Genomic DNA, 576,716 nt, shown 5'->3' with positions numbered 1-576,716 from the left:
AGTGATCAAAGAGGAAAAATTATAAAAGTCTTTCTTTTCAGTGCAAATGATTGATACAATTCCATTTGTGATGATGAGTTTATGAAAACATGGATAAACTAAAAGATTTTGCTAATGTGTTTACAGATGTGCAGCTGTGGTGGTGCAGTGGTTAGAATGCCATATTGCAGGCTAGTTTTGGCCACAGCCAGCAGTTCAATCCTGACCAGCTCAAAGTTGACTCACCTTTCCATCCTTCCAAGATCATTAAAAGGAGGGCTCAGATTGTTGGGGACAATATCTTGACATTTGTAAACCGCTCAGGGAGTGCTGTAAAGCATTATGAGTGGTATATAAGCCTAAACACTATTGCTATTATGCTGTGTTCAAGTCCCTTAAGAAGTGAACTCTGCCTCCAAGATCCTAGAGCAAGATGGCAAGAAGAAGTCTCAACTGATGACTAACAAACACAACATGCAATCACAACCTACACTGAACAAACCAAAAGCAGCAGCAGCTATTCTTTTCATTCAAATAAATCTCACCTGTAGAAGAACTTTTCAACATTTTCACAGAATAGAAAATAAATCAGCCATTTCAACTGAAGCAAGTTGAGTTATCTATCAATGTTCAGAAATAGCCCAACTGAGAGGTCATGGGAACAGAGTTCTCTATCAGCTGAGCAACTTGACAAATAGCTAAATTAGTTGGCATTCACCTGCAGACACCTTGCTCCATGTTAAGAGAATGACCGATGGTCAGTTTTAGACTGGCAGACATCACTTGGCAGAAGAGGGGGGGATAAATTAGGAAAATCCACTAATCCTTTTTCTTAACATATCTCACATTAAAATTGTATGGACAGCACCAATTGTTGACTTTCTTCTTGTGTCAGAAAAGACCTAAGGCAATCAGGGTTAGCAAATGTTATGTAAGCTTGTTTTTCCACCAGCTCAAGGATTAATGGATGGGCCTTGAATACAGAATGGAGGCAGTGCCAAAAAAGAACCAATTAGTTGAAAGAAAAAGTAGGTGGTGGACCTTTAAGAATTGGGCATAGCTTTCTGAGGACTGTGATATCTAGAAGCCTTGTTCAAGCAGTTCTGGAAATCCTAGAATTCTTTGGAACTTATCAAGTGCTCCCCTGTATAAAGATCAGTAATAAGTCACAAACTTTCTTGAAAGACAGCTTGCTCAGCAGTGTTATTCTTTCTTTGCAATCTATAGCTGCAAGGAAATACTCAAGGCCTCAAAGGATGCACTGCTATCTATTTATTTCAATGTCTGCATTAATTGTTTTTTAAAGCCACATTCTTGTAAAACACCACAGATGCAATCTATATGCAAACCCATTAGGAAAATATGACAATGCTTCTCTCAATTTAGAGGAGCCCTTCCCAACTTTAAGGGCAATTGGAACACTTGTATCATGGAGCAAAGGGGAACTCAATCACACAAATTTCACTGTATGCGGCAACCATGAAAAAAAGTATGTAAAATATGAAGACATGGAAATCAACCTGCAAGCTTTGTCTACTCTCTCTAGTACTGTACATAGTCTATAAAGGCTTCCTTATCAGATGAATTGGCTGTTCTACTTGGCATTTCTATAACCTACAGACCAGTGGTGGGTTTCAAATTTTTTTAGAACCTCTTCTGTATGTGTGGCCTGCTTTGTGGGAGTAGCTTGCCAATCATGTGACTGGGTGGGAGTGACTTGCCAGTCATGTAACTGGGTGGGAATGGCTTGGTGGCTATGTGACTGAGTGGGTATGGCCAACTTGTAAAATGTGGTGAAACTCACTTAACAACTCTCTTGCTTAGCAACCAAAATGTTGGCTCAGAAACCCTGACATTTAAAACACACAAGTCTTAAAGCTGTCAAGTTCAGGGAAATGCAATCACTAGAGACAAGGGAGGCGGGGCCTCACCAGTCTCCTCAGGGAAAGGAAAGACTTTTAAAGAATTTTTTAAAAATAATTAAAGCCAGGATAGTTGCTAACAGATTTCAAGTCACAGTGGCTTGGTGTCTGCTCTCAGTATTAACTAGGAGGAGGCCAGAGAACTCGGGGCCTCCTTTGCATAAGGAATTTTTCGCCTTTTAAAAGTTAAGAAAGAGTTAAAAAGCAAAAAATTCCATATGCAAAGGAGGCACTGATTCTCCTGCCTCCTGATCTGGAAGCAGTGAATCATGCCTTGCAGTTGGTTGAGCACGCTTACGTTGGGCGGGAGGAGTCAGTTTTTCAAGCAAACTTCAGCCCGAGCAGAAAGTAAGCAGAGCGCTGGCCGGAGGGAACGGTGTGCTGCCTTTTTGGCCCTCAGGTGCATGTCTGTAGTGATACTGCTGCCACTCTTGGGAATCACTAGTGTCAAAGACGGAGTTGGGGCCCACGCTGCTCTCGGGGTTGCTCAGGCAGCAGAGAAGGGTGCAGCCGTCACCTGCCAGCAAGGCCTGTCAGAAGGCCTGCGCCCCTCCCCGTGCCTTGCGCATCGAGATGGGTTCCATGGCTGTGCCTCTTCCCCGGAGGGAGACGGACGATCTCCCCAGCGGCAGGGTACTTTAACCCTGGAACACCTGGCCTGGCGCCTGGGGAAGGGCAACGCCTGGGCCAGAAGGAGCGGCGTTCAAGTGCGCCAAGGGGAGCTGGCGTAGGGGGGCTTCCCTGCCCGATCAGAGCGGCCGCCGAGTGAGCGCTTCCTCAGCCAGGGGACCGCAGGAGCCACCGCAGCCACTCCCTAGGGAGGACCTGAATACTCGCCCTCTTCTCCCTCACGGAGCGTGCGCACGCCAGCCGGCAAGATGAGCGGGCCTCCACTTCAGGGCCCCAGCAGGAGGACTTTAAAGTCCCGACCTGGTCCCGCTCTATGGCGGACACCGCTGGGGCCCTGCCACCACTTTAAAGCCCCGATGGCAGGGCTTTAAAGTCCCAGCGCCCGCGTCTGCCATAGATCGGGTCCTGGTTCCGCTCTATGGCGGATGCGGTGCCGGGGCTTCGGCGGGGCTTTCGCTCTTGCCTCACCGGCCATGAGGCTCACCGCACGTCTCTGGTCAAGTTACAAGACACTTGCACCCCTCACCCTTTAGGGAAAAAAAACCAGAGGTCTTCAAACTTGACAGCTTTAAAACTTGTGGACTTCAACTCCCAGAATTCCTCCTCTCGCTATTCATCTTGATGATGTGCGGATGGGCGGGGAGGGGAGGGAGCTGGAACCAGTTCTAAACAGCACTGTAGATTTGTGGAACCTCTTCTAAAGAAGAGGTTAGAACTGGCAGGAACCCACCCCTGCTATAGATCCAAGATGTGTGGAGAACAGGGCAGGCCTAGAAAATAGCTGCATTTTATTTTATTTACTGTGTATAAGATGCCCTACTCCCAATGACTCTGGGGAGATTACAGTTAAAAGTACAAACCATGCAAACCATGAAAAAAGAATCATGGACAGCCCCAGAACAACAAATCTAGGAAAATCCATCCCACAGGGATTCAATCTTCGCTCTGATCCAAAAATCTAGGAGAAGAGTCAAGTCTGTAAGAATTTCCTGAATGCCATCAGGATTCTCAGGAAGAGGCAAGGATTGGACAATGGAGAAAACTAGAAAGAAAAATTTGCCTCAAAACTAAAAATCTGATCATTATCCGTATAGTTTATTCAGGAGATTTCAAAGGGGATTGTAAGGCTAGGGAACAATATCTCTCTCTAAATGTAGAATGTGATCAGAACAACCTTACTTAGAAGAGATTTGTATCTTAGTGGACACATGTTGAGATTTGAAATACTTCCATCAACATGCTTAAAACACTAAATTGTTGATTGCAAAAATAATTGCAAGTCAATCTGCCTATATTCTAAAGGCGAGACGTTAATTTGAAATGCAGCATGTTACCACTTTCACAGAGAAAATGAAATGTTTCCAATACCTCACTGTATGCAAAGATATACCATGCCGTAGACTTTTCACATCCACACAACAGATCTATTCAGAGCTTACACAAACGTAAGAGAATTGAGCCCTACTTAAAGTTTAAAAAAAACTAGTACAAGCAATTTCCAACAGCTTTCCTGCACTTTAAATTCAGTCACCACTAGTAGACATTATCACTGTGTTGAGAAAACTTTCTTTATTTGGAAATGTGGGGGATCCAATGCTCCTTTCACCACAAGCAAAGACTACAATGACATTTCTCCAGCCTTCTCTGATATCCAAGTCTGCTTTGGACAGTAGTTGGAAGGTGATTGTGAAGGTTGGCTCAATGTTCTAGTGTCAGGCATCTTTCTTGGTTCTTGATCAAATTCATTCTTTTATTCCTGATTGTCAGATCAAATTGGGTGGCATATTCCTAATCGCATCCTTAAATGTTCCCTTTTATGAGCGCTAGGAACCATGACTTTTCGATGGCAGCCTCTATCCTATGGCCCACCCTTTCTCCTGAAGTTTTGCTCCTCATCCTCCTAGCCTTCTGAAAAGCACTGGGCCTGGCTTTTCCTCCTAAGAGCTGAGATAAGATAAGACTGACTTTCATGAAGAGACTGGACAGTCACTAGTATAGGGTCTCCTGCTTGAGCAGAGAGTTGGACTAGAGGACCTCTAAGGTCCCTTCTAACTCTGTTATTCTGTTGTTATTATTATTATTATTTCTCACAAGAGTACGTAGGATGACAGGAGAAAATTAACTTTGGTGCCACTTTTAAAGTTTGTGGTTTAATAGATACAGTATATGCATATAGTATAATAATGGCATATTGATGATGTTTTAACCGTTGATTAGGAGCTGCCCAGAACTTGCTACAGGATGAGTGGTTATAAAGGTAAAGGTTCCCCTCGCACATATGTGCTATTCATTCCTGACTCCAGGGGGCGGTGCTTAACTCCATTTCAAAGCCGAAGAATCAGCGCTGTCCGAAGACATCTCCCTGGTCATGTGGCCAGTATGAGTAAATGCTGAAGGAGCATAGAACACCATTACCTTCCCACCAAAGGTGGCCCCTATTTTTCTACTGGCATTTTTACATGCTTTTGAACTGCTAGGTTGGCAGAAGCTGGGACAAGTAATGGGAGCTCACTCTATTATGTGGTACTAGGGATTCAAACCACTAAACTACTGACCTTTCTGATTGACAAGCTCAGAATCTTAGCCACTGAGCCACCGCGCCCCATATGAGTGGTTATATAATCTTTTAAATAAGTGAGATAAACATAAGGCTGCATCCTAATTTGTCAGTACAATGCAATACTGGACAAATAAACAAGCTCAAAATTATAATGACAATAATCATAAGGATGAAGATATAGATGGATAATATTAAACCATGCATCTTTTAATTCTTTTCATATTGCATTTCATTTATATATAATGCAGATTTGTTCTATCCAAGTGCAAAAACATGGACTACTGTAGGGGGCAGCAATGTTTACATTTGCTGGATGTTTACAGCTCAGATCTGGAAGCCCTAATCTTAGTCATATGAGCAACAATGCCTTCAATGTTGTTTGTTAATGTTCACTTTAAAAAAGATTTATATTCTCAGAACGTATTACAGATTTTCCCATCAGCCACGATGCCAAGAAAATTAAAAACCATCTGTATATATGGAGGCCAAAAGTCATTTTCTCCTGTCAAAGATACTTGAAAAAGTCACTTATCCTTCATTGCTGAGCCTGTGAGAGAAATATGAAAATGGTTAAAACACACATCACATAGTTTTTGTTTTGGTTTTTTTAAAAGGCTGTTAGTAGCTTTAAGGACCAGCTTATCAGACAATATGTGGGATCTTATCACAACAAAGGCAACTACAAATACTGAAATTTTATGAGCATTATCATCTCTTGCCATTGATCACTTGAGCTGAGCAACAATATCTGCAAAATACTGCCACTTCAGTTGCTAAAAGTGAACATTGTCTTTTCTGCAAATTATGCTTCTAACTCTGTCTAAACACTAGAGGGCCTCAAATACCCACACCAATTGTGCATTCATGTGTTAATATACACCTGTGGTTAATCGTTTTGACTTTCATCCAATCACCATTTATGTTAACAGGAACCTTTCCAAAACTAATGAGAACCTAAGAAAAGCCTTTTTATGCAATATACAAAGGGAAAATTACCATAAGTAGGAAGTCTGAGGAGAAATGAAATCCTTAAGCAGAACAGCATAAACTGGGTTTTTCTACCTCACAGAAAATTAAATCAGGCAAGTGCAGCTTTTTCTGGGCTTAGGGTCCACTTAATCATTGTGATACACATTGGAGGTCCTACTTCCCCAAATTACCTACGAGCCAAGACTACTGTTGTTTTTTTAATCTATTTTTCAACATTTGAAATTAAATGTGGATAAATGGAGATGGCAGGTCACGTTTATCAGAAGACAAGATAAGGGAAATCTGAACAGAAGCTATGTAGGTTTGGAGTTGGCATTTGGATGGGACATCACCAGAACATTCTAGGGTTATAGAAGCTGGGAAATTGGAAACACATCCTAGAAGAAAATCTGTATTTCTGTACTGGCGCTAAGTAAGTTACACAGACATGGACTTGAAGTCACCAGAAGTCAAGATCAACTTGAATAAAACCTTAAAATTAAATGTACAGAGTAAAGATACACTATTATTACAACAGCAGTAGTGTGCAATTTGGTAAGACTTTGTGAATCATCCTTGCAGGAGCTGCGTTCAGCACTGATTAATGAGTGATGAGCACAAGCAAACATCTCTGCTACCAGACTTACTGATGAGGGAGACAGATAAAGTAGAATGGAATAGAACTGGGAATGGGAATAAGAATAGGAATAGGATCTGGAAGACACCTTGCAGGTCTTCTAGTCCAACACCCTGCTCAAGCAGAAGTCCTTATACCAATGATGGCGAACCTTTTTTGGCTCACATGCCATAAGTGGGGGGAGCACAGGGGGGTCATCCGCGGGTGTGCCACAATGCAAAAATGACTTCCAGTTTGCTCATATGGTTGTTTTTAGTCCTCCAGAGCCTTACGGAGGCTTCCCTGAAGGCTCCGGAGGACTAAAAACAGCCCTACAAGCAAACCGGAAGTGACTTCCGGTTTGTCCGTTGAGTCGTTTTTTGTCCTCCTGAGCCTTCAGGGAAGCCTCCAGAAGGCCCCTGAAGGCTCCGGAGGGCTTAAACCGCCCTACGAGCGAACTGGAAGTCCGTTCCCGAACTTCCAGTTTGCCCATAGGACTGTTTTTTTTGTTTTTTTTGTTTTTGCACTCTGGAGGCGTGGGAGGCTGTTTTTGCCCTCCCCTAGCTCCTACAAAGCCTGGTGAGGGTGAAAAATGGCTTTAAAAAAGGCTGAACTCAGATGACAGGGCAATACCTCACGTGCCATAGGTTCGCCATCCCGGCCTTATACCATTTCATACAGGTCGCTGTCCAGTCTCTTCTTAAAAATCTCCAGTGATAAGGCACCTACAACTTTTGAAGGCAAGACATCCCACGGGTTAATTGTCCTCACTGTCAGGAAGTTTCTCCTTAATTCCAGTTTGCTTCTCTCTTTGATTAGTTTCCAACCATTGTTTCTTGTCCTACCCCCTGGTGCTTTGGAGAATAATTTGACCCCCTCTTCTTTGTGGCAGCCCCTCAAATACTGGACGTGACACATTCTTCCTCTTTCTGTGCTCAAGGGGCAAACCTGGTATGTAAAAGGAACAAATGGCACAGTACCTTGTGAGGCACAGCAGGCAGCTCCAGTCATAGCCAGCATTTTCTGCAGGCCACAGCAATACTTTACAAGTACTGATGATATTTTCCAGCAAGGTTTGGTCATGGAAAGCATTTGTAAAGGAGGTGCATCCCAGTAGGCAGCCTTACAAAACAGGCTGATCCAGCAGGTTGTATAAACCAGATTAATCCATATTTCCTTTTTTTATCTCATGTCTTCAGTCTGTAGCATTCACTATTTCCTCCTTCTCCATGCTTTGCATAATGCAATTTCTCCCAAAAGGGAATAGCATGAAGGATGCATATATAAGCATAGTTATGTTTCTTCGGAGTACCTTAGTGCAATTTTACAGTTCACGGGGTTCCTGATTTGCCATGTTTTGCGTACGAACTTTGTGTTGCTTGAGATACACTTAAATTAGAATTAGCTAGTGTAAAGGCCAGCTCTCCTGCTTTGGCTCTTCCTAAGCCATCGTCTTTAGAGGAAAGGAATGAGAGACATACCTCAAAAATAAGTGTCCCTTGATAACAGTGCTTGTTATTGTTGAGCTGTCATTTCAATGCCTCAAATCCTGTCTTCAAGGCTTAAAGCAGGGAGAGCAAACTCTGCCTAAGGAAAGTGCAGAACACCGATATCTGAATAGTGTTTATTTATGCTGTTCCCAGGTTTGACCTGGATAACAGGTTGCGAGAAGGTTGTGTGTTGAAGTCAAAACCTTTTCTGAATCATTGATATTGACAGCCTGATGTATTACTCCCTTCAAAGGGAGCTTTGGGGTCATGAGAGCAGGAATGTATGCTACATATGAGATGACAACAAAGCAGGTTGCCATTGCCTTCATCTGGAATCGCGATGGCAAACCTATGGCATGCAGAGGTCTCCTGCGGGCATGCAAGCCATCGCCTCAGCTCAGCTCCACCGCACATGCACGCATACCTCCCGCCGGTCAGATGATTTTGGGGTCTTTGCCATGCATGCGCTGGGGGGGGTGCATGGAGTTGGGGAGTGTTGCACATGCATATGCGGGGAGCGAGGGGGGAGGTGGTGTGGACCCCGCCCCATGCCCCATTTTTTGGTCCCAGGAGGCGTGAGGGAGGCCAGCCTGGTGCAAAACAGGCCATAGCGGGTTGCAGGGGGATGCGCACTCCTGCACAGGGGGATGTGGTGCATGGGGGAGTGTTGCATGCACATTGCATTATGGGTGTGGGCACATACGTGCACGATGTTGTGTGCAAGTGCACTTTTGGCACGCAACGACAAAATTAGCCATCACTGGTCTAGAATATGTTTGGAGGCATAGGTGGGGAAGTGGCTGTTATTTTCCAGTGCAACTTGGAGGAATCCCAAAAAATTATTCCCCTTTTGCAATAAAAAGGACACCGAAACAAAAAGGGGAGGGAAAATCCAAATCTGTTTCAAGATACTTCCAAAATGATTGAAAACCCCATCTGAGTGCAAAACAGTCACTTTTAATGGAAAACCACTTGAATTCAAGACATTTTTCAATTCATTAATTTTTAAAATACAGTACACCAGGGGCGTCAAACTAGCGGCCCAAGGGCCAGGTGCATCACCCGCAGGCCACACCCATCCCAGCTCCACAAATCGGAAAATTGTCATGAAACGTCACATGACAGCAAGGTGATGCAGCGAATTTTTCACCCATGCATTACACCAACAGGAATGTAGGCTCTTTCTTCCTCCTCCTCCCCCCCTTGAAAAAATTTACCTGTTAATTGAACGTGTGTTCTTATATTCGCTGTTGAGAACAACAGAAATTGTTGAAAACAAAAAAACTGGCTAGAGGTGGTGCTGATCAGCCTTTAAAGCTTGGTGTTTGAGGGAGGCTGCTTATTGATGAATTTTAGTTTAAGGCTTTTTCTAAAATCTACACAGAGCTTCTTACTCCTTTCTTTCCTTTCTTATACACTCATCACTTCCTCTCTCATTATCACTGTCCAGTTTTATTCCCTATTTCCTTTCCTTCCTAATGCAGCTACCCTTTCTGGATGTGTACAAATGCACATATATCACATGCACACATTAATTGGGCAGAGAGAAATATGCAGAGATTGGCAGGTTGATAGCATGTATATGGGGCATTTGTGGGAGGGGGGCAGACTGAAAATCCCATTTTCCTCCTGGAGGGTGAATAATATTTTTAACAGCTTGCTCTTCCTTCAATTTATCATCTCAAACCAGGAGGAGTAATCTGTTCTATTAAAATTGAACCTTACTAGCCACTACCCTGGAAGAATTTCTCTCCCTGTTATCAAACTTTTAATAATTCTTTATCTCTTTCCAGTGCTACTTGAGTTTTGTCCAATCCTAGACCTCTTTCTGAAAGCAGGGCCAAATGACCAATGCACCATTTCAGGACCATATAAGGACATGTCCAACTACTTTTCTGAGCCAAATGCTATTTGAAATTTGTGATTCCAACATTGAAGGAAACCACCTTCCACTTTTTTTGTTTTGTGAAGAACTACCTTGCCAAGAGTGTTATAGACTGAAAACAAATACTATGTTTTTTAGAGTGCTAAAGGCAATTGGAAAAAAGACATTATTAATTCTGCTTGCTTGTCTTCCTTTCCACCTGGTATACTATGGTTTCTTAATATCAAAAGGGTGTCCTTTATCTCTTCTCTTTTCTACTCCCCAGAAATCTAGGTTTCTCCCCAAGGCTGAAAAGAATTCTGATACATTATTATTTTTTATTTCTCAAAGGGGAGAATAGACCACTGATTACTAATCAGGTAAGGAAAAAAATCTTCTCAGTTATTGACAATTGTCTCTGAATTCAATCATCACTGAATTTTCTCAGTCTATTCCCACACTCAATATTTAGATTGTTAAATCAATGCAGAACTCCCAGATGGGGCCTCATGATCTCTCCCCAGTATCCACACCTGACTTTTAGAAAAAAAAATGTTTTTTCAAACGAAAAACAAGAATGCTGCAAAAATAAAGCAGCAGCTTCCTGCTTAATATACAAGAATGCCTCTGGGTTTCACATGACCCCACAGGCAGTCTTATAAAATAAAAGGAATTGGTTGCAGCTCAGTGATTTATTTGGAAGGGAACCCAATTCTCCATTCTTTCCCAAGGAAAAAAATCAAGTTGGGGATTTAACAAGGTAAGCTAAAATATGATGGGCAACATCATCACTGTATCTTCTGATCAATTAGTTTTCTGAGACTGATTTTTCCACTTCCTCATGACTGAATTAAAGTGCTATCTACCAGTGCTTGCACCAGGAGAAAATTATGCTAGCATAAAATTTGCTACCTCCATTGGTAAACCTTACTCTGTGATATGATGCTGTTTTTATTTACAGTGTAAAAGAAACATTAAAGACAGATATCGGTAGGGATTGGTAGTTTCCCTCAGCTTTGTTGCTTTCCCCTCCCACAATGTATCTACTCAGTGGAAAAGCATCCTCTGAACTCCTTAATGGAATGGAGATTTTTTTTTTAATTTGTAAAATTTATTTGCTGCCTATCTTATCATGGGGCTACTCTGGGTGGCTTAGAACAATAAAATGGGAGAAAAATATTAAAAAAATGAAAGCATCACAATAAGAAAGAAATAAAACAATAAAAATAAACAATGGAAATACAATAGTGTCAGATTTAAAAAGATGGGTGGAGAGGGAGCAGGAAGCACAGGGAGGTGGGGGTCAGCTAATTAGTCCAGTAACCACATTCAATGAGGTAGTCCCCTCATTGCAAAGTTGACAGATCATTAGACTAGCATGCTTAGCCCTCTGTCCACTCATTTGGTACACATTCAAAGAGAATCCAACTATTATCGGACAGAGATTCTTCTGAATTAGCATGAAACCCATGTCAAAAGAAACCCAACCATCAATTGAACACACCTGCACAGAATATTTTGCACCAAGCCAAAACTGACTGTCAAGTCCATTTTGGATACAGATTTAGTGCTACTTTAGAAGAACATTAAACTTTGACCCACAGCAAATCTAATCCATGTTGTTATGCAGCCCCACGACCATCACAACTGTTCAGGCTAATCCGGATCTCTGAGCTGGTATTGAGCTCAGAGACATGGCACATACAGCACAGACAAAAATAATTGCTGTGAAAGTTAGTGTCCAAGGATGCAGAGGAGATGCCTCCATGAACCTAAAGTGGTCAGTAGGCAATGGGCTAATTCCACTTTCCAGTGTTCATCTGACTGCAACATCAGTCAAATGACTGATGAAGCTGGCAAAACTATATTCATGGGGAAATTGGCAAAGACTAATGCTTGGTTAAAGTGGGAAAACTTTTTGAAGATGTCTACTTTAATATCAGAATAGCTAAAAAAAAATAAAAAATGATTCATTTTTAAGTAAAATTTGGACAAAGAGAACATCATGAACAAGCAACAAGTTGAAGAGACTTCCATGATATTATTGTGTCATGCCACAATACCATGTGTGAGAAAAGACCCTGAGTCAGCTACTACCGATAGCGCTTATAGCAATAGCAATAGCAGTTAGACTTATATACCGCTTCATAGGGCTTTCAGCCCTCTCTAAGCGGTTTACAGAGTCAGCATATCGCCCCCACAATGAGTCTGGGTCCTCATTTCACCCACCTCGGAAGGATGGGTGGCTGAGTCAACCTTGAGCCGGTGAGATTAGAACCGCTGAACTGCAGATAACAGTCATCTGAAGTGGCCTGCAGTACTGCACCCTAACCACTGCGCCACCTTGGCTTATCCCACACTCTCAAACCTCTTATGTGTCCAGTCCACCAAAGCAAAGTGATTGCAGCTTCAGCCTATTTTGACTTCTTGACCTTTGATTTGACTTGCCTTATGTTCTGATGAACTCAACATTTGTGTATTATTTTTTGACTCTCAGCCTAATACATACATTTGCTAGTATCAGTTTCAAATTATCTACTCTAATTAATTCCTCCCATTAGAGCTTCCACTATATACGTAGATCTTGCAGGTATTGTACTGTTGCAGGTATTAATAAAAACGAATCATTGCAATCAGTGGGACAAATTCATATACCAGAGGTAATTTATCTTCTATCATATCTTCATTGCTTCTCCCAGAAAATATTCCATTTCTTTTCTCTCAAACTATTTCTCTAAATATCTGCAGAGTTTTGCAGATTTGGAATGATCGGAATGTCTAATGTAAAAGAGAAAGGTATTTGTACACTGTGCTTATAAAAGACAAAAGTACCAAGAAAAAGAAGAGGAAAAAAGCATAAACTCAACACACAGTTTATTTTCAGTAGATCACCTTTAGGACTGTAATCCATCTTGACACGAGGCACAGTTCATTTGCCAGTTTAAGGCCATTTATCATTTGGTTAAAAAAAAATCACTGCTGCATGAAGAAACTATGCTCCAAAATATTTATTTGCAGACTTTTATACATTAATTTACAAAAACTGATGTGTCACAAAAAAGCATAAACCTTTGTTTCGATTGGACAGAAATCCACATTTCTTTCAGACGCCAGAATTGGGTGAACACGGCAAAGAAAAAAAAATTAAACAATGTTCTTCATCAAAACTAGATTGTTGATTATTAAACATCAATGAAACTAATTTAAGTTTGCTCTGTTTACCTATACAGTATTATTAGACAACTGACAATACTGATTTATATCCAAAAACATAACAACAGAATAAAAGAGAAAAGAGCTTAACATAAGAAATGGAAGATTTTGCAAACTGTTTTACGGTGACTCAAATAACATCAATTCAAATGTAATCCCCGGTACCACTTTCTGAAGATATTGTGGACACATGAATGTTTCTGATTTATTTCTAGGGAATTTCTGTCACTTTTAGAGATCAAATCAAAGTATGGGAAATGACCTTGACTTACCCAGAGCAGGATTTCTCAAGCATTATGATACCCCCTAACATGATGAATGAATTTGTGCAAGCTTCTCATGAATAAAACAATGGGGTTAGGAAATGGCCAAGAAAAGAAAGATATACTTGCTAACAGATTTGTGACTTTTATCATACTTTCTGGACTTGGACTTAGTTTTATCGACACCATTTTACCTTTTTACCTTACCTTTTCCATTTTGAATGGCTAGAAACTTAAAATAATGCGTACGAATACTGAACTTTGCCAATAAGTAGAGATTCTCTGAAGATTGTGAGCATGCTACTATATATCACACTTAAAATTACAAACCAAAGCCTATAGGTTTAACCAGCTCTCAATGCTCACTCCTTGGCAAATGGGAATCCATTGCAAACTGATGTAGGCCAAATAGGGCCAGGTTTTCACAATGCTCCTTCTTTGCCTGCACGCAACTGATCAGCTTTAAAACACACACATACACACACACACACACACACTATTCATTCAGATGCTTGAAATCCTTTTGAAGGATCGCAACTCCCAGTCTCAATATTCCTGTCTTTGGGTATTGTTATCTACAATAGCAAGGAACAGATAACTGTGATACTAGAAAAGCAGAACAAATCCACTTCAAATTGGAATATCACTTTTATGTATTAAATTATGTAATGAAAGTCTATACAAAATACTCTGGAAAGACATACAGATTTATCTAAAGCAATGGAATGGTGACTGCAAAAAACTGACAAAGTCTAGCCTTTTGGTAGCTGGAGATGGCTGTTAAGATTTGGGGGGAAGAAAAATCCCATAGTAAGGATAAAGATGCAACGTGGCATTCCACTTGGGAGCAGTTTCCTCCCTTCAAAATGTGTTTCTATATGTGTTAAGACTACTTTAAGCATCTTCTAGATAAGGAACAATCCATGATTGATTGCCGGGTGGTTTTCACTCTGAGTCATGAGGTGATGGGTGAGGTTTAGCCTAATTACCAAGTAACTATAAAAGGTGGTGGGGAGCACCAGTTATCAGCTCTGACAATTTATTCATTTCTTTAGTGCTTTGTTGGTCGTGCCAGAGGAAGACGATAAACTGCATTTTCAAACCATCTCCATGTTTGCTGTTTTCATTAACCCTTCAGAACCTGACAACCACTATATGGCTCAGTTCATCCGATTCCCTTCCTGAGAAAAAGAGCTCTGGCTCAGAGATCTGGCCCAATTTTTCTTCTGTCGAGACAGAAGAATCCATTCATATTATCTGCAATTGCCGTTTCTCTTCTTAGCAGGTTTTGACTCTTTCAACCAAGGGACCAAGGCTCTCCGACTGATTTCCCACTTCTACTGAATTTGAAGAATCTTTTATTATCTCTCTTCACTGTTCGGCAATATAGTCCTCAAATTTTCTTTTTCCCTCCTTCACTTTGCATTTTGTTTGCCAGAGTTTCATCTTCTTCGTTGGGGAAAGTTCTTCCAGGTTCTAAATGACACTTTCTTGGTTCTAATAGTAGCTTTCTTTATAGTGCAGGCCTCTTTTTGGATTTTGGAACCATTTCCCTAATTTTAAGAAATACAGTGTACCTAAGCCTCTACTACTCACTTTTCTGAGTAATTACCTCTATTAAAAAGCTTTCTGAAATAAGCTTACTGTTTCAGCCTACCCTTTCAGTTTCCTCTTAACCTGTTTTCTTATTTTGAAAAATCCTCTTTTAAAAAAAATCAAATAGCTTATTATATAGGTCATAGTTTCTTTGAAGGTTGAATTTTATTGCAATATAATCAGTAGTCCAATTTGACTACACATACTTCTCTTACCAAATCCTGAGTAATATTTAAGTGCATTGTCTAGTATTACCCCTTCCTTGCTTATTCCACAACCAACTACTACAGCATACAGTCGTTGACAGTATCTAAGTATTTTACTTCTCTGTAATGATATGAACAAACATTCACCTGCTCAATTTGTGGGTGACTGAAATCTTCCAGGATGATTTCATGAATACCAACAGGTTATAAAGTTGTTTGGCCAACACCATCTAATTATTAGTAATGAAAGCTATCCAAACTCTATTAATAATCAGATTAACAAATCCAAGTAACTATTGTAGTAGGAATCCAGCAATTAGATGGCTATTCCTACCATCTTTGGTATACTAACAAGAGCTGAACTTTAACATCTAAAATAACATCTTAAAGTACATTTACTTTTTTCATCTATATGATCAGCACTCCCATTCAATTCTTTAGTCCAGCTTTCCTCTTCAAACATTGGAGACTTAACTTCCAGAATTCTCAGCTAATTTATTTTAATCCCAATGCAATAGATTGGGTAACGGTGACTGAGTTATGTCACAATCTAGCTCCATCCCATTTTAGCTATCTAGATTTTCTCTTAATCTGAAATAAATGTGTTGTGAAAAAGAGTTAAACTCCTTATGTTATTCTATAACTTCTGCCATTTCTCCTATAAAAAGAGGTTATAGTGTAGTTATGCCACTGCTATCATTGGGAACCTGGTATGAAACATGATTTAATAAGAAAATCTGAAATGGAATTATATCCTTATTTCTTCCTCTGTAAATTTATATTTAACCCATGCAGAACGAAAATAGAATCAGCTACTTTATCAGTTACAGGGGCCAATTATTTCCCAATCATTTTTAGATAACTCACAATTGACTGAAGAATTAATGTTTAATCAGAAACCCTTGAAAATGATAACTTCTAGAATTTTTAAACACAAAGATTTCAAAGTCAAGCCTTGAGCAAAAATAAATTGCTCATACAGGAATACAGGATCAAAACATTTAATAACCATCCAACCAATTATTATTAAAGATTTGTAGAAACATCACAATAAATGTCAAGAACAAAGTCACTGTAACATTAAGCTAGCATTTTTAGTGTAAGCAAACAAAAATAAAGCATAGTAGGAACATCATGCTATCTGTATAAAAAACACTAAAAATGCAAAATAAAAAGCATTACTTTGACAGTCAGCATGTCTCAAAAGTTTACTTGAGAAGATTGATAAATCTCCAAAAAGAGAGTTGCTAAAGGTTACTTGGTTTTCTCCCTCTCTTTTCAGGTCAGTCAATTTGGGGATAATGATTTGGGATTTATCTTTAATGTCAAAAAGCACTCAAACTATTTTAAGTAAAATTGTGAGAATGCCTTCTCCAGTTTGGTATGTATGTGTGTGTGTTTTGTGGTAGGGAGAAAAAAACCCTCTAAATCTTTGAAAGAATGCATTTATGAAATGGAATCTACTCCATAAAAACATATGTTGCTTTAATTGTATTGTCTTTTTACCTGTCATAGAATTATTATTCTTGTTACAGAACTCATGTTTGACATTCTTTAGCCTCTCAGGACAATCTAACTTTTAATATAGTAGGCTCAGAGGTCGGTTGTCAATTTCTTTACTACCGGTTCGGGCACACTCCTACATGCACAGAAGTGTCCGGCCAGGTGGGTGGAGCCTCCCACCGCTGCTACTACTGTTTCCGCCGATCCAGGCCGAACCGGCAGCAACCCACCTCTGAGTAGGCTGTAACATTTTTAACAAAATCCCATTCATAATCTCAACACTGAGAAGGATATTTATAAACTCCTGCAATCCCTTCGGAGGGAAAATGTATAGTTGTTCATCCTCAAATGAACTTTACTAATATCATTGCCGATATATTTCAAAGTTCTAGAAGGGACTATGTAGGCCATCAAGTCCAACCTTCTGTTTTCTCCAAGACTCCAAATTAAAAATATATGACAGATCTAATCAGTAAATGTCCACCTCCTCTATAGATAACTGATTTCAGTGTCGAACAGCTTTTACCAGGAATGGGGGAGTGGGAGCAGAATGACAAAAGCACTGTCATAACAAGCCCTGCTTCCTTTTTTGTATAAATCCTGACTATAAACTCCCAAGAGAGAAGATCTTGTAACATCACAACAATGGTTTCACTACTTCAACAAAAGTAGCAAAATTCTGGGGGTGTGCATGGTTCTTTAAGTTTGGAAAGTTTTCCCTATTGTACAACCTTCATTGCCTTTATTTCACATCATAAATCTGAAATGATAATACAATAATACAATAGCAGAGTTGGAAGGGACCTTGGAGGTCTTCTAGTCCAACCCCCTGCCTAGGCAGGAAACCCTATACCATTTCAGACAGAGGGTTATCCAACATCTTCTTAAAGACTTCCAGTGTTGGGGCATTCACAACTTCTGGAGGCAAGCTGTTCCACTGATTAATTGTTCTAACTGTCAGGAAATTTCTCCTCAGTTCTAAGTTGCTTCTCTCCTTGATCAGTTTTCATCCATGATAAAGAAGACTTGGCATTCCTTCAAATATTGGAAGAGTGCTATCATATCTTCTTCTATCTTCAAAATTCATGGGTTCCAATGATTTAATAGGTTAATCAATAAAACTTTTTAACTTTCCAATGTTTAAAGTAAATTTAACGTCTGAAGAATAATAACTTCCCATTTACTAGAAGACTGAACAAATACATGTGAAGTGACAAATTTACAAGAACAAGACATATTTACAAATGTAATATACCGCAGAGGCTGCAAATTATTCTTTGCAATGTCACATACTTTCATTCTCCACCAACTTCAATCATTAAATATAAGCCTTTTTTTTAACTGTTCAACAGAAAATCATTTAAATGTGCTAAGTGCCAGGTGAAACAAATAAATGAAAAATACAATTTCAGCTAAACACTTAAACCAATGCGGGGAAGATAAAATGAATATTTCAGAATAGGCTAATTTCCTCAAAGTGGATCAATTTGTAAAGTAAGGTAGCAAAACAGGCTGGGTCAAGGTCTGAACTATCAAGGAAAGGAAAAAGTTAAAACTTATTAGCAAATGCACTTTGTAATCCAACTATGCTTTACTCAACTTTAGACGCATTAACTAGGGTAAACTAGCTCAAAATGCTAACACCTAGCCCCGTGATGGCAAACTTATGACACATGTACCAGAGGCAGCACGCAGAGCCCTCTCTGCTGGCACGTGCACCGTCGCCCCAGGTGGCATTTCTTTTGTGAATTTCTGTTTCCCTGCAAACGATGAAACAGAAGTTCCTGAAAGAAAAAGATATTGTTACACTGCCAGTGTTGGGATGCCCCACCTCCCGCTGGCCAGCTTGTCTTTAGATCTCTGCTGTGCATGTGTGCATGTCCATGCATGAATGCGCATGTTTGTGCATGTACATGTTTATGTGCACGAGCACACTTTTTAGTTTGGGCATGAACCAGTGGTGGGATTCAAATTTTTTTACTACCGGTTCAGTGGGCGTGGCTTGGTGGGCATGGCAGGGGAAGGATACTGTAAAATCTCCATTCCCACCCCACTCCAGGGAAAGGATTCTGTAAAATCTCCATTCCCTCCTGATCAGCTGAGACTTGGAAGGCAGAGAATAGATGGGGACTGGGCAATCAGAGGTGGTATTTACCAGTTCTCCGAACTACTCAAAATTTCCATTACCAGTTCTCTAGAACTGGTCAGAACCTGCAGAATACCACCTCTGGTATGCAAGCTCGCAATTTGGGCACTTGGTGTCTAAAAGATTCACCATCACTGACCTAGACTGTATGAAATTTGCATCTTATATCAAGACTAAATTAGCCTAAATTAGCCATATCTTAATCTCACTCAAAATAATGGGATAACAATGACTAAATTGCACTGGTTACCAGTTGACTTTCAAATGTAATTCAAGCTTGCTGGTTGGTTAAATGGTTAAATCATTCAAGGCATAAGGCCTAGGTACTCAAGAGATCATTAATCTCCATTGTCTCTAGCTATCCTGTTTGATCTGACAGAGTTGGCATGCTCCAGATCCCAGTGATCAAACACCCTCATCTCATGGCATTCAGCAAGCAGGTCTTCTCTATGACTGCTCGGCCTCTTAAAACAGCATTTCTCCTGAATGGACTTATCAGAAAAGCCCCTTAAACCTGGACTAATTTGAACAACAGCTTCCTTACGAGCATTCTTGTCAATGTGAAGACATTTTGATTCTTCTGTGTCACTTAGCTTTTGTTGAATTGTTATTGTTTTAACAATTTTTAATCCTGTATGCTGCTTAGAGACTTTTGAATCGGGCAGCCTTATAAATTAAAGTTTGATTTAATTGGAATCAAAATCTAAATGGAATTAAAGCATGGCTAACAATGTTTCCAGACATAGCTTAAATTATGCAATCATCCTTTTTTCATTCAAAAAAAAAATTAACCCAGAGGACAGATGGGATACTTCAGAATATACCATTTTTCCATTGATGTTTCCTATAATTTTCTACTACAGTTCCTGTTTCAATACTTTTCCTATTTAAAAAAATACATAGAAGAGATAGAATAATGATAATGATTATGACTGGTAGCACAAGGAAGTTTCTATTAATAAATATCTGTAGTCTAGGCACAAACATACACATATACTACAACCCTATAGAACAGCTGAGGAAACTAACAGGTCATGTTATGTGTCAGACTGTCAAACATTGCCTGGGAGTGGTAATGGCCATGAGTTGCATACCAATGATAGGAAAGTAAATTGCACCCATTCATACAAATAGAAATAACCTACCCAAAAGTCTTATAATGCATCAATGGAATTGTCTGGAAATTAGTTTCTTTCCTTTTTCTCTCATACCCCCTTCTACTTTTCTGTTATTCAGCTTGGAAGATTGTTCCGAGTGTACTTTTTACAGAAAATGCACAGCAAGAGAGATAATTTCTTCTAAATGTTCTGAAACCTTTTTCTGGAGTTCAGAGCAATGATGGCCACCAGCAACCGATCATCCAATGAGAAGGCAGAAAGCACTGCCAAAGTAGAACGCACCAATCATTGGTATTTTAATTAGCAGCAAGAGGCTATGGCAGCTGAAAAACACTTTACAGCGATGAACACCTGCAGGCATTACTGCAGAGAATTGCTTGCAAAAGCCCAGTGCAAAAGATTTGATGGCGGGTATTGGAGCCCAGGAGTCATTTTTAGCGATGTGCAGGTGTGTGAATCACCTGCTGGAATTAGAGGGAAGATGGAACATTTTTGTTCTCCTAGAAAATACTTGCCAGACCACCATTTCATGTAATTTACATTTAAATGGAATTTGTTCATGGGTATTATTTTGCTAGTCTTACTGTATATTGTTCTTTCCTTATTGCATCTCAAAGAAAGTCTTCAAAATGTTTGGCTCTCCTCTTTACTTTTTTTAAAGGAATGTTTGGTTGATGTTGTCATTGTGTTATACCTTCCCCAAATTAATTTGCTCAATCCCAGATACTGTAAGGTGAAACTGAATTTTTAAAAAAATATTTCAACTCAATGCCCAGCCTATTTTGGGAACATACTATGTTGCCTTGTCCAAACTGGAAAAAGGACCAAAAGGTGTGATCATATTAATTCCCTTGGACGCTTCCATGATTTTCAGTATCATCATAAAGCGTATCCTTCCTAAATTAGTTTAATGAAGAGAAGTGGGAGTAGTCTGCATTGAATTGATTTTGCCTCTTTTGTGGGTGGTCAATTCCAGAAGATAATGCTGGAGGGTTATTGATGTTAGTATTGTGCTGTTATATAAATGTAAATGGCTTAAACATTTATAATTTTATTTTACAATATTTTATCTTCCATAGTTTTTAACATATATGATATTTTTCGGACTATAAGATGCTCTGGACTAAAGGATGCACCTAGCTTTTGGGGAGGAAAACAAGAAAAAAATCTGCCTCTACCTCATAGCAAATTGCCTCCTTGCAGCAAACAGCAAACAGCCTGGTCAGCTTCAGCACAGCCTGATTTAGCATGAGCAGCTAATTGGCAGTTGGATCTGGATCTGCTCCCTCCCCCATACCGACGATCAACTGTTTCAGGGTGCAGGGATTGCAGCTGACACCTATTGCCATCTCTGTGTGCCCCGTTTTTGGCCTCTGTGTACCCCATTTTTGGCCCCACATGTCCCATTTTAGCCCCCGTGCACCCCAAGATATAGAAGGGTAGAAGATCTAGAAGTCTTCTATAGATCACCAAGCCAGTCAGAAAAGGTAAATAAAGATTTATTAAAGTGGATACCTAAAGCAACAGAGAACCATGAACTGGTTGTGATGGGAAATTTCAACTGCCCAGATATTGGTTGGAAAACTAATTTCACCAAACATAAGGTGTCAAATCAATTCCTGATTTGAACTGGAGATATATTTTCTTTAAAAAGTTTGAGGTAGGCATAAGAAATCTACATCTTGGATTTGGCCCCTATAAACAGGGAGGAGTTGATTAATATATTAAAACACTAACTTTCAATGCAAGTAAGCACATGTTGTTAGAGTCACTGATTTTAATAAAAAAAAGCTTAGGAAAAAGTTAATCACAAACATGCATTTTAAAAAGACCAATTTTAATAAATTAAGATAAATAGGAAGTAAGCCACCATGGGAAGAAAATCTTAAAGGCAAATTTGTTGTGGCATGTTGGGACTTCTAAAAATTAAGGATAGCACAGTCTCAAACAATGCCAGTGAGGAAGAAAATCAGGAGACATCTAAGGCGCTAATGTGGCTTGATAGGTAGCTCACAAAGGAGCTGAGACAAAAGACAGATGCTTCTACAAATGGAAGGATGGGCTAACAAGCAAAGACATCTATGAAGTTTCAGCTCAGAAATATAGGAGTGAGATCAGAAAAGCAATAAATGTGATAGGTTTATTTTATTTATTTGAAAGATTCGAATGGCTGACCATCTTAAAAACAACAACTCTGGGCAGTTCACAATAATAAAACTCCAAACTATCATGGGGAATATTTGTAGCTCAGGGTTGAAATATGGAGTGCTTGATACTCTCTGAGCTGGGTTGCTTTCTTGCAGACACTGATGATGTTACCTAGTTTGGTAATGAAATCTGTGCAAGAAAACAGCCCAGCTCAGAGACCACCAAGGATCCCACTACAAAATATAGAAAATGTAAAAACATAAAATTGTAAAGCACAACTAAAACCTGGCACCTCCGACACCCTCTTAGAGTGTTCCAATAACCAACCCAAACCACTATCACACTACTCCCATGCCTGGGTAAAAAGCCAAGTCTTGATGGCCTTCTAGGGTAGCACGAGAGATAGAATCCAGCAAAAAGGGGTTCTTCAAATATGTCAACAGCAGGAGGAATAGGGCTCCAAGCTTGTTCCAACTGAATAGCAATAGCACTTAGACTTATATACCGCTTCACAGTGCTTTTACGGCCCTCTCTCTCTAAGCAGTTTACAGAGCCAGCATATTGACCCCAACAATCTGGGTCCTCATTTTACCCACCTCGGAAGGATGGAAGACTGAGTCAACCTTGAGCCTGGTGAGATTCGATCTGCCAAACTGCTGGCAGCCGGTGATCAGCAGAATAACCCTGCAGTACTGCACTCTAACCAATGCACTACCACGGCTTTTAAATACATCTTAACAGGTAACCATGAGAAAGCAGAGGAACTCAACTCCCACTTTGCTTCTCTCTTTACACTCAAATAAAATGCTGATTTGAATAGAGTACATAGGGAATGAACCAAGGGGAACAGGGAGGCAAGATTTACAAGTCAGTAAGGAAGTGATTTTTTTAAAAAAAAAAATCTTCCAACTAAATTAAATACCTTCAGGTCCTAAGGAATGAAATACACCCTCATATAATGAAGGCTTGCTGAAAAACTGTTGGGACTCTTGTCAATTATCTTTGAAGAGTGCTGGAGAAGTTCCAAAGGATTGGGAAAAAACAAGTGGAGTCCCTTTTCTTTAAGGAAGAAATAAAGAAAGGAACAACCAGTGAGCCTATCATTAAGATCCTTAAGTTTTTAAAGCAGATAATAAAACATTTTGAAAACAATGCTTGATCAACAAAGCATGACTTCATCAAAACTTGGTCATTTGAGATGACTCTCATCTCCTCCTTTCACAGCGGGAATGCTATAGTAATCTGCCTTGATTTCAGCAAAACGTGTGACAAAGATACCTTGGCATTTTTACTGACAAACTATTAAAAGTGTGTTTTAGATGGTACTACAGAAAGATGGGTTCAAACTGCTTTGCTAATTACAGTCAGAAAGCAAATATTAATGGTTCTATATCAACTGGGAAAGCAGAAACCAGTCATCCTACAGAAATCGTTCTTGGGGCAGTATTATTCAATATTTTTAGTAGTGAACCTAGTTATTAAGGTAATGCTCTTATCTAATTTGTGGATTGTTGTTGTTGTTAGTTGTGAAGTCGTGTCCGACCCATCGCGACCCCATGGACAATGCTCCTCCACGCCTTCCTGTTCTCTATCATCCTCTGGAGACCATTTAAGCTCACGCCTACTGCTTCGGTGACTCCATTCAGCCACCTCATTCTCTGTCATCCCTTTCTTCTTTTGCCCTCAATCTTTCACAGCATTAGAGTCCTTCCTTCTCATTAGGTGGCCAAAGTATTTGAGTTTCATCTTCAGGATCTGGCCTTCTAAAGAGCAGTCCGGGTTGATCTCCTCTAGGACTGACCAGTTTGATCGCCTTGCAGTCCAAGATGGTGGGCTTGTAGGGTTACCAAACCTAGAGAAGGCTGGAGGGTGAAACCTAGTCCTTCTCTTTTCCAGCTTCTTTGAGTGTAGGACCATTTGCAGTCCAAGGGACTCGCAGGAGTCTTCTCCAGCACCATAGTTCAAAGGCCTCAATTCTTTGGTGCTCAGCCTTTCTTATGGTCCATCTTTCACAGCCATACATCACAACTTTTGTGGATTACACAATAAGAACATGGGCACCTCCCACTCATAAGGTTGAGAGTTGAATCCTAGGCAGCAACAGATTTGTCTCTTTCAGAATGCAAAGAAAAAATATCTCCTGCAAATAGGCATCAGGAAGCACATCCAGCCAGGAAATGCTCAGCTCCATTCAGTGGTCCCGACTCCATCCTGATAAAAAGGGATTACACATACATATGTATGTACATACATATACATATATACATACAGAGAGAGACACACACACAAACAGAGTGTATATATAGTACGTGATTATAGATTATATAATATCAATATAGATTATATTAGACTATAATTTATGGGAGTTACAGTTCAGAGATCATGACCTTATTTATAAGTATTTGATCCATTCTTAAAGTGTCAAGCACTATGCACCTAGATAAGACCAAACAAGTAAAAGATATACATTGATTAGGATATGTTTAATGCTTATCTGAAGTAAATGCAGAATCTTGGAAACAATAAGAAGAATTTCCTGTTTATTAGCTCATTTACACTGAGTTAGTTAAAGTTAATTGAATATTTTGAGCTGCTTTTCCCCATCCCCATCTCCATCTGGGCTTAGTTGCTTTTATGAGCTAAACTGGCAACTGATTCACTTCATGTCAATGTACTGTCCATATTTTTGAATCAGCCAGGCTACTTTTAAACAAAACTGGCTACCAATGCAACCAGTTCACACTACCCACGAACAAAAATCTCAGCCTAAGCACAGTATGATTTGTTTATTCCTTAAAAACCTCTTCTCCTTGGGTTTTTCCCTTAAATGTGAAGAGGTAAAAGCATCTACGGCAATCCTGAGTGTAAATCCTAGGGATGAAATGTAAGACTAGGAAGAATTAATCTGTAAAGTATGAGCAGATATAAACATGTTATCTTTTTCAGAATTTATAGTTTCTGTAAGTGACATGAGGGGAAAAATAACTAGTGTGTTCCAAAAATGTTGGCATTACAGGCTGAAGTATATTGTATACTACAAAAGAAATCTTTTTGAATACAAAAATTGCTGCATCTAGCACAAAAGAAAGGGTTTAGTGATTACAAAAACGAATAAAGAAATAGTGCCAAACAGAAGAATATTAAAAAGGAAATGAATAAATTTTTCTTACAATTTCAAAGCATTCATTTATGTTTTTCTGTGGGAAAGTATCACTTAAATGAAGAGTTCATTCCATTTTTCTTAATTTCTAAGGAAATGGAATGTTAACTTATAACACTAACTGTGTCTTGTAATTCTATGTAGTACTAAAATGCACAAGCCTTTCCTTCCTCAAGCAGTGTCACTACTGGCTACCACTTGAAATATCCACTCCCACCATTTTAGGATTGTTAAAAATAAATGCAGGGAACACTGCATGTGGTTTCTCTTATTTCTTGCTGAAGCATTTTGAGTGAGAAGCATCAAAATGTTTTTCTTTTAGAATGTGTTCTGGTAATCAGGCTGTTTTGGATTTTATGCAAACCAAATTTCCCCTTTTATGTGCTGAAATGTGCTCGGTAATGTTGATAACCCTACAAACTCATACATTTTTAAACAGAACAATTCCTTGCTGTGTGTATGAAATCAATCTGCTTTTTTAAAGAGATGCAAGCAATGGAGAAATTCTCAAGACATAATCACAGGCAACTAAGGGGAGGTTTACCTCCTGATTTAAAAACTGAGATCACCATATGAATATGCCCTTAGAATATGAAGCAGTATGTTGTAGATAGCACAAGGCACATATTATTGGGTCTAACCAGCACACCAAGGCATGATATGTTTTGTTTGTTTCTGATCTAGTAAAGTATGTGGACATTTTGGCTTATAAACCATGGATTATTGCTACAAAATACATTTTCTTGGAAAAAATAAGGGACAAGCCAGGAAAAGGAGCAAATCAGAAAAAGGCTCATACAGATTTTTTAAAAAGGTTTATAATTATAGGTTTGTTTTACATAAGAAAATTCAAGAACAAAAACATAAAAATAAATAATCAAATTAAATAAATCTATAGGACAACTTTCTGATATAAAGGACTACCCTTTATAATGAAGGTTACATGGTCACTGTAGTTATAGCTTATTGGGAACCCAGCCAACTCTGCTTTTTTTTCCTAAACCATGATTAGCAATCAGGGCTTAGTATGATGACTTGAAGCTACAGAAAAAGCTTAGTAAAGATTTGAAAACAAAAAGGGCATATGTGTGTGTGTGTGTGTGTGTGTGTGTGTGTGTGTGTGTGTGTGTGTAGTATTTGTGCTGATAAATAAATAAAGGGAGACTTTATTTGTATAAAGCACAAATACAACAAATGTAACAAAAAGGCAACAGTAAAAATATTGGGACCGGGGGTTGTAACTCTAATATACATACATACATACATACATACATACATACATACATACATACATACATACATACACATACACAGTGAAAAGTGTGCCAAACCACAAAGGAAGCGATTAGACAGGTACTCCAGAATCTCAAGGCTTCATTCAGGAAAGCAAAAACTCAGAATGAACTCAGTTAATGAAACAGACTAACAACAGCTTATAGAGTTGCGTCAAAGATGTTCATGCAAAATGGCCTCACCTCTAGAGACAATCTGTTGCATGAGAGGGATACACCCGGAGCAAATGCCTGACATCGGGTCCCCTCCTGCAACACTGTATATCTGAAGCAGGGGGAACTTTGCTTTCTGAATATACAGATCAGGCAGATGGGATCTATTTGAGAAAGAATGCTGATAAGCTAGCTTGTGAGATATGGGCAGGGAGACATGATAATTAAGTCAGGTCTTTATCTTACAGAAACGCTGTGAAAGGGCCTGAAGTGGATAGCTTATGCAAGGAAGCTCACTAACTGAGCATGGGGCTAGATTTCAAGGCCTAAAAGGCCCCTTCTAACTTGTTGATTCAATGATGTATAAATGCAGCCATTGGAAAAAGTACTGTCCTACAACATTTAGTTATCAAAATCCTTTGTTTTCAATTTTCAGTTAAAGCATTAAAACAGGAGCAATAAATATCTTGATGTTTCTGGAAGCTTAATTTTTATTTGATTAATTCTTAGTATGTAAAATCCAAAGCTGCCCCAAACAAGGCATCTGCCAAGTTACAAGGAACACTTGAAAAATTACGATGTATAAAATTACTGAAAATTGCCTCTGTTTATGGCTGATGGATCCTCAACCAATAGTAACAGCTGGCCAACTTGATATGAACTCACAAAGGAAACAGTGGCACCACTCATTAACGCTTGCATAGGAAATCATCAGGAAATCTCAGAACCTTAGGCCAGATTGGAGGAAACAAAACATATCCTTGGAAAAGGTGATGGCATACCACTTCAGTACCGCTGCTAAAGAAATTACATAAATGTGGTCATAAAGATACTATAAGTTGAGCCATGATAAGAGACTCTTTATCTCACATAGGTGATATCAGTGGTGGGATTCAGCCAGTTCGCACCTATTCGGGAAAACAGGTTGTTAACTTTCTAAGTAGTTCAGAGAACTGGTTGTTGGAAGAAATCTTATTTTGTTTTTGTTTTTTCCCACTTTAGAGGGCTAATCCTATAAAGAAGGCAGGGAGGGAAGATTCTGGTGTTGTTTCTAGCCTAATCTTTATTGCTCTGCTTACAGAAACTGTCTCTCCAGTTAACCCTTATTACATTGTAACAGCTAAGGCAAAGAGCCCATTGGCGTGAGTGACATTGAGTTGGCCAGTCACATGACCACTGAGCCATGCCTACCAAGCTGGTCATTAGGGCAGAGAACCAGTTGTTAAATTATTTGAATCCCACCACTGGGTGGTATCTGATGTTTTTCTTATTTATGAGATCAGAGGCCTTCATCATCCAATTTTTACTGAGCTTATTTCAATTGATGCATTTTAAATAGTGTTATGTCCTGCGGGGGGGGGGGGGTATCATTCCCTTCAAGTAGGCAAGGTCAGAAATTAGGAGGATCCAGCGTTTCAAGATGGTTCTTTATTTCTGTAGAGTATAATAACAGAATCTTGAAAGCAATCAGAGTTTTTCTCTACTATATCTCACACCATGTAAAATCAAGATGAGGTTATTCTGAGTTTCTTTTTTAATAGTCTCCTTTTTTCCAGGAACTGAGTAAAAAAATTCTGAATTGTCTCCCTTAACAGTTTGTTCATCCCTTCCTCACTCCCAGGAATGGGTTTACTTCAGTCACACTACAAGATCAAAATGGAAATATAAAAAAGTATTTCTAAAACAATATCAGAAAGAGAGCAGAGCCAGCCAGAAGAGCACATATGAGACAAAGATTCTAACCTTTGTTTTATCTGTCTGAAAAAGCAGACTCCTTTTCATGTTTCTTCTGAACGAAGGCAATTAACTTTTCTACCATACATACTCAACAAGAATGTAGAAGTCTGGCTTGAACACAGAAAATGATCTATCTATCTCACATCCGTCCTTTTTCATGTTTGAGTATTCTTTCAAATTTTGTTTTTCAGAGGTTCTGTCTAGGCTTTTTAAAGCCACCTGCCACCAAAGACATCAATTTTGCTGCTTTTCTATTAAAATACTCATTTGCATTCCTTTTAATTGTATGAGGGATATCTTTCTAAAACCTCTAATCTCTTGTTACATTTCCCCAATTTCAAAGATGACTTAAGTCTGACCTGAAAAAGTTTTAGTCATGCAGTAAGTTGGCCTGATTTACTAGAATTTATAGGAGGGCCAAACAAGGTCATCCTTCACTTGCAACCTCATATCACATCTTCTGCTTCATCATACACAGAGAGAGAAAGAGAGGGAGGGAGGGAGAGAGAGAAAGTTGCTGGAGACTAAAAGAAGGAATTGCTCTTGGGTTCTTTTTGACAGTTAGTGATAGCAGCTCTGAATGATGAAGCATCTTTCCTAACAGGGACCCAAAAATAAACAGTTACACTTTATAGCTAGGTTTTATTTTTTTAAAAGTTGAAGTTTGATCTTGTGACTCTTTATTTTCCTTTAACTTGTTGCCATTATATTGTAGATGCTGGAATAAGAACCTGACAGAACAAAGTATTCGAAAGCATTCAGATGGAGAAAAGGCTCAATAATCATCAAGATTAAATGGTCATTTTATGATCTGCTATAGTTGCCAAGATCCATAAGGATAAATTTGCTAAAACCTATGCTGCAAATAAATGTTTTAAATACAAATACAACGCATAAACATAAGCCTCTCAACTAGGTAATTTATGTGCAATACATATTGCCTCTATGCGGTTTCCAATTAAGTTCCTCCCACTAGTGATCTAACCCAATTTATTATTGGAGTCTTTTTAAATTTATTAGGATTGCCCTGGTGCTCGATTAAGATGGCTGGATTTAAATTTTTTAAAAAATAAAGTCAACAAGTAAAAGATTATTTTCTTTAAAAAGCTAGAGTTTATACTGCTGCACAAATGTGTGTGAAGCATTGTCAATGGTATCAAAAAAGATGCTTAGTGAAATAACAAAATAAAAGAGGCTTTGGATGACAAAAAAAATGCATTTAGGAAAATGACCGTTGCAAAAAAAGATACTGAAATATGTTTATAGAAAGAAAAAGATAATTGAGAGACAGAGCAATTTTGATGGAAATGGAACATTATTGTGGGAAATGAGAATGAAGAGTAAACAAGGTACAGAACATAATTTAAAATGACTATACATTTTTCGGGATGAAACTGAAGTCAGGGAAAGTTGGAAAAAGAATTTTGTTATATACATATGGAATGACAACAATGCTCTGAAAAATGGAATGCAGACAAAATTCTATGCAGGTAGCCTTCAATTTAATAACCGTTCATTTAAGGACCATTTAGAATAGTGTTTCTCAACCTTGGCAACTTGAAGATGTCTGGCATCTGCGAATGCTGGCTGGGGAATTCTGGGAAGTTGAAGTCCAGACATCTTCAAGTTGCCAAGGTTGAGAAACACTGATTTAGAAGTTACAATAGCATTGAAAAAAAGTGATTTATGATCAGTTTTCACACTTAGGACCATTGCAGGATCCTCGTGGTCACATGATCAAAATTTGGGCGCTTGGCAACTGGCATATATTTATGAGAGTTGCACTATCCTGGGCTTACATGGTCACCATTTGCATACTTCCTAGCCAGCTTCTGACAAACAAAGTCAGTGGGGGGAACCAGAGTCACTTAACAACTGCAGTGATTCACTTAACACTTAATACGGAAAAGATCGTAAAATGGGGCAAAACTTAAATTAACCCCTGCCTTGCCTACCAACAGAAAGTTTGGTGCTCAACTGTGCTTGTAAGAACTACCTGTACATGTTATTGTCTGAGAAAAAGACTGAGATGAAAAAGAACTAATAAATGCTATGGGGATATTAAAAATGTGGTCCATTTCTATGAGTAGGTGGTATAATTAGGAAATGTTCAGAAAGGAATCTGAAATGATTACAGAGCAATTGCATGCCTCATTTAATACGAGTGTGAAGACGTCTTGATACTGTATATAAAGAATGCAATTACTGTTCCCCTATACAAAGGGAAAAGTAGCAGAAATGAATGCACTATGAGGGATTTTGTCTACTAAGCATGCCATCCAGAGTTCTGGTTTTAAGATGGGCAGCCACGCAAGTATTTTAAATGAATGAATGCCTGGAAAGTCTTCAGCACAATTCTGATCAAAAAGGTACAAGAGGAGACAATTAGTAACAATCTGAGAAATGCAGTGCATTTTTATGCTGGGCAGATAGTATGCAGACCAGATTTTAGCTCCTTATCAGGTTACTGAGAAGTATATCAATAGGAGGAGATTTATTATACCTTGATTGATTCAGAGACAGTGTATGATAGTGAATAGGCCTGAATTATGGAATTTTTTACATGAATATGGAACTGTTGGATGTGATAAGAGGAGTATATGAAGGATGAATATGGAATTGCCAAATGTGATAACGGCCGGGTATGATGGATGTAAAGCATCCACAAAACTAAACTAAATAGTGAATAGCTCAACATTTAGCCGGGCATAAGACAAGGATGTATTATGTCCCTTTGGCTGTTTAGTGATGGCGAAGGTAGAAATGTGTTGGCTAGATACGTGAATAAAAATGTACTTTTGTATCTGTGTGTTTGTGTGTGAGAAAGAAAGAGAGAGATAAGAGCCGAGGTGGCGCAGTGGTTAAATGCAGCACTGCAGGCTACTTCAGCTGACTGCAGTTCTGCAGTTCGGCTGTTCAAATCTCACTGGATCATGGTTGACTCAGCCTTCCATCCTTCCGAGGTGGGTAAAATGAGGACCCGGATTGTTGTTGGGGGCAATATGTTGACTCTGTAAATCGCTTAGAGAGGGCTGAAAGCCCTATGAAGCGGTATATAAGTTTAACTGCTATTGCTATTGCTATACTGTATTGTTGGTTAGACTGTATAATGCAATGAGGAGTATGGATCTAAAAATTAATGTACCAAAGATAATTAGATATTGGCAATTATATCTATAGAGAAAATGGTGTGAACAGTTGCAGATTGTACTAAAATATTTACAAAAGGAGAAAAATTTAGAAAATTTTAAAGGTATGGAGAAATTTTAACTATACAAATGGTGGTCGAATGGCAGTGTTTAAAAAACCCATTCCTTGTTTAGCAACTACTTTGGCTAACAATCATCTGCAAATATAATGTAACAGACAGTCATTTTTTTAAAAAAAAATCACTTTCTGACCAATGTGCATATTTATGACCAAATTTTGTGCACCTGACAACAACATATGCCAAAGTGAAAGTAGCTGTCATATGCTCACTTTGCAACCATTTCGCTAAATGATCTGAACATTGGAATAGAACTCAGTCACTAAACATAGAGTAGGCATATGTCATTTGCTGTGAGGAATGAATATGTGTTAAATGAAGCAAAACTGTTATGTGTAAGTTTTTTGTTATAGGGATCTGTGTACATCAGGAGAAATATTAAAAATAATCAGATAATTTATTTAAGTGTTTGTGATAAAACAAAGAGGCAGAATCAAAATATATATGAATGAATTCAGACTGAATACAAAAGGGAGTGATCAATTCAAAAGAAATTCATTCAGATGATTTTGACAGAGAGAGAGAATAAATGAAGACTGAACTACAAATAAATATATATGGAAGGAGAATGAATAGGTTGAGAGGAAGAGGGAAACTGTGAAAATTGGGTTGGATGAGACTGATGAAATCCTGAAGATAAAAGAGGCAAACAAAGGGCAATACATTAAGCAGTGCATGGACCTGGGGAAAGCCAGATGATTTACAAAGATAGAATGAAATGAAACGGCACAGTGAATGCTATCTGTGTACACTAGATACAGCTATATTTCTTTTTCTTATCTTATACAATTCTCTTACTCATTTCTGGACTTTGCATAACATTGGTAATCTCAAAAAGGAACTATGTGATGGGTATATATATGCTCATGTATCATAACTTAGCAAAATATGAAGACTAGTTAAATGAAAACAAATATATCCTATGTAAAACTTCATATATTTATGGCCCTGAGTGCATTCATATATTTCTCAAATTCTAAATTAATATGGAAGGGTTTACATGATTATGATACTAAGTTGGATTTCTTTTCAATTTCCACCACTTCTAGATCGAAGATATCTACATTCTACTGTTTTCATTCCTCAACATACAGTAAAACAAAAATGTTCTGTCTTTAATATAGAGGGATATTAAAAGAAAAGCATACTAAGGAATTCAGATTGAAAAACACTACAATCCATATATGCATTTTTAAACCAAATGAAAGATAAATAAAAATAAATCATTAAGACACCAGTGCCTGGAGGAGAATTCTACCATTAGATGTATTTTTCACACAGTTTTAATATTTTACATAATGTTGTGCATTCCATTGATTTGTTGCTTGGGAAATCAAATTGATGAAGGTCAATGAATTACATCATCCCAAACACCAAGGAAAGAAGAAAATGTCCTTAGTGAAATAGTCATGAGCTTTGGGGAGAAAGAGTAATCAAAACATTATACTTTTGATGATTTTGCTGAATTGAGAAAAATAACTTTTCTAGTGGAAAAATTCATTAAATGTCTACTACACTAAACACACTGCAGAGCTACTCACATCCCACCCTTTTTTTTCCTTTTGTTTTTTCCCCCCATTTCTATTTCAGCATTTTAAGGAATGAGATTGCTAAACCCACACGCTCAACTTCTGCCCTTTAGCTTTCCCGCTATATTATGAAGATCACTTGTAATCACATGAAAAGGACAGCACCACTGTAGATTACAGATGCCATTATGAGGACAGGCTGTGTTCAAAGGGAGTTCAAAGAAACGCACACAGAAATGACTTCAATCAGGAAGAAGAGATCATAATTAAGAGCTTCAAGACAACAGACTAAGTTGTCAGCCCTGGCCTTTGCAGATTATTTATTAAGCTTTAAGTGGGTGGTTATGGGAGAACAAATAACTAATCAGCAAAAGTTGCTTTAAAAGCACCTCACTTGCTTTGATAACTGTAATGATTAAGAAACTTACTTGCCCAAACAGGTTTGCTACAAGGTGTTTGACACGCTGTACAATGGCCCAAAGCAATGCTGGTCCCTCTTTGTGGCGCCTATTGAAAAAAGGGAAAGAAGGAAAAGAGGGTTAATCAAATAGCAATAGCACTTAGACCTATATACTGCTTCACAGTGCTTTACAGCCTTCTCTAAGCCATTTACAGAGTCAGCCTATTGCCCCCAACAATCTGGATCCTCATTTTACCAATCTTAGAAGGATGGAAGGCTGAGTCAATCTTGAGCCAGTGAGTATTGAATTACTGAACTGCTGACAGCCAGCAGTCAGCAAAAGTAGCCTGCAATACTGCATTCTAACCACTGTGCCACCCTAGTTCAAATAATAGTAACTGATTGTTTAAAAAATAATATTTACTTCTATATCTATCTCTTGATTTCTAGTTCATATGCAAAACCTTTCACCTTAATATCACAATATTGATTACAATACCAAAAGGTATTCTAATTAACCAAGGGATGATTGTTCATTTTATACTTGTAGTACAATATATGTTGAAACAGAACTTTGACTATCATGAGACAAAATATGGAAGGAGACACAGAGCTTGACTAAACTGAAGAATATCCATGTTTAAGCAAAAAAAAAGACCTTTGTGAAGACACTGATTGTATACTCTATGACTAACCATAAACTCAAGCTAGAATGCTCTGTGTGTTGGTGGGAATAAATAATGAAATAAATCATGCCAGAAGGAGCAAGATGCCAATCCATTCCAGATCAGCATTACTATGTCAAAGATGGGCACAGAGAATTGGTGAGACTTGAGAAATGAGACTGAGGAACCAACAGTCAAACTATCCATTTTGATGGCTGAGGGTATTGTGAAAGGCTAATATTGGTAGATTACGTCCCTGCAAACAGAAGAGAACAATGCCTTTCTTCCAAAATGACCCTACAATTGTAATAATGCCCAGATCTGGAGTAACTGAAAATTGCTGCTCACAGCCTAGCACTTTGTTCTGTCTAGTAGCAGAAAACAAAAAAGAACTGGTTATTTCAGCTCTTCAATTCAACTCTTCATTCGGCTCTCCCTTCAGCCTACTTCCTGACAGGACACCTTCCCATTGGTTTCATTTCTGTGGATGGTGAGTGAATGGAGTATGTCCACTCTTCTTCTGCACCAGTGCCTAAATAGCCCCACAGACTGCTATTTAAACATTTGCTGAAGAGGGACAATTAGGCAGGAAATTCAGGACTGTAATTTTGACTTTTCTTTGTTCACGGAACCCCTAACTGTGGAATCATTGTGAAAAGAAAAATATTATTAGTTGTGTCTTGTTGATACAATTAATAGAGGCCTAGAGAAGGAGGTGTGAATCACAGTTCTTAAGAGGATTTTGGCAAGCAAGCTGCTTTGGGAGGTACATTGCAGCTCTTGCGTAAACATGGATACATTATTTTAGGATGAGGTTACATAAAACAGGTCTGAGGGACACAACTTGTTTACCTCTGGGTTAGGCCTGATGGAAATTCTAGTCTGATATAACTGAAGGGTGCTAGATTCATTCATTCATTCATTCATTCCCCTATTATTTTCATAAATAACTGAAGGTGCTGAACATACACAATACTCCTACTGTCTTCTATTTTCCTCATTACAACAAACCTGTGAGGTGGGTTGGGTTGAAAGAGAGGAACGGGCCCACAGTTACCCAGTCAGTTTTCATGTCAAAGTCTGGGGAAGGCTGCTCTATACTTTATTAATTCTCTCCCTGGCCCTGCCAATCTACCTTTCAGTTTTCTGATCCTCTTTGCATTTCTGTTTGCCATCCTTCCAGATGCCTATTACCACTTCTTTGACTCGGATCCTAGTCCTCCTATGTTATATCCATGTAAATTCATATCCTACATTCTTCTGTATGCTGTATATCCAGCTCTGCAACCTAGCTGTGCTTCATCTTGAAATCCTAGCAATACGCTTTCATCTTTTCATGGTTTGACTGGAAACAGCTTTCCTGCTTTGATACAGCAACTTCTACAAATAAAGCAAACAGGGGCGAAAGCTGTAGCACCGTGAACATCCAAATGCCATGGGAGAAAAACAAAGATACTAACAGATGTGATCCCTTTCTAGCACTCCAGAATCGATTTCAAAAATAGCAACAGGTGAAATAAAAGGGGTAAAACAGGTATAGGTTAGCATGTAACTACTGAATTATTTTGGTTATATTGGATGTACTAGGTAGCTGCAATTAGGGCAGCTAATTAAACTGTGGGGTTTTCTAAATAATCCAGATTATACTTGTAATGTTGTTTTCACAAATGTTTTACCTGTTGCATCTAAAATCTTTGTTGTGACCTTAATAATTTGAAATCTCAAGAGATTGTAATTCAGCAGTGTCCATTTGCTAATGGAGTAAGTTCTGTCGAATGTAATGGTATAGAGAAATGACCTTGGGAGACAGGAAAGAGATGATCAGATAAAGGGGGGAAGGAGCCTGCAGCTGCATAATGTACACAGAAAGAAACTTAGAAAGGAACCACCCTGATTCATCACATGTAAACAACATGTAATCAGCAACAAACGGACAACAGGCAATTTGTACTTTCAGACTTTCAAGATTCTGTTAATGTAACTTTACAATAAACTGGAATTGGCTCGTCTGGTCATATTTCCATCTGATTTACTTGGGAGACTGACACTAAGAGATCATAGTTCTTCCTTCTCTTTTCCTATGCACATATCCCCAAATATGCTCCAGAGGATTGGGGACTCAATGAAATAAATTAGAGCACAGAGAAATGAGAGAGACAAGGGAAGAGATTATGAAAAAGCCCAATTTCATATATAACCATTTGCCTTTCCAAAGTTTGGATTCACATATTTTTTCCATCTTCTGGGTTTAGATGGATTGAAAATATAGGAAACAAATTAAATTAAAAATACAACTCAAGTACTTATCGTATGAAAGCATACAAATTGCTTCTCACTTGAATTAAGCATTCAAGTTTACTAGTGGTTTCAGGTGCTAAAAGTCCTTGTAACCATTTTCAAGGGCCTTAGAAATCCAAGGTAATAAGGAAGGTAATAGCTTGTTCCCTACTCCTGTTATCTGAAACCACATTCTCATCTCTGACATTTTGCCAGACTATGAATCAAACTAGCAGCAAGGAAAGTCAGTGAGATATCCCTTAAAAACATTCATTTTATGCAGGAAAATTAAACAAGTTTATACCTAGTGTTTCTTGAGAAATAGTAGCTGACAAATGTTTAAATCCTCTGGAGACAGAAGAATCTTACTGTCAAATCTCATGAACATAATAGCCTTTTAAGGCAGAAGGTAGCTGAAACCCACTTGTTTTGGGACTTTTACACAAAAAGTATTTTTGTAAAAAATAAATAAAGGGAGCAAAGGCAACAAAAGATCTAAAAAACAGAAGCTGTAAAGTCTAAAGGGACTCTCTTGGTCTCCTTTAATATAATCTTCATGCCCTGCCTGTGGTTTGCTAATGCAAACGCAATCATTGATCTGTCTCTAAAGAATAATGCTAGATTAAAAGGATAACAGGTTATTCTCTTATCCAAGAGGGATTGCATGGTGATCACTGTGCAACCTTCTCTTTCACTCTTGAGAATGACGCTGCTATCTCATATATTAATGTTCATTTTTCAAGAACTCAAACTGAAGCCAGCTGAACAGAGGTTAAGGGCCTATTCCCACAGCTATTTCAGCAGGAGAATCTGTGGGTCCTGCCACTTGAGAAGTTCCTTGTAGCAAGAATATATACATATACATATACCTATGCCTATGCCTATGCCTATGCCTGTCCCTGTCCCTGTCCCTGTCCCTATACCTATACATATACATATACATAGCATAGACGTTCACTTGTTGGCACAGTCAAAACAAAGAAAAAGTCACATAACAGAACAAAGCAGGTCAAACTCCCTTCTTTGCAGGAATTGTCTTCCTCTGCATTTGAACTAGCCTGAGGACTGATCCCAAGTCTTGGGCCATAACCTTTGAAAAACAAATATAAACAGATCAATGACTGTTAAATGCTCCAAGGCTCACCTATTTTAAAATGATTTGTGAATTACTCTCTCCAACAGGCTTGTGCTAGAAGGGAAAACGGGAGTTATGACCTGTGACAAAGGTGTTTTGGCATTTGCAGAGCTCAACTGTTCTGCTTAAGATTATCACTTTTGCAACTTAATCTTCAATCATCACCTCCTTCAGCTGAAATATCTATGCTAAACTTCACCTCCCACAATATCTCCCAGTTTGTCTTGAAAAGGAAAGCTCATGGAAAACAGAAAAGCAAAGAGACCATCAGGTGCTCCTCAAGCTTCAGCTAAATTGGGTCTGCTTTAAGTTGATTTTTTCCACAGTAATCACTGCAGTGTTTTACAAACACTGTCCATCCTTTAATTTCCTATCTATATTAATTGGTAGAAAGCTATTTCATTCCTATTTTTAAGCCTAAGTGCAGACTATAACTTAAAGGCAGTACTCTATTGGTGTCTTGTCTGGGTCTAGGATAATATATGTTTTCCAAACCCACCATGAATTAGTTAAAGCAACATCAAATCAAATGCATCACACTCTGGTTTTGTGTGGCTGCTGCAAATGAGCCCAGGAAAAGATGCAGCTCCTTTCTTTTAGGGATCAACAACACAGTAACCTAATACTCTCTCAGCATTTTCTGAGTAGTTTTTGGTTGTATGAGCTACAGCAAACAAAGTGTTGGACTATGAGGGCTCAAATTCAAGACCATTTTCAGTCCCATAAGTTGACTGCGTAACTTGGGGTCAGTCCCTTTCTCTCCCAACACCACCATCTCACCTTCTCATTAAGAAGATAAAAGTACCAGAAGGTCCCATATTAGTGACTTTGAGTTTCTGACTAAAAGGCAAGATATAAATCTAATAACCAACCCCAACAAATAAATCCTTACTGGTTCTGTTATATATAGTTCTTTATTAGCTCTCTCTCGCTCTCTCTTGTGGTAGTAACATTGGGAAAAATCTTTGTTTTGGTAATTCTGGACATTTTGCAGCAACACTTCAGTTTTGTTTCTGTTTCTCTCCTGTTTTCTTTTCTACTCCTCATTCTGTCTCGGTCTCAAAAGGCCTCCTAGAAAATCATGGGGTGAATTTAGCATCAGTATCTGAATTTAAGAAGGCTTATTACTCAGCTGTCACTCAAAATACAGTTCTCTATAGATCTGGTTACCTGAAAAAAAAAAGAAGTTTTCTTCCTTTCCTATTAGACCCATTAGATCTCACAGATTGGGCCTCCTCCGTATTCCATCGGCCAGCCAGTGCCGGCTGGCAACTACAAGGAGGAGGGCCTTCTCAGTAGTAGCCCTGACCCTTTGGAACGAACTCCCCGTGGAGATTCGTACCCTCACCACCGTCCAGGCCTTCCGCACAGCCCTTAAGAACTGGCTAGCCCGTCAGGCCTGGGGACAAGGATAGCCGCCCCTCCCGAATGATGAATGTATGTTGCTTATTACTTTTATTATATGTGTCTACGTCATTGTTTGTATTCCCCCTCCCTGATTTTATGTGAGCCGCCCTGAGTCCCCTCAGGGAAAAGGGCGGCCTACAAATGTTAATAAACATCTCAAACATCTCAAACATCCTGCTTTGCTGCTCAAAAAAAGAAAAAAACCACACAGCCCATCACCTTGCAATTGTTTCCACCCAGAGTTTTCTTTCTTACCTCTACAAGGTAGCATAAATTGATTTTTTCCTATTCATAATTTCAATGTCATTGACACTCATTTCCTTTAAAAACAATGCAGTCAGCTATGGAAATTCCAAGTGCTACAACTTTAAAAGTGATCACAACTGGCATGATGTCTATTTACTTCAAATCAACCACAGCATCATATTGCCTAAAACCTGTCCATCAAATAACCTCTAAAAGCCTCTAAAATGTGCACTGTAAGTGAAAGCCAGCTGAGTGGAGCTTAGTGGAAAAGATTTGTTACTGAGTAGAGCATGAAACTGTCGGGCATGCAAATATACACACAAACTGTACTTGCCATCTTTATGATGGGGAGTGAAGATTCACACATTAGCCTATTGCTGCTTCATTGAAGATCACTTTGTGAAAGGAGTGCTAAATGAAAAGATTGCCTGCAAAATGTTCACATTAAAAAAGAGAATATCACATGCTGCAATCTATTTAAGAAGACAACAAAAAGAATTGGAATTGTTACTTCTAAAATATAAATGCCAATGCTAATTTCACCAAATTATGTCCTAAGAATCTCAGACAGGTTAAGCCAATGCATGACTGGATAAAGAAATGGTATCCTGCTGAACTGTTATAAAATACTAATTCAATCAGCTCCAACAAGCTGGTTTCAAACTTCCTCCCCCTTCTACTCTATAGCAAAAGGTTAAAACATGCAGGAGGTCTGTGACTTAAAATATACTCCATCGATACCAGCTAACAGAAGAGTCCTCACTATTGATTGACTCCAGGTGGTCCTCCATTTCTATACTTACAGACAGCTATCTCTATTGACTGATTCATATATTGTGTTTCTACTTATGTTTCCCTTTCTACTTATGGATACTACCTTTTCAATCACCTTCTAGAACTGACCTCTTGTAATATTCTTACCTTACCTCTTTCATCCCCACCATTATCTACTACTTCTATTTCTCCTTCACCTGCAATATTTCCAATATAAATTTACATACATCACATGAGTAATTATGGATGAGCATCAGAATGGGTACAGTACAATATGCTGATTTATTCTCATTTAAATTCTTATATCTGACCAGGTACACACACATAATGATGTATGCAAAATATTATTGTTAAACTCATGGACTGTGCATTTAAACTCTGAAGGAGCAAGAGCCTCAAAGGCCCCCTCTCACTCTACTTTGCTAGGATATGACCCACATATACTCTTTTAGTAAGACCAAAAGTCAAGGAGTCAACAAAGGGTCAGTTTCTCAGCTCTCAGAAAATGGAATATTATTATAGGAGTTTTTTAACTGCCATGGAACTTGCCATCCTGATAGAAACGTGAACTCAAAATGCCCTCCAGGATGCCAACCACAACAGTAAATGAATTTGTCAACCTTTACCAATTTGGTTCAATCCAGTTATATTAGGACTACAGTGGTACCTCAGTAATTGTCATTAATTGGTTCCAGAGGCATGATAAGTATAAAAATGATAAGTACCAAATAAACTTTCCCCATAAGGAGAAATACAAGTCAGTCACAAGACAGCCGACATTGACAATTTCTAGCTTGTGTGTTGAATAACAAACAAACAATGTGTCAGCCCTGCAGCCATCTTTTCTGTTGGATCTTTGGCCTGTCACACTTTCTATTATTCTACTATGCATTTTTTATTGTGGGAAAATGGAAGGGGGGATTGTATGGAGTTAGATGCTATGTAGCCATAACAAAATTCTTTCTAGAAAGCCAAGGTCATCCTTTGTCTTTGCATCTCTGCACCTGACCAGAACTGCCAGCATGGCAGTGGAAGATTGGACCATGTGATGGGACTTGTGGGTGTGGGGGCAAGATTTTGAACTTTAAACTGAGTGGGGAAAACCGGGAAGCTTTCAGATTTGGATTTTCCCAGATGTGCCAACATGGTTCTCTTAATAAATTGGAACGTTGAGCAATACTTTGCCTTGGACTCTGATATAATTTTGGATGCTATTTGGAACACTGACATAATGAGAACCAGGACAAAATTTTCATGGGAAAATGCACTGAGTGCATTTCTACCAAATTCTATGAGTTTCAAGCAGTTGAGTACAAGTACTAAAATTCCTAGCCATCATGGAGGATGCCAACTGTACAAGGCTCTCCTGGATCATGCAAAAGAAACCAGATATGTAACAGCACAAAGGGACTTTGGAACTCAACTCACTTCTTTACATTTTTGTTTCTTTTATCTGCTCAGTGTGAGCAGTTTGGGGATATTCCATGTGACTGACATACCTGTATGCATTCTGCACAAAATGTCAGTGTTACAAGTCCTCTGGAAAGTTATTAATGTGTTTTTGATCAAGCTATTGCTTGCTGAAATGACTACAAAACTGTGGTGACAAATGACAAATGTTTTACATTAATCATTGTCACAATGTAATCAGGATGTCCTTTTTTTTTGGTAGAATGAATCAAATTACCCAATTTTAACAATAATGACCTAGGGATCTTACTTCAAATTTAAGAGGCACATATTGCCGGCAAAATTGAATTGCATTGGACTTAAAAAGTGTATGTTGATTCCTGATCATTATAGTAGTTACTTCTTCAAAACAGAAAGTGGGAACAGGAAGCAGAAATCATGATGAGTAAAAGACAGCCCAAATACAGAGGGCAAATTGTGTACTTATCTGCCCCATCTTTTACTGAAAAATCCAAATAAACTATTTGTTCTCCAGATGATTAAAAAAATACTATGCACACTCAAAAATGAATTGCAATCTATGTTTTTTTTAAAAAAATTACAGGAAAAAACCCCCAACTAAACCATGCTTGAATGAAAATGATAGAAAAACAGTATTAAGATCTCCCGAGGTGGCGCAATGGTTAGAGTGCTGTACTGCAGCCACTTCAGCTGACTGTTATCTGCAGTTCGGCGGTTCTAATCTCACCGGCTCAAGGTTGACTCAGCCTTCCATCCTTCCGAGGTGGGTAAAATGAGGACCCAGACTGTGGGGGCGATATGCTGACTCTGTAAACCGTTTAGAGAGGGCTGAAAGCCCTATGAAGCGGTATATAAGTTCAACTGCTATTGCTATTGCTCTCTTCAGCACTTCCTTCTTGCATTGCAATAACAACAAAAACATTTGAAACCAGAAAAGTCCCTTAGTTATAGCTCAACATTTCCTGAGGGTCAGCATTCCATGACATCATAATACAGGCTTCCAATGTCTTGTTCAGAAATTGATTTATGGATTTCCCTGCCCCATTCCCCCAAAAACTCCTCCCGCAAAAGATTCTAAGTCACACGGTGGGGCTACATGACCACTAGACAGGTTTGTTTCATCTCACCATCATTTAATACTCATGTTCCTAGAGTGCATAATGCTCTATTGTCATTTATTTGGTTTTGGCTCAGAGCAAGCTTAGCATCTAAGATGGCTTTAATATGATTTCTGAACCCAGTAATTGGACACTGAAGGCTCACGAAAATATCGTGCTCATTCAGGAAAGCTTATCTACCATTATCAATATGAAGTCTGCCAGAGAGATTTCCACGTGATTCCCCGTTATACGATTTGGAAAGCCCTGAGTTGCAGGACAATACTTGAACTAGAACAGAGTTCCCCAATCTTTCCAGCTTTGGGGACCAGTTGGGGGGTGGGGATGTGAAGAAGAGAGGTGATGGTTCCACCCAAGCAACCAGCAAGCCTCTGTGTGCATGTTTGCCCACTGCTGTCGCAAGTGGGGATGTGTGCAGTCTGGTTCCTGGGGATTGGGGACCCGTGAACTAGAAGATGAGAGGGATGCATTGATTTGGCTTTGTATATGGTGGTCTATACAGGTAGCTCAATTTTCTGCTCTGAACTCCACAAACATATTTATTTGGCAAGTCACAACTGTAGAGCACTTTTTAAGCCAGACTTCCCCAATCTCAAAGCATTCCAGATCTGTTGGGACTGTAACTTCCAACAATCCAACAAACTGACAGTTTGTTGTAGTAGTTCAGGCACTAAGTGTGAGTTTTAGTTCCACCTTAGATATGAAGGCCTGTTGAATGGCTTTGGGCCAGTCATTCTCAGCCCAACTCATGGAGTTATTGTTGTGAGGAAAATAGGAGGAGGAAGGGGAGAGCAGAGCTAGCAGCAGATTTGGACAGTGAGGAGGTTGGGGAGGAACATGGGCCAATCCTGGAGTCTGGGCTCTGATAAGGACTCTGTGTCAGAGGCAGAGAGGGGGCCAGAGCTGTATGCCAGTTATTAGTTGCCTTCAGAGTCAGACATCAGTGAAGCAGATGAACAGCTGGAGTCTGTTCCCAGTGTGCACATGCACGGAGTTGCCAGATGAAGGGAACAGCTAAAGAACAGGGGTTGACTTGGGAGTAAGGCCACAGGTGGATGATGAATGGCCCCTCCCAGAGGAAATAAAAGAGGAGTGAAAGGGGAGTGGAGTTTGCAGGAGACAATTATTAAACTTAATTGGCTCCTGACTCTCCCAGACTCCTTGCCAAGTTTTGCAGCTATCCGCCTGGCAGCTCTACAAGGCAGATAAGGTATGTGACTGTAAATCCTCCATTGAATGGCTTTGCTGTATGTAAATGAGCAGAATTCACAATAAATTAATAAAAAGCGGGTTTTGTCGGGACCAGGAGTTTGCTTCATGCTCTTGGGAAGCCTAGGCCAGAACAAATAGTAAAGGCAGGATAAACAATCTAAAGAATAAAAAAAATCTACATTTCTATCTAGCGCTGAAGAATGGAGCCAAAGTATTCTGTGTCCTATACTGTTGATAAATACAATCCGTTCCACAAATGTTACAGGCTATATGCTCAAGCTTCTAAGTGACATTTTCTCATCTTTGCTTTGCTAACATTTATCTTCATGAAAACAAGCTTATGAAGGGCCAGAGTCCAGAAGGGCTGAATGTCTGTAGGCAGCTGTTCTTCTTTCTGTTACAGCCAAGTAATAGACTATTTAGTTTTCAGCAGAAAGACAGCATTAAGACCAAAATATAGTTAAAGATATATGGTGTGATTACCAATATATTATTGTTCTTTTCCATTGTCATCCATAGTTTATAAAAAGGCTTTCTTACACACTCCCCAGGCAACCACATACTTCTTCAGCAATTGCTTTGTTATTTATTTTCAATGTCATATTATTATTATGTTAAGCCCATGCTATTATGTCAAGCTTAACTCTATTCCAGCACATCCCCTTCAGCAATTCAGCCCCATGTATATGATTTATCCACATAGGATATTGCCTGGACAAAGCATCTGTATCTTTTTAAGTACAAGAAAGTCCTAGCTGCAAGATGCTACATAAGTATGTTTCAATCACAAAATAATCAGCAGTGAAAACTAGGAGGGGACTCTCACACCCTCACATTTTTAACTGCAGAATAGAGTGATAAAAATTATTGCATCCTATGCAATAGGATACTTACAACCCCGTGGATTGCATATTGTGTAGCTCTTGGCCACAAAAAAGGGGGGGGACCCTACAAAGCTGTAAAGAGCCTTATTCATTTTCCCTGATGGCTGGCTGATCAACTGGCAGGAAGGAAAGCATTACCTACTGTTTTTCCACTGTTAATATCATCAAAAAAATCATCCATCTTGAGCAGAATCAGTAAAGGGAGGAGGAGGAAGAAGGACATTCTCCCTTTCAAAATGGTCCTACACTCAAAGTAGCTGGGAAAGAGAAGGATTATGTTTCACTCTCCATCCTTCTTTAGGTTTTGTAACCCTACAAGCCCACCATCTTGGACTGCAAGACAATCAAACCGGTCAGTCCTAGAGGAGATCAACCCTGACTGCTCTTTGGAAGGCCAGATCCTGAAGATGAAACTCAAATACTTTGGCCACCAAATGAAAAGGAAGGACTCACTGGAGAAGAGCCTAATGCTGGGAAAGACTGAGGGCAAAAGAAGAAAGGGATGACAGAGAACGAGGTGGCTGGATAGAATCACCGAAGCAGTAAGTGTGAGTTTAAAATGGACTCCAGAGGATGGTAGAGGACAAGAAGTTCTGGAGGAACATTGTCCATGGGTTCGTGATGGGTTGGACATGACTTCACAACTAACAAAAACAACTAAACCATCAGTTAGAATAACCATTATATAAAGCTCACATGATTCAAGTATTGTTGTTGTTTTTAATTCTTTAATGCTTTGTAGCAAACTGCCAGGGTAAAAAATTTACTTATACTAACTTTTATATTCTCATGCTGGGTTGTTATGACTGGTACCTGTTTCAGGCAGCTCAGTCATACAGCTGAGGAGAGTTTGTCCATCTACAGCCTCAACTTTCAAGAGGATCCAACCTACACTTTTAGAATCCCAGCCTTTGGGAAACTGCATACACAAAAAAGCATATTTTTACTAGCATGGCATACTCAAACCTATGCATTTTCCCTAATGGTTGCATTTTGTAAACATTAAGATAAGCACCTTCTTTTAAAAATGTACACGTCCTGACAAAATACATACCAAAATGGGTTTAAGTCCAAAACTTGCAGACGGAGGGAGAAATAAAGTAATGGAGCTGTATAAAATGAAAGTCGGATTCATCTATCCTTACTGAGGCCTGCTGCTTTTCATCCATGGGTAGTTTCCCTTGTATTTTTCTTCCTGATGTTATTCTGATACCTTGCCCATAGAATCCATTTCATTTTGGAATGACCAGGCTTACAAAATTGTCAAGAATAAGAATCAATCACCAGAGGATAGAAAGAGACAGAACCTCATTGTTTATGCATTCCTACATGGATTACTATAAATGAAAGGGAGCTTCTCCTCCCAGGTCATCATCGAGCTGACCAACCATTGGCCAAATATGGAATTTTGGTGGGGGGAAAACTGTTCTATCCTAAAATGCAGGTAGTCTTCAACTTACAACCACAATTGAGCCCACCAATTCTGTGGTTAAGTGAATTTTGCACCATTTTACAACTTTTCTTGCCACAGTTGTTAAGTGAGTCACTGCAATTGTAACATAGTTCCTATTAGTAACATGATTCCTCAGTGAATTTGGCTTTCCCCGCTGACTTTGTTTGTCAGACGATTGCAACAGGTGATCACATGACCCTGGGACACGGCAACCGTCATAAATATGAACCAGTTGACAAGCATCTGAATTTTGATGACGTAACCATGAAGATGCTGCAACAGTCCTAAGTCATAAATCACTTTTTCAGTGATGTTGTAATCACTAAATCAGTGTTTCTCAACCTTGGCAACTTGAAGATGTCTGGACTTCAACTCCCAGAATTCCCCAGCCAGCATTTGCTAAATGAACTGTTGTAAATCAAGTACTGCCTGTATTCCTGCATCCAAATTATGTAAAACAGGCACTCCTTATAATATCTTTTTGTTTCATGCATCATAACTATTTGTCCCTCAATATACTGCTATTTAATTATTGCATCCAACAGATCTAAATTAAATGAACAGCTAGGAATATCTTTGAGACTAAATACAATAGCAGAGTTGAAGGGACCTTGGAGGTCTTCTAGTCCAGTGGTCCCCAACCTTTTTATCGCCGCGGACCAGTCAGACGAGCCTCCCTCGGCCTTCCGGACCGGCGGGTGGGAAGGCGGCCATCCTGGGCGCGCGTTCCGCAGGGCGGGGGGGGGCCTTCCTTCACGCCAAGGCCGACAGCCCGCAAGGCCGCCCCGCCTCCTCCTCCTCGGCTGCCGGGGGAAGGGAGGGGGAACCGACCCCGCGATCCGCTCGCTCGGGCAGCCCTTTTTCCTCGCTGCAGTTCGGCGGGGGGAAAAGATGGCGCTGTGTCCTACTTTGGGCGGGCAGGCGGCTGGCGCGGCGGAGGCCGGCTGCTTCCGAGGGGGTGGGCCTCCGCGCCGTGCTCCATGAAGGAAAGAGGGGGAGAAGGCGGGCTGCGGCCGAAGGGCCCCCGAGAGCCCCGCCGGCCTGACGCAAAAAGCGCTTTGGCGGAGCGGCGGGGGGGAGGGGCGGGAGGCAGGTGACACTCCAGGAGGGGGGGCAGAGCTGCGCCGCGAGTCTTACGTAAAGCCCCCCCTCCCCGCCTTGGCGGAGGAAAACATCTCCCACCTGGGTGGGGCTGCGCGCGAAGCGCCTCTCGGAACAGCGAAGCTCCCCAAGTTCCCCCGAAACGGCCGCGCTGCGCCCCTCCCCCCCGCAACCTTAGTTTCTCCTTGGGAGGAAAATGCAGCGCCGCCGCCCCCTCCTGCCCCCCCTCGTCATTCCACAGGGCAGGCGGGCCGGGCGAGTCCGCGGACAAAGTTTCGCCTCCCAGGCAGCCTCCGCCAGCAGCATCCCAAGTTCGGGCCGAGGCCGCTGCCGCCGCCCCCTCCCTCCCGGGGCGAGCAGAGCAAGAGGGCGGGGGGGGAGATCGGGCCTCCCCTCGCCCCCCCAGCCCCGCACATCTGGGGCAGCGGGGGGGGGGCAGAGAAAGGGCGCGTTCATGAGGACTACAAAGTTGCAAATATGGCCCCCGGCCGCTGCAGCGATCATGGCCCCCGGCCGCTGCGCGGCCCGGTGCCAGGTACTCCACGGCCCGGCACCGGTCCGCGGACCGGGGGTTGGGGACCACTGTTCTAGTCCAATCCCCTGCCTAGGCAGGAAACCCTATACCGTTTCAGACAAATGGCTATCCATTTGTCTGAAACTTCTGTTTTTTTTCCCACTGGGTGATACTATTGTCTTGCTCTTTAAAACCATTGAGTGCATTGGGTACTTTAGTCCAGTGTTTTTCAACCACTGTGCCGCGGCACACTAGTGTGCCGTGACATAGTGTAAGGTGTGCCGTGGGAAAATTACTTTATATATAGTCAATATAGGCACAGAGTTAAAAAATTTTTAACATTTTCTAATGGTGGTGTGCCTCGTGATTTTTTTCATGAAAAAAAGTGTGCCTTTGCACAAAAAAGGTTGAAAAACACTGCTTTAGTCCATACTTTGAGTGTGATGCCATTCATCTGTATTGTCATGAAGTTTACGGCTTTGTTGTTGTTTGCCTCAATACCCATTATGCATAACGTAGCTTTAAGACAGACCCAACATTAATGTCTTCGAAACTGTTCCTTGTGATCTCTTATTAGTTTTATTTCTGCACTGTTTTGGTGCCTCCTGGTTTTGCAATCACAGTATCTCATTTCTCTCCCCAAACATCTTAATTGCCTGGTGTGCCCAGAGAAAGCCACATGGTGGAAAACTTATGGGTGATTGAATGGTGAGTCCACAGCTTGATTCTATTGCTTGAAAACCCAAAACTCTGAACTTCCTGTTTTCATTTTTTGGAGTCTTATAGAGCTGAGTTTCATATGAACTGTTATATCAAAGCAATCTTGTTACAGTCAAGCAGAGAAGGATGCATTAACCAAGGGACAGAATCAAGATCACCTGAAGTGTTAGTACTGTTTTATAATGCCTTGGTAAGACCATGCTGGGAATACTGCATCCAGTTTTCATCACTACAATATAAAAAAAGATGTTGAGACTCTGGAAAGAGTGCAGAGAAGAACAACAAAGATGATTAGAGGACTGGAGGCTAAAACATATAACAAATGGTTGCAGGAATTGGGTATGTCAAGTTTAATGAAAAGGAGGACTAGCGGTGACATGATAGCAGTGTTCCAATATTTGAGGGACTGCCATAAAAGATGGGGTCAACCTATTTTCCAAAGCAGCAGAAGACAGGACAAAAAGCAATGCATGGAAACTAATCAAGGAGACAAGCAACCTAGAACTAAGGAGATTTCCTTACAGTGAAAATAATTAACCAGTGGAACAACTTGCTTCCAGAAATTGTATGTGATCCCTTAATAGAGGTTTTGAAGAAGATATTGGACAACCATTTGCCAGAAATGGTATAGGGTCTCCTGCTTGTACAGAGGGTTGGACAAGATGACCTCTATGGTCCCTTCCAATTCTGTTATTCTGTTAAGTGAGCACAATTCATGAATATTTTTCAAAGGTTTAGAGCTGAACGCAGTTATCGTTTAGATATATTTTGGTTCAAAATTGTTGCAGCTCAAGCTTTTTAAAATAATGGCTAAGTTTCTGTTCAGTCTACCTACTATTGTATACCCAGCACTGACTATATGCCAACCAAGTTCTAGATGGGATACAACTCTCCTCTCTAAATCAGGAAAGAACCCATAGCAGAGAGGACAGCAGAGAAGGAGGGACCGCCAACCAAATGATAAAGAAGTTGAGCATTCTTAACATAGCAAAAAAGTCTAGTCTTGAATTTAGGACTATGAGGCAAAATAAAATAAAATCAGTGGAGCCATTTTGGTCTTGTGGTTTAAGGCACCTCGCTAGAATGCGGGAGGCTGAGAGTTCTAGTCCCACCTTCGCCATAAAGTTGGCTGATGTCTTTGGGCCAGTCACAATCTCTCAGTCCAACTCACCTCACAGGGTTGTTGTTATGGGGATGCTAGAAAGAGGAAAGTGTGCTGGATATACTTACTTGCTGTTTTATTTGTAAGAAATAATAATAAAGGCAGAAAATAAATAAAGTGCTAATTAGAGCTGTCTCATGATTTGTAGGTTGCAATTTGCTTTTTTTTTAAATTAATGATCAGGGGAAACTTCCATTGTAGCAAACGCTGCTTCAATCAACTTATTTACAGTTATAGCACAACTGTCAACAGTGTGAACATCAAGATTTATAAGGCCCTCCAAACCTTTCATAACTGATAAATATAATGAGGAAATGACTGTGAACTTATGCATGACCTTACCAGAAAAATGGACTTTTGTGTCTGTGTGTCTTGCTTCCTTGAACAAGATATGATATAGAGAACCTGCTGGAATTTCTTCTGGGAATTTCATCTGTACACCAATTTTCTTAAGTATGCCTAAAGGGTTTCAAGCTTTATTTCTCTTTTAAACACCCTGATTTGCAAGCTAGAAGGATCCTTTGCATATCTACTTTTTACCATTCTGTGACCAATTCAGAAGTAAATTTTTTTGTTTCCCTTATTTTAGAATAAATAAATAGTAACTCATACCTATTCTCCATTTCTTTTCTTAGTCTGTGATGTTTCTCATCTTTATCAATAACCAAAGGTATTTGTTGGTATATATAGTCTTTTTTATGACCTCTTTCTATTTCTTATTTAACAAATGCTAATTTTTCTCAAGTTTCATTGCTGTAAGAAACATGACTGTTCCACTCACTAGAAATTGAGTGTTTCAACCCACCATTTTCTTTATAAAAATAAACTCTCTAACTCTCTCTGACTTCAGATTTGGCTAATCATTATTCATATCAGATAAATTACATTAAGGCACAGTGCAAAAATCTATGGGATGTACTACTCTCTGGAAAAAGTCCCTCGGTATAGTTTTCATCTTGATATCTTGCACATGATAATACGTTTTCACCTATCAACCAAGGGTACAGAACAATATCTTCCATCATGTTATGAGGCTGCTGTCAATGATTATTAGGTTGTGCTCTTGTCCTGGGGAAAAACTAATTCTGGGCTCTCAAGAATTATTAAACCTATTCAGTTGGTCTTTCAACCAGTTCTTCCTAGACTGACTAGCAAACAATTATAACTTAAAATGTCACACTTCAAATGTTGAGTTTGCTCAGAGTGGTGGAGTATCTTATGCTCATCATTTTTTGCCTCTAAATGTGTACCAGTATATAAAAAGTTGTTCTAATTTAAAGAAATCTATTATTTATTTCAGACAGAATATAATAGAATGACAGAGTTAGAAAGGACTTAGGGGATCTTGTAACCCAACCAGGGGTGGGCTTCAAAAATTTTAGCAAGGGGTTTTATGCCCGGCTGCTGGGTAGACATGGTGGATGTCACCTAGTTAGCCTCCTGCACCACAGCAGTGCTCCAGAGGCTTTCTTTGAGTCGCCGGGAGGGTGAAAATGGCCTCCCCAGGTTCCGGAGGCCCTCTGGTGGCCAGAATGGGCCTGTTTCCGGCTTTCCTGAACTTCCAGTATGCCCGTTTTTTGCCGTCCCTGAGCCTCCACACATGCCCTGCATTTACCTGCATCCAAAACGAGCTGCCTGGGGACTCCTGGGAGGGGTGGGGTGGGCAGGACCAGCCAGGAGTGGAATTTGGGGGTTCTCCAAACTGCACATAATCTTAACTAGAGGTTCTCCTGAACCCCTGCAAACCCCCAGCAGCCCACCCCTGAGAACAACCCTCTGTTCAGGCTGGAAACCCTATTCCATTTCAGACAAATAGTTGTCCAACCTCTTTTTAAAAACTTCCAGTGTTGGAGCATTCACACTTCTGGAGGCAAGTTTTTCCACTGATTAATTGTTCTAACTGTCAGTAAATTTCTCCCTAGTTCTAGGTTGCTTCTCTTCTTATTCTTTTCAACCTTCAACAGGTATTAAGTATTCTTGTAACTGAAAGTGTCCTGAACACTGCATCTTACCATCATCTAGTACAGAAGTGGGAAACTATTGTCTTTTTATGACTTGTGGACTCCAACTCCCAAAATCCGTGAGCCAGCTATATTGGTTCACAGGTTCTGGGAATTTGGGAAGTCCACAAGTTCTGGGAATTCTGGGAAGTCCACAAGTCATAAAGGGGCCATGGTTCCCCACCTCTGATAAAAGCAGAGTCAGAAATGTCACTTTTGAAATCCAGTAGGAATTATCACCATGAAGGATGGGCATAAGTCAATATCTATTTTCACTGAACTTTCCAACTATACAAATACCCTTCTGTTTTAGCAAGAAGACATTATACGCAGGTTTTATTTAATTAGGATTTTCTCGAGCTCTGGCTATTAATATTGCTTTCTAAAGCAAAGAATCTGCTCTAGAAATGAAAATTACTTTACCTCCAAGTGGCTGCTCTTGATAAGAAGGCATTTATTCAAGGCCTCCATCAAAATCAATGTATCACCAGCGTATATACTAAACAGCCCCCGAGAAGAACCTTTCCTTTTTCTGCCTGTCATGACAGGCAGCTATACAAATGTTATAATTGTTTCTGCCAGAGGAGATGGTTTTGTCTGAAAAGAAAAGCTGGCACTTATGGATGTCTCAGATATCCAGCTGTCAAAAACCTCCCAGCCTTCTATTCATTCGCAGAGCCTTCGAGCTGGCCATTGCTATCCCTGGCTAGCAGGACTGAACACCCACCCGGCCAAGCCCTGGTGAATGATTGAAGGGAAACATGGACACAGAATAGCTTAGTCACACTTTTAAATCGCTTTTGTGCCCATGAAGTTCCCAAAGCCATGTGGCTTTTTCCCACTTCAAGTTAACACAATATGTCATTATACAGCAGGAAACTCAATAAGCAGCCACTCTACATTTTAGAATACATAATGACAATGACTGAAAGCAGTTTTGCTCACCCAAAAGGGTTTTTTCCCCTAAATAAAAGTTAACAGCAGCAAACAGTGGTGGGATTCAAATAATTTAACAGCCTGTACTCTGCCCTAATAACCAGTTGGGTAGGCATGGCTCGATGGCCATGTGACCATGTGGGTGTGGCCAATTCAATGTCACTCAGGTTGACGGGCACTTTAGCTTAGCTGTTACAATGTAATAAGGGTTAAGCGGAGATGCAGTTTCTGTAAGCAGGGCAATAAAGATTAGGCTAGAAACAACAGCAGAATGTTTCCTTCCTGCCTTCCTTACAGGATTAGCCTTGTAAAGTGGGGAAAAAAAACAAAATAAGATTTCTTCCAACAACCAGTTCTCTGCACTGCTTAGAAAGTTAACAACTGATTCTCCTGAATAGGTGCGAACTATCTGAATCCCACCACTGGCAACAAAGCATACTTAAAGATGGCCCTGCCTTTCCACCCTTGAAATAGAAAAGCTGGTTGTCATTTTTTTTTATACATTACTAAATTCTAATTATGAACTGTTAGGCAGCGCTTAACAATAAGCTATGGCTTGTGAAACCATGGTTTGTTACATGGCTTGTGTCATGCCTCATCAGCAATCAGAACAAATAGTGTTCTCCCCACCTGCAAATTATTTCTTCATCCCATGCCTGTTTGGGGGGAGTTCTCTGTGGCTCCCCTGTCGTAGTCAGTTCTTGCCCTGATAACCCATGAGATTTTTTTGATACTGTCCTTTGCCAGAGGGAGATGGGATCTATTAATCAGTCCACCCCCAGCGACTGAGGGAACAAAGATGGGTTATGGAGGGAGCTGAGGGTTGTTCGCTTGGCGTGAATAGGCGACTGAGGCAGACTGCACCCATGTGACCTCTATAAAGACCTCTGCTTCTGGGTCAAAATGAACTTTGACCTTTAAAGCCCTACATGGTATGAGAGCAGATTATCTTCCAGATGATATCTGCCTGTCCCAGCAGATCCAGCAGAAAGCATATGCTGTTGGTCCCATCTGCTAAAAAAAATTCCATCTGGCAGGACTCTGCTGCAATTCCTACTCTCTGGGACATCATTCGCTACAAAGTGGAGTTGACCTCATCGGTGTTAGCTTTCCCAAAACCCTTTCCAACATAGTTTTTTCCAGCAACCATGGGGATCGCATGGGCAAGATGGTTGTATGATATTAGATGATGATGATTATTCTCCCATAATCTTGGCTTTTTCATGCTCTTATTTTGATATAATGCTCAGTGTTTTAAGATTCGTGTTACTTTAATTGTTGCATCCATACAAATTTGCTAAATAAATACATATTTAAGAGATAATCTCATCTTAGTCCCTTTAACCAGATATGACCATTATAAAGAAAAAAACTTTAAATCAGAAAAGTAGAAAAAAATTCCCAGTTGGGTTGAACAGCATCTTCTACCAATGAAATGAATTTTAATAATTCTGTTGTTTTTAGTCCTTTAGGAAGTCAATTCATTCTTGAATTGAGTTCAGCTCCTGGCAATACAGGGCTATGTACAAATAGCAGCAATATAAGATCCTTCTTCCAGGGTTTCTTTTTAATTCCCCAATAAAGCCAGGAGATTTTCTCAATGTTATTTGGCTTTCCAAGATAACACTGAAAGTAAAGTTTAATTCAGGGCAGGGAAGAAGCATAACGTGTTCAAAGTGCATCTGATCTTATAAGGGTGTTTATGATTAGTACTTTGCAGGCATTTGTTGTGAGCTTTATCTTATTCAACACCTATTTGAAAAGACTTAGGCAAACAGTATGGACAGAAATGCAATTCATGCTGATTTCAGGGTTTTTGTCAAGATTAATTATCTTCAAGATTAGTAACTTCTAGGAAACATCTCTAGAAAATCTTTCCAGAAAGAAAGTAATGCGACCCAAAGGACTGCTTACTCTTGAAAGCAAGAAGGAATGGGCGGATGCGCTGAGTGCCTCTTTTCGACAGGTTGAAAAATATGACAGAGAAAAATCTCTATCAAGAGCCTGGAACAGTATTTTTTTTCCCAGATTTGGCAGCTTTAAGATGTGTGGACTTCAAATCCCACAGTTCCCCAACTAACACAGTCTAGAGCCAAGCCTCATGAGTGGTAAGTCTCTCTCATCTGATTCCAAATGAGTAGTATCAACTGTACATGGAAAATAATCAGGGAAAATCTATGGGGCTTTATTATCTTGATGTAACAACATGTTAGGAACAGGTAGCAAACTATGGTGTTGGATGGCGGTTTCTTAAACATGGTTAGAATTAGAGCACGCACAACATAGTTTTAGGTTATACAGGTAGGCCTCAACTATAATGGGGTTAATAATCACGATAATAAGTCATGAAGATCATAAAATGGATTGGTCACATGACCTACCCAATTTTACAATGTTTTTTGCAGCAGTCATAAAGTTGCCACCATGGTCATTAAATGAACACCAACAGTTGTTAAGTGAACCAATGGTTTGCTATGGTCATGGTTTTGCTGGAAACCAGAAATAAATGTTGATTTTCAGCAAAGCCAACATAGAATGCAGTCACATGATGGTGGGACACAGCAAATGACTGTAAATGCGTCACAACTGCCAAGCACCCAATGTTTGGGTGTGACCACAAGGCGGGGCACCCATAAATGTCAGAAGTTTGAATCTGGGTTGTAAATATCCCCCAAGTAAGTCCATTGTAACTTGAACAATCGCTAAGTTACCAGTTGTAATATACCCAACATGCAAAAACAGAGTTAACAATCATCATATAACCTTGCAAACACCACCAAATGTACTATTTTTCTTCCATTATCTCAATTATCTGACGTACAGTATAAGGTACTAACAGCGGTACTTAAAACATTAAATTTCATAATATATTGTATATAAAATACACTGTTTAAACATAACACGTAGGAAAAATATCATAATGTCATAGCATATAATGAGAGAGAGAGAGAGAGAGAGAGAGAGAGAGAGAGAGAGAGAGAGAGAGAAGATTTCTAGAACTAATAAGAGTAAGATAGTTAATATCATGGAAAAAGTAAAGCAAATCAGCAACATAAGGGACGCAATCTTGTCATTTAATTTAACAGGCATTAATGTATGCATCTCTCTCCCTCCCTCCCTCCCTCCTTCCCCCAAACGTGACAACTTTAAGATGTGTGGACTTGCTGAGCCACTTCACCATGCTGTCTGGGGAATTCTGAGAGTTGAAGTTTACAAGACTTAAAGTTGCCAAATTTGGAGAGCCCTGCTTTAAGCCATGCAGCTGTGTATATTTAAAATTCTCCCTGGTGGGATAATTGAACAATATTTGGGGTTGGGGAGAACGGATGGTATAATGGGTGATTTAAAACTCTCTGTCCAAACACTCAAAAACTGGGACAGAAATAGCTCACTGAATAGGAAGTGTTCCACCCCAAATCATACATCCACACTTCCTAGTGTCTATTTAGTGTGCTAGCAATAGCGATAGCGCTTAGATTTATATACCACTTCATAGTGCTTTCCAGCCATTTCTAAGTGGTTTACAGAGTCAGCATACTGCTCCCAACACTCTGAGTCCTCATTTTATCCAACTTGGAAGGATGGAAGGCTGAGTCAACCTTGAACCGTTCAGGATCAAACTTCTGGAATAAGACTTGAGTTAGCCTGCAGTACTGCATTTTAACCATTGTTCCACCACGATATATAATTCTGTCTACCCTAATACGTATCTGGTAGAAAAACAACTTTTATTGTTGGCTACACCTATGTTGAGAGGGACGTGGTGGCTCATTGGCTAAGATGCTATGCTTGTCGATCAGAAAGGTTGGCAGTTTGGTGGCTCGAATCCCTAGTGCCGGGTAACGAATGAGCTCCTCTAACTTGCCCCACCTTCTGCCATCCTAGCAATTCGAAAGCACGTAAAAAAATGCAAGTAGAAAAATTGGGACCACTTTGATGGGAAGGTAACAGTGTTCCATGCGCCTTCGGCATTTAGTCATGCCAGCCACATGACCATGGAGACGTCTTCAGACAACGCTGGTTCTTTGGCTTTGAAACGGAGATGAGCACCACCTCCTAGAGTTGGGAACAACTAGCACATACATGCGAGGGGAACATGTATGTATGTATGTATGTATGTATGTATGTATGTTTATACACACACCAACACACATACACACATATTCTAATGTAAATATCACATCATTTAGGTTCAAATTATTTCCTAGTTCAATCACTAGTTCCTTTTCAACTGATTCCTAGGAATTAACATTAAAAATTCCATCCAGTTTCCTTCAACATTATCCATTCTCCTCCTTCAGTTCTAAATCAGACCAATTTCCCTTTTTGCACTAAAATGTCTCTAAATTCAGAGAAGACAATTGCCGCTATCAAATTTGCATTGCTCACATTCTGCCATCTCTCAAATATATTTCTCAATTGCTTGGTTAATCGTTTCTTGTTAGAATCTACCCACGCATCTCTAATGAAAACAAATGCTTTCAGTGATTTACTGGTACAGAATGTGCTTTCAAAATGACCATAAAAACATAATTTTAAGTTGTTCAGCATTGCTCAGTGTCTGCCATGAAATTTAGAGGAATGATCAGTATGTTATCAAAGCACAGGACACATTGAAGACATCTTTATGCAAGACAGACACACTTAGATTATCACACGCTTCTGCCAGCCTGAAAGGGACAGGATGGAATTCAAACCTGTTAGAACCACAATTGATTTCAAGGGAAGACAGGCCTTTCCTATGCAGTGATCCTAATGTAATAAAGCACAGGAAACCTTGGGTGCTTTGCATTCAATAGACTAAATTTCTCTGGTGAATTATTTCATTGACATAATAGTGTAATGAGGTAAATTGCATCTCTCCATTTCCATCAATTTACTTTAGCTGCCTAAATGATGCCATTACACAGATTATGCAATTTGCAATATTGCAATGATGCAAACAACATGTTGTAAAAATTGTGAATGATGCTCTTTGCATGACATCATCCCACAAATAACATAAATTGCCACTGTGACGTAATTTCTTGTTTAACAGATTTTTATGAAAATGTGCGTGTGCACACACACACACACACACACACACATACACACACCATTAATCAAAACGAGGTTTCACTATATTGTTGGAATAAAATGAAAGTAACCAAATTTTATCCTCTGTATATGCAGGGGGAAAAAGAACAGAATTTAACATTGATTCCCAAGATATATGCATCTATAGTTAGAACTTCTCTTCATTCACAATCATCTTCCAAATTAAGGAAGGAATCTCCTTTAGGTTACCCATTATGCTAAGTTTCTCCCTGAACTCAAGCATCCACTTTCTTTCCAGTTGTACAAAACACTTGGCATGGAATTTTATAGGGCAAATTTTTCAACTTTCAATTTCCAAACATTAGGCTCAAAGGTTTTGACAAGCTTTAGGGATTGTAAAGATATTGTGGTTGTTTTAATATAATGTAGATGTGCTTGGTAAGTATCTACATAAATATCATAACTTTTTAACATTTTGTTTGTTTCATTTGCCATGGGCAGGCATCTTCCATTTCAAATTTATTTATTTTTTATTTACCTATGAATGTATGAACAATTTCAGTCAAAGTAATTCAATTCTACTGTACACAAACCTGCAGAAGAACAAATGTCTATGGAACTACACCCACACCCTCAAGTAACCGGAAGGACACAGATGGTGGCCTCAACAACTCTCTAAAAGAATGCAAATGAACAGCTGTCTGCAAGGAGTATAAATCCTTCTTCCATTCTCCACCATCCAGTCAGAGCTGAAGAAGGTTCTTGGATAAGGTGACCAGATGTCCCGCTTTTGGTGGGACAGTCCCAATTTCTAACAATTTGTCCCGTGTCCCACGGCGTTTTAAAAGTCCCGATTTTTTGAAAAAATGCACGACGCAGTCCACTCCCCCGGCACCCCACTGATTAAAGTGCTTTCTTTCACCCGCCCGAGCTCTGATGTGGGTGAAAGAAAGCACTTTAATCAGTGGGGTGCGTGCTGGGAGGAATCTCTCCTCTCCTCCCTGCACGCACCTCACTGATTAAAGTACTTTCTTTCGTCCGCCCGAGCTCTGATGCGAGCAAAAGAAAAGTGCTTTCTTTCGCCCACATCAGACCTTGGGTGGGCGAAAGAAAGCGCTTCACCCCACTGATTAAAGTGCTTTCTTTTGCCCGCAGGCCCCAACAACGCTGTCAAGTGCTGTCAAGAAAGAGGCTTTTGGCCGCGCCGGCGGTATGTCCGCCATACACACACACACACACACACACACACACACACACCAAAGAATCCCAGACAGACAAACAAGTAGCTTCCCCACCATGGGCTTTGTTCTTAACTGACAGCGGGCAAAGGGAATAGAGAGAGGCGGCAATGAGGCTGCCTTTTGCGGGGAGAGCAGGAGCTTCGCCAACCACAGAAATGTGCCCCGAGGCTGGGATGCAAGGCGTGCTTAACTAGGCGAGGAACTTGTGCAGACCCGCCGGGGTGTGGGAACTGAGGAAAAGAATGGAGGGGAGGGGGGGCATTTGGAGAAGAAGAAGCGTGCCGAGCTCCCGGTGGGTTTAAATTGACGTTCGCCTGTTCTTCGTGGAAGCTGCCCTCAATTAGGGATCCCATCTGCCATTAAAATGGCCAATTAATGGATTAAGATCTCTTGAATTAGATGGAATCCCTAATTGAGGGCAGCTTCCACGAAGGACAGGCGAACTTCAATTTAAACCCACCGGGTTTCCCTCAAGCGGGAATTCTTGTCTTTGCTTGTCTTAATTCAGACACTTTCCTTTTCTTTTTGGATCACATTCTCTTCAGCCGATCAAGAGGTGTGCTGGGAATCAAACCCAGTTCGTGGCTGAGGAAAAAAGCGCTGGTCATCCTCGCCAATTCCTCGTGGCCGCTGATCCCAGAATCACCAGATCAAAGCCCCGCGTCCACAGCCCTGGGATCGTCTGCTTCAAGATCTCCCTCGCAAGCTTCAGCAGCCCCAATGACAGCTCGGCACACTTCTTCTTCTCCACACGCCCCCCCTCCCCTCCATTCTTTTCCTTAGTTCCCATGCCCCGGCGGGTCTGCACAAGTTCCTCGCCTAGTTAAGCGCGCCTTGGATCCCAGCCTCGGAGCACATTTCCACGGTTGGCGAAGCTCCTGCTCTCCCCACAAAAGGCAGCCTCGTCGCCGCCTCTCTCTATTCCCTTTGCCCGCTGTAGGTTAAGAACAAAGCCCACGGTGGGGAAGCTGCTTGTTTGTCTGTCTGGGATTCTTTGGTGTGGGGGGGGGGGGGCGAACATACTGCCACAGCAGCCAAAAGCCTTTTTCTTGAAAGCGCTGTCAAGAAAGAGGCTTTTGGACCAAATTTTTAATCAAGAACCACCCCCCGCCCAATGGTGTCCCGCTTTACCAATGTTACCTTATTCTTGGATGAGAAGTGAAATGTCTTCAAAGAAAAAAAAAACCCAGAAAGTCCAGTTGCCTCTTGAAAAAGCACCTTTGTTTTTATAAGTCAACCCTGGTTGCATACAAGCGCCAGCCCCCACACAAAGATATATTCTTGTAATCCCCTATTAACCATAATTGTGTGGTCTCCTGTAAGTTAAAATCTGATTTACTTCTGTTATAAAAACCAAGCCCACTCAAGTATATCATCCAGTCTTTGCTATCTATCATGCTCTTTTTTATATATAGCTGATACTTCCCCTCACACAAATCCTTCTTTTTTGATGTTCTGGAAGATAGTGAACGACTTCATTTCTCACTTCATGGTTCATGAAGCATGTATCCCAACTTTTCCTTTCTCTTCTCTGTATTTGAAGTGAATAAGCTTGCTCTCAATGGTTGCATCAATGAACAGATAAAACTGCATGGATAGAACAGAAATTATTACTGGCTGCTTGACTTTAGCCTTTGAAACAGGTGCTCCTAGTTAGGTATGAAATGTCCCTTAAGAGGATAGTTCCTTGTTTTGACACACCTCTGTCCACGGAATGAAATGCAGTAATCATGGGATGGGTTCATGCATCACTCTAAGATGTAATATAATTTATTATTTGGTTGGTTGTAGAGGTGATATTCAGTAGGTTCTGACCAGTTCTGGAGAACTAGTAGCGGAAATTTTGAGTAGTTTGGAGAACCGGCAAATACCACCTCTGACTGGCCCCGCCCCCATCTATTCTCTGCCTCCAGAGTCCCAGCTGATTGGGAGGAAATGGGGATTTTGCAATAACCTTCCCTGGAGTGGGGAGGGAATGGAGATTTTACAAGTATCTTTACCCTGCCACACCCACCATGCCACGCCCACCAAGCCATGCCACGCCCACAGAACCGGTAGTAAAAAATGTGAATCCCACCACTGGTTGATTGGTTATTAATTGTAAGAGACTGCCCAACTATTCTCAAACTATGGATAGCAAATAGTTCAGGTAGTCCTTGGCTTACTACTAATCTCTTAGCAATTGTTTAAATGATGAGGGACCCAACTTGGAACTATTTACTACCTGTTCCAAACTTCTGACAGTTTGGGCCCTCCTAGAGTCACATGATCAAACTTTTGGCAAATTCAGCAAAGCAGCTGTATTTACAGACATATGCAGCATTCTGCAGTCACATTTTTCAGCATTTACTTCTGGTTTTCAGAAAACTGCCCCATAGCAAATGATGGGTTAATTTAACAGCTGCGGCTGTTGCTTAATGACCAGGGCAGCCACTTTACAACTGTTGCAAAAAAGATCAGCACAAGCATTGTGACTTACAACTGTGATGGTCAGGCTTTATTATGGTCATACGTTGAGGACTACCAATATTTTAAAAAGGGGGAAATGCAAACAAACAAACAAAAATAGGCATCCGGGGGGGGGGAACCCACAAGCTCTAAGAAGAAGCATATAACAGACAAGGTGCCCACATCCAATATAGCCCAAACCCCTTGGAAAAAGTAGGTTTTCAGAACTTTTTTGAAGGAGTTATTGGGACCCATCTAAAAGTCGGAGGGAGGGAGGCACTGCAACACAGAAGACACTTCCTGGGACCAATCAGATGACACTGCCTAATCAATGGGGCCCAGAACATCCCAACTCTGCCCAATCATACAAGATAAACAGAAACTACAGAAGTTTCTCTCAGATACCATGCCATGAAGGTTTATATAGGGGATCACCAGCACCTTGGATTGCACTCAAGGCCACTTAGAAGATTCAGCTGAACCAGAATACAACAGCACAGGCAATAGCACAGGCAATTATGTCCAATTCTCCCACTGGGAATTAGTGCAGATTTACATGAACATAATTGTCTGAACTGTTGCATTCTTGTTTAGCTGAATCTTCTAGGTGGCCTTCAAGAACTGCTCCATGTAGAGTGTGTTGCAATGATCCACATGCAAGAAAGATGCTGTTAAGTTTAGTGTAATCCATAAAATAACCACCAATTTTGGTACAATCCAGGCCACTACAATGGGGTCCACAAACATGGTTTTAAAAAATGAGGTTGAGCATTATTATGCACGCGGGTTCAATCAATGACTTGATTGAGTCAATCTGTCTCATGGTTAAGGCACCAGGCTAGAATCCAGGAGAGTCTGAGTTCAGGTTTTGGCCTTAACCATGAAAACCAGTTGGGTGACCTTGGACTAATCATTACCACTCAGCCCCACTCATCTCCCAGGAGGAGGAAGAAGTATTAGATACATTCGCTGCTTTGAATTGTTTATAAAAAATAATAAAGGCAGTATATAAGTTAAATTTAATTAATTAATTACATTACATTATATTATATTAATAAATAAGTAAATAAATACTCATTAATATTAGGGGCTTAAAGCAGCTTCTTCTTATCTGTGCCTAAGCACAATCAAAGATAGCCAACTTGAAAACTCCACAATGCAACAGAAACAGGTCAGCACAATACATTTTTAACATTTCACATGGATTATATCAATTGTAAATAAGAGTTTGTTTGCTCTACAGTAACAAAAATTACAGCTTGAGAAAAGTTCAAAAAAGCATGTTGGGTTTTTTAAAAAAAACACGATTTCTTGATAGCACTAAATAAGAGATCATATAAAATACCAAAGAGTAGCCACAACGCTTCCTGACAGTTTTCCTCCCACTCCCCTTTTTCTTTCCTATGTATATTTTTTGGGCAAATTCAGCCTTTTCACACTGGAATTTGCAACTGACCTGCTAGTTTACTTTTAAGTAAACACTGATTTAGAAGTGCTGCTAGTGCTTGCTTCTAAATTGGCCCCTTGCATCTTTTTTTTTAAAGTATGCTCTGGATTTGGGTGTGGTTTCCTTGGTTTAACTTTTTAAATTATGTAAGCCTTTCTGTAGATAAACAGACGGGACTCCGGCACTTTTGGAAAGAGGTGAATAACTTTTTTGATTCGCCTTTTTCCATTCCATGCATGTTTTTCGGTCTCTAACATGCCAGTTTTCTTTCGAAATGAAAAAGCTCCAAAGGCTGTTGTCTTCTTTGTTCAGAGACAGATAATCTAAACTTAGGCTTTGTGTAAGCAGTTATAAAACAAAGCACATTGTCTCACACCTAAGGACCTGAGCCAGTAACTCGTAGATTTGAAGTGTTCCTTATTGTGCTTCTGAAAGGCTCCAGTAAATTTCACAAGATCGGGATAGTAAGAACATAGATACAGGGAAATGTATTTTTAAAAAATGTACTGTCAAGCCTTATACAATTGTTGGAAGAAATGTCCTTCTGGGTTCAGTTCCAAGTGGAGAGAAAGGCACCGGAAACATGGCGGCTGCTTGGAAAGATGGTTTTAATGGACAGGACCACATAGTTTGAGGTCCTGGGGGAAAGGGGGATCACATGCCTTGAAGATCTTGAAGAAAAAAGAAAAGGGAAGAGATGCTGAGGGCGCCTGAGTTTTATACCCTCTCCTGGCCTCCACCTTAGCGCTTCCTGTTCCTGTGTAAGAAATGTATTCTGATTGGTGGTCAGACTCCCAGGAGGCAGGGGTCTTAGCTAACTGTAGGCTGTCTGTCTCCTGGCTTGGTTGAGCCTTGATGGTTGATGTAATCTTCCCAGGTGCCATGTGGTGAGATGGGTAGAGGGCTAATCCTATCGCGTCCTGAGGGCCATTTCTTAATCCCATCACCCTGGAGTTGAAGGGGGGGCAGGGATCTGCAGGAAGCTGGTTTGTCTTTCTCCTTTTCTCATCCAGGGAAATATAATATTCTGCTTTTTTAATATTTCCTAGAATATTTCATTTTTCTAGGAGAGGGGTGGATGCTAACTTCCTACACACTATTTATTTAGGTTTAAGATGTATTTGCACATAGATGTTTGCATCCTGGATATACCTATCTACACATCTTTATTTGAAAAACACTACAAGGTCAAACTATTTCTCAGTTTACACATTTAAACTGGCAAATAATTGCTTCACCTCTTTTCTGAATTTTTCACTAGTTATCTCTATCTCTCTTACATCCTGATCCCCTATATACTATTTACACAGTTCACTTGAAAATCTCAGGGTGTTGTTTTTAATAAATAACACAGGCAACAAGAAATAAATGTGAGAGATTATAATCAGCAAAACATGAAATTGCCTTAAGTGCATTTTGGGAAATCAGAACGGAATCTGAAAATGTAAACAATATTCTAATGGGCACCTGAAACTACAATCAATTTAAATAAATACATTTTCACAAGAAATATCACTATTATGATCTATGTGCTACAGAGGTTAAATGAGGTTCTTTTTTTAAATAAAAGTTGTTGAAATAATGTTCCACAAACTCATATAGATGGAAAAAAGAGAGCTGTGAGAAGGATCTTCATTTACCAGTGGATAAAATCTGTAACAGGATAGATGTTTTCTATAATTAATATTCGGACTAGCCTTGGCTGATTTAACAAATAAAAGGTAAGAAATATCAGACCTGTTAATACTTGGATGGGATATCATCAAGACATCCCAGGGCTCTAGGCTAGTCTGGAAAGATGTTTTTTTAAGTACTAATCCTATAAAAAGCAAATCATGTCCATATAGTTAGCAAGAAAAATCCATGGACAGATCTATATAGTCACAAGGGAGTCCAACTCAACTCAAGGTGGGCTTTACTTGCAAATATGACTACAATTACCATTATCTAAAGCAGGGGTGTCAAAATCAAGGCACAGGGGCTGGATTTGGCCCACAGGGTGCTTAGAACTGGCCCATGGGGCTGCCCTGGAAACAGCAAAGGACTGGCCCACAGAGCTGCTCAGGAGAGCCTATTATTAAAGTTCCCAAGTTTGGACACCCCTAGTTTACTGGAAACTAGGGGTAACCCAAGTAACCCTAAATACACACACCCAGCTCTGTTTTCACTGGCAGACGGTTGCAGGAGGCCATCACAGCTGAAAACAGAGTTTTCTCTGGAAGAGTGCTTGGGCATCCACAGGCACTCCCGACATGAGTGATGTTGATCTGGCCATGCCCACGCTGGCCATGCCCACTCCAGCCCCCTCAAGGTCAAAAACAACCCTGATGCGGCCCTCAGTGAAATGGAGTTTGATAACCCTGATCTAAAGGGATTAGTCCAATTGATCTAGGGAAATGTGTCCAAAGATAGATATGAAAAAATAAACAACAGGGAGGGACACACCACACCTGCCACACTGTGATGTGATCCTGTTTAGGTTTTCAACCAACTCATTCAGGCAGTTGTATGATCCTGGATATGCCCGATGCAGACACAACTTCTGACATTCCAAAGCATCCCTGCCAAGTGGAATCTGAAGCACTGGGCAGGCCTAGTAAGCATGATCAATCTTTACTGAGCACTGGGAAAAAGGGACTGCCCCAAGTATTTCCCCTAAAGTTGAAGCAAACTTTTGGAACATCTGCAAACTTCTGAGGTTCCCCAGAGCGCTTTGAAAACGAGCTTCCGCTTATTTCTCAATGGCCCCTTTTGGCTCTATTGTTTGAGCTCTCACCAGTTAAACTCACTGTTAAAGAAGGCAATGCTAGAGATCAGAGCAGGCTTGGGAATTTTAGCATATGATTGGATTTCTCTGTGGTGAACTAGACAGAAGGAATCAGGGGGATGATTTGGGCTACAAGACTCCTGTTAAATCAAGCAGTGGAATACAAATCCACACTATTTACCACTGGCATCTTGCTGCGATGGAACTTGGGAGGTATTGTGAAGATGGATGGCTCCCTTTGTCTTTTGAACTGACAAGGAAGTGCTCTTTGCATTTCTTCATCATGTAATGAGATGACTTAAATGCGGCCTCAGATGCTTTGGGTTGAACAAAACAATTCAACACAAATAGGGAAGGAAGACTCAAAGGCATGTTTAAAAACATATCATGTGTGCAAACAGCCAATTCCATGCTTGCTCTTTAGAAGTGAGATCAATTGAATTAATTGCAACATTGTCAACACTACTGATTTTTACTGCAGTGCCCTACACCTTGGATATTCTGCAGGGAAATGAGGATCTCGTTAAAGGGAATCTTAAGCTGACACCTCCAGAGACCGGACAAATCAATTCAATGCTAATACGCATGCATTTTGCCAATCATGCCTTTGTAATTTGCATGATTAATTGAGCTGCTTGGGTTTTGCCTCTACGGAACCAAAAACCAACTAGCTCCATTTTAGCGCAACACTTTGAGGAAACCAATCTGACACTACATCAGAGGAACAGTGATAGAATGGATACTGCCCTGCACCCATCTTTGAAATTTTGCTTAGAGTGTGAATTTTAGAATGTAATCAGTTCATAACCAACAAACGCAGGAGGGGAAAAATAGAAATAATCAAGAAAAGAATAATGGGAATCTGGTTGACCTTGAGTGGAAACACACAAACAGATAACTCACACATTGTAACACTATTAACAAAGGAGAGCAAGAAACAGTAAAGGACAGCAGAGCCAGGATTTCATGGAATTCTGAAATGGGAGAAATTATAGATAGCCTATGGTCATCTTTGAAAACTGTGATGGGTCTCGTGTTATTAACCCCCCTCCAAAGAGCTTTCTTATGTGAAAACTACTTTAAATTACAAAGCCTTCCTCTTCTAATGGTTGAGTTCTAAAACTCACATTCCTAGACTGACACTGCAAATCATGACAGGTAGTCCTTGACTTATGATCACAATTGAGCCCAAAATTTCTGTTGTTAAATGAGACATTTGTTAAGTGAGTTTTGCCCCATTTTATGACCTTTCCTGCAATGGTTGCTAAGTGAATCACTGCAGTTGATAAGTTAGTAGCCTGGTTGTTAAGTCAATCTGGCTCCCCCATTGACTTTGCTTGTCAGAAGGTCACAAAAGGTGATCACATGACCCTGGGACACTGCCACCATCATAAATATGAGTCAGTTGCCAAAAGTCTGAATTTTGATCATATGATCAAGAGGATACTACAAAGATCGCAACTGTGAAAAACAGTCATAAGTCACATTTTTCAGTGCCGTTGTAACTTTGAACAGTAACTAAATAAACTGTTGTAAGTCGAGGACTACCTGCATTTGGACAAATAAAAACCACCAGCAGAGTTATTTAAATGAAGAAGATTCTTGTCACTTACTTGGAACCAAGAGTCTGTGGTATCACAGGTGGCTTCTTAACCATTCTTATCAATAAATAAACTGCCAATAATAAGACATCATCATCATCATATATCCCCAAAATTAACATGAGAATTTGTCTTTTAATTTCTTTCCAGTGGTAATTAAGTTATGAGAAGCAGTAATAATTTAAACACTACAGATTGATTTCCCACCAAATCTGATAAATTAAATTCCAAACCATTTTTACCTCTCCAAGGAGCGAGATGTGTCAAATTCCTACAATTCCTTGGCCATATGAGATTGTAGGAAATGGTAGTTCTTATCTATTGATAAAGATAGCACTTGTGTCCCTAATTCCATCCACAGTAGGAAACTTCATGCAAGGTTCACACCTAAGGCCATTAAAACGTAAGACAACATCTTTAATATGACATGTCTAGAGAATCTATAGATCCATATTGCTCAAAACTGAAGGAAAAAATTAAACATCAAATTGCCCAGTCTTCAGGCCAATTAGGAGTATTTTGCAGGAAATCTGTCCATGTAGTATGGACAACTACCCATGTTAATCAAAAATGGACTATGATAGCTATGCATAGAAAAAAATTCAAAACTCAATTCCTAATCATTCTCCCTTTTAAAAAGCTAATGAGAAAATTTCTTCCTATTTGAGACTCTGTTGATAAATACCATGTTTCCCCCAAAATAAGACAGGTTCTTATTTTCTTTTGCCCCCGAAATAAGTACTTGGACTTATTTTTGTGGAGGTATTATTATTATTATTATTTTAATCAAAAAAAATTTAATTTTTAGTTTGAAACAGGTACAACATCTTTCTTTACATGCTATAAAAAGCATATCAGTCGATCACAAATAAACTTTGGTACATCTCCTCCATGGTCAACAAACATAACTCAGGCATTTTAACTCAGATATTCATACATATCACCATCATCATATATCCATTTTCATTTGACTGTAATTACTATTTAAAGATATTAATAATAATAATATTCTTAAACAATACATACCCACACCAGTGGGAAAAGAAAAAAAAACACAAAAAAGAGAGCTAAAAAAAAGACAAAAAGAACAAAAGACAAGGCAGGGAATAAAAAACAAAAAACAAAAAACAAAAAAAAGAGAGAGAAAAAAAACGAACACAGGTATATATCATCAAAAAAAAAGTATATCAGCTGGTTACAACATGTTTTGGTGCATCTCTTCCATTATTTCATATTAATTCAAATATCTTAACTCAAATGTTTACCATACTAACATCATTATACCTCCACATTTAGTTGACTATAGTTGTTTAAACATCCTTCATCCTTAACTATGCCAAAGAATTAATCCATAGACACATGCTGACATTTCATTACTTGTTTGTAAAATCCTCTATTAACATCAAATCCTTATTATTATCAAGGTCTTATTATTTTTGAGGTGCAGGAGGCGGTGAGCATGGCCACCTCATGGCTACTGTTGTGTTGCAATATTTTTAGAGGAGGGCTTATTTTGGGGGGAGGGCTTATTTTAGCACATGCACTCAAAAGCCCAATTGGGTTTATTATCTGGAGAGGTCTTATTTTCAGGGAAATAGGGTAATACTGATCTACATATGGGGTGGGCAATCTTTGGCCCACAAGGCTACATGTAGTCTCAAGGCCTAAAAACTATATCATTTTTTTCTCTTCGGTAGAATTTAAGAGGCAAAATGGCAGCCTTTAGCATTGCACAAGCCTTTTTGAATCCCCCAAAACATAACATGTTCTGAAAAGTTCTCCCTACTCCAGGAGAACTGAAAAGTTGTCTCTACTCCAGCTCCAGGATAAAGTTGGCTGAATTTACAGAGGATAATTAATGCTTCTTTTGCTGAACTAATGTTGTGATTATTTTCATCCCAATAGCAACAGGTTTAGAAGAGCTTTGTAAAAAGGCTGACAAACAGGCTATGAGACGAAAGAACTCCAATGATTGGCTGATAGGCAGATCGGTAACTTTAATTCTTGGACCTTATGCCTCCATAATTTTTCTCATATTCCATCAGGACCTTTGAAAGAGATGTATAAACCATATTATTCTTCTTTACAATGAACTACCAATTAAATGCTCATTTGTCCAGCTCAAATTAAGGAAGGGAAAGGAGGGGGAGAGATGAAATTAATCCTTTCACATTGTCACTATAACTACTAGCTTTCCTCCACTTACTTACATCCTGTTTTCCATAACTTGTCACTCGTTCTTATTGCCAGATCTTCCTACCTATCCTCACTATATTGAATCTATCAGTTCTCTTCAAACAAGGCTTCCTGAAGGACACAAGCAAGATGAAGTTATAGACAACCTCAGGTCATGGCTGTGTAATATTAACTTGAAGGATTATATTGATTGGAATGGGTATGACTCAGAATAGCAATTGTGGTAAAAATCTGTAGATAGTCCTGTACAAATTCCTTGTGTATCCAATCACACTTGGCCAATAAAGAATTCTGTTCTGTTCTGTTCTGTTCTTCTAATCTATTCTATTCTACTTCTCTCATATAAATCAGATCCATTAACTGAATAATAAAGTTGAAAGTCTTCTAACCCAACCCCCTGCTCCAACAGGAAACCGTATACCATTTCAGACGAACAGTTGTCCAATGTCTTCTTAAGAAACTCCATTGTTGGAGCACTTCTGGAAGCAAGTCATTCCACTGATTAATTGTCAATTCCACTGAATAATATGACTGGGTGCCCAAAAGAAGAGCCTGGAGAATCTGCTATCCCCTCTGAGCTTGTAGGGCCCAACATATGTCCAATCTCAACTCCATCTTTCCATCTACATCATCAGAATACGGGCTTCATATGGAAGACATAAATCCACAAGAGGAATGCCATTATTGTGTGCAAATCCAGTGAACTGAATGGCACTAGACTTTGAAGCAATAAGGACAGGCTTTTTGGGAATAATGGGTGCAGATGTGAATTGCTTTCATGCTAACTTGCTTCTGACATGGTAAACTACTGCTGGGTATACAGACAGGACTTGGTTTACTCTCTTGTTCATTGTATCTTGCAATGCCCTGATTTCTGTGCTGTAAATGCAAAACCACGTCTCATTAGCATCCCCAAAGTAAAAAGGTATAGGTTTCCCTCACACATATGTGCTCGTCATTCCTGACTCTAAGGGGCAGTGTTCATTTCCATTTCAAAGCCGAAGAGCCAGCACTGTCTGAAGACGGTCATGTGTCAACTAAACACCGAAGGCGCACGGAACACTGTTACCTTCCCACCAAAGGTGGTTCCTATTTTTCTACTTGCATTTTTTACATGCTTTCAATCTGCTATGTTGGCAGAAGCTGGGACAAGTAACGGGAGCTCACTCCATTACACAGTATGAGATTCGAACTGCCAAACTGTTGACCTTTCTGATTGACAAGCTCAGCATCTCAGCCACTGAGCGAAGACGACTATAAATTCTTGAAAGTATTGAAAGATTTAAAAATGAAATAACACATCCCCTGCCTTTCTTCTTTGCAGGGATACACATAATCAAAACGAATGCATTTGTATTCAGCTTTTTTAGTCCTTTGCAAGCACTCTGGAACCTATTCTACAAGGCATCCAGAACACCTTCTTTTTCTGATTAATCTCTCTCTCCTGTTGACACCTCCCTGTATGTGAGATCAATACATGAGGGCCCAGTCAATTCATAATTGCACATTTCCTCTAGAAACCACAATGGCCTTTCAAAGGGCATAACAGATCTCATCTTTGGAAACCCTTTTAATTGCACTGGTGGTTCTCAGATTTCAAGTATATTTCAAGACACCCCTGCAGTAAACAGTCAAGTAGTTTAGAGGAGGAAAAAATCCCAAGGAGAACCAGTCCTCGACTCACAACAGTTTTGTGACCGTTCAAAGCTACATCATCACTGGAAAAGTGACATGATCATTTTTCACACATACAACCGTTACAGCATCCCCATGGGCACATGATCAAAATTCAGAAGCTTGGCAACTGACTCATATTTATGATGGTTGCAGTGTCCCAGGATCATGTGATCACCGTTTGTGACCTTCTGACAAGCAAAGTCAATGTGGGAGCCAGATTTATTTAACAACCAAGTTACCAACTTACTAACTGCAGTGATTCACTTAGCAACTGTTGCAAGAAAGGTCATAAAATGGGGCAAAACTCACTTAACAAATGTCTCATTTAACAACAGAAATTTTGGGCTCAATTGTGATCGTAAGTCAAGGACTATCTGTCATGATTTGCAGTGTCAGTCTAGGAACGTGAGTTTTAGAACTCAACCATTAGAAGAGGAAGGCTTTGTAATTTAAAGTAGTTTTCACATAAGAAAGCTCTTTGGAGGGGGGTTAATAACACGAGACCCATCACAGTTTTCAAAGATGACCATAGGCTATCTATAATTTCTCCCATTTCAGAATTCCATGAAATCCTGGCTCTGCTGTCCTTTACTGTTTCTTGCTCTCCTTTGTTAATAGTGCTACAGTGTGTGAGTTATCTGTTTGTGTGTTTCCACTCAAGGCCAACCAGATTCCTATTGTTCTTTTCTTGATTATTTCTATTTTTCCCCTCCTGCATTTGTTGGTTATGAACTAATTACATTCTAAAATTCAGTGTCTAACTTAACAACCATATTACTAATTTAACAAGTACAGTGATTCACTTAACAAATGTGGCAAGAAACATCATAATATGGGGCAAAACTCACAACAAATATCTCACTTAGCAACAGAAATTTTAGCCTCGATAGTGGTCGTAAGTCGAGGATAGCTGTACTACTAACTTTAGTATTATGTCAAAAGCACAAATCTTTACAGGTAACCCTCAACTTACAGTCACAATGGAAATCAGATTCATTTCAAGTTGTTATGGTGCTCAGTTAAGTCAGGCCTCATTTTACAACCATTTTATAACAGTTATAAAGTGAATCCCTAGTTATTAAGTGAATCCAGGGTCATGAAGTAAACACTGTGGTTGTAAGTGCAAACCCATTCTTCTGAAAAGACAATTTCTGCCTGAAACCAGCAAAAGTAATCAGAAATTGTGCTCGTGTGACTGCAGGACAATGCAACTGGTTATAAATGTGTGCTGGTAACCAAGCACCCACACTCTGATCATATAATTATGGGGATGCTGCAAAGGTCATAAGTGTGGGGACCAGTCAAAAGTGCAACCTTGTAATTTTGAAGAGTCATTAAATGAACGGATGTAAGCCAAACACACAGAGTTATCTTGTACATTTTCCATCATAGGGAAAACCCTGAAAAACACTTTGACAAAATTCTGTTAATAGTAGTTTCTCATTCTGCAACTACCTTGCTCTTACTTTTGCAAGGGATGCTATGATTGACCATCTTCAAGACGGGCCACAACAGAGAAGGGAATTTTTTAAAAAGTTGATTTGGCAAAATTGATGCATTCAGAAAATAAGAGTTCAGAGACAAAAACTTTAGCAGTGACTCTGTCCTCACTTTTCCAGAACCAGCTGCCTGGTTTCTTGAAAAAAAGAAAGAAAGAAAGAAAAGAAAAGAAACAACAATAGGCAGATGGTTATTCTCTTGGTGACAGTTGTTTTTCTAGTCAGAAGAACACCAAGAAAATCTGGAGTATTTCCCCCATCTGCTGGACTTCTCATGACCATCTGCATCTTCTGTTCTGATTCCTGTTTTACTAATAGAATTTCTGTAAACAAATCCAGAACTAGCACCAGCAGATTGTTTTATTTTGCCTTTCTAATCTTATTCATTGTCTAACTTTCCCCTGCATTATTTATTTTTATTTGCGATTTGACTGACTGTCCTTCCAAACCCAGTTTACTCAGGGCAACCTACAAAACATCAACTAAACTATATGCACAAATGCAAAATACCTTTTCCCCCTTTACAATTGTGTACAACTGTGGACAATTATTTGATGCATTCTCCTACCTACTTATTCTTCTCAAATTGAATCCTTAATATTGTATTTTCAAATGAAATAAATACTCAGCTACATATATTATCCTCTTCTTCCCTAGATTCAAATAAATATTTTGAATTACATCCTCAGATGAAGCCAATAGATGACAGAAACACGTATTCTTTGGCAGGAAGCATTGTTCCAAACCCAGCCACTTCCTATAAGATCTCTTAATAGCAATAGCAGTTAGACTTATATACCGCTTCATAGGGCTTTCAGCTCTCTCTAAGCGGTTTACAGAGTCAGCATATCGCCCCCACAGTCTGGGTCCTCATTTCACCCACCTCGGAAGGATGGAAGACTGAGTCAAACCTGAGCCGGTGAGATTTGAACAGCCGAACTGCAGAACTGCAGTCAGCTGAAGTAGCCTGCAGTGCTGCATTTAACCACTGCGCCACCTCGGCTCTCCTGGCATTTCTCATATGAGAAAATGGCACACAACATTAGGACAGATTTAGAATTCTCAGAAGGGTGGGTAGAATTTAATCTTTGCCCTAATCAGATTTTATCAATAGCCTATTTGTCTTTAACAGTCAGTGTTTCACATCATGATTAAGCCTACAAGACCATATTGTATCTTCTTATGACCAGAGAATCTCTATTGCTAAGCAACGCAGTCATTAAGGGAATCACACCCAATTTTATGACCTTTTTGTCATTGTCATTAAGTGAATCACCACAATTGTTAATCAAATCATGTGATTATTAAGTGCATCCAGCTTTCTGCATTGACTCTGCTTGTCAAAAGCTATGTAGGAAGATCAGAAGTGGCATTCAAGTGACTCCAGGATGCTATGGCTGTTGTACATATATCCCAGTTGTCAGGCATCTGAATTTTGATCGTGTGACTGCAGAGACACTGCAAATGTCATAAATGTAAGACAAGCCATCAGTCATTTTTTTACAACTTTGTCATAACTTCAAATGGTCATTATACAAATGGTGATAAAAAAAATAATCTGCATTAACTTGATTCTTAGCATTTCAGTCAGGGGTGGGTTCCTGCCAGTTCTAACCTCTTCTATAGAAGAGGTTCCACAAATCCACAGTGCCATTTAGAACCAGTTCCAGCTCCCTCTCCCTGCCCGTCCACACATCATCAAGATGAAGAGTGAGAGGAGGAATTCTGGGAGTTGAAGTCCACAAGTCTTAAAGCTGTCAAGTTTGAACACCCCTTGGGGGGGGGGGGTTCTAAAGGGTTGGGGTGCAAGGGTCTTGTAACTTGATAACTTTAAGACTTGCACACTTCAATGCCAGAGTTCCTGAGCCAACATGACTGGAGGAGGAATTCTGGGAGTTGAAGTCCACAAGTCTTAAAGCTGTCAGTTTGAACATCCCTGGGGTTTTTTTTTCTAAAGGGTTGGGGTGCAAGGGTCTTGTAACTTGATAACTTTAAGACTTGCACACTTCAATGCCAGAGTTCCTGAGCCAATATGACTGGAGGAGGAATTCTGGGAGTTGAAGTCCACAAGTCTTAAAGCTGTCAAGTTTGAACATCCCTGGGGTTTTTTTTCTAAAGGGTTAGGGGTGCAAGGGTCTTGTAATTTGATAGCTTTAAGACTTGCACACTTCAATGCCAGAGTTCCTGAGCCAATATGACTGGAGGAGGAATTCTGGGAGTTGAAGTCCACAAGTCTTAAAGCTGTCAAGTTTGAACACCTCTGGGTTTTTTTTCTAAAGGGTTGGGGTGCAAGGGTCCTGTAACTTAACAGCTTTAAGACTTGCGTGCTTCAAATGCAAGAGTTTCTGAGCCAACATTTTGGTTGCTAAGCAGGAGCGTTGTTAAGTGATTTTCACCATATTTTACAAGTTGGCCATGCCCAGCCAGTCACATGACTGCCAAGCCACTCCCACTCAGTCACATAGCTGGCAAGCCACTCCCACCCGGTCACATGGCCAGCAAGCCACTCCCACAAAGCAGGCCGCACCTACAGAAAAGGTTCTAAAAAATTTTGAAACCCATCACTGATTTCAGGATATGTTCATATTATTCCGAGTTCATTTGTATAGGAATTTTCCTTTGCATTTAGTATTAGTGTATAAATTAGTAACTATTATTTATTTAATGGAAGAATTTCTTGGTGTAAAGCAAAAAGCAAATGTGCTTTTTCTCTATTCTGAATTTGTTTTTCTAAAACAAAAACATCAACAAAGGCCACACATTTGTTAAAACACCCATATAATTATCAACATAGAAAATGAAAGTTAGATTAACTTTATTATTAAAATCATTAACTACCATATCTGTATACAATTTTAAGAAAATCTGAACATAAAATTATAAAATTTTGTGAAAATAAAATGGGACGTTATAAAAATCTAAAATACCCGAAACCCGGAATTAATTTATTAAATTAAAAACCATTAAATCTTACCAATCACTAAAAACAAAGCCAATAAAACATTTAAATTTTAACTCAGCAGTGATTAAAATTGTCAGCTACTTAAGCAACAATTCTAGGATGACAGACATAAATAAATATGATGTTATTAATTGGATGTTACTTAATATTGTAAATTATTAAAATGATACAAGAACCATGAGGATTTCAAACAGGAAAAAATGAACTATTTTGCAATAAATAGCAGGGAATGAAGCCAAATTTAACTATTCTCTAGGTATTCATCCTTGGAGGGAGAAATAAAATCAGTCCCAGTTTTGCTATATCTGGTTTGTTTCTGGTTTCTGTCTGGTTTGCTGCAAATAAATCTACACAGTACATCAATTTAAGGAAAAGGGACAACAAGCAAGGACATATGCTGTTGATTCACAGTCCTCAAAAGGGCATAGAAATAAACAATCTTATATAAATGTGTCGCTGCACTTCTCCTCCAGAATAGCTAAAGGTATGGCATTGAATCCAGCTAATGGCAAAGTTCTTCTATGTTGAACTCTAAATATCAGTAAGATATTTGGCTACTAACTGTTTCTCTAGCATTCCTAAGTCATACAAAATGTTGTAGAGGTCCATTTAGAGTAGAGTTAGTATATTTTGTAATTCTAAGTTGAGAATCAATTATATTATTTCTGTCAAAGCTTTTTCATTGCCAGTGGGTCAAATATTGCAGGGAAAATCCAGAGTCTTAAATCAGACTTTATTTCAATTAACCACATTGGTGTAAAGTGGAAAACATATAATAAACCAAAGTCACAAACCATTGCAATCTTCTTAATAGTTTCTCCATCAGAGAAAAACCAGCTACAAATGTAACTTTAAAGTAATACCTAAGGCCCAACTAGGGAGCTAAAGCTTGTCCAGCAAAAGGAATCAGAGTGTTAAAGTATCTGAGATTTTTTATGGCTGTCTCTCTCTGTCTCTATCTCTCTGTCTCTGTGTCTCTCTTACTGTCTGTCTGTCTGTCTGTCTGTCTGATTCTCTTTCTTGCTCTCAAAGTTACTTCAAATCTTCAAATTCCTACATAATAATAATATGTAAATAAAGTTAATGATTTTGTGGTTAGTTGCAAAGTTGTGTCCAACCCATCACGACCCCATGGACAATGTTCCTCTAGGCCCGTGATGGCGAACCTATGGCAAGCGTGCCACAGGTGGCACATGAAGCCTTTTGTCAGAGCAAGCAAGGCGTTGTCCTGTCAGGTGGCCAGCGAGCATGCGCTATCTGGCCAGTTGACTTCAGCCTTATTTTGAGACCATTTTTCACCCTACAGAGGCTTCAGGAAGCCTTCAGAGCACGAAAAACCAGCCCTATGGGCAAACCAGAAGTTCAGGAATGGACTTCCAGTTTGCTCGTAGGGGCGGTTTTAGCCCTCCGGAGCCTTCAGGAGGCTTCCTTGAAGGCTCCGGAAGGCAAAAAATGACCCTATGGACAAACCAACTTCCGGTTTGCTCGTAGGGTTGTGTTTTGCCCTCTGGAGCATTCAGGGAAGCCTCCTGAAGGCCCCTGAAGGCTCCAGAGGGCTAAAACTGGCCCTATGAGCAAACCAGAAGTCCATTCCCGAACTTCTGGTTTGCCTGTAGGGCCGGTTTTTCGCCCTCCAGAGGCTTAGGGAAGCTCCTGAAGCCTCCGGAGGGCTTCTGGGGTGGCAGGGGGCTATTTTCACCCTCCCCAGGCTCCTATAAAGCCTCTGGAGCCTGGGGAGGGAGAAAAAAAGCATGCCAAAAATGGGGGAGAGCGTTAGTTGTGCACGCATGCACACTGGGGGTGGTGCACATGCGCATGACCCCCCTGTGCTCCCCCCGCTTTTGGCATGCGAACCTACCATCTTCTGGAGTCTATTTAACCTCACACCTATTGCTTTGGTAACTCCATCCAGCCACTTCATTCTCTGTCCTCCTTTTGCCCTTAATCTTTCCCAGCATTAGGCTCTTCTCCACTGACTCCTTCCTTCTCATTTGGTGGCCAAAGTATTTGAGTTTCACCTTCAGGAGCTGGCCTTGTAAAGAGCAGTCAGGGTTGATCTCCTCTAGGACTGACCAGTTTGATTGCCTTGCTGTTCAAGGGACTTGCAATTGTCTTCTCCAGCACCATGGTTCAAAGTTAACGATACTCCTATGTAAATTACACAAAGGACACTTGCCGGTCCATTCCATCTCAAAATGAAGATTGGAAGCATGTATCCTTTTCACCATATATCTTATTTGCAAGCAGTGTTGGAGAGATTTTCCTTAGAATCAAGTTAATCAAGCCAATCAAACTTAATATTTTCATTACATAGATTTAGCAGTTTTCTTTTTTTCTTTTACTTTAATTTTGAGTCTAGAGAAGGAGTGATTGAAACAAGCCCAATAAAATATGAAAACACTGGGCGATGCAGAACATCCATTCACATAATTAGGACAATAGGTATATAGGTAAAGTAGAAGTAAAAGAAAGAACTGAAGGGACAATTGCTGTCCCCAGGCAGGGAGTGAAAGCTGTCCCTGCTGAGAAGAGGACACCAATCCTTTCCTTAAGGGCTCATATGAGACAGAGGAATGGACCACATTAAGTACATGGCCATGATACAAGGGTGAACTCCAGCTGTCACTGATGTAGCACGAAGCTTTCTTGGAAATGGGATGACAGCTTCTAGAACTGAAAGGAAAGGTCAAAGAGGAGAATGACAGCCCCAGGGGTGGAAGAATAGTTGCTGGGACTGTAGCAATGCCCTCACGGATGGAATGATGTGTCTTTTATGTTATTTCAAACAGCACACAACCACCACTGTAGAAGGATTTCTAAAAACTCTTCTCAAGATTCACTCGATCAGAGAAGAAGCAAGAATACAGAGTCAGAAATGCCTTCGCTGAAGTTCCATTCACCTACAAGTGCCAGAGGAAAAAAAAAACATCGAAATGTTCGTTATAGTATGAGAGGAAGTGCTGGCTATGTGGAAATGTCACAAAAGATGCTTTGTTCTGTTTCCCCTTTTTTGCTCTTTAGAAGTAAAATGGCAGATAGTAATCAGAACAGACAAGGAAGCATGAGATCTGAAAAACTTAGGTGGAGGCAGGTATACAGCTGAGAGACAGTTTGATGTAGTGGTTAAGGCATCAGGCTAAAACTAGAAGACCATGAGTTCTAATCCCACCTTAAGCCCAAAGACAACTGGATGACTTTGGGCCAGTTACTTTCTCTCAGCCCTAGGAAGGAGGCAATGGCAAACCACTTCTGAAAAATGTTCTGAAAAACTACGGGGATTTGTTCAGGCAGTCTCCAAATGAGCTGAAAGGAGGAAAAACAAAATGTATTCAGCTGTATCAACATTGGACAGAATTAACATAGCATAGCAAATGGATAAAGGCTACCATATGCATGTAAGAAAGTACAATCAAGATGGTAAAAAATAACATTTCGTCCTTTCCAATATAATTGGCTTTATACAGTTCTTTTGGGATCCAGGAGTTTTCAGAGAACTATTTGACTCTGTGGCATCCATCAGTGGAATTTGACTTGCAGAATGCCACCAGGCTTACAGGTCTCTCAATAATAATTCAGCATTAACTGCTTACTTACAAGTTGACCCTTTCACACTTCTCCTCTTTTTTTGTCCTATACAAAGTGGTAGTATTCAGACGGTTTGGACCAGTTCAGGTGAACCAATAGTGGCGACCTGCAGGTGGGCCCGCCCACCTGCCCACCCACCCCAGCTCTATGTCATCCTATTTAGCCACGTTTTCTAAGCTGCATGCATGTGTGCAAGCCGCATGTGCGAGCAAAGCACATGCACGGAAGGCGCACATATTCACAGTTTCAGTGCACGGCAAACCGGTGGTAAAATTATGTGAAACCCACCTCTGCCTGTATAACAGGCTATTTGGACCCCTTCATGCAGGAGGACTGGTTTTGAAAGAGTTTTTCTTGGTTTTTGCAAGCAACCAAGTTTGTTATCATGGTGGGCATTTTACTGACTGTGTGAGAACCCATTTTTTTCAGAAAGTTAGATTAAAGGAAGTGCTTTCCCTATCACATAGCAGACAAGATAAACAAGATAAACCTATACTTGCAAAGATATACCTGCATTCCAGAGAAGTCACCTGGACTCAACTTTGGAGCAATGCTGACATTGCTAAGAGACCTAATCACCATTCCAGTGTCAACAACAGAATCAGAGCAGATCTTCTTAGTTTTAAAAACAATTTTAAAAATTTCTTGGAATGCCAAGTCAGAGTACAGGCTCAATGCCTTAGTAAAGCTATGTCCTGAAAAACAAATGAGGAGGGAAATTCCACATTTAATCACAGAACATTTGAAGTGTTTGTCAGAGTGAAAGAATGTCAAGGAAATTTCCTATATAAAAGATAAAATAAGAAGAAACGAAAGAATTGAGGCGACTCTAAGAGGTGCTGGAGGCTTTTCCTCCCGGCATGCAGCCCTTCTGAGCCAAGGTAAATTCGTACATTTATTTAGAAAATAATAATTATAATAATATATATGGGTTAAATATTCTTGGTACCTTGCAAAGGAGGGAGATTGAACTAAAAACCAAGGCATTTGTCTACCATATCTCCATCTTCTGCTCCACCAGACCCAATTTGCTCAAAAATGTCTTCATAAATTCAACTGTGGTTTTATACAGAATATTTGCTTACCTATCCCTTAAGTTGAGTATGTAAAATGCTTGTCCCATATTTCTAATGATAATTACACATGTTTACTTTATATGATTAAGACTTGTCAAGAGTTTGTTGCAAAAATCAAATCCAGAAAGCACACACAGATAACTGATTCAGCTGGATTTATTAACTTCTTCATATACATAAGAATAGATGAATAAATGTACAATACCAACAGGAGGTTCTTCCAAGCAAACACAAGGCAGGAGAGTTGCAGGCAAACACAAGCACTTAGTTTCATATCAGCAGACAAGCCCAGGCAGACTCTTAGTTCACTTCTCAGAGCAGCAGACTGCTCAAGTTTCTGTTTCAATTCTCTGCACAGACTCAGATTTAAACTCCCATTGGCTGACTTAGTTACTATGCCTATTCATTGGCTGACCTTGTTCCCATGTTTCTCCCAGTCATGAATATTTTAACAAAGACTACAAGCAGTTATCAAGAAAGTCACCTGCTCCCAAAAAGGTTGGAGGTGGCTGAATAAGCCTCCAACTCATCCATCATAAACTTCATTCCCTTGTTTGAAAAATATAAATTGTGAAAAGGCCAACCTTCAAATGCTTCTTTGGGGCATCCTTTCTGACATACTTTGAGTTCCTGGACAGGGATGATACAAGGGAAGGCACCTGAGTTCTCAAAATCACCAAAAAGTATTCATGGAAGTCCTGGCTCCAATTCAGCCATCTCCCCCTTGGCAACTTCAGGCACATCAGATTGCAAATCAACCTTTCCCAACTTGGCACCTTCCAAAGTAGTGGGGAATTCCAGCACTTAGAGCCCCAACACATCTGGAAGGTGCCAGATTGGGGGAAGTTGCTCTAGAGTTGGCATGAATGAAACTGTTTAAAAATGTTGCAAGCAGACAATATTTGCAAATAGACAAATTTACAAATAAATCATCAGACACTTCATTATAGGCTTTTTCCAGTTCGGGGGGGGGGGGGAATCTCTTCTGAGCATTAGTCTCCTTCTTGTCTCATTTCAAGCTTAAAATCTAAAGCCAATATACTTGCTAAACCAAAAGTCCATCATTTGTTATTTATCTAATAACAGAACCTTATTCTTCATTTGAAACTAAAGAGTGCCAGAAAGCTAAAGTACTTTCCATTATCATTTCTGTGTCAATCCTCCATTTCCACTACAATTTCTCCAATCTTTCAACCTATCTGGGTACTTGAGAGACCGCCTCCTGCCGATTACCTCCTCGAGACCGATTAGATCTCATAGATTAGGCCTCCTCCGAGTGCCATCTGCCAGCCAGTGCCGGCTGGCCACTACGCGGAGGAGAGCCTTTTCAGTAGCAGCTCCGACCCTCTGGAACGATCTCCCCGTGGAGATTCGTACCCTCACCACCCTTCAGACCTTCCGCGCAGCCCTCAAGAGCTGGCTATCCCGCCAGGCCTGGGGGTAAAGATTTGATCCGCCCCCACCCGAATGTTGAATGAATGTTGTTTATTTTTTAATTATGTGTTATGTTATATGTTACTGTTTGTATCCCCTCCCTATAAGTTGTTAGCCGCCCTGAGTCCCCTCAGGGAAAAGGGCGGCCTATAAATAAACTTATTCCTATTCCTATTCCTACGGTATTTACCCATTAATCTTCAACTTCATTTATTTGATAGCGTTATAGCCATTTTCTGGGTTTAACATTATTTAGCCATTGTTGCAGATCTGCAGAACCTTTACTAGAAGGATGTTGGAAAAGGACAAAGTGGAAAATGTAGCACTTGGAATGAAGCCAACTACAGGTAGTCCTTGACTTATAATCATTTGTTAAATGACTGTTCAAAGTTCAATTGTGGTTGTAAGTCAAGAACTACCTGTACTTAAGGATAGAGCAGTTTTCCCACACTGAAATTCCACATTTGGCCAATGGTTGGTTAGCTGGATAATGATCTGGTAGGAGCAGCTCCCTTTCATTTACAGTAATCCACATGGGAATGCATAAACAATGCTTGGCAATAGAAATTTTGGGGCTCAATTGTCATCGTAAGTCGAGGACTACCTATAAATGCATCTCAGCTCTTCTAAAACTTTTTATAGTTACCTCATCTCTGTTGGTTAAGCCAATTTCAATAATTTTATTCTCTGAACTGCTATAATAAATCCCATTGAAGTTACTGAATATTTCTTTCTTGTAAAAAAATACTAGTAACAAGATCAAGTAATTAATCCAATGAGGGCCAACTGTTCGCCTTCACAGCCATCTTGATATATTTCAGCATCCTCGATGGCCCCTCATAAATGCTGACCTATTGAGAAATCTTTTAATATGTACCACATTACTAAATTCTTTTGGCAATCCTATCATTCAAAATGAAAAAGCCTAAAAGCAACTGTGTTGCAATCTTGATAAAGCATGGATGGTGTATTATTTATTCAATTGTATCTTACAGTAAACAAGAACAATGCTATATATTTTTTAAAACAAATGGAGAACTACATTTCAAAAGCAGGATTTTTAGGATTAATACAAATCTTGTAATGGTAAAAGAACACATCTGAAATGTATTTCAGTTAGTTAATCGTTAATACTTTTTTTTGCTCTATTGGCCAGTTCTACTATAAGACACAAGTCTTGGTCTCTAGTACTTTGATTATCCCTGCACGGTGGCTTAATACTGCTTAGTATCTGAATTACAGATTATTTATATTATATTTCCTGTTTATCTCTCGTCTATGGAGATTCTCAGTCAACAAGGCCATAGTCGTCCCAAAGGTGCTTTTTCAAGAGGCAACTGGACTTTCTGGGTTTTTTTAAAAAACATTTCACTTCTCATCCAAGAAACTTCTTCAACTCTGACTGGATGGTGAGGAATGGAAGGATTTGGTTTAAAAAAACCAATAAGACTTAACTGAAGACTCAATGACGCAGCAATTTTTTATTTTTTTAGTAGAACAAATCACTAGAGTAAGCATTTGAAGTGTTTACAGTAGGTTCTAGTATAAATCTAATCTACTTAGATTTATCAATTTAGACCATAACCGTTACCAAGCACCTGAATTTCGATCACATGACTGGGTCAAAGCTGCAATGGTTGTAAGTGTTTGGACCAGTAGTAAGTCACTTTTTTCAGTACTGCTGTAATTTCAAAAAGTCACTAAATGAATGGTTGTAAATCAAGGACTACCTCTAAACAGACACTGAACTACACTGAACAATGAGACCCACAGAAGGAATAGGATCTAATGAGAGATTGAATATGGACAGAGGTAATGGTTCAGGGACAATTATTTGATTTTCAATATATTTGAGAACATCAAATTAGAAAATCTGGACAATAACTTTACATGCCCACAGATAAAACCCTAGATTTCAGTACACGGAAACTTACTTTTGCTATTTATCAATAGCAGATAGCTGCCTGGTTAAGAATAAAATGCCATCCAAATTTAGGAGCCGATGGGTGGAAAAGGCACAATGGTCTCCTCTGACACAGTTTCTCTAGGTCAGCTCTAATTCTTCGGAAACATTCTTCCCTGCAACCATATTCTCACAACTTGGAAATATGAAGCACCAGATGTTCAAACCAAATCTCATATAATTGATGCTCACTGGCAAATAACATTGATCTGACTGCTGCAGCTTAATTCTTCTATTTGGCAGGCAGTTCTGGCAGTAAATGTATGTTCTGATGCCAACAATAGGTTTGGTTTAAGTTTCACAAGAATAACTAGAGTGAATAGAATTTCAGAAAATCATTTACAGAACTCAGCGTCAGGAATTTTTAACACTCAAGTAAAACACAATGTTCACACTCTGTAGAACTGGGTGTAGTATCACTTGCATGAGAGCAGTGAGCCCTCATAATTTTAATGGCTACAAATGTGTAATATTGTGACTATTATGCATTAGTATTTCACTCTTCCTCTTCTGCATTAGGAGTAAACAAAATTAATTCAAATCAAATTATTTCTTCTCTACCTGGAAGGATAGTGACGAGGCAGAGGCATACAAGGATAATAGAAGCAATCCAGGACTAGGTGAAATTGAAGAACATTGGATGCATTTTTGCTGTAGCTGGAAGCGAAATGCAGTAGGATCGGAAAACAGTCCAGTAGTTAGTTATCCAGATTCTGAGATGATCGTGTAAAAAGGAGAATTATGGTTTGCAATGATGGTCAGCAGAATTCGGGAGTTTATAATCATGAAGTAAATACAATGGGCCGTCATTCTTTCTAACAAAAATAATAGAGAAGATTGCAGTTTGTCATCAAATCCCTTTAGGCTAGACACTGGATAGCGAACCTATGGCACACATGTCATAGGTGGCACATGGAGCCATTTGTCAGGACACACAAGGTGTTGTCCTGTCAGCTGGCCAGCGCGCATGTGTGTGCTGGCCAGCTGACTTCAGCCTTTTTTTTTTTGAGGCCATTTTTTGCCCTCCCCAGGCTCCAGAGGCTTTATAGGAGCCTGGGGAGGGCGAAAACAACCTCCCTCCCTCCTCCCCCTGGAGGCCCTCCAGAGGCTTCAGGAGCTTCCCTGAAGCCTCCAGAGTGCAAAAAACTGGCCCTACAGGCAAACCGGAAGTTTGGGAACGGACTTCCGATTTGCTTGTAGGGTCATTTTTCATCCTCCAGAGCCTTCAGGGAAGCCTCCTGAAGGTCCCTGAAGGCTCCGGAGGACTAAAAACGGTCCTACGGACAAACTGGAAGTGACTCGTATGGTCATTTTTTGCCCTCCAGAGTCTTCAGGGAAGCCTCCGGAAGGCCCCTGAAGGCTCCGGAGGGGTAAAACCGCCCCTACAAGCAAACTGGAAGTCCGTTCCCAAATTTCCTGTTTGCCTGTAGAGCCGGGTTTTTTGCAATCTGGAGGCTTCAGGGAAGCTCCTGAAGCCTCCGGAGAGGGGTGGGGGAGGATGTTTTTGCCCTCCCCAGACTCCTATAAAGCCTCTGGAGCCTGGGGAGGGCGAAAAAAGCATGCAAAAAATGAGGGGAGCGCTGGTCATATGCATCGCACATTGCATTATGAGTGTGGCACGTCTGCACGTGACCCCCCTGCGCTCCCCCCTTTTGGCACGCAAGCCAAAAAGGGTTCCCCATCACTGGGCTAGACCATTCAATTCCTGACATGGGGTATCAGCATTCTGCAGGAATCTGAGCCACAGTAATAAGTATTATGTTATAGTCACATGAAAGTTAGCATGGTAAACAGGTGGAAGGGTAAGGTGGCTTTGTAGATGCTGAGTTCTGTATGCTTGGGATTCAAATGTAATGCTGTCTTAGCCTCAATGAATAGGTCGGTATGTAGGAATGACTTTGGGAGGCAGGAGGGAGAGTCACACATTGGACAAATGATATATGAAAGGTATCTCTGCACAAGGGAGGGCCTGGGAAACATTTCATAAGAAGCCTTCCCTAGTTTTCAATAGAGAAAAAGATAAGGGAGAGGGAAATTATTTAAATCTTGCAATTGTAGGTTAATGTTGACAGCAATAGAATAGCACTTTAGATTTATATGCCATTTCACAGTGCTTTACAGCATTCTCCAAGTGGTTTACAAATGACAAGAGTATTGCCCCCAACAATCTGGATCCTCATTTTACCAACCTCAGAAAGATGGAAGGAAGCAGTGATCGACCTTCTGGCTGTGGGCATAGTTAGCTGCAACACTGCAATAATGTGACTTTACAATAAATATAGACCTAATACTCCTGGCTGGGCTTCTTGTTTGGACTACATCACAGGCAGTTGTGGCTTTCCATTTTTTTTACTACTGGTTCGCTCTTGTGTGCACACGCACTTGACGCTTTTGCGCATGTGCAGAAGTGTCCAGGTGGGTGCGCGGAGCCTCCCACTGCCAAACCGGGAGGAACCCACCTCTGCTCACAGGGCTAACAGATAAGGCCTGAGTGTTTCCATTCTCACACAGTATTTGGCAGGTTAAGTAACCAAGATATATTTATGTCTGATTGGAGATTCTAGTAGCAGATCATTGGAACAAAAGATAATAGTAGTATCTTCTCCTCCTGAACAATATCTTATTTTCCATTGATTTCAAAACAGAATTGAATTAATGTATCTAAGGTGAGATATTTAAATTGGTCAATTAAATCAGTATGGGATTTAACCTTGATTTAATGCTGGAGCTCACAGTGTGTGTTTTTCCTCCTATGAGATTTGTAGTAAACTTTCAAGAAAATGTGTGCAGTTCAATGATGGATCGGACCAACAGTGGCAACAGTTCAGACTGGACATCTGTAAGCATGCTCTGAAATATCCAGACAAGATACGCTACTGACATGAAAACTCACAAAGGGTGGGGGAAATGTATTGGCCAAATCATGGTAAGGTTGATTATAGGAGGACTTTAAACCCAGTTCTCTGGGAGATTGAAATGAAAACCCTAAGGTAACTCTAAAGACTTAAGCGCTGTCTGAAGTGGAATGTTCTTACACAAAAGGACTTCTTAAAGCGTTCAAAGAAACACACAAAGCTTATGGCCTTTAATATCTACATATTCATGTTCAAAATATAAAAAATAAGATGAATTTGTCCTCTTAGTACAGAAAGTCAAAATGGCTTAACAGATGTAACAGAAACCTACCGGGATTAGTATAGTAGCTGGAAAATCAAAGAACTTGTTCAAAAGTAACAAAAGCAACAGAAAGAGAGGGGGAGTTACACTGTTTAGAATATCCAGTCCTGCTCAGAAATCCAAGTGAATGAAGTTGGCCATGCTAGAGAAAGCATCTGAATTAAACAAAGTGGAAGAGCAAAGGAAAACGAGACCATTGTCACTGTCTACTGTAGTATCCTCCTACCAATCAAGAAGTGGATGTTGCCTTCCAAAGGCCAATAGCAGATCTTTCAAAAAGGTGTTAAAGTCATAATGACGGCAGACTTTTATTATGCCAGCATCTGTCAGGAGACAAACTCTGCCAGATATGATTGCTTCAGAAACTTCCTGACTTGTTTTGCTTGTTTTTCTGCTTCACAGGGTAGTGGAAGGTATAAGAGATTCAGCTATAATTGACTTGATACAAATCAGTTGGGAATATTTAATTGAGAAAGCAGCAGGAACTGGGGGAGGGGAAGGGACTGTAATTCAGGACTTCTGATTTTAAGAGAAACATTATTCAAACAATCAGTCATGCACCCTGAATGTTTTAAAAAAAAGATATTAATAAACATAGAGAAACTGTAAGCAGGATCCACTGGCAGAGGAAGTTAATGGGAAAAGGAGCCCAAGTTTAATCGAGTGGTACGTAAAAAGGAAACATCAAAAGCTCAATTGGAAATTGAAAAAAGGAAGGCAGAAAAAGAAGCTAAGTGATTGCACAAAAGCCTTAATTAAAATTTAAAAAGAAAAGAAAAAGGAAGGACACAAAAGGAAGAGTTAAAACCACTCCAAAACTACATCACAAAAATACTCAGGAAATTGGAAAGAGCTCTAGTCTTTTTCACCTTGGCTAAAATCAGTATTTATGACTCCATATTTTTATTTATCATAAATATTATCAAAGTTGTCATATTTAGTAGCACATATACTGAAAAATTAAGAAAAACCAAGAAGAGATTAATACTTTTTCATTGACTTGTAAAGATAATGTCCATCTGCAGGCTGACTTCATAAATTCAAAGTCATGATAAACATCTCTATCCAAACCATAAAATTGAAGGATTTAAGCATCATGTCCAACTTCTTTTAATACTACTACTTCCCACTCAAAGGGCCATTGTCTATTACAAATGCAAAAAAGGAAGCTGTAATATTAATGGTTACACCAGAGTCAGCCTTGTCATATGGAATAATCATTTACTGATATTTTTATCCCTATCTGCTACATTAAAGTTTAATGGAAACCAAGTCTCATAGATTAAACCAGGTCATGCAATATTGGAAAAGTGAAAAGATTTCTACTGATGAGAGGTGATTAGGAAAATTAGAATGTGCAGAAATGAATAGACTACCACTGGCAATTAAGGAGAAAGAACTGATTATTATATGATATTTTTATCAATGGTTAGAGAATAAAAGATGAAATTGGAAATAGAAGAAGGTAAAAAGAAGAATAGAAAGTATATTAAGATAGAGGTAAGAATAAAATGACAATTGTTAGTACTAGTAATATGAGAATAACTATGTTTAATGTTATTGTATTTTTACTAGAAGATAAGTTAAGAAGGAAATATAGAGCTTTATAATGTTTTTACTACTCAATGTATTATAATTTATGGAAGAATGTTGTACAGAAATACTTGTATCCAGATGACACACCACTCATGGAAAGATGGAATGTTTATATTTTAAAAATTGAAAAATAAATAAAAAACTTTATTTAAAAGTGATTAAACCAGATCCAGTGACATAAGACTCTGCCACAAAGAGTAAGTTCAGTCCTAATCATTTAGTATGCCTAAATTAGGTGTAGGCGTTAATAGCAATAGCAATAGCAGTAGACTTATATACCGCTTCATAGGCCTTTCAGGCCTCTCTAAGCGGTTTACAGAGAGTCAGCATATTGCCCCCAACAATCTGGGTCCTCATTTTACCCACCTCGGAAGGATGGAAGGCTGAGTCAACCCTGAGCCGGTGAGATTTGAACCGCTGACCTGCTGATCTAGCAGTAGCCTGCAGTGCTGCATTTAACCACTGCGCCACCTTGGCTCTTGGCTCTCTTAAGGGAAAAGATCTGGTTGTGCAAAATTGTTTTTGCCAATTAACTGGACATGTTTAATTCAAAGGACAAGCCAAGACATATAGCTATTTATTGCAGTAAATCCAAAAAGCGAATGAGCATATGTAAGAAAAGATGCTATTTGAATGAGCTGCTAGAGAAAGTCACATACACCTGAAACACACCTAAAAGGATTTAGCCTCACCTACACAAAAATTTAGCTGCTTTAGTACTTCTGAGAGTACAAAAAGTTGACCTTTTAACGTGCATAACACAAGCTATTATGGAAACGTGAGAACTGCAACATGGAAAGGCAACTTGGAAAAAACAATTGCCTTCAAAAATGTGCTTGTGTCGTTTCATTTCATTGTCAGGTATGTTTCAAAAGTATTCTTTTTCAAGGGCTTCTACTCTTTCCCTTTTCCCAACAGGCTCCTTCCTTGAAATGATGTGTCCAAAATGCATTAGGAAATTGTAATAAACTTTTATCAATGGATATTCAAAGACTATTTCTTTTCCTTTTTATTTGCTGAATTGTGCCTCTCTACTTCATGTCTGATCTTGCGAAAGCAGCCTTCATATATTTCAGGTTTTTTTTCAGTACTTCTTACTGGCTTTCATTTAAAAATGCATTTACCTAAAAACCGTGGGTGAAAATTACTGACCTTTTTCAGGATTTGTGCTGAATGAAGTTTAAGAAAGAGAAAGAATAGAGAGGATAAACAAAAAGTATAATAAAAAGAAAGAGCTTTTCTCACCAAATGGTAGAATAGCAAGAGATGCTTCCCTTATCAGAAAATCCTCTGGGGAATTCTGGGAGTTGAAGTCCACTAGTCTTAAAGTTGCCATGGTTGAACACCCCTGTTTTGAGGCAACTTTCTTCATCCTAGTTAGGGATGGTAAGAACTGTACTCCCCTCTATGTGGCAAGTATCAATGCTCAAGAGCAGTCATGTTCTCTTCTAGGTGGTGATTGTCTTTTAGATGATTGTCTGAATCCAAATGACAAAAAAGGGACTGGAATTCTCCACCTGCCACCTGATTTTAACATGGGTTAGAATGCCATGAGTCTTTCAAAAGTACTAACATCATTTCATTGTTCTACTTTTATTTGAAACAGCTGTGACAACCTTCACTTCCATGAAGGTAGCATTTTCAGAATACAGGGAGAAAGATTGTTTTTACTTTCTGAAGGAAGAGTGCTTAAACCCGGTTTGTATAACTCAGTTTGAGGATGCAATGCTCTGTTTTGTAAACCACACTGTGGCAGGAGAACCTGCTAGGGACAAGTCATGTTAAAAACAAACAAACAGACACACAAATGAAAGAGATGCAGTTATTTCAAGCCTTCCAAAACTTGCAGCACAACTTAACTATTTAGTGGACCTGTAAAAGGTGGTTTTTTTTTGTACCCAAGAAGCCTAGCTTTATTTCAGATGTCATTAAAACAGAATGCTCAACTGGGTAATTACCCATCCACTATCTTCATCTGAAAAGTTGACCTTTAAGAATGCCAATTGCACAATATTTCAAACCAGTGTACATGGATCATGAACAAAACTCTGAACACAAAAACATTATTCTCTGATGCCTTCTATTACTTTCTGCATGTAAGATTTAGGAGCTGTGAAAATGCATCAAACACAGCTGATTATAATAGTAAATTATAATGTTTTGTTTGCTTAGGATATTATTAGCTAGTCTTGCATTTCAGAACCCGAGAGCACTTTTTAAAGACATAGTAAAAGCAAAAACAGCAGAAAGTCAGGCAATGTATAAAAAGTTGAAATATATATATGTGTTCATACAAATATAAAGGTCTGTATCTGGAGCCAGAAATACAGACACTGCTCTGGGAAAAGGTTTTAAGAATCAGCAAATCAAAATTGATCTGCTGCTATTCACCATACACTTTCTCTACTTGTGTCTGAGGATTTTGTGAAACTGTCCTGGCAACCCCTTTATTCTTTCATGTTCCTATGTCACTGCCTTCATCTTATTCTTGGGCCATGACTAGGAAAGCCATTTTCAGCTTAGGAGGAAAGAAACTAGAGGCAATTTAAAAGTGGGGACAATCTGCTGAGCTCCCCATCCATGACACATTCAAATCACTTTGGGATGATGCTGTCCTGGAATAACTGATTGCTTTGTATCTATGGCTCTCCATGGTACTGAACAGCTGATCAAGAAGGTGAGAGAGCTGCAAAATAGAGAGCATGAGCTTCAACACAAAAACAGATGCTCAACAGGTGCTGCATGGGGTGGGGGGACAGCTGCCCTGCAAATAATGGTTTAGTAGCATAGCCTCATCCCGTCCTAGCAACCACCAGGCATCTTGCTTTGAATGTTGGGCAGCTGATCCGAGGGTGGCGGAGATGCTCAGGAAAGCAGGAAAAGCTGCTATGTTGTACAGAACCTGGCTCAGGCTTCAAATCAGTTGTCTTGTTAGCAAATTTTGAGATATGGCTGAACCAATGGGTCCGGCCATCTGTCAAAGTCATCTGCCAATCACAGCAGTTTCATGATTGTCAGGCAGTTTTCGATTGGTTGATGACCCCCCCCCCCACCAAGAAAAGAAAAGGTTAATAAGTTTGCGAGTACAAACCAATCGATTTGCATCCCATGGCTTGAACACTCAAAACCAGGGCACCATCCTTCAGCAGTAAGCCAGAATTGAGGCTATAAAGGCAGGATAGGCATTGACAATAGAGATAGCCAATTTTATCTTGATTTAGTACTCTGCCAGCTCAAGATGAAGACTATTTTAACTGTGCCATGGGGGGAAAATCTCACAAATAAAATTTTAATATAAGGGCAGATGATGATCCATTTCCAAACAGTTTTATGGCTTAACATTTAAGACTGGCATCTTAAATTGTGCTTAGAATTCAAGCAAGTGTGCCCTCCATATAGCTTCCTCCAACATGAGCAGTTTGCAGACATGTGAACTTCAACTCCCAAAACCATAACCCCTGAAGTACTGGGAACTTAAATCTATGTATCAGGTTGGGAAGATTGGTGTAGCTACTATACTTTGAACTATCTGAAAGCTCCCAAGTAGTCTTTAAAGGACACACCCTGTACAACAATTCAACACAGATCATACCCATTGTCCAATTAATGACTGTCTAAGGAAAGATGAAGCTGGTATTCCTGTTTTATTTAATTACAGGTGTTGCTAATGATTACTGGAGACCCAAGGACAAGGACAAGCTTAATAGCATCCCAAACTACTTGATTAGGTCAATCAGGAGGACATCTTTTCCCCATCCCATGAATTGTTTATATTCCTACTGACCTCATTCCACATCAATTGGGTTCCCCTGTCTTTATACTCCTTGCCATGATGTCAGATGATCCATAATGTCACTTAGTCTTACAAGTCTTTGCTGCAGTACAAATGAGGCCACATGCCAGATCACTCCTTGTGACATGCTCCACTCATCGCATTTTACAGTTTGGAAGCAAGCCACCAGCCTCAAGAAATCTGTGTTGTAGGAGACCAGATGGGAAACAGGCAATTAGCAATGAGGAGGCAGGGGAATGAGAAACTCTGAATAGGGATATTTTTGCACCAGCATGGCTCCTCTCCAGTTAATTCCAACCTCTTTAACTGGAGCTACGGTTTCTCCCTCATTAGGCACCAACTCTCTGTGACCCTTTCATTAGTACCTAAACTTTGTTGCAAAATGGGAAGGTAGCTATGAGAGACTGCAGGGTAATGGTTTTGGTTCAGACTAGAATGATGAAATCCAGGTTCAGGTCCATCCTCATTCATGCAGAAGTGTAGGTGACTTTGAGCTAGTTACTTCCCCTCAACCCAGCCAATTACCCTCCATTACAGAACCAGTATGACTGGGATAACATGGAGATCCCCATTTAACCACATGAAACAAGTACAAATCAGCTATAGTATTATCTAGTATATATCTCTAGTTGAGCCGAAAGGGGGAAAAACCCTCAGATTTTTTTTCTCAAGAGAGCTAGAGTGCCCTATTTCATTGTCTGGGTTTTCCTTTTGTGCAGGGAGGGCTTCTGAGTGGATTTGGGGGTGGGATGACTCTCTTCATAGCTAAGTCTACAAAATGGCCAATTCTCTCTCAGTATCATATTTTTGGAAATCTCGGTTCCAACAACTGACAATACCTACTCGCACAGTGCATAGGAATACTTTTACCCATAAGTCCACTAACATGGATGTCCCACTTTTGTACGGCTAGACACATTGGAAAAATCAAAGTTCTCCATGCCAGTCACCCTTTTTGAAAAAGCCAAAAGTGGCTTCTTTTTTCATTGAATTCCTCCCATCTAAATGAAGGGGGAAGAAATTATCGCAACTCAGAGAAAGGAGACAATTAGAATACAGCAGTTTGGTGAAAGTCCTGTGTATGATAACAAGAATGGGCTATATGTGGGTGTTGTTGCATCTAGAGGTTCATAACTAAATAAGAAAAGAGCTTTATTCTGCTTTTGGCAGAATGCAACCTTTCTTGACAGGCTACCGAAATGGAATAATAATGAACAAGATACAAACCAACTTGACATCTCCTTTCTCTACAGTATATATGTAGAGGAAAGCTCTTGTTTAAGTTCCTTTAAAACACTAGCATTTTTTTAAGTTTTATTGACGTCCTTGCACTTCTCTTGTTGTTCTTTGACATCCATCCCACAAACTATAAATTAAATGTCAACATGCAGATTAATGGAAACAATAAGCTCTATTATACAATAAATCTATGTGTATACGCACATGCACGCAGACACTCATAAGCAGACCCAGAATAATTTACCAATTCCCAAAGAACACAGAAGCCACCTGTGGCCCATGCTTTCACCAGCAAGAAACTGGATAGAGGAGATCAAAACAAAGCACAATGTTTGTAAATCTTAAAAAGGTCAAAATTAAGAGGGAGAGATAAGAGATAAAGAAAATAAATGTCATACTGTCTGCATAAGTCCAGAAAGACTCATATGATAGGAAGAATAAAATCAAAAGTATTAAGAATTGCATTTTAGGAAAGGTTAAGGATTGTAGGGTAAGGTGGGAAATGAAAGAAGTTGTTTTGGAAAACGATTTGTTGAAGTTAAAAAAAATGATTTCAAGAATAGGTTAAATGATATGCAATAAAATGATGGGGGGAGGGGAGTATTACTCGAGTTGCTGCTGTTCAGAAGAGAGAGAAGATCTAATGAATATATAGTATATTCCTCCATTCTTCCCTCAAAGGACTGTGCCCATGCTATTACCATTTATTGAGATAGGAACCTCTATTAACTTACCAAACACCCCTTTCTTATAGGAATACCTTACTGCATGGTCATTCCAAACTTCCAACAGATTGCCCTTCACTGCCTGTAAACCCCGCCCTAAGATTTAGGAAGACCCAGTGTGGTAACTAGATTTGGACAACAAAGAATTAATATACCATGTGAACAGCATAAGCTTCAGACAAGGGACAGTTTTGGTTCCAGGGAGGCTGATCTAGAAAAAAGCAAAGTAAGGTCAGATCTGTTAGTCACTGAATGGGAGACCCTCAGAAAAAAACCAGAATGAATCATTTCAGAAGACAGTGGCAAACAACTTCCACACTATTGCCAAGAAAACCAGAAGAACATGCCCATGAAGCCACTTGAAGGTGGCTTTACCTTTTTAACCTCCTCACTGGTTATGTGCTGTACTATACTGTACTGTACTCCCAAAAGAGAAAGTTGATCTTCCGCCAGCCTCTTGTTCTGCCGCCAATAGCAATAGCACTTAGACATATACCACTTAATAGTGCTTTACAGCCCTCTCTAAGCGGTTTGGAGAGTCAGCATATTTCCCCCAACAAGGTCCTTGTCAGCCTCTGTTTCGCTATTCGCTTTCAGCTACCATTGAAACGGGGAGGGAGGGCATGGTATTTGGGAGGGGTATGTTTGGTACAGGAGAGATTGTTAAGAGGGAGTTTTGTTCTCACCATCTACTGTGCATGCTGATGGCTGGTGTTTAGAGTTGGTCAAGGCCAACCATCCTGCATACCAACCTGATGATGCTTCTTGGAGATGCAACCCACATGACACCTGAGGGACTTGCAGATTGGACAATGGGGTGGGGGTTACCGGGGGGGAGGGGGTTGGACAAATATTGATATGTATGATTTTGCGTGCTTTTGCCTCAGACCTTGCTTTACTTAGCTGCTATCTTTTCATAACCAGTAAAAGTACTCTTAATTCTGCAAAATGGAGTTAAGTGGTTTCTTTCTTGGTTGCTGAAGGAGGCCAGCTTGACAGTCCACATTTTAACAACCTCTGAAGGATAGAAAGCTGAGTTAACCTTGAACTGGTAAGAATTGAATTGCCAAACTGCTGGCAGCCTGCAATAAGCAGAATTAGCTGCAATACTGCATTCTAACCACTGCGCCACCACAGCTCAATGCAGAGTCATATCTCACAGCTGTCCTCTGGGGAATTCTATATCTCTCTCTTTCTCTCTCCACTTTGCCCTTCACCCTTTCCTTAAGCTCTCTCTCTCTAGAAATGGCACTGCTGCATTTTTTCTCTCTCTCCAAACATTAAAAAACAAATCAGCAGGGACTGAGACTGTCTTAGTTATGTTTACAATAGCTGGAAGACCATAATCAATGCTTGCTTCCCTTCTGGTCAAGGAATTTGTTACTGGGAATGGGATACCTGTTTCTCTAAGGCAGGATTTCCCAAACTTGGCAACTTTAAGATGTGTGGACTTCAACTCCCAAAACTCCCCAGCTGCATGTCTTAAATTTGGGAAACCCTTCTGCCAGGGGACAGCAGATATTTGGGTCATATATGTTGTCAAAACACAGCAACGTAATTCAGTTCTCTGATTTGAATGTTGGTTTAATGCTCCACCCTCAATGGGATGCATACAAGGCCAAAAAGATTTACAGTCAAACCACAACAATGGAACAGGATACTATACGAACAAAGCCACTTAGACTTAACAACGCTGATTTTAAAGGTCAACCAGCTGAACAAGCAGACATGCTTTGCAACGTTATCCATATTCTTACATGTTTTAGTAAATCTATAGCAGGTAGACTATAGCAGACTCTAGACCAAAGCAGTTCTAAAGTCCTAAGCAGCATCTGCTCCCTCTTTATACCAACTCCTGCTACTATACCTAGTATGAGAAGAGCCCATGACTACTCACTTGTTCAAGAACCAAACTAAGAAGAAACTATCTTCAAACATGCTACACTCCTATCATGAGGAGGGATCCTCTACACAGCTTCCATTAATGGATTGGCTGCCCTTTACTCCTGATGGTAACCTTCCATCACTCATACTGTCAATCCAAATGTAATGCAGGAACGGAACTTGATGAGCTGTTCCAGCAGATTGGAGACGATATCTGGCTCAATTCTGCTGAAAGAAGCAAACAATCACACCGAAAATATGTCCACTCTCACTGATGAGCAGGAGCCCCACAAATCAAAGGCAATACTGGATGCCTTCGAAATGCTGCTACTGCTGTGCACTGGACAAACTTGGAAGAGGAGGATTGGCATACAAAGAGTTTCAGTTTCAAGTGGAAGTTGTTGCAGCACCTAGTTTGAAAGCACTGGCATTCTTTGCCTTGGAAGAGGGGCAAAGATGCTATTGTCCGATCATAACTGGAATAAAATGATTTCTATATTGTTTTTACAGATAGCTAATTCAGCCCTGGATAACATTTTGAAAACTGTCTTCAAAATGAATGACACATTTTCTTATCCAAACCACAGTGGTTATCTTGTTATATTTCTATGATACCTCCAGATCTCAAAATGTTATACATATCAATGGAAAGGGCCAAATGATTTCTGTACATTGTGGTACATATATATCTATAACATCTAGATGTTATATCTATAACATCTATAACATTTATAGAAATTTCAATAAAGCTAGTAGCCCCTAGGAAACTATGTGTTTGTAGCAGTGGTGGGTTGCAGGCGGTATGCCCCAGTACGGGTGTACTGGATCCGGTCTGGAGCACCAGGTACCATTCCGGGATGGTGCTCCGGAGGGCCCCCCCACCCACCTGAGCTCCTTACCTGTGCTTTAAGCTTTTGGCGTTTCCGTGCACAGGCATGGCACATATGGCACCTGCGCGACACTCCGCCGAGCAGCTGGAGCATCGCGGAGGCTTGCAAAAGTGTCGCAGGCAAGTATGATGCATGCACGCGCTGCACACATGTGTGCGCGTGCTACATGCATCCACGTGGGTGATACCGGGGCTGTCCCAACCGTATCAGAATGGAATCCGGAACCCACCATTGGTTTGTAGCATTTCTAGAATTTGCAAGGAAAAACAATAATAGTAATTTGACAGACCACCATATTGTAAAGGCCCCATGTGTTTAAATCTTCAGAGCAAAGACATACCAAGGAGGCTGGCATTACAATCACCTTATTCATATTGGCTGGATAGACTTGTTTTCATATTCCCAATATAGCCTCCTAAAGATTTATTTAAAAGCATTACAGTTCTTGCCAATTCAATAATATCCTGTGGGTCAGAGAGTGAGGTGTAGTTGCCTTGCCTCACTGCCCCAATTTGTCCACAAGCACAAGAATTTTCACCTCATTTCTTTCATGGATTGGAACTGGAAGAGAGATATTAAGAAATGCTTGTCACTTATCTGATTTACTTCTTATGCAGGCCAAAAAAGCTTCATAAGTGTTATTAATCAAACTGAAGGAGGCTTGAAAACAAAACACACATTAATAATTCTTGGAGGAAAAAAAAAACCACAACTGACAGTTGACTAGAACTGTGACTCAGTTCGCTACCCACAAGTGAAATAAGCTTTTCAACAACTGATAGGCATAGTTAGTAGACAGACCTGTTCATCTATTGATCCAGAATCTTCCATCAAACGCCAACAAAAGGAATCTGTTCATTTTTTTTAAGGTGCTTGGTAATAAATCACAGGGAAGCTATTTCTTTGCTAAAACAAGTTTCTTACACCATTGGGGAGACTGAATGCAGATAGAGCTTGCAAAAGCATTTGAATATTTAAGAAATGAGTAAAAGGAAACCAAATATACTAAAGAGAACATTGTGAAGATGGGAGTGTTTCTAAACTTGTTTTGTACTTAACATCGCCTTCTACCTAACCCCCTTTTTTTTCCCTTCAGCCCTCCCATTGTAATTTCTTTTATTGAACTTTGGTTAAAACCTTTTTGACACTTATTATTTCTCAACTTAGATCTTGGACTTCTTTCACTATTATTTCCTCTCTTCTTTCTACCAGTCTCCTTTTCCTAAATCTCTTCCCATCTTTCCTCCAATGTCTTTCTTCAAGGATTTGGTCTGAAGGCTGTGCTCAGAAGACAGGATAATATTTCCCCTTCTTCTGTTGATACAAGGCCATCTCTATCCCTCTCTGTCTTCACCCTTCTCCCAACGGTCTCTGTGGAAACTTTCTTTCTGCGGAAAAGCAGGTCTCCTTTGTCTCAGTCCAGTTCCTCCAAGCTTCCTTTGGAGTCCTTGGTGTTTTCTGAGCTTGGTTGTTTGTTTGCAGACATTTCATTACCCATCAAGGTGACATCATCAGTACTAGGTAAGCACTAGGTAGCTGCACTGATTGTGTTCCTGGTCAGGTAATGAAAGGTCTGCAAATGAGCAGATGAACCAAGCTCAGAGAGCACCAAATCCCACAATTCAAACCTAAGCTAGATATTCTCATCTATCAGTAGCTTCTCCTTTTTCTGTATTAATAGGCTCTGCATAACAAATAGGAAAGTGCCTTGACTACAGTCCTCCCCCTCCCAAGCAAATCTTCTTCTCTCCAAGGTTTCGGAGGCTTTCCATCTGTTGGATTTCTGGCTGCTGAAATCTTTTCTGCTGTTGTCTCACCTACGCACACCTACAGTTCCAAAAGCAATTTCCCCTTCCACAGCTCACCACTTTATCCTTTTTCTCTTTAGTCTGCCCTTTGAACTTAGAGATGCTTACTTTGAATGAACTTTGTGCCTTCCGTTTTCCTTCTTATTTTTCCTTTTTTTTTTCTTTTTTTCCCTTTCACCAGCTATCTCCAATTTGCCTTGTTGATGTTCTTGTGGCCCGCAGTCACTTTTCACCGATGGAGCTAGTACTCAACTATCCCTATTTAGTGCTTCTCATCTCTGCTTCACTGCTATCCAGGAAGGTGCTTTTTTTTCCATGTTGTAGGATATGCACTCTGTGGGTAGCACTAATGAATGACTTAATTAATTAATTAAACTAATGAAGATGACCTTGGTGAGGGGAAGGCAAAGCTACTCTCTCTCAGAGAAATAATCAATTTGCATAAGATAGCATTTTACAGCATGGGGGGACCATATCTTTCATATCACCAAATTTCCAAGCCAATGAAGCATTTTCATGCATTTTCATTACCTATGCATCATTCACTCTGCAACAAATACAGGTAGTCCTTGACTTATAACAGTTCATTGAGCAATCGTTTACAAAGTTGCAGCAGCACTGAAAGGAGTGACTTATAACCATTTTTCACATTTGCAACCGTTGCAGCATCCCCATGGTCAGAAGCTTGGCAACTGACTCATATTTTTGATGCTTGCAGTGTCCCGAGGTGATCAACCTCTGTGACCTTCTAACATTTAGCAAAGTCAACGGGGAAGCCAGATTCATTTAATAACTGCATTGATTCACTTAACAATGTGGCAAGAAAGGTCATAAAATTGGGTAAAACTCACTTAACAAATGTCTCATTTAGGAACAGAAATTTGGGGTTCAATTATGGTCATAAATTGATGGCAAGCTGTATTTAAATAATGGGGTATCAGTGTCCGTACAGAAAAGAAATGTTTATAAAGTAGCCAGATTTGTAATAGTCCTCAGCTTTGTATGTAGAAAGTATCAGAAGCTATCACCTGATACCAAATCACAAGATAAAATTTTAATAGGTTTTTAATTTTTGACAATGCTAGCTAGGAATTATGGGAACTGTAAGTCCACCCATCCAGAGGTCACCAAGTCAGGAGGAAATGCCACAATATTGGCAACAATGGTAAGAACAATGGAGATTGGCCAAATGCTATTGGAAAAAGAGATCTAATCATATATGAAAGGATATCCCAAAACTCAAAACATTATTTAAAGAAAGAGTGATCTTTCTAAGAATAAGCTGGCTAACAAAAGCAGGAAAACAGTATATTTTGATTGTAGCAAAATACATATTTTTCAAAGCTACTCAGCAGAAAACAATATTCATAATGGCAACAGTTTCCATATTTTTACAAGCATAAAAGTATTAGCTCTCTGTTTTAGGTTGCTTGTAATTTAGAATTCAATATAAAGGAGACAACAGAAAGTTAATGGAAATGGAGGCAGGGATAAACAAGTGAAAAATATCTATTTTAGTTATACATCCTGGAGACTGAGGCACTGGGCCAAAGATTTCATAGATCTGAAGAAAAACAACATTTTTCTCATTCAGGAGCTCTGGAAATACTGACTTTCCTTGTCAACTTTATTTTAACTTCTCAGCTCCTCAACATTTAATTTTTATTGTTCCAGAGATGGATGTACATTTTGACAAAATTAAAACACTTTTTTCATCATGCTTATAAAAATTGTTGTTGTTGCAAGTTTCCCAGAGTCAACAAATGGGACAATATGTAAGTGTGATAGATGAAAGGAGGGAGGGAGGGAATAACATAGAGAATTGAATGTATGAAAATTATTTTAATGGGACAACATATAAGTGTGATAGATGGAAGGAGGGAGGGAGGGAATAACACAGAAAAATGAATGCATGAAATTATTTTAAAACATTTTGAAAAGAAATACATCTTAATAACAATACAGATGGTTTTCACAAGAAGTTTCAGTGGTGGGTTTAAGATAACATAGTTAGATCTGTTTGACTGTGAGGTTAAACTATATTATTAGTTTTCTCCCAGCTTGAACTCTCTTCAAATTTCAGAATTTATAGATTCCATCATAAATGTTTTGCTGGAAAAGATCACAGTATAGCAGTGGTGGGTTTCAAAATTTTTTAGAACCTCTTCTGTAGGTGTGGCCTGCTTTGTGGGAGTGACTTGCCGGACATGTGACTGGGTGGGAGTGGCTTGCCAGCCATGTGACTGAGTGGGGGTGGCTTGGCAGTCATGAGACTGAGTGGGCGTGGCCAACTTGTAAAATGTGGTGAAACTCACTTAACAACGCTCTTGCTTAGCAACAAAAATGTTGGCTCAGAAACTGGCATTTGAAGCACACAAGTCTTAAAGCTGTCAAGTTACAAGACCCTTGCACCCCTAACCCTTTAGAAAAAAAACCCCAGGGATGTTCAAACTTGACAGCTTTAAGGTTTAGATAGGACTCTTAGAGGCAGGCGGGGCGATTGGTGAGCGAGCCAATCAGTGAGCAGTGGGCAGGGCAAGCATGGTGTGGACCGGCAGGGAGAGGGAGCTGGAACCAGTTCTAAATGGCACGGTAGATTTGTGGAACCTCTTCTATAGAAGAGGTTAGAACTGGCAGGAACCCACCCCTGTAGTACAGGCAGTCCTTTACTTATGACCACAATTGAGCCCAAAATTTCTGTTTTCAAGTGAGACATTTGTTAAGGGAGGTTAGCCCCATTTTACAACCTTTCTTGCCACAAAGTGAATCACTTACACTTGATAAATTTGTAAACTAGCTATTAAGTGAATCTGGCTATCCCATTGACTTTGCTTATCAGAAGGTTGCAAAAGGTGATCACTTGACCCTGGAACACTGCAATGGTCATAATTATGAACCAGTTGCCAAGCATCTGAATTGTGATCATATGGTCATGGGATGCTGCAAAGGTCATAACTGTGAAAAATTACTTTTTCCCGTGGCATTGTAACTTGGAATGGTCACTAAATGAACTGTTAGAAGTCAAGGCCTACCTATATAAGATGCTGCACCAGTGGGTTTTTCCATTATGGCTGTAATCTTAAATAAAGTTTAAAAACTGGTTGGGGAGCAGGCTGATTATTTGTTTGCTTGTAATTCAAATTTAAAGACCAGCTATCTAGTAACAACTCTGATTGACCCCCTGACCTTTTCTATTCAAAATGCCAACAGACACACCAGAATCTGCTCTGTGGAGAAAAGATCTGGATAGCGATGATCATCCAGAAAGATTTAATATTGAGCAAAAGCAGCTAAAAAGAGTTGATGAACCTTAAATAAATACAAGGGGAAGAATTAAGTAATCCTTTCCATCTGTAGGATTCTTCCTAAGAATATACAGGCCTAAATCAAATAAAATAGTAATCTGAGCCAATACAAAGTATCTTAATATGACCAAAATATTTTGCTGCACCATTAAAAGGTAAAGTCTCCCGAAAGTCTAGCTCAAAGTCTCAATGGAGAAAGAAAATATAATATGGAAATAATTGCCATTTCATTTTCCCATGATGTTTTTTCATCTTCACAATGGAAACCAATCATATTTTTTGGGAATTATCCTCTGAGTACTAACTACCTCAAATTCTACTTACTGTAGCTTTCAATATAATTCAAGGCTGGCTTGATGTTGCCACCTTGCAAAGACCTTTACCATTACAAATAGTCCTTATTTAGCAACTGCAATTGGTACAAGTGACGCCACAGTTAAGTAAAGTGGTCTTGGGGGGGGGGAATCACATGATCATAACTGTGCTAGTTTTGCTTCTGCTTTCCTTTGTAGACTCAGAAGAATATGACTGAAAACAACTGGATGAGGCCAAACACCAGGGAAGGTTTCTGGAATTCTGCTCATGAGGAAGGCTGGTGAAAGGGCAAATCTCATAGCCCTCCCCACATCCACTAGGCACTGGGATAATTAGCAAGAAGAGGACTGATGTTTGCATGTACCGTATATTCATTGGAGAGGAAGGGATTGCCAGAGAGTAATCAGGCACACAATGGGGAATATACATCAAAAATAATCCACTAGCACTGGCTGCTTGCCAGATGGACTTGTAGGTGTCAGCCACAAGAGCCAAACAAAAGCCTTCAGGATGAAACTGAGTAGGATTTTGTCAGTTTCAGATAACAGCAAAGTTGAGTTGTTAGCTTGCAGGTAACACTTTTGAGGGAAGTGCTACACTACACTAGGGAACAAAGCAGCTCAAGAAGATACAGCTTGTTTGGGGGGGGGGAATGAGTCAGGCAGAGACAGGTTGTAAATGTATGTATTGGTCACAAAAAGTCTTTTTTTATCACTGTTGTAACTTCAAACTGTCTGAGGCAGTTGCTAAATGAGGACTATCTGTATTTTTCATTAACTTCTCAAGAAAAAAAATAATCTAGTCATTTTAATTCACTTTACATTTCTGATTTCTGTTGGGAATATCAGAAGAAATGAAGCTTTTTATTTTCAAGAATCAAACTGGGGGATGTGGAGAGACACTGTCTTTGAACAGACAGTCCAAAATACAACTAGTAAGAATACAATCTATTTTGTTCTACTTCTACACAGTGTAGCAAATTGTCTTTGGAACAATCAGTCTAATAGATATATCAGATTTGGTGATTGTTACAGTAAAGATATAATTATGTAAATGTGCTTAAGTTGTAAGTAGTCTCATGGATTTCAGTTTTATCTTCTCCATCTGGGCTGTATGAACCATCATCACCCAGGCAATGGAAAAGCTTTTCATAACAAATGGTGGGAGATCAAATTTTGTTCAAATCAGAAATTTTTCTCCTGGGCGTAATACCGGAGGGGTATAAGAAAGACATACTTTATCTAATTATACATGTACTAACTGTGGCGCGTGTAACATATGTGCAGTATTGGAAAAAAGAAAATACACCTTCAGAGTTAGATATATTCAGACAATTTTGGCCTGTGCGGAAGCAGATAGGTTTACTCTTGAACTAAAAAATAAAGGGGAATCGGAATACTTTAAAGTCTGGAACAGATTTTATGATTGGTATAAGACAAGGCGACAAGACTGGAACAAACTGTAAATAATGTGATTGGATAGAAGGATAGATAATGTATTAAGTAGGCTAATAGTTAATGGATGAGACTACCGGGTATTTGAATATAATGTGATTTTATGGTCACTTCGACTTCGTGGTGCTGCACTGTTTTAAATGTAAAAACAATAAAAATATATTTTTTTAAAAAAGCTTTTCATAGACATAAAACCACCACCTGTAAAATACAGCTGGCAGACTGAATGCTCCTGCATCATTTGGAAAATAATTAAATCTAAAAGTCGGCTGACTAACCAGCACCCTACTCAGAATTAAGCAATTTGCTGATAACTATTCATCTAAAGTAAAGGGAGCAAACCCAAATGGGACAGGGAGATTTCATAAAGGGATTTCACAACAAAATTGCAGAAAAGTTACATCTGCTAATTACAGATGAGATAATTTTCACACTATGTTGTGTCTATCAACCTCTAGCTCAAGACAGGCCCATTCGACATATTAGGCACATGTAGGCAAACTAAACTTATTCTTCTCATAATCTCCTCATCTAACAATTATACTTAACTAAATAGGATGTTATTAAAGGTCTTTCTACAACAGCTGCAGTAAATAGTTTGCTTGTGCAGAGAAAAAAGACTACAAAGATTTGGACAACAAGGGACAAAATCTGACTTACAAGACTGTTATATAGATGTGGAGATTTGATCATAATGGCCAGAACTACTTCAATAATACTAATCAGAATGCCTCGGTTTATTTCATCTATTGGAAAATAAGGTAACCTTTAATAATCTAGACTCTGGAATATTAGCATGAGGAGCACAGAAGCTGACTAATCAGCTGGAATTAAAATTCCGGTTCCAAGTACTGATTCATTTTCCAGGAAGGAAAAAAAAAGTAATGTTTGCAACTTCAATTAGGACTACCATCTGCCCATCATGTTCATTTGATGGGACACTGCAATCTCTCTATTTTAGAACATCAAAGCCAAAATCTAAGAGGCAACCAAGGGTTTCATGTAAAAAGCTAGTGGCAAACTTGCCATCCTGCTGCCAAGAAAACTATATATGGAAAGAAGAATGGAAAACTGCTTCAAGAAAAGTGATTTGCATTTTGTCCCATAGATTTTTTACATAATTATTAGACAACAAAGCCCCACCTTTATTTAAGATAACTCTATATTCACAGCTAAATCAGTTTGTTTAAACTGAGTAAAACACAACTGGCTACACAACACACTAATCTAAGAACAGACAAACCTCATTCTACTTTACAGCAATGTATGAACACATAGTGTCACACACAAGTTTTCAACTTCCTCAAAAAGTATTCTTCCAAAGACCAAATGACTATATCTAACTTAAAAATAAATGTGAGCTTGCCATCTCTTGGGATTTTAGCCAAACACTACAAACAGAAAAATAGAGTACAAAAACCAATTCCATTATAACATGCCAGTATTACTGAAAACTGATAGGCCTTGTTTATATTGCATTTATATCCATTTTTATGGTTCATAATTTCATCAATTGCTAAACTAAATTTTAACAGATTATTAAGGGAGATAAATTCAACACAAGGAATAGCTATTATAGGATATACCAAATAGCATAGCAGATTTATGGAAAATTGAGGGTTTTTTTAATCAGAGACGATCAAAATGGATCAAATAATCTTAAAATAAAAAGGGCAATCTGAAAGCCCTTAATCTTCAGTTTAACAGTATGCCCTAAACTTAAAGCAACTGTAAACCCTAAAGCACTTCTTTCTTCAGGAAGATAATTATTTGTTTAGCTAGTCTGGGGTTTCCTTTGGAACTCTGGTGTAATTACTGTCATTCACTGTTTTCATACATCTCCCTTCCCCAAGAAATTTTTTTATGTTAAGATATTTTGCTTCATTAGTTTAATAAGGATATTTATCTTTCAAATGTTAATATGTAATGTTGCATGGTTACCTCTTGTCATTTATGACTGGCACATTTGATTATTTTGTTATTTCTAGACTTTGGACAAGAACAGTACCTGCACCTACTGTGAAATACTTTTCTGGACATTGATAAATGAACCCAAAGGAAAAGGTCTCTGTATTCTAGCTAAAAACAGAGCTGAAGACTTTTTCCTATTCTACTGAATAAACTTCCTGGAGTCATCGCATCAACTTTAACTGAATGTGGTTCAGCTCTTTATTGTATATTCTACTATAATTATCAAATTTGGAAGTGATAAAACATATGGGATCGGAAAAACAACATCTTATTTTTAGCATAGTATAGTAACATCATCTCAACCCTTGGGATATTTAATTTTTCTCTTAAAATTCTGCCCCTTTTCATAAGGTTGGATTGTTCACCCTCCCTTCTGCTGGTCAGAAAAGCACTTCGTGGTAAGTCCAAGTACCATTCTCAGTTCTGGAGATGAAGCAATAAGAAATGTATTCATTCCCAGGGTAATCAGTGTTATCTAGTAGCCCAATACTCTTTGTAACCCAATGTGAATAAGTCCAGATGCAAGATGATAAACAGATATATTGTATAAGATATGATGTTGCCCACATAACTGTTCTACTAGTGTCCATCAGCTCCTGACTGCCTGTTGCTGGTTGTGTATGCAAAGATAATGCATTTTCCAACCCACCTCATTGCACGAAACTTGTCTTCCCTAATTTCTTGTCTTCCTAATTGGATTCACCTTCTGGTGAATTAACTAAGTTCCTCACAGATACTCCTTCAGCCAGTCCCTCCCTGCAAAGCCATGCTGTCCTCCCTGTTGAAAAACCAATCAGAAGAACGAAAATGATTCTTCAAGAGGACAGAACTTAAAACTGAAGGAAGGAGACTTCTTTTGTGAAATAGGAAGAAGTTTTAAGCTCTGTCTACGCTGGTTGTTTATAAACTTCTCCATTAAAATTGTTCAGTTTTGATTTAGTTATTTTTTCCATATCATCCACATTGTTATTATCTTTTCTTGCTGTATTGGAATGTAGTCTGGATTCCCAGGAAGGAGGGGCATGGATTCCCATTCCAGAGGACAAAGAGGCAGCAAAGCTTAGATAGTCTGGTTGGGAGAAAGATGGTTAAGACGGCCCCTACCTAAGAATTCTCAGAGGATATCTTTAGTGATGCAAATAGTTGCTTTAGTTTGGCAAGATTTCTGTTTATAGATGGGGAACAATAAAAGAAGTAGTTAAAAAAGAAGACCTGACATTGCAGCACTGGTCAAAAGGGCCCAGCAGAGATTATACTACCTGAGACTTCTCAGGAAACAATAATTGAATGAAAAACTGCTGGTGGCCTTCCACCACTGCACCATAGAGAATATTTTAATTTACTGCATCTGTGTATGGTTTGCCAATTGCACAGTGGCAAATAGGGCAGCGCTCCAGAGGGTTAGCATCATTGCCCAGAGGATCACTGACTGCTCTCTCCCCTCTTTGGAAGAGCTTTATAGCTCCCGCTGCCTTAAGAAAGTTCAAAACATTCTTAAAGATCCATCTCATCCTGGACACACTTTTTTTGAACTATTACCATCTGGCAGACGGTACAGGATAATAAAAACAAGGACAAATAGGCTGAAAAACAGCTTCTATCCCAGAGCAGTAACCATATTGAATTCTATGGTATAGTGCAATAGCGGGTTTTCAATTTCAATTACATAGAATGAAAAGGATGTATGTTTCTGTTTTTATTTTTGTAGTTATAATGTACACTGAAGACAGCATTTAATTTCGTTGTACCATGTGCAATGACAATAAAGTAAACTAAACAAAACTAAATCCGCAGAAGTAAATCCATGTGTCTTTCTTGGTTCTTGACCTGACCTGACACTTGCATTTAGCATAGAGTGCAAAACAGGCGGGAATTCTGTGTTTAAAAATGTTTTAGATGGATTACAGTAACACAAATATCAGAAGATTAAGAATGCATTATATAGTATGAAGTCCTTGATGGATCACTATTATCATAATAGCCTATGTTAATGGATTGCTTGGATATTGAGAGGTGAGGGGCATTCATACTTCAAAGACACAACTCCTTTCTACAGTAAGCAAAATACTTCTCTTCAGAAAACAGAATACCCAGAATAGTGGGTTTATTTAATTGGGATAATGTATTGCTCCAATCATACTAGACTCTGAGCAGTTTACAAAAGCTATTGTGTAAATAAGGTAAAATGTACCTAATGTTATATTTTTACATGGAGAAACAATTTAAAAACTCCATTAAATAAACCCTCAACTATAAGAAGAGGCAAAATTCATACCTCAAAGTCCTGCTGAAAAACATCCTTTTTGAACCTAGCAGGATTGGGGCCCTACTGATAAAAACAAACAGCATAAATGTCTGGAAAATGCTAAACAAATGCTCTTCTGTTATTCTCACTCAATGTATTAAATTAGATAAAGCATTAAAAGAACAAAACAAAATAGTCCCCCAAATCCTATTTCTCCAGGATTACTTCTTTAGAAATTGAGTTCATGCCCAAAATTATGATTAGAAATCTGAAAGATTTATAGAGACAGCCTTCCATTTCAACAATAAGAAAGACATCACTATAAATTCTAATAAATAAAATTAGATGTCAACTTAGAAAGGAATATGGGAAGAAGGATACTGTAATTTTAAAGGTCTGTGATATTATAAAAGGTTACAAGGGATTGCTGGCTTGGCATTTCTCAATACACTTCAGGATAACTACGCCTTCCCTTTTTTAATTTCTTTCGCCCACGGACCATTTTACATATCTTGTCAGTTTCAAAATGGGAAAAGTTGCACATTTTAAAGCATCACAATTCTAAAAGTTAACCATTAACAAATAAATAAACCCTTCTAGAAAGTATTAATTTCTGTTATGTTTTGGAAGTACGGAAAGGGAAAAGGGAAAATTATGGATTAATGTTATGTTGAAACCAGAATTACTCCTATTAGGTTTTATGGACATGGAATTAGAAAAGAAATATGGGAAACTGATACTGTATATACTAACTGTGGCAATATTATTGTTTGCAAAAAAAATTGCAAAAACGATGAAATGCATACTATGGAAAAATGGATTATTAAATTAATTGAACTTACGGAAATGGCAAAGTTGTCCAGTTTTGTCAAAATAAAAACAAGACTATTTTAAAAGACTGGAATCCATATATGAACTTTTGGATGAAAGAACAGAAAAAATGAATAGATAATTTGAGTATTAAAAATGAAACAAAGAGCTTGGAGAAAAATGTTAGATAATTAGTTGATAGAAAGGCAGAAGGCACAATTATAGCAAAAAAAAAAACCTTTTTTGTTTTCTGTTTTCTTTTCAATTTCTTGTTTCTATATTTATTTTCTCTATTTCTTCTTATTTGTCTGTAAAAATACCTTTCTCAAGGGTGTTATATGTCTTCCTCAATTGTGGGTCCTCTATCTATGGATATTCTCAGTCATTAGTTCTGAAGGAATGGTGGGGATGGAAGAATATATATTTGGATCCTCTACCAGAGGCTTGTAAATTTGAGAATTCTACACACATATCTTATGTTATATTTTTTTTTAAAAAAATCATTTCCTTGATTTGAACTAAACAAAAAAAAATAGCTCTTTCTTATCCATTTGTCTCTACAAATATTTTGAAATCTTTTTAGCATTTTTTTTTTGCCTTTGCTGCCTTCTTCAATTTCAGTCTGTGTTTGTTCTTTGTTTTTTTAATTGCTATTTGATTTCATTTGTTTAATTTAGCCACAGGGCAACGCAAAACCAAATATTTTAACCTCTTATGCTCACAGAAATACTCATAGGAACATATTAAGGATTTTTTTTCTACAATTCTAAATTTATCTAATCTTATCTAATCTTTATTTAATTTCATGGGATTTACAACCAAGTAAAAATAGTATTGCCGCCTCCACAAAAACTCCAAATGCTTCTTTTTTGCAGGATAATCCTGGAAATCACTATCTTTAGAAAAACTTGGAGGAAGTACGTCATAAAATCCCCACATGCTTTGTATTTTTGGTATAGTTGATCTAAATCCGGATTGATCAAGTAAATCCTACTATTCATCTTAAGAAGTACATTTTGGTAGCTATACACATTGGCAATAAAGTTATAATACTTGCCAGGCTTCATCCAATAAGCAGAACCATGGATTCAGGAATTTCTGATGAATAATATTTATTGAAGAAAGTTGGGAAATCATAACCAAAGTATTGCGATTAAAGAGTAAATCTAACAAAAAATGGTTGAACCTTCTTTCATTCCCTGCTTGACAAAACCAAATATTTAACTCCTTCTTTTGAGCTGGTTGATTTGTTAGCATCTGTCTTTTTGGTTTTGCAAGGCTCACATCTGCTCTCCTGTTGTTTTTCATTGGTTGTGGGATAACAAATCCTCACAATTTGTCTTTTCCCTGAGTTAGGGGGGAGGAGTGGGAACATGAGGAAATGTATTGGCATGTGTGTGTGTGTGTGTGTGTGTGTGTGTGAGTGTGTGTTTTATTTGTGCTGATAAATAAATAAAGGGAGACTAGTATAGATCTATTTCAAGCTATTTAGCTCTCATCAACTAGCCATACCCTTACTGGGATTCGAACCTGTGCTGTATTGCATCTTAGGCAAACATCTTAGCCATTAAGCCACAGGTCTCCTCCTTATCAGCTGAAGCCAGGAAAGAAGGTATATATTTAGAGTCACAACCCCTGGTAAGCCCCAATTATGGGAGGAAGCTAACTGCTTCCATCATCTGTCAATCGGCTCATCACAAGAGTCCATCACGACAGAAACCCAATATTTTTACTGTTGTCTTTGTTATATTTGTGTTTTTTATTTGTGCTGATAAATAAATAAAGGGAGACTAGTCTAGATCTATTTCAAGCTATTTAGCTCTCATCAGCTAGCCATACCCTTAGTGGGATTCGATTTTATTTATCAGCACAAATAAAAAACACAAATTTAACAAAGGCAACAGTAAAAATATTGGGTTTCTGTCGTGATGGACTCTTGTGACGAGCCGATTGACAGATGATGGAAGCAGTTAGCTTCCTCCCATAATGTCCTGTAGTTTTAAGGTGCTGGAAAAGGGAGGAAGTTTTTTCTTTTTTTCTTACTGCATTCTTGTGTTCTGTGATGCATGCATTTATTCTCCTGTTCATTTGTCCTATCTATGTTGCAGGGCAGATTTTGCATGGTATTTCGTAGACTCCTTAGTTTTCTAGCTGGATCTTGTCTTTGCAGTTTCTTAAGATGTTGGCTATTTTTTGGTCAGTGTTGAAGGCTGTCTTGATATTGTGTTTGTGGAGAATTTTGCTGATTTTATCTGTGGTGCCTTTGATGTAAGGGAGGAGGGTGATGCCGTTGTCCTTTTCTGTGTCTCGGTTTTTGGGGAGAGTCTCCCTTTGGATTAGGTTGGTAATTGTTTTTCTTTGGAATCCATTGGAGATTAATACATTTGTGAGAGTGTGTAATTCAGCTTTCAGGTGGTCTTTGTCTGGAGATGAGGGCTATTTAGCTCTCATGAGCTAGCCATACCCTTACTGGGAATCGAACCTGGGCTGTATTACATATCAGGCAGTTATATTAGCCACTAAACCACAGGCTCCATACACTTACTGGGAATCGAACCTGGGCTGTATTACATATCAGGCAGTTGTATTAGCCATTAAACCACAGGCTCTCCTCCTGATGAGAGCTAAATAGCTTGAAATAGATCTATACTAGTCTCCCTTTATTTATTTATCAGCACAAATACAACACAAATGTAACAAAGGCACATAAAAAATGGCTTTCTGCCTGGATGGCTCCTAGGGTGATCCGAAAGACAGAAAAGGGAAGCAGTATGCTCCCTCCCATATTTGGGCATACCAGGGGTTGTGACACAATACATACCTATTTCCCTGGCTTAGCTGATATAGGAAGAAAGCCTATGGCTTAGTGGCTAATACAACTGCCTGATATGTAATACAGCCCAGGTTCAATTCCCAGTAAGAGTATGGCTAGCTCATGAGAGCTAAATAAGTTGAAATAGATCTATACTAGTCTCCCTTTATTTATTTATCAGCACAAATGCAACACCCACACCCACACTTTAAACTTGCCTGAGCACAGTGTCTTCCACTTCACATGTTCAGCCAAGGGAATTCATGTTAAGCATTAGCATATCAGAACAAAATTAGTCAGGTTCATAGTTTTGTAGATCATGTGAACCACCCCTCCCAAATTCTCATTTGGGACAATATTTTTATTAGGAAAGCCTCCGTTAAGTAACAATCAACTCTGCATATATCCATATTGTTAGCCTACCATCCTGGAATTTCCTAGCACTCTCCCCATTTTAATGTTATTCTAAACTCTAATTTTTTTTAATGCAACAAAATTATCTCAATTAACCATCAGTATTTTGTAGCCAAATTTCAGCAGCATCAATTAGCTGATTCTAAGGATGGACTACACGCTGCCCACTATGATAGATAGAAGATGGCTTTAAATTGTTGTGTAATCTCAGGTTATGTGATTTCCATATTTCATTTTCCATCACGTTCACTAAAAAAAATCCCTAATATTGGACTAGATCTTTTTTGTCCTCTGAAGTTTTGTCTGTAGCAATTAACAAACCACTTCAAATTAAATCTCTGGGACATTGGCAGGGAGCAGAGTTTCACAGTGGAATATGACTGTAATATATGGGGACAATGCAGACTACTGAATCCACATGTTTAATTGTGTGTTTAGTTTGCTGCTTACCTTCAACATTCACTATATTTGTAAGCCAACAGATTGGCAAAAATTTGGAGAGATGCGTTTTCACTAATGCAGAAGGTGATTCTATTAAATCTTCACACAGTTCCCAACAAATGGCAATAAAACTTTATTTAAGCGAGGGGTCTAAAGCAAAGCTTCCCAAAACAAGATGAAGTTGGGAGAACAAACATACGCTGTACCACAACCTTAAGGCTATATTAGAACTTTTCTGGTATTTCCACCACTGGACCATTGACAACTTTCCAGGTCAAGAGTAGGGTTCTTGTATTCTAGCAGGCCCGTGATGGCAAACTTATGGCATGCATGCCAGAAGTGGCATGCAGAGCCATCTCTCCGGGCACACTAGCTGTCACCTGTTGCTCTTCCAGTTTCTGGCATGTGCATGCGTGCTGGCCAGCTGGTCTTCACGTGCATATGTGCCCTAGAAACCGGAAGACCAGGTGACCAGCACGCATGCGCATGCTGGAAACCAGAAGCTCAGCTCTTCCAGTTCCCGGTGCTCCCCTGCGTGTATGGGCTCCCATTTCGGCACTCGGTGCCAAAAAGTTTCGCCAACACTGTAGTAGGCTTTTCTTCATTTATGAACTAGGGAGGAAGGATATGTTTTTTCTATTCACTTTCATTTTCTACATTAGCCAACTCTTTGCTATTTAAATGTGGAACAGCACCAATGTTCTTTTAGAGTTGCAGTTACACTTGTACATGCCCATGTAATTCATTAGTTCAGTTCAATTCAAAAGTATCCTTATTTTCGTTTATTTTTTTCAACTAGCAGTTCAAGATGGAAATTGAGTTGGTCATTTCACCTGCTACCTTATTTGAAGCAAGGCCAGGAAAAACCCCAGCAAGCTGCTGCAACTTTTTAGTAACTTGAATGTCTCCCAGGACTGATAGTCTAGGTAGCTATTTGCTCAGAAGGGACTATAGTTTCCCTGAAGACTTCTGTTGACTGCAAGATTGGGAAAGAATATAAATATAAATGTCCTGCTGCTCTTTCAATCTCTTTTGCACATTGCCTCAAGCACCTAATTTGGGAGGTAGGCAATTAAGTCTTTAAAAAATAAATATACATTCTTATACAGGTGATCAGAAATATTTGTCTTGATCCTGAATCTCTTCCCTCTTCCCCACTCCCTTTTATTTAATCCACCTTTGCTTCTACGCTCCACGTCTCATCACTCTTAGCCTTGCACTCATGCCTCAAGTCAGATGAAATACAATAAATCTTAGAAATTTGATGACATTTTAGATCATATCTTCATGTAATAGGTTTTCCATGTAAGCCAGGATTTTTAGCTGATCTTTCAAGTGAAAATCCTTAAGCCAGGCAGTTTTAAAATGTTATTAAAATGAGAAATGTACCATTTCTAGTGCTGAATGTAAAGGAAATAAAATTCATTTTTGTAGTGCAAATAGGCCCATCTGTTTTAAGAACTGCAGTACAAAAGAAGTAACAGTTACGAGCACTAAATATTAATACTGCCTGATCTGCAGTCATTGAATAAATAACCATTCAATGTAGAATTCCTATGTGTGACAGAAGCTAATGGGCAATTGATAAGATTATGTTAAATCACTATTTTATATTTTGACCTTATGTGTTAAAGTAATTACACTGATAAGCCAGCAGGTTGATTGATGCACACTACATATTTACACACAGTTATTCTCAAGGAGTTCACTCCCACATAACTAGATATCAGTTTTTAGCTTCTGAACAGCTAAACTGTTTTGTTTTGTTTTTGCAAGAATTATAATGAACTATTGGGGATCTTCTGTGGTATTGTATTATTAGCCTGTATTCAAATATATATGTATGTGTGTGTGTGTGTGTGTGTGTGTATACACATATATACATACATATATATATACATATGTGTGTGTGTGTGTGTGTATGTGTGTGTTTTTAATTTGTGCTGATAAATAAATAAAGGGAGAGTAGTATAGATCTATTTCAAGCTATTTAGCTCTCATCAGCTAGCCATACCCTTACTGGGATTTGAACCTGGGCTATATTACATACTAGGCAGATTTCTTAGCCATTAGGCCACAGGCTCTTATCCGTTATCAGCGAATTTATATATTACATTACACCTCATTCATTATTCATACATACCTAAGCCACCTTGCTTATTGGACAAATATGATGAAAGGGATGAAGGAATCTAGGAAAATGTCCTAAAGTAGATCTTCACTTTGTAAAAACAGTGAATTTTATATCTGCATTTCACCCAATCAGAGAAAGCTCTGCTCAGCTTCTACACCATTATCTATCCAATCAAGACTAAGTCCATTATGTTTAATTGTTCAGTCAGTATTATGTTTCTCATATATATCATGTATCTATGGCTATGGCATCTTTATGTATATAGTAATGTGTTGCTCATATTCCATTTTGTTTTGATGTATTTTATCTGGTTTGGTTGTACAAGGTTTTAACCAGTTGTCTGATTTTCATTACTCCTTTATCAATGCTGGACAAAGTCCCAAACATCATTAAATGCTACCTGCAGCATTAACATCCAAGGATATAAAATGATGTCAGGAAAACATGACATTGGTTATAATTGTTGGGTAGCACTGTCCAGTCAAAATAAAAAAAATATCTCTCTCTTCTACCTCTCTTTTAAAATCCACCCTACCCTTTTGACTTACAAATCTTTAATGTATGTATGTGATTTGGCTGTATGTACTGTACGCAAATTATAATACCCCCAAATGTAGAGATTTTTGAAATGATGTTTTCTACTAACTCTCCCTTCCCCAAATCATCACAAAGAAGATAGTGATTGAAATGCTTCAAGGGAACTTGAAAGCAAAAGTCAATCATGGGTCAGAATCTAATCCTTTTCTGGTCTGTAACATGCTACACTAAGGGTAATAAAATTCTAAATTTCTATACTATATAACATGCTCCTTAAAGCACAAACCTTAAAGATATCAGGTTTTTTTTTCCTCCAACAAATCAAATAACTATGGAGGAGGGGAGAATCACTTTGGATTTACATACCAAAGGTAATGCCACAATCGGCTTTCCAGGGTAAAAGGTTTTGCAATAATTGGTACAGTTGCTAGGCCAGACCTTCTCACTCTGGTGACCTCCAAATATTTTGGTTATGATTCTCACCTCCTCCAGTCAACAATCTAGGGGTCTTGAAGAAGACTCCTTGAAAACTTGTCTTCCTTCTCATCTACTTACGGTAAATGCACTGGTGAGCAAAAGGATTGATCTTGGCAGGGAAAGCTACAGCTAGATAGAGGATTAAAGTACAGTTTTGATTCTGATTGGAATCAAAAGGAAATATTCAGTTCATGTTTATCGTAGATCTTGTAAATTGCTGCTTTCATGGGGACTGATAGAAGGAAGATTTGGCAGATGATGAAGTGATGAGGAAATGGTCTTGTAGAGGTTTTTCATTCAAGGCAGCATTTGTATATCCTGGATTCATACAATCCAGCCAGAAAACTTGGCCTCCTCAAGCTTGCAACTGAGAGAGCCACTCTCTGAAACTGTATGGACAACACCCACTGAATCAATAAATCAGGCATACAGAAAGATTTCTGTCATACCTATCTGGTCTTGTGCTATAAAGCTTGTACATGCTCTAAAATAAATGCCATCCATCAAACCAGATGTTGATTTTCAAGTATCATCAAGTCTATTCTAAGATGCTTGGGGCCCATGCTTTTCAACTAACAAATGCTATGGATATTTCCACATGATGAACCCTACAGTAATTTTGTGTAGAACTTAGTCTGGGGGGGAAAACCCATTGTCAAGTCAGTAATATAACTTTTGTTCTGTCAGGTTCGGACCTCTAAACCTGATCATTCATAGGAAACAAGAGAGATGGGGGAGGGGTTGGAGAAGAGAGAGAATATTACAAGGTCCCTCTCTCAGGTGAAATTCCACAACACTGAATATGTAGAATCAGAACAAAAATTATTAGGACAACGAAAGACATTTTTTATTGCAAAATTACTTGTTACATGGTAGCAATATTTCCTTATGCTTTTTATCTATCTCTGGAATTTAGAACATGCAAACAATTTCTTCTGAGTCTTTCAATCAAATGATAAGACATGCTTTTCTCAAATCAAAATTTGTGTTCACCTGATTGCTCCATTTCTCTTATCAATTGGTTGTTTGATTATGTGCCATCAAACAGGCATCAGCTCCCAACAACTATATAGTTTGTTTCTTTATTAGATTTTTATCCCAGATTTATTACTTTATAAGTAACTCGATGTGGCAAACATATATAATATTCCTCCCTCCTCCTATTTTCCCCACAACATCCTTGTGAGGTGGGTTGAGTTGAGAGAGAGTGATTGCCTCAAAGTCACTTTCATGCTTAAAGTGTGGGTCTTGAACTCACAATCTCCTGGTTTCTAGACCAGCACCTTAACCACTACACCAAACTCGTTATCTTTCTCCATGACTTCCTGTCCCAAACCTGCTCCTTCAGATCTTCCAATAGTGCACCCATCACACTGTAATTGAGTTTTCCACCTATTGCTGATCATCCTCTTCTTTTCCTTCTAATTTTACCAGTGGCAATAGCTTATGGAATGGTCTCTAAGATTCTTTGAGATATGAACAATTATTTAACTTTGCAGAGATTAAGAAAGATTACCTTGATGGAGATATACAAGTTCCAAAACAAGGGGGGAAATATATCTTAGGTTCTTGACAAAAATAAATGGAAATTAATAGACAGAAAATATGCAGAACAGGCTTAGACAGACATATCCCTAATTCAAGTCTATAAGGGGGATGAGGTATAACATAATCAGAATCATGCAAGATGTGTTATTATAGCCATTCTCAATAAAAAAATAGCCTTTTTGTAGAGTTGAGTCTTATGATGAGATTTTTCCAATACAGACAATTTAAATAAGCCATGAATCCCTGTTTTTCTTTTTTTTTAAATATATATACATATAATTTGCATGTGAATTCATTCAATTGCCTCTCTCTCTCCTCCATTATTTAGAGCAGCATCATATTCAACTGTCTCTGTTTAGTTATCCCCATTTAATCGGCTGTTATTACAGTTGAGGGAACTGCAAAATACCATTTGTAAAAGCAAGAGCAATAACCAACTGCTTTAACTTCTCAGTCAACACCATGTATTTTCATCCTTCCCCTTACACACACATATTGGCCAAGCCACACTCTATTGCCCCCATAGCATCATCATTATGGCGAGCCATATCCTCCTCTATCATCCTTAAGGGAGAGGAGACATCTGTGACAATTTACCTTCTGAATGCTGAGAAGCTGCCACTGTTCCTAGCTTCCTCATGAAGAAGCAACAGTGCATGGCTCTGAGTGCAAGCACATCAGTGGTTAACTAGCAGACTATCATATTCAAGATCCTTATTTTCCTTTAGAAGGAGGCTGGGTATAATTTTCCAGTCTCTAGAAAATAAGAGAAGGGCCTAGTTGAAAAAGTAGAGAACAGCTGAGAAAGATTTCCTAGGTCAGGGATGGCGAACCTTTTAGTGACTGAGTGCCCAAACTGTGCACATGTGCATGCCCAAACTGAAAGAAGTGCGTGCATTAATGTGGGCATGTGAGCATGCACGCGTGCATGGCAGAGACTCGAAGACCAGCTAGCCGATGGGAGGCGCGGCAAGAGGTAAGATCTTTTTCTTTCATGAGCTTGTTTCATCGTTTGCAAGAAAACAGAAGCTCATGAAAGAAACAGCACGGGGATCTGACCTGTGGCAATGGCACACGTGCCAGCAGAGGGCTCTGTGTGCCACCTCTGGCACGTGTGCCAAAGATTCACCATCACAGTCCTAGGTGGTCAAATCTACAACTTCACTTCTCCCCACAGAGACCTTCTCTGCTTCCATGGCCTGTATAATTCAGGTAACTTCTACATTTCCTCTGACCAAATCTCACACCTGTGTATAGATCCCCACCAAAAAAAACAAAAAACAGACTCCACCAAATAAGCAAACATATGAAAGTTGGAGGGGAAAACAAAAACAAAAACTGCAGTAAGACTTCCAACTTTCCACAGTAGTGTACACCAAGCTCAAAAAGTGTTGGTTTGCTGGGGAGATAAAAAAGAAACCCTCTGGGCAAAATAGAAAATGCCCCAAAGAAGTCAAAGGAGTCAGATGGGGTGAATGTTGCTTTGGGCAATATCTCCTGCCCAGGAATGCTACACAAAGAAACATATTCTGATGCCAAAAGAAAACAGACTTCACTCCATCCTCATATCATCTCGCTGAACACACAAATAAAATCACTACTCGCTCCAACTGGGTGTCAGGCTTATAAAAAGAATTAGCATTGGCTCCTAGATATCCAACATGGAACAGCTTGACAAAGTTCTTAGACCAGAACTTTGCTGCGAACTATCATAATACGGCACGACTAGATAAGAAACTTTATTATACACTAGGATACAGCCATATAAAACAGTTGGCTGCTTTCTTTTGATAGGAAGGTGCAATTCTCCTTATACCTACACTCGTTTAATTCTGGCGTGTTCCTATCTTTCCTATGGTTTAACACAGTTTTCGCCTTGTGATTTTGGCCTTGAATCTGGGAAACTGTTGGATCTTAAAATTGCCGTTATCTCCTCCGGGAGAAATTTGGCCTCTCAATGTCCACAGAATTAAAAAAATAAACAAAATAAAACAATAAAGTTATGCAGTCTTTGGTTTTTGTACAAATTCCTTTGCTCCTGAAATGAGCAAGACCAGTCCATATTCAGAAATCCATAGTAACCATAACTTTGGGGAGGAATCATAAAAGACCTGACCTTTGACAGAAGAAACCAAAGGGGTGGCTCTTACAGGTACATTTTGCCCAAGTGATTGATTTTGACTATCTATCTATCTATCTATCTATCTATCTATCTATCTATCTATCTATCTATCTATCTATCTATTTATTTATTTATTTATTTATTTAGTTTGTCAAATATGTACAAGATAGCAGGTATAAGTATGAACATGGGCATGAACAAAGGAAATGAGTACAAACAAATGAGAATAGTAGGACAGGGATGGTAGGTACGCTGGTGCGCTTATGCATGCCCCCTTTACGGACTTCTTAGGAATGGGGTGAGGTCCACAGTAGACAGTTTAAGGTTGAAGCTATGACGGTTTGAGGATGTAACAACAGAGTCAGGTGATGCATTCCAGGCATTGACCACTCTGTTGCTGAAGTCGTATTTTCTGCAATTGACTTTGAAGTGGTTTACCTTGAGTTTGGATCTATTGTTTGCCCGTGTATTATTGTGGTTGAAGCTGAAGTAGTTGTTGACAGGTAGGACACTGTAGCAGACAATTCTGTGTACTACACTTAGGTCCGACTGCAGGCAGCACAGTTCCAGATTATCCAAGCCCAAAATTTCAAGCCTGATGGCATAGGGAATTTCTATTTTTTATCTTGTCTGTGAGCCACCCAGAGTCCCAATGGGAGTGGGCGGCATACAAATTTCATTAAACTAAACTAAACTATTGTGAGCAGAGGAGTGGAATACTTTTCTTGTGAAATACCTCTGGACCTGCTCAATTGTATTAATGTCCATATCTAATATGATTTAATACCATGTCTAAGGCCTATTTATTCAAAGGGCTGATTTCTTATAGGCTTTTTGCCAAATTGTTTTTTCCAGATCAAAGAGTGATGCTTGACACTCTTCAACTGAATTGGTACACAATATTCAGAATTTATGCATTCCCAGAATTGTGGAAATGGAAATTTCAAGACTTCTCCAAAAGCGCAAGTTGAGGACCTCCATATACTGTATGTACCATTCTGACAAAATGGGAAGTTGCTTTAAAAAGCAAACCATTATTCAGCCCTTGCTGGAAAAGACCAGTCTCAAGAAAATGAACTATCTTAAGAATATCCATTCACTGGGGTTAAAACAAAAGAAGCCAATGCCATCAATCTCATTCATCAAAGTAGCCTCTGAATGAAATACGTATATCAGAAGACAGTTCACTTGTGACTTTATTAAGAACAAAGAATATTTCTTTTTCTCTTAGAGAAGACAGATTTACTTCAGAGTTCATTTAGAACAAAGAATATTTCCTTTTCTCTAGCCTGCAGTGCTGCATTAAGCCTTTCCTCTGAACTGCTATCCTTTGTCAAAGAAACAGCCAGCTAAATCTAAATGGAAATGTCATTTAAACATTGACAACTGAAAAGAAATGGGAACTTGAAGGTGCGTGTTCTGGGTCTCAGAGCTGCTGTCAGACAATTGATGAAGCCACCATTCACTTTTGGACCTCACTAAGCAAGGTGGTAGTCAAGCAATAGCAATGCAGACGTGAGAATGGAGTCTAACTGGGTGCTGTGCCACTCAAGAATACAGAACCTTTTTGCCAACGGATGTCCATTGTTAAAAAGAATTGGATCTTGACAGGGCTCCAATGGGAAGCTTTAAGAATTGTTACTTGATTCTCATGGAAGGAAGTGTGCCGAATACATTTAACAGCTGTACGATAATCATTAGGGCCTTCTATGGAGAAAAGGTGACAGTAAAAAGAAATGCAGGATACTAGAGGGACACAGTTAAATCCATCCTCCAATGCAAGGTATTTTGCTACAAAGAGAAATGGAGTCCTTAAAGAAAGTCAGAAAACTCTCCTTAAAAACAGTATTACCCTTATCATTCTTAGCTGATTTTTTAGCCTATGCTTCTATGGCGAGATATGTATTTTAATGTTTATCACGAGTTTTATTTTATTTTTTTTAATGGAAACACAGCAACAATTGTTTATTTGGAAACCAGGAGGGGAGAAGGTATTTTGAAATGAGGTTCCCTATTTGCTCAGCAATGGTCCCTCCAAGAAAGGTCGAAGGCCCTAGGCTTTCTATATCCACCAGGCTACTGGTAACCTGAAGTCCTCAAGGCTCTCTCCAACCTTGACTGCTGAAAATCAACAGTGTTGACAATCTCCCAAAATATTACTTGGAACTCCAGTCATGCAAAGAAGAATCTAACCCAACCCCAAAATAAAGATGGATGGATGGATGGATGGATGGACGGACGGACAGACAATCTGGTAACTTCAAGTCTTTGTTGACTCCTGGCAACTGCCTGGACTAGTCACCACAATTTTGGGGGCAAGGTTTTTCAGAAGTAGTTTGTCCTTGCGTTTTTCCTAGGGCTGACAGAGAATGACTAGCTTTATACCTAAAGTGGGACTAGAACTCACAGTCTCCCAGTTTATAACCTGATACTTTAACCACTATACCAAACTGGCTCTCAAGTATAAGATATTTTCATGTTTACTTTAAAATGATAAATTCAAACTGTTATGTTCAATTATAAAATTTGTTAAATTGAGCAGCAGAGAAATTACATCATATGAATATAAAGTAACATTTTTATTAAAATTTGGGGGGAGGGGAAGCAAAAAGGCATCAGGATAAGTAGAAGATAGGCAACATTGTATCTATTGCCAAACACTCATCTTCATTGTGTCACTGATGGCTGATTCACACTGTAAATTTAGAGCTAAGACTTGCTCAGAAAGCTTGGAAATAGCTTAAATCATTTCTAAGCAAAACTAAAGGCAATTAAGTCTTGTCCCCCTTCCTTCCCCCTTTCCCAAGCTTCAATACATTCATTTTAAAGTCACAATTTCTGATTAGGCGGGTGGCAAAATTGATGGATCTCCTGCTGTAGTTTGAGGAATGGAGATATTTCTCATCTGTTTTCTCTGACTAGTGCCTGTATTTGACATAAAGCATACGCTCTGCCATCCTTTTGGGGGGGGGGGGTTTCTGAAATTGGAGTTTCCTTGAGTCCTACCCAGCACACCAGCTGCAGTAACCACACAGAATACAATGACAAAGAGACCTCTCTCCTCTTTGAAGAAGGCTGTGGCTGCTACTATCACCCAAACATTATTGAAGTGAAAAGGGTTAGAGATGGAGAGCTGCCTGGAAAGACTTAAAGTTCATTCACTGAAAACAAGCAACAAAAATTGCTTTTCCAGCTCCACTTTGACACAGGTCCTAAAGAAGCAAAGGGTTTTTTTTTTACTCCCAGTTCATGCAAAAGAGAAAGTGAAAGAAGAAAAAAATTGCTTGTACATGCATACATTCCAATCCACTTCATTATTATGTATTCTTTTTTCTGGCCATATAAAGTAATATTTCACTCTGTCTTGTGAAGATTAATTTAAAAGATACCAAGCTGTCTTCAAAGATCTGTGGCCCAGGAACCAGGAGGTTTGGTGGAGGCAGGGAGTCACAAATAGAGAAACAGGCTGCCCACAAGCACCACACGGCTGTACAGTTGCTTTTAAACAGTGTAGTTTGACTGCATTTGCAACTACACTGCAGCTGAGCCAAAAATGAATCACTCAGCTTACAAATACAGCCAGTATTGTGGGATCATAAAGATCTGAAATAGCTTTTAAACTGGCATGGCAATCTCATGAGGAACTGTCTTTAAATTAAAACCTATGCTCAAGAAACCAGGAACTGTCTTTAGAGCAAACAAATCTCCAGTTAGTTTCCAAGTTTTTCAAAAGAACCACACCAAGAGTTTGGATGGAATCTATCCATATTAACTTTTGCATTATGGAAGCAGAAAGCTTCCATCTCAAGAACGTCAATATAATGCCCTTTAAACACATACAGTGTTAGGAAAGCAAACTTGAATTATAGTCTGACAAAACTTTACAAAAAAAACCTGGTACTTCGCTATTGTTAAGATGATCAATGGGATCATCCATGAACAACCCAACAAGAAACAAAGAGACAAAAATTTCATACACTCAGCTCCCAAGAGCCATTTTTTATATCACTGCCAATAAATATTGTTTTAGTAACAGTCTACTTCAGTAGAAGTATCAAGGTAAATGGAACTTACTTTACAAAATAAGTTCCTTGAAGTATCATCTTCTGATTTAAATAGAGGATATTGCTACCACAACTAGCATGTCTATCTATGTATGGATCAGCTTGGGGACAGATCATCCCAAAGAGCTATCTGCTAACTATCAACACCAACTTAATGGCACATAATCAATCATGATAGAAGAGTGGGGGAGAGGTGTCTGTGTATGATCATAAATGTTATGCAATGAATGAAATATAATGGAAAGTAAGTGTGGTTTAAAGTTTAAATAGTTTGGATTAGCAACGGGAAGATCTAGTTTCTGATCTATTCTTAATCAGAAAAACTTACTAGATGACTTTGGGCCACATATTTGTTGCTATGGAATACACATAGGGATTGCTGATCAGCAGCCATATAGGCTGACCCAAGTCTCCAAGAAAAAACTAGGTGTCAACCCTGGAGCCATCTTGGAAGGTCTTCAAGGTTGCCACAGTGAGGCTGGATAGAGCTGTGGGAAAGGGAGGGGGAAGTAGATATAGCTGGGGAAATATGTAGCCAAATAACATTCTTTCTTCTGTGAGCCAAGGACACTCTCACCAGCACCTGGCGGGGCGTGGATGGGAGTTATCTCGGTCTGGGACTGTGACCTGATTGGGGCATGTGATGGTTGTTTGTAGTGAAGAACTTAGGATTTTGAATTGGGTGGGGGAAACCCGGGGAGTTTCAGAGACGTGTTTTCACCAGCTATGCCAATATGGCATGCCTAATCAATCTATTCATTGAGGAAGCCTTTGGCCTTGGAGTTTTGATTTCATCTGGGCTGTTACTTGGAACCCTGACACTAGGCTCATCTGCCAGCCAAGCTTAGAATGACTTTGAAAGACTGTGTCTAATGGGTTAGAAGGAAGTGGATAAATAGCTGCTTAAAATAGTCAATGAGCACTGGGCTGAACCAACTCTAGAAATTACATGATCACATCACCAAAGAATGGTGGCCTAGGAGCTGTGGTGGCACAGTGGTTAGAATGCAATATTGCAGGCTAATTCTGCTGACTGCCAGCAGTTCGGTCCTCATAGGCTCAAGGTTAACTTTAGCCTTCCATCCGTCTAACATCAGTAAATGCACTCCCAGATTATCTGGGTCTATAATATGCTGACTCTGTAAACACTTAAAGAGGCCATTATGTAAAACATTATGAAGCAGTATATAAGTCTAAGTGGTATTGCTATTGCTAGGTTACATTCATATATAGCCAGTACACTCGGGGGGGGGGATCTACTTTAAAACTGGAATAGCTGAGTTATTCATATATTCCTATTCCTGCCTTCCAGTACAGTGAGAAAATTCTACTTTAAAACTGGAATAGCTATGGATTATTTAAGGCAACATGAGGATACAGCTTAAACTCATGGCTTTAACCATTTCCAAGATATTTGGAGGTTTGCTTGGTGACTTTTGGTAACTGAGAGCTGCTTCCATAAAGTGGGTATCACTGGCTGACTTGCCAGCTATAGCTGTTAGATACGCAGCTTGATCGGAGGTCAAAGTGAATATTAGCTTTAAGGGTCTTGCTTTACCTTCTGATGATATTTTATCTTTTAAACCGACTTAGATGAAACTTCCTTTCAAATAGAGAACAACCCTCTAATTTACACATGCAAAGAATAGCACTCATGTAAGTTAATAGAGAAAGTTGCTTCTTATTTCACCTTAAGGTGCAGAACGAATTTGACACTGGGAAGGGATCAAATTCATTTTTAAGCAGTCCTCTATGTACATTGCTGAAGTGGTATGGTCTAACCCAGTGTTTGTCAACCATAACCATTTTAAGATGCATGGAGTTCAACTCCCAGAATTCCCCAGCCAGGAACATCTTAAAATGGCTAAGGATGACAAACACTGGTCTAACCTCACATTCTATTATGGCACATTAGTACAGCTGAAGCATGCCTAGTAAAACCAAAGTTTCATTTGAATTTCAAGAAATTTTGCATTGTTCCAATCATTTTGCTGCGCCACCAGTGATGGTATTCTGCTGGTTCTTACCAGTTCAGGTAGCGGCTGCTGCTGGAGGTTCCGCCCACCCAACCCTACATAATGTGCGACCTTCTGCGCATGCGAACATGCTCACATTTGGGAACTGGTAGCAAAGGTAAGTGAATCCCACCACTGTGTGCCACCTACTGAATTACTTACAAAACAAGCAAAGGAAAAATTAATTTGATAACTTACACAATTTAAAATATCATTTCCTCCCCCCAAAAAACCCCAACAAAGATAAACCCTGGGAGACATTCTAAAGCTATTGATCTTCTTTCCTCCAAGCTTTTTATCTGCCAAATATGTGACGCTGAATTTCTCATCTGAGCAACCTTGAAAGAAGCTTAAAAAAGCAACCTCCAGTGCCAGCTGAGGCTAACAAGCTAAAAATTTCAAGGCAAGCCTGTCAGGAAGGCACAAACAAGAAGGCTGGCATGAAATGTTCAGAGAAAGACCAGCCCTTTCTAGAAAGGGTCTTGTGAGCCATCCTTGCAGTTTATAGGTAAAAGAAAACCGAGGGAGGAGAAGAGATGCAAAAGAACTTTTGGCACCATGAAGAATTGAATTTCATGCCCTGAAACTTGGAAACTATTTTTAAAAGTCAAAGGATGGAGTAGAGGGCAAGGAAATGCCATCTGCATTAAATACAGGGAAGCTCAGAAATAAAATAGATGTACACTGTAGAGTGGGGAATAAGTGCCCCTTTTGTGCAGGTCAGGTGGAGTTTCACAATCAAAAAACAGCAATATTACTTGTAAACCTCCTTGTGTAGTAATCTTAAAGCAGCAGATCTCCCAGGAAAAGTGAGCAAGGAAGAAAATCTCAAGTGACTCAAGTGCCAGAAGTTATAGTTGCCAGGATAACTGTGCTAAGCCAATTGCAGAAAGATGACTTAACAGCCTAGTTTCCCTTACAGATGAACCAATGTTTTAATACACTTTAGTTGGGAAAAATATCATAAAGGTAAAGGTAAAGATTCCCCTCACACGTACTGTATGTGCTAATCGTTCCCGACTCTAGGCGGCGGTGCTCAACTCCGTTTCAAAGCCAAAGAGCTGTCCAAAGACATCTTCATGATCATGTGGCCGGCATGACTCAACACCGAAGGAGCACAGAACGCTGTTACCTTCCCAGCAAAGGTGGTTCCTATTTTTCTACTTGCATTTTTACATACTTTTGAACTGCTAGGTTGGCAGAAGCTGGGACAAGTAATGGGAGCTCACTCCATTACGTGGCATTAGGGATTCAAACCATCGAAGAACTTCTGTCAGGAAAATGAAGTAGAGTTTAACACATCTTCCCATTCTCATTTCTGCCTTGCCAGAGTTAAACTGATGTTCTTTTGAATTATATCAGTCTGATATCAAAGGTTCATGAAATGGCATAGGATTGGCTTGTTTAGTCATTTAATCTTTTAATATGATAATTTGTTTTACATCAATACACTAAGAAAAAAAAATCTTAAGGTATTTAATGTTCAAAGTTAAGCTTTATATTTTGGAAATAAAACCGAGCACAATAAAAATAACATAGGTGTAAAGTAAATGTAAAGGTTCCCCTCGGACATATGTGCTAGTCGTTCCTGACTCTAGGGGGCGGTGCTCATCTCCGTTTCAAAGCTGAAGAGCCAGCGCTGTCCAAAGACATCTCTGTGGTCATGTGGCCGGCATGACTAAATGCCAAAGACACACGGAATATTGTTACCTTCTCACCAAAGTGGTCTTTTTTCTACTTGCATTTTTTACATGCTTTCAAACTGCTAGGTTGGCAGAAGCTGGGACAAGTAACAGGAGCTCACTCCATTACGCAGTGCTAGGGATTTGAACAGCTGAACCTCTGATCGACAAGCTCAGTGTCTTAACCATTCAGCCACCGTATGCCTATAAAAATATCATAAGAAACATAAATATTTTAAAAATTGAACAATACAGAAAATGAACGTCATACATGTATGCTAGACACTGTTATGCTTTCAAGATAGAAATGACAAATCTATATAGAAGTATTCCTTCCTTTCACTGATATCTCCCTTTTCCCCCAGAAACTCAAGATATAGCACCGTTCTTACCACTCCTGCAATGTGTTATCCTCAACTTTTCCCAAGCTGTCACTTTCCAGATAAAGTTGAGATTCCAATTCCCACAATGTTTGCAGGCAGTCCTTGACTAACAACCACAATTGAGTCCAAAATAAACTAAGTGAGACAATTGTTGAGTGAATTTTGCTCCATTTTACAACTTTGCTTGCCACAGACGTTAAGTGAATCACTGCAGCTGTTAAGTTAGTAATATGGCTGTTGAGTAAATCTGGCTTCTCCATTGACTGTGATTGTCAAAAGGTCGCAAAGCATGACTACATGAATCCGGAACACTGCAACCGTCATACACATGAACCAATTGGCAAGCATCTGAATTTTGATCATGTGACTGTCAGGTTTCCAAAAAAGATGCCCTAATTAATTCATGAGCCTCAAGCCAAGTTTCAAAAGATCCAATCATTTATTAGGAGCACCATTTCGGTAATACGCCATTGCAGTCAGATCTGATCTTATTTAAATTATGGCTGAACTTTGCCCCTGTTTCTTCCCTCCTCTCAGTCTGTGTCATAAATCACATTCCCCAAAGAGGTGCATACCTCACAAGCCTGCTGTAGTAACCTGAGATCTGACTGTAGCCAAAGGTATGCATGGAATGCGCTCCACCACCACTCCCTTCCTCACCATGGCAATTTGATAACGGACATGCAGATGCTTTATGAGTTGACATTGATCATGAGGAGGCTGCAACAGTCGTAATGATGGAAAATGGTCATAACTCATTTTTTCAGTGCTGTTGCATTGTACTTTGGTCACTAAAGAGTCCTACGGGATTGGGCGGCATATAAATTTATTAAATTACTAATTACTAAATAGTTGTTAAGTTGTGGATTACCTGAATAGAGAATCCAGCAGCTGCAGTTCTAGCATATCAGGAATATATTCATCTCAAACCTTAAAATATTGTGAGCGAAGAAGATGGGATAATGACAGATTATAAAATCTGGAGTGAGCAAAGAAAAATGCTGATGCAAAGGGGGGGAAAGTCTGGGGAACTTATCCCTGGATTTTTAACTCCAGTTCTTCAGCCCCTCTTCCAAGAAGCTACCATGCTGCCTTTTGAAACCATACAGCTGACAAAGGGGTTTTTTACCCCCACTTTATTTTTCTTTTCTTAACTTTCTTAACTTTTCTCTGGTACTTGGCATGCATATTTGAACTTAAAAGATCAGTTAGGAGTTTAACATCTTCACTGAATTATAGATATATATTTTCATTATGCTTGAATGCTATAAACAGTGAAATATGAATGCTGAACGCTGGTAATGGAGATTAATACCAGGGTTAGACTTGAATATCCTTTTTTCTGATTTGTCACTGATTATTCCTTAAATTGCCTCTTGTTCACTTTTTATCGCACATTTTGTCAGTCACTGCAATTCTTCCTTAGACTAATCATTTGATTCCTTGCTTATGAATACACGGGACTTTATGTTTTAGTTTTTGCCTATGATTTAGCACCATTCTGTCTGTTGTGCCTACATTTAAGTGCACTTTCTCTCTTCATGCCAACTTGAGCTAATGGTTATCTCCATCAACTTGCTTTTGTTGTTGTTAGTTGCGGAGTAGTGTCCGGCCCATCACAACCCCATGGGCAATATTTCTCCAGGCCTTCCTGTCCTCTACCATCCTCTGGAGTCCATTTAAGCTCACGCCTACTGGTTCGATGACTTCATCCATCCACCTAATTCTCTGTCGTCCCCTTTTTCTTTTGCCCTCAATCTTTCCCAGCATTAGGCTCTTCTCCAGTGAATCCTTCTTTCTCATTAAGTGGCCAAAGTATTTGAATTATCAACTTGTTGGACCAACCCAAAGAAAGGGAGATAAAAGAGCCTAACTTTCAGCAGGCACTGGATTGGAAAAGGGGGAATTGGGTAAACACTGAATGTATAGTTTCAAAGAGCTTCACAATTGAAATAGAACTCCATTTGGGTCTTCCCAGGCCTAGTCCAGCATTTTGCTCCCAGAATCCAGTTCAGACTTGGATTCTGAAGGAGATTTGCTTTGCTAGCCGTCATGTTCGAACTTTGAAATATGCTATATTCATCTCAAGACCTCCCTCCTCCAAACAGTAATAATGCTAGGATTATTGCAGAAATTCTTAATGGAACTGAGGGGAAACTTGAGAATAACTCAAGTTTAATTAAAAAAATACATGTGCACAAAAGTATATATTTATAATTGTATAGCACTGAGAAAGGACGTTGGTATTACCTGAACGTCTATTTTCAGAGGGGGGAGGGAATGGTCACACGTGGGTTGTTCTCAAAGCCTGATTGGTCCAAAGACTGAGAGAAAACGCTTAAATACTGGTGCCTTCCAGTCCTATCCCAGTTTCCTCGAAGGCAAACGGTAGAACTGAAAAGACAAAAAAACAACACACAACAAAACCCCCGGGAACCACCCGGGCCCTCCCCTTGGCCCCGACGGAAAGGTCTCAGGGCGGGTTGTGACCATTCCCTCCCCCCTCTGAAAATAGATGTTCAGGTAAGACCAACGTCCTTTTTCCAGAAGAGGGGGAGGGAATGGTCACACGTGGGACATACCCAAGCTACCGTCCCAGGGAGGGAGAACGAGAATCACCAGGGCCCAAGGGGAGCCTCAACCGCCACCCCCAGAGGGTCCTGCCACCAAGGACACACTCGCATCTGCAAAGCCTCCAGACCATAGCGCCGGAGGAAGAAGCCGGGGAAATCCAGAGGCCGCGCGACAGACGGCCTCAACTGGCCCCCCGCGGCCCCCAAGGCCACGCTCGTGTCGCTCCTAATAGACTGGGCCGTGAACTCTGACGGGACTGGCCCGTCGACCCGAAACCCCGAGGGCTTCCGCAATGGCCCGACGCAGCCGACGCCAACGGTGGCTGAAGATACGCTCGAACCCAGTGACCCCCGGCTGGAGGATCAGTCTACAAGGACTCGACCTACGGACCCCTCGGTCCGCTGGCGATGGAGCCGCAGGGCGCGGTGCGCGCCCAACCAATGCCAGAGCTTAGCGAAGGAAGTGGCCACCTACGGGAAGAAGGCACGAGCAAGGCGAAGCCTCGCCCCGCCCTTTAGAGGCGACGGGGACGACCTCAGAGCAGGGTGCCCAACTCCACATACCCGGGCGGAGACAACCGCCACAAGGGAGCCAGCCGACGAGCATACCTAAGAGATTCGAAGAAGCCCCCCCTGAGCACAAGGGGGAAGAACACACGGGGAACCCGCGGACAGAGGGAAACCCAGAAGCCGCCCCCTACCGAGAAGCTCGATCAGGGGGACCTGAGAGAGGGAGAACCCCCACCCCCTCCAGGGCTGAAAACAATTCCGCCACCAGGCGGCGCAATCTTGAGGGTTTCCGAAGTCAGGCCCCTCCTTCAGGAACTCCTGACGTTCGAGAGAAAGGTGCCCTGCCAGGCAAAGCCAGGCGAAGCCAGGCAGATAACACCGCCGGACGATACCCAGGAGGAACCGCAGCCGCGGTCCGCAAGGCACCCAGGCATCCCTAGTCGAGAGGGACCCCGTTGGCTAGACCAGCCTCCAACAGCTGCCGGACAAGGGTCATGGGCCGGATGCAATCCCAGGGACCAGGCGAAGCAGGACCACCACCCCCCGCTGCCAGGCCAACCCCTCCCGCGGGAGCCTCCACGGAGGGCCACCGACAGCCAGACGAGGTCCGCGAGCCAAGGCCCCTAGGTCCTAATGGCCCACCCCCACGATCAGGGCCCCCATGCCACCCCCCTCCGGGGAGACCTGGAACCAGGGGGATGGGAGGAACCCATACCGAGACCGCAGGTCACCTCCTTTCGAGGGCGCTTACGCCCTCCACAGATCAGGACAGGAAATGGGTGAAACCCCAGGGAGGAATAGAACACGCGGCGAGCAAGTAGACAGCCAGGGAGTGTCGAACCGCCGACAGATCCACCAAAAAAAAGAACCGACGACTGAGGGAGTAGGCCCTCTCCCCTGGTCAGGGTCGCCCGATGCCGCCGAGCCGCCCGGAGACAGGAGAGCCTGGAGGAGAGTCTCGACTCTGGGGGCAACAGAGGCCCTACCGCCCAGACGTCCAGTCCCGAGCATTCCGGCCGAGGGCTGGAGAAGACCCCCACCTGACAGATGAGGGCCTGAGTGGTCCCCGTGCCAACGGGAGGGCACGCGATGCCCAGCTACGGGGCCCAAGGGAAGCGCAGAGCCCGGCGGGACAGCACTAGTGCCATTCCAGTGACGAGGGGTAAGCCCCGAAAGCGACCACCTGAGAGCGAACCGGGAGCCCCCTAACCAGGACGAGGCTCCCCAGGAGTGTCCAAGGGTCCGGCGGGTGGGACTATCCCTGCTCAGGAGCATCTGCCCAATCTGATAGAGGGAGGTTGAAACCGAACAACATCCCTAAGGCCCTACGCCAGCTGGCATAGGCCGAATTGGAGCTCCTGGACAGACTCACCCCCTCCCCTGACATGGAGCCTATGACCGACGCCAGGCAAGCGGAAAGGGAAGAGGTGGACGCCGGAGAAGCCCGCTGAGGAACAGGACGGGACTCCGAAGCTCCTAGAACGGGCGCTAAATAACCGAAAGACCTGAATAGGCTAGCCCCGCCAAGGAATCAGAGCCCCCAGGATGGGGCGTGGACAAGCCGCCCGGGCCGCCGGGCCTTAGTGAAACCCGGAGAACGGAGACCAGACCAAGGGAAGAGCCCTGTGGGGGAACCCCAGGGACCCGCGGTGACTGGCCAGAGCCGAGGAACGAAGATAAGCCCCCCGAAGAGCCACCAGGCCAGGGGTCTCCTGCCTGAAACCCCGAAGGACCAAAAGGCCAAATTGAATAAAGTAATCCTACCAGTAATTCTCAACAGTTCTTGGACCAGAAAAGACTGAGAGGAAACTGGGATAGGACTGGAAGGCACCAGTATTTAAGCGTTTTCTCTCAGTCTCTGGACCAATCAGGCTTTGAGAACAACCCACGTGTGACCATTCCCTCCCCCTCTTCTGGAAAATAAGGACAGTGCGGTAGCTGGATAGATTGATAAGATTCTGATTCACATTCCAGATGATCCAGGACTGTTTCTGACCCAAGAGGGTCCTTATCTTGTCAAAAGGTTATTGGAAGAATAAGAGAGCCAGAAGGAAATCTTTGGATTTCCTCATAATGATATACTTGTGCTCAGCAAAGAAAATAAATACATACAGTAAATAAAACAATCACACATTCCTTCCTGTATCTGTGGAGTTTCAAAGACAATTATCTGCCACCCAGTTTCTCAGTAAGTGAAAATGAATAGGTTACCTAGTAATTATTCAGTTGTCTGCCATATACAACTCTCTGCTCAGGGTTTTTTGCAACCTTTGTGGCAGTTCATTTGAGGAAGGTTTTATGCATTCCTTCCACACATCACCACCTCCTGAAACCTCAGAGGGAATTGCATTGGTCTCATGCCTTGTATCTTATTGTTCTGTTCAAAAATTCAAAAAAAAGGTAACATGTCAGTAGCTCAAGACTGAGCCTAATACACTGTTCCATATCAATTGAGAATCCCTTGATAAGACAGTTATTAGAGCTTATACATAAAGTTTATGCCCTTTTACTATATACTGTGACTTTTGCAAATATAGTATACATTTCTTAGGACGTTGGATATGGTTGACTCACCATCCAGTCTTATCTTGTCTTCTCAAGGCACGCACAACTGTAAAAACTGGGTTCATTAAGGACCATATTCCATAGCGCCATGTATTACATAGTTCATGCTCCAAGGAGCACCCTGTGAAATTAGGAAACTGTAACATTGAGAATGTAGCACAACTGTGTCTGCAAAATTCTCAGAAACATATTCATACCAACATTTCTCTGCTAGCAAGTTAACAGGTACCTTACTGTCAACTTGGTATCCAATGCAGTAATTCTCTCTTGTTCTCCCTGAACTCAAACCATGTTCAAGAGCTTGTATAGGAATGGCTTCAGGAGGTATGTTGCTTTATTGCAACCAGGTAATAATGAAGATCAGCTTCAACTCAGTCTAAACATCTAGCTGTGACTTTATGTGCATGTATGTTACAAGATTTGTACATATGTCTGAAAAGGTATAGGGTAGCGATGGTGAACCTTTTTTCGCTCACGTGCCATAAGCAGGGGGAGCGCAGGGGGGTTTTGTGTGTGTGTGTGTGCCGCACCCATAATGCAATGCACAACCCCCTCCCCAGCGCGTATCCACCCATTTTTTGCATGCTTTTTTCACCCTCCCCAGGTTCCAGAGGCTTTATAGGAGCCTGGGGAGGGCGAAAACAGCCCCCCCCCCCCGAGGCCCTCCAGAGGCTTCAGGAGCTTCCCTGAAGTCTCCGGAGTGCAAAAAACTGGCCCTACTGGCAAACCAGAAGTTCGGGAACAGACTTCTGGTTTGCTTGTAGGGCCGGTTTAAACCCTCCGGAGCCTTCAGGGGCCTTCCGGAGGCTTCCCCGAAGGATCTGGAGGACTAAAAACGGCCCTATGAGCGTCCTCCAGTGTCTTCAGGGAAGTCTTCAGGGAAGCCTCCAGAAGGCCCCTGAAGGCTCCGGAGGGCTTAAACCGGCCCTACAAGCGGACTTCCGATTTGCCCACAGGGCCGTTTTTTTGCACTCTGGATGCTTCAGGGAAGCTCCTGATACCTCCGGAGGACCTCTGGGAGGGTGAGGGAGGCTGTTTTTGCCCTCCCCAGGCTCCTATAAAGCCTCTGGAGCCTGGAGAGAATGAACAATGGCTTTAAAAAAGGCTGAACTCAGCTGGCCAGCCCGCCCATGTGCGCTGGCCGGCTGACAGAGCAACGCCTCGTGTGCCCTGACAAATGGCTCTGTGTGCCACCTGTGTCACGTGTGCCATAGGTTCACCATCCCGGGTATAGGGTCTCCTGCCTGAGCAGGTGGTTGGACAAAATATTTCCAAGGTCCCTTCCAAATCTGTTAGTCTCTTATTCTGCTTGCAATCTCTCTCTCGGGCTGGATTGCTGATGACACCTGCACTGTGTTCATATAATGGCCTTGGCACGGCTGGGATTCCCAGCGCAAACAAGCATCAGTCAGAGTTGAGCTGTTGGAGCAGAGCACCCACAGAGATGAAAGTTTAAGGTGGAAAAGTATTGCTGCTTTAAGACGCGGAAGGTCCTGCGCATGTGTGGAAGTGGCGCGCGAGCGAGTGCTTGCTCACATTGCTACCGAACCAGTAGCAAAGGTAAGTGGATTTCACCCCTGGTTCAGATGAATTTGTGGCTCCCTCCTATTGCCTGTCCTAACGTCTGCTAAGCACAACCCTAATCTTTCTATCCTCACTCAGCCTTCTTTGCAGCCCAATCTTTGCAGACCGCCTGCTAAGCCTCCTTCCTCTCTCTCAGTGTCCTATGCGCCAAAACAGTGTTGTGGGGGAACATTGGTGGTTGCTCTGGTCATTTTCCCATCATTTGGGGAACTGTGTGTACATAAAACACTGCCTGAATAATTAACAAATTGCTCTATTATCATGTTTCTGCACATAAAAGCGCTGTCCATAAAAACTCAGGCATCCAAAATGCAGCAAATGCAATAATTACAAATAAAATCACGCAGAGCATTATAAAAGGCAGAACTGTGAATAAGCAAGATCTCGAACAAATTATGCTTCAGTGATTAAAATACACTGTTAAACTGATTGAACATAATGGCTGCAAGAAGGGGGACTCTGGCAGATGATTCTTGTGAGCAAATCCCATTAGGTAGGGGCTGCTTTACCCCAAATTACCATCACTGTCTAAACGTTTACAACAAGTAGTGTGGGTGTAAAATGATATTGATTTCATGCATCTAAAGCAAAACACCTTTTGCAATCTCCCTGTCTTTTCACGGTAAGAGTTGGAGGAAAAACTGCAATCTTTTGGCAAGTTCTGTTAAAATCTGTATAATGTTCCAGACTGCACAGCCCTATATGTACTTATGCTCCTCAATACCCATTCCTCAAAAACCTGCAGATTCAACATTGCATTGCCTGCAAAGAGAAAAAGTTCTGCTTGAGCAGGTAGATATGAAAGTTGTGACTTTGGGGTTTGACATCCAAATTAAAACAGGGAGGAAACTCTTCTGCAGCATTGCTCTAAACCAGGGGTGGGTTGCTGCCGGCATTACTGCCGGTTTGGCGCGCAAAATTTTTTGCTCCAAGCACGTGCGCATTTTCACCAAAAAAGGTCCAGAATGTTAGAAAAGGAAAAGAAATAACGTTTTTCTAATGAAGATTGTTCTGCGCATGCCCAGAACCGAAAATCAAGATGGCATTACCACTGATAGAACTGGTTCAGGGGCATGCCAGGCCGAGTTACTACCTGCTCAGCCAAAACGGGCCAAAACGGTAGGAACGCACCTCTGCTCTAAACCTTATGTTATGTGCTTAGGTTCAGCTCAAATTATACATTAGATTGCTGCATTTGTCTGATGGTTGGTTTTTTGTGCCAAAACTGCAGCAATTAGTTTTAGAGTTATGGTCATTATACTTAGTTACATTTCAAAAAGATACTTACAGACAGAGGTAGGATGTAAAGTTGTAAGATGGGTTCTCTCGTACACAGTGGGCTGCATTCAATACAATACAATAGCAGAGTTGGAAAGTACCTTGGAAGTCTTCTAGTCCAACTCCCTGCCTAGGCAGAAAACCCTATGCCATTCCAGACAAATGGCTATCCAACATCTTCTTAAAGACTTCCAGTGTTGGGGCATTCACAACTTCTGGAGGCAAGCTGTTCCACTGATTAATTGTTCTAACTGTCAGGAAATTTCTCCTCAGTTCTAAGTTGCTTCTCTCCTTGATTAGTTTTCACCCATTGCTTCTTGTTCTACACTCAGCTGCCCTGGAGAATAGTTTTGACTCCCTCTTCTTTGTGGCAACCCCTGAGATATTGGAACACTGCTATTATGTCTCCCCAAGTCCTTCTTTTCATTAAACTAGACATACCCAGTTCCTGCAACCGTTCCCCATATGTTTTAGTCTCCAGTCCCCTAATCATCTCTGTTGCTCTTCTCTGCCCTCTTTCTAGAAACTCCACATCTTTTCTACCTTGTGGCGACCAAAACTGAATGCAGTATTCCAGTATTCTATGTTCTTTTAAGCAAGGATGAACAAGCTTAAGCTGCAGGATCTTTGGATTTCAATTGTCCATCTGCAAATAGACGTCTATACTACAAGAGCTAAGAATGAGGGCACAGATTGCCCCTGAGCAGGCGATCAGCAGCCAAACAAAGCTTACAAGTCCTTCGGTAGGACAGTCCACATCAGGTCTTCCACAGTATCTTCCCTTAGCAAGTCAGTTTTGGAAGCGGGGAGGAGGGACAGAAAAGAAATGGAAAACCTTGTTGGTTTGACTGCAAGATACTCTGAGATCTACCAGAAGACCTTGATCTCATCCACCCTAACACATGTACTTATGATGGACAGCAAAATACCTCCTCATTCACCTGTTTCCTGCTTTCATCTCCATTCCTTCCAAGTTACAATGACAGCATTAAAATAGGAGCCAACCCTTCCATGCAGGGATATATTTCCCCATTCACCAAAAGGACTAATGAATGGAACAGGGAACTCCATACTTCCTCATTTGTTTAACATAACAATCCATTGATGCAGTTCTAACTGCAGTCTTAAAATATCCAGTCATATATTGCTTCCAAAGCAATCAAGGTTCATAACTGGAGAAGAAAAAGGGCTTTATAAATATAGCTTTTTATTTAACATGAAGCTTTAAAAAATCCATAATAGTGCAGCTTGTCCTCGACAGTTCATTTAGTGACCGTTCAAAGTTACGATGGCCCTGAAAAAACTGACTTTTCACCATTTTTCAAACTTATGACCCTTGCTGCATCCCCATGGCCATGTGATAAAAATCCAGATGCTTGGCAATTGATTTACTATTATGACAGTTGCAGTGTTCCAGGGTCATTTGATCATCCTTTGCAACCCTCTGACAAGAAAAATCAATGGGGAAAACAGATTCACTTAACAACCATGTTATTAATTTAACAAGTGCAGTTATTCATTTTAGCAATGTGACAAGAAAAGTCATAAAATGGGCCAAAACCCACTTAAAAAATTTCTCACTTAGCAACATAAATGTTGGACTCAATTGTGGTCGTAAGTCGAGGACTGCCTGTAGCAGCTGCTCTTTTAGTCAGGAGTGCTCCAAATGTGCTGGGGAGACAGGTGGTCAACCAGCATGGACATCGCTTCAGAAGGCCTTGGAGTGGAGAATAGGCTACTAAACTCATTTCAAAGGCTGTCTTTATAGCCAGTACCCCATTATACTGAGTTATTCCAAATTTATTTATTTATTTATTAGACTCATAGGATTTTCAGCCCTCTCTAAGCGGTTTACAAATTTTTTAGCAAATTGAGTCAGCAACTTGCCCCCACAGTCCGGGTCCTCATTTCACCCACCTCGGAAGGATGGAAGGCTGAGTCGACCTTGAGCCGGTGAGATTTGAACTGCTGAGCTGCAGATCACAGTCAGCTAAAGTGGCCTGCAGTACTGCACCCTAACCACTGTGCCACCTCGGCTTTTTACTCAAATGGGTAAATACAGTGGTTCTCAACCTGTGGGTCGGGACCCCTTTGGGGGTCGAATGACCCTTTCACAGGGGTCACCTAGGACCATCGGAAAATACATATTTTCAAAAAAAATATGGAAAACATACAATTATTTTATGGTTGGGGTCACCACAATATGAGGAACTGTATTAAAGGGTCGTGGCATTAGGAAGGTTGAGAACCACTGGGTAAATAAAATTCGCTCTTATTCACAGGACAGCTTGGAATTATTCTTTATTATTATTTGCAGTGCACCATTTAATTTTTTTTCAACCAAATAGTTTTTCTTGCTTGCTTACTTAATTATCTAAACGTTCAGTTTAGGTAATTAAGTAAGCAAGTAAGAAAAACTATTTGGTAGACATGTAGACATATAATTGGATTTCAAGAAGGGAACTTGTAAAAAACTCCATTCCTCATCGAGCCATTAAACTCATATTTATCATGTTAGAAATACAGGTAAGCAGACACATTTGCATCCTTGGCCCTCAAACTGATATCTTATAGATTCAACTGTATTAGGCTGTGTGGATGAGAGTGTCCCAATTCACTGGAGAGGAAGAAAGGTGTCTTGACCAACTAGCACTTATAGCAGCTGTTAACTCAGCTAATCATCACCTGCTCACTGGAAAAAAATAAACGAAGTTTCACATTCACACTGATCATTCACATGCCCGAAAGCTCCAGTTAATTGCAGTATCTCAGAATATTTGAGCTGAAATTTGTATGCTGATTTAATGCTTTTTACATAGTCATTACATTATTCTGTTGTCAACAGGATATGAAGGCGATCTGGCTATGACATTTGCAACCCACTGTTATCGGTTGATCTGGCTGATCTGGCTGATCTGGCTGACTAGCTGTCTCCTTCTTCCCTCACTGCTCCATGTGCATCCCTCTCGAAGCTGCACACTCAGTGAAAGAGGATGACCATCCCAGATAGAAGGAGTGTACCAATTTTCAGGGTTCCAAGTAATGCACCCATAACAAACAAACTCCAAGGCAGGTAGATTTCTCAAAGAACAGTTTTATTAGATATATCATATTGGCACAGGCTGGTGAAAACTGACTCTGAAGGTTCCTGTGGTTTTCACCTAATTAAAAGTAAACGTTTTCCCTCAACCCCAAACAATCAGTCACATGGTCCAATCAAGGCACTGTCTGGTTGCTTGGTAACATCACTCCTCCTTTCTCCGGCCAGGTGTGAGAATGTCCTTGGTTCCCAAGAGAAAGTATTTTATTTTGGCTACAAAACCCCAGCTATCCCTATCCCCCCCCCCTCCCTATCCTCCAATTCCAGTGTGGCAAAACTAAGGTGACCAGACATCCCGATTTTGGCGTGACAGTCACGATTTATAACAATTTGTCTTGTGACCCGGGGCATTTTTAAAAAGTCCCGATTTTCTGGCTTCATGTTGAAAGCCCAGTGGATTTGCTTAAGAAATCCTAACCGGGGCAAGACAAAAGACACCCTGTCTAATCCCTCTCTCTGTCTCAGTACTTTCATTGAAGATATTAAAACGTTAAAGCAACAAAACGGACCCCCCCCCCGCCCTTTTACCTCATTTTATAAGAAAAAATGACCCAGTACCATAGAGCTGCAGGCAATACTTGGCTAGAGAAGTAAGGACTGTTTCTTGGTTGGAGGTCGGCTCATGTGGAAAAAATGGTGGCAAAGTTTCTTTGAAAAATATTTCCCTGACTAATTTCATCATTTTAATTTGCTCAGTTCTTTGTATTAACATCTACATCATTCTGGATTGACTTGGAGTACTCACTTGTGCCTGCTGGTAAGTGAGCTGGGTTTTTTTTCTTTTATTTTTTTAATGTATTTTAAAATAATATTTTATTTATTGTGCATAGGATTTTTTAAAATAGTTTTATTCTGTGTGGATTCTTTTTTAAAATTGTCTTAGACTATTTAAAAAAAGATTCTATCCAAAATAAATTGAAGTGAAACCATTTTTAAAAATTCTATGCACAATACTTTGAAATGTTTTACTTCAATTTATTCTGTGTGGATTCTTTTTTTAAATTGTCTTAGATTATTTAAAAAAAGATTCTATCCAAAATACAAAATACCAGCTGCAGTTATTCACTTAAGAACTGTGGCAAGAAAGGTGGTATAGTGACCAAAGTTACAAGGGCATTGAAAAAAGTGACTGATGACCATTTTTCACACTTAGCGACCATTTTCACACTTAGCGACCGTTGCAGCATCCTCATGGTCATGTAATCAAAATTTTGATGTTTGGCAACAGTTACAATTTATATTTGTAAATTGTAGTTATGTTGAAATTAAAAAAAATATTACAATACTATTTTTGCGTTGTATTAAAATTTTTGTTGCTCCGTATAAAATTGTTAATCAAGCCCCCCCCCCCCCCGGTCAAATGTGTCCCTCTTTACCAATCTGAAAATCTGGTCACCTTAGGCAAAACTGAAGCCTCAAAAATGGTCTCAGTCAGGTCAGCTTTAGGATTGACATCGATCTTCAGTCAAGGGTATTACAATAGCTGCACTCCCCTGCCATAACCTCCAAACAAGCTCAGTTGGCAATATTAAAACAGATTCAGCATCCAGATATTCTTCTGAGAGCCATTAACAAATCTTTACAGATCAGGGGAAAAAATCAGAGGTAATAAAGGCCTCCTTTAGTTTCAACCGTTCCATAGTTTCTGCTGCTTGAAATATCCAAACTAGACATTAAAAAAAACATTCCCTCTCTCCTCGCAGGGATCCTCTAAATGTCAACAATTTTAATGGATGAAATCCCAGACTGTAGTACAAAGGCAAGCAAAGACCGGTTTATGCTCTTATTTGTTTTTACTCGGTTATGCGTCATCCTCATAAATTTTCTGACTCTTTCCCTGGAGTAATCTGTTAGGTTAACAGCTTGGCCAACACAGTTTCCAAACACAACCAAGCTTATGAGTCAAGCTTCCCATAGATTTCCAGTGTATTATCCTACCTTATAGCCACTATCCAAACTTTCTAAGAGTCAATACAACCAGCAGAAAAAGCATGTCATTTGAAATGGCATTCAGAGTTGTAGCTTGATTTCACTTTAGCAATAGAACTTAAGACATATACTGCTTCACGGTGCTTTTTACAGCCCTCTCTAAGCAGTGTACAGAGTCAGCATATTGCTCCCAACAATCTGGGTCCTCATTTTACATGTTATTATGGGAAGTTTCATCAGTTAATTTTGTTCTCTAGGAGCTTCTGACTATGGAGTCTCTTAAGCAATCAGGTGGTAAACCAACAAAACTTATAAATATCAAAAAGCCAAGTAGGTGAAAAGCAATAGGGGAAAGTAGGGATATTGGCCCCTACAGTGCATGGCTTGGTTGTTCCATTATCCAAAAATGCTAAGTCAAAGCACTGCATTTCATTCCTGAAATAATAACATCAACATCAAGTTTCTTTTAGTGGGGCTTTATTATTTTTATCTTCGATTAAAAAGAAAAATTAATAAAACTTTGATTCCTGATGATGATACAGAAAATGAATGCATTTTTTCTTTGCACTGTTGGGAGAAATGTCCTTCTGGGTTTGGATCCAAGTGGGGAAAAAGACACAGGAGACATGGAGGCTGCTTGGAAAGATGGTTTAATGGTGGACAGGACTACATGGCTTGAGTCCTGAACAGAAAAGGTGGTCACATGCTTCACTGTTGGGTGAAGAAGAAGAGAAGAGACGAAGAAGGATCTTGCTGGGCTTTTTATAATCTGTTCAGCCCCACCTCTCTGTTTCCTGTTCCTGTGTAAGAAATGTATTCTGATTGATCGTCAGACTCCCATGGGGCCATGCAGGGACAACTCTCTAGGCCAGTGATGGTGAACCTATGACACGCGTGTCAGTGCTGACACGCGTAGCCATTTCGGGTGACACGCACATGCTCCCCAAACTTGTTTCAGCGGCAGCTCTCAGCCTGGGCGGCAGCGTCACGCAGGCTGTGGAAGGAGGAAGAGGAGGAGGAGGAGGAGGGAACCAACCAAAGAGAGGCTTTTACCGGGTCTGCGCCCCACAGCCAGGATCGTCCTTGCGCCTCAAGCCGCGTTTCTTCCTGCAAAGCCCTTCGGGCAACCTGAGAGTTCCGTTTGACGCCAGAAGGGCTTTGCAGGAAGAAACGCGGCTTGAGGCGCCAGGACGGTCCTGGCTGTGGGGCGCAGACTCGGTAAAAGCTCTCTTTGGTTCCCTCCTCCTCCCCCTCCTTCCACAGCCTGCGTGACGCTGCCGCCCAGGCTGAGAGCTGCCCCTGCCGCTGCTGCACAACTGAGGGAGGGAGAGGGAAAGCAGAGGTAGCCTCAAATTCCACCGTTGGGACAGGGGAAAGGGCTTGTCCCTCAAGAGTGGGGGGGGATAGAGGTGGGAAGAAGGGGCTCGGCCTGTCCCCAGCGCCCCCCACAGACGGATTACGGATCGAACGCTTCTCTCTCTGCAGCCTTTTTCTGCAAGTCCCAGCTACTCAGCGGGGCGTCATCATTTCCGGGGGGGTTGCAGTTTTCCAGCTCAGATATCAGGATCCGCCGGGATTAAGTGGGAGAAAACGCCGCTGGCCGAGCGGAACAAACACATCCAAAGGTTAATCTTATTTTACGAAAACACAACTTCCAAAAGTCGATCGTGGCCTCCGTCAAGAAGCTCTTCCCCCACCCCCCACCCATTCTGGGGTCTTGGTGTCCCTCGGCTAAGATCCATCCCGGAAAGCAGAACGGGGGCAGCCCTCCTGTAATTCTGGCTGGGTTAAAGAGCAGGGATGGAGGAGCCATATCACACCTTCATTCAAAGGGTGGGGAGGGGGAGGCCCGATAAAGTCCCTCCCTTGGGGTGTCTGAAGTCCCAGCTGAAGCAGCCGAAGGAAAAAGGATAAGCATCCGTCGCTGCCCAATGGCGCTTGGGGTAACCCCGCTGGGCAGAGCCAGTCGAGGCTCATCCTGCAAATGAGGGTTTCCTTTGGGGAGGGCCAGGTGGTTTCAAGCACCCCAAACAGCCAATCTCTCTCTCTCCGTCCCCCTTCCTTTGCTCCTGGGGCTGCAGAACTTTCCATGGGCTCAACAGTAATTGAGTAAAATTCTAAGCCACTGCAGTAGCTGCTTTTTGGTTTTATTTTTTTTAATATTTATCAGTCTCTCTTTTAGTTGAAGAGTTGAAGTCCACAAGGCTTAAAGCTGTCAGGTTTGAAGACCCCTGGGGTTTTTTTCCTAAAGGGTTAGGGGTGCAAGGTTCTTGTAACTTGACAGCTTTAAGACTTGCACGCTTCAATGCCAGAGTTTCTGAGCCAACATTTTGGTTGCTAAGCAGGACCGTTGGTAAGTGATACTGATAATAATATCAAGGGCAACATACGAAATCGACTGATGAACAAAGAAGTTACTAAGCAGCTATGTTAAATAATTTGTTTTTGGTTTATTAAATACAATTATATTGCAATTATATATTTTTGTAGTTTAAACTATAAATTGCGCAAAATTATGTTTTTGTCGAAGTGACACACAACGCGAGTTATGCTCGATTTTTTGCCGATTTTTGACACACCACGCCAAAAAGGTTGCCCATCACTGCTCTAGGCTGTGCTTTGAGTCTCAAGTTTGGTTGAGTTCTCAGATGCCATGTGGTGAGTTAGGTAAAGGGCTAATACTATCATGCCTTAATCCCATCATTCTGGAGCTGAAGGGGAGAACTCTTTATTATGTAGAATAGACTGGCGTGGGCATCCCAATGGCCCATTAACAAGGGGGTGGGTGGGCAGGGAGCTGCAGGGAGCTACTCTGTCTTTAAAACACATTTCTCCCTTTTCACATCCAGGGAAATATAATATTCTGCCTTTTCAATATTTCCTAGGATATTTCATTCTTCTAGGAGAGGGATGGGTTTTAACTTCCTACAGCACCAACATAGGATGTTGTTCAACCTAACCTTAATTACTGCAATTACCAGGCATGAACTAGGTTTAACTCTGATAAGGTTTTTCAAGTTCAGGGAAGTTAACAAGGTTCTGTCATCTGCTATCAGGTGTATCTTTAAAGATGGTAACAATGCTCCCTGCGTTAAGGATCTTCCAGCCTTGTTATTGGTAGCAGCAAGATAAGAAGTGGTTAAGCACCAATATTTTAGGAGTTAAGAGAGTAGAATTTAGGCCATGACATTATCATTAAAATTAAAGCATATGTTACATATGAATCATAAAAACATATGTTGCCTATGACTCATAAAATCAGTTAAGTCAGGTTGGAAGGTATCTTGGAGATTATCTAGTCATGTTCCTGATTAGTGCTGGAATCCATCACCACATCATCTTCAACAGATGTCCATCTGCCCTTGTTTAAACATCTTTAGTGAAAGAAAATCCTTCTGTTCCTTAGGCACTTTTTATAGATCTCTTACCATTTGGAGATATTCCCTAATCTCTGATCAAAACCTAGTATCTGGTGATTGAACCCATTGTTTCTTGTCTTCTGGAACAAGTCTGAACAATTCTGTCTTCTACCTGACAGCTCTCCTGATAACTGAAGACAGCTCTCATGTCTCCCTGCAATACTGAACCACAGTATAGTCAAAGGAGGGCTCGAGAGACAGTTTCACAGAAATATGATTTCCTTTTTTTTCTTTTTCCTGTAAAGAAAACTTTTTATATCAATCTCAACTTACAGGTTTTTTTAATAATAACCTTCTTTCAAATGGCTACAGGACTATGGTTAATTGCAAACAATAATGACTACTACTTCAATCAAAATAAGATTTTAAAAATATTATAATGCAATATAAAGACATCATTTAAACAAGCTCAACTACCATAATCTTCTTCTAGGAATCTTTTCTGACATCCCAGTTGAGACAGCAGCCCTAGATTTTTCTCTTAGCTTCTGAATGTCAACCATGACTGGTCTTATTAAGAAACTATGTAAGCAAACTTAATACAAAAATACGTATTATCTAAAATATCCTTTTGGAAGATGTTCTACTCTTCTAGGTTGGCTAATAGAGAAGGTAGTATCCATTAACAAGTTGGCCTTGGCAGCTAATTTTTCTTTTTCCCATTAACACTTTTCAGAAAGTATCAGAAAGTACTTGGTTTCAACAAAAAGGATAGCCCCGCTAGGACAGTTAAGAACAGATGCCCTATGGCTGATCCAAACTCTGCTGATTAAGGATCTTTTAGTGCACCCAACAGGGTCCAAAATATGCAGCACATTTACATAAACATCAGCTTGAAAGCTACTTATAATATGTCAACTTCACTTAGATGTAATCAATGGGATCTGAGAAATACGTAGAAAAAACTTAAATGAAGCATAGCATGTTCTGCAGTATATAAGTGAATTGGATTTCTAAGTGGAAGTATGTATTTGTGGCAGAGCTAAAAGAAGAGAGAAACAAAAATGATATCATTGTGGAAATTTAGATTGCTGGAGCAGGCAGAAGAGATGAAAGAGGCCTTTCTGCATCAGTTGATAAGTCTTTTGAAGAGTCATGTGATAGAAATAAAGAAGATTTCAATTATCTTGACATGTACTGGGAATAGAACTCTGCCAAGAGTCAGAGGTCCAGCACATTTGTGTCTTCTCTTGGTGACAACTTCATCTGTCAGAAGAAGGGGGGGGGAAAAGGTGGGGGGGGGTATTCCTCACCAACAAGTACGACTTGGTTGAATAAGTAAAAACTACCAGTACCCTGGGGGGGGGGGGAAATAGTTTCATTCCTATATCCATGATACCCCAAGGAGGATGAAATGAGAAGAGTCAAACATGTATACTGGACTTCAGAAAAAAATGATTTTGGTAAACTCCAAGAGAAGATGGGATACTTCCAATGGCTACAATTCTTGAAGGAGGGAAATTCTAGAGCAGGGGTGTCAAACTCAAGGCCCACGGGCCGGATGTGGCCCTTGATGTGGCTGAAGCCAGCCCGCTTCCACCACATCACAGGTGGTTGACGGTTGTGTAGCTGTCCTGGTCTACACAGTGCGAAAATAAATGATCAGGCCAGAGTAGTTTTGGTCCAGTCTACCCAATGCAAAGAGGAAAGTTCAGGCCAATGTAGCATCATCTCAATCTACCAAATGTGAAGAGGAAAGATCAGGCCAATGTAGCATCAGCTTGGTCTACTCAGTGCATAGAGGAAACATGCAGTGGCATCAAACTAGCCACACCCACCCAGTGGGCCACGCCTACCCGCCCCCCTGAGGTCAACAACAGCCTTGATGCAGCCCTCAATGACATTGAGTTTGACACCCCTGTTCTAGAGGCATAGAAAATTCTACAAAATGAAATGCTAAGGTTATAGTCACAATTCCTACAAGAAGAAAAATTGAAGAAATAGATGCATGCAAACCTCTCTAAAATGCTGAATGGGAAAAAGGGAATATTTAGGAAATTGAAGGAAAGTCCATAACAATTATTATTATAATTGTTTAAATTGTTATAAAGTTCAGAATGAGTTAGAGCTTGAAAAAGATATTAAAGAAAACTACAAAAAATGTATGTTAAAAACAAAAGAAAGAATGTAGGTCCACTGTAAGAAAAAAAAAGTAACTAGGAATGGTTTGTAGTGAGAAGACAAGACTTCTGTACCACTATTCTATCTATCCAGACAGTTGTCACTGGTCAATATTAAAGTCCATTGAAGGAGTGGGTTTATTTTCTATTGCCCCAAAAGGGAGAAACAAAAAAAATGGGTTAAAATCACAAAGAAATGGGTCCAGGCTGAATACCAGAAAATGTTTCCTCAATGTATGAGATGTCAGGCAAGGAGAAAGGGTACCTAATGAAGTTGTGAGAACCCTTTTACTGGCGATCTTCAAGCAAAGACTGGATGGTTATCTCTCAAATACGCTACAGTAGATGTGGAACGGGAGGCTGGAGAAGAAGACTCACCTCTATGACTCTACGATTCTACTGTTCTTATACAACGTGCACAATACACTTTTTCCATTCATCTCCTTTTCCTTGTATTTCTTTTCAGTTACAATTCAAATCCAATTCAGAATTTATTTAACATTGCACAGATTTGATCACTTGAGCTACTCTCCCATTTCCATAAAAATGGCTGAGTAATAGGAAGAAGCAGACCACTGTAAACCTTCCTTACATTATTAGAGTCTATTAAAATAAATGTTTTAATGATTTTATCCTTGTAATAAGTATGGACAAGCAATTTTACTACTTGGGGCAAGATTTGACTAATAAGGCAATCCAGCTCAAATGACAGTAAAAGGAATAATAACTAAAATGATTCCCCCCACAGGGTGGACCATTTTTAATAAGTACATATTGAAAATGAAGAAATGAATAATCTAAATGCTGATACTTAAAAGTCAATATTTGTTTAAATAGTTTATGGAAATGACTTGCCAATCACTGAAACATGAGAGAGATAAGGAAAAAGCCAACAATGCCTGAATGGATTGCTAAAAGAACAAGCTTAAAAAAAACCTATGCCTTTATTATATTATTATGATTTTTTGCTAGACTATCACTTCATTCAGATGTGGCACCTGCTTCAGCCTCTGACATGGACCTGTGGATATTAATCCAAGAGAGTCCATCCTCTACTGCTGAGTTTTTATGCAATTCAGCATCCTAAGCAGACAGGGAGAAAAAAAGTTGGTCTATAGTCAAAGCTCTAGATCAGGGGTGCCAAACTCACATCGTCATGGCAGTGTCACGTGATATATTGGGACTTTTTTTCCCCTTTGCTAAAGTGGACAGGGGGTGGGGTGGCCAGCGCATGACACATTCCGCCCACGGGCTGGGAGTTTGACAGCCTTGTTCTAGATTACTCTCTTGGTAAAACTTTAGCAATTTTAGACAGTGTTCTTTCCTCTCCTTCTGCTCATTGATAGCAGAGCTCTTTAAATAACACCTGCCGCTCTAAAACCCAAAGTTTATGAAATGGATTTGACTGGAAACAAATGTATGCTATGTTGTTTGAGTCTCTTTCTTGTCCTTTTTAAATTAGGTATTTGACATAGTGCCTTTCCTACGGGGGTTTTTTCTCTTAAGTATACACAATACTTTAGTGTCATTGGAGGATTTTAGAAATAGTAAATGAAATGCCAGTATGTGGTTATGTATTAAATCTTGGTATATTTTATGATGAAGGACGTTTAAACAACTATAGTCAAATGAAAATGGAGGTATGATGACGGTAACATGTATAAATATCTGAGTTAAAATACTTGAGTTAATATGAATTATGCTTGATGACTGTGGAAGAGATGCACGAAAGTCTTTTGTAACCAACTGATACACTTTCTACAGTATGTAAAAAAGGAAGATTTTATGTGTTGTGTTTGTTTTGAAAATAAAAAATAAAAAAAACTTTAATAAAAAAAAGTATTCACAACCCAGTGAACCATCTTCAAATGTAATTATTAGCCTTTGCTGCCCTTTAAAAAAAAGGGAGGGGGCAAATGTTTGCATATTAGGCAACCTTCAGCTGGCAGAAAAAAATAAATCAATTATTCCTCAACAATCAAGGAAAGCAACATGGTCAGCATAGTTAGGCACAGTTACAGAGTAGTAGCCCTTGCCAGATACCATTCCCAGAACATACCTGTAAAAGAAAAATGGCAGATCCTGATAATTAATTTTAGGACAGGTTCACAAATTACAAGAATTACATAAAAGAGAGAGTTATCAGAAATAAACAGAAGGCAGGATTCTGTGTATCTCAGCACACAGACAGATTAAAGTACCTGGTACAAGATTTAGCCCTGTGGAGCTACCTTTCTAAAGAGTCCTATCTTTTTTTTCCCCTTCAAATGGAACAGTGCAAACAATAATTGCTCAAAATTTAGCCTATTGCAAGAAGGATTATTCTTTTTCTCTCCCCTCCCCTCCTCTCTGCTGAGCAAACTATATTTCTTTATCATGTTTTATCCCCTCCTTATAATTTCATATCCCAAAGCCTGCATGTCTGAAAATACCATAATCAGGAATAGCAGTTACTAGAAATATAGGAATGCTAACATCCAAAATGCTACATGGTTTTGACTTTTCTTCCCTCTTCCTATGATAAAAGAATATACATACGTACTCATAGAAACAATGAGAAAAAGGTAACTGTGAGTTAATTTTTTTAAATGTAAGCCTTCAGCTGGTATAAAATTAACTTGAACAGTTATATGGGCAGCATATAAATTTAATAAATAAATAAAAACAGGTAGGGAGAAGTTCTAAATATGCTTTTTCAAAAAGCAACTGGCCTTTGTTTTTCTTTGAAGATGTTTTGCTTGTTATCCAAGAAGCTTCTTCAGTTCTGACTTCAGTTTCTCGGATGAGAAACGAAACATCTTCAAGGAAAAACGAAGTCTGGTTGCCTTTTGAAAAAGCATCTTTGGGGCAACCATGACCTGGATGACTGAGAATCTCCACAGACAGGCAGGGAGAAGGAAAGTCTCAGTTACAAGCCTGGGGCTACACAGGAAGTTTGATGGTCTCCCATGGAGGCTTTTCCTTTGTCAACTAATGTCACGTACCAGGAAGCCAGATCAGCCAATCCTAAAAAGAAAAGTAAGGTGATTGGGGGAGGGGGGAGATGAAAGACTTTGGAGATCAATTATGAGTTCTAAGTCACATTGACATGCAGAGCAAAACTAGAATAAACAAAGCAAAACCTAAATATTGAACATGGTGGCTCCTGTCATAAGAACAAGCTTCTCTTATTTTCTTTATATTCAAACCGGGGATGCAGTAACCAGAATTCATCACTAGCATTCTCTGATGGCACAGAACAAATGAAGAAATCCTTATTTTACATATCTTAAGACAGCATACTAAAAAGCAGAGACATTACCCTGCCAACAAAAGTGGGTATAGTGAAGGCTATGGTTTTCCCCATTGCAATGTACAGCTGTGAAGGTTGGACCATAAGAAAGGCTGAGCGCCAAAGAATTGAGGCCCTTGAACTATAGTGCTGGCGAAGACTCCTGTGAGTCCCTTGGACTACAAGGCGATCAAACCGGTCAGTCCTAGAGGAGATCAACCCTGACTGCTCTTTAGAAGGCCAAATCCCGAAGATGAAACTCAAATATTTTGGCCACCTAATAAGAAGGAAGAACTCATCGGAGAAGAGCCTAATGCTGGGAAAGATTGAGGGTAAAAGAAGAAGGGAACAACAGAGAATGAGGTGGCTGGATGGAGTCACCGAAGCAGTAGGCATGAGCCTAAGTGGACTCCAGAGGATGGTAGACAGCAGAAAGGCCTGGAGGAATGTTGTGCATGGGGTTGTGATGGGTCAGACATGACTTTACAACTAACAACGAAGATTAAAGGCACACACAAACACTGAGAATTTCAGAAATGTATTTCCTCTTACACAGAGAATGCATCAATGCAACCAGCTTTTTTTAAAATAAGCATGAGATGATGTTACTTAACTGAGTAATGAAATGTTTGCAAACAACCAAGCTCAGAAAGCACCAAAAATGCAACATTGTCAAAAAAATTATTAGGAAAAAAACAAGATTAAATGGGCTGTTCTACTTGGAGCAAGCAGTCTCGAAGATGGTCAGGCCCTAAGCCATGCAGGACTTTAAAGGTGGTTACTACCATCACCTTGAACTCTGCCCTTATTTGTTCTATACAAATCTAATCATGACTACTATACAGGTAGTCCTCAACTTTCATTTAGTTGACCATTACAAGTTACAACGGCACCGAATAAAGAAGCTTATGGCCATTTTTTCACAATTGCAACCTTTGAAGCATCCCCAAGGTCATGTGATCAAAATTTCAGATGTTTGGCAACTGGTTCATATTTATGACGGTTGCTTTGTCCCGGGATCATGGGATCACAGATTGCAACCTTTTGGCAAGCGAAATCAATGGGGAAACCAGATTCATTTAACAACCAGGGTTACTAATTTAACAACTTCAGGGATTCACTTAATGATTGTGGCAAGAAAGGTCGTAAAACGGGGCAAAACTCACTTAAAAAATGTCTCACTTAACAGCAAAAAGTTTGGGCTCCATTGGGGTTGTAAATCAAGGACTACCTATACTAATCAGGAAGATTGCATTACTTGGGCAAGCTGGCATTCACCCACCCACCCCAGCAATGTTGTCGAAGGAAAATCCTTTCAACCTAGCAGGACCCTTCAGTCATAGATTTGGAGATGACTCTGACAGGAATAAAGAAAAGAATGACTACTATAAATGGAACCCCAATGTAAATCACTTGCCATGCATCCTTCCCTCTCTGGACAGCAGAGATACCTGCTCAGAGGTGGGATTCAAATAATTTAACAACCAGTTCTCTGCCCTACTGACCAGCTGGGTAGGCGGGGCTCAGTGGTCATGTGACTGGGTGGACATGGCCAACTCAATGTCACTCACGTCGATGGGCGCTTCGTCTTAGCTGTTAGAATGTAATAAGGGTTAACCGGAAAGTCAGTTTCTGTAAATAAAGGCAATAAAAATTAGTCTAGAAACACCACCAGAGTGTTTCCTTCCTGCCTTCCTTACAGGATTAGCCTTGTAAAGTGGAAAAAAACAAAATAAAATTTCTTCCAACAACCGGTTCTCCAAACTGCTTTGAAAGTTAACAACCGGTTCTCCCAAATAGGTGCGAGCTGGCTGAATCCCACCACTGTACCTGCTCTAGCAGCACTCTGCTCTATCAGCATTCCAGGAAGAGCCTATTAGCTTCTTTAAGTCCAAATGCTGGGCTTAAAACAGAAACACGAGACTGGGTTTGTGTCCAAAGCCCAAAGGGAGTCAAAACAAAGGTCCCAGGTGAGCCCCCCACCCCACCCCAAAGTCCTCTTGGCTATTCCCATAGAGGTAGCTGCCACAGCCGTTTTCTAACTCACAAGACTGAGAGATGAGCAATTATGGGGAGGCTGTGCTAGGTCACTGCATTCCCTTGAGAAGCTGCCTGCCTGCTGGCATCAAAAAGCCAGACAAGACAGGCTTTGTGCTGCCCCAGCAAGCAACCTCTTCTGTTCCTATTCATCAACCAAGCCCAATTACTACTCCTTTGCTCTCACAAGAGGATCGGCTGGCTCTCTCCCTCCACAGGCTTTTCATTTTTTGCTTTTGCAAGCTCTACCTTCATTTGAGTTTTATCCTTCTGCTTTTGGTCTTCTCCTGTGTAACTGACCCAGTTAAGTGGACACTGATTACTGCTGTTTTAATGGAGGTTCTTTAATGCATTTAACTTACAGGTAGTCCCCAGTTTGAGAACGAGTTCTGCTCCCAAGATCTGTCCTTAAGTCAAATTTGTATGTAAGCTGGAACAAGTATTGTGTATTTAACTTGAATCATTGTGTGTTTAGCTTGAATTTTGCTACTATAGGTTCTGTTCTTAACTATAAGTTGCCCTTAAACCTAGGACTTACTGCATTTAGTTGAGAGTCCTGATTGGGTTTCGGCAAAAAATAATAATAATTCAGAATGTAGGTGTTGTAAGTCACTATGGGGGATCTTTGTTAAGAGCAGAGAGGGAAGATAGAAATGTGTTAAAGAGATAACATCCTGTGCCTCTCTTCCAATTTAATTTCCTTTCTTGATTTTCCATTTTATTAATTTCTTTTGAAAAAGTTGATTCCCCTCCCAACAATATTCCTTCTGCCTCGGTCTTAAATTACCAAAATTCATTCTCATATAACAGATTCACAAGAAAAAGAATGTTGTAATGTTTTTTATTCATCTTTCTAGCATCTTTCATTTCCTTTTATCCCAAATTGCATTTACTCAATAAAATAGATTCATTAATCAGTTTAAGGTAGCAGTTTGAAGTTATTATTTATTGATTACGCTTCTACATTACAAGAAGTCATCAACATGAGAATTGGAACTTTCATCTCTAAGCAATACAGTCATTAAGTGAATCACTGCTATCATTAAGCGAATCATATGGTTGTTTAGTGAATCCAACTTTCCCTATTGACTTTGCTCATTGGAAACCCCCTGGGAAGATCACAAATCATAATCATGGGACCCTCAGAACACTGCAACATGCTGATCATGCTGATGACCAGTGAGGACTGGTCATAAATCACTTTTTTCATGGCCAGTGTACCTTTGAACAGTCATTAAACAAATAGTTTTATGTCAAGGTTTATCTGTACCCCAAATCAAACTCTTGGCCCATCTGTCCCCGTGGTATAAGGTGTATACTTCTTCAAAATTTCTGGTAGCTCTTTTCTTTCAGCCCTATCCAGAGATGCTGTGATCAGGCCAGCAAATCTTTGCATATACCATATTTTTCAAAGTATAAGACACACCGGAATATAAGACACAGCAAGATTTTGAAGAGGAAACTTTTAAAAAAGTTTTGGCACTCTGCAGACCTACCAAAAATGGCCCATTTTTCGCAAAAATTGGCCTTTTTTTTTTTTCAAAAAAAGGGCATGAATAGCCCTTAGGAGGCTTGTAAAGTGCTCGGTGGGAGCAAAAACGAGCAAAAAATGGTCCATTTTTCATGAAAACACACCCGTTTCTTGTCAAAAAAAGGGCATGGATAGCCTTTAGGAAGCTTTTAGAGTACTGCTGGGGGCTAGGAGGCAAAAAAGAGCCATTTTATGCTCATTTCTGCCCTCTCCAGCCCCCAGGATCTCTCTGAACGCTTTCAAAAAGCTATGCATGGTCATTTTGGTGAAGGGGGTGGAGTTTCGGAAGGCCATAAATGCTGCATTCAGTGTATAAGATGCACCCCGACTTTCAGCCTCTTTTTTGAGGGAAAAAGGTGTGTTGTATACTCTGAAAAATACGGTAATTCATAATTCAATCACAAACTACCTTTTCCTATCCCCGTAGCCATAGGCTGCTGGATTGAATGCTTTTCTTCAAACTATCACCATTCCATTACCATCTGCTGACTAATAAAAGCAAGCAATTTTAGAAGCTATGCAGCATAGCAACATACAGAAGTGTAGCAATATTCTACAGAGCCTTTCAACCAAGTTAGAAGTGAAGCAGTTTCTACTTTGCAGTGCAAAAGAAAAAGAGTTCAACTAAAATTGAAAAGTATGGCAAAGGAACGGCACCTCCTCTGTTTGAAGCACATTTCAGGCATTTTGTAGATTTCTGCCTTCTTGTTATCTTTCATATTTAATTTTTGAATTTCATACCTTTCTGCAATACTGTACTCTCTCACCTTTTTTTCTTCAAATGAAAGAACCTTGTAAATTTCACAAACCTATTGGCAACACCTTCCATCTTTTTCTATTTCACCCCCTCTGTATCAAATATATAGTGCCATAACACATTTCGTGGGAAGAGTGCAAAAATTGAGGGGGGGGTTTGAACAAACTCATCAGCACTTTCGGAAATGCCAACTAACTACATTTATGCCCACAAATCATCTCTTCTTTCTATATCTCTGCAAATTATGAAATAATATAGATTGAATCAAATGTGTTCAAATGACAGGAAAAAAAACAAGTATCTGGTAGAAATCCAATTTTACGCCACTTATGTTTTATATTCTGTTGCAATCACTTACAGTTAAAAAATACAAACAGAATATTTTGGGTCTCATGTTTTGTTGAAAGATGGAATTGAACATAAATAAAGCACAAGTCAATGCTTTGCGGTTTATACAATAAACAATTTTGTCTTTAAAGCTATTCATTTCATGCAATAAAGTATACAGATATTCATCATCTTTTACTACAAGAAAAGCTACTCAAATGTCCGCTTAAAATACTTTTGAATCTCTTTCTTGTTATTGATATGCATATAAGAAAAGTTTTTAAAAGACATGCTTTCAGAATTTTAATTCTTGGTCAGGCAGGAAGATGGAACTACAAGGAATTCAAACCATCATCATGTTCTTTGAGTACATGATGAAAAAGGCTAACCAGTAGACAAAGTCCATATTTGGATCCCTCCACTTATCTGTTTTTTCCCCAAAGTCAAATGTCACTAGTCCAGTAAAAAAAAAAAAAAGACTAGTAGATTTATATCTAAAAATAGCTTGGAGATAAGTTCTCTCAATGCACTTCAACGCTGAAACCTGCAAAGTTCTTCTGGGGACTGGGAGAAGGCAAAAATGTCTCCGTTTTTGCAAAAAATGGATGGAAAACGGGTCATTTTTCACAAAAACTGAGGCGTTTTTGCCTTCCCTCAACCTCCAGAAGCACTCTGCAGGCTTCAGCAGGAGCCAGCCAAGCATGACTACTTGGAGCAGCACGCTCCCCTGATCATGCCCTCTGGAGAGCCAAAAAAAAAAAATGCCAGCAATGCCGGCAGCTTCGAGGAGCTCCTTCCCTCAGTGGTTCATTTTCTTACCTGTAGGTGGATACACCGGCTTTGTCCTTAAAGGCTGCTGCACTGCACATTTTGATCCTTCTCAGGCACAGAGAAAAGCGACTCTGTCAAAGGACTGAACTTGGAAGCCAAGAAGCTTCTTTTCCACCCAGCCACAGGTGCAGGGCGCCAAAAAGACCGCTGGTCGCTGCCACTATCTTCGCACATGCACAGCTTTCTTCTCACTGGCTGGAAGACATTTTGGGGCCCTGCGGCCAGCAGCTGGATGGGAAAGAAACTTCCGATCCTCTGGCACTCAAAGAGGTGGCTGAGAGACTTCTTTGCCTGCCAGCCACTTCCCAGCTCCGGTCAGCTTGCTGTTCGATGGATGTGAGCAGCAACCAGGAGACCGATTCAGGGGTGTGGCCAGCCTGCCAGTACTATTGGTTCAGAGAGCCAGCCCTGATTTTTACTACCAGTTCTACCGAACTGGTCCAAACCAGTAGGAACCCACCTCTGCCTCCCCTCCATATCACTGATTGTTAGGCAGGTAATTTTTTCACCTGCATAGATTTATACTTAGCAACAATCTCACTGACATATTGTCAAGGTGGAATGTGCTAGGAGCCTATCATTTTGGCAATCTGAAAAGTAATTAAAGCTTCTACTACAGGCCTCTGTCCAAATATTGTGGGACACTTGAAGAAGAGTAATTGGGGCAGGTGTTTTTCCTTTTTTCTTATGGCTGGTGACAACAGGGAAAAGAGGGGAATCCACCAATCCCTGCCTTTGAATTGGTTGGTAGTGATGCTCCAAGGAGAGGTCCACCTACTCACTGAGTTACTAAGGCACATTAGAAACTGGCCACTAGGGCAGTGATGGCTTTTTGTTGTTGTATGCCGATAGCGCCCACACCCATAATCTAGTGTGTGCATGACCCCGCATGCCCCATGCCCCCACACATGCGTGTGTGACCATGCATGCAACCCCCCACACATGCATGTGTGACTCCCATGTGCATGTGTGTGTGACCCCTCTGTGCCTGCGCACGTGACTCCGCTGCATTCAGCCTTACATGCACATGTGACTGCCCAGCGCTTCCCCCACATATGCATGTGCATATCCTCCGCATGCGCCCCAACTCATGCATGCACGGCAGACACCCAAAGACCAGCTGGCCAGTGGGAGGTACATGCACATGCATGGTAGAGCTGGGATGGGGTGACAGCTGGTGTGCCCACAGAGAGGGCTCTGTGTGCCACCTGTGGCACGTGTGCCATAGGTTTGCCAACATGGCACTAGGGCAATAGAAACTACACCAGCATACTTTTCCAGAATACTTTTCTATTGACTGAGGAATGCACATTAATTCAGCCATGAACAAGAGCTCAGAGTCATGCAAAAATGCAGCCAGGATTCACTAGAGGCAGAGGAATTGGGACAAACAAATAACTTCAGTGCAGAATAAAAAGTCAGGCAGTGGGCTGACTCAAAAGAACAGTACAAAATGTAATTAATATAAAAGCACTTCCCTAGAACATGTTCTCCTGTTCCCCTCATTCCATGAAGAGAAAAAGGAAAATAATTTTAAAGATCACAACAAAACTGAAGAGAAAAATGTAGGGGGAAATGCCATTGGGAATTCAGAAAAAGAAATAGTAAAACAGGAAACTAACTAGAGTTGATCCCGCAATCTCTAGAATAGACCCCATTTAAAAAAGAAAAGAATCTATTAAAATTATCAAAAGGCAGGGGACTAAAGAAAGTTTGGAAGGTTAAGAATTTCATGTTGAACACTAATAGAAGGCACCGCTGGAACACAGCTGTTACCAAAAGCTACGCAGCATCCCACCAACTATTTCCCGTGCTAACATACCTATAAGAACTGCCTAATGCTAAATCCTGTCTGGTTGGCTATGTCTTCCTTATCATTCTGTGAAGATCCAACTTGCCAATTCAGCATAAAGTGAAAGGTCTTTGTTCTGTGCTTCTCATTAAGAAAACCAAGAAGAGTGATTCTAGCTTCAGGGAGAATGATGCTGAGTGTAAATTTCTTTAAGAAAGGGATGGTTTAGCCTGCCTATTTGATTGCTTTCTCTATTTCGCTCACTTATACTGAATTTACCACATTAAAAATAGATGTTCAACCTTACAAAGGAACACTGCTGGCACAGTGCAGACAAACTCTGCCCACAGTCTAGAGTTCGATTCGGACCAGCTCAAGGATGACTCAGCCTTCCACCTTTCCGAGGTCAGTAAAAGCAGGACCCAGATTGTTGGGGGCATTATGGAAATAATGCTTCTACCTTGTAAATCTTCCAGAAAGTGCTATAAATCACTATGGGGAGTTATATAAGTCTAATTGCTGTTGCTGATTAGAACAGACTGCCAATGCATAGTGGAGGAGTTTCTATTAGACAAGATGGTGGCCATAATCACACAATTAAAGTTCTACCACTTTTTCATATAATTTATATGTGTGGTAGACAAAATAAAGGGATAGGGCTTCAAATGCTGGCCACCATATCTTGACCTTTTTGTACCTCCGTGCATATGCCCCAATAGATGGCTATTTGCCTTCCTCATCATTCAGCCCCATTCAAGTGTCTCATCATTTGAAGTCCAATAAGCATATAAATCCAATAAACAAACAAAAAAGTCAAATTACCTACTTAAAAGAAGGTTTTGGAACTGACTAATTGGATCCTCGATCCAGGCAGGAGTTTGGTTAGGTAACTTAATATCATTGTTTCAAGTTTTTCTTTATGCGTATCTTAAACATTGTGTTTCTTTCACCCATATCTTAGACAATGCAGTTAACCATGAATTAAAAGGCGTTTTTGTGTATGCACATGGGTGTCCCTGCAGGCATGTGAGTATACCTAGAAGACATCTGTGAAAGTGACAGATGATTCCCTGGTTTTTAAATTTCATCAGAGGGGAGTGGGGAATGGTAATATGATGAAGGGAAGGATAGGGAAGCAAGATATTTCAGAATTGCCTTGAGCTCTCAAGGAACTGCTCGTCCAGTTTAAATTAAACAGATAGGAAAGGTCTACTCCTACCTTAGCTGTGGCTAGGTGACAAACAGGAAAAGCACATCTTCTAAACAGTAGTGAACACATTAATTGAACTGGAGAACAAAATCTTAAGTGATAATTAAGCCTTTTGTGTTCATGTGATTTCAGTCTGAGCTCTTCACTTGATGTTAAGACATTCTGTAATCTCTTCCTTGAACCGTGGCATCTGCTTATTTGAGATATAACACATTTTTCCCCTTGCAGTTGTTCCCCCGACAATCTGTACATTAATTAAACTACTTATTGTCTGTGGCTCTTTTCCACGGCTGCTGCTATAGCTCAATAAGAATATGGGAAGAAGTGGCAGCAGAGTATGAAACATTTTTAAAATGTTAATAACAAACCAGTTTTGAATTGGGACGGTTTTTATTCCTATCAAGTTTAAGAAAAGAATATTTCAAGTGAACCCAAGCCAAGCCAAAAGTAAACTTAGGAACGGGGATTGGAGTGATCCAAATAAGGCCAGAGGATAAGATAGGTAGCATTTATGCATTTATCCTGCAGATAAACAATACATTTTCCTTTTACTGAGATCTTGCCAAGCCACATCCAGCTGAAGAAACTAATTAGAATAAATGCAGGAAGGAAGAATTTGTGTGCTCACAAGAAATGAGTATCTCTCCACAGTTAGGAAATATTTCCACTTTTATAAACATGTTTTAAACATTTGCTTTTCATTCAGATACTTTGTTTACTACATAAGCAGGCAATTGTTGATGAAAAAGGCTTTAAAATCCAATTCTTCGAGGATTAACATTTCCTTGAAATTTTCCACAAATACAATCTTCTTAGGAAATGAGTTTTAAAAGACCATAATTGTAACTAAATTTCTGCCCTGCTCAGTTCCTTTCCTTATACTACAAAGCATCCGTGTAACCCAGAAGCATTAATCAGAACAATTATTCCATTACTACAGGTTGGAATAAAGCTTTTAAGTCAGCCTGTAATTGCAACTGTCCTGTAGGAGATGTTTAAGGAAAAGAACAGGGCATTTTCCTCCATCACTTGATTTAAGCAAAGCTTCTGAATGATGAATCTTAAGCAAATTGCTGCCATCACACAATTACAATCCAAATTGCACAGAGACTCTAGTAATTCAGAGCACTTGATATTCATCTGTCAAAGTGAAATGTTTAGCTTATTGGCAATGTATATAGACTTGAGAAAGACTCTACAACCCTTTTTTGGTTTCTTTTTGCCACAGACAGGAAATAACACAGTACTTTTCTGGGTTAGATCTATTTAAAGGTAGACACTGGGTTGACTTAAATCAGCTGTTTTATATTTAAATGATAGTATCATCCCCACCACTTTCAATCTATAGTATCATCATTTAAAAAAATATTTCTCTCCACTTTGAAACACATGTCTCCTTAAGAAGCATTCATACCATCTGGTTCCTAACACTGAAATCATTGTACTTTGGTTTGCAATTGAGCAGAGCATTTATGTATCACCTAGGAGCATAATTCAAAGCCTTTGGTTGTACAAGTCTTGTGACTTTTGACCCACATTTATTCCAAGGATACTTGAAACTACCCTCACTATTAAATGCATCCTTGTTCCACCTCTGTTCCAGGGAAAGGGGCTGAAATATTAAATTCTCTCTTCATTCCTAGTGCAAAGCAAGAATGACCAATCCCCTGCCCCCTTAGTATCATTCACACTTTTTCAGGGTCTGCATGTTAAATACAAAGACACTCTTAATATCAAATTCAGTTTGCTCCTTGGACTACTCTCTGGCCCTCTCTGCTCCTGAAGAAAGATACTAAGCAAGATTATTTCCCCTGAACACAGTGGCAAAGCAACAATTCAAACTCTCTGCCTGCAGATTTCCTCAGCCTTCCAAGGGAGCGTTGTATATTTCCCTTCAAAATAGATCTTTTGTGCCGGTATAATTGTAAACTAGTAGAATGTTAGTCTTCATGTTGTTTTACATTTTAGCTGTGGTGGTGCAGTGGTTAGAATGCAGTATTGCAGGAAAGCTCTGCTCACTGCCAGGAGTTCGATCCTGAGCAGCTGAAGACTGATTCAGTCTTCCCTCCTTCTGAGGTCGATAAAATGAAGACCTAGATTGTTGGGGACAATATGCTGACTCTGTAAACTGCTTAGAGAGGACTGTAAAACACTGTGAAGTGGTATATACATCTAAGTGCTATTGGTATTGCCCAGTGATGTGCGGTGAAGTTCACGGCCAGTGAGGCAAGCGGGCAGGACCTCTATATTCTCCTCCCACCACCCCTCCAATCTAGGCAGGACCAAGCCGCTCCGGAAAAAAAAACCCCGTCCACCTCTTGCCTTTGAAGGAGAGGAGGAGGAGGGCACCCACTTGTGGAAGGGAGGTAGGACAAGCTGAAGGGTTCATCTCCCCACCGCATAAGGATCGGAGGGCTTGCCTGGGAGCCCGCCTCTCCGAGCGGGTGCTCGCTCACTATAACTGGGTGAGGGGGGCGGCGGGGGCTTTAAGGCAAGCGTCTGAACGCAAGAAATGAATAATCTCCCCGAGCAGCCTCACACACCAGAAGCACCGAGGAGGGGCAGCAGCGGCTGGCGTTGGCAGAGCCCCCTGCCTCCGCCCACCCTCACGCGCCAGGATTTTCCTTGTGGCATTTCGCCTCCCCCCCCCACCGACCGGAATATTGCGCGTGCACGTGCCATCCACCCCCCTCACCCCAGCTACAGCTGAGGAGAGGGGGGAAAGCCAAGGAGAGCCCCCCCTTCCCATGCAAAGCCCCCTTAAAGTAGAGAACAAGCCCGCTCTATGGCGGACAGGTGCGCTGGCACTTTAAAATGCATGCCGGCACTTTAGCTTGTCCCTCGGCCGCCATTCAGCGAAACATGTTTCGCTGAATGGCGGCCGAGGTCTAAACTGCCGGCTTCCCTTCGCGCCGGCCGGCCATTCAGTGAAACATGTCCTGGTTTGTGGCCGGGCTGCACGCTTGCACTTTAAAGTGCATGCCGCCCGGCCACAAAGCAGGACATGTTTTGCTCTATGGTGCACCGAGGCGGCATGGCTTTAAAAAATAAAAAAATAAAATGAAAAATAAAAAATAAAAAATGTAAAATAATATATGAAAAATTAAAATGAAAAATAGATGTGCCAGCCCGCCCGCCAGCAGAGGCGGGTAAAAAAAAATCACACACACACGCACATACACATAATAAAAACAAATTACATTTATTTACATTACAAATAAATTGAATTCCTCCCCCCCTCCCCCCGCTCGCTCTGACCCACATACCTTCCAGCTGCATGGAAAATGCTAGATTTGATCTAGCCAGGGCCAGGCAGGCTAGGCTAGTTGCTGCTAGAGTCACCACGTGGATGACTCTGCTTAAACATTTTAAAATAGGCTCTAAACAAAGTGCCCTTTGCAGGAGGAGGCAGGAGTATCACATGCCTCATTTGCATACGTAATTTTCGCGTTTTAACCCTTGGTTGACACTTAAAAGGCAAAAAAATCCTTATGCAAAGGAGGCCCATAGTTCTCTAGCCTCCTCCTATTAACTGCACTAAGGAGACTCAGAGTCACTGTGACTTAGAGTCTGGGAGCAACTACCTTGGCCTTTTTAATTATTTTGAAAATAGTTTCCTTTCCCTCAGGAGACTGGTGAGGCCCCGCCTTCCCTGCCTCTAGTGACTGCACGTCACTGGTATTGCCGCTATCCCAGCCTGGCTTTTTCCGCAGCTTCCAACCCGAGTCTTTCGGCAATGGCCGGTCTGGGCGCACGCTCTATGGTTGTGGGCCAGCTGCCTGGAGAGGGTACAAACATAGAGTGTGTGCCCAGAGAGGAAAAAGCCAGGCTGGGTTGGCGGCGGCAGCGGCAGAGGTGCCCTGGCTCTGTAATGAGAGCTGGGCCATGCATCATGAGGCTGGGAGGTGGGTGAGCAAGACCGGAACAGCCGCTCACGCAACCCCCCTCTCTAGCCGTGCAGAGCGCCATTCACTGGCATTTGGAAGGCACCAAGCCGCGGGAGCCGGGTGGTGGCGAACAGGCACTCACACAGCTTGGCAATACCCCTAGGTCAGTGAATGGTGCTGTGCCCGGCTGCAAAGGGGGTTTGCCTGGTGGCTGCTCGTGAGCATGGTCGCTTCATGGCTGTTGTGTTGCGCTGCTGTGACAGCGCAACACAGCCATTCGCCCATGAGGATTTGCCCAGCTCTTTGGGAGCCGGTATGTAGTCAAAACAAATTTCTGACCACACAGATAACACCTTCACATTTCTCATCTCCCCCTACCTCAAGGTATGCATCCAGGAGAGCAATTCCTAGTGTTACCAATCAATAGGCATTGTACAGCTATTCGATCTTACCCTCTTTAATGGATTTCTGTGATAAGAAGCAAGAAGCAGAGGAAAGAGAAAGAAGATTAGAAGATGAGACAAGTAATGCCTGGAAACACCAATAACACTACATGAATCCAGCAAGCTAACTGCACAGGAAAAGCTTTATCAAGAGGCATTTACTATGTATTTTAAAAATGTAGCATGGCTGCTAGTAAAGAAATACTTAAAAGCAGAAGTAAGCAGCATGGGGCCTACAGCCATGGGGCCTATGGGCTTCATTGTGTCTGCTAGATTCCCTGTTCCATCTGACCTTTCGTTTCTTGGTTTGTTTAGTTTCTTTTAGTAAAAATATGAGACAGTTTCACATCTTGCTTATTTCTACCAGTATTTTTGGTCCCGCTGGAGATGGGGCATTTTTACTGTGTTAGACAAACAATCAGTCTCTATAAAAAGGTTGGCTTTCTATTATGGTCCACATTCAATAAAATTGAGGGTAGTCCTACAGGATGAGGAAGCCCCATCTATCAGTACTTAAGCAGAAGGTCTAGATATTTTTCTCCAATCATTCTTTCTGCAATGGGTACTGTATTTGAACATGTACTGAAAACCCAGAATTTCAGACAAGCAGATAATAAGTAATTCATTTTGCTAGGTTGACTGTATTTATTTCATTTGCACTGCTATGTATCTTTCTTGTTTCCTTCCCCGTATTTTTCCAGTAATTCCCTTTACCCAGCAAACTCCATTTTATATCTAGAGATTGGTTTCATTGATTTAATAAAGAAATTTCTCATCTGAATCTTTTCCAGTGCAAGCTTTCATGTTTCAGGAATTGGCAAAAAGGTTGACTAAAATTTGTTTATTTATAGGACCACTTAATTTACAAGAGTAAGTCTGAGTGACTTCCAACTTGAAGAAGCACAAAAGATAAAAATAATATAAAATATAACAGACTTTCAGAACATTAAAAGAACAGAATAGCAAAATCTATATATATAAAAGTGAAATACCACTCACACATCGTCACGAAATCTCCAGAACAGTAAAAACTATAAACTTGAAATTTGGCACACATGTTCCTCTTGGCTTCTAGGTGCTTGCTAAGAAAGTATTTTTTGAAATGACTATCAGATCATTAGTATTTCTTATACAGTATTTATATATTTAGATTAACATGCTCTGATGCTAAGGAGTTAAACATTCTACTCCCCCACTCCACCTGAAAAAGAACTCTGTTCCAACTGCCAGTTGCCTCACATTCCATTACCTCAGTTCAAACTGGCAGATGTTCCATTCCTTCACTCAGGAACGGTCTGGGGCACCTTACAGTACTAAATGTCGGTACCTCACCAAAATGTCTATGCCTTCCATCTATGGAACTGCTTCCGGACTCATGGCAGTGGGAGCAATATTTCCCTTATGTGTTTCAATCACCGACCACCACTGAGCCAACGGATTGTGAACTGAATTTCACTTGCATAGCCTGATCCCATAGTTTCATTGTGAACTAGTAACAGAAATAAGCATAAGAATTGAAGTAACAATGATAACAGGAGCAACTAAGGTCAACCAATGCACAGCTTGTTCAAGGGTCTTACATTCTATGTGCATTCATCTGTCAGGAAAAGGGGTCTAGGAGATTTTAGGGCTTTGTGGAAAGGCAGAAAGGTTGAGGTGGTCTGAAAAACAGGGTGAATTATGTTCCATAAAGCAAATAATTCACTAAAGAAGGTGTACTCTTGGATGCCTTTTGGTTTGTGATAGCGAACCCAAAGTGCATCTACTTCATAGGATCTCACAGGTTGTCCAGAGATAATGGGGAAGCAAATGGTTCTACACTTCTGGGATTTAGCAGAAAAAGCCAAAGTACCTCTTCCTCCAAAGAAGACCTGTTCTGACCTAGGCTTCCTGAGAAAGCATAAATCACAATCTTACTCCCAAAAACCCTCTTTTATTTAGACGGCTGTGAATTATGATCCTTCACAGCCTGTGATGTTTCACAATCTGTGAAGATTCCGGCAGATCTCTGCTCGAATTGACACAGTCTTTCAGGGTAATGTTGCTAAGCACCTACCTTTATCTTTCTTGAAACATTGCCAGAGTCCTAATTGCCAATTAGTTTTACAAGGCCAAACATAGCACAGAGTCAAACAGAACTTCTCAGAGCTTGAACCGACTATATGAACTAATTGCTTCCTGCAAAGGCTCAGATTCTATGTCTTATGGAAGGGGCCAATCATCTCCAAGCCTTACTCCCGAGTTGCCTTTTTTTCCTTAATTGTTCTTGCCTTCTGGCAGCTCTGCGCATGCACATACTAGGAACAGTCTCGCACTGTTCTTCTGTCTTGGTGATGTCAGGTTCCGGAGGCAGCACATAACTGCCAGAGCCCTCATCTGAGCCTTCTCCAGATTCCAGGACTGGCCCATGTTCCTCCCCAAACTCCTCAATGTCTGACTCTGCTGCCAGCTCCACAGACTGCTGGCGGACCACAACAAGACCAGGATATCAATAGAGGAAAATATGTGTAGCTCAGGGTTAAAATGAGGGCTTCTTGGAGCTCTCTAGGTTTGGCTGTTTTCATTACAGACATCTCCTTACCAGCACTGATGATGTTACCTAGTTTAGGTAATGAAATTCAAGAAAACAACCAAGCTCAGGAAGCACCAAAGAACCCCCAGATTAGTATATGTTAAAAAGTCCAGCTTTATTCCCGATAGTCAACTACTATAATTCTCTTTTTACTGGGAAACTCTTGGAAGGAAAAAAGGCTCTGCCAGTGAAGTTTTAAATTATGGTGGTTTGCAACATCCTCTTACTCCACTACTGAATTGCAGTACACATTTAATTTCTTCTCCACACTACACTGGCATTCACAATTAAGCCCTCTTTATTACAGAATGCAGAAATCCCCCACAAAAATAAATTAAAATTGGACAAAAGACACTAGGAAGGGGAGACAGAAAGCATTTTTATCGAAAGTTTTCTTTCATTAAAGAATAAACTCCCAAAGGATTGAAAATATGTGTATTAGTGTGGGGTTTTTTTAACAGATAAAACAGCATATCCACCAACCAATGCCCTTCAAATCCTGAACCTGTGAGCTGCTGGAAAGGATGTGCATAGCAGCTGAATGATCTCTAACCATTTCCACAGACCTTGAAAGAAATAAAAAGCTATGCAGAATTCCCTTTTTTCCATCTAAAATATATTCACAAGCCCGGTCACAGCTTTTGTTAAGCAGATTATTGGCTAATGGTTCAGGCTGGCCAATGAAATGGAAGCTGATATTTGAAGCTCTCCATCTTAAATTATTAAAAGCCACCAGAGCTTGGGGTAAATGGCATGCATTCTTGTCATTCTCCAGCAAAAACTATTTACTATACAGAACAGAAGGTATGCAGAGGAGGATCTATAGGGATAGAAAGAGATCAACTGAGGATGAAGGACACCTCTGGGAAGCCTAAGCACTGGATGTGGGGCAATGGATTTGTCCGGTAGCCTTCACTGTACATTTATAGCTAAATCCCAATATTAAGTGCGAGACTGCAAATATCCACTGATCTTTCCTTACAAAGGAAGCAAACTCTCTCCCTGGAATTTGCACGGATAATAACATCAGGAGCGTAGGTGGTTAAAAAGAAGGATCAGCAGCAATAGGGACAGTCAGGGGGCAGCAATGGGGCAGAGGACAGATGAAAAGAAGGCTTGAGAGTTTTTATATTTTGCCCTCTTTAGGAACTGTCAGGAAAACAGCGGAGGAAAACACACAATGGAAGTCAGATGGAGTGCTTGCTTTTAAATGACATCTTCTTAAATCATTCTTACATTTAGCAGCTTGGCCTCATTTGCTGAGAATTTCAGCTCTTGCTGAAATAAATTTGGTGAGACATCAGATCCCAGATACAATGGAGGGGGCAGTACTTATTGTACAACTCTCCTCGACAGGACAAAGGTGACACACCGCAGTCACAATCCTAACCAAAGGTGGTAGCATTTTAAAAAGTTATAAAAACCATGTGAGCTAAGCATGATTCAGTGTCCTGGTCTGCCATTTCACCCCATTAACAGAATGACTCAGGGTGATAAGAACATCATCACTGGATCACATTTTTTGTCCTCTTTGAGTCTCCTTCATAGCAGATTTTTTTTAAAAAAATCTGTCAGTTGCCTACAATTTGGCAGATCGAATCTCACTAGGCTCAAGGTTGACTCAGTCTTCCACCCTTCCAAGGTGAGTAAAATGAGGATCCATGATTGGAGGTTCACACCAAACTGTTTTGGTGTCTAATGATAAAGCATCTGCCACATCACTGGAGATACACTGACATTGCAGACGGTTCCAATATCAGGGAATGACTATTGTATGAGCCTGGATGGCACAGTGGTTAGAGTGCAGAACTGCAGGCTACTTCTGCTGACTATCAGTTGCCTACAATTTGGCAGATCAAATCTCACCAGGCTGAAGGTTGACTCAGTCTTCCATCCTTTCAAGGTGAGTAAAATGAGGATCCAGATTGTTGGGGACAATATGCGGACTCTGTAAACCACTTATAGAGGGTGGTAAAGGTACTATGAAGCAGTATATAAGTACTATTGCTATTGTTATCAGGTTATTAAGTTTTAATAGCAATCAACATGAAAATAACATGAAAGGATAATCAGTCTTGTGAGTCACTGAAGAAGATCAGGAAACTTTAAAATGGCTCTTTTGGTGCCAGCACAAATATGGAAGAGGTATTTCATTTCCTCTACATAGGACAAAATATTCCTTGGGAACACTGCTGAAAGGAAATAGGAGAGCAGAGGTAGCATTCAAAAATCAAATCCTGGATCAAATTGGTGTCTTACTCAGAACATATCTGCAACTTTTACTGCCTCTTAAAGAAAAAAGAAAGAAAGAAAAGTATTTTTGTTTGCTATCAGCCGATTGTCAGGGAAGAGGCTCTCAATTTTTAACAAAACTTTTTTTACCCACCTGACCTTCTGATTAGAATATTATTTTATTATTCCTACTCTCCACAGGAAAGCATCACCGCAGCTGCTATTGGATGAGAAAAAGAAGCTGGTGCCCTTAACGAACTGCTCCCTGATGAGCTATGCCAAATGATTTAATCAGGCACTCCATGCCCACCCGAATTCAAACACTGCTGCACATATCACCATTTTACTATGCACAGAAAGATGTCGTTATGATGGCACAAACTATCTGCAGATGAGAAAGGAAATGTTCAGCCTCTCACTTGTAGCATCTGAAGGGCTCGTAGACATGCTGTTCCCAATCCACTTTGCTTAGAAGCAAACCTCCTAAATTCAATTACCTACTAATTCAATTAGTAATTTAGAAGTAGCAATGCAGCTTCCATGCTCCTGTTTGCCCCTAAAGATCCCCAAGCAAGTAAGATCCTGCTCTCAGCTTCCTCCTCACTTATTCTTCTTTGATAATACAGGTAGTCCTTGACTTACAACAGTTTGTTTAGTGACCGTTCAAAGTTACAAGAACGCTGGAAAACGTAACTTACGGTCGTTTTTTCACAGTTACGACCTTTGCAGCATCCCCATGACCATGTGATCAAAATTCAGATGATTGACAACTGCTTCATACATATGACTGTTGCTGTATCTCAAGGTTGTGTGATCCCCTTTTGCAACCGTCTCACAAGCGAAGTCAATGGGGAAGCCAGCTTCATTTAATAGCAAGGTTACTAATTTATCAACTGCAGTGATTCACTTAACAACTGTGGCAAGAAAGGTCGTAAAATGGGGCAAAACTTACTTCACAAATGTCTCACAACCCAAATTTTTGACTCAATTGTAGTCATAAGTCGAGGACCATCTGTAAAGGACACCTTACAATGTGTCTCAAATCGCATTAGGAATAAATTGATGGCACAGAATGTTAGGAACAAGCTGGGTTAATCTCAGAAATCTTGCCCTATTTTAAGGTTTTAATAACAAAATCTGCTACTTGTCCACCCCTTTCCTCAATATATTCACTGCTACTGTTTCACTTTCCTCCTGCCACAACTTTTAAGTAAGGCCTTCCCACTCCCCGTTCACTTTTGCAAGAAGTGGGAAGCAGGCAATTAGCAATGGGATCAGACATAGAAGCTTTACTTGGAGAAACCGCAGTTTTAAAATCTGTAATGCTGATTATATTCTAGCAACTTTATAGCCAGAGGTGGAACAGAACTTATGCAAATACATTTCAGATCCTCATAAAAACTCCAGAACGCCAATCATGCCAATATGATAATGTAACTTCTTTCACTGACCACTTTAGAGTACATTTCGGTGAAAAAAATCTCATCCAGCCAGCCCATTCTTCCTCACCTACACAACCGTCATCCAGTAAACCAGCTGCAAATAAATTCCAGCAGAGGCACTTTTAATGAAAGACGTCGGCAAGAGACACAAAAGAACTAAAATCCATTTTTACAAAAGCTATGGACAGGCTTAAGGGCTTTCCTTCTTTTTTTTTCACCCATTAGAACATAATAGTTTCTACTCAAGCCTGAACACTGTAATAAAAAGAAAAAGAAACTTTTGCCAAGTCATTACAGTGCATGCACAGTAGTTTCTTTAAGACCTAAAGAGTCCATTTGGAAAAGAGCACAACAAAAAGCAATTTGCTGTTCTGCAGAGTACCCTGCTGCAAAAAGGGGAGAGCAATTTTAAGAGTAGCGCTTTAAGCATCGGACCCCTATGGTGACTGGATATGTAGAGCAATAGCTTCAGTGTCTCTTGCGAGACCAAGCATGTCTCCTTAATGGATGCTTAAGGTGAGAGAACCACCATGCTGAGCCTAGTCTATCACGGGGGGGGGGGGGACACTTTATTTGCCAAGGGAAATCACACTGTATGACACACAAGGGTACTTGTTTGGGTTTTTTATTAATTATGGGGGGGGCAAATAGCAACTGTATAAAATGAGTCTCCCTCCCTCTCCCTCCACCTCTTATTTTTACACACAGAGTAAACTGGCTTTAGGGATGTGGTGACTCAGTGGCTAAGACGCTAAGCTTGTCGCTCAGAAACGTCGACAGTTCGAATCCCTAGCACAGTATAACAGAGTGAGCTCCTGTCATTTGTCTCAGCTTCTGCCAACCTAGCAGTTCGAAACCACGTAAAAATGCAAGTAAGAAAAAAAAGGGACCACCTTTGGTGGGAAGGTAACAGTGTTCCGTGCACCTAGGGCATTTAGTCATTCTGGCCACATGACCACAGAGACGTCTTCAGACAGCGCTGGTTCTTCGGCTTTGAAACGGAGACGAGCACCGCCCCCTAGAGTCAAGAATGACTAGCACCAGAGGTGGGTTGCTCCTGGTTCGGCCCGGTTTAGCCAAACCGGTAGTGGAATTCAGGTCTGGGTCACAGAACCAGCAGTGACCCAGGCCTGTCATGCCCCCGAACCGGTTCCCTCACTGCCGCTGGGCCACCGCCATTTTGGTTTTTAGTGACTGCATGTGCGTTCACTGTAAATTGTTCTGCGCATGCACAAAGAACAATTTATATTGAAGAGCATACGTGTACATTGTGTGTGGGTTGCGAACAGGTAGTAAAACATATCTGTGAAGGGAACCTTTACCTTTACCTAAGCTGACTTTAGACCAGATTCCTTTAATTTTTCCCCCTTCTTTTGTATCCCCACCTCACCAAACCTTTACCACAGTCCAGAGGTTCAGGGAGAACTAATCTGAATGCCAAATATCTAGGAAGGGAAAAAAAGCCCTGTCCAGAAAACCAGAAATCTTAGCTATCAGGTACCCTAAGAGCTTTTGCCCTCTTCCCATCACTTCGCCCCTGCCACATACACACTTTTTTCTCTGCTTTCCAATCTTTTGCAGAGAGGGAAAAGCTTCTCGAAACAATTAGGGAGAACAGCTGCCACTGCATGCTTGCCAAGCAGGGAGTGGTATCCCCTCACCTTAAAAATTCAGAGCAGTTTTTACTTTTATATAAACGCTTAAAGATCAAGTGGTCCCCCACTTCTCCTGAAAAGGTCAAGCGTTTCCCCACAGGGAAAGCACACGGCTGTCACTGATCTTTTTATCTCTTTGTACTTTTGTTTGGGGGGGGAGAAAAAATCCTAATTTCAGGCTCTGCTGGCGAAAGCCGTCATTTCTGAGACTACTTGTCGCTCACAGGGATGCATTGAATCCATCACAAAAGCAGTTGCACACCTCTGCCATCTGTAAAATTCAGCATCAGCCTACCTGCTGAACTTCTCCTTTAAGCTACCGGGTTTTCCCGAAAATAAGACAGGGTCTTATTTTCTTTTGACCCATGAAATATGGCCTTGGGCTTATTATAGGGGGAGGGCTTATTGTTTTGGGATTGCCGGGCAGCTGCTCCCTTGCGAACTGGCTCTCGAAGAGCTGAGTACAGCCTCAGGGGCGAAGCAGCCATGAGGTGACCGTGCTCACGAGCAGCCACCCGGCAAACCCCTCTCCAGCCAGGCAGAGCGCCATTCACTGACCTAGGGAGTATCCCTAAGGTGCCAAGCCATGTGGCTGTTCCGCCCCCGCCACGCTCTGAGCATAACTTCTTCTCCGGCTTCCAAACTCCAAAACTTGGCTGCCGAGTCTTCCAGCAGCGTCCGCTCTAGGAGTGCACTCTATAGTTGTGGGTCGGCTGCCGGAGAGAGAGTCTTCCAGACAGAGAGTCTTCCAGCAGCCAGCCCACAACCATAGAGCGCACTCCTAGAGCGGCCACTGCTGGAAGACTCGCAAGCCCAACCACCCTCTCCAGCTGGGCAGAGCTCCATGCACTGACCTATGGGGTATCCTGAATGTGCCAAGCCATGGGAGCTGGGGAGCGGGCAGAGCGCCACGTTGCTTGGCGCCTTAGGGATACCCCCTAGGTCAGTGAATGGAGTTCTACCCGGCTGGAGAGGGGTTTGCTGGGTGGCTGCTCGTGAGCGTGGTCACTTCATGGCTGCTTCGCCCCTGAGGCTGTGCCCAGCTCTTTGAGAGCCAGTTCACAAGGGAGCAGCCACCCGGCAACTCCCTCCTCCAGCCAGGCAGAATGTCACTCCCCAACCTAGCGGTATCCCAAAGACACCAAGCAAGATGGGCTCCTTTCCCACGACAAAAGGGATGCCATTTGTCTCTACCAAGAACTACAACAAAACAGGATTAGTAGGAGTGCATAGAAGCAAAAACTAGAGGAGGAGTCTAGCAGTCCTTTCTGCAACTATCATTTTTAAGTTATAAGCTTTTGTGAGTCACAACTTGTTTCGTCTGATATTGAATGCTTGCTAGACTGATGTGGGGCTTAAATTGGGTTGAACCAGGGAGAAAAGAGAAAAAGACAGGTTGATTGTGAGCATATAGATTAGACAGGAGACAGATTACCAGCACCTTATCCATCAACAATAGTAATGTGTAAAAAAAATGTAGATAGGAAGGTCAGAATGTGTAAACTCAGAGGATTTGTAGGCAGGAGTTTTGAGACCTTCAACCTTTGGCTCTACCAGCTCAGTTCTGGTTTTACAGATATTCTGCAAGGTTTTGTAAAAAGAGAACTACGTATCTCCATTTTAATGTATCAGGCTACATGCTAGGTATTATTATTCAACCATTTAATTGCCCTGGTTTCCCTGTGAGAATTGTCAGTTGGGAAAAGTGCTGGAAAATGTCCTATTAAAGATTCATAAAATCTCTGGACTGAACAACAGTTCTTAGGTTAGAGCTGGAAAAAAGAGGCAAACTTATTTTTTTTTTAAAAAATCACAGAATCATCAATCTGAAGAGCACCTTTGAGGCCACCGAGTTCAATATCCTACTCAGTACATGAATCCAAATTAAAGGATCCCGGACAGGTTTATGCCTAGCCTCTATTTTAATGCATCTAATGAGAGACAGAATAATAACAGAATAGCAGAGCTGGAAGGGACCTTGGAGGTCTTTTAGTCCAACACCCTCCTCAGGCAGGAAGCCCTATACCAATGATGGTGAACCTTTTTCTTATGGTGTGCCAAAATTGCCCCCATGCGCACATGCCCACACCAATTCAATCCTCCCCACCCACCTGTGCATGGTGTTCACGCCCCCCCACACACACACATGTGCGCACCACCCTTCCAAAGACTCCAAAGGCATTCCTAAAGCCTGGGGAGGGTGAAAACAGCCTCCTCCCCAACCCCCCAGAGAACCTCTGGAAGCCGGAAACGGATCATTTCCAAATTTCCATTTGGCCGGTTGGGGCCGTTTTTTGCCCTCCCCAGACTTCAGGGAAGCCTCCGGAGGCTGGGAAGGGCAAAAAACAGACCCAATGGGCCAACCGGAAGTTCGTTTTTCGCCCTCCCCAGCCTGCTGAGGCTTTCCTGAAGCCTCCGGAGGGTTGAAAACAGCCCCAACGAATCAACCAGAAGTTCGTTCCAAAACTTCCGGTTGGCCTGTTGGGCCTGTTTTTTGCCCTCCCCAGCCTCCGGAGGCTGAAGCCTGGGGAGGGCAAAAAAAACAGCCTCAACGGGCCAACCAAATATTAATCTAATTTTTTTCTTCCTCTCAACAGTCCTGTAGACCAGGTTTTCCTCCGGATCCATTGGTTTATAACTCTCATAATTCCAAACCTGGCCATGCAATAATTATGCTAACCAAATATAATGGAAATTAGTTTAACACAACTAGAAGGCACCATATTGGGAATGGCTGCCATAGACGGAAATAGACATCATTTTTTACCCCAGTTTGGATCTAATGAAAGCTTTGCTACTAATATAGCAATAGCAACAGCACTTAGACTTATATACCGCTTCATAGTGCTTTTACAGCCCTCTCCAAGTAGTTTACAGAGTAAGCATATTGCTCCCAATAATCTGGCACCTAGGGTAGAATATCAGCGTTATACGAGGCCAACCTTACATTTTTAGCATTTACCACTCCAAAGGTAAGACTAGATGTTCATAAGCATCTGTATCCTCCCTGTAAAGAAAAATAAAATAGAAAGGCTCAACTCGTTTCTTTTCATTAACCCCAAGGAAAACCTAGTGGGAAGATGAGATTGCAACATGAGGTAAGAAAATTGGTAGCATTTGGTGTCTTGATTTATTGATTAAAACTACAGAGAGGTATCTTGTTTTCTTCATGAATCAGTACAAATTATGGTCCCAATTAGACAGCAATATATGGTGATGTAACAGTAGTTCTTCCATGGTAAAGAGCCTTTCAGGCAACACAATATAATTTAGCCAAAGAGGAGTCAAAATGCTAGCTTTGATTTAAAATGAAGACCAAACATTTCCATAATAGCGGTCTTTAAGCAGATTTCAGAGCTCTTGTGAAGATTTTATCTTTACCTCCTGCATTAGAAAGAATCAAGCTTTAGATCCTAAAAAGCTGGCTTCTATGTATCCGAATTTACAACCCAAATGTTGGAGATGTGGTTCCCTTGATGCTACCTATTTCCATATATGGTGGACCTGCCAAAAGGTTACGGCATTTTGGATAAAAATATGGTGGATTATGCAAAATATCTTTAAAAGAAGGATAAAGTTTACTCCTCAGTTATTCTTACTAGGTATATGTACTGACTTTACAGTGGTAGAGACTAACTTGATTCTGCATCTAATAACGGCAGCAAGACTGTTGGTGGCGCAATACTGGAAGAAGGAAGACTTGCCTACAACTCAAGATTGGACGTTGAAAGTTACAAATTTAGCCGAGATGGCTAAAATATCGGCATATCTGAAAGATCATTCAAATGAAAGATATAAACGAGACTGGAAAAATGGATTGACTATATACAAAACAAATATGGGACTAAGAAATTCCAGATAGCCTATGCTTAAGATCAGGAATGATTTAAACTGTTCAAAGTTAGCGTAGCAAGAAGAAGCTAAGATCAATGTAGAGATGTTATTAACCCCTTTTTTATTTCTTTTTTCTCAATATATTTTAGACTGTGTTTGTTAAAAATCTATACCATGTACGGGCTCTGGGAAGTCGGGGGGGAGGGAGGTGGGGTGTTGGGGGGGAGGGTGGGGGGAGGGAGGGATATATACAAGGTTAGATACAATGTGTTAGATTTCAATGTGATGCGATTTCACATGTATACTGCTTTTCTTTAATTTCTCTGTAAAAATAGGATAAGTTAAGTACATTGACATATAGTGGAAATACACCAAGGAGAGGAGGAGTGGGATAGAAGAAAGATGGGTAGAGAGGGCGGGAGAGAGGATGGGAGGGAGGGTGAGAAGGAAGGGAGGGAGTGGATCGGGAGAGAGGAGTGGTAGAGGGGGAGGGGAAGTAGGGTAGAGGGGGATGATGGAGGGAAGATAGTAAGTTGGAGGGGGGTGGAAGAAAGAGGTGTACGGAGAGTGGAAGATGTATATTGGGTTTCTATTTTTTGGGCTATTGTTGACAAGAGGAATTGCTGTGATTATTGTTTAATGTTGTATGGCTCCGGCTATGCACAGTATATATGTGAGTAGATGAAAATGAAAAAATGGAAAATAAAAACCTAAAAGACAAAGAAAGAATCAAGCTTTATAAATCCCTTTGTACCTTTGAAATATGTATCCTAAAATATAGTTTTGTGCTTTTGGGTTGCCAATTTGTCTCTGATTGCAAATTTTCATGATAAAATCACCATCCATTTCACTACCCTCCGCTTCTGCTTCTCAGTCAGCATGAAGCATTCAAATGGACACACAATAAACTGTTAAGAAAATAGTGTTGGTTCTCTCACCGTACATTCGGATCTTAGCTTTAGCGCAATCCTGGAATCTGTGAGTTCACACTGGAGTAACCACATTGCACATCTGGAATTAAAGAACATCGCCCCCAAGAGAGGAATACTATACTAACCAAACATGACTTCCAGCACATTCTTAAGAGAAAGAAGAAAATTAATTCTAGGATATATGACAACTCTCCTGAGAACAATAAGAGTATCTGGGTAATTATGGTCCCTATGTATTCCAATTGGGTCCAGCAGGGATTTTAATTGAGACATGAGCTTCTGTCACCACTTACCTCCTCTCCCAAGGAGTAGAATTGCTAGCTGAAACTAATGCCACTTTCTCCTTTTTTTTCAGGCTGGCTGGCCTGGGGACAGCAGTGCAACAGTTGGAGAGGCAATAACTGACTGTTTTATTCCAGACAGAGAAGGACAGAGACCAGTTGTTATGACCCACAATCAGTGGTAGGCTGGAGCTGGTTCACACTGGCTCATGACAGCCAATTGTTAAATTTTCTGGAATTGTGAGCTGGTTGACAGCAGAGGTGAGCCCCCATGTGTGATGCACTTGTCAGCTGTTCTGTGCCTAGTGGCACAGTTCAGGCAATGGAATTGACAGAGCCAGTTCTTAAACATTTAGAAGAACTCATTGATCACAATACACTGGTAGCCCTTAGCTATCAAAACTTACTTATTTATTAATCTAATTTATATAGCTGTCCATCTCAGAACAAGCGACTTTGAGGGGTGTACAATAGTCAATAAAAAGAATATGTATATAAAAACAGATATTTAGAACTAGAAAAATCAGCATTCAAAATGGAGATGATTAAAACTAAAAATACAGGTAGTCCTCAACTTATAAGAGTTCATTCAGTGACTGCTCAAAATTACAACGGTACTGAAAAAAATGTGACTTATGTCCGTTTTTCACAGTTACAACCTTTGCAAGCATCCCCATGGTCATGTGATCAAAGTTCAGATAATTGGCAACTGGTTCATGTTTATGACAGTTGCTGTGTCCCAAGGTCATGTGATCACCTTTTGCGACCTTCTGACAAGCAAAGTCAATGGGAAAGCCAGATTCACTTAACAACAATATTACTAACTTATCAAGTGTGGTGATTCACTTAACAACTATGACAAGAAAAGTCATAAAATGGGACAAAACTCACTTAATAAATGTCTCACTTAACTACAGAAATTTTGGGCTCAATTGTGGTCAAAAGTATCTCGGTCCATAGAAGGAGGGAGAGCGTGGGAAATGTTTCAGAAGAGACCCTCCCTAGTATTCGAAAAAGTAAAAGGAAAAGAAGGAAGAAACACTTTCAGTCTTGGATTTTTTTTTTATTAAGTGACATTAGAAAATAAAAATACATGAAAAACAAATGTCAGCGAACTAAGAGGGAAAAAAGAGAAGTGCAGAGAGAGAAAAAAGGAAAAAAATGACTTCCTATAAATTTAAGGCAGTTAAGATACAAAAAAAGGTCACATTTTGCTTTACATTTTACAACATTCCAAGCTACATCTAAAATCATTTTAATCTAATCTAACACAATCATTCTAATCACCAAAGTTAGTTGTTTTCAGTTTCAAAGGAAAAAGTCTAGGAGAGTTTCCAAATAGAAACAAAACTAGCTGCATTCTTCTCATTGATTAAAACAGTTTTGGCATCTCGGCTATCTCCATCACCTTTATCATCCCTTCTTCCATTGTGGGAATTAGTGTGTCTTGCCATCTTTGTGCAATGTAAGATTCTCCCTACTGTCAACCTACGTAACAACAAGGTCTCCGCTTCTGCAACATTCTCTTAATAACAATCTTGAAATAAACACAGAGCTCGTATTCCTTGCTGTGTTCCTTGTCTGGACTTCGACACAGGGCAAACAGACAGTTTCTGACAAAGGAGACCTCTGAATTGTCACCTTAGGCTTAGGGGCTCAGCACTGCCACTATAGCTATAGGCCACTAGATGGGGCCACAGCCAATCAAGTAAGCCAAGCAGCTCTACAGAAGGCAGTGAGTGGTTAGCCCAGGATACTCTGAAGCCTAGCCAGGTGCAGCTTTGATTAAACCAGAGCTGACTGTGAGTATCATAAAACTTAACTGTAACTCCAGCTGTGTTTCTTGGAGGAGGATGGATAGAATTTGAAAAGAGAATAGAAGGTTAGAAATGCAGACAATGACTGGTTATTCCCTGGCCCTTTACTAAATTGCTTTTGTCAGGGGACGTGAGTAGCAAAGCTATAGTCTGCTTGTTTGTGTAACCTTCTGCAGGGACTTCTTCATTTACGCTATTTATATACTGCCTTCAATAGAATTGGTTCCCCAGTGTTTCCTTTAATTAAAATATCAAAACAATATGCTCAAGTACGATCAACAGAAGAGCATAAGCCAACGATTTGCCTAAAACAGACTGAAGTAGAAGCAGATTGATTAGATGGGGATGTTTTTCATTCCTAAAAGGCTCTCTCTGGACTTATCGCATGTCTGCCCTCTTTTAAGAATGAAGCGGAGAAAAATCTCTAAGTTGATGAACTGAGAAAGCTGGCAGATTGATACCAGAGAAGTTGTGTGCAGGGAATTGGGTTCTAAGACATTTAGGGCTTCGGGTCAATTTCTGAACATTGAACAAAACTAAGAAATGAACAGGCAGCAGCTACCAGAGTCTTTTAATCCCTCGGAGATACAATCCAAATAAAATGTACTAGTCAAAACCCCTTTGGCCCTGTTCTCAATCAACTGACGCTTCCAGGTAATCTTTAAAGCACCTCTACAGATAGAACAGTTGCAGTAATCCAATAAAGATGTCAAGACATGGATATAAGTGAACAAGCTCCCTGTCTATGGTGAGGTTACAAGAGATGAAGCTACAGAAATCCATGAAACTACCACCTGGATCATTCCGGGGCAATGCAGCTGCAACAAGAGTAGTTCAAATACTACACTTTTCTGAACCCAGAAATCATCTGCCTTAATACTTCCTTTTCACTAAGATTGAGCCTTGATGGGTTGGCTGGTTCATCCCTTCCCCAACTTCATCCAATGTAGATGACAAGAAACCAGAGAAGCGAGTTTCCCTCATACTAATTTCATCTCCTGTAACCATGAGTGTGATATTAAAAGCACTGGGGGATGGGGGGGTAGTTTCTCAAGAACTTAGCCAACGAACAAGTTATGGTTTTTATTTTACCAAATAGTCACCTTTACACCTAATGATATTGCTGATTATACCAATTTTCCCCTTCCTATTTATTTGGGGTATCCATATGAACCTTCCATTTGCCCAAAGCAATGGGTTTCCAGTGGGCAAAACTCAGAATCGCTTTGCTATCCCAGGCAGAATATAAATGTGTGAACATCACTGAACTTGGATGTAGAGAATTTACGCTGTCCCAGTTATAACTATTAATGAATTAGCTTTCTTTTTTATTATATTTTATACAATGTTACTTTATAGGCTGTTTACTCTTCCCATAATACCAAGAGAACTCAACTACAGTACACATTTTTAATTAAAATGTTTAAAGGGGTGGGTTCAACCCCTTGCCTTATTAAAGGTTTTTTTTTAGTTTTTTTAACTTTACACTGTGTGTTAAATTGTGTATTTTCTTTTCCAACAGTGGAGCACACTTCTATTTTTAGAAGAGACAACAACATACCTACTCCAAACAGTAGCAAAACTAGCCTTAGGGATAGTTAACATGCTGACTCCAATCCCTCCCACCCACCCGGGTCTTTCAGAAGAAATGGGAATTTGTGCTCTATTCCATTCTATTGACAACCCTTATATGTTCACTTCTGTACAACTGTTCTAATGAAAGCATTCACTTGCATTCACTTTCAAAATAAATATAACTAGGAGAGAGGGATCATTAAAATTTCTTTCCCAGGTATGAATTTATTCTAACGTTACTCCATTTACAATTTAAGTGGTGCCACCAAGTGTGCCAGGAGAGACACAGTCATAAATTGGCTTAAATATATATATACTGTTAAGAATTCACATTGTTCTGCCTTCTCTGTAAAATGGGGATTTTAAAATAGTTTCTTTTTAAATCTAGCCATAAGTAAAGCCTTCTTTCTTAGCATGTATATTTTTAGCACATATCCATATCAGAATTCTAGAAGATCCTAATTGTAACCTCATTCATATTATACCAAGGTACCTCATATAACTTAGAAAGGCATTGGATATGCACAGGGCCTTGCCTGCAACTTCCTAGATACCTTTAAGTATATTAGCAAATTGCAAGGCAGCTGGGATGACAGCCAGCCCATCTGCACTTGCCATTATGACATTTATATTTTGTTCTCTCCAAATCCTTGGTTACCAAGTCATAACTGTTTGTTTCTTTAAAGGATAAGAACGGCCAAGAAAGAAATGAGAAGAATGTACAAAAAACTGCAATAAACCAAGTATCCTCATTCTTCAGGGAACATGACATCTACACACAGAAATGAGCACACAAGTACAATATGAGCCAGCCAAAGTCCAATATCACCTGTGCCTAGCCAATGTCCAACAAAGTTTATTTCTTCCCTGAAACAACCGTCTTAAAATTACAGTGCTTAAAAACTCTGTCCTACACATTTAAGTATAAGTATAAATCTTTATTACGGTCAAAGACCAGCAATACACATTACTTTTTATCATATGTTAAAAGTACTGGCATTAAAATATAATTAAAAAGTATTGATGTTAAAAGTGGATAATAACATACATGTTCTCAAATTGTTTGGGTCACTCCCTGGTTTACCTGGGTGCAAAGCCAATAAGTATGGGAGTAAATACAATGGTCCAGAAATTATTATAGATATGTCCAAATAATTGATACAAGATGACAACTATACTTCTATAACCAATTTTTTTTCTTGTGGACATTGCAGCAAAACAGAACTTTACCACTGCATACGTGGTAACCGGGTTTGTATCCTAGAGGAGAAAGCCTACATAAAAATTGTCTGCCCTCCCTGGCAATCTCTCTAATAAGGGGAGAATATGTGCAGACCAGTGGTGGGTTTCAAATTTTTTTGGAACCTCTTCTGTAAGTGTGGCCTGCTTTCTGGGAGTGGCTTGCCGGCCATGTGACTGGGTGGGAGTGGCTTGCCAGCCATGTGACTGGGCGGGAGTGGCTTGCCGGCCATGTGACTGGATGGGCATGGCCAACTTGTAAAATGTGGTGAAACTCACTTAACAATGCTCTTGCTTAGCAACCAAAATGTTGGCTCAGAAACTCTGGCATTTGAACCACGCAGGTCTTAAAGCTGTCAAGTTACAATACCCTTGCACCCCTAACCGTTTAGAAAAAAAACCCCAGGGGTGTTCAAACTTGACACTTTAAGACTTGTGGACTTCAACTCCCAGAATTCCTCCTCCAGTCATGTTGGCTCAGGAACTCTGGCATTGAAGTGTGCAAGTCTTAAAGCTGTCAAGTTACAAGAACCTTGTACCTCTAACCCTTTAGAGAAAAACCCCTCAGGGGTGTTCAAACTTGACAGCTTTAAGACTCATGGACTTTAACTCCCAGGATTCCTCCTCTCACACTTCATCTTGATGTGCGGACGGGCGGGGGGAGGGAGCTGGAACTGGTTCTAAACAGCACTGTAGATTTGTGGAACCTCTTCTACAGAAGAGGTTAGAACTGGCAGGAACCCACGCCTGGTGCAGACCTACAAACTCTGTATAGCTCACAGTCCTACACATTTAAGTTTTTTAATAAAATATTATTTCTCACTTTCAAGGCTGTAATACCTCAATTTATTTGTTTTGCAAGTTTAAATCAAATGGTTCAGCCTATTCTACCCAGTTGAGGATTGCAAAGTAGTTCTTGCTAAGTGTACAAAAAACAATCTTCCCTGGATACAAGAATCAGACAACACAATGAGCATTCCTAAAGAAATGTATGCGCCGAGATGGCGCAGTGGTTAGTGTGCAGTACTGCAAGCTACTTCAGATGACTGCTAGCTGCAGTTCAGCAGTTCAAATCTCACCAGCTCAAGGTTAACTCAGCCTTCCAATCCTTTCGAAGTGGGTAAAATGAGGACCCAGATTGTTGGGGGCAATATGCTGACTCTGTAAACCACTTAGAGAGGGCTGTAAAGGCACTATGAAGCGGTATATAAATCTAAGAGCTATTGCTATTGCTATTATACTCAGTTGAGGATTGCAAAGTAGTTCTTGCTAAGTGTACAAAAAACAATCTTCCCTGGATACAAGAATCAGACAATACAATGAGCATTCCTAACAGTGAGAGGAGACAACTTGTACCATTCTGGTACGGTGCTCTGGAGGGCCCGCCCCCACCCCCTCCTTACCTGTATTTGAGCCGATTGATCCAAAACTCATTGATTCCTAAAGAAATGCATATCTGAAGATACAGAACGTAGATTCTAGGCTCTCAGTGTAAATATGGTTAAGAAACTCAAATGCATTGCTTGTGGCTCCTCCGTGGTGCACAGATTTGAATCCTTGCTGATTTCATAAAGCAAAGTTCATTTGAAGTTCTTCCTTATTTAGATTTAGCAAATGTGGCAGACAGACTTGGCAAACCTTACAACTTTTTTGGCTGTGTGTAAATAGGGAAAGGGTAGGTAAAAAGAAGCTTGGGAGTTCCTTCATGGTTCAATTTCGAATTCATCAGTTTGAGGAGCCCATATCCATGGTTGGTGATATCCAACTTCTGAGGACCAGGAGATATATATCCCATTTGTTCTAATCTCTAAGGGGTTGCCACAAAGAAGAGTGAGTCAAGCTATTGTCCAAAGCAGCTGAAGGCAGGACAAGAAGCAATGGATGGAGACTAATCAAGGAGAGAAGCAACCTAAAACAAAGGAGAAATTTCCTGACAGTTAGAACAATTAATCAGTAGAACAATGTGCCTCCAGAAGTTGTGGGTGTTTGAACACTGGAAGTTTTTAAGTATAAATTGGACAACCATCTGTCTGAAATGTTGTATGGTTTCCTGCTTGAGCAGTGGGTTGGACTAGAAGATCTCCAAGATCCCTTCCAACTCTTGTTATTTTGAGAGCATATTGCTGATGTCCAGGGAAAGGTTTGGCCTAGAGAACTGGCCTTTTGACAAAGGGCTGCCAGAGCAATTAGACATTAACTATTTTTCTTTTGATGCTGTTATTTTCTATTGAGAGTATAGTTCATACCAAATTTAGAGGGATTGTTCTACAGTGAGAATGTAAACAGATTCAATTTTTTGTACTAAGTATTTATATAGCACAGTTCCCAGCAGCTTCTGGCTTTCCTTTCCCAATTCTCAGAAAGAAAATGGATCAGTGTCATTTTTTTTTCTAGTGCACCCAAGCCCTTGACATATTCTGGTGAAAACATTTCTCAAGGAGAGCCATGAAAGCTTTCAATCTACTGTAATGTAGCTGCAGGTTCTATTATGAGATTTCGGCAGCATCAGCATTAAAGTACAAAGGCAGATGCAGAGCAAGACGGGGGCTTTTTTACTTACAAAACAATATCCAGTAAACAAGTTAATTTAGACGGATATTTGGCCAAAAGAGAGAAAAGAATGGAAACAATATTTTTATATTACTTTTTTACAAAAGAGTAAAAAAAAAACATTCTTACATCTTGAGGTCAGAGAAGCATATCTTAGTACCACCACATGGTTTTAACATTTATTCTTTGTTTTCCACAAGTAACTAGAAATATTCAGGAATAGAAAGTTATAGATTGATCTTATGTGGGGGGGGGGGGGGAATGCTGCCTATAGATATGCATCGAAAGCATCCATAGTAACTTGGCTTGAAATGCGACAGAGATTTATACCATAGACCAGTAGTGGGTTCCTACCGGTTTGGACTGGTTCGGCCAAACCGGTAGTTGTTAGGCAGCTTGGGTCACTGAAACAGGCACTGACCCAGGCCTGCCACACCTCCGAACCAGGTCTCCAGACAGTGCCATAGGCGCCGCCATCTTGTATTGTAATTGTTCTGCACATGCACGGGCAGTGCACATCAAGCACACATGCACACAAAGCAAGCATGTGGGGCACACACACAAGTGAACTGGCAGCAGTGTCTGCCAGAACTCACCCCTGCTGTAGACTCACAAATATGGGCATTATTGGTAACCTTTATATAGAATAGAATAGATTATTTATTGGCCAAGTGGGATTGGATATGCAAGGAATTTGTCTTCGGTGCATAAGTTCTCAATGTATATAAAAAATTCATTCATCAAGAATCATAAGATACAACACTTAGTGATAGTCATAGGATACTAAATAAGCAATCAAAATATAAATCATAAACATACAAGCAACAAGGTTATAGTCATAAGTAGGAGACGACAGGTAATAGGAAAGATGAGAAGAAGAATAGTAATACAGTCTTAGTAAACAGTTTGACAGTGTTGTGGGAATTAGTTGTTTAGCAGAGTGATGACACATATTAGTGTGTCTAGTTGTTCTCGTGTGCAATGCTCTATAACATATTTTTGAAGGTAGAAGTTGAAACAATTTATATCCAGGATGTGAGGGGTCTGTAGATATTTTCACAGCCCTCTTTTTGACTCGTGCAACATAGAGGTCCTCAATGGAAGGCAGGTTGGGAGCAATTGCATTTTCTGCAGTTCAATTATCCATTGAAGTCTGTGCCTGTCTTGTTTGGTTGCAGAACCAAACCAGCTGGCTTTCAAGAAACACTTCTGTGATGATTTTATATGTAAACTAACCCATATTTGCTTATCTGAACTGATACAATGAGTTCACCAAATTTGCTAAAACAAATTATAATATAACGAAGTATGTGAAAGTTTAGTGCTCGGTACTGCCTGTGAAATATTCAGGGAGGTAGGAGTATTAGATATGTTCACCACCTTAAGATACCTCCGGTTACAACCAGTTGCAACCTGATTTGGTCGTGAGCAGCAGCGAGATTGACTGCACATACGCATACAAAAAAAATGGCACAGAAGGGGAAATCAACGCGGGAGGGGAAATAGTTGTGGCTGTGTTTGATCGCCACCCAAATATTTGTTCGTGACCAGATGCAAACATTTTGTGAAATTTTTGGTCGTCACCCGATTTGGTCGTGGTCAGAAGTGTTGGTGACCAGAGGTTCTACTGTATGATTAATATCTAAAATGAGATATTAATAGTAACAATAGTAATAATAATGCTTGTCAATACATATTAAACTGAAACATTTCTAGTTAGGGGAAACTACCTGAAAGGACATATTCTGGACTGTCAACATTTTATGCCATTTCCCAGCAAAATCAATTCTTCTTTCTAAGCAGAAGGTGGCAATGCTCAGTGGAAAGATGCCATAGTTGGTACACGATCGTTTGAGATGATTTGTCCCTTATTAGCCTACCTAACACTGAAAAACTAAACCAATGGTAGCAATTAACAAGGTGTAAAATAAACAGATTGGTCCCCGCCAAGTTCTCCTTCCTCCTTGGAACAAGTCAAGGGCTTTGTGCCGCTTTCCAAATTGGCAATAGACAGTATGTATGAATTTATTCCACAGCTGTTCTTCATTGCATCCTACATAACAAGCTTACCAAAACTCCAGCAAACTGTTAAATACTAAATTTAATGAAAGTAGGGCATATGAATTTCAAAATTGTTAGCCAGGCTCCTAAGCCTTAATTCTTCTCTCCTTCAGCCATTTCTAGATTGGCTTCACCAGACACAGAAGCAGAGCATGGACAGGATCAGTGGTGGGATTCAACCAGTTCGCACCTATTCAGAAAAAACGGTTGTTAACTTTCTAAGCAGTTTGGAGAACCGGTTCTTGGAAGAAATCTCATTTTGGTTTTGGTTTTTTTCACTTTACAGGACTAACCCTATAAGGAAGGCAGGAAGGAAACATTCTGGTGTTGTTTCTAATCTAATCTTTATTGCCCTGCTTAAAGAAACTGCCTCTCTGGTTAACCCTTATTACATTGTAACAGCTAAGGCAAAGCTACCATCAATGTGAGGGACGTTGAGTTGGTCACACCCACTAAGTCACATGACTACCAAGCCACGCCTACCTAGCTGGTCATTAGGGCAAAGAACCAGTTGTTACATTATTTGAATCCCACCACTGGACAGGATCCTTCATAGAAATTTCCTTTGGGTTATGGAAATGACTTCAATTTAATACAGCTTCTGGCAGCATTTTTTTTTCAAAAGATCATGTGGCTCCTGCTGCTTTCCATATCCCACACATTGTTATGGAGGCTCCCCAATTCTCAGAGCAGATTTTCAGGAGAGTACAAGCATTGTCAGCTAAATGCTTCTCCAAACATAGTCCCAGCTACTGGAGACAGCTGATAAGTGGAATTCCACCCACAGAAATGGAACATCCAGGCATACCGTGTTTCCCTGAAAATAAAACAGGATCTTATTTTCTTTTGACACCCCCTCCCAAATGTTGCTTGGGCCTTATTATTGGGGGCTTATTGGTTTGGGGTTTCCGGGTGGCTGCTCTCTTGCAAGTGGGCACCCGAATAGCCGGGCACAGCCTCAGGGGCAAACGGCTGTGTTACGCTGTCGCAGCAGTGCAACAAAGCCACCATGAAGTGACCATGCTCATGAGCAGCCACCTGGCAACCCCCCTTTCTAGCCGGGTAGAGCACCACTCACCAACCCAGTAATATCCCAAAGGCGCTAAGCCATGTGGCGCTCTGCCTGGCTGGAAAAAGAGGTTGCACGAGCACTTGTTCTGCCTCCAACTCACATGCCTCCCAGCCTCACCATGCCCAGCTCTCCCTGCAGGGCCGGGTCAGGGCGCCACCGCTGCCATGGCCCCACTGCCGCAGCCCTGCTGCTGCCGCCGCTGCCATACTCCGAGCATAACCGGCTTCCAAACTCCGGAGATCCGCTGCCGAGTCTTCTGGCAGCGGCCGCTCTGGGATTATGCTCTATGGTTGTGGGCTGGCTGTGGGAAGACTCTCTGTCCCACTAGAGTCTTCCAACATCTGGGCACGGTGAGGCTGGGAGGCACACGAGCTGGAGGCAAAACAAATGCTCGCGCAACCTCTCTTTTCAGCTGGGCAGAGCGCCATGTGGCTTAGCGCCTTTGGGATATTACTGGGTCAGTGAGTGGCACTCTGCCCGGCTGGAAAGGGATGTTGCCGGGCGGCTGCTCGTGAGAGCAGCTGCCCAGCAATCCCCCACTCCAGCTGGGCACAGTGCCACCCACCAATCTAGTGTTATCCCAAAGGCGTCAAGCAATGTGAGCACCTTTGCCCCCTCCCCCCAGCTCCTGTGGTTTTGTGCCTTCGGGATATCGCTAGGTTGGTGAGTAGCACTCTGCCTGGCTGGAGGGAGGGTTGTCCAAGGGGATTATTATTGCGGGAGGGCGTATATTTTTGTCCATAGAAAAATATGGCATGGCCTTATTATCAGGACATGTTGTAATTTCAGGGAAACACGGTAATATTTTTAAATTATTTAACAGCCGTTATGATGAAGCACCAGAATGGTTGCAGGAATTCAGTATGACTAGTTTAATGAAAAGAAGGACTAGGGGTGACATGCAGTGGTAGGATTCAATTTTTTTTACTACTGGTTCTGTGGGTGTGGCTTGGTGGGCGTGGCTTGGTGGGCATGGCAGGGGAAGGGTAGTGTAAAATCCCCATTCCCTCCTCACTCCTGTGGGAAGGTTACTGCAAAATATATCTTTTACCCCATCTTTATCCATCTTACTCTTTTATTTCAAGTTCCTAAAGTTATATATTAAAAAGTAGAGAAAAGCACATTTCTCTCACCATCGTAAGCAAATCTAAGGCTTTTCCTGCATTTGGTATCTTTGGCTAAGAGGAAATAGAAGGGAGGAAAGTTTAGTGATGGCTGTCAAAAAGAGACATGCAAAGTTTGGTCCTCTACTTTTCAGCTCAGATAAAGAGGCACAAAACTTCTGCAGCAAGAGAAATTTCACAGCCCTATATTGCACCTTTGCAAATTGTTTTCAACATTGAAAAGCAACACATGGTACAACAGTATCAGTTTTAATAAACTAACACTTTTTCCTTTCTCAATACAATCTTCAAGTTAGAGTTCCTATTTCACTGTGGGGCACTTCTGCATGCTGTTTGCCTTGTTTTTTCCCTTCTCCTTCTCCCTTACTTTATTAAACAATAAGGAAAGATTGGTTAAGTATCTCCCTGCATAAACCCCCAGATTCTGAAAGAAATGGCTTCAATAAAAGAGCAATGCAGGGAGAAGTGGCTTTTGTCAAAATGCAAGAGACTGAAAGGCCAGCTTTCCATAATCAAATGAAAGGGCATTTTGAACACTTCATTGTTATATTATTCCATTTCTTCCAAATGCAAGCACAATTCGACCAGAATTGAGACTAGAATTTCTGCTGCTAAGCAAGTTCTTAAATGAGTTGCACCCAATTTTACACCTTTTTTGTCGTGGTTGTTCAGTGAATCACGTGGTCATTAAATGAATCCAATTCCCCACATACACACACAATTGACTTTGCCTGTTGGAAGCCAACTGGGAAGGCTACAAATGGTCATCACATAACCCTGGGACACTGCAAGAATTATACATATGCTGGTTGCCAAGCATCCAAATTTTGGTCCTGTGACTTTAGGGAATGTTGCAGCGCCTGTAGCTGTAAGGATCAGTTGTAAGTCACTTTTTCAGTGTTGTTGTTACCTCAAACGGTCACTAAATGAGTGGCTATATGGTGAAGATTATCTATGCACACAAATGTGTGGGTAGGAGACGCTATGAATCTCTGCAGCAGTTACAGGAAAACATGAGCAGGATGGTGCTACATCTATATGCACATACTGTATATTGGTAGTTTATGGGCATCTCATAAGCCTCTGGTTAGTCTCTGCAGGAGCCAACTCCTAAACTAGAGAGACTTCCATCTGACCCAGCATATGTCTCTATATGTTGTTATGCCTGCTATTTTTCATCCAGGGAGGGCAGTTCAAACAGCAGGCCAGAGTTATGGTGCTGCATAAAGACATAAATATATGCCCTTCCTCTTCACAGACAGGGAACAAATGCATCTACCCAACCTAACAGATATTCCATTTCTTCCAACTGCCAATAGGGAGAGCAAAAAAAACAAAAACAAAAAAACCAGGAAAGACTCCTGGCAACAATTTCACATGAATCGTGCAGTTTTCAGCTTGCTGAAGCGCCCACATATCATATGTTGTTAACTCCTTAAAACAGCCGTGTCCATTCCCAGAATCATGTGGATGCCCTCTAAAGCAGAGGCAGTATCCCAGGAAGAGATATATCTAGTTTTAAAGATTGCTGATAGATGTTCCAAAGTACCTTTCTCCCTTTGAACCCAAAGGCCTGTACAGCTCGACTTTGCATACTCTGGGATAGGGGTGTCAAACTGAAGGCCCATCGGCCAGATCTGCCCCGCAGGTACTTAGATCTGGCCCACAGGGCCGACCTGGAAACAAACAAAGGATTGGACTATGGTGCGTCTGCCAGCAAAAATGGAGCTTGAGAGGGCCACAGGTGGCCCTTCCGAGCTCTATTGTCGCTAGCAGAGGGTTGCAGGAGGCCATCGTAGCCAAAAACAGAGGTTAGGTTTTCGCTGGCAGAGTGAAAAACAACCTCGCTGGTTAGGAAATGTTCGGGTCTCAAAAAAAGAAACCTGTTTATTCAACTTGGACTTTGCTTCAAAAGCACTGCATTAGCCTTAACCAAGTCATCCTTACTGATGTGTAATCAGCAAAAATTGTACGCAAAAAAAAAAAAGAGTAAGTATTTCAGGAAACTAAGGTGGTGATGATTTTACTTTAAATTACAGATTAGAAATCAACTTATATCAGGCAAACATAATTGATAGTTTCATCAGCAAAACGTAGACTTTTCTGTACACCACCTGGAAACATTCTGAATGATGCATTAACATTTTAAGTAAACAAGAGTAAAATTAACTGTATTTCACAGTCTACCTAGTTCAAACTGATGTGTAACTGTCTCATCAAATGCAAAACAGATTATATACCTACAGTCCTCACATTTCCTTGGAAAAAATAAAGGACAAGCATGAAAAGGGACAAATTGAAAAAGAGGTTCATTTTGAAAATAATAATAATTGTTTATGTTTACAACTTCTCTTTACATAGGAGAATTCAAGAGCAAAACCAAGAAAACAAATTAAATACATCTAAAGGGCAGCTCCTCTAAAGTAAAGGACTGTCCTTTATAATAAATGATGTACGGTTACTAAATAGCGTCACTGAATAAGATCCATAAAATATTTTGTATTCTGTGAGAACAGCTCAAGATTATAAAGACCAGGGGGCCATCACTTTGTCGTGATGTCAAGAGAAGGCCACATGAACTCATGAAACCTCTCTAACTCACTATAAACATTGTCAATGAACATTCTTGCACCACAGAGGCAACAAAATAAATCAGTGGCTTTTACAGAAATTAGTTAAGAAATGCCCCCAAAACACTTATGACTTCTCTACCCTCATTCACACATATATGGAGTAGGTTTAAGCACCACTACGAAGAATTATATCTGATTCTTTTTCAGTTGCCACTCAGACACAGCAAATACATGTACTCCAAGGAACATAAGCCTTAATTAATGCCACCCATTTCATATGCTGCAGGAATCCCTACATTTTAAAGGCCTGTAGCAATATGAAGTACAACAGAACTCGGAGATCAGAGGTGCGTTTCTACCAGTTCGGACCGGTTCAGCTGAGTAGGTAGTAACTTGGCCGGCCACGCCCCCGATCTGGTTCTATTGGCGGCACCATCTTATTTTTTGCTTCTGCACATGCGCAGAAGCAATTTTTTACTACTGCGCATGTGCGCATCCCTGAGCGAACCGGCAGTAACAGAAACCGGAACCCACCCCTGTCGGAGACCTTATGTTGTCCACCTCAGAGTAGCAGGGCACACAAATAGTCCTCACTTTACAACCTGTCACTTAGTGACCATTCAAGATTATGATGAAACTTCCCGGGGCTACTTACACCCAGATTCAAAATTGCCCCCCTCCCCAGTCATGATTACATCGCGCACCTGCCAACGGACCTCCATTTACTGTCATTTGCAGCATCCTGTGGGTCACATGACTGAGATTTATGCCAAAGATCCATTGCGGACAATGGATTTGCTTAATGACCATAGTGTTCATTTTTACAACCACTGCAATAAAAGTTGTAAAATTGGGTGCAGTCACATGGTGACCTGCTTAACTACCTGCGCAACTTACAATCCTAATTCCAGGCTCAATTACAGTCATAAATTGAGGGCTACCTATATGCAAACTGATCAGACACTAGAAGATGTGTTTAATGAGAAGGCTCATTTCTTATAGCAATTCAGCTTCTGAATAGTCTGGGCAGATGGAACTGCCTCCCCATATATTCAGCAGGCGATATTTCCCACCAAACTCGCATATGATCCAACTGTCACAATACCAATATAATTCTTGACAAGTAACTATTAAAATACTGATTTATGTCAAATATTATTGCTGCATTACAGTACAAGGTTGCAAGTACACCGTTAGGAGCTGTTGCTTTTTCTCCCTTGATCAACATGAGCAAGCTTATTATAGTTTTGTCAGATACTCTTCATAAGTCATGGGAGACTAAACAAAGGAATGAAATACCCCTGGATAAATCTAAATGGATTTAGAATCCAATACTGTACCAAACTAGCATTTCAGATATGAGAAGACAGGACTGGGGTTTGAATCTCACAAGTAGCATTGTGATTTTATTGCACCATAACATAAATTGATCTTTCAAGGAACAATTGTTAGATGTCCGGTCAGTTATATTTTATGAAAGAAAGCTACAGAAGTGTCTGTAATTGGAGTTTGGGCAGAGGAGGGAGTACTGTGAGTAGTGACAGAGCAAAGCTTAAGGTACAGCTGCTCTCTTATGATGCAAGAATCGTAATTATAAATCAGGTTGCTTAGTACACAGTAAGCAGGCAAAGACGGTATTACAAGTTCTAAAATATGTTTTACAGCAGTTCCACTGTAGGGCCAATTTAGCCTACAAAAATAAGACTTTCAAATTCTCTGGCAAACAAGCAAGCAAACCCTTTTTGGGGGGGAGGGGAGGAAGCTTCCTATTTGTATTCATTTCAACTCCAATAGATGTGGGGAAAATAGGATGAAAAGTGGCTCAGAACTCCCTCCATCCGTCTGTTTGTCTATCTATCAGCAGAAAAATTCGCCAGACACAAAAGAGAACAGGAGCAAAAATGGCATTGGAACAAAAATGGCTGAATTCAACATGGGCTAGATCCAGCTAGAGCAGTGCTTCTCAACCTTGGTGACTTTACATCCTGTGGACTTCAACTCCCAGAATCCCCCAGCCAGCTCTAGCCCAGAAACACTGGGCTAGAGAAAAATATTCAAAGAAAAAAAATCCCCAATGAATCCTTGAAGGAGAATGTCTGGGAGCATTGCAGACTCACCCTTCGTAAGTCTACCTGTCTGGTCAGGTGATCTAGACTAGAATTACTCTAAAAAGCTGGAAAGAATTCCAAAAATGATATTCTATGTGCTTTCTCTAATTTGATTAGTATACATATAAAGTACGACTATTCACTCAAGACTTCCTAAGGTAAACAAATGCACCATCCATGTCTCCAGTACTACAACAAACAACCTTTTAATCCTGTCTTCTCACTACACATTTAGAATACAATATAAATATATCTTTACAAATAGTTTACAACAATTCATTTAATGGCCATTCAAATGCATTGCACGCTGGGAAAAAAATGACATGACTTGGTCCTTGCACTTACAACTGTCGAAATGTCCCCATGGTGACGTGATCACAACCTGGGCACTTGGCAACCAATTCACATTTACAATGGTTGCAGCATCCTAGGGTCACATGATTTCCATTTGCAACTTTCCCCGCTGGCTTCTGATAAGCAAAATCAAGGAAGGAAGCCAGATTCCCTTAATGACTGTGAGATTTGTATAACAACCATGGCAAAAAAGATTTACTTAGTGATGGATGTTCCAGTATCAATTGTGGTTATTTAGCAAAAATGTTACTATGTAGAATTAAATCTCCTACACTTAATGGGACCAGCTCTCTAATTAAGATTCCTTAGGTTTACTCCCTTAACAATACTTAAGTTTCTTTATGTATTTTTTTTTAAAAAGATTCGTGAACAATGTGGCATTTGCAAGACAGGTGCAGTCCTGCGAGAGAATTACAGTACTTGGACTTGTGAATACTTCAATGCTAATGAACATGAACAGGAGTTGCTTTTATAATAAAGTAGCAATTCAATTCCCTCCTTTCAAAACTAAAGAAAATTACTGGCCTTGGGAAGGCAAAGATAAAAACTACTTTCTTCATTAGCACTTAGATGTCATAAAAATCAAGTCTCAACTATAGTATTTAACTTTTATACAAAAAGAAGAGGGTTTTCTTCCCCCAATATAATTACCTGTATAAGAGCAAGGGATTCACATCTGCAGAGAAGAAATTACTGAAAATAAGGAAACAGTGAGTGGGCACAAGACTGCAGACATCCCAGCTGAAAACTGTGGATGCTTTTGAAAATTAGCAATTAACTATTGCTTGGGGAAGGGGAGGCTGCTTCCATGGTGAATTCAACTACTTTTGTAACATCCAGTCAAGGTTTTCTTAGTGGTTGCATCAGTATTATAGACCGCCTTTCCTTGGAAGTTAAGTTGGCCTCTCCCTGACTTCTTTTATGAAGAATTTTAAAAAGTTATTTCCATACTGAAACTTTCCCTTCTGGGAATCCATGATTTTAGGGAGGTTGACCGGGATTTTAAAATTGTAGCTGTGAATTTTTATTGTGTATTTCTCATTGTTATAACAAGGCTCATCATTTCAGAGAAATTTCCTTAACCAACACAGAATGACAACCACAGGTGGGCTGAAAATCAGTAGGAACTTCCGATTTCTTGTAGGCTTCCCCAGAGAGTTTTCTTGTGGGAAGCTGACAGAAATCTCCCTTCCTTCGTCCCTGTTCCTTCCTTCCTTTCTCCTTTCATCCTTCTTCCTCTTCCTTTCTCCCTTCTTTCTTTCCTCCATGCCTCCCCCTTCCTCACTTCCTTCTCTACATCTTTCTCCCTCTTTCTCCCTTTTTCCCTTATCCTTCCTTCTTTCTCAACAGGCAGGTAAATGGCTGTTGCTGGGTGAAGGATAAATCAAGTGTGAGCACACAGGGATGTGGAACTTGTAGGAAGCTGTGAGGGAACATTGAGGCTGCAGCAACCCAGCAGCACTGAAGAAGCTGCAACTTTCTAAAATTTCACTCCAGAGGAATCATAGGTCTCAGCATTCTGTAAATTAGCCTATTTGAGGTATCTTGGTAGAAAACATTTTGCCCTAAGATGGATCATTTCACCCAGTCAAAGGTTACAGGCATGAGAATTTTAGTAGTGTACAGATAATGAACTGTGATGTTTTATCATATTTCAGGGTTTGTTAGAATTTTATTTATGATGTTGAATTTATACTGTTTATACAAAGACTGATTTGTCTCGGGAGCCTACAGGACATAAATATGATAAAGAAATAAAAAAAAATTTCCTTTCCTTCTGCTTCCCTCATATTTATTCAATGGTTTCTCTTTTTTCTATTTTCTTTCAAATTCAATAATTATCCTTTCTTTTTATCTTTTATCTTTTTATCTTTCTCATCTCCACCCCTGTTTTTGGTTGTTCTTTTTGCTGGATCCATGGGGATCCATGGTCCATGTCTATAGTATTTCTGTGATGAAAGTAATTCTTATGCAAATAAGAAAACGAATAGCCTATGAAGATAAAGTATCAATTAATAGTATACCTTATTTTCTGGACAATTTATTTATTAATTCAATCATTTATTTATTCTGGTCTGGATTTTGTCATGAACATATGTATACATATGTATATGCCATAATGTACGTGTGGATCACCCACATGTATGCAGGAGAGAGAAATTTCCAGAACATCTTTTTCCTAGAACTGCCAATCCTAGATTGACAGAAGTTGTACTGCAAATAGAGATACTGTGCATCAGCTCAATGATCCATGTTTTTTTAAAAAAACAAAATCATGAAAAATGCATTAACGCAAATTGTGCATCAAGGAGCAATTCTTTATACACAGGGCAGTATAATGGTTTGAACAGGTCTCATGTCAGGGTCAAGGGAAATTTCATTTTCGGGAAAAGCCAGCACTTTAAAATATAAAAGTCTTGCAAAGCTATCAGGGATAATAACGAGAACAAACATGAACATTTTCTCCCTAATTTTATTACAAGAAAAAACTAATTCAACAAAATCAACAAACTGAAATTGCTTCAAACCCACAAGAACACATGGTCTAATTGCCTTCCCTGGGAATCTATTAGGGCTGAAATTCAGCAGGTTCTGACAGGTTTCTGGAGCCGGTAGTGGAAATTTTGAGTAGTTCGGGGAACCAGCAAATACCACCTCTGAATGGCCCTACAGTGGGGTGGGAATGGAGACTTTGCAATATCCTTCCTCCAGGAATGGGGTGGGAATGCGGATTTTGCAGTATCCTTCCTCTGCCATGCCCACCAAGCCACGCCCAAAGAACCGGTACCGTGTTTCCCCTTGTTTCCTCCAGCAGTGGCCGCTCTAGGCATACGTTCTATGGTTGTGGACCAGCTGCCAGCAGAGCATACAACCATAGAGTGTATGCCCAGAGCGGCCACTGCTGGAAGACTCGGTTTGGAAGCTGCCGAAAAAGCCATGCTGGGATGACAGCGGCTGCGGCGGCAGCAGAGGTGCCCTGGCTCTGCAGGGAGAGCTGGGCCAGGGCATCGTGAGGCTGGGAGGCATGTGAGCAAGGGTAGAACAGCTGCTCATGCAACCCCCCCCCCTCTCCAGCCATGCAGAGCGCCATTCACTGGCATTTCCAAGGCGGCAAGCTTGTCGATACCCCTAGGTCAGTGAATGACGCTGTTGCCTGGCTGGAAAGGGGGTTTGCCGTGGGCTGGTCATGAGCGTGGTCGCTTCATGGCTGTTGTGTTGCACTGCTGCAACAATGCAACTTAGTCATTCGCCCATGAGGCTGTGCCCGGCTCTTTGGAAGCCTGCCCGCAAGAGAGCAGCTGCCCTGCAACTCCAAAACAATAAACCCTCCCCTCATAATAAGGCCCAAGCCACATTTTGTGGGTAAAAAGAAAATAAGACCCTGTCTTATTTTTGGGGAAATACGGTAGTAAAACAATTTGAATTTGCCATCCTGCCCCTCGTTTTGTCTACTGTCCAGCTATTCTTTTCCAAAGACATCCAGGATTGATTCTCCCATGTGATGCAACTTCAAAACAACCTAAGACACCCAGCAGCAACCCTAGCAATGAGAATGCGACAGGCTAGGAAATCCTAGTGACTATTGCCTCAGAAAATGGTGAGGTACTGAAGGCGCTTCTATATGCCCCAATATTTAGATATACAACCAACTGAATATTGTAAACCTGTGATATAATACTCTCTGATGGTTCCAAATATTACTAAGCTAAGGTGACCAGACGTCCCGCTTTTGGTGGGACAGTCCCGATTTTTAATAATTTGTCGCGCATCCCGTGGCGTTTTTAAAAAGTCCCTATTTTTAGTTGTAAATCAAGGACTACTGTATTGTATTTTGGGCAGAGCTTTTCCGGCCCTCTGTCTGATTGCCTATTGCATTGGGGGGGGACCTCATTTTGGGCAGTTCCTCCTCCCCCTTCGGGGCGGGTGGGGGGCATCTGGTGGGAACCACCACGTCAGCCCAGAAGCAGCAGCAACGGCTATTGAAGACACCGGCATCGCCTGCACCTGCGCACTATGCCCGAATCAAGCCCTGGGCAAAGCAAGCTCCCACTTCCCAAAGTCTCTTCAAGCACGGGGGGAGGGGCTCCAAGGGGCTGTTGGGAGATGTAGTTCTTTCTCCTTCTGCAAAGGATGCTGGGAACCTGGGGCGGCTCTTTGCTCCCGCTGCATGCCGGGAACAGTAGTTTCCTTCCTTGCCCAAGTTGGTGCCGTGGACAGATGCGCGTCCAGCATTTGAGATCGGCGGTGGCATCCAAGGCTCAGCCGCGGGGCTGGTGCGGATCGGGCTGCCTCTGGGTCCGTCTAGAGAGAGAGGGGAGAGCATTCTGCCGAGATTTCCGGGGGGAATGGTGGGTGTGGGGATGGGGAGGGGGCCGGTGGGAAACCGGAGAGGAGGGGGGAGAAGGGTTAATTAATTGGCCATTTTTCTGGGATAATTGATCCCTGGGCCCCAACAACGCTGTCAAGCGCTGTCAAGAAAGAGGCTTTTGGACCAAATTTTAAATCAAGAAAGCCCCCCCCCCATCAATGGTGTCCCGCTTTACCAATGTTAAAATCTGGTCACTTTATACTAACCTCATGGCTCGATTGAAAGTAAGAGAGACTGGGCTTCTATTGAATCAAACAGAGCTCTTTTTAAAGTTCAGACTCTTCATAACTGCAACAAATCTTTGCAAAGTACAAAACAGGTCACCATTCTCAATTCCAGACTCTCATAGAAGAGCTTAGCCCAGAAATGGAATAACATGGCATCAACCCATGAGTTCTACTTTTCCCCACCAAGTCTAGACACTTATGGAGAGAGTGTACCTAGTCCTAGGATATTCACGTGTACTCCAAAACTACTCTTTATCTTCCATTTTCAGACACATTTACTTCTCATTTGGATTCTGATTCGTGCAAGGAACGAGTGCAGAAATAGTATGAGCGGCAAGCAGTATCAATGGACTAAAGATACACAATCCCCATGCAATAACTGAGTTTGTGGATCCCGCAAGCACTTTTACACCAATTTCCTATTGAGCAGCAAATACAGTAACGTAGACCAAATTTCACACACACTCTGTTTCTACAACTGTTAAATTCCATTCTCACTCACATGGAATGTTTCATCTTATATCCATGGGCATAACAATAATAGAAAACCCAGAATGGAGATGATTGTGATGTGGTCTATTACATGAGGCTACAATATTATACTAAAACTACTAACTCTTCATAGTATACAGTTGGAGAGAAATAAAGAAAGATAACAGCTCTCATAGCTTGTTAAAAACCAGAACAAACAACACACCTAATAGTCCTCCTTCCCCTATTTTCTCCACAACAACAACTCTGTGAGGTGGGTTGGGCTAAGGACCAATCCAAAGTCATCCAGATGGTTTTTATGACTAAGGCAGAACTAGAACTCACCATCTCCCGATTTCTAGCCTGGTGCCTAATAAAATTAATAGAAATTGCCTAGCACAGGGGTGTCAAAGTCATATCATCACAGTGGCATCACATGATGTATTATGACTTTTTTCCCCTTTGCTAAACTGGGCATGGGTGTGGCCAGCATGTGACGCATCCGGCCCGCAGGCCGTGAGTTTGACAGCGCTGGCCTAGTAGGACTGGAAAAAATGCTCGGTCTCAATATATTATATATTCCCAGTGTATCAGTTTATTTAGGTTTTTTTTAATACAATTCTGTTTCCCCCCCCCCAAAAGATAAAATAGCAAAATCAAATGTCTCCTGTTTTGTGATGGTAGCACAAATGTCATACAAATATGTCTTCAATATCTCAGTCCTAAAAGGACATATATGAGAAATCATTATTTTCAGACATTTGCTCCAGGTACTGCAGAACCTTTGATCAATGTGATAGTCCAACATTAACTGACTAGACATAAGAAATTGAATCAAGACTGGCATATCAAAGTCTTGCATATTAATGACTGCACATTTTTACCTGCAAACAACATGAATAATTGTTAAGATCTTGTCTTAAAGAAATATTCACTGAATGTGAAACTAATTGAGATGCTTGTCTAAAATATATGTTAAAATCTTCTGTTTGCATGGTCCTGCTCTTTTTAAAAGGGGGGCTACCCTCTTAGAAGTTACACCAGAGAATCACACAGAGAATAAAGTTGAAATCTTCAACAAAATCCAAATCTTTTCCCATCTGAATTCGATCTAGTTCTCATTCTTCTAACCACTGGATCTGCAAAGGTGAAAAAGGAACGTTCCTTCTAAACTCCTGCTAACAGAGGAAAGAGAGAACTCAAAAGTTATCAGACGCTAGAGAATAGTCATACCTTGCAAATATAGAGGCTACAGGTAGTCCTCAACTTACAATCATAACAAAGCCCAGATTTTCAATCATATGTTATGCCAGTCATTAAGCAGCTCATAACCAATTTCGTTGTACTTAAGTACAATGACAATAAATATTATACTTATACTGCAAACAGCCATTAATGTGGGCTGAGGGCTGAGAGCCCAAAATGGAATACGTCACCACGGAAGGGGGGATCAGAACTTCAAATCAGTCGTAAGCACCATTGGAGGGGGTGTCCATTGTAAGTTCAAATGGTTGCTAAGAGAGTGGTCATAAATTGAGAACTACCTAAACAGCATGATGAACTAGGAAAAGGCATCCCTTATTGTCCCTAGGAAGGAAAACGTGAGCTGAATAAAAACCAGAAAAGTTATTTAACCCTCCCTGCTTTTAGAATATTTCATGTAATACTCTAAATAACAAAAAGTTGGAACTTGTAGGCCTTCAAATAAATCATAGCTGCATATGCAAGTTTCTGCAAGGCCCACTTATAGCCTATTTCTCGAAATGTTTATTCAAAAGTCATCTCTCTTCAGTTTAATGGTGCTTATTCTTATGTAGGCAAAAGGAAAATTTTAATCTAATGTCATACAAAGCGAAATTGCATCAGAATGGGGCTAGATATGGTTATATCTGCATGACTTTTTCCTTCAATTCCTATTTCTTTGGAAGCATCAACTACTGAACATCTGTAGTTCCTGCACACATCTTCCATTGAGCTTCTTATTTTCCCCCTGGTTTATTCCTAATGCACATTTCATGCTGAGATAAGCATTACAGCTATTCCATGAATAAAGGATTATAGAAAAGGCTGCATTTTGAAAGAAGAAGAGGCACTGTACCTAACTCCATTCAGGATGGCAGAAATAGCTGCTGGATCCTACATCTGAGTGTGCCGTCATTGTAACGTGCACAGTTCTTAGTGTATTCTAAAGATTTTATTTTATTCTGTCAATCACAACCAGATCTGATGCAATCCAAAGCTACTGCTGGTGAAATGGAACTATGTAATAAGAAAGGGCAATAAATATGGAACACCAGAGTAATTTGATGAACATATGGAATAAGATTTATTTAGGTTGTGGTCATTCGATGCGCTGAACCACAAATTAGTCAAGTACCCTTTGGGCTAGTCAGTTGTGTGAATCCAGGCCATATTGTTAGTTTATTGTTCACAGTATATCCATGCAAACCCCAAAAAAACTGGATTAAGTAAAGCTTGCTTTTGCTCAAGTAATGGTAGACCTTTTAGGCTCTGCATGTCAACAATTCAGAAAATGCCTATCTTGCCACAGATACAGTACTCCCCCAAACAAGAGAGAAACAATTTTCTATTTTCCTTCCATCTAGGCCACTCCAACAATAACACCCAACTCAGCAGCAACACTGAGGCTCAGCCTGAAGTAGAAGGCAAGGCCTTGACTTCAGCCATAATATAATTGCTGCTAATCCAAAAGGCCACCTCATGGTTCCGCATGAGCCTTGGGGAATGTTGCAATTGCTCCATAGCTCAGCACTCCCCAGGATCTGGTGTGTGCTATTTACCTTCAGGCAGTGTTCTCTTTCTATTGAAAAGGCCACTGCAGCATCTGAGGTATTCCAAGTTGCATAAGGCCTTTGTTCTTGAAGCAGCTTCTTCTGTGGCCTCTGCAGCCAACAAACATGTGAAAGGACACCCCATTCTTGTGTGATTTTTGGAGGCTCCAGAGGCCTCAAACCCATTATTGCAAGGTATCCATAACCTCCAAAAATCACAAGATAACAGACTATGTTTCTGAGAATAGTTGTTGCTGGTGAATGCTGGCATGTCATCCAAAAAGTGGCATGTTACCTTTGACATGTGTCATGGATCTGCCATCACTGGTTTCATTAAATAAAGCAAGCAAACATGAAAACAGTCATAAAGTGAATGCAACAATTTGCCAGTGACCCACATATCAAGAGTTTTGTTTATATGCACAATTTTCAAGAAGCCATTTGCCACTCCAAATTTGTGAAAAATTAATGTACTTTCAATGTATAATATTCCTTCAGTCTATAAAATTACCTAGACAATCAAGTAAACAGCATCCATATAATCTGATATCTTTTCTAAATATCAGCATGCTAACCATTTCAACCATAATTATCTGAGACACCCGGAGAGAAAAGATAAAATAACAAGTAAGATCTTTCCGAATCAACTTTGCTAAACTGGAAGGTAAAAGAATTCAATACTTCAGATAGTTAAGATGGTTTTCAACTGTGAACTATAGACTATCAATTAGTATTTTCTAAGCAAGACATTTAGTGCTTCACTTTTCCCCCCTCCCACAAAGAAGGAGTATTTTAACTAGTCCTTATTATCAAACAACCTAACAAGACATTAACTGTATTGATCAATGGTCCTCATAAAACTGATACATATTAATGTTTCTAAAATTAATTATTTACAGGACATATGATTGTCATAATACAGTTTTTGGTTTTGACAATGATGTTGACATTACTGAAAAACACTGAAATATGAGTGAAGTATACTTTTTTGACCTATAGAACAAAAAAAAGTTGATTAAATCTCTTCTGAGACCATCATAGTTTTAAAGTAGACTGCAAAAAGAGTGGAACAGAAATGCTGGCACAAGAATTTTTGTTATTTGCAAAAACCTGAGGGGGAAAAAACACAATCCTGGCAATATTCATAAATCAGTGGGAGAACATTTAAATCTATTCAAACATTCTGCTCCTAAATTGTATGTTGTCATTGCCCAACAACTAGATTTGAAAAGTAAATCTCTAGTATAAAGTAGATAAATTAGAACTATTTTTGTTTAAACACAGAGTTAGAGTTGAATGTAAACAATTTCTTGTCTTAATAAAGATATTCATGTGATGAAATGTGCACCTGCAGCAACAGGGGAGGAATATTTTGCCAACTCAGAGCCTTCACAGAAAAGGCCCAGATTAAGAAACAGCTCAAGCCTGCGCTGGATGGGAGAAGCGGGAAGAGGTTCAGGGTAACCACATCATAAAGTTATGAGCCTCGGTGGCACAGTGGCTAGAGTGCAGTACTGCAGGCTACTTCTGCTGACTGCCAGCTGCCTGCAATTTGGCAGTTCAAATTCCACCAGGTTCAAAGTTGACTCATCTTTCCATCCTTCCGAGGTGGGTAAAATGAGGACCCAGATTGTTGGGGGGGGGTCAATATGCTTACTCTATAAACTGCTTAGACAGAGCTGTAAAGCATTATTAAGCGGTATATAAGTCTAAGTGCTATTGCCATTGGTTTGAGCTCTGAGTTTAGCGATTTGGTTACAAACATTTCATCCCCATTCAAGGATACATCTTCAGTCTGCTTTGGACTGTGCTTGTCTGGGGCATACTGGCCTTTAAATAGCTTTCTGAATCCTGGTCTGATTTCAGGTTGTGTGATTGGCTGGCTGCAGTTGCTGAGTAGTCAATCTGTGACTACAGATTGACTAATCTGTGTGATGTAGATTAGTGCTGGTGTTGTTTTTCAGATGTCTTCTGATGATATCATGGTCTGGTTTCAGGTTGATTTGATCGGTTGTGTGTGATGAGGTCTGATTTCTTGTGATCTGTCAAGGCCAGTGGTCCCCCAGTCAAGCACACTCCCAAGTGCACTGAAGATATCTCCTTGAATGGCGACAAAACATTTGCAACCAAATCACCAAGCTCAGAGCTCAATCCATCAACATAACTACCAACCTGAGCTACTAATATTCAAAGTGTCTCAGGATATATCTAGCAGATTAGAAAGTTATAAGTTTAGTTTGGCAAGATTCTGTCCATTAGATGTAAGCACATAAAAGATTGGACTTGATTGGATCCCACTCCTTCATCTTTAGGCTTGGCCCTGTCTAAATTGAAATAGTTCTAGTCACACAACATAGAGTTGTATAATGGTGTACCTATTCCAGCCAACCAAATCCATCTCCAAGTTTGCCTGGTTCTTGTTTCACAAGAAGCATTCAGCATTCTATGGCAATGAAGCATTAGCTCTGTGTTCAGTGGGCTATTTTGTCCCTTATCTATATTGTTCCTCCCCCCCCCCCCCCCTATTTCTACAAGGTCTGGGATACTTCCAAGAGTTCTCATACTTCTCTCATGCAATGACCTCATTATTTTGCTTACCCTGAGATCAATATTGTGAGAACCAGAATCAATGATACATTAATATATATTTGTCATACATCTCCCTGTTACTTTTAATTTATGCACTAATTAACAACTTCATACGGTAGATACAGTAAAAGGTCGAAGTTAAAGTACTGAATGTTAGGTCTAAACATTCCAAAATGTTTAGAAGATACATTTTGAAACTTATGAAAGCAAAATAGCTGCTTTAAGGAACTAAGTATTTTACAACAGCCGTGTGTTATGCAATTTATAAAGTAGCCACATTAATTTTCAGATTAACAAAGAAAGGTGATAAAACTGTTATTCAATATTCAACAATTAAAACATATAAGATTGATTAACTCAATCCAAAACAGGCAAGGTAAAATTGTACAGACTCTAAAGTGTAGCACAAATGTCAGAGAAGGCAAAGAATTTCAAGAATAGGTGTCAAGCCCCACAGAGGAAGCAAACAAAAGAAACAAATTACTTTCAAGAAGGCATATGTAATGTTAAAACTGTGATAGCAACATAATCTTGAAAACTCTAAGAGTAAAGTGCAGGTAGTCCTCACAATTGAGCCCAGAATTATTGTTGCTAAGTGAAAAATTTGTTAAGTGAGTTTTGCCCCATTTTACGACTTTTCATGCCACCTTTGTTAAACATTTGAATCACTGCAGTTTTAAATCAGTAACATGGTTGTTAAGTGAATCTGGCTTCCCCATTAACTTTGCTTGTCAAAAGATTGCAAAATGTGATCACATGACCTTGGGACCCTGCAACCGTCATAAAAAAGAACCAGTTGGCAAGCATCTGAATTTTGATCACATGATCATTGGGATGCTGGAAAGGTTGTGACAAACGGTCATAACCACTTTTTTCAGTGCCATTGTAACTTCAAACAGTCACGAATGAACTGTTGTAAGTTGAGGACTACCTGCATTAGGCAGAACCATTCAGTAGTGAATTCATTACAAGGAAATAATTTTCTAATGCTGTTTCTCACTACTTTCACAACCCAGCTGTGCCATCTCTTCTCCCCAAAATGTGCTTTTCTTCCATTTTCTTCCCACAGTTTCTCACAATATGCCACTACAGAGAAGTCCCCTTTGTAGATTACTGTTATATATCACTTCCTTCTATGTAGTTTATTGAAAGAGGGAACATGACGTGTTCTTCTCCCCATGTAAACTTACTGTTAAAATAGTGTGATCATTGTAAATTACCTGAAAATCTGATGATAAAAAAGCAAGAAAACTTCTGCTTAATTTTCCATTTAGGTAGGAGTGAAGAATCATTTATAATTCATTTTCCTAACTATGTTAAGCACACAGGATTCAGGAATGTAATCCCACTAAATAATCTTCATGATTGTTTAGATCCATTCTTTCCCTCCAAAATCAGTTGCAGATACTGTATATATATCTGCCAACTTAAATCTATTTTAACTATACAAAATATGTGGTATCACAATTGTTATGTTCTTGAATCTAACCATAATAATACAGGTCTCTGAAACTAAGAATCCTGCTGGAATAGACCAAAAGCATATCTAGAATAGCATCCTACTTTCCCACTAACTTCCAGAACTTTGGAAGTTTTTAACCACACCCATGGGGGTGGGGAAATAAGATTAGCATGCTATTAGATTTTCTGTTCTCCGTCAGTACATAAACTAGCATCAGTTCCATAAAACAAAACAGAAGCCAGGATATGGGAGAATATGATGGTTGGAGACTTTCATGAAGGTCAACACTTCTTCAAACTTGCAGCTCTTTCTACCCTAGCAGTGAAGGAGTCAATAAGAACATTGGGAAAGAGTCTAGCCTTCGATTCCCCAATAGATTGGATCAAATTAGCTAAAAAAGTTAATTCTGTGGGCTTTTCTTCCAACACTGAGCAGCAGTTGTAAAGGCCAACCGCAGCATCTAGAAAAAGGCAGTTATATTAAGGAGGTACAAAGATGAGCATTCCTCCTCACATGCACTAAAGACCTTGGTGACTTTAAATTTGAAGATGCACAACTCTATTAACTGTGGTAGTGTGATGATGAGTCTAAAGATCTCCAAAAGACCATAAGTTTTTGGTTACAATATCACCCAGAAATGCCCATACTTCAACCTGCCCCAAACATATATTTGGTAGCCTTCCAAGTTGTAAGGAAGACCTCCCTGGTGCCCTCTTTCTCAAACTGACTTGGGTTCCATTCTGACATTCAAAGATCCCCCCCCCAACCTTTTTTTAAGCATTTGCCTAAAAGTGCAGATACAGTTTAAAGAAGGGCAGGGACCCATCTGTGGATTTATGACCCCTGTATTGTTCAAATTTTCTCCTCTCCCCCATGATTTATAACTCCACCACATTCCAACTTTGTCATTGGACCACAATCCTCCTAAAAAGGTATAAGCTTCTGTTCTAAATACACGTGTGAATAACTCCCAGCCTCTGGAAGGAAAGTAGTCTAGACTCTAGAGCCTCTTCAGTACATCTGGCCCAGAGGGAGCAAGCCAAAATTATGCTAGATTAAGTCAAATGGGCCACACCCAGTTGCTTCAGCCAAACTCACAAGAGCAGAAAAGTTCTAGTCTTGTGACATCAACAGCGGTACGCACTGTAGAGAAACCTATTCATTGGATTACAGGAACATGGAGTAAGCTAAGTATACAGTACGTAATCGGCTCTTTCCCCGTTTATTTTCACCAGCCTTCACATGGTTAGCGCACTTGCACACACGCCGCCTTTTAAGTTTACGCGGGGTGATGTTAGACCAGCTCTCTCGTTCTGAAAACGCCCCATAAGATTTCCACCAAGCGGAAAAAAAAGGAGGCCGAAGCACGTCGAAATGCTCGGAAGGAAGAGCAGCGCATATGTGCACCCCCCTACCCCGATGGGCAGCCTTAATACCAGTGCAACGTCCGATTAATTGAGCAAACGGGACTTTTTGCTCCTCGATAACCGACCCGCCGATTTCAATCAGGTGGATTGCTTAACAGGGTTGCTCGCCTCCCCCATGTAAACGTCTCCCCTCAAAGACCCGTACATCCTTCTCGGGGCGTAAAACCCACTGACACACACCACACACACACACACACCCGTGGGGTTACATCTGAGGAAAGGTGCGCGGAAAGAAACCGGGATGTACCAAATAAAAACAGCGGTTGATTTGCCCCCTCCAAGCCGAGGCGGGGAAGCTCTTCCCTTCCAGAGGCTGGAGAAATTAAACCAGCTCCTGGGGGGTAAAAAACACATCTCTACCGGGCAAGTTTTCGCGTGACATTAACCTAGTCACCGGCTCCATTAACTTCACATTCCGAAGGAAGGAAGGAAAATTCCTTCTTTCGGAAACGAAAAACGATGAGCAAGAAAAAGAGCCGGCGCAGCCAAGGAAGAACGCGATTTGGGGGAGGGGGGATCACTGCTTTCTCCTCAGTTCGGCCTCTCAAGTTAAAAAGAAGGAAGGTTTGGTATTATTTTACTAGCACCAGGTTTCCATTTAGAGTTCCTCTCTCGATATTTTAAAAATTGCACAGCGCGGCATCTCAGTCACCTCTCCCGCATCTTTTCCCCCTTGCACGCAAACAGGCAAAATCTCTACTAACTCGAGAGGTTTGGGGGCAAAAGCGAGAAGAAATCACTCTTCGACAGCAGCGGAACAAACCAACCGGCTTTCTACGGTAAGCTCGCAAGCAGACGGGCATCTGTTTTCTATCCGCTGCCTCCCCCTCCGCTTATTTTCTATAGTGTAGCACTGCTCCCATCAACAAGGGGAGAGGGGGGAAAACTTAGCAGGGCTCAATGGCAACACCACCAGTTGCGCTTTCCAGTTTGCAGAGCAAATCAGTGGAGCGGTGAGACGAGCCTTTCCAATCCCCCGTCCGAACTCTCCGTTGAAAAAAAACCAAAAACTCTCGGCAACAAGTGTCGTCCAAACAGCACCGCGGCAATGCAAAAATAATAAGAAGAAGCGAGGAAATACCTTGCCGTCTCGCCGCTTGCTTCCGATGAGCCCCGGAGCTCAGCAGCTGCCTAAAACTCGGAGCTCCGCAAGCCGAACGCACCAGCCAAATTGCTACTCAGCGCGCAGCGCACGAGAATCGCGAAGCTGTAGAGGAACGCAGTTATCTTGAGCCAAACGCGGTGCCGTACCTCTTGGAACGTACCATTGTTTTTATCCTTGGGTGGATCGATTTGGATTAAAAAGGGGGAAAAAGAGAAGGGTGTGGGGTTTTTTTTTACAATTGTCACAGATCACGCTGATATCTATGGGTACACATCTCTATTTTCTGTTACTGCCCTGGGAAACTAAAATACACTTAGGGAAGGCCGGAAACCTTATTTCTCCCCTTTTGCGGAGTAGTAGCGCTCGCGGGAATGGGCGTGACCTTGCGAAAGCTTGGACCAGCGGCAGCTTCGTCGCCTGGGGTTGAACGGGGGAGAGCCGTTGGCGGCTCGGTGTGGTAGGTACCCCGAGCGACCACGGAGGAACTTGCCTTTGGCTGTTAAGCTTTGGCAATAGGACGTGGCTTGTCCTATATCGCCCAAACATGGAATGTTCTTTCCCCCAATAGGGACCGACACACCAGTACAATTGCACCTTATGTCCTTTCAGTTTGGTTTTTATACTGTGTTTCTGCCTCTTTCTTCACGAAAGATAAGCTGATGAGGAAATGACGAAAAATTGTTTCGGGGATGCCGTCGTGGGATTCAGAGGCTTTCCCAGAAAAGCTTTTTAGCGGGAACAAACCCTGTGCTGCGCATAATTTTATGGAATTGACAGCTTGACACACACGCGCGCGCGCACACACACACACACAGACATAAGAACTTATATGTGAAGCCTGCCGGGTTTGGGTTGTACAACATTCTGCACTTCATGCTGTGAAATTTTGGTCTACAGTGCTGTGTGAATGTAACCTGCCTGATTAATTTATGATTCGCTAAAATGATAGGTTACACTGAATAAATTATAATTGCTTAGATGAGCAATATCATACAAACAGCCGATCTGTAATTATTCCAATGTTTCCTCCTTTTTTTTTTCTAGAAATGGTGGGATAATGAGGGGGAAACCAGGGAAAGTTACAAATGGAGAATGATGACATTTGCACACACCCCAAATGAAAGTCTAAATGAAGGAGCTGTCCAGAAAGAATCCTTATCTCTAGAAGCATCACAAAAATGTCTGGTAGCTGGTAGATCTTTTCTATCTTGGGTTGTTTTTTTTCCTACAGTGAAAGAGTAATGAGAAAACACAGAATTGCAAATAGAGATTGATACAGTCTGATCCTCTGTACAATTCCTTAAATGGGGCTAAATATTTACATAAGAAAAATCTCCTCTAGAAACACTTCCATCAGATAAAACATTTATTGCAAAATGGTCCTTGCGGAATTTTATAAAATAACTAGATAGCATCTTTCATTATGTTCCGTTCATATTTCTTTCTTTTTTTAATTTAAAAAAGTCAACTAAGGAAAGAACAGAAGCATGTATTTTTTATTGACAATAATGCAAGCATTCTTATCTAGGAGCATCAGCTGTTTAATACAGAAAAATGCAGAAAAACATCACATGAACCCTTGTAAAACATTTCATGAAGGAAAGAGGATAACACTTAAAACAGTTTTAACCATTTTCAGTTTATAAACAGGCAGAGAATGGGGGTGGCTCTTGCAAGGTGTTCCAAAGGGTAGAAGCCATGGCATAAAATGCTCTTGTAGACCTAAAATTCCTTGACCAAAGGGGTGGCAGCAAGCCCCACCTGCCAGAAATATGTATATAAACACCAACAACAACACCAAATAGTTACACTTATAGTCAGATGGGATTTTTTGCATAAGTACTTGATACTGATTACTTGGGTTTCCCAGACATCCCACCATTCAATCCACATTCACTTTAACAGCTATGTATTTGTGCCCCTATCCAAGGAAATATGTTTAGAGTTGGGTTATGTAGATAGTCCTTGACTTATAACTATTCATCTAATGACCATTCAAAATTACCAAGGCACTGGGGGAAAAAGTGACTTACAACCAGATCATCACAGCATTTCCACAAACTTGTGATCGAAATTCAGGCGCAATGGCAACTGGCATATATCTATAATGATTGCAGCATGCCAGGATCACATGGTGCCCATTTGTCGCCTTTCCAGCAAGCTTCCAACAAGTGAAGTCAATGGGGAAACCAGAATTCACTTAATGATCATGTGATTCACTTAACAATTGCAATGACTCACATAACAACCATGACAAAAAGGTCATAACATTGGGTGTAAATCACTTAATACGCCCTTGCTTAAATGCTGTTTTGTTTATATTTTCATAGGTCAAAATGATTATACCTGTGAGATGCTTCACTTGTGGTAAAATAGTTGGAAATAAATGGAAGGCATATCTTGGCTTTTTGCAAGCAGAATATACAGAAGGCTATGCATTCTCAACTATATAACTGTTTTGTAAGATAAGCAACAATTTTATCAGGGTAACAACTTGGATTACAATGTAATATTTAAGTATATTATTTCCATGCCACTGAATGTTGCTAATGTTGCTAATTTTCTGGAGGCTTCAGTTGATAACTGGTACAGGATAAGACATTACTTAGTTATTCCCTTGTAGTGCCCTCTTAGACATGTATTTCTGAATTATACTTTAGTCTGTTATATTACCAAAACAGATTAAATAATTTGATTGATTTTAAAATATTAATCTTGTTCCAGCAGCCCCTAATACTGATGTGCCCTTTTTAAAAAGCTTGCTTACTTTTGCAGTCATGTAGTACTATTTTTCAACAATAGCGATTAAGTAGCACATTATGTTGAATCCTATTATGTACTATAGAAGCCTGAAAAACATTTCTTCCATTGATTGCTGGTATTTGGAAACTATTGTCTATTATTCTTTTTTGTGCTATATTCACCATTTTCCTTACCTTGGTAGAATTGTCTCTGGTTGCAGTTAATCATGCTATGATACCCACTGATTTCTCATTGCGAATACAGAATTGGAAATGATGGATCTACAGCCTGGGATTAAATAGCTTATTACTAAAATATTTGCATGATAAATACATCTGATTTGAGTGTATGCCTAAATTCTAAATTATTGTATGATTTTAGTTTAGCCAAGTGAGCATACAATGCATAATTGAATTCCTCCTAGCAGAATTGTCTGTAGTAATTGTCATCTGACAATTTTCAGGACATTTCAAGATGTCAGATATTGTTAAAATAATTTATTGTAATAAAAAGGGATGAGGTCATCTGAATAAACTAGTTGTCCAGAGATGCAGAGATCCTGCCGTATTTCAAAATGTTGCTTTTCACTTGCATTGAGTTTCTTCTAACAGCACTGACTAAAAACAATATTGAAGAAAAGAACATAATCTTAATTGTTTAGCTCCATATTATCAGATGTAGAGTTTTTAAAAGCTGGAGCACGGGTTCATAAAAATTGGTATATGAGAATTCTTTTGCAGCACTCAGCTTTTCTGCAGTGTTGGTGGAAATTAATGTGTTTATATGCATTTCTACTTAGAAATAAACTCCTTGGAGTTCAATAAAACCATCTCCATATAAGCTTATACAACTCTGCAGCCTATGTATGCTGGAATTTTCATCAAAACACTAATAAAACAAATACAACAATTATAATACCCCATTAAAATGTGTAATGATCTATTTTTAGTTTCATTGTTGCTTGAATAGATTTGAGGTTGAACTCTATGAAGCAGCTTTCATTTGATGTGGAAATCCAGAACTTGTTGGGGAAGCTACAGATTGCCATTTTGTGTTCATCAGTTCTCTGCTTATATTTTTTAGCTTTCACTTACTTGACTGTCATCTCAAACTGAATGTTAAATGCTTTAGATATTTTATGCCTACACATATCCTTACCCAAATCATGAGCTATATAGGTAGTCCTTAATGACTGAAATTTCGGTCCCAGTGGCTGTTGTAAATCAAGGATTACTTGTAGTGTCCCATTTAGAATGTAGTATTTAAAATATGCAATAATAACACTTGAAAAATGCCACCTTTTTTGGAAACTATTGCTATCCTTGTTAGACTCTGCCATCTGAAAGATGCTAATTAGTCTCTATTGAAATCCTGGATTTATATAAAATAGAAACAAATGGAATATTTACCTGGAAGGTGAAAATTAAGCCCAGATAAGCTGTTTCACTAAATAGAGGCTGAATAGCTATATCTGATCACAAGGATTGATAGAGCCTAATGAACAAGTATCCATCTAAAACCAACATACAGTTTCCTATCCCTCCATCTGAATAATCCACTGCATGTATCAGAATGATAAAATCAGAGTGATACAATCAATCCAGGATGATACAGCAGGGTCAGATAGTTGAAATCATTACAAAGCGAGGAGCTTCTGCCATATTGCATTTATGCTACTTGTGTGGTGGGGGGATTAAATGCTTTTTCTTGAGAGTGGCATTATACTAGTAACACACAGCATTGCAACATGTGCCCTGAAATTAATCTGAATGAATAGTTATTGATTCAGTAATTATTTTTGTGTTTCAATCCTGTCCTTTTTATAGAATGGGGATTCTTGCAGGCATATGCATATACATGTGTTCCTAGGCAAGTGTGCCTCTCACACAATGCACATAGTGATAGCATGAGGAGAGGATTCAACATAATTAGTTTCAGGTAAAATTGACAGTCATAGCTTGAAAAGGAGAGGAAGCTAGGAATTACAAAGGGTTTTGTCTTTTTCTCATCATTTGCTCTTCTGTTTCGAAAGAGACTTTGTTGTTGTTCAGTGTCTTTCTTTTTATAAATACAATATTGTGCAGTTGGGAAAGAGAAAAAAAGGAAGATGCTGAAAACTGCTAGAAGCCAACACTGTGTGACTTTTGTCATAGAGAATTCCTAAGCATTGGGGTGGAAAGAAAATAAGCAAATCATGGATCTAAAAGTTCCCCACATTTTCTTTTTACATTTTCCTGCAGGGCAGAAGCCATCTTCTACATCTGTCTTGTTAAGAAGATAAGATTTGAAGTAGTCAAAAACGCCTCCCCCCCCCCCCAATATGTAGCCTTAGTTCTTCGATCAAAGCAGCAGTTCCTCTCACTAGACTATCAAGACACTAGATGTGATTTTAAGTGGGAATGCTCAAGGCAATCAAATCAGGCGCATGTTTATGAGTAGAAAAATCTAAAAACTAGTAATTGATCCATTTATGAGGCATCTTCTTTCACAACTTTCCCCCCTAATGATCTCTGATTAGTTCTTAGTTGCACCATCCTCTGCTGCAGATGCTCACATTCTCTTTGTCTCTCATCCTTCTTCCCTTTGGACAAGGCCTTGAATTTGTATTTATTTTATTGGGATCTGATTTAAGCATGATGCTTTTCTTTGAAAATACTACTGCTTTTGTTTGTTCCTAGTGACGCCTTGGATGCTGTGGGTCTGAAAAGATACTGCTGTTGCAGAATGCTGCTTGCCCACGTAGACCTGATTGAAAAGCTCCTGAACTATGCCCCACTGGAGAAATAAATATGAAGAATTTATGGTGCTATGTGTACATGAACCAAAGTTTTTACAATTCTCAGGTCAAACTGCTGGGATTAGAAATCAGATTAATGATCTGTGGGAAGTTCCTTAAGCCATTTAGTATCCCCCAAATAAATGACTTAATGAATTTCACCTAGACAGTTGGGGACTGTGCTTTTAATTACAGCAGGGTTTTTGTCAGATTCTAAGTATATTAGAATCTTTTGGATTTTCAAATATGGCAGTTTGAAAAAAAATGTGTTACAGTCAGCAGTTGTAATGTTTTAATAAATATATTTTGGTTAAACCAGTTCCCATCGCCTTATTCTAAATCTCATCCCTGAATTACATGAATTGCATTTCAGCCTCATTCAGATCATTGACTTGGACATCTACACATTGTGGGGAATTCCATTTCAGTGTTCTTCCATATTATTACATGATATCTTAAAAATTAGACCAGGCATACTGCCATATGCTATGCGTTGTCAAAAGAAAAATAAAAGTAGGAAGGGCAGGCAGCCTGTTCACAAATTATTGTGTACCAATAATTTAAATATATATTTTAATCTTGTAGGAAGTAATCTCTTATTTGATTAACTAGATAATAGAATATTTTTAATGTCATATATCACAGTGTAAAACAACAGTCCATTTTCTGGAGCTGTGGCAAACATACAAAGATGGAGAGAATGTGAGCAACTTGGTGGTAAGCAATTATGTTTCATGGAAATCATTACATCCAAGAAGGAATAGATTATCCAGGTGCAAGTCATAAGGAAGCTATACAGATATGTGCTTAATATGCAAGTCATAAGGAAGTAATAAATACGTAAATACAGGCAGGTTTTCAAATTTTTCTGTTCACTGATCCAATCTGGGTCAGTCACTAGGACCAGAGGTTTAGTCTTCCTAGTTTTCAGTCATGTGCTGGACCCCATCAGGTAACTTTTCTCTCACCAGAATGTCTCTTGATCATCCTTAATTCAGAATTCAGAAACTTTCTGTCTATCAACCAAAAGATACTGCTTCTATGTTGAATATGTTTCTATCAGTTCTGGAGTTGGTTTTTAATAATTACAATTGAGTTGGAAATCAACTTGTATTTTCTGTTTTGGGATCCTTTGAGAGAACTTAGTAAATAAATATGTGCTTGTTGCCGAATAAACCTGGAAGAAATTGTAAATTATTCATCTTACAAACTCTTAGAAAACAAATATGTGATTAATTCAATAAGAAGTAAAAGATGTTTTCCTATTAGCCAGCAAAACATTTGTAGATGTTTTCAATCACTTTTGAGTACTGCTGTAGTGCAAGTACAATCTAAAACCATATTTAGAGAATATGTCGCTATCCATGTCTGCTGTAATGGCCTTGAGTTTCAACATACCCCAGTGACATTTTAGAGATGGCAAACAACTTAGAGCAATTGATACTTATCAATTTACAGAAATTATTCTAATTTGTTATCTTTTAAAAAATAATATTTCCTACAAAAACAGAAAAAAGTTTTCCTTTTTTATATTCTCTTCAGCAGGCCCAGACCACATAAGAAAAGTCAGCTAATAAAATTTTAATAAATAAAACTAAAAATAGAAGAAACGTTTGCTTCTCTACACGCTGACATCAGGGATTAGTAAAGCTTCTCTGGAATAATAGTAATAAGGATTCGATAAAAATGCCAAATCCAGCCTAAACATCTGGCTGACCAAAACCAAACACACCATAATTCAATTCGTCTCAAGGCAGTGTACAGAGGATGACAAACATTAAAAAAGCAAGTACAGTAATAACTACATAGCAGGGAAATACAGAGGAAAAAATATCAAGCCACGCGAGATCACCAAATGTCCATAGCCTGTTAAAATGTCAATTGTTAACCACCCCTTCAGCTTCACACACCCTCAAAGTATCCAAATCCTTTTCATTTAATAATAAATGTGAAATATGCCAAAGAAAAACTGCTTCCATAAACCAATGGTACATTACATTAAGGAGTCCACGTACTCAAACTAAGAAAATCAGTGGGCAGTACTTGAGTTGGAAATAATCTAGCAAATCAGTATATCATGCTTTGGTGGCATGAACATAATAAATGAGGTAACATCATTCCCAGGTTTGTAATGATATGAAGAGATTTGGAGAACATCAGTTTCCCACGCGCAACTTCATAATTCAAGAAATTATGCTTATGTAGCTTGTCCCAAAAGGACCAGCAAAGACAGGTGCATATTTCATTACTTTAGCTATTTTCAGTTCCTCGTGGAACCCCATTTTTTCTAACACAGACTAGTATTATCAATTTGCTTTTTTTAAAAAAAAAAACTTCTAGAAACATTTAAAAACTTCCAAGCACCATTCTCATTCTTTCCTGCAAATCTTTACATGTTAACCTTCCTTTTTTTTTTCCATTTATTACTGGGATGCAAAATATTGTTTTTTTTATCCTTCAGTCTTTAGCCATTTAAAATGTTCTGTTGTATTTTAAACTGCATGCTGAATCCTAAAGCAAAGGGCATTAAGTGATTAATTTTGGCATTTGTGTTTCATGGTTGGCTGGAGAGCTTATGTTTTTGTAAGCTTGTAAATTATCTAGGAAAATAGCTTTTTAAAAAAAATAACATTCTGTTTCAGGCTTCAGGCTTCTGGAATCCAACAAGTTACTGTTCCTTTGCTTTTACCCCTCCAAAGTTACATTTTTAGGGAATAAAGTTGCACTGATTCCAGATGCTACACTTGAGGGGGCGGGGTTTCAGAATCTATGCCTTCCAGAAGAAAATCCTGGGTTATTCTGCACTTCAACCTTTCACTGACATGGTTTCCTCCATTATGTCCCAAGTTGTATTGCTAATATCATACAAAACTACTGTGACAACACCAGAAGTAGTTTAAGATGCTCATGCCTACCACACTGAAAGTGTTACACTTTGATCAAGGGATTACTGTATTTTTTGGACTATAAAACGCACTTTAGTTTTGGGGAAGGAAAATAACAAAAAAGAGTCTGCCTCTGCCTCCCAACATCCATATAAATATTTGGCTAGCATCCTGTCAGTGTGTGAGAGAGTTGAGGGCTGTTTGGAAACAAACAGTATTTGCTGTGTGAGCAGCAAGGAAGGAGACAGCAAGGAGTCCGGGCGTGGTTTGTTCTGTACTAAAGCTGCATGCTGTGCTGATATCTGAAACTAAAACTGAAAGTGAAACTTCTCTGCTGAACTACCACTTGGAAAACCTACTTTTGGTATTGTATATTTACTTAACGTGTTATATATATAAAAAAGTTATTGAATCCTGCTGAATCAGCTACTTGTGTGTGCTTTCTGAATGTGATTGCTGCTACAAACACTGACACGTCCTTGCAGCAAATAGCGAACAACCAGGTCAGCTTCAGCACATTATTGCAGCCTGATTCAGTATGAGCAGCTGATTGGCGGGTGGATCAGCCTCCCAGAATACCCCTAATCAGCTGTTCCAGGCTGCACGGATTGCCACAGATCATTGTCTCCTCCATGCCTCACCTTTTTGGCTACATTCAGTGTATAAGACGCACCCAAATTTTCACCCTCTTTTAGGGGGGGGAAGGGTTTCTTATACTCCGAAAAATATGGTATGTTCATCTTTACACCTTTTATTTGTTTATATCTTATTTTCCTCAGTCCCACTTACAGTGTCAGTTAAGTGGGGCTGAAGAAAATAAGATATAAGCAAATAAAAGGTGTAAAGACGAACATAATCCCTTGATCAAAGTGTAACATCTGATCCAGCAGAGTGGGATAGATTAGCAGTTCTCAAACATTAAACCTCTTTACATTGTTTAAAAATGAGTGAGGAAAGAACATTGGTTTATGTGGGCTATATCTATAAATATTTACTGCATTGGAAATTAAAACTGAGAATTTTTAAAATATTTATTTGATTTCATGGGCCCTTGAAACACTGTTGGAGACACCCAGGGTCCCCAGAGCACACACTTGAGAGCCACTGGGATGGACGTGTATATACATGATAACACCTAACTGCATCAAATAAAAAGTATGATTAATCACTATGTGTTTTGTTAACCATTCCTTGTTACAAAGGTGAAAATTTGACCTGTAAAACTTAAATATACAAATGCGAATTTAAAAGTATTTCCATTGCAAACGTTAAGCAATAAAAGTAATTAGTGAAAACATGCAGAGCTACAAGAATTTGTCAGTGAGCATGTTCCACAGCTATTTATTTATCATTTCAACGCAATCATCAAGATTTTAATTTTAAACTGGGAAAATATCATTTTCCCTATGTGTTAAATTTGCAGAAGGTATGTTTACTATTGGATTAAAAATGAAGATTCTTTCCTTTTAAAGAGCAAATTTAGTACTACCGTAATAAAGGGAAATCTTACCCTCTTGAAATGAAAAACCTATAATTAATTCTGTCACATACAACCCGTTGCCAAAAGGGGTGTCCTTATTTTCCTTGCTTTGTTCAAAACTAAAGTGTAACCCCATTATTTCAAGGATAGTTCTATTGTTTTTGTTGCCACAAGACCATTTCTATTTCTTTCATTTTTCTCTTATATTTATTTATAAATATTTAAGGTAAAGTGACTAGGAAGAATGTGGGAAAGATATAAGGCCAGCACAGTGTGTGTGTGTGTGTGTGTGTCTGTGTCTGTGTGTATGTGTGTGTGTGTAAGCTGGCCTCCTTGCCATCCCCAACACTAAATATATACTCATAAATCTATCCCTTTGACAGATGGAGGTTTTTCTAGGGACTATGACCTTCCGTCCAATCTGCCTTTACACCCACACTTCTGAAATCCCTCTGTTCATAATTCCTTCAGAATATAAACTGGGAGGAGGTGCTCTGCATTGGCACACTTTGATGACAGTTGTAATACCCAATCATCATATATTTACACCTTCTGGTTAGCAATTATGCAACTTGTTTCTTTTTTTCTCCCAGTGTGATGTGTAAATGATAAACCATAGATTTTCATTGGTATAAAATGAATTGATACCCACACCAAACCAAAAGGAAACGCATAATTATATGTATCTTGGTCTCCATCAATTTATTATATTTTATCTTATCATCAATAGGAGGATAATACGGAATGTGTTGTTCTAGCTCCTTCCCCAAACTATCTGCAAGGAAGGCTGGAGTTAGAACTAGGGCATCTTACTATTACTGTCCGTTCAATGTTGAACCATTCAGTAAGGGTTCCATTTATTTTCACATATGGTCTTCTTTCATCATATACTGTTCTTATAATTTAGTAACCCAACTTCCAATCTAATTGAGAGCAAAACATTCATATTTCAAGCTTGTTCATTTTATCATACCCTTTCTTTCACTCCAGAAATGTACAATAAATTCACTCAAAAAATATACGAGGTTTCACATTCATGCATTTGTTTCCCAATCATCTGCTGAAGAGCAAACATCTGGCCTATACACCCCATATTCAGAGTAAAGGCCCTCTACATCTCCCAAGTTTTACTCTTTTTTACTCTCTCTCTTGTACAGAATTCACTTCCCACGATACTATGACAAACTAGTAGTTTTCGTCTTCACTCATGCAATCTTTCCCTTTCTTCCATTTATCAGGCACAGATGCGGTCTTCACACCTGCACCTTTCACATTTTTTCAATCACACCATCAGCCCCTGTAGCTTCCACATTTTGCATCATGCGCACATCAATGTTTGCTTCCTTTTCATCATTTTAGTCCCGTTCTTTTATATACCACAATTAGCTCCATAGAAATCTTCTTATAGCATTCTCTTACTTCAAATTTCATTCCAATTTGCTTCACTTCCTTGTTTAGTCCTCCTTTACAACTATTTTATTCCCATAAAAGTAACTGCATTTTCTCTGTTTGTTCTTCCTTTGTCTACATTCTTGCAACCATATTTCTCTATACCCTTTTGTAATATCTTTCCTCAGTTTTGCAGCAATCATTGTTACCTATGCAATTTTTTTCTTGTCCACAGCTTTTTCACTTCATCATTGCCCCTAAACATTATTTTTCATACTTCCTATTAGCATACCTCCAAACACTTCTTGGCAGCTTGTTACATAATTATTTTCACTCTGATCTGAACAGCTTCTTTCTTTATATATTCACTGTCCATTCATTGTTGAGATAATAACCTGGCTTTTAACACTTTTAAAAAACAGTTTTATACTTTCTTTTCTGCTTCCAATCTATTTTACTTCTTTTAATTTGATTTATTTTACTTATTTTATTTTCTATGTTCTTTCCCTCACCATCCATTCTCCACATGATCAACCCCCCCTAAAAAAAGAAGTCTCTCTCATGTTCGAAGCCCCTCAATATTCTTGCATTATTCAATAATTCTCTCACTTTTCCATTACAAACGATCAAATGAATTTTTATTCATTCTTTGTCCATGTGTACAAATGAGTAGATTTATGTTTAGACCGCATATTCAAAGCCAATACAGATTTTCGAAGCAGATGCTCACCAAATGACCACATTTCTCATTCATTTTAATGTCTCCAAATAACCTAATCACTCTACTGTACTCTCTTACCTTGTTCCAACCAGCCATTCAAATATTTCATTCACACAGACTGTTGTATAGCTTTCCCTAAAATGTGTCCCTGTTTTTAGCCATTATCACCAATCATTGCAACATGCAACAATTACCAACCTATGAATTTCTACTTTCATATGCACCCATAGCACTGAAAGGGAAATTCATATTTGCTTCATTTTTCTACACCTTAATTTTCTTGTAAGTGTTTATTGACCCTTCTCCACAAGATCAAACCAACCTTCATTCCAATTTTATCAAAGACCAAGGCAATTGTAATTTATACATAAAAGGTAGGAAACTAGAGAAAGTCAATGAAATTGTTCCCTTTTGTAGAACTTTCACTAAAACCAGGGGATATGTGGAGAAATTGAAAGATATGCAAATTTTGCAGAAAAGTGACAGATAGTAGTTATAAGAATGAATAGCTATCCAAAGCAGTGAAAGTGATTGTGCGTAAAAGCATGCTTCTTCCCACTTTGTTATATAAAAATGAGAATTGGGTATATCAGGAAGAAACATAAATGAAGTCTAATGCAGAATAAGATACTTAAAGTGTGTGTGCATATAAATAATGATCAAGAACAAAACAATATTCTGAGATAGGTTGGTGATGTAGAAAGAATGGATGAAAATTAATTACAAAACAAGAAGATAAATGGATTTAAGAAGAAGAGAAAGGCTGAGAAAGTCATATGATTGAATGGACTTGATGAGTTCCTCAAAAGGAGGAATTTAAACAACCAAAAGCAAAGCATGAAATAGTGTTTGAAAGTTGGACAAGATGGAAGCAAGGGCGGTTTCAAAAACAGAGAGAGTTGCAGATGTTGATATAAACTAGTTTTAGCAGAAATTTGACCATTTTGTTGCTAACTCTGATTACATAGTTTTGGACCAGGAGGCGGTGATGGTAGAATTTTTAAACATAGAAAGAGGAAAGATCATTCATTCCCATGCTACCCTTAAGTCTTTCCCAAAAGGAGAAAAAGAAATGAGAACTTTGTCTGAGTCCTTCACAGTGATATCACCACCCTTTTGGGGATACAATCTATGGTCCATTCTCTATACCAAAAACATAGTGTTTATCCCCTTTTCTTATTTCAAGCTTTTCATTTCCTTTATTTACTATTCCTTACCTCAGGTATCCCTGGTCTACCCAAGCCGAGAGGAGGTGATGAGCCAATGGGGGAGGTTGTATTCTGTTGTGTCTGAAGGCAGGCAAGCCTTTCCTGCTGATGCTGGACTGAACCATGCCTGGGATCCATGCACCATGGCTCCTCCACAAACTTTATCCTCTTAGTTAACAGTTTCTAGAGGAAGCTTCATATCCTTCTGATCATTGCCCATGGTGGCCTTGCTAGCATAAAGGTGATTTTACCTACTCTCCTTCCAAGGACAGCTCTTTGTTGGCTTTTTCCTACTGTGTGAAACAACACTCTAGGTCCTATGCTTAGTCTTCATTCGCATTCTAGATCAGGGGTGTCAAACACACGTCATCACAGCAATGTCACATGACGTACAGTATCAGGACTTTTTTCCTCTTTCCTGCACCGGGCGGGGGCAGAGCCAGCATGTGACACATCCGGCCCACGCCCCCATATGTTCGACACACCTTCTCTAGACAACGGAAGTGTCTGGGCTGCTGCAAAAACAAAACGACAAAGCAATTCCTCACAACAGCTGGCCTGTACTGTCTGTGGCAGGCATGCAAGTTTGGTGCTGGACCAGAGGGAACTCACCCTAATTAATCCGTTATTGTAGGAAATGGCAATTTGAAAACCCTTGTCTTATTCTTCTTTTGGCACTTTTACATGATATTGCTTGTTCTGGAAGGGGATAATGGTATGTGTGTGTGTTTGTCTCTGTGTGTGTATGTGTGTATGTGTATTCAAGAGTTTTAACATGTTATTTAGAGTTTTACTATATTGATTTTATTTTATTTATTACTTATTTTAAGCGATATAGATGCCTTGTGGGAAGTTGCTTTCATAAAGGGGAGCTAGGAATTGAATGTGTCTAAGCTAACTAAAGAAATCCAGGGAAAGGAAGAATCAGAATTCTACCAGATATGGGATAAATGGTATAGGTGGATGGAGGAAAGAAACAAGAATCAATGAAAGAATATAACAAAACTCAAAAATAATAGTTATGAGTAAAATAAGAGGGTTAAGAATGGTGAAATCCAAATGAAATACAATAGAAGGGGAAATAATATAAAGTGAGCAGTATCGATTGATGATTGCTATTATAAAAAGCAGGAAGTTCCTGTTCGTACTGTATTGCATAAATGTGGTCTAATTTGTGTGTGTGTGTATTTTACATGTTTGTTAATAAAAATCTTTTTTTTTTTAAAGGAATTGAATGTGTGAGAACTGGCTCCTACAGTATTTCTAGCCAGCAGAAGGGGGGAAAGAGGAACGGAGGGTAGCAAGAAGAAAGCCAAACCATCCTTGCCAATGCATGGTGATTTGGAGGTTTTGATTCAGGGGTGGGTTGTTGCCGGTTTTACTTACGGTTCGCAACCCACGCGCAACCCATGATGTCCGTGCATGCGCTATTCAGTGTAAATTGTTCTTCGCACATGCGCAGAACAATTTACAATGAACTGTGCACGCGTAGTCACTAAAAACCAAAATGCTGGTGGCCCAGCAGTGGTGAGGGAATCGGTTCAGGGGTGTGGCAGGTCTGGGTCATGCTCGTTCTGCGACCCAGGTCTGAATTCCACTACCAGTTCAGCCAAACCGGGAGCAACCCACCTCTGTTTTGGTTGCCATCTCTATCCTGAAGAGATGGATTGCATACCCTGGTTGTAAGCATCTAGATTTAATTGGACTACCATGTATTATTTTATCTTCTATCATTATATGCCAGTCACTCTAAATACCATGCTTAAATAGTATCTGCTGCTACAAGGTTGAGGAGAGAGGCAAGAAAGAAACCATGGCAAGTGTTTTATGGTTTCTGCTTTTATTCCTGGAAAACAGCAGTACTGCCTTCTGCAGAAGTGAATTAGAATTTGCTGAGCATTCCTCCTATTTCTCTTGCAACAAGAGCAAATAATTTGCTGAGTCTAAACTCACGGTGTGCCGCATATATTGATTTTTTTTTTCTTTTTTTCCAAAATGGAAATAATTTCTCAAAGCCAGATATGCCCTTGGATTTGCCATTTTGATCGTTCAAAATGCCTAAGACTGGGATTGATTTACTCAGGAGTAAACACAACTAGAACTAGACATCCATTGTACCTTGACTACACTAGTTATTATTCCTAGAGCAGTCTGCTACTTGGAAGAGATTACAGAAGGTCCCAACTTAATGGCCCGAATTGGATCAGCAACTCCATTGCTAAGCAAAGCAGTCACTAAGTGAGAAATTACCTGACTGCAACTGTGTTTTCTGGATGGAAAGAGGCAAGATTAATAAGTTTCACACCTTCTGCTTTTGTTCCCTTCCTAACCACTCCCCCGTCCTTTGAAATACTCAAGTGCCTATTTCCCAGGGAAGAAATGGCAAACTGAAGACAGCTCTGTGAAAGGTGGAACTGCTTCATCATTGCAGAATGAAGAGTCAACGAGCAGACCAGCACTTCAATAACTCCTCTTTAGACAAGGAGAGGACTTGAGGTTGCCCACAAGTACTCCAGATACTACAAGACAGTCATCTCTGTTTAGGTTTAGAGCTCTGTGAAATGAGAGAATAGCCACCTTGCTCAAACTGTAGTCAGCACTTTTATGGGCCCTTGATTCACATACTTCCTTTTCTAATTGTTTTTGGAAATTGTTAGCTGCTTTTCAGCTGTTAGAAACCTTTGAATTTATAGCACCTATGTGTTTTCTTCAATGTTTAGCAAAAGAGATTTTAAATACAAGATTAAGGACATTTATTAATGGTTTTTAAAAAATAAATAGCAAAAAGGTGATTAAACAATTATTTTAGAAAATTACACATGGAATAAAGGGTCTGGTAAATTTGAAATAAGATTTTGGAATTAATTATACAGAATTCTTCCCATGATGAAAAGCTTTTGAAGACTTTAAAAATTGGACACTAGAGGGAACTAGAAAGAACTAAAGACTACAATTGAAGGAGAACAACTCTGAAACTCTACTTACAAATACAAATACAGAAATAGTTTCATACTGGCTATATTTTTTATTTCAGATATATTGAAGGATATTTTTGATCAATGGACCAACACTGTCTGAAGACATCTCCTGGTCATGTGGCTGGCATGACTAAAGGCTGAAGGCACACAGAATGCTGTTACCTTCCCACCAAAGATGGTTCCTATTTTTCTACTTGCATTTTTACATGCTTTCAAACTGCTAGGTTGGCAAAAGCTGGGAGAAGTAACAGGAGCTCACTCCATTACATGGTGCTAGGGATTCGTACTGCTGACCTTTCTGACCGACAAGCTCAGCGTCCTAGCCACTGAGCCACCATGTTCCTTCAGACAAGATTGAAAAGTGGATTTTAAAAGGACAGCTGATACCTTAATTAAAAGGGATAACATAAATAACAAGCCAAAAGAGTGAGCCAGATAATTTTGTTATATTAGATTTATAAAACAGGCTTGTTAAAGCTTTGAAGTTTGTGAAGTGGAACAAAAATATCCAATTCTAGCATATTGTTTGAAGAGATTAAAGAACAAGATTGTTAAAAGTAAAATGAAGGAATACAAGGATGGTTAACTTGATCAAGGTTAAAAGATATATTGTTTATCTTTTAATGGTATTGTTAATTCTACTAATATCAGGACTGAAAGGACAACGTTTTAGGATTTATTCTTAGATAAGAGATGTGATATGAGAAGAAGAGATCATTTGTTATATTTTAAGAGAAAAGTTATTAAAATTGTTTGTATTTGTTGTAATTGAGAGGAAAGTCCTATTTTGTTGTTGTTTGTATTAATTTGCATTGTTCTATCCAGCTTACAGTACTCTTGTTTTTCTTTCTCTCCAATCTCCCCACTCAGAAAGGGAAGGGAGAAAAAAGCAAGCCATTTCTGTAGGCAATCTCTCTTTTGTCTGATCCTTTTCCAGTTGCCAGCATGATCACTTTGCTTTTGATATGTGGAAGAGAAACTGCTTATTCTCTTGCAATCCCATCTTTCCCAATCTCTCTGTTCTCCTAGGCGCGGGGGAGCAAAAACCATAGTTCAGGCACAAGACAATGCATATTGATTGTAATAGCAATAGCACCTATACTTATATACCACTTAGTGCTTCACTAAGGGCAATTACATGATTGAAGGAGGTTGTAAATGGCCAGAAAATTATTTTTCAGAACCATTGTAACTTTGAAAAGTCATTGAACAAGTTGTCGGTAAGCAAGGGCTATATGTATAGTAAAGAAGCACTCATGTTGGGAGAGAAACTATCTCAGCAGCCCTGCTATTTGTCTGCCAAGTAAGTCCCTGGCACTAAAATGGGATACCCTTGTGATAAATGGAGGCAGTCTTAGTTCCAAAACTCTTTCCAGTTTGCAGCTGGCACAAACATTTTCTCTACCATTGAAATGAAAACAAAACTGCTAGATAGAAAGAAAAGTAAAATTGTCCCCAAGCCAGTGTGACTTGGCAGACTGGGAAGCTGCAAACAAGCTGCTACTTTATTCTTCCCCCTTTTTGTAGGATTGTCCTAATAGTCCCAACAAGTTAATAATGACTAATTTAATTTCACCAGTTTCCAAGGGAAAACTTGGAAAATGCAAGACCCATTTCATCTGGCTACAAGCCTATGTTGAATTAGGAGGGCATGATTACATTTGCTTCCATCTGTTAAATGTTATTAGTTATTTAGGGCAGAAGAGGCAATTTGGGGGTCCTTTCAGATGCTACTTTTAAACAAAGATAAGTGAAGAAACCTAAGAATAATCATGGGCATATGAGGATGACTGCTTACCAAACAGGTACAGACAGCAAATTAGATATGCCAAGAAGTTCAAACCTGAAACCAAAATGATAGCCTTTCAATTGCTTTAACCTCTCCTCAGCTTGGTGTCTCCAGATATGGGCTACAAATCCAGAATTGCCAGATAGTGAAAAAGAAGCTAGCATATCTTAACTACTTAATAACTGGGCATGAGTTGTTTCTGACCCACATATTTGCTGCTAATAGAAAGATAGAAAAGTTATCAGTGTGACAAGGTCAAGACAAAAGGTAGAGGAAACTGTGAGAGTTTTTGTGGGCATCAGGGAGAGAATGTGACTAAAACATGCATTTGTTGCCAATAACCCATGGTCCCATATTCCTGGGACTCCATTGTGATATAAAACAGATGGGGAGAAAAAGCCTCTTTCATTGTTATACCACATCACACGTGGTAGTAGTGATAGAGAGTGGGGAGATTCGTGACTGAACATTCCATCATGCTAAAAAATTCTCTGCACATAGAAAAATATCAAGCTATGAACCCAGAGGTGGTTTTCACTTACTTTGCCTATGGGTTTGTGAATGTGTGCACATGTGCATGCATCAGGCCTTCCTCGCACATGTCTGTGCCTTCTGTGCATGCACTTTGCTCTCACACACGCCTTCCGCACATTCACCCAGTCACAAAAACATGCCTAAGTAGGACGTCATAGAGCCAGGGCGGGTAGGTAGGCCCACCCACGATTTCTACTACAGGTTCAGGCAAACCAGTCCGAAGCAACTGAATACCACCTCTGCATGGACCATAGAAAGCTAATTTAGACCTGGTTCCCAATGAAGGGGGTGTGTTTTTTTTTCAATCAGCCTCCTTTTGCAGCCTGAAGAAATGAGCTTCAAAAATATATGGGCTGGACTTAACATCTTGGCTTGTTGGTTTATTTTTAAAAGGAATAAACAACCTACTTCGTGGAACTGTTGCTGGAAAAATAAGGATGGATGGACACAGGAAGTTGTTTTACAAGTTTTAATACTAATTAATAGTGCCATCCTACACCAGAATACTGTAGAAAACAAATGCCTTGGGAGTATTTGGGAGATAAAAACATTCCTTAAAATGGTTATGATTTACAAGCCTTCCACTCTAAAAGTGCTGTCTGGTATCTTGTTGGCAGCCCATCATAAAACATCTCAAGCCACATGGTTTCCTGAGTGCATTAGCAAAATCTTTCAAGCAGCGTTCCGTTCCCCACCCCCATCCCCACTGATGTGCACCAGGAGAGAGTAGTGCAATAATGATCAGAGTGATTGAACATCTCCTACAACCAAATCACCAATAAGTGTCAACAGAAGGTCAGAAGATGCTTAGATTGTATAGGAAAGATGCTTAAAGAAGAGCACTGTTAATAGGACAGGTAAGAAAAAGCAGCTGTAACTGAAAGATGAGCATTGCAAGCTCCTGTGGTTTCTCAGGCTGGGAGCTGTAGAGCCCAATACTAATCAAAGGGCTTTTTGTTTTTTGTTTTTTTACAATCAAGCGTTATGCCGAAGACCAAGAACCAGTGGATTGGTAGCTTTGCAAAGATTTGGGGATTCTCCTTTTATAGTTCTGATGGCTTCTTGCAGCTGGTCTTCAGCTGAACACATCTCACAGCTGCAGTTCCCCAGAAGCAATTTGGCATGTCTCTAAAACAAGACACAATGAAGCATCTACTAACACAAGCCTTTCCCTTTGAAGGAGAGGAAATCATATAATCTAAAGCTTTGGGGAAAAGAAATCACAATCTGGGTCAAGAGATTAGGCATCTACTTGGAGCTGGAGCTGCTCCCAGCCATCAATTTGGCTCCTCTGCAAAATGCAAAAGGGAGGTGTGTGCTGATGCAATTGTTCTTAGCCAAAGTTTGACTATGGTGTCCACAGCTTTTACAAATAAAATAAACTATATAAATAAAAATGTAAATGTTCGTTTGTTCAAAATCTTAAATCTCTGAAAGTTCTTCACCGATTGCTTTGAAATTTTGACACAACGTTGCATTTGAATACGCACGTGTTTTTATATACGTATATTATATAGATGTCACACCTGTGACAGGTAAAAACATGTTTTTGGAAAACCAGCGCCATCTGTTGGACGTAAAAGCAATACACGCTATACTAAATATTTCACGATTCCATTTCAATCTTTCTGATTGCATTGTTATATTGAATTTTCATAGATTTTGATTTATTTTTATTTTCATTTTCATTTAATTATTTTGCGTGATATTGCATTGGAATTGAGCTGCGTCGTTTACCATAGCATTCATTTCATGAGTATCGTATATTTGGAACAGTTCGGCCTCTCTCCAGCTTCGTCCTGACAGTCCCTCTATATGTGTGGCTAGGCTGCGGCCGCACCCTTTCCGCTTTCTGCCCCTCATCCGACAAGCTTCAGCCATTTCCGCGCAGCCCCACTCCCACAGACACACATGTGCGAATGTCTTCCACATGCACAGCAGAGACCAGAAAATCAGCTGGCTAGCGGGAGGCGCAGGAGCATCTACTATGGAGCTGAACTGGGCAAAGGCTCATGTACCCGCAGAGAGGGCTCCATGTGCCACCTGTGGCACATGTGCCATAGGTTTGCCATCACGGCTCTATACAGTGCAAATAATTCTAGAAGTCATTTGGTGAAAGTCCATGTGGTGTAGCAGTTAAGGTGTTAGACTAGACTAGAGTGAGGGGACCCAGATCTGTGCTCAGCTCCAGAAGATGATTGGAGCAGCTCAGGATTAGTCACTCCATCTAAGCCAGGCAAGGGGAACTATGGCCCTTTTATGATTTGTGGACTTCAACTCCCAGAATTCCTGAACTAGCATGGCTGGCTCAGGGATTCTGAGAGTTGAAGTCTGCAAATCATAAAGAGTCCATAGTTCCTCACCACTGGTCTAAGCCTATCAACCTCCCAAATAATTGTTGTGGAGAAATTATGAGAGGAAGTACTTCCTTTTGCTCCTGTACATATAAATCAAATAGGTAAGTTTATTTTCATTAAGGATATTGAGGAAAGATAGCCTCTAACATCATTGCCTTGTAAAAAAAACCTGTAGCCTGTCCCATTGTTGCTGTTAACATATTTTGTTCTTATTTGTAATATACATGGGACAACATATGACAGCATCTCCAACCAGAAGTATTTTAAAATACACCAGGAATCCTTCCCATAGAACTTCAGCATCATTTTTTATTTGACTCTGAGAAGAGCCATGCTATAAATGGGAGGCAGACTTTAGCCCTTGTTGTGGATGTGGCTTCCATGGCAAACTGGCTCAGGCTGAATACACATTCCCCTGAGGAAGAGTTGATTCTCTGTCATGTATACAAAAGCACCTTCCCTTCTGGGACATGGAGAAAAACCGTAGCTATTTGAAACTCAGAAGCAGAATGCCAGGGGCTATGAACTAGGATTCACTAACGGAGATGAAAGTTGCTCTCCCTAGCAACCTTAATATTAACCACAGGAAAATGGAAAGTCTAGAAAAAGTAAAGATCAATAGAAGTTTTGGATAATATCCAAATGAAGAAACTGATAATGCATCAAACCACATGTTTGCATTAGATTTCTGTGTGTGTGTGCGTGTACGTGTGTGGTGCTGAGTTAAGTCTAATCGGTTTTATTTCTCTGAACAAGTGAGAAAAATTGGGTCTATCTGTTTTCAATCAAAGCTCAAGCTTTATACAAGATCTATTTAACCCCCCCAAAAAAATATATTGTGTGTGGTTTTTTTTAAAAAAAGGAACAGCAACAACTCTACAGTATTTGGTAGAAAGTTTCTAGCTTTCTACAACAAAAAAGCCTTTTATCACAGACCTGCAGAAATGGGATTGGGGAATATGTCAGTTGAGAAGATAGGTGGTAGCAGCAGGAACGTCCTCTAAATAGGAGCCAGGTCCAGCATATGATGACCCAGAGAGCTTTAGGAAGAGGGGATCACAATCGTGACTTCCACCCAACAGGACAAGCTGTTCTGATACAGGCTTCCAAGGTACTAATGTAATGTTGAGACAAGGGAAAGTTCAAGCTCTTCAGATGACTTGAGTCAGAAATCTCATTCAATCTTGGGTTTACATATATTTGCATGTTTTCCTTGGGAACTTATATAAACCTAGTATTGTGGTTTGTTAATGCCTTAATATTGCATATGCACAGTCAATTCAGTCGTATTCATTAAGCCATGGTTAACACTGTGGACACAGTGGAATTTTTTCCTGACTCTGAAATGCACAGATTTCAATTGTCTGACATATTTTCCTTGTGTACTCCTGTTTCTCTATGCTGAATGTAATCATAGTGCATTCAAAAGCAGGAAGTAGAGACATACCGGTAATAGAAGGAAATTTTGGATTTATCCCCACTCCAGATTGGAACAGGAGACAAGGGCCTTAACGTGCTAACTAGCATGCTCCACTTTGTGGATAAGAATGAATAATACAATTTAGAAATAGAAGCTTCCAGGAATTCAAAGATTAGAAAGTTTTGATACTGTACGCCTGTGTCTGGGTTTTACAATAAGTTGTGGTCTAGTTAAATATTTATAGAATAAATCACAATTAACAAATTGTATGCAATGCTTTAAGTCTTCAGCTTTATAAACTATAAGGGCTGAGTTTGTGCAATGTGTGAACCATATTGCGCAAACATATGGTTTGTGCAATATGATAGAAACAGTTGCTTTGTCTATCACTTTACTGCCTTTGGCTAAACATTGGTGTTGTTTTAAAGAAAAGAAAAATAAGTAAGTTTAGTCCAGCCAGAGCTATAAAGCAGGTCTAATTTGTAGGGTTGGGCTTTCTCGGTATAAACACTTGAGTGAATAAATTAGCTGAGCACATACAACATACTACACCAGTGTTTCTCAATCTCAGCGACTTCGAGACGAGTGGGCTTCTTCTTGCTGGCTCTGGAATTCTGGGAGATGAAGTCCAAACATCCTGAAACTGCTGAGGATGAGAAACACAGCCACAATCCAAAAATCAATCAACCAACATTAGGGCTTAGTGTTGTATTTGAAGCTATGCGATCAGTGAAAACTGAAGGGGTTGTTTGTGCATTTACTTTCTTCTTAGTTCTTTTTCTCTAGAAGGGAGTTCATGAGCATTTTTATTAACTCTCCCGCTTCAATAACCCCACAGCACAATCCCCCTCTGCACTCCATCATTGTAACACCCCATTCCTTCCCTTCTATTCTTGAGGGCCATGGCAGAGAAGGGTCCTTACCTTGGATGCCCATTTCCTAACCTGACATTAGGAGAATGTAAGAGAGTCCTCTTACAACTAGCAGCAATTCCATCCTTCGCCAAGCCCTGCTTGTTTTTGCAGCCCTGTTACACTCGATAAGTGATGGCTGCTATGTTCTCCCAGCCCCCAAGAGCTTCAAATGCTACTGTTCCAGCCATTCTTCTGGGCCTTTTTATTGTACTATCAGTCACCTTGACACCACAACCAACAACTTCCTCACAGCAGGTTTTAGATGCTGTTTTCTTGCCTGCAATCTATTCTCCCAGATAGTTAATCGTTTTCTCAGAGAAGGCAATGGGGGATGGCAGCTGGAATCTGCACAACCTGGAACTTCTCTATTAAGGGGCCGGATCCATATATAGACAATGAAGCTTCTCAATCCAGACTCTCTGTTTTTTACAGAACCCCATACTATGCAATATGACCTCACATAATATGACTTAATATTCTGCGTGAGTCAGATTACAATGTTTTATTCAGCAAACTATGATTAAAAGTATTCCTGGCTCAATGTCCTAATGAAGCCGATGGAATTATGCATTATTGTTGTGAATAAATTCATGTATTTATAAAGACATTGTTAAAGACAGGGAAATGTAACAGAAGAAACCCTTGGAGGCCATATGATCTGTCAATCTGATCATTTTTTTCTCTCTTAAGCAGAGGTGGGTTCCTACCAGTTCGCACCTATTCGGTAGAACCGGTTCGTCAAATCTACCAAACTGGTTAGAAGAGTTTCCACCAGTGGACCCGGAAAGCACGCCACACCTACAGAAGAGGTTCCAAAAAATTTTGAAACCCACCACTGTTCTTAAGCTATGCTCTGTTGTGCAAATTAATGTTGCACTTTTCAGTTTTGGCTAATTGTTGGTAATGGGCAGAGTCAATGCTTTTGGAGGAGTAAATTAGTAACTAAAAATTTCACTATGCCAATGGCATCACCTGGATGCCCTCTGTGGATGACAGCTGTGCTCCTTGCCCCACAAATTTTTGTAAAGTCTCATATATCCCTCATTTGCAAACCCCAATCAATTTGCCTATTGCCTCAAATATCCCTAGGACTGCAGACCCAAGATAATGACTATCCTGTTTAGCAACTGTTTGAAGTTATGACAGCGTTGAAAAAAATATTACCATTTGGGTGCTTTTCAACCAGTGCTCATTTGTGACCAATGCAGAGTCCTACAGTTACCTGGTCGCCAGTTATGAGCTTCATAGCCAGCTCCTGACAAGCAAGGTCAATAGGAAAGCTGGCAGCAAAATGACAAATTGCTGTCACATAGCAATAGTTGCAGTCTCAACTACAGTCATTAGGTGAAGACTACCTGTAATTCAATGTGCTGGCAAACCAAGAGAACCCATCTAACTGTAGACAACCATAGGTAATCATAGTGGGAACACAGCCATTGTGTTTTCCATTCACAGCATGAGTATGTTCTAAGCAAGCTTTAATAGCTTTGACAGTTGTTTTGTTTCTTCAGACCTGTTATTATCACATTATGCTGCACAAATATAATGGGGGGGCAAGTGAATTCTAACCTGGGCTGCTTGGAGCTCCAGTTCTTTCTGATGCGTTTTCAGAAAGTGCGGTTTATATAAATGAAATGCCAAACTTTCACACAAGGGTTGTGAAATAAGCAAGAAGTGTTCCTTAAAATTCAAAGTGTAATTAACGCTGAAGACCAGTCCCTCTAATAAGTTCTGCAGTCCAGACTATTATTAACTTTACTTTTTCTAACTCCACTGTTTGCACAATAAATTCTACCTCCAGGAAATATCTATTAAATTAAGCCATTAAGCTAATAATGGCTTGAGTGCTCCACATTATTAGCAGGGAAGGCCCACGGCTTAGGCCGGCACTAACTTTCTTTCTTTTTTTCTTATTGTCCGCTGAGTCAGAAAAATATCCTTTGGTTTCTGTCTTTGGTAACTGCAACTTTAACAAATGGATCTGCATCTCCATGGTGCATAATTTCCAGGACTATCATAATTAACATCTAGTGCTGAATTGTTGTGTTTTTTTGAGCAAAACCAAACCAATAACAAAATAATTATGGGGTTTTGTTTACTGCAGGCAGAAAATGGAGTTCAAGCATTCAAAAAGAATGGAAAGGGGAAGGCAGGATTGGCAGAGAGACATTTCATTGTTTTGCTTCTATTTTGCTTTTAAGCCACAATATCCATTGGAAATAGTAATTCCGTAACTTTGGAAAAAGACACCAAAAAAGAAAAAAAGAAAACCCAACAACAATGCAATCATAGCTAGATAAAACAATAAAAAAGGTAAAGGAATTGTTTCTCTAGCTTAGGATCACATACAAATTCAGAGAGAAGGACTATTTGAGAGTTAAAAGACCTGGATGCAATTGACATCCATTAAGAGCAGCAGATGAGATAGCTCAATGAAGCTCAGGTCAACTTGTCAGCTTCAGTACAAGCACCTCTTTCATTGACCAGCTAGAATACAGGCAGTCCTCGAGTTACGAATGGAATGGAGCCTTCCCATTCCATTCGTAATCAGAGGATTTGTGGGAGTGAATCTCATACCTTTTTTTAAATTAAAAATCATTGAATTTTACAATAGTATACCTTCCCCCTTCCCTCCATCCCCGCCATCCCATATCTTCCCTACCTTCCCCCCCCCAACTTCCCAGAGCAAATACAGGGTATAAACATTTAACAATCATACACTAAAATAAACTAATTAACTTTAGCATCGTACCTTCGCTTATATTTTAACTCCCCTTTTGTAAAGCTAACTTTAGATAAATTATAACATTCCTTGTTCATTCATTCATAAGCTAACTGAAATTTCTTAGTCCTGTATTTATTCTGAACATAATCAATCCATCTTCTCCATTCCAGCTTGTATTTCTCATCTGAATGGTCCTTGAGATATGCTGATATTTTAGCCATCTCTGCTAAGTTTGATACTTTTAACGTCCACTCTTGAATAGTAGGCAATTCTTCCTTCTTCCAGTACTGCGCCACCAACAATCTTGCTGCCGTTGTTAAATTCAGAATCAAATTAGTCTCTATAACTGTACAGTCTGTAATTATACGTAACAAGAATAACTGAGGCGTGAACCTTATCCTCTTTTTAAGAATATTTTGAATAATCCACCATATTTTTATCCAAAATGCTTTAACTTTTTTACAAATCCACCATATATGATAATACGTAGCGTCAGCACAATCATATCTCCAGCATTTAGGTTGTAAATTCGGGTACATACAAGCTGTGAATCTCGTACCTTGAATGCAATCACTCCCTCCTTCCACCCATGCATTCGCTAATTGAATGTGCGGTTTGTTAAGTGCACATAAGGTATTTCAGGGTGGGGAAGGCCGGGGAGGGGCTGGTGATGGAACAGGCCACCTGCTTAAGACCACCCAAGGCCTCCCTGACCCACTAAAATACCACATGCTCCCCGCAATTGTTTTCATACCCAACCTGCCACACTGAGTTACTTACTGTGCAAACATCTAGCAAGCTGTCTCCTCTCCAGCCTCTTAGCCACACCTTCAGAGCTCCATTTTGCCATGTGCAGGCCTCATCCAGCACTTTAAAGGCCAAAATGGAGCTTCTGAGGGGCTCCCCCCACCCCAGAGCTGTTTTTTGGGTTGCAAAGGCTTTTTGCAAAGATGGCAAAAGGCTTTGCAAGCGGAGGGAAAGCTTCAATGTTTCAGGCCGTCCTCCATTTGCAAAGCTGTTTGCTGCAGATCTTGTCCAGGCCTCCATTGGCAGAAAACAGAGGACTAAAGTACTGTGAGAGACCACGAGAGATCAATAGCGTGAGCTCTCGAGCTACTGATCTCGCATGATCTTGCAGTACTTTAGGTCTCCATTCTCTGATTACTCACTGAAGGTCTGAAGTGTCAAAACAGGAACAAGAAAGCGAAGGCTCTCTAGAACTTTGCAGGGTGAGTATCCAGAGGCCTAGTACTTATGAAGACCTGGTGCAGGGGTGAGGGGAATAGGCAGGGTGAATGCTGCAGAGCCTCTAGTCTAGTTTGTTCGTAAAGGCGAACAACTGCTGTGGTGTTGCAATATTCATAGTTTCGGGACTTGTTATAAACACTAGGGGGCGCTTATCACGTAACTTCAAATATTCGCTAAGGGAATGCTCACAACCCGGGGATTGCCTGTAGTGCCTCTGAGCAGTTGTGCAAGAAGGATTCCTGACCAAAATCTATACAAATCAAAAGCTACGCAAGCTGTTTTCTGACTTCAAGCAAAGGACTCTTACACATACAGTGGCACTTAAACGTTTGTGAACCCTTTTCAGTTTTCAATATTTCTGCACACATATGACCTAAAACACGATCTGCTCTCCACACAAGTCCTAAAACTAGATAAAGAATTAAACAAATGGATCAAAAACATTATACAAACAGTCCTCACTTAACAATGATCGTTGAGCCTGGCAACTCTGTCACTAAGTGACACAGTCATAAAGTACAATGTTAAATCACTGTGTCAACGTACAATAGCAGTTGCAGCCATAAGTGAATCCTGCACCATGCTGCAACAGCCATAAGTCCAGCATTGTTGTAACGTCAAACAAATGGTTGTTAAACAAGGACTACCTGTACTTGTTCATTGATTTATTGAGAGAAATGATCCAAAGCTACATATTTGTATGTGACAAAAGTATCTGAACCTTTGCTTTCATTGGTGTGGCCTCTTGTGCAGCAATAACTGTAACTGTTTCTGATAACTGTTGATCAATCCTGCACATTGGCTTGAAGAGAAATATCCATAGGCTTCCACATGTCAAGTTCTTCCACATTGGTATAGCATTATGATCAGGACTTTGACCTGATCATCCCAAACATTGACTTGCTTTAACCATTCTTTGGTCATACAACTTGTGTGTTTTCAGCTGTCTTGCTACATGACTGATTTTCTCTTGAGCTTCACTTCATGAACATGCCCTGTTATTTTACTGTAGAATTTGTTGGGGCAATTCAGAATTCTTAGCCCTGTCATTGATGGCCGTTCCAGTATGCCTAGTATTGAGGCAACAAAGCAGGCACAAACTGTGATATCACCATGTTGCATAGATGAGATAAAGTTCTTATGCAGGAATACAGTTCATCATTTCAATTTCAGTTTATTGTGGTCATAGATCTATACAAGTACCAAACGTAACCCTTTTCACTCAAGCCAAAAAGTTTTATTTTGGTCTTACTCAGTTAACAGAGCATTCTTCCAATGATCTTCTGGTATATCCACATGCTTGTTCACAAACTGTGCACAGGTAACAATGTCCCTTTTAGGGAACAGTGCCTTTTTCCTTGCAAGCCTACCACACACGCCATTGTTGTTCAGTGTTTTTCTGATGATAATCTCATGAACACTAATATTTGCCAATGCAAGAGACACATTTAGTTCCTTAGACTTAACCTAGTTACCTAAGGTGTTCTTTGACACCTCAGAATATTACATGTGTTACTCTTGGTGCAATCTTGGTTGATTGACCACTTCTGGGGAGAATAACAATGGTGTTGAATTGCCTCCATTTGCATACCATCTGCCTGACACTGGACTGGTGGAGTTCAAATGTTTCCGGAAATCATCTTGTACATTTTTCCCAGTCTGATAAGCATCAACAATTACTTTTGGATGTCATCAGAAATCTCTCTTGTTTGAGCCATGACACATTTCTAGACATCTATATTGTGAAGATCAAACTTCAGTAGTGAATATCAGAATTCTGTTCTTTAAATAAGGCACAACCTCCCATACTTATTCTTCAGTATCATTCCATTGATCGAAATGCCTAATTTTTTTTTAGAATGAATTGATGATCCATGGTGGCACAGTGGTTAGAGTGCAGTACTGCAGGCTACTTCTGCTGATCACCGGCTACCAGCAGTTTGGCAGATTGAACTTCACCAGGCTCAGGGTTGACTCAGCCTTCCATCCTTCCGAGGTGAGTAAAATGAGGACCCAGATTGTTGGGGGCAATATGCTTACTCTGTAAACCACCTAGAGAGGGCTGTAAAGTGGTATATAAGTCTAAGTGCTAGTGCTAGTGCTAGTGCTATTCCTATCATAAGCACCAAATAAAATTGTAATCCATGGACAGAAGCTGATAAGAACTGGGTGTCAATTCTCATTTTAACATTGGTTCCAGGATCAATCACTACCTCATCCAATGGCGGGCTCTATGATAGCGACATGGCTCTGTTCTCAAAAGAAGAGAACAGTTAATAGCTTCATGGCTATCCCTCTCCATTGACTTGGCTGGGGTCTTCAGGGATTGGTTTCACAATTCAGTTAAGAATAGGTAACAGATTCTTCCCCCTCCATACTCAAACACATCCTCAAGTACACAAGAAGATGTGCAGTGATAAGAGAGTTTGACCACTTGATGTGAGACTTCCTCCAAAAGCTATGTGAGATCCTACCTGAGCTAACAACTTAAACATTTCAAGAAAATAATAGACCAAATAACTAAGATCACCTTTTGACAGACTGGAAAATAGCCTCCCTGATCCCAGAGGATCAGAACAATATCAGCTGGTCAAAGTTAATATTCTTTCTCTTTCTGTTTTCTCTCATTCTCTTTCAGATGAAATGCTGGAATGGTATGAGGGCCAAAGAACTCCAGGCTTTCTTTAATGATGTTGATGCACTTTAATTTAGATACTAGCTTGGTTACTAGCTTGGTTACAGAAACCACCGTAGTCATCATGATCGATGGATGGGAAAAGGACTAAGGGAAAACAAATTCTTCCACAACTCCCAGAAACTTTCAACACCATCCATCATCGTATGCTCTGGGTGCTATGCTCTCTGCATCGAGAATGGGAGATGCAATGTTTGTGGGTTCCATTCATGCTTCAGGGAGAAGATCCCAAAAGGCAATTCCATAGAGTTTGAATGTTTTGTGGTAATGTGTTGTTGTGTGAATCTAACCTCAATACCATTCAACAGATTTTGATGAAATAAACCATGGCTCAGGAAGATAAGTGATCGTAGCTAGGATGCTCCATTTTGTTCTGGGTCCGATGGCATCCAAATTCTCAGTGTTAGTTGCCATTTGTGGCTGCAAGCTCCCATCATCTCAGACTTTTGTGTCAACTATGGCCTGTCCTGGGCAGACTAACCAGACCAAGCTAATTCATATTCTGCACATTTCTAAAATGGACTCTTCTAGCAAGCTTTTACACAGGACAACTAAGTTGGACCAGCTAGTGGGACGGTAGCGTGCAGGTATTTCCAATATTCCCCCTCTTTGTGGACAATTGTCAAATGAGGCTGAAAATGCTGATAAATTTTGGAGAGAGAAAAAGAGTCAGGAGAAAAAAATGAGCAGGCAGTGGAAATGAAGCAACCTGAGAAGTTATGTTTCCTATCCAGACTACAGAGCTCTGTGTTCACGTATTTTGTATAATTGGCAACCATTTTATATTATTTGCTACGTTTCTACATAATATGCTTCATTTGTTTTTATTTTGTCACACTGCATTTAATTTGGGCTGTGCTCATAGATATTTTTTTTTATGTTTTTAGTTTTGCTCTAATTTGATTTTACATTTTCTTTTTTTGTTACATTCTTTTCCGGGTTAGTTCATTTATGAACATTATTTCATATTGCTTGATGTGTGTTTCCATTTGTAGTTATTAGTTGATATATGCATTGTAAAGATATCATTTCTATTATTCACAGCCCCCCGAAGGAAAGTTTTTCCTCAAAATGCATTAGATTGAGACTTGGAATGAAATATGTGTGCACTATATTCCTTTTTTTTTTCTCCCCTGTCTAAAATGAGCTAAAATAAAAGTGACATCCAAAGCAGTATGGAATCAAAGGAAGCATATTTTGAAATGACCAATATTTTACAATTCTACTCAGTTTTATCACTAAAACAAGTAGGCAAGTCAAATATCTTGGAGTGAATACAAAGGAGTGTGAACCAGCCAATTCCATCTAGTTTGTGCTAACTGGCTGTTCAATGCCAAATGCTTTGCTTGCTTTTTTTCCCCCTTCTTTTTTCCCCCTCACTTTTCACTCCTGCCTCCTTTTGTCCATGTTCCCCAGCCTTTCCTTATTCTAGGCAAGAATGCACAGCAATAAAGCAGCCCCTGTGGGAGAAAAACTATGGGGGGGGCTTCTCCCTCAGATTTGCACTTTCAATGTGAGGGGACCACGGGGGGGGGGGGATCAGGCTACCCATCCCAAGTAAGGGTGAAGGGAGGGAAAGAAAAGTCAGGTCCATCAACAGGAGAGGCCAGGGGGATTCGGGGAAGGGGAGGAGGGGTTGCCATACAGGAACTCCTGATGACTGTTGATGGGAAGAAGATCGATCTATAGGTCCTGAGCGAAAGAGCCAGCCGTCAATAGTTTCAGCCCAAACTACCAGATTGATAGACTGCCTGGGGAGAGCATATTTGTGTGCAACAGAGGATTCAGTGAAGTTGCCACGGGCATCGGAGTCTACTACAGCCTGCTGTTTTATTTCTGGATCTGTCTGGGTCTGTAATGTAAGAGGAATATCTAAATGAAAGCAAGTCGTGCAATTGTCTGGCTCCACTTAATTTCTGGGTGTCTCGGCCTTTTAGCTTTTGAGACCTGGACGGGCCTCCTTTCCTGAAAATCCAGACCTGGACTATTCACAGCATCTGCTTACAAAATGTCCCCCTTCTCCCCAGATCTGACACGTATTTGATGCAAATCCAGGCTGTTCTATGTCAGAAAGGCAGGTGTCCATCCTGCAGCTCTCTCAGACTGATTAGAAATTCTACTCAAGACTGGCCAGTGGGAAAATGTTGAGCTCATAGGGAGACGAACAATCTTCTCTGAGCAAGAAGGTAGCAAATACGCCAACAAACCCATTATATTGTCAAGTGTGAAAGCAAATACTTGATATGGGAAGGCTGCTGAAGCAACTATAGCTGCTACATGGGCAGGATACAGGAGATGTTGTTGACATAGGATGTTATTTTTTTTCTCATACTATACCAACATTGGCAACTGATGTACTATTTAAACAATGGCAGAAATATATTTCCAGTTTTGTATGGCAAGGTGTGAAACCAAGAATTAAATATAAACTGGTGCAAGATTTGTCACTTTAAACTTCTCTTTCCCCTCGACCTCCTCCCACCTTCCCAATATTTTGTTGAAGTTATTATTTTATATTTGAAATTCAATCAAATTGGTTTCTTTAAAAAGAAAAAAAGATACAGGTGATGCTGGTGCTGAAAAATTCTGCCCTGCCTTCTTGGTTAGCTTGTTCATCACTAGGGGATGGATGATGATGATGGGACCATCCGACTCACAATTTTGTGCTGATATTGGAACATGGTGTTGATGATTTCAATGACAGTCAGTGGGATTGAAGAAAGGTCTAGATTCTAGAATCCTATCTTAATCTTGAGGTGAGAACATGCTTCCCATGGCATTGGAGGTAGTGAGACAGAAAATTTGGTATCAACGCATCATGCCAGACATGGCTACATAAAAATATGCTTTGTATATTGTTTGGAGCCAAGGAATATTTTTCCCTATTGGAACTTAAATTCGATGGTTTTGATTTCTGAACAATATTCTTTAAAGCAGCCTTCCCAACTGGCACATTCCAATTGTGTAAGACTTCACTTTTCATAATCTTGCTTTGGGATTATGGGAGCCCAAGTCCAGCACAAATGGAGAAATCAGGATAAGGGAAAATATTCTCACCAGTTTTTTCCCCCTTCCGTTTCCATAAGACAGTGGGAAGTTTTAGAAGGGCTTCCTGCCTCTTTTTCAAGACACCTGAGTGTGAAGCAAGCTGCTTGCTGATTCTTTGTATGATGTTCAGTTTCTGAACAGAATATCATACAGATCACTGCACAATTTGGATACAACCCCACAGGGTGTTTTTGCAGCTCTTCTGAAATATACTAAGACAAGATTGCTGGAACCAACTTCACATTGATTGTGCTTTCAGCAGTTCGGCTTTGGCTCAGCATGTCGTTCAGTCCAAACTTGACTGTATGAGTTTTTCCTTTAAATCCTGGTCTTATCTAATGCCAGGCTAAATCTATGTTTTGGGATTAAAGAGCTTTAGGAAAAGATCCAAAGCGCCAGGTTTCCAGTTCTTGAAACTTTCTGAATCTCCTGGCTCAGAATTTGCTTTCTCCCACAGAAGACAATCCTGAACTGTAGCTCGTAATTGAATTGTAGTTTGACAAATAATGTAACCCCTTGTAAGCAGTCTGTCTTCCTGTTCCCATTATACATCATTCGCTATCATGCTTTGCTGCTTTTGTGCTTTATAGGAGGATGTCGACTGCTAATCCTCGGGCTTTGTCTCTTTTGCTTATCCTTTTCAGCCTTTTGATGCTGACTCTGGCATCAGTCCTCCAGTGTGGATGTCTCATTTTTCTTGGGTCTGTTTGTCCTGCTTTTTGGAAGAGCATTTCCATGAAAACCAAGCGGAGGTACTATTAAATCCAAAGGAATAATACTTAGGTTGCCCCATAGCCCAAGAAATATATGAGAAATAAGTTGCTGGGGTTAAACCATGTCATATGCAAAATATTGGCAGTAATGCTGTATAGCTACATAAATATGTTTGGGCTTCACCAAATGACAAGGCATTTTTGCAAACAGTACAAAAGAAATGCACTAGTACTTAGTTTTTCTTTGTAATTTATTTGTAAAGACTTCAAAGCAACATCAGTATGTTAAAACAGCATATAGGAAATTGACAACTTCTACTGATAATAAGAAAAAAAACAGGGGTAGTTTTTAGTGTCATGAGCCCTGTGCAAAAATGCCCTGAGAGGTGTTGAAATAAAATCCCAGTTCCAAAAGACATAGGCACTGACTGGCTGTGGGACAAAGTTGATTTTGTTTTCTAGATAGAAAATATTGTTTTCCAATCTGAGCAATTGTAGTTCTCTGGCAACAGATGGATAAATTCTGGCAAAGATGCTTGGATCTTCTTCAACAAATAACAAGACAACAACATTGTGCAATAATGACATGGTTTGGAAAAGCTGTTGCTCTGTTTCGTTCAGATGGTAAGGAATGCACTACTCTTTTGAGAGAGTTTAAGTAGTCAGATTTTAATGACATTCTGAAGGCAGACTCTTTACAAGTCTCACCATAGGTTTATTTCTACTGCAGATTCTGGAATGAAAGACAAGTTGAAAAAGCTCGGCTGCAATTGCGGAAGTCTTGCCCAAAATGTTTCAGCTACCAAATAATTCAAGCTTTTTTTTCTTTCTTCCTTCCTTCCTTCCTTCCTTCCTTCTCAAACTTTTCCTTCCTTCTTTCCTTCTGATAAATGAGATATACAATTCCAGATCTTACAGTTACCTCATATTGGCCCCATAGCAAGCCTTAACATTTTCTCAGGGTCTTAGAAATATTAGCACTTTGATTACCTACCCTGGTTCCCTGAAAATAAGTCCTCCCCGAATAATAAGCTCAATCAGACTTTTGAATGCATGTGCTAAAATAAGCCCTTCCCGAAAATATTGCAATACAGCAGCAGCCATGAGGTGACCATGCCCGCTGCCTCCTGCACCTCAAAAATTATAAGATCTCCCCGAAAATAAGGCCAAGTGCTTTCAGGGGTCAAAAGAAAATAAGACCCTGTCTTATTTTCAGGGAAACACGGTATGCAGTATTGGAATTAGTCATTTCTTAAACCGCAAGACAACAGGTTTCTTGTAAACAGAGCATTTTTTTAAACCCATCTGAATAAATCTGCAAGTTTCCAGGAAGAGTAAAATCAGTGAACCTCCGTCCATTTCCAGTTAAATGATCCTATTGCTAGGAAGGACCCATTTAAATTGAAACAGCTGCTTCTTATATTATACACCATCTCAGGCCCATTACCATGTTGGGTTTGCTTGTTTATTTCTCTGAAACCTATTCCGATCTCCTATTGGCCCATTCAGGAAGCATCAGAGTCAGAAGAAGCTGCATTTTTCTGCATCAATTGTGACGGCACACTAGGCACGGCAGCTGTCGCTAATCAAAAACTCAATTAGCAGAGCCTTCATACCTGCCTCTAGAGACACCCATTAACTTTCAACGTGCCTGTAATGATCCTGGGCAAAGCTTCTGGGTAGCCTAGTATTTGAGGGGGCTTCAGGTTTAGGGCCACCATTCCTAACAAGTGGGTGTATTCTTCTAGTACTGGCACGTCCTCCCAAGACCATGTTTTACGTTTATTTACACCAGAAGTAAATAAACATCCATTTTAATCCTTTTTTTAAGGATTAAAAAAGAACTACAGAGAAAATTTGCCACAATGCCAGAAACAACCCCCTGAAGCAATCTAGCAAATTTTAATCATTTTCCTATATTTTCAGAAAGCATCGGTCTTCCAAGCAGCTTGTCACAAAATAACAACTCTTCATATACCAGTGGTAAAACGTGTGAGCCCAGCCCAGTGTGTGCCAAGGAAGATCTTGCCAAGAAATATCAGCCCAAACCTCTCATTATTCTAAAGCTACCTCAACTATCCTGTGAGAGCTCTGAGCAGAGCAGTAGCATGTGGAGAAGTGGCCCTCCAGCACAATTCAGGTCACAGGGCTGTGTGTATTTTAGGTGGGAAAAGATTTCCTTTGAGCAGCCAATATTTAACTGGGAACAGTTTGCCAAAACAGAATTTGAATTCAACATTCCTTGAGCAATCTGTCCCAGTCCACCATCAAGCTGATGGCCACTCTTTCAAACACTTGCCATTTCTGAAATCCATACAAAGGCAAATCCACATGTATGTGACTTTTCAAGCCGAATTCAAGAAGTTACTAGAGCATGTACATCATTGGCTGTCCTACTTTTTCCATCTCTTTCAACAATCTTCCATGTAAACTCTAGTCAACTGGAGCACACGAGGAAGTAACTGTGGAAAAGAGCAGTATAAACTAAATTCAACTGTGTTGAAACTTAAATATGCTATTCAGGTGCAATTTCAATGCTGGGAAGTAAACTCAGATAAGTGGCCAATCTTCAGCATTAGCTCCAATTTATTGTCTGCCTTGCTATCAATTATTGTTATGCAAAATTAGCACTCAGTTTTGCCAGTTAGTGTAATTTTTATTTATATACCATGTAGAATGGAATAGGATGGGATGGGATGGAATAGAATAGAATAGAATGGAATGGAATAGAATGAGAAGAGGAGCAAAGAGACAAGAAGAGAAGAGGATGAGACAAGAGAAGAGAAAAGAGAAGGGAAGGGAAGAGAAGAGAATGACAGAGTTGGAAGGGACCTTGGAGGTCTTCTAGTCCAACCCCATTATCAATCCTTGTATCTGAAACCTTTAACTTGGTAAAACAGTGCCTCATAGAATAACAATTTTTGAACTAAAGTACCACAAATGGACTAACTTACAGAATGCAAATAGAAATTTGAGAATATTATGGTCACTTCAGTGTTGCCATGCTGCCATATCATCTCTCAGAAGTTCAGTAGATGGGTCTCATTCTATCCCTCTAAAGATCGGATAGACAGGTCCCATCATCATCTGCAGGAGAGTATCAACCATGGTCAAGCCAGCAGGAAGTTGGAAGTTGTTCCCATTCCCACTGCTTTTTTGCTCTTGATCATTCTGTTTCTCTGTTTAAGAAAGGAAATATCTTTGAAATGATGATCATGTTTTGTCCAGTTATTTTTTAATCTTTTAAGAACAGAATAATCTTTTCCTACAGATCCCAAAGCCCTATTAAAAATTAATATGGACTTCTCCACTAATATTGTGTCCATAGATTGTGCCTTAACAACACTTTTTGGGGTAACCTGCTCTCTGTTTAGGGTTGGGACACAGGAAGGACATGTTGAGATTTTAGGGCAACATTTTGCAGATAATATTCCATGACACTGTCCTGGCCTATTCTTGCAGGAGCAAGGTTATTATCAAAGATGACTGAGATAGGGGATTCCCTGGCGTTTGTTTTGACTTGTGGATTTTGAGGAAGTGAATAATCTGTGGAATAAGCTTTGTCATTTGCATGCTGAACCCAAGAAACCTGGAGCTGGATCCAAGAGATGGTTAAACCTTTTTTAAGAGAGGTGATTATGTCACCCACTTTGAAAGAAATTGTTATGGATTCCTTTCTGAAAAGTTCTTTAGACCTTCCAAAGCTGGCCAATTATTGGCTACATTCCAACTTTCACTTTTGGGGAAAGGATTGTTGAGATAGTGGAGAGGCTCCAACTATAAACTGCCCTGGAGAAAAAAGATCAACTTCATAGTTTCAGTCACGGTTCAATCCTGGGCTTAGGATGCGAACCACCTTAGCAACCTTAGTGGGTGACCTACATCATATGGCTATTGCTCACTTTCTCTTAATAGTGTTTGATGATACCATCAACTGTGGTATACTTCTTCATTGCCTACAAAATTGGATGTACTGTGTGACAGTGGTTTATAGCCCAGCAACAGCCTGTGCTGCGTTCTAATTGGTCGGGCGAAGCACAGCCTTGTGATTGGAGGTTCTAATGACAGTTGGTGACCTGAGGGTATAAATACCGGACAGTTGTAACGGATTTGGAATCGCTTGTCATCTTGTCATCTGGTACTAATAAACATCATTACTCTCATGATCCATGGCTCCTGCGTTCCTTTCACCCAATCTTTAAAACTGGCGACGAAGGTGGGATAGCGATTCCCACAGAGCCTGGAATAAGAATAAAACTAAACAATAAGCCAGTCGCAATGCAACCAAGCAAACGCGAACAGAAAATTCTTTGAAGACATGTCAGAGCTGCAGCAGCAGTTGCCACTGCCTCAGGTTTCGCCTCCGATCAAGCCAACCTGAGTAGATCCACAGGCACGGACTCCATCAGTCACAGGGACGGGCAACTTATGCTTAACCTTGGCTGGAGCCGCCGCCTCTGCTCAGGGACGAGCTACGAATCGCGTTGGCTCAACCGTAGCTGAAGCTGCCTGTCTGCCTGCCTCTCTGCCAGGAAGATCTACCAGACACAACTCTAGAGTCTATCCGGTCTACTGTTAGCTACTGTTACAAACGTTCGTGTTGCAATAAACGGTTACTGTTGCCTAAGAAGCCTCTGATTCTAGCATACAGCTTTCCAGCCTGCTCTACTGCCTCCCGAGAAGCCATAGACATAGACGCTGCAGTCTTTCTTCCTCCAGAGCCAACCGCTGCTCCACCTGGGTTTCCCACAGCTGCCAGCCTTCCAAGGCCATTTGCATTACAAAGCTGCTTGCCTCCCAAGGAGCAACGCTAGTAACTCTGGCCACTCAAAAGCCTGCCTGCTGCCTTCCAAACGATCTCCGCTCTCTAACAGAAGCCTCCACAGCCGTTTCAGAAGCCTACCATTATCTGCAGCAAAAGTCAACAGAAATCCTGTCAGCTAAATCCTTCCAGCAACAGGGAACCTGCCTGCATGCCGATCGAGCAAAGCCAATCCACAAAGCGGATAATCTCTTCATACACAAACTTACAAGTTATACTGCCTCCCTGCCGCTGCTGGCCGCTGTTAGATTCAGGAGCGAGCCAAAAAGACTTGATTGAAGGTCCTGAACCAGTTAACTGGTGGGGGGGGAAATGCAAATGGGTATATGTAAATGGTGTATATGCAAATAGGAATATGAGGATGGAGTGTCTGGTTAACTGGGGGGAAGGAGAGAACACAAATTTGTAGGTGTTGAACATAAACACAAGAACACAAAAATGCAAATAAATTGTAAATGTTGAACATGAACACAAGAACACAAAAATGCAAATAAATTGTAAATGTTGAACATGACACAAGAAAATGCAATTAAATTGTAAATGCAATAAATAAATAGATAAAAAAGAATGCAAACAAATAACATGCTAATTGACACGTATGTAAATAACTGGGGGGAAGGAGTGTTATAGCCCAGCAACAGCCTGTGCTGCGTTCTAATTGGTCGGGCGAAGCACAGCCTTGTGATTGGAGGTTCTAATGACAGTTGGTGACCTGAGGGTATAAATACCGGACAGTTGTAACGGATTTGGAATCGCTTGTCATCTTGTCATCTGGTACTAATAAACATCATTACTCTCATGATCCATGGCTCCTGCGTTCCTTTCACCCAATCTTTAAAAGTTCTACTCTTACCTAATTGGGTAGTGCCAATCAAGACAAAGTTACTTTTCACTTGCTCCATTGTGGGATACTGCAGAATACTTATTTCTTCCCTGACTAGTTAAAATGTAAATCTAACAAATAGGAAAGGTCTTCCATCACTTTGGAATGTGGTATCATCAGATGCCTATTTTTACATCACAGTATGTGATTGAGGAACAGTCAAGGCCTGGAATCTGGACGGTGTAAAGATGTGGTTGACAATAAATAAGCTAAATTTTATCTCTGCAGATGGAGGCGCTATTTATCAAAGGACTATAAGGACATTCAGCCTGTTCCGATATTAAATATGGACATGGAGGCGCTTCACCTGAAGAAGCAGATGCATGACTTGGGGTTCCCCTAACTCATAGTTGCTATTAGACAGACCAGTGGAGGCCATGGCTAGTGGAGGTTTACTGATTTCTGCTAGTACAGCCTTTTCTGGAATACAATGCCTTGGAAAACAGTTACACATACCTTCATCTGATAAGAGATCTGCAATGCACTTTACATAGAACTGTATTTGAAGGGTACTTGCAAGATGCAAATGATATAGAATGAAGCCATCTGTTTGCTGGCATATAAGCCTCATGTAACCACTGGCAGGCAATGCATCATTTGCCACAAAGCTTCTGGGTAAAGTTTGATGTTCTCTATCACTTGGCCTCTGGGCATATTTTTGGAACTATTTACTCCAGAGGCAACCAAACAGTTCAACATGGATGGCCCAAAGAGACTCCTGTCTCAACTGAAATCATGTATGCCCCCACTCTTATGGACATTTTGTCTCCAGTGATCTAAGCAGATTCCTTCTTTACCATATTTTGAAATGTGCTATATTTTTCTGTAGCACTTCTGATGGGTGATGTTTGGTTACAGTATGGTGCTTTGACATTGGGGAAGGCATGTGCTTAACTACTGCTTTTATGCATTTGCAAACCTCCATGAGTCCTTTGGTCAACGGTATAGAAAAGTGCCACGTAAATTTTAAAAATTCAAATAATTATCAATCTCTTTTCTTGCTATATCAGTAAGCCACTTGGAGTTGATTTACAATACATAAGTGAGTTGAACAACAGTACAATCAAGAGGGATCCAATAGTCACTACCAAAATATTGAACTCATTAGGAGAATGGGGGAGTGTTGACTAAGAGCAGGCCTCAGAGACCGTCAGATCCCCAAAAGTTCATAAAAGCAAGAAATGTTGTCAGGTAGAAGTCGGTGAAGACATTGCTTCATCACAGACAGTCAACTTCATTTTTTTTCTATTGCTAATGGTTAATCAAGACCAAATGCTAAACCGAAATCTATTTAATATAGGGTTAACAGATATGGAATGCAAACATCCAGACCATCATCAGATATTAGTCCAGGTTTGGTAAGACTAATAAATATGGTATATTCTAACAGATGACACTAGCCCCTTGATGGCGAACCTATGGCACACGTGCCACAGGTGGCACACGCAGCCATTTGTTAGGGCATGCAAGGTGTTGCCCTGTCAGCTCTGGCACGCATGCATGCACTGCCCAGATAACTTCAGCCTTCTTTTGCAGCCATTTTTCACCCTCCGGCGGCTTCAGGGAAACCTCTGGAGGCCCAAAAACCACCCAACCCACAAACCAGAAGTTTGGGAATGGATTGTCCATTTTTTTGCACCCCAGAGCCTTCAGGGAAGCCTCCTGAAGGCTCTGGAGGGCCTCTGCAGGAGCGGGAGAGGCTGTTTTCACCCTCCCCAGGCTCCTAGAAAGCCTCTGGAGCTTAGGGACGGCAAAAAATGGGTCCATCACGGACCAAAAGCAGGGTGGAGGGTAGGAGTCACATGTGCATGAGTGTGGGGGTTGCGCACATAACATTATGAGTGTGGGCACCCCCGTGCATGACCCCCCTGTGCTCTCCCCGCTTTTGGCATGCAGTCCTAAAAGGTTAGCCATCACTGCACTAGCCAGTCAAAAACTACCAATTTTAGAGAGCCAAGTCTCTTGTGTGTCAACTGTTTACAGCCCTCTCTAAGCAGTTTACAAATGTCAGCATATTGCCCCCAACAATCTGGGTTTTACCGACCTTGTAAGGATGGAAGGCTGAGTCAACCTTGAATCGGTCAAGATTGAACTGCTGGCAGTGGGCAGAGTTGGCCTGCAATACTGCATTCTAAGCATTGCACCACCATGGCTCCCAGGAAAACACCTGCTTTTCTTGGATGTCAGCTATTTTATCAATCTCTCTGCCTGAACGGGTCTAATATTCCCCGATGCTGTGTATGAGGAAGCCATCCTGGAGCCAATAGGTTTGATCTTCTGGCCGAGGGACATGGCTAAGGGACTTGACCTTCCTCCTCTCATTTAATGAGGAATCAGCAAAGTTTCCTCCAACGCGCACACTGGCAATATTTTAAGATATATTGCAGTGGGTAAAGAAAAATTTCCAGAGCAGCAGCTATAAAACATCAATAAAAGAATGGCAGTGTAACAAATATGTATTTATTTATTTATTTAAAATATAACTTTCTTCCTTTTGGAATGAAAGCTCTCCCCGGGCGGCTTTAAACAATCAACTGACAATATAAATAACAATAAACTTATATAGTGCTAAATTTAAAAATAAATAAGAAAGAGCAATAACACCAAAAGACAGCTCAATAAAAAGGAAAATGCTAACCCCCAATAAATCACTCTGACTAAATCCATTTTATAAATCCAGAGACTGAATATAAACTTATCTAAGAACATTCACCGGAAAAGAAATAAGTCTTGAGGTGCTTTGTAAAAGCTTGGTATGATGGAGTCCCCCCCTCCCCCCGGCAATCATGTCACGGGGTTACTGCAAAAACCGCTCTTTCCCTTGTGGGTGGCCTTCAGCCAAAAAGAGCAAAAGAATACAACTTTGGAAGCCCTTCTGGCCCAATGGGGAAAACAAAAAAGTTTGCCATATTACGCACCACTCCGTTCTGTACACACCTCTGTGGCTCATTGGCTGTGTTCACACAACCCGTTAAACCAAGTTACTGAATTTTCTGACGGTATATAATAAACTGAACCATCAACTAACCAGATAGGCAGACTTCACACAACTTGCAAACCCCCAGGAAAAACTGAAGCAAGATGAACCCTAGCCAAACCTTGGACATGTTTTATGAATGCTTCCACGAAACATTCATCTGAAAAGTGAAATTATGTCCAAATGGAGCTGTTTTGGATCCTAAAAGCATTCAACCTCCCAGGTGCCAGGATTAACTCTTAAAATGTGGATAAGGGAGATGCTGAAAATATCTTAGTCCTGAACCCTTTTAGTTATTTGAGCTACCTATCTTCACGTGAAAAATCCAACTGAGTCCAGTTCTCTTGCCTAAATAAGTCCAGAGTTGCATATGAGAGCTATGCAGAAATACAGGGGATTCTCAACTTACAACCACAATTGACCCCAAAATGTCTGTTGCTAAGCGAGATGGTTGTTAAGTGAATTTTGCCCAACTTTTATGACTTTTCTTAGCACAGTTGTTAAGTGAATCACTGCAGTCGTTAAATTAGTAACACTTCAATGAATCTGGCTTTCCCATTGACTTTGCTTGTCAGAAGGTCACAAAAGGTGATCAAATGACCCCAGGACATTGCAAGAGTCATATATACATGCCAGTTGCCAAGTGTGACCAATATTTGGTCATGTGACCACCCCCCCCAGGGATGCTGCAACGGTCACAAGTGTGGGGAAATGGTCATAAGCCACTTTTTGAGTGTTGTTGTAACTTCAAACAGTCACTAAATGAGAACTGTTGTAAGTCAAGGACTACCTGTATCAGGGGAGACCTCAACTGAAGTAGGTGCGACATTGAAATCTCAGAATCCCACTGATTTGTCTCATCAGGGCACTTGAAGGTTTCAAAAAGTCTTTCAAAGTAGCTTCCTATTAAGCTAGACTAGGGGTGTCAAACTCAATTTCATTGAGGACCGCATCAGGATTGTGTTTGACCTTGGAGGGGCGGCGGGGGCATGGTGGGCATGACAGGGGACTTGTGACGAGGAGTGCTAAGGCAGGACTTCCCTGAGACCGTTCCTCCCTCTCATTACTTGCTTACTTCTTTCCTTCTTCATTCTCTTTACTTCTTCCTTCACCTTCCTTATTTTTCCTTCCTTCCACTCTTCCCATCTTTTCTTCTTTTTGCCTTTTCTCTTTCGTCTTTCCTGTTCCTTCTTGCATGCTCAAATACAAAAGGGGACACATTTCTCCTTTTGCTTTGTTTTTAGTTTATTTTGATAGCCCTCTGCCAGTGAAAATGGAGCCCGAGGGGCTACTCATGACCCCCCGTGCCCCATTTTCCAGTGGAATGGCCTCCTACAGACCTCTGCCAGCGAAAATGGAGCTCGGGGGGGGGGGCATTTGCAGCACCACATACCGGTCCTTTGCTGTTTCCAGGCTGGCCCCGTAGGCCAGATCTAAGCACACGCAGGCCAAATCCACCCCTAAGCTGGATCCGGCCTGCGCGCCTTGAGTTTCACACTCCTGAGCTAGACAAAACAAACCACACTTTGACTTAGTATGCTGTTTGTCCCTAAGCCACTGAAGTTTGTAAACTGAAGTCAGGAGATTGACTGAAGGTTTCAAATTGTGCTTCTTGAATAAAGCTTGTTACAGTGTTATGGATAAACATCCTCTTGATCTCTTCTTCCCTGTTTTCTTTATTGTGTGCTATAGCAGGAATGTTCCTTCTTGTTGGTTTTACACACAAATATTCGCTCATACCTCAAGACGTTCTAATAATATGCTGCGAATCACTACTTGCCAGGAAGTATCTTCTCCCTTCTAGCCAGAGGAAGCAACCCAAGTCTTGTTGCACCATTTCCACTTGAAATACTGTGTGATGTATCCTGGGCCTGTTGCTTTCACTCACTTATGGAAATCAACATCTCTACGCCAGGCAAGTGAGATGGAGGAATCAATATGCCCGCCTTTATGAAAGAACAATGCAACGAGTGATAAGCAGCTCGAGTTCATAAAGAACAGATCTCAGCAGGCAGACCCAATAGCCTCCTTTGACAAAATTGCTGATTTCGCTGACGAAAAGAATTCAATCTAGCTAGATACAGAAAAGCTTTAGGCAGAGTTTCTCGCAAAACAACTTTTCTAATCAATGTGCAGTGGAGTTTCCTTTACAAAATGTTGTGGAGATAAATATGAATACATTAAAAAAAAGGTGGCACAATGTTAGAAACTCCTGTAAGAAACACTTGTAAGAAAATTCCTGGCCTTGAGAATATTGCTATTATAAGTTTTCTATAAGGTACAGCAGAAAAACAGAGTTGGAAAGTACCTTTAGGGTCTCCTAGTCCAACAGCCTGCCAAAGCAGGAGACTCTTATACCCGTGATGGAAAACCTATGGAACATGTGCCACAGGTGGCACGCAGAGCCATTTCTTAGGGCATGCAGGCATTGCCCTGTCAGCTCCAGCGCGCATGTGTGCACTGGCCAGCTGATTTTGGCCTTCATTTTCTACCGTTTTTTGCCCTCTGGAGGCTTCCCTGAAGCCTCCGGAGGGTGAAAAACAACCCAACATGTCAACTGGAAGTTCGGGAACGGACTTCCTGTTTGCGCGTTGGACCATTTCTCTCCCTCCCTGAAGCCTCCGAAGGGTGAAAAACAACCCAACATGTAAACTGGAAGTTCGGGAACGGACTTCCGGTTTGCGTGTTAGACCATTTCTCTCCCTCCCTGAAGCCTCCGGAGGGCAAAAAACAGCCCTACGGGCAACCCAGAAGTTGGAAAACGGCCGTTTCTGGCCCCCAGAGGGCCTGCAGGGGGGAGGGGGAGGATGTTTCTGCCCTTCCTAGGGTCCTAGAAAGCCTCTGGAGCCTGGGGAGGGCAGAAAACGGGTCTACCATGCCATTGTGTGCCAAAAGCGGGGGGAGAAGGGCAAAGGGTGGCATGTGCATGCATGCGAGTGGGGTTACACATGCATGCATGGGGGGAGGGGGCATGTATGCACAACCCCCCGCATTCCCCCCATCTTTGGCTCGCTGTCCTATACCACTTTAGACAAATTCTTGTGCAGTCCCTATGGAGCCATAAACCCAATTAACCACTTATTTCACTGATGGGAGAGGGTAGTCACACAAATTCATTTGCCATTTTAGGAGGTCTCAGTCTCACAGAGTTTGAGAATCTCTGCACTAGCCTAAAATATGGTTATTAATTTTGACTCAGCATGTTGTAGGAACTTAGCATGTCAGTTTAGGGGGGAAAATTGGGTTAATTCAATAAACTATGATTTAGCCGTATATTTAACTATGAGTTGGTATGAGTAATATGCATCAAACTGAAATAGCTAGCGATCAACTCAACTCAAAAATTGAGTTTTGCTGTAATCCAGTGTGCCCTTAGTGTGAACTATGAACCCGGCTGATGAATATTCAGTTGCTAAACCATATCCATTTGTTACCCTTGGCTCTTCCACCATTTTAGTTCATTTGCTGTATTTATATTCCATCCTTTCTCTAAGACTTCAAGGTAGCACATATAAAGGTCTTTCGCTTTTACCTCCATAATACCAACCCTGCTAGGTAGGTTGAATGAAACACAATCACTCCAGTTACCTAAAATTTCCATTTAAATCATCGGGGCTAAGTGGGATTTTCTTGGCCTACATCCAATGCCATCATCTCTATATCCTCATATATGCCCTCTACTAGGGGTCAGCAACCCACGGCTCTGAAGCCGCATGTGGCTCTTTCATCCCTCTGCTGTGGCTCCATTGCCAGTCGGATCCACAGTTGATAGGGCTTTTGGTTAGGACAGGTAGAGGAAAAAGGACACTGTGGTAGGAGGGGACTCTATGGTGGGGAAACCGGACTTCCGGTCAGCTCTAGAATTGAACAGAGGGCTTTTGGTTAGGACCTTTGTGGCTCTTTGAACATTTAAGGTTGCCAACCCCTGCCTTATACCCTCACCCATAAAGGCAAAGTACTCAAGGAATAAGAGAAGCTTCCGACACTTTTTTTTTATCAAGATTCCTTATAGAATCTTGCAATTGTGACAAACCATTGAAATGTTCTGTTTGAGAATATTGCCATGCAACCAGAGAGCTGCTGACAGCCCATCAACAAATCAATTGCACTGAACGCCTCCACAACTGGCTGTGATATATGAGGCATAGGAAGCACCAGGTAAGTCTGAGGCTGGCTACCCTCTAAAATCTTCATTAGTGGTTTTCAGAGACAAAAATACATTGCAGTATCGATCACCTTTGCTAATCAAAAAAGGGAGGCTTGCAAAAACAGCAAGTAAATAGAATCACTTAGAGATGGAGGGACCTCAGCCAAATGGAGGAGTTTAAATGGGATGAGATTTAATTTAGAGGCGATAAATGTAAAGCACTGTATAATAGCACCCAGCATGGGGACACATAATGGAAGAAAATTCCCTTCACTTTAGCTAGCACAGAAGCACGGTTGGCTGAGAAAGTAAGAGCAGACTGATATCTGCAAAGGATGGGTCTTGGTACTTGTATACCAGTCATCAATGAGCGGGACAGAAAAGGATGTTTAAAAAAAAGAATGGAGCACTTGGATTATGTACTCGTCTACTTTCTTGATAGGGCAGAGCAATTACGTATGCTTTTTGACTCTAAAATGTATGGATTTACTAAGAAATCTATCAGTAGAGCTCATCTATCTTTACACCCTTCCTTCGCTTCAGGATTTCGATTTAACCTTTCTTCAACTCCTCCCTGCTCCGAGCATGTAGGGGGAGTTACCACTGTTTATGTTGCAGCTGTTAATAGCCCCCTGCAAATGCACAGTATGGTTTAAAGAACAGGAGATCAGCAATTCTAGGTTTTGTAAATGGTTTTGTTTGTTTGTTTTAAAGGAATCACACAGCTTTTCTTGAGGCAATAAACTCTGAACCAGTTCATTGCCTCTTCTTTCTAAGGTTGCATTCACACATCACGCTTAACATATCTGGATTTTTCTCAATGATCCCAGTTTTTTGGGATTGTACCAGGGATGGGTTCCTGTAAGTTCTAACCTCTTCTATAGAAGAGGTTCCACAAATCTACAGTGCCGTTTAGAACCAGTTCCAGATCCCTCCCCCCCCCCGCCCGTCTGCACATCATCAAGATGAAGAGCAATAGGAGGAATTCTGGGAGTTGAAGTCCACAAGTCTTAAAGCTGTCAAGTTTGAACACCCCTGGGGTTTTTTTTCTAAAGGGTTAGGGGTACAAGGGTCTTGTAACTTGACAGCTTTAAGACTTGTGTGCTTCAAATGCCAGAGTTTCTGAGCCAACATTTTGGTTGCTAAGCAAGAGCGTTGTCAAGTGAGTTTCACCACATTTTACAAGCTGGCCTTACCCACCCAGTCACATGGCTGGCAAGCCACTCTCACCTGGTCACATGGTTGGCAAGCCACTCCCACAAAGCAGGCCACACCTACAGAAGAAGTTCTAAAAAAATTTGAAAACCACCACTGGATTGTACCTACAGTGGAATGTCTTGAGTCCATAGAGTTGAAGGATGGAAACATCAAACCTCCTCTACCGTGAGTTCTCTGGGTCTTCACCCCTGAGTTCCACCTCCTGGCAGTTAGTTCCTGTTGCTGTTACCCAAGCAGCATTTTATTTGACATTCTCTGCTGGCACTTCTGACTGACAGGCCACAAGATAACAAGCTGGATGCCTGCTACAGTCTAGTGATAGGCAAAATTGGATGGACCTTTAGAATTCTTTTCACCTATAGTTAAAGATGGCAACTCCATCATAGTCCAAGGCTTGGCACAGACTGAAACCTAGAACCCAATAAACAAGCAACAAACCCAAGAGATAAGACAAGAGGTACGGTGAGATGGAATCCAGCGTTTACAGCAAGGCGAACACCACAAAGCTAAGGCCTGAAAACTCGTTCTCAGAGTTTTCTCTCAAGGAATAAGGCCAATAAATAAGCTAAGCTGAACCAATACCCAAATACACAGCTGAGACACCTTACAGTTTACTCTCCTCCTAGCCTGATTTTCTACCAGTCTGTGTGACCCATGGGCCTCAGTCCTCTGCTGTTTAAAGCCTGCTTCTGCTTGGAACTAGATGGCTGGTCTCCAGAATCTGAAGTAGAGACAAGTTGTCCTGAGGTCTTGCTGGATCTACCTCAGCCCAAGTGGAGTCATAGGCTTCTATGGTGCTGGAATCATCCCTTGCATGACTATTATTGGGACACAATATTTCCCCATGTGTTGGCAAGTGTGGGAAACTCATGCACTGGGCTGTCTTCCTAGCGATTAAAGATAAACATGAGACCAAAAAAGCTTATTCCATTTTTTTAAGAATAGGAAGTCATTTCAAGAAGTAATAAACACACAGAGACATCTTGAATCCTTAGTTCACAATAGATCATGTAATTTAGAAGTGTGCAGTTACAGGATTTTAGTCTTTCCTTGGGAGCGAGATCAATCTCACAAGAGATAAGCAAAATCAAATTTAATTATAAAAAAGAGATAAAATATAAATCTTATATAATTATAAGCTTGAAAATGTTCATATTCAACATCATAGAAAGAAAGTTACAGATTGTGGGAACCAAACTGTCGCCATAACAGGCTAGGTAAAATAGCTAGGAAACAAAGAACAAAGCTATCTGAATTAAGAACCTAGTGGACATTTACCAAGGCCAGTTGGCTGATGTGCCAAGGAAACAATTCTGAGAAAAACAAGATAAGAAAGTGTTGGGATTCATTCTGGGTGTTTGCGTGCAGGGCAGCTTCTGCTGTCTGAAACACACATACACAGGGATGAAAAACATCGCACCAGAAACATCTTTCTGGCCTAACGGTCATAACTCACTATGCAGCCTCATGTAACAAGAACTATGTGAGCCAGCTACTCCCACACATGCCCTTTCTCCCCCCTATGCTGTGCTATAACTTTCTATTCCCTCTCTCCCCCTCCCAATACCATGCAGCTTGTAATCTTCTGTTCCCCCTTTGCCCGCTCTTTGCCATGATGTGATTTTCTATTGGTTTATTTGTAGAATGCTGTGAACTTTTCATTAGTTTACTTGTGCCATGTGTGATTATATATGCCTTTTGATACGCTCCTTTTTGATGACGCTGTAACTAACTTTTTCTAATAAAAAAGCACTCTGAAGAGACAGAGATTGCCATTTCACCCAAACTGCAGCCTTCGTGTTTTATTGGGAAGCAGTTTCAGGAATTGGAACCGTGAAGTGGACCACCGGTTGGGGAGACCCCTGCACCCTGCAGGCGCAGTCTCTTCAACAGACTTTCTCTGATCATGATCAGCAGCTAAATGTAAAATGGCCAGTAGCATCTACTATACATATATCTAATCTCAGCTTTATACTCTAGAAGAAGGCGGGGGGTCAAATCCACAATGACACATCGTTATGTGATATATAAGAGCCGAGGTGGCGCAGTGGTTAGGATACAGTACTGCAGGCCACTTCAGCTGACTGTTATCTGCAGTTCAGTGGTTCTAATCTCACCGGCTCAAGGTTGACTCAGCCTTCCATCCTTCCGAGGTGGGTGAAATGAGGACCCAGACTGTGGGGGCCATATGCTGACTCTGTAAACCACTTAGAGAGGGCTGAAAGCCCTATGAAGCGGTATATAAGTCTAACTGCTATTGCTATATTGCAATTTTTCCCCCTTCGCTAAAATGGGGGTGGGCATGTCCAGTGTGTGACGCATCTGGGCTGCAGGCCATGAGTTTTATATCCCTGATCTAGAACAAAAATTCTAGTGACAAAGAACAACTTTTCATTGATAAAGCAATATTTACAAATGCTGAAAGGCATAAAACAAATATTTGCGTGAGCATCGCACACACAAAATGCCCTCTTAGCGAACCAGTAGTAAACTGGTTAGGGACCCACATTGTTTGGAATGTTTTGAATTCAATGGGAAAAAAATATAATTTTCTAAATAATGCAATGGAAAATAACTTTGATGATAACAGAAAAGAGCTTAGAGAAGTCAAAATCAGAAGACAATTTGTTTAGAGATTCTTTGTCTCTACTGAATAAAATGTTCTCAGAATATGGCTCATCTAAGCAAGGAACAAATGTTTTACATTTATTCTTCCGATATGATTTGAAACTATATGCAAAATGGTCTGAAGAAATACATTTACTTTTAGACACAGTTAAAATCTTTAGTGATGACATGAAAATGGTACTTGGATTGAAAACAAATGTGCAATAGTGGCAATAAAAAAAGGGAAAATTGAATACTTAGATGGAATTGAACTACGAAATGCCAGCAAAATGAAAACACTGAAAATGGAGAAAAGTTGTACATATTTGGGTGTTTTAATATTTGTATATTTAAATGAAAAAGAAAGCCAGCCCTGAATATGGAAAATGACTTTTTAAAGTTTTTTCAATCAAAACTGAATGATGGTAAAGTCAGATAGTCAGATAACACAACGTTGTCCTTGCAATATGCTGTACAATAGATATTGCTAGCTGGATTCAGGTGGAATTAGATGCTTTAGACCACAAGACCCAAAATATATGATAATACATCATGCACTAAATCACAAACTAGGGGTGAAATTCAGGAGGTTGTGACAGGTTCTGGAGAACTTGTAGTGGAAATTTTGAGTAGTTCGGAGAACTGGCAAATACCACCTCTGGCTGGCCCCAGAGTGGGGTGGGAATGGAGATTTTACAGTATCCTTCCCCTGCCGTGCCCACCAAGCCACATCCAGAACCGGTAATAAAAAAAGTTGAATTTCACCACTGCCGCAAACCAGGGGTGGGTTTCTCGCCCCGTTCCAACCGGATCGGTTGGAACGAGGCCGGCGGCGTCCTCACGCACGCACGCGGCGCGTGCGTGCATGCACGTGGCGCGCGCATGCGTACTAGCGTCTGCGCGATGCTCCAGCTGCTCCTGGAGGATCGCGCAGGCGTTCTGCGCATGCGTGGAAAGCGCAGAATTCGAAAAAAACGGGTAAGAAGCGGGCGCGGGTGTGCGGGCGCGCGCGGGCGCGGGGGGGGCTTCGTTACTTAAGTTACTTACTTCCGGGTTCGGCGACCAACCGGATCGCAGGGACCGGTGCGAACCGGTCGAAACCCAGCCCTGCCGCAAACCCAACATTATGTTGCTGAACTCAACATCATGCACTGTGATCCTTAACAGTCCAACCACTCCAGCAAGCAACACTGGGGTTTTTTTGTACTTACCAAGAAAAATTGGTGCTTATTTGCTTCAACTAAAGCAGATAGTGGAGGATGAAATCTGAAGTCTCAGTGATTACATAAAAGCAAGCAAAAAGAGGCTATTAAGTCTGCAAGGAAAATATTTTGAAAGTGACAGAATCAAAGGTGACATAAAACACTGAACAGGTGCAACAGAAAATGAAGAATTAGAGAGATAAATCTTTACACGGTCAATATCTAAATAAGATTGAAGGCAATGTGAATAGCAACAAAACTTGTAAATTGTTTCAGACTGGCTTGGTCAAGAAGGAAAGAGAAGACTTAATATTTGCTAGCCACGAATTCCATAAAAATAAAAAAATAGAAAAAGTGGAAACTATAACAAATTAGATTAGGCAAATACGAGGATGAGGCAACTATTGATTATCTGATCGGTACTGGTAGCAAAATTACTTACACACAAATGGTCATCATTTGACACCTTCTCTATATATCACAGAATTTCCTCTGACAAAAATAAGTGTGAGGGGGTTTTGAGGGAGGAAATGAGCTTAAACATTTACTTTAAAACAAAACAAGGAAAGCTTTCCCAAGTCCCAGAAAAAAAGAAAGCCAAAATTCCAGCCCCTAACTATCACCAGGCCACTAAGGATCTCAGTGCAGCTCTTGCCGTAGCAAATCAAGGCTGAGTGGGTTACACAACGTGCATGCTAAACCATAAACAAAACACCCATTTTGGCTTAGTGCACTGATACAGGTAATCCTCTACTTACAACTGGTTACTTAGAAACCTGTTCTGACCCCTCTCTGTACGGTGAGTCATGCTGACACAAGATTACTGCTAGACAATTTATTCACAGTAAATTAACACACGGACAAGACTTTGGCAGCAACCCAGACTTCCACAGATAAGAAATACACACCAGAGCTTCTCCAGCTTTAGTATAATAATTGAGTCCTGCAAACAGCCTCCTCCCAAAGTCTCTTCTTATATACTCTCTTGGGAGGAACCTAATCACAACCACCTGGCCCCAATTCTATATCTCTGTAGCTGCTGTCGGCGCTTATCTGTCCGTCTTTGCCTGGCGTCCGGGACCAACTCCCTTAGCTCCTCCCCACTGCTCCAGGGGCTGACCAACTCCCTTTGGCTTTCACCGCTGCTCCATGCCTCAGGCGCCTCCTGGTGGCCAACCAGCCTCTCTGGTCCCTGTTTGGAATCTGAACCCTGTCCAGGGTCCTCCACATCTTCCAGAGCCGACTCATAGGGTCCCTTGCTATCGGAGTCTGTTTGCAGCTCCAATGGCTCCTGCTGGGCCACAACAGCAACCATTCAAAGTTACAGTGGACTTACTATGGAGCTACTGATGACCTGGATTCAAAGTTCTCATAATTGCACCCCCGGTGGTCAAATGACTGAACTTCAAGCATTTGGCACCCAGACTGCATTTATTGTCATTTGCAGTGTTCCACAGTCACAATTGTATTTTATGATGCAAAAATGCCAAAATTTGCCAAAATGTGACATTTATGGTTTTTGGCAAAACTGCACCCATACCAAGACATTGGTTCACTTAATGACCCACACATAAAAGTTGTAAAATTGGGTTAGTCACGTGACCAATCCTCTTTTATAACCATCACAACTTATGATCATGATAGAAGGCTTCATTACATTCAGATTTTAAGTACTGCATGTACATCATGTTTTACATTATGTTGAAGGCCTCAAGGAAAGGGGGATTTTCACATAAATACAGTAAAAATGGGGCAAAATCTAGAAAGGCAGTGTAATAGCAAGATTCAAGTTGCTTTTGACAAGAGTGTACATGCAACTCTCCAAATACTGACACAGAAAAGGGAAACTATTCTTATTCCACCTTCATAACCACTCTGTCAAAAAGACAAATCTGATTGGCCCAAAGCAGCATAGTAAACTTGATAATGCTTCCTGAGAGTTAATTTCTAGGAACCACTTTATACAATCATAGTATATTAGCCTCAAGTAGTAAAATTTAATGGGACTGTGATATTTCCTGTTGAGGGGAAGACGATTGTATACTTGAATGCTTCATCATTTTAAAAAAAGATTAATATAAAGAGAAAAATAGCAGAGTTTGCATTTGTAGGGCATTTAAATATATCTAACAGGTGGTGGGATTCAATTTTTTTTTTACTACCAGTTCTGTAGGTGTGGCGTGGCTTGGTAGGCGTGGCTTGGTAGGCGTGGTAGGGGAAGGTATACCGCAAAATCCCCATTCCCTCCCCACCCCACTTACCTGCTTTCCAGCCCCATTCTTCTGTGCAGAGCAACAGAAGAAGACCCAGCTGATCAGCTGGGATGCTGATCAGCTGGGACTCAGGAGGCAGAGAATAGATGGGGGTGGAGCCAGTGAGAGGTGGTATTTGCTGGTTCTCTAAACTACTCAAAATTTCCGCTACCAGTTCACCAGAACTAGTCAGAACCTGCTGAATACCACCTCTGCTTCTTACAGCATAAAAGTTCAGTGCTTCGGGGGGGGGGGATGTGTTCAAGAAGAATACCTTAATCACCCTTCATTCCCAAGACCAGTTGTTGGTATATATATTTAACTGCTTCTTGTTTCAACCACTGGTCTAAGGAGGTTAACCTAAAGCTAGCATTCTTTTGCAGCCTTTGGCAAGAGTCTAGAAGAGTGGGCATTTTTTTCTCCCCGGAAATATAATTTCATGTAAAAGTGGCAAGCTCTCATTTAACACCTTACATTAGACTCATAGTCAGGAATACAGGATTCCCCCCCCCCCCGCAACTAGTTTTACAGAAGTGAAAACACTGATGGCTGCTAAAATTGCTTCTCCCAACAAGAACCTTTCTTACTTTTGATATCTGATTTTCTTCTAACTTTTGTATCTACTGATAACTCCCCTCTTATAAGACCAAACAAAATCAAGGGTAAGGATACTAGGATTATACCCAATCCACTACTTGAATAGCAATATCCTGACAGAGGTGGTATTCAGCAGGTTCTGACCAGTCCTGGAGAACTGGAAGCAGAAATTTTGAGTACTGTATATACTCGAGTATAAGCCTAGTTTTTCAGCCCACTTTTTGGGCTGAAAAAAGCCACCTCGGCTTATACTCGAGTCAGTGAAAAATTTGCCCGAAATGGAGGAGAAAAAGGGGCGGGGCCATGCCGCTGGGTGACACTCGTGAATGGCCCAGTGCCCCTGTGAGTTTCCCCTCCCTCTGTGTCAGTTTGCCGCGCAGCGCGCACCGCACCATCCCCCCTCCTCACGTTCTAATGTAATGCAGGGCTGTCTTACGATTCCCCTTCCTCCCCCTCCTGCCGCTCTGCAACGATGTCCCACCTCCTCCTTGTTATGGCAAGCAGCCACATAGCGATGTCCCACCTCCTCTGGTACAGTGATCCAATGATAGGAATCACTGTGCCGTGTGTCATAGGAGGCGGGACATCGCTCCCGCGGCTGCACGGGACATCATCATCACAGCGGGACATCAGCATCATGAGGTGAGTGAAGTATTTCATTGAATACACCGCTAGTTTACTGTTTTTCTTTGAAATAAATATTCAAAAACATTATTGGTATCTATTTTTATTTTTGAAATTTACCGGTAGCTGCTGCATTTCCCACCCTAGGCTTATACTCGAGTCAATAACTTTTCCAGTTTTTTGTGGTAAAATTAGGTGCCTCGGCTTATATTCGGGTCGGCCTATACTCGAGTATATACGGTAGTTTGGAGAACCATTAAATACCACCTCTGGCTGGCCCCGCTCCCATCTATTCTCTGCCTCCCGAGTCCCAGTTGATCGTGAGGAAATGGGGATTTTACAGTATCCTTCCCCTGCCACACCCACCAAGCCATGCCACGCCCACCAAGCCACGGCCACAGAACCAATAGTAAAAAAAAATTGAATCCCACCACTGATCCTGGACCATTGTGGCGTGCGCGAGAATTTTAACCATCCTAAACCCAGGGATATGAATTCTCACGGGTCTTTGCCTGTGGAAATGCATTCTTGGTGGGAGCCAAAATCCAAAACATTTCAAAGGTGCCTGTCTTTGTCACTATGTAACAAATCCCGAGAGAAAACTCCCCCTTGGGAAAGGTGCTTTCCTCAATCTGAACACTCCTCCTTAGCCTATTGTCCCAGGAGGAGATGGGGCATATTTGTGTCCGTTCCCCTGAAAAAGAGAGACAGCTGGATTTGAGGCCTTTGAAAGACAGCAAGACAAAGTCATCTCCCACAGCAAGGGGGTTGAATGGCAAGAAGGAAAGGGGGGAGGGGGAGTGCCCTTTCCAAATTGGAGAGATCTTTATCTCCCAGGTCTAAATCAGTTTCTTGCTACTCCAAAGGGGGGAGTTGGCTGTAATGCTAGCAAGGAGGCAGCAGGAGACAGAGAATAGCTGCCTCTATTGACCTGTGTGTGTGTGCGTGTGTGTGTGTGCGTGTGTAGGTGTGTGCGTGTGTGTGTGTATTTATATATATGCATTAGACTGCAACAACAGCCCAAGGAAAGATGCTTTCCCTGCAGCAAATTGGAAGGATCTTGATTGACATTCCTGCCAAGCTGAAAAACTCAAAGGGTCTGGGTGGTTAGTTGCATATGTACCTTGGGAATTAATCATCACTGTATGGTTTTAATTCACTCAAGACGAAACCTCTCCATGTCTTTCCCTCTGACAGAAAAGACTGCTCCGTGGACTTCATAAATTCCTGCCTGCCTGCCTGCCTGCCTGCCTGCCTGCCTGCCTGCCTGCCTGCCTGCCTGCCTGCCTGCCTGCCTGCCTGCCTGCCTCTCGTCTTTGTCCTCCTTCAGACCATGGCGCTTTATAATTAGTTCCACTTCACTTCCCCTTCTCATTTGCCCCTTCCTCTCCCTTCTCCCTCCCCATGGCCCTGGAAATTCCTAATAACATGGGATAGGCTGTCACCTCCCTTTTTCTACTGATAGAAAAGGAATGCTGTATCTGGGCTGTGGAAATTGAGGTGGCAAATTGTAACCTTTTGCTGCCATCTAGTGGTTGTTGGGATTTTTGTAATCTATACATAAAACTCCCCTCTGCCAGTCATGCCAACGGCAGGTGCCCTCAAATTTAAGAAGTAATTTGGTGGGTCTTAATGCTCCCTCTTCAATTGGGCTAAATGTGAATTTATTTATTTTTATGGATAAGCTAAAAATAAATGTCCATTTATTCTTATGGGTAAGACATAGCCCTAAACAATCAGAACTAAGATCATCTTAGTAGGTAAATGTCTATGGAGATTCTCAGTCATCCAGGTCATGGTTGTCACAAAGGTGCTTTTTCCAAGAGGCAACTGGACTTTGGGATTTTTTTTCTTGAAGATATTTTGTCTGAGAGTCTCAGTGAGTAATAGCTCTCATCTAAATGACAAAAAAAGGAAGGCCTCTCCTTTGACCACAAATAGCCAAAGAAAATAGAAGAAAACAATGTTATCTTTAGTTTGAGCTACCAGGCAAAAATCTGACATAGATTTTTTTTAAGTGTGCGACAAAATCATTTTAAAAAGGACTATTTTCAGCCAAGATGTTCAAATTATTCTGATGACAGTTCATTTTTATTCTATTCTTGTTGAAATAAGAATATGTATGACTGACAGTATGGTGTAGACAAATGTCATCTTAAGACCCCTAGAGATTTCCCCCAAGATCCTTTGGGAGGTCCTTAAAATCAAAGTTATTTGCCTGCCTATATTGAAAAAAAATGCAATATTCAAATCCCATCAAAGAGTTGTGAGAATTGACAATGACAGTAGATGCATCTCTTTTAATTTTAAATGTAGCACAGTAAATATTGACAAATACAACCCACAAAAACAAAACTTTGTTTGGGAATTTTTAAAGGTGGGAAGAGGTCCTGAGAAATAAAAATGTTTTATTTGTAGGTTGTAAGTCAGAGGTGGAGAACTATGATCCCTTTATGATGTGTGGACTTCAACTCCCAGAATTCCTGAGTCAGCATGACTGAATCAGGAATTCTGGGAATTGAAGTCCACAAATCATAAAGGAGCCATGGGTCCCCACCTCTGTTGTAGATGATAAGTATTATGTAATGCATCCTTCTCTTCCTGATGTTCTGTAATATGCAAATGTACAAAGCTCAACTCCCAGAATTCTCAGCAATGGGGACAATGGAATTCTGGGAGTTGACCTCCATGCATTTGAAAGGTGCTCAGGTTGGGGACAATTGATGTAGTAGTTAAAGCTTGGCTTCCTAACATTCAGTAGTACTGCAAGAGACAATTTGCCTGCCTAACACCTGTTGGCGTATTCACCAACCCGCCTGCTCAATTTTGTTAAGATTTTTTAATTTTAAAAAATGAACAGGGAACAAAACAAAGCATCAGACACACTCCAATATGTGTTTGCAGCAATTAGCAGGCCCGGCTGCATCCTGAACTCTTCTGAGAAACACCAATGGATAACTGAGCTCACCACTTCATTTGCTTTCTGGTATGTGGCTCAGCTTGGCAACTTTTCAGGACATGAAAACCTCCAATGCTCTGAGCTGGACCTCAAGAGATTGGGGAAATCTTCATTGGATTAGAATGAAAAGATTTAATTTGGACCCACTGTACATCTATGTCACCCATTTACTATCTGTGAGTCAGTCACTCGCTCTCCAACAAACCAATTCAACATACGGTGAGAATAACACGTTTTTTAATGCACGCTATTTAAACCGCTCAAGGAAAATCAGTAAATAAATATAATAAAGTTCCAGGGGGGGTTCTTTCTCCCCTCAGGAGCAACAAATGGTGTACGTGGTAGTCTTTGGAGTTGTTCATTTTACTCTTTTAATTGAAACCTGATAACGAATGTCTTTTATATGGTATTGAACAAGTGCTCTGGTTGTCACTACAGTGTAATGTACAACATCAGGAGTTTGGACATGAATCTCCCTTGGAGGTTTTTAGTTCTTCTTTATGCTTCCAGATCTTTATATACTACATGTGAATGATGTGATCTTTAACATCAATGGCTTAATGAAATCCTGGCTCAGGAGGTTATGGAGTTACGTCCACATGAAAAACAGAAAGACATTCTTATCGATGTATCCACGGAGGACCCCTTTGCTACCACCGAGTTGCTGAAAAGCAGAACAAAAACATTTTGAAATGTTATTGATCTTAGGTTTTCATGAGGTTTCCAATCGTTATTTCTGTTTCCCGTTGCCTGGGCTTTTAAATTTCATGGAGAACAGATAGAAACGACCAACTTGAAATGCTGAATAAATGCACTCATTTTCCTTCATTATCCAACTACAGCATTTTGTCGCTGGAAAATTGATTCACGCTGTATAAAGCAGAGATTGATATCATAACTGCAGAGTGGAAATCTCAGGCATCCTATTGAATACCTTTGGGGGCCTTTAATAACGGCACATCTTGGGTTAGCCTCGCATTCCATGGATCATTTTGCACTCATGCAATAGGACTTTCTGGTTTTTTTTTTAAAACATTTCTCTTCTCATCCAAGAAGATTCTTCAGCTCTCACTGGACCGGTGGGGGGGGGGAGCACTTTGGGACAACCATGACCTGGATGACTGAGAATCTCCATAGACACTCATGCAATAAGAAGTTTCAAAACCTAGAAAGAATGCAAGGGTCCTCAAATTACTTTTTTCAGGCTTTGATATGAGCTTGTTCTTTCCTACTTCCTGTCAGGCCTGCAGTTTATATTCCTTTTAGGATCTTTGGCCTGCCACACACACTATTATTTTACTATGCTGTTTCATTAGTGTAGTAATTGGGAGGGGGAATAGTAAAGAGTAGAATTGTAGAATGTGTTGTCGTCATTCCTTTCTAGAAGCCCGAGGTCATTTTTTGTCTCCGCACCTCTGCACCTGACCGGAACTAGATGGGTGGAAATGCCAGCATGGCAGAGGAAGATTGGACCATGTGATGGATTTGTGGGTGTGGGGACAAGATCATGAACTTTCAACTGGGTGAAAATCCCAGGAAGCTTTTAGATTTGGGTTGCCACAGATGTACCAACATGTCTCTCTTATTAAATTGGAAGTTTAAGGATAGTTCTGCCTTGGACTCTGATTTATTTCTGGATGATATTTGGAACACTGATAACTTCCATTAAGGATTTTTCATAAACAAAAACACTGCAACAATAAAACTATGTCTACTAAGAAGTAAGTCCCATGTTTCTATTTGATTCCAAATAGAATTCCAGTGGTTCTCAATCAAATGTGCCATGGGCTTGTCTCCAGTGTGCTACAGCATTTTCATCTTATTTTTTCAATATTTTTTGGCATTATGTATATTCTGTATAAACCGTATATTCAATTCAGTGCAGACGTTTTAAAAATTGTATTATTTTCCCTCAAACCATGTCTTACATGTTTAAAAATACATATATAGAATTAATAATTTTCTGGTGTGTCACAGAACTACTGCTGCACTTGAGATTGTGTGGTCAATTCAAAGAAGTTGAGAACCACTGGTTTAAAACAAGAACTTCTGTGCTTCTGTTTGAATTACCAAATTAGCTTTATTTGAAATCTGAAATTGCTCCAAAAAAACACAACTTGATGTAATAGAATTATAGTCAGGGGCAATAAAGAAAAAAAAATGCAATAGGTCAGCTTTTGACTGAAGAAATTACAGGAAGACCTTGTTTACTGCCTGCCAGTTATGGTGATGAAAAAAATAACTTTGTGATCAGGGTGTGCATTTATGACCTCCACAGCATCTCTCTATCATGTTTGCCATTAGAGTCCGTTCATGTGCATTGTCCTATGCCTGACTCATTTTTGCTTTCTCCCTCCCCCCCCAGAGTTTGTTTCAATAAGCAATCTCTCTCTGAGCTGTTTTCCTCTACGTTGCAATGCTTCCCCAAAAGATGATAACCACAAGTTAGTAAACCCAGCTCTGTAATCTTAATTCACTGGCTCCCAACTGCTGCCTGTAACTGACAAGATTTCACTCACATTTCTGCCTGGAGCTGCTAGTGCACTAGGCAAACAGCCAATGCTAAGACATTTCTTTTTATGTGCAGTCTCCACTGTGTGCCTGCTTATATTCTTTTGTAATCCCTTTCCAATGAAAGTAAATATGAACGTAAGTTCTCTTCTTGCTAATTATTCCGGTGCTTGGGTGAGGATTCCAAAGGACAGGAAAGTGAAAGGGCAGGAAAAAGGACAGCTAATGTATAGTCATGGTTGCTTAGCAACCAAGATCTTAGTCCCAATTGTAATCCCTGAATAATTCTCTGCATAGTCTATAAAACAGAGATGCACATCCCAAGTTGCAGGACCATAGTGCATCCTTTAAAAAAAATTGGACTGGGTAGTCATCACATTGCAATGATATTAATAATTTTAAAATTACTAAAATATATATTTTTAATCTTGATCCAACTTCTTTTTAATCACAGCCCCCCAAGCATCCCGTTCAAAGGCAGGCACAACTTTCAGGCTGGAAAGAACATTACGTACTTCAGATAAATTCAACTCATGTTGATTCAAGGACAAATTCATGTGACTTTCTTGGGAACAAGAGAGAAGTAATTTGCCATCACCTTCTTCTAGCATTGATTACTTCCCAGTTCCGGCTACATATATTTTTTTCTGGTAATCTCCCATCCAAGGCCAACCTTTATGAGATTATCCAAGGTCACCGGGGTATTTAGACACACCCACTGGCAACTTTACGAATTCACTGCAGCAGCAGATGGTTAGAATCTGCTCCATCACATAAAAGTGGGACCTGACTTGCTCTAATGATTATGAAAAACATTTTAATACAGATATTATTTCAGAAGAAATTAGCTGAATTTCTGAAATGCATGAGCAGGGGGTAGCAGTAGAATCTTTTTTATTAGCCCAGAAGGCAATTCTATTTGAGCTAAGGAGGGTCCTAGACAGCAGGAAAGTTAAGAACTTCCCTTCTGCCCAGATTTCATCCTAGGAAGATGTGTTGCTCTGTATATGAGGTCAGTTCAGCATTACACAAGACAAATAAAGACACATTTAACTTTATTGGCCAGCAACGTAACTGCATTTAAGCATGGTTAATATATACATATATATATATCTTTAAAAAAGAGCAGACACAGCTTACCAATCAGCATATCTGGTCTGCTTATACCATGGCACTATATGACTCCCAGAAAGAAGGGGAAAAGAAAGCTAGCCAATGTGCGGGTACATTTCAGTAGTCAAACGTCATTTCAAGCTATCATAGCAGTAGTTTAGTTAATAACCCATTTCTCAAGGAACACACCATGTCATATTCAAGAAATAATTCACCCCTAATTCTAGAAATGAATTTCTGTCAATAATTTAAGACCTGTCAACCTTTACAGTGATAATAGTTTTCCCCCCACTCCTGTGTGAACATTTACACAGATGATGATCTGCCTTCTCATCTTCCCATTTGCCTTCTGAACATTCATCTCTTGGACTCAAAACAACAACATGGGTGTTTCAGAACAGTGTGAGTTAATGTTAGGTGTTTGCAGTAAGGTTCTACAAAAGGGGAGAGAAAGAAGAGAGAGAGAGAGATTTTAAAAAAAATACTTTCCTCCACCTTTCCTTTCTCTGAGAGAAAGAATGAATGAATGAATGCGGTGAGAATGAATGAATGAATGCGGTGAGAATGAATGAATGTGGTGGGGTAGGGAATATGGTCACTCAAAGTGGATTGGTCCTGGCTGGGGGGAAATGTTTCAGATCATGTGACTTCCCTCGCTGCCAATTCTGTCAAAAGAACCAATAAGGGAAGAGAGGGGGGAATTGGAAAATGATACTAACAGCCTCCAAGTAAATCACGCACCAGTTTCCCTGGTAGGCTCCAAAGCATCAGACCTTACAGGCAAGTAGTCTGTTAACCAGGCATAGGCAATCTGGTGGCCCACTAGGACTATGGACTGCATCTCCCATAAAACCCAAATGGCAAGGCTAGTGGCCAAGGATGGTAGGAACAACAATCCATAGTGAACAATTTAAAAAGCACAGTCGAATTCCCATTGCTGTGGATGAGGAATAAACGAGCATTAACTAAAGACCTTTATACCTGAAACCCAAAATGGGATGTAGGAAGGGGCAAGAAATGTTCTAGCAATGGATATACCAAGTGGACCCTGGAGAATTATAAAGGATAGGCATCTTCTCTAGGAATTCTCCATGTGGATGAATTCTTGGGAAATCTAATAAATCCAGTGATGGGAGCCAGTGCCTGGTCAGCCTCCTCAACAGCACCAGATGGAGTATTGTGATGGCAGCAAAGAGGTATTGATCACTTTTTTGCTTTGCTGATCAATTTTTAAGGATCACTTTTTAGAAAGGCACCATGTCCTCAACATTTTTTTGTTAATGAATTTCACTCATAGCGTAAGGTGATCAAAAGTTTGGATCTCTTCCTATCAGATCATACCTGGCTGGTAAATGAGACTTTCATATCAATCTTCAAACTTGATAATATATATATTTTCCCCAATGAAAAGAGATATCATTCTGGAAATGGATCTAATTCTATGAAGAGTTACTAATGCATACCACAAAGTGGGATTATCTCAACACCCTTCCTCAAGCAAGAAATCAGTTTTGATTCTTATTTTTTAAGTCCAAAATTTCTAATCGCATGAACAAAATAAGTTCACTTGGTTTGAGAAACACATATTCTTCTCCAGGACAAAAATATTCCTTGAAGGGAAAAATATGCAGGGTACCTTATTCATCCATCCTGTAAGGCGATTAGGAGAAAATTTTTTCCAGTAGGAGTATCTTTTGACAGATAGAGCTATCCTCTTGGGTAAGATGTCATGAAAACTTCCATATAGACACTGTATTTAGGAAAGGGAAGAAGCATCTACTGCACGCACACAATGTTTAGTTGTCATATCTCGGAGCTCAAAGACCTTGACTGATGGTTTGAGAAAAGACAAAGGCACCATGTCCTTGGGAGCTCTGAGGATCTCATTCAGATTGTGTGCTCGTAAAGAATTCAACCAGAATGCATTCTATACCTCCATTGCATTGGAGTGAGAGAGAGAGAGAAATGACTTAGCTAAGCACTGAATTCCCTCCTTATTGACTCAAGGAGGACTATTATTTCTGGCAGAGGCAGTGGATGATCCCAGAATAAATTCCTTGAAGCAGCAAAGTCCTGGAAAAGTTGATAGTTCTGTGCTGCTGTAGAGATGGTCAGGGTGACAGGCTGGAAAGTGGAGGAATTGAATAGGTGGGTGATCCATGAGCTCTTAGTAAGGCTCCAACTTCAAGCTATTATACAGACAGCAAGTAAAGCACATCCCAAATATCTAGGAGACAAAGAGAATAGAGATAAGTAAGAAGAGGGCTATAATATTAAGCCAGAACATCTATGGATCCATGTAGTTTATTTGTTTTGTTTATACCTTGCCTTTATTATTTTTGTAGATAACTCAAGGTGGACATAGCCAACACACTTTCTTCCTCCTATTTTCCCCAAAACAGCCACCCTGTAAGGTATGTTGGGCTGAGAGAGAGTGACTGGTCCAAAATCACCCCAACTGACTTTCATGGCTAAGGCAGGAAATGACAGTCTCCTGCTTTCGAGTTTGGTACCTTAATCACTAGACCAAACAGGCTCCTGGTTTAAATCAGTTTCTCAAATTTAGCAATGTTAAGATCTGTAGATTTTGATTCCCAGAATGGTATGGATTGCTGTAATTTTATATTAATTTTGCTAAAATCTATCGTGTTTCCCCCAAAATAAGCACTTGGCCTTGTTTTCAAGGAGGTCTTATTATTTTTGTTATGCAGGAGCGGCGAGCGCAGTCACTTCATGCTGCTGCTATGTTTTCAGGGAAAGCTTATTTTCAGGGGAGGGCTTATTTTAGCGCATGCACTCAAAAGACCGGTTGGGCTTATTATCCATGGAGGTCTTATTTTCAGGAAAACAGGGTATGATTGCGAATAAAGATTTCAATGTTAACTCCCAGAATTCCCAGGCCAACAGTTTAATGGGGGTGCTGTTTGCTGGAGATGGTTAACAGGGTAAAAGTATTTCACCTGTCACCATCGGTCTCTTGGTCTTTTCTCTTATAAGTCTGGTCTTAGTTCTTATAAACTTTTAAGTTTTTGTTTTCCATTTATCTTTTTTATCATTCATAAGCCACCCAGAGTTGCTTTATCAATGAAATGGAGGGCATAAAAATTTAATAAATAAATAAATTTAAATTGAACAGTATCCTCTAATCAGAAATGCTGAGGATGCATTTAGGTGGACCTAGAAGGAGGAATTGGAGATTTTCTCTTGGTAAGTCATGGGGTAACAGAATAGGATGGCAATGAGCTTTTAAGACAATCAATATATTATGCATAGGGACATTTCTTTCTATGGCACTGTAAAAAAGCAAAACCTGGATTACATCATATCATGCAGATCCAATTTAACAAACATTCTCAAGTGAACTGTTCTGTTCTTAGAAGAATGGAGCTCTCTCCAGCATTTTCACAGCAGGCTTCCTTTTTTTACTACAAACAAAAAACTAACACTCTCCAAAGTTATTTGAAATGTGCATGGAGAAGATACCCAATGATGGAAAACTACTAATTTCCCATACACTGGATGTAATTATCACAGTGGGTTACACCTCTGATGAGGGGAATTTATAAGAAGCTATTCAAAACCTCTTCCTTCCTCAGGGGTTTGCAAATTGATTTGTTGTTGTGCTATATTAACACCAGAGGGCGGTGTTTGACTGCTCTATAAATTTTCACATTTGCTGAAAAAGACTTTTATCCCCCCCCCCCCCAAAACACACACACACACACACACACACACACACCTGAAAAAGGAAAAAAAATTACTGGAACTTCCATTTGCACATTTAACAAAATACAATTTAAAACAATTCAAAAATTCAAGTGTGTCTCTGTTTTTCATTGAGGTCTAGATTGAAAAACAGATTCCAATCCATAAATAGGGCTGCTTGTATCATTTTTAACCCAGCATCCAAACAACATGAAATCACATGGCTATTCATACACAGTAGAAATCCTCTTTAGGCAGGGAAATTTCTAGATGGTAAGAGAGAGTGTAGGTCAGGGGTAGTCAACCTTTTTATACCTACCGCCCACTTTTGTATCTCTGTTAGTAGTAAAATTTTCTAACCGCCCACTGGTTCCACAGTAATGGTGATTTATAAAATAGGGAAGTAACTTTACTTTATAAAATTTATACAGCAGAGTTACAGCAAACCCCTACCGCCCACCATGAAAGCTGGAACGTCCACTAGTGGGCGGTAGGGACCAGGTTGACTACCACTGGTATAGGTCTTCAGAGCCAATTATCCTCCTTTAAATATTGGCTGGCTTTTTCTTTTTTCTTTTTAAAGCGTGGATAAGATCTTTGCAGGGTTTTTTCATAAGAGTTCTTTGCCCTGGAGGAACACACAGCCTGTAAGAGTAAATGACAGCCACAAATCTTCAGGATCCAGAAATACTCGATTTCAAAAAAAGACACAAGGGTGAGAACATTCCAGCGCATATATAGTGTAAAGTAAGATGAGGTTTCAGCTTAAACGATCTGCTGTTGTAAAAATATAAAGTTAAGTTCAGGTCAACACTTTTATGTATGATTGGGGGGGATAGAGGCGGTGGCCTGGGCGAAGATATAGAAAATAACAATTGTTTCAATATTTTAAAAATATTTTGACATGAATTTGTTTGTTTGTAATTTACCTACAAAATCATGATCTATCATTTATCTTGGTGCTGGGTTTTTAAAAATATTTAATGCGGTTTTTAATTTTACAGTTTTATTATAGTTTTTATGTTGTTTTCACTTTTGATTGGAACCACCCAAAGTTGGACATTAGATGGAGGGCTATATAAATGTTTTAAATAAATAAATACCCATAATTTATTACATTTTGGCCCCACAAACCCTAAAAACAAAGGTGATAGCCATGATGGATGAAAACAACTTATTAACTGTTAAAACATATACTGTTTTAGTTGAGGTATACATAAAAGCCACAATGAATCCTGTAGTTCATTTATTTAAAATATTTAAAAATATTTATTCAAAACATTTATATAGCCTCTCATCTTATGTCCAGTTCTGAGTAGCTCAAATAAAAAAAATGAAAAACACCACCAAAACCATAATAAAACTGTAAAATTAACACAATATAATACGTCTATAAGCTTTCTCTCACTTAAATCTTGGTTTTATGACACACATAATGACAGAACTCTAAATTGACTGTCATTCTGAATTTTTTTACTTAGGCTTAAAAAAAATACCTTTGAGAGAAATATAAGATTCCATGTTAGCTTCTCCTTGGAATTTTATCAAATTCATTAGAGAAGATGGTACTTGAGAAGTATTTTTTTATTCAGGTTTATTTCTAAGGCAGGAGAATAAGTAAGATTTCCTTTTATTACCATGCCATCTTCAGCAAGGTTCTAGTTTAGTAAAAACCTCTTACTCCTACTTCAATTAACTGGAACACTGAGCCTCTTATAGTATCAATTTTGGTTACAGCCTTCCAATTACCAACAACCACAGCAAAGTTGGCTTTCCAACTGGCCTGTCAAACTCTGAGCAGGCATAATTCAGTCCTTGCTGGTTACATACCTGTACAAATGCAATGCTGAGTCCCACTGCTCCAATAATTATCAAGTGTTCCTGAATGAAGTTCCCCAGCTTAGTGATACAGCCACCCTGGGAATAAAACATTGAGATGATGTTACTTTTCATATCTATCTTCTTAAGCTGGTTTTATCTTCTCATGCTGTGTGATGTCACATCCTTCAAGGCATAAACATAGGAATGGATGAGGTAAAGCACAGGTTGATACTTGTGGCAAAACTGTCATCAGCTTGAGAATCATCCCCATCTCCTGATAAGCTATACAGCCTTGTATCGAGTAAGTTTTTTAGGAGGTTCAACAATGAGTATTGGGAAAGCCAAGGAAAATCATCAAAACCATAAAAAAATGAAAGTTAGAATATTTTGGACCTGTGAAGTGACACCCAGAAAAATAGGGCATACTTCACTTAATCCTCCAGGGAAAGATTGAAGGCAAATGAGATCGAGGCAGAAGATGAACATCATGGCTTCAAAATCTAAGGGACTGGGTTTGGAAACACTCAACAGCACTTTTTCATGTGGCTGTTGATAAAAATAGGATGGCCAAAATGATTGCCAGTGCCTGATGACAGATAATGGCACAAGAAGAAGAAGAAGAAGAACCAGGAGTATAACCCTAACAAAGCTTGATACATAATTTGGGATCAGCGAAGCCTAGCATTTCTGGAAAATATTACATTTGATGTCTTACCTGCTTCTCCTTCAGATCTTCCAAGATCTTGCAGACATAGAACTATTATCAGGATAAGTGGTTGCATATTATACTCCAAGCATTTTTTTGTTTTTACAGACAACTGGAGATGTCCGAACATTCTCTATTCATTTCATACTCATACACCCCACTAGTGATATAAGGTACGTCCCATGATTTTAAAACTGAGCCAGCAAGAAATATGCTGAGACGATCTAAGGTCAGATCCTTCTTCGGCCATGAAGCTGCTAGATGCCCTCAAACCCACTGGCTATTTAGCCTCATGTTTCTTACAATCTAATTCTTGCAGAGATAAAAACAAGTGATTATATTTATGACAGGAGTCATGAATTGTTCCTTTCCACCTTAACCTCTTTATCAATTGCCTCCCAGGGCTAAACAATTGCAGCGGAATAAATTAAGTAGTATAACTGCCAAAGTAGACTTTCTCAACCTATTTATGGCAGGTCAGATTCAAATGCTGGCTGGAAGGAAATCTCATCAAGAGGAAATGGTTCCTTATTGTTTCTAAGTCTTTGGGAACATTACTTATTTACTTATTTGTGTAGAGTTGCTAGGTTGAGCATTTGGAGCAAAAATAAGCCAGTGCCTCGTGACAACTTAAAAATAGCCCATTTTATTATTACCACCATCTAAACTTTCGTGAATTGGGAAGAAGTAATTTGCAATCCATGAAAGCTTATACAGGGCGGGGCATAACCTTTTCCTAGGGGGTCACAGCAACACTTGTAATAACAACACAAATAATTCATACACCATTCGAAAGCCCATCAAAAACTGAGTTTATTGACACGATTTAATAGTCAGTATGACCACCATTAGCCCTTCGAACAGCATTCAAACGAGGTGGATAAGAACACAACAAATCTTCAAACAGTTCCATTCGATTTTCCAGATTTTTCAACACAGTTTCCAAATTCATTCTCAAAGTTTCAACCGAATATCGATTTTGACCTTGCTCCTGAATCATCAGAGCTTCCACTTCATCCTTAATTATGGCCCCAATGTTCTCTGCCGGATTGAGATCTGGCGAATTTCCCGGCCAGACGTCATTGCCCCAAAATTCGACATTGTTTTCCTTTAACAATTGCTGAGTCGCATTTGCACGCATGCAAGGAGCTTTGTCATGAAGAAAGACAGCCTCACCAACCACCAAGACATTGTCTGGATCACTGAGAAATGGAATGACATTCTCCAATAAAATTTTCTCACGGAAATAACTGCCATCCCAGGATTCCCCTTTATCCTTCAAAACCCAATGCAGTTTCTTGGCTGTGAAAATGACGAAAATCCCGATGCAAGTCGGATTGCGAACGATTTGTCGATATCGTTCATGTTTGGCGATGTCGTCGCCGTCTTTAGCCCAAATTCGATCGTTCTGGAAATTCGGTTTTCGAATGGCATAAACGAAGAATTTGTCAGATGGCGCCAAATGAAGAAAATCTTCCTCGGTCCATTCAGACAACCAATCGCACAACCAAAGCCGATCTTGAACGTGTGTTTGAGTTTTCAATGGTTTGCAAATGACGTGGAATGGCTTCAAACCTTCTCGTTCTCGATATCGGCCGATTGTCCTTTGATCAACTCGTTTTCCACGAATTTGAAGGATTTCTTGGGCCACTTTTCGGTTTCCTTTTCGTTGTTTGCGACTGCCAGTTGCAATGATGGCTTTGCTTTCTTGGGACAGTTGCAGAGGACGCCCTTCTCCAAATTTTGTGAAACATTCTTGGGCTGTTTTGTTCCAATTATCAGTAACCCAATCCGGATGACGTTTCAATTTGTTTGCAATCCATTTTCGATTGATAAACGTCGCTCCAGCATCGCGAGCCTCTCGAAAGGCAATGCATTTTATTCTGTCAATGATCCTTTGTTCTTCCGAATCGAATTTTCCAGCCATTCTTAAAGCAAATTTAACATTTAATAGCTCATTCAATTCAGTTTTTTATGGGCTTTAAAATGAGGTGTCGCGGAAGTTGTAAACTGCTGTCGATCTTGCTGTGACCCCCTAGGAAAAGGTTATGCCCCGCCCTGTACAATAATAAACTGGCTAGTCTTTAAAAGTAGTCCAGCCCTCTTAGTTATTTTTTTTTAAATTATACAGCAGCAATGATAGAAGGAAAAAATTTAGAAACAAAGACAAAAAGAAAGGGGAAATATACAGGGGAAAAATATAGGGAAAATTCAGATAATTGTGATGGGATTTTCTTTCAGAGAGCCTCTTTTCCACAACATTTTAGATAAGGGGCTAAAAAAAAAAAGGTCCCCCAGATACAGCAGTCAGCAGTTGTGTCCTGGGGCAGAGTTTGGTCTGCTTCTGCATGACCAAACAAGCTTAGTTGCAGAAGTTATTCATGTGCCTTCATATCCCTTAATCCTTCCCTGAGCCCCACTGAAAGGGACTGCTTCATCATCATCCAGCAAAGTATCCTAGAGGCTAAAAGCATCAACCAGCTCGGTGAAAAAAAATGGAATTTTGCACCTAAATCAATTCTAAAGGATAGGAGTAGAAATGGGCACTTTAATATATATATATATATATACTTCTCTATTCTTCATGCTGAAAAGCTTATATGCGCAATAAACAGAAGAAAAATACTCTTTAGGGCAAATTCAGTTTCAGATATTCCCATTTCTTTTCTTAACAACAAAAGTAGGTTACCACTGTTTTCTTCCAGAATGTTTCTCCCATTCCTAACATATAGTCCTGGCCTTCCCTGTTGGGTGTCCCCTTCAAATACTAACCATACTGGCTTAGTGAAGATCAGAGAGGTACAGCTGCCTAGCTAGGCTAAACTTCTTGGCCTTGTATGCCAAGAAGAGTAGGGCCAGTCCTGCTAAGGAATGTAAGTATCTATTTACTTACATTTACTTCTCTAGAACAATATAATCAAGATAAATACAGATAGTCTTCAAGTTACGACCACAATGGAGACCAAAATGTATGTAAAGTGAGACATTTAAGTGAGTTTTGTCCCATTTTACGACCTTTCTTGCCACAGTTGCTAAGTGAATCACTGCAGTTGATAAGTTAATAACCCGGATGTTAAGTGAATCTGGCTTCCCCATTGACTTTGTTTGTTAGAAAGTCGCAAAAGGGGATCGCGTGATCTGGGGAAAAAGCAACGGTCATAAATATGAACCAGTTGCACAGCATCTGAATTTTGATCACATGATCATGGGGGTGCGGCAAAGGTTGTAACTGCGAAAAAGTGTCATAAGTCACTTTTTTCAGTGCCGTTGTAACTTTGAACGGTCCCTAAATAAACCATCCTAAATCGAGGACTACCTGTACTGTAATTCTACATGGAGGTTGTTATGATGTTCAAATGCATAATCACTAAGGTATGATTGATCTAAGAGCAGAATCAATCAATGGTCTCCTCAGTGTTTTTGTAACACAATAATAACTGGAGAGGGCTCTGTTTTATTTGATTTCTTTTTACTTTATTTTTTTTTACCTCTTTGTAGATATTTGAAGGATGATCTCTTTTACCACATGCATGGGTCATCGTCTTACAGCAGCTATCCGGGACCTTCCTTCCTTCCGTTTCAACTCCGAACCAATAGCTTTCTCTCCAGTCTGTATAATTATGACTGCCGCAGCACTTAAACTGAAAAACACAGGCAGCAAGACATTATGAGAAAACCAAAATTGCAGGACGTGTTGGCCAAAATTGCAAAATTACGTTTCCTGTCTTTGACAACTTCAAGTATGCACAACTTGTGGCCACTTTTCATAAAAAGGTCAGTACATAACACAACCCACCAGCCAGACAACAAAACAAAAATGTTTTGTTTTTGTTGCCATTATGCATCTCTTATGCATCTTATGCTATGCAACTCTTCCCACAAGTTCACTTTGTTTCTGGAACCTTACAATGTCTCATTTCAGTTTGGGAATGAGAAAAATGTGTATCAGTAGTTTTTAGGAATCCAATGTTTTCCCCCCCAAAAAAAGTACTTTGTAAAAAACAAAACTGCCCTAAAGTCAGCTCTCTTCACCTCCTTTTACAAATGCTGTTCTATTAAAAATACAATTGTTATTATTATAAAGCCCTAGATGCCTTGGGATCCATAAGGGATCCCCTTTTTCCAAGCGTCTCCACCAACTACCGTATTTTTCAGAGGAAAAGACGCACCAGAGTATAAGACGCACCCAGGTTTCAAAGAGGCAAATTAAAAAAAAAAGTTTTTGCACTCTGCAAACCTCCCCAAAACGCCTTTTTTTTTTTCAAAAAAGGGGGGGCATGAATAGCCCTTAGGCGACTTGTAGAGTGCTCCGGGGGGGGGCAAAAACAAGCAAAAAACAGCTAGTTTTCCGTGAAGACAGGCCCATTTTTTGTCAAAAAAGGGCCATGGATAGCCTTTAGGAAGCTTATAGAGTGCTCCTGGGGGCTGGTGGGGGGCAAAATTGAGCAAAAAAGGCCCATTTTTTGCTCATTTCTGCCCTCCCCAGCCCCCAGGAGCTCTCTGAAAGCCTCCTACAAGCTATGCACAGTCATTTTGGTGAAGGGGGCAGGGTTTCGGGAGGCAAAAAATGTTGTATTCAGTGTATAAGACGCACCCAGATTTTCAGCCTCTTTTTTGAGGGTAAAAGTTGTGTGTTATACTGAGAAAAATATGATAAGTCAAGCAGAATGTGCATGCTGCAGTCAGCCAAAGAATGTTAGCTAATGGGGATTAGAAGATGGGCTTTTTCCTCAGTGGCCCCTACTCTATGGAGCATCCTCCCTTCGGGGATCAGAATGGCCCCAGCCCTGTTAGTCTTATGTAAGGCCTTTAAAACCTGCCTATGTTCCAAAGCCTGGGACACTGAATATGTCAAGGGCTCCGTTTCCTGGCTATACTGCTCACGGGCCAAATAACTTGCTCTTGTGTATCTTGAATTAGAAGTTGTAAATGTTTTAACTGATTTCACTGTTTGTATTGCTTTAAAATGTTTTTAAATGTTTAATTGTAATATATTTTCAGTCACTGCCCAGTGATGGAGAAGGGCAGCCATAGAACTTGAAGAAACAAACAAACACTCTCTGAGGGAGATGTAAGGAGAAGACTGAACCTCCCTCTGGCGCTGAATACTTCATCTCAGTAAAGTAGGGGTGTTAAACTCACAGCCGGTGGGCCGGATACGTCACGTGCTGGCCACACCCACCCCGTTTTAGCGAAGTGGGGGAAAGTCTCGATACATCACGTGACACCAACATGACGACACGAGTTTGACACCCCTGCTGTGGAGGAATATCTGGAACTAATGAAGTCTTGAACTTGATACAAATACCGAATATTAGGAGTCTTTTTCAGTAATTAGCTCCTACTGTTAAATATAAAGCCATGCTGGGTTGTGCCGCTTTTGCTTCGTATTCATGGACATATGCTGGCTTCCACTGTTTGTTCAATCAATGAATAAATCACTTTAGTTGTTCTCACTATATCAAGCTACCCTCCCTGCAAGTGGATGATATATCAGCTGGGTGTGGAAGAACCATTGCTGAAAAAATGTAATTCCCTGTAGAGACATGGCATGCTCAAGCATCTCTGTTCAATTGCGGTCAAAAGGAGTCTCCTTCCTTCCTTGTACAGTCTTTTTCCTTCTGATATCATGATTACACAGTAGTATCCCAAGTTTCCAGTTTGTGGCATGAATCCAGAACACATATATGTATTATCTCTGAGCACGTTCAGAGCAGCTTATTCCCTTTTCTATTATACTGTTAGGCAGCAATCTGTTGGAATAGGAATAGGATAGAATAGAATAACAAAGTTGGAAGAGACCTTGGGGGTCTTCTAGTCCAACCCTCTGCTTAAGCTGGAAACTCTACACCACTTCAGACAAATAGTTCTCCAACATTTTCTTAAAAACTTCCAGTGTTGGAGCATTCACAACCTCTGGAGGCAAGCTGTTCCACTGATTAATTGTTCTAACTGTCAGGAAGTTTCTCCTCAGTTCTAAGTTGCTTCTCTCCTTGGTTAGTTTCCACCCATTGCTTCTTGTCCTACCCTGCATGTTGGGAAGTTAATTTAAATGCAGCTGGATTTATTTCTGAACACTTTGGAACATGTGCTGAACGATCACTCTGCTATCACACACTCTCTGCCCTGCTGCCCAACGGCAGAACCTTTCAATCACTGCAAATCTTCTAAGGATAGATGTTAAGATGATGTTCCTGTTTAGACTTGGTATAGCGGTGGCTTATAGCAACACACTCTCACAAGTGTTTAAATAAAATAGAGTGATTTTATGAGCTGAAGAGCAGAAACAGCCATTTTCCTATCAGCAGTTTCTAAAAATAAAAAAGATGAATAGACCTTCCCACCAGTTGGGCAAATGCCCTCAATCTTGTTATTTTGAATGAATTACTCAGCATGTTCCCAAATCATACTCACCGTACCTTAAAGTGTCTAGCCACGTCCAATATGATCATCTAAATTCTAAAATAACCAGACATATTGATCTGAAGCCCTGCTGCACTGGTCAAAAGAAGATGAAGCACATCCCCTTCACTATCTGAGAGAACTCTGCTCCTCTGTTAATTACATTTTATGCCATGCTCCTCTGTAACTGGAGATTAATAGCTTCAAGAAAAATACTTTACAATCAGGAAGCGATTTAACACTTTTACTCAACAAAGACCCATCTGTTTTTCTAATTTTCTCATGCTAAGGGACTATTAAATGGTTGAGGGTGAAAATAAGAACTGGAGAGGTACTCCAGTGACCTGATCATTAAATAGGACCACCAGATTATTTTACCCAGCTACTTTTGTGCCTCTCCTTTGGGATCTGCTGTTTCGTGCATGATGCAAGAGTGCTAAAAATATACAGACCCTATTGGACTAAGGAAAGTCAACACAGAATGGTAGGCATGGGAAAGTTATTTATGTGTGGTACATTTACAAGTGCTTTGCCCTCATAAAAGATAATTTAAACACAGTAATTTGGTGGAAATGCAGATCCCTTCAGATGTTACTTGCAGTTAAGTGGGCCTAAAGCTACCAAATGTGCACCTACATTCTGAGTAAGCAAAGGCCTCATCAATTGGCTGTAGTCAAGTTCATCAGCACTTTTTTGAGTAGTGCTGTTGGGCCTTCATTTGATTAATTCTTTCATCCAGGGCTCTGTTGAAAGGAAGGCCCACATTATGACTTCTGTTCAAGGAAAAACTCCGGGGATCCAGGATGAGTAGGAACTATACTCTGGCCAAAAAGCAACTGCAGCCTAATTTTGAAAGTATCTGCATGAATAAAAATGGACCCAGAAAACATGCCTCAAAGACAGGGGAAAAGCACCATTTTATTTTCTGCCATGGTTGATAAATCAAATAAATAAATATAAATTCAGCTTTTCCCATTTCTTCCCCCTAGATCTTAATCTCTTAATCTTAATCTCTTAAACATACCTCCTGCTGAAGCTTGTCCACCGCATTAGTCACACTCTCTTCTCCTGCCTTCCTATACTTCTTGATTATCGTTGTTCTCAGATTTTCCTTCAGCTCGTTGTTCAGCTATATAGAACAGGAAATCAACAATGGGGACAGAAATAAGATATAGCAATATGGTTCTTCAACCCAGTTCCCTGTGTAACAATTGTTAGCAACTATTCTGAAAGAATTTTCATGTAATACAAAATGGCTCCCAGAATGTGGAGTCCAATTTGGCAAGTGTAAATTTGGCAAACTGAGCAAGATGGATATCTTGAAATGCTGCACAAACTGAATGTCGTAGAACAGGCTTCTTGAACAAGTGTCAGTCCAAAATTGGACAGTTGTTCCTACCATTCCCTACCCAACCTGATCATTGGAGGCCACTCAAGGTCTCCTCCAGCTTCTGAAGAAATGCTCATTGAATGTTTCAATCTGTCCTGCTCCTGTTTCTTTTTTAATATATTGAAGGACTGCTCTGATCTTTTCTGCACATCCTGCCTCATGCTTTGCAAACCGATTAAGACAAAGCACTTAACTTGGTTAGAACTCTAGAATTGAAACAGTTTTAAGACCCAGTAGTCTTGGTTGCCTAGATTTACTTTTAGAAGTATATTGTTGGCATTGAGAGCTACAAGTGCTTATTCAAATGATTCCCCTACACACACAGCTGGGGGAAAAACCAGCACTGCCTTGTATGTTAGAAGCAAAGAATGACTTCATCTAACGAAGTAACTCATCAAAGTTGTTAATGACCATTACTAATGTGGGAAGTTGAATAAGAACCATTATTTTTATTAACCTTGTTAGGCCACGATGATTTAACGATAGATATCAAATGCCCAATCTACAACTTTGCTGTCTAAACTAGTACAGTTATGCAAGCAGTGATGAGAGAAGCATATCTGGCAGAAAAGCCAATGTCAAGTCAAGGTCAATATTTGCATCATCAACTCAGCAATAAGCCTTAAACCCGACTTGTCCAATCAGGTAGCATATTATCTTGGTTATGTCCAAATCACCTTTTTATTTGCAAACCAAAGGTTGTGAGGTTTTAGAACAGAAAAATCAGGGGAAAATGTAAAACAGAATACCATAATAATACTAGAAGAAAACATTTTAAAGGCCCCTCCATTAACCCATGCCATGCAGAAAAACAAAAGCAGATTACCTGTGGGTTGATAGGGGAAAACTGCAGCATCACAAAGAGGCAGCAAAAATAAACACACACACAGTTTATAGGCATTTTGGAAGAAAGTGCCAGCGAGGGAAGAAATACAAAAGGCAACATAAAAAAACCAATTTCTTGAAACTTTGAAGAGAGGACATAAAGTTTGCCAAAGAAAAACTAGCAGAGGGAGTAAATGAAGCTTCCAAGACCAAGATGATTCCCACAATCACTAAAAGTCCACAAAGAGTAAAGATGTCAACATGCCATGCCCTCCCTCCCTTTTCCCCATCCCCATCATCAATGCTTGCCAAGCATTCCTTTAGCTTCCAGTCCATTTTCAAATACAGGTAATACCTCAGATTTTGCAACCTGCAAACTTGACAAGGGATGGGAATCAGGATTTCTTAGTGATTCCAGCACTACTGTATTTTATTTCACTAGCATCCAGCGTACTTATCATTATACTTTTCAACACCTGGCATTTTAATGCTGCTAATCCCTGTACAAACCATAGGATTTTTTTTTATAATCCATATTTGAATATTAGAATTTAAAGTGACAGTTCACAGTCCCAAATCAAGCCATGACCACATTATTAAGCAACTACAGGTGGCAAACCTCCATGCTTTTCCACCGATCTGATCCATTGCACCTCATTTGCTGGAAAAAGCTAATATGGAATTGTGTAGTTCGAGCCACAGTGGCGCAGTGGTCAGAGTGCAGGCTACTAATAAATATTAAATGGATCTGGTGGTAAAGACCTTCCTAGGTGTGTACAAGGATGAACTAATGAACTGCTCTAAATCATTTAGAGCAATATTTTATGCTCCTGGTTTACTAAAATTTATAGCATCGTAAAAGTTGCCTTACTTGGCCCCAATGGTTGTACATCAATGCCCTGATATGAGTTTTATAATCAAATGCATTTTTTTATTGTAGCACTGGAACAAAGTTAATGTAAGAAGTGTTTGCACTGCAGCTTCAAATCATAGCACGGCCCTTGAGACACACAGAGTGCCCAGATGCCAATCCCTTGTTCATTGTAGGTTTGCACAAATCTGTAGCCTAGGAGGTTCTATCTGTAACAGATGTGCTTACAGGGTTTTGTGGAAAGAAGCCAAAAAACCCCATGACTACCACTGTCACAGTAGTGTTGGCTCACAGTAGACAAGAATGAGTAGGTCTCTGTAGACAAATATCCATTGTGTTGAGAAGACCTGTGGGGAATGAAATGTAGCCTGTTTATCACTCACCCCCTTTTCTTGTGATTTACCTACCTGCTGGTAATAGACACAGGCCAGGATTCCAGCAATTATCTCAAGCAGGAAGATGCAGAGCAGTAGTATGAAATACTAAAGAAACAAAATGAACACAGAAGTTAAAGCAGGGCATTGCACACTATGGGGTTTACTTTGCCTATAAAAATATAGTATTGACAAAACAAGCCAACTTAGCTACCCAACGTTAAAGACAATGGCACAACAAAGCAGAGAAACAGTAGCAGGCATGATGCACTCCTGGCCAAGAGGAACTGGATTTGGAGGTTGCCCCTGATTTGGGGGGTTATCAGCCAACTGCTCTATCTAGGAGTGAAAGAATGGCTTTCTGAGCTTGCTATTTTATGAAATGGTCAGAACTAGCTGCATGAAATACACCTTATTCAGAACAAGCATCTACCTTGTCTAGAAGGTAGCTTCCTTGGTAAGTTATTTGATAGCTTTCTGGATACATTAAGGGTGGGGGAGACAAAAACAGATCTTCACCACCATATAAATTCACCAAAATGAGATTCGCTTGGTTTAGCACATTGCAAAATTACAGTCTTTGTCCATAAATCATCATTAACTAAAGCATGGCTTTTGAAATTGAACCTTTGCCTACTGTGTGGCAATGGGTTTCCAAAATAATAGGCAAGAGATCATTTGCAGCTCTGCTAGCCAAGATCCTTTCAATGAGTCTGGGGACCGATCTGTAGACCTTCGGTGTGTAAAGCATGTGCTCTACGACTGAATTATATTCCCTTACCCATTGCTTTCACAGCTGTGGCTCCTACGCCTCTTGCCAATACTACTTGTTTTGAAATGCAACCCCTCCAGCTGACATCAGTAAAAACTCATCACAAGCTTGTTAGATGATGGTGGAATGCTTAATTGCTCAAGGCAGAAAGCATTTTGAAATAGCTGAGCTTCTTCTTGTGGCACCTAACAGTACCGAAAGTCAACAAAATGTAGGCAAGCACTTTGGGCTGAATTATCAGGTGTGAATTTCACAAAGGAATAAAGGAGATAAACTTTTTTTTTTTAAAGATCCAACTACTCTCTAAAAACATTCAGATCAGATTAACACTAACTCTGATGTGAGGCTTCCAATTGGTCATGTAGACATCTCCAATAGGCACACCAGAAAAAGGGATAAATGGAGAAGTCAGGGAACAACCAACTACATGACCTTGACTCAAAAGGGCAAGAGGAACAGGCCCAGCATATAAGGAAAAGGAAGGTTTCCCTTGCATATAAGTGCTAGTCGTTACCATTCTAGGGGGCGGTGTTCATCTCCGTTTCAAAGCCAAAGACCCAGCACTGTCCGAAGACGTCTCCGTGGTCATGTGGTTGGCATGACTAAACACCGAAGGTGCACGGAATGCTGTTACTTTCCCACCAAAGGTGGTCCCTATTTTTCTACTTGCATTTTTACATGCTTTCAAACTGCTAGATTGGTAGAAGCTGAGACAAGTAACAAGAGCACTAGAGATTCAAACCGCTGAACTGCCAACCTTTCTGACAAGCTCAGCATCTTAGCCACTGAGCAACCGAGTCCCCACCATATAAAGCTAGAGACTAAAAGAGGAAGAAAGACCAAATTTGAAAGTGTTGCTATACAGATAACTTCTTCATATTTATGACTTCCTAATTTTCTGAAATTAATCTCCTTACCCAACTTCTCTCTGCTTAGGAATGTGGAGTTAGGAGGGAGTTTAACCCTACCCCCCCTCCACATCACTCATAGGATAAAGCTACGGCTACCAATCTTCTGGGGATCAGATCACTAATCACCTGCTCTAGTATCCGTATCAAGGTGCAATCCAATGGTCCAGTTAATCAAGACAATGAACCAGCTCTAACCCAACAGGTGCCAAGGAATTTGCCACAATAGTAGCTCTAGTCACACTTCCTGCTCAAATCCTCATAAGCTGTTGGTGCTGAAGTAACCCTCTGAAGTCAAACTTCTGCTTCTCTGCCTGAAAGGAAGAACAACTAAGCAGGTTCATTACCTTTCTGTAGTAATTACCCATTGGTTTGAGGATTTTCTCATCAACCTTTTGCAGGTTTTAGAATTGACATGATGGCTAAGAGAGCAACAAAGCCAGCTATCTCATCCTACACCAGGCTTCAACATCTCCAATTTATGACATTCTTGGTAGCTATGCTTAACAATCCTGTCAAACATATATACAGTATACTTACTCAATTCAGGCCTCTACAGATTTGTCATTTCAGACCACTTACACTTATCACTCATGACTGCTCCCTGTTGCTTTGTGGCTGTCTTCTACCAGAGCTCCCACATTTACTCCAGGATGTGTAAACTGCTCAGGGCCTCCTCAAAGATTCCCCAGGCCATTCAAGCCTTATTACAAGCACTCCAACTGTCACCATCAGGGACTCTCCATACTGCTAAGAATATTTCTTCCCTCCAGATGAACATCTAAAAAGCTGGATTCTGGTTGATGGACCATTTCCCATTCCTATATATCCTTTTGCCTTTGGTCTATAACTTCCCCACATTCAGAAGATATATCTTGCTTTCCATCCTATGTTCTGGAATGCCTCCCTTGTTCTATCACCTCCATCTCAATGGCAGGGAGGAAGAATTTACAACAGAACAGGCTTCCAATTTAGGAATATCTATTCACTGAAATAGTCTGCACTGTTCCTGCGAACTAACAACAGAGGAACAGTTGCATTTGCAGCATACCAAGAAACCCAAACTTTCTGATGGGCTGCACACTCTGACTGGCTTGGGTTGGCTCTGAATATAAAGGGAAGTTGCCTGGGGAGGGGAGATTAATATTACAGTAAGAACCTCATATAGGTGGGTGTGGGAGAGTTTGGAGATTGAGGAAAATGGGAGAAAAATAGGAGACTTTGGGAATGGGGGAATGTCTGACAGAATGGTAGATCATTTCCATTCAAAGAATGGACATTTCCTTTATCCCTGAGATCTCTAACTAAGTGGAGGGGGGGGGGGAGGTTAACTGAAAGTGAAGGGATGAAGGTTTTTTTTATGTCTAACTGTAAAAGAAATGCAAATCCCCTGGCCTGAAATGCCAACTTAAAAGAAACAAAGGAGACGGTAGAAGGGAGGAGACTTTGTCAGTTCCTACTGAAAAAAACAACAATGGAGGTAGAAGGAAAAGTTAGAGCTAAGGAAGGACATCCTCCAGTTCCCCCAAATCTGAAGAAACATCCACAGGATCAGGTGAAAGTAAAGGTAGAAACAGAGGTAGTATAAAGATGAAGCTAATGAGATGAAAATCTTTTATTCTTACAGTGTCAGCGCTTCTTCCAAGGCTCAACCATAAATCTCTCTCAAGGAACGCAGATCCACATTCAAGAATTAGCAGGACAAGGCAACATACATTGATGTTATTGCAGAAACAAGTAGCCCTAATAACAAGGAAGTTCAGCTATTGGCAATCAAGCTCTCTATTTAATAATAGCATGTAGATGGAATTGTTAAACCTCCCCCATCTTACACAGTAATGGATCTGCTATTCCTTTATTAGCTGTGTAACTGGAGGGATTTGATCTCTGTGTCTTTGCTTCTGGTCCTCAATCTGCATATTTGCTACAGTAAGTCCTTTAGCTAAACAGGGGTAAATAGTCAAAAATTAAAAGTCAGGAATTGAGCAAACACGGCCTTTGACCAGAAACTCAAGAGGAAAAACCCAGGACTTAAATTCAAGGACTAACAAATAAAGAAGGCAGGACTTGAGAGCACTGTTAGACCAAGAACTTCTTCGCATTTATGGCTTTTTTTGCTATTTATCCAAACTTCTTGCATTTGCTTGAAATGCACGGTAGGGAGTAAGATTTAATGACAGTGCCTACTATGATGCTTTGACAATTGGGGTGGTGCATCTTCCTTATACCATTCCACATTGCACCACTGAATCTATCATAACTTGCTTTTAATTACCGTAAGCACAGTATTAACTCTAATTAATTTAAATAAAACTTGGATTCACATGTTCAAAAGACTGCTATCAGCTTTATTCATTCTTCCATATATAAGCAGTGCTTTGGATTGAGGATACTGGATCGTCTTTCAAACAGAGTTTAGAGAAGATAAAACTCAGTTCTTTTAAGAAAACAGATTAAATGTCACAATATGTGAACAATCTCCCAGAGGGAAGCAATTCAGAGATGTATTAGAGCAGATTACTTCTTATTCTGCAATAATGGTCCTTTTCTTGTAGCTTGATTTCTAACATTGTTGGCCAAGCAATTTGCTGCCTAAAGAGAAGGACAAGGTAACAACAATGTACGGTCATTTCTTTACATGCAGAGAGCACTAGAGATGGGTTAGCCCCCTCTACTGCACTATAAGGCAAGTAGAGTAATTTAGAAATAAAGAGTAGACTTTATGGGATACACATCTTTGTCTTTCAACACACTCTAGCTCCTAGTTTCTCATTTTGCCAAGTAGTACAGCCAGCCCTCATCTCAACAATTCGGCCACTAAACAGACAACTCAGTTATGGCGCATTGAAAACACTCTTACTGTATGTCTCACACTTCCTGGAGCCTCCTGCTTCATCAATGGGAATCCACAGCGTGCCCAGTATGTCTACTTTGGTGCCAGACCATTTATATCAACCAGAGATGATCTATCTGCAGCAACTCCAGGATAAAAACAGCCTGGGAAGAATTGCCCATGTGCTGACATCTTCAAGTTAGATTACTGCAATAGATTATACATGAAGTCACTCTTGTTAAATACTCAAGAATTGAAGTTAGTTGTGTGAGGTAGAACTGGGACACCAGAATGTCTATCTTCTGGTAGTGGAGACCAAGCTTCAGCGGTTTTTAGTTTGACCCTGGAAAAAATTCAAATTGCTGATAACTTATCCTTTAACCCCCTCATTGTAGCCTTTATTGTCATTGTACATCATGTAAACAATGAAATTGGAATGGCTTCCAACTGCCCTCTGCTATTTTAACCTGCCTTGGCTCCTAAATTAGGTCCAGATCCCCTTGCCTTAAAAAGAAAATCAGATTCTGATTGAAGCAAGTATTCTGATGGAAGCAAGCAAGTAGCCATGCCCAGTTCCTGCAATCATTCATTGTATGTTTAAGCCTCCAGTCCCCTAACACTATTTCAGCATATCTTCATCCAGTACTAAATGACAATATTAATTTAAATTTAATATATTTATTTCATATGTGTGTCTGACTAAGCACAACAGATTTATTTTTCTCCATTACAATCTGTGAGGCTAGGTGAGTTATGAACAAAATCACCCCAAAGTCACTCAGTGAGCTACTGTGGCTAGAACCTCAGTCTCCCTACACCTAGTCCAGTATCTTAGCCATCACACTATACTGGCTCTTAAGTGTTATATACTATGTTGTTTTAAGATAATGGACTTTATTAAAAAATATTATGAAACTGTTGTGTTGGTGATTGTAGTTGTTGCAGTGTTTCCTAATTTCCTCTTAGTTTCTAATTTTATTCTAATTTTATTTTGGGGGGGTTCCCCCCTTTAATTTATACGTTGGTCCATGCTAGTAGTAAACACAATTGAAGGCTAAAACCTAAACACATTTATTCAGTTAAATAATAAACCTCAAACTTTTTTTTTTGCTCTTGGCTGATCTCAGCCCTTCACATCCCACAAAGTTTGTGGAAGCCTCTGACCATCTGTGTGCTGGACAAGATGTCCTTTCATACCACAGGCACGAGTAAACAAAGAGAGAGCTAGCTAACTCAAGACTGGACTTCATACTAAAAGGAGTTGCAAATAGAACAGAAACACGCCTTAACCCCCAAGGTCACTTTTGTTAGAAACAGAATAAGTAATGTTACTGACGTCATCCCTCTACCAGCTGAGATCTTTTTTAAAAAAAAACACTTGCCAATGAGCTAGAAAACTGATTTTTATGGTTATATTCCTCAAGTTCTCCTCCTCTGATGTACAAATGTGGCCCAATTAGATTATATTTTTCTTTCTTTTCCCAGATGATCAGAGCCCATGGTTCCCAAATTAAACAGGACACAGCTGTTCTTCTGTAGAACATCAAAGGTCAGTAATGCTCTTCTCAAATGCGATGACTTCTAATCATGTTGATCTAGAATTGTGATCATCCTCTGCCAGCAGGAGAAAGACTGATCTTCAGAATCACAACAAATCCTTGTCAGTTGTGATCTAGCAATTGACATAGTAGGAATTGTGATTTGCATCTGGCACTTGCAGATACCTCTCTACTGTTTGCTAACCTTCTTCCTGTATGCTAGGATTTACTTTTGATATTTTTAAAAATAATATTTAAATAGAATTTAAAAAGGAAGCCAGCAAGTTGTAAAATACAATTCTCTTTTTTTGCAACAACAGATTTGGCTTCTACAAAGGTCCCAAGTATTTTTTTAAACAAACAAACATAGTAAATGATTCTAGAGTTAGTCTGGTATAGTAGTTAAGGCACCAGGCTAGAAAGCAGAAAACAGAGTTCTAGTCCTTTAGACACAAGAACAGTTGGTGACCTTGAGACAGTCATTCTCCCTCAGCCCTAGAAAGGAGGTAATGGCAAACCGCTTCCAAAAAACTTTGCCAAGAAAATTGCAGGGACTAGTCCAGGCAATTTCCCTGAGTCAATACTGACCAGAAAGCGCACGCACGCACCTGACTGTAGCCCAACCTTTGTCAACTCCTTCCCAACTTCACACCCTATTATGAATGCTTAAATGTGGATGACAATTTATCAAAGTTATAACTGACAGAGGGAAAAATATGCGGAAAAAAATCCACCAGATCATTATTAAGGTGAGCTAGAAGGGAGGAAGAATGCCTATCAATACAGTGGAACCTCTGGGCACAACCGTAATCCATTCCAGGACTTCAGTTGCAACCCGATTTGGTTGTGACTGGAAGCAAGACTGACTGCGCATGCGCATACAAAAAAATATATGGTGCAACAGGGAAAATTGCCACAGCTGTGTTTGATCGCCACCCAAGTATTTGTTCGTAACCAGATGCAAAAAAATTGTGAATTTTTTCCCCCGAAAAAACCAATTTGATCGTGGTCAAAGCGTTTGTGACCTGAGGTTCTACTGTAGGTTTAAGTTTTGCAGCGGGAGAATTTTTATTTTATTTTGAACTTAAGGATATGAGAAACCTGCCTAATATCACTAAGATGCAAGTTGAAACTTTGTCATTGTGGCTGTGCCAACCCATTTTATAGGGATCATAAAGATTTCCCTCTCAACAGCCCACTCTTGGAATGGCCACAAGTGACTTACACAGCAACTGGGATGGGGGGCAGGAGAAGAAATGGAGGGAATTCGTCATCAGAGGTAAAGGAAGAAAACGTATTTTGAAGTCTGTGCCTTCTTTCCAGGGCATTTGATACCAGATTTGAATCATTAAGCCCACAAGAGACCCACTTGTCCTTTGATGTTCACTCACCACGGTGGACCATCATATCCATTCATCTTAATGTTCAGTAGGAAAGAAATGGGGATAGACAAGTGCACAGTTCTTTATTCTAATCACAGAGATGCTTGAAATATGGGCTGAGCTCAGACTTGGCAGAAACAACTGAAGCCAAAGCCAGCCAGGCCAAATGAACTGTTGGCCGCAAATCAGGAGACAATCGACCTGTCACAGCCAGCCACTTAGAGGAGAAAATGCAGAAACAAACAGCTCTTTTCTTCCCCAAAAGAGAAGTATTAGTTTTCTATGGCAAAACTATCTAAAGGACTGCACCAACTTTTAATCTGTAATTTTTGGCTTTGGGGAAGAGAAACAAATAGGGAGAAATTCCCAACACAGTGAGCTCCCTTGTGTGCAGCCAAAGTGGAATGGCCTGGCTTGCAAACCATGTCCAACACCAACATCTTCTGAAGCTGCTAGAAGAACTTCAAAAATATCCTCAAGGATGACTTGATCTTTAAACTATAACAATTTTTCCCCCAACGTGGCACCCTCCAAATGCTTTGGGCCATAGCTCTCAGAATACTTCTGTTTTGTCCTGCTCTTTGTCACATTATATGTAAAGGAAAAGGACAGCAATGCAACCAACTTGATACATTTGTGTTTTTTTTTCTGTATCAGAAAAAGATGCTAGTTTTTCCCACCAAATAATTTTGCTGGAGCAAATCTGATCTATATTTTGTCATTCCATATTTAGACTTTTTTACAATACATGAACTAAAATGAACTAAGACAGAAACAGTAGTGGGGTTTTTTTTTTTAGCTGCCCCAAACCTAGGTTTCTTTTCTAATTTAGCTTGCTTTCATCTGACTAATCACGTTCCCCTTCGCATTCTGGGTTCCAGTTGTAGTCCATTTAAAAAAGAGAAGCTCACCACTTTCAGCAGGCTCCGTTGTTCCCTGAAGGTTGCACAGCAACCCAATATGCCAGTAATCATGACAACAGCACCTGCCACCACCAGGATGTAAGCTGTTGCCAGGTATATATTGGACTGCAAGAGACTAATGTAGTCACTCTTCTCAGCCAGGGTCCAGATGCCCACTGCCATCACAGCTCCGCCTGCCAGCTAAAGAGGGAGAGAGAAATGCATACAGGATGAGTGAGAGGTATCTACATTCAAATGTCCCAGAACCACCTTGTCCAAAGTTCTTCAAACTGGTGTCTTCCACATGCACTAGACCATGTCTAGAAATCATGGGTATTATAGCAGAGCTTTTTTCAACCTTGGCAACTTTAAGAGTTGTAGATTTCAGTTCCCGGAATACGTCTAAGCATTGCTTCACTTTCACTTTTCTCTAGGTTGTATGATTAGGAAATTCTCCAATCAAGAAATCAAAACTGAGCATTCTGTAAAGAGCTTAGAATGCCTGGCAAAGGCAATAATGTTTCTTGGTGAATATAAATGGACCTAAACCTCAATTTAGGAAAAAGTATCTGAACCATACAAGCACAGAAACAATTCATTATATAGGCTGAACACAAACACCCCATATATTTGTGTTTCAAGGGCCTTCCAATATGTTGGTTCCACCACAAATGCGCGAACGACAAAAGCGCGCCTGACTAAACTGCGGTGACAAAACCGCGCCGACGAATGAGCACTGAAGCGCGCCAACAGCGCACCGACAGAAGTGCGCTGTAACCCTAACCCTAAACCAAACCCTAAACCAAACCCTAAACCTAACCCTAAACCTAACCCTAAACCTTACCTTAACTTAAATCGTGCTTCTGTCAGCGCGCTTTTGTCGGCGCGTTGTTGTCAGCGCGCTTTTGACATTGCGGTTTTAGCGCCGCGGTTTTGTTGGTGTGCTTTTGACGTTCGCGCATTTGTCGCGTCACGCAATATGTTATCTTCTAAATGTTATCTCGGACCCCATTATGAAGCTTTTGAAACTCTTTTGGTGGGCTTCCAGGCTATGCAGCATGGAGTTCAAACAAGGAAAAAATAAGCTAACTCCTAATCCAGTGCAGGACTTAAACCAATGAAACGTAAGGTCAGGGGAAAAGCTACCTTCTGCACAAATGAAAGTTTCAGATGCCACCTTCTTTAATCACCAATTACTTGTCATTTTTAAAAAATTGCAAGCCTCTGGGCAGAAAAGGTATGTACACGCTTGGGCAAATGATTGCCTGAATACCTTATCTCAGTCATTCTTAAAAACCGAGTAAAGGCAGAGAGATATGTATTTATTAGATTTATGACTTGCCTTTCCTCTAAAGCAGGCCTGGGGGCCAGATCTGGCCTGGGGGATACTTAGATCTGGCCCACGGGGACACCCTTTGGTGCTTCTACCAGCAAAAACAGGCTCATGGGGTCCATTTTCGGCTGCCATTGCCTCCTGCAACCAGCGTGCAGCCCTCCCGAAGTCCATTTTCGCTGGCAGAGCACTCAGGCCTCCACAGGCATCCCCGACACCCCCGAGTGACATTGAGCTGGCCACCACCCCCACCTCCAGCCCCCCCCCCCCCAGGTCAAACACACAACCCTGATGGGGCTCTCAAAATCAAGTTTGACATCCCAGCTCTAAAGGCTCACGGCATCATAAATAACTCCCTCCTTCCATTTTTCCCCCAATAGCAGCAGCCTTATGATGCAAACGGAATTGGCTGAAAGTGGACTTAGATCTGGGTACTTGCAATCCAAATCTAACACTCCAGCCACAGTACTACATTGAATTAACTTTAATTACTCTTCCCTTCCCCCCACCGCCAAAAACACCCCTAGATTTACAGCATGATGCAGGAAAGTACCCCAAATAGCAGTTCCTTACCCAGAAGAAGAAGTTGAAGATGAATAGCAGGTATTTGAGACAGATGGTCATACATGTCTCCTTGCTTTCACTGTATTCACGCATGGTCACAAATCAACAGAACTGTAAAGGAAGAAAAAAGTAAAATATCAAACCCATGAAGCAGCCTTTTTTGGGGGGATTTGCAAGCATGATCATTCTGCATTTCTCTATACGACGCCGACCCAGCTGGCATGGCTGCAATACACCTTATGGGAAATATGATAGGGAAAGCATGCAGAGCATGCTTGTGGGAACCCTTTTACCAATAGTGACCATAGGGAGGGTGTTGCGTTTTCTTATATAACAAAATAACACAGTGCGTTGCGTGTACGTTTCTGCTCTCCTGTTGTTTCTGCGTATGTTTGTGTTATGTGCATGCTGGAAACTGCAGACACTCAAACACATTAACAAGAGGGAGTCAGACTCAGGATCATCCACATGGCAACCTTTCACTGATGGTCTCCTGTAGGTACAGTTTTCTCTAAAGGAAGCCAAGTTAAAACTCCCTTTCCAGGTTTTATGCCTTTCTCCACTTTGGCCATGATGAGGGTTGAGAGTTCTGTCATAGGTTTTAGTAAATTATGACCAACATCTTGAATTCTTACCAGAAGGCTACACACACAGCGAGAGAAAGAGAGCAAACTTATAAGAATGTGCTCTCTTAGGTTTCAATAAAGGAGAATATTTGTAGCTCAGGGTTGAAATGAGGGGCTCTCTGAGCTTGTTTTCCTACAGATGTTTCATTACCCTAACTAGGTGTTGTGGCCCGGCAGGAGCCGTTGGAGCTGCCGCCAGACTCGAAGCAAAGGGTCTTATGAGTCGGCCCTGGAGGAGGTGGAGGACCCTGGACAGAGTGCCGACTCCGAGCAGGGCGAGGAGAGACTGGTCGGCCACCAGGTGGCGGCAGAGCCTTGGATCAGAGGGAGTGTTCAGGAAAACACTTGTGAGTTGTTTCAGGATGCACCCCGTCGAAGGGCTACTCGACGGAAGGAACAACTGTGTAATTGTAGGAGATGATTGCGCTTAGCTGATGCTGATTAAGATCCTCTCCTGATTATAAAAGACACTGTTTGTGCCACGCCCTGTTTGCAGGAGTCAACATTCACGATTCAGAGAAACCAACTTGGAGAAGTGGTTTGCTATGAGAGTTTCTTTGCATTGCCTAGGTTTGTGAGACTTACTGCCAGAGGGCTTATCTCTTTGTTTATTTTGGGCTTGCAGCCAACAAGAGTCTGGACTGATTAAAAGTATTCTTATTTACGTTTGCTTGTGGCTTTCGTTTCTGGATGGAGAAGGGGGGTCAGAACACTAGGTAATATCATCAGCACTAACACTGATGATATAGTTAGGGTAATGAAATATCTGCCAAAAAATAAGCAGGTTCAGAGAGCATTAAGCACCCCGCCCTTAGGTTTTTACATGAATGGGTCGAGTTAAAGAGGCACCCTGGATGGAATACAAATGGAAGTTCAAACACTTTTTTCCCTGTTTTGGCCTCTCACATTTAGAAAGCTCTTCCATCTCCCCAGGACATGGGATATATTTCTGGAGAGAAAAAACGGGAATGCTTTCATCTCTGCTCCAATCAGTTCCTTTTGCCCAACTGCACAAGCAGAGAGCAAATGATTTTTCTCTTAGGACAGGTGACGGCATAGTTGGCAGAGGATCTTATTCACAAACAAAAGGGAAGACTGAGAGAGATGACTATATGCACCCAAGATAGTATCAGGGACAGAATGCTCCAGTCTTGGCTTGCTGACAACCCAGTCATTATGAAACATGTCTGTGCTCCCCTTATGCATCCCTTCACATTCCAGTATCCTACTTCTATTAGGCTTCCCAGAAATTTATTGCTTGTAAATGGTGAGAGATTTACTGTTCCCAGGACATGCAGGATAGAACTGTTGTCAAGCCCCATATAATTAACAAATCCAAGAAGCGCATGGCTTTCAGGAAGGCATCATTAAGGCTAATCTGAGATAAAAACAGCCCAATCTTTCAAACTGCAAATTCCCAGCCAGACTTACAGCAAGTTAATTAAGGTAGAACGTCTTCAAAACATCCCCATAAGCTGTCGTATTTGGTTTGCTATTTTCTCTTCTCCCCTAAACCTCCTTCCTCTTCACTTCCTTCCTACAGTAACTAACTGTGGGAACTATCACTAACTGTTTAGTGGTATCAATCACAGAGAGAGTAAAACTTCAAAATGACATGGGCAGCACATAAATTTAATAAATAAATTACATTAAATTACCTTTATGGAAAGCCACTTGTCAGAAAGCGGTTAGTTATTTAGAACTGAAACTTGAAGAAAACTTGAGAAGAAAATAATGAAATGTCCAACATTTTATGTATTTGGCAGCATGGAGGAATGACTAGAATTGAAAGTAGTAATACAATAAGAATAGTAGAGTAAGGGGCCAAAGAGCCGCATGTGGCTCGCGAGCTGCGGTTTGCCGACCACTGACCTAACCCCATAGTTAGATTTGTGTGTATGGATTGTAGACTTTTGATACACAATAATAATATGTGTATTTAGCTGAAATGCTAAGGAATATATGGACAGTTAAACTCATTCATTAGCATGCTATTTTAATAGTATGCCATAAAATACCAGTTTTAGGGAAGAGTCATGTTTTCCTCCCAGAACCAGCCTTCCTCTCCAATTTATCCAAATTATACAAAGAATGTTCTATAGTACAAAAGATATTCATCCTTTATCAGATTTTCTTAATGTTTCCTACTTCTATCACTGATATTATCAAAGTTTTGTTGATACATAAAGGGAATCTGTAAGGGTCAAAAGCCAAGAATAGCTCAAATAAGGTATTGTGAGCCAATAGTATTTTCTCTTTGTCCATTAATAAGAACTATCAACTAAAAACATTGGAATTACAACTCCATAATCTCCAAACAGGCCAGGAATTAAAGACAGTTCTTTCCAGAGGAAAATCTTTAAACCCAGCCAACCTTACATTTCAGTCTGTTTTATTTCCTGAGCATCATAAGAAATGAGATTTCAGATATGATCGGACGTTACTGCAAACTGCTCCGTTTCTATTACTGTTTCCCCATTTTTTTATCACAGGAAACAATTCAGCACTTCAAGAGATAGTTATGTTCCTTCTAAATTTCCAGAAGCTTGTAAAATCAGTGGGATTTCACAGACAGTTTTAAAAGGCACTTAAAAGGTTTTAATGTTGTAGCCAAAAAGCAGTGGAAATTCAAAAAGCAGCATGATTAATGTCCCATTAATGGGCAGTGAATCATGGAACTATCACTGCTCTCTCCAGTTGCCCTGGCCAGAAAGCAGCATTTTAGAGTATAGCAAGACTGTTCTTGCAATGAAACTGGCAAGCCACTGGGAACACTACTAGAACCAATCATGCTCTGAAGGCAATTCTATCCTTGCAGGTTCATGCTTTTCTTTGACATCAGCTGGAACAAGCTAGGCCTTTTCATGGTGCAATGGAGATGCAGTCAATTAATCTCTAGATAGAATATGTGATATTTGTGGGCATCTTCCTTAGTGTCTGTTGGGTTCCTTGCTCCCCTCGTGTAAATATTCTGCTATCCCCTTTTGTAAATCTGATACAGTTCACAGTGAAAAGGAAGTACGCCCAACATAGGATCAACTTGAAGATTATTTCAACATGACTATTTGATGAACTCATTTCCTCCATCAGCAGCATAAAGCTATTGTGAAGAGAGACAGCACTTTCCTGTGCCCACTGGGATTAAATGTAATGAGTAGTTTCTGGATCCATTTAGGAGTTCAGTACTCTGGGGAGGTAAAATATTGTTCTCACCCAGGAAGAAAAAAAAATTTTTTGCCATCCCCTCCAAGCTTATGGGAAGGGAAATTGGAAATGACAAATCTGGAGGGAGGTGGAGTGGTTCATCCACATTATGCCCTGCAATTTTCTCACCCAGATTGTGGTTGATTTTTAGTTCAAGCCCCAGCAAAACATTGAAGTCAATCCAATCATCTGCTGCAGATTTCATGTTGGGGATCAAGATATTGAAAGAGGTCACGGACAACAACTGTTCCAACCTCAATTTCTGAGAAGGACAACTGAGCCATCAGCCATCAGATGAGCCACAAAAGGGGGCCCTGCAATATCTCGATGGCTCATTCAGCCCACAAAGATTGAGTTATCAGCTCAATGGCACAAGCTCATGCAAACTGTAACATGCAGAAGTATCTGGAGCCGTTCATACATATTTCAAGGTATGCATCACCAAGAAAGACTGCAAACATCCTGCAGGCAACACTTTCTTGTTATTTAGACGTAGGTTCAAAGACACTCCATAAAATACCAGCTGGTTTCTTGCAATTATGCACAGGTGCATGATAGAATCATTCAGCCAAAGGAAGCCAGAAAGAGGAGTTAGGAAGAAAATACATCCATAGCACATTGCATAGTTACTGCTATTCTTTTTTGAGGAGTTCTGCCCATACATAAGGATTTTTCCTAAAGCATTTATATCTAAAATTCCAACACCTACTAGACTGATACATTTCAAAAGTTTGTTCAACTTAATATGCACACCAAAGATTTTTTTTTAAATCATTAAAATGTTTTAAGAAGCAAGCATCAAATACTACCATAATGCTATAATAATCCCCTTCTGCACTGAAATCAAGATAAAAGGCCATTTTCAGTATTATGTCTGCTGAGACTTTATTTCTATGAATTGGGAACCTGAGTCTCTTTCTTCAAAAGGATTCCATTTTTCCAAGTTGAAATCCATTTATTTTAACTATTTCCAAGTCTAATGGCACCACTTGTCCAATAATAGCAAAATGCTGAGGCTATAGGACCGTGATGGTGAACCTATGGCAAATGTGCCAGAGGTGGCACACAGAGCCCTCTCTGTGGGCACACATGCCATCACCAGCTGCTCTTCTGGCTTCCAGCTGGTCTTTGCAGGTGACGGAGCACTGGAAAATGGCCTGAAAACTTCCAAAACCAGCTGAAAAATGTTCTGAAAACAGCCTGAAAACGGCCCAAAAAACAGCCAAAAAAGAGGCCATTTGGGGACATTTTCCAGGCTGTTTTCAGACATTTGTTGGGTCCTTTTGGGGACATTTTTGGGCCATTTGTTGGCCATAATCGGCACAAAAACTGGCCTGAAACCAACCAAAAAAGGCTGGAAAACGGCCAAAAAACAGGCATGCGTGCGCCAGTTAGTTGGTCTTTGGGTTTCCGGCACTCCAGCGCACACACGTGTGCACATTCACAAGCATTCCGGTTTAGGCACTGGGTGCCAAAAAGGTTTGCCATCACTGCTATAGTATATAGTGGGTTTTTGACTAGTCACACCTGGTTGACACAAGAGACCAGCAATTGCATACAGGTGAGTGAAGTTGCTGGCAAAGAAACAAGGGCTTAGAATTAGATGATTCCTCCAATTCCTCTACGTCATCGTCCTCCCCTCCCTCCCTTCCCTCATTTCACTCTTAGCTCCACAAAAAGGGTGCATTTATCCCACTCTTTGGCCTTCCCTTATTAAAAAGGTATTATTTACCAACAGCTTTTTAACTAACCAATTCAGTAGAATACCAGTTTTGTAATAGCATTCTGAGAAAATAGCATTCTGAATCCCCCCTTTTCTGTGCCAGGATAAAATGCTAATAATTAAAAACACACACATACACAGACAAAAAAAACCCTGCTGCCTATTAACTTGAGCTTATTCACATCAATCTACCAATGTTAAATATATTTTAGGTGCACTCAAAGAAGGAAGAGGATGAGAGAAAATATACCTCAGGGATAAGGAAAGAAAAATAAAAGCTTAAAAGCTATTCAGTAGCAGATTTGTTGAGGCACCTGCACTCATTTGGTAAAAAAAATTATCTCATCAATGGCAAGTTCCAGCAGTTTCTTTTTGCTTTATACCACTTAACTATATGGGCTTTTGTTCTGGAGAATACTGTAAGCCATCTTGTGCTTTAGGAAGCTGGGAGGAAAAGGGAGTAGGTTCATGCTTGCTAATAAAAACACACTACCCTCTGGCAACATTTGAATCCAGAGACTGTCCCAAGGCATAGATGCTAAATTGGGTAGAATACCTGTCAAACTAGAGTTTTCTCTTACCTGGCATATGTTAAGCACTGAATTATTAATTATAAACAAGAATCTCAATAAAGTCATCTGCTCACATCATCACTTTTATAATTATAACCATCTTTTTACCCACACTCCTTGCCCTTCACACTTGTCTCAACTTGTATAGTAATTAAGAAAGCAGCTCCTGAAGCTACTTCTTTGTAGCCTATCTTGAGGCTAGATCTAAACCCAAAGCGGGAATTTAGGAAATAGAGGTAAAATGAATTACATAGATTTAGAAGCTACAGCTCAAGCAAAACAAGATCATAATAAACACTGCTCTTCAGAAATATTACAGCCTTGTTCCTCCAGTTTTAGGAATAATAAAAAGCTTAATTGTTGCCCAGAGCCTTAGAAATGGGCAATTACTATTCTTTTTGTGTCAATGAGAGGAGGCTCTTGATAATATAGAAGTTTCTTGCTAAACTTTCTTAGCAGAAAAGAGTTTATATCAGCCTTCCACAACCAGATGCCCTTCAAATTTATTGGACATCAGTTTGAAAATTGAGGGGATCTTTGGTGCTTTCTGAGCTTGCTTGTTTTCTTGCAGATATTTCATTACCTAAACTAGATAACATCATCAGTGCTAGTCAATGATGTTATCTAATTTGGGTAATGAAACCTCTGCTAGAAAACAAGATCAGAGAGCACCAAGGACCCCTCTTGACAACCCTAAGCTACAAATATTCTCCTTTATTAGTTTGAAAATTCTTAAAACCAGTATGATTTGTGTACAAATCTGCTTTCTTGATGTACTAGACTACAGTTCTCATTATCCTATGGCTATTCCAGCCATGAACACAGCTGGGTGTCATCGGGCTGGGGGGGTGTGATATGAGGTTTTATTCTTTCAGTCTCCTTCAGCTTTTCCAAGACAGGCAAATTAGACATTTACTAAGGAAATGTAAATTTTCCAATTACCATATTTTTCAAAGTATAAAACACACCGGAGTATAAGAAGCACCAAGGTTTTGAAAACGGCCCATTTTTCAGGAAAACGGACTTTCCCCCCCCCCCAAAAAGGGCATGAATAGCCTTTAGAAGACTTGTAGAGTGCTCCTGGGGTGGGGGGTGAGCAAAAATGAGCAAAAAACGGCTGATTTTTCACAAGAATGGCCCCATTTTTTGTCAAAAAAGGAGCATGCATAACCTTTAGGAGGATTATAAAGTGCCCCTGGGGACTGGGGGCAAAATTGAGCAAAAAATGGCCCATTTTTCACTCATTTCTGCCCTCTCCAGCCCTCAGGATCACTCTACAAGCCCCCTAAAGGCTATGCATGGCCATTTTGGTGAAGGGGGTGGGGTTTCAGGTGGCAAAAAATGCTGTATTCAGTGTATAAGACGCATCCAGATTTTCAACCTCTTTTTTGAGGGAAAAAGGTCCATCTTATACTCCAAAAAATACAGTAGGTGGAAAATGTAAATAGACATAATGTTTTCAAGTTACTTCTGTTTTCAGAGGAGGTGCTTTAAAAAGGAATCAAATTACAGGGCACTGCTTTAAAAAACAGGGAAAGAACAGGGAAATCCATTTTTATTATTCAAGGATAATGTAAACCTGCACTGATAATGCATCACTGTATTTCCCAGCCAGGGCATAAGATAATGGCTACAAAGCATTTTATGGAAGATGATCCCAATGGATGGAACTAGTCTTCAGCTAACCAGCTAAGTGAATATATTACAGTGCATTAAAACACTTATCCAAGCCTTGGTCAATGCAGGTATCATGCACTTTGTTTTAGAAATCTAATAATTCATACTATGCTCATGACAGAGCACATGATAGCCGATGTGCCCTATTTCTTGGCCAAGTAAATATTTTGCATGATGTCTCCACAACTTCCACAAGAGCGATTTTCCGTGTAGGTAGTTGAATGGGGGTGAAGAAAAGTTAGAAAGGGTTATTTGAACAATCTTCTTTGATAGCTAAATAATTAACAATAGCAGTTCAAATTACGTGCCACTTCACAGTGTTTTACAGCCCTCTCTAAGCAGTTTAGAGAGTCAGCATATTACCCCCAACAATCTAGGTCCTCATTTTACAGACCTCAGAAGGATAGAAGGCTGAGTCAACCTTGAACCGGTCAAGATCAAACTCCTGGCAATGGGCAGAGTCAGTCTGCAATACGGCATTCTAGCCATTGTGCCACCACAGCTCAGTATATAGTTGAAATGAATAAACAAAACACTGGGATAGAATCATTCTTCATTTTATTCTTGGGGAGCAAAGTCTGATACTTTGACTTTATGGCATGGCAGTTTCGCTTCTTTTTTGGAACTCAATGCTTCAAATGGTCAGGTGGGGCAGGGAGTTTGGTGGTCATGAAGAGATTTGCCTGGAGGCCCAAGGTCTTCGCATTGGGGGTCTCCAAGCCTACTCCTTTCCTGTAAGAGCTTCCTTCCTACAAAAAACAAACATCTTTCATTTTGCAAATGAAGGTTGTGTACGGCACTCTTGGGCTTGGCAGAGTTAGACCAGATTAAAAAGAGCTTTCTTCTAGGGCCCTGGCTCTTGTCAATTCACTGAAAGATGCAAGCCCTTCATTTCTTATTGTTCCCTCATTCATCTCCGTGGTTGCTGAAGTGGCTCCTGTGAATCAATCACACAAAAAGCTTTTAGAATGAAACCATTATATTCTGTACACTGGCATTCCCATCAGCTGGTTGGCTGCTTTCCTAATATAAGCCTAACAGAGCTGCCTGTCCCTTTGGAGGCTTCATGCTAACGTTTTTTTCCTGATGTGTTTTTGTTGGAGTGTGTCTGACGTGCACAAGATTCTCCCCATCTGATATGCAGAAATAAGCAACTTGCCCTATCTTAATTTAAACATTTAAAACTTTCACTGAATAACTAGTTCTCTATGAGTGCATAACTGAGATTTTAAAAAACTTTTAAAGATTCTGAATAAAAATCCTTTCAACTATTTGTCTCATATTGTCAATAATCTATTGGCTTTTTTTTCTTCTCAATTCTTTCCTGGGGCTCAATAGAAAGCATTTAATGAGTATTTTGAGGAAAATAACTATGATGGTAGTGTTATAAATGAAGAACTCTTGTGACTATCTTAATATTTCTTGGTGAAAGCTATCAAGGCAGATGGAGGAACCTGAAAAAGGAAAACCGAATTCTGGATATGCTCATCTACCTTCTCAGTAGTTATTAGAAATATAGCCCACTTCAGACAAATGGTTATCTACTGTAATCTCTTTTTTAAAAATTCCAGTGGTGTATCCACTGATTAATTGTTCTGTCAGGAAATTCCTCCTTAGTTCTAAATTGCTTCTAAATGTACCCAGAAGCTTATTGCTAACCAATGCAGCTCTTGAAAGAGAAATGTCACATGGTCACACAGAGGAATGCCTATAACTGTTCAGGATGCTGTATTCTGGACAGGCTGTAACTTCTGAGTAATCTTCAAGAGAAATTCCAGGTAGAGCACATTGCAGTAATCCAGACAAGAAGAGACAAAGCATCAGTAAATGTGAGTAAGGCCTCCTGATCCAGAAATGGGTACAATTGAAGCCCAAGATGCATTTGTGCAAATGCCTTCTGTGCTGCAGCTAACACCTGTTCTTCTAAATAGATTTTTCTCAGTGCCACATAGAAATACAATTTCAAGTGTGTTACCCATACCCACACAGAATTGTGTATTGTGATATGACTTGGAACAACCAGCTTACTCCTGTATAATACCTTCACAATATCTAGAAGGCCACCATTTGCCACTCTTCTTTAAAACTGGGTTTAAATTTCTGTTCCTGGGACTCAATTCAGCCTCTCATTTGTTCATATAATGGTCAAAGAGTGACCTTTGATTAAAAGATGCTCTTGCTCCACAACAGGGTCAATTTCTCCATGCAGGAGAAAAACAAACATTTTACCTGAAACATTCTAGCAAACAGCAAAAAGTGTCAATGGAACTGAACAGTTTGCTATTGGTTCTTCCTCCCTTGTTCTCAGACATTCAGTCCGATATGCAATATGTATCAATAATGACATTTATTTCTAAGAGCCCCTTTTATTTTAATTCTATAAAAAATGTATTTCCTGCCCTTCTAGTGCACATACACTACTGAATATTCAGTGAGCTTTGCAAGTTTTACAAAAATACATCATTTCAATAATAAAATCACAATTGGCAACTGAAGCTGCTTAAAATCAAGGTTTTTTTTCAAGTCAATTTTAACTCCTGGTGTCTATGTGTAAAATAATCATGTAGTTTCCCCAATTGCAATACAGAAATGGTTGGCCACTGCATGATATTTTTGTCTATTTCTCACTGTAGAGAGTAGCCCTAGTATCTTTTGGTGGCCTTCGATCAAAGTATTAACAAGGATCCATCCTCTTCAAATGTACAGATCACCAAAGGTTCAGCTAAGTTTGATTTCTAATATCTAGCACTTTTCCCCTCCGAAATCATGTACTGGAGAGCATTTCCAGGTATGGTTGGCATCCATGACCAAAAAAAAAAAAATCCACTCAATTCCATCAATTCTTTTGTTGGGTTTCTAATTTTAATCATCTCCATTTCAATGTTGTTGTTTTTTTTCCATTTTTAATGTCTGTTTTTACGTATATGCATTTTTTTACTGACTATTGTATACTGCTCTCATGTCAGTTCTTGAGAGATGGGAAATTATATAAATGTAATAATTAAATAACAATAAGGGGTAAATGAAGAACGTATCTTACATTGAGGAAACAAGAAATCTAGATTTCCCTGTAACTTTCCTGGCTAAATCTCTTTTACATCTTTTCCAGGCAGCCTCTATCTAAATTCTATTTGTATGTTCTATTATCTTTGACAATTGTTAGGAAGGATTGTCTCTGTAATTTTCCTCAAAGTTCTATCTTATAAAGATAAACTCATCTGCAATTGTGTCCAACCCCCCCCCCCCCTCTCCACAATTTGTTTCCCAGAATAAATCTTAATTCTATCCAAGTCTGCATTTTTCCATGTTGTGTAGCTTTCTACTCTGGATAAAATCCAAAATCTGGGCATAGATTTCTGCTTGCATGTTGGGACTTGTTTCTATTCCTGCAAATTCCCATATATGACATGAGAAGAACTGCACGGGAGAAATTCACACACACACACACACACACACACACAACCATCCTCATTTTTGCAAAGGCCATTCCAATGGCAGGAAAAGTTAACTGAATGCTATACATCATTTCATCATACAGACTAAGCACAGAATAACCAATGCAACTGGTCTGGGGTTTTCTCCCTTACAAGGAGAATGAGCTTCCCTTGCTTTTGTTTTGTGTTCAACAGTACTGTGAAAGAATATTGCTCAAACTAAGGTAACTTAAATGCCAAACTTCTTTCTCATAGTGAAAGTCAGGTACTAATCAACTAAATTGAGCAGCTTTGCAGTATATCTTCCAAGCTACCCATTGTTGCAATTTGAAGAAAAGCTGCACTTCAATGCATCATTAAAAATAAATCCACCCCTTTTAGCTGTGATTGCTTCCAAATATTCCAATAAAATCACAGTTTCTAATGTTTATGCACCTTTTAAATAAGCCTATGGTTTAACAAGTAGATGGAAAGTTCTTTTTTCTCCTCAGGCCATTAACATATTTTCCAGGAGATAAAATGGTAAATGTAAAAATGTTTGTGAATCATGTCTTAATGCAATCACAGAGAAATCTCAGGGACTTAACTGATTGGAATCCTTTCATTAAAAAAAAATCTGCAACACTTAGATTGAAGTGAGGAAATAGAAAATTTTTGATTTTGCGCCTGAGAACATTTCTTCATAGAAATTCAATGAAACGTGTTGGGAAGAATTCTTCATCAGCAATGCCCAGAGAACCAGGGCAGAATTTTTTAAAAAAATCATTGTAGAGACTCTCATAGACTCCAAGTTCATCCTACCAAAAAAAATGGTATACAAGATACACAGTAAGTCCCATATAATAAATCTTATGATATTATCCATTCCCTCATGATTGACTTTTGGTGATTCCACGGGCCAGGTCTCTCTTCACATCTTCCAATTTCGCACTACTTCTTTGAGTTATTCTATGCTGGTATCAGCTTTGATGGCAATATTATAATTACAAATCCATGGAATGTACATTTTGGAGATAAAATGATCTTATAGTCTCAGGGCACTGTGCCCAGTAGATAATTTGTTGTTGTTAGTTGTAAAGTCATGTCCAATCAATCACGACCCCATGGACAACGTTCCTCCAGGCCTTCCTGTCTTCTGTCATCCTCTGGAGTCCATTTAAGCTCAAGCCGACTGCTTCAGTGACTCCATCCAGCCACCTCATTCTATGAACTGACCTCCAATGAGTGTCGGTGTAATATAAACAGAAACAAGGAGCAATGAGATGCTTCCCCTTTTGAAACAGCAACATGGCACTCAAAAGCCATGTGAAGTCCTTAGCTCCTGTTCCCCTACCAAAGCTGGTCATCTCTGATGCAAACAGTAAGTTTGTTTTTTGTTTGTTTTTACACCAGCCAATCTTGAACAAAACCTGCTACTCTGGGCTTCTTTCATGAGACTTCAGATACAAACGGGCGGAATAAATTCTTTTGTGCCCACACAAGCAGCAATTCTCAGATGCCTTTATTTTTGTCAGAACCTCCCACTTTCTTTGTGGGATTTATTTATTTATTTATTTATTTATTTATTTATTTGTCTTGTATGCCGCCCACTCCCAGAGGACTCCGGGCGGCTCACAAAAGACAAGGGAAAGGGGGGAACGAGACAAAGACAACGTGTTAAAAACAAAACCAACATTCACAATTTCCGTGGAGGTAGATGCTTCTCAGCTCCCCCCAGCCTGCTGGAACAGCCAGAACTTGGTGGCTTTGTGGAAGGCTGGGAGGGTAGTAAGGGTCCGGATCTCAACAGGGAGCTCGTTCCAGAGGGCCGGAGCTGCAACAGAGAAGGCCCTCCCCCGGGGAGTCGCCAGCCGACATTGGCTGGCAGATGGAATCCAGAGGAGACCCAACCTGTGCGATCTAATTGGTCTGAGAGAGGTAATCGGCAGGAGGCGGTCTCTCAGGTACCCAGGTCCGATGCCATGTAGGGCTTTATAGGTAGCGACCAGCACCTTGAAGCGGATTCGGAGACTAATAGGTAGCCAGTGCAGCTCGCGGAGGATAGGTGTAATGTGGGTGTACCTTGGTGCACCCACAATCGCTCGCGCGGCTGCATTCTGGACTAACTGGAGTCTTTGAACACTCTTCAAGGGCAGCCTCATGTAGAGCGCATTACAATAATCCAGTCTTGAGGTCACAAGGGCGTGAGTGACTGTCTGAAGGGCCTCCCAATCCAGGTAGGGTCGCAATTGGTGCACCAGGCGGATGCAAAGGTCCCCCTGGTCACAGCTGACAGATGGTGTTCTAGAGTCAGCTGTGGGTCCAGGAGGACTCCCAAATTGCGAACCCTCTCTGAGGGGCGTATAATTTCGCCCCCCAGCCTGAGAGATGGAACAGTTGGACAATCTTTGGGAGGGAACATCAGAAGCCACTCAGTCTTGTCTGGATTGAGTGCCAACTTGTTTGCTCCCATCCAGACTCTAACAGCCTCCAGGCACTGGGACATCACTTTTACTGCTTCGCTGAGTTGGCACGGGGCAGACACATACAGCTGCATATTGTCTGCATATTGGTGATACTTAATCCCGTGCCGGCGTATGATCTCACCCAGCGGCTTCATGTAGATGTTAAATAGGAGGGGGGACAGGACCGAACCCTGCGGCACCCCATACTTGAAGGGCCTTGGGGTCGATCTCTGCCCTCCGACCAACACCGACTGCGACCTGTCCAAGAGGTAGGTGGGAGCACTACTAAATCCTCAAACAGCAGCATATTTTCTTTAGAAGTAAATAAGGTTAGTTTGCCGCATCTGGGAGCCAAGAATGGAAAAAACCCTTTTCTGCCCAGGCATATTTCACTGAGCAAAACTGACCTTAACTAGACAATGATACAGAACAAACTGCAAGAAGGCAGATGCCAACGGAAATACCATCCAGCCACACCTTCTTTCCTCCAATACACCTCAGCACATCTGGTTTTTTTTTTAAGATCATGGATGGAGGGGGGGGTTGGCACATTTGTCTTTCAAAACTAACAATCCAAAAATAAAGGCTGTGATTGTTATCCAGATTACAGTTCAAGGAAATCAAGATACAAGCCTTTATGTCCGGTCACTCCCACTCTAGCATCTCAAACAATGCAGCTTAGGAAATGGTATGAGAGAAATGCCCCCAAGAGGGTCAGCTTACTCCATGAGGAAAGCTTGACTCTCCTCCAAATCTGCAGATAGGAGGGGTGGCTTTGGCTGTATTTCTTTTAAAGACACACCTAATCTTGCTAACCCACACATTTCAATATATTGAATTTCAATTTTTATAGCCATTAGCCAGCCAGCAAACAGATAGGAGTGGGGGGAGGGGAGAGAAGAAAAGGCTGTGTATCTACATCATCTAGGCTTGTATTTCACAGGGAGTGTCTTTCAACCATCTTGACGCTAAGTAACAAAATTCAACATTATGGGTTTCTTAAAGACCTCATTGAGAGGAAGGAAATCAACACAGAAGTCACCTTAATGGCTGGGGTGGCCCCTGGAAGAGGAAAATAAAATCAACACTAAAAAAGATCAGTTCAGTCTCTATTATGCTACACAAACAATGTACTTAGGAACATTTATGGCACTTGCCCTCTAGTAGCAGAGAGAGATGTTCATCTAAGTAGGAAGATAAGAAGCCAGACCCCTCTCATTAAATATGTTTGGCAGGTTCCAGAAGCTGGATAATTGGCTTAGGTCATACTGTAACAATTTTGTTCTGTAATTTGAGGGATTTCTGGTCTCCAATATTATATTCCCAGCTAGTCTGGTCTGGCAGAGTTGGTGTCCTCCAGCTTCCTTCAATTAAAAATAATGCCATGTATCATGACCCAGGAATCTCTGCAGCAGTACCTTCTTTCTGGAGTGAGGTTCCTCTGGAGATTTGAACAGCTCCCATCCTGCAAATATTTTGAAGGGTCCTAAAGATGACTCTTCAACCAAGGATGATAGACACTCCCTTTTCTTCCTTTTCTTTGTTTCCATCCAGGTTTGTTTGCTTTAACATCTTTGTTCTTTTATTGGGGGGCGGGGGGGGGGGGGGTTGTGTTGCTTATTTTTTAAATGTTTAAAATGTAAATGTATAAAATTAAATTATTATTTTAGAAGCACAATTAGTGATGCCAAATATAGAATAGTAAGTCTTGTTTTACAGATTCAAATGGTCTAAAGTTATAATATGGGATACCTTTGGATTTAGGCATAATGCAAGAATTCTTCCAATTTCAAACTATTCTACTTGAACCATATGATAGTTTAATGTGGGTTGTAAGCATCATGCATGAAGAGAAGCTCATTTTTTTTAAAAAAAATCAGAATGCATGGCCACAGGATTTGCTTTAAACGTCAGTGATCTCAATGATAAAAAAATGAAGTTCTTATATCAGCAAAAGATATCCGTACATATTTTCCAACTAAGGCAATAAATATGTGTGGGACAAAGTTAAATGGTTCACCTCCTTGAAGTTAGTGGTCCTAATCCAGATTGAGTCAGTGTGCATCTATACAGAATACACTCAAACTGAAAACATTCTGGAACAATTTATATGTTAAATACTACATAGTATGATCCTTAGAGTTAGCTACTAGTAACTACCGGTATATATTGATACCTTTGTTCAGTTTACAAAAACTCAACTAATATCCCTATTAATGTTACTGCACTTACTATAGTTGCCTATCTAATATCTATACCAATTAGTTCTTCTTACTCCCAGTCTTCACCCATCTACCTTCTACTGCTCAACAACAGGCTGAATCTCCAGAAATATGCAGACTTGAAAAGGGTCTTAACTCTTTTAAATTGCATTCCAATTTGCCATTTGAGGTCAGCTGGGATTCAGTTAAAGGCATTTCTCTTTATTAATTTCAATCTTGAGAAGCCACTTTTGATGATGGAGAAAGTACAAGTCAACCCTAGAGTAATAAACTCCTATTGATATTTATTTGGAAGTAAAAATATCCAAAAAAGGAGATGTAATTTTCAAGACTGAAATCCTATTCCAGATCTGGCTGCAATGATGCAGATGACTTTAAGACAGCAAAACCGACAATTCACCTGGAATTCTGGTAGTCTTAGATTACACTCTACCAACTCAACTAGGCCCATGAAATGTTGAATCAAGGATATTACAAGAAATGTAGACTATTTATTATTCCAAACTTACAGAGAAAAGCCAAGCATTCAAAGCAACATTAGAATTTACCTACTCCTTTAAAACAGACAAATGAAACAGGTTTTATTGACAATGTTGATTCAACCCTTTCATTAAGTTTACATTCTATTTCCAAAGAAAATGATTAACATGCTTTTGAGTTACTAAGTATTCTCAAAACTATTTTTAAAAAAAAAGTGAATTCCAGAATGGGACACATAATTTTAATTTATTTTCTGGTCATTTTTGTACAGTTTGCAGCCAGCTTCCACCAAAGTAGTCCCTCTCATTGGTGATGGATGAAAACTTGTCAGAATAACCAGTGAGAGAGGACTACACAAGATTGCTTTGCAAAATAAAAATGAACCTTGTTCCTTTAAGAGTTAGTTCCAGCTCTTTATAGCCAATGCCAGCAAATTCCACATCAGCCTTTGAGCTCTTTGTTTGTTCCAAGATCCTAGATACCATTGCCCAGAACTGCCTACAGGTCTGGCTGCCCTTTTCAGATCAACAGTTGCTTTCTCATTTTCTTAAAACCTTACTGGCACCTTTGCCTGTTGCCAGACCACCCACTCTCTCTTTGTTCTTTTACCACATGCCATCGCACACAGCGACTCTCCTCCACAACTAGCCAACTCTAGCTGATTTCAAAACACTCAGCAGGGTTAAGCTACAGAGAGCTTGGATGGGGAGACCACCAGGTGACCCCAAAGCTATAGGCTAAACGGAGTTGAAAAATCATCCCAAAAGAAGGGAATGGCAGAACAATCTCATTCTATTACCAAGACATCTACATTTTGGTCCACAAAGTCACTAGGGGTTAAGGTCATCTGAGGACATCATTAACTTGGTTTTCTCTCCTTCAGCTACTAAGGAAACAAATTATGCAATGATGCCAAAGGCACATACTTTTTTACAAGGCAGTATTTACAACTCATTAGAAAATTGAGAAATTTTGTTGGCTGTATTCTTTTCATAAGTCAGCACAGTATAATGCAAGATCAAAGTCTTCCTATCTAATCGTTATACAAACAAAATATAACAGTAGATCCATAGCAAAAAGCTATCCCTAGGGATAGGCAGCCTAGCATTCTCTAAATTTCTGAACAACTCCCAGCAGACAAGCTCTTTTCTTGTGCAAACTGGCTTGAGCTGATGGGGTGAAGGCTGAAACATTTATGGAGTAGCAGATCAGAACACATTCCCACAAAAAGTAATGCAAGTTTCATCCCATGTTACTATTTTTATATTACACCCAAAGAGAGAAAAAAAATTTTTTTCATTTCAAAAAAGATGCCCAAGCTCCTTTTTCCTCTGACAATGGAAGTGCAACTCCCTCATGGTTCCCCTTGCACATATGTGCTAGTCGTTCCCGACTCTAGGGGGTGGTGCTCATCTTCATTTCAAAGCCAAAGAGCCAGCGCTGTCCAAAGATGTCTCCATGGTCATCTGGCTGGCATGACTAAACGCCAAAGGTGCACGGAATGCTGTTGCCTTCCCATCAAAGGTGGTTCCTATTTTTCTACTTGCATTTTTACATTCTTTTGAACTGCTAGGTTGGTAGAAGCTGGGTCTCTCTGATACATGGCACTAGGGATTCAAACCGCCGAACTGCTGACCTTTCTGATTGACAAGCTCAGCATCTTAGACACTGAGCCATCGTGTCCCTCAAACTTCTTCATTAGCAGTAGCCCTCACTTATCAATCACTCATTCAGAACTCCATTAACTTATGACAGTGGTGAAAGAAAAAAGACTTACAACTGATCCATGAAGTTATGGTCTTAGCAGTGTACCCAAGGTCATGTGATTGCGATTCAGGCACTTTGCAGCTCACACATATTTTATGATGTTTAGAGCATCCCTCAGTTATGTGATCATCATTGCAAGTTTCCAACAAGCAAAATCAACGGGGAAACCAGGGGGAAGTTGTGATCGCATGATATCGCACTTAACCACTTAGTGACAGAATTGTCAGTCCCAATTGCAATTGGTGAGGTCTTCCTGTACATGCTCATGTAAGCAGTCAGAAGGCTCTAAATACAAATTGAAAGCAAACTTCTCTGGAGTTTTGACCTTGATTCTGCCTTGCAAGTACATCAGTGCAAATGAATTTATGAAAGTGTAATGCAGAAATACCTAATGCACTCTGTTATTCTGACGTTGGGATTTACTACATATTTCAGTGCTTTCAATTTTATACTGTATTTCAAAGGCTGAGGTTGCATAGGTAAATGTAAAAGTTCCCCTCGGACATGTGTGCTAGTTGTTCCCGACTCTAGGGGGTGGTGCTCATCTCTGTTTCAAAGCCAAAGAGCCAGCGCTGTCCGAAGATATCTCCATGGTCATGTGGCCAGCATGGCTAAACGCCAAAGGTGCACAGAATGCTGTTGCCTTCCCACCAAAGGTGATTCCTATTTTTCTACTTGCATTTTTTCGTGCTTTTGAACTGCTACGTTGGCAGAAGCTGGGACAAGTAACAGGAGCTCACTTTGTTACACAGCACTAGGGATTCGAACCGCCTAACTGCCGACTTTTCTAATCGACAAGCTCAGATTGCATAGCACGCTACAATTAATATATATTTGGCAAATATTCAAACACAGCTAATTTTTGGCTAAATTAACCCAGATTACCAGACTATGCAAACAGAACCAAAATACCATGTTAGAATTCAGAAAGTAAACTTACATATTAAAAATGAACATAACAAGTCAGAAAAGCCCCCTATCTTTTAAATGACAAATTTGGGACATTAATCATTACCTAATATATTTTAAAGTCTGCTATAGTGTGAGAGTGTGTGTGTGTGTGTGTGTGTGTGTGTGTGTATGTGTGGTCATCTTATATATGCTGGTCCAAAACAAACGTTGAAACTTTCTGAACAATTATTTTAAAAAACCCAAGTCTCAGAATCAGGAACTGCAGACTAGAAATTTTGGAAATTGCAGTTCCAACTGGGGAGGGGGGAGGCAGGGCGTACCAGACTGGGAAAAATGGATCTACAGTTACTCCATACATACATATACACATACACACACACACACACACACACACACAAAATAACATTGGGTAAACCCATCAAAGACAGGATTTAAAACACAAATAGGTGCACTCACACTATCAACTCTAAAAAAACAGGACAAGGAAACATTGGTCTCACCACCCCGCCCCCAGCACTTTTTACTTTTTGCCACTACGCAGGTCGCAAGTCGACCAAAAGAAACAGGATGGACTAAACAGCTAATGAATTATAATTAAGATTATTTGTAGACATAATCCACATAACAGACTTATGGTTGTCTTTCCTTGGGGGGGGGGGGAGTGGGGGTTGTCAAAGCAATCAAGTGTTCCTGGGTGGCTATCTCCTAGTTCCACTTTCCACAGAATAAACCGCGAGAAGAACTTTGATCCCTTACCCCGCCCCGTCCCCCCTCCCACGCGGATTTCCGAAACAAAAAGTTGGATGTCCAACAAAGTTTCCTAGCTCCTGCAGCTTAAATAAAATGAACCTTCTCCTCTCACCCCCCCCCCCACTTCTTTTCCACAGCGGGATCCAAATCCAAAGAATTTGGATTTCCAAAGCCCGGAGCTTCCCTTCCCCGCCTTGGCGCAACAGCCGGCGCTATCCCGAGTTATTCCAAACGCAGAGTACAAAGAGAAAGGAACGCCCGCAGCGTCCTTTCACTCACTTACACCCACGGACTCCACTCCCGCTCGCCAAAGAGTCACTTTCAGAACTTTGTGGCCCTCCAACAAACCCAGCACCTCTTCTTCTCCCACCCACCCCCATACACGGGAGACAAAGAGACCCTCCGGCAAAAGATGGGAAGGACACAAGGAGTCATGCTTCCCCCCCCCTTGGAGATCTCAAATGCGCCCTTCCTTCCTCTGTGGCTGCTCGGCCAGGTAGCCTCCCGCGTCCACCCACCCGCTGCCCTTCCCTCGCGAGGCGCAGCCAGGCGGGCGCCCCGAAGCACTCCAGAATTCGCCCCAGTACCTTTGCCTGGCGAGCCGGGTGGTCCTGACGCTGCTGGCGGCGGGAGAGGCTCGGGTCGCTTTTCCCAAAACGCTATACGCCGAGGCAGCGAACGGCGACGGCGGCGACTCCTCCCAGTTCTCTCGCGGCTCCGGCAGCTGCTTCGGTGCTTTTAACCGCCTGGATAAACTCTGGTCTTTCCGAGACGCCTAGCGGAAGGACGGGACCACTGCCGCCGTGGGGGAGACGTAGGGAGGACGCCGAAGCGCCGCCGCGGCTGGAAGTGGAATTGGGATCCCGGGAGGGGAAGTCGGTGCCTGTGAAGCGGAGGGCACGCGAGACACGCTGTCTGGGGAGGGGAGGGGACAACTTGGCACGCAGCCAACTTGCTGCAGTGAACTCACCACGGCCGACACGCTGCAGGACAACTCGCCGCTGGACCCTTTAACGATTCCATTTAATCATTTAAAAAAAATAAAAAAAAATAATTTTTGCCATTCACGTTTCATTCTGTTCCCTCCTTTTGCATCCTTTCTTTAATGCAGTGTTTCTAAACCTTGGTCACTTGAAGATGTCCGGACTTCAACTCCCAGAATTCCCCAGCCAGCATGGCTGGCTGGGGAATTCTGGGAGTTGAAGTCCGGACATCTTCAAGTGTCCAAGGTTGAGAAACACTGCTTTAATGATTCTATCACTTTCTGTTTCTTTGATATTAGAGTAGCTCTTGTTCCTGCAGCAAATTGGCTGTGGCAAATTGTCATAGATCCACCTGGGGATGTTTTGCGGGACGTGTGGTGGGTAGGAGATATCACCGGGTGGCCTTCTGAGCCTTTCCTGGCATTGGCTACAAGTAAGTGGAGTTAGAAGGCTGGAAAGGAAGCTGAGCTGGACTCCCGATGACCTTTAACCATGTGACCTTCCCAAACCCAACATGAAAGTGGTCCCAAAAAAATACTCTTTCAAAAGAAAACTGGACTTCGTTTTTCAAGGAAAAGCAAAGTCCAGTTACCTTTTAAAAAAACAGCTATGTGATTCACTTATCTTCCCTACCGGTTCAAATATGAGCACAGCGCACACACCGCAGCTGCTCATGCTCACCACCTTCTGCGCATGCGCAGTGCTCGCACATTATGTTGGGGCGGGTGGGCAGAGCCTCCCGCAGCCACTGCTACAGGTTCACCCAAACCGCTGCCTTTGAGACAACCCAGAGCCCTCTTAACAGCATTATGGGCCCCAGGCAAAGCAGTGTACTCAGGCCCCTATGACAGTTACCCACAGGAATAAAAATGTAAATGGTTTGTTGGAAGAAATGTCCTTCTGGGTTTGGCTCCAAGTGGGGAAAAAGACACTGGAGACATGGAGGCTGCTTGGAAAGATGGTTTTAATGGTGGACAGGCCCACATGGCTTGAGTCCTGAACAGAAAAGGTGATCACATGCTTCAATGTTGGTGGAGAAGAGAAGAGAAGGGAAAGCAAGGAAGGAAGAGAAGCTGAGACCCTGGTTTTATGCCCTCTCCGGCCCTCTTGAGCTTGTATTCTGATTGGTTCTCAGACTCCCATGGGCCCATGCAGGGGCAACTCTCTAGGCTGCGTTTTGAATCCAGGTTTGGTTGAGTTCTCAGATGCCATGTGGCGAGTTGGGTAAAGGGCCAATATTATCATGCCTTAATCCCATCCCCCTGGAGTTGAAGGGAATAACTCTTTATTATGTAAGTGGACTAGCAAGTCTTCCTTCTTCCAGAGCCGAGGTGGCACAGTGGTTAAATGCAGCATTGCAGGCTACTTCAGCTGACTGCAGTTCTGTAGTTCGGCTGTTCAAATCTCACCGGCTCAAGGTTGACTCAGCCTTCCATCCTTCCGAGGTGGGTAAAATGAGGACCCGGATTGTGGGGGCGATATGCTGACTCTGTAAACCGCTTAGAGAGGGCTGAAAGCCCTATGAAGCGGTATATAAGTCTAACTGCTATTGCTATTGCTATAGCTCAGGCTTTAATGGCTCATTGACAAAGGGGGATGGGCAGGAAGCTGCAAGCAGCTATTCTGTCTTTTAAAACATGTTTCTTCCTTTTCACATCCAGACAAATATTCTTGCCTTTTCAATATTGAGACAACCATCATCTAGATCAGTGTTTTTTAACCACTGTGCCGTGGCACACTAGTGTGCCGTGACATAGTGTAAGGTGTGCCGTGGGAGAATTACTTTATATATAGTCAATATAGGCACAGAGTTAATTTTTTTTAACATTTTCTAATGGTGGTGTGCCTCATGATTTTTTTCATGAAAAAAGTGTGCCTTTGCACAAAAAAGGTTGAAAAACACTGATCTAGATGACTAAGAATCTCCAGAGACAACAGGAAAAGTACCGATGGTTTCCTTCTAAGATTTTATTTTGGTTACAGTTTAGCCTACTAGGTTTTCCATCCAAGAACAAGCCTGGCCTCTTCTCATTTAACTTTTCAAGAATAGTCAGGATCAGGTAGATGCAGCTGTCTAGTGGGAGTAACAAAACTGACTTGTCTTAATTGCAGTTATGAATAGTTCGGTTTTTATAACATGGCTATTCTTGGTCGACTGAAAGTTTATTGAGGTTGGTACATTTGTACTACCACAAACTTACTGCTAGGCTAAACAATGGTTGACTCAATGGTGGCTTAATATGTTATACAGATATAACCACAATCTATCATAAAGGAATAGGAAGGAATACAATTGAGCTGGAAGGGATCTTGGAGATCTTCTAGTCCAACCCCCTGTTCAAGCAGGAGACCCTATACCATTTCAGACAATTGGCTGTCCAATTAGAGAAAGGAACTGCTTTTCTAAAAAATATAATTCATAGTTCATGCTTGCAGTCTTAAAGGTAAAACATCTTTGCAGACTCACCAAATTTTGAATTAAAAAAAAAAGACAGAATTCTAAATATGTCGATACACTGCACTGCTGGAAAGAACTATTAGTAGAAGCAAACCCCACCACCCAAATGCAGTTTTGGGAATAGGGCAAAGTTAGGGACTTCCAGAGAGTAAGGACTGCAGAGATAGTGTGGTGGTTTGCCTTCCCAAAAACTATTACAACCTCTTTAATGTTTGAAAACATGTAATTATCCACAGTGACACAATCTTAGTTCATGTTCCTATCTAAATTGCTATACCTATGTGAATAGTGAGGAACTGGCATTTTCTAAGAATCCTACTTCACAACAGTTGGACTTTAAAAGAGTGGTTTTTTATTTGTTACATCTATATCTTGCCTCCCCCCCCCTCAGAACTTAAAGCTAGAATTAGAGAGACCAAAACATCCTGGGAAATTTGCAGGTTTTTCCGCTGTTATTAGAAAGTTACTATAATTTTCAACACTGAATTTATGGCTTTCTGTTCTACAGACAGACAGTGTGTGCAAAATAGAAAGGTATTGCTGGCGAAAGTTCCTATAATGCCATCATTTGAGTGTTGTCCACCCTCCATGATGTGGATTTTTTTTATCAGTACACTCCCAAACCACCAAATTTGATTAAATGGATGGAAAATTCCTGCAACTGAGTAAATCATACATGGAAAAATGGCCAGACTACATGACTTCTTGTTATTCATGCAACTTATGGTGAAGAAAAAATCACCTCTAAGTCTAAACTATTAGATTTTATTTTCTATATATTAAAAAAAAGCAACACACACACACACACCTACTTCTGATCTACTTTATTCTTTTGGTTTCTGCTGAGAGATTAAACTGCTGATGGTATATTCAAACTGTCATTTTGACTTGCTCACCTCATTGCAATATCTCCTCTTCATTAATAGCATCCTGCAAAAATATAAATGATAGGCTTTGGTTGGGGATCCTTCTTTTCTTGCTTAGAAGCCTGTCTTTTTAGAAAGGGAAATGAGTCATCATTTTCCTAATGAAGACACTTCAAAAGGAGTTTATTTTCTGTGCATTCTTAAGTAAACAAAGCCTAAGGGCACAAGTAGATGTGAAATATGATCTTGCTTGAAGGTATGGTACCGACCTTCCTTTTTGGAAACAAAAATACAATATAGCATCAACTGATCATTTGCACCAAAGCTGGAATTCAACTCTTCTTCCTCCAGTTTTGCTGCTCCTTCATTGCTTTTATCAATTAACACACCTGATTCTCAAACTGATAGTATTTGGATGTTTAAAAGGGTGCACATTAAAGGCAAAAACACTTTAGCTTCACTTGTATTATAACGAGTACAAATATGAATGATGCTGTGACATTTTATCAAAACTAACAAGTGTTTTGAATACACTTTCTAAGCATACAGGGAGGTAGAATCATGTACAACCAAACACACCAAGAAAAGTATTTATGAGTGCACTCTTTATCTGTGGGCACCATATTGAGAATATTGGAAGATGCAATGACTTCCTGATAAAGGTGAACTTTAAAATAACAGTAAAAGAAATTAGGATGGTGGATACATGGAAATGCCCCAAGAAGCAAGTCCAGATGTAAAGAATCGTGACCCGACAAAAGCGCGCATGACAAAAGCATGCCGACAAAACCGCAACTTCATCAACGTGCCGACAACAGCGCAGCGACAACAGCGTGGAGACAGAAGGGCGCTTTACAATAGTGTGTCGCAGAAAGCCAATTTAACTTAAGGTAAGGGTCAGGTTTAGGGTTAGGGTTAGGTTTAGGGTTAGGGTTACGGTTAGGGTTAGGTTTAGGTTTAGGGTTAGGCTTAGTTTTACAGCGCGCTTCTGTCGCCGCGCTGTTGTCGGCACGATTCAGTGCTCATTCGTCGGAGCGCTTTAGAACACCCCGGTTTTGTCATCGCGGTTTAGTCGGGCGCGGTTTTGTTGTTCGCCCTTTTGTCGGTGAACCGTAAAGAATACAAAGGTGAAATCAGCAGAGTTACTTTGGAGAGAAAGAAAGGATTTGGGTAGAACTAAAACGAAATTAACTGAAGGGAAACATATAAACACAAAGAAATAGGAACAGGCAAGGCCACCAGAGCTTTGAACAAGAGAAAAAGTCACTGAGCAGAATCCAAGAATGTGAAGAAACCTAATAAAGAAATGCAAGGAGGGGGAATGACATTCAAACAAGGGAGATAGGTCAAGAAAGACGTTTCCTTAGCAGGAAATAGTCTGCATTATAGAAAGGTTATTTTAAATGTAACGTTCTCTTGCATTTTTCATATAAGGGATTTTGTGCCTCCATAATGCTGCTCTGCTTTGGATACATTAATATATGTGCAGACAGCAGAAAGGATTTGTTACTTAGTTAGCAAAACATCATCACACCTAGCTAGAAAAGTAAATCATTCTGGAAGGATGAAGGAATGTTGGATGGAAAAACGTAGATATAGATAGGACAGTGGAAGAACTATAGTAGCTGAGACACATTGTTCACGGACTAATGGAAAAAAGTTTCTCAGAAGAGCCAGAGAAGAAAAGCCGTATTTGGTAGAAGATAAACAATATAGTGCAGTAGTTCTCAACCTTTTCTTTACCACTTTAATTACCTTTGTGGCCACGGACCATGGCCATGGATCATCAGGGCTTAACTCAAGATTTAAATTATAAACTTTCTTCAAACCTTCGCAGACCCCCTGTGACGACATCATGCCTCCCTCCAGAAATCAGCGGATCACAGGTAGGGAAGCATTGATATAGAGTGGCTTGAATATAACAATGAAGGGTAAATAAATGGCCAAAGGGGAAAGCAAGATTGTATACCCAAACAAGAGTGTAAATGGCAACAGAGTGGATACAGAGACCAAGTAACGAAATGAGACCTAAAAGACATGATAAGAAATTTTGTGGCAGAGATAATCAGAGATTGGGGAGGGGGGGGAATACCAGGCTTGCCACAGGAGACATGGAATAAAGGATCCCTATAAAGAACAGCTAGATGTCCTCAATGTGGTATGAAAAGTCATCAGAAGGAAAAAGATACCTGCAGGAAGATATAAGCCTTGTACAAAGTCAACAAATGGAGGGAAAACAGTGTTAATGGCAATTTTGTGTTGTTGGTGAATTCTAATGTAAGATATTTAAATATGTAAGAGATTAGACCTAGGTGAGGCAATGGGCCTGCATTTCACATTTCCTTTTATGGCCAGGGATAAAGAAGAAGATTGGGAAGGCTGAAATTCATCATTCTATTTCCACTTAGTGCTCTGCTCCTACATTTCTGAGAGTACGTCTAAACTCATTCAGCGGATAAGGAAAGCTTTTGCTCACCACTAGAGATGAAATGAAAGACGAAATCGGAAACTCCAAAAAGCTGAGTCATTGTTGACCAACAGAGAAATTCTCTTCTCATGACAAATCAAAAGAGTAAACTTCCTCCCGTCATCTCTCAAATGCCTAAAATAGGAATGATTTCCCTTTGCCAAAGTAACAACAGCATTTGAAGAGATTGATGCTGGGATTCAGTGTCAGTGGATACTGGTAAAAATCAAAAGGTTTGATTTTGCCCCTAGCAAAAAGAAACAGATAACACAGCTAAAAATAATGGACTAACCATTCGGAAGAAAACTTATCTGTACTGCTGTTTGAAGTGCTCATATCTAGAAATACTTCTTTTTATATCACATGGCCAATATAAGCCAGCTTTCAACTATGAAAGTTATGCCTGGCTAGCTCTTTGGTTGCCCAAGAGTCATCTGGAGAATTTATTTGTATATATTTATCCTCTAGCTTAGGCTCTCAGGACAATATACTCAATAAAACAAGAATAAAAAAATCAATGCATCAATGCAAAGTATAGTAATTCCCCCAAAATACAATCACAAAGAAAATGCAGCAGCCAAATACTGTATAATGGAAATGGACTAGTGTTTTACACAAAGGAACCACAAATATATAAAAATAATTAAGATATTGAACAGCTCAAAAGATGACTTTAGAGTTTAAGAGAGAGAAATGAGTTACTCTGTGTTTGATGAAATAAAAAAGGGCTTTCCTGGTAAAAATATAAAGTAAGCAAGGAAAGACCATATGAACAGCGCTAATTTATGGTTTTGCCTATTTTCCAAGAACATTGACTGTGTGCATGCATGCATGGAAACACACACAAATGCACACACAAACATGCATAAATGTGCGTTTGCGTGCACATACACACACTCCAGTAGTGGGTTCCTAACAGCGTTACTGCCGGTTCGCTGAGCCCACGCTGAACAAAAATTACTCAGAAAAAAAAAGAAAACAGATGAAGAGCGACAATTCAATCTGCCGCCCCCAATCAGCTGGGCTTCAGAAGCTGAAATAAAGGTAAGTATAACCCTGGGGCAGGCGGGAGGAAGGGAAGGCCCACTTTCAAAGGAACAGAGAACCGGTTCGCTCTCTGTTTGAAGGCAGCACTACCAGTTTGGGAGAACTGGTCCAACCTGGTAGGAACCCACCACTGAAGCACCCCCTGCCTTTCATTTTAGCCACATAAAAAAACTTGACAGGTGCAGAATTAGAGAGGTATGCGTTAGAGCCATCACGTCTAACATCCTTATTAGTTCCAGATTCCTGATTAAAAGCAACCCCATGAGATTATGGTCAAGCCCCAATTTCATTACAGTATACATAGCAGGAAAGAAAGGATCCCTTCTCTAGGCAAATGCTGCTGCTTCAAGCTGCCCTTACAATTAGAAATATTTCTCCCAATGAACTGAAGCTACTTATAAGAGCTAAAGCTGGAGAGGTGGGAATCAGCCTTGATCAGGTCAGGCAAAACCCTTATATAAGCATGAAGAAGAAGGAATTCCAGTCTTTAAAAAGAGTGGCCCAAAAGCCAACTGACTTGAAATGGTGGGAAGAAAACCTAGTATTGATAGGTAGAGAGCCGGCTTGAGTTCTGTGTTTGGAATCTTCTGCAAATAACCAGTTTGGTCTAGTGGTTTTACCCACCAGGGTTAGAAAGCTGGAGACTGTGAGTTCTAGTCCCGTTTTAGCCATGAAAATCAGTTGTAGGGAAAATAGGCAGAAGAAATACATTGGATATGTTTGCTGCTTTGAGTTATTAAAGGCAGGATATAGTATAGTGTACTGTAACATAGTATAGTGGTAGTCTTCAACTTACAACAGTTCATTTAGTGACTGTTCAAAGTTACAATGGCACTGAAAAAAATGACATGACCATTTTTCACACTTGCAGCATCCCCATGGTCATGTGATCAAAATTCAGACACTTGGCAATATTTTTTGATGACTGCAGTGTCCCAGTGTCATCACCTTTTGCAACCTTCTGACAAGCAAAATCAATGAGGAAGCCAAATTCATTTTACAACCATGTTACTAACTTAACAACTACAGTGATTCACTTAACAACTGTGGAAAGAAAGGTCATAAATGGGATAAATCGTATTTAGCTGTCTCACTTAACAACAATTTTGGGCTCAATTACGTTTGTAAGTTGAGGACAACCTGTAGTGGAGTGTAATGTCTCATTCTAGGCATGGTATATCCGTTCCACTGCAGGATGAAGTGCCTCTTCCCTATAACAACACAATATGCAACGCAATATGCAACGCAATATGCAACGCAATACAATACAATACAATAAAAATATACTGCAATTTCAGTCCTGATGCTGAAGTGTCTGCTGTTATCTACTTCCTGAATATGGGAATATGTTTTTGGAAGAATTAGGTAGCTGTGCCTGGCCTGAAGTCTGACATTGCTTTCTTATAACTTGTATCCATTATTTTGTATCCTGTAGCAAGGAGTGACTGAGAACAGATCTATCTTTTATGTAACATTCCTTCGGGGAATTTGGTATTTGAAGAGTGTTATCAGAGCCTTTCTCAGTCTTCTCAAGCATAAAGATGCCTATTTTCTTCTTGAGGAATTTTCAATCTAAGACCATATTTGTTTAAACTGCCTGAATCCTTCTTAGATCTGGATACAATATTTGAAATAGAAACAGAATACAGTAGAACTATTACATTTGAACACTTTGCTTTCATAGTATGGTTTAAAATGATGTAGGAAGTTAAAACCCCTCTGCTAGAAAACTGAAATATCCTGCGAAATATTAAGAAGGCAGAATATTATATTTCCCTGGATGTGAAAAGGGAGAAATATGTTTTTAAAGACAAAGTAGCTCCCTGAAGCTTCCTGCCCCCCCCCCAACTTTGTCAATGAGGCATTAAAGCCCGAGCTAGTATGCTCTACATAACAAAGGTAGGATTAGTCTACAGAAACTCACCACAAGGCACCTGGTAAAATTACATCAGCCAGCAAGACAACCAACTTGGACTCAAAGCACAGTCTACAGAGTTGCCCCTGCATGGCCCTACGGGAGTCTGACAACCAATCAGAATACAAGATCAAGTTTAAAGACCAGAGAAGGTATAAAACCAGGAACTTTCAGCATCTCTCTCTCTTCTCACCCAACATTGAAGTATGTTATCCCACTTTCCTGCTCAGGAGCTCAAACCATGTGGTCCTGTACACTATTAAACCATCTTTCCAAGCAGTCTCCATGTTTCCCGTGTCTTTTTCCCCACTTGGAACTGAACCCAGAAGGACATTTCTTCCAACAATGGTGTTAGTTTTTTGTTTTTGTTTTTTGCAACCATATTCTATGTTTACACATATTTAATCTGCGATACAACTTTCAGCTGGGCTATGAAAGAGCCCCGAGGACTCTGGAATTACTCAGTAAGTTTCATGACTGGGTTGGCCTTCAGGCAATGAGATGATGACCCAACTTAGCATATCCTGGGAAACTGAAAGTGTCAACAAGTTTTTGAAGGGTGGGTGCATTATGTGTATGGTACATGAGCAACTCTTCAATGTAGGGCTGTTTTTCTCAGTGTAAAAACATGTGCTTATCTAGCACCACCTCCTGACCGAATGACAGCCAAGTCATTCTAAGAAATGTAGCCAAGCACACACAACAAGTAGTACACATAAAACCACAGGAAGGCATACAGTCAATATGTGGAACATTAATTAGATCACTGGTAGTCAACCTGGTCCCTACCGCCCACTAGTGGGCGTTCCAGCTTTCATGGTGGGCGGTAGGAGTTTTGTCCGATACTGAAGCACTTTCCTTTTTAAAAAATTTAATTGACTTTTTTAAAAAATGTAATAGCATTATTTAAATTTTTTTATTAGGTTTTCATAAAATCACCATTACTGTGGAACCGGTGGGCAGTTAGAAAATTTTACTACTAACAGAGATACAAAAGTGGGCGGTAGGTATAAAAAAGTTGACTGCATTAGATGTATCAGGACAGCTGTCTCCACTGTATCTAATGTCTCTTCTTAAAAGCATAATAATATCCATACGCTACACTAGGCTTTGGGTTGTTGAAAGACAGACTGGTTTCAAATTCAGCTGGCTTTTGTAAACTGAATAGGAAGCCACACCAACTTGTTATTCATTTATTTATACTTGCTTTGTGCTATTCCAATGGTGGGTTTCAAATTTTTTTAGAACCTATTCTGCAGGTGTGGCCTGTTTTGTGGGAGTGGCTCAGCGGTCATGTGACTGGGTGGGAGTGGCTTGGTGGTTGTGTGACTGGGTGGGCATGGCCAAGTTGAAAAATGTGGTGAAACTCACTTAACAAGGCTCTTAACAACCAAAATTTTGGGCTCAATTGTGATCATAAGTTTCCTTCCTTCCTTCCTTCCTTCCTTCCTTCCTTCCTTCCTTCCTTCCTTCTTTCTATCTTTCTTTCTTGTGTCTTTCTCCCCCACTTATTTTCTTTCTTTCTCTTCCTTCCTTCTTTCGTCTCTCTCCAACTTTCTTCTCTTTCTCTTTCCTTTTTTCTCTTTCTCATTCTTTCTTTCTCTCTCTCTCTCATACACACACAATCCATTTCCATGATTGCTACTGGCAGCTCTCAAACAAAAGGAAGGACTCCTGCCTTGGGAAAGGGTTGGACTAGATTACCTCCATGTTTCCTTGCATCCCTCTATGTTCTCTGTCCCATTTAGTCACAAACAGCCCCATTCACTTTAAAGTTGGTTGCAAACTCCACTCACCCTGGTCCCACCCAAGGAGGCGAGCTGTGGGGCGGGGGAAAGGGGGGATCTGTGGCTCCACGTCTCTCAATCTTCTTCCCCGCCTCGGTTCTGCAGGCGGGAGGTGCTGCTGCTGAGGTGGCGGAGTGGTGGTGGCATTATGAGAGTTGGGGTGCTGCCCGCCAAGCAGCGCAACCCACAGTAAGCCCAGGAACACTAGCTGCTGCCACCAGCCACCCTGCACCACCATCGCTCGCTCCCCCTCAGGCCGGCAGCCAGGCATGCAGAGGGGGCGCGGTGGCACTGAGGGCAGCCGAGCAGGGGCAGCGCTTTGGTGGGCACTGAGGGAAGGAAAGAATTAAGAAGACCTGAGCTAAGGGGGGGAAAAAGGTCTGCTGGGCTGGGGAGTGGGGTGGGTTGCTCCATGGCAGGCTGGTTCCGCCATCATTGAGCCTTTTATTTTTTTTTCTTCCTCTCACGAGAGTCGCGCCGACAGTGGCAGAGGCAGGAGGAGCAACAGCCTGGCATGCGCTCTTGATCTGGCCTGCCTGAGGAACAGGAGGGCAGTTTGGCTGTTTGAAAAACCCTGTGTGGAACTCCTCTCCTGTTCCTTCTTCTGCTGTTTGAACACACCACGCGGGGCAAGCTGCCTTGTCTTTCAAAGCCGCCTCATTTCCAATTGGGCGGGGATCCATGGAGAGGGAGGGAAAAGATGGATTTCTCTCCCCCCCACACACAATTGGGAATGAGGGAACTGTCAAAGACAAGGGAGTATGCCCCACAGGGCTTGTTCAAACAGCAGAAGAAGGAACAGGAGAGGAGTTTGGCTGTTTGAAAAAGCCCTGCATGCTCCAGCCCAGACGGGGAAGACAGGCGCCGTTCACACCCGCCAACCCTCCCCAAGACATGCCACCTTGGTTGCACCAGCCAGCAGTCGGGCCAGGTTAACCCTCTGTCCGTCTGTCTGCCCGCCCACTGAGCAGTGGCTGGGTGGGTGCCAAGTGAGCCCCGCTGCCCCGGCCAAGTTGTGCCCGTGCCTGCTGCTTACCTTGAAGGTGACGTTGTGGAACTTGCCACTGCTGCTGAGGGAGGGCCAGCTGGGCAGCTCCCCCTGTTGGGCGCCCCCTCCTGGGCCACACCCGCACCCCTGCCTGGCCCGCCCGATAAGGCAGCAGTGGCAGCGCATTGCTGGGTGGCGGCAGGGTGGAGGAGGGCCCGGCCCTGCTGCCCTTGCGCCTGGGGCTCTTCTTGTGGGACATACTGGCTGGCACTGCTTCAGAGTGCCCTGGCCTTGAGCTCCTGTGTGCGCAGCCTGGCTCCCAGAGCCACCGGCATCCCTTCCGATGCCCATCCTCGGCAGCATGTTCAGTCTTTTTGGGGGGGGAAATCCCCAGAACCAGGTTGCCCAGCACCCTGAAGAGGTCTGTGTGGGGCTCCAGTGGCTGCAAAGTGTGGCACAAGAGGCAGAAGTCCCTGAACCCAGCGGGAGCCTAAGCAAAGGAGGAGGCGGAGAGCTGGGCAGAGGAAGGGGAAAACCCTAGTTCGGGGACTTCTGCCCCTCGTGCTGCACTTTGCAGCCACCGAAGCTCTGCACAGACCTCTTTGGGGTGCTGGGCAAACTGGTTTTGGGGAGGAGGGATTCCCAGAACCAGTTTTCCCAGAACCCCAAAGAAATCCATGTAGGGCTCTGGCAGCTGCAAAGCATGGCACAAGGAGCAGAAGTCCCCAAACCCAGCAGGGCAACTCAGGTCCACCCTGATCAGCACCCTCTGCAGTCCACTCTGAGTGGAGTCAAATTGGAGGCAGGCAGCCCTCGCTAGGGTTTCCCCCTTCCTCCACCCAGCTCTCTGCCTCCTCCTTTGCTTAGGCTGCCCGCTGTGTTTGGGGGCTTCTGCCCCTCATGCCACGCTTTGCAAGCATGGTGAGGTGGGGAGAGAAAGAGATCGAGTGGCGACCGGGTGGGCAGGGGGAGCAAGCAGGGGTGGGCAGGCCACCAGAGGGAGCATTCCGGTAAGATGCCACCAGAGCAACTGGTACTGAAAGGCATAGTAAATTTGACCATCTGGTATGCACGGACCGGACAGGCAGAAACCCACCTTGTGCTATTCCAATCAGAAGGCTCTGAGAAGTTTATAATTTTCCTTCAGTACAATAATAGACAAATAGAGCTTTAAAAGTGACAACCACCATCTTGAATTCATTCCGACAGTAAAATGATTGTGAAGTGATTGCAAGGGAAAAAAAGGTTTGCTCAAGATGAGAACCCCTAAGGTCTCAGTAAGACAGGGGTGTCAAACTCAAGACCGGCAGGCTGAATCTGGCCCACAAGGTACTTAGATTTGGCCCGTGGGGCCTCTGCCAGCAAAAGCAGAGCTTGTGCGCCCCCCCCCCCCCAAACCCTCTGTTTCTACTGGCAAAGGCTGCAGGAGGCCATCACAGCCGAAAACAGAGCTTGGAAGCCTACCTTAGCACTTGGCCACCATAGGTGCTCCTGACATGAGTGACATTAAGCTGGCCACGCCCCCTGGCCACGCCCCCTGTCCCCAAGGTCAACCACCACCCTGATGTGACCCTCAGTGAAATTGAGTTTCACACCCCTGCAGTAATAGAACCCTGAATCAGAGGCGGAAGCTGTATGCTCCATCCCATATTTGGATAGACCAGGTTGCCCTGATAGATTCGTCTCACCAGAAACAACACCTGAATCAGAAGCAGAATTCTAGGGAAATTATCAGCTATTTAGGAGCCTTCTCTGTCATCAGTTCCACTGGCCATGCATACATCACTCCTCTGTTCTTTGGGCATTCTACAGGTGTGACTGTATTTGTAAAGATGTTGCATGCAAAGTTTCATATTGCATTTTAAGTTATTTCTTACATCATTGTTGAAATTGTGGTTAAGCATTATGCAACTGAACTCCAACATCTTTGTAGGGCACCAGTCTGGCCAACTTTGTAACCTATTCAAATTCTGCTCACAAAATTAAACAAATTGGAGGGAGGGAGGGAGGGAGGGATCTGAACTATGTTTGTGCTTCAGATGAGAGCCATCATATGAAAATAGGAAAGAGAAGGCACTTTTGTTGATCTAATTAAGTTCCATTTTGCACCAGATGGAACTTGATTTTAAAGTATAAAACCAGCAACAAATGCCAATGGATTTTGTTGAACAGATGCAGTCCTTCAGTCTTGCCCATACATAGTTCCTTTCCATTAATTACTTTCGCCGATATCATGTTGGGTGCTGTAAAAATGGCACCATCTAGTGGTGTTTGTGTTGCTAGTAAAAATATCAGGAAGAAAAGTAAAACAAACAGGATGTATCCACTTCTTGCATGTTTTCTATCCCAGAAGAAACTCGGCAGCATTGTGTATATAAGGCCTCCTTGTGTTAATAAGTTTATATTATCGCCTACTTTATGAATCAGCATGATTGAAAGCTGGATAATAAGCATTCATCCCATATCATTACTGAATTTTAAATGTGATTTTTATCTGCTTGAGCAGATTACCATCAGTACAAAGTGAATGCCAAAAGTTTGAGAATTGTTGAACAATGACAGCTTTAACGTGCTGCAAACACACACATTGCCAGGCCAAAAAGAGGCAAATCCCATTTCAATCCATGACTCTTCCTTGTTGCTCCTGATTGGGCACGCACAAGTTTCCCAGTAACTATATTTTAAATATATAGATATGAAATGTCCTCATGATACTGATAGTCCTTGGCTATCAACAGTTCATTTTAGTGACTGCTCAAAGTTACCACAGCAAAAAGTGACTTATCATTTTCCACACTTATGTCCATTGGTCACATGATCAAAATTCAGACGCTTGGCAATCAATTTGTATTTATGAGTTGCACTGTACTACTGATGTGATCCCCTTTTGTGATGTTCTGACAAGCAAAGTCAATGGTAACAACCATATTACCAACTTAACAACGGCAGCGATTCGCTTAACAACTACGGCAAGAAAGGTTGTAAAGTGGGGCAAAACTCACTTAACTGTTTTGCTTAGCAAAACAAATTTAGGGTTCAGTTATGGTCATAAATTAAGGACTACCTGTATTGCCTTTCTCTCAATCCCAGACCAAAGCTGAAGCACACCTTTAGTTGTTCCAAGTCTTTTCCCTACTAATTTTGGTAGAGTTTTTGTCATGGACGTGATGCTTCACTGGTGGTGTGGTTTCCAGTGAGATAGAGTTAAGTGTTCCCAGCTCTTATTGGCCACTTTATGCTGTCTTTTTGTAGCCATTTTAGATAGAATTGCAGGAAGAACCGGTCATTTGTCTTCCTCAGATGTTTGTTTCCGGAAAATGCCCAATTGGTGCTTTTCGAAGCTCTTCTCAATCTCGGAAATGCAACTTCCCTTCAGTCATCCTTTATGGGAGTTGTGAAATAGGCATACAAAAAATAACAGGTTGGGGAAAGCTAATCTCCTGAGATTTAAATGTGCTCTTCCAACAATGCAGAGAAATTTTCTGTTAGAGCAATGGCTCTTTGGGGAGGTTTGGAACAATTACCTGTTATTATTGCTTGCTCTAATAAATTATTTATTCATTGAGTCATTTATTTCTATCACAACATAACCTCAATATTGGGGAGGAAATGTAACATTCCAAGATACATTCCAACCTTGGTTTTTAAAAAAAAGATAAATGTAACACTTGTCAATAAAACGTTCCCCATTACTATCCTTTTGCAGGCTAAAAGTTCAGCAGATGAATTTCTTGTCACGCTTCACGCTTCTATTCTTGGAAGCAGTTCACCAAAAGTACCCTGCTTTACTTGAGAAAAACATGCCTCTGATCCTGCCCTCTTGTGTGCAGTACAGGTTCAACTCTTGCAAATTATTGATGTCATGAGCAAGTGCAATACAATGATTGTGGCTTATAGAATGCAGCACATTTTCCCCATAATTCAGAAAGAAATTACAGTGTGATGTGTTTCACTTCAATTTCTATTGCTGATGCCTCCTGATATAAGGCTAGGCTTTAAAAAGTACAAACAAGTAAAGATTATTTGAATACTGTATAGATTCAGTTATACTACCTCTCAGTGGTGGGTTTCAAAAATTTCCCCTACCGATTCGGTGGGTGTGGCTTTGTGGAAGGTGGTCACATGACTGAGTGGACATGGCCAACTCAACATCACTCCAGGCAAGGTGGGGCAGCACCACCCCACCAAACCACGCTCACCCAAACCACACCCACCAAATCCACACCCACCAAACCCACAGAAAAGTTCGGCCAAGTCTTCTAGCGTTCAACCTGGCTGATTCTCGCCTCTTTCTCATGACATGAGCCCTACAAGGACAAGAGAAGTAGCCACATTGAATGTTGCGGCAGAGAGAAGCCAAACTTTTCTGCCGCCCTTTGCAGCGGAGCTGCTCGGAAGGCAGCTCCTGCAGCTGTCTGTCCCTTTATGGTTCCCACCCTCTCATCGAAATATCTTAAAGACTGAGGCCGATGGCTGTCTTCCAAGCAGCTCTGCTGCGACGACGCCCCTCTGATGCAGCAGGTTGTTCTCCTGGCCAGATCCATGGGGCTGGCCGCAAGCGGTACCGGCAGGCAATGGGGTACGCATGGGCGGTGACAGCGGCGATGATCACGGGACTTGTTCTGTGACTGTTGCCACCATCCTGTTCTTCGCACCAGCTGCGCACCCCCCCACACACACTGCCTGCCACTGCCGCTCATAGCTGGCCGCTAGACCTGGCCAGGCAAGTGGGCAGGGCAAGCAAGCAGCAAGTGGTTCAGGGGCATGGCCAGCCACGGGTTGCTACCCGTTCAGCAACCCAAGCCATATTTCCGCTACTGGTTCACGCAAACCGTTATGAACCAGCTGAATACTACCTCTGCTATACCTCGTTGTTTAATGACCAAATTTCATTCCAACAATCAGATTGTTATGGCTACTGAGTGAACATGTGACTGAGAGAGAGAAGGCAGAGAGAGACGCTGTGAATATCACTGATTGCCACTGTCTCATTTGAGAAAGTGTTCTGTGGTACAGCTAGGCCATCCTTACTCTTGTGCACTGTTGTCAAGAGCATGACATTTGGTCATAAATGCACACATTGGTTGGAAAATGAATTTTTATTACTGTTCATTACAGGTTATCCTCAACTTGCAACCATTCTGCTGGAATATTTTATTCCTTACCAAATTCATTCTGAGTCAGATTGATAAAAAAAACATCAGGCAGCTGCATGAAATTAAGTTATGTTTCACCTAAGGACAATGATAGCAAGCCTTTAGGTGGGCTGCTGCAAAGGCTCCCTCTATCCAGCACAGGTTACTATATACTTTATACTATATATAAAATACTATATACAATATTTTTCGGAGTATAAGACGCACCTTCCCCCCCACAAAAAAAGAGGGTGAAAATCTGGGTGCATCTTATACACTGAATATAGTATTTTTGGCCTACCAAAACTCTGCCCCCTTTGCCAAAATAGATGTGCAGAGAGTTTGGGAGGCTTGCAAAGTGCTCCTGTGGAGTGGAGAGGGCAAATGTGAGCAAAAAATGGGCCATTTTTGCTCATTTTTGTCGTCGTCCCCCCCGCAGCCCCCAGGAGCACTCTACAAGCCTCCCAAACCCACTGCATGCCCCCCTTTTTTTTGCAAAAAAGGGCCTTTTTTGCTCGCTTTTGCCCCCAGCCCCCAGGAGCACTCTACAAGCCCCCAAAAGTGCTGTATGCCTTTTTTTTTTTGTGCAAAAAAATGAGGCGTGCAGAGGGTTTGGGAGGCCTGCAGAGTGTAAAAACTTTTTTAAAAAATTTACCTCTTCAAAATCATGGTGTGTCTTATACTCCAGTGCGTCCTATAGTCCGAAAAATATGGTACATTAAAACCAGCCCCTCCTATAAAATACAAATCCCTTACCCAGTCATTCATTTCCCTCCGCACTTCGTTCCATATAAGGAATTTCTTTTCTTGCCAGGGCTTCTAAGTTTTCTTCTTATCCAAGGAGAAACTATTCTTAAAATGTGCACCTTATCTTTCCTCTCAATCTGCTGGGTAAACTACTTTAAAGGTTTGTGAACAATGAAGTATGAGAATCCTATAAATCTGAAACTAAAATTAAAGGAGACACGGCGTCTGAGCCTTAATAAAAGTGTAACTGCTCAAATAAAATATTCTAATACTATATAGTAAGAGTCGCAGTAGCGCAGTGGGTTAGAATGCAGTACTGCAAGCTACTTCTGCTGACTGCTGGCTGCCTGCAATTTGGCAATTCGAAGCTAACCAGGCTCAAGGTTGACTCAGCCTTCCATACTTCCAAGGTGGGTAAAATGAGGGCCCAGATTGTTGGGGGAAATATGCTGACACTGTAAAGCTGCTTAGAGGAGACTGTAAGAGCACTGTGAAGTGGTATATAAGTCTAAGTGCTATTGCTAAGTGCTAGAATTAAAACAATGTTCTAATAGTTCAAAGGTACAACTGAGCTAATTATCACCTGATTTCAAAGTTATGGTCAGCACACCTGAGGTCATTCCCCCCTTATGACTGATGGCAGGTACGTACGTTGCAGTGTCCTAACCCTTCCTATCTCCCCCCCCCCCCATCCCACTCCTCGGGATCCTCAGAGGCTTTGGGCCTACTTCCCTCCCATCTGGTCCCTGAAGGCCTTGGGTCTATTTCTGACTCCAGTGGTTCCCACACACCCTAGTAACGGATTGCATCCTTACCTTTAGAAGTTCTCCAGAACTCTGGAGAGGGTGTTAGGGAAGCAGAGCACGCTGCCCTGTCTCTAGGCCATGTGACTCTGTCCCGGAAGTGGATGCCATTTTCAGAGTGGCCATAATGAATTGTGTCTGCTCCAAAAATGGCATTTGCTCCCAGGAGGGAGTCATGCAGTCCAGAGAGGCCAAGAGACGTAGCAGCCTAGCAACAAAGTCAGGAGAATGTCAAAGAGGCAATGGTGTCTAATTTATAGAATCTAATTCATGTCCTGTTGAGCTTTTCCTTTCTTGCTGCTTTTGGGATAAATAAGATAAAGGTTCCAAATAGCAAAGTTCATGATATAATTCTCTGAATTATTGCAAACCAGTGAGAAAGTGGCCCTATTCTCCACTGGGATGCAATTTCTTTAAATATCCTCTACAAAATAACTAGAAATGTCTGAGCTACTGCACATATAAATCTCTATTGGCCAAACAACAGCTTATCCAGATGCCATGCAAAACAAAAAGAAGCTTGTGACACCATGTAAACACACTTTGAAATGAGATACTGTATGCAAAAGACTACTTTCATTGCATTCTTTGTGGTTGCTACCCTGTGTATTTTTATTTGAAAGTAGGCCTCACTTAACATAATGGGGTTATTTCTAAGTAAAAGTAAATAGATCACACTGTATCTGGTCTAAGGCAGACCTTTAAAATGCTTAAACTAGCCTAGTCATCTTGATTTCAGACCTATTGAATTAGCATCATAGTCTGGTATAATTTATTTTAAGGCAATCTTCCCCAGTACACATAATTTTAAAGAAGTTGCAGTCCAGCATTTCTGGAAAAAACCAGGTTAAACAAAGCTAAAATAGCATACAGCATTTTACTGCCAAATATCAACATGTTCAAATTTATACAACACTATAAAAAAGCATAGCTCTTCTAGCTCATTATATAATATGTATATTATTTGTATCTGTATTGTACACGCACACATACACATACTACCAAAAATCAAAATCAAGTCCCAAAGTAGTAAAGAACAGGTTGGACTAATTTGGCTAAATAATATTTTTAGAGAAATGTTACTGTACTGTACTTAGGAAAGTTCAAAGGTCATGAGCCAAATAAGTGTTTAGAAGAAAATTGCAACCAATTCAAACATTTAATGTAATTTAAGTAATAAATTGTTTATGGGGTCTGACTTTTGGTATGTCTGTGTGTGTGGTGTATGTATGTATATGAAATTGCATCTCTTAATAACGTATTCCTTTCAGGTAAGATATTTATTACAAAAATGTTGTCTATCCACCTGTCTAGGACTAAATGTAACTTGTGGTAGAAAGCACACAATTCTATAACCATGGTGGCAACACAATAAAATAGATACCATTTAAGATGTTCATTTCAACAAAATTACACTCTGTGCTCTTTTATATACCTCAGATCAATAGCAGCAGCTCTACAAGTCTTTTAAGTGTTTTATATTAAGTAGCCACCACATAAAACACTAGAATTATAAAGGACTAATTTAGACCATTTGCAGAAATCAGAGGATCAAGCATTTCATAGATAATAGAAAAAAATCCATGCTTAGGCAAATTGACTGGACTTTAGATTTAGATTTAGATTTTATTAACATTTGTAGGCCGCCCTTTTCCCTGAGGGGACTCAGGGCGGCTCACATAAAATCAGGGAGGGGAAGTACAAACAGTAACATAGACACATATAATAAAAGTAATAAGCAACATACATTCATCATTCGGGAGGGGCGGCTATCCTTGTCCCCAGGCCTGACGGGCTAGCCAGTTCTTGAGGGCTGTGCGGAAGGCCTGGACGGTGGTGAGGGTACGAATCTCCACGGGGAGTTCGTTCCAAAGGGTCGGGGCAACTACTGAGAAGGCCCTCCTCCTTGTAGTTGCCAGCCGGCACTGGCTGGCTGATGGAATACGGAGGAGGCCCAATCTGTGTGATCTAATTGGTCGCAGGGAGGTGATTGGCAGGAGGCGGTCTCTCAAGTATCCAGATCCACTACCATGCAGGGCTTTATGAGTGACTAATAGCACCTTGAAGCGCATCCGGAGATCAACAGGTAGCCAGCGCAGCTCGCGGAGGATAGGTGTTATGTGGGTGAACCGCGGTGCACCCACAATCACTCGCGCGGCCGCGTTCTGTACCAACTGAAGTCGCCGGATGCTCTTCAAGGGCAGCCCCATGTAGAGCACATTGCAGTATTCCAGCCTAGAGGTCACAAGGGCCCGAGTGACTGTTGTGAGTGCCTCCCAATTCAGGTAGGGTCGCAACTGGCGCACCAGGCGAACCTGGGCGAATGCCCCCCTAGTCACAGCCGTCAGGTGGTGGTCAAACGATAGCTGTGGATCTAGGAGGACTCCCAAGTTGCGAACCCTCTCTGAGGGGTATAAAATTTGACCCCCCAGCCTGAGTGATGGAATATTGGTCGAATCTTTGGGAGGGAAACACAACAGCCACTCGGTCTTTTCTGGGTTGAGCACAAGCTTGTTAACCCTCATCCAGTCCCTAACGGCCTCAAGGCCTCGGTTCATCACGTCCACCGCTTCATTGAGTTGGCACGGGGCGGACAGATACAACTGGGTATCGTCCGCATATTGATGGTATCTGATCCCGTGCCTGCGGATGATCTCTCCCAGCGGTTTCATGTAGATGTTGAATAGTAGGGGGGATAAGACCGAGCCCTGAGGCACCCCATATGTTAGGGGCCTAGGGGACGATCTCTGCCCCCCCACTAACACCGACTGCGACCTGTCCGAGAGGTAGGAAGAGAACCACCGCAACACGGTGCCTCCCACTCCCACCTCCCGCAGTCGTCGCAGAAGGATACCATGGTCGATGGTATCGAAAGCCGCTGAGAGGTCAAGGAGGACCAGGATGGAGGAATGTCCTCCATCTCTGGCTCTCCAGAGATCATCGGTCAATGCGACCAAAGCGGTTTCTGTGCTGTAACCGGGTCTGAAGCCTGACTGGAAGGGGTCGAGATAGTTTGCTTCCTCCAAGGACCGTTGGAGCTGAAATGCCACCACCTTCTCAACAACCTTCCCAAGGAAGGGAAGGTTGGAGACTGGGCGATAGTTATTAAGAACAGCTGGATCCAAAGATGGCTTCTTTAGGAGGGGTCTCACCACCGCCGCTTTCAGTGCGGCGGGGAAGTTCCCCTCCCGAAGAGAGGCGGTCACAACCGCCTGGATCCAGCCTCGTGTCACCTCACTGCTGTTAGTAACTAGCCATGAGGGACACGGGTCCAGTACGCAGGTGGAGGCACTTACAGCCCTCATGGCCTTGTCCACATCCCCGGGGGTAACATCCTGAAACTCAACCCAGAGATGTTCCACCTGATCCTCTTGTGCCTCGGCTGGAACTGCGGGGATGGAGTCCAAGTCCGACCGAAACCGAGCAATTTTGTCCGCTAAGAATTGGGCATAATCCTCAGCTCTGCCCTGCAAGGGTTCCCCCGCTTCCCTTTTATTTAATAGGGAGCGGGTTATCTTAAACAGGGCGGCTGGGCGGGACTCAGCGGACGCAACCAAGGTGGCTATGTGAGATCTTTTTGCTGCCCTAAGTGCCCTGGTGTATTCCTTGGTGCAGGTGGTTACCATTGCTCGGTTCGATTCGGACTTATCGGACCTCCATCGGTGCTCTAGGCATCTCCTCCGGCGCTTCATCTCCCGGAGTTCCTCGGTGAACCAAGGAGGTCTCCGGGATCCGCCGCCTCGGAGGGGCCGTAGTGGCGCAATCCGGTCGAGGGCCTCTGATGCTGCCGAATGCCAAGCAGCAACCAGAGTCTCTACCGGACTGTGGGCGAAAGTATCAGGAATGACCCCAAGCTCCGTCTGGAACCTTAGCGGTTCCATAAGTCGCCTGGGGCGGAACCACCTGGTCGGTTCCTCCTCCCTACAGTGGGGGTTTGGTCTCCGGAAGTCGAGCCTCAGTAGGCAGTGGTCTGACCACGACAGGGGTATGATGTCATTACCCCTCAGACCAAGGTCACAAATCCACTGCTCCGAGAGGAATACGAGGTCGAGCATGTGACCCGCCGAATGGGTTGGGCCCCGAATTACTTGGGTCAAGCCCATGGCTGTCATGGAAGCCATGAACTCCTGCGCCCCATCAGAGTTTTCACCGAGCGAAGGCAAATTAAAGTCCCCCAGGACCATCAACCTAGGGAACTCAATTGCCAGCTCGGCTACCGACTCGAGGAGCGAGGGGAGGGCTGCTGCAACGCTGTTGGGAGGCAGGTACGTTAACAGCAGACCCACTTGACCCTTGAGGTCCAACTTTATCAGCAGAGACTCACACCCGACAAGCTCCGGAGCAGGGACCCTACGAGGAACTAACGACTCCCGGATAACAACGGCCACACCTCCACCCCTTCCCTGGGCTCTCGGCTGGTGCAGCACCTGAAATCCTTCTGGGCACAGTTCTACAAGGGGGACTCCTCCCTCTGGGCCCAGCCAGGTTTCAGTAATACATGCCAGGTCTGCCCTCTCGTCTAAAATTAAGTCCCGGACGAGAGGAGCTTTATGTACCACAGACCTGGCATTTAGCGACAGCAGCCTGAGTCCAGGGTCCTGATTACTTGCGCCATCTGGTCTCGGAGTGGAACTCATAGGGCCGGAAGGAGGGATCTCTGTGATGTAGCGAACCCTCCTTCCCCGGTAATGGCCTGCCCTAAAGTCCCCGCCGTATCTGCCCCTCCCTGTTACGACCGTAATACCCCGACCCTCTCCCGTGTCTCTAGTCCCCTCAACCACCCCCATGGCCCCCGCTTCTCCCGGCAGGTCCTCCGAATCAGACATACTCATTCACTCACCCAAGCAGTCCCCACAGAAAAGTTAAAACACATAAAATACAATGATAATAAAAGATAAAAGTGGGATCATTCACTCAACCACATACAATCCCATGCACTCATCATACCAGATAAAAATTGCGCGATTGAGCAGTTGTGCGAATTGGTGAAGGCAGGATCTTAGAAATTGGCCTTCTCGTTAACAAAGTCTAGAGGGAGTCCAATAGAAAACTGTATATGGTCCAGAAAAGTATATGGCCAGAAGAAGTACCAATAATGGCCACTGGAGGGAGTCCAAGTTCTTGGCACACTGCCTCTCTGATGTAATAGTGCTTGATGATAATAAAGGTATTTGATGGTCCAAAAAAAAAATACCAGTAATGGCCACTAGAGGGAGTCCAAGTTCCCAGCCAACACAGCACTCCTGAGGCAGTGATGATTGCAATGGTAGCAGCTGATGGTAATAGCTGCCGCAGGGAGCCCGTAATTGAGTTCTTACAGTTCTTACAGTTCTTACAGTTCTTACAGCTTTGCTTCTAAGCCAAGCAGGCAGATGGTCAAGCCCTTCAAAGTCCTGCAGAAACAGTGGCGAGATCATGGTAAAACGCCGCTTCAAAGTACAGGGGGGGATATCAGCGAAGCTATAACGGAGACAGGAAACCAGTTCCTCTGCCTCCCGGTCCCAGTCCCAGTCCAGTCCAAACATCTCTCCTGGACCTCCCACCCCCTCTTCGGGGCATAAACCAGCCCCACGATGTTGTTCAGTCAGTGAGGGGGTTCGGCACCCCTCCAAACAGCGGGGCCAAAGCCTCCGCCTCTCGCACAGAGCTGTCGCCGCCGCTTCCCAGCTGTTTAAAAAGGCCGATGCAGAAAGCCACGCCAGGGGGGATATCGTCGTTCCGGAGCTGTTCCTGGAGCCGCTCAGAGGCGGCCCCCTCCCCAAACAACCACCTCCCTGGGAGGGCTGAAGGCTGGCGCCCAAAAAGAACCCCTCCGTTACCATGTTAGGGGTCCTGGTCGCCGCAGTTAGTATCCTCTTATTCTTAGGCATTCGGAGCGGCGGAGTTCGGCAGCCATTTTATTCTCACGCATGACTTCCCCAGCAAGTTCAAGCAACTTTATTTGTCAAATGCCTAGAACTGGGGGGAGACAAATTAACTCAGTGACCCTTTAAAATTATGGTCATGTTGAGAAAATGAACATATGAAAATGGTCCTCAAAGTTCCAGACTCTGTAGCATCTTTTCAGTCATACGATTATGAGTTGGGTGCTTAAGTGTCCAGTTTGTGATTACAATATCACAGCAACCCATGTCCTATTATCACCATCTTGACCTTCCCTGCCAGCTTCCCACAAGCAAAGCCAATGGGAAAACCAGCAGATAAGGTTGCAAGTTGCCACAGTCAGTTGCTGCCACTGTTTTTTCTTCCAAAGAGCCCACTAGACTAGAGGACAGCATCCCAGGGATCTGCCTGCAGCACTCTTGGCCTCCTGTGGCTTCAGATAATCCTCTTTCCACAATCTCTCCCAATGCAACCAAGGCCTTCACCAGACGCCTGGGGCCCCCAACTATGCTCCCTAGTGCCTACCCACTGGGACTCTCGCTTACCACTTAACAACTTTGCACCCTGAGGCTACAACAGCAACTGGGACTTCTGAGATTCCTACCGATAAGCAACATAGTCATGTGACATTGTACTTTAAGACCACATTGCTTAGTAATAGTAATCCCAGTCACATTGTAACCTAGGCCTATCTGTACCATTGCTGTAAAGATGTGAGTGGAACATTCTACTTCTCGACAAATAGACCTTTATTTTATGTGACTTGGACACACAGAGCAGGAATAAACAACAACAAAGTGAAAAATACCACTTCTGGATTCACATTGGAGGACTTGGGAGGAAGAGATGAGGAACACTATGGCTGCCAAGTACAATACCTCCAAGACTTAACATTGATGATCATCCTCTCTGGATATTTCCAGCAGAAGCTTTTACAACGATCAATATGTAAAGATGCAGAGTGTGCAAAATAAGACTTCACATTGTTCGTTTTATATTCATATTTAGCTTCATTTACTGAAACTTCTATTTACATGATTTTATTAATCTTTGTATCTGTACATGCTCCAATTTAACACATCACAGGATTTGGAGAACAATGTGCAATAGTTATTTCCCTGGATAATTATAATTACATGAAAATATTACCGAAGCAAAAAAAAGACACCTTTCACTACTTACAATGGAATGGTAATATGTATCCTCATCAATTATTCACCTGGAGATACTGCCACACACCAACTTATCACAGAGATAAATAGTGAAATATTCAATCAAATAACACATATTAATCTAGATTTGTAGAACAAGCCATTACACTGTGATCCCTTTCTTGCTCTGTACAAAATTTTACTTAGCAGCTTCAATAAATCTACATTCAAGATTTTTTTTAAAGAAAACACATCAAAGTACTGTTTATCATTGCCCAACAAAACTGACCACAGATGTTAATCACCTTTCTTCTCTTCTTCATTATTCAGTCATGCCTTCATTTATGAAACAGCAAGAATATCCTTCATTGGAAGCCGCTGAGTCTTCTTTGGCTCATGCTCCCTTTATACCTCATAGTTGGGTTATATCTGTACTGTGGAATCTACTGAGGAATCTACTTCATGAGATGAATATATATACATCTCAGTCCTCTGAGATAAAGGTATATAAGTATATGTGCATATATGTATATGTGTATATACATGCCATTAGAGGGGGGAGAAGGGGGGAGTAGTCCATTACTGGAGCAGACCTCAGTAAGGAACAGAAAAGGTCCAGCACAAATCCTTCAGGCTTTAATAAAGCTACACAACTGTGAAAACTGTAAAAATCATGAATAAATATGGCAAAAAGAGTTGATGCAAAGTGCTATCTGTGTAAAGTAAGACATGGGGCTTGCAGGTAAAAATCCCCAAGTTATTACAAACGGTGACAATAGAAGGAAAGAGAAGACTTTTTCCTTAAACTGCATGAAGAAAATTCAATTTTCTATAGATTCAGTTACTGTGTATTTTACCTTTAGGGCAAAGAGCTCAAAAAGTGCAGACATGCTTTCCGGTCCAAAGAACATCTGCTTAAAGAGTCTTTCCTGTACAATCAGAAATCGGCAAGCTATGCTGATTTTTTTTTTTTTTGCAATGACTGGGGTTTGCAAAAATGCAGTCCTCACTTCATTTAGACTTAGAAAAGGAACATCCTTACAAAAAAATAATAATTAAACTGTGTTTCTGTTAGTATCCCCCAGGTAAATGAAATGTCCCCAAGTGATGGCAGCAACAACAGCAGGCAAAGGAGTGGTGGCTGGGGATTAAAATGTTCTTTTTCAGACTGACCATCTTCTTAGCTTCAACTGAGTCTCGCTCATCTCGCAGATTTTTGTTCATCTCTCTGCTCCAGAGGTAAGCAAGACAAATGCAAGTGTTATGGCTACAGTATCCACGTTTGCCTTTCCCTTCCCCCATATCCAAACTTATATAATTTCCATGATAGTGACATATAATGTATTCATGGTATTGCCTAGTCATTCCTAAAGTAATACAAGCCCTGTTTAGATTACTGTTACTTTGGCAAAATGATAGTTGCACAGCTATGAAAGGCTGCAAATCACTAGTGCAGAAATGATCTGACTTCCCTACTGCTATGATGTACTACAGCTCCCATAATTTCAGGTCACATTTCACAGGTACCAGATTGTAGCAGATTTCATAACTACTGACAGTCATTAATAGTACTGTGGTCAATTATTTTGCCTTACCTGCTTACCTCTGGTTTATTTATCAATGATTTATGTGATTAATCAAATGTTCTGAATTTGCATAATGCACTGAACTATAAAATAACTACACTGGGCTTTAATAGCAAGATAATTGTGAATCAATTTGTTGTATGAATATAGCCTTAGAAGACAGAGAAAACAAGGAAAGTAAGAAACTATTCTTTGTACGATCACAAATGCTAGTTCAATAATTTCTTTGGCACCTAGATTGCATTTAATAAATTCTGGAGAGCAATTGCTTGTATAAGGTGGCTATTATATGAGTTCAGCCCAATGTCAACTAGACAAGAAGTTTCTGAGTTCAATTTTCCCATTTTGGCAACAATCCAACAAATATTAGACCATCCAAATATTTAATTATACAAAGTAAATTGTTAACAATCTAACACATTATATTATTATTCTGAATACAAAAGAGCTTATACTGGGTGCTCCACTGTAAAAGAAATGAAGGAGAAAAAAATAGTCAAGACTATTTTGTTCGTCTTCATGACATCATTCTATTTCTTCCATACACCATGATCAAAATAAATCTTAATTGTTATCTGTAAGGCCAATAACTCTTAACAGCTAATTCCCCTGTAGCCCTCCCAACTGTTTTTTTTCTTAATTGTAAGTTAAATACACATTGTTCCTTCCCATGGAATTGTATCTCCAAGGGTAAAGAGAGGGACATAACAAACATCCTGGAAGAATTAGTCCCAGGTAGAGGTAGAGACACTTTCCATCCCCCCACCCCACCCTGTAATTCAGTCACAAGCCCACAATTGCAAAAGTCCATTTCCCTTCCTCTTTTTAAATTTCTTTTAACCTTGTAACATATCTAGGAGCTGTGGTGGCACAATGGTTAGAGTGCAGTACTGTAGGCTACTTCTGCTGACTGCTGGCTGCCTTCAGTTTGGCAGTTCGATTCTCACCGGCTCAGGGTTGACACAGCCTTCCATCCTTCTGAGGCTGGTAAAATGAGGAGCCAGGTTGTTGGGGGCAATAGGCTGACTCTGTAAACCACTTAGAGAAGGCTTTAAAGCACTGTGAAATGGTCTATAAGTCTAAGTGCTATTGCTATTCCCCAGAGCAGGGCTCCCCAAACCCTGGGCTGAGGCCCACTACTGGTCTGTTCAAAACTGAGACATGAACACAGCCGAAAAGTGCACATGCGTGTACAGCTCCACTTGTGCACATAGCTCCATTTGTACAAGTGGCCAGCACATGTGCCTGCTGCTCACGCAAATAGAGCTTTGCACACGCACGCTTTCACCCACCACTTGTGCAAAATCATCTCCTCTGCTTCCTCCCCCACCAGTCCACAAAACCAGAAAGGCTGGAGACCGCTGCCCCAAAGTGGTCCACTTTCTGTAGCTTCTGTATTCAAGTGTTTTCCAAGTAACTGAACAGACACTCACACTTCCAACCACACTTTTTCAGATACCTTTCTTACCTGAGGAGCTCCAACTGACGCAAGAGGCTTTGTTTTTCCTTCTGCATATTCTTAGAAGCTTGAAATATATCTCTGGGATAGAAGCAAGGAAAAAAAGTATTTCCTATATGTAAATCTGTATTTTATAATTTTGCAAATATTAATATTGGCTAAAACTTAGCAGTACTACACTCGCTGGCGATAACTGTATATGGAGGATGGTCTAAGTAAATTAATAATAACTAGGTCTCCCCTACTTGTTTGCATGCTGCACAACGGCATAATGTTGCTTGTGTGTTTTTGGCTTAATTCTGGGTATGAATCAAGTCATGGTAATTTGCAAGCTTGCAAATTTATGGTTTCACCTGAGGTATAAACCCACCCATTATGCTTTACTGAACATGGTTAAAACAAAGAATGGCTAAGTACATGATATGAACTTGGACTATTTGTTAATGGCCTATTGTTATCACAGGTTTATAGACAAGGATATTTACTTATCTGCCTTTTCTCAAAGGACATTCATATGTCCTTCTCATTCCCACTTTTTTCCCCTCCAATGGTTGCACCCTATAGTTTATAGGCCCTAAGGATACAGGTCAAGTGACATCAGGAGTCCTCAGCATGCAACATTCACTTAGCAACTGTTCAACATTACAAAGAGCACTGAAAAAAGTGACTTATGACCATCCTCACACTTACAACCATTGCAGCTTCCCGCAGACTTATGACCATCATTCATGACCTTCCCAGCCAACTACCAACAAGCAAAGGCCATGAGGGAAGCCAGATTTGGTTAACAACCGTGTGATTCACTTAATAATTGCAGTGATTTGCTTAACAGATGTAGCCAAAAAAGGTCATAAAATTGTGCACTACTCTCTTAACTGCCTTGCTTAGCAATGAAATTCTGGTCCCAATTGTGGTTGTAAGTCAAGGACTACCTGTATGTGTTTACCTGAGCACACCAAAATGTAGCACACCAAAAATAAATAAATGCTTTATTTTTTATACATCCATCTCATCTAAAACATTGTGTCTATGGATCATGGGTAGTTATTGTTTCTCAACAATCAACAACTTTGATTCTCCAAATATGTTTCTACTTCAACTCCCGTCGTCCCTGATGTGGGCATTTGGGATTTAATGCTCCGTGTGTTTGAAGCAGACCGCATCAGGGAAAACTGGTCGAAATGGTTGCACAGAGGGCAGGGCCATTCTCTTACCTCTGTTTACCATGGAAAGCCGGTTTTGGTCAATTAAGTACTAGCAAATATATTATTTTACCACTTGATAATATACAGTAACTGGTTACTTGATTGGCACCAATGGTTCTCAAATGACATATTTTTCTAAACATTAAAGTAATTGATTTCCGTGGAGATAATGATAATATTTGTTTTGTTCCAGGACTATCATGCCCTGTAGGTTTTGACAAAAGAAGGCCTTATATTTAAATGCTGGGGTGTTTGTTACCCAAGCTAATTCCTTCATGAAGTCGCTAGAAAAACGTAATTGGAAAAAGACTTCCATTATTAGTTTATCTCAAGGAAAGGAAAGGTACTATGCCTTTGGTGTACTTGAGATTTATAAAGATTGTAGTGGAGTAGGGAAAACAAAATATCAGAAAATGTTCACCCTTAAAAAGCTATCAATGTGCAGCAGCCACAGACAATAGCATTGCTTTTCTAATATTTCCATTCTAACTACGAAATGCCATTCTACATCTTGCCGTTACCCCTGGTCATACCTGTTCTTCTGTTCCTGCTCTGCCTGGGCTTCTTTCTGCAATTCTTGCAACCTACTTTGGGCTACTTCCAGGTCCCACTTGGTCCTTTCCAGCTGATCCAGGAGATTTTCACTCAGAATTTGTAATCTCTCATTTCGTATACGCATTTCTAGCTGCTCGGAGTGCTGACAGTGTAACTGATGTTCCAACTAAATATAAACATTTATAAAACAAAATAAATATAGTTGGAGAATGACTCTAGGATTGCAATAAGAATAATATCTAATATTGTTATTGTTTTATCCTGACAGTATATTTTTTTAAAAATTAATTTAAATTGCCTACAACAATATGGATAGAATACTTATCCAAACAAACTACTCCATTTCCCAATTCTCAATTGCGTTCCTCCAAGAATAATAACCATACAATTGTGACATGAATAAATACAGTTCTTCTTACTTTGGTGGGGATTAGTGTATCAGACCAGAGTGAAATATGAATGGAGTTGAAACCCTGCCAGAGCCATGGGCCTGGAAGTTAAGGGAGGATAGCAGATACTATTCAAAACCAGTTGGGCCTGGCCTTGCAGATTAAGATAAGATTTCAGAAGAAACTTGGCCTACAGTCATGGATTACCACGTCAGGAATTTTATAAAGTTTGCTATATCAATATTATGCAATTGGCTCTCAACCAGACAGCTGTTACTTAAACCAATCAGGTGTGGTTAGACGTAATCATAGACATATCCACCCCAAATGAAAGGACTCTCTGTAAAAATTATTTGCTTGCCACACCATAAGATATAAATTTCTTGACAGAGGCAGCAGGCTAGGCTACATCCCTCTTCAAATGGGCATTTTAAACTTATATCTTTCCTTAAATAGAACATGGCTTTGTCCACTTTAGTTCTGATCTCATCCACGAGAGTTTCCAAAAAGGTATTCAGACAGAAATGTTTCCATCCATGCACGCATCCTGACTTTGCAAACAAGATCTTTCAGTAGAGGAAAATATGTAAATGCAACAAAGGTTAGATTGGAGGGAGGGAGGGGCAGTAGGAAAGACAGGATGGAGAGGAGAAAGGAGAGGAACAGGAAAAAGGGAAAGGCAGAAGAAGGGGGGAAGGTTAAAAAGGAGGAAGAGAAAGGAGAGAAGGGAAGGGAGAGGTGGAAAGAAGGAAGGAGAGAAGAAAGAGAAGATAGGAAGGAGGGAGGGAAGAAGGTAGGGAAGCAAGGAGGGAAAAAGGGAGGGAAGGAAGGAGAGAAGGAGAGTAGATAGGAAGGAGGGAAGGAGGGAAGAAAGGAGGGAACGTAAGAGAAGAGAAAGGAGGGAAGGAAGGAAGGAGGGAGGGAAGGTATGAGAGAAGGAGGGGGGATGGAGAGAGGAAAGGGAAGGGGAAGGAAAGGAGGAAAGGAAAAGAAAGGAGGGAAGGAAGAAGGAGAGAAGGAGGGAAGGAAGGAAGGGGAGTGAGAAAGAAGAAACAAGGGAAGGAAAGAGGGAGGGAGGGAAGAAGATACCTAACCTTTGATGTCTATAATGATTTTGATATCACGGGAATGTCTTGAAACGTAGTCAAATGTAAAGCAAAACAGTGGATGTTGTATTGTCTTTTACCAGCTATTGGTTGTTGTATTTTTTCTTTTACTAATAAAAATAATTTTTTAAAAAAGCCTATCATATTTATTCCTGCAATACTAGTATTAATGTAGCAGCAAGAAGGATTTAACATTGTTGAACTCACAGGCATGTCCACTCATCCCTGAAGGACCGCAACATTTTTTAATGCTTTGTACAACTCACAAACCAAAGACTGTAAAAACAACACAAAGCTTTTTCACATCTTGATGTAGTATGGCAATGAAAGGACAATAGAAAGCCTACAGATGGTAACACTAGTACCTATTAGTACCAAATGAAACAAGAATGATAAAATAATAAATAGAGCAGAAAGCATTTTACTTCTTCCTTTCCAACAGGCCTATATCTTAATTTGCTGAACTTGTAGATCAGAAGGTTGGCAGTTCAGCAGCTCGAATCCCTAGCGCCATGTAACTGAGTGAGCTCCCTTTACTTGTTCCAGTTTCTGCCAACCTAGCAGTTCGAAAGCATGGAAAAATGCAAGTAGAAAAATAGGGACCACCTTTGGTGGGAAGGTAACAGTATTCCATGCCCTTTGGCATTTAGTCATGCTGGCCACATGACCCCAGAGATGTCTTCAGACAGCGCTGGCTCTTCGGCTTTGAAACGAAGATGAGCACCACCCCCTAGTGTCGGCAACGACTAGCACATATGTGCAAGGGGAACCTTTACCTTTACCCTAATCCAGTTCTAGTTCTGCAAAAAATACTGCCAGCCAGACAAGATGTACTTTCCAATGCATCTTTGCATCCCTTGTGCATATACAAAAACTTATGTTAAGCCATGAGTTTTTCTTGATGGAATCAACAAATACTTTGTAGCAGCCTTTTTCTATTCCACATCCTCCAAACATTTACCAAGGATTCTGGAAATCCTAATCCAGTATATTTAGAAAACACCAGATTGGGCAAGGATAGTTTATGGTAAAGATTGTTACCCCTTTACTTAATGATAACTTTGGTTTAATCATAAAAGGATGAGAAGCAGGCCTCGGTCACCTTTTTTTGCCGGTAAAGAATTTTCTCAAATTCTTGTTCTTTGTTCTGCAACTCTTTCTGAAACATGTTGTTTTTCTCAAGTCTTGTTGACTCCTGCAAAAAGAAAACAGAGGAACAAGTGTTCCTTTTTTTTTCTCTCCATAAAATCATTCCAAGCACTTGCCAAACATCATAGGAGTAATCAAGAATTAGGATTGCGTGCAGATCAGGAGTTTTACCTGCTGAACCAGCCGCTCCCTTTCAGCTTTAATTTGTTGCTCCATTTCCTCATAGAGACACCTGATTTCTCGGCCATGGTCGGTCTCTCTTCTAAAAGAATAGAACAGGAAGAAGGAGATGTGGAAAAAGTGTATACCACTGTTTTTCAAACTCGGCAACAATGCTGGCTGGAGAATTCTGGTAGCTGCAGTTCACACATATTAAAGTTGCCAAGTGTGAAAAACATTGGTTGGGTAAAATAAACAAAAAATGAAAACAAAGTAAGAGAATGGGGGAAATCTTTTTTTTAAAGCAAAATAAGTACATTCTACTTCACCACGATACTACACCCTGTCACTTTTCACATACTCACTAATTATGGCACTCTCACAGCCCTACAAAAATATCAAAATGTTTAAATAGTTGCTGCCCATAAAAAGAGAAATTCCTAAAAAGAAAAACTCAGGATTCTTTACAAGAGGCTTAATATGTTGTTTCTGGATAATGAATGTTTGCTGTAAGTTTTACAATCCTATCTGCAATCTTCAGCAACTGTAAGTAGGCCTTGGAAAAATTATTCCAGTAAAACTCGTTGTTGTTAAAGATCAAGGTGTATAAAAGATTAGATTAATCATGTTTTATAATAAATTGACACAATGACTGATTTAAATTACTGACATTTTATCTATTTTGTTTTATTCACAAAGTTGGCTTATCTTGGCATCAAAGTTGAGCCCCATATTTTACTTCAACTATGCCTCCATGCTGTGCATGAATATTTTACCATCAACAATGTTTTACAAATTTTTTGCCTTCTAATTAAAACTGTATGATAGTGTCATGCACTATCATACTTGCACAACATAGTCTTTCCTCTAGATTCCCACATTCTGCCAGTCCCTATTGATGGTTCATGGGTAGGAGAGGTGGCTTGCTCTAGGTTCGGCCAGATTTGGCTGAACCGGTAGTGGTAATTTGGCCTGGGTTGCAGAATCGGCAGATCCAGGCTGGCCATGCCCCTGAACCGGTTCCCCGGTCTCTTCTGCCATTGCCGGCATGTTTCGCAGAATATGCGCAGAACAATTAACAGCCAACTGTGCATGTGCAAGCAATGTGTGGCGGGGGCATACGCGAGTGTGAAGCGAACTGGTGCTAAGTGGTACAGAAACCCACCCCTGATGGGAAGCCAATGCTCCAATCTTCATCATAACAAAAGAGGCATTAAGACATTCTGGGAATTGCTTACCGTTTTAATACCAGTTCCATCGATTCTTTCTCATGGTGTAGTTCCTTGATGTATGAAGAAATATGGAAAAGAAACTCTTCAAACCTGGCTAGGAGTTCTGGTGCCTCTTTTCGGATTCGAACCCAAAGCTCTTGAACTTCACCCTGACTGGAGTAAAGGCAATGGAGATTCTAGCAAAATGCTTTTAATAATTAAAAACAAGACACAACCTTAAGTTCTACTCCTACCCACACTTCCTTATGATAAAAACAAGCAGACCACAAGAGGAAGGACATAAATCTTAAAGTCTGAGCTTTCTCTGTACATTAGGTTTGCACATTCCCCCCTTCAAAATAGTTTTGGTTGACTCTTATTCTAATTTTTGCTCTTCTTCCTTCCTTAATATTGTCACAGAATCATGCATTAGCCCTCATTGGACTAGCAACAGAAAAGCAGAAGAGTAACATTCTCATATGGGCATAAGAAATCCATAGACCACCAGATTTACTATAGCCCTCAGTTCCAGTCAATGTGACCACTGGTAAGAGATATTAAGAGCTATAATTCAGCAGCAGCTGGAGAGCCAGAGGGTCTTCACCCCTATTTTACAGATTAAAGGCAATAGATATAGTTCACTAATTATATAGCAAAGAGTCTGCCATACAAAATTCAAGGCAACCTTTTTTGAACGTGAGGCTGTTAAATGGAACAATTATAATAATCATACTCTAATGGGAAAAGACAGATTGGAGAAGTTCCATCTTACTCTTCAAAGATCTGGGATGCTTCAAACTGCTCCAGCACAGAGCAAAACAGTTTCTCCCCTTCATCCGTCTGGTCCAATTCCTCTGACCAGCTAGATTCAAAGGTCTCCTCGTGACTGGCATTTTCAGAGTTCTGGTGTGGCTCGTTTCCTATGAACTTCCCTATGAAAATAAGTGAAAGAATACAAGATCACCTTTCAGCCCACAGAAAGGAAATTTGCTTTAGGCTTATTTTGCTCTGTTTTGCAAAGAGAGAGAACTACAATACTGACTGGAAGCCCACTGAAGTTACAAACTTCAAGACAAAGTCCCAGACTGCAGTATCAGGACCTACATAATTAATTGGGGAAGCAAAATTAGAGACCCTTTGTGAAATAGCAAATCCATAACCCCATCTTAACTTAGAAAGTGGTTTTCTAAATCGCACTGGCTATGTACGTTGTCCTAAGAACAATAGGACTGGCCAACTTTAGCCCACCCACATAATTTATGCAGCGAACTGTGGTTACTCTGTGGCAATGAAGATAATTCTGCTTATCACCCTTCCCTCACTTAGTACTCATAAGTATGTTTGAATATAAACCTCAGACTCCCCAGCCGTTTAGATCTTTCACCTTGCTAGCTGCAAATTCTGGAAACTACAGTTAATCATACTAGAAGGGCAGCTTCGCGGTCTTAAAAATATTCTCTGCTATTCCACACAGGTAGTCTTCCTCTTAATGTATGGCTGTTCATTCAGCGACTATTGGAAATTAAGATGTCACTGAATGAAGGTATCTATCATTGGTGTTCACAGTCACAGCCATTAAACAGCCCCTGCAGTCATGCAATTGCAATCTGGGCTGTTAGCAACCTCGTGTGATCACCATTAGTGATCATCCCTGCCAGATTCCTGAGAAAGTCAACAGGAAAGTCAGATTAGGAGGTCACAAGCCATTTTGTTTCTCTAAACAGTGCACCATTTCCCCTCTCCCACTTTCTCTCTCACACACACACCAGTTAGAGAGAAGGTTTTTTCCCCTAGCCAGGGAAGTCAGTACAGGGACATATTGTATAGAGGAACAAAGTTGGGACAGCTTCCCTTCCCTATGCAGTGTGCGGACTCCCCGCCCCGCCCCAGGCTACAGAGAAAGCTTTTCTAATTTTCTAGTGCACTGTGGTGAAGGAAGCCAACATGGCTTCCAGACCACCCGTTCTGTGCACAGAGGGGAGCTGCCTGTCTTCCTTCAGCAGGCAGCTCTTTTTCTCCATTCTTTTAACAACCCATTGCAGCCATATCTGGAAGTGCAGGGACAGTGGTCATTGAATGAGGCAGTTATGAGGGCATCTCACTTAAGAACCGCAGTGACTTACAACTGTAATGGACAGAGTGGTTGTAACTCATCGACTATCTATATTATACATTGTTTCCAGGACTAAACTCTCGCAAACACGGAGTATGGTTGAATCCTGCATTTTATTATTAGTATTATTATTTGGACTTCTTACACATATAAATAACTCAGTTTTTTAAAAAACTGCAGTTTGTTAAATGATTTGCTGACCTGATTTGCACATAATACTAAGGTAAAAACAAATAGTTACTATAGCTTAGTGTTATATCTGACAAAATAACTGTTATATGTGAATTAGTGCCAAATTACGGAAGTGGCTATCAGAGAGCGCATACTGCTTTCTTCTATTACTTTTCTCTCTCAAGCATTGTCTTGCTTACCTCAGAAGACAGAGCACAGAGATGCCTTCCCTCTGCTACACCCCCCCCCCCCAGTATTTTAATAAGAATGATTTGTCTAACTGGCTTTCTCATTTGTGATAGGCTGACTATGTCATTCCCCTTATTACTATTGGCTTAGCAAACACTTGATTTCAGAGTTAGGCTGGAAGTTGGGGGAGGGGTCAAGCATGGGATTATTTTAGAATCCTCGCATAACTGCAAAAAACATAAACCTTCCACCCCTAGATTCATGAAACCTTATGTGGCTGTTCCCAAGGGAAGGCAAGCAGTCTGGGGTGATTCTTGTAATTTAAGTAGAGAACAATAAAGTAACCTGTTTTAGCTATCTGAGCGGCTATTAACCATTAACTATTCTGGGATAGGTCAGTACTAGCAATATTCTATTCAGGCAGTCCTCGACTTACAACAGTGTGGTTAGTGACCGTTCAAAGATACGACACTGAAAAAAAGTGACTTTTTGACCATTGCAGCATCCCCATGCTCGCTTGATTTACATTCAGATGCTTAACAACTGATTCACATTTATGACAGTTGCAGTGTCCCGGGGTCTTATGATCACCTTTTTTACAACCCTCTGACAAGCAAAATCAATGAGGAAACCTGATTCACTTAACAACCGTGTTACTGATTTAACTGCAGTGATTCACTTAACAAAGGTGACAAGAAAAGTCATAAAATGGAGCAAAACTCACTTAACAAACTTCTCATTTTGCAACATAAATTTTGGGCTCAATTGGGGTCATAAGCTGAGGACTACCTGTATTATGATTACTACTCCTAAATGTGTAGCCTAGGTCAAATACTCTTGAAACTCCAAGATATTTACCCTTTGGACGAAATATACTATATCATGTCTCTATTCTAGTTCATGAAATCAGAATCTCTCACTGCTTTCCTACCCAATTCCCTACGTCTGATCACTTTGGTCAGCCTGCTTTGTAGCAAAGTTTTAGAACTGTTGATTTAAGTTGTCTTCTTAAACAGAAGAACTTGGTTTCTTCTAATCAGCACAAGGGTATTTTAGTAACCTCCCCTCCTTCAAAGCCAGCTCATACCAAATGTATCTTTCTTACATTATCTACTTTGCCTGCATGGGGGAATTCATGCTTGCTGGATATTTTAGCAGTAAATGAGAAGTGTTGGAAGACTTGTTAGTAGGACAGCAGGTGGTTGCAAGGAAACCTCATCCCAACATGACTCACAGTAAGCCGAACTACATTCCATACTCTGTTCTGCAAACATGAAGTTTGGTGTGGCTTCCAGATGCTCACTACCCTGAGAAACTTGTTTGTGGAATAGACATGGGGCAAAAAAAAAATCCTGAAAGTATACCAACATTTGTAAGCAGTGTTTGTTTTACTAAACAGTAAAATGGCAAAGACAAATAGTTCACCAGCTTGGATTTACTCTTTGTCTATCCATTCCTACCTCTTTGCTTCAGAGTAGAGCAATATTTTCTCCATATATCACTGCCTTGCCTGCTACAGTAGACTGAGTTTTCAGTATGGTTCCATTCTCAGCTGTCTGAGAACAGAAATATGGATTTCCTGTCTACTGTTTGCCTTCAACAGGAGCAGCCATCATTGTTCCACATGTAGTGACTCTCCTTCTTCTCTTACCTAGGCCTACACTGAATTCTACTGGGGTGAGGTAACCATTATTGTCTTGCACCAGACTGTCAAAAACAGCCTCCAGCTGTTCGGTTGTGAATGGTAGCTCACTTTGTAACCGCTGTGGAAAAGAAGAAAAAGGAGGGTCAGATTCAGGATTTTTAACTATAATTAACAGAACAAATAGAAAATATTATTCTCACCTTATTTCCCCAGTTGCCTCTATAGAACTAAGCTTGCCAAGTTCTTGTACAATGCAGATGAAAGGATTGGGGGTGGGGGTGGGGGTACGGACTTTCCTTGAATACATGGGTCTGATGATTTGCACTCTTGCATTTTAATGTGCTCTAAACTCACATTAATGGGTAGAGTTTCTAGTTAAGGTGTGTCTTAACCACTATAGTCTATAATTATAATTAGCATTTAGTATGATAAACCAGAGAATGAAATCCTGAATAACCTTACTGGCATGTAACTCATGGAAAATTGGCAGACGTCATATAAACAATGAACATTCTACTTTGCCAGGGCAGAAACTGGGTGTTCTCTAAGCGCACACTCTGTCCAACTTAGCTGCAATTCATAGCCACAACCATTCATTTGGTATTTCTTCTGCGCCTTTAACAGCACTCTTCAAAGCATGCAAATATGTGCAAAAGAAGGGACCAGGATAAGCTCTTTTTTTAATTTGATATCCCTTCAGTAGCCTTCCCGTATTTTATTTCTTCATGGCACAGAAAGACACAGAAAGATGGCCACTGAAGCCAAAGTTTCATTTATCCTATGACAGGCATCACAACGTCTGTACTTTCTTTCGGATTTATGCTGAAGACTTTCTTGTCTTTGGGAGTAGATGCTGGTGCAGGTGTGAAGTAGACACAGTATCTGTACCTAACCTTCAAGAATTGATGTGAAGAATTTTGCCGCCTCTTGCTAAAATTTAGATATGTGTCCATATATCTTTTAGATGTGTGTCCATTTATTCTTATGTATACTGACTGCTCTGTGTTTTTAAAGAAATGAAGTACAGTCTTTGTCTATGTTGTGTTACATTTGTTTACGGACTTTTTTTATTTAAAAAAAATTACTTAGGCCAAATTCAGCATCCATGGGAAGTAAGAGTTAATGTGGAAGATGATATAAGATTCACCCATTATATTAATCGACAATCTTATACAAACAAAGCTTATTAAATAAATTAGAATTGATTCATATCATATATTAAACCATAAACTTTGATTTTGTTGCCAATATAGATAGCCAATTAATACTATGGCAATTCATAGTGACTATGGCAGATGGTTATGTTCAGCATTTTTGAGTACACTGAACATCAACACCAATGTTGAAGAAAAGCTGAAAAGATGATGGTGACAACCCAAGAGAGGTGTGAAAATGATGGATGGAATGTTGACAGCCTTAATGAGACCAGCTAACGGATCAGTTGGTGAACATATAAAAGGAACCAATCAGAAAGTGGCAAGGGGATCTTCTTGTGACAATTACCAGCTGACTGAATGAACAAGAAACCATCACCAGACTAAGCAACATAAACAAGAGCTAAGTACATGGTGAAGAAAGGCAAAAGGAAAACTTAAAGTAAAAAATGTCTATGGATATTCTCAGTCGGGTCATGGTTTTCCCAAAGGTACTTTTTCAAAAGGCAACTGGAATTTGTTTTTCCTTGAAGAAATTTCACTTTTTATCCAAGAAGCTTTGTCAGTTCTGATGAAGAAGAACTAAAGAAGCTTCTTGGATGAGAAGTAAAACACCTGCAAGGAAAACCAAGGTCCAGTTGCCTTTTGAAAAAGCACCTTTGGAACAAAGTACTAAACTGGATTAGCTGAGCAACCAAAAAGCACAGAACATGAATTGGGCAATTTGGACTTCTTTCCAAATGTGAGAACATATAAAAAGAAAAGATAAATATTAAACTTTGAGCATCTGACTGACCAATGACAGAAAAGAAGACAGTTAAATGATGATGGTTTTCACCATTCCTTTCATTCACTTGAGGGCATATGGGGGTGAAATTCAGCAGGTTCTGATAGGGTCTGGAGAACCGGTAGTGGAAATTTTGAATAGTTCGGAGAACTGGCAAATACCACATCTGGCTGGCCCAGAGTGGGGTGGGAATGGAGATTTTGCAGTATCCTTCCCCTGACACGCCTACTAAGCCACACCCACAGAACTAGTAGTAAAAAAAATTGAATTTCACCACTGATATGGATATATCTAAACAGAAACAGGGAAAATGAATGTCAGTCTTGGGTCAATACCAAGCAATCTTCAACTTTGGTATTACATTTAAGCTGAGACTTTAACAGAAAACCATTTTATGCTAAACCTATAATAATTAAATTATATTGCACCATATTTGATGTCAGTCTGATACTTGGTTTGCTCCAGTACTGTTTTCAAAGCTCAGACTTGAATGTTCTGCTTTGTATTTGGAACAGAATCTGTTAAATAAAGTGATATGCTTCTTCCCATGAACTATGATACTTTCCTACACCTAGTCGTTGCATTCACACAATACATCAAACAAGCAAACCATATAGTATCTTGAGAAGCCAGCCAGTGTCAGATCCTTACCTGCATGTCAAATCTTGTTATGAAACCCTTCTCCTCCTTGTCACAGAGCCGGAAGAGCTCCTGGGCTTTTTCCAGCATTTCCACTTGTGTGTTTCCCTCACCACTCAAGCAGAGAAGGGGAGAAGGAAGCGAAAAGGAGCGAGAGACACCTTCAGTCATTCCATTTACTTCTTTGTCTTCCTGATGGAGAGTTTTGGAATGTTCTTTCCCAGATCTCTGCATTGCTTTGCAAGCTTTTCACTGAAATGATAAAACATTAGGGGTGGGTGGGAGTAAAATGAACTTAATTACTTTTCTCCTTAAAATAATAAATGAGAGTTTTCCAAACATGTTCTGCAAAAAGACTACTGAGAATAATCATTTATATGAATGAAAAACAGGGAAAGTATTTTTCAGAATAACACTGGGTTAAATATGCAGTTCTACCAAAATCTCCATCTCGAAGCAAAACATAGCTCTCATGTGTTTTGGAGGAAGTAGAAGTTAGTGTCCTAGAACACTGCAGAATAAGTAAATACTCTATGCTCTATGCACAGAATATGTGATTGTTAAAACAAGCCTTCTGCTGCAAATATAATCAAGATGAAATCACTACAGCACCACATTTGGAGAAAATAGAACAGAAAAGAGGCATGCCACTATTCCAGATTTTAATCTTTGAAAGTCTTTTGTATTATACCACCACTGATTTAGATTCAAGAAAACCTTCTAACATTTAGAAAGCAGCTTATAACTTGCTTCCATAAAATATTTAGAACACATAAGCATGGATTGAGGCTACAATTTTGTTGAGAATAAGTAATGCTAAATTCCATGGGATTACTTCTGAAAAAAAAAACTAGGAAAACGGCTACTTACATACATATTACATTGCAGGCTTGCTGATATAGAAGAGTATCTTGTATCTTTGTCCATAAATCTTGTATGAAATTTATCTACTGTAAAAAAAAAAAAAACTACAAATATTAAATACTACATAGCAGACCTGAGATGATTACAGTTACTAAATAAATGTCAAACTAAAACCTACTTCATTCAAGTACACATGCTCCCACCAAGAGAATCAGTTTCACAGATATGACTGATAACTTGCCTTCTAGAAGGAACCTTCTTATTTGACCAAATTCTACTAAACGAAGTTTTAGATATCTATCATCCCTGAGTGATCGATATGTGTTGGAAGGAAGACATATCAATCTTTGTATAAAATAAACAGTGCTTATATTTGGAAAGTTACCCTTCAGTACTTAACTCAAAAAAAAAGAAAGGTTATTTAGCGTATGATGCGAACACGATAGAAGAGAAGTAAACATATACAAATAATCCACATATTTATATTCAAAATGTCTCAGGGCATATGGTGGTGGCCTCATAACTAGATGTACATTATATATAAAAAAGAGAGTAACAGATAAAATACCTTTAAAGTCTTCATTTCGATGGCAGAAATAATAAATCCTTTGCTATCAAGTTCACAGAAGCCTTCGGTTTTTACATCTCTTCAAGAGCTGAAGAATTAATGCAGTTTTTCCTCAAATGGGGCACATTTTCTCATCTTCTCCCCAAAAGCCTACAAAGGCCAAACATTCATTATGTAATTAAAACCATGAAAAGAATCCATGTTATTTGAAAGAAAAATTGAAATAGCATTACTATAAATGAGGACACAGAAACACAGACGTGTGTATTATCTGAAATACTTAATTCTCTTTTTAGTCTATTCAGTTGGGTCATAAAGAGTCCTTTGACAGAAAACAGGAAAGACCAGTAAGAAGATGTAGTACAATACCGGTATGGTATTGTATGTTCAATAGAAGAGATTAGCACTCAAGGGAAAGTAGCAGGATGTACTCAAACTATCACAATGCTTATTGCAGCTCAATTGATTCAGCACAGCAGAAGTCTAATTTTTAAAAAGTCCTTTATTTCTATAATATGGTAAACAAAGGCTGTCTAACTCTTAAGTGCCCTTTCCTAAGGATTATTAAAAGCTAAGGATAAACTATTTCAATGCGGTGTAGTCAAAACCAAAGGATCACGTTTCACAATAAGGGAAACAGAAAATCTTCCTTCAAAAAACCCAAAGAGATTTTGTGAGAAATGCAGAGAAATAAGACCCTGTTGTTGTTTATCCCAGTTACTTTGTACAGCAGTATTCCAGCAGATCTTTAAAATAATTCAATATTTTCTCTCTTCTTACAACAATGACCAGAAATATGGAGTCTGCGGGCAAGATGAGACTTCACTTCGTCCAAATTATGGAGTTGTTGGTGCTCCCTGAGCTTGCTTGTTTACTTGCGGATATTTCATTACCCAATTAGGTAACTTCCTCACTGCCAATGAGTGTGAAGTTTGCAGTATATAACCAAACTCAGAGAGCATCAATAACTTCACAATTCAATCCTGAGTGACATACTGTATATTCTCTGCATTTGTCCAGATTGTTAGACAAAGATGCTGAGATGCTACGTCTTCACACAGACTCTAAACAAAAGGATACAGATAATATAGTTGACTGACTCACACATATATTTCGGAACTGTTCCAGGACTGAGTTCAATAAAAGCATGGGCTTGATCTTATTTATTGCCAGGGCTTAATAGCTGGAGAAATATTTTGGAAGACATTTAGTATTAGTTATTTAAGATCTTCAAACAAGACATATTATATCACTTGGTAGATTGTACAGATATTCTAAGTGGGGGAAAGGATATTTTTATTAGATAAGACAAATTGTTGATACTGGTGTTAAATGAGTGATAATATACTCAGCTCCCCATTAGGAACTTAGTAAAGTTACCAAAGCAAAGTATTTTTCAAGTCATGTTCGAAGTTTAGTATTTCTTCAAAGCTTAGTACTTGATGGATATATTCATGCAGTTTTTCACTGGCAGTAAGAAATTGCCTTGCCTTTAAAAACAAACATCTGAGGCAGGTTTACAGTACAACCTTGGAATTTCCCAGAGGTCTCCCATTCAAGCACTAATTAGAAAAAACTCTCTTTTACTTCCAGGGTCAGACAAAGTCGGTTGCATTGTACTCCCTATTGAGATGATAAAATTCTGACTTTTATCAAATGCCTATTTAAGAATACATGGTTAAATAACAAATGTATCTACAGGTAACCCTTGATTTACAACAGTTTATTTAGTCACAGTTTGAAGTTACAACAGCACTGAAAAAAGTGACTTATGGCCATTTTTCACACTTATGACCATTGCAGCGAATCTGTGGTTATGATTGAAATTTAGACGCTTGGCAACTGACTCAATATTTATGACAGTTACAGTGTCTCAGGGTCATGTGATCATCTTTTGCAACCTTTTGTCAATGGGGAAGTCAGATTCACTTAACAACGGTACTAATCTAACAACTGCAGTGACTCATTCAACAATATGGCAAGAAAGATCATAAAATGAAGTAAAATTCACTTAACTTTCTCACTTAGCAACAAAATTTTCAGACTCAATTGTGGCTCTACGTTGAGGACTATCTGTATTATTTATGCATAAGACTAATGACTGAGAGATATCTGTCTGTAGACTGGCCTGGTAATAGCACACCCAATTTAAGTTCAAATATGTGCAACTTTTCAGTTGCTTTTGAGTGTTCAGCATCACTTTCCCTTAACCTGGTGCCCTCCTTATTTAGAATACAACTTCCATAAATCCAAGCCAGGAAAGCCAATAACTGGGATGAGTTTGAAACAATTAGAACCAGAGTTTCTCAAGGGCATCTTTCTTTATAGGGTTCCAAGCTATACCCACTCACAAAATAAGACCCAAGTATAATTAGCTTTTTAAAGTACTGACATTAATTCAAATGCAACAACTTCTTTAAAAGCAGAACATTATCGTTGCCTCTTTATTAAAGAGAATGGGAATGAAAGCCTAATTATACATTCTCTTAGGAAAAGCATAATTACAGTATTACATTTTCAATTAAACTTTAATCCTATGAATTGTTCAGCAAAACATTCAGTAAAATTCCCTTTCCCACGAAGCAATTTATATTAGGAAAAGCCTTGCTACTGGTATCTCTAATAGATTGATATTAAAAATAATAACCAAGTTGAGACTGAAGACAAAGTCCTGAACAACAATGTCACTGCTCATTTCCATTATCACTTTATCATATAATAACAGGATCTTTATGGTTGATTCCTCATGTTTTTGTGAGCCAGCCTAAGGTTTCCAGTTTAGACGACTTCCAAAGAGATATACTGTATATACCTAGCACAAAAAGACCAACGTTTGGGAAGAATATTGAGAAATCTACTAGATGCGTTTGTGTTTGTGATTTTAACAAAACTATCTCTTTTTTTTCTTACTGTGGTCAACACAGACAAGACATTTATGTAGTGCAATTGCCCTGTCCCAACTGAGGAATGTTAGGTATATTCTGATGTGTTTCCTCATGATATTTACTTTCTTGAGAAAATACAATAGGGGAAGATAGAACAGATGCACAATATCTTTTGATGGTAATGCCAAGAACGGTTATTGGGAAACATCCCTCTGCTTGGTTTGCAGGATGCACCAGGCTGAATATTTGATTTGGGCTTATCATGATGTTTGAATGGATTAGCTTCAATAGTGAAGTAAATCACTGTTGTTTGTTCAACAAATGATAAACAAAGCAAACTGTGGCAAAATTCTGCAGTCTTTTCCCCCCCTAACTTTCCAAGTTCCCTTTGAGCTAAATAAACAAAAACCAGTAACAAAATTTTCCATAATTTTGAAATGAAAATATAGGAAATCTATAATGTAATTCTTAAAACAGATTCAACTTAATTAAAAAAGACTCCCTGGCCTTTCCCACTTATGAAACCTGATTAACAAAAGAAAATGTCTCCATCAGCCTTTGTTTTATTGCTCCATTCAATATGGAGTTCTCTTTACAAATTATATGTGGCTTCTAGGAATCAAAACTCTGCCCACCCTTAAACTGGTACAATACCTGAAATCAGCCTAAAAGAAAACAGTGGAGCTCATATAAGCAGTTACTAGATATACTGTACCTTGCAAGACAAAATAGCAAGTGCTGCATTCTGTTTATGACCCCCCCCAAAAGGTTCTAAAATCCCCCCCCTTTTCTAATTGAAAGAAGAAACTTTTGGGCTTACATTTAGCTCCTTTCTTTCACTATTTGAAATCGACACTCTCATCCTAAACAGTAGCTAAACATACTTAGTCCAACTCAGTTATTTGAAAAGCCAAAGAGATGGACAGATATCTTATTTTGCAAAACTTAAGAGCTCACTAGAATCTTTGTTTTGCCAAAAAGAAAAAAAGGATAATAAAAACACATAGCTATAAGCTTCTTTCTACACAGCATTTCTGATAATTTATTTTCTCTAACCCTTTGAAATCTCTAAAATCAACTCACATGGAACCATTTTTTTCCTGTGAAAATGGAACCGATTGAAAATGGAAACAACTTCAACTAAACACATTGGGATTTACACATAGTATACAAGTATAAAATGATACATTTTGTGACAGATAAGTGAATTATTATATATTTTAGTCCACTAGCATTCACAGGAGTTTTTGATATGGTGGCGTAAGGCAGATCCTACGAATAAGGAAGTTTGCAGAAAATTCTACCCATTATGCTTGGCTGTATTATTTTTTATTTTACATTTAACAAGGACAATTTTGCACACATTCTTGCAGGAAAGCTGATAGGTACGATACTGTCCTGTAATTGCTACTGGGCATGTATTCTTTCCATTAAGTCAGGACGAAGCCAAAGCTAGCAAAGTCTGTTTCAGAAATGTCAAATTCTGAAAGGAGGGTGCTTTTTCTGTTTTGAAGAGCAGATAGCTCAGGGCAGCAAGCCAAGACAAAGATGCCCTTGGCTTTCTCCACACCGGCTAAGGGTATCAGGCTTTGGCACAGCAACAGAAATTCCAACACACTGGAGACCTTCGGTGCCAGGATCATGGGAGAGTTTAACAGCCTTGAGTAAAGCTCTTCACTTATGGATACCAGAGCAGCCCTCTAAGGTAATATTTACCTAGCAAAAGCAAACGTACAAACGCCAGAAGGAACATTTGGTCAGGTGAGAGGATCAGGGTTGATTGGGGGATTTCCTCCGTCCTTCATTTTTGACTGCTTCTTTCCTCGAACTTTAAACAGCTATTTTGTCTTCAGTGCCCTTTAATAACACTTCAAAGAGCGGGAGCTGAGAAGATACATAATTGATGGGATCCTTACAACTCATATGAGATGAGCAAAGGCAGACAGTGTAAAGTCAAACAGGAATGGGGGACCTTGTTAGATGTTTCATTCGTACATAAGATGATGAAAACAAGAACTGTAGCAAATTGGAGGTCAAGTGTGAAAAGGGTGATTACTCTTACACTGAAAGTATATGTCATGCAAATACTGCTGTACAATCTAAAGCTAGAAAACTAGAAATTTGAGAAGCCAGTCCTAGAGGGCTTACTGGAAAAGAACATAGCTTTTGATTACAGTACTAAACTCTTTGCTATGCTTTATTATTCCAGCTTATTAACAATTGCTTCATATGCAAACTCTTAGGAAGCCAAAACACGTGGATAGATATTGTTAGACTATCTGGGAGCCAAAAGACGTAAATTCATTTCCACTCTTTGCTATTAATTGGTTGAAGAGTTAAAATGCCTTAACTACCTTTAAACCTAAAGGGAACATGGGATACTAATAATTCTACAGTTTTACTCCTGAAAGATATTGTATGCATGCGTGTTTGCACCTGCATAAATATATGAGCTCCTCCAGTTTTCTCCTTGTGTGTTCTTTGAAAAAGTGATGCCATCCCAGATCTAATACATTTAGGTTAGATTTTGCATAGGCAGCTTGATATTTAATTCTCCTCATATCACATTATGTTCTCCAAAAATACACTGAGCAGAGCTATTTACCAAAACTCTGGAATAATTTCTGCAACAACATTTATCAAAGCGGTGAACAAAAGATATCCACCTCCATATAAGAATAAACATAAGTTGAAATAACAATTATTATTATGGGAATATATCAGTGGTGGGATTCACATTTTTTACTACTGGTTCTGTGGGTGTGGCTTGGTAGGCATGGCAGGGGAAGGGTACTGTAAAATCTCCATTCCCTCCCCACTCCAAGGGAAGGTTACTGCAAAATCCCCATTTCCTCCCCATTAGCTGGGACTCGGGAGGCAGAGAACAGATGGGGGCGTGGCCAGTAAGAGGTAGTATTTATCGGTTCTCCAAATTACTCAAAATTTCCGCTACCAGTTCTCCAGAACTGGTCAGAACCTGCTGAATACCACCTCTGGAATATATAATGGAATGTGAAAATGACCTTTGAAGGGGGGGGGAGGGAGGCTTCTTAGGGAATGATCAGATAAAAGGGGGGAATGCCCATAGCTGAGTAATGGATATAGAAAGAAACTTAGAATTTTCCCAATGAAACAGGCAGTAAAAAGAGAGTGCAGAAGACTTGTGCAGCTGTCAGAATGTCGCTGATTGTTCCATCTGGAGAATAATAAAGCTAAGCTTTATTATTTTAAACTCTGCAACCAGTTAACAGCAAAGAGGGGAAATGAATTTACATATTTTGGCTCCCAGATAGTCTAACAATATCTATCCACATGTTTTGGCTTTCTAAAAGTTTGCATATGAAGCAATGGTTAATAATGCAGTTTGCCCCATTGCTTCCAAATATATGGCCACTGCAGGTAAAAGGATAAGAAAGAATTCCAGAAGCCATGCTCAGTACAGATAGATCCTCAACTTACAACAGTTCATTTAGTGTCCATTTGAAGTTACAGCAGCACTGAAAAAAGTGACTTGTGACCGTTGTTCACACTCATGTGAACAAAAATGGTCATAAGTCACTTCTTTCAGTACTGTTGTAACTTTGAACAGTCACTAAATGAAAACTATTGTAACTCAAGGACTGCCTGCAACTGAGCTTTCACAAGCATGCTAGTAACTGAAGGTAGAGTTCAAGAATGGGTTGAATCACCAATCTATTTGAAGACTTAGACGTAAGTCCAAACCACATTTGGACTTAAATGTGCACAAAGAGCACATCTGTTTCTCTTGGCTGGAATGGACAATTTCCTCAAAGTTGGGAGAAAGTAGGACCTGCACAACAGGGAACGCACGTCAGCAAAGATTTATCTAATGGAGTAGTGTCCACTGAGAATTAGTATTGTACAGTTTCAAGTAAAACCAGTTGGGATTTGTGTTACCAAAACTCATGGTGGCTTTGCTGTTGGTATAGAACGTTATGAAATAAAAAGTTCCAGTAGTGCCAAAGCAAACTGCCAACATCATGCATTATTGGTAAATTGACAAGATAAATACGTGACTGGGGGGAAAAGTTACTGTAGTCTTTGATGCTGTCTCCCAATAGGATATGCTAAACTCATAACTGATTGGACTGATCTTTCAGCCATTTTTTCTCTTTCTTAAATGTAGCTCAGACCCAATCTTGAATAAGGTGTGTGTGTGTGTGTGTGTGTGTGTGTGTGTGTGTAAAATTTAAATTATTACTCAAAACACATGTGACAAGGCATGAATGTAAACTATCTCTTATCCCTGGACCTCAAACTAAGCCAGGCTGAAACTGTCTCATTTCCAGAATCTAATTCCATGCTTTAAAAAAAGCATTTTATTATCCTCTTACGATTAGTGCTCCAAATCAGGAACCAATTTATCAATGGATTCTTTATCAAACTGGTATCTAATAACAAGGATGGTAATCCCCTACCCATATGCCATATGCAGCTCCACAACAATAATTTTATGGCTCTTGGGATTGGCCCTGTTCCTAAAAATGCTACTAACATGCAGAGATAGTCATTTCCCTGTTGCTTTAATACTGGCTTAATCTTTGGGAAGTGCAAGATTCATTTTAAAAGAAGATCCTGCTTACCTGGCTGTAAATACCACAGCAAAAGAATATGAAGTCCTTAGACACTAAATATTCCCCAAGTCTGCTTTAAAACAACTACAGAAAGACAGCTTTGCAAATTAAAAAAAACTCTGTAATTCATGTAATTGTAATATGTTCATTTGAGTGGGAATGGAAAGAAGAATCACTGCGATTTAAAGTGACTAGAATCAAAAAGAAATTGTGCTCTCTGATTAGGCAAAGAACAAGCATGATTAAACAAGATCATCTATAAATGTAAGTTCGACTTGTTACAGGATCTAAAAGCTAACTTTCATTCTATTACCGCTACTAGAACTAATTGAACATTTCTATTTTGTAGGTAGCTAAATTGAGTTATCTGCCTATATATGACATGCTAAAGTTGTTACATCTGTGCAGCAATTTTTATGGTGTTGGTTTTTGTGAAACAGAGTTTATGTCAAAAAATGAAATAAATGTCTGAACTGGCATTTTTAGGGCGTGTGTCAGATTCACTTTTTTAAAAATAGAGACAGATGGAGAGAGGGATAGAAAAATTGCCAGATTTTATAAAGAACCAAAGACAAATAGATAGTCCTTATTTTGCAACCATGATTGAGACTAGAAATTTGATTTTTAAGTGAAGTGAACAACAACTGTGTTTATTATCTCTCAATTCACCACAGATCTTCAGCTTTCATTCAGTTTACAGATCTGCAAAGTTGTAAATGCAATGATTGGTCACGAAATTGCTTTTCTATCACTGTCATAACTGTGAACAATTGGTAAATGAGAGCTACCTATAGTTTCACAGAACACACACATTTCTATGTATGTATGTATATGACATTCCCTCAAATAAGCATTATATAGCTGCTTCTAGAATAGTAATTTTCATCATAAAACATTCAAAGAAAATGCATGAGGCTTCACAAGGAAATTAGCATTTTGTACCTCTCACATTTGTTTCAGTGCCTTTACCATATAGCTTTGCAACATTCACTATCCAACAAAAAGTCATCAAATAAATTATAGAACAAGCAAGAAAAAATTACTATACAATCTTCAAATTGCATGTGGAGAGGACTAAACTAACAGAATTTATGCTTTAGCAACTCTGCTTAGAATTACATTACAATAATAAGTGGATAAGTCTCTTCTAAGGAATACTTTCAACAGAACAAGGATTTCCATTTTTCATAAATATGACTTGATGATCCATCTCTTGGTTTTTAATATTCTGCAAGCCTACACCATTTTCTGACTCAGGAATCACGTTGGAAAAGTACCGTGAATGAAAAACATAAAAGTATTTGCATATTTATTTGCAGGTAGTTAGCCAAATCACATCTTCCCAGGGAAATGTGTGGAGGGAAGGAGGGACTCTAAAAGTAGCTGGTTAAAATTAGATTTCATATCTAATTTTAATTTAATCTAATTTTAACCAGCTACAATTTCCTCTAAATAATCAGCTAACTTAGAAATCTTGAAATCTGAACGCAAATCTAAGTCACGTATTACTTTCCTTCAAGCCAGATTACCTTTGATAACATCGCAGCTGTGTTTTCAAACTCATCTCTATAGCTACAAGGAATGGAAAGCATGTCCTTTAAAAAAAAAAAAACAAGCTGGGATTCTAAAAGGTTTCCAAGGAATTCATAGAAACAAACTGGAACCAGCATAAAACTATAGATTGTTTCCCCTTTTTACTAAATCCATTAAAATGTTAAAATTAAATAAATAAATATAGGGACATAGCAAATTCTAGAATATAATTCTAGGGAGAATTACGAAGTTAAACAAAACATGAGGCTCATTGTAAGACATCACCTATGTTAATGCATCACTCATCAACAATCAGGAACTGCTATGGCATAACAATTATTGTTATCTAATATAGGGGGTGGAAGGAGGGAGAGAAGGAAGTTTTAAACATATCTGAATGTATTTTCAAGCAAATGTGTGTGTGCACGCACACACACAAACACAGTGTGTATAGGGAGAGCTGTAGTTGATTAAGTATCCTGACTCAAGATCAACAGGTTATTCTGAACTCCAATTTGGAGTGCAGATAATATTCTCCTTATATACCTATTTATGGAGCAAGCTAAAAACTCCAAGAACAGCGGTTATATACCATCAGAGAATCCAAAAAGCTGATCAGGCTGTTGGGTTAGAACATCTATCTTCTTAAGACGAAAAAGAAGTCTCAACTAAAGTTCAAGTCCTGTGCTATTTTTTTAGGTGGGTAGTCTCAATCTGTTCTGAGCAAACTTAGATTTTCAAGATCAGATCAGTTTGGCTACGTGCTGCCATCTAGCAGTGCTTCACCTAGAAGGTCGAAAATAAAATATCTGCAACTGTAGGTTCTCAAATTTTATAGTCCTCAAATAAAGTTTTAAGACAGTGAAATCTATAGACATTGCTATCTAATTCAGCACCAAGGGATCCAAATCTTTGCTCACTGGTTAAAAGTGAGCCTTTCCAGGTGCAGACACAAGATTACCCTACCTCACAAGTGTGTTCTCTAAAACAGTACAGCACTTAGGATAACTATGAATTATTTGCAGGATGTTTGGACATCACAAAGGAGGTTTTTTATTCCCCAAAGTGCACTAAAATTTATGCTATACCCTCTACAGTTCAATCAGGAATTATTTTTATTTATTTTTCTATACTGTGTTTTATTGCTTGAAAGGCACCCAGAGTCCCTGTGAGCAAGTATGTGACTATGTAAATTTTGTTTAAAAATTAAGGTATGCTGGAGATTAGCTTTTTACTCCATCAAGAGTCTATCTTTAAACAGCTGCATAACTAACCTCAAACAGTTGTCTCAAAGACAGAGGTGAAACGATGAAAAAGAAAATAATGTCTTTCAAATCTGCTTCTGTTAAGCAACTGTTAATGACAGAAGTCTTTCATAAGGGAAAACATGCCCATGTTAAGACAGCCTGGAGACTCAGACTTTTTAGAAACGCATGGCTTGTTAATTATTACCTGTGGTAACCTAAAAGCTACGCCAGGATCCGGGGAGGGTTTAATTGCAATGTCAAAAGTGATTTTATCCAGAAAGAAAACAATGCGTTTGTGAAAGTTAGCCTAAAATCCATTGCAAGGAGAGAAAAAAAATCACTCACTAAGTGATTGCAGCAGATAAGTGTCTTCGACCCGAGTTCAGTTTGCTTTGCTTTCCGAGATTCACCCCAAAACTCGCCCCTTTCTTAAGAAGCCCTGGACTCTTTTACCCCACTTGGCTAAGAGTAAGAGCAAACGTCCACCAGGTTATCGCCCGTCACTCTTCCTATAGCGTCCTTTTCCCACCTACCTCGTTGGGGAGAGAGAGAGGGAGGGAGGGAGGTCAGGTGCAGCAAACCGCGTTTGGGAAACGCTTTCTAGACAGAGCATTTGCGCTACTCCCGGTTCAAAGGAATGCTTGTGCCCAGGTTAAGTTGCCAACCGCGGAAGGAAAAAGCCCTCGGTCGTAGTTTTCGCGCAGACGGAAAAGGCTGGCAAAACCTCTCGGACAGCTCGACCTGTTCCTTCCAAGAAGAAGGAACAGCTTGGAAGAGAAAGCCAGCCAGCCAGCCGTCCAAGCAACCCAAGCGGGGAAAAAGGCTTTTTTGGCAAGCCGGAAATGACAGAGCACCCGCTTGCCGCTCCGAAAGGTCAGCAAAGGGAACCTCCGCGCTTATACTTTCCTCGCGCGCTCTAAGCTTCCCGCCGCAGCCGCTTCTCCGGTGCCGGGAAAGCAGGCGGAGGAGGAGGCGGAGGCGGAGGCCGCTGCTGCAGCCACGCCTCCATTTGAGGTGGCCGCGCAGCCTGGCTCGCTGCCAGGCGGGGGCTCCCGATTGCCGGGCGGAGACACCGGGGTACTCCCGAAGAGGTGGAAATCTATGGAGGTTCTCAGTCATCCAGGTCACGGTTGTCCCCAAAGTGCTTTCTCAGGAGGCAGTTGGACGTTCTGTTTTTTTCTTTGAAGATGTTTCGCTTCTCATCCAAAAAGCTTCTTCCGTTCTGATTGGATGGGATTGGTCTTTAATTTTCTACTAGGCTAGGGTCTTCCTTTTTAAAGATAGGTATGGCCTTGGCTAAGGACCATCGGTCAGGCCAGGAGCTGGTTCAGAAAGATACCTCATAGATTGTGCTTAGTGGTTCAGCTAGGGCAGAGGCAAGCTTTTTTAGGAAATAGGCACATAATCCATCAGGGCTGATAGAGATGGCTTTAGGTTGCGTAGTGCTTATAATTTATATTCCTTATTTATACTCCTTGCAGATAGATAATTTGCATCCTTTTAGAGGGTCCTTTTAGAAGCACTTGGAGGTTATTCAGGTCCTCAGAGTCACCTGAGTAGTGCAAATGGTTCCTGTAGTCTGCAAGTTTTCTGGTAACCCATTCATACTCCCACACTATTCGAAGAGTAGTCATCCCAAAATGCATAGCTAAAATCTGGAGGTTCTCTGTAATCCACATCACGTTTGTCCCCAGGATATGGTTGTCCTCAATGAGATTCCAAAAGGATGCAGATGACCAGCTGTCTGCAGGGAATATAAATTCTTCCATTCCCCTACCATCCAGCCAGAGCTGAAGAAGTTTCTTGGATGAGAATCAAAAAGCCTTCAAAGAAAAAACAAGAAAGGCCAGTTGCCTCCTGAAAAAGCACTTTTGGAGTTCCGAAGAGGTGGAAGGACAGAAGCACGAAGGGGCAAAGGAGTGAGCTGGGTAAATGAATCCAGGGGCCTCCTGAGGAATGAAGAGCCCCCCATTATGTGGATCCCCAAAATGAGATCAATCAGGTTGAAGCCAAAGGGTAGAGAGTAGTTATTTAACCTATTGCTTCCTGTGGCTTTCTAGACCCATAACCCTGAGAGGTCTTGCTTTTCCAAAGCCTTATAAATCTTGGAGCCACAATCTCAACCCCTCTAATTTATGAAGCCGTGATTTGGAAACGCATTTCACAAATGCTGCAAGCCTTCAGCTGGCACAATGATATGTGAGTGATAACAAGCATGTTTTTGCATTAGTGTCACATTGCTATTGTAGAGTCTGAGTCTCAGCACCTTTTCTTATATATTGACATGTGAGTGACTGTGTCTCCAATTGTCTTTGGTCTTACACTCTGCCTAATTAAAGCAGGGGTGGGGGACTTTCCTGGCTTCCACAGCCACAACTATTCACTTGTTTCAGAATGTATAACACAAGTATGTCAGTCGCGGCATTTGTGAGAGTGTCATCATATATGTATCACTTGCCCTTTACCTGTTCCCACGCATTGGTGCCCATGCAGTCATTTTCCATTTACTACAGGAAAATTAAATCACCATTCAGTGACTATTCACTAATATTAATAAAAGTATAGGGGTTCATAAAGATATTCTAAAAGCCCCAAAGTCTAGAAAGATGTGGTTGTCCTCTAAAATCTTTGCTACTGATGCTAGGTTGTATTAATTAGGGCATAAAGGAGTGAGCCCTTGTTATTTGTCCCAGTTTCTGCCAACCTAGCAGTTCGAAAGCACGTAAAAAATGCAAGTTGAAAAATAGGGACCACCTTGGTGGAAAGGTAACAGCATTCCGTGTGCCTTCAGCATTTAGTCATGCCGGTCACATGACCACGGAAGCATCTTCGGATAGCGCTGGCTCTTTGGCTTTGAAACGGAGATGAGCATCGCTCCCTAGAGTCGGGAATGTCTAGCGCATATGTGCAAGGAAAACCTTTACCTTTAAAGATATTCTAAAAGCCCCAAAGTCTAGAAAGATGTAGTTGTCCTCTAAAATCTTTGCTACTGATGCTTGGTTGTATTAATTAGCCAGAACTTAACTTTCTGTAAATAGGCAATAAATAACATCTTTCAGAGCCCACCACGTTCTATTTGCAAGGCAAAGAAGGGGGTGGGTCCCATAATTTCAGTGTTGTGCTGTCACCTTGTTACTCCTTCTCCCTGTTGCTCCATTGTACTACTATTGCTTATGATGCCATTCTACTACTTTGCTATTTAGACTATGAAATTAACCCAGAAGACCCAGTACTGTTGGCTGAGCAGCAGCCTAGCACTGCTACTTACTTAGGGTAGATTAGCTGCCTAGTGATATTGTAACTAGCTCCTAACGGAGATACCTGAAGAATGATGAAGATAGACTTCAAAAGGTATACCCATCTCAGTTTGAAATGGTTAGGAAATATTATATGCTGCTGAGCCCACCACTCACTGATCTTCCCTTTTATGTAATAAAAGTGGAAACACTACTAACACTGATACAGCTAAGACAATTCATCAGGATCCTATTGCTTTTGTCAGGATGAGGACAGCAGCAATTTAGTATGCTGCAAATTCCATTCCTTTGGAGCATCCATACAACATCACAATACACATACAAAAGAATGGAGCTTGCATAGTGATGTTGCTTTTGTGGGTCTTGTTCCTCCTATCCCGTGGATCCTGATGGCAGAACTTAAGACGTCTTAAGCATGAGACATGAAAGTTAAGTTATAGGGACATGGCATGATTGTATGATTAGTTACTGGTGGGAAAAGGCATTAACACTGAAGAAGGCCAGGTTGTAGACTGTATAAAATAGTAGTGGCTGATAGCAAGAGAATCTGCTTTGCAGTCTCCAGGCTTCCTATCTAGGATCTGTTCTTTAATCCCAAGAGTTGCCTTTTTAAAATTTGTCTATTTTTGCCCCTTTCCCAAATTTGCTTCCTAGCAATGGCAGAGCAAACCTGGTCATGTTTCTTAGAGAAGCACCAACTTGCATGTCCTAAGTGTTCACACTGTCTTATCATTAGGTGGCCAAAGTATCTGAAGCTGAAGCCCAAATACTTTGGCTATCAACAAATGATAAGAGAGGACTCCTTGAAGGAGACCCTGGTGTTTGGGAAAGACTGAAGACAAAATGAGAAGAGGACCACAGAGAAATTAGGTGGTTTGATAGTGTCATCAATGCAATAAGCTTGAATTTGGGCAAACTCTCGGAGACAGTAGAGGACAAGGGGCCTGGTGTGCTATGGTCCATGGGGTTGTGAAGACCTGGACACACAACTGAACAACAACAATGAAGTTCTGCCAAGGCCAAACTTTTTTCTCAAGTCAGTTTCTCCTCACTCTAGAGATGAAGAATCCCTGAAAATGCAAGATGCCAAATGAAATAAAAGCAGAGGGCTCCAGAAGTTCTTACATTATCTTTATCCCACAATTTCAATGTATCAAAAAGTGATTCACAACTCATCCTCATTAAAATAAACTTTAAACTAAACTCTTGAGATTGCACTTAATTGTGCATACCTCTCACCAAAAATTACAACTGGCAGATCTTAATTCTCTCCTCAAAAAATGATACTTCAGAATAGATTGTGGGATGATGTTGACAAATTTTAAAGTCAAGAGAGCAAAGAAAAGGTTACTTCAAGCTTGTAAAGTACTATGTTCATAGTTGATTTAAAGTGAGAACTCTATCAATTATGAAAGCTAACAATTATAAGAGCTGAAGAAGCTTCTTGGATGAGAAGTGAAACGTCTTCAAAGAAAAAACAGAAAGTCCAGTTGCCTCTTGAAAAAGCACCTTTGTGACAACCATGACCTGGATGACTGAAAAGTTCCATAGACATCTATCAATTATGGTTTATTCAGTGCCCCAAGATCAGCAAGCCAAGGTTTTGTGCAATGAATGAATCCAATGTCAGACCCACAAACCATCTTTTCTTTTGAGGTTTCAGGCCTGCCACATTTTCTACTGTGGAAAAATGGGAGGGGGGATTATACGGAGTTGGATAATGTGTAGCCATAACAACATTCTTCTTAGAAAGTCAAGGTCGCTTTTGTCTCTGCACCTGGCCAGATGTGGATGGGAGGAATCTGTCTTCGTGGCAGTGAAAGATTGGACCATGTGATGAACTTGTGGGTGTTGGGGCAGGATCTTGAACTTTCAACTAGGTGGCAAAACCTGGAAGCTTTCAGATTCAGATTTTCTCAGATGTGCCAACATGGCATCTCTAATAAAGTGGAACTTTGAGGATACACAAGGCTTGGAGTTTTATTTCATTGGGGGTGTTTTTTGGAACCCTCACATCCAGTTTATATGCAAATTGGTTTCTTTCTTTTGTAGATGAAAACATGTATTTTGCTTTGAATGAGTTCCTGGACTCATCCTGGACTTTTAGTGAGTTCCTGGAATCAGAATTTTATTCTTCAGCATCCAAAGTCAGGCTAATGCAAGACCTCATTTACTTTAGATATAAATATATGCTGTTTTTTCTAAAAAGAAATTCCATATACCATTGTCTGTTTTCCATAGCTCAGTCACACATTAAAATTCCTTATATTGAATCTGATTATCAGTCAAGTGGTCGTGGCTTTCTAACCTTTCAACATTGAATCAACAAGTATTTGCTAATTCTATCTAGAAATGGTGTTGGAAATTAAGTATGGATGTGTTGCATAGCCACGATAAGCACTTCACACCTACTCTAGCTTGCCACCCATCCCTTCTTAGATTGGAAAAGTCTAGCAATAAAAAGGGGTTAGATCCATACCTCAGATTAAGAGTTGGAAAGGATCTAGGTCATATAGTCCATCCCTCCACCCAAGCAAGAGACCTTACACCATTTCTGACAAATGGCAGTCCAATCTCTTCTTGAAAGCCTCCAGTAATGAAGCTCCCAAATTCGAAGGCAAGCTGTTCCATTGGTTGATTATTCTGTCAGAAAATTTCTCCTCATTTCCTAGGTTGAATCTCTACTTGATCAGTTTCCATCCATTATTCCTTGTCTGGCCTTCAGGTGCCTTGGAATATGGCCTGACCCCTTCCTCTCTGTGGCAGTCCCTCAAATATTGGAACACTGCTATCAAGTCTCCCCTAGTCACTAGACTAGCATGCCCAATTCCTGTAACCGTTCTTCATATGTTTTAGTCTCCAGTCCTCTAGTCAGCCTGGTTGCTCTTCTCTGCACTTTTTCTAGAGTCTCAAAATCTTTTTTATACTGTGGTGACCAAAACTGGATGCAGTATTCTAGGTTTAGTCTTACTAAAGCTTTATAGAGTGGTATTAGTAGCTCACTTGATTTTATCTCCTTTTTAATGCAATTTAGGATTTCATTGGCTTTTTTGGCTGCCACCACACACTACTGGCTCATATTTAACTAGTTGTCCACGAAGACTCCAAGATCCCTCTCAGTTACTGTTATTGAGCCTGTTTTCACCCAGTCTATACGTGTACTTTTGGATTTTCTTGCCTGTGTAAAACTACTTTTCTCCACACTGAATTTCATTTCATTTCATTTCAGATAGGGCCCAGTGTTCAGGTCTATCAAGATCTATCTAGATCTTAAGCCTATCATCCAGGGTGTGTTATTCCTGCCAGTTTAGTATCATCCACAACCTCAGTCAGGTGGAATTCATTTGTTATTTGATCTTCATTGCTAATGCAAATTTAGGAATAACAAGGCAATAGTGATTTGATAAGGAATCCAGTGAAGCTGAGTAACACCTGTGATTGTAAGGCCTAATGGGTGACTGTGTAGCAACAGCAACTGTCAGCATAGGATAGGACTGCAGATCACAGAAGGCATTTTGGATTCATCTGGTTTCCCTCTTGCCAACTGGATCAAAAATACCTGATTTTCAGAAAGTATCAACTGACTATGGTTACACAAAGCATGAATAAATGCAAATCCACATTTCAGTTCAATAAGTTTAGAAAGTATTTTATTAGAGATACATTTTAAAAGAATAAATAGCACATTTCCAGGAAACACATAGAAGAAAGGAACTGAGGGCATGGATTATGCAAAGCAAGAAGAAAATTAACTCAATAATGACTATTATAATGCTTGATTAGTTTTCCTCACTGTGTTTATTGCTTTCGTAATGCTACTAAATAATACAGGTCTTATTTTTAGTTGCAAGTGCTAAAAATGAGCTATTGCAATTTGACCAACAGCATCAGATCATGATCATTTCCCACTCCCCAAATACAATTGAATTCTTATGTTGAGTTTTCTTTTTTCTTACAGAGTGCATTTTTTGCAAAGAGATTTTTTATTTGGCATGTTGGATTTACTATGGCAAGGTAAATCAGTTGCTTCTCACAATGATTAGTTCAGCCTTAGTAGTGTCAACAACTTAAGAACTATTAGAGAATTCAAGAAGGCTGGTCAGAATGAGAACAGCAGAGGAATCCAGATAGTCCTCAACTTACAATCATTCATTTAGTAACTATTTTGAGATTTCAATGGCACTGAAAAAAGTGACTTATGATTGATGCTTGCACTTACAACCATTGCAGGATTCCCATGGTTACATGATCAAAATATGGCTGCTTGGCAACCAGCATGTATTTAGGACAATGGCAGCATCCGTGGATCATGTAATCATCACTTGTGACTTTCCCAACTGGCTTCCAACCAATAAAGTCAATGGGGGAAGCCACATTTTTTAAATGAATGCATGACTCACTTGCTGCATGATTCACTTACTGATTAAGGTGACTCAAAACGGTCATGAAACTGGGCGTAATTCACTTAACAATCATCACGCTTACTAATAGAAATTCTGGTCCCAAATATGGTTTATAAGTTGAGGACTACTATAGGAACCCATAAAGATAACAGCAGCAGCAAGCTGTAAATATTTTGGCTTTCTTTTAAAAAAGGCACTGTGGAATCTTAAACCGTGCAACTTGAACAAGTCAAGCTTCTCTTTCATCAGCTTCTGATGTAATCAAATGCTGCTTTCCATTTGACCAAATTTCTATCTGCCAAGTCAAACAAGGTGATGTAAGTTGTTATCTGTTTTTGTTCAAAAGTTTCAAATCTGATATACCAATTTTCTTTTTTTCTTCTTTTTTAAAAAAGAAATTAAGGAGCTGGGGCTGGTTGGCTTTACCCTGTGGATACTTTGTTGGCTCTAGCTTCTATTTTCTTTTTATTATGAACTCAAATCAGCTGGGAGCATTGCTTTCACTACTTTCAAGTTTTAGAATTAAAAGAAAATGTCTGTGTTTTTGCTGTGAAACTCCAGTACATATTGCAATACCAGTTTTTGGCACCAACATTTGAACTTACACTTTTAACATTAACATATAAAATTAACAATTTTATATTTTGTTTTCTAAAACCAACTATTTTTAAAATCCTGATTATCTTCAAACAGGTAAGATAGTTGGTCAAATTACAGTGTCTAAATTACAGTGCAGTGTATTAGCAACAAATAAAATCCCAGCATTACAATAGCTGCATTTTGAAGCAGCAATAGCAGCTTACAATTTTTTTTAAAAAAAAAAGACTATGTAATTGTGCAATACATTTCAAAATAGAATAGTGTTGAATAACTTAGTGGTTAAAGATATGCGAACACTGGCACATTTTCATCTAAAAGACAACAAATGACAATTGTGTACTTAACAAGGGAAAGTATCTAGATCAGGGGCGTCAAACTCACATCGTCACGGTGGCATCACATGACATATTGGGACTTTTCCCCACTTCACTAAACCGGCCGTGGACATGGACAGTGCGTGGTGCATCGGGATCACGGACCAAAAGTTTGACAGCCCTGATCTAGGTACTGTTGTATTTTATGTGGGAAAGCTGAAGTGATGTAATACCTATGAAACTTATTTGGGTTAAGATAAGAGGAAGATTCCTTCCTCTAAAGAGTTTTATAAAGGATCTTTTGCTCAAAGCTTTTCTCTTAAGAGACATTGCTACTCAAAGAAACACTTCAATTTTGCATATCTCCTATCTTCATTTATTTTATACCCTACTTGTAATTAAATATGGGAGAGCAGGCATGAATCTTTGTATGCGACAGCTCAGTCCAATGCAATTTTAGCAGCATTTCTTCCTCCAAAAAAAATGTCTACCTTTGCTCAGCCTCTTCATTTTAATATTAGTGAAGAGAGACAGGTCCTTTCTTTTCAGCTACACTAAGAGTTGGTGGCTGCTATACTTACTTATCCATACATAGTAATGTGGAAGAAATTGTGAAAATTCAGTAGTGAATTCCAGATCAGGAACTGGATTCTGTGGAAGTGCTTTGAATGATTTGCAATTTGCTACTGCTGCTTACATTAAAGGAAATATTAGCAGATAAAACACCCTACGTGTTTATGTAACGTATAGGAGAGGCACTGTTCATTGCCAAACTTGTGACTACTCCCATCCTGCCTGGTTGCAAATATTCATTCTTCATAGCTCCACTTCTCCCAGAGATGTGTAAAAGGAAATACTGGTGCAGAGATTCAAAACAGGCCCTTGTGCCAAATGAGTAGACAGCAAACGATTTTTTTTCTGGCAATGAGCCTATTTTTATAAAATCATTTCATTCCCAACTGATTTTTAATATTTGCACTAGAAATCTTTACAAGCGAAGGCATTTTTACAAAGCGAAGGCATTGCTAGAAATGCTATTTAACTCCTTGTATTTTGCTCCCAGATTCTTTTCCTGGAGCAATACTTTTATCATGGTTTCAGTAATAATTATTTTTCGAGGAAAAAAAGCATGTGTATCTCATAGGCTTTGCTAATATAGAACCACTTATTGCTCATAATACTTAAAGTTAGTAGTCTGTTGTAGTCTACTAAGAGAACAAATACACTATATAATAAAGCATTTCTACTCAGAGTTATCCTTTCTGTTCTCTTGTAGCATTTAAAATTCTATTATTATTAACTTATTTCTAAGCAATTGTTATGTCTCCCTCTCCGTCCATCCATTGTGTTACCTTTGGAATTTAACAGATAGTTCTGTACTAGGAGAAAAACAGAAATGTCATTAAAGTGCAAAGAAAACCAATCTTTTTTTATCCAAAAACAATGTACCCAAACTTTTTTTCCTGCAGTTATGATACAAAATCATAACAAGCGCTCTACATATAGTCTCACACAGTGACTAGAAACGTGCCAATATTACTATATGAGTGCAGCTCCTGCTTTCTGCCATCATAATGAATATTTGCCATGCTATATATACAGTAGCAGGAAGAAAACAACAGCAGCGAGTGATGAGATCTAGTATGGTGCTGGTGATAATTAATGATAGACACAAGATAGTTGGTATGTGGCTGTGAGAAATTAACCGGGTGCTTCATTTTGTGCATATATGACAATAGGTAACTGCTGTAAAGAAGGCTTATGAGAGAAATGTATAATGTATACCAGATATGCTACTTGGGCTATGTGTGAAGGAGAAAATACTTCTAGGTTAACCTACCAACATTTTTTTTCACAGCAATTGAAAGAACTAGCTCCACTGGTTCAGAATGAAAAGATTGAAATAAGACTATACATTCAATTTTGTTCATCAGAGAACCAGTTTGGTCTAGTGCAGTGATGGGGAACTTGCACAAAATGCCCAAAATGGAGTGCTGGAAACCTGAAGACTAGCTGGCTGGTGTGCATGTGTGTGCCAGCCACCTGGTCTTCAGGTTTCCGATGCTCTGGTGCGCACAAAGACCAGATGGCCGGTGTGCACACAGAGCAGCAGGTGACGGCGCATATGCCCAGAGAGAGGGCTCTGCGTGCCACCTCTGGCACGCGTGCCATAGGTTCACCTTCACAGGTCTAGTGTTAAGGCACCAGGCTATAAACCAGGGATTGTGAATTTTAATCCCACTTCAGGCATGAAAGCCAGCTAAATGATTTTGGGATAGTCACTCTCAGCACACAACATTAGGCTCAGGTGACAAAACAATCAATCAATTCCTATAATCTGAGAAAAAGTGGACCCTGCACTAGTGGGAGGAAAGTGCTCAGAAGGGGAAAAAAACAAAGCAATTTTGTTCAGCTGACTTACAAGCCAACCCTGTTCCTCCTCTTTATGCGATACCATAACATTCAATACCTGCAAAACTATTACTTTCTTTCAGGCCTTCAACTTCAGACCCTGCTTATTTCCATCTCAGTGCAAGACAATTTCGACAATTCTGCTGAGCAATCAACAACGTTCCAAAGGGGCCACATTCACCACTGACACCCCAAATGATGTGGATCCCACAAGCCAACTTAAATCCATTTGGATCAGAATACATTTTGGCTTCTGGATTTTAAGAGCTTCATATTCCTTTGCAGCTAGAATCAAAAGCCCTTTCCTTCTTTCTCAAATGGCCAACTGATCCAGTCAGTCACAAACTGTTTCAAAACATACATTACACTGACTTAGCTGTTGCTTCCATCTATCCTTCTTAACATCCTTCTGCAACTGTACAAGTTAAGATTTAAGCTAGTTAAAATTATTGGGAAGCAGGGAAAAAATAGTGCACCCAAATGAGATGGGACTTAAGTACATATTTCAAGACTTCTAATCCCCCCCCCCCGTCATCTCTCTAGAATAGAAGGACCTAGAAGACAGTAGACCATGAATCCAGGTAGCGTAAATGTTAGCTGCATTCCTTACAAATTTACAAGAAAAAAGTACAGGAATTATAAGGTGTCTCTACTTGAATTAGAAAATTTAGGACTGCATTTGGTTTAAGAGCTGTTTTGGTAGCTCTTGCTGGCTTTTCTTTTACTGTATTTTAACACAGAGAAGGATGATCCCAAAGGACTCGAGTCTTTAAGAACAAAAGCATGTTGCAATATTGATTTAAAGCAAAGTGGATTAAAAACAGAAGCTAGAGTCCTGATGATGTCCCCAGTCTTCTTACTATAAACAGTCCAAGAGGTGCCCCTGCATGAAATTCTTTTCAGTTCAGCCCAAGCATCAACTTATTTCTGTTGTAGTTGTCAAGTTATTTATACCAGTCTCCCAGAAAATATGCAACACCCAACACATTTTGGTGGGTATTTACCTTGTGCCAGTCACCTGCTTAGTTATGGCACAATTGCCTATTTTGTTATCAATACCCTGTCTGAATTGTGAGGGGAAGAGAAATCCCTCTGTGATTGTTAAAGAGTTCCATTAGGAAACTGCTGAATGCAGCCACTGCCCACCCTCTTTTCCCCCAACCAGATTCTGACGGTTATCTTAAAAGAGCTGAAGGGTCTCTTCCGTGCAGCTTGCTTTTGGATGTCTCATCTGCAGCCCTTCTGATGGGAAGATGGAGGCCTGCAGGTCCACATTGATGCAGAACAGCCCTAGCATCAGCTGGCGATGGTATTCTTCCCATTTTGTCATAACGTCTGTTAGCGAGAGACTGTTCCTGAGCCATTTTGGCAATGCTTCCCCATAAGCCGTGCCCAAAGGGATAGGTAAACTCTGTGTTTTTCGGAGTTCAAGATGGTAGTATAGCCTAAGAGAGAAAGAGAGAGAGAGAGAGAATTAAACTTTACCATGCTATTTTGGTAAATATTATTTAACATATTTTGGTTTCCAATGTTGATAATATAAATAAAAAATGGAAGGGGAATGGAGGAGGAGAAAGAAGGAGGGAAAGATGCAGTACACATCCCATTGAAATTGCCCCTTTGCACACAAAGAAGTCAGCAAGATAAGCTAAGGTTGCAGGGAGATGGAACTGAGCAGCAGAATATTTTTCCCTGAGTATCTCACTCTTGACACCCTCTGGCTATTCTGGTCCTGTTTTCTTGGCCCATTAGGAGAAAATGCCACTGCATTACCTTTAAAGGGAGGCTCTGTCCACCCCTCTGACGTAATGTGCGAGCACTGCGCATGTGCAGAAGGCGGTGCGCACGAGAAGACGAGCATGCACTGACATTTGCGAACCGGTAGGGAAGGTACGTGAATCCCACCTCTGTTGGGAACTCTTTCAATAATCCTACAGTGACAGTCTTTGAACAATCTGCTTAAAATTGTTGTTTCAGTTTGTTTCAATCAAAATTGTTTTTCAAAATATAAACCTTTGGCTCCCCCTTTGTAACTGTAGACTTGTAAACTATCGTTGTATCTTATATAACATTTAAGGACCTTAGTTATTTTGCACTTTACAAATTTAATCCAGACACAAAAGTGGATTTTGAAATGGACTGTACTAGGTATCTTACATTTTATTTCTGTATTTTTATTTATTAGAACATTTCTATTATGGCAGCTATCTGAAGAGTTTTAGGACAAGTTAAAATCCATAAATCCACAAGCTTGAAACAATAACACAAAATAAAAATAAACAATACATTCAATATTAAAGCAGCAATAACTATACCACAAAAAAATAATCACAGGCACATAGGCTGTGGTTTTTAAAGCACTTGGCCTTTAGAGAAAGGGAAATTCAAGGCTGGAGTGCCATGATAAGAGACCATAGAGAGGGATGTCAAACTCCCGGCCCACGGGCCACCATGAGTTTGACACACCTGCCATACAGATTATAGAAACACAGCTATACTCAAAATTATTCTGACTGGGGAATATATTTGTTTTTTATTTGCTCATTATACTTACTTGGGTTCATATATCATTCCAGTCCAGCAGACTCTTGGCTTTAAGAACAAAGCAAACAAACATGACATCTTAATCATGCAAATCTGGAACAGAATCTAAAGGCTCTAATTTCCAAGCGTGGGCACATCCAATTGCAAAATCTCCCAATTTAAGAATGTTGCGGCATTAGTGATATAAAAGCATCGCATTGCGCCTCACAATTCAGTATCTTCGAAATGCAAGATAAGAAGTAACAATCCTACCTGGCTGAAAGGTGACTTCCTAGCTTCTTCTTGGCTTTTCTCATGAAATAATGACAGACTTTCCGTGTCTGTTCTTTCATCCACCTGATGTCCTCTGGAACATCTGGCAGCCATTCAAGCATCCTAAATGTGGCAGGTGCAATGCACAAGTATCAATTGAAAAAAAAACATGTTTCAATATTGTAAACACGCTCAAGTATAGTATTTGCAGGTTCAAGCACTTTACTGAAATTTTTAATTAATCATCCCCGGATTGAGCCGCGGTGGTGCAGTGGTTAGAATGCAGTACTGCAGGCCACTTATGCTGACTATCAGCTGCCTGCAATTTGGCAGTTCAAATCTCACCAGGCTCAAGGTTGACTTAGCCTTCCATCCTTCCGAGGTGGATAAAATAAGGACCCAAACTGCTGGGGGCAGTATGCTGTAAACCACTTGTAGTGGCTGTATAGCACTGCAAAGTGGTATATAAGTTTAAATGCTATTGCTATTGCCATATGTATCAACAGGAAGCGCATACATAAAACCTACTGTGCTAGAAAAGACAAAAGATCTATCTAGTCCAGCATCCACAGAGATCAACATACAGAACACCATAGGAACATATTCCCCAATAACTGCTATTCAAAATGACTCTAACATTAGGCAGAATATATAACTAATTAATGTCCACTGAAAATCATGGGTGCAGGTTATAGTGATGCACAAAGCTGTGACGAGCAATCCCAAAGTAATATGTTAACTCTTAAAATAGCACATGCTAATTAAAACTTGCAACCTTTTGATTAAGCATCTACAACAGTGCTAGCATGAGAATTGGTCCCCAGAATTGGAAAGGCCATTATATACTGTATAGAAGCTACTTCCTCATAGCATTCTCCCCATGTAACTGCAAAGATAGTCGGGTACCATCAAGTAGGAGTCAACTCTAGGTAACCGCAAGAACTTTGTGACCTCTCTCCAAGAACAACTTGTAGCTATTTCCAGGTGTGTTCTGTAATTGTTTGATCTCACTGTTAATTATCCAATTGTCTTCCCCTTTCTTCTAAAAGCCGTAAGCAACAATGAATACTATCTGCCAGATCAAGGGACTGGACACTCTTGGGGTGTATTGTACAGGCTATCTCAATGCATGCCAGATGTCCTTTCAATGAAAAAAACAGCCTGTGATGGCTATTATTATCCTGATTGTTATAAAGTAGCAAGGATGATCCAACCCATAGACCTCTTCAGCATAATTCTGCCTTTGAAAACAAGCAGGCATTGGTTTCAGAAAGCCAAACAGCATCCTGGGACTTGCAAGCATGAAGGCCACTTGTTGGCAATCACTTCAAGCATCCTTCTAATTTTCCCATTGCAAGTGTCAGTGCAACTGCCTCCCATATTGGTAGGAAACACCATCCACCCCATATATGAATATCTTAGGATGCATAAGGCACTTAGGACGGACTATCTTAACTGGCCTTTTCATCTGAAAAGTCCTAGAGTAACAACACCTTTTCTGGACAAGAAATGATCCAACCACAACAAAGATTTGGAGTAATGACCTCCAGCAATGGGGCATGTACTAATTGCTCTGAAGCAAAAATAAAGTCAAACACATGTCTCTGTGAGCATCAGCATAGAGACTATCTGGGTGAAACTTCAGCTGTCACAGAGGCCACTAAGCCTTCCCAGAATCCTACAATACTGTGATGTCCATGTTGTTTGGAAAAGTTGAAGAAGAAAAAAGGAGGATGACCAGAAACAAGCTGGATAAATATGATTACAAAATCAATGAGAAATCAACAAGGTCAAGCTGAAGGCAGACAATTCTGAGGACTCTATCCATGTGGTTGCTAACAGTTAATACAATTGATGGCATTTAATCAATCAGATAAAACCCTAAAATTATAATCAATATTTGAATACATTTTGGTTTATTCTAAAGGCTATGGTGTTTTATAATCAATTAAAGAGCATCTCTAAGATTTGGAAAAACAGTGGAATAAAGAATTGGATAATTCCATGTTAACAAATTGATGGTTAGGTCTTAAAATATTATATATTATGATCCTTGATAACATGGTGTTGCAAAGTTCAATATGGATTAAAGAAGTGATTGTATTTTTAATTATATATACAAAACTTAGAATGTATCATGAAATTAAAAAATATTACTTGTCAAGTGGGGATCAGCAAATCAAGCTATTCTTCAATGTTGGCAAGAAAGTGTGATCCAAAATTTAAAATCTAGTGTTTGCTGTCTGATTATGACTTAGTTCTCTCTGATGTCATAGAAAGACCAATCAATATTATTCCACGTGGCCAAGGTTTAATGAAGTGTTTAGTAGGCTGAATCATTTCCTATTTGTACCATCTATGCTACTGTTCTTTTCCTAGTATCCTTTCTATTTGTTCCCCCTCCTTTTTCTCCAATACTAAAACACTACAAAAAGATGTATAGCATTAAACAAAGAAGTGAAATCACATGAAAAATAACAAATAGTCTCAGCTTTGTTCCCTTTCTGCATTGAAAGGCAAATCAAGACCCTTTTACAAAAATTTTGACACAAGAGCTAGATCACAGATGTCAAACTTGATCACGTCACATGACTTTTTTGCCTTTGCGGAATTAGGGTGGGAGTGTCCTGCGCGTGATGCATCCAGCCTGCGGGCTATTAGTTTGACACCCTTGAGCTAGATGCTCCTTTAATTGCTTGTTAATCTTTGTTTTGTAGTTGTGTTTTTGTTGTTATATGAGAAAGCCGTGAAAGAGAAGATATTCAGATGCCAAAATATGCAGAATGATGCAAGCAATGGTTTTTCCTGTGACATGCTATAGAAATAAAAATTGGCTAGAGCTGGGGACAAAGTGTCCTAGAGAAAAATTGTCTATGTTGTCACTATGGGTCAACACCGACTTGATGGCAGGTAATCAAAATAAACACTCACTTTGCAACATAGTAAATATGATTCTGCCTTGCAATGAGATAACACTGCCCCACAAAGTTACATTTCAATTTGAACAGTTACACACAAATTTAAATTTACTGGTAGGAAAGCCTAAGGAATTACCTATATAATTTCAAAATTTACAACCCAGCAGGATACAAAACTCTCTCACTCCAAAATCTTAAAATGTGAATTCTGGTTTGTTCTAACTATACCACTGACTCAGAAGGAATTTCATCTAAATGTATTCTACCTCTGCTTTATTGGAAAGAAATGCAATTAAATAATTTTTTTTAAAGCTGACTGCTTTAAATGCATTTAAATCCAGTGCAAATCCTACTAATGTTCTTTCATCACAGAGTCTCAGAAGGAAATTCAGAACATACCTGACTGTAAAGGAGAGAGCAGACTCTAGAGGAAGAGTATATGGTAGCATCAATGTAGAGGCCAAACGCACTGGTAGAAGATTGGCAATGCAAGTGAATAATCCCCTCCTTTCAGTACAGGCTTCCAAAAGTGCTGCAGATGGAGAAGGTATATTAAATCAATGTCTCCGGCCAACGTTTGAGCGTAGAAACCAATGATATTTTTTAAAAAAATTCAACCATTTAATTGCTCCACCTCTAATCCAGTTGCAAAGGATTTTATTCCTCAATGCTAAATCTTACCTTGCCTGTTATACGCCCTCCCCAAATTTGCACATATCCACAATTTAAATGACACCCCTATTACTACTTCATGAGATTCTACATGAAAGAAAATTCAACTAAAAATCAATAATTGGGAGTTTTTGTTTAACTGAATTGATTTATATTGGTGTAGTTTCATGCTATTGTCCCTTTCTCTGAGTCCTTTGGACTCAGATACATTTTACCATCATTAAGAAGTCACTGATGTTTCCTTTATGCAATAGTTCATTAAGCTGTTTAGCTTTAATTAAATGAAAGGTAGTCAGATATTTGAGGCAAAAGACATGCAACTGATCATTTTCAGGCATGTCCAATATTTAATCCTTTTCATTCAATTTTTAACCATTTTTACTGTCACTAGTTTTTTTCATTTGATTTTTACTAAATTCGTGTTCTAATTCTTTTGTCCACCCAGCATTTTTATTATAGTATTTTTTGAATTTCCCATAAATTTTTCCAAAATTGGATTCTTTCCTTTTTGTTTGCATTTTCAGAATTTCTACTGTCATTTATACTTTGGTAAAATCGCATCTAGTCTGATTGAAATAACTGATTTTGCTTTAATTGGATGATTTGTGACCCACGGTGTTCACTTTTCTTTGCCATTGCTGTTATTTGTTGCTTTATGATTTCCAAAGCTGCTTCAATGTTTCTGGTGCTAAGCCAATACTTTTTTATTAGGCTTTTCTTGATCCTTACATTTTCCAATTGCTCTTGTTTAAATTATCTGATCTTAGTTTCTTTATCTGGGTCTCCAGTCTGACCTTCCACTTTGGGATTGAATATGATTTTGATTTTGGTTTTCTGATTACGATACATAGTTCTTTTGTAACCCCACTGCTGTACTGTAGGAGAACCGATCGGTCTGTTTGATAAATGTTATTTTAATCCTGCAAGCGTCTTATTCAGTGGTGCATTAATCATTAAGCAGACTAAGCATGTGCTTAGGGCATGTGCTTAGCAGACTAAGCATGTGCTTAGGCCCACAGGGGGCAACACCAAGTTGAGAAAGAAAGAAAAAACAATGAAGATTTGTACAGTATGTACAAACCAGGGGAACACCATGATTTGTCAGTGCTTAGGGCACCGGTGAGCCTTAATCCGCCACTGGCCTTATTCACATACTTCATTATAGATGCCAGGTCTTAATGTTACTCTTAATGATAGCAGTCTTTGTCTTTCTACTAAAAATTCTGCATAGACCATAATTTTCTCTTTTACTCCTATTTTGGAGGTCAGTTCATTGTCTATTTTAGTGCTGGCCTGTACTGGTTATGTTATTAACTAATCAAATTATCATTTCTATAGTTCCTATCTGCTTTTTCCTTTATATTTAGAATTGCTATCTGAATTTCTTCTACTTCTACAATTGTTTTTGGTCTTCCATTTTCATATTTTTTCTGACTTTTTTCATTCTGTATTCCTAAATATTTTATTTCTGGTAATGAATCGCCTTTGATCTAATCATTGTTCAGTGAAATTTGAATCTGGATAATTATTGTTATTATCAAATGTTTTATCTTGCCTTTTTAAAATATAAGGAAGAAAATATATTTAATACTGCTTCTTCCTCCAGTTTCCCCCACAACAACAATCCTGTGAAATGATTTGGGCTGAGAGAGTGACCGGCCCAAAGTTACCCAGCTGGCTTTCATGGCTAAAGCAGTCCTTGAACTGAGGATCTCTTGGTTTCTAGGTTAGCACCTTCACCACTATACCAGACTAGTTATCTTATGTTCACAAACATCTTGCAACTTCACAGCTTCTTCACAGCTTCAGCAGTTCTCTGTTAATGAAACTGACAGTTCTTTGATTTTAACACCACCAATTGGTGATCCTGAAAACTTATATTCCAATCACCAATTGATATAGTTAAAATCAACGAGTTGTTCATCCCCTCAGCAGAGCCAGGAATTTAAATTTGGTCTGTGATTATCTTGAACCAAGATTGGTGCAGGAATTATATGAACTCCTTTGTCCTCCTCCAAGAGCAATATGACTACATGCTGACATAATTTCTTTGAAAATTTGCTCATCTGGTTTCTTTAAAAAGCATATTTGGAACAGCCATTCCATGCCCTCCAGATGTGTAAATTTCAACTGGCAGGATTCTCAGCAACAGCCAGCCATGCTTGCTGGTAATTCTGGGAGTTGAAGTCAATGAATCTGGAGGAAAAGAGTCAAATCAGGAAAAACTGGCCTAGAACCTGAACAGCTCAGTTAAATTGGGGAGAAAGCAATGCAGCAACTTTCCTCTCCAACAAAAGATCTTACCTTGGTTCAGTTTAGGAGGCAAATGTTCCAGGATGTGTTCTTCAGCCTCTGCCAGTTCAGCACTTTCTTCCAGCTGATCATCCTCATCCTTTTCTTTTTCAGGGTCCGTTTCCTCAGTACCACTGCTAATGGCTAGCAGAGGGAGGGGAGGTCTTTGGAGGAGAGCTAGAGAAATAGGATATGCGACAGAATTGTGAATTCATCAGAAAACATCATTAGACTGTTAGATTATCTTCCCTTCACCATATCACCTAGGAGAAAATGGCAGTAGCAGATAGAAACAACCTTGTGCAAGAAGCCATCTTGTTGACTATTATGTGCCATAAGCAGAGGACAAGAAGCACCCGGGCAAAAATAGGTTTAAAGTAGCTTTTAAAATGAATCCTGGCATATCTGTATAAATATTCTGTGTTGTTTTATAAGCATCAAACTGCTAGTAAGTGTAGGTCCTTCTGTTAAAAAATACAGATGGAGAAGATATTCAAATGTACAATTTACCCCTGTTTGGAAGCAAAATAGATGAAACTCAACAACTTAGATAATTGTCTTTATGTAAAAATCAGACCTGGATATTCAGCTGAATATCATTCAATTAGTGACTCTATAGCTCTACTCTTAAGAGGACAGAAATCTATATATAATATGACATGACATGACATAATAAGAAAACTTTGAAATTAATACAAGTAATTAGGCTGAGAATACATAATTACGGTTATTTAATCGCAGCACATAAGTAGCATGCTACCGTGATTAAAAACAACTCAGTGAATAAAATGGTTGCATGAGAAATTTGCACCACTAGGTGATGCTATAGAGACAGACAATTTACTGCAGTTACAGAATTAGACAACCTAAGAGTTCTACAGAATCACATGACTTTCAGCTACAGAAGATGCCCCTTCAATACCACGTAGGCGCCTCTGGAGGCAGATAGCTCCTCTGCCAGGAGAGTGCATTACGTGGCAGCTAAATAGAGAAAATGTTTTCTTGTTGGGTCTGAAATTGTTCCTCCATAAAGAAAATATGGAAAATATAGTGTCTCTCAGTATTGGCATATTACTAGGGTTTCTGAAATTTATAGGTCAGCAAAATCCAGAGGATTACATTATGGCCTCTGGCCAGCCTATTATTTGAATTGAATATAAATTTGCTGTTATTCTTTTCATCGGTATAATTAATTTTGATCATATTTTTTTTTGCATACCACCCCATTTCTTTAAGAATGGTTTAAAATATTTTTGAACAAGCCACACAACAAAAGGTGCTTAATCATCATACTATTCCACACCTTCCATTCCTTTCAAGGAAGTTTGTATGCAATTCGTTGACCAAGTAACATTTTCTATTGTATCTCTTATGTATAAATAAAAAAGTTGCAGATGCCTGCCATTCAAAAAGAAACTTTTCATTTAAAAATAAATCTCAATTTGTGCAAGAACATATAAAACATTGAGTCATTTTTTAAAATAATACAGAATAGAAAAAGAATTAAAGTTCAATTAAGCAATAAGCAATAATATCAGTTTTGGAAATTCATTTTGTAGTTCTTCCTTCCTTTTGGCTTAGCGGGGAAGTTTTTATTTTTTAAATTGGAGCACTAACATATATAATCCATGCATGTATTCAAATAATGTTGCTCTTATTAAAAGGGACTGCAAGAGTTGCACAGTTTCTACCCAGCGAAAAGGGACTATACAGGGGATATAGTCATGGCTGGAATGCAAGACAGGCTCTCCTTTTTAATACTCTGTTAGAAATAGAGAAAAGAACACCTGACACAAGATTCACTTTTGCTATAGAATGCAAAAACTATTAAGAACTTACCATTCTTCTTCAAAAAGTGAAGAGCGTCCTTGTAGCCCTGCTTGCACATTTCCTGGAGAACCTGAGAGAGATAAAAGCAGCATGTTACTTACAATTAGCTGTAAGACATCTAAACACTGCACTACCAGCATAGCCCAGAGACTTCAGCAGAGGGAAGAATCCATATCTCCAAATGTACTTCCCACTCATGTAGCCCCTGGCAGAAAGAGGTATCTCCAATGGAGACCTCTGCATCAGGCACGACAAGCAGACGTGGCCAGCGATCACTGTAGACTGGGTTTGATCAGATAGAAACACAGTTAAATTAGCACATCTCCGGTTGTATTGCCGAATAGAATAGAATAGAATAGAATAGAATAGAATAGAATTCTTTATTGGCCAAGTGTGATTGGACGCAGAAGGAATTTGTCTTTGGTGCGTATGCTCTCAGTGTACATAAACAAAAATAAAATACATTCATCAAGAATCATAAGATACAATACAGTGGTAGCCCTAGGTTACTAATAAGCAATCAAATCATACTAGGAAACAAATAAAACAATATAAATGTTAAAGACGCAAGCAACATGGTTATAGTCGTAAGTGGGAAGAGATAGGTACTAGAAAGGTTAATAATAATAATAATAATAATAATAATACAGTCTTTGACAGTGTTGTGGGAATTAGTTGTTTAGCAGAGTGATGGCATTCGGGGAAAAACTGTCCTTGTATCTTCTTGTTCTGGTGTGCAGTGCCTTATAGCATCATTTTGAAGGTAGAAGTTAAGGAAGTTATAATTAAGGATGTATTAATTATACATTAATTAATTTACATGTAATTAATATTGATTATTAATTAATATTAATTAATGCATGACCAATTAGTGTTAATTATTAATTAATGCATACGTAATTAATGTTACTTAAGATTAATTAAGATTAAGGAAGTTATATGAAGATAGAGATGCTATTAAATAGCATTAAATGAAATAGTATTTCATTTTACAAAGTGGCCTTAATCCAAGTTTTCTGACAAGTTGGGATAAAGCAAGAGGCACGATTAACAGAATGGTCATGAAAAGAATGTCGTAGCCACAGGAAAGACAAGTAAACACCTCAGGTCTGATCCTGAAATGGGACTCTGTGTGAAAAGGGAGAATTGGTGAAAGTCTTCTTTCTCCATGGGGAAGAAAGAAACTCAATAAAAAGTTCTGCCAATTCTGCAAAAAATAATAATCTATTTTTCTGCCATTGGAATGAAACATCTGCCCTCTAGCTGCTGTGTTTCCAAACTATTGAAGGCATATTGTCCCATGAGTTTTCGGCACGAACCAGCTTAACAATCTACAAACAAGTTGCCTTTAGCATCTTCTAAAGCATGGGTGTCAAACTCATGGCGTCACATTGCCGTCAAGTGTCATATTGCGATGTTTCCCCCTGCCCTTTGTGGAGCTGGAAGGGGCATGGCCTGCACATGATGCATCCAGTCTGCAGGGAGCCAGTTTGACACCCCTGTTCTAAAAGGAAAAACTGAGCTCTGGAATTCGTTTCAGTTCTCTCTGCTAGCACTACAGGAAGAATCTATATTTTTTCTTGTATCAAAGTCATGTGTTGCGTCTGCTTTCTCAACATGTTAATTCTGTTTGTGATGTGTGTGCATTGGCAAATACAGGTGTTCCTTGCTGTTATAAAAATGCAGGCAAATTGTGCTGGGAAGTCATGAGAGGGATTGGCAGTAGATTATAGCTACTTCCTAAATCAGAAATTTCCTAAAGTACTACAAACTATGAAAAATAGAAAATCAACAATAACAACAACAGCAATATTGAATCAATCTGCCAAAGGACGAAGGCCTCTTTACTGAAGATTATTAACTATAATTTTCTTTGCTCTTCCAGCACAGTTTGGTACTTGTAAATACTAATAGTTTTTTAAAAAAACTTTCCAGTCTAGATTGGGAGTGATTGGCCTAAAGTCACCCAGTTGGATTCAATGCCAAAGTCAAGCTTAAAAGCTGAATTTCACTCTCTTAGTTCAGTACCTTAACTGATATATCATACTGGCTCTTAGTTTATTTAAATAAAAAAAAATATGAAAATGTCTTATCATGGTGGGGAAGGCTCACCTGGGGCTCTGGAGGAAACAGGGCTTTTGAAAGGCGGTACAAATTGCGTAGATTAAACTGAATGCTGGTATTGGTGATTCTGAGTTCATGAATGTTTGTGGAACTATCCCGTGGACAAATATCACTCTCCCCAGAGAAAGGGGATACAGTGATGGTGTTCTTCAACTCATATTGAGGCAGGTTGTCAGAAATCCCTCCATCAACGTATCTCTGGGGAGAAAAGAAAATATGACGTTTAGCTTCTTTTTATCTCTTGTCTTTTTTATAGTCCCCAGTCTGTTCTTCTTCAGATCACTAAATGCACATAGTCACACATGCAATGGTGTGTATAGTTATTTGGTTATATATAGTCCATTTTCCTAGAGCATCAAGCGAAACAGTCTCTAGGAGGAGAGAAGGATGAGCAAATGATAAAACATTAATTGCAGTTTCGTGACATGAACATCTGCTCTTGCGCTGTAAGGTACGTCGCAAAAGGCCTATCTTGCATCATCACAATACAATACATAATTCATCATTTGGATCATTATGGTAAGGGATGAACAATTATGGAACTGAGAAATCAAGGAAATGGTTGTTGTTTTTACTCCCCAATAAATCACTACATATTTCTGCAAATTTAGTGGATGAGATCTTTGCTAATTCTGTTTTATCTAATAGGGTGTAGTATTGGGTAGATTCTGAGTTCTGTTCTCAAATGAATAAGATGAGGAAGAGGTGATGAAAGCATTTTTCTGAAATAAAGAGTAAGCCCCCACATTTCTAGCAACTTTATGTAACAACCGCAATAAGTAAATAAATCTCTCTTTTTTTGGCCTTTCACTTAAGTTCCAGAAAGTAACAAAAAGTTCATGTTGACCTCTTCTACAGGTTCCAGGCTGCAAAAAAGAAGTTAAACAAAGATTAGTCTACAGGCTTTTTCTATCTTGTGCACATGCTGCACACCTTTGTATTTTCCTTCCCATAAATCGAGAGACAGGATACTTTAATATTGTACATCAGCTTCAGAACCCTGTGTGCCCTTCTAATGGTCTCAGCCCTTTCCTCTATTGGGACAGTACAGACTGAAATTGGAAAAAAGGTATCCAAGCAGCCATGGTTTGATGTTGTCTGAATCTCACACTGTAGTTATTCTTATTTGTAGCTAAAAACAAATGTGGGCAAGATTAATCTCTCGGCTATGATGTGTTTCAACAGAAGCATAGCCTTCTAAGTTCCTCTTCCTGTTTCAACAGTGGATGATCAGACAGATAAGCAGCAGACATATCTGTGATTCAAAACCACTCATTTTTATCCCTGCATCTGAATGAATCTCATTGGGCTCTGACATAGCATAATTCTTTCAGCTCTGCACAAATTTAAATCTGTCTGGTTTGGGTGGGTGGTTATTGGCCAGTTCCCTATTCCATTGAATTTTAACAAAAGATTTGAATGCCATCGGGAGTTGCACGAATGTGTTACAGAATACAGTCACATACCATTCAGATAATTCATCTCTTGTAGAAAAGCTGATGCCCAGAATATGACCACATGAAAAACAAATTAATGCCAATCTTGGAGTGAAATAATTTACATGGAAAAACTACCTCTGTTGTAATCATAATCCCAATATCCAAATGCAAGAAAAATCACCCTGTTTACTGTGTTGTGATTATTTACTGATGTTATAGCTTCAAAAGCAAGTCAGCTTCTCCATTATATACCTTCCTGAAGCTCAGGAAGTGGTAACATTTATTGAATAATAGATATCCCATTTGGAATTCTAAAATATCAGAATTAACACTATGGCTTAAATGTAAAGAGCCACCAATGGCCCTGGTCCCTTTAATTTCAAAAAATCCACAATGACCACTGGACTGCATTAACCAATGACGTCAAAATGTTTGCCAGGCAGAGATCAAGAGATTGTTTCTCCAGAGGGCCAAAATATAACGTGCTGTACTTAAGGGGCTTTGGAAGAAAAAGAACATGTCCAGAAGATACTCAGTAAGAACTTTCCCCCAGTGTTGAGTTAAAATATTATCCAGTTGGTAGCAGCTTATACAAACCAATCTGTATCTTTCCTCTACTGCCTGTTCTGACCCACTGCTAAATAAATGGTTCTGTTCACATTTTGATGTACTGGGTGTGATAGGCAAAGCAACTGGTTGATCTTCCAATTTCACTGGCCATCCTCTTCAATACACCACTAGCTTTGGGGAAGATCATCTGCCAATCATGGTGGTGCAGCAAAGAAGGGATGTGTTTTGGAAATAATGTTTTATTGTCATATTTCAAGACTCCTTTTTATGCTTCTTCTGCTGCCCTTCATTCTATAGTAATTCAAGTTGAATTGTTTTTTTTAATGGAACCACAAAAAGGTTTGACTAAGCAGCATTTTTATTCAGAATCTGCCTCCTGTGCTTTTCCTTATTATCATCATCATTATTATTTTTACTGGTAGAGAATTGTACAGGGTGGATAGATGGAGGAGGTTTTCCATTATTCCACTGTTAGGCAGTTTAAGAGTTAGCAGCTTACTATGTGGCTAGCTAAGCGGGCTAATGCTACTGAGACCAAAGGGGAAATGGTTTGCTTGCCTGAAATCTAGATAAGCCTATAAACACATCTCTGATCCCAATTAAGGACAAAACAATCTCTCCCTAACCTGAAATCCTTCTAGAAGTTAAAAAACCATGTTTGCTTTCGAAAACTTATCTGTCACTCCTACTCACAATGGTCAAGAGCCAAACTGAATCTCAAGTGTATCAAGTGCTACAAATACTAAAAACAGAAGAAAGTTCAAAGTGGAGTGGAAGTCAACTGGCAAGGAGAAGGGGAAGCACAGCATGTTCTCCAGCAACTAGCATGTTCCTATAATGTTCCGCAAAGCCAGTTCCAGAAAACTCAGTAGTTTCCAAGTTTAATAGAATTTGTATCCCGCCCACTCCCATAGGGACTCTGGGCGGCTCACAACAGACAAGAAACATTTAAAATTTAAAAAAATAGAAATAAAAAATAAAAAATACAGTATTAAAATTTACATCACCCATTCCATCTAAGCAGGGCTAGATATCAATCAACAGCCCCAGGCCTGCCAGAACAGCCAGGTCTTGACAGCTTTACGGAAGGCTGGGAGAGTGGTAAGGGTCCGGATCTCTACAGGTAGATCGTTCCATAGGGCCGGCGCAGCAACAGAGAAGGCCCTCCCCCGGGGAGTCGCCAGCCGGCATTGTCTGGTTGACGGCATCCGGAGGAGGTCCAACCTGTGCGATCTTGTTGGTCATTGGGAGGTAAGTGGCAGGAGGCGGTCTCTCAGGTAGCCAGGTCCTAAACCATGTAGGGCTTTAAAAGTAACGACTAGCACCTTGAAGCGCGTCCGGAGACCAATAGGAAGCCAGTGCAGCTCACGGAGGATAGGTGTAATATGGGTGTATCTAGATACACCCCATATCGCTTGCGCGGCTGCGTTCTGGACCAGCTGTAGTCTTCGAACACTCTTCAGGGGCAGCCCCATGTAGATCGTGTTACAGTAATCCAGTCATTACTGTATGTTAGCTACTAGCTGGACAATTAAGTATGCAAAACTACACAAAACTTTTGCACCAAGACTTTTCCACTAACAATAAGATCAGTTTCTGCTTTTCTTCCTTCGTCCCCTTTCAAAAGCTCTACATTTATACTTTAATCAAAGAATAACAGCTGAATAGATATAAGAGGCAGCCAGTTACAATCCTGCATTATATTTCCCTTTTACTTCGTGTTTTTACACATCAGGAACAGAATCTAGCTAAATTGTGAAATTGTCTGCTGAGAGTTGGGTGATATTGGTGGATGAGTTAACTTCTCAAGCCCCTCCCATATTGGCAACATGCCAGTTATTAGAAGCTGCCCTTTTAGGTTGCTGGAGCATGCCTTTGACATACAACAACAATTGGGCCCGGAATCTTGGTTTTTGAGCGAAGCAGTCATTTAGCAAGATGCCCATGCAACTACTTCATTCAATGATCACAATCCCACTTCTCCCAGTTGTTAAACAGGTGCAGCTGTTAAACAGACAGAGCAAAACAGCATCTTGCCTCAGGAGAATAGGCAGCTGCTCTCCATGCATGGAAGGGAACTCTGCCCTGGGCTGGAGAAGCAAAGTTTGGATCTTCAGGAGCTTTGTTTCCGTAGCCTCGCAAAGGATTCCTCCCCACCCACCCCTACGCCCAAGGAGAAATTTGTTGGCAGGCGGCAGCAGCAGCTTGCAATCTTTCCTGTTGGCTTACGCATTAAATTTCTGTGGAACCCAGCAGAGAAGACTCCAAATTATGATCACAGGGCGCTTGGCAAGCAGTAAGTACAAATGGATTACCAAGCACCCAGATCACAATCGCATGATCATGAGGGGAAGCAGCATAGCCCCATCAGTCATGAATCAAGGACTTCCTGTATGAATCTGTCTTTGGTTCCCACTTAGACTATACCATTAACTAATCAGGACCCAGTGAGTTGCAGCTTCAAAGCAATTCAAACATGTTTAAAATAGTGTCTTTCTTAGAATTCCAATGCAAAAATATTCTAGTCTACCTTCATCTCTTCCCTCCTGCATTAACCCAAGGTTTCCTGCACTATTCACCCTTCCTTATAGTCATAGAAGCTAATTTGGAGATTTCAGAACAATCACGGTCTCTAGCCTATTTCATTGGGCTTTTATTGAGAAGAAATAAAAGATTGCTACATAAATTTTCTTAAGCTCCTGGAAAAAAGGCAGGATAGTAAGTTAGCTAAATAAAATGTAAAATTTCTATGTCTGTTTGTATGAATTAAAACAGAGTAACTAAGTGGCGGAACTATTTCACTTCTGCCTTAACTAGCCAGCTTTTCTCTCATGAAGATCTTAATGTAAATATGTAGGCTTAAGCAATCAGATGTTTTGAAGCTTCAGTTGCCCATTTTTAACGTGGGAATAATAATGCTGATCATCCTTGGAATGGCCACTGTTTGCTTAGTATCTGTGCTTTACAGACAGTGTTGATACTAGAGCACTGGTTATGCAACTAACAGTGAAAAAGCATGAGAATCCCAATACCCTCAAAGAATCTTCTCAAGCAGAAGGACTGGAAATGGAAATGACTCGTTGCTGTCAAAGAAACAGCCCAGGTTTCTGACTTCCGATGAAAGATGGCCAAAAGATGGCAAAAAGGGGGGAATTGCTAAAGGCAAGCTAAAATAAGAGAAGCTTTGAGTACCTTTTTAAAAAACTTTGATGGAGAAACTTAAGGGTAGACATTGGTTGTTTTACTATTTTTAAGTAATTTGTAGCTTGGTTTGTTTTGCTGTGGGTGGTTAAAAACTTTCCAATTTTTATAAACTCTGATTGACAGAAATTCTTAAGGAACTCACAAAAATTTTATGCTTTGACCATAATAAGGAATTAATAAGATGGAACATGGATTTAAGCAAATGTGTGATTGAAAAATTCTTAAATAAAACTCTGCAGATCAATAATTATTAGATCAATTATTTCTAAGGATAGTAAAATACTCAAACTATTTCAGAGATGTAATTATGTGGGGAAAAAAATGATCAAACCACTGAAATTACTGAGGCAATTTTCAGAAATAGCTGATAATACAAAGGACTAGATTGCAACTTTGGAATATAAATCTGACACCAATCTTTATTATGATGATAAACCTTCCAGCGTAATTTAAAGAAATGTTCCAAGAAAATCTGCAACTTTCAAGAGGACAAGTTTGGAACTTTCCCTTCATGGATACTAACAAGCTTGAGAAAAAGAGAAGTCTATAATTACTTGATAGATATTCCAAACAAGAAAAAGATTTTATTTTATGAACATAAGCTGGAAGCAGTGGCTTAATTTTAATAAATTAGAGCAAGGATGGATTTTTGCCAGTTTGATATATGTAATTGAAAGAAAGTTTTAATGTAAAGTGGGTTTGACAATATGTTTTTCCCTTTATTATAATGCTTAAGTAATTCCCAAAGCTTGTAAAATAATTGAAAGAGTATTAGAAAGAATTTCTGTCAAGTTAAAAAAAATGTATTAGAATTTGTTGATTTTACAAATATTTTTAAAGAAAAATTTAAAGTTTTAAATGAATGTAAAAAAGGTGTTTTAAAGGAAAAAAGTAAGTCTTGCTAATATAAGTGATGATAACCTATAACGATTAATAAGAGCAGATAGAAATATTTTTTCCACAACAGAGATGATTATTTTGTTTTTAATTGGAAACTGCTTCTAGATTTTGTACTTATGATGGGAAAATGAAATTTTGGTTTTGCTGATTAGATAGGTTTTTTGTTATAAAAATAGCTAGTATATATTATTGTATAAAAGTAAAAAGTTGATTTTGTAATGTTATTATTTTCTACTATTAAAAGAAGTTGAAAACCAACACCTTTTTTCTTTTTCCCTTTTTTACCCTACTCTCTTTTTCCATTTTCCTGTCCCCTAGTTCCCATTATTTTTATTTTCCTTTGAATTTTATATTCTGATAAACTAATTAAAAGTTTGAACTCCACCCCCACCCACCCCAAAAATAGCCCAGGTTTTTCTCCAAGTCTTAGCAGAATATATTTTATTTTCTGCTTTGGCACACCAAAAAATGTTTTTACCAAGTTTTAAAACAAACTCATGGCAATGCTGAAGACCATTATATGGACTGTGAGGGCTCACTTTGAAACCTCAAAGTTCCAGGTTTGGTCATCGATATCCTAGTTCAGGCAGCTCTTCAACTTCAATAAAATGTTGTGACATTTCCTTTGTGGCAACACGTGTTTCCTCCAAAACTGTTCTTCAATACTTACTCAACAAAGAAAAGCAAACACTGAGAGCAACAAATTTTGGCTTCATTCTACTAAACCTAAATTAAGTTTTGCTAAATATACGTTATGTCTATAAACATTATGGCCCAGAAACATAAACGTGACACTACAAATAAAACTATTCCCCTAAACTCCGCTGAAAATGTTACCTAGCCTGGTTAACGAAACATTCGGAAACCAACCCACAAGTCGGAAAACGAACCTTCACCCTCATCCTACACCCGAGTTACTGGTATTCACCACTGTTGCAATACTATTTTTCTTTTCTTCTTTTCCCTTTTTTGGGGGAAAAAATGGCTTGTTTTCTCCCCTTTTTATTTTTTTCCCTTCCAAACATCAAAGCTCTAGTTGCTTGATCTCAGCAAACAAGAAAAATAATTCAGTCTTTTGAGAATAGTTTGATTACAACTGTACATTGTTCTGATTATTTTGCCAGAATTATGGAGCATATCACATCATCTTTCCTAGTCTCCAGGTTTCCTCTTTGCCTCCTGATGAAACATGAAAATCAGGAATAGGCTCTTGCCGTACAATACGAAACAGCTGAAAGTTAAAACACTCTGGTGCTTACTTACCACTCCTTGAAGGGTTGGAGGGATCAGGCCACAGTATACTGGGATGAAAGTGCTACAGACACATGCCTGGGGGAGAGATGGGAAAACACCATGTTAAAAAAATGAACTGACTAGAGAAGCCTGCAGTATTTGCAGAAGATAAATCCAGGCAGAGCATGAAGAAAGGAGAACTTCCATGACAGGAGTAGGTCATATCAGTTCTATTGGTTCCTGGGAGATAGGCATTTATGGCTTCATGTTGAAAGCTCCTAGAAAGCCCCAGAGTTACAACTTGCCTGGACAAGCTCTTCTTTGGAGTTGAACTCTGATAATATGACGTTTTCTCCATCTGAAACCCGGGTTAATGAAATGCCCAAACGTCCGGTGGCCAACTCATGTGCATTGGCTAATAAGGTTTTATATAAGCAGGCACGGATGATTTTCACCAGGTTGAAGGATGGGTGTAAAGGGCCAAGAAACCTCTTCCGGGCCTCTTTGGAGACATGGATGATATTTGCTCCAGCATCACCTAGAATGAAGAAAACAATATATATTTTAAATGATTAGGGATAAGAGTATAATAGATAAAGTTTTAATTCAAAATTAGCTTATGCTCATTTTCATTAAATTATTGGATTAGTATCCCACTTTTTCCTATCATTTCAAGGTAACTTACATGGGGAGATTTCTTTCGTTTTAACAATGATTCTGCAGTGAAGATTGGACTAAGAGATGGTGACCACCAAAGTCTCCCAGTAAATTTCCAGGCTTGAGAGTGAATTTGATGTGGAACTCCCAACTCCTAACCCAACTCCTTAACTATTAAATGACACTTGTTTTAAGTCCACTGACCCATGGAATTAATGTATAAAATGAGATTTGAAAATCACATAGTGCCAAAATAAATTATGGCTTAGTATGCTGTATGAAGCAGGCCATGGATTGTTAACATCCATTTTCAAAAATACCATTTGATAAATTTATTTTATTGCAATTGAAGAGTTCCCGATTCCTGAAAAATTGTACATCATAAACATTTAAAGAGGTATCTAGGCAGTGCTGAACAACATCCCAAAAGTTATATATTTAATACAACACACATGCATCCAGACTACTTATGTTTTTCATATTTTAATCTCTTGATTTAAAAATTAGATATCTTAATCTAGGTGGGCATTTATAGTCCTTACTAAAAAAAAATCAAACTAAGTAATGCTGAAATTTTCAAAGGCATACAAAAGCATTCTTTATGTTGATTGAACCATTTCTAAAGCTAAAGTTATGCCCACAGGCTTCCTCGCCATAAAATATGGCCCAAATATTGATAGAATATTAAAATGATAAATATAGCATTCATAACTTTCTAAGGATTGTTTATTTAATCTATAAAATACTTAACAGGAATCCGATTACAATATAATTCTCTGTTATCCAAAATGGATACCAATCCTAATTCACAGTAGATTCCATTCTGCTCATAGTTTTTGGCACCAAGAGTATAAAGAGTTTTGTTTATAGTTCTACATTATACACAAGAAAAACTACCTAGCACACATTAATTGGACACGATATATATTAAACAGCTAAATAAACTGCTCTGGGGAAAACAGCAAGAAATATGGTTTCCCTAAAAGTATACATAACTTATCAGGTTTTCTATCTTGAGCTCAGGAGTACATCACAGATTTGATACCATTGAACAAATCTAACCCAGTGACTGTCAACTTGTAATTAGGGCATCTTTTGGGAACTTCACATTGACAATGTGTTAACTATTAAACACAGCACTGTTTTCAGGACAACGTTGTTGCCCAAAGTTCTCTTTATCAGCCATCTCTGAGCTGGGAAAATTATCTCATTGCTAGTTGACCTTTTCCCCTAAGACCAAAGTTGTTTACCTTACACTGTGTTTCCTGCTCATCATAAATATACTCAAGGTTAAACAGAGCTCAACTGACTGTGTTATAATAAGTTATGCTATTTTTTCCTTTATTTTCCTTTATTGGCAGCCAACTTTCCCAAGGGACATTCCTTTCAATCAAATACCATCCCTAATAGTCAGCAATAGTCACCTGATTGAAAGACACATGCCTTTCAATCAAATGCCATCCCTAATAGTCAGCAACAGTCATTTTATACATTTTTATTTGGGGTTTTGTGCTTTCAAGTTAGATTTGACTCCTGATAACCATCTGGGCAAGTCCACATGCAGTGATGTTTTGAGTTTTCAATATTTCTGCATACATATGACCTAAAATGTGATTTGTTCTCCACACAAGTCTAGATACAGAGTTAACCCAATTAAATAAATTAAGTCAAGAAAATGGTCCAAAGTTATATATTTGTGTATGTCAAAAGTACATGGATCTCTAAGATTATCAGTTTATTTGAAGGGGAAATTAAAGTCAACTGTTTCAGTCAATGGGACTGGAAGATTGAGTGAGCAAAACCCTGTTTACCCACAAGCAATAGGAACCATGTCCCTTTCTTAAATCACACTGGTGATGTGGAATCAGCAAGGGCATTCAACAAGTGTTATCTTTCCAAGGGAAAAAAAGCTACACATGTACAGCTATATATATATATATATTTGAAGATCTCCTGGGTACAGACCTCCCCATTGAATGATGTGACTGTCGTATGCTGAATCAAGCACTGTCAGCATGCTTTGAAGGGGTAGGGCAGTGGTGCTATTCAGCTGGTTCTATCCAGTTCGGGTGAACCGGTAGTGGTGGTGGCGGGAGGCTCCGCCCGGCCACCCAAACATCATCACATCCTATTTTTGACGTTCTGCGCATGCACAGAGCGTGCACACTCACATTTGCGAACCAGTAGTGAAGGTAAGTTGATTTCACCCCTAGTGTAGGGGTCACCATATGGTTTTCATGGTAAGAACTAACACCTCAGGTTCATCCCAGGAAGAACCAAGGTACTTCTCAGAAAACACAAATCTTGCCTTTTAAACTTCAGGTTCTAGTTTAGCTATATAAATTCTGATGTTCATTTCCAATTCTAAATACGGGCCATCAATTCCATTGGTGGTTTTACTCTGTTTCTCGCTGGTTCCAGCAAATTTCAAATGAACTTGAAATTAGGAGAAGGAAAGTTTCCATGTGTATTCAAAAATGAATCCACCATTTAACCCCACACGATAATGAAATTGCAGCATCCTTTTTCAACAACAAAACCTGTTTCTTTGTTTTCTGAAATGGAAACTAGCAGCAATTATTTTCATGAATCTCCGCAAAAGAGATTAAAATTAAATGAAATCAATTAAATTGTTTGTTAAGAAAAAATAAATAAATTAAAAGAGAATGTTTAAACTAGGCTTTAGAAGTACATTTATAGAAATCAGAGAGCAATTGCTTCATTCTTGGCCTCCCCTTTAAACTGGAGTAGGTCAGAGGCCTAATGATAGAAAAACAAGGAGACACCCATTTTTTCTCATTTCCCCTTGGGTTATTTAGCTAAAAAATCTTGCTAAAGTGTGTGTCCACAGAACTTTCTTCTAACTGCCTTCTGGGTCTTCCATGTGGTTTCTCACAAACTTTAGATGTTCTTTATGGGAGCAGTGACTTTTCCTTTGTCATCCTGTCATGCACACCATTGTTGTTCAGCGTTTTCCTGATGGTAATTTTGTGAAAACTGACATTTGTCAATGCAAGAGAGGTCTCTAGTTCCTTGGATAATAACCTGGATTCTTTGAAACTTTACACACCTTGCTCTTGGTATAATTTCCTCTGGGGAGGATAACATTGGTGTTGAATTGGTGTTGAACTCTATTTGTACACAATTTGCCTGATCAAAAAACTGGTGGAGTCCAAACACTCTGGCTATACTTTTGTAACCTGGTGAGCATCTTTCAGAAATGTTTGAGCTTCCATGAGCTTCTACATGCCCATGTGGTGAAGGATAGTCTTTGATAATGAATAGTCAGAATTCTATTCTAATATGACAGGACCTCCCACACTCACACCTGATTATCATCCCAAAGAAGTACTCAATTTCCCCCTTCAAATAAACTGATAATCCTAGAGCTTCACACATTTTGCCCTACATTAATTGGTAATTTTGGATAATTTCCCTCAATAAATGAACAAGTATAATGTTTTTGACTCATATGTTTAATTGGGTTCTCTTTATCTAGATTTAGCACAAGAGGAGAACACATCATATTTTTAGGCCATGCTTATGCAGAGATACTGAAGGTTCAAAATGGTTCACACATTTCTAAGCACCACTGTGTGTCTGGGATACCAAGGGTCAACCGACTTCTTCATTTTCAGTCCATCAAATCATATTGATTATGATGCATGCATAAAGGTATTTACTGAGAGCTGGGTGAATATACATGAAGATAACTAAATAAATACAGGATTATTTGGATAAAGCTGTATACAACATCTAGGTGCACCTGAATGACATGTACCATAGTTAAACAGTCCAACCCATATACGGTAGTCAAGTTACACTTTTAATAATTGGATTGCTGGGATGTAACAGAAACCTATCATCAAATTAAGATAAGTCAGAAAAGAACATGAACTGCTTCTCTTCACTGAATATGTTGCAGGGGGCATGGCTTGGCAAAACAATAAAAGATGCTTCAGTTATTGAAAGTACATCATCTTGTATTTGTATTTTTTTTGTATTTATTGCACATTTATAGGCTGCCCTTTTCCCTGAGGGGACTCAGGGCGGCTTACAATAAAGGGGGAAAGGGGGTGTAGGACAAATACAAAAAGAGATGTGAACAAAAGTAAATTAAACAGTAAAACACAACATTCACTCGACATTCGGGAGGGGCGAAAGTGAACTTATCCCCAGGCCTGACGGGCTAGCCAGAACTTGAGGGCTGTGCGGAAGGCCTGAACGGTGGTGAGGGTACGAATCTCCACGGGGAGATTGTTCCATAGCATCGGAGCTGCAACAGAGAAGGCTCTCCTCCGAGTAGTCGCCAGTCGGCACTGACTGGCGGATGGAATACGGAGGAGGCCAACTCTATGCGATCTGATGGAACGCAGGGAGGTAATTGGCAGAAGGCGGTCTCTCAAATAGCCAGATCCACTACCATGGAGCGCTTTATAGGTGGTAAGTAGAACCTTGAAGTGCACCCAGAGATCGACAGGTAGCCAGTGCAGCTCACGGAGGATCGGTGTTATGTGGGCGAACCGTGGTGCGCCCACGATCACTCGCGCGGCCGCATTCTGGACTAGCTGAAGTCTCCGGATGCTCTTCAAGGGCAGCCCCATGTAGAGAACATTGCAGTATTCCAGCCTGGAGATCACAAGGGCTCGAGTGACTGTTGTGAGGGCCTCCCGATTCAGGTAGGGCCGCAACTGGCGCACCAGGCGAACCTGGGCAAATGCCCCCCTGGTCACAGCTGAAAGATGGTGGTCAAAAGTCAGCTGTGGGTCCAGGAGGACTCCCAAGTTGCGGGCCCTTTCTGAGGGGTGTAGATTTTGTCCCCCCAGCCTGAGTGATGGTACGTTGGTCAAATTTTTGGGAGGAAAACACAACAGCCACTTGGTCTTGTCTGGGTTGAGTATCAGCTTGTTTGCTCTCATCCAGTCTTTAACGGCCTCAAGACCCCGGTTCATCACGTCCACCGCTTCATTGAGTTGGCACGGGGCGGACAGATACAGCTGTGTATCGTCCGCATATTGGTGGTATTTTATCCTGTGCCTCCGAATGATCTCGCCCAGCGGTTTCATGTATATGTTAAATAGTAGGGGGGATAGGACCGACCCCTGCGGCACCCCATAAGTTAGGGGCCTCAGGGACGATCTCTGCCCCCACACCAACACCGACTGCGACCTGTCCGAGAGATAGGAGGAGAACCACTGCAAAACAGTGCCGCCCACCCCTATCTCCCGCAGTCGTCGCAGAAGGATACCATGGTCGATGGTATCGAAAGCCGCTGAGAGGTCAAGGAGAACTAGGATGGAAGCATGGCCTCCATCCCTAGCTCTCCAGAGCTCATCGGTCAATGCGACCAAAGCGGTTTCTGTGCTGTAACCGGGCCTGAAGCCAGACTGGAAGGGGTCAAGATAGTTAGCTTCCTCCAAGGTACGCTGAAGCTGGAGAGCCACCACCTTCTCGACAACCTTCCCCACAAAGGGGAGGTTGGAGACTGGACGGTAGTTATTAAGGACAGCTGGATCCAAGGACGGTTTCTTCAGGAGGGGTCTCACCACCGCTGTCTTAAGCGCGGTGGGGAAGTACCCCTCCCGAAGAGAGGCGGTAACAACCACCTGGATCCAGCCTCGTGTCACCTCACTGCTGCTGGCAACCAGCCAGGAGGGACACGGGTCCAGTATACAGGTGGAGGCACTCACAGCTCGCATAGCCTTGTCCACATCCCCAGAGGCAACTTCCTGAAACTCAACCCAGAGATGGTTTGCCAAGTCTTCTCCTTGTGTCCCGGCTGGATCTACTGGAGTGGAGTCCAGGTCCGCTTGAAACCGGGCAACTTTGTCCGCCAAGAACTGGACATACTCCTCAGCCTTACCCTGTAAGGGGTCCCCCGTCTCCCTCCTATTTAGGAGGGAGCGGGTTATCCTAAACAGGGCGGCTGGGCGGGACTCGGCGGACGCTACCAAGGAGGCAATGTATGTTCTTTTAGCTGTTCTTAGAGTCCGAATATACTCCTTGGTGCATGCTGTTAAAAGTGCCCGCTTCGACTCGGACCTATCGGACCTCCACGAGTGCTCTAGGCGTCTCCTCCGGCGCTTTATCTCCCGGAGCTCCTCAGTGAACCAAGGAGGCCTCCGGGGGCCGCTGACCCGGAGGGGCCGTAGTGGCGCAATCCGGTCTAGAGACCCCGAAGCTGCCGAGTGCCAGGCAGCGACGAGGGTCTCCACCGAACTGTGGCCGAGGGTATCAGGAATAACCCCAAGCTCCGTCTGGAACCTAACAGGATCCATAAGTCGCTTGGGGCGGAACCAGCTGGTCGGTTCCTCCTCCCTACGGTGGGGGTTTGGCCTCCGGAAGTCTAGCCTCAGTAGGTAGTGGTCTGACCACGACAGGGGTATGATCTCATTACCCCTCAGACCAACCTTGTAACCTTGGCTAGTGCCAAAATAGCCTTAGAAATTGGACAGATATAGATTGAACTTCACAATTCCTAGAGGAGAGCCCAATTTTGATGTCCTGCCAAAAGGGGATTGGTTTTATTTAGATAGATCCAAAGAGAACAAGAGAGCTGAACTCAACATGCCTAGTAACCTTGGAAAATGTCATCTATGTACATACACACACAAACTTTGGCAGGAAAGTTCATCAGCTCAGCAAGCTGAGATATGAGAATGCCAGAGAGGATTATTAATGAAAGTTAAAGAGGTCAAAAAAATGGTGGAACAGGAGGAACCTAGTATTAAAAAAAATCTTGATAAGTATCCCTAATATTTTAATTAGTTTACATTTTCAAGTAGACCACTTTAAAAACATACAGTTTTGTATTTATCTAATCACTCTTCTTCCAATGTTATGGGGCATCATTTCCATTTTTGTTGGTTTATTTGTCTGTTTGTTCCAACCACAGGAGAGATAACATTGGTTCTCACAGATTCTTTTCTCATCTTTCAAACTCCCTGTCCTACTCAGATGGTCTAATCTAAAATCTTTTTATTTATATTACACTTTGTTTTTTATAAACAACTCAAGGTACTAAACATATTTACTACTACTTCCTTCTCCTAATTGCCTCATAGCAAAAACCCTTTGGAGTGAGTGTGGCTGAGAGAGATGTGACTGGCCCAAGGCCACCCAGCTGGTTTTCATGGCTAAGGTGGGACTAGAACACCCAGTCTCCCAGTTTCTAGTGGTTTTAACCATTCTAGACCAAACTTGCTCAACTTGTTACAATTTCCTGAGACTTAAATCAGAAGAAAGATGTTCAACCTAAAGCATCCAGAAGCTCCTTTGTCAGGAAAGGTTAATTTGATCTGAAACAATATTTTGGCAATATTTGGAAAACAAAAGAATTAAAATATCATCATACGCATATTAAATGTATCTGGGTAGCCACTGACAATACGCATTTTGGAATCTATAACTCTTCTTGGAAATGCTCCACTGCAGAATAAAGGGTGCTACTTCAAGCCAAGGACATTCCAGCTTCACTTGGAATTCCAATATGTCTTTCACAGAGGATATTTAATCATATGAAGCTTTAATCAGTCCAACAGGAATATAACATAGTATTTTGTTTGTGCAAGTTTGTACAAGTTGGAAGAATAGTTTCCAACTCCATCTCCTTGAGTACAGGTTCCCCACAGGGCTGTGTCTAAGTCCACTACTGTTCATCTTGATGACCCACAACTTCTGTGCCAAATCTGCTACGAATCATATTGTGAAGTATGCGGTTGATACAGCAGTGGTGAGTCTTATCCAGGACAACAACAAAGATGCTTATAGGGAAGAGGGGAAGGCTCTGGTGGACTGATGCCATAAAAGTTTCTAAATGTTTCTAAATGTTAATAAAACAAAGGAGATAATTGTAGATTTTAGAAAAAGCTGGCATAGTCATACTCCACTCAGTATCAAGGATGAAGCTCAGAAGTGGTTTCCTACCGGTTCAGCTGAACCGATAGTGGTATGCTGGCCTGGGTCTCAGAACTGGTAGTGACCACTGGCTGGCCAGGCCCCTGAACCAGTCCGCCCGCTCAGATGCTTGCCCTGCCTTCACCACGTGCATCCACTGCTTCTTCCTGCCTACACATAGGTAAGCATTGCGGAGGGGACTGGGGCAGCCCAGCAAGCTTCGCATGCTGGAGAGGGTAGCAGCGGAAGAAGAGGGCAGCAGCAGGAGAAGGTCATGGTAGTGGCGGCAGCGGCGGGCAGTGCCCCGTCCAGGCCACAGTAGCAGCAGTGGCAGCAGCAGAAGTGGGGCATCCCAGAACTCCCGGGGAGGTTTCCTGCATGAGCAGCAGTCCCAAAAGCTGGCAGGGTCCCCAGTGCCGCAGAGCAGAGTTGGCACCGCCTCTCCCAAAGGCTGCCTGCCCTTCAGGTGTAGCGCCCACCCCGGCTGCCTCTAATCTGCTCACAAGTAAACATGCTCACAAGTAAACTGAAGATTAGAGGCAGCTGGGAGATCGTGACTGGCTTGCTTGCTCAGCTACTTGCCCCCCGGAGCTAGCAGGCAGCGAACAAAACCACTGCCTCCTTCCTCCGCGCATTGTGGAGGCCAAGCAGCAATGGGAAGAGCACTGACTTCAGCAGGAAGGGCTGCCAGCGATGCCCTCAGGTGAAGATGTGAGTGAGGAGGCTTGATCCCACTTAGGAGCTTCAGTTTACTCTTGAGTACCATTGGCCTTTCTCCCTGCCTCTCCCGGCCAATGTTGCTCACGAGTAAACTGCAGCTAGGATCTCCCCACTCCCAGCCTTCACCGGCATCTCCGTGCCGTTTTCGGGCACCCAGCTTGCCGGGCTGCCCGCATCCTTGCAGAGGCGTAGAGGCATCAGAACTAGACTGTATTGTTTCTCTGTGTCATATAATATGTGGGTATATGAATAATTTTGTTTGTATGTATGCATGTATGTATGTATGTATTTATTTATACTTTTGTCATGTTTATATAGTGTATATTGGAGGTGGTGAGCCTTTGAGAACTGTATGCAATGAAATTTCATTTTAATGTATGTTGTACATCTAAAGTGACAATAAAGTTATTCTAAGTCTTCTAAGTCTGTCTTCTATTGGTTAGAAAACACACAAACAACAGCAAAAAAAAACCCACAAAAAACCCCAAACATTATCCCCTGAGATTGCCACATATAATTATTTATACGGTATATGAAAATCCTGTAAGACTGGCTATACTCATAAAAGGTGCGTAATTTACATTTCATATTTGCTATATATCTCCAAATTCTCAAAAAAAGTCTTCTGCTTTACATCATGCATTCATATAGAACCTGTGGCCATATTTAAACCCAGAATACCCTTCAAAATATAAACAAAGAACTGAATATGAGAGTCATTTTTTAATATACTAAAAAAATGCAGAATTCATTAGTTGAGCTAAGCATTTAAAAAAAAAAAAAGATTCAAAAGTGCTTCAAATGACAGGAGAGCACATGCTGAAAACTTGAAACACTTGAATTTTTCCAGATTGCCACATGAGCTTGAAAAAGAGGTTGCAGCGGCTTTAAGGCTCAAATTAATTTTAACAAATTCATTCATTAAAGCAGTTGTAATTTTTTTTCAACCTCTTGTGGTGGAAGTCTTCTTTAAAACAGGAGGGAGCTGCCATGCTTGTGCCAGGTTCAAACCACTTCCAAGGTGTATAGAACCCTTCCAGTGGTGGGATTCAAATTTTTTTACTATCGGTTCTGTGTGGTGTGGCTTGGTAGGCATGGCTTGGTGGGTGTGGCGGTTGAAGGATACTGCAAAATCTCTATTTCCACCCCACTCCAGGAAAGGATACTGTAAAATCTGCATTCCTTCCTCACCCCACTAACCTGCTTTCCATCTCTGTTCTTCTGTGCAGGGCAACAGAAGAAGACCCAGTCAATCAGTTGGGACTCAGGAGGCAGCAAATAGATGGGGGTGGAGTCAGCCAGAGGTGGTATTTGCCAGTTCTCCAAACTATTCAAAATTTCCACTACCAGCTCACCAGAACCAGTCAGAACCGGCTGAATACCACCTCTGAACCCTCACCAGTTACATTCTTTAATGGCCTGAAAATTTGTCACATAGAAGACAGCAAATCACCCCAGAGGACAGGACACAGAACAACAGAGTGAAGTTGATGGAAGCTCTAAATATATTCAAGCACATATGATGGTGGTATTTTAAAATGAGTTCTTCCACCCTTTGCAGCTTGATGATTTTTGCCTTTTGTCTCTTTTGGGACCAGAAAATGAAAACGGGCAGTAATTACACTGGTGATGCATTCAGGGAAGGAAATGCTGAACAGAAAATAAGTCCTATTTTTTTGTCTTTTAAAAAAATGCAGCTTTGAGATAATCAGATCCTGACATTACTGAACAATAATGTTTTGCAGAGCTACAAGGGCATTATATAAGTTTTAAAAATGGACAGTCCAGGGAACAAACACGTGGTTGGCTTAGAAAAGCCTCGTGCTGCAGCGAATGTCTGGTCTAATATTAGCCTAAGCCATGCACATGATTCCAGCCAAATTCTCAACTGATTGTCTGATTGCCCGATGTGATGTTGCATACTAGGGATGTAATGCAAGGAGAAGCCATTCTATAAATTACCATATTTTTCACCACAAAAGTTTGATGTCACTTTTCATAACTCATCATGCTTCACAAAACCTGGAGCATCGAACAGTCCAGGAACCATTCGCAAACAACGTGAATTTTGCAAATTCCTGACCTGTTCTTTTTCTAAAATATCATCTGACCTTCTCAAGTTGGTTGTGTCATCTTACTCCAACAAGATGTGGCAAGGCTATCCTAAGTTACTTGATGACCCTTCTCTGCACTATTTGGCAATCTGTTTAACATTATATCCTTCCTCTTTTCACATACCTCACATTTGTTCTCATTATCTCTTTCATAACCCAGTCTTTGTTTTCACTGAACTGTTCCCTCTGCTTCTGCAATAGCAAAAGGCAGCAACAGAAAAAATAAGAACGCCAGCGACGTACACAACATCCACCAAAGCACAGCTTGGAAATAATATCTGCAGGATGTACCCCAAAGGCAAAGAGATTGGCTTCTCTCAGAAGTGAGGGGAAGGTTTCATTTAAAACCCTTTCCTAACCCAGCAACTCCACTGCTCCCATGCAAGTCCTATTTGCTAATCTGAAAGTATAAATTTAGCAGAGAAGATACTGTTCTTGAAAAGGGAAAGCAAAGCCCACTGAAATGATTAAAACCTGGAAGAGGTAAATGATCACAATTTGTTTTAAAGGATCATCAGCCAATGAGAATTTGAGAGTAGGAAGTGGGATGAAGCAAGATATTACACACAGGCATAGAAAGATACTACCAGGAGTATGACACAACCACTCAGTGTGTGAGTTGACCACTCAGTGTGTGATTTGACACACATTCTTAACATTGTGTGATTTCTTCCCATAGTGCACCATTAAAATGTTCCCAAGTAATTGGCTGCAGCAGATGTTTGCCCTGTAAGCAAGAAATATATAATTGCTGCTAGTTTTTGTACCCAGGAATGTTTTGACCAGCATCTAGAATTATTAATGTGGTAATGAAAACTACCATTAACCATTTATTTTGTCATTTAAAATGCATCTGCTGCCTCTCTCACAATGACACATCATGGTATACAATCAAGAAAAGAAGAAACTCAAATCGAAGCAATAAAGGTACAAAAACAAGCACTGTACAAAACCAAAATGAAAATAAATACCATACAAGAGAGCCTGATGATAACAATGCATTCCTATCATCTATAATTCCAATCAATGCACTGGAGAAGAGCTTAGTCTTTATGGCTCTATGGCCAACAAGGATGGAACCATCCAAACCTGGAGGAGGAGACCTCATTTCTTACTGAAAAATGGGAACCAAAGACAAAGTTGTGCAAAGGCCCTCCTGACCACAGCTGCCACTTGCTCTGAGCCAAGAAGGATTTCCAAATTTTTGAGAAGGGGGCAGATTACCACTGCTTTCAGAGCCTGTAAACCCCCATCCCCATCTTGCAAAAACACCTTTTACCACCACACAGATCCAGCTACATGTTGCTTGCCTGGATGCCTTGGACCAGCCTGGAGGGACATGAAACTAAAACACAGATGGACAAGCTGACAGATCCAAGGACAGATCCCTGTCCACTCCCTTGGGTTCAAACTCTTCCCCGGTAACTATTATGCTAGATATGCCTAATTAACATCCAACTCAGAATGAATCTAAATGACTTTGTCCAGGAAGTGCCAAAAATAATCCTCACAGAGATCTTGCTCTTTCAGTTTCTCCTTATCCAGAAGAGATGGTCACCTTAAATAAAGTCACTGAATGACAATTTGCAGACCCAATAACAGCAGAGAGCTGTTGGCTGCTCTTATGCCAAAGAGCTCTTCAAGATGCACAGAGACAGCACACCCACACGCCTCCAATTCATTCTAAGGCGCTTATTGGCTGCCCATTCCAGCTATTGGCTAAGGTCTCAGTAGAATCCGAGCATACCAGAAGAATAACCACAAACTCCTTCTAATATCCAAAATACACCTGCCGCAGACTAATCCAGCAGGTCTTCCTTCCTGCAGGACAGGGTAGACAACTCCAGGATTAACAGTGAGTAATCTCTCTATAACAAGGGTGTAATAGCAATATCCCCCAACTACAGATCACATTGCCACTGCCCCAAGACAAAAATCAGAACTGGTATGTTAGCCCTTGCGTTTGTGAGGTACTTGATTACCGAGGGCGGGTCCATATTTCCATGGGGGCCACAAACAATTGGACTATTTCCAATTCTATGCCCTAGGAAAGAAAAATTAACTTTCCAAAGATTACAAGCTTAGAGAACTCTATTGCCAATCCAGCTATGGCATCCAGCATCTTAGCTAGAAAAGCAGCTCTGCAACAGGCAGGTTGGTACAGTAATATCAATCCCATCTGATCCCTTAGAAACAACTTCAAAAAGTGTCGTGGCCCACCAGCGTTGGACAGTGAGGAGATTGGGGAGGAACATGAGCCAGTCCTGGCATCTGCAGGAGGCTCTGATGGGGGCTCTGTGTCAGAGGCAGAGAGGGGGCCAGAGCCATATGACAGTTATCAGCTGCCTTCAGAGTCAGATATCAGTGAGGCAGACGAACAGCTGGAGCCTGTTCCTAGTGTGCGCATGCACAGAGTTGCCAGACGAAAAGAACAGGGGTCAACGTGGGAGTAAGGCCACAGGTGGACTATGAATGGTCCCTCCCAGAAGAAATAAAACAGGAGTAAAAGGGGAGTGGAGTTTACAGGATACAATTAGTTCGATTAATTGGTTTATGACTCTCCAAGACTCCTTGCCAAGTTTTGCAGATATCAGCCTGGCAGCTCTCTATGCCAGATAATATCTGTGACTGTAAATCCTCCCTTGAAAGACTTTGCTGTATGTGAATGAGCAGAATTCACAATAAATTAATAAAAGGGATTTTGGTTGGAACAAGGACAAAATGTTCTTGGGAAGTGTAGGTCAGAACAAAAAGGGTTGTATATCCATATCTGCAGAGCAGCAGTTCTGAAACTTCCAAAAGTTTTTTTTTTTTGCTACATTGGCTATGCCCTACCCATGTCTTGGTGTCACAACTGATGCCATACCTAAAGCCCAGGTGGTCAAATTTCTGATACAAGCACCCCGTGATGACTCCTTTCTCAGATGCCTCTCCAAATGTCATTTTAGAGGAGGATGAACCAGTCTAGGGCACTTCAGGAGGGGAATTGGTCAATGGCTCCAAGCAGCTGGCTGAGTGTGATCCGGCTGAAATCCAACTGCAGGAGGAGGACAGCCCTAAGGCTTCGGGTGGGAAAAGCACGTAGACATAGCCAGTTAGTGATGAGGATGAGGAACTGCCTTCTGCATTGATCCCAGAACTAGAGGTGGGTTTCTGCCAGTTCAGCACGGATCAGGCAAACTGGTAGTGGCGGCAGCAGGAGGCTCCACCCACCTGCCCGGATACTTGGTTTGACTTAATTGGGATATTTCTGGTTTTTAGTGAAGGGAATGTTGGGGAATATTAATGAGCCCACTAACCCCCTCTTCTTTCCCCAATATCCCTAATCAAATCATAAATAATGCAGGGGGTCATTTGCAGATGCTCGTGGGGTGGGGCGCACAGGGGGTTACATGTGCATGTGCGGGGTGGTTATATACACATTGCATGCACGCTTTCGGCCCACAGCAACAAAAAGGTTAGCCATGACTGGTCTAAATTGTTCTTGTTTTAAAGTTTTCTCCCTTCAGATTTTCCTGTACTCTTCAAGCCCATAAGCCAGGGAAGAAGGTGATGGGAGAATGTTCTTTTCTCTTCTAATACAGAAAAAAAGAGGTTGGAAGGCTGCGGCATATACAACTCTTTGTAAATCCAACATGCAGGTTGTCTTTGTTATGTAAAGAGTTATTTTTAAATAAAAAATAACTGTGCAAATAGTCCTCTACGCAAAGATAAGAGTTCTATGAAAGAGAGTTCTTAGAAAGCCTGGCCCAGAGCCATCTTTGGCTTTGCATTTCCCACATTTGTTGCATTTGTTCCCACAGAAACTAACCCAAATGTTATCTGGGCAAAGCAACTTCAGCCTAGCAAGGGATTTGAAGAATTCTGTGCTGTCGGCAAATGAGTTAATATCTGGGGGGGAAAATAAGATGCAACCGAGCATGTCTGACAAAGTGACAGCTTCCATTGCGCAGCATCTGTAAGGTGCTGGCCTTGAAACTAGGACTAGTCCCCACTTTAGTAAGAAAGCCAGCTGGCCAATTCCTTTTCTCTCTCAGCTCAACCCACCTCACAGGGTTGTTGTTGTTGTGGTGTGTAAAATTCCTCTATCACACACCATACAATCATTACAATGTAACATTTCTACTTAGAACTGTGAATAACTTCTTTATCTCCCCCCCCATTTTTCTTCAACTTATTTTTTGTTCCTTTTTCATTGTTTGTTTTCTTACCTTATATTAATTTGCATTAGTTTTTATCTTCTTATTTCAAACTTACAAAAAACTATATACCAACAAATACAGTGTAACATTTTACGCCTCTAAATAAGTGGATGCAGTTAGAACAGGGATCCTCAAAATAAGTAATAATTGACCTCCAAGGTTGCCTATCCAAAGAGTTAATAAATGTCTGGGGGTCAACAGGTCAATAAATAATGTAAAATTGATTGGAGTTAATTAATCTTTGGGGACCTTATAGTGCTCCATGGCAGTCCCTAGTCCTGAGATGAGTGGCAAGATAGTTTATCCAGGGTTAGTACACCTGTGAGAGTGGCCTTGAATTGTCTCTATCATCTTTGTGTTACTGGTCTCATTTACCAGCATGCTTTGCACTGAGACCTTCCACCCTCCCCTTATCTCTATCATCTCCCCTGTCTTAGGAAGGATATACATACCGTGTAGTATTCCTGTTTGTTTATTTATTCCCACCTGACCAGTCTCCAACCAAGAATCAGTACCCTTGTAGATGCTCATCAGATGCATCCTTCCCATTAATTATATCATCCAGTCAGTAAAAACAATGTTAAATCTTGTATTTTTCAAATTTTATAACCCACCAATTTTCCTGAAGTGGTTGTTACCCATTATGGTATTCTTTCTGTTATTATTCATAGTACTATTGGGGAAGGTCTTATTTTATTTTCATATAATAAATATTTGAAGGTCAATGAACATGAAGCAGTCAATGAGTTTGGAACAAAGCCCCAGAGTTAGAACCACACAACTTTTTTTCAATGAAATAGACTAAAACTACTGAAACACCAAACACTGCAACACCTGTAATGCACTACTGCGCTTTGTGATGAGAATATGTTGCATGAAGTCACGTTTTGCTTAAACATGGCTCAATATAACGTATAAACTTTGTAGTAATGTCATAACAAATTATTTGATCTTCTCAAAACAAATCACAGTGATGATGAGTATCTGTTGCAATCAGGCTGTTGAAAAGGCCAGAATGACCAAAGACATGCAACAAGGAGGTTTAATCATGCCTGTGTATAAGGCAGCAGTTACATTAAATGACATAGGCATAAAGGACACTTGAGGAAATACTGATTCTGAAGCCCTGATTTAATGCTTCTTAGGTTGTCTATGTGCCCCAGCCACAAGGATTTTATCACTGAAAAAAATCAGGGTAGCCTTGGAGCAAGCTGAAATGGTCTAGAGACTTATATGGATGGGGGAGGTGGAATATTTTAGCTATTCATTCTACATTATGATTTTGCAACTAGCATTATTGCATGATAGAGAACTCAGTGAAAATATACCAAGACATTTACAGTGCCAGTTTGTCATACCGCCCTTTTCCTTTTAGTTTGGATTTGCTGTCTTCAGTGAACACAGGGTAACCAAAGTATTTGTTATGATGCAAAACAATATATTTGTTGGGGGAAAAAAGAACAACTAAACTCAATCTAAATCATTGACCTCTTTCATCATAAAAATACTTGAAGATTCCTTAACAAAGTCACCAACAATGTTTCATCAACTCAAGGTAGAAACCCCAGTGGAATATTATATTTCAATCCTTATTGGGTTTGTTATTTAATGATCAGGTTTTAGTCTACACAATAGCAAACGCCATGAAATAACTAAAGCATAATCCAGCCACACAAAGTGAATATTCAAGTTTGGTTCTTATTTTAAAAGGAAAGTTACATCCAGGGCATCTTTAAATGGAAAGATAGAGCAGTAACTACATACACAGTAGTTTCTAAATCAATGAATACAGTAGTTCTGCACTGTTTTTATTCTTATTACTTTATAAGTAACTCAAGATTGTAAACATACCTAACACTCCTTCCTTCTCCTATTTTCCCCACAACAGCCATCATATGAGTGACTGGCCTGAAGTCACCAGCTGACTTTCATGCCTAAGGCAGGACTAAAACGTCTGGTTTCTAGGCTAACATAACACACCAAACTGGCTTTCTGGCTTGATCATATCCTTCAAATATCTGAAAGGATGTTACACAGAAGGTCAGAACCTATTCTCTAACTCCAAAGTGTGGGAGACAGAATAATGGATGTAAAGAAAGCAAATTGCCATTGACTGCTGGGGAAATGTCCTAGCATAAGAACAACTGAATAACAAATACTGATAGAATTTATAGTATTGCAGAATCTAATTTCCTACATAATGTTGCGGTCTCATATAAAGAGAGTACTAAGACCAATAATGCAGTGGTGTGATTCAAAAACTTTTACTACCAGTTCTGTGGGCGTGGCTTTGTGGGCATGGCAGGGGAAGGATACTGCAAAATTCCCATTCCCTTCCCGCTCTCAAAATTTCCACTACCGGTTCTCCAGAACCTGTCAGAACTGGCTGAATACCAACTCTGCAATAATGTGATTCACATCTTTCTGGGAAATGCCAAGATTGACAGCAATTTCCCTTTCAATGATTTCCAACTGTCTTTAGTCAGTCCATCAACTTTTGTCATGTGAAACTCATCGTTTGCTGTCAGAGATCATCCATTTTCTTCTTGACTCACACAAATCCACCCTTCACAGTTTACAATCTGTATATTTTTGGCTGAGCAATGTACACTAATCCTATCATCATCAACAACCTTCATTTGTAGGTGAATTTGAACTGGAGGAATTTCTTCAGCAGTTAAAAAAAAGTCAATTATGGTGCATTGTTTAAAAGGCACTGACAAGTACTCACTGGAGGCTTTAATTTCACAAACAGTAACAACATGTTTTCTCACTGCAACTTTCTGTCAACTGAAGCGAAAGAAATGCTAAAGAACATGTCAGAGCTCTCGAGCATTTGTGGGTAACCTATAATATTGGAAGCGGGTTGAATATTTCATTCAACCCTCAGATGAAAGGATCCGAATAATAACTACACAAAAATAAACAGAAAGCTCAAATCTTAGAGTTCATTATGAACAGTAGCCAGTCAAGAAAAAGTGTCTAATGAGTTTAATTAGCTTTTCACACCGTCCTAATTTATAAATGATACAATACCCTACTGTTGGATTGTACTTGGTTAAGAGTGACACAGAAATCACTTATAATGAGACATTTTATGCAAATCAGTTAATGTTACCTTGGGCAGTTCTTTTATTCTAAGGACTAATAATTGCCATTCAAACTTTGGATGGCTTCAGATATTGTGTTAAAAAATCTTTTAACAATGGTTTATTGAATAAGCTACAATGCCTGAGTTTACATAATGTCATATTTATTTATTTAACGATATTGCTAGGCTGTCCCACTCCAAACACACTACAAACAACAATACAATCAAAATGAACAAATATTAGAATTAAAAAATTTACCAAAACCAAGCACCATGAGATTTCCTATTCAAGGACTTGCTTATGAAAAGTAGATCTGCATGTCTATTGGGAAAGAGGGAAGGAGGAAGCTACTACTGAGAAGTACATCTCATGTCAGTGTTTTCTCAATCTTGGCAATTTTAAGATATGTGGACTTCAACTCCCAGAATTCACCAGCCAGCATGCTGGCTGGATAATTCTGGGGGTTGATGTCCACACATTGTAAAACTGTCAAGACTGACAAACACTGCCCCATATTCTTCAGAAGGGATAGATGGGACTTGCAAACTTGCAGAGTCTCAGGATGACCAGACAGATAGATTCTATTCTGGCAAGGTCTAGTCATGGATAAGGAAATCCAGTGGTGTGGAGGACTTTTAAAATGTGAATCAAGAGATCAATGAGGTGTTACTGATAGTGAGATAGTGGAAAATGGAACCCTTTAAACATGCACTCAGTATCTTAATTCTGCAGTTTTGCCAAACTAATCAGTATTAAATTCACCCATACTAAATCATCATAGTTTGTAAAGTACGGCTTGATATCATGAGAACCAGTTTATTATTTTATGATCTATTCAGTTAATGTCTAAAATAAACCAGGACTTAGCTTAATATATAAACCTAGCTGTTATGACTGTGCATTGCACAAAATTTTTTAATGATCTAGGTTTCATTCATTACATTAATTTAATGTTAGATGAATGGGAATATTTGTACTCAATGGCCATTTTTTAATGGCATGTAATAGCCATTAAGAAATAAGTTCAGAGTCCTTGTATTACAATTCAGAAGTCTCCTTTTCAATACAGGGTATACATTCCTAATAGGGACTAATTTAGTTCATCATCATGCTGACACATGATTTTCTTCATAGTGGTTGTTCTACCAGTCACACTTGATTTAGTATTCCAGAATACATAAACTATACTTTAAAATGCATAATGACCGGATTGCATTGTGATCTTAAATCCAAAATAAACTTCTTTCTCAATGGCAAGAACTAAAAAGCTGCTATCTCTGGAATAGAGACTTTTACTGCTAGGTCATGCCACATCATCTTGCCAAAGATATGAGTGAATCATATATTGATAACATTTATTTGATTACATGCTTATAGACCAATGTACATGATTTATCATAGATGAAAATGCATGCTTCAGTAAATACCCTGCCCAGTCTCTGATTGCTAATTTGTGCTCTCCCCATCTGCCAATGTATATGCACTTTCAGAAAAGTTTCCTAGCTGCTGCCTTGAAAGATAACACTTATCTAAGGCAGCCCAAAGCTTCTTCCAGTATACAGAGGAGGAGGAGAAGAAGTGTGACTGGAAGTTTTTAGAGAAAGTTCAGTGATATAATCAAAAGGACTACTTGATGGTTGCGTTTTTAACAACCTGAAATCCACGATTCCATTTTAAGCCAATCCGCAGCAGTGAAGTAAAGTTAGTACCCTCTGTTTACATTTCTTTTTGTCGCAAGTTTTTAAAAAGACTAATAAAATAATCCTCTTTAGAAAGAGGCATAATTCAATTATAGGCTCTGTCCCAACAGCAGAAGTCTGGTGCCAAATGGGTCTCTGAAATGACTTGGCTGGCGAGCCGCAAGTTAGATCAGATGGACTTTTAGACTAATTCTAAAGGTCTCTTTCTTATATTCTCCAATAATTAGCATCCTCTTTCAATACTTGTTCTTGACATACTATATTCCAGAGTTTTTTTAAAACACAGTGATACATGGACAGGTACAATATTTGAAGCGATAGACATTTAAAATTATAACAAGCTTTAGTTAACTCTGTGCTGGGCTTAAAAATTCTATCTGTTTCTATCTCATCCTACTATCAAGACAGGAGAAATTTAAACAATGAGATGCAAACACAGATCTAAGTGTAAATATTGCAGTAAGAATTGCTATAGTACTAGAGTAAGACTTGCTGGTGGAAACCAGACAGACATATTTCTTGGCATAATCAACTTGCTAGCTTGTTTCATATATCAACTTTCACTCCCTCTGGAATTTAGTCCTCTTTGCCCTTACATAAAGTGCTTACACTTACACATTAAGTCCTACGGATTATATTTTAACTTTGACCCACTAGTGCTGGGTTACTGAAGCTGAATGGCCCAACAGTGAAGTCATAACTCAGTTTTTAATCTTCTAATTTTGAGTAGACAAGTGGATTATTACACTAATATGGTATTCTTGAAACTGATTAAGGAAAGACCTATTAAGCTTGAGGTGTTCTTGGAAATCCTCCTTTTCTCAATTCATTTTGATCTGCTTTTTGCATGTGCTTTGTAAAAAACAAACAAACCATACAATACTGATACCTTTATTTTGACCATAAAGTTTAGGAAGTACAATGTTGTTCCTTCATATTCATGAACACAGGATGTTTGGGTGGGGACAAACAAAGCATTGCTCTTTAGTGGTTCCACTCTTTGTTTTCAAATTTTATGCTGAACGATGTCTATGAAAATTGCTTTGGGTATTTCCAAGATTACACTGCATTTATGCCAGCTTTGCCCATAGGCTCTGTTGTTGAAAACTACCTTAAATTCATCTTAAGGAAAGCCAGCATATAATTTTCTTTATAATGGCACACAAACACATAGGGTAAAAAAAATCAAAACTGGATAGGAAACTGCCATAGTTTGTGAGAAGAAAGCAAAAGAATCACATATAAAATTGCTTCCCAGAAACAATCATGTTTATTTCTGCCCACAAATTGAAAATACATAACCTGTTACATCTGAGAGTTTATCAAATCTTTCCAATTTCTTATTTCTACTTTACAGTATTTCTGTCAGGTAGGAAAAAAAGATTCACGTCTCAAGTCTCATTAATTAATTAGGAGCTGAGGTGGCACAGTGGTTAGGGTACAGTACTGCAGGCCACTTTAGCTGACTGTGATCTGCAGTTCAGCGGTTCAAATCTCACCGGCTCAAGGTCGACTCAGCCTTCCATCCTTCTGAGGTGGGTGAAATGAGGACCCGGACTGTGGGGGCAAGTTGCTGACTCAATTTGCTAAAAAATTTGTAAACCGCTTAGAGAGGGCTGAAAGCCCTATGAAGCGGTATATAAGTCTAATAAATAAATAAATAAATAATTTCACCTCAGGCTAAGCAAATGTTCTGCTCAGAAATAAATCCAGTTGAATTTTCCCCCTTCCTAAAAATTCTTGATTAAAACTGCAGTTCTTAAACATACTTAATTGCTAGGCCTTTCCAAGTCAGTGAACCTTGCTAAATTTCAAAGTAAAGCATTTGGGAAAGCATTTGGGACTGCATTTGGGACTGCATTTGGAAAGTATTTTTGGAAATTCTCTAAAAGCACCAAAAATATCCTTTTAAGGAAAGGATAATAATAATTGTTAGCCTCAAGTAACCAGAACAAAAAGCACAGCTAATACCAGCTTTATGAGGGAGTCTCCCATCAAATCTGGTGGACACATGGAAAATTGCTTCCTTATCATCTAACGATGTAGACCTGATCACAGAGTAGCCAGTACTAAGTCCTGGATCAAGACTGGAACAAAAGGTCTTGAAGAAGGCACTAATAAAATCTTCCTTACGCTCTCTTAAGTAAATATCTGTGGAATGTCAAACAACTTTATCATACCAAGCAAATATGCAGCCTTCTCTATTGCAGGGTGTAGAGGCCATATGTGCATGAATTCTCACTACTGAGAATGTCCTTACATGCTTTAATGCTTTTGCTGACCACCAAAGATTAAAAATCTTAAGAAGGTTGGCGAGATTCCCTCAAGTAACTTCTTGACAATGTCTGATTGTAGTAAACAGTAAGTGCTTTTTTGTCAACCAGGACCTGATCAGTCACATATGGTCATGGGTGGGTTCCTGCCAGTTCTAACCTCTTCTATAGAAGAGGTTCCACAAATCTACAGTGCCGTTTAGAACCGGTTCCAGCTCCCTCCCCCCGCCCGTCCGCACAAATCAAGTTGAAGAGCGAGAGGAGGAATTCTGGGAGTTGAAGTCCACAAGTCTTAAAGCTGTCAAGTTTGAACACCCCTGGTTTTTTTTTTCTAAAGGGTTAGGGGTACAAGGGTCTTGTAACTTGACAGCTTTAAGACTTGCGTGCTTCAAATGCCAGAGTTTCTGAGCCAACATTTTGGTTGCTAAGCAAGAGCGTTGTTAAGTGAGTTTTACCACATTTTACAAGTTGGCCATGCCTACCCAGTCACCTGGCTGGCAAGCCACTCCCACTTGGTCACATGGCCAGCAAGCCACTCCCACCTGGTCACATGGCTGGCAAGCCACTCCCACAAAGCAGGCCATACCTACAGAAGAGGTTCTAAAAATGTTGAAACCCACCACTGCATATGGGCCTTTAGAAAAGGGATTATTCCTCATCAGTGTACTATGGTTATATTTGCAATTGAATTGGCCATCAACCAGCAAACAGGAGGAGCAAGAATTTGGAACACATCAGCACACGTGCACAGGTGCTCTTGAACTGATTCAAGGAGCTGCACCCTATAAGCTTGTCATGAGCCCAAACCATGCATTTTATGATACGTAAATGTGGTAAACACAGTTCATAGACTGGGAATATACAATCTGGTACTTTACAAAGTTTGAAATCATTGTCTACTCTGGCTAAGCTTTCATAGCTCTGTTTCTAAACATCTAGCAGTTTATCCCTGCCACATACTTTTTCATGTTGGGCAATTGTGTAAATAATGTTACTCATCTTTTGGGGGAACACCTCAAATGAAAATGGCTGAGAGGAATTATAGGGTGGAACAAAAATACTTTTGAGAGCTTAGGAAGATAAAACTGAAAGCTGTGTGGAAATGTCCTCAGTCTGCCAAATAAAAGTTGAAATAGGACAAAAGATACGCAAGAAGCATTTGAGGTATTTTAAGTCTCTATTATTCAGTATTTAAAAATATGAAAACTATTTGTAGTTCTACATTTTTTGTTTCACTTTTTGGAAGGAAGATATGAATTCTGCAGACATACTCATATTTTCTGAGGAGATAAAACTTGCTTAATTTCTGTAAGAGATTTTGACTTGTGATGAGAATTGTATTCCAGCACTATGGTAGCTAGTTTTAACGATCTTGTCTAGTAATCCTTTCTCCACCGCAATAATTAATTTTCAAGATTATAAATTATATATTTATTTCTTCTAAAAGGGTGGCTACTCTATGAGTACAACAGACTACTCAACCAAACTACTGAATGACAGTGATGCAATTTCTCCCTGATTTTAGAAAATCAGTCTTAAACCTCTCACAAAGAACCCATTAAATATTTTAAAAGTCCAAAGACATCAAAATACAAGCCCAAGCCTATACCTTATGGAGATATGAGTCATATATCATAAATGTCATTTGGTTTTAGTTTAGTGCCAGATATGACTTAGGACAAACCTTAGCCTCATATAGGTATGAACACTGCTATTTCTTTATTTATGTAGCTATGAACTCACTCATTACTTTAATCAAGTAAATCCTTGATTTACACTTGCCTATCTTTATTAGGTCCTAATGCACATATATTCTCTTTCTCTTACAACCACAGAAGCATAGTCTAATTCCACACTGATGTCCTCTGCTATATTTTACATCTTTTTAATATAATGCACATTATGAGGATCAACTAGCAGGGTTTTTCAGCTAGAGCTGCCATTAATTTCATCCACTGCTTATGATTTTTAAATATCCAGGACAATTCCTCACATTCATAAATAACATATTCTGATGGGGGGGGGGAGAACCTATATTCAAGAGATAGACGTAAGCAATGGAAATTGTCTATGGAAATACAAAGAGAATAACAGATTGTTTTACCATCTATGCGTCATCTTAATTACGAATTTCCTTCCACTGGCAACCATTAATATTTCTTTTTATCGCTGCATCTCAAAAACATTCAAGTAAATATCCAATAACTAGTTATTTCTGTTGCTCATAGGGAAATTATATTTGCATCCCACATGTGCAACTTCAAAAAATAAAATGAAGTTACTTCATTAGGGATCTCACTCTTCACCCTTGTTAGTTGCTTAGCTTAACTCTTGCTAACACCTCTCCCTATTCATATTTATATACATGCTTCAGCACTCATTAAAGACAATGCAGTGTTAACTGTTGGACTAGGAGTGAGGAGACACAGATTTTAATTCCCCTCAGGCACAGAAACTAGCTGGCTGATCTTAGGACAGTCAGATTCTTCATCAAAATGACTGGCACTACCATTGCTACATTATGTATTGACAGCTTCCCTGTAAACCAGATATGTGCAATACAAAAACAAGCACACACTACATCTTTGTTGGACAATACTAGGAAAACAACAACAATAACAACTTCAGATCTCACCGCATTCAGTTCAGATGCCACATGCTTTTAAAAACACTTTGTGAATATTGTATTTAATGTCACATTCCAAGCTTTTAGATAACATTACAAACTACATCTCTAATCACCCCCAAGAACCTAAACACTCTGGGAATTACAGAAGTTGTAGTTCATATGGACAATGGGATGTACATACATGTTCCCTACTATTTTAAGCAGTACTGCAGCAATTGGGCAGCATATGAGATTGCTGCATTTATTTATCTATTAAATTTATTCAACTGCCCATCTCACAAAAGGCAACTCTGGGTGACATACAATTGAATAAAACAATATTAAAAAGCAATCATTAAAAATAAACATTAACATATTAAAAATTTAAATATACAGAATAAGGCTTGGAGAGTGTGACTATATCAACCACAGGGGAGACATTTAAGAATGTTTCCAGTTCTGCATTAACAGGAGGGAGACGGGGAACCCCCTACAGGGTAAGGCTGAGGAGTATGTTCAGTTCTTGGCGGACAAAGTTGCTCGGTTTCGATCGGACCTGGACTCCACTCCTGCAGATCCAGCCGAGACACAAGGGAATGATCTGGCAGACCATCTCTGGGTTGAGTTTCAGGATGTTGCCTCCGGGGATGTGGACAAGGCTATGCGAGCTGTGAGTGCCTCCACCTGTATACTGGACCCGTGTCCCTCCTGGCTGGTTGCCAACAGCAGTGAGGTGACACGAGGCTGGATCCAGGTGGTTGTTACCGCCTCTCTTCGGGAGGGGTACTTCCCCACCGCGCTTAAGGCGGCGGTGGTGAGGCCCCTCCTGAAGAAACCGTCTTTGGATCCAGCAGTTCTTAATAACTACCGTCCAGTCTCCAACCTCCCCTTTGTAGGGAAGGTTGTTGAGAAGGTGGTGGCCTTCCAGCTTCAGCGTACCTTGGAGGAAGCTAACTATCTTGACCCCTTCCAGTCCGGCTTCAGGCCCGGTTACAGCACAGAAACCGCTTTGGTCGCATTGACCGATGATCTCTGGAGAGCCAGAGATGGAGGCCATGCGTCCATCCTGGTTCTCCTTGACCTCTCAGCGGCTTTCGATACCATCGACCATGGTATCCTTCTGCGACGACTGCGGGAGGTGGGGGTGGGCGGCACTGTTTTGCAGTGGTTCTCCTCCTACCTCTCGGACAGGTCGCAGTCGGTGTTGGTGGGGGGGCAGAGATCGTCCCCGAGGCCCCTAACTTATGGGGTGCCGCAGGGCTCGGTCTTATCCCCCCTACTATTCAACATATACATGAAACCGCTGGGCGAGATCATTCGGAGGCACGGGATAAAATACCATCAATACGCGGATGATACACAGTTGTATCTGTCCGCCCCGTGCCAACTCAATGAAGCGGTGGACGTGATGAACCGGGGCCTTGAGACTGTTAAAGACTGGATGAGAGCTAACAAACTGGTACTCAACCCGGAAAAGACCGAGTGGCTGTTGTGTTTTCCTCCCAACAATTTGGCTAATGTTCCATCAATCAGGCTGGGGGGGGGGTAAAATTTATACCCCTCAGACAGGGTCCGCAACTTGGGAGTCCTCCTGGACCCACAGCTGAATTTTGACCATCACTTGTCAGCTGTGACCAGGGGGGCATTTGCCCAGGTTCGCCTGGTGCGCCAGTTGCGGCCCTACCTGAACCGGGAGGCCCTCACAACAGTCACTCGAGCCCTTGTGCTCTCTAGGCTGGAATACTGCAATGTGCTCTACATGGGGCTGCCCTTGAAGAGCATCCGGCGACTTCAGCTAGTCCAGAATGCGGCCGCGCGAGTGATTGTGGGCGCACCGCGGTTCGCCCACATAACACTGATCCTCCGTGAGCTGCGCTGGCTACCTGTTGATCTCCGGGTGCACTTCAAGGTCCTACTTACCATCCACAAAGCGCTCCATGGTAGTGGGTCTGACTATCTGAGAGACCGCCTTCTGCCAATTACCTCCCTGCGTCCCATCAGGTCGCACAGGGTAGGCCTCCTCCGAATTCCATCTGCCAGTCAGTGCCGACTGGCGACTACGCGGAGGAGAGCCTTCTCAGTTGCAGCTCCGACGCTATGGAACAATCTCCCCGTGGAGATCCGCACCCTCACCACCGTCCAGGCCTTCCGCACGGCCCTTAAGATCTGGCTATCCCATCAGGCCTGGGGATAGGACTTTACTCTCTCCCTGCCCGAATGCCGAGTGAATGTTGTGCTTTTATTGTTAATTATTTTTACTCACATTTTCTTTTATGTCTTGTCTTGCACTCCCCTCCCTCATTATTGTAAGCCGCCCTGAGTCCCCTCAGGGAAAAGGGCGGCCTATAAGTGTTTAATAAAACCTAAACCTAACAGTACATCATGTAAACCAGGGAGATCCAACCTTGGCGACTTGTGGATTTCAACTCCCAGAATTGGATAGCTGGGGAATTCTGGGAGTTGATGTGCACAGATTTTAAAGTTGCCAAGGTTGGACATCCCTGATGTAAGCCATTTTATGTGCAAAGACTAATTCCCTCTCCTTTTTTGCAAGCTTCAATAATTCAATCAAGATGAATAAGCAATTCTGGAGAAGAAAGCTCCCTAGACCTGACTTTTTCTAGATATTGGACAGCTTAGGCTAGTTTGACAAATTTCCACCCTCTGCTTGCTCAGCACTTGCACTCAGTGCTGACAGGTGGAGGAGATAGAAAACAGGTAAACGATTTTTTCTCGGTTCAGAGAAACTCCCATATCATACCTGAGACCCTCCATTCCCATCAAAGGCAACTGGAGCTTACCTACCTTCTTTGTAAATTGAGCAATAACAAAGTATAATAATGATTAAGATAATTACATAAGTATCGTAAAGATCAATGGAATTCACTTGTCTATCACAGTGCAACATGTTTTCTGGTGCATAAAGTAGGTCATGCCAGGCATTTCAGGCTGAAAATCTTTCTCCAGAAATATAGATGCAGTTAATATCATTATATAATATATTAAATATTAAAATCAGTATGGCTTGCCCAAGGCAATACAAAATGTTATAAAACTGTTTTTACCTAGGCCAAGCTAGTTAACCACCATGACTCCTGCCCTCATAATCTTATTAACTGGATTATTGCAACTTTCTTCACTGGGCCTGCCTTAGAAAGTAATTCAGAACTTACAAAATGATGCAATCTGCTAAATAAGCACAGTAAATGGGGGCTGCTAAGGGAGACCATGTTACATTGATTCTTAAAACTCATAGGCACATACCGCCTATGAGGTATGGAGGGGGGGGAGACGACAATTCATGGCTGCTTTATTGCTAAATCCTTAAAAGATCAATTCTAAAGCCATGGATTAAATCAGACTGACAGGCCTTGCTCAACTGTTATCTATGGGCTTGGCCCATAGAAGAGGACTTTCTTGGTGATTTCCCCATTTAATGACACTCACCTATGCTATACTGGTCCTATACTATAAAGCTTCAGGAGAAAGTCCAAAACAGAGTTTTTCTCGCAGCATTTGCTGAAGAATTTAACTCCTGAACCACAATGTCACCAAGATATTATGGATTATGAGTATTTCCAGGAAGCAATATTCTTATTGGGCTTCCCTCTCTATATGTATTCCAGATTTTGTGAACTTTTCTAAACTCTTTTCTGGTAGGAAAAACAGTATGAAATCAATAATAATTAACCCAGTAGCCACTATACTCAAAGAGCATATGCCACAATACATTTAATGTGTCATACAGCATTATTTATGCCATTGTGAATAATGCCCTTCTCTGCATTTTTCAGGAATCATGGATTCAAGTTGCTTTTGTGCTTATCAAGATTCCCTTCTGCAGCTCCTTTATAACAAAGGAAATTAGAACAGAGAAACAACAGAAGACTTCAGAATAAATTTTCCGTGGATTGCAGTAGGCCCCATAAAAGTATACAAGCAACCAATTTCCTACTTGGACCACTCCCTTATAATAAGAAAGGTTTTCTTTCATGTCCTTTAATAATTCTCAAATTGAGGAATATGAGGTGGAGGGAAAGTTAGAATACTTTGTTCTATATTTGTAACCCTCCCCTTACACTAGAAGGATTGCACATTAGCATCAAACCTTCCAGAGCATTCTATGACAAATGGGCAACTGGTCAGCAGGTTGGAAGCTAACTACAGCCAAGAAAAAAAAATAGAACATCCTGTAATTCCAAAACATAGCAGGGTCATGGGAGAAAGAGGGAAAAGTTCACAAGCAGTTTTAGAAGGTGACAATATGGAAATGTAACCAAGAAGCTTCTCAAAAACCAAGCTACAGATACTAGTTACTTGATAGTAACCTCCAAAATAAATCTCTTCTTTTCATAAAAAAGAAAGGCTGAATTCTCGACTTAATGTTTGTTAGATCTACCTCATCTTTTTCTCAAAGGAAAGAGAAACATATGAAGATAAGTGTTTGAGCAATAAAAATATTAATTATAAGTAAATAAGTACTCTACCCAGTTCTTTCAAAATAAACGTGGATGGGATATAGACATTCACCAGTCTCATCCAGACATTAACTAACTACTTCAACTTCTTTGGTCATTGTGTGAATCAAAGGAAACCATGGTTAGTCAATTAATATCCACCCAAATTTATTAGACACAGTTAATTTACTTGATTTATATTCCTCTGATGTGAAGAAGGTTGAAACCTTTTTATATCTTCCTTTTTGTCTGCAAATGCTTTTGATCCCTTCCCTGGAGGCACTGAAGGAAGAGAAGATAACTGGGGACTCATTTATGTTATGTTATATAATGTTTCTAAGAAAAAAAAGTGGAAATGAACAGGCCTAAATTCTCCTCTCTCTGCCATACCATGGTGCCAAGCACATTTGGAAAAAAAAAGAATGTGGAGAAAACTCGCTATACAACTCCTTTATACAATTTGCATGTTGCACATTGATACCCATACTGAACTACAGTCCTGCATAATTGAATAACTCCAGTAAGCAGATATCTAAGTTTTTAAAATTATCCACTAAAATTTGTACTGTATATGTCAGGATACACAGGATTGTGGTTCAAGGCTCTCTGGGCAAACATGGCAGAAAACATCAAGAGTGAAGAAAGGAATTGAACAACAAACAGTAAAACTTTAGGAACACTTTAGGATAGCTTCTATATACTCCATATACACAAACACGTAATTCCCATCATCTATTTCTAGCTCCTACTAATGTAACCACTGCAAAGTAAAGCTCTCCTTTAATTTATGTTTAGTGAAATTACAATGAAAAATTGCAAAGTGAAAGAAAGACACTACCCCTGAAAGAATACATCTATAAACAATAGTTCTTGCTGCCTGCTGGGGAAAGCTTGGAAGCAACCCTCAAATGATTTAAAACAACAATTATGAAATCTTTTTGTATTCCTGACCTTAACAAAGATCAAAGAATCATGTGCTGTGGGAGAAAATATCATGTAATAACTTGTGGCATAGATTTGTTTCCTTAAAGCCTGATTACAATGAACACAAATAGTCTACTCTACAACAATATTTAATAGGAATCCATCATTAGTGTAAGTAAATCAGTTTGGACATTTATTCTTACCCACCTATCTCCCTTTGAGATAAAATAACTACATGTCCCATAACCAGATCTGAGGAATTATACCCTGTGCATGTATGCATACATTCCATTCTTTCCCTCAAATAATATAATGATTCATGTAAGGGCAGGAATCACAGCATATACCAAAACACAGTAAATGCCTTTTTAACATACAGCACTGCACTGGGCATTGCAATGGTCTGACTCAATAGTTAAGGACTCATCAATCAATTCTTAATAATTATAATGTATAAAATATAATCTGCTTACTTCTGATTTATTAGTCCGAGGACAAATATGTTATGTGGTGTGTAACATGGGACAGCGCCAACCCAGCCAAACTTGTCTTTTAATAATAAGCTAGGCTAACAAGTGTAAACGACTTTGCTAGTGAGAGCAAAGTATTAAAACAAGTCAACCCTGCCGCAAAACCTCCCCCCCCTTCCTGAGTTGATCTGGTTTTGGAAAAAAAAGCACCCGCTTGGTGGATCACAACAAGCCCTTTAGCACTAAAGTTACACCAGAATCTTTTCTAAATCGATTCCCTCCCGATCCAACACGCGAGATAGCAGCGCATCCTGGGGGAGGAGGGAATGGAGGCTGAGGGATTGTGGTCTTGACAGCGGCCAGGAGCAGGAAAGGGCAGAGAAGGAAGGTGGCCCTCAAATAACAAGGGATTTCACTATTTCCCACCACCACCACCACTACCACCCGGGTAGGAAAGATGACCCCCGCGCTCCCTTACCTAGGCAGGCACCCGAAACAAGGGCTGTAGCCGTCAGGGCTCCGGCCGAAGCGCCATAAATCTTTTTGGCATTCGCCACCAAGAAGGGGGCATGCTCTTGAAGGCAACTGGCCACCCCGATGTGGTAGATCCCGAGGAATCCGCAGCCGGCGAAGGAGATATTCCAGGTGGAGCCCGGCGGGTACATCTCCTCGCCTCCCCGCCACCAACTAGTCGCACGCCCGGGTGGAGGCGCGTGTGGTGGTGGTGGAGGGAAGACCACGGCTGGGAACGGGAGAGCGCCCGAACGCAGCAAGGTGTCCACGGGTGGGTGCTGGCAAGGCAAAGAGGAGGCTCGGAGCAGCTCCCAGACGAGCCACTGGAGGAGTTGCCTGCCCTTCCGGGACTATGGTTCACCTCACCCTCCGCGCCGGCTTTTTTTTTCTCCCCACTGCTCGGTCGCCACCCTCCTTCCCCCGGCTTCCTCCGCTCTTCCTCCAATCGCCTGCGCCTTAATCGGCGGCTGCTGGCTGAGGAAACGCTATATGAGGCGCGCTGCTGATTGCGGCGGCGGGGAGGAAATGGAGCTATAGGGGGTGGTGACAACCTCCCCTCCTCAAGCTGGCCAGGGAGCAAACAAACAAACAAGCAGCGCCAGTCCCGGCTGATGGCTGCTGCGAAGGTAACGCCACCCAGTTCGGGGCGGAGTCCCGAGCCTAGAAGTGTGGCGGGAGGAGTGGAGGGGAGGTGGGGGAGAGGGAGTCCTTCAGGGACTCGCCGGCGGACGGGTACAACGACGACGCGGGTAGGGGAATTCTCAGAAAGCCGGGGGCGTTCCGAGGCGGCAGCCAATAAGGCCGTAGAGCAAGCTGGGCAATCTGTATTCCTCGAGGTTGTGACTGGGGCTGCCGCCGTTTGCGACCCAAATTAAATATATTTAGTGGTACCTTTTGTCTCCTCCCCCTCCTCCTCCCCGGGGTCCTGCTTCCTAGAGTGACTGTTATGCGCATTGTGACGTCTCTTGCGACGTAAGCGGTGGAAGAGAAAGCGCGTGGTCTGTGGAGGATTGGAGTGCTCGCCTTTTTTTATCTTTCTCGCATTGAATGAAATTGTATTTTTTTTAAATTTCATTTATTTTGGTTTGTCAAGCATGTATGTAAAAACAAGTATAAGTATGAATGTAACATATAAACATATAAGTATATGTATGTATACATAAGAAATGAGTACAAATAAATGGGAACAGTAGGACAAAGATGGTAGGCATGCTTATGCACGCCCCTTACTATCCCCAATCATTGCAAGGTAATTTCTAGTTCCCTCAATACTGGGTGAATTCAATTGCTGGTAGCTCTAGGAAGCCTGGCTGATACAGTATCTGTAGGTCAGCAATACAGGTAGTCCTCGACTTACGACCACAGTTGAACCCAAAATTTCAGTTGCTAAGTGAGACATTTGTTAAGTGAGTTTTGCCCCATTTACGACCTTTTGTCCGCAGTCGTTAAATGAATAATTACTGTTGCTAAGTTACCAACATAGTTGGTAAGTGAATCTGTCCCCTCATGAATTTTTGACCTGTCAAAAGGTTGCAAAAGGGGGTCACATGACCTTGGGACACAGTAGTGGTCATAAATAATGAACTAGCTGCCAAGCATCTGAATTTTGATCACCTGATCATAGGGGATACTACAAAGGTTGAAAAGTGTAAAAAATGGTCATAAGTCACTTTTTTCAGTGCCATTGTAATTTTGAACGGTCACTAAACGAACTGTTATAGGTCGAGGGCTACCTGTATCTGGAGGTTTGCAACAAGAGGGCCTCCTGGATGAAAGAGAATTATTTGCCATTGAGCAAAATCAAATAGTTTTCCGGTGAATAAGGGCTAATCCCAATTAATCTTACTATGGATCATATTATGTACAAGATAAAACTTGCTCCCCAGAAAATAAACAGGTTTAAGTTAGCTTTAGAAAGTAGTATAAGATCTTCTAGCACATAGTACATCATGTACTTAACATTGTGACATTGATTAATGGAGGCGGAGGAAGAGCTGTGTTAATCTGTGCCCATAATATAAACAAAGTCTAATTAAATTGCATAAGCTTGAAGGTACTACCAAATATAATGTCTCTTTTTCTAACATATTTACTGTCAGTAGTGTCCATTTTTGTCAGATAGAAGGACAAGTCAAACCGGATATTCTGGAAGGTGCTTATAACATATTAGTGGAAATAGATAGGAGAAGACCAGCTGCTTTATGAGTGATCTCTGCATTTTATAGACCAGCAGTTTAATAAGTCATGACTGAAAACTAAAAACTTCATTTTCCTGGAACTTAGAAGAACCAAGCTGATTCAGAATCCTCATGCACCATAACACGTTAAACTATTGTTTATTGAATGAACCATAGTTATCACAGTTCACATAATACACTCCGAAGCAAAGATCATTATAGCTTGGTGAGATATGTGAACCACCGCCAATAGTCTCTAAGATTAGTCTGCTTCAAGTAATTGTGGCGATTAAATTGAAAAGACAATCATGTATACTGTTTGAGACCCTGTAAAAGGGTGTCAAATTCGCCTCACATTGTCGTTATGTGACATATCACAAGTTTTTTCTCCTACACTGAAATGGGGGTGGGCGTGGCCAGCATGTGATGTGTTTGACAACCCTGCTATAAAAAATCAGCTTAATGTATAGTTTTTCCCCCAACTCAAATATTAATTTAAGAAAAAAAGAAGCATCTTGCTATTTCATCCCAGCGTTGAAGTACAAGGTTTAAAAATGGCTTCTTAATCTTCTAGTCCTACAGCCAAATAATGAGACCTGGAATTCTGCTAGAAACCAGATGTTGAGGAATAAGGGGTGGCGTGACAAAGGGTTATTATGTTTTCCACTTCATTTAGTAATTGAAGATTGATGCCCTAGGCTATTATCAAACCATTTATTTTATTCCTTAAAGGAAGACTGGGTTCTTTTCCTCTGAAAATTGGTAAATAGCCTTTGATTTGTTGAGAAAAAGATTATGAAAGATGATGACAGTTTTGTTTTGCTATGTTCTAATCTTCCTTTTTCCGGCATTCAGAGAAATGCCTGTCAGAGATGATGTATTTAGAACACAAATCTTCTACTTGGATGATCCAGAAGCTAGAATGTCTCTTGATGGTTTCCCCCACTTACCCTTCCTCGGGGGATTGTTCCTACGCAATCAGAGGGGGTGAAATGGAGATCTATAATTTCCATGTAAGCCTAATCTTTTTTTTCCCAAGAAAAGACTGAAATCTAGGGGGATATAGCTTTTATTTATTTCTTGAATATTATATATGGCTGAAAGAATAACATGGCATAGTTCTTTATGACTGAATTTACTTAGAAAGTTTTTGAGCAACTCCATAGTTAGGTAGAACTAAACTAGTTACAAGTGAGTAGCATTGAACTGCAGAAAATTTTGATGAAGTTTTGTAAAGTATTTTTGAAACTCCACTAATTTAAAAGTAATTATTCAGCCTTTAAGCCATCTCTCTTTATAGTTGGGTCTTAATAAAATTGGAAGATTGGGACTACCATCTTAAAGCAGTGATAGACAATCAAGAAACCACAGATGGACCACTAATTCCATGTTTGCATCTTTAACCTTCTATCAAAAATACATTGTTGGCAGTCAGGATCCTGCTGGAGGTATTCCAATGTTGGTTCCACAATAAAGTTGTCTTATAGGCAATAAATATATTTATGACTTCCAATATGCTCCTGGAATAAATGATGTCTGAAGTGAAGTCAATTTAAAGAGTGGGCAGAGGTCCAGCAAAGCCCAGGAAGCTCTTATTTTAATGTTTAACCCAACATTTTCTTTCTTTTTGACATGTGCTTTTAAAAGGTGAGGGATCGTCTCTATTTAGCCTGGATTCTTTCTCTTCCATCACCGGAGAAAGGAATCTCCCCATGCTGGCTTCTACAAGAGAAGAACCTGCCACTCCAGTCCTGCCTAGAATAAGGACTAATGAATCAGAATCTAGGAAAATATAGTGAATTGGGAGTATTAAAATATGATGTTAGGGGTCTTAGCTACTGGTTTGTAACAAGTTTTATTTTGTTTTATATATATTATGTGTTTATGAATACAGGACCTTCTTTCTGACAGGACATTTTCCTTTCTCCTTTCCTCATCATCATTTTAATGCTGAACTGGTTCCTTAATTATTATTATAGATGATAAATATTAGTACACATTTTACTAGTACATAATTCTGCAAGAGAAGTAACCTTACGTTAGATGCCTTGCAACAGAAGAAAGATGGAAAATCTTTCTCTACCAAAAGACAGATAGGGAAAAAAATTGCCCCATAGGAAAAATGATGGTCACATCTTGTTAAGAGATTCCTTCCTCAGTTTTGAGAGACTGCAACAGTCGAGACTGTGGAAGAAGGGCTTGGGCAGTGATGGCTAATATTTTTGTCGTTGCGTGCCGAAAGCGTGCGTGCCCATGCCCACACACATAATGCAACTAAAACCGGGCTATTCCGGCAGGCCTGGGGCTGTTGACCTCAGGAACGAGGTCCAGCCCCGCCTACATTGAGTGCATGTTGTGTTTCTTTTTAATCTGTTCCCTCTTCCCTATTTTTAATTTTTATCTTTTTTTTTTAGAGTTATATTTTGTAAGCCGCCCGGAGTCCTTCGGGATTGGGCAGCATATAAATTTATTAAATTTCAATTTCAATGTGCATGCCCCATTTTGGGCCTAGCAGGCTTCCCTCAAGCCTCCTGGAACCAAAAATGGGTTGCGGGACACACACTGCATCCTCTGAGTTCTCTTCACCCCCCACACATGCATGCAGGACCCCCCCTGCTGCACATGCACACACATCTCCCACATGCACCCCGCACATTCATGGCAGAGACCCGAAAATCAGCTGGCCGGCAGACACGCAGTGTAGCTGAACTGGGGTGATGGCTCACGTGCCTGCAAAGAGGACTCTGCATTCCACTTGTGGCACATGTGCCATAGGTTCACCATCACGGGCTTAGGGCATTGATAGTGGTGGGGGGATGGAAAATCAAATGCAAAACATGCCTGAGATGGTACATAGTTGCTGTGGGTCCATGATAGCATCTCAAATGATAGAGAAGCAACAATGGGAGACAGTTGTTAGAGGGAGCTAGAGGGGTTACGGTAACTCTTCACACATGAAAGTGCTGTCACAATGTCCATCTGGTAATAAAGGAACTGACTAAAACAACAACTAGCTTTTTGGAAATGAATGAGCACACAAGGCAGCTTCTAAGTTGAGATAAACATGACTCAGAATCAACAGTTATAAAAATGGATCACAGTTGGTTTGTATCTAGAAAAGGCCACAGCTGGTAGAAAATGCTGTGTGCTCCTTGGATCTCATGAAGCAGTACTGGATCTAAGAGCACTTCCAAATGAACACTTTTGTCTTTCTGCAATATTTCTGACTGGAGAATTATATATCTGCCCTGGCTCAATACTGATAGGATTCCACAACATGTTTTGATTCTCATCTGGCCTATTTCTCCATCCAGAAGAGAGTTCCCCAAGCTTTGCAGACCAATGGGGAAGGAGACAAGAGAGGATAATTCTGTGCAAGCACCGGGAAAGCACACGTAAGCACAGCTCCATTTGCACGAGTAGTTGGCATAAGTGCCTGCCACTTGCACTCATGGAACATGTGTGCAAGCATTCACCCGCTGCTTGTGCAAGTGGGGATGCACACGCTCACCTGCCACTTCCGCGGCCCGGTTACAAATGGCTCAAGGCCCAGTAGTGGGCTGCGGCCTAGGGGTTGTGGACTCCTGTGTTCGTGCTTTGGGCAATGTTTCCGGTCTAAATGAAAGCACTGCCATAGCTTGTTTATGTGAAATTAGTACAATTAATTATTAAGACCATTTTACTTATGTCAGTTAATTATGATGGATCATTACATCAGTTGTATAAATTCATATTGCTGTACTCTGATCTTTCAAAGGTACATTGCTATTAAGCAATTTGAAGAAATAATCCATGACAATGGACTTTCACTTTTCAACCTCTTTTAAAACTTTAGAACAGATTTAAGCAGCTTGTGTAGCCAGAATCAAGATCAGATAGTGTTTATTAAAGTATAACATGCTCTTTTTAGAAATAATTGTTCATAACTGTAAAATATTTTTGTGACATTTTATCTACACATTACTAAACTCTCATATCCTTTAACTGGGCAAAATGGTACATCATAGGGAAAAATATTTTCAACCAAGGCACCTCAAATGGGTTAACTTACAGAATACACACAAAATTTGGGACCCATGACTCCCATGGAATTGAAATTTGACAAAATACAAAATGTCATAAAACTTCTCCTGTGGTCAGATATGGATGTTTGACTGTACTACACAATTCAACATAGGCTATTTTAAAAGTAGATACATTTCTGAATATCTCTCTGAATTTTTAAGAACTTCTAGTATAATAGAAGCTTTGCCATTGTTAAAGGGATTGAAGAATCAGATAAGGAAATATATCTGAGATGACTGCCCAGAAAGTTTGTCTAGTTTTATTTATTAGCATTTATTAAAGTATGTACTTTTTAAATCTACAGTTCATTTCAATTCAATTGACTAAATTTATTTTAAAACAATATTTGGTTAACAATCTTGTTGCTGATAGATTGGTTATAAGTTGACTTATTGAATCTTTTATGATCATTGAGCGATTGGAAAGATCTCTTAATATTTCTTTCAATAAATTCTGAATATGTAGCATAGCTTCTTACACCAAATCACTTAGTGATATTAACTACATTCCAGTTCACTTCAAGATTCCACTCACACTATGAGAAGATAATTGATTGGCAGTCATTCTTGTAACAGTATGCTTTCATATGCAAAATATTATAAACATAATTGTGTATGCCTGAGGAACTGTCAGATGTAGTAGCTTATCTCTGAGTATCTGCATGAATGAACCGGAGATACAGTAATTTGTATCTCTGAAATGGATTTTAGTAACTTTTCTATAGGATGCTTCAGCTCGAGTTTTTTGATCTTTGCAAGGAGGTAGCCAATATTATTTTTTTACAATGATGTGTCAGGAACTAAGTAGGAGGTAAAGCCAGGGCACACAGTAAAAGATTGAACTAAAATTTAAATAATACTATTAAATGGAGGAACGATAAAGACTGGCACTAGATTTAGTATTTCTATTGGAATATTAAATGAAAAGTTACAATGGTAAACTTGTGCAGAATATCACCGACCCCCATGCCTAAGGAGTGGAAAGATTATGCATCCATAATATTGGGGGCAGACTGGTGCATAGTACACAATGTCTTAGTTAGATCAGACATTTTCTCTTAACCAAATGAACTAAGGATTAAATGTGAATTTACCTGGAGCCTTTAATAAATCTCTGGAACTGAACTCTGATCTTCTACAGCCCAGGCTATTGTTTTATAGCACAAAGATGGAGTTACATTTCTATCTCTGTTCTACCCATATGTACATACATTGAACATTTGTATTTATTTTGGACTGATTTCGGGTATATATAGGCATACTACAAAAAGCTGTTTTAAAAGGGCAGCTGGGATAACTGGTCCAATTAAAATGTTGTTGTGTTCGCTCCTGCGAACCATGGCTCAATTCCATTAATATATTTTAATTAGCAATGGCAACTTTGTCCTTTGAGCAATGGATAAGGAGTATTCATCACTGCCCATTATTATGCCCAACACTGCCTGTTATTATTACTACACAGGTAGCCCTCAACTTACAGCCATAATTTGGAACAGAACTTCTGCTGCTAAGCAATGTGGTGGTTAAGTGACTCACACCTGATTTTATAACTCTTTTGCCAAGGTATCCCTATTGACTTTGCTCATTGGAAGTCCTGGGAAGGTCACAAATGGCAGTCGTGATTCCAGGTCCCTGCAACCATAAATAACATACTGGTTCGCAAATGCCTTAATTTTGGGACTGTGAGGATGCTGCAAGTATATCTTAAGTGTGTGGAATTACTTTTTAGTGCCATCGTAATGTCAAAGTTATTAAACTGAAGAATGTAAGTCAAGCAGTTACATTCTTAGGTGTTTTATGAGCTGAAAAGTAGGTATTAGTGGCAGAGTTTATGAACTTGCTTTAGTAACACCAGGCTTTTGCATCAAATGCATGAGAACTACAAACAAGTCTTTTTTAAAAAAAAAATAAGGATTTTATAAGGATCCAGAGTCTCCTGGCTTTTCTAAGGCTGTGCCTTCTAGATATGCTAATTTACGATTTCTGGCTAGATGATGGAAAATATCATCTATAAATCAAGACAGCACCATCGTCAGGAAAGTTTTCATTTTTCCTGAAGAATCTATGTCCAATTTGTTTCTATAACACGTTTGTTTCTGTAGCAAGTTGTTCATTGTGCTATTTTTCAGTATCTGTATATAACCTTGTATATAACGAGGTGCAGTATTTGTACACTAATGAAACTGAACTATGATCATCATGCAGCTGACTAGATTGTACTCAGTTTCAATTTCATTTGAAACAAAATAGTTAATGAGAGAACTTAAAAACATCAACAGGATTAAGAGTTGGCATTACAAGAAAAACCGGGGTTTGTAGTCAAATTGTGAAGTAGGAGGTCTATAAAAAGCAGCGGATAACCACTTCTATATTACTCAGAAAGAACATAATTGTATGAAGTTATTACAAAAGCGCTTGAAGGCAACTCAGTTCTTGTTTAAAGCATAGTATTGGCTAGTCTGGAAGCTGATCCATTTTTGGGGTGCAAGCAGAAAAGTCTGTCTTAAGTCAGTATCAACTTATACCATGCATAATGAAATATGTACCATAGTTCTAATGACATCTATATTAGCGAGGTAGAATCTTACAGATAGGTTAATTAATCCGTTTCACCTGATAATTTAGTATGTAAAAAACCAGCTCCTTAAATTGGGTTGGAAAACAACTATAAGACAGCACTGTTACCTGCTTGGGTGATGAAAGGTCTGCAAGCAAACAATCAAGCTCAGAGAGCACCAAGGATTCCAGTGTTTATTTACAATTTCATGGCAGCAACCTCTTCGCATTATGCACTAGCTGGAGTTTCCCGAACTTTTGAAGGACAACACTGTATAGAGCACATTACATAGAATCTGTTTGCCTTTCATGCTGGTCATTCTTCCACTTTTCCCAGCATAAGAGACCTCTCAAGAAAGATCCATCTTTGTATGATGAACTCTTCATACAAAGATGTATTGTTCTTGAGAAGCCTCTAATGCTGGGAAAAATGACCAGCACTAAGGCAAAGAGACTTCATTGCAATGCAATGGCTGCACTATTAAAAAGATACTCAATTTAGGCAGTGGATAAATTAAAAGCTGATTAATTATTAAAGCTAGGTCATTTTCTCCAGAAAGGTGCCCAATTGAAGATGTACAAATGCATTTCTAGTGTTACCACCTTTTCTCACTGCCAACATTTGTTAAGAAAATACTGAGCATTCTGCTGAAACACTTGATGCTTCATTAGGTGTGTAACTATTCTAGATTTTGTATTCTTAAGGAATGGCTTGTTTACTATCTAATGGGCCCTTTGTCTTATTAAATCCCAATACATTTTTACTGTATGGAAACCTCAAGGCTATCTTAGAGTAACTATTTTAATAATTATTTTAAAAAAATCTAGATTCTTATATCAATTACATTTAAGCTAATTAAATATGAACATGAGAATCCTTTACAGGAAAAAATGTCTTTATAAAATTGTTGAGAATATACCTCAAAATTAGATGATCTGTTGGAATAAAATATATTTGCAATTCAGAAAATAATCCCAGAAAACCAGTGCCTCACAAAGGAATGCTGTAATCGAAATAAGCTTTCCATGCAGGTTCCTGGAATATTTAAATACAATAGGAAAAAGTAATTCTGTTTACAATTTAAATATCGTGTAAATATTTTAATTATAAACTATGGTGTACAAACCACAGTAATTGAATGCACATAGCACATAAATAGCTAATATCTAATTATCCTTCCTATTTTTCCCCAGAACAATCCTATGAGGTCAATTATATTAGCTCTTACTTTGTTCAAGTTAGCACATCTTCTATCCCAGTGGTAGTCAACCTGGTCCCTACCGCCCACTAGTGGGCATTCCAGCTTTCATGGTGGGCGGTAGGGGTTTGCTGTAACTCTGCTTTATAAATTTTATAAAGTAAAGTTACTTCCCTACTATATAAATCACCATTACTGTGGAACCAGTGGGCAGTTAGAAAATTTTACTACTAACAAGATACAAAAGTGGGCGGTAGGTATAAAAAGGTTGACTACCCCTACTCTATCCATTTACATTATGAGATTATTAAAACAAGCTGGTAGGATAGCAATACAAACTTCTGTCATATGGCCACATAAGGGCTTTTTGAAACTGGCAGCAAACAAGATCTAGTCCATAAAAGGGAAGAGTTTATCAGGGACTGACAGTATTTATCATGGACTGACAGTATTAAGTGTTTGAAGGTCAGCTAGAAGATATTGTATAATTGAGATATTCCAAACACCAATTCAAAAATCAAAAACTATAATGTAGCTTGGTTCTAGCTTAATAAAATATGTCAAGCCAACCATGGTGAACCATAATCCATGGTTGAATTCCGAGAGAACCCAATTAACTGATGATCTTATGCAAGTAGTTTTGTAGTATATAAACTCAAGGTAAATTATGTTACAAATGTAAGGGCTTAATTTTTACTAGAAAGCATTGTAAGTTTCAAAATGATCATAAGCTTTAAAAAGTGACAAAATATTCAAAACTCATCATAATGAATACACAAAAATATCCTGATTTCTTTTGGGCAGGTCCAACTTTTGAAACAATATTAACCAAGCTTATAAATTAACAATACAATGCAAAATCTTTGAAAAATATTTATTACAGACTAACTCTTAATTTTAGTCAAATAATCCAAAACCCATATCATCATCAGATTCTTCAGACTCCTCTTTCTTTTCTTCTTTCTTTTCTTCTGCTGAAAAGACAAGTGGATAAAATCAATTAGCCAAGAATTTTAAATGCTACAAATGTATAGATTTATTCTAAGTAAAGTCCCCTTCGAAGTAAGACATTAAGAATAAGCAATAATTAGGATTTTTAAAAATGTACCAAGCTAGAAGATGGATTTGCTGACAGGATTAAGTTCAAGCACAGAATGTATTGTATATGAATTTATCTGCTTTTTAATTATGCACCAATAAAGGAATAATAGAAATGGCTGAATATCTACAGTATAATTTCAAAATGAAGTATAATTAAAAGTGAGCAACTTAAACTGCTGAAATATTTCATCTCATAGAATTGCTGATAGAACAACTTTTCAGAGATTAGCATCTTTTTATATAGAACTATTCGTGTTTGTCTTTAAATGTAATAAGGGCATTTAATAGGCTAGATAGGTAACAGGCTGTTTTACTGCTCGGTAAACTTCAAAAAGACTTTATTTGTGGAAGATAACTTCAGCTTGAAGTTTGCCTACTCAAAACATTTGTTTTCACGATAAATTATACTTACCAGCAGCTGGTGCAGGCCCTCCAGCTGGAGCAGCAGGCCCTGAGGAAACCGCTACAGCCCCACCAGCTGGCATGCTAGCAAGCTTGCTGTTACCTAGAGGAGAACAAACCAGAAAGATGACATATTGCATGTAAAACTTGCCAGGCAAAAGTGAAACTAACACCTGAAGACAATGAGCTGCAAAACAATTAAATTTTCTGCACTTCTACCATTCCTTTCTCAGCTTGATTCCATATTCCCTTCCCTTGTGCTACTTCAGCTTATTTATGACAATGATGGAAAGTGAACAATGAACTTTGCAACTAATAGGCTACTCAGCATCCTTATGGCTTATCAGACCTAGACTAGTAGTAGATAAGTTTTTCCTCTACTGTGATTTATTCATTTGCAGTAGCAACACAAGGCCAAGCTTATAACTGGCAGAGTCCCAAGTAACATGATGGATGGGCCCCTGAGATACTAAGATTTCCTACAGATTAATGCCAATAGTTCTAGGGAAGTTAGAAATACAATATTTCCCTTGCGAGCAATGAGATGGTTTTGGCTTTCAGAAGCACATTGACATGGGCAAAATGCCTATTCTCTATTTCTAGGAATACATATCTAAAGTGTTCCATAATGTTTTCAGGCTCCAAAAGTAAACATGTCTTATTAAAAAGAATATAATTTAGATATAGTTAAGCACTTACTCAGAACAGATAGAACAAAACATTAAGTATTAATCACTCTGTTTGTTGTGTTAATCTTCCTAAAGACAAACCTAAATACACTGATATAATCAAGTAGCTAATGACACAGCAATTATTTTATTATGCTACTGTTTCATTCAGTATAATCAATGCTGTAAAATATTCCCATCATAGTACATGTATTTCAGGTTTGCAAAGAGAATAAAGACCAAGTCAAATTTTACAGGAAGTACAGGTTGTCATCCATGCAAATATTCAAGGGCATAATTCCCTGCAGAAAGGTTATTTAAAAAGGGACAGATAATGCTGCTTAAGTGGGTAGATTCCTTAAGTAGAAGAGAAAGTAGAAGGACACAATCCATGAATAGCATACCCCCTGGATTCAGAGGACTCTGATTTGCCAGCCTTTCATAGAGTGATAAAGGCCTGGCTGTGCACTGAGCTTAAAGAGTAAGAATATGAATTCTGAATAGGATGGAAGAATAATTAGGGAAGGTACAAATTTATTTTGGATGTTTTCGAATTGTTTTTAAAATGTTCTTATTGCTTTAATTGAATAATTTTTGAATTGTAGGCGGCCCAAAGTCATTGAGATTGGCAGCTACAGAAATTGAATAATTAAAAAGGTGATAACTAGAGCATAGAAAGCTGAATCAAAATATTGAACAAAGAATACTGTGTTGAATATAGGGTATGTGTATTAGCAAATTCCTTTCAATTTAAGTGAGAGGTTAAAAAAATAGATGTCAAGTGTTCAAATGGGCATGTGAAGAGTACCATGAAAACCTAAGAATCCCCAGAGATGGGTGGAGATTTTGTCCTCAATAGATATTTCGAACAAACAATAAAGACAAGCTAAGAACAATTTCATTATAAAGGACAGACATTTCAAAATAGCAGAATACATTTTCAGGGATATGCAGAAACTAGGTTACAAGGCAGAAGTAATTTCCCTAGTGGCTGCAACTTTGACAAAATAAGTCAGCTGCAGGTGATCCAGAAGAACATTAAGTAACATTTTTGCTACTTGTTTTTAGCAATTATGGATGAACTTAAGGATAAGGACATGTGAGGAAAGCCTCAGGAGATAAGGTTCATTTAACTGTAAAAAAGAAATTAAAGGAAATGGAAATAAACAGCATGTTTTAGGAATCTGGAATCAGAAAACAGTGGTGGAATGCATTTTCAAAAAGCAAAATTATCAAGGAGGAGCGTGGCGAAAAAGCAGTGTAACTGCAGTATAAAAGCAAAAATGTACATGAAAAATATATTAAAATTAAATACATACTCCAGATGATGAAACATAAAGAAAATAACAGCGAGAGGCACCTCACAAAATGAAATAGCAGAGAAAGATGAAAGGATTATTAAGTAGATACTTTGAAAGCTTCAAATCCTTTATGTGAAGGTTATTAGGCCTAGAGTAGGGTGAAGCCAGCAACAAACCACAGGCCTTTGTACAGCAGAGGATGCTGAATAAATGTTATGAGAATAAAACTTTCCTTTGAATGACTTGCATTCCAATAATTAACCATTAGTTTAGTTTTTAAAATAAAAGCTCATTTTTTCTAGTAATCTGTTGAGTACATCCTCTAGATAAACAGATCAGCATGTTATCTGTTTTTAAGAGGGTTCCTCTAAGTTAATGTAGTCCACCAGCGAAGCCCATCAGGTAACAGTATAAGCCTGTGAGAATTAGGATGGACCCATTTCATGTATGATACATAAACAGAATGCAATTGTCCCCCAGTGCAACATGCATGCACTGAAAATGCTCTGGGGCCTATTTTGATTGCAGAATCCCAACCAAGGATTACACACCCTTCCTCCTAAATATTGCAGACACAAGAAAATTATGCTAGTGGTTTTGCAGGATTTCCTTGTGTTGTTTTTTCCCCATGCTTTTGTTCTTTCTCAAGGAGAAATCAGAGGATATAAGCAGCCAAAATGATATTTATAAACATTAACATCAGGATCAGCTAATTTTCCTGTCTATCTTTCCACTCAAGGAAAAGGGACAATGTATGAAATCAACAACTACAAATTTTATCAATGATTCTACAAAAACAGTAGAATGATTGTCCTTTGCCTCTCAGTCGAGTCCATGATTTTCCCAAAGGGAGATGATGTGCATTAATCGAATCACTTTTCTTGATGTCAGATAACATGTCAGAAAGGATGTTGATTTCCTATTTTCAGGCAGAGAAAATAAATGACATGGGATAAGGCTTTAACAAGGTGATTGATAAACAGCTTCACCCTTTGATGTCATTTACTCTGCCAAATTATACTTTAAATACAGGGAGTAATCAGTTCATTTAGTTTGAACTTACATAACTGAAAAAAGTGACTTGACCATTTCAGCATCCCTGTGATAACATGATCAAAATTAAGACAGTTGGCAACTGACTCATTTATGGTTGCAGTGATCATGTGATCATCTTTTACAACCTTGTAACAAGCAAAGTCAATGAGGAAGTCTCATTCACTTGACAACCATGCTACTAACTTCAGTGATTTACTTAACAGCTGTGGAAAGAAAGGTTGTAATATGGGACAAAGCTCACTTCATTCTCAGTAACAGAAAGTTTGGGATAAATTGTGGCTGTAAATCAAGGACCACCTGTAAATACATGTAATATTCAAGCTAAATACGGTTGAATATTGAAATGACCTCTCTTTTAAAGGGCCTTTGGCTACATTCTAAAATTAAACTCCATCAATACATTTTGCATTATAGGTAGTTCTCAACCTACGACCACAACTGAATCCAAAATTTATGTTGCTAAATGAGAAATTTATTAAATGAGTTTTGCCCCATTTTATAACTTCTCTTCCCACATTTGTTAAGTGAATCACTGCAGTTGTTAAGTTAGTAACGTGGTTAAGTGAATCTGGTTTCCCAGTTGACTTTGCTTGTGAAGGTTGTAATGGGTGATCCTGGGGCATTGCAACTGCCATAAATGTGAGTCAGTTGTCAAGCATCCTAATGTAAATCACATGACCATGGGGATGCTGCAATGGTCCTGTGTGTGAAAAATGGTCCTAAGTCACTTTTTTCAGTGCCGTTGTAACTTTGAACAGTCACTGTTATAACTCAAGGACTACCTGTATATGCCCCAAGCTGGACTGTGGAGACCCATTTTTGATTCGCCAAATGATCTGGAAACTCATTGGATGATTTGAGGCCAATCACTATTGCTTAAGAGCGGAGGTGGCGCAGTGGTTAAATGCAGCACTGCAGGCTACTTCAGCTGACTGCAGTTCAGCAGTTTGGCTGTTCAAATCCCACCAGGCTCAAGGTTGACTCAGCCTTCCATCCTTCCAAGGTGGGTAAAATGAGGACCCAGATTGTTGTTGGGGGCAATATGCTGACTCTGTAAACCGCTTAGAGAGGGCTGAAAGCCCTATGAAGCGGTATATAAGCCTAACTATTGCTATTGCTATTGCTTATCATAGCCGGTTTTGCAAAGATGTCTTTGGAAGGATAAACAACAGAAAAACTATTTAACATTCAAAAGAAACACAGTATAGAAACGTAATAAATGATCTCACCTTGGGCAATGACATCTTCAATATTTTTCCCATTTAATTCACTAATTACCTGTAGAAAATAAAATTACAGAGTTAATTTAACAGCTAAGCAGCTAGTTTGAGGTAGTGGTGAAGGTGCTGGCCTAGAAATCAGGACATTGAGTTCTAGGCCTACTTTAGGAATAAAAACTGACTAGATGACTTTGGACTAGTCATTCTCAGTCTACCTCAGAGAGTTATTGTGGGAAAATAGGAAACAGAGGGATTAGATATGTTTATTGCATTATTCTATATATTAAAAATGTGGCATAAAAATCTAAACAAACATAAAGGAGGATAACTCACAGTTATCAAAATAAGCAACAGGTTCTATCCACTGTTTCTTCTTTTTCAAAGATATTTCTACAGAACTATATCCTATTTGTCCAAATCTAAACATTAAATATTATCATTCCCTGTACTCTCCTGAAAGCATGCAATATCTATGTTACTTTTGGCTATCTAAACTACATTCCATAATAAAGTTTAGTTAAATAATTCATTGCTACTTCAGAGAAGAGCATTCATCAGCAAGAGGTGGTGAAACTGGCATATATAAGAAAAATGGTAAAATGTATGAATAAAAAAATGGTATCTTATACAAAAGCATGCACATATTTCCAAAAGTTTTAAGAGCCTTCTGACCTTCAGTTTGGTAACTTCCAATAAACAAAAACAACTCAGGGATAGAGAGTTCAGTGGTACAATCTACCCTGGAAACATTACAGCACACATGTAAACAAACTGTAGTTTTAAAACAATTTTTAAACTTTAAGCAACAATTTTTTTCTGGAATTTTAAAAAAATTAAATTGATATTGCAATTTGGAGACTACTTGCTCAGTAGCTACAACTAAAACCACTGTAAACAAAACATCATGTAACACTTTTGTCACTGATTTTGCTTGTTGGACAACAGTTGTAAGGCATGTGGGCTAGTGGTTGTAAATATGATTGATTGTAAAGTTACTTTTTCACCACCCTTGTAACCTTAAATGGTTGCTAAACAGGGCTGCTGGTAAGTGAAGACTAGCTTATTCAATTAAACATTCCAATTTAATGGACAGTAACAATTTAGCCTGAACACTTTGAAGCAGAGTAACAGCAAGACAAATATGGCTTCTTTCAATGGCTTCTGAATCAAAGCATCAAAGGAAAGTGTCTTATTTGCAAATCTATTTTTACATGATATAATCAGTTGGAAAAATAGATAATTATTGAATAAAAATATACAACTGTTTACTAATTAAGACTAAGCAAATTGTTTACATGCCATTTGTCCTGTATTATAAATACAAATATAAAAAATAACTGGTCTTTAGTGTGTCAACCTGGGACAGCTGCACTGTGCCACAATAACCTTATCATCTCCCTTGGATGCATTATGTAATATTGAAATTGTACTTAACCTTAAAGTACTTTGGCAGGACTTTTTAGTAATAGCACCCATGTACTGCAACAAGCTCCCTCTTGGGTCACATTTGGCAGCATCCTTCCAAGCATATTCCGTAAGATTTATCATCATCCCATTCTAATGTGCCTTTGAATTTGGGTAATAGTGGATGGCCACTACACTGGTTATAATATGTATATTGGACATTTTATATTTATTCAGTCTTTAACTCTGCTTTGTTCTTATAACTGATGGAGTCTCAACTGATGGTGAATACCTCAAACAAATTAACTAATTCCAATGATCACCTTTTAGTAATATTAAAGCACAATACTAAGTACATAGATTTCAAAACAGAAATTGAAGTATTTTTATATAACAAGGCATAGAGGGAAATTAAATCACTGCATTTAAATAAGACTTAAATGAACTTATGGGATATTACAGAAGTAGCTATCACTGGCTATGTATGGGATGTAAGTATTGATCTCTTAAGTTTTCATGAATTCTCCCACCTTTAGGAAAAGGAAAGTTTTCACAGTGCCAAGTAACAAAACCAGCTCCATCTTGTTTCATGGAGGGATAGTTATTGTTACTCTGGACTGCTCTTTGGAGAAGGCATTTGTAGTTTACAGGGTCTAGCCTGAAACGTAAGAGTAAGAGAAGAAAATTTCCTCAACCTATTTCATCTACCTGGAAATGGCTTTAACTAAACTCAAAGGAATTAAAAACTACCCTATATCCAAGCACCTGATATGAATAGGCTACCTAAGCTTTTTTTGTTTTGTTTTTGTTCACGTACATACAATTCTAGTAAAAGGAAATTAGGCCTAATATTTCATTCCAAGACACAGGAAGATAATATTTAATCCATTGCAACAATACACATAGCATTATATCTCAATTACTCCAAATCAGTAGTTCAGAATAGTGGAAGTCAATTAAAGTGTGATGGCTTCAAGAGCTATGAGGAACACATGTTGTAAGCCTTCATGTCATCCACTTGATAACTGTGAAGATTGCACTTACAAAATAGGTGTTACATATGTCTCTGAATAATGGCCAAGAAAAACAAACAGGAATAATACATGTATTATGTATTTACTCTCACCTTATTCACACGTTCATCATCTGTCTCAATGCCTACACTATCAAGAATTTTCTTCAAATCTTTTGAGCTTGGAGATTCATTGCCACCAAGGACAGCAAGAAGGTAAGCTGCAACGTAACGCATTCTGTGAAGAGAAAAGCAAACATCTGTGTGTTGAACAGCAACATATATTTCTTAAATCTAGGACAAAGACTAGACTGTCTCAATTTCCTGAAGAACATATACACCACTCTCATAATTCTGATTGTACTCATACTGAAAATCCAACCCTAGTCATTTTGCATGAAGTGTGTATGATCTAAGGCTAAGCCAACCTTTCCGGTTCAGTCTCCTCCATGTATGGATATTAAAAATTAAAGATTGGGAATTTTATGCAGTAAAAACCCAACATCCTGGAAGATAAGTATAGCGTGTTATTTTGTTAATACTGATATTATCACTTTCTATTTTTAAAGAATCACATAAACAGGTATGTAAAAGAATATTGAACTTAGAAAGCCACGGTTCATTATTAGTATAAAAAACTAGATTAGTTCAACATCTACCTTACCAGCTATAAAATAAAAATTGAGCAACGCAAGTTCAAAGGAAGAATACTGGAAAAGGCAGTACTGATCTATATTGTCTTTTATGACTATGCTAAGGACAATACAAATTATACTCGACCACATTTAAAGACTAGCTGCTTGAAAAAGTTGGTCTAGATACAATATTTAAATCAGTTTAAACTCTGTAAAGGGCCTGGCTTTTAAAGTGGAGGTTCTATTTTTCAAAGTATTTTGGGGTAACTGTCTCTCCCTCAAAGAGGAAAAAGTACAGATCCTGATGGGTGAAGCACAGCCTTATACAAACTTTCCTTTAAAAACTGGTCCCACTTTTTAGATTTCTTCAGGCCTTTTGCTTTAACTTATTTTTCCAAAAGTCCGTGTTTTAATATCCTATTTTCGAGTATCGTATAAACCCAGTGTCTTAATCTTCCTTTGTACTGTATCTTATTCTTGTTATTTCATAGACCGCCGTGATTATGCCATCCGGTTCCTCACGCCAATACGAGAAGCACATGGCCGCCATGTCACCCCCACTCCACCCAGGCCTAAGCTACATTCCTCGGCCTTTCTCCCGCAGATATATTCTCCGTCAGCGGAACAAAGCCCTGAATCCCCACGTGTCTTGTGAGTACACCACGGCCACGGAGGGGCCGACTTCGAGCCAGCCATTACTTACTTCCCCGCGTTGTCGGCGCAAAGGCCAGGCCTCAGACCGCGCGCTCCTTAACACGGCGACAGCCAAAAAGAAAGGGCGGAGCCTACAGAGTAAGGTTCTTCCCTGCGCCGCAACAATCGGCTCTCACATTGGGCCCAAAAAGCAACCAATCCGAGGTCACATAGCTAGCTTGACGCTTCGAAGGCGTTCCGCCAATTGAAACGCGAGTCTTCAAACGGCGAGACCGGCGCCTGCATGGGCGGGGTTTGTATAGTTGTCCCCGAGCCGGTAGGCGGGGTCTGCTAGTGAGAGGTTTTATATAATTTGAACTGGTGGAAATGAAATATTTGAATGTCGCTAACCTGAAATGATCTGAATCCTAAACCTATTAACTTGATCATTGCTTAGCTTCTATTATTAATAGGCTTCAATATGTCCGGAATCACAGGCTGCATATTTTAAAAATTATCAGCTGCTTATGTAGGGAAAGTGGAAGAAAGCCTTCCTATTGTAATGGCTGAATGCATCTAGTTTCGACCTACTTTTTGTCTTAACACAGGAATAACCTTATGGTTCTGTTAAAAGGTTTTTTGAACTTTGCGCATATTAGAGCAGTCAACCAGATCCGTTCAGAAATTCTGGCAATGTTCAGTGACAAAGATGTGCAAAATTCCAGAAAAGTGCAAGAGGCTTTTCTCCCCTACAAGATATTGACATCAACAGTCTTTAAGTGCCCTGATTTGGAAAAAAAATCAAGAAGTTTGGTTTTTATTTTTAAATATAGGGTAGAATTGAACAAAAATGCCCTCCATATCGTTTTATGACTTATTTTCAACAATGATCAGACTTCCTGGTTGTGAGGAAATGGTTTTAGTCAAAAAGTTCAGCGTGTATTATATTGAAGAGTGGTTGCAGTGAGTTTCTTCTTTATGTTTGATGATTTTTGTTTTTTAAAGTGTCCAGAATCCTTAGGATTTATTTTAATAACAATAAATCTGAAATCCTTTCTGACGCACACATCGCAACATAATTAACTCGCCATTGCGTAGCCTGGAAAAGCAAAAGTATCAATTCTCACACCAGCTAAGTTTTGTTGGCAAAAAAGCAGATGGTTGTAGAATTCACTTAACCAGATCCTTGGCATGCAAATTAACTGCTTCCTTCCACTGTGCGTTAAAACGCAGTAACCCTTAGTTTGCCAGGGTGAGAAGACTTGTGAATGCAGGGAAAGAACGGGGGCAGCTCTTCCTTTAACAAAAAAGCTCCCGAGTCTTGAGAAAAAATGAGGCTTCTGTCCGCGGCGATGGGCAAAAGTCAGACGATAGACCGCCGTGGTTCCGCACCGTGAGCACGCATATTTTCCTCCACTAAAAGTAGCGTGGCTTCTTTTTAAGCAACAGCGGGACGAAATGGCTTCAAAAGAACAACAAAATGACCTTGCTGGGTAAGATGATTTTTTTTTTTTTTTTGCCAGTGAGAATTGAACGGGATTGTTCAATCGGAGGGACTGCTAATCCGAATGGAAATTTCTGTTAAAGCCTCTTTTCTATACGGAACTGGACGCCTTTTTCACCATACTTCTTTTTCCGGGCAACTTTTCCGCCTGCTTCCTGCAAACTTCTTCCAAAGTTGCAAGGTTTCTCTTCCCCCACCCCTTTCTTAGAACGTTATTACAAAATAAATTAATAAAAATCTAGTTGCTTCGCCTTAGGGTAAAACAAATCAAAAACAAAAACATGAATTTATGGAAGGCACCATACCTGCCAGCACTTCTCTTCTCAAAACCGGAGCCCACTCCAGAACCAACGGCTGGAAATGCTCACGCTAGCAGCTCTTGCGGTTATGTTTTTTTCCCCAAAGCTGCATTTTACAAGAGCAAAAACGTATTTCAGAGTTGTATGCGGATAACACTAAATGATTGAATCTGACTAAATAATTGAATCTGAGAGTCGGAAGCCTTCTAAAGACCGGAGAAAGTAACCAGGCTGCCTCCCTGCTGTCTTTGCTTCTTCTGCCCTCGGCGTTGCCTTTCATCCCTTCTATTAACCTCTTCGGAGGATCTCACTAAGGGAAAGCTGCCTTGTCTTCTTTCATCTTTGGCTCTGATTGTAGCTTATGCTTCCCTGAATTCCCAACTTCCTGATTCTGGCCTGTTCCTGGTATTCCCAGTGAGTCTGAAGGCACCAGGTTGAGAAAGGATGTCAAAATAAAAAGCAGGAAGTATATTTATGTAATGAATAAGCAAGAACTTGTAAAAGGGGTCTTAGTTTTTGTTGTTTCTTCAATGAAGTTTTAACTCATGGCAACTGCCTGGAGAAGTCCCTGGGGCTTTCTTGACAAGATTTTTCCGAAATGCCTTGGACTGGTCCAAGATTACCCAGCTCTCTTTGTGGTTAAAATAGGACTAAAACTGTGCTGGTACACTAAACTGGCTGTTTTAGATTAAATATACTAATTTGCAGTCCATAAATAACTGAGGCTTTGGGGCTTTTTTTCTTAACATTTTCCAAAACTGTTTGATGGAAGAAGAAACTAATGCTTGGCAAAGGGAATAATAAATCATATACAAAAGGAATTGCGGCTTTAGTGATGTGCAAACTTGAGACACATCACAAGAAACTAAGACTTGTTCAGTAAATATACGTTATATTACAGGTAATCCTTGATTTACAATCATTCATTTAGCAACTGTTGAAAATTACAACGGCATAACCTGATCTGTCCAAATATTTCTGACATGGCAGCAGCCCCGTGGTAATGTGATCAAAATTCCCAGTGTTTGGCAACCAGCATGTACATACAACAATTGCAGCGTCCAAAGCTAAGTGATTATCCCTTCCGACCTTCCCGGCCAGCTTCCAACAAGCAACCAATGAGGAAGTTGGATTCACACAACAACCACATTATTCACTTAACTACAGTGATTCGCTTCACGATTGTGGCAAAAAAGATAAAATTGGTTACAACTTATTTTACAACCACTTTGCTTAGCAAAGGAAATTTGGGTCCCACTTGTGATCAAAAGTCAAGGGCTATCTGTATATGCCTTTTTTTTTCATTCCTAGCATTTTCACACCAATTCAGGTTCCATTTTTTAAAGGATCAACCTAGCATTGATCCATTGGTTACAACACGAATTCACCATCCAGCATATTGCCTAAGCTTGACATCATGGCCTGAGAGATAATGTCACCCAACCGACTTACATGGCTAAGACAGTATGGAACCTATAGTCTCCTGTTTTCTAGCCTAGTGCTTTAACCACTAGACCAGTGGTTCTCAACCTGTGAGTCGGGACCCCTTTGGGGGTCGAACAACCCTTTCACAGGGGTCGCCTAAGACCATCGGAAATCACATATTTTCAAAAAAATATGGAACACATAAAATAATTTTATGGTTGGAGGTCACCACAACATGAGGAACTGTATTAAAGGGTCACGGCATTAGGAAGGTTGAGACCCACTGCACTAGACCAAACTGGCTCTATAGCAATGATGGTGAACCTTTTTGGCAATGAGTGCTGAAAAGGGACCTTGCGTGCTCATCTGGGCCACAACCCGGAAGAGAAGCTGCCCAGCACACATGCACACGCGTAAAAATGAACCTCCGGTTTCCAGCATGCACGCCGGCCAGCTAGTCTTCTGGTTACAAGTGTCCATGCAGGTTCCATGTTCAGCTGGCCAGTGCATATGCTCACGCCGGAAAACGGAAGACCAGATCTTCCAGTTTCCGTCACTGCCACAAGCACGAAGGCCATCTGATCATTGCGCAAGCATGCGCACCAGAAACCCGGAAGAGGAACGGGCATGTGTGCCATAGTTCGCTATCACAGCTCTATAGTATGCAATATAGTGTGCAATATGTAATTGTATTAATTTGCTAAATTCATCCTGGCACCATTTGGTGACAAGATTATTCTTTGCTCTAACATAAAAGAGAAATGTGATAAAAGACAGCAGTGCGGACACATGCGTCATAGTTGGGATAGAAATCTTGTTAGTAAGAGAAAAACTACACCTTATCTTTTTAAAAAGTATTTCTTATAGCTAATTGCCCTATCAGTTCCTCAGCTGTTCAAGAAGATTATTTATACAAGATTTGGCTGTGTGACTATTAGGCAGACATTACTTAAAGCACTGGAAGCTTGAAATATCCAATAATTTCTTGCCCACAAGAAATTCCTTATTTTAGTGTTAAAAGCAATTATCACTTGAAAAATGTGTGCTTGAATAAATGAGTCCTGGAAGACAGCTTTTGTCAGTGACATCTTGCTCAGGTGCAATCTCTGTGGCTTTCTTCACCAGACTAATTGTGCAATTCTATAATTTCCTAAACTGTTTTCATGTTCTTCCCGTCTTTTTTCCCCAGAGGCTGCCTCATTCTTCCATCTTTAATGATTTGTAGTACCATTGGCAAGTCAGAACATGCATAACCCATAGTGATATAAAACCAGAAGATGGCAGGACTGCCAGAGCCTGGGTACCCTCCAGGGGAGGGCACTTTGGAGGCTGAGGCATTTTCTATTTCCTATTTGGCTGGCAACCGATTAAACCTGGATGTCTATCCTGAGAGCTGCCGCTTGTTCCTCAAGCTGCTGGAGAGCAGGAGAGAAGAAGTAGAACAGGTGGAGTTCTTGAGGCTGAACTGCAACGAGGACCTTATCACTTCTACCCTGAGCAGCCTTCCTGCTTTAAGGGGCTTGAAATCTCTTGTGCTCAAAGGTAACTGCACGTTTATCTGTCCCCTTTGTTCAGCTGCCTGCTTCTAATGTGCTCTTCCATAATTTCTTCTTCTGTCCTGACGGTTTGATTCATTTTCCTGTAGCTTCTAGGAATGGTCTTGTACCAGTTTCCTTCACAGTTATGTGGCAGGAAGCGTCTGCCTTTACTTTACACTCCTTAAAAGTGGCTTACTTGCAAATAATGATGGGAAAGCTTGCAGCCTTAGCATTCTTCAATGGGAAACACACATACACCCAATTTTCTGCTAATTTTTTTTTGGCTGGCATGGATTACCACTGCAATAATGGAGGTTCTGTGATAGAAGGTTGCAGTTTGTGATAACATTTCTGTCAAATACAGATGCTTTCACAACGAGAGCATGCAAAAATACGAAATCAATGGAGCTGATTCCCCTGATTTCTGTCCTCCCAAAGTTTTTATGAATCTTGATTTTACAATCATGCAACATATTCAACTCATTTTAACAGTTGTGTAAAATTTCTATACTGTTATGGAAGACCTATTTTTTCTCATTTTTTGTCTTTTTACAGCTTTCATTGCATAAAACCACCAATATTTTCAATAATGTTGCTTAGCAGGGAGGGGTATTTATGTTTATAAAAGCACAGTAGATGATATTTGATGCTGTTCTTTAAACACAATGTATCTTACTTAATTCCCCTCCACATTCATTTTTGCAGAGGAGATTTCAATATTTAATTAAGTCTGGAATCTTTATCCTATTTTCCCTAAAGTAAGGTTGTGGCAATCATTAGATCTTAATTCTGAATGTATATTCAGAGAGCTATACTGTTATTTCTGCACAGATTATGTACAAATTAAATCTGCATATGTGATATCCTATTAAAGTCAGTGTCATACAACTCAGTCATATGTATAATGTCCGAATACTTTTGCGTGTTATGTAAATCGCTAAAAACAACCCCTTAGAAATATAGTGTGTTATTAATACTCTGTTTCCCCGAAAATAAGACCTCCCCAGATAATAAGCCCAATCGGGCTTTTGAGCACATGTGCTAAAATAAGCCCTCCCCCAAAATATTGCAACACAGCAGCAGTCATGAGGTGATCACGCTCGCTGCCTCCATCACCACAAAAACAATAAGACCTCCCTGAACATATGGCCAAGTGCTTATTTCAAGGTTCAAAAGAAAATAAGACCCGATCTTATTTTCGGGGAAACACGGTATATGTATTAATAGTGAATTAATGCTGAATATAAACCAAATAGCTTCCTCTTTTCATTTGGAAGCTTCAGTAATTTGCAGTTTAGTAAATTGTATCATTAGAGAGCTATTCAAGAGTTAATGGACCAAGAGGCCCCAACAATGGTTGAGTGTGCCCTTTCTGGTTTTCAAGGAGAATTTAACCATCTCTGTCTTGGTCTTTTTATTACCACTATACCCTGAAAGAAGCAGGAGAACCTCACTGAACATTCACTCACTAATTGTATGATATTGTTGTATGCTTCAAAGTTCTGTGCGTTCCTTAAAGTTTCATTCTATATTGCAAATTATTTCAAGGAAATACCATGTCTATATGAAGTTGCTGTGGTGCAAACCTCTTCTTTGTTTTGACTTTTGCTTGCTTTCAGGTGGACACTCCAGAGATGACATTGGTGCATATCAGAAAGGATTGCTAGCATCTTTGCCACAAGAGTTTGGGCAGCTACAATGCCTTGCTCATCTAGATCTCAGCTTCAACAGCTTCACCATTTTACCTCCCTGCATTACTAAGCTGGCCAGCCTCAGTTTTCTCTCCGTCAACTACAACAATTTGCAGAGGCTGCCTGAGGACTTTGGCCAGCTTGCCAAGCTGACTTTTTTCTCTGCCATGAAGAACCAGCTCAAAGGTTTGCCGCAGAGCATCGGGGGGTTGGCAGCATTGCAGACATTGAACCTCTCCGAAAATGCACTGGAATCACTCCCCGAAGAGATTGGGAACTTGCACAGCTGTACTGAACTTGATCTCTCTGAAAATGAATTAACAGGAATACCAAGTTCTCTTGGTAAGCTGTTCACAAATTAAAGAAATGGATTCTTTATTCCACTTCCTGGGAGTAAAAAGTGCCGCAGGTTATCAAAAAACACTGACTGAGGAGGCCGAGAAGCTTCACCTTGTAGGTTGTAAACTGGGATTAAAATAATAATAATCCATTAATGGCATCTTTGCAACCAACTATAATCCTGAGTATATAACAGGCTAAACCCGATTTCCTTTGTGCCCTTATTAATTAGATGTTCCTTGTAGGGGTATATATCCATTTTGGTCTACGTGCATAATTCTTTATACCATTAAAGGAGAATATTTGTAGCTCGGCTGAAATGAGGGGTCCTGGTGCTCTCTGGGCTTGTTTTCTTGCAGATGTTTCATTACCCAAATTAACTGATGTCAGTGCTGGTAAAGTTACCTAGTTTGGGTAGTGAAATGTCTGCAAGAAAACAAGCAAGCTCAGAGAGTACCAAGGACACCCTCCCCCCCAAATAGTTCTTTATAATTGGTGTGGCAGTGTGAATGTAAGTCTAAGAAATCAAGTACGCAGTGGTTAGTTGGTTGTTTTGTATCTATAACAACTAGATTGGGATGGATTGGCATAAGACCCCTGGTGTTTTCTAAAGGGATTTGTAATTTGTAGAGGTTAAGAGAGGTATGTGAGTGTATGTATTTATTTGATTTTACCATGGCTAGGTTTTCTTTCAATGTTTAATCTGCGTTGTGACCTGCAGCCAATTTACAGTCTCTGCAGCAGCTGCATCTTCACAGCAATCTTTTGACAACTGTTCCTGCCTCCCTTGCCTGCCTACCTCACTTGTCGAGACTTGATCTGCAGAATAATAGGCTTCGAAGCATCCCTCCGGAGATTGAGAGTTTTCCTTTTGTGCTTCTAAGGGGCAATCCTCTAGGAGAATTGGAGGTGCCTCTGCAGTCAGGTAATTGCTTTTTTCTACTTGATTTGCCTACTGAACAGCTGTTCTCTGGCACTCTTGTCTCATCCTGGGGAGATGCCATCTGATCAACTATTTTGCCTGGCACAGAATAGGGTGCTCTCTTTTTGTTGTTTTTGTTGTTGTTGTTAAATGCAGTTCCAAAACTGAACACATGGTCATTCTTGATACAAAATATATACTAGGAAAGCATAATTGGGGGGAAAAAAATCACCTGAGTTTTTTGTTGGTATTCTTTATTTGTTCCATTTGTTTTCAGCGTCCAAGTCAAAATAACTGTTTGGAAGATATACAGCCCTTAAAATAAAACGAACTATAATCCATAATTCTTTTAAACAGGAAAAAATAATAAACAAGAAAGTGAAAAACAATTTTAAGAAATGGGAAACAATTCCAATGCAAACTGAAAATTAACACCCTATGGTTGAAAGGCTACAAAAAAAAATCCACAGGGCTAAATAATTCCACAATACATGAAACACTTTAAATTTTTCAAATTAAAAGATTAAAGTTTTTTGAAATGTCTAGGAAATAATAGCAAGTCCTTTGTAATACTTCAGAAGAGTTTTACAATAGGTTAGTTGAGGATATGTTCAGTTGGATAACTACTATAGAAAAGGTCCTTTTTCATATGACTCTCTTTCATGTCTCAGAGACAGCTATGCTTATAAAATTTTAAAAAAGTCACATCATAGGCATCAGGTGATAACATACTTATTGTCATTTCTTTATTCCTTTCTTTTCTACTTTTCTTCTGGGAACTCAAAGTGGCTCACATCAAGCTCTCTCCTTATGTTTTTCCACAACAGTAAAAAGAGGTTAGGACATGGACAGGTTTTCCTGGATTATATTATTATTATTCTCGACCACAGACTGAAGGAAGTCCTTTTGTTTTCTTGCAGATGACTCTAGTCAAGAAGAATTGCAGAGTGTGTATCTTAAAGCTGATGAAAACAGGTATTTCATGTGGTGTTTAGCTGATATCTTGGTCAGGTGTCTTCCTAACTCCCCACTGATTTATCATGAGTAGGCATCCATACAAGCCATAATAATATAATAAATACAGATTACAGTCTTGTTATTTAAGCTATGACATTCATGTGTTTTGTGATATCATTTCCTTCCAAAGATACCCCGATAGCATCTGTATTGCACCCAAGGTTTTTCTTAAACCAGTCTCTCTCATTCATTCAAATATGATTTTCTCAGTGTTTAAAATCTCAGCTCATTCAAATGAGCCAGAGCTCATTCAAAATGTTTTTGAAGACTAAATAGTTGTATTGCAACTATTAATGGTGCAGTGAATCTAGGCATAGATTACAAAGTGGCATCTATGGGCAACTGCCATGATATTAGCTGCCTGGCAGAGTCTCCTCACACTTAGAATTTGCATTCATGTGGGAAGGAAGAGTATATCATCTTATTTTGTCATCTCAGCTTACACATGGGGCATAGAGAAAGATTGTGTGGATGTATGAGTGAGTGTAGTTTTCTTTATTGTTGTTAGCTGTCCAGAAAGCTAAGTGTATTTCCTGAAGATATGGGGAGAAAGAAATGATAACTAGGACTCTTCAGCAATCTTGGTACATTTTTTGATCATGATTGTAGGAACAGGCAACACAATTTCCCACCTCAAAGGAATGGGGAATATGTAAGATAAGTCTTAATAGAGACATACTGTAGTCACATTTTGTCAAAAGCTGTCAATTGACAATTTAAATTGGGCCTTTATGTTTAAGGTGCTGGAAGAAATGGACTTTGGAGTGAACTTTATCCAAGAAATTAAAGCGATCTATAGGTCCCAGAATGAAAAAATTGTTATAAACTTAACCAATTCATGCGAAATTCAAAAGTATACAAGGCAAGGATGTCCCTTGTCTCCTCTGTTGTTTATCTTGGTTTTGGAAGTCCTGAAAGAAGTATTAAATAAAATGATAAAATAAGGGGTATAAACATTAAGAAAGAAACTTATAAATTGTGTGCCTTTGCTGATGATCTGGTTATAGTTTTACAGGATCCCAAAATAATATAGAATACTTGATGAAATTGAATGGGGCTTTGGCAGGTTTCAAATAAATAAACAATGCTGACCAAGAATATGTCTTCTCAGGATAATGATGTATTGAATAAAAAGTCAGGTTTTAGAGACATAGTCACAGTTAAAATAACCTCTCCACAAGCCCAGCTCCTCTCATTCCGCAGAGCTTACCTCCTTCAAAACTATGGTAACCAAAAAGTGGTCCACCCATGTTTAGCCCATAGCCTTAAAAAAATATCCTACATTCCAGATGAAATAAAGACAAACAGGTTGGACTCCAGCACCCTATGATCCACAGTCAACTGTGAAGCATTGTTGTGATTTATGGGAGTTGTGATCCAATTTATAATTATTTTTTATTTCAATTCTTCCATCTCAGCAAGAATAGAGATTATAAAGACATTTTGATTCTTTTTACATTTCCAAAGCTTTACTGTGACTCCTGAAGGCTGCCGCGTCTTCTTGGCTTGCGGCATTCAACTCTGTTTCCCACTGGGTGCTACAACTACTCGAGTAACTATTCACTTCCGGAAATGCTCCCCTGACCCTCATTGGGTGAAGCTGAAGCACCATGACATCCTGCTAAGTGAAGTCCTGGAACTGCAGCCCCATGGGATTCATTTCCAGCAGGTAAGTTTAAAAGATATTAAGCTGGAACTTTGCAAATTCTCTTGTTCATGTTAGTCTGCAGATTTACAATTTGCAAACTAATATGAACCAGAAGGAGAAAATATCCAGAGCATGGCTTCTGGAATTCTTTCCAAACTCTTTACAACTGTTATTTTCTTCTATGTGATTAAGTAATGTTTGCCTTCTCTGAGTTTGATTCTGCTGTTCCCTCTGATGGAGTCTGTATGTGTGCACTAGGAGGCGGAGAACAGTTTGCATGTCTAAGCTCCGCTTGGAACAATCAGCAGCATTTTGAGCTATTGCCCGTCTTCTTCTCCTCCTAGAATGATTTTTCTTCTCCAGGACCCCTGGCTGGATTTAGTCAATTTCAAGCTCAATCCTTTTGATAGCTTTTTCTTGGATAGACAAGTAGATAGAGTTCTGAAGTACCTGTACATCCTTTATTTCCATTAGGCTGTTGCATTGCATGGTGGTGGATTAGTTGCTTGTTAAATAGGCTAATGAGTTGGATTATTTGTTGGGTTCTTACTAAAGGTTTAGGCTGAATGTTGAATTTACAATAATATGGCTAACCCACCCACCCCCGCATTCCCACCACTTGGACACTAATCCAGATTAGAGACCTGGAATTTAGGAAATTAAGGGGAAAATGTTGTTGAGCAAGTGCAGGCCTTGTTCATGTATCCCAGTAATTCTTCATCAGTCATACAAGGACAAATTATAGTAATAGAAGAAATTATCCACTAAATCCACTAAAATGTATTTATTTTAACCCTGCATGTGACCATCTTTCTTTTGGGTATATATGGAACGATTAAGCACATGGATGACTATTTGCAAACAAAATATTATGAAATTACTGGGAATTCCAAAAATTACTATAAGTTACAAGATGCTATCATATCCTTAGAACATCTAGCAAATGGTCTAGAATGAACTATCACTCTGTCAAATATCTCTGTTGTTTTGCTAATTCCCTAAACCTTGGCAGTGGCATTCCATGCCAGGCTGTGATATACAGTTAGGAGATAGTGCTGCCCGTCTTCCTTTGTTATATGGGTATCCATGTGAGGGAGCAGAGGACCAGATGATAACTTACATGTTTTTTCCATGCCATAATTAGCATGTCATATCTAATGACAGCCTTTGTGTGATAATATCATTGAACACATGCTATCATTTTGAGAAGTTGTTGATGTTGCTGTTTGCAGGCAGCATGCTGAACTAGGCCACGTTATGGATGGAAAAGAATATTCATTCCTTTTTCATTTAGTGTGAGGTATAAATCCTTCTGAAGCATGTCAGTGAGAATCTATAGCATTTATGTATGGACAACTGCACTTTTGATTCTATAGCATGCTATCTTCCATGAGATCACATTCCATTTCCTATTTTGTGTCATTAGTCTCCCTTTTCTGCTCCCTGGAGTGAGTCTTTTATCTTGCTCCATATATTGCAGAGCTTGACTAAGGTTGTCTCTGTGGGATGAACTTATGGACACCCTCTCTTCTATTTTGGCACACTAGGAGGTGCGGATCTGGATGCCCTATGCTTCTCCTCAGAGCCTGAATGACCGTGAGCTCATAATTCGAAACTTTGATGGGCAGAAGTGGAGTGATTTGAAAACTAGAGTGAAATCCAAAGGCAAGGTATGTTGAGGATGGTTGTAATACCCATTTCTTCCCTTGTCATTTCTTCCTTGTGTCAAATGTGGATCCCTCATTTGAGTTCTTGCGGGAACTTGACATGTAAACTCTGTCTGATATGAACAATCTCTTATAGCCGGGATGGCAAACCTATGGCACGTGTTCCACAGGTGGCACACGGAGCCATTTGCGCATGCTGGCCAGCTGACTTTAGCCATTTTTCACCCTCCCCAGGCTCCAGAGGCTTTAGAGGAGCCTGGGGAGGGCGAAAACAGCCTCCCCCCCTCCCCAGAGGCCCTCCGGAGGATTCAGGAGCTTCCCTGAAGTCTCCAGAGCGCAAAAAAACAGCTCCATGGGTAAACCAAAAGTTTGGGAACAGACTTCCAGTGTGCTTGTAGGGCTGGTTTAAGCCCTCCGGAGCCTTCAGGGAAGTCTCCTGAAGGTCCCTGAAGGCTCCAGAGGACTAAAAACGGCCCTATGGACAAACATGTAGGGTCACTTTTCATCCTCCAGAGCCTTCAGGGAAGCCTTCTGAAGGCTCCGGAGGACTAAAACCGGCCCTACGAGCAAACCAGAAGTCTGTTCTCGAACTTCCAGTTTGCCTGTAGGGCCGTTTTTTTGCGCTCTGGAGGCTTCAGGGGAGCTCCTGAAGCCTCCAGAGGGCCTCTGGGGGGCGGAGGAGGCTGTTTTTACCCTCCCCAGGCTCCTATAAAGCCTCTGGAGCCTGAGGAGGGAGAAAAAAGCATGCAAAAAATGGGGGGGGGGCATGCCTGTCATGCGCGCATGCGCACTGGGGCGCCACGCATTGCATTATGGGTGTGGTATGCCTGCACACAACCTCCCTGCGCTCCCCCCGCTTTTGGTATGTGAGCCAAAAAAGTTTCGCCATCACTGTCTTATAGTTTAGAATAGTATTTCTCAACCTCAGCAACTTTAAGAAGTGTGGACTTTAACTCCAAGAATTAGGGATTCCTGACTGCCTTGGCTGCGGCATTCTAGTCTGCAGGCTGTCTTATGCCCTGGGAATTGCATTCTGGGAGTTGAAGTCCATACTTCTTGAAATTGGTGAGGTTGAAAAACTGGATTAGAAATGATCAAGCTCTTTGGTTGACATTTAAAGAAACATTCAATGCATCAATATTTCAATGGACCAGTTCAGATATAAACTCTTTGAAGGAATGTGAACCCCTCATGTGATGAGAGGCAGATGTCTTGTTTTTTATTATATAAATCTGATAAATAAGTAATTCACTCCGTCCTGAGAGCACAAAATTGAGGAAATCAAGCATAATCCCTTTGTCCCTCTACTTACCAACTAGGACTTACCGTATTTTTCGGAGTATAAGATGCACCTTTTTCCCTCAAAAAAGAGGGTGAAAATCTGGGTGCATCTTAATACACTGAATACAGCATTTTTGGTCTCCTGAAACCCCACCCCCTTTGCAAAAATGGCCTTTAGGAGGCTTCCAGGGTGCTCCTGGGGGCTGGGGAGGGCAAAAATGAGTGAAAAAAGGAACAGTTTTTTGCTCGTTTTTGGCCCTCCCCCTGCAATCCCCAGGAGCACTCTATAAGCCTCCTAAAGGCTATGCCTGTCTCTTTTTTTGACAAAAAATGGGCCTGTTTTCATGAAAAACAGCCCGCTTTGGGGAGATATGCAGAGTGCAAAAACTTTTTTTTTAATTTGCCTCTTCAAAATCTTGGTGCGTCTTATATTCCGGTGCATCTTATACTCCGAAAAATACGGTACATGTCACTGAGCATCTTACATTTCCTCTTACAGTAAAAAGGATAAAATACAAAAACAAGATAATGACATAATAACTAACAAAGAAACTGAGGCTACTGAGAACAATATCAGACACAACTCAGGGTATTCTAGGTGTCCTTCCAAAGTCTTCTTTAAAAGCCAGATTTTAATAGCTGTCCTAAAACAGCAAGCTGGGGGCTAGTCTGACTTCACTATTAAGCCCTGAGTTATGATCTACTGTGGTAGTGAGTTGGTGTCTGTATCTTTAAAGTACTTCCGTATGTCCTGAAGGTTCTCTTCATTCTTCCACATTCTTGGACAGAAGCATTCGGCTTGCTGCAGCGTCTCTCACTTCTCCTGGTTTTTGGTTGTCTCACGTCTTGTGGAGAATGAATGCAAAGTCTGCCAGGAAGGGGGCTTGCTGTTTTCAACTGTTGATCCCAATATTAAAGTGACCTTTCCTCCTGGTGTGACCGAGGAGATGAGGACAGTGAAGCTACAGGTAAGGAAGAAGCCATCCACCCACCCAAACAAATACAGATAAACATTGACTCCCAGTAATCCAGCCTTCCAATAAAAAAATTCCTGCGTTACAAGATTGAAAATCACCTGGTTCAGGTTACACAATTTGGGTCATGTGAATTTAAAGCCATACAGTTAAAAGACAAGTCCTGAAATAATTGTTTAATGTCATGTTTGACTTGGATAGCCCTCAGAAATTTTTCTTAATTAACCCACGTTGCTAGTTTGTAAAATTTCCTTAGGGATGTTGCTCAGTGCCGAGGTGGTGCAGTGGTTAGGGTGCAGTACTGCAGGCCACTTCAGCTGACTGTTATCTGCAGTTCAGCGGTTCAAATCTCACCGGCTCAAGGTTGACTCAGCCTTCCATCCTTCCGAGGTGGGTGAAATGAGGACCCAGACTGTGGGGGCGATATGCTGACTCTGTAAACCGTTTAGAGAGGGCTGAAAGCCCTATGAAGCGGTATATAAGTCTAACTGCTATTGCTATTGCTATTGTTCAATTTCAGCCAGGAATGATGGGGAGAACGCAAATAATCAGAGCCTGATCACGCTCTGCAATTCTGCATATAGTTTTCCCTATTAATATCTTTATGGAGAGCAGTGTATATTACTTGCTGCATGAGAAAAGTGGCATTCAGTTTTTTAAAGGGTTCTAGTTTTTAGATCTGCATACGCAGAAGAGAAATGAAGTTCAGATTTACAATAAGTGCCTGCAGTGCTTGTCCAGTGCATGCCATTGTTTCAGTCTTTAATTAATTCACCTTCTCCATTCAGCTCTGTTGCCTGCCACATATTGTTTCTTCTTGACATTCATCTCTAAGACAAAAGATTAGCTTACATAAAATGTACGCTTGTTTTGTTTGTGTGTCACATTCAGAATAAAGCATACTATTTGCATGCTTTAGAACAACAGTTTGGGTCCTTCCCTTGGATTGGATTTGAATTTTGGTGGAGCAGTATTTGCTGTTGCTTCTTTTAAATGAGTCTCTGAGTGAACTGAACAGTGTTTCAGTTTCTGAATAGTCTGTCAAAAATGAAAGGTGCTGGTCATGCTTAATTTTAATTCCATATTTTTTTTAAAAAAATCAAACCCAAAGGCTACCACTTTTTCCCATTCAGAAAAAAATGGAATAAGACACCCTTTTTTGGGTGAGAAGATTTTCTTGTCTGAAGATTAGGATTTACAATAAAATCAAGGAATTGCTGAGCTGTCTCTGCCTTTACTTCTCTGAGCCAGATTTGAGAACTAACAACTAGAAAGGAGCCCTCACAAGGAACAAATTGGGGCCTGAACCTGTGGCCAGAATCCAAGATACTTCCTATTTATTTATTTTCCAGGGGCATCCCTTAAATCAATGGCCCCCAACCAGGGACGGGTTCCGTGGAAAGAGGTTTTTCCTTGGACTGGTGGGGGCGTGGTTTCGCCTGCATCTCTCAGATGAGGCTTCACTTGTTTACGTGGCCAGGTTTCTGGCAAGTTGCGGACCACTATCAATCCACGGACCAGGGGTTGGGGACCTCTGCCTTAAATTCTGTCAGATTCCTCTCCAGCAAGTCTCTTGATCTTCAAGATCAACTTTTGGCTGTGGGAGGAGGCCCTGAGAGATTTTTCATGTATGGAAGCTCATGCAGTCTTGAATGGGTCCGATTATCTTTTTTGTTATTATTTTTTTTAACTTTCAGGTGCTTCCTGTATTAGCAAAGGACCTAAGAGAGATCACCGGTGATTCTGAAACAGTTGCCAGCCCTCTCCTCTGCCTCTCTCAAAGTTCCACTATGGACTTTCTTCAGCCTGTTAAAATTCAGCTTCCACTGCCTCCTGGTGTCACAGGTTAGTTTGCCAGGGTTTTTTTTTTTGGGGGGGGGGAGTTTTCATGGGCTGGGGATATTTCTTTAAAATATGCAGCTCTCTGAATTTCAAGAGCAGTTCAACCCCTTGGTACAGTTAAATACAATTTTGAGATAATTTATCTTCTGTGGAGGAAATTAGGTTAAGTTGTTATGGATAGGCATTGCAAAAGTTTAGGGCAGTTTAGCTCTATCCTGCAGAACATTCATTGTTTACATTTGGTCAAACTATCATAGTCCTTTCCAAATGTTATCTGTCCCATCTATGACATCAGCCAACCTCCATCCCCTCTGATGCAGTTATAAACTGAAAAGAGTTCAACCTTTAAGTTTATGGCCAACATCTTTTCATTTTCCCCCCTCAGGTCTAACCTTGGATCGTTCCAGAGTACATTTGTTGCACAGTGACTGGGATGCTCAGAACTGGAGTGACATCACTGATCAAGTGATACTGGAGTTTACCCACCTCTATGCCTTATTTGAAGTAACACACTTCTCTTGGTTAGTGGGCCAGGAGTCGTAATCTTATTCTCAGTAGCACTTAAGTGGTTGTGGACTCTGTGGCAAGGGCTCATTTGAGCCAGCAGCTTTCTTTCTATGGCAAGCAGCAAATGTTCTCAGCTGGCCTTTCCATCATATTTACAACAGAATTGATATGCATTTGGAGCATTTTCCTTGACCATTAGAGCTGAAGCTCTGCTTACACAGTTGTTTTGCAAAACAACTTGGACAGCTATCTGTCAGACATGCTATAAACTAGAGTCTCCTACGTGAGCAGGGGGTTGGAGTAGAAGACCTCCAAGGTCCATTCCAATTCTGTTATTCTGCTAAGTGATGGGAAACGAGCTGTTCCCACATTTTGCTGAGATTGCTTTTCTTCTTTAGGATGCTTGAAAAGTCATGACATGGTGGACACCAAGCAATCCAGAGATACAGAGTACCTTCCTTATGCATAGTCTCATTATCTGCAGATTCTAAGGAGAGACCAGTCCTCAATCTAATACAAAGATTTTTCAGATCGGAAATTTAGACTTTATTTTTGTTACTTTATGCATGTAATGGCACATGAGTTTTGGTGTATGTGTAATGCACATTTTAAAGATGTAGGCTAGAATACCTGCTGTATATTTGTTCCTCCTCCTGGACCACATTTTTCTGGGTCAGCCAGCCTGGGGAGCATGGCTTCACATGGCTTCTTCAGAGCAGCCGGCTTTCTTTGACTTGCTTAGCTCTGATGGAGGGAGTCACCCAATGTGCATCCATGTGGCTCAAGAGGATTTCTCCTCTCTCCCCATAGTCAAAGTCTCTTGAGCCTGCTACTGAATGCTCACACAGACTCCAGAACTCCTGTCCTCTTCTTGTTCACTGGAGCAGCACCAGCTATGATTGCCAGCACTATGGTTGGAAGCTTCGTGGAGACACAAAAGACAGCTGTGTGACTTTGAGCTGGTCATTCTCACTCAACCCAACTGCTCTTAGAGTTGTGGAGAAAAAGAGGAAGAGGAAAGAGTATTATGTTTGTTCCCTACCATGAGTTATTTATAAAGTAAAAAAAATAATAAAATCTAATAAATATTTTATTTCATTATAAGAATCAGACTACTAGCGGGTTTTTCCCCCATTAATGAAGCAATTATGTAGCCCTCATGCACTCATATTTCCCAGTGGTTGACTTTATCAGAGTAAACCTGAATCAATTCAAATCATTTTACAAATCTCCCTTTCCCTCCAGGTATTGGTTATGGTGCACCACAAAGGCCTACATTGGTGGCTTTGCTAAAGAAGTCTATAAAAAATTGCGCATGTACCGGGTGAGCTTCATAGCACTGCAGAGAAAGAAAGATCCAGAGCAAGTCTTGCTCCAGTGCCTCCCAAAGCACAAGGTGAGTATTCGTATGTCCGTAAGAGTACATCCCTGCACCCATCACCCATACCAATGTACACGTATGCCCATTTAATAGAAAATACAGCATGTATTCTGCAAACACAAAGTTGTTCTTAGTAGCCAGAATTCTAAAAAGAGGAATATAGTTGGAATAAATAGGGAAGGTTTTTTTCCCATTTAAAGATGCACTTGGCCTGTAAGTGTGTGTCTGGAGCCAAACTTATACAAATGTAGAATCAAAACAAACAAAATTCATTTGTGAGTGTATGTTGTATATAAACTGCACTTAGAATACTGCATCCGCTTTGGCCATCACAATATAAAAAAGATGTTAAGACTCTGGAAAGAGTGCAGAAAAGAACAATTAAGATATTGGGGGACTGGAGGCTTAAATATATGACGAACAGTTCCAGGAATTGGGCATGCCTAGTCTAGAGAAAAGAAAGACTAGGAATGACATGATAGCAGTGTTCCAATATTTGAGGCCTGCCACAAAGAAGAGGAGGGGGGGGAGATGTTTCAACTTTTTTCCCAAAGCACCAAAAAGCAAGACAAAAACCAACAGATGGAAACTAACCAAGGAGAGAAGCAACCTAGAACTAAAGTGAAATCTCCTTACAGTGAGTACAGTCAACCAGTAGACCAGCTATCTTTCAGAAGTTGTGGATGCTCCATCACTGGAGGCTTTTAAGAAGAGATTTGACGTTCATTTGTCTGAAATGGTATAGGACTGTGATGGCAAACCTATGGCATGCATGTCACAGTTGGCACATGGAGGGCATGCGAGGTGTCGCCCTGTCAGCTCCAGCACGCATGCATGCACCGGCCGTAAACTGGAAGTTCGGGAACGGCCCATTGGGCCGTTTTTCTCCCTCTGATGATGATGATAAATGTATAAGCAGATCTTTTGGAGTTCAAATGAAAGATCACAATTCCAAAATACGTCAGTTCTAGAGAACAATTTGAAGGTTTCAATACATTTTAGGGGAGGTAAGATTAGCAAACACAGAGGGAGAAGAGGAAACTTGTCTGATGAAATCTTAATTATTTGATCAGACTATTATTGGATGCTGCACCACTTGGATAAGTGAGTTTAGGTATATTGTTTCAATTTTCTATGAGCATATATACATTTTTGCTGTTCTTTAGACCGTTTCCATTGCGCTGACACTAGCATATTTTTCAGCCTTTTGTGGAATTGTTATTCGTTATGTTAGAGTCTATGATTAGAGATACATAGAGAGCTCCTATCACATGTATTGCATTTTATTAACCCTCTGGGAGCTCATTTCCTTGGAAGCCTGAATCTTACCACTGAAGTGATACAAGGATAAAGAAATGAGGATTTAAAAAATACGTTCATTTCTTTATTCCTTTCTGACGGTCTTTTAGGTGGATCCTGTTTTGAAAAAGCTCCATGACCGATATCGAGGCCCTGAGCCATCTGACATTGTGGAGATGTTTGAAGGGGAGCAGTTCTTTGCAGCTTTTGAACAGGGTATCAGCATTGATGCAGGTGAAATGTCAAACAGCTTGTCTACATTTACATATGTATGCCTCCATAACTCAAGTTTAGTTGTGAAATTCCAAATTAACTCATAACAGTAGCAATAGCACTTAGACTTATACACCACCCAGTAGTGCTTTGCAGCACTCTCTGGGCAGTTTACAGTGTCAGCATATTGCCCCCAACAATCTAGGTCCTATTAAAGGAGAATATTTGTAGCTCAGGGTTGAAATGAAATAATGCCAAAGAGTCATTAGTAAATAGCCCAACTAAAGAATCCACCCTCACAGACAGGTAAGACACCAGAATATAAACTCAGGGCAAACAGACGCCTTACTAGCACTAATGATGTTACATAATTAGGGTAATGAAACGTCTTCAAGAAAACAAACAAGCTCAAAGAGCACTGAGGACCCCCTCAATCTAGGTCCTTATTTTACTGGGGGGGGGGGAGGATGGAAGGCTGAATCAGTCTTGACCTGGTCAGGATTGAACTCCTACTTGTGGGCAGAGTTAGCCTGAAATACTGCACTTTAACCACTGCACCACCACACTCATCTTAAGAGTACTTCCAAAAGAGAGAATCAGTTGCACAGGTAGAACCTGGATGGATCTTAATCCCACATTACATGGTATCATAGTGGAGGCCTATATCTGAGAAACAATAAATATGAGTTGTCCTGCCTCTGACTATAGAAATCACTTCCCTCTGTCCCCCACTACCACCCTGGGGCTATTTCCTAATTTATGGATAAGGAGGATATTCCTTTTCTGAATTTTCCAGGAAAAGGTTCAATTGCTTTAAACTGTTGCAGACAAATGTTATATATGCAATCTCAGGTGCTTAAAAATTTCAAGGGCATTGTCCTAGAATGGAAGGCCTAGAATGATAATGTTAAAAGGCCTTTAACTGAAAGTGGCACCTTTTGCCTCCTTAACCTTTCAAAGGGGATACAGTGGCTCATTGTTGATCAAACGATTGGTAGTTTGGCAGTTCAAATCCCTAGCGCTGCGTAATAGAGTGAGCTCACATTACTTGTCCCAGCTTCTGCCAATCTAGCAGTTTGAAAGCATGTAAAAATGCAAGTAGAAAAATAGGGACCACTTTGGTGGGAAGGTAACAGCACTCCATGTGCCTTTGGTGTTTAATCACGCTGGCCACATGACCACGGAGACATCTTCGGACAGTGCTGGCTCTTCAGCTTTGAAACAGAGATGAGCACCGCCCCTAGAGTCAGGAACGACTAGCACATATGTGCAAGGGGAACCTTTACCTTTACCTTTCAAGTTACAATTTGAGTAATAAATGTGGGATACTTTATGTGCAAACCATATGGTTTGCCAATGTGTGGCAAAATTTGCAATTTACTTTGAGACTGTGGATGAGAAAAAAGAAAATTAGGATGACTTAGTTCCAAAATTCTGTTTCTTGTGGGACAAAAACACGTCAAAGAAGTTTAGTCTTCCTAACAGCCTTCCCAAACCTGATGCTGTGGTAGCTGAGAATTTCAGAAGTTGTGTTCCACCCAGTTTAGAAAACTTCTAGTTGCAGGCAGCTATTTTATAAGTATGAAATTATTTATGATATAAGCAAATTGAATTATTTTCTCAAACTTATTTCAGACCGCCCAGACTGTATTGATGGAAGGATTTCATTCAGTTTTTTCTCTCATTTGAAAAATGTGAAGGAAGTCTATATTACCTCTGAAGTGGACAGAAACACCAAGGCTGTGAAAGGGCAGGTACATATGCTTCTCCTCTTCTCCACAGTAAAACTTGCTCTAACAGTTTGTACCCCAATTAATTAATACTAGCATATCAATTATTTTTCCTCATTGTCTTGAACCCAGCGGCATAACTTTGTATTGTCTGATTCCATAATTCGAAAGATGAACATATAATTTTGATTGTACTGAATTGTAATAAATATTACCTTCCAATTATTTTTATATGCTTTATGGGTGGCTGTTGTTCACAATTGAACCCAAAGCCACTTTACCTCAGTTTTTTTTTAATTAAAGTATCTTTTTAAAGGGGCCTATTCCAACTGTGCAGGGTTTATGTCAAAAGTTCTACTGCCCGGAAGCTTTCTTCTAGTTCTCACTATATTATTATTTTCCCATGTATAATACCATTGTCTCTAATATTAAATAGCTGTAAAAACTCAGAACTTAAGTGCATGCAAAATTGATGGGGTTTGTTTGCTAAGCAAGCCCTTTTGAGTTACCTTGCAAACCATAACTGGCTTTGCACACTGCAGTGATCATAACATAGCTTGCTTGTGACTTAGTGTTGGCATGAACACAACTGATTATTACTCATTCAGTCAAGCACAATAAGCACATCATGGCTGATTTATGAACCTTGTCATACCTCATATATATGTATTTAACTTTTTTCTAAATAAGGAAATTGATATGAATTTAATTGCAAAGTATGCATCAATAGTACTAGAATTTACAAATTCACAGTTTGTAAGAGCAAAAGAAGAGAACCAGTTTGGGGTAATGATTAAGGCACCAGGCTACCAACTGAGAGACCTTGAGTTCCATGGTTTTAGGCACAAAGCAAGCTTTGTGACAACTTTGGGCCAGTCACTCTCTCTCAATCCTGGGAAGGAGGTAAGGGCAAACCACTTTGGAAAGTGGTTCAAGAAAGCACAAGAAAGATTTCAATCCTGATTTAAAGGTATAAAAGAAATGCTGGGGTGGTGGTGGGAAGAATGAGCACAGGAAATCCCAGGTAATCAAAACATAGTGATAATCCTCAACAGATTGGATAATAGGCACACAATAATATGCCAGGAACAGATTATTTGCTATGCATTTATCTCATTCTAGAACCTCTATAAATAAATGCACAAGTAAGTAACTTCCCAAATGAGAGAACACCAACATCTCAGCCAGTTGTGAGTCTTTCAAACTTGTTTAAGGCTGATCTCTTTTTGAAGGTTTCCTTTTATCGAGGAGAAGTTCCTGAGAGCATTCCTGAAGAGATTTCAAGGAGGAGGAAGGGGCCCGATTCTCATTGGCTAGCTACCTTGCCAATCAAGCTACCTGTAAGTGTTATTCACAAAGAAGAATTGACACACGCAGCATTAGGACTGCTATTATTTTTTCCCCTGGCCTTGCCAATTGGAAGGTGTCTTCCATAGACACTTTTGTTTATGTAAGGCAGTCACTCCATAGATTGTCTTATGCATTATCCTTTTTAATACTTCACATGAAATATCCCTTATATCATGATGATAATGTTAGTGGACAGAGTATCAGGAGAGAATATGGAATTGTTAGTCAATTGTTTTAATAGTTGTTTACGTATTTATTTTATTTAAAACATTTATACAGCTACCCATCCTATACCAGACTCTGGATGGCTCCCAGTCAAGAATTAAATAATAAAATAACCTTAAAACCATATTAGAACTTTTAAAACTATAATCTTATATTTTCTTGCTGAACTTTAAAGGCATTGTTTAAAGGGGTTTGCTATTTTGTACTGACTTATACTTACATTTGGTGTTGTTTGTGTTATCAGTTGTATGAAATCATATAAAATATTTTTCATAACTGAAAATAAAATACGTAGGAAGACTATTAAGAATAATTTGTATATTAAAGCTGGTTGGTTGGATCTTGAAACATTTGAATGCCACCTGGCTAAAAACTTGAGGATAGGGTGTAGGGTTTTGAAAAGCTATTTAAGTTAGCTATGTTTGCTTAGAAAAATAATTCCATTATTAAAAAAAAACCATTTGACTGCCAATTAATTATCTATAGACAATTAATATACTGTCAATAAACACTTCCCAAAGTTTTTGTTGGGTTCATTCAGTTCAGTAAGAGAAACATGTTTTAATCCATTGGTCTCTTTAACTGACAATTTATAATACTATAAGGTGGGTTTTCACTACATAACAGTGGTTTCATAGAATTTCTCTAAAATAGCTTGTTTTTATAAAGGAGAACTTTTCTAACTTTCAAATATTAAGATGTTTCCGCTCACAAGTATGCACTTCTTATGGTGAGGATACTTTCTAATTTATAAACAGGAACACACTTATTTTGATAGCAACTATGTTGTGTAATTGCATAATTATACTATAGCATAAATTCATATTCCAGGCCATTTCATTCGTCATAAAATTCCTTAGAGATTAGACTTAAGCAAGAAGATACCTATCTTTCATTTAGATAAATATTCAAAATTAATGCATTTATTAATGCCTAACCTTTTATTGCCCGTTCCTAATTTAAAATTCACTGTTTCTTTCTTACCATACTATACTTGTATCATACATCCAGTTCACATTTTAATGCTTTCCGTAACTCAAAATAAACCAACCTTTATTAACCATTAACTGATAAGCAAAACTTAAAGTATATTTTTGACCTTGAATGATGATTGACCCTTCAACAGATTTCAAATAACTTCTGACCAGGAGAGTTTATAACCCATCATTACTCAATTCTCTTTCTGACTGAGGCTGATAAGACCTTAACAAGATGATATCTAAATCACTTTGTATGCATAAGTTCACATAAGTTTCCCAAAACTCATGGTGAACCAACTTATATCTTTATGGCACTTCTTTTAATATAAGCTCTACTTTTATGAATAGTTTAATTTTAATTTTTATGTAATTCATCTAAGGTAGACAAGAGGGCTGTGTTTTAGCCAAACATATGTATTGTTTCTCATTTTCTTTTTGAAGAAATGGTTAACATTAGTGGGTAGAAACCTTCTTCCTTTACACTTTAAAGATGTACCTCTGAACAAGGAACAGACTGTATTGGGCACAAAAGCTAAATTACTAATAGCAAAAGTTGTTATTGTTCCCAATTTTAAAATCAGAAGCAAAAACAAGATTGGATAAATGTTATCCAAAATCAGTGATCAAGGTGATAGATGTTGAAGTCCAACAGAGCTTGGAGTCTTTTCCAAGTGGGAAAATGTCTTTCTTTAAATCTGTAGTAGTTGAATAAAATTCCAGAACACATCAAACCAATTATGGGTTTTTTTCCCATGACTCAATGCTGAATGGAAGACAATACCATCATTGTACATTGCATATGGTTGGATTTCAATATTTTATACATTTACCTGAAATTAAATCTGAATAAATGTCCATAACAGTGCAATATCCATCACTATAGAGCTAAATCAATTGAATTGAAATGATGAGGGTAGTTGAAACTTAGTTGAATACACAAGAAACTTCATGCTAAGGTCAGTTCAACATGAGAATCAATTATCCAAAGACACAGTGCTCTCTGATTGAAGATCTAAGGTGGACAGTCACAGTCATGTTTTGTAACATGTCATGAATAACATGATAATATGTTAATATATGATAACAAGGTAATACATTATTTTCTGTTCTACTAGAAACTGAAAACTCAGGTAAACAAGCAGTCCACAACTCCAGATAGCTTCTCTCTTCCTCCTTTGAATTTGGGGAATGCTGAAACTGGCTATTTGACTCAGTCCAATCTCCTTGGCATTGCTGGACGCATGGGAGCCGAATGGAGAATCATTGGATTAAACCTGGGATTATCCTATCAGCAGTTGGAACGGATACAGTATAACAACAAGTGAGAAATGAAAAAAATTAAATTAATTCAATATGACCTAGAGCAGTGATGGCTAACCTTTTTTGGATCGCGTGCCAAAAGCGGGGGAGCGCAGGGAGGGGGTCATGCACGGACATGCCCATACCCATAATGCTATGTGCGTGGCCCCCATATGCATGCGTGCATGACCCCCCCTGCACACATTTGCACGCAGCCCCCTCCCTCCCCTCTGCTTTTGGCCCGTGATGGACCCTTTTTTCGCCCTCCCCGGGCTCTAGTTTTGTTGGATCTAGTCTTGGCCTCTTAATGAGCAGGTGAATCTCTGTAAGGACTTCTGTCATCTTCCCTCAAAAAATCATTGGCTACAGCTTGAGTCTACAAGATGCTCAGCAGGTTATCCCACCTCACAGACTAGATTTTCCAGTCCATCATTCCTCAGCGGGATCAGGACACTTTTACAGTATGGCTGATCAGCATTTTTACTTACATGGTTAACATGGGAGACATGCATGCAGTTGTTAACCAATCCTTGCAGGTTAATATTTCATGCAGGTACAACCTGCGGGGTTTACATGCCCCACATGATCCCAATTATTATGGCTTCTTTATCCCTAGGATGCTGCTGGATTCAGCAAATGTTTAGGTTACACTACTAGCTTTGCCCTCATAAGGATGTTTTTCCTATTCAGATGACATTAAACTGGGTTGCTGCTGAAAATAATGAGGTCGTCTTTACTACTTTTTTACATGTGACCATTTTATGCTGTTCAGTGTGTCTTGATAGTGAGATGGGCAGCATGTACATTAAACAAACAAATAAATAAATAAATCCTTATTATGTAACTAGATAGTACATTAAAAGATGTGATATTGCTACTTAAAGCAAACAAGATTTTCATATGCATGATACAAACCTATTTTTCTCTGTTGAGAAAACTGTTTTTTCCTCCTAGGGAAGATCTCCATACTCAAATTCTAGATATGCTCTTCTCCTGGGCTCAGCAAAATGAAAAGAAGCCTGACTGCATAGACAAGCTGATTAAGGCCATGCAGGATAGTGGCCGCCAAGACATAGCAGATGAGATCACCACCATTATTGGACTGGGAAGGCAAAAATATACAGAGTCTATTCAGAGGGTAGGCCTGCACCGGGAAAGTAGTACAGAAGATTCTGCTATTGTTACAGGATAATTGCTAGACAATTATGGATTAGTCAATAAAATAGGATTAATCAAATCCAGGCTATTTCTTCTTCAAGATTACTGTTACTGTCCAATTCTTCTCTTTAGTGTTTGCTGCCAACTAGCTATGTTTCTGTGCCACAGTGGCTTTTACTGGATACTGGTAAGCAGCCACTTGCAAATTCACCTGGGATAAGTTAGATTTCCAATTAAGTTTTACTAAAGTTTTACTTTTTTAAGGCAAAAATTATCTTAAAATACATAAGGCAGACCAGTGGACAATATGCTGCCTATGGAACAAAAAGGAGTTTATTTTTGGTTTGTTTGTTCCTTGTGGGTAGAACTTCTGAGTCTCCCAAGGTTTAAAGTGGCTCAAGTGGGCTGTCTTAAGGAGATGGAATCTCTGTCATGTTTTGTTACCTTGCAGCAGAATTTCTGAAACACAGTCAGGAACTAGGGCTCTGCTGGTGTGATTTAACACAGTGGTTTCCCATAATTTGTTTCATCCTTTTGGATGTTATTATCTATACTAAGAAAAGCTGGATTTTGGAACCTGTAAAACGGAATCATTCTTTCACATTTTATTTTGCACCTAACCTAAAGTCAGGTATTTACAGGAAAAAAGGAAGAGCACTGAAGAATACTAAACCACAAGATATGCTTCTCAGCCCCACTTTGATCCTTCTAAAATGTTCCTTTAAAATAAATAAATACATAAATAAATAAAAACAAAAGCCTAGTAGACCATAAACAGATTGCACAATATCCTCTGACAAACATGTTGTAAATCACTGTATCTCTGGAGATACCTCTGTATCTCCACTTAATATATTAATGTCATGTTTTTGTTTGTGACTTAGCATGAACACTTAACCATTGTTACTTGTAAATTGTAATTTATGGTTTGGTATTATATATGATTCCACTAATTTTGGTTTACTCAGTAGGCCGTGGTTAAGGCAAATTATGTCAACCAAGGTAATGTGTCAGATCCAGGGCAAATTATGTAAGGTAGAGCCACAACCATTTATCCTAAATAGCTAAGATATAATCATGGCTGCAGTCAAAGTTATCTGACTATTAGGACAATGTTGATTTCGGGTTATGTTAAAAAAAAAGTTTCTGACTGCTTTGAGTCACTTTATCTGCTTTTAACTAGGTTTACTAAAGTTATTGCTAGAGTTTATTGCTTATAAAATGTAAGGATAAATTTAGTATTGTTCAATTTTGAAAAAAAAAATTACAACAGACTAACAGGGAAAATATATGTTGACACTACTGCTGAAAGTTGACCATGATGTTGAAAACAGCTTTCTAATCCTTTTGTGTTACCACTCTCAGAAATGAGAAGGCAGCTGTCATATTTCTGTCCTTTTCCTTCTTACCCTTCAGCATTTGCTTTTCGGTTCTTGCCATCCTCTTTTCATCCCTCATTCTCTCAGGTTCAGCTGCCCTTTTAGCATCTGTTCTCATATAAAGTGAACATTTTTTATTGTTCTTTAAAAAAAAAATGGACAGTTTTAAACTATTCTAGAAATTGGAAATAATTTGATCATTGTTTCTGTAAGCCATCAAGCCAGTTCTGATCAAACTGACAAGGTGCTCCTTTTTACAGAAAGGTTGTCTTTGGTAAATGTATTTTTACTTTTTAATCATCATGTCCTGTCAGGAGGTTCAGGCTGCTACACTGTTTGACTGTGCTATTTTTTTTAAATTGTGCTTTTTAAAAAAATGTAAAGCTGTTTGATATTTTCTGCAGATGCTGATAAAAGTAAGTTTTTCCCCATTTGGAAAGCTGTAGTATTTTATTTGATGTTCGAGATGTCCATCTTTACAGTGGATTTATAAAAATTAAATAAGCTCTAACCAGGTGGATTTTTCTTGGTCCTGCTAGCCCTTCATCTCAGTTCTAACAAGACCTTAAGTCCCGTTACCCCTCCCCAGTAGGAATTGCCAGGGTGCTATTATTCCTGTATTCTTCAGGTAGTTGGCAGATAGGGGATTACATTTAAGAATGAAATGTTTCTATTTTAATCTGTCTTATTATTTATTCCTTCTCTGGCCCTGCCAAGAATAATTTCTTTAGAGATTAAAATTGTCTAACATCTCCCCGCCCCCACTTGTTTTGGTGTATGATTTTTACACTTGCCTGCATTAGGAAAATCTTCATTTGGTACTCCAATTTTGGAGAGGTTAAACGGGGCATATTGCCTTTATTTGTAATATGTAACATTTTGTTTATTCTTATGTAACCTAATAATGTAGTTGGCATAATGAAATCGGTCAAAGCTGTGTGTATTGTTGTTAACCTGTGACAAATGAAGATGGTGGCAGCCAGTACCAGCTGGCATGGCGAAGGTTGTAAAGTGATTTGCAAACTGCTTTCAAATTAAAATGTCTACATTTTGTACCACAATCATTCTGTGCAAAGAAATAAATTCTTCAGCCTTTCTAAATAATGCAAATATTCTGAATTTGTGTAACGTGTATCATTTATTCCTCCATTAATGTGTATGTGAATTCCTCTGCAGCTTTGCATATTTTCCTTTTTAGCCTACTAAACTTCAGAGGACAAAAGTGATTCTTAAATAAATTTTAATAAAATGTGTTAGTCTGAAAAAGCATACCACATTCCTGATTTTTAGCTATTATGGGGCTCAATAGATTTAAGACAAGAATGCTGGACTCATACACAGCTTGGCTTGCAGTAGGTGGCAGCAGTGCTGTTCCAAAAGTCTCCTTGCCAAGAAAAGAGAACTCAGTTTGACTCAATCAGGTTTTTTTGGCCAGGACAAGGTGTCCGTCAACATGCAATGAAGAACGTGAAGTATTTTGGCACAGAGATAAGCATAGAGTTGATTATGTTACTGTAGTCCACTTTTTATGTAACAAGTGGAATTGTGCTTTGATGGCTGCTATAAAACAAGAGCAATCCAATTAATTGGCAATGGTTAATTAACCTTTTCAGTGCTGGGTAACTGTTGAAGCTGTAGAAACATTTTGAAGAAACATTATTTAAAATCATTTATAGGTCACAGATTCTGAAGAATAATATTTTGCAGTATAGACCATTACAATATGGATATCTTCTTCCAGTTGGAAAAAAAGTATTTATTTCAAAGTTGGCCATAATAATTCAATTTTATTTTACTGAGAATATTTAAAAGCTAGTTCCCATGCTAGACTATGCACAAAGCAACAAAGTGTATTGGAAAATACTGCCCTTATCTGTGACCTTGAAATTGTTTCTCATGTGTTTTCAGGGCAGCATCTACCTTAATATTCTTGGTCATTTTGAGTTATTGATTTGCTGATGTCAACACATCTAAAAGGCTTTTTGGAAGCTGACTGGAATATTATAAAGTTTGAATAATATAAAGTTGGAGCTCTATTTTGATTTTGTTTTCATGCTTTAATGTATTCTTATATTACTATGTTTGGAAAATAAGTATAGGAATTTTATAAATATAGCAATATCACTTGGACTTATATATTGCTTCAGAGTGCTTTATAGCACTCTCTAAACCATGGGTGTCAAACTTGTGATGCCACATTGTCATTACGTGATGTATCATGACTTTTTCCCCCTTCGCTAAACCAGGGATGGGGGTGGCCAGCACGTGATGCATCCGACCCGCAGGCCACGAGTTTGACACCTCTGCTCTAAGTGGTATACAGAATCAGCATATTGCCCCCAACAATCTGGGTCCTCATTTTATCAACCTCAGAAGGATGAAAGGCTGAGTCAACCTTGATCTGGTGAGAATCAAACTGCTGGCAGTCATCAGAGTTAGCCTGCAATACTGCATTATAACCACTGTGCCACCACAGTTCCTTTATATAACCAAATATTGGTAAAAATTGAGCTCTGAGGCAAAAAAAAATATTCAGTCTTCACTCAACTGGGAATACAGATAATTCTTGACTTACAACAGTTCGTTTAGTGACTGTTCAAAGTTACAACAGCACTGAAAAATGTGACATGACCATTTTTCAAAGTTACAATCTTTGCAGAATCCCCATAATCCTGAGGTCAAAATTCAGATGTTTGGCAACTGGTTCATAATTATGACTGTTGTTGTGTCTCAAGGTCATGTGATAACCTGACAAACCAAGTCAATGGGAAAGCCAGATTTACTTAACAATCGGGGTACTAGCTTATCAACTGCAATGTATCAGCGTTCCAAATAGCATCCAAAAGTAAATCAGTCCAGGCAAAGTATTGCTCATAGTTCCAATTTATTAAGAGAGCCATGTTGGCACATCTGGGAAAACCTGAATCTGAAAACTTCCCGGTTTTCCCCACCCAGTTGAAAGTTCAAGATCTTGCCCCACAAGCCCATCACATGGTTCAATCTTCCACCGCCATGCTGGCAGTTCCACCCATCCAGTTCTGGTCAGGTGCAGAGGTGCAAAGACAAAGGGTGACCTTGGCTTTCTAGAAAGAATTTTGTTATGGCTACATGGCATCTAGTTCCGTACAATCCCCCCTCCCATTTTCCCACAATAAAAAATGCATAGTAGAATAATAGAAAGTGTGGCAGGCCAAAGATCCAAAAGAAAAGGTGGCTGCAGGCCTGACACAATGGTTTACTTAACGATGGCAAAAATGTGTTAAATTGGGGCAAAACTCAACAACAGACATTTTTGGTTCAATTGTGGTTGTAAGTCAAGGACTACCTGTACACATAACAGTATTGTTATAGAAATGGGTGCTGTTTATTTTATCTGTTTTTCCAAGCAAGGCCAGAGTTTGGTAGTATCTTTTATGTATTAGAGCTGGGCAGAGAGAGGATTTGCTATATTGCTTCAGATAACCCATGTTAAGTCAACACCATTATACTTTTCCAAATCTGATAACAAAAGTTTTTTCCTATCTTGAATTGGGTTCTTAAAACCAACATTTGGCACAAAGAGGAAATTTTGATATGAAAGGATTTGTGCGAGAGCTCTAGTACTGGTATCCTAAACAAATTCACGGACAGCTGATTTCTATTTTGAAATTGTAAAGAAAACCTCAGTTGAATCTGTCTCTTCCATCTCTCCTAGGACATGCTAGAACCTTTTACAAAGGTCTTTAAATATGTATTATAATATCTAATATCACCTCCCCCCAAATTTAGGTGACTTTGAACGAGTCACTCACTCTCAGCCAACCCAACTTATAAGAGAGAAAAAGAGAAGCCTTATAAAAGTAACAAAGGCAGGATAAAAACCAACAAAATACTGGTTCTGGAAGCTTTTGACATGCATTAGATCTTCAACTCAGAGATCAATTAGCTACAGAATTCTAGGATCTGCATTCCTAACAGATCTAAAGGACACAAGGATGAGGGAGACTATCCTATGGAATGGGAATTCTTAGCGTTAAGGCATTACCCAACAAATACATGGATCCACTGAATCTTTTTACCGCTTAATATATTGATTTAATCAAGTTCTTCAATAATTATCACTAAAATGCTTTGGGAGAAGCACATGTTGGTACACATCAGTGCTGGGAAAGAGGCACAATTACTAGATATTTTCTCCATTTTTATCTTGCTGTCACTTTTTTTTGTATGACAGCTCTTTCTGTTCTAAAAGAAAAAAATACTTTGAAGAGGAAACCTTGGTAACAGTAAATGTTGGCTGAATATGATACTTTTCTCTTTTTTTTTTTAACCAAACGAAGAAGTGAACCTCTTTGCTGCCAGCAGGATTAAAAGCTGCTTAAAACAGCATGGAGAAGGTATCTGAAATGCAAACAGTGCTACTCCCTACAAGACTTGAGTTCACTATTTGTTATTTCTTGATCAGCTGCAATCAAAGTAGCATAGCAGACATTTTTGTACTGCTTCAAATTGTTCACTGAAATACAACACCCCATGTTTTTATATTTGTATTGCTTTTTATAGGCCAGTTCTTCAATAGTTTATGATAATATATTTTAAATAATTATTATAAGTGATAAATATGAGTGTGTTAGTAAAGGGGGAGAGGAAAGGGAGGTGGAAGTTGTCAGAGTCCTAGTGTATTAGCACAGGAATTGCATTGGAAAGCTTTCCCCAGGGTAATAAATCAGCTTTCCCAAGCAATACATCAGTTTAATTTGACCTTCACTTGTGAAGCTGATCTTTCTTGCCTTCCCTCATCTGGTTCTCTAGACTGTATTGTCTTTCAATTCTCTAATCAGAGTCTGTACCATCATTACAGTGAAAGTTGTTGAAGTCCAATGCTGGATAACAGGGAATTTCGGAAACTTTTGGAAATCCTAATGTTTCTGAGGAGCTAGTCTGAATAATTAGTGTTTTATCACCAAAAAATTACATTTGGGAGATTGTAAATAGGATAAGTAACTTTAGGATTTCTGACCTTTAACCTTTAGAGCTTCACCTTGAATCTGGTGTTGTCAAATGTATAAAGAACAGCAGCCTAATTTTGTATTTGCATATTGTAAATGGGTACCTATCCTACCCATGCAGCTAAATTCCAAAACATGTTGCTGGTTGATAAAGGCTGTCATCCAAACAGGAAGAAGTAAGGATATTTTCCAACTCTGGAATGCCTTGAACAATAAGTAGTATAAATCAATCAAAACACATACTATTTCCGGAAGGTCCCTTAAAATCTTATGAGTTTCAATTAAGCCTACTTTATCCTGCTTCTCTTCCTTTATTAATATCTTATCTGCACATTGCTTATTTTGTGTGTTACTACAATGCATATGTGATAGAATGTGGGGAAAAATGTGTTGACTAATAAAGAATATTTGTAGCTCGGGGTTAAAATGAGGGGTCCTTGGTGGTCTCTGAATTTGTTTTCTTGCAAATGTTTCCTTATAGAACCAATGATGTTATCTAGTTCGAGTAATGAAATGTCTGCAAGAAAACAACCAAGCTCAGAGAACACCAAGGACCCCTCAATGTATTGACTTTCAGAACAATTTCTAGATTAGATATTATGGTTTTCATAGAACAGCATTAGAAAGCTTGAAATAAAATTGGGCTTTGGTTATACTTGTAGAATATTGACCAGAATGTGCCAAACCTACCATTTAACAAGAATGGCTGCTTATGACAGAGGTACAGTTAAGGCTAATAATTTAGTCAACATCCTTTCTATCTTACTAAAAAACTGTCATTTGAAACATGTAATTGGTGGTGGAGGCTGTTATCTAAGGGCTTGTCTGATGAGTAAGACTGTGATGTAAAACATAGGAATAGGAAATAATAAAAGAGCATAATTAAATAAAAGAAAAATAGATATGTTGTGTGTTTGTGAAACAAACAAAGAAGGGAGAAGGAAGTGATATATTTTAATGAAGTTGGTCCCAACTTCTGGAATGTAGTTGATAAATACATGTAAGCAACATGTTGGTTTAATTATGCAATTATGTTGGTTTTATTCTGAAATATATGTCAGAAAACATGACAAGTTAGCATCTAGTTTGTTGTGGGTGTGTAGGAAAGGACCTTTCTAAATTGGTAATAGTGTTGTGGTACAAACACCAGTCTCTTTGAGAGCAAGCTTCATCAGCAGTGAATTAGTATTTTCAAACTTGGTGCCTGCTGAGCTTACAGTTGCATGTTATACTCCAGTGAATAATGATAATGGAAGAACCAGGGATGAGTTTTGGGGGAAATTGTGCAACGTTCTGAGTGAACGCAATCAAGAACGTGGACGTCTATCTTATCTATATAGAAATAGATACATGAGACTCTGAGGAAAAAGTTGGATCATTCATAGATCTAGGAATAAAAATATTATTTGGTGTGAATATCTTCTCAGAAAAACTTATATTCATTTCTAGTTAATGGATTAAGCATTAATTTACTTCACGTCAAGAAATGAATCTAAAACTGACTAATCTGATTATGATAAAAGACTAAGAGAACTAGCTAAGGACCCCAGAGCGATAAGAAATTCTGAACATGGGACTTATTTTTGACAATACCAGGTATGATTACTGAGGAGGGGGATGGATATGAAAAAAAGAGGAATTAGAATAAAAAGTACGATTTTACAAAGTATGTGTCCTGCATTAAAACGTTTCAGAAGATAGATGTATCTTTTAGCAGAATGAAAAAACCCATAAAGAATGAATATAGAAGCTTCCTGGAACATAGTGAACAATACTTAAGTGTGTCAAATGACACCATTGGAAAGAATGACAACCCAGATGGAATGAATTGCTGAAAGAGAATGTGGCACACTGCATAGGAAAATGATAGCCACAACAAATGAAGAAAAGATATAGCACATATATTGAGAAAAAGATATCTGGAAAAAACATAGAACAGGGAACAAGCTGAGATTCAAAGAGGCAGAGAAAATGCAGACTGGCTTTACTGGTATTTTTTAAAATGCAAGCAAAGTAAATGGAATTAAAATTAAAAACAATGAAAGAGGTGAATGGCTGCTATGGAAAGTGAAGTTTTGAATAGATTGGATGGATGGATGGGTGCATGGATGGACGGACGGACGGACAGACAATTTTTAGTATGGTAGATTAACAAATGCAACTTAATCCTGTGTATATTTTCTCCTGCAGAAATATCTACCAATTGCAAAGGGACTTCACTCTCATGTGGCCCTTACATGGTACTGTATGGTTTTTTTTCCAGTACCTCCGTGTATCATCATCATCATCATCATCATCATCATCATCATCATCATCATCATCATCTATTCTAAATCCTAGCCAGAGCTAGCCAAGGCCGGATTGCTACTCTTCCTTTATTAGATTATTCGACTACTTTTCCGTTTGGATGCATGTGCTTCGGGTGGGCAGGGAGCCGCCTCTGACCTCATCTGAGGCGGCGCGTGCCGTGACGGGAGCCGGAGCGAAGGGAGGCGTGAGCGCAGCGAGGGCGAGCTCTGACGCGCTCGACTTCACGTGAGCTCTGTGGAGGACGCGAACTTTCGTGCGTAAACCGGGAGAACCAGCAGCAAAGGCGCTGCGGTTCCCGCCACCCACCGAAGGCGGCGCGTGAGCTGGAGCTGAAGGGGGGGGGAATTAAAAAAAAACTCCACGGACATCCTGGTCTGTACCACTTGAAGGAAAAGCCGGAGTGGAGGGAGGGGAAACCAAGAGGCAGCTAAGCCGGAGGATTGGCGGTTCCTCGGGAGTTTCCAGGCAGAGGCGGGCAAGAAGCAAGGACCGCAACGGCTTGGTCGCTCGGTGAGTGTTGCTGCCACCTTTCCACCCCTCCCTTTGCTCGTTGATGCAGAGAGGCTGCTTGGGCAGGCTCGGCGTTGTGCAGAGATCCCTCGTTCGGCGCAAGGACGGGTGGCCGAGCGCCTGAAATTGTTCCTCCGATCCGGTCTTACGGGTAGCCGCGGTTTGCGAGCGCTGGAAGGGGGTTGGTTGCAGCAGCCCCTTCCTGCGCCCGTTGCAACGCATTGACTTGCAAGCCGGCGGGGTTCGCCCACCCACATTTCTCTCTCGCTCGTCCTTCCCTCCTGCAGGCTTTGCGGAATGAAGCGGCCGGATTAAAGGCTGGTGCCTGCGATGAACTGCCCTGTTAATCCCGAACGGCGTGAGGAAGGGCGTATTTTGTCGGAACTCCGCCGGAGAGATCCCCTCCTCCCACCGTATCTGTTGCATCATGCCCATCCTTGCCCTGGAGGCCGGCAGGGTCTCTGTCCTTACTACACCCTCACTTCCTTTTCAGCAAATGCGCGGCTTCCCTGGAGAAACTGGAAAGTTTGAATGGGGCTCGGCTTTGTTCCCAAACCATAGAAAGCCGAGAAAGCTTGGCTTCCCAAGAATATTATCCTGCTGCTGCTGCTATTCCTCCAGTCTTCTCCCAGCTGGTGACCTCCCACTAAATTGCTCTGCCACCCTCATCATTCGCAAACAGAAAGGAGGTAGTAAGAGTTGGCAGCATATTTGAAGGGCTGCTTCCCCTGCCAATTTATATTTGTGGCTGTATCAGATTTTTTAAATGCTTTTCTTTGGGAGATATGGACTGGCAAGAACATCAAAAAGAGCTTGTTGGTAAAGGAGGTCCAGGAAACATGGAGGCTGAAGTGGGTAAGGGGTATAAAAACCTTGCCAGTTTCTGCTGCTTCATCCTGCAGTGTTTGAAAGTCTGATTGTAGCGTTTACTCAGCACTGTATCCAAAGTTCAGTGGGGCTTACTGCCAGAGGAAAAGAAGTTTGAAGCCTAAGCTGTTCTGTGACTTTACAGAGATAGCTTCTAATGGTAGTTATCTAGCCACACTCTAAAATGTGTTATATTTCCTTTGACAGCATGACTCTTGCTTCCCCCTGTTTAACATTTTAGGGGTGGAGTTTAGTTTAAACATGCACCCACTAATCCTGAAGCCTTTAGTGATGGAGAAAAGGTAACTGAATTTAAGCCCATTAAAAATTGGATGTTTCTCTACCAAACTTAAAAAAATAACACCTGTAGACATCACACTACAGAATTCAGGATATTTGAAGCTGCCTGGGTGACACCTTTAAGATGACACATTTTAAAATAAAAGACTCTAGTTCTTTCTCTAGTGGAGCTTTGCCGAAACTGACCAGGTAAAAAGTTTACAGCGTGTCCTTCTTACAGAGGTAATCTATCCTTTAATCTCTTCTTTGATGTAGTCTCCTCTATCTTGGAAGAAAACATAGTACATTCCCTCCCCTCCCCTGTCTTCTCACATTAACACGTGAACTGCAGTCTTGTCTGATCTGATAAAACAGCTTGCTTATGTCTTCATATTAGAAACAGCAAGCTATAGGCAGTACCTAGTGTAGTCAGTGAGCAGTTTAGTTTGGCAAGTTTGCTCATACACACTTAGATTTAGTATTCAGCTTTCTTTCCATTTAACTTTCTCTTTAGAGAACAGACTTAGATATGGTCACTGATTATATTATCAGAATGAAAAGGATGTGAGTTGTTAATTTGTGAAATCACAGTTCAGTAAATCTGAAGGATGCAGGACTGGAGAATGGCTGTAAGATTGTATTGGCTACCTGAATGTTAGTGTTCAATGTATAGATTATTCTGATCTTAATAGTGCAACATGGCCTCAATAGATGGCAGGCTCTAGTTGATCTTCACAGATCAATTCCTGGGGCATCCTGGAAAGTCCAGAGTTGTTGTTGCGAAGTCGTGTCTGACCCCATGGGCAACATTCCTCCAGGTCTTCCTATCCTCTATCATCCTCTGGAGTCCATTTAAGCTCACGCCTACTGCTTCAGTGACTCCATCCAGCTACCTCATTCTCTGTCGTCCCCTTCTTCTTTTGCCCTCAATCTTTCCCAGCATTAGGCTCTTCTCCAGTGAGTCCTTCCTTCTCATTAGGTAGCCAGAGTTATAGGCTTGTCAAATAATTTTTTTTGGGGGGGGGAATCTAACTCTTCTGTATTGTTGCCAAGAAATTTGCATCCTTACATTCATATCAGGCACCCTTAGTTGAACTTAATTCAAAGGCACCATGTTTTTTACTCACATCTTGGAAATTGGGCATTCTGAAGTCCCTTGTCTAAAATTGGCACATTTTTAAAAAAATCAGATCTTTTGTAATCTGTTGAATTCTTAACTAATACATGTGCTTAGCCAAAGGTTCAGTTTCAGCATTTTGTTCCTCTGCATTTTCTCTTCCTTTTTGTTGGTGTTGTCTGTTCAGATGTATAACCTTCCCTTGATCATCTACTCTTTGCTTATTGTGACGTCTACTGGTTTAGGATCTAACAAAATGTTGGCAGCCAACTACATGACAGCTGTGCAGCCATGAGGTAGTGGTAAATTTTGTAGAAGATGGCGGGTTAGTAATCTTAGTTAATACTCTTTGAACAAGGTTTATTCAAGGTTATCTTTCATCCTTGCCCTAAGCACCTCATGGAGATGAAGTGATGAAATGCGCATAAAGTTCCTGATTTTTGTCGGTGAACAATCAGATAATAACTTGATTTTTCTAGCTTAATGCTGTTCCTTTCCAGTTTACTTGTTAGCCAAGCAAAGCATATAGCAAGTTCCCAATAGGAGTGTTCAAAAGGAGAAAATAATGACATCTTCCACATAATGAGAATATTCATCCCTAAAACAAAAGAAAAAATCCCTTTCTAGCAATCCAGGGAGCTGAATTAGCCTGAAGTAATGGTCGATTTCTCAGCAATTTCAAATTGGGTGTTTCTACTTCATCTCCAGCACCAGTTGTATTATCACATTGGCCCATATTCTTAGTTTTGAGCTACTTCTTTTGATTGTTGAGCCACATCATTGTTTTTATTTCCAGATTTCAAATTGAACACTTCTGTCTTCTCTGTGATTGCTGACTGACTGTCATCTACTTGTGAACCGATTAAAAAAAATCACCCACTGAAGTCTCTCCTGAATTGCAGCTGATAATATATGAACATCATACATAGGACCAGTTATCTGAGGAGGCACCTGTTCCCAATTAACATCTAACCACACAGGAGATATGTTTCAGGTGCCACCTGCCAAGGACTTACATTTGGCTGGTTCTAGGAGGCAGGCCTTCTCTGCCATAGCACCAGCCTTATGGTCCCCCCCAAAAGAGGTTAGCTTCCTCGTTATAGTTCCATAAATCCCTCAATTGATGTTATCCAGTGAATAAAGGAATTGGATTTCAGAATATGGCTAGATGTATGATTTATTAAAGAATATAATCAATTTCCCATGCAACTGCATGACCGAGATTCTTTTAAAATGTTATGACTGGCTCCAGACATACCTATAGAACAAAGACATACATACCCAACAGGCTTCTAAAGCAGTTCTTCACGATGGCTGGGGAACTCTGGGTATTGAAATCCACACATCTTCAAGTGGCCAAGGTTGGGAAACACTGTTCTAAAGGTTACAGAACAGTATTTAATGTTTGATAGGATAGTTGTTAATTTGCTGACTTAAGCTAAGAATCATTGTCTCCTTTAGTATTTCAGGAAGCAAGGTTCACATTTGTGCATTCCATTGATTTTCTATTTTGAGGTGTTGTGCTTGCTAGAGGAAAAATTGGTTTTCTAAACCTTTAAAAGTCAGATAATGCAGAAGTACCGTAATGTGTTCTGCCTAAATTGTGTTGGTTTCCACTATATACTCTGGTTTTGCTGAGTGTTGCACAATTTTTCATTTTCAAGGAGGCCAAGCAGAGGGAGAACATTTGAGCAGCAAAGGAAAGCTAACAACTAAGAAAACAAATCACAAATGCAGAGAACAAATTAAATTTTCTTCCCTGCATACATTGCATGGCAGAACTGTTAAATATTTATTAAAAATCAAATAAAGTGCCACATATATTAACAGAAAAAAGGCTGCAAGGAACGGTCATATTAAAAATATTTGTTCGGTGCCGGTATGAGCTGCAGCAAAGGTTCACATAGCACATTCAGCCATGGCTTGCTTAACCCTATTTATTATACAATTGTATCACAGCGGCCAGTTGTTTCGCCGGATTTGGCATTGGTTACTAGTCGGGCCCCACCCAGGGGCCTAGGACGTCGTAACGTATTTTCTTAATATGCGTGCAGATCCAAGCAGTGCGGCTTTTTGCATTTGACTGATGGTGATTTTGTCAATTTTTAACTGTTTTAAATGTAATTCCAGTGCTTTTGGAATAGCACCCAGTGTGCCAATTACCACTGGAATTACCACTGCTGGTTTGTGCCATAGTCGTTGAATTTCGATTTTTAAGTCCTGATATCTTGCGATTTTTTCATGTTCCTTCTCGGCGACCCTGCTATCACCTGGTATTGCGATGTCTATGATTGTGACCTTATTTTTCTCAACCAGTGTGATGTCTGGTGTATTATGCGCCAGTATTTTGTCGGTTTGTATACGGAAATCCCACAAGATCTTGACCATCTGATTTTCGGTGACTTTTTCAGGCTGATGTTCCCACCAGTTTGTTGCTGTTTTAATATTATAATTTTTGCACAAATTCCAATGGATCATTTGTGCTACTGAATTGTGCCGCAATTTATAATCAGTCTGCGCGATTTTTTTACAGCAGCTGAGTATGTGATCAACAGTTTCATCAGCTTCTTTGCAAAGTCTGCATTTGGCATCATCAGAGGATTTTTCAATTTTGGCCTTAATGGCATTTGTGCGGATAGCTTGTTCTTGCGCAGCCAGGATTAGTGACTCTGTTTCTTTCTTTAATGTACCTGTTGTTAACCATAACCAAGTTTGTTCACTGTCCACTTTATCTTTTATTTTTTCCAGAAATTGGCCATGCAGTGCTTTGTTCTGCCAACTCTCCATTCTTGATTTTATCACATCTTTTCTGTATTCTTGTTTCGTCTGTTGGGCCTTCAGTAGATTTTTGTTCTTTACTTCGATTAATAGATGTTCTTGACTTTCTTTTAAATAATCAGCCAGTGCATGTTTTTCTTCTTCAACTGTTTGCTTCACTTGTAATAATCCTCTGCCACCTGATTTTCGGGGCAGGTACAGTCTATCAGTATCACCACGTGGATGTAAACTGTAGTGCATTGTCATTAGTTTCCTGGTTTTTCGGTCCAAAAGGTCCAAATCAGCTTGTGTCCAGTTAACTATACCAGCTGTGTATCTTATAACTGGTATTGCCCAGGTATTTATGGCCTTGATTGTATTTCCACCATTCAATTTAGATTTCAAAATTTTCCTAACTCTGTTGGTGTACTCTCGCCTGACAATAGTTTTTACTTCTCCATGCTTGATGTTATCCAACTGCAGAATGCCTAAGTATTTGTAGGCTTCATTTTCTTTGCATTTAATTAATTGGCCATTGGGCATTTCAATTCCCTCACATGCAGTGATTTTGCCCCTTTTTATGGATACAGTGGCGCATTTTTCCATGCCAAACTGCATTGAAATATCGGTGCTGAATACTCGGACTGTGTTTGTCAATGATTGGATTTCTATTTCTGACTTTCCATAGAGTTTCAAATCATCCATATATAGTAAATGTGAAATTTTTTCAGCTTCTTTGGCTGTTTGGTAGCCTAATTTCATTTTTTTAAAGATTACTGATAGTGGGATCATTGCGATGATGAAGAGAAGAGGTGAAAGTGAATCACCCTGGAAAATTCCTCGCTTGATATTAACTATTCCGTAGATCTCATTCCCTACTGCCAACTCAGTTCTCCATTGTTTCATCGCCTTTTCAGTAAAGGATGTAATATTTTTGCTAATGCCAGTTGTTTCTAAGCATTTTATGATCCAACTATGTGGCAGTGAGTCAAATGCCTTTTTGTAATCAATCCAGACCATATTCAAGTTCGTTTTTCTGTTCTTACAATTTTCTAATATCATTTTATCAATTAGAAGCTGATCTTTGGTGTCCCTGCTCCTTCTTTTGTTGCCTTTTTGCTCTACTGGCAAGATGTTGTTTGTTTCCAAATAATCCATCATGTTATCTGCAATAATGCCTGTGAGTAATTTGAAGGTTGTTGGCAAGCATGTTATTGGTCTGTAGTTTTCAGGTGTTGTTCCTTTAGTTGCATCTTTCTGAATCAAGTATGTTTTTCCAGTTGTCAACCATTCATCAATTTGGCCCTTTTGTAAAATTTCATTCAGTTGCCTGGCCAATATTGCATGTAAACTGGTCAGATATTTGAGCCAGAAACCATGTAATTGGTCCTTTCCAGGTGATGTCCAATTCTTTACCTTTTTAACTCGATTTTTGACCATCTCAGTTGTTATTTCTAATACTTGCATTTGCTTGTTGCCAATGCTTTTCTCAAAGTCATGTATCCACTTTGCTTCCTTGTTGTAGTCCTTTGCATTTTCCCACAATTCTTTCCAGAATTCAACTGTGGCCTGTTTTTCTGGTTTTTCACTTTTGGTGTCACCATTTACATTAAGACTTTGATAAAAACGCCATTGGTCTGATCGAAATTGCTGATTTTGTTTATATTGGATGATTCGTGCCTCATATCTTTCCATTTTTCTAGCTGTTGCTGTTATCTGCTGTTTTACAATCTCTACAGCTTCATTGATGTTTCTTGTATCCAATCTATATCGTCTGATTAGCCGATCTATGATTTTGTTGTTTTTAAGCCGTTGCTCATGCATGTTCTTTAAGTTACTAGCATCTGCCCTTAATTTTTTGATTTTTTGTTCTAAACGGATTTTCCACTTTGGCTTTGATGCTTTTTCTGTTGTGTGACTAGGTACTTTAATTTTAATGCCTAGTTCATTAGTGACTATTACAGCTGCGCTGTACATTAACTGGTTTGTTTCCAAGATGGATCCCGGTTCAATTGTTGAAAACACTGCATTAACCATTTTCATGATAGGGGCCAAAATTTTCTTAGGCACAGTTTTTAGTGATGGTAAACGTTGCCTTTCCTCATTAAGCAGAAAATGCTCCATGATCTTATCCTTCAATTCTTTTTGTTTTTGAGTTAGTTCATCAGTTGGTTCAGTGATAACTGGTTCTAGTGGTGGTGATATTATTTCCTCCCTGAGAGCTTCTTCTGGGAGTTCTACTATAATGTCTTTAGTTGTGTCTTGAATATCAGTTATTTCCGCTTGTGATATTGTTTTTTGGGTTTTGCAATTTGCTTGAATTTCCTCATGTTCAACTTCACTAAACACTTTATTCCGTATAATAAATCGCCTTTGATCTGCTAGTCGTTGTTCACTAACATTTGAATCTGGATATTGTTGTTTCCATAATTCATACATTCGCTTTAAATAGCCTCTTTTTTCTGGCTCTGAGTTGTAGTAACAGGCCATTATGGCACGGTTTTCATCTGCACTATATTTTTGTCGTTTTGTTGGCTGGTCCACTTGTAGCCCACTTGTCGACGGATGTCCAGGGACCCCAACATCCGCCGCGGCCCTTGTTAACCCGCGCGACGACCGATGCGGTATGGAATTCTTATTTGTTTTTTTCACCATATTGTATGGGTTGGCGGGGGGTTTTTTACGGGACCAGATGCCAACCTGACCCCAACCCTCCTCCTTTCTCATCCGGGCTTGGGACCGGCAACGGCGGAGTTGTTGTTGTTGTTGTTGTTGTTGTTGTTGTTATTATTATTATTATTATTATTATTATTATTATTATTATTATTAAGCTATTTGGCAGTCAAAGCCAAAGAAGCCAAAAACATGTGCACCTTGAAAAGGACAAGCTGAAGTTCTGAGAGAATAGTATTTACAGGTTTTAGATTAGGGAATCTGAATAAAAAACTAGCAAGGCTGGATTTAAAGTTTGGGCTTGTGCTTTGGTCTCTGTATTATTCTTTATTTCTAAGGGGAATTTTATGAGAAAGTTTCCATATTGCACCATCACATATCTTCAAAAATAACATCGCTTATTCTCTAACTTCAGCTTTATATTCTCCAATTCTCTGATTGCATGTGTAGAATTTACCTTTTGGATTGTACTTCATATAACCAGTTACAGTATTTCTAAATATTAAGTGAAAATAATAGACCGTGAAGGAGGCAACTAAACTTCATAAGGAGACTGTAGGTAGATATACTGAGGGAGTGTAGGCAGTTCTGACGGAGGCTGAGGAGGAGCAGCTGTAAATACTGTGTGTGTTACCATTTTACCAGATTATAATTCCAATAGAAAATGCTGATTCTTAGATCTCTAATTTCTAATACTTCCTTTTTTATGTTGCATTGTTAAGATCTGCTGTTTGAGAAGGAGGAAATACTTTAGTCAACTTGGCCTTTTTTGTATTAGCATTTTGCTTTCCTTGTGACAGGAAGTGCCGTTTCAGTGGCATATATGGGTGGGCCAACCAAGCCATTTATTGTCTTGAAACCTTTATTTTGTAGTCTTAATACTTGAAGGGTTTCATTGTGCTTATTCTTAGAGACTGATCTCCACCTCCATTGTGAACGAATGAGCCTGTGTTTCTACAAATTGATGAGCGGATTTTATCTCAGAGTTTGCCCCTGGATCCTGTACACTGCAAGGATGCCTCAGGGGTGGCTGAATGAAAATCAGTTTTATTTAAGGATTTGTATAGCCACCCATATTACGAAGCACAGCCCTGGATGACTCACAAACAATAAAAACACTTAACAGTAAACAACCATAATAAAAACTCCTAGGCCCCTGGGGCAATACTCTCCCACACATTAGCATACCGCCTTGTTGAGTTCCTTCTACCCCAATGCTTGTGGGCAAAACCAGCTCTTCAAGGCCTGATGAAGGTACAAAGTAGATGAAAGAATGGAGATGGTGACAGACAAAAGAGGGAAAGAAGAATCACTGCTGACATTGTCCATTTTTTTTTCTTTTTCTTTCCAGTTTTTCCTACTTTGGCCCACCAGTTGGCCTGTTAAAATATTGTGTCCCAGTTATTCAGGAACAAATGAAGGGGAGAGCTTCTCTCTCCAGCCCTGGTTGTCTGGTTGGGAGAATAGTAGAAAGTCAGCAAGGTGTGTGGCTGGAAACTAATTACAAGGGACTTCGGGCAAGAAAAAAAATCACATCATCTTTTGAGTATGTAGGAGAGAAAGCATGTGTGTGTGTTCAGTAGTAGTGGTGCAGAGAAAGAGATATTGAAGATTATGAAATTGTTGAGGTTGATAGATGGGAGCTGGGAATATGGGATGAAAAATTGTTGGAAGTTGAGAATCTAGGATGAGAGTTGGAAAAACATATTTTAAAAGAGAACAAAGAGCAGCTTTGTGTTTTGTAATTCAGATACTATCTCTATCTTAATGTGCCAATTCTTGGGCAAGTTACTGGTTTTACGGCTTTATTTGAGACTGCTGCATCCTCCATTAAAGCTGGTTTGGACAATATCTGTATCAACTTGTACGAATTGCCCATTGATTCAGAAAGACTCAAGACAAAGTTGGTTGCACAGTACATGCAGAGATTAGTGCGTATGGTTCATGGATTGGATTGAGCAGCAGGATCATGTATTTCTGTTTCTCTGCAATGCAGTTTTGATCTGTTCAGCACCTTCTAGTCCACAAAGGCTTTTGTTACTGTATATATAAAGAGACTGAACCATGATCAAGGTATATAATTTACTCTGACATGTTGTATTGGACAGTAGGTCTAATTCTATTCTTTGGGCAGGTTTTATAAAAAAATCATAATAATCTGAAAGATGTATTTCTTTGTGACATGTGAATGCAGCAGCTAGAGTTATGTTACATTAACAGCAACAGCATGTTTGGGGGAGGCAGCAGGTGATATGCCAGAAGAGAGAATATAGAATTAAATGTATAGTATGAAAGGGATTGATAACTCATAATTGTCCTTATTTGGAAGAAGGAAGGCTAGATTTAAAACTACACTCTTCCCAGTCCATTATATTTCTCCCCCTACAATGGTGAATCCATTTTTAATGTGCCTTCCTTTTTTATTTTCCTCAATATATATCAGGGGCGTCAAACTCACAACGACACTTTGCCACATGATGTATCGTAACTTTTTCCCCCTTTGCTAAACTGGGGTGGGGATGTCCAACGCATGATGCATCCAGGCCACGAGTTCGACATCCCTGCTATAAATGTTTCCTTCCATCGATCTCCTCTAACCTTATATTGTCTTCATTTACAAACCCCAACATTGCCAAGTAGCATGTCCATTGGCTGCATTGGCTAGGGCCGTGTAGCTTGCTGTCTGCCCAATATAGTTCAAGAATTATCCAGGCTTCAGGATGGTATCTGCAATGCAACTCTGAGATAAATACAGAATTTGGGGAACTCTTAAGAGAAATTTCAGTTTTAATGAGTTTATTAAGGTAAAGTCTCACAATTTGAAATGCTTCTTTTCAGGTTTCTTGTCATGTGGGTTGAGATGGTATTCATGAGATAAGCTGCTAGCTGACTCATATGGCTTATATCGATTCTCCCTCCTATTACTTTCTTAGCTTTCCCTCAGTCCCATTGTTCAGGGCCAATAAAGGGCAGCAAACTGATAAGGGTTGTTTCAGATTAGCTTAGTTTGTTATAACTGAACATGATTCTTCTCTAGTAGATTTCCCAAAGTATCCCATGTCTGTGAAATAAGACATGTTTGTCATTCTAAAATTGAGTAGATAAAACATATTTCTAGGAAGTAGTAAACTAATAAAGAACCATTTAGAACCCCGGAACTAAGACCCGAACTAATGATGACTCTGAAAGAGTTCAAAGGAGGCAGGTTTATGGCTATTTCCATTTCCCCACTTTTAAGCAAGTTCCTATCTCTAGTGCTTTTAAATATTTTCATGTTTTAGGGATCATACTGAAACTCCTATAAGTCAATAGTATATAATGGGGGGGGGGGAAGTTCCCCTCCTGTTTTTCCCCCCAGAAAAGCATATGACTTTTACAAATTTTCAGTAAATGCCCTAGATTGGCTTTTGGGAAAGTTGGGAGAGTTGACTGTTTTTAAGCTTGCTTATGACAGTTTGCTTACATGTGGCTGTCCTGGAATATGAAGGTTTCTGGATTTGGGCAGTGCCAGCCAAAGAGCTGTTTTGAGGGCTCTTCCTCCAGGAAGACTATATTTCATAATTCAGGGACCGCTACAGAGAAGGCCTGTCTCTGAACACTGATGGGCTTTACATGGAGGGTACAGGCCCACTTTTTTGCCCCAGTAATGAACTCACACCTGATATTCTAGCACAGGGCTGTCAAACTCCCATGGGCAGGATGCGTCATGTGCTGGCCATGCCACGCTCATTTAGCGAAGCAGGAAAAGTCCTGATACGTCATGTGATGTTGCCATGACGTGAGTTTCACATCCCTGTTCCAGCAGAATCTCCATAACTGCTGGATTTGCACATGATACTGCCATGACTTACAAGTTGCAGTCACTGGATTTACACAAAATCCAACTTGTCACAATACTTCATCAAGTCGGGGTCCTATGTCCTCTTGAAAACTCCCCAAACAAAGCTGTTTAGTTGTGTGATTATAGCAGTGATACCCAGCTATTTTGAGCTGAGAGAAAAAAAAGATTTTAAGAATCTCCTTCAAGCTGGGCTTGATTCCTGCTGACTTAATGGACATGTCCCTATGCTGTTTTTGGCAAACGAAACAGAACTGAAGCGATTCAGTTCTGCTTAGCATTTTGAGATCAGCCAAATCAGCTGCTCAACCACCTGGCTGGACAAAATCTGATTCTGCAGAAACATTTTTAAGGCTGTCTTCAAGGACGCCAGGACGCTTGTACTCATGGTTTCAAGAAAAGAGAGAAGGGAGTTTTTCAGAATTGTGTATCCCTTTTACATGTTGCATTGAGAGGAAATGTTATCCTATGCAGATTTAACAGCCTCTATTTTTGGCATTCTGCAGGTAAACTCAAATTTTCAGGCTGAACAATTCCAAACCATTAGCTCTCTATTAGGGAGCATTTAAAGTGTCAGAAGTAGCAAAATGGATTTAATTGCAGGATAAATTTATGTTTGTCAGACTAAATAACAATTGATCTGAGGTGGAGATTTAAATGATATTTTAATTAATGAAGTCCAATTTGCATTTTGTGATATGTACTGAAATCTTCAATAGATGTAGGTCAGGGATTTAAACAGACTGAACATAGACATCATTTACTGCTATTTATGTGACAGCAAAAAAGAGACTTCAGCAAGCCATCATGGTAGTAGGTGCCTATCCTTGTGATGTACGTCTAGAGCCTCCTGTCAATCAGCTATTCTTCTATGTGCTTTGCATCAACTCTTATTCTAGGAGCAGAAAACCAAAAAGTTTAAAAACTATTCAATTTTTAAAAGCTCACTGAGGTATCTAACTGCTACTCAGCTCCTCTGAGAGGAAGTGATTCTGAATAATTTATATGAAATTCTTCTAAACGTCAGTGGCTTGCTTGTGTAGGAATAGGCTCACCTTTGTCTTTCATAGGACATTTTGTTGGGCAGAATAGGAAAAAAAACTTATTTTCGTTTCTCAGGACATGGGGCTGCTAATAAGCAGAGCCTTGTTGAAACGCAATTTCCCTCAGTGTGAAAAACACAGAGGCTGGGTTACTCACCATCTTCACTTTTGCTTGCATAAATTGCCACAGAGCAAAGCTTCCCCCATTCATAAGAAACAGGCCTTTGCAATTACAGGAATTAAGCCGTACATGGTTAACTGCTGGGTACCAATAACTTTCACCTATCCCTGGTGGCACTTTAGTCTTGAGAGTAATCTTCCTTCTGTATTCTTATTCATTAACTAGATTTGATTATAGCTCCTGGTAACAACTGAGAATGTTTGGATAGCAGGGCTGTTTCCTTTGGCTTCCAGAATATTCAGGATGAAAGGCATAAAGGTTTCTGAAGGTCCCCTGAGCAGTGTTTGCAAATGGGTTGCCTAATTTAGAGTTGCCAGAGAACACCCAGCAACGTATCAGTCCTTCACCCCACTCCATTAGCCTTTGTTTGCTATTCACAAAATAGGATAGTATCAACACATTCAATGAGGCAGAAGCTCTCACCTGAAGAAAGCAAGCTCATGGCTGAGCATCTGTGACACGGGAAAAAGAGATTTCAAAGCTCCGCTTAGGAGAAATATCCTCTGGATTGGCAGCAACATTTTCTCGCAGCCTCAAGAGAATTGTTTCCTAGGGCAACATATTATCAAGTGAATCTCTTCTCAAGCTTTGGAGAATTTGCAAAAAAAAAAAAAGATTTGTGGTATCAAATTTTAAGTGGGGTTTTTTGGTACATATTTTTCAGTTGCCAGAAATTAACACTGGCTCAAAGTCACTCACTCCATAAAAAAGTGCCCATAATAAACCTGTAGGGAAACAGCACACCCTACCCCTCCTGAGATTCTCATGGTTCCTACCTTCATAATGTTCAAGAAGTCTCAGAAGCTTTGGCTGTTCCCCCAGGTTTTGGGCTAGGATGAGTGCTGAGCCCCTGTAGAATTTTAACTATTCGAGGAATTGCCATTTTTTGACATACACAGTTTGCATCTCTTACTGTTTTACTGTTCTGTTTACTGCTGTATTCCAACTGAGTGTTATGGACTTCGGCAGCCTTATAAATCCAATAAATAATAAATCTGCATATACATTTTACAATGATGTTCACCTCTAGCTTGACAGTAGCATCTCCCTCTGTGATGAATCATAAACTCAAGAAGGTCATGCATTTTGACAGAACCAAAGCCAATCTCTAAGTAGAAAGGAAAAGAAAACTTGATTTAATTACCATATTTTTTGAAATATAAGATGCACCTTTTTCCCTCAAAAAAGATGGTGAAAATCTGGGTGTGTCTTATACACTGAATGCAGCATTTTTGGCCTGCCCCATTCACCAAAATGGCCGTGCATAGCCTTTATGAGGCTTCCAGAATGCTGCTGAGGGCTGGGGAGGGCAGAAATGAACGAAAAATCGGAAGTTTTTTGCTCAATTTTGCCCCCCCGCCAGTCCCCAAGAGCACTCTATAAGCCTCAGAAAGGCTATGCATGCCCTTTTGTGACTTTTTTGGAAGGTCTGCAGAGTGCAAAAACTTTTTTTAAAAATTTGCCTCTTCAAAATCTTGGTGCGTCTTATACTCCGAAAAATACAGTAATCACTTTTTTTTTAATGCGTGTGTGAAGAGAATGCTGACCCATTCTTGGATCTACCGTACCATCATCAGATGGGAAATGAATGCCAAATAAAACAAGCATATAAAATAATGCTTGTCCCCTTTTCTCACGCTCCTGAGTTGCAGTGGCCTCTCTTCACTCTCCAATATATTCTGTTGGCACAATAGAAGCAATACTATGAAAGCCCCAAAGAGATTGTCCAGGACATCGCCTAATTAGGGTAGAAATCTAAAGATGCGTCCAGCAAATTTGCTCAAATCTCTCTCTCTCCTGGGGACAATAAACTGCAATTCATCTTTAGGTATGAATGCCAGTTTTCAAGCATCATCCATTTTCCAGTGAAACAGCCAACTTCGAGCAAAACCTGCATATTACTATTCACTAATGAATGAATAGGAACTTTTCAAATCCACAGGATGCTGCCATGGCTTGGCTGTGCTTTATTTCACTAAGTAATGGACAGAAACACGTTGATCCATTTCTCCTCTCCTTAGTTTCTTTGCAAGGTTTTTTTGCAGTTGCTTTTAAAGTTGTTTGATGTTTGTGTTAAAACATAGACGACACCTGTATCCCTTTTGCCTACAGGATAAGGTGTTTCATCTATTTTTAAAACCCAGTACATTGGCATCTGAATAATTGGTGACGCACAGACACTTACTGTTCTACAGTCCATGTGTTAAATCAGGATCAAATTTGCAAGCCTGAATCAAGATACTTTATTGCTTGAAGGCTCATCCCTTAACCAACATTTTTCTTCATCATTCTTGCTTTCACCATTCAGACATCAATTCCTCTTTATATCTCTCTTCCCTTACCTATGTTACTGACCCAAATAATAGCTTTCAACCCAAATAATCTTCATTCTGCCAAATGAGCCAGCCTAATTAGCTGCTAGTTTAACCCTTCAGTATCTCATCAATTAATTACTTTTGATCAGGGCTGTCAAACTTGTGGCCCGCAGGCCGGATGCATCATGCGCTGGCCACGCCCAGTTTAGTGAAGGGGAAAAAAGTCCCGATACGTCACATGATGATGATGTGATGACGTGAGTTTAACAACCCTGCTTTTGATAATTAATAAATAGATACAAGACTTTTCTATTTAAAACCCACCTTATAATCTCTCTTTTTCTGAGATAGCTGGCAGCTTTCATATTTTCCCAGGTAAATGCATTTTAAATTAATCCCTTTTGTTCCCTTTAACTGGAAGCTAAGGTTACATTGTTTCCAATTGTATGTTTGAGTATTCCTTCTTCATTAAAACAAGCAATTGACATGCTGTACCTCTGGCAAGAAAGGAACATGTTTCCTGATAAATGTTTTGTCCATGCAAGCCTTTTTAAACATACCAAGTATAAAAGTATACAACACGGACTTTCCTCAACTCAGAGTCAAGTGATTCAAACCAACAAAATTGGCAACCCGATAAGGATCTATGTGTGTGAATATTTTAGTTTCCAATCTTAACAGGTTTGATTAAGAAACTACCAAGTCTGATGGTTGCTTACTAAATAGGTACAAAAATTAATTAGGCATTTGCACACCTATTGTTAAATATGAAAAAGAATTTTGTTTATATCGTCGCAAGACAATATTCTGATTTAGATATGGTTACAGACAGTTTGGTGTGGATGCAGTATACCAGTGGAACTATTTTTTGACTGAGAGATTTATTATTGTGTTGTGTTGACCGTTGCTTTGAGACTGCCTCCTCGATGCCTTGTGCATCTAATTAGCTACTTAGCTTTTGCCAGCTCTCTTGTAGACTAAAGGGGAAGGAAAACAGTTCAGGTTTCTCAGTCACCTGGTCTCTTCTCATTTACTCTAGGGAGAGCAAGCGAGTGAAATTTCCCAAGACAGATGGAGAGGGCCTTCATTGGACAATCCCACAACAGGATAAATGTAATTTCTGTGGTTGACAAAACCAACTACTAATTCAGCAGGTCTCTGGCTCTACAGTTCTATGTTAAAACTGTAACCTGTCCTTGCCCCCAACTGTGGCAAGATTTTGCAATGCAAAGTACATTTCCTTTGTTCTTGATGTATCAGCACCTTTTGACCTCATGATTTCCAATTTCTCTTATATTACCCAAGAGCGAGCTGTAGATTATCGTTACACACGACTGAGTTTCTTAAAAGTTTGTTTGCCATTGTTGTTGATTGTTAATCTGCTTTCTGTTATCAGCAGGCCAAAATTGAAGGCTAGCTTTGCATTTTGCTTTTGAGTCTTATGAAATGCACGGTGGAAGAAATTGCATTTCCCCCCCTTATCTAGAGAAATAATGTGGAGGCAGGGCAGTTTATCCAAAGTAAATAGCAGAACATAAATGTTCACTTCATAGATATTATCATGAAAATCATACTGTGTCAAAGATGAAATGGATTGAGAGGTTGCAGTTTTTCAAGTTTATTGTAGAGCAAACTGGATTTCTTTGAGAGACTCATAAAACCACGTCTTTCCTTTTTATAGGTCTGTGCATTGTGACATAATTTCACAAACAAACTCCTTCTATAAAGAATATGCAAGACTCAGACATTGATAGTATTGGCTGTCCTTACCTTAATTGCCTTCTGATAGATCTAAACCAGGAGTAGCTAATTTAATTTGGACAGTATGCCAGTAATTAGCTGTGATTATGAGTGGCTGTACCAGAAACAAATATTTTGCCAGATTAAATGGAGAAGAAAAGTACATGAAATGCTGGGCTCTAAAAAAAAAAGCAGTGCCCTTGAAAAGTCAGTCTTTGAATTTTGTAATGAGTCATGAACAGGTTACCTAAAGTGGCATTCCAGTAAATTACTCCAAGTTACCGTATTTAGCTATATGGTCCTGCTGAGCCATGAAATAGACGATGATATACTGTAGCATTGGAGAGATAGAAAGCACAGGTTGGGCCTATCCTATGGCCAGGTTTCCATATCTACCTAATTCTGTTTGGTATATGTGCCACATTTACCAATCTATACCCCAAGTACAGCTCTTGTTATCTTAAAAACGGCCAGGTAAATAACTATAGGAGATTATTGAATAGTAAATACGTATATACTTAGTTTTTTAAAGAATATCTAGAACAGTCTTTTTTTCATTACAGCTTTCTTCTCACTGCTATGGATGCCAGAATTGTTTGCTCATCAGGTTACTTTCTGCAGGATGGCATTCCTCAAATTACCATATTTTGAATATCCTCTAGGATATTCATCTAGGATGAATATATCCTCTAGGATAGGTCTAGGAACAAATGTGTAACAAATGTATTTTCCCTTTATTAGCCTACAATGTAGAGTCTCCATTCAGTTGACCTTGCCACCTGGTGACTTTATGGACATACCTAAGCAGTTTGCTTGGTAAAATTGGTTTTCTATTAACATCTTCTAAGAAACCAACATTGTATTTTTTTTTAAAAAAGAGAGTAATTAAAAGAGGATATTTCCTTAATGCAGTTAAGTGCTTGTTTGGATCATTTGGCAGATGTAATGGGTAATGTAAAATTAGAAAATCTGTGAGCCGAAACTGATTTACAGAATGATTGTATTGTTTTATCAGTAGCTTTAATGGGACTGCGGGTCTTACATTTTAGAAACTCTCATATATGCTAGGATAGTGGATCATGCAGTTGTTCAATACAGAGGTTGCTAGGCAGCTAGAGAAATGGATTTATATGGCTAGTTAACTAGAAAAGACTTTTTTCATGGATATAATGTACAGAAAACAAGTAGCAGGAGGATTGGGGCTTGAAAGCATAGATGCATATCCTGATCCGGCTCCAGTGAGATAAAATCTATGCAGACAATAGATCCAAAGAGAACAAAACTAAGAGAGCGGAAAATTGTTTTGATGTCTTTTTCTTATGGAACCTATACAGGTAGAACAGCATATACATATAGCTGTTCCTTGCAAGGACTCCTGAATTTTAGAATTCCTGTATGTATAGATTTCTCACAGATTTCACAATGAGCACATTTGTTTTCTTTGAAAGTAGGCAAAAGCAGTCTACCACTCCTCCCCAAGGTTTTCGCACCAGCCACCCCAAGGAAAACCTTTCAGTTCCAGCCGGTGTGAGCCCACAGGCACAGGGCACCGAGGACCCTTTGCCTCACTTCGCGACTCAGACAAAACGGCGGCAGGACCCTCTCTCCCAGCCGGGCTCTTCTCTCTCGCTCTTCATCTTGATGATGTTACTGCAGTTTGCCAGACACGGATGGAAGGAGGTAGCTGGAGCTGCGCCAAGGTGGCCCGGGCGGGCAAAAGAGTGAGCGAGCAATAGAGGATCACGCAGCGCAGGAGGAAGGCGAGGCCGCGATCCAGGAGCTGCACAGTCGAGCACTGGTTCAGCTAGTGGGAGCGGCAGTGCCTGGCTGAGGCTGAACAGAATGACCGCAGCAGCCTAGGTGGCGGCGGGGGCAGCTCTCTGCCGCCCGAACTGCAGGATGACAAGGTGGCCACCGCTGTGCTGCCACCCCGCACCTGGATCCCAAGCAGCAGAAGCTCCGGCACCTCTTCCAGAACTCGGCCACCGCCGTGGCGCAGCTCTACAAGGGTGAGCCGAGAGCCCCCGCCGCACGTGTAGAAGCCCTGACATGTGTCAACACCGAACAGGAGACCCTCCCAGGAGTCGCAACTACACCCAGGGCCCAGGCACCCTCGACTCCCACCCACCCCAACCCTCCACTCCTTGAGGTTTTCGCACCTGCCACCCCAAGGAAAACCTTTCAGCTCTGAATGGTGTGAGCCTGCAAGCGGTAGGGCACCGAGGCCCCTTTTCCTCACTTTGCAACTCAGACAAAGCGGCAGCAGGGCCCTCTCTCCTGGACGGGCTCCAGCTGGTTTGCTGCTGCCCCCCCCCCACACTTAATTGTGGCCATGCGGCCCTGTGCTTTAGCGAGCCCGGGATTCTGGTGAAGGCCACAAAAGATCACAGGAATCTCTTATAGTGCAGGGCCATGGCAGGCCACACCAGCTGGCTTGCCGCCACTGCTCCCCCGCGCTTACTGGCAGCCATGTGGTCCTGCGCTATAAGCAAGCCTGGGATCCTCGCAAAGGCTGCAAAAGATCACCGGAGTCGCTTATAGTGCAGAGCCGTGGCAGGCCGCTCCAGCTGACTTGCTGCCCCCCCCCCGCCACATGCATAATTGCAGCTTACTTACCTAAGGGAGGCAGCAGTAGCAGCAGGGAAGGCAAGCGAGGATCCGATCAGCTAGCGAGCGACGACGTGAGAGCCAAACAGGAAAAAAGGTAAGTGGGCCGTCTGTGCTGCAGTTTAAATAGGGCTCTTAGAGGCAAAAGATTTATACGATCTGAAGAGAAACCAGAATAGCTTTCTTCAGAGCCAGATTTAACATTCAGCACTCCTCCAGGGCAGGTATAAGAGAACACCTATAGCAGAACACGTTTGTATATGTGGTAAAGGAGAAGTGAAAGATAATTTACATGTTCTATTACACTGCGAGCTATACAGAGCTTGTAGGTCTGCACATATTCTCCCCTTATTAGTGAGATTGCCAGGGAGGGCAGACCATTTTTATCTAGGCTTTCTCCTCCAGGACACTAACCCAGTTACCATGTATGCAGTGGCAAAGTTCTGTGCTGCTGCAATGTCCCTAAGAAAAAAATTGGCTACAGAAGTATAGTACCATCTTGTACCAATTATCTGGACATACCTCTAACAATCTTTGGACCATTATGTTATTATCCACTTTTAATGTTAATACTTTTTAATTATATTTTAATGTTAGTATTTTTTGATATAGTGTAAAAACTAATGTGTATTGCTGGTCTTTGACCGTAATAAAGATTTTACTTACTTACTCTTAGAGGCGGGGCGATTGGTGAGCCAGCCAATGTGAGCGGCGGATGGGGCAAGCATGGTGCAGATGGGCGGGGCGGGTGAGCGAGTGGCGACGATACGGGCAGGGTGAGCAAGCGAGTGGCAACCAGATGGGCGGAGGGAGCAAACAAGTGGGGAGGAGGCAGGCTACTGGACGAACAGGTTCCAAAAGGTACGCTAAATTTAATGAACGGGTTAGCAATAGCAATAGCAGTTAGACTTATATACCGCTTCATAAGGCTTTCAGCCCTCTCTAAGCGGTTTACAGAGTCAGCATATCGCCCCCACAGTCTGGGTCCTCATTTCACCCACCTCGGAAGGATGGAAGGCTGAGTCAACCTTGAGCCGGTGAGATTAGACCCGCTGAACTGCAGATAACAGTCAGCTGAAGTGGCCTGCAGTACTGCACTCTAACCACTGCGCCACCTCGGCTCTCAGGTTCTGGCGTACTGGTGCGAACCGGGAGAAACCCACCTCTGTTGAGAATTCCATGCTTTGAAGCACATAACTAGGCTACTAATAAATCTTTAACTAAATTAGTTGATAGATGATCAAGCAACCCTCTAGCTGATATTCAGGAACTATTTATCCCTTCCTCCTCCCCTTTCTCTCTCACACACACTTATTTTGTTTGGATCCTTACAATTGTAGAATTAGAGTTAGGTATGTGGACCTATACTATCCACAACAACTGCTTTTACCACCGTCCCTTTTCTTTACTAGTTGAAATCTCCCTGCAAGTATCATCACATCATTGCAGGCTTTAAATTTCATCTTCTTTGCTCCAGTGTACCCCCCTTTCATTCTCTCTGGCCCTTACATTACTATTTAAAGGAAATCTGGAGCGGGGGAGGCTGATGCTGAATCAACTCTCTTGTCTGATAAAATCATCTCTTTGTCCTTTCTTGAAGATGTTTCAATAATTTGTATGGTGACCATAGGGATGTCTTGGGCTTCATTAGTGGCTTCTAGGCCACAAAAGTATGTGCTTTGATAAAATATTGCCTGAATCTTTTCCCTCAATTACCAAACTAAAACAGTAGCTTTATTATTGTTTGAGGCAGCAAGAGAAAAAGGAATGATTGTAATACATTGGAATAGTATCTTTTTCACCATATTTCCTCTTTCAGAGATTTTGTTCTCTTATAATAGAGACAGCGGGCAATTATTCTCCTTTCTAAATGTCTTAATGCTACTCTCTGGACAAAGTGGCCTCATCTATAACTTGATTTCCTATTTCTCAAAATTACCCCCAACATTTTTGGCAAGTGTGAATCTGTATTACTGGCAAACTCCATTTTGTTTAATATTGTATTTTACAAGATTGTGTTGAACAACTGGACTATGAATCAGAAGCAGCTTTGATCAGCAAGTGATTGAATTTCTTTTCAGATTAGGGAGAAGTATTATTTTAAGGAGCCGTTATGTAATTCTCTGGTAGTTTCCTGCTTATGAATCTGATTAATTGTTGCTCCAAGTAATAATACAACTGACATGAAGCTACATGTCTCTCTGTTTATCATAATATTCCTCGGGTATTCAACAAAATGTTTAAATAAGGAATTTTCAAATTAGTCCTTAGTAATTTTAATCTTGCCTTTTAAGGTCAGAAGTGGTTCAAGAATTCATGACCAAAAAGATAACCATGAGTTTCTTCCAGGTGTTTTATGGACATGATCTGGGGATACATATTAACCTGGCTTTTATTTTGTAGCAGAAGTGATTTGAGCTGCTGCTAAGATATATTTCTATTCTGTTGCTTTGGATCTGCGTATGCTGGACATTTGATGACCAAGCTTCTTTTTGTAGGGAAGTTTATGAAGAATGTGATAAGGCAACAGGTACAGAGAATCCTGGAAGAAGTACAAATGCTCTAGATGCATAAATGTCAGGATTCAGTTCTGGGGATAAAATTTAAATCCCATTGACTGCCCTCCTGGATGAGTTTTAGCAGCACTTGGATAAAAGGGTGGTGGGCGTTCTCATTTTGTTACACATCTTAGTGGCTTTCTGTCTATCTTGTTTTATATTGTACATGAAGTTACTGGGAGAGATCTTGCATTGGTCTGGGATAAAGTAGTATCACTATGATAATGTTATCCAGCTATTTACAATATTTCCACAATAAGGCAAGTGGGAGATATAGTGGAAGTGCCGAGGCTCAGATTCAATGGTAGCAAATTGGAATGGGTATGTATTGAAAAACCCACAGATTGCCAGATTATACATATAATCCTCAATTTACAACAGTTAATTTACTGACTGTTCAAAATTACAACAGCACTGAAAAAAGGTGATTTATGACTGTTTTTCACACAACGGTTGGGGCATTCCCATAAGTAACAGGATCAAAATTCAGACATTTGGCAATTGACTCAGATTTATGATGTTTGTAGTGTCCTGGGTTCATGTCATCACCTTTTGTGACCTTCTGACAAGCAAAGTCAATGGGGAAGCCAGATTCACTTCACAATTGTATTATTGACTTAACCACTGCAGTGGTTTACTTAACAACCATGTCAAGAAAGGTTGTAAAATGCGGCAAAACTCACAAGAAATGCCTTACTTAGCAACATAATTTTTGGGCTCAATTTTGGTTGTAAATTGAGGATTACTTGTGCTATCTTCTCAATAGAAATGTGCTCTTCCATAGAAGAACAAGTTCACTTCATTTGGCCATCCTCCTGACCAGAAGCTCCCAGCTAGAAGATTATAATGGCACTGAAAAAGAAACTAATGGCCATTTTTCACACTTTACCACCATTGCAGCACCCCTAAGGTCATATGATCAAAATTCAGATTTTTGGCAATTAACTTGTATTTATGATGGTTGCAGTGTCTTGGGATCATATGATTACCTTTTGTGACCTTCTGACTAGTCAACGGGGAAGCCAGATTCACTTAATAATGGTGTTACTAGTTGTATTTAACAACTCTAGTGATTCGCTTAAGCATTGTGGCAAGAAAAGTCATAAAATGGGGCAAAACTCACTTAACAAATGTTTCGCTTAGCAACAGAAATTCGGGACTCAATTGTGATCATAATATGAGGATTAACTGTATTACTATCCTTTGAGAACCGAGGTGGCGCAGTGGTTAGAGTGCAGCACTGCAGGCTCCTTCAGCTGACTGCTAGCTGCAGTTTGGCAGTTCAAATCTCACCAGGCTCATAGTTGACTCAGCCTTCCATCCTTCCGAGGTGGGTAAAATGAGGACCCAGATTGTTGGGGGGGCAATATGCTGACTCTGTAAACCTCTTAGAGATGGCTATAAAAGCACTAAGTCTAAATGCTATTGCTATTGCTTTGGGATCTATAAGTATAATGCCAAACATGGTGGCTGATATTCTGAATAAGTTCTAATGACTAAGAGCCATAGAAATCTGAGAATCTGATACAAATTGTAACATCCTCTGATTATGCAAATTATGTACGTGCACACCAATTGTCACTGGTGCAACATTGGTGTGACATCTTTCCTAATTCATTGGACACCTCAGTTTAAAACTTCAGTCCCTCTGCTTGATTGTAAAAGAATTAGGACAGGCACGGAAGAAAGACTATTGCCGATTTTGGCAAAGCAGTCTAGTTTCCTATCTGTCCATTGTCTTTAAGCCAATGAAATTACTGTGTATTTATCACTGCAATTATTTGATTATTTTAATGTTCTCTGAAAAAATTCACAGTTGTGGCTTGCATCTTCTCCCTTTGTTTCCAGGTTATCCATTGGTACTTAAGGGTGGCACTAGAGATGTAACTTTTGTATGATTATCATACTAATTTCTCACTCAGTCAGGGAATCAATAATGTGTTATTTTAGTAATTCTTTTCTAGATTCTGCCTCTTGCTATTCATTTAGGAAATAATTCTACTTTCTGATCTGTTTTTCTTGTTGATGAATGTGTGAGAGGTAGGAGACAGAAAAAGACATTTGCTTTATGCTGTAGTTAACATATTGCTATCTGCTTTGCATTCTTTAAAAATAGCTGTTAATTAAACACAAGCATGGAAAATTCACACTTTTCATATAAAGATACAAACACAGTACCTTTTTAAAGAAAAGTTCCTAACAGTTTCAGAGAAGGATAACCATATTTTGCTATAATGGTCCATAAATAGTAAGCAACTCATTTGTATATCTCAGGTAACTTTGATCTTTAGTCCATTGAATAACTGAGGTCATAAATGTATCTTTTTGAAGGACAAGTCTGTTGGCAATCAGCCATCAGTTTCCATGTGACACTGAAGATCTGAAAAAAATCAGGTAAAAAAAAAAATCAGGAAAAATCACCAGAGAGCCAGTTTGGTCTAGTGATTAGGGCACTAGACTAGAAAGCTGGAAACCATGACCAAGGCAGTTCAGGTTCTCTCTTGCTCATGGAAGTTAGTTGGGCAACGTTGAACCAGTCACTCTTTCTCAACCCACAGGGTTGTTGTGCAGAAAATAGGAAGAGGGTGTGTTGGATATGTTAGCTGCCTTGAGTTATTTGTAAAAATAATATACCGGTAGGTGGAATACAAATAAATAAATTAATAAAATGGAAAAACTGTGTTAGCTAATTTGTGTAATGATGTATTTCCAGAATACAGTTAATTTAGGATACCAAAATTGAATGAAGTATTTTAGTAAAGGCTTTCCCTGTCCAGTTGCGTCCCATTCTAGTGGGCAATGCTCATCTTTGTTTCTTAATCGATGGAGCTAGCATTGTCCAAAAACATTTCTGTGATGATATGGCCAGCATGGCTATATGCCATGGGGCATGGAATGCTGTTACCTTCCCACCAAAGTGGTACCTATTTATCTACTTGCATTTGCATGTTTTTGAACTGCTAGGTTTGTAGGAGTTGGGACAAGGATTGGGAGCTCACCCCATCACACCACGTTTATAACTATTTACAAATTCTCAAATCTATTATTTTGGCTTCTACTTTTGGGAAGGCTGTTTCATTCCATTTTATATATTCTTACCTGATATTAATTCTCTGGATTTAAGCAGCAACAAGTCATGTTCAACCTCTGTTGGTTTTGCTAAGCCAAAACCAGTATTTTCTGGCTTTCTAAGAAAACAGCAGAGAAGGGATCTGATATTTCTGAAAACATTTTTGGCAGTCACTCATTCAAATGCTAACTAGATATTGGTCAGGTGCTGCCCTCTGCTGAGATAAACTCCCCTTCAGTTTAATGTAAAAAAAGTAGGGTGTTTACCTCGTTGCAGGATTATTGGACTGATCAAATCTAGAAAAGAGACCTTGAATTTGGCAATTTGTTACAGTTTTTTTAAAAAAGATCTTCAGTATTTGTGCCCAAAGCATTTGCAGTGGGATTTCCAAATGAATGCTGTAACAAAATGGACTATGTTTCTTTGATAAAGTATTATCCTTTCTATAATAAAAAGGGGCCAAAGGTTAATCACTCCCAACTAATATGTTATTTCAGAAAGTTCTACAGATTTTCCTGCTCTTGTGAAGACTGAAGAATGTGAAAGAGCTCCTTTGTAGAACTGAGAGGTAGGAAAAGGAATGTGTGAAAACAAAAGGGGGCAACAAGCCTAAATAGGAATGTGGGACTGCAGCTATGGATTCTTGAGTCATTGAGTTACAATTCCTTTCTGACTAATATTAGGAGACAGTTAAGGCCCCTTAAGGACTTCTGCAGAGAGATAGGATGATTGGGATAAATGTGTGGAGAAGTGGGATTACTTCTAAGGTCAGGAATGGGCAAGCTTTTTTTTGTCAAAAGCAGCAGAGCTAATTGACTGTATGAAAAGAAGGAACAATGCAAGGAATAGGAGTGGAGCTGAAAGTAGGACAAGATATTATTTTTCTCTGTCCTCTCTTCTTTTTCTGATAACTTACTTTTGACCTACTTCTTCTCTTCTTTTTCTCAATATCATCTCTCCCAAGGAGAAGGATGGCTAGTGAAAAAGAGCCCTTAGCCAAAGTCTGCAGAGATTCCTGCAGAGGACTGTTGAAATGAGGCTTTAGGGCACATATCCTAGCTCAAAGAAGCCAAGAGGCTGAATATGAACTAGAGGAAAAAGATTTGCCTGGTGGTTTACTGATTAAAAGTGAAGTTCGTCTAAACCAGATTGAGCGTGGAATGTACTAGTCCATTGTGAATTAAAATGTGCTGTACAGTTAATACCACAGGAGCTTAATTGGACAATTCACTGGATTAAAGCTTATAAATGGACTAGTTTGAGATAAATTTAGCTGTCATTGTGGATCTCTTCTGGGAGTGCCTCCTAGAAGACAAAGAGTTTTATAGTTGAATCACAACAAGAGAAGTTACTGTCAGAAGTTTTTTCTTCCTCATGACATGGGTAGCAGAAGTTCAGCAGAGGAAATTAACTGATTCTGGCATTTAATGCTAGAAAAAGTTACCTTTCAAATGCTTATACTGTATGAGTATAGTTTACATTTATTTGTTAATTTGTTTAAGATATTTCTTTGCTGCAACAATCAAAATGACTCTAGGCAGCTTACAGAGAAAAAAATACAAAATTAAACATACCCAATTTAAAATAAGATAAAATAAAAATACAACCGCACTACAAGTAAATCCAAATACATGTTGTTTTTACTAGTTGTTTGGGCAATAATTTTATTCATATTCTGGGAATGAGCTTTTTTTTCCAAAAAGCTTTCCCCAGCCTTCAATAAAGAAAAACAAATCTGGAATAATTTTGAAGTCATCTTAGTGTCAGCAAGATACTAAAATGCATATGAGTAAATTTAATGTTTGGCGGTTATATTATAACTGTAGTCATTTGTGTTTGGCTCAAACGTGTAAGGAAGGATAATACTACTCAGAAAAGTTTCAGATGGATGTTCAGAAGCATATTCCAAAAAGGTTGCTTATGAATCAGGTGATTCTCCTCAAGGATGGTAGGAAAGCAATCATCTAAGTACTATTGCTATAGTATATGGGATACTTTACAAAGAACAATTTTAATTTGCTTCTTTCTGAGATATTTGCAATAAGAACTGTTAACAGTTTGCCACTTTGGATGAACATTTTGGACACTTGCATATAGATCTTTATTAGATTACAGCTTTCTAATTTTCGAGGGCAAATTTGTAATGTTGAGAACATATTATCCATATCTTTGCAAAACATCCATCATTCTCAAAACACTCGTTTTTCAGAAAGCAAGTTGAGATTATTCTCTTCCTTCAAACTTAATATTGCTACATGGGCTCATGTTCACAAAGACGCTGAGCAGCAATTGTCTATCATTTTATTTTCTAAAAATGCCTTTGGTCGCATGGGAGATAAAATAATTGTGACTGATGCATTACTTTATGAGGATAAAAGCTGCGACTTGCTATCTCCCAATGTAAGTTGGGATTCTAGACAGCTTGACAGCAAACGTTGACCCATGTCATGCATCACTGTAAGTATCTTAACCATAGTTCAGTGGACAAGCTGCAGCTGCCTGGTCTCACAGGATGCCCTCAGCCAAAAATTGTGACAAGAAACTCTATAGCAATAACGTTGCAAGCCTTGTGACTTTTTGCAGAACTTATGACGGCTTGTTTTTTATCATCACCATATACAAAGACCACATTCTCTTTTAGAATGTATTGCAGTAACTCCCAAATTCCTCATGTCCCTGAAAGGGAACAATGTGACTCATTCCAAAGGTGCCATTGCAAAGAGGCTCAAGGAGAAAGGATGGCTTGCTGTAGCAAAGCAAACAGCTGGCTGTCACTGTGCCTTCTGCATTTGCAGCTCTTGGAATGTGAATTTTTCTGAGAATAAATGAGAGGATCTGAATCATCAGATGGGAACTGGTGGTTGAGCTCCAGTTCTGACTGTGGAACTGAGAAACAAAATACATCAAAAAAATGATGCACATTGTTCAGATCCAACTTTGGAAATGCTGGCTTTTAGAGTCCATTGTCTCTGACTTCCCATGAACTGAAACACTTATAACATCAGTTGTAGCTTCTAATGGATTCTAAAAACATGCATAATTTCCCAATTGTTAAAGGAATGAAGGTCACTGTTCCTTATTGGTGATGAAGACAGTTGTGCTTTGTCACTTCACCTTTCTGTTCTGTGAGCAGAAAGAGTTAATTTTATAGTTGGCTAATTCTCCCGATAACAATCATCCCTATCCCAATTATGTGTGAGAATGCAAAGGTGCAATAGAGCTCTCTCTGGTTGCTTCATAGCTGCCACAGTTGAATGTTCAAAGAGAGATTTTCACAATAAGTTATACATAAACTGGGTGATGGTTTGTTTTGTCATCAATTGTTGCCCTTCTAATACAATGTTTTCAAGCTGAAAATCTTCAGTTTTGTCCTGTTTTGTATGTATACTGTGTTTCTATTAGCATTTTGTAGTTAAAGGCTAAATAGTCCTCAACTTATGACCATTAATTTAACAATCATTTGAAATTTTGATGACACTGAAAAAAGTGAGGTCATACTTACAACCATTGCAGCAGTTTGTGGTCACATGATCAAAATTCTAACACTTGGCAACTGGCATGTGTTTACATCCTGATTCACACAATCACCATTTGTGACTTTCCCAGGGGCTTCTGACAAGCAGAGTCAATGGGGAGAGCTTGGTTCACTTAATGACCACAGAATTCACTTAATGACCACAGTAAAAGAGATCATAAAATTGGACATGACTCAGTTGACACCTGCATCACTTAGTGACAGACGTTATGATCCCAATAGTGGTCATAAGTTAGGGTCTCTCTCTCTCTGCCTCCCTCCCTCCCTCCCTCCCTCCCTCCCTCTCCCTCCCTCCCTCCCTCCCTCCCTCTCTCTCTCTCTCTCTCTCTCTCTGTGTGTGTGTGTGTGTGTGTAATATAATATAAATAACTTTGTGAAAAACAAGCATGGTTTAGTGGTTAAAAATCTGGACAGGGAACAAGAGAACCCAGGTTCTAGTCTCTCCTTAGCCACAAAAGCCAGCTCATAACCTTGGGCCAGTCACTGCCAAGCAATGTCAGGTTATAAGCAATGTACAATAAACTGGTGGAGAACAAACCCCTCATTGCATTGTAGTGATGAGTATTCTGTGAGAACTAACGAAGCACAGTGCAAATGAACAAACCCTACAGTGAAGCAGGACAAACACTACGTAAATGAATAAATCACTTGATGAGATCACTTGATAGTTCTGATGAATAGGTGAACTGTTCTGTTGACACATTTTGTGATGTTCTGGTGTCTTGTAATGCACTACTTTTCTTTTGCAACAGCATGTTGCAAAATAGCTGGTCACTTTTTTGTGTGAATCCTGATGCTGTTACTAAAAACAATTGTATATATGGAACGAATCAAACAAAACAAGAATCACAGTCATACGTATGAGAAATTCTGGGATTATTCAAAAAGCATAAAGTAAGTCTTGAGCACCCCTGTGGTCAGAGAATCCACAAAATTGTACTTTAATTATTGCTTGTTGGAAAATGTAATTCCCAGGATTCCTCTTCTGAATGCATTATATTTAAAGGGAATAATTAAATAATTCTTCTTTCCCCCCCAATCGTTCACCCTTAGACCCTGAGGAATTTTTAGCACCTTGTAAGAACATTGCACTTCTTGCCTACTATATAATCTTGGAGGTTGCTGCAAGATGGTTTGGTTTTATTGCTAAGGTCTGCACTCTGAGCAATTAATAATTTATTAGCCAAAGTCTATCAATGTAGCCCACTTGTTAAATATAAATAAAACTGTAACCATAGTCATTTTTAGCTATAGTGCTCTTTAAAAAAAAGTTACTTCCATGGTTTGGATTTTGAGAGGTGCTAAACTTGTGTTTATGTGAAATAGTCCTGAAAATCCAACCAATTATGTCTTAAAGATCAGTTATTTTTCTGGATTTGCATAATAATGCTGCTACTTCTTTTGCTGCATAGTTACTTAGTGGGAAATTCGTGTGAAGCAGAAATAACAATCATTTGTCTTCTCTCTCTTTATTTTCTTTTTGTTATTTTCCTTTGCAACAATTTTCGGCAGGCAGCCTCGCTTTTCTTGTGATTCTTTCCACAGAGCCTGCACATTTGGCAAATGCTTTAGTGCCGTATGGGAGGTGGGTGGAGAGGATTTTGCTGTCATTCTTTCAGCTGAGCTTGTTGACTTGCTTCAGTAAGTAGCAGGAAGAGCTTTTTGGGAATACATTGAAAACTGAATGTACTTAATTTCTATTCCGAACGAAATAGTTCCATTTGGTAAATGCCTCAAATATCTAAATGATCTTTCCCATGATTTAAGGTTAGCAGTACAGAAGGAAATGGCTTGCTTGTGTCTTTCATATAGATTGCAAAATTAAAAGAATGGTCAGATCTAATGCAAGTAGCGTGCCTGAAGTATAAAAATAATGTTTGAGGATACATTTCGTTTTACCATTTGTGGCCAATTGGAATACGATGCATTTTTCTTCACTTTAGCCATTTTTGCATGAAATTTTATCAGATCTCTCTTGGAAAATCCCCAGGAAACTTTTATCAAAACATTCTTACCGTATACAAAAATAACTGTGACTGGAAGTAATAATGTTAATGTTGTTTCCATCTTTTTCTAGAAAACCAACGGCAGAATTAAGTGATTGTAACCCCAAAGGTTTAGAAGACTTTTGGAAAACTAAATCTTGTTTCTACAAGATCAGAACTGAATTAAATGGCTGATAAACAGATTAGGTAAGAGCTTTTTTCTGTTCCTTTCTCAGCTATTCTCACTTTTCCTTTGTTTTGTTTCCACATAGTCCATTTTCTTTATCTCTAATTCCAAAATACATCTTCCTTTTGCCTTTACTTCTCTTTTCCCTAATCTGTCTTCTATATACTCATTTTCATTGGCCATTGTATTAAATGCCATCTGGACGTTAGACCAATTTCTCAAAATTGGTCAGTTTAGGGAAGATCATCCTATAGAGGTGTGGTTGTTTTACATCTTCTACATCTGTAGACGTATGGTTATAAAGGAGGGTTTCTGTATACATAGAAAGTTGAGATTTTGTGTGAAATGCAACTTGTATAATTGTTTATGTGTTATAATTCCAGAATAAAAATAAGATGAAATTGTAGCCTGTAGCTGCAATACAATAGAAGATTATTACAGTATCTGTATCAGAATGATTTGTATTGCAAATGTGCATATTTGTTCACTGGATACAAATGAAAAGTGGCATAGCCCTTCAAAGGATAATGTAGCTAACAGATGAAATCGATAGAAAGATTAAACGATGAAAAAATGTAGCAGATACAAGATGAAGATGAGTTTATAGGAGTATCAGAAATATTGATAATCCAGGCCCTTGTACGTACATACTTCTTCCAGTAAAGGAATAAAAAAGATCATTGAAATAAGATTTAAAATTATATAATATATTCCTTCAGTTTCTCTAGATTTCTTTTTAAATATCTTTGCTTGCATATTACATGTAATCTTTTTTGATGGTCAGAATGCATATATATTGGGATATGGTTATCAAGCTATATCCCCAATACAGTAATATTAATTACAGCACAGCAATTTCTTTAATAAATCACAATATTTGATATTGTAAATATTTGCAGTTGATTCGTAGATAAAATGTGATTTTTATAGGATTTAAACTGTAACAGCCATTTAAATACTGTATTGATTTGTGATGTCACAATAATAAAGGATGCTCAGGCATGTTTGTTAAAAAAAAATCCCTTAAACAGAACTGAAATCATGGTTCCATTCTGTTAAGCAGATACTTATTATGCCATTACAGACAATGTTAATATGCTCTGGTGAGTTGTCTAGACATGGATTTGATTTTTCTTTGTAAAATCCCTAAGGAATCTAATTTTCAGTAACCTCCTGAATTCACTACAAGGCTCATTCTGAACCCTGGAACTCAGTTGACAGCTTCCAAAATCTTGATGTAGCTTTTATTTTTTATTTTCCTTTGTTAAAAGGCATTCTGAGTACAATATTCTATTCTACTTAGCTCCACAATTATCATATTCTTTTTCAAGAATGGCTCCATAAATTAATTTTCTCCTAAGACAAGCATTATGGATCAACTTTTGATCAGACAGTGAATGTAGTATCAAAAGACGTTATGATTTGAAGCATAGACAAGCAGTTTTTAATTCCCTTTGGAGAAATTGACAGAGGACTGAATGTCAGTGGTAGATGGGATTCAAGCAGTGGGATATTTAATGGTATATGAGGCCACTCATTCTCTTTCTCTCTCTGTTTTGTTGTTGCCTCCCAGATACTTCTCCTTCCTCCATAAAGAAAAAGTAGGATAGATTTATCAGGAATCTGAATTGTCTACTTACAGTTGACTTTAAGTATTCAATTAGTGCCATCCCATCTAATGTTTTTAGAGAAGATTATTTATCAGTGTATCTGAAAACCATATGTAAGACTGATACGCCTATTTAGAGCCCCATCCTAAAACTTAAAACGTGGCAAAGGTTTCTACAACCTGACCTCTAACTCTGCATGTCTCATGGTAATTTTATTGTTCCTTTGTTCTACTCTTTAGGAATTTGTTTGTAGATGTTGGTAGGTGGTGTACTAGTTATAGGGTGATGGGTCCCTACCAGAATTCTAGAAGGTTCTGAATGCGATTTTACATACAAAAAAATCACCATATTTATAAATGTACAGATGACCACAAGAAGATGTGCAGTTGTAAGAGAACTACCAATTCTTTGTACTGGTACCTTTTTTGATTGGGATAATTTTTAGAAAAATGCAGAATATGAAGATTCTTTACAAAGAACTAAAAATACAGAATTGCAGGCTGGTCATAAACAAATCTTAAAGAGTTCCTGTGTTTGAGTCAAGCATCAAGCAGTATTTGATTTCTTTTCATTTTAAATTTAGGCTCATGTAAAGATTAACAGCTTTACATTGTATGTAGGAATATTTTCTAATCAGTTTAATAATAGCAATAGCAGTTAGACTTATATAATATATAATAAGATTTGAGCAACATAATGAATTCATGCCAGAATATATACTCTGAGATGTTTTTCTAATCTAAATTTCCAGGGTGACCCAAGGTGGTTTAAATGGTATATTTGACCTACAAACTCCCACATGTTTTGTCTTGTTATACAACACATGATACACTTCCAACTGTCTGTCTTTTGAAAATCCTCAGAGTTCTTTCACCAACTGCCTGTATTTGCTCTCTTGTCTCCCTCTGTCCTTTCCTGTCCAGTAAACATTCTTGATAAAGACTGAGCAGAATATACTACACTTTCTGAGGCTGGTATCTCTTCTTTCTCCCTTTTAGAGTTTGGCCTTCTAATCTTGGCCATTATATTTGAAAGTCAAGTCAATAATGCTGTTAAAACAAGTAGAGCCATACAGTTCTTATATAGTTGGAGATCTTGTAAGGATTCTATACATCATTTTTTCTTTTCAATTCAGTATGATAAACATGGGGTTCTATAGATTTAAGGGTTACAAGCTTGTCTGAGAGTTAACTCTCATTGAACTCAATGAGCTATCTTAAGTGTAAGCTCATCATCCAAAGCACCTAACAATATTGGTGATGTAGCCATATCATTCGTAGGAAGTCAAACTTGACTGAAGGAAATTCTTATCTGTTTGAAAATAAAAAGATTGGGAGTTTTATAATTTTTATATGGGTTTATAGATTACATTAAGCTGTAGTTTGATTTCTTGAGTTTGACTTAACATATAGCCATTGTAAACCGTAACATTTCGGGCACAGCATTGTATGTATCTAGCTAAATTTGATTTATTAAACTAAGGTTAAGCAAAAGGAAATCACCGTAGTAAAGTAGGGGAGCTGTTATCTAAATTCTTAACCTCCTTGGCCTTGTGGAAATAAATATGACAGCCAAGCTTTATATAACATTGGAGGGTGGATTTTCAGAAATGTTACAAAAAGATTTCTGAAAAATAAAGTTAAAGGAAATAACTACACATACAGAGAACAGAAAATGTTCTTGAATTAACAGGGATAGGGTTTGATTGGTTTTGAAATAGTTAAATTTTCAGTCAAGTGATACATTCCCCACTTCATCAGATTTAGTCCTGATTCCTTGGTCTCCAGTCTATGAAACTTGCTGTGAAAGTACCAATACAATACAATACAATAGCAGAGTTGGGAGGGACCTTGGAAGTCTTCTAGTCCAACCCCCAGCCTAGGCAGGAAACCCTATACCATTTCAGACAGATGGCTATCCAACATCTTCTTAAAGACTTCCAGTGTTGGGGCTTTCACAACTTCTGGAGGCAAGCTGTTCCACTGATTCATTGTTCTGTCAAGAAATTTCTCCTCAGTTCTAAGTTGCTTCTCTCCTTGATTAGTTTCCACCCATTGCTTCTTGTCCTGCCCTCAGGTGCTTTGCAGAATAGCTTGACTCCCTATTTTTATGGCAGCCCATGAGATATTGGAACATTGCTACCATGTCTCCCCTAGTCCTTCTTTTCATTAAACTAGACATACCCAGTTCCTGCAACCATTCTTCATATGTTTTAGTCTCCAGTCCCCTAATCACCTTTGTTGCTCTTCTCTGCACTCTTTCTAGAGTCTCCGCATCTTTTCTACATCGTGGTGACCAAAATTGAATGCAGTATTCCAAGTGTGGCCTTGTTCACGTGATCTTGATTGTATCCCTCTGTTTATGCAGCCTAGAACTGTGTTGGCTTTTTTGGCAGCTGCTGCACACTGCTGGCTCATATTTAAATAGTTGTCCACTAGGACTCCAACTTCCCTCTCACAGTGACCACTATTGAACAAGATACCACCTATACTGTGCCTGTGCATTTTGTTTTTCTTGCCTAAATGTAGAACCTTTTTTTTTTCACCATTGAATTTCATTTTGTTAGATAGTGCCAGAATCTTTAAGATGCTGCAGCCTGGCATTTATCTACATTTCTCTTGTCTCTTATGGCTGGTTTGCTGTTCTCTTGGGAATGAACTCCTGTGCTTTTTTTTCTTACAGTTTACCTGCCAAGCTGATCAATGGAGGCATAGCTGGGCTCATTGGAGTCACCTGTGTGTTTCCTATTGACTTGGCAAAAACACGTTTACAGAACCAACAAAATGGCCACAGGATGTACACCAGTATGTAAGTATCTCACAGATTTAAAGAGAAAAGAAAGCATTCTTATTTTTTAATCACTTGTTCCTTTGTGTGAACTGCTTATGTAATATTTGCACAAAAATCATGTGGAGCTGTTTACTGAGATTGTCCAAGCTGCATATTTTTAGTAGAACCTCGATCCGAAGTTAGTTTACCAACATGGCATCACAGTGTTTTGGTTAATTGAGGGTTTTTTTTTAGACCTATTATAGTAATTTATTATCATCTTAGGAATTGGGTGCCTATGAGAGACATTTCAGCTTTATCGCTAAAAGAGACAATCCACATAACCCATTGGGTAGCTATAATAAATTTTAATAAATAATAAATAAAATAAACATGGAAGCATTAATTCTAACCATTGAATCCAACCACTGAATATGCAAGAATCCATATTAAAGCATCAGTGATAGATCAGCAAATCTGGTGTTGGCGATTCACTATTGCAATACTTGCAAATACACATGCAGTAAGTAAAGAAAGAAATTTGTTTATTTATCAGATTGTTATACTGCCTTCATTAAATAATTGAAGGCAACAAATAAGTAAAGAAAGAAATTTGTTTATTTATCAGATTGTTATACTGTCTTCATTAAATAATTGAAGGCAACAAATATATACATATATACTTTCCTCCTTGTATTCTCCTCACAACAGTAGCCCTATGAGATGGATTGGGCTGAGAGAAAATGACTGGCCCAAAGTCGTCGTCCTAGATTTCATGCCTTAGGCTGGATTAGAACTCAGATTTCCATAGTTTCTGGCCTGTTGCCTTTAACCACTAAACCGAAATTGGTTCTCTTATCCTCTCAGTAATTAATTCAACTATCCTAGGAAATCATTCCTCACATTCAATTAAAATCTCTCCCCCCATAACTTAATTGATTAACATTCTACTCTCTAGGATGATTCAGCATAATTATTTATTTGATTGGACTCCTATGCCCTAACCCTTTTGTTTAGGAGCTTTCACAAGGATGTCCCTTCCTTCTGCCCCCGCAACAACCCTGTGAGGTAGGTTGGGCTGAGAGAAAAGATCTGGCTCAGAGTCATCCAGTGAGTTTTCATAGCTAACTGTGGACTGAGCTTGGATTTTCCCCCCAGTTCTATTCCAACATATACAAATTGCTAATGACCATCTTCTGTCTGACATCTTTTCATATCCTTGAAAAGTATTGTCATATCTATTCACTGGTTTTTTTCTTCTCAAAGACTAAACATTCCCAATTCCTTCAGTCTCTTTCATCAAACGTAATTTGTCATCCTCAACCATTACCAATTTGTTTGAATCCTCCTTACAGTGAAGTGTGCAGAACTGTACACAGTATCCAGAGGTGGGTTGCAAATCCCGGCACTACCAGTTTGCTCGTTCGTGTGCAACACTTCTGCACAGAAACATCCAGGTGGGTGGGCAGAGCCTCCCGCCCCCGCCACTACCGGTTTGCTCGATCCGGGCCGAACCGGGAGCAACCCATCTCTGACAGTATCTAAGGCAGGATTCAACAACAGAAAATGAAATGAAATGTCAGTTTCTTGTGACTTGGAAAATATACTTCTCTTAATGAAGCCTAACATTTCATTAGCTTTTGGGGACTACAATCCTATTAAGATAATCTTTAATCTCATTTCTGTCCTGTAGGCTATTCACTTTTTTATTTGTGCTTTCAAATCAATTTTGACTCATGATGACTCCCTGGATAAGTCTCTGCAGTTTTCCTGGCAAGATTTTTTTTTAGAAGTGACTTGTTCTCACCTTGTTCTGGGCTAAGAGAGTCTGACTGGCTCAAGGTCACTCAACTCACTGTGTGCCTAAGATAGGACTAGAATTACGATTTCTTGGTTTCTAGCTTGGTGCACTGACTATTACACCAAATTATTTTACCCTCACCCCCTTTTATTTCACCTATAGATTTAATTTAATAAGTATTCTCTCTGTGTCATCCTCAAGTCATCTATACAACTATTAAAAAGCATGGAGCCCAGGGCTGAACCTTTAGTGCCTCTCTAAAGGACCATCCTCTAGTCTACTGAAGAACAGTTGAGCTCTCTCTGAATTCAATCTGGAACCAGCTATGCATTAGTATTCTAGACAGCCCGTGAGCCATTGTGTCATTGTTTCAGAGATATTTCCTTATCAGATTTCTCAGTGCTTTCAATAATGCTTCAAATATACTTGAAAAGTTCTTAAAAATGCAGGGAAATATTCAGAGATGTATCTGCCTTGAAAGTAGCCGATAATTGTATAACACAATCAAACATCAGGAGCTGAACACAGTAAACGTTTTATTACATGCATGTATTTGCCTTTCCAAATATCTATTTTATGATAATTTTTCCTTGCTTGTGTAATGAGTAATCTAATCAACATGCCTAAAGGATATTGGTTGGATGTGCCAATTGAAGTCATCATTCTTTTATATCTGGACAAAATAGAAGGATAAAAGTTTCCACTTTGGACTTGGAAGATCTGATCTCTATTTCCCACTTAGTCATCAACATAAGATCACTGGGTCTATTTTGGGCTCTTCATTTCCTCAGCCTGATTTATCTCCCAGGATTATTGTAGTAGGATAAAACATTAAAAACATCATTCCATTGCTTGGGTATTGCCCTTTCATATTTCAAGCATTTCAAGGTCATTGTCATTGAAGGATTAATGCAGTCCATGCTGACAATCAAAGATGGTTAATACACAACATGAGAGAAGCAGTGGAATGGGAACCTTAAAAAGGGTTTTGTGTATTTGAATCTGTTGGCTACAGTTCCCCTGACACATGCTCTAGTCCAGTGTTTTTCAACCTTTTTTGTGCAAAGGCACACTTTTTTCATGAAAAAAATCACGAGGCACACCACCATTAGAAAATGTTAAAAAAATTAACTCTGTGCCTATATTGACTATATATAAAGTAATTCTCCCACGGCACACCTTACACTATGTCACGGCACACTAGTGTGCCACGGCACAGTGGTTGAAAAACACTGCTCTAGTCTAGTGACAGATGGGGAGATAAATTTCAGCCTGTTAAACAAATTACCTTATCACATCAGGTATTTCCAGGCTAGAGAAAAATGTTTTTTTGGAGATCATCATCTCTTTGCACTTATGAGCATTTTGGCACTGAGGAAAAATGGTGAGAGATAGATGAGAAGAAAGGTCTTCATACACTGCCCTGTCTCTCTTTCTCATCTGGCTTGTTAGTTAACTCTGCATTTATGAGACAAAGGAAATTTCATGGGTTTTTTTTGTTTTTTTTTCTACCTCTGTCCAAAATTGTCAACATTCTGCTTATATTCAAGAGCCTGTCTTCCAACAAGGGTCTCTGCTGAATTCAAGTCTCTCACAAATAATTATTCCGTTACTACATAAATGGTCCAGTTGTAAAATTATTTTTTTTAAAAAAATATCCTGCTTAAAATATATATGATTTACCTAAAATTAGAACACTTAGCATGCAGAGGATTTTTTTGAAGACTACATATTTGAAGTCTACTCAAGTATGAAAAGAATCATTCATCAAAGTTATATGACCCAGAGTTTTAGCAAATTGGTGGCTGGGGAAACATTTTGCTTATGGCTTTTATTTAGCTTCAGATGTTTCTCAAAGGAATTGATATTTCTTATGAAAATAAAATTATTCTTGAGAGTGAAATGTTCTTAGTCTTCATTATATCTGGACCTGTTTTTTGCTCTTATTTTTTTAAGGGGTACTGTAACTCTTAACAAAGGGGAGCTGTTTTTAAACAGGTTGAAAACAAAAATGACATTCTGGCACCGATATAGTGTTGTTAGAGAGTTTTCCAATGTAGGCATGTGCTGAGGGGAATCAAGTGACAAAATGTGCACTGTGACATCATAATGCAAACCCTTTAACTTACAAACTTGTGTTCAATGTGAAGACATACATTAGGAAAGGGGGGAGTTTATATTGTAATGTTGAATAAAGAGTTTGTCATTGGGAGCCAACTAGCTGAATAGTGCTGTCAAATTGAAGCATGCCTCAGGATAACTTTTCATACAATTTATGGTCTGAACAAGTATAACTTCCCCTTCCTTTCCCTGCACATGATAGCCTGGCATCTAACACTGAAACTGTTGGCACAACCTTTCAAATCTGTTCGCTCTCATATATGCTATATTGCAAGTCCAGTCAACTGGCTATGTAGATGGCAGTGGCTGTCTCACATAAGAAGTATTCTGTGGAGGAGATGCACGAAAGTTTATTTGTGATCGACTGATACACTTTCTATAGCATGTAAAGAAAGATGTTGTACTTGTTTTAAATTAAAAATTAAAAAAAAATTAATTAAAAAAAAAGTATCCTGATTTTGAGAAGGGTGAACAGTTTTGGTCACCACGATGTAGAAAACATGTTGAGACTCTAGAAAGAGGGCAGAGAACAGCAACAAAGATGATTAAGGGACTTGAGGTTAAAACATATAAAGAACAGTTGCTGGAATTGGGAATGTTCAGTTTAATTAAAAGGAGTATGGGTGACATGATAGCTATCTTCCAAAATCTAAGGGGCTGCCACAAAGAATAGTCAATATTCTCCAAAGTACCTGAAGGCAGGACAAGAAGCAATAGATCAAGAAACTAATCAAGGAGAGAAGCAATCTAGACCTAAGGAGAAATTTCCTGACAGAACAATTAATTAGTGGAACAACTTGTCTCCAGAAGTTGTGAATGCTCCAACACTGGAAGTTTTTAAGAAGAGATTAGACAACCATTTGTCTGAAATGGTCTAGGTTTCCTGCCTGAGCAGGGGATTGGACTAGAAGACCTCCAAGGCCCCTTCCAACTCTATTGTTCTGCTCTTTTTAGTATATTAATGACTAGTAACTCTTTGCTTCTTCCATCTTTCCAACAGGTCTGACTGCCTTATTAAAACAATCCGGTCTGAAGGATATTTTGGGATGTACAGAGGTCAGTATTTCATTTCATGATCACAAATAATTAATTCTAGAAAGAAATCTTATTGAAAACATTGCATCTAGATTAGAGGTTGCTAGGTTTTAGCCATATGGCTACTGTGCATTTAACTGCTTTATAGCAATTAGTGTTTCTCACCACTGAAATGCAGTGATTCAGAAGGGATTCTAGGTGGCAACCAGGAATAGAGTGCTTATTGTGGCTTAATTTTTCAAGTGTGAAATAAAGATCAACAGGCATTCCTCTATGAATTACATTTTTTTTGTTGCCACCTAAGTATGAGAAAACTTTATATAATTTGCATCAGGCTGGCAATTGGAAATATAGATTTTTTTAAAAAAGAAAAAGTTAATTCAATTACTTTCATTAATATTAAACACAACTTTAGAAAGCAACGGAACCTGAATATATTATACACACATAATTTCTTGATGAAATCATTTCATATACCCACTGTGTTTGCTGTTATAAAAATTATTTGTTATTTAAAAAAATATGTTTTTAAATTTTTGTGCAAGTTTCCTACATGTCAATATGGACAATAATTGAGAAACAGCAAGTTCCTGAACTAATTGTTGTTAGAAATGCTGGAGATGGGTTTTTTTTCTGGATAAAAACTTGTGACTTTTTACAATCTCACGAGAAGCTAAAATCTGGTAAATGAACATTTTCTCATCCCTCTGCTTGCTGATCTACTTACCATACATCTGTTAAAGCTAGCAGGGACAAAAAGACATTTAAATGTACTGAGCAGAAGAAAAATATTATCCGTATTACATTAGCTAATTTACCTTCTGTCTATCTTGACACACCTTCATTTAACGGTATAGTCTAAGATTAGAGGCACTTGGTTTCAGTTCTAACAGCTATAAACCTTGAAGTAATTTCTGTAATGAGAAGGGTGTAGCTACAATTGGAATCTCATTTAGTTTATAGCACTAAAGATTTGCAAGAGTAAACATTTTTATTGGTTTCTCGGAAGAGGTTATGCAGCATACCAGAGTACCATAGCTTACTCTGCAGCATTGGAGAGCACAGATAAAGTTACTTTTCAGATTTGATGACATAAATCCCTGTCCTGTTTTAATGATCTTTGAAACAATGCTGCAACAACTTTTTTGTAGCTTCTCAGAAAAGGAAAACGGGGAGTGGCAGCATTAGAAGTATCTGATGGTTATGTCAAACTTTTTTTAAACTACCCGGAGGGCTGGTGCATAGAGTGAATACTTATTTTTAATGACAGTTGAATATTCAGAGCAGTTGTTACTCTCTATGTTGAGTATTTATGATCAGGGCAGTGAAGCAACTAATTGAGAGTAAAAAGTACAGGTTGCCTTTGACTTACAACCACATGTTCAGCAGCCATTTGAACTTTACAATAGCTCTGAAAAAAGTAACTTACAACCAGTCCTCACACTCACAACCATCACAGCATCCCCATGATCATATGATCAACATTTGGGTGCTTGGCAACAGGCATGTATTTATGACAATTTCAGCATCTCTGGATTGTGTGATCACCATTTGTCACCGTCCCAGCTGGCTTCCAACAAGCAAAGTCAACGGGGGAGGTTGGATTTGTTTAATAACTGCATGATTCACTTAACAATTTCACAACTATGGCAAAAAAGGTCATAAAGTCATGTATGGCTCACTTAACAACCACATTGCCTAGCAGCAGAAAATTTGGTCAAAACTGTCGTAAATCAAGTACAGACAGACCTCCACTTAAAACCACAGTTGAGCCTGAAATTTCTGTTGTTAAGTGAGACATTTGTTAAATGATTTTTGCCCCATTTTACAACCTTTTTTTGCCACAGTTGTTAAGTGAATCACTGCAATTGATAAGTTGACCACATGGTTATTAAGTGAATCTGGCTTCCCCATTAATTTTGCTTGTCAAAAGGTGATTACATGACCTTGGGACACAGCAACGGTCATAAGTATGAACCAGTTGCCAAGCGTCTGAATTTTGATCACATGATCATGGGGGCTGCTGCAAAGGTTGTAACTGTGAAAAATGGTCATAAGTTACTTTTATCAGTCATGTTGTAACTTTGAACGGTCACTAAATGAACTTTTCTAAGTCAAGGACTACCTGTATTGCCTATAAGCTCACAGGAATACAAACAAGAAGGCTTGAATGGGGTCTTCTCTTGTAAGGGTGGAAAATCCAGAAAAGTAAAAACTGAAAACTTCCTTCCTTGTTAGAAAAATGCTGGATTCCTTTGTAGCCTCTTATGCACCATCCATAGACCGATCAGATCTCACAGGTTAGGTCTCCTCCGGATTCCATCCGCCAGCCAATGTCGGCTGGCAACCCCTCCGGGGGAGAGCCTTCTCTGTTGCAGCTCCAGCCCTCTGGAATGATCTCCCTGTCGAGATCCGGACCCTTACGACCCTCCCGGCTTTCCGCAAAGCCACCAAGTCCTGGCTGCTCCAGCAGGCTGGGGGGCCTGTGAAACTTCCAGCCCCGCGGAAATTGTGAATGTTGCGGTTTTGTTTTTAAAGTGTTGTCTTTGTCTAGTCTTCCCCCTTCCCTTGTCTATTGTGAGCCGCCCGGAGTCCTTCGGGAGTGGGCGGCATACAAGACAAATAAATACAAATACAAATACAAATAATGCTATTTCTGAACAGCAGCTCAGAGACTGCCAGGTCATCCGTTTGGACCAAATTATGAATAATAATTGCACGAAATTTCCCACCAGCCTGCTCAGCTCTCAGCTTCTTCTCCTTCTTTCCTTTTGGATTGGGAACCAGCCAAAAAACAGTCTTTGCCAAGTTGTTTCCATAGCACAAAACTGCTGCAAAGCAGACCGTGCAAGACAGGCAGCCGTCTTACTAAGAATAACCTCCTCCTCATCCCTGGATTTGTAATGAAATGGGCAAACCATTTCTAGCCACTGGGAACAAAGTGAACTTTTCTTCCATTCAGTACACATGTATTGATCTATTTTGTGCTCTCCCAAAGTGCCATCCAGGAGCTTGCAGCATAAGACAGTCAATGTCAGATCGTTTTGATATAAAGGGGACGCTAGCTTTGTTTAGGATTTTCGTTTTGTTTTTCTTACCTTGAAAAATGCAAATAGAGGCAAAAATTGGCATAATCTTGTCCCCTTCCCACACATACATTTCATGATGATGCAAACTATGTCAACTAGAAAACTGCATACTTGCCTGGCCACGGGGGCTTGGGAAGCAAAACACCAGCCCCTTTTCACTCTTGGGGCAGATTGTTATTTGTATCCCCACTCCTTCCTCTACAGCAAAATTGGTCTATACTCATTGCAGGAGAATAGTTTTAATGCCAGTTCACTGTGGATAAATGGCATTGGTGGCACAATAGTTAGAATGCAATAATGCAGGCTAACTCTGTTGACTGCCAGTAGTTCGATTCTGACCAGCTCAAAGTTACTCAGCCTTCCATCCTTCCGAGGTCAGTAAAAAGAGGAGCCAGATTGTTGGGGGCAATATGCTGACTCTGTAAATTGTTTAGAGAGGGCTGTAAAAAGCACTGTGAAATGGTATATAAGTCTAAGTGCTATTGCTGAGAGAGCAGAGCTCATTCATACTTAAACATTGAAGTGTCTAAATTTGTAGGTAAATATTTTAAAAACATCTGTTTGGTGCATTGCACTTTCTCTTGAGGGTCATCCTTGGTGGTCTTAGCTTAATGATGGAAGCAGAAGAATCAGAATAGATAACACTATAATATAATGATTTGTCATTACTTGACAACCCTGGGACATCTTTGAGATTTCTAACAACTTGTACTTTTGTCTTTATCCCACTAAACACTTCTGTATTCTAGTAGTGATTTAATTTGATTTAATTTTTGGTAGAAACTGATATTTCTACCCATACAACAAACATTCCATAAAGTAAGAAGCTTGTGGTATTATTTATTTATCAAGGCTACAGTATATGGCTGCTCATCTTTCAAAAAATGACACTGGACAGCATTCAGTGGTGTTAAGTACAGGAGCATGCAGGTTTTTAGATTATGCAGAGCTCTTAATAATTCGTTGTTAAAATGTACTAACCACCAGTTGAATTTTCTTTGGGTTGACTCAGTAATAGAGAGAAAACCGTGCTTCATGGTCCTGTTGTATATGCCAAGAAAGATTATGTAATCATATTTATTTTAATTAGAAGCATTAGCATGGGCTTGTTGGGGAAGGGGAAGGGCTAGTAAAAGAATGAATGTTGCATGTAGTTCTTAGTTGTATAGCCAATTTGTCAACGGAAGCGGCTGTCTTTTTCTAAATCACAATTGCGTTAGAGACAACAGTTGCTTTGCAAAATGCCAGCTTCCCATTTAGTTATTATGGCCCTTTGTGAAATAGTTGGATAGGGAGCAGATGAAAGGTTAAAATGTTCCAAAGACAAAGAAGGCTTGGCAGATGCTGGACTCTCTTCTCTGAGTGATTTCAGTAAAGTGGGTCACCCTAGCATTAGTAATACCCCTTTCCTTTGTCCTCCCTGAGCCAGGCACAGCTTGGGATCTTCTCTGTAGCCCTGGGATTTATTCTTAGGTTTTCTATAGTATATATAATAGAATCCCTCTTTCCCATATCCCTGTCAAAGGCGGTCTACATGCCAGGGAGCAGGACTGGCTAAAAGTGGCACTTTGGTGCATTTTCCTGCAAAGAGAATTTCCCCTGAACAAGATTTCACTCAGAAAAAACAAGTGTCGGGCAAAAGGAAAGTCGACTTGCATTGATAGGAAAATGTTACTGATAAATATAAATATGTATGTGGAGTTTCCTGAGGAATAAAAATATGTGAGCCTTAATATGCATGATATTGACAGTCCCTAAAACACCTTTTTAAAGGAGGACCTAAGCATTATCTGAAAGAGATGACTGAATACAAAATAACAGAGTTGGATGGGACTTTGGAGGTCTTCTAGTCCAACCCCCTGCTTAGGCAGGAAACCCTACACCACTTCAAACAAATGGTTATCCAATATCTTCTTAAAAATTTCCAGTGTTGGAGCATTCACAACTTCTGGAGGCAAGTTGTTCCACTGATTAATTGTTCTAACTGTCAGGAAAGTTCTCCTTAGTTCTTGTTTGCTTCTCTCCTTGATTAGTTTTCACCCATTGCTTCTTGCCCTGCCCTCAGGTGCTTTGGAGAATAGCTTGATTTCCTCTTCTTTGTGGCAGCCCATGAGATATTGGAACACTGTTATCATGTCTCCCCTAGTCCTTATTTTCATTAAACTGAACATACCCAGTTCCTGCAACCGTTCTTCATATGTTTTAGCCTCCAGTCCCCTAATCATCTTTGTTGCTCTTCTTTGCACTCTTTCTAGAGTCTCCACATCTTTTTTTTACACCGTGGCGACTAAAACTGAATGCAGTATTCCAAGTGTGGCATTACCAAGGCCTTATAAAGTGATATTAACACTTCACGTGATCTAGATTCTATCCCTCTGTTTATGCAGCCTAGAACTGTGTTGGCTTTTTTGGCAGCTGCTGCACACTGCTGGCTCATATTTAAATGGTTGTCCACTAGGACTCCAAGATCCCTTTCACAGTTACAACTATTGAGCAAGGTACCACATATACTGTACCTGTGCATTTTGTTTTTCTTGCCTAAATGTAGAACCTTACTTTTTTATCATTGAATTTCATTTTGCTAGATAGTGCCCAATATTCAAGCCTGTTGAGATCCCTCTGTAGCTTAACCCTGTCTTCCGGAGTGTAAGTTGTTGGAGGTGGCTTGCCTAGGGCACCTAAGCAAATACATAATAAATAAGATTTAAACTAGTTTTTCCAGTTTGTACTCACCCCTCTTAAGGAGATTGGAGGAATCTACTATTAACATGCCTGGATTTTGGACTGAGTCAAAATGTTTTGAAAGGAATACTGTAACAGGTCCTTTTAACATGTGGTGACAAAGCTGACCTATTTTGTATATTCAAACAAACAAACGGGGCCAAGATAAATGTTTCTGGAATTCTCACTGGCTATTTCTGGCTTTATCTAATGAAGAACACTGTTTCTTTTGCCAGTGAAGTTTGCAACAGCAATTGGATTCTAATATATATGGCTCTGGGGACAACTGTCCTATTTTGTCCAAGGATTAACCACAGCTGATGGGAAAGAATTGTACTTTCTCTTTAAAAAGGGTGCTAACAAAATTCCTTTGCAGTTTAGCTGTATGTATGTAGAACTGTCTTTATGTAGCACAGTTACCACACAATATAAGAAAGAAGATAAGTGGCAATACTATTGTCATTATTTGCTGGCTGCCAATCATATAACACAACTTTTCCTGTGTGTAGATACCACTCCTAGGATTCACTTTTTGTTTTGAGCCCAATTGATTGTCACCGTGCAAAGATGCTTTAAAATCCCTTAAATCACTAAGCTCTGTGTTTTCTTCTTTTTTTATCCAGGGGCTGCAGTGAATCTAACACTTGTGACTCCAGAAAAAGCCATCAAGTTAGCTGCCAATGATTTCTTTAGGCACCATTTGGCCAAAGATGGGTAAGTGAAATGTGGGGCATACTGCACATAAGGATTTCCAACAAAAATTGGAGGATTAAGCTGGAATATGTCACTGTTACCCCATTGTTGTATATTTTCTCCCATTATAGTTGACAGAAGAGTTAAAGATTAACATCTTTGTTGGTTTTGCTCCTATAGGGTTCAGTTGCTTTATTGTGCTCACAATATAGAAATGGATACAACTCCAGAACAGGCAATTTGTATATTTTTGGAACTGAGACAAACTATCAGCTTTTGACATGCCCTATTTGGTACACTATCAAAATATGATGTCCTCCTTATTCCAGGGCAGGAATGGTTATTACTTACCACTTGGGTGTTCTAAAAGTAAATGAAGACTAACTTGTTGTATGCATCTTATAGCTTAATAAAATTTCAGCTTCTATATTAAGACAACATCCTTAATTTGCAGATAATGTGAAAAAATGCAGTTTCTAGTTCACCAAAATGCTTTAAGCAGTATAGCAAGGCAACAAGGCCAACTTGGAAGCCATGTGAACCTCACATCGTCATAGTTTTATGACAAAATATGGGATTAGATTCAGATATCCAAATTATTTGACTAACTGCCAAAAACACATTTTCCTATAGAAGAAAGAAAAAGAAGAAAATAATACAGAATTGACCAAAAAATATAGTATTGAAATCTAGACATGGAGTTTAAAATCACAAGATAATTGTTATCATAATAGGGAAACCCTTTCTTGGGCAATTAAGTCATTATGTTTGGTTGATATTTGAATAACATTGCCTGTAGTTACGTATTTAACTCCACCTACTAGAAATATAATTTTTGAGATCTTTGGGGGAACTTGGAAGCTTTCTCCCTTTTATGACTTTTTAGGCTAAGTAAATAAATCAAAATGCAAATGTACACTTTTTGTTTGTTTTCTTCTTAGAAATCATAGTTGGGGGCAGGGTTTAACTCTTCTTCATGCATATACACCCTACAGTCTTTTGAATATCTCCCCCTGCAGTAGTTGCTATTCTCTGAAAGAAATCTGATATCAGCACCAAGATTTGGAATAGAGAAATTAGGGAAAATAGACCCTCCTCATTTCCCCATATGTTACAATCCAAAGAAGCCCCCCCTCCTTTTATAACTATCCTTTTTACTTACACTTATCTTGTTGATGATCAAAGCGAATTGCTCAATTAATAGAAACATGCAGTTCTTCTTGCTTTAACTTTGGATTGGACAAAATGTTTTCATAACTGTAAGATGTCATTCTGATAGCTGATGAGAATGATGCATGTGAAAAATGAAAGTGAAAGCCAGTCCCCAGAGGGTCGCTTATTTCCATCACGAATTTCGGCTGCTAAAAATACTGTGTTTAATAGACTGAACTAAACTGGGGTTTTTTTTACGGCATGTAGTAGATTGTGTCTCTGTATGTTATCATATACCTTCTCTAAAGATATTTGTCAGCGTTCCAAATATCATGCAGAATTAAATCAGAGTCTAAGGCAGAGCTATCCTTAAAGTTCCAATTTAATAAGACAGGCATGTTGGCATTGTGCTATGGAATCCCAATACTGGAAATGACATCAGAATTCCACCCAGTTAAATGTTCATGATCTTGTCCCCACATCCACAATCCATCACATGGTCCAATCTTCTTCTTCCACGCTGGCATCCACACCCAGCTTCTTCCAGTCAGGTGTACTGGTGCAAAGACAAAGGATGACCTTGGCTTCTAGTAAAGAATGAAAACAATACATTCCACAATCTCACTCCTGTCTATTCCCCCTTCCCATCAACTATATTAAAGAAACAGCATAATGAAATAAGAGAAAGTGTGGCAGGCCAAAATTCTAAAAGGAATATAATTGCAGGCCTGACAATATTGTGACTTTGATTAGTGCCTGTTCCTTTGTCTTTACAATTCCTGGGAGAAAGGAAACGGAGCACACGATACCTTTTCATGATATCCAATATGCGGCCAATTGGATAGGGTAGAAGTGGGGTTTAATTAGATCAGAAGTGTGTCAACCTTGTCAACTTTAACATCTGTGGACTTCAATTCCCAGAATACCCCAGTCAGCCATGCTCCTGAGTTAGATCTTGGCAAAAAGAGGGATTTAGTCAATGCTTTCTCCCAAGATATTTTCCCTATCAAAATCAGTTTATCTGAATTTTAATGGTTAATGTAGAAAATGAATATTGTTTCCCTGCAGAAGGGGGCTGGCAGCTTGAATAAATATTACCAGTTTAATCATGCAAACATTCAGGGTCCCTTTTCATCTGAAACACTGATTACTATAAAGCAGCTACAGGAATTTTATTTTTTTCAGAGGGTTGCATACGTAACGTCAGCATTTTTGTTTGTTTAAGCAACAACTTAAGCTAGGATTATCAAATTCAGTAGTATATCTGCTTTCATATGTTTCCTATGTGCATTCTCAATTATGACTGTGGGTTGACCTTGGGGGTAACAGATTCTAACTTCTAAGGATGCAATGGGCTTCAGAGTCAAATTCCATGTGGAATGAATAGAAATGCATTTCTTGAAATACATAATTAGCATGTTATGGTTGTTAAATGATTTGTTGATAATAGCAGTACCAGATTAGTGGGACTGGTTTTACCTGCTTTATACATCTGGTCCCAAAGACAGTTTTATAGCACCATAGATATATTTGTGTTGGAAGTACCAATAAAAATGAAACCAATAGAATGAAATTGGTTCTGGTGTCAACCTTAAGTGTTAAGAATATATATTTGCATGTCCCTCAGTTTGGTAAATATATTAATACATGTGCTGCTTTTGCAAATGAGTGATTGCAGAGATAGCAAAAAAAACAACAACAACGAACAACACCCAGATGGTACTTGAGCTGGAATTTTAATGATTTTTCAGCACTATAGCACACAAGTTTTGAAGAATCCAGAGCTATGTTTTTCCATTTCAAGATCAGATATAGAATTGTTTCAAGTGCACATCATGTTATTCTTGGTGTCCGCATTTTAGTACCCTCAACGCACCAGTTTCAAAAGCATGGAAGAATGTGGGAAGTTTTTTTTTTGTATTCCCTGGGGAATCTTGCCTTCTATCTCTGGGGCTGTGTTTGGAGAGGGGAGGGATGATGATCAGCACAGAACATTGTTGAAGGGAGGTGGAGTGGGAGGCCTGCTGGTGGGGACTCTTAGTCCACAAAGTGAGTGGCATGTCATCATGTGCTGCTAGAACCAGTGTCAATAAAGTTAACCGGTTAATGACTAACCTGCTTAAGCATGTTGTACAAACAGTGCCATAATGATACAAATGGAGAGATACCTCATAGACTTTTACACCTTGGTATTCCCTGACCATAATTAATTCTTTTATTTGTCTGCATAGTGTGCACTGTAATGTATGTGCTGCATTAATTTTTGAACTTGCGGATTGTTATTCTGAGAACTATTACCCTATTAATTATTTTTAACTACCGTTTATCCCTACTTACATTTTGACTGTCTCCCAAGCACTGTGACTTACAAACAACCACAAATGATAAATAACCACAAGAAGAGTAAAAATACCCTAAAAGATCTGATTAAAAGTGTAACAAGTCAGGGGCCATCCTAAGTGGGAAAATTCAGTTGCCATTTGGGATAAAGTAAGCCTAGTAAACTGAGACTTAATTTCATTATACAGGATATATTTTTTTCTTTTTAGAATCTCTTGGAAATCTCCATTAAGCCATCCACAATATCTGCCTAAATATCCTTAGTGAAGGGAAGCACTTCTCTAGAATAATTGGTTCCACTGTCAACCATATTATCATATGCTTATAGTAAAATTAGCCTATAATAAGACGTTGGAAGGAGTTGTTTGATTATTGTTTAACTACAGTTCCTATGGCAACCTTCAACAAAACATGCTGCGTATCTCCAATCTCTCTAACAGATGTGAACCAGTTCAAGGTGTTAGTTATATTTTATATCAAATGATGATGGACTTCATGAGGGCAAAGAAGAATGGTCAAGGCCTCTGAAAGGCGCAAATCTTCTCAAGTGCTGTGAAACATGCATCTAAACAAATATTTATAGGACTTTGTAGTTGGAAAACTATGTACTTGCAAGGGTCTGAAAATAGTATCTAGCATTGCACTGCATAATTTCTACAGGCGATTTTGGAGCATATATACACTATCATTTGGTCCCATTGGCTACTGTGATTCAGAAATTGTTAGTAAAAAAAATTTTTTTTTGTAAATGTTTTCAAATTTTTTTAAATGTTCTGACTATAATCTTTGTTTAGTGACTACCTTGTTTAGTGACTTGTTTGCTATTACAACAGTGATCAAAAGGTAAATTTATGAGCAGGACTTGTACTTGTGACCTTTGCAGGTCTGTAAAGCAAAGGAAAGTGGAAGTAAGATTGAAAGCACAGTTGTGGTTTCAGTTAGCAACTACTTCACTTAATAACCAAGTTTCCGGTCCAGTTGTGGTCACTAAATGAGAACTATTTGTATTACTTTTTCCAAAGGAACTTTATCTTCATTAATATTGACTCCTTCCTGTGGTGCAATATAATCTTATTCTTTTTATCTTGACCTTCACATTGCTGTTTAAGGTTGTCCAAATATATTTGCTGAGCTTTCTTTCTTCCCTTTCTATCTATTCCTATCTATTAAGCATGGTTGCGTTCACTGTTTCTTTATGCATCCTAGCCTAATCAGCAGGGAAATGGATACCTCCTTTTTATGTTTCTTGTAAGTGATACTCTTTTGCTTAACAAACAAAAATGAGAGAGAATTTGTGCTTATAAGTTAACAATGCCTAGTTTCTCAATGGCATAGCATTCTTCATCAATTCACTTTCTGGTAAAGAGATGTTCTTTGATTGGCTAGCCATGTTATAACAACCATTCTGCTGAAATACCCATGTTTTCAAAAACCTAACTGCAACCACTACCATCCCATCCCCCCATATTCAAAGTCCATTTTACTAGGTTGTAAAAGCAGCTTAGATTAATTCTGCTGAAAGGGTGGTAGTTTAACGGAATGTGGAAAATTCTGAAGATCAACTCTAACTTTTCTTTATTCATCACTTTAAAAACCAATTCAATTGTTTCAGTTAATACTGAAATTAATATTTTAATTTGTTTAAGTGCAGCTGTAATTATGTTCATGGGGTCGTGATTTTTTTTTTTTTGCTAAATATGGTATGATCTTTTTTTAATGGTCTACCATCGGTCTTCAGTTTAATTACTTAAAACTGTTAAATTGTAAAGGCTTATTTAAGGGATTTCTGGTTAATGAATGATGCATTTTTGAGTACCTCTAGTGGAAAAGCGATTATAAATGATGATTGTGGTGATAGGATTATACTGCAAAAATTAGATAACTTTTACTTATCAGCATTCTTTAGAACAGTATTTTTCAAAGTAGCATCCATCAAACTGCAGCTTCCAGAATGACTTCAGCCTAGCTAATTAGAAATGCTGGGAATTGCTTTTCCAACGTATCTGGAGAGTCTTTCCAAAGTAGCCTTCTACTAATCAGGAGAAGCTCAACATTTTACCAAAAATAGATATCACAAGCAGACTGTGACCCAGTTTCTGCACATCTTGATCCAGAAACTAAGATTATTTCAGTCACATTTCAGTGAACAATGTGGGGAAAAGGTTTGGAGGCAAGAGGCAAACTAACTTCCATTTTTAAAATATTGTAGCTCATCATAAAAGGAGTAAAAGTATTTTTAAAGAAGCTATTGCCCACTTCTCAGTTTTTGAGCACACAAAAATAATTTTCAACAGATATTCAAGAGAAAATCTAAACCTATGAGGGAGTTAAGAGTTATTTTGTGTCCCTTAGAGAATTGATTCCATTCAAGGAGGGAATTGATTGCTTTAATGGCTTAAAAAGGATGTTGCCAACTCTGTTTTCTTTTTGTACCAATGTGACTTGGGTGCAGTGAAAATTCCTTCCTATATTCTCGAAGGAGAAATCTATATTTAGTGATTTGATCATCTCTGCTGTAGCCTTACAACTATAATCTCCTCAGATGAGAGAACTCCAGACCTAAGCAGCAATCATGCAGACTGAGGAACTGGCTGCATGTGGTTGCCTGAAGCTATTTTTCTGAGCCGGAGAGGAAACTTGAAGCAGTGGCAGTCCCTCTAGGTAAGGGGATGAATGTTATGCTACTCCTGGCTTCCCAATAGGGGGAAGATTTTGATGGATCACAGATGCTAAGCTTCAGCTATGTGGTGTTGGCTTTGAAGACATAACAGGGCAATGTACCACCTCATTTTCAGCTCTAGCTAGTGGCTGGTAGCCAAGATCCTTGGCTGCTCTGAATTCTCTTGAGAAGTGACAAATTAACCTTAATGCCAGAAATAGGCCAGCCTGTGCACTCAGAAAGAAGGTTCCACTGTGGATCTCTGTGTGATTTATGCTAGGCTTACCTAAACTATGTTTCCTGATCCTCTTTATTCAGTGTAACTAAAGTGATTTAATGGTCACCTCTCAAATTTTCCACCATCTAATAGATATATTAAAAATGCAAAAGAATGAGTACATATTAAAATGTGAAAGCATTGTTTCAGGTCATTCTTTCTGATTAGGCTGGTCATTGGTCATGGATGCCTTGTCAAAAGTCCCTTTAACAAAAATCATATTAACATAATAAAATGTTTCTGGTCATGAAGTTAAATATTATGTTGAAAAGAAGAAAACAGAAAGTCTCTGAATTCTACTAGGAGGCATGAGTATGGGAGGGCTTTTTTTTTAATCAAGTAGCATATTCTTTTAATTCTGGCTTTGAAGATAACCTCTTGATGACTTGAGTATGATGGGATTTCAGCCTGTTCTGTTCCCAACACTGTGAACTGCTTTGCTTTTGCCTAGTAATACAGGCTAAGAGTTTCAGATTTGATCACTTATATTACACTAAGTTTTCAAAAGTATGTGAAACTTCCTATTTGTTTGTACCCAGTAGTAGAAAACAAGTAGTTTAATATTTAATTCATTTAATCCTCATGTATTTAATAATTTTTATTTTCTCTCATGAAAATCATACAATATGGTGGCAAATTTTATAGGCACTCTTGGAGTTACCTATGAGGCTTTTAAGATTGCAAACTTCTACAACAGTAGATTGTAGTTTGATGGAAAGGGCTAAAACCTAAAGCCAAATATGCCTCAGGGTTAAAGGGAAGACCCATGATGCAGTTGCTTTTCTCCTTCATCCCCCTTACATTGTCCTCCTTGAAAGTTACTTCTTTCTCAAAGTGTTGCCTGACTAAGAAGACCAAATTCCTTTCCTGTTATCCTCCTTTGCTCTGATGGTGATGATACTCCTGTGGCTACAGTCCCCTATTACATTTTGACTTTGTAATGTCATCAGGGTGATGACAGCTGTATGTAGGATTATGATTTGCATTACACTTCTGCAGAGCCAAAATACTGTAAGGGAGAGATTTACTGCCTAGCACTGCAGTGACTTTATTTCCAAAACAGGATCCTTGTCAACCTCTTAAAGAGATATCTAGCTTTACAGATTAACGTAACTAATTCCCCTGGATTTTTTTTTCCTTGCCTCCAAATTTTTGATTTATCTGTGTCTTCAGTGTTTTGCCAAATAGTGTGCTTGGATAAATCTGGCTGTAGTTTTTGTTTTAAAATAACAGCATTGAAATTGTCTTTAAATAAAAGCAAGGATGGTATATTTCATTTTTCTGAGTGCTGTCTTTGTTCATTAAAAAAAGCCTTTGGTCTTTCAAAATTGTACTGCAGTGCTGTGTTATTGAGCTAGTAGTCTTCTGATTTTATATGCCATTGAATTCATGATCAAGAAGACCAAACTGGACAGGTTTGATGACTCTCATTCCCTGCAGTTTGTTTGTCATTTGATTCCTTAGCAGTAAAAACTGGGCATTTTACTGAAAGAACAAAACTTGTCTGGTTTGTTGTTGTCGTTGCTGCTGTTGCTGCTGCTGCTGCTGCTTGAAATCAGATTATGCTGGGAGGTTGGATTGCCTAGCTGATTTTCTTGTGTGCTTCTTTCTTTCTTCCCTTTCTTTTTGCCAGAGCCAAGTTGACGCTGCTGAAAGAGATGCTGGCCGGTTGTGGGGCAGGGACCTGCCAGGTGATTGTCACTACTCCCATGGAGATGCTCAAAATCCAGCTACAAGATGCAGGCCGAATTGGTACCTTATTTCTCTCTCTCTCTCTCTACTTTGTTCATGTAATAACAGAAAATGTATCCAAAGATTCATAATAATGGGAGAAAGCTAAGAGAGCTCCTTCATGGGTAGAGGGACTTGAGGCAAGCTATCCCAACTTCAGATTTTTCAAAGAGAAAGATGCAGTTTTCCCAAACCAACCATTTTAGGCATCGATTTAGACTTAAATTTCCACCATATCCTGAAAATGGTCAGGACTGGAGTCATGGAAATAACAGGAGGACTTCTATAAAATAATGACAGGATGCCAGATTGGGAACACTGAATTATTGTTATTCTTTTTTTTCACCCATTGCAGTTGATAAAAGACTCAGCAGGTTACAATCACAATGTTATTAAAACATCCATGGTGCAATTCCACTTCTGCATAAGTAATCCCCCCAAAATTAAAATAATTAAACTAAAGATAGAAACAGCGAACAAATGGAAATAAATATAAGAAATGGATGATTATATTAAGAGTCAAAAAGATTCTTAAATAGCCCCATTTTTATTAGTTGAAGTCAATAATAAAGGGTAGGAATAAATTTGGAGTCTGACAAATTAGAGCTATGATAATGTCAGTTCCTCCTGTTTGTTTATGGAGAAGTCTTTTCTCTTTTTATCCAGACATGGGTGGTTTACCTCATGTATAGAACTTTTTAAATGAAACTAGATCTTTTTTAAGTATTTAAATAGTGGAGAAAAGACAGGAAAATAATAGCTTTATTGTGATTTTAAATTATTAAAGTGGAGAACTCACGCAAGGAATCAGTCACTCTTGATGCTTTTATTCAACTTTTTCTCTTTTTCTTCACTTGTACAGTTGCCTTCCAAAGCCCTAGAGGGTATTAGTTTTTCCTTATGCAAGTTTTATGTGCAACTCTTCTAGTTCTTCACACACACACACACACACACACACACACACACACACTTTTTTTTCTTGCGGACTGGTCTACTTCAAAACAAAACCCAGTACTCAACCTGTGTGTAGAGCAGGAAAAGGATGAATATGTGTACTCTGAAATGGTGGGACACACTTCACTTTCTATATTAAATGTTAATTTTACTGATTCAGGAACGATCCTCATTTTCAAATGGACACCTTCCAAGTGTTGGGCTGTGGGTCCCCAAGCCAACAATCCATAGTGCTTGTGGGAGCCACTTCCGCTTCCTTCTGGAGTGATGTTAGTGTGGGACATAGAGTTGAATGAAAAATGACTGCTATTGTTGGAGCTGAGTCAGCCATGCTGTTCATTTATTTCCTAAAGCCTCAGTCTAGTATAGACATTATGTCAAGCTAGACTGCTGTGAATGAGCACCACACTATATTATCTCTTTATACTTTTATTTGCCTTTGTTCCTGTCTCTGCATTTTTCAGTTCAAATAAGCTAATGCAGATTATTTTTAATATTATTATTATTATTTGCAGAAAATTGTCACTGTAGAACAAAGGTTGACATAAGTATCTTGGTTGCTCAGAAGCTATTTTAACTCTATACACTAGCTTTTGTAAGACTTCATGTAGCCTATTCTGTGGCAAACAAACAGAAAGATTACAAAGAGAGTAGTTAATGGGAAAAAGCAGAGGGTGTAGATCTTAAACATAAATTAAAATGGCTGCCCCTGATTTGTGCCCTCAGCTGATAACAGCAAAAATTCAGAGAGGGAAAAGTAAAATCTTTACAGGACTAAGATTGAGATTAAAGGTAATTTTCTGGTCTGACAAGATCATAAATTTGTCAATACAAAGCTTCCTAAAAAGCATCTGCTTTTCCTGAAGCAGTTAAGAAACAAATTTCAGAAGTGATTAGAAAAGGAATTATATAAACCCAGTGCCCTTTTAAAGGAACTGACTATTGTTTGTACAAGTTGTCTCTTTCCTGACTTTTCAGAGTTCTAAATCTGTAAGAGACTGTCTAGCTCTTCATTCCACTGTGGTTGTTGGCTCCACTTTTTGTGCTAACATCTTCAGTTTGTTGTTTCTTTCCCAGAAGTCTTAATTTATTATTTTTAAATATGGTTTTAATACACTTCAAAAATATTAACATTTATTTTATTTTTTAAAAATCATAGTTGCTAGTATAATATTGTGTATAACCTAAACAGCATCTTAACTGTAACAATTATAACTATATTAGTAATGAATGCAGGACTATTGTAAGTTATTATGTAAAATATATACAAAGAGCTAAATATGAAACTGTACAAAAAGCTATGTAGTGGAAAAAAGGGGGGAAGCAATTCTAAACTACCTAAGTAAAGAAAAAAGAAAGGTAACTGCCCAAAAAGGAAAAGAAAAAAATTAAACAAGAAATGTGAAATAACACTAAAAACAAAAACAAAAATCTACACTTACATTGTATCTAACTATACAGGAGAGGGAAGTTGAATAACAACGAAAACAATGTATCAAGGCTGCTAAAGTATATAATTTTAATTTTAACAGCATGATCCAACTTTTAAATAATGAATTAAACCTCGACCTTATAAAGGTAGTCCTCGACTATACGACCATTTGTGTAACAATGATTCACAGTGATGATATCCTTGGAAAAAGTGATTTATGAGATGTAGTTGCAGTTACGACTGTCTCACACACATACCCACACGGTCACTTGATTGTAATTCACATTATCTGGAAACTGGCTCATATTCATGATCATATGTTGCATCCTGTAGTCATGTTCATGATTTCTGATTTTTTTTGCCTATTTCCAGAAAAAAATAACCATTGGGGAAGCTTAATTTGTTTAACAACCGCATGATTGTCATAAAATTGGATCAAACTTCGACAAAAATTTTGATCACACATCTGTGGTTGTACGTTGAGGATTAACTATACAATAATATTATCCAGCTAATTCAAAGGCTGAGTATTGACAGTTTTATTAAACCAATATATAAAGTCTCAGGAATAGATGGTTCCACCACAAAATCGCGGAGGACAAAATCGCGCTCGACGAAAGTGCGCATTTGACGTCATCACAGCGCGACGAAAACATCGCGCTGTGATTGAAAAATGTAAAAATAAAGCTAAAACCTTACCCTAACCCCCCCAAACCTAACCCTAAACCTAACCCTAAATCTAACCGTAAATCTAACTCTAAACCTAACCGTTAACGTAACGCTAAACCTAACGCTAACCCTTAACCTAACGCTAAACCTAACGCTAACGCTCTAAACCTAACCCTAACCCTTAACCTAACCCTAAACCTAAACCTAACCCTTGCCTTTATGTGAATCGGCTTGCTTTAATTTTAATTTTATTTCAATTTTTAATTTTTTTCGTCGCGCTGTGATGACGTCACATGCGCGCTTTCGTCGAGCGCGATTTTGTCCTCCGCGCTTTTGACGGGTCACGGAATAGATATTCTTCTTTCATATCAGTCCAAGCTTATATACAGTAGAAGAAAAAATTCCATAGATAGAAGGATTCTAGGTCTTTCGAATATAGGTTTTCCAGGAACCTGGTTCATCATAATGGTAATAGCTAACCAATAAAAAGTTATATGAGCATACCCTTAGAATATGTACCAAAGTAGTCTTTGAATAAGAACAAGTAAAATTCTTATATATCTATGGAGATTCTCAGTCATCCAGTTTGTCCCAAAGGTGCTTTTTCAAGAAACAGCTGGACTTTCTGCTTAACCAGAAAGGTTGCCTTTTGAAAAAGCACCTTTGGGACAAGTAAAATTCTTGTGTCTTCTTCTCTATTTATTCTGAGTTTAGAGAAGAATACCTTTTTAACAGCTTAACCATCTGTTGTGGTTTCCACTTGTGCTGCATCCTCAGACTAAAATGGAAGAATCTAAGTGGTTTTGCTGTTTTGGTTTCTCTGCAGCTGCTCAGAAGAAGTCAATGATAGGACAAGCTCAGCTCAGCCCATCATCCACCGGCACTGGAGCTGCAGAGTCAGTGGTAGAGACGCGAATGACAGCAATGCAAATCACAAGAGATTTGCTTCGGAGCAAAGGCATTGCAGGACTGTATAAAGGACTTGGAGCCACGTTGCTCAGGTTGGCATTTTCTCTAGACACACACACAACCATTTCAGTGGCATGTGTGTATTTAGCAGAGGTGGTATTCAGCAGGTTCTAACCAGTTCTGGAGAACCCGTAGCGGAAATTTTGAGTAGTTCGGAGAACCGGTAAATACCACCTCTGACTGGCCCTGCCCCATCTATTCTCTGCCTCCTGAGTCCCAGCTGATCTGAAAGGAATGGAGATTTTCACATTATCCTTCCCCTGACATGGCCACCAAGCCACGCTCACAGAACCAGTGGTAAAAAAATTGGAATCCCACCACTGGTATTTAGGTAAAAGGTCCTAATGATCCTGTGCTCCTTTGAGCACAGTGACTTGGCTCTATCCCTGTTCAAAAGAAATCATGTGTTTCTATCAGAAATGTTGTATTTATTATGTCTGAGGTATTTCTAAAATTGTTACGAATCGCTACTGCCTGCTGCTGATTTGATTAGTCTCAGAAGATTTCTTTGCATGTAAATTGGAAGCAAGAAAATATTTTAGAACAGAAGAAGGGACTTGGCTGGAAAGGGCGGATCTAAATGAGCAGCATTACCTTCGCTTGAGTCTTCATTCAGTCAGGAAGGCCAAAAATGTGCCAGGGATGCTCTGTGGAGTAACTTAATGGAGCTAAATGCAAGTATAAAGTGAGAAACAGAATTACTTTCTCAATGCACACATCAAATAGTTATAATGAACATGTGTGTGGACAACTAGTGCTATTATAGGACAGAAACTATAAGAAACAGCTTTTCAAAAATCCCAGTCATTGTGTGCCTCTCTTCTTGTAGGGATGTCCCATTTTCCATTATTTATTTTCCACTGTTTGCCAACCTGAATAAACTGGGGCAGAAGAGCCTTGATGTCAAGGCTCCTTTCTATGTCTCCTTCCTGTCTGGATGTGCGGCAGGCAGCACAGCAGCCGTAGCTGTCAATCCTTGTGATGGTAAGTACTTTTATAGCATTCATTGGGGGGTGCGGGGGCTGGAAGATCCATCAACATTGCTGGCTATGGATACTGAGAGAAACAACCAAAACAAAAACAGTAATACAAACATTTAAAAACTGTAATTAAAATAAGCCCTAAGCGTTTGGAATATTTTAAATCAAAATTGGCTTCCACATATCAAAGGCAAATTTGGAAAAACCTTGTGCTTATTGGCAGATTAACATCAGAATTCTGCTGTGTTAACACTGTCTGGTATATTAGCACAGCAGAATTCTGATCTTCATTTGCTAATGAAGACAAGATTATTGGGATAATTTATACTCGCTATTCCCGAGAAAAGCAAAGAACCAGCTAAGGCAATCCATGTGGAACAAAGGATTAACTCCAGGCTATCTGAAGCCTCCACATGACTTCCTCTGAAGCATCAGAGATTTCTCAAGGAGTTGGCTTACACATGTTGAAGTCTATACTTCTCAGGAATCATCCGTTCAGACGCAGTTTATTGAATAAAATTTAGATTACAAATGGTTAGTCTTTTGATGTAAGCCAGAAAAGACATACTAACCATGAATACTAACACTTTAGATCTAACCCTAATCCTAAATTCATTTTCCTTGGAAAAGCAATTTTCCCATATATTTTGCTGGGATCCACAAACTATTCCAAAGGAAAAGTTGTCAACATCTCTTCCCTTAGAAAATCTCTAAGAGTACATCATTAACAATACTATTCAGCCATGACTCCATGTAGACCTAATCTGAACCCTAACCCTATTTTCATTTTGATTAGCAAAGAGATTTTTGACTGTATTTTACTGTAATCCACAAACAACACCAAATGAAAAGCTCTTGCAGTCTCTGATCTTAGAAAACGGCTAAGAATCTATGCCTACATTGTTTTGGGACATGATTCCAAATAGACCTAACTCTAACCGTACGTGTAGCTTCATTTTCATTGGCAATTAATAATTCCCATGTATTTTACTGTGATCCACAAACAAATTGCAACAAAAAGCTGTCACCATCACTTTCCTTAGAAAATCACTAAGAATATACAATTTCCCTAACAATACTTTTCTGCCATGACTTCAAGTAGGCCTAACCCTAACCCGAGATTCATTTTTATTGGCATTGGGATTTTTCCACGTATTTTAGTTTGGTCCACAAACTACTCCAAAAGAAAAGCTATCAACATCCTTTTCCTTAGAAAACCCATAAGTATCCACCCCTAGCATTAATTTTTTGCCATGAGTTCTAACCCTAGATTCATTTTCCTTGGTAATGGAATTTTCCCATGTAATTTACTGTAGGCCACAAACAACTCCTAACGCAGAACTATCAACTTTCCTTAGAAAACCACTAGAAAACTATCCCTAGCATTATTATTTTTTGTCATGACTCCAAGTAGACCGAACCCTGACCGTACTTTCATTGGCAGTGGAATTTTCCCATATATTTTACCGTGGTTCAGAATCAAATCAGAAAGAAAATCTGTCAATGTTGTTTCTTTAGAAAACATCTAAGAATCTATCCCTATCATTACTTTTTGGACATTATTCCAAGAAGAATTAACCCTAGATTCATTTTCCTTGCTAATGGGATTTTCCTATGTATTTTACTGTGGTCAAAAAACAACTCCAAATGAAAAGCTATCAACATTGCTTTCCTTAGAAAACCTCCAAGAATGTATCCCTAACGTTAATTGTTAGCCATGTTTCCCAGCAGACCAAACACTAACCCTAAATCTAATTCTAAGCCTAACTTAGATTCATTTTGTTTGGCAATGGGATTTTCCCATGTATTTTACTGTGGTCCACAAATAACTCTGAACAAAAAGCTGCTAAGAATATTCCCTATTAATGCTTTTTCAGTCATTACTCCAAGTAAACCTAACCCTAACCTTAGTTTCATTTTCTTCGGCAAGGGTTTTTTTCCTATGTATTTTATTGTGATTCAGAAACAACTGTGAACAAAAAGCTGTCAACATCTCTTTCCATTGAAAACCTCTGAGTGTTAGGTTCTGAAACTCTTACTTACCCCTTCTTTTATTTTTACTTTTCAGAGAAGTAGGGAGGTTCCCTTCTGAAATGGCTCCCACTCCTCTTTTCCTTTTGCAGGCTGAGATGCATTTACATGAGGATATCTAGGCTCAACTCTTCCTTCTGTCTCCCAGTCATTCACACACAAATTCCTCCTTGTCAAATAATGTATGATTAGTTCTAAGAAGAATGTTCTAAATCAAGATTAAATATTGATATGTTCTTGGAGTGAGAATTGATAAGATCTTTTCAAGTACAGCTTTGATTGATTGAATAAAAGTATCTGTAACAATTGAAAAACTTGCAAAAAATAACTTGACACAAATTAAGGCACTGATTATAATAAACTTTACCACTATATATTTCTGCAGTAATCAAGACAAGACTTCAGTCCTTGCAGAGAGGAGTCAATGAGGACACATATTCAGGGATAATAGACTGTGCCAGGTAAATTATCTCTGTCTGAAGGATGTTGTTAAGGAGTAATTAACAGAGGATTAGCAATGGAAGGATAGTATCTTGAGAGTGGTTGGCATAAAACTTGCTATTGCTTCAGCAAGCAATCATAGAATGATCCAACTATGGCAACAAAAGAACCAACCTCTATGGTGATGTCCTCCACATTACAACTGGTCCAGATTTAGGCTGTTATCCTTGTTGTCTGTTGAGACCTCAATGATTTGGGTCATATCCATGGTTACCATGGTGATCCTTAACCACCCCATACTCCGTGTCACTCACAAGAAGCTAAACCCCAAGAACTAGCAACCACAGAGGCTGAATGGCTAACTCAGCAATAGAATTCAGGCAGAATTCTTGCTACAAGCATGGAGGCCAGTACAATAGTAACAAACCCAATGGCTCTCTGAAGGCCATCTTGAAGGGGTCTATATCTGATTATCTCCAGAGCAGAACTTCTGAAACCTTTCAATTCCTTCTGGATTGCAATTGTTATCCCCATACCCTACCCCATTTCATGGTTGGTGACAGACCTGAAACCTAGGTGGACTCATGTTCAAGAGAGGTGCTTCCTCCTCTGGGCCTCTTCCCAGAGGAGGTGTGTAAACCTGATATGTAAAATGGTTGATCTGATACTGGCTTGGCATGTTTGCTAATTCCAGACAGTATGGTTTGTAAGCTATGTTTTGTGGATTAATGCAATGTATTCAACAAACTCATATTAAAACCAGTCATGGTTTAAGATAATATTTGAAGCCAGCAGTGATTTCATCTCTTTTCTGTGTGTCTTTTTCTAGGAAAATCTGGCGTAATGAGGGTCCCTTAGCCTTTTTTAAGGGGGCATATTGCAGAGCCTTGGTCATTGCCCCACTCTTTGGTATTGCACAAGTTGTCTATTTCATCGGCATTGCTGAATTCTTCCTCGACATGTTTCCAAGGCATCAGGATTAACCTCTCACCCTTCTTCTCATCCAATTGGAATTCATCATAGTATTTTTGTCATTGTGATGTCAGAGCAACGGCACAAAGGGTTCCAAGCAGTAATAGTGGGAATGAATGTTGTCTCTAAAGTTATTTTTCCTCATATCAACATGGCCCTGAGGAGGGATACCTAAATAGTCATATCTGTTTTTTAATTATCAATTTTAAAGACACTGCTTAACACAGACTGTCCAACTGGCCTGTTGTTCCTCTTGTCTAGTGGAAGATGAGCTGCCTCTCCCCTTTTCTGGAACTGCCAACAACTCAAGAAGGAGCAAAAGAACAGAATGTGTTTCCATGCCTCTATTCTTGGGGTTAAGTCTCTGGGGAAAAGAATCGATTGGTACCCAATAAAAGGGAAGTCAGTTTGACCCAGACAATTACTGAGATCAAAATATTTGTTTTTAGATGAGTCTCCTAAACATTCCTTCTCCAAATTAGCTGGACTTAATGAACTTTTAAATATTAAGAAAGGGAAAGCTGCATCTTAATGTTTTGATTTTATGAAATGATCACCTTCATAATAGGTCCATGCGGGAAAATGTACTCAGGACAACTGTGCGTTTGCCCTCTAAAACCTCATCTTTTGGAAATGTCCAGGTTCATGAATTACCTGTGAGCCATGACAGTTGGGGGAAACCAAATTATTTGAGGGTTTGTTTGTTTTTTAATGCTGGATAAAACTCTAGTCTAGTAACATAAATACTCTTCTCTTTCAGCCTAAGATGCTGCTCTCCATGCTACTTTTCACCCCATCCTGGGTTTCACATGTCTGTGTCTTTTAACTTGGGTATAGAATGTGTTTATTGCTCCCTTATTTTTGTTTGGGACCATAGCAAGACCAAAGGCAACTGAACTCTCTTGTGGCTGGTCAGTGCTACAAAAAAGGTGGAGAACAGAGCATGAGGAAGGAAAACCTTGTATGTTTCTTTAGACACACCAAAGTCAAAGATGTTTAACCTATATACCAGCAGATTATCATTTTTTCTCCTGAACAACAAATTGCATTTTTGAGATGCCAGTTTTTATTGTAAAGGGGAAGTTTGCATATTTATTATTTTCATAAAGTCATCCATGCATTTATGTTCTCATTTTAAACTGGTTTTCCGTTGTTTTTCCCTTGCATTTGCTGTTTCAGTGGAAAAAGTCATTCTGTTATTGGCTCTTTCTTTTTTTGTTCTTGGCTTTGGTTAATTCAGTCAGCTGCTTTTTTTTGATTATCCTTTTTGAATATCAACATTGGGAGACAAATTTTTAAAAAACAAAAGATTTTCTCTTTAAAAATTACAACACTTTTAGTCTTAGGGGACTGAAGATCCAATTTTTGGCATGTTTTTGCTTGCATTTTGGACTTCTTGTCTCTGCAGATTGCTTTAGTTGCTAGTATCTTCATGTCATTCTATAGAAAGAATTTTTATCACAGCTGTCTTCATTATTCAGAAATCTTCTTGGATTCCAAATCTGAATGTTAACTATGTTCATATTCCTTATGAGATCTTTTGAATAATAAGGATTTTTTAAAATGCAATTAATTTTTCTACTTGCTCTTTCAAATTCAGTGTAAAACCATGTCTGTTTTGGAAAATTAGTTGTAGGATTGAAGATGGTCAAATAACTGTGGGGCAGGTAAGACTGGTTTAGAATAGAAGCTGTATTTAATAATTTGTTTCCTGTGACACATATTTTTTCTTTACTTTAAGGTTTTTTTTATAAACATTTAATCATGATTTAAAACTTCTTTTGCAATATTTCTTTCACCCAGCTAATTAGATATCACTTCAAAAACAAAAACAAAAATACCGCCTTAAGGTTTCATTTTAAACCAAGAAATATAATGGCACATAATATTTGAATTCATTGCAACAATATATTTTGATATCAGAAATTACGCAAAAATGTGGGTTTTTAGGAAGCACAAAATTAGCATTAGTTGATGCACTTTAATAAGTAAAGTTTAGATCCATATTTTAATTAACATTTGGTTATATGAAAACTTTAAAAATATAATTGTCATTTTTAAAAAAAAGAATTAAATGTTTAATATCCTTTACAATAGTGTCTATAAGATTAACGGTCTGAGATTCTATCTTAATTCCAAGTAAACCTTTGCTTGGGTGAAAGCATGGATAAAGAAAATTATTTATACCTCAACTAGGGCCAGATTAATAAAATTGCCACTAGATTGCAGCTGCATGTTTTATCAGGCAGGTTTCCTGCTGAGTTGTGGGTCAGCAGTACTGCTAGAAAAGGAGAAAAAGCACTATTTGTGGGCAAGGAAAACTTGACCATGTCCCAGATGTAGTAAAATAAGGTGTCACTATTTCACTACTTCATATTATCTAGCAATGTAACACTTAACGCTAATATTTTTAAGGCATGCTTATGCTGCAGAGACAATCTAATTGGAGTGTAATTAATGTCAATGTTTGTCAAAGGGGCTTGGGGCTCCGTGGAGCCATGGTTAGTTGGGTTCTTTTCTTGTAGGGAAATTGTGAATCACTTTGGTATTGACTGTCTCTTAGGTTTCTTGATTTCCAAAGGTTTACTTGCAAGTGCTCACTTTAAAAAGAAACCCTCACAATGTGACTTCAAGCATATTTTAAGTTATGGAAGTTTTTTGTCTTGTTTTAGCAGATTTGAGTTTTTCTACTTAAGGTCCAAGAGCTTTGACAGGCCTCTTGCAGCCTATGGTGACTTTTGCACATTCCATGTAACACAGTTGTATTTAGGATAATCTCGATAAAGCAAAAAGATTAAACTGACAATGAATTGCTTGTATTATTTTTAAATGTGTGATGCTGTGTGCTATTTAGCCTGTGACGACCAACACTGGATGACATTTGCAATGAAAATAAGATGATGTCCATAGGTGAACTCCTCTTTATTTTTATACAGTGAGCTTTCCATTGCTTCTCTTTATCAATCTGTATTTCAATATTTGCATGAAAGCACAGGAACTTGTTGGCAAGTCAAAGCTCTCTTAATTGTCTGTTTGGAAAAAGATGTGCTGGAAGTGAACATCTAAAAATGGCCTCTTGGTATAGTAGGGTTGGGGACTGCCTTAGAAGAAAACTGTGTAGGCCCTGCCTCTAGCAATATCCACCTAGAGTTTGGATGGTGATGATCATTAGGAAGGGAAATTGAGAACTGGTGTATATTAGACTGAGGTTGAATAGAAGTTAATGGTGTTGGGCTTTTAATTGAATAATGTGGATGTGATTTTGAGCTTTTTCTGCTTTTACTTTGGACATACAATGGAAGACAATGTGTACAACATAAAATGCATATATACATTCTGGTCTACATAAACTTGCTATCTAATACATGATATCACATTTTATATTCTTCCCCACTAGTGTAACATCAATATAAAGCTCAATCCTAGGTCTAATCATGTGCTGGTTAGTTGTCATTTTTAAAATTGTCTCTGACCACATTTTTGTCTGTACTCAGAGGGTACAAGTGGGTTAAACAGGTAATATGTCTTAGCCACTGCATGCTAACTGAGAAGCAACAAATTTTCAGTACTACGTTTCATTTACTAAATACGGCTTAAGTATTCTAGATCTTGTGCATAAGAGCTCAAAAAGGACTCTGGTTGATTAAATAATAGTACCATTAAACATGATAATAGCAAATGTAGGCTATTTGCTGATCCCTTCTCAAGTTCTAAAAATATAATGCTATTTAATTAAAATGGGCATTGTGGATTAAACATAATTTTAAAAGCTGGCGGAGGTGGGTAGGTGTCTAGAAGAGATTTGAAGGCTGCAATAATTTTCCTCCAAGAAAAATATCTCTACAGTCTTCTCACTTCAGACCTTTTCTGTGAATGCAAATCTGACATTAACTGCCATTATTAATATCTTAACAAATCTCAGCTTAAGCCTGAGCAATATAATGGGTGACATTAACAGGGAAAGGGCATCACAGGGTGACTTTTGTGTCCTTCTGACTAAAGCCTATTTCATGAAAGTTACCGCCCAGATACTCATTTAAGGGTATTCATTTTGTTAGTACTTCAAAATATTTTGAAGTAAAACTAGAGATAGACTCTCCTGTAAATTGTTGTGTAAGCTAAAATGAGCATACATTATTTACTCTGTGAGCGTCTACTGAAATCTTTTGCATTAGGAAGGTTTAATGCTGAAGATAACAAAATAGTAAAATTTGATTCTATACTTTCCATCTATCAATGATTACTTTTTGCCACAAAATATTATTAAGCAACATTTAAATACAGATAAAACCATCTTATAAACAAAGCAAATTAATAAATACAATCAAAACCCATTTGTGTCAGGTTTTCTTCTCGTATGCACTTTGTCCTCTAAATTTTAAAAGCAAATTCTGTGAAAATTACAATGATTTGTAATTAATGATTACAATATAACTGTAGAACTTGGGAAAAATAAAACATTAGCAGATTCATCTAATTAGGCATGATTCTGATTCACAGAAATCAGTGAACTTTTATTGAGTAACAGCAACAAAATATCTCTTACATAGGGATAGTTTCTGTACTTTAAATAATTCTTAGGGATGTTGGTTATATAAAGAGCTATTTTTCATAGAATCTATTATTCCTTTCTGAACAGTTATTTTCAGTAGACTTATCTGTAGACCATATTCCTAACCATTAACCAAATCTAGCTTCTTCTTTTTGACACAATTTGTCCCAAGCCAAGCCAAGACATTTATAATACAATCCTGTAGATCTCTCACTGGAATTATTTCTGAATTTAAAGCTAAAAGTCCCTCATGCATCAAATATATGTTTATTAAAAGATACATTTGTCGATTGCCTTTTCTGAAAACTCAGGCCTTCGTTTAACATGATTTTTTTTAAAATTAGGAAATTCTAGCTTTTATTCCCCTCACAAATACATAGTAGCTCCTGTATGTAACATTTTGTCAAAAGTCTTTATCAGTGAAGGTCAGATTTTAGACTTCATATTTTAACAGTATAATTTTGAAAGCTAGTAGATATACTGTATTATAGCAGAGTATGATCTTTTTTCTTGTGCAGCTTTGTCTTCCCACCATGTTAGATGGGAAAATGTTATCATAATCTCATATCCTCCTTTGCAAGTGCTTAGTGCTTATGGTTCTGTTGTCAAGAAGAGAGAGTTTTGGTCCAGAATAACCTGCATCTACAGGCAGGGGTGGGCTTCAAAAATTGAAGCAACAGGTTTGCTGCCCCAATCCTGGGTGGGCATGGCTTTGGTAAGCGTGCCCTAGTCGGCCTCCTGCACCACAATGGAGGGGGGGCTTTTTCACCCTCCCCAGACTCCAGAGGCTTTCCTTGAGCTTTCAGGAGGGTGAAAATTGCTTCTCCCGGGCTCCAAAGGCCCCCCAAAGGCTGGGAACAGGCCTGTTTTCAGACTTCCAGAACCTCCAGTAGGGCCATTTTCCCCCTTCCCTGAGCCTCTACGTGGGCCCTGCACTTACCTGGCATGATGAACGGGCCATGTGGAGACTCCTGGGCTGGGAGGGTTGGGTGTGGCCAGCCAGAGGTGGCATTTGGGGATTTGTCAAATGGGGCAGAATCCCAAGTAGAGGATCGCCTGAACCCGTGCGAACCCCCAGCAGCCCACCCCTGTTTACACGGTAGGATATAAGCATTGGATAAACCGATGAAATGGAAGGTGATTTCTGCTTTGAGCTAAAAAGCCTATGGATGTAGCAAATGTCTACAGAGATGCTAATACTCTAGGACAGTGGTCCCCAACCCCCGGTCCGCGGACCGGTGCCGGGCCGTGGAGTACCTGGCACCGGGCCGCGGAAGCCGGGTGTTAGCTGTCCCAGGCGGCCGCGCTGCGGGGAAACGGAAGCCCCGAGAACAAAACAGGCGTCAACGCAGAGAACGGGAGCCTCGCAGAAACAGCCCTTCGGGCGCTTCCTCTGCAGCCGGAAGCTTCAGCGGCCAAGGCGGCTCCGCTTGAAGAGGCTCTTCGAAGCTTTTTCCGGCGCCGAGAGGAGGGCTAACCCGCCCTCCCTAGCCAGGGCTCCGGCTTCGCCACATGCGATGCTCGGCGCATCCCCCGCTGCTGCATGGCCTGCGAACCCCGGCAGCTCCGCTTTCCGGCTGCAGCGAAAGCGACAAGGCACCTGCCGAGCGGCCCCAGCCCAGTTGGCAGCGGGCATACGGTCCCAGCCCAGCCAGCCTCATCGCAGCGAGGGGCTCTTAGGGAAGCCGCCTTGCTCGCCCCCCGACCGGCTAATTTGCAGGGCGAGGCTTCCCCGGATGCAGTCCCGGTGACTTCCCTTCGGCTCGTCGGAGCTGCCCCGCGGCCAAGAAGTAGCCGGGAGGGCGGCCGCGGCTCCCCTGGGTGAGGCCTGACTGTGTCTCAGGAGGCGCCCATGCGAGCATGGCTCAGCCAGCAGCCGGGCGGGCCTCCGGAAGCACTGGCGTTCCTCTTCAGTGGGATCGCCGAGAGGCCGAGGGCAGAGCCACTCCCTTCCTCCCCATGGAGCCCACCTGGGGAGGGGGCGAGGAGGGAACCGCCGCCCGTCCCGGCAGGTGGGGGTGGCGGTTCACCGGGGAGATGATCCGGAGGTAAGCACGGCTGACGACCACGCCCGCCCACCCACCTCCTTGCGGGCCACTTTGGCCTCGGCGTGCCGGAACTTGGACACCCTGAACAGGCTCATGCACCTTTCCCCGCACCTCTGAAGGACGCCGACCAATGACCGCCCTCTGGGCTAGTGCCCAGAACCGCTTCGCGGGAGCCCTGTGGGCGGAGGTGGTGGGCAGGCAGGGGCGCAGGGTCGCGAACAACATCCCCCCACCCCTGCGCGCGCTCAGCGGGCCACGGTAAAATTATCAAAGGCTGACTGGTCCGCGGCGATAAAAAGGTTGGGGACCACTGCTCTAGGACATATGTCCAGAGCTTTGGATAGAGGATAGCATTGACCTTCAAGGACATGCCGTGGGGCAGAATGAAAATAGGAGTTCAGCAATGGGAGGAAGAAAATAAATAAAGAATTGGAAAGCCCATGGGAACCAATGGACAAAGAGTTCCAGCTCACTTTCTCTGTTTCAAAATTAATAAATAATGGAGTACATTTGTTTCTGAGTTGACTTGAAAGACTTTCTGAATGTGTTGCTATTAAATCCATCTGTACTGTAAAATCAGTACAGTTCATTAATTCCTCCCACCATCAGATCTTCTGTTGCTATAATGAATTTATAAATTAAATTCTGGGTAGACCTGATACTTCCCCCCCCAATCAAAATTTCTGCTATAAGACCAGATGTAATGTTAATTAGGAAATGCAGATTTCCCCTGATCAAATTCTGTGTTCTGTGCCATCTCTCCCTCTGTTCATCCATTAAATGAATTTTATCAATTGTTTCTCAATTATGGTTTCTTTGCATCTGGATGTCTGCATTCATTGGAAAGTACCTGACATTGAGGCTTAGTTACCTAAAAAAAAGTGAATCAGAAGAAGGAATATAACATTTAGGTACACCCAGAGGATAACAATATCTCTGGGATCCACACTAATAAAGGAGCATGATGAAAAGACAGTGGTATTGGTAACATCTAGATCAAGGAAGGAGATAATTTAAAACAATCTCACTGCTGATTTGAACCAAGCTAACAAGGCTAACAAAATGAGGAATTCAAAACCTTGTTTAATCTGATGCAAACTACACAAACAAAAAGGCATAAAAATAGTACAAAATCATTAAAGTTGGTCATGAAATGTGTGTTGCTAATCCTTGCTGCTACACTACTGAAATTTAACAGTGGTTCCAGGACCACATATAAGATCTTGCTAAGGAATGGGTGCCCAGATTTGGATCTCTGCTCTAGACGTTGGTGTGATATTAACACAAATATATGAATTCTCTTGTTCCCTTATTTTTTGATTAGGGCAGGGATTGCAATAGCATCTGTGGAACCTTAATATTGAATAATGTTTAAACATTTCTAAATTTGGGAAGACTTTGCTATTGAAAGTCTTGCAAGATTTAGGGTAGTTGGACGCAACATTTCATGTAAGATACTGGAGTTATCTTGTGAGATCTTGGATATGATAATCATTGAACTTTGCAGATATTTATCATTATTGTATTACCCTTGTTAATGCACCAGTGCCTTTGTATGAAATAGTGCCTGGAAAAATTTCCAGTTGATACACTTCACAATGCAACTTAACATTTTGATGACATGACTGCTGATGGAGAGGTTAATTTGAATGTTGTTTTCCCAACATAATTTACTGAAATCTTTGAGATTTCAGTCAATATTTACTATGAAATTCACCCTATTGAGGAGGGAAAAAATCCAGTTATTTGTATTTGATTTATAAAGGATACTAATGTTTAAGGTGCTATAAGATTCCTTGTTACTTTTACTTCTTCAAAACTTTCTAAGGTAGTGCATTGTGCTGGTACTATGAAATGGATTGTAATACTTGATATGTATATTACAGCTCTGTTGTATAAATACAAAAAAAGCTAATTAAGCTATTAAGAATCCTGTTATGTTACTGTGCAGTAGCTTACAATATATTCTTATGACATGAAAAGGAAGTAAATAAGGTATCTGTATGATAAGGTTGCAATTTTCTAGAAACATGGGATCAGTTGGGAAGATTAAAATTTAAAATTCCCATTTTTCTGGTGAAACCTGCCATATGAGAGTGGGAATTAATATTTTATAGCTTTATATTGTGTCACTGTAATCTTAGAAGGAAGTCTAAGAAAGTCAACTGCTTGAACCACTGAGAGTCTGAACAAAATGACGAATGGGATATACATTTACAATTTTTAAAACTATGTTTTGATCACATTTTGATCATTGGTTGTTGCAAATATTTTGGCCAGTGAATGTGTTTTGAATATAAAATTAAGACATACTTGAATTCAATCTGAAAATTTAAATGGCCTGTTAAATATGTGAATGATGCTTCATCATCCTTCTTGCAAGAAAAGGGAGACCTTGAAAATCAGCTTACTTTTCATTTTTAAGTATGGATTTTCAGTTCCATCTGCTTCCTGTCATAGTCTATTAAGACAACTCAAAGTTATAGCCTGATTCATTTGTATTTTTTTCGTCCTCTGCCTCCTCCACCTGTCCAAGCATTGGCATCTGAATGGACTACAAAGCATTTTTTGTGTTCTGTTCCTTGCCATCTTCTTTATGGCATTGCCATGTCCTTCCTTGTGGCCCTGAACAGAACTCCATTGCTCAAATAATCTTCCAATTCTCTATATATCCTATATATAGAGAATTGGAAGATTATGTAAACTGCTTAGAGAGGGCTGAAAGCCCTATGAAGCGGTATATAAGTCTAACTGCTATTGCTATTGCTATAATTTACTTGCTTCTTCTTTGACCTTGGATTTAAGAAAAAAATAGTGTTGGTATTTTTTTTATGCAACTCTTCTGATGCTGCTTGTACCATGAATAAGTTTCTAGTCTATTTCATGTGAGACACTTGCTTTAAAAGGGGAGAGATTGTGAGATGCATTGCGCTTTTTTTAAAAAAATGAAAGAAAATCATACAACCTTGTAACCTCCGCATGTTACAGACTACAGCAGTTATCCATAGCCATAAAGGATATTCACTTGTGCCATTTAAAAGAGGGAAAGACTTAGATTTAAGTCCATAGCAGAAGACATGTCATTTAGCTTTGCTATAAGAAATGTTAGTTAAATGTCATAATTTTAGACCAAATATGACTATAATGGCAAACGCCCACCATCTGTCCCAGTGATAATCCATAGCATTTCCCCAGATGTTCCAGCGATCTCCTTAATCCTGTTTATCTATGTTGGCTTCCTATTCTTCTGCTTCCTTCAGCCTTGCCAAGAACAGGGTTTTTTTTCACCATGCATTTGAATCATATGCCCAGCTCCCAAGTTTCTGCTTCTGATCATTGTCTCAAGGGAACAGTCTTTATTTTCTTTAGAACAGATTGGATTGGTTCCCATTGCTGTCCAGGGTTCTCTCAGTAATAGTCTCCAAATCCATAATTTGAAGATGTCTATTTTTTTACTTTCAGTGCTCAGCTTTAACAGATTAACATATCATTGGAAAAAAACACTGCTGTTCTGAATTTTAATGGCATTAGAGTGTGCTTATCCTTCATGAACTTGTTAAATTTGTCATTATGTTCTCATTACAATTAATTTCTTTTTTTTTACTTCTCCAGCACACAGTCTATACATTCTTGAACAAAAGACAAAACTATTTCCCACGATCTCATTCTTCCCATAAACTATAAATTGTCCAAATATGCAGATTGGCATTACCTTTATCTTAATGTTTAAGAGTAACCCTGATTATTTACTCCCTGTTTGTAATTTCATAATATTTTCTTCTATGTCTTCTTTAGTTTCAACACAACATGGCAGTGCCTGTCTATTTTAAATTATTACAAAAAAGTTTTGATCTCTGTTGTCATCTCTTCTAATTCTGCTACTTTTATTATTTGTTAGACAAGTTCAACAACAGCATTTTTGTCTCAATCCTGTCCCTACTCAAACTGGCAACATTTTCCAAACTCAGTTTTCCCATTAATGAAAAATATGCAGTAAATTCTTTTGCTTTATTCATAAAAGGCTGACTTCCAACTTTACATGTAGTGGCAGTTTTGATCATTGGGGGTAAGGGGAAAAAAAACCTGAGAGATGGGTTTTTTCAAGAGGCAACTGGACTTTTTGGTTTTTCGTTGAAGACTTTTCGCTTCTCATCCAAGAAGCTTCTTCAGTTCTGATTGGATGGTGGTGAATGGAAGGATTTATATTTCTTGCAGACAGCTGTTCATTTGGATCCTTTTGCAGAGTCATTGAGGCCACTTGGAGGTTTGTATGTGTCCTCCAAGGGTAGAGAAGACATTTCATTAGCTAATCTGTATTTGGTGCAAATTTTTCTCAATAATTGAATTTTTTTGTCCTCTTACTCCAAAACTAGCTGGAATGTAGAGACTCTTTTGGTAGAAATTTCCACAAAGTAGGGGATAGAAAATTTTGAATAACATAAAAAGCTGCAAGTCACCCACACAGCATACTGTATAGTACAAAAATAACTAAAACAATAATATCTCCCCATCTCAAAACAATGAGTTGGATTCATCATGACAAATTTTGGTCCTCCCCTGACTCTCTTGTTTAAATACTAAGTTGCTGCTAATTGAGCGCGAGAGAAATAGAGGCAGACAGAAGGACAGGCAATATATTCAGTTTTGCATGCCAAGCCTGCCTAGAGAATAGCTCTGTTTTTAGATGCAAGGATGTAACTGAGTTACAGCTTCACTGAGAAATAACAAGCATATGTAGACATCTCCAAGGACTGTTTTTATTTCTGATCAGCTGAGTTTTATAGGTCGGTCTTCACAATGTTAGAATTGTTTCTCTGTCTAGAGATGAAATCAAATGTCAGTAATTAATAGGCAGCAGCACACTTCTGCTGGCTAGTTTTGAGACATTTCCATATAATATTTTCCCCAGGTTGCTGTGAACTGTGTTTTGCAAAGACATGTTGGCCAATAGGTTTGTACCCACAGGTTCGCTCAGCTTTACTCTCACAAAAAGTGTGATGGCTGAAAGGATAAATATCTCACTTATCTTTCTTTCTAATCTTCAGGGTAGCCTAAGTGCCTTAATGAAATCCTCTTCACCCACACCATGATTGGCTGTTGCTTAATTGTTTTTAAAGGACCATCCATTGCAAAACAAGTTAGGAAGAGCATTTGGAACAAAGTTACTGGAATTCCTTCCAACTTTAATAATAATTCCGCCCTCATGATGAGAGATTGGCAGCATTCTGAGCAGCTGCCCAACAGCCTTTGTCATAGAGATGCATGGGAGGAGTTATAGGTAGACCTTGACCACAATTGAGCCCAGAATTTATATTGTTAAATGAAACATTTGTTAAGCGAGTTTTGCCCTATTTTACGACCATTCTTGCGAAAGTTGTTAAGTAGATCACTGCAATTGTTAGTAACACAGTTACTAAGTGAATCTGGCTTCCCCATTGACTTTGCTTGTCAGAAGGTCACAAAAGCAGATCAGGTGACACTGGGATACGTCATAAATATGAGCCAGGTGCCAGGCATCTGAATTTTGATCATGTGACCATCAGGGTGCTGCAACGGTCATAAATGTGCAAAACGGTCATAAGTCACTTTTTTCAGCACCGCTGTAACTTTGAATGGTCACTAAATGAACCATTGTAAGTCGAGGACCACCTGTATTCTGCAAGATTTTTCTTCACAGCTCTGGTTTGGATCATGCCCATTTTCAAACTCCATCTTTCTTTTGCTGGCTTATTTGCCTACATCAAACTTGATCCTATTGGTTCTTCTTTTTTTAAAAATTAATTACTGACAAAATTCCAAGACCCTTTATATAATTTCTAACTATCTATGTAGTTGGAAAGCATGAAAAGCAACATTTCAGGAAGTGGCTTTGTTTATCTCAATCACAAACTATAGTCAATGCTGTGTGTGCCTCACTATTCAGTCCTGGAATATAGATTTTATGTTAGTATCCAATAAAAGTGTGTTTAGCCTTTATTTAGGGTATATCTGGATAATTTTTAAAGTTCTGAGAGAGCAGCTGGCTCTTGTATGTTCCATTTTTTCAACCTCTTTTTGTTGATCTGAACTGGAAATAGAATTCTGGCTTATAAAAAAATATTGTATGTAAAGCTATATAGCAAGCCTCAAAATATATCATACAGAGTCTTGGCAAATGAATGGATCTGATAATTTTCAGCATAAATTGATCTCTATTCTGTGACCTGGAGTAATTAACAAGAGTTTGTGGACCTTAGAATCCATTTTCTATGTTCCACAAAATGCCATGAAGCAGATACAAGGGCCAACATCTATGCACCTGACAGGTCTGTGAACTAAAACAATATTTCTTGCTCCCATTTGAAACTAGGTTATTCCAATAAACTGAGCAAGTACTGAAAACAAGTGTGAAAGGGGACAGAGGCCGCTTGTTAAATGATGGTGAAAATGCTCATTTTATAAGTCTGCCTTTGTGAAAACTGGCGGACTTCAGGCATCCATTTTGTGTTACGTATGTACGTAGTGATCGCTGAGTGTAAGGTCGTCTTTGGCATGCAAAGTTCAGCTTTTTTTGTATGGGGCTGTATTTTTGTGCAAAAATGCACATTGTTGGAGATTCCCGATGGTTCCAGTTTTTAATTGTGCTTACACCTTATGCTTTTGTGGAGTGGCAGGGTGGGGTATCGCTTTTATTTTTGAACTTATTTTTTACAGGTTTGTCACCAACTCTCCTTGTTGCAGAGTTTGTTTGAACCCAGTAGCACAAGTTTTCCTCTTTTCTCCCCGTAAAACTATAGATGCTTCCTCTCCTGCTTTGGCTTTTTTGTTTCTTCGGTTGTATTTTTCAGGCCCCACAACTGTTTCTTCAATAGTGCAGTTTACTGTGTTTTTGTGATTTCATGTCCAATACAACACTGGAGAGATAGGAATTAACATGGTAAAATGGTTTTGGACAAACTTCTTCACTCTTAATCTAAGTTAGGAATGTAATTGTGACACATCCTCTTTCGTTATCTGACATAGTTGATTTTCTTTGAGAACTCAGTGTCAGGTAGGCCTTCTATTACAACATTTCTTAGACTGACTTTTTGGAGTTTAAGGCCTTGGTTAGTTTCCACAGAAAACAGGAAGGACCAATCAACTTTTCTGTACTGTACTGTTTTTAGTAGTAGTAATTTCTGTTTGTAATATGTCAATTAACAAGTTTATGTCATTTTATGTTCACTATTTATTTTATGATATGAAAAGATCTTGTTATTCCTTATCTTAAATACTCATTTGTTCAATTAAATAACATTTCAAGTTTCCATTTACATTAGCCTCTGTGTGTGCGTGTGTGTGTGTGCATGTTTGTGCTCACCCTTATTTTGTTCTGAGATGTTCCTGAATGAAGTTTCAGATTACAATTTTAATATATCCTGTTGCTGAATAGGAATTTTAAACTACCTGTACTGTGTTTTTTTTAAAGTGCTGCTTAAAGGTAAAACTTAAAAGGAGAATTATTTTCTCTCCTGGAGGGATTTGAAAAGTACTTTTGTGTATTGTCATGTAAAATAAATGTCTAAATAGAATTAAAATATGATTCTCCAGTGCTACTTGATTTTTTTCTTGTGGTTTTTAACTTTTATTTATGATCTTCACAGTACTGTAATTACCAAAATAAAAAAAAATGTGTGTATTCTTCAGACTGGAAAATTAAAGATAATAAGTTGGACTAAGTCATCCTAATATTAACAGGAACATAGGAGTTTATTAAATTGAGTTAAACCAGTGACTATTGACCAATGGCAACTGCCCACATTCAATAGTGAATTCAGATCTACGTATGTCAATAGATCAATCAATCCTTTGTTCTAATTGAAGTTTCACATAAGGATTCCCCAAAGGTGGGTCCTCCATCCCAAATATATTGTTTGGATACTATATAAAGGACAATTACAATACTGTAAAAGCAATATGCAACCTATCCAACAATGAATTTCTCAGGATGTATGGTTTGAAAACATAACTTGCTGATATGACACGTGCTTACTTTAATAATTTTAATCAGAGTAAATCTGGAAGAGACCTTGGTGGTGTTCTAGTCCAACCCTCTGCTCAAACAGGAGACCCAATATCATTTCAGACAGTCTTTTCTTAAAAATCTCCAGAGATGAAACACCTAGAGCTTCTGAAGGCAAACTGTTCCACTGGTCAATTGTGCTCACTGTTAGGAATTTTCTCCTTAATTGCAGGTTGCTTCTTTCCTTGATTCATTTCCATCCATATTCTCGTCTTGTCTTCTGGTACTTTGGAAAATAAGTTGACCCCCTTTTTGTGGCGACCCCTGAAATACTGAAATACCATCTCCTCCCCTAGTTCTTTTCTCTGTACTAGCCATACCCAAATGGCAACCATTCTTCATATTTTTTGTCTCCAGACCTTTAATCATCTTAGTCTCAACATCTTTTTCATAATGTAGTGTTGTGAGCTTATTTGAGCACAGTTTGCTTAAGATCTGTTGAATATGTAGCTTAAAGGCAGAGTTCTCAGTTTTACACAGCAGTAAACAACATGGGAACTTAAATTTCAAATGTCCATTTAAAGCAGTGGTAGTCAACCTGTTCCCTACCGCCCACTTGTGGGCGTTCCAGCTTTCATGGTGGGCGGTACGGGTTTTGTCCGATATTGAAGCACTTTCCTTTTTAAAATTTAATTGACTTCCCTACCTTATAAATCACAATTACTGTGGAACCGGTGGGTGGTTAGAAAATTTTACTACTAACAGAGATACAAAAGTGGGCAGTAGCTATAAAAACGTTGACTACCCCTGATTTAAAGTAATGTCCAGTGAAATTTCAAGGCGGAGATGAAGATCAAATTTCATTTTGTTTTTGTGAAATGAAGCAAAACCATTTGTAGCATCCATAGATCACTTTAATTGCAGCAATCTAAATTTAGCAACTCTGCACTTTTTAAGGGGTCTCGTTTATCTGTTTCCCTGAAGACCCAGTTATATGCAGGTTGTGTCTATGGGTGAAGGCTGGCTGGTTGTTTGTCAAAAGACAAGCTAGCTAGTTACTACAGCCCCCACATTTCCCCAGTGATCCATGTAAAAAGATTAAAAAGAACAAGCCACATCTTAGTAATTTCATGAACTGGTTCTTATCACGACCCAGTGATTTCATTGTCTTTATTTTTCTCTTGCCTGAATTCTGATCATTTTGCACAAGCAACATGGTCACCTTGTTCATTTTTTTCTGTTTGCTTCCCTCCCTCTGTTTTCTTTCTTTCCACACAGTGTACTGCCATCTTGTGGCCACTGTTAAATTTCCTGTTCCTCTGTGTGTGTATATTTCTTTTTACCATTGAGGTAAATTAAAAAATGAGGTTTGAAAGGGGATATATTAAGGAACTAAATTGAGCAGATCACCATGTATCACTGATCAACTTGAAGAAGAAAAGGAAGTGTGGCCAGATGCAAACCATTATTCCTTGCAGTAATGAAAATACACATTTGAAGCTTTGGGGAGAAATGCTAAATTGATCAGCTTTAAATTAATGTAAATCAGTATTTTATTATTGACTTATACATCATCTCAGTTTACAAAGTGATTCCAGGTGGCTCACAGCATAGGGTTAAATATCCTTTGGAAGATTTACAACATAAATCCAAAACAACAAAACACATTAAATATATTTTTTCTCAGATTTAAGCTGCCAAAATAAGTTTCCAAGGTAGGTTTGACCCACCCACTCCCATACTGTTTGGATACTATATAAAGGACAAACGCAATAAAAGCAGCATAATATGCAACTTATTAAACTAGGAGTTTTTCAAAATTTGTGGCTTGAAAACAACGGATTGATAAAAGAGAACACATGCATTCTTTAGTAACTTATATTAAATCTTTTTTGCTAACCTTACTAATAAGAGTCAAATAAGGTTGGATGACCCAGTGAAATTTATATTTGTAATCATGAAGGTTTCATTTGATACAAAAGGGTAATATCTACTTTAGAGAGCCAGTTACAATTACAATAGCAGAGTTGGAAGGGACCTTGGAGGTCTTCTAGTTCAACCCTCTGCCTAGGCAGGAAACCCTACACCACCTCAGACAATGAGATTGGGGGGGTGGGGGAGGTGGAAGAGCTGGAAGGGAACCGAAGCTGGAGAAGCGGCTAGAGGACAGTCCCGTCCCGTTTCCTCCTGCTCTCAGCCACAAAGCAAGCCCCGTGAAATCTCACAAGCGGATCACTCCGGCGTAAAGGACTACCTTGAGATATACGCACACTTTTTCAAACAAGTTATGGCGGAGATCAGGGGTATTCAGAGTCGGCAACTTTATAAGACTTGTGGATTTCAACTCCCAGAATCCCCTAGGTTGGCTCGGGAATTCTGGGAGTCGAAGTCCGCAAATCTTAAAAGTTGTCAAGGCGGCACACTCTGGTGGGGATGGTTTTAATTTGGAAGCGGAAATCCATTTTACTGCCACCTGGCAATAGTAGATTCACATTTGAGCCGGGGATGGCACGAGTCGCCTAGCAGGGCGGCCGGATTTTTCCCTCACGCTTGCAAACAGGGACGATACATAACTTTTCCTTCCTTCCTTCGTTCCTTCCTTCTTTCCTTGCTTCCTTCCCCGGGTGCGCTCACTTCAGCCTTAAAATTGGAAACCCCCCACCCTTTAAAAACATCTGGACAAGCCCTTTAATCCCGATGGTTTCATTGCTGACTTTTTATATTTAAAAATTCTGCTTTTGACTTAGCCTTACTGACTAAAGCCGAGAGGCGCTATTAAGAACAAACGCATCCCGACGATTTTGCCGTCTCATTGCTCCGAAGTATGTGGAACAGAACATCTTCTGAAAACCCCACCCCACCATCGCCTCCAAAATCAAATTCTGCCGAGTCAGCCGGTCCTTTTCCAAGCTTTGCACGTAAAAACGACCATCATCCGATGCTCCCCGAGTAGGCATATATTCCCACCCTGATGCCATTAGCCCCGTTTCCTCGGCGGGCAGGTCAGCTGAAGTGACCCGGGAGCTAAAACCAACGTTACCGAATCTACTTTCCGGCCCCGCATTTAGCAATTCCCTTCGCTCCACCCTTTCCCCGCCTCTCTCCGGCTCCTTGGTTTAGGCAGAGGACCCGCAGCGAGGCATTGTGGGAAACTCCTAGTCGTTTCCACCGCCCTCTCCCGTCCATTCGTTCCTCCTTTCTGCGGAGCATCTGGCTTGCGAGGTGTGACATCAGCAGCCGGGAGCCCAAGGTGGGAGTGAAGGTATGGATGGCTTTTCTTCTGGCTTTCCTCAAACGCGACAAGACTCCAAAGTGTAGGGAATATATTTTCAAGGTGCCGTGGGAGGGGAGTCTGGATTGGGAATGGTTTTTGGCACACCGGAGAACCGAGCAAGGGTGTTTGTGAAAGGGCGTGAGGCTCAAAGCTGAGGAAGACATCAGAGCTGCAGAACTCAGGAGGGCAAATAATTATTTTTTATATATATAGATATATATATCTTTGCTGGCCTCTAGCGACGGTCTGGAAGTTTGCGGCCTATCTGTGCTAGCCCTCCTCTTAAGGAGAGGTCATTGGACCGCTGCTGCTATGACAAAAGCATTTTGACTACAGCAGGAGTGTCAGTCATCGAGGGGCCATTAACCCCATCCTGGCACCTGAACGTATTAAAATGAAGATTGTGTCTCTGGATATTGTGTCCTACTGTCTGTCTTGAAGGTCAGATTGTGGGTGTGAGCCGGCACAGAACAAGCTAACCTTAGGCTTCAGTGGCTGAAGAGCATCATGTGCTTTTGCATTAGTCATTTGCAGGTAGGACTATTCTGCATAATGGTTTCTCTGGGTGCTCAGGAATATTTCATCCTATAATTGTTTTTCCTGGGAAAAATGTTTTTACCTACAGATGCCTATATTTACCTATATCTGGTTCCAAGAAATAGAAGGCCAACTAAAGAGTACTGTCATAGTTCAGAAACATACCTAGACTTAGTTTAAATTAAACCAAGAGAGGAACAGGCAGAAATTTAGGATCTTGGCAGACAACTTCAAATGGGGAAAAGGCACCTTTTGCAATGAAGGTCTGTATCAGCATGTAGCAACTCTCTTCAAATTTTAACGAGCAATCTGATTAATTGTGCATTTTGCTGTGACTGGTTTTTTTAAAAAAATGTTCTGTCTGTTGTGATGAAGGCTTAATGTTGGTTTGTACAGAAAATGTAATTACTTACCTCCTATCAAAAGTAATGTCTTCATTTGGAATTAAAATCTAAGAACTTTGTTCTTTCCCCATCTATATACAGATACACACACACACATACTTTCTGCTACAGAAACGGCACTATCAAAACTTTTTTTTCAAATTACAGTTGAGTTTGTTAGAAAAAGGGAAAAAGCCTAATAACTAATACATAGCTATCCTTTGCTGCTTTCTAAAAATGAATTTACTAATTAGTTGTAGGTAGCATCTGAAGGTAAATGCTCTTTAATACCTATTAAATATCTGCTATCATTTTAACCACTTCTACCTTGATCACTCTTGTACTACTTGAAATTCCAAAGGGAAAAAAGTGAATTCAACATCAATTTTTGGAATTTGGGCTCCATAAAAGCTTAGCTTTCTTTTCAACCTTCATACAAGAAATGGATGCTTTTCTACCGGTATCTTTCCTGAGAAGGCCAAAGAACAGTGCTCAGAGCTGTTTGGATTAGAGCTAAAAAAATATCAGTAATAAATAAGCAAATAAATATTATTTTTCACAAACTACAGCTGCTATAGTTTTGTTTATGACTAGATGTTGAGAAATCTATGCATTTGGAAAGTTTTTATTTGTAGGTTCACCAAGAATTGGCTACAGTTTAACAGAGCATAACAACAACATGTGCTTAGACTAACATTTTCATTTAATGTATATGGGGCACAGGTTTTAATTTGGGGGATGGAGTATCTAATTTTCACAGGATAGTTTTTGCATTTTCCATTGGACAGCTTCATTTCATAATTGTGCATATAAGGTACTAGATTATTCTTTTCTATGACTGTGGCTTGCATTCAACGTTGTAATTTATTTTGCAGAGGGTACCAAAGATTGGACTATTCACCTTTTTTTTTTCAGCTCTTGTGGGTGATGCTTTTGGAGTGATTAAGAAATACGTGGATTGAAATCAGCTGGTTTCTCTGGAGGCCTTCCTCATGATTAGCTAGTTGGAACCTGTTTTCACATCTGGAGGATGCTTTGAAATATCCTTGCTATAGGTGCGGCTTGGAAATGTCACGACTCATACAGAAGCTGGGCATTCTTTGCCAGCAGCTTCCCTTTGCCACCACCCACCTTCCTGGCATTCTGCCACTACCATCCCTGGCAAGCTTAATTGCTCTGATATTCAGTTCTTTTTAGCCAGATTGTTGACTGAAAGCTCACTGCAACAGGAAGACAATTTTGCTCTCCTCGTTTTTCCTCTTGTTTCTTGATCTGAGAACAAATCATCCATCTCAGAAAGCATCTGGTGCTAAGTAGCTTAGAGTTGCACAATTTCCACTGCATGGCCTCTCGGTTCGCACAGGGGAATGGGGCAGGAGAAGGCTGTTGAATCCAGGCCCTCCCACTGATTGTGTGGTATTATTTGTTAAAGGTCGTTGCTTCAAGCTGAGTCAGGATCTTTCTCTGCAGTGGCTTCCTGAATTTCCTGTGCGACACAGTAGCTTTGGACTGGTGCCTATGAAAGAGCATCTTGTGAGATCCTGCCCAGTCTTGCTTTCATCTGACAGAGCAAACAGAGGACTTTCTGGTGACATCTGGGCCACTGCATTGTTTGGAATGTAGTCAGATGGAAACAGAAGAAGCTAGTTATTAGAAATATTGATTGGGGGGGGAGGAAGCTATTACTCTCTGTAGAGTTACTGTTCAGTGTCACAACACTGAAGGCTTTGTTCTTTCTTTATGATGCTCTGAATTTCTGCATTTAATAAAGGAATGTCCCCCCCCCCAATAAAATGTCAGTAGAGTGGCTGATAGAATTCTAAACTCTAAATTCCATAATCAACGTTGACACACCTGGAATGTTAATACAGTAGTAGCTTTCTGCACTTAAACTGTGCCTCTTTCTATATAATGTTTGGAAGATAGATAAACATTAACCCCCCAAAATAGCATGAGATAAATCCACTTAAATGGGTAGTGAAAATTACTTTGTTGCAAGCAATACAATTCAGGGATGATCAGAACCTGTTTGACTCTTGTATTCCTCTATACTCTATATAGTATACCACCTTCTTCTTGCTCTTTCACTTGTGGCTAAGAGAAATATAAGAGTATTGGCATCCTAAAGCATCAACAGTCTTATTGAATGGTGTCTATTGCATATCTCCTTTTCCCACAAATTGTAATTTTAAGATGCAGCGGCTCAACCTGCCAAGAATATTCATCTATGAGCCAAAGACTGGACCCTGAGACAAGATTTCTATATATAAATGAGTTCTTGATTGTGAATTGGCTAGACAGAATACATGGAGTTCAGGGAAGGATGTGAAAATAGGAACCATTGGCATTCAACTTCCATCTGACCAAAGGTATTTCTCAACTAAGAAACTAAGAGCAGCCACAAAATCATAATAAGCTGGATTTGCACAAGTTTCTTATGTTGTATACTAATCATTTGTAAATTATAATGGCTGAATTCAGTGGCACATTAGGCCAAAATCAAGCCAGCAATATTTCAGCTTAATACAATGAGCGAATTCAGCTAGAATTCAGATTGGCCCTTTTCAATATGGTGTCCTTTATAAGGAACTGGCCATGTGTACTGAAGTTGATGGGAGTGAAGTCTGACCCTACACACCAGGTTAGGGAAGGCTGCTATGTAAATGGAGCTGGGCCATATTCATACAGCTGCATAGTTGTTCCCCTCCCACCCAGGAACCAGCAGGAAATGCATGCCACACTATTTCTTGATATCCCCAAAGCAGCTCTTACTGTGTGCCTGGGACATGTGCGTGCTGTACATCTGTCCACACAGGTTTGAAGTGCAAAATTCAAAGCCATGAGTGGTGGTGGTTCCCTGGGCTGAAATGCCACATGAAAAAGCACATTCGGTTGGCATGTGCAGTGCTGTGGCCACATGGTATATTTTTAAATTTTACTTCTGTGCAGTAAAGACCGACTTAACCTTTAGTTTGTTTCAATCATTCTTGAAACTATGGATTAACTGATCAACTGTCTGATATAATGACCACAAAGTAGCAGTAACAAAAATAGGGCTTTTTAAAGTAACTTTCAGCCACTATGAAAAAGAACAGTGATCATCAATCAGCCAGTAGGGAAATGCCAGTGGAAAGCTAGCATTACAGAAATGGATTGAACTGTGGGAGATTTAAACCATCTTAAGAGGATAAGCATGAGCCGTGGTGACACAGTGGTTAGAGTGCAGTATTGCAGGCTATTTCTACTGGCTCCTGGCTACCTGCAATTTGGCAGTTCAAATCTCACCAGGCTCATAGTTGACTCAGCCTCCCATCCTTCTGAGGTGGGTAAAATGAAGGGCCAGATCATTGCAGGCAATATGTTGACACTGTAAACTTAGAGAGGGTTGTAAAACACTGTAAAGTGGTATATAAGTCTAAGTGCTATTGTTATTGCTATAATATGAGAAGAGAAAGCCAGGAGCGTTCACTGTTTTCTAGAGTCACTGGAAATGAATCCCCTGCCTCACTATTTCATGCACTAATCAGGCTTAGGTTGGTCAGTTTTAAGGTTTTGCACACTCTAGATCAACCAGTTGCCCAACCTATGTAAAAATAAATGGCTTGGAAGCAGGGGTGGTATTCACTTACTTTCCCAGTGGTTCGCAAATGTGAGGGCGTGTGCATGCGCTTGGTCCATGCATGCGCTCGGCCTTTGGCACAAGCGCTTTGATTGTGCACATGGCTTCCATGCATGCGTGTGGCTTGAAAACGTGCCTAAATAGGATGGCATAGAGTCGGGGCACGCAATTTCCACTACTGGTTCGAGTGAATCGGTCTGAAGCGGCTGAATACCATTCTGCTTGGAAGTTGAAGTTCCAGTCTCCAAAACAGATTGACGGATGAGCAAAGAAGTCTGGGTTCAGACTGAAAGGGATGGTCCCATACAAAGTGACTGGAGCCAGAATATTGCAGGGACAAAGCACATTGTTTCACCCCATCTCTACAATGCACATCAACCCATCATAACTACATTGCTTGAAATGGGATATTAGAGAAAATACCATTCACAGAACCTAGCACATTCAGCTCTCCTCTGGCTGCCCCAGCTGGGGGAGAATCTGGAGACAGAATGCAAGTAGAGATATGTGGACATGTCCTTGGGATGTCGTCCTCATGGGGCAAAATGGGTGGGTGATTTGCCCCAGGACCTCTCTGTATCTCTTTGAAATTTTATTTCTGAATTGAAATTAAGAAAGTAGTGTTTTAAAATTAAAATCTATACACCATGTATTTAAGCACCACTACCAAGTTTTATTTACATATACTTTTATTTACATGTTTGTTTATTTCTTGGAATTCAGAAGATGTATTTCCAGTGCGACAGAGTAGCCAACTTGAGATCACTGAACAATAGGATACCAAGGTTGGATGCTTCCTCCAACATGATAGCTTTTCATTTGTGAGGAATTATTCTTTGGGCAAGATGGAGTATATTTGCTGGGAAAGACAAACAGGGAGCAGTTGATTTTTCCGATTTAAATTTGTCCTACAGAGACAATATTTGGCATAATTAAGGAAAGAAGCTTTTCCCCCCACACTGTCAGATTGAGTGGTTCAAGGAACTTCCATAGGGCCAGTACAGGCTGGTTTTCAGCATGCTTGGTCAACTTTAGAGAGCAAGGTTTCTGTCTTGTGAGGAGGCTGCAGTTGCAGAAGCAATTGCTAAAATTTGACTCCGGACTGTGTCACAATTCCAAAGGAGGAGAGATCATTTGGGAGAAGGAAAAACTAGTGGTTTGAGAAATTAAACACGTGATCAGTGCTTAATTGAAAAAAAATGTTTGCAAAAATATTTATCCAGGTGCTGCACAACTATATGTGATCCTGAAGGCTGCTTAATTCATTACATAATTTCTGGAAATGAAATATTTCCAAACTAAGCACAATGTACATCTAGATTATGTGTCTAGATTATGTGTGATGCAAACAGGGCCTTGACAGCATTGTTGTCAAGACCGTGTTCGCATCACACACTTAATTGGATAATAAGGGATAGAAATATCTTCAATGAACATCTAGCCCAGAGATAATAATTTTAGTTGCAAATTGTCCTCAATGGCTTGCAAAGCATTTCTAGGAATTCCCTCTCTATTTGCATATATAAATCCCTCATAATGACACGAGCAGCTATGAAAAACAGCAAAATGGGGAGGATATGGGTAAATGCTCTATAAACCCATCAGCAGTTGCATTAATCCCAATTGACCCTTAGTATTTTAAAACTGTTAGAATGGGATAAATGTAATTGACAGCTCCTATGAGTGCTGGGGGGGGGGGTTAGAAAATGGCTCTTCCCTGGCCAAGTTAATCAGAGAAAACTGGATCAGTTGGACTGTGTGAAAAAGCCACTCTATACATTTGAATCAATAGCATCATTGGAGAACAAAGAGGGTGGAGCAGAGGTGGTATTGAGCAGGTACTGACCAGTTCTGGAGAATCAGTAGCGGAAATTTTGAGTAGTTTGGAGAACCAGTAAATACCACCTCTGACTGGCTCCGCCCCATCTATTCTCTGCCTCCCGAGTCCCAGCTGATCGGGAGGAAATGGGAATTTTGCAGTAACCTTCCCCTGCCCCGCCCACCAAGACAAGTCATGCCCACCAAGCCATGCCATGCCCACAGAATTGGTAGTAAAATTTTTTGAATCCCACCACTGGGTAGAGGTGCTTTTCACATTTCTCACTTTGTCTGTAAAGGTACTTGAAGGTACTTCCTGAGCTTGAATTAAAAGCTAAGGCTACACTTCATGTAAACCCTAATATTTGGAAGCTATTAGATACTTGTGGAACTCTGTAGAGGCATCATGAATATTCCAGCAAAAACATTGGTGGGAGGAGTGGCCTCTTCACAACATGGATTTTCATGGAGACTGCAGTCAGTTACAAAGTATCAATTTAGTTGCACATGACCTGTCATTTCCTGTCCTCTTCCATTGGCCAACATTTTTATTTTCTAACAAAGTTGATGGGACCCGTTTGGGTTCCAGAGAAATTATGGGAAATAAAGGAGTTGCTGAAGGCTAGCTCTTAACATTTATTTGAAGCATGTCATCTTCTGAGTTGTATACTTAAATTTCCTTTAAAACATGTAATAAGCCACATGGGAGAAAGAGCTAAGAGAGTTGTCACTGAACCTCTCAAACTGATTTGAGCTCATGTGATCAGTCAGTTGATCAAAAACTGACTTTTCCATTGATAGGTTTATACAGTGGTCTCCATAGATGTAAGACTATACATTTTGATCCTGGATGAAACTGGAATCTTGTTCAAAGAAGCTGAGCTGAGAACATGGTTTGGTTTTGGGTTAGTGTGTTCCAAGAATATAGGCAGTTGCAGCTAATTCAACAAAAGAAAATTAAGGCGATGGCTTAGTACCAGGGGTGGGATTCTACTGGTTTGGGTGAACCAGTAGTTCTGACCATCAGCTGGGAGTGAACTGGTTTGCTCTGACTTTGAAGGGGACCCACCCACCAGCCAGTACAAACCATGATGATGTCATTTGCATCAGGAGCCTCTCTTCTTCCCTTGTTGCAAAAACTGTAGAACTTTTTGGACATTATAATCCTTGATGTTTTGGCTCTTCAGCTATACATTTCTACTGGATTATTTCTGGTGATGTACATCCTAATAGGCAACGACTTTTATTCTGATTTCATTATCTGCTGTTTTACTTAATGAACTTTAAATGAACTTTAAATACAATGAATTATTTAATTTTAGTCAGAATTACTGTACTAGCATTTCTAATACAGGTGCTTGACTGTATTTATTGAAAAAGATGTTTAGCAATGTTTTTGTAAACATCACTATATTTAACAGTACAATACATATTAATTTATGACAAATAAAAGGAGAGAAAAAGAGATCCAGGCAGGAAAACAGGAAAAAGGAAAACAATAAAATAGGCATGCATAATGAACAGTTATTGGGACATGGTGGCTCAGTGGCTAAGATACTGAGCTTGTCGACCAAAAGGTTGGCAGTTTGGTGGTTCGAATCCCAACTGCCGCATAATGGGGTCAGCTCCCGTTATTTGTCTCAGCTTCTGCCAATCTAGCAGTTTGAAAGCACATTAAAAAATGCAAGTAGAAAAATAGGGACCACCTTTGGTGGGAATGTAACAGCGTTTTGTGCGCCTTAGGCATTTAGTCATGCCAGCCACATGACCACAGAGACGTCTTCGGACAGTGCTGGCTCTTCGGCTTTGAAACGGAGATGAGCACTGCCCCCTAGAGTTGGGAATAACTAGCACATATATGTGAGGGGAACCTTTACTTTTAATGAACAGTTATAGCCATGTTGACTGAGCAGGAATGGCAATAACTTGATTGATTCCACGCATGTGGAAGATTTTAAATTATTCAACATTTTTCATTAGGTAAGATGTCAGAAAAGGAAAAAAGGAGAGCACAAGAGAGAAATAAGAAGCTCCCCAGAGCCAAATGTTTAAATCATGAAACCTTCAGCTCAGCATAATCCTGAAGACGGAATATCTAGTTAGTGCTGTAGGTTGTTAATTTCGGGTCATACCTAACCTCCAGGAGGAGAGAATATTGAAAACACAAAGCCAATAGCAATTCTGCCACATCAGGTTTGCAACACTTCAGATGACCACTAGGTGGGTCAGTTTTACAATTCTGATGTAGTAAGCCTAATAATTAGTACGTACAGATATATAAAATGATTTTCCTCATCAAGTCGAAGGCATCTCATTTCTTTGCCATTTTGATTGATGAAGAGTTCTAGAAAACCTGAAAGCCTACATAGTCTTCTATGACATAAAAGAAATCCCAATAAAGTTATTACCTTCTGATTTTTTAATTTTAGATTAAAGTTACGGGAGATAGTTGGTCTATTAGGTGAAGTGCTTATAGAAGTAATTGTACAACATACAGGGCTGGTAAATTTAATCTACTTGATTCAATACTAAAATTCCCACAGCATTTTTGATTCTTGTCCTGGGTATGAAATTTTAGAACCCTAAAGAGGAACAGACTGGGGACAGCTAATACAATCAGTGAGTGGGTTCAATTTTCTCCTCAACTGTCAAACTGTTCGTTTATCTTCGTCTTAAGGCAATGTGTAAAATCACCTACTGTACCTTGCAAGCCATGGTTTATGGCTTAACTATAAATCTGCCCTTTGTGGCTTATTCAGCAAATCCCGGGTGGAAATTATGACTGAATGTGATAAACCTAGCAGTATCTGAAAAAAACCAACCCCAAAATCCAATCAATTGTGACTTTTACTCTGCCTATGAATAGCAAGATGCGGGAGCAGGATGATTAAATGATCGGTATTTTGTAATCAAAGGGATCAGTTTTCCAGTGCTTTATCAGATATTGAAATAATAATATTGTTTGATTTCAATTGAATCAAGTTGACAAACTGAATCTGAAACAGATCCTCAATTAATGGAGTCCAAAGTTCCTATCCTGTTTGACTTCTGCTATATTAAGCAGTAGTGCCGGATAGAGCACTCTGGTCAAAGATTGAAGCAACTTGAATTAAATACCAAAATGCAGGCTGATTAGGAATACTGAAAGTAGTTGTCTGGAACAGTATATATCCCTGTTGTTAATCTCGTATATTTTAGAGAGAAAACAAATACTGGGCACAGAGGACAGTATTTGTAAAAGAAATGTTTATTTACCACAAGAAGTCCATAAGAAAAATAGAATGAGTCATCCATTTGTTGCACTGTGTTTCAACAGTGTGGTCTAAAAGAAAAAAGAAAATGTGTTTCATTTCTATTCTTCTCGGAAAAGAGGAATTTATAAGAATAGGGATGAGATGAAGACTTGAATCACTGGGAGAGCTCTAGCCCATTAAATGCAGAATAACATCCCCATCAAAAAAGAAGCTGGAATTGAACAGGGTCAGTTGACATGATTTAATGAAAAGCAGGGAAGAATTACTCTTCTCTGTGTTGAACACGATTGCTCTATTCTATCCACTTTCTTATTCCTCTCCTATATGTCCCTTTGCCTCTTAGCTAGCTGCTTCTTTGGCTGTACACATCTTTAAAAATAGTCTTCACCCTGAAGATAGCATTCCACTGGGTTTGTTTACCCCCCCCTATTTTTAATTATCTGTTTTGTAAGCTCTGCTTTTTCCTTCTTGCAGGAAGTTTAATAGTACTCAAGGGCAAAAGTGAATATTATTGCAGAATACTAAATAAAAGGAAAGTGGGCATGGCTGGCGTTGCATGCCCTGTTTTGTGAGTTCTCTCGTCAGAACAGGATGCTGAAGCAATGGAGAAAAAAATGGAAATTGCTTGTCAGTTAATCTGAAGCATGGAAAAAGATTGACCAAAAGAGGAATCATGGCGGGCGGAGGGAAGAGAAGTTCTCTATCATACTTAAAAATCAATTCCAAGTACCAGTTCTACTTCTTGCATAATTAAGAAAATGCAGAGAGAAGTCAGTTGAAGCTGATGCAAAATAGAAATGGTTTAATTTCATCTCTTGCCCAGGCACAGGGAAAAGGAGGCTCTTTGGAA

At 39.9% G+C, this 576,716-nt stretch overlaps 6 protein-coding genes across 10 annotated transcripts; 2 read left to right on the top strand and 4 right to left on the bottom strand.

The window, feature by feature from the left end:
* Positions 1–268,057: 268,057 nt before the first annotated feature.
* Positions 268,058–315,106, bottom strand: CD151 (CD151 molecule (Raph blood group)). Of its 2 annotated transcripts, none has more exons than XM_032221523.1 (8): positions 314,857–315,106; positions 294,468–294,569; positions 292,571–292,762; positions 284,260–284,334; positions 281,791–281,895; positions 277,853–278,005; positions 273,668–273,754; positions 268,058–270,359 (listed from the first exon to the last, which is right to left on the bottom strand). In XM_032221523.1, the coding sequence occupies exons 2-8, from the start codon at positions 294,549–294,551 to the stop codon at positions 270,300–270,302; spliced, it is 756 nt and encodes a 251-aa protein (XP_032077414.1). In that variant the 5' UTR covers positions 294,552–294,569; positions 314,857–315,106; the 3' UTR covers positions 268,058–270,299. The 2 variants fall into 2 exon arrangements, with proteins under 2 accessions (XP_032077414.1, XP_032077423.1); XM_032221532.1 differs by lacking the exon at positions 314,857–315,106 and adding an exon at positions 314,553–314,632.
* Positions 315,107–333,083: 17,977 nt separating this feature from the next.
* On the bottom strand, positions 333,084–368,679 carry CRACR2B (calcium release activated channel regulator 2B). Of its 3 annotated transcripts, XM_032221509.1 has the most exons (13): positions 368,242–368,679; positions 357,449–357,598; positions 356,887–356,966; positions 356,029–356,268; positions 353,443–353,554; positions 350,091–350,250; positions 349,346–349,492; positions 348,120–348,210; positions 347,902–347,994; positions 345,283–345,470; positions 343,554–343,625; positions 339,380–339,423; positions 333,084–335,071 (listed from the first exon to the last, which is right to left on the bottom strand). In XM_032221509.1, exons 4-12 carry the CDS (start codon positions 356,248–356,250, stop codon positions 339,393–339,395), a joined length of 1,116 nt encoding a protein of 371 aa, XP_032077400.1. In that variant the 5' UTR covers positions 356,251–356,268; positions 356,887–356,966; positions 357,449–357,598; positions 368,242–368,679; the 3' UTR covers positions 333,084–335,071; positions 339,380–339,392. The 3 variants fall into 3 exon arrangements, with proteins under 3 accessions (XP_032077400.1, XP_032077392.1, XP_032077384.1); XM_032221501.1 differs by lacking the exon at positions 333,084–335,071 and having other exon boundaries at positions 339,166–339,423; XM_032221493.1 differs by lacking the exons at positions 333,084–335,071; positions 339,380–339,423 and adding an exon at positions 340,080–341,727 and having other exon boundaries at positions 368,242–368,678.
* A 7,162-nt stretch (positions 368,680–375,841) lies between these two features.
* Positions 375,842–430,935, bottom strand: PNPLA2 (patatin like phospholipase domain containing 2). The gene is made up of 9 exons (XM_032221443.1): positions 430,264–430,935; positions 398,978–399,210; positions 398,703–398,768; positions 391,315–391,524; positions 389,212–389,272; positions 387,385–387,549; positions 384,808–384,940; positions 381,491–381,613; positions 375,842–380,139 (listed from the first exon to the last, which is right to left on the bottom strand). Exons 1-9 carry the CDS (start codon positions 430,448–430,450, stop codon positions 379,875–379,877), a joined length of 1,443 nt encoding a protein of 480 aa, XP_032077334.1. The 5' UTR covers positions 430,451–430,935; the 3' UTR covers positions 375,842–379,874.
* Positions 430,936–441,153: 10,218 nt separating this feature from the next.
* On the bottom strand, positions 441,154–449,904 carry RPLP2 (ribosomal protein lateral stalk subunit P2). Its single transcript, XM_032221415.1, has 5 exons — positions 449,797–449,904; positions 448,573–448,696; positions 446,052–446,100; positions 441,808–441,900; positions 441,154–441,268 (listed from the first exon to the last, which is right to left on the bottom strand). Exons 2-5 carry the CDS (start codon positions 448,693–448,695, stop codon positions 441,192–441,194), a joined length of 342 nt encoding a protein of 113 aa, XP_032077306.1. The 5' UTR covers position 448,696; positions 449,797–449,904; the 3' UTR covers positions 441,154–441,191.
* Positions 449,905–450,499: 595 nt separating this feature from the next.
* On the top strand, positions 450,500–478,504 carry PIDD1 (p53-induced death domain protein 1). Its single transcript, XM_032231823.1, has 16 exons — positions 450,500–451,219; positions 454,144–454,496; positions 456,112–456,525; positions 457,244–457,447; positions 458,365–458,419; positions 459,929–460,130; positions 461,657–461,779; positions 463,846–464,025; positions 465,729–465,876; positions 466,259–466,394; positions 467,626–467,776; positions 469,171–469,294; positions 470,909–471,027; positions 472,236–472,343; positions 474,674–474,879; positions 475,812–478,504. The coding sequence occupies exons 2-16, from the start codon at positions 454,232–454,234 to the stop codon at positions 476,047–476,049; spliced, it is 2,673 nt and encodes an 890-aa protein (XP_032087714.1). The 5' UTR covers positions 450,500–451,219; positions 454,144–454,231; the 3' UTR covers positions 476,050–478,504.
* A 6,375-nt stretch (positions 478,505–484,879) lies between these two features.
* On the top strand, positions 484,880–552,846 carry SLC25A22 (solute carrier family 25 member 22). Of its 2 annotated transcripts, none has more exons than XM_032221395.1 (10): positions 484,880–485,202; positions 515,860–515,974; positions 520,247–520,372; positions 525,256–525,311; positions 531,724–531,814; positions 539,855–539,973; positions 543,834–544,008; positions 544,806–544,960; positions 547,373–547,448; positions 548,258–552,846. In XM_032221395.1, the coding sequence occupies exons 2-10, from the start codon at positions 515,955–515,957 to the stop codon at positions 548,409–548,411; spliced, it is 972 nt and encodes a 323-aa protein (XP_032077286.1). In that variant the 5' UTR covers positions 484,880–485,202; positions 515,860–515,954; the 3' UTR covers positions 548,412–552,846. The 2 variants fall into 2 exon arrangements, with proteins under 2 accessions (XP_032077286.1, XP_032077294.1); XM_032221403.1 differs by lacking the exon at positions 484,880–485,202 and adding an exon at positions 510,720–510,815.
* The last annotated feature ends 23,870 nt before the right edge of the window (positions 552,847–576,716 follow it).

The sequence above is a fragment of the Thamnophis elegans genome, chromosome 1 (genome assembly GCF_009769535.1).
Source record: "Thamnophis elegans isolate rThaEle1 chromosome 1, rThaEle1.pri, whole genome shotgun sequence".
Taxonomy (NCBI): Eukaryota; Metazoa; Chordata; class Lepidosauria; order Squamata; family Colubridae; genus Thamnophis; species Thamnophis elegans.
The sequence above is the reverse complement of the archived record's forward strand: the minus strand, read 5'-3'. Positions and strand labels throughout refer to the sequence as shown.

What these genes read in the sequence shown, in the direction of transcription:
- CRACR2B (XM_032221493.1), bottom strand. Translation starts at nt 356,250, where the DNA reads ATGCAGAGATCTGGGAAAGAACATTCCAAAACTCTCCATCAGGAAGAC. An exon ending in TAACAAGATTTGACATGCAG is followed by an intron (nt 353,555 to 356,028) that starts GTAAGGATCTGA and finishes TCTTTTCCACAG; the next exon opens with CGGTTACAAAGTGAGCTACC. An exon ending in GAGCAGGAACAGAAGAACAG is followed by an intron (nt 343,626 to 345,282) that starts GTATGACCAGGG and finishes CTTCTATCCCAG; the next exon opens with AGATATATTTCAAGCTTCTA.
- RPLP2 (XM_032221415.1), bottom strand. Translation starts at nt 448,695, where the DNA reads ATGCGTTACGTTGCAGCTTACCTTCTTGCTGTCCTTGGTGGCAATGAA. An exon ending in ATGATGAACGTGTGAATAAG is followed by an intron (nt 446,101 to 448,572) that starts GTGAGAGTAAAT and finishes TATTTTCTACAG; the next exon opens with GTAATTAGTGAATTAAATGG. An exon ending in TGAAGATGTCATTGCCCAAG is followed by an intron (nt 441,901 to 446,051) that starts GTGAGATCATTT and finishes GTTCTCCTCTAG; the next exon opens with GTAACAGCAAGCTTGCTAGC.
- PNPLA2 (XM_032221443.1), bottom strand. Translation starts at nt 430,450, where the DNA reads ATGTACCCGCCGGGCTCCACCTGGAATATCTCCTTCGCCGGCTGCGGA. An exon ending in CCAAAGAAGAGCTTGTCCAG is followed by an intron (nt 398,769 to 398,977) that starts GCAAGTTGTAAC and finishes TCTCTCCCCCAG; the next exon opens with GCATGTGTCTGTAGCACTTT. An exon ending in TGTTTCCTCCAGAGCCCCAG is followed by an intron (nt 389,273 to 391,314) that starts GTGAGCCTTCCC and finishes TATCTCTCTCAG; the next exon opens with GTTCTCCAGGAAATGTGCAA.
- PIDD1 (XM_032231823.1), top strand. Translation starts at nt 454,232, where the DNA reads ATGGCAGGACTGCCAGAGCCTGGGTACCCTCCAGGGGAGGGCACTTTG. An exon ending in AGTGCCTCCCAAAGCACAAG is followed by an intron (nt 467,777 to 469,170) that starts GTGAGTATTCGT and finishes ACGGTCTTTTAG; the next exon opens with GTGGATCCTGTTTTGAAAAA. An exon ending in CCTTGCCAATCAAGCTACCT is followed by an intron (nt 472,344 to 474,673) that starts GTAAGTGTTATT and finishes CTGTTCTACTAG; the next exon opens with AAACTGAAAACTCAGGTAAA.
- CD151 (XM_032221523.1), bottom strand. Translation starts at nt 294,551, where the DNA reads ATGCGTGAATACAGTGAAAGCAAGGAGACATGTATGACCATCTGTCTC. An exon ending in CCTGTGTCTATTACCAGCAG is followed by an intron (nt 281,896 to 284,259) that starts GTAGGTAAATCA and finishes TGTTCTATATAG; the next exon opens with CTGAACAACGAGCTGAAGGA. An exon ending in CTTCAAATATCTACAAAGAG is followed by an intron (nt 273,755 to 277,852) that starts GTAAAAAAAAAT and finishes TTTTATTCCCAG; the next exon opens with GGTGGCTGTATCACTAAGCT.
- SLC25A22 (XM_032221395.1), top strand. Translation starts at nt 515,955, where the DNA reads ATGGCTGATAAACAGATTAG. An exon ending in ACAAGATGCAGGCCGAATTG is followed by an intron (nt 539,974 to 543,833) that starts GTACCTTATTTC and finishes GTTTCTCTGCAG; the next exon opens with CTGCTCAGAAGAAGTCAATG. An exon ending in GGGATAATAGACTGTGCCAG is followed by an intron (nt 547,449 to 548,257) that starts GTAAATTATCTC and finishes GTCTTTTTCTAG; the next exon opens with GAAAATCTGGCGTAATGAGG.